The 519,153-nt window shown below is 36.5% G+C and overlaps 4 protein-coding genes and 3 non-coding genes across 9 annotated transcripts; 3 read left to right on the top strand and 4 right to left on the bottom strand.

The window, feature by feature from the left end:
- The first annotated feature begins 10,793 nt into the window (after positions 1–10,793).
- On the top strand, positions 10,794–30,721 carry LOC149087989 (fatty acid hydroxylase domain-containing protein 2). The gene is made up of 7 exons (XM_089243436.1): positions 10,794–10,946; positions 14,453–14,635; positions 18,793–18,896; positions 19,064–19,185; positions 22,021–22,226; positions 26,311–26,583; positions 29,093–30,721. Exons 2-7 carry the CDS (start codon positions 14,469–14,471, stop codon positions 29,244–29,246), a joined length of 1,026 nt encoding a protein of 341 aa, XP_089099562.1. The 5' UTR covers positions 10,794–10,946; positions 14,453–14,468; the 3' UTR covers positions 29,247–30,721.
- On the top strand, positions 28,272–28,345 carry TRNAS-AGA (transfer RNA serine (anticodon AGA)). The gene has a single exon. It is a non-coding gene; the product is annotated as a tRNA-Ser (tRNA).
- Positions 30,722–38,097: 7,376 nt separating the features above from the next.
- Positions 38,098–65,494, bottom strand: LOC149087988 (toll-like receptor Tollo). Its single transcript, XM_089243424.1, has 7 exons — positions 64,452–65,494; positions 61,026–61,896; positions 48,673–49,256; positions 45,988–46,132; positions 44,588–44,794; positions 40,164–40,275; positions 38,098–38,414 (listed from the first exon to the last, which is right to left on the bottom strand). The coding sequence occupies exons 1-7, from the start codon at positions 65,130–65,132 to the stop codon at positions 38,132–38,134; spliced, it is 2,883 nt and encodes a 960-aa protein (XP_089099550.1). The 5' UTR covers positions 65,133–65,494; the 3' UTR covers positions 38,098–38,131.
- A 2,594-nt stretch (positions 65,495–68,088) lies between these two features.
- LOC149087987 (uncharacterized) lies at positions 68,089–75,621 on the top strand. The gene is made up of 5 exons (XM_089243411.1): positions 68,089–68,288; positions 70,516–70,666; positions 71,057–71,187; positions 73,763–73,910; positions 74,055–75,621. Exons 1-5 carry the CDS (start codon positions 68,237–68,239, stop codon positions 74,251–74,253), a joined length of 681 nt encoding a protein of 226 aa, XP_089099537.1. The 5' UTR covers positions 68,089–68,236; the 3' UTR covers positions 74,254–75,621.
- A 49,207-nt stretch (positions 75,622–124,828) lies between these two features.
- LOC149087984 (lachesin-like) lies at positions 124,829–419,086 on the bottom strand. Of its 3 annotated transcripts, none has more exons than XM_089243370.1 (11): positions 418,753–419,086; positions 284,160–284,216; positions 198,886–198,998; positions 189,932–190,139; positions 172,576–172,746; positions 170,711–170,839; positions 169,981–170,268; positions 168,503–168,568; positions 149,848–149,943; positions 130,394–130,492; positions 124,829–127,658 (listed from the first exon to the last, which is right to left on the bottom strand). In XM_089243370.1, exons 1-11 carry the CDS (start codon positions 418,835–418,837, stop codon positions 127,543–127,545), a joined length of 1,428 nt encoding a protein of 475 aa, XP_089099496.1. In that variant the 5' UTR covers positions 418,838–419,086; the 3' UTR covers positions 124,829–127,542. The 3 variants fall into 3 exon arrangements, with proteins under 3 accessions (XP_089099496.1, XP_089099504.1, XP_089099513.1); XM_089243378.1 differs by having other exon boundaries at positions 130,394–130,489; XM_089243387.1 differs by lacking the exons at positions 284,160–284,216; positions 418,753–419,086 and adding an exon at positions 262,862–263,129.
- Positions 236,760–237,090, bottom strand: LOC149087986 (Nuclear RNase P). The gene has a single exon (XR_016195451.1).
- On the bottom strand, positions 342,947–343,018 carry TRNAA-UGC (transfer RNA alanine (anticodon UGC)). The gene has a single exon. It is a non-coding gene; the product is annotated as a tRNA-Ala (tRNA).
- Positions 419,087–519,153: the final 100,067 nt, after the last annotated feature.

Below are 519,153 nucleotides of genomic sequence, written 5' to 3'. Positions count from 1 at the left end.
AGGGCGCCCTTGGGGGACGGAGCGGGGACCATGTTCTGGTTTGGTATTACTTTAATTAAAAATGTGATTTAGGACGTAGAGTTAGATGTGATCCGTATGATGAATTAATGATATTCATGCAGAAAACTCAACTCTTGCGCCAATAAAAACCGGGTATGATCATAATGATTTCATCAGTTTTTATTCCATTCGAAGAGGTAATTCAGCTCTTGTACGTTCCGCAAGTGTAATTAATTAATCCCTGGGCGTAAATGACTCACAACCAAGAAAGTTTGTACTTTGCAAAAATAACATTGGACAACAATGAAATTGCGTCCGACGTGAAAATATACAATTCCGAATGGCTTCAACTTGCTGAACACGAATAGAAAGTTTTATTAGTTCTTGTTTTTGAGATATTAATGTTATAAATGTTTCAAAAAAGTGCTTTACGACCGTTTTTGTATGGTGAAAAAGTGGTAAGGACCATAGAATAACATTGCCAGGGGAAAATGATCAACCTCGATGTTGGACAATTGTGAGAGATTCTCCTTGTGTCTAGTACAGTATAAGCACAAAGTACGTGTCAGACGCCGATAAATAAACTATTGTGCTGCATTTTCGTTGTGTTTTTATCATACTAGTGTTATTCCTCTATGTATTTTTATATACTATTATTTATACAGCCGTTCTTAACGTTTTTTGAGTCGCGGAGCCCTTTTAAGTAGAAAAATTCTATGGCGGATCCCCGTAGGACAATTTTTTAATTATTCATCAACGTTACTGATTTATTTTTACTATTTAAAAATATTTATAATTATATTTTTAAATTTTCCTCGAGCGGCAGCGGAGCCCCTGTAGAGTGCACAAGGATCCCCAAGGGCTCCGCGAATGAATGAATGAACGTCAGGGTCTCTTCCAGCCCAGCTTCGTGGCAGAGTCTGGAACAAAGTGAGTGTGTGTACACCTAACAGTCTGAGTGTGTAGCTAGTGTTGCGTATGATATTTCAGTGCTGCCATCTATACTTCAAATTGTGAGTGAAGTGTAATGATTGAATATTTGTAACGTTGTAGGCCTGTTGCTCTCTGTGGCGAGACTTTTTAACGGGGAGATCGGCTCGCATTCGCGCCTTGAAGTTGGGAACCGCAGAAAAGCAACTTCAGCCGACCACCACTGTGGGGTTCGAATCCGGATCCTCGCAACGCGAGCCAAGGGCTCCGCGGAGCAACGGTTGAGAACTGCTGATTTATATTGTTTTTTTTTTTATGTACTTTCATTTTGTTTTCTGTACACTTTTGTAGAGGATCTATTGTAATGCGCTATTATATGTGTTTTAAATGTGCAATTTCAGAGTAAACCTTAGCCAATAAAGCTTTTTTTAATACTGAAATTTGTATTTAGCAAACCAAATTACATAAGAAATGACTATTTTTGTTACGGACGCAGAAACTTTGTTCAAAATTTGTTGTTCACTCTAATCAAGCTTTGTGTGATGCGAAGTATAGAAAATCTAATTGAATTCTTAAGGAAAAAAAAAAACCACACAATTTTGTCAAAAAATTTTTGACAGCCTCCACGTTCAATAGAAAGAGTTTCCAGAAGTTTCTGTTGGTTTTTTTTTTTGCAATTTTCGTGTCTGGTTTCCACCTGGATTTTGACCTTCCAAATCTTAAAGATTTATATCTTGCGTAACTAAATAATGTTTTTTTTTCCATTAAAAAAAAAGAAAAGAGGTCAATCTAATGGAAGGGGGGTGAGGTGAGAGAGGAAAAAAAACATTAACAACATAAAAGTGTCTGGGGTATACAGCAGCAGCAGCATCATCTCGATATACGCCCAGTTTTCGATCTGAATTTCCAATCCACCATCTTAATTTTTTTTTTTCTCTCCTTTCCTTTCTTCTTTGCCTTGTTGTCTGAGAATTCAGAATTTCTGGCGCCAAACATTTAGGACCCCGAAGAGATCCCCCCCCCACTCCCCCCCAGTCGACATTTTGATTTCTGATCTATCGTCATCAATCATTTTACAATCAAGTAGAATATGAATTTATTGAGATCCTCATCAAGCATTCGATTCTCATGTGAGTGAGATCTATTACTTGGCGTAATTGTCATTCGAATTGAATGATCGAATTATGCCTCGAGGTCATTATCATATTATACAGTGGCGTAATTCCCATTTTTCTTTTTCCCCCCCCCCCTCCTTTTTTTTTAATGCAAAATAATAATTTTTTTTCTTAACTTAAACAAAGGAAAAAAGCAAAAAAATTAAGCATGTATTAGATGGAGATGCGAGGTTCTTGAAACGGCACGTGGAACTGACTCCATTGTAATTAGTTTAACTTCTCATAATTTGTTGATATTTTTACCTTCAGGAAGGATTGTTTTTCACGACGAAGACATTTTCAAGGAGAATCTAGAAAAACTCATCAATTTTCAGCATGTTTGTATGAAATGGAAGTGACGTATATTATAGAAAAAATAGCAATATTCAGAGGTGGGAAATAATTTTAATAATGAATTTCACCCGTCCCCGTTCCAGCCTTGACGTAATCAGTGACGTCTGTTATGGCCTTGGATGAATTTTGAAATTCAACTGCGAGAATTTTCATACAGCGATTCCCGTTTTAACGAATACCGTTATAGCGGAGAAAAATCTCATTTTAACGAGAACTTTTCAAATCCCCCAGATAAGTTTACATAAAAACAATGTACAAACCTGGAATTCCTTAATAACGAAATTTCGTTATAACGAAGTGATTTCTCCAGTCTCCTGGAGTTCGTTATAAAGGGATACGACTGCATTACTCTCATAGCTGGAATTACATAGCTCCAGGGTAATGTGAGAATTCTCACAGCATTCTCTCTCTATGGAACTCAGCACAGACTGTTATTAATAATCTTATTATCAATTGAATTATTCCCATGCATGAGATTACGCATAGTTGAATAGTTGAAATCATTAAAATCACAGGAAATTGGTTTTCTGTCAGTACGCACGTTCTCAATAAAAATACCCAATTTCGGACCGATCACTGCCAAATTTTGTTTATACTGTATACCACACTCACCGTGAACGACAGGCAACTGTAAAAGCTTGTCCGAAATGGCTAAAACTATCCGACAACAATGGTGTCTTAGCTTCAACAATTACTTTCTGAGTGTTTAAATTTTGATAACCGTGGATCCGATTGCAATTTTCATTCCTCTTTTCTTTTATGGTAAGGAAATCGATATTTGACAATTGGTCATTTACCTTTGGCTGATTGAGCGTCCGGATAGTGTGATTGACGAGGAAGAAAAAACATGTTGAAAGCGGGAAATAACTTTCGAAATATAAGTCATATAACGTTTCACAGAAAAATGAAGTTAGAGTTAGAATTAAATTTTTAAAAAAATGATGGGATTTTTCTCCACTTTTATATTCTCATATACACTTAATTCTCCCGTTTTAGCCCCAAAAATAATTTCCCATGACATTTTCGATGTGTTCTCCTTGAGATACAGATGCTCTAAGAAGATAATTCCTTGGTAAAGATGCTCTTCTGAGTGAAAATCCATGATTTCTTTGAATTTATCGAGATGAGCGTGGAGAATGCGATATGCCACTTAGAGCGACATTAATCATTCCATTTTTGTACAATTTTGTTCACCTTTTTCGCAAGATTAAGATGGTTTCTCCGCTTACCTAGGAAGCCATTAAGCATGCGAACAAAGATATCCCAAGCTTCTTTTCCAGTCTTGAAGGTTTTTTTGGGAATTCCTTGTATATTCCACATTCTTTACTTTAATCCGGTAAACCCCCCCCCCCCCTTTTAGTATTTGTCACAGATAATGCAGGGAATATGTTGCAGATTTTTTAATGCTTTTGATTTCTCATGTAGAGCTGTGCTGTGACAAACTAATGAGACCAATTTTTATCTTGTAAAATATGTAATTTAATTGTAAACTCTAATTTGTATAGTATTATTGAAATTGACTGGAGACAAATAAATTATGTTATGCAATGGTGGAATTCAGTTTTTACGGAAATCAGTTGTGTTAAATAAGCAAAATGTTAGTACTTTAAAATATTTAGATATCGCTCGGCGCAATGCCGAACAAGGAGAGGCCGTGACTACGATTATACCATTGGATATGTATCTGCAATTTCTGATCTCAAATCAGGTTTATTTTTGTTCGGCGTAACTTAGGTTTCGGTCATGGAAGGCAATTCGACCTTTTTGATGATTGATTGACGATTGGCTGTACGTCCCATTTTAGTTTCAATGAAATATGGTCACCCTCGGGTATCCAAGACTTGTGAGATCAATAACTAGCAACTCTAGGGGAAAACTTGTATACAGGGTGATTCTAAATTCATGGGACAAACTTTAAGAGGTGATATAAGACGCCTAAACAAGCATTTTTGGTCACAGAATGTGTGGTCAAATCGCAATAGCAAAGGCGGCAGAGGGTGTTTTTAGAGAATGCACAACAGCACTTCACCAAAAGCGAGTATCATATTTTTCTGACGGATTTGCTGCAATAAATGCAATCAACCATTCGAGGGTTCAGGGTATTGCAATGTGGTAGTCCTTTTTTCTCATGGTGCAACCTGGGTAACGCAAATTACATCATAAGTACCGCCTGATCATTGTTTGGCTCAGCATAACCCTGATGGTCCTTGCGCCAATAAAAAACAAACTCCAATCCAATCCGAAGGTGCATACGCACCCTCGAATGGTTGGTAGGTCATATCGCAGTAAATTCGTGGGAAAAATATGACATTTGCTGCTGAACACCCTCTACCGTCTTTGCTATTGCGTTTCGTGTCCTCGAATGGCTGATAGGTCATATCGCAGCAAATTCATCGGAAAAATATGACATTTGTTGCTGCTGCTGGACACCCTCTACCGTTTTTGCTATCGACCACACATTCTGTGATCAAAAAGTGCTTGTGAAGGTGTCTTATATCACCTCTTAAAGTTTTTCCCATGAATTTATAATCACCCTGTAGGCCTGTATCACTTAATATTTTCCTGTAATACTTCTTTACAACTCGCATGATCCTACTTTTCAGATATTTGACCTCCACAATAACTAAAACTTGCTCTTTCGAAAAGCAAAGTTTAAAACATAAAATTGCTATTTTTTTTGCCCTTTTCAGTCATGAGTCAGTGAGAAATGAGACTGGTTATTCAGAAACAAAAATCACGTTACATATTGTTATTGATGATGAGAAAAGTTCTCTTCGAAAACCCCATACTTGAAGGAACGTACAATAATAGGCAGTAAAATTTATTTCTAAGGCTATTTACTTCCTCAAATACGTACAATGATTGCTAAATTCTCATCAACCCCCAATCCCCTCCTCCTTTATTAATTAATGGCTTTTATGTTTCTCTTGTATTAATTTCTCTTCCAGCTGCTTGAGTCAAGGTGAGGATACCACCTGCATCTTTCCTTTTCTTGTTGTTACTACTGTCCGTAGTTTTTACAGTTGGGGTTGAGGCAACAGCATCCGTGAGGTCATTCACCTCACCGAAAAATTAAAAAAAAAAAAAACGAATTAAGTTAAAATTATAGTAAAAATCCGTAATAACGGCAGTTCACAATGAAAGGGGGAAAATTTCCGTTATAAAAACGGACTTCTAATTAGAAACGAATTTTAGTCTTTTGCACTGTAGATTCATATAAATGGGGGAAGGGGGAAACAAACTAGATGAATTTAGGGAAGAGTGGATAAACTTTAGCCAACAATACTCAGGAATCACCAACGAATAAGGCAAATACACAGTAAATACAATTGTATTTTCCGTCCTCCTTATTCGTTGGTGATGTCTGAACAGATAAATTAACTTTCCCCCCCCCCCTTTATTTTGAACTACTTTTGCTGAAATATACATCTAGAGCTAACTACTTATGTATACACAATGTTGATTGTATAAGGAAATTTTGCACTTTGTGGAATGCAGCAGTTTTTTGCGACTGGAGTATTCGTTGCATTATAAGAGTGTCCATTAACATTTCAGGCAGAGAAAATGAGTGAGAGCCCTGTGTCAGTTTTAGAAGCTTCAAACAAAGGATGGGGGGGGGGGGAGGAAAGAAAGGATTTTGCAAGGGAAATAACAACGATGTCAAAAACAGAGGTCGTGCTCCACCAGACCAACCAACACATTTACAAGAAAATTATGTTTTTTCCACCTCCTATATAGATAACAAGATAAGATACAGCATGTGATTGATGTTCTTATCTATGGGGGAGGTACTGACACATGTCTCATCCGTTAATAAACAGAATATTGTGAAGAGAGAGAGAAAAAAAAAACAATCTCTCCAGTTCATTTTATGCGTAATTTATTAAAGAAAGGGAAGGGAAAGCATGGTTTTTCTTCCGGAAATTTCCGTTGTTGTTATAGCGAACGTGTTCGGATTTGCATTCTTTAAATAAATCACTATAAAGCGAATATTGCTTGTAGCTTTAACAACAGCTCTCTGACAATCTTTTGAGAATTTCACGTAACATCGAGGTTCTCGTTGTAAGCCGTACTCATTGTAACAGATTTTTACTGTATTTGATTAATATAAAATACATCTTTCAAGTGAATAGGAAGTTATGTAAAATAACAAAAAAACGTGAATTTCTAATAGAAACCATCATCAATATCGTTTAATGGATAATTTAGATCGAAGAGAGGTATTCAATAAAAATGAAATTAACGATATCAGAACAAAGAAACAAAGAAATTTTAAACAGTTTTCTTCGTAATGGGTAATGTTTAAGCATCGTAATAATGCTTCTTTTTTGAACCATCTTGGACACCATTCCGTTGACTGTAAATAAAATCGAGAACCTCTCTTCCTCACACAACGGCAGAGCATCGTCAAAGCGACTAAGGGAACTTGCATCAATACAACTCGAGGGGACCAAATTCCATCCTCCAGTTTCTGGAAGAGGATATAACTTACAGAAACACACGCGATCATAATTTTGCGCGTGCATAGTATTTTCTTGTATTCCTTTCACGCCACCACAAACGCCTTTTTTTAAATCATGTATAAGTAGTGTATGGGTTTCATGTTATATAGAAATGTTTCTAAAACTCGAGCTGCTCGCAGATTGGTTATTAAGGTCCGTAATTTACTTCCCCCCCCCCCCACCCTGTCAACCTCAAGAAATGTGATAAGTAGAGCCCGGATTATATGCACTAAAAAGTGGCAAAATATGCTCTAAAACTATGTAAACATACACTAAAAAATGCCAAAATATGCACTTAAAAATGCAAAAATAAGCACTTAAAAATGCAAAAATAAGTACTTAAAAATGTAAAAATGTTCACTTCAAATACAAAATGTGCACTGAAAATGCCAAAATATGCACGAAAATACCAAAATATGCACTTAAAATAACAAAATATGCATTATACATCGCAGAATATGCACTAGAAATCTTGAAAAAGTCGAAAATTCCGAAATGCTGTATGTGCAAAAAATGAGAGAATATGCATTAAAGATATCACCGTGAAAAGAGAAGCAGATATGTTTATAAAATGCATCTTTTCTATTTCTTAGTTACATATTTACAAAAAATATCCCCTCATATGTATTTATTATATACCGCATATGCAAATAACTTCTACATATTTTTTACTCAGGCATTTTTTAATTTTCAGTTTGGTGTAGCTGCTCAATAACGAAAATAGCAGTAATGAAGGAATTTCGACACTATTTCTAAAAAAAACATTTAACACTTTGACATATCTCTAGACATAGCCTTTTATTAAAACGGTTAATATTCGCAAAATTCTTTATAAATATATGTATTAATTCATTAAATTTCACCTGCGGGAAAAAAACCGATGTTATGAAAATATTATGAACAATATTTATTTGAAAAATTATAAAAAAAAATTGAGTGAGCTTAAATAAACCTTCAAAAATATGCACTTATACTGAAAATTCTTTGATTTTAAGCATTTATATGCATTAATGCTAAAAAATGCCAAAATATGCATTAATGCTAAGAAATGCCAAAATATGCATTAATGCTAAGAAATGCCAAAATATGCATTAATGCTAAGAAATGCCAAAATATGCATTAATGCTAAGAAATGCCAAAATATGCATTAATGCTAAGAAATGCCAAAATATGCATTAATGCTAAAAAATGCCAAAATATGCATTAATGCTAAAAAAAATGCCAAAATATGCATTAATGCTAAAAAATGCCAAAATATGCAAATGCATATGCACATATGCAATTGCATATAATCCAGGCTCTAGTGATAACCAAAGAGGAAAATCACCAAATTAGTGAGAAGTAAGGTCCGAATGCCATGAGTGACGGCATGAGCGAAGACTGTGTGACTGGGTGAGACTGTTCAGAAATCTTAGGAACCGAGGAGCGCAAGAGTATATCAAGGGCGAACGCAAGATCAACTTTTCAAGGTTCGGTGGGGGGTGGGGGGGGGGGGGGAGGCGAAGGCACAAGAAATTCCTTCCAATGAAAATTTTCAAATCAACAGAAATCGGTTAAGATAGCATATAAAGGTTGTTTTCTTTCGGTATTTTGATTTTTCACAAAAATATTTTTAATTTTTGATCGTCTTGTTAAGTGAGGGCGGGGGAAGGTTGTGGCAATGGGTCCTCCAAGGCCATCGTAGGCTCCCGGGCCAAGTGACGTTTTTGAGGCCCTATCTGGAAAATTCTCGAAAATTTCAACCACTTCTCATTTTTGTGAGGCCCCAGTTCGTGCCATTGTGGGCCCATGCGTTAAGACGGTGCTGGGGTCCCCCCTAAGCCCCTTATTGCGTACGCCTTTACAGGGTGTATGAATTTCTTGGAGCAACAATAGACTGAATAATTCTTTGATCCATGACCAATTTTGTTTGCTCTTAAAACTATGCTCTATAATCCAAGAATTTCCAACAGAAAGTTTTTCGGGGAATCCTTGATAGTAATAACAAGGCTGTTCTGCCGAACCCTTTTGAATATTTATCCAAAACAAGAGTGTGTGTCCCTACTGCCGTCTCAACAGCATCATAGCCCCAGGGCAAAATGAAAGAGGGTTTCGTACCACCTCTTAATATACATATTTATTGTCATAAATCATTGTGTCAGATCTTACCGTGGAAGCCCCTATTCAAATGAGGTCCCCCCCAATGGTTAAAGTGAGCACAATGATCCCTTACAAGGTTTTGACTGACAGGGATCTAGCACGAGGGGCCCAGAACAAATCTTGCAATTTTTTTTACACTATAAATACAATATAGAGGAGGCCAAATCAAATATCTCAGGGTGGGGGGGGGGGGAAGCTGGCTGCAGGATGGGAGGGAAAACCCCCTGGACCGCAAAGGGCTTGCTGTAGTAGTAGTAGTGACAGCTGCCCGTAGCATCCAACTTATTTTGTAAGAATCAACTAAGCGGCACATTTGCAGATCACTCAAGTGGCCCGCAGCACATTTCTAGATCACTTAAATAAGTGACCCACAGTACAGTTCCAAACAACTCAAGCAGCCTTCAGCGCATTTACAGATCACTTTGGTGACCCACGTTGCAGCTCCACATCACTCAAGCGGCCCGTTGCCAGTTCCCCTGAAGTGACCCACGGTGCAGTTTTACATCACTTAAGTCACCCGCGGCACATTTCTAGATCCATAAAGTGATCCGCGATGCAGTATAATCCATATAACTCAAGTGACCCGCGGTATATTCGCAGATGACTTCAGTGACCATGGCACAGTTTCAGAGCACGAGCGGCAAGTGGCATATTTACAGATCACTCAAGTGACTCGCGGGAAATTTCCAGAGCACTTGACCAGTGGAACATTTCTAGATCAATCAAGTGACCAGCGGCACAGTTCTAGATCACCTAAGTATCCCGCGACACCAATGAAGTTAACGGCACTTCTTAATAGGTTGACCACACTTCATCTCGTGCAATCGGCAGAGTTATCTGACGAAGAGGGTTTGCTGATCGATTATTACGCAGTGGAACCCCAGGTCAGAGCCCCTTGAAAAAAATATATAAAGGCGTTATAGTGCCGGACTCGTGATGCGAGGATCCGGGTTCGAACCCCACAGTGGTGGTCGGCTGAAGTTGGTTTTCTGTGGTTCCCAACTTCAAGGCGCAAATGCGAGCCGATCTCCCCGTTACAAAGTCTCGCCACAGAGAGCAACAGTCCTACAACGGTAAATCATTCAACCATAACACTTCACTCATAGTTAGAAAAACTGGGGGCAGATGACAGCACTACACATAACAAGCATTACACAGAAACAAACTTTACGTCAGGTTGCACTACACGTACACGCACATTCCCGCAGGTACTGGTTCGTTGGGGGGTTCCGCGGGGGGGGGGGGCGCATGCGTGGTGTAGCAGTAGTAGGTAGGGCCTCCAAAAAATGGCTCGGGGATCCATGATGTTCTTAAGTCAGCCACCTCGTTGGGCAATTTGCCTGTTGTGGCGTTGTATTTGTATTCCTCATACAAGGGCGTAGCGAGGGGAGGGACTTGGGGGTCTGGTCCCCCCGCCCCCGAAATGTGAGAAAATGACCAAAAAAAGAGAAAAAGACGGCCAAATCTATCGTTCTATCACTTTGGTTCCCCCCCCCCCCCCCGAACGAAATTTCTGGCTACGCCCCTATCCTCATATATTCACCTCGGCTCGCACCAATGAAAATCCAAGATCTTGGATAACTCCCATTCGCACCATAAAATATGGTCACGCAGCTGCTGTGAAACATTTCACGCCCGCAGACGGCAGCACAAATATTATCCATTTTCGCGAAAACAACAACTACTAATGATGTTTATTGGATTGTTTGTTTTGGTTCTATCGTCGCAGTAGTTCCTTTGACCTTTTGGACAGTGTTTGTATTGTTGCACAACAAAGAAGGATCGACTCTCTATCTCTCTCTAAATTATACCTTTGTCTTGTGACTGTTAGGATCCGTGGTAGAATTTTGATTCTATGTGAAATAAGGTATGATGAGACTATATTTTGATGCTATAATAATTTCACTGATAATTATAATTTTTAAAATTTATTTCCTGTTGCGCATGTAATAATTATCTACTACGTATTAGCGTTGATAATCTACATTGATGCAATAGATTCTCTTCTAGGTAACCTTAAATTTTACGAGTTTCTGTTTTATTATAGTGAATTAATGAATTATTTTGGATAATTTTTGTTAATTTTTTTAAATATAATTACTTGATTTGGTGTTTGGTTTCTATTGTTGAGTTTTTAGCATTTAGAAATTAGTTTTAAATGTAGATTATTCAAATCAATTTGAATTTTGAGTTTATTGTGGTTTTTGGCTAGGATGTATTGTCAATATTTGTAGAATAGAATATTTTCATTTGTGTCGCAGCTTTGAATAATTTATGTAACACTTACAGAATGGCGATATCACTGGGTGTTTGGGGATGATTTGGTGACAACTATTTAAATAATGAGACGAGACTGTACAAAACAATAGAATTAAATTTAAAAGTTTTCGGGTTTTTTTGGCCGACGTGAAGTACAGTCTTGTCTCATTAATGTGGAGTAAAGTTTTTTTATGAAAAAACTACTTCACATTGGCCAAAAAACCCCGAAAAATTTTAAATTTAATTCTAATTTACACGATGGCCACGAAAGCTTTTTTTTGTTTCAATGGAAACAATGTTTTTAGTCATAAAATCAATTTAGAGGTATTTTTGAACAAGAGTCACGAGAAGAAATGTTGATTACTAACGTCAAACTACAGCCATTATTAAAATAAAATATTGTGAAACCATGAATGGTGTTGCTATTCTGTATTGTTCCTGATTTACACTAAGTTCCAGGACCACTTATATAAAAAGTTGAATTTTGCATGTACGTGGCTATGTTTATTTTAATGTTTAACATATCAATCACGCAGTGTTTAACTCTTTCTTTATTTAACATTAATTTTGCAACATTCTTCATAGTCAAGGAAACATTTTATTTTCTGGATATTATGCTGAGGTGAACTCGGAAAGAAAAGCCATCTTGTCTCCGCCGGGACTCGAACTCAGGCCCTCTTGCATACCGGGCAAGCATGCTACCATCTACACCGCTGGAGACACGAAAGAATTGGCCTCCTAAGAGAGGCTACTAATGTCTCTACTTCAGTGCCTCGTGCCACAGTGCATGAAATAATAAGGAAGGCAGGGTCGTGTCTCCAGCGGTGTAGATGGTAGCATGCTTGCCCGGTATGCAAGGGGGGGCCTGAGTTCGAGTCCCGGCAAAGACAAGATGAATTTTCTTTCCGAGTTCACCTCAGCATAATATCCAGAAAATTAAATGTTTCCTTGATATCCTGGGCTTAAAAAAAAGCCATCTGTTCTTCATAGTTACCAGAACCGGTATAGTGTTAAAACAACTTTCAAGAGACTTAGTGAAAACATTGTATCAGTGCGAAAGTTGTGAAACTGAAGCATCTTTTAAAAAACTACCAGAACCCCTCCACCCAACAGTTATAAAAGAGATAGGTCTAGTGTGTTTAATTGCATCTGCAATTCTGATTGGAAAAACAAAACATCACACATTTGAGGGAAAAAAAGGAATTATGAAATTACTTAGAGAAATAAAATTAGTCGAACTTCACCTGTTTTTTGCTTATATCTCAATTATTCATATACAGTAAAACTCCTCTTAACGGCCACCCCCTCAGATGCAGGCACCCCTGTTTTACAGCCAAATTAAAATTTTCTTCAAAAAGCCTATTTAAATTATGTGTTATGAACCTAACGGTTACCCTCAAATATGATTATGGACACAATGTTTATCATTCGTTCCATTGGTCTTACACCACCTGTATGGGCACCAATAACTACAATTTTTGGTGTGAATTTCGGTCTCACTAGATGACATAAGTTTAAATATTTGATCAACTTTTTTAACACTGCATTTGTGGCTACTTCTGAATAGAATTTTGACTTGAAGTATGTTAATTTTTGTTCCTTTTTGGAAACTCTGGTGTCTGTTTAGAATCTGAAATCACGTGTTCTTGGTATGTTTTATATTATTCCATGCTGTCAATACGGCCAGCTCCAGTAAAAAATCGTCTGTGCTCTCTATCACTAAGAGAAGAAATTGATGTCTCAAATACAATGGAAAACGTAAAATTGGAGTTCATGCTCTTGCAAATGAATTCAATGCATTGATTAAATATGATTTCCTGCAAATAGACCTACAATGATGGAAAATCCTTGGATTCGGTCTCAGAGCTTGAAATATATTTGAAGTATGATGCTCTGCAAAAAGCCTCCGAACACCAATTGATCAGTTTTTCCAAAAGTTGTAAATTCAGTAATAAACTTTGAATGATATTTATTTTGTAATTTAATTGCATATCTATGCAATATTTATGTATTTTCATGACTTCAAATACATCTTATATTGTCAGAATTTCATTCATGTTCAATAAAAAAAAAAACCATTTCAGTTATTATTTATGCCAATGTTTTTCAACGTGGCCCAGTACTGGGCACTGACGTCAGTCACGCCGGGCCGCGGATGATGGATGACTTTCTTTCTCTCCATTCATTTTCCATTAGTCGTGTGTTAGACTTGACCTTCCATTTACAAAAACAAATGAAACCGAGCCTTGGGTTTCCAGAGGGTGAGAACCTCTGATTTATACTATACAATTTTAAACAGGAACCTCACACCCCCTTCTGATATGATCACCCCCCTCTTTTAATGACACTTCTTTTATGCCACTAGCATAGGCGGAGATGCGGGGTGCATATATGAACTGACATCATCATCGTGCCCCCAGACTTTCAAGTCTATCTCTGCCTATGGCAACGAGTGTCCTCAAAAGAGGGGTTTTACTGTATTATTCTTATATCTCAATTATTCTTTTAAAGATAAACGGGGGGAAAAAACCAACAATATTAGTTCAAACTTTTTTGACAAAGGCAGCAAGCAAAACACTATTACGAAAGAAAAGAAAAAATTCCACTGGAAATGATTGAAACAACTTACTGTGTATGTGTACTATGTATAGGCCTATCTCTTATTGGCATACCCGTGGGTATGGTAGGAAGAATGAACTTTCCTTCCCTCTGGAAGTATCTTATACAGGCCTACAGGGTGTCTTTCAACTGCTTTGACCTCTCCCAATGCTTTCCTCCTATCAGTTCCTCCAGCAACATCTTGAGCATTCCAGAATGGCAGTTTTTTTAGAGAATGCTGACGCGAAAACATTATTTCTAATCCATGACATGTTTTTCATGTATGATTATGAGGTGAAGAGAGGTTTTGGATAGTTTTGAACAATACAATAAAATCCGTTCATTACTGTACCATAATTTTTATCGTACTGTCCCAAAACCTTGCTATCATCTTGAACAAAAGACATACATTACTTATGTGTTTAAACATGGAGCTTGGTTTGTACAGGATCTTTTGAATGAACTTACCTTTCTGAACCTGAGAGAATTAAAATTACATTTTATTTTGCATTATAGTTGTCGCATTGAGAAGATGACGGAAGTAGAAGGATCACCTCCTCCCCCCTGTAGGAAATCTCCTCAGGCTCTGGAAGAAGCACAGAACTCAAAACTAAACTTCATATCATCGTTGAAGAGCACTCTGTTCATCTTGAGCACCGGCTTGATTGTATTTGTTGCCTTCAGTAACACTTTGACATGGTATGCAAGATTTATGCTTCTATTGAATTAAAGCCTGGAACATGTATCATATGAATGAAAATGTAGATTGAGGTTATTTTGGAACGTTCAAGTGTCAATATTACAGTTTTTAGGTTCTGAAGCAAATTAACACTTCAAATTATCTGTGTTTTGCTTTGAAAAAGAAAGACAAATGTTCTTGATTTACTATAATTTCCTGTCTATAATTCATGGATTACATGTTAAAACGGTTGCTCTTACCAAATGGGGGTGCGGTGGCTGGTGAAAATGTAATGATGACTGGGATAATTATAATTTCTTATATTATTTAGATTTTCATAGTTGAAGAATGCAGCACGTTTTTATATTATCACAAGATATACAAGGTTCATGTTCTAATCATAACTTTTGTGTTTTCTATAATCAATTTCTGTTAATTTAAATACTTTTTGTAGGTTGATAACTTAAAATTTCTTCGTAAGAAGTTCCTCGTGCCCTTCCCCCCTCCACCCCAAAAGTCGATCCTGCCCATATGGGTAGCTCTGCATTAAAAGAAAACACGTTCTTCATTTACAGATCACTGCATACACTTCACAGGTTTTTTTCCCCAATACAGATAGGAATGGAAATGAACATTAAAAAAAATAATCCATGGAAATTAATTTAAAAAAGAATCATGAAATGTAGATAGGCGTCAAAGAATCGGAAGATCCCAGACTACATTCTGGCAGTCTCTCAACATAATACATAATGTGCAGTTTTTCACATAATGTAAAAATTCAAACATTTACCATCTACTTCAAAATATGAGACAGAGGGCAGCATCAGCAAGTACTCATAACTAGCACAATTCTGACAACATAAATATGTTAGGGTCACATGCATGCATTCAAAACACATATTCCAGCATGTACCAATTCATTATAAATTCTGTAGAGGAATGTGAACGAGGTGCAGAGGGAGAATAAATCTCACATTCCGGAAGTCATCAATTTGATTGAAAAATTGGTATTGGCACCTGAAATTTTCTATGAAAGATTATTTAATCTTTCTTTCAAACCGAGCACATCTCAGGCCTATCACCATCTATGGGCGATTTACAAATACAAATACAAATACAAATACAACGCCACAACAGGCAAAATGCCCAACGAGGTGGCTGATAAAAAGATGCCCATAAAAATATGGTTGTCATATGTTTCAAAAATACAGCAACCCAATTAAAAATGCAATTAACACAAATTACAAACAATATATACACATGATAAAATATTATACGATGCCCATAAAGATTACTTATGGTTGTCTTATTCTAAGAATGGATAGCTTCTCGATTTACCCCAACATGTTTATCGTATTTCTTTTTAAACGTGTCAATTGTGTTACAATTTACTACCTCCGGGGGTAAGCTATTCCATTTATTAACAACCCTATTGGAGAAAAATTCCCTGCGACACCATAACCTTGCATTGTCCCTCACCAATCGATACTGGTGTCCCCTTGTAAAAGCAGTCGATTGGCGGTGTACTAAAAGTTCATGGTCCATCCTATCCATCCCATTGAAAATTTTGAACACTTCGATCATATCTCCTCGACACCTGCGTTCATCCAATGTAAACATATTCAAAAAATGAAGTCTTTCTTCATAACTCAAGCCCTGTGTGCCAATAAGGACACGCGTAGCTCTTCTCTGCACCCCTTCAACCAAGTCTATGTCCCTCTGTAGGTATGGTCTCCAAAACCTTACAGCATACTCCAGTCCAGGACGAACTAAGCCTCGAAAAAGAGGAAGAATGACTTTAGGAGAACGCGAAGAGACTTTTTTGAAAATGAGACCAAGCATTCTATTCGATTTTTTGACAACCGCTGAACAATGTTCAGAAAACTTAAGTCGCTCGTCAATGAGAATTCCCAAATCGGTGACTCTAGTTGCATCCGGGATAGTGACACCATTCAACTCGTAAGAGAACCGTTGGTTGTTCAAACCAAAATGAGCGACCATGCACTTATCTACGCTAAACGTCATGCTCCATTCATTTGCCCATGCTGCAATCTTGTTTAAGTTGGTCTGGAGCAACTCCCTATCGCTTTCATTCCCGATTACCCCCATTAGCTTCACATCATCTGCGAATTTGCTAGTAATTCCATCGATACCCTGATCGAGTTTATCGATAAAAAGTGAAAAAAGTATGGGGCCAAGGACACTTCCCTGAGTTGTACCTTTACTACCTAGTGAGTTGTGCCAGAAGTGTAACTGTGTGCATACCTAACAGTCTGAGTGTGTATGAGTGTTGTGTTCGATTTTTCAGTGCCTCCATCTATATTTCAGAAGTGAAGTGTTATGATTTAATTACGTTTGTACTGTTTGTAGGTCTGTTACTCTCTGTGGCGAGACTTTTTAAAGGGCAGATCGGCTCGCATTTGCTCCTTGAAGTTGGGAACCAGAGAAAACCAACTTCAGCTGACCACCACTGTGGTGATGATGGAGTCGGCTGAAGTTGGTTATGCAATCAAAGTCAGGGAAATACAAAATTTTCATAATTGATAATCAGCATGCGTATTTGCAGTCAAATCTCGACAACTTGAATGTGCAGCGGCCGGCGAGAAACTTAGTTACCATTAGTTTGACTTATCGGAAATTCCTATTTAAGAGAATTAAAAATAAAAAGATTTTCTAAAATAACTGTTATTTATGAATATACTATTAGTAAACAATGTCAAACTACAGGACATGAAGAAATCAGTAATGATAAACGCCTAATGAATGAGAATATTGAAAAAAAAATCTATTTAAACAATGGATGTATGTATTATGAGTATAGGTGTATACACACAATATTTGTATAAATTAAAATTATGAATAAAGAGGAAAAGCTAATTATTTTCCAGAAAAAAAAAAAGAATGCAGTAATTATCATTTTTATTCTTGTTACACACACATTTGAAGAGAGTCTTGCATGAATAATGTCAGTTTTTTTAAAATCATTGATATTGTATTTGGAGGGATGCCTTACTCGCTCAACAACGAACTTTTCTTGAGGTATGAATTTCTGCAAATTTCATTGATAATTTGTTCTTTTTTGTTTCATATCTGACGGTTTAAGCTTTTACTTTGACATTTTCGAAAAAAGTCTATGTACAATCGAGATTTATTCTGACTTCGAACATTGCATCCAATCGCAACTCAGCTGAAAGGTGATATTGGTGTGACCAGACTTATATGTAGCAAAATATTTACTAGCTCAGGTGACCAAGTCAGTTGTCATTGGTCAGTTTATCTATTCTACAAAACTGGAAAAAAGAATGGGAGGGGGGGGGGGGGAAAGGTTGGATGTTGTAATTATGTACAGTGCACTTTTAATTCCTCACACCAAGGCTAGATGTAATTCTTTAAAAATTCATATCACCCCTGAAAACATTGAGTTAAGGAAAAATTTCAACACTAAAAGAAAAGTTTTTGTAGCAGAGAAAAAACGTAAACTTAAGCAATATTGGAAGTATTAGAGTTAGACTTATAGTGAATTGACTATAAGGAAAAGGATTCTGCCCCAGAAAAGGTAAAAAAAAAGAAGAGAGATAATTTCTCAGACTAAGAAATAGATTTCTTTTCTTTTAAACTGAGCACAACTCGGGTCTATCAGCTTGGGCAATTTACTACCTAGCGAGTTGTGCGAGAAGTGTAAGTACGTAACAGTCTGAGTGCATAATTAGTGTGGTATCTGATTTTTCAGTTGTGCCATCTATATTTCAGAAGTGAAGTGTAATGATTAAATATTTGTATCGTTTGTAGACCTGTTGCTCTCTGTGGCGAGACTTTTCAATGGGGCGATCAGCTCACATTCACGCCTCGAAGTTGGAAACCACAGAAAATCAACTTCAGCCGACCACCACTGTGGCGACAGTGGGGTTCGAACCTAGGACTTTGTGATGCGAGTCCGTCACTCTGACCACCACAACGGCTGAGAAATAGATTGTCATCTTGAAAAGAAAAATGCTTAGCTTACTAAAAATTTGCCTGGGCCCCTAATTCCAGCCCCCCCCCCTCCTGGTATTTCAAGAGCGACTATTGGAATTGTAAAGTATTTCAATGGTTATGTATTGGATTTATATACGCCAATGAAGTTGTTGATGTGTGAAGAGGTTGTACGTGGCTAATTTCAATAATTTTTATCTTTTAGGCATCTTCAGCATTTCTGGGGAGCAAGTGGCGACTTCTGGCAGAGGCAGTGGGATAAGATCTGCGACTTGTTTGAATCTGATAAATATGTCATGGGAGTATGGGGTAACTAGATTTTCCTACTAAATACAGTATCACGAGCATTCATACATAGGCCTATATTGCGTCTCGTTGTAAATAAAAAATTATACAAAGGAAAAAATGCATTAATGTGTCAGTTCATAAATCATTTTTGCCAATACTATTGGTGTAATTGCTATTTTTTTGCACAGGTACTTTCCTGGTTACATTCCTGATATACTGGTGTTTCGGACTACTCTACACAGCCTTGGATCTTACCGGCAAACCCCAATTTCTCTTGAAGTACAGAATTCAAGACACGACATCTTACCCTGTAAGTTTGATCTTCTCTGATGGGCTGAGTTTGATGTAAGATAATAATGAGGAAATAAGACTTTTCACAAAGTTTGTCCAAAGATGTCCTCTCTACTTGTTAACACAAGGTATGCAGGAAACTCTTTGTTATGCAAAGATGGTGACGAGGAAAGAAAAATTCACATTTCCTCCAGTGGGACTCAAACCAAAGCCCTCTTACAGTCCGGACAAGTGCACTATCACTACACAATAGAAGCAATGAGAAATTTCTTTCTTGGAGCATCTGCGAGAGGGCGGTGGTTTGAGTTCCAGTTGAGGCAAATGCCTTTCCTGGTCATCTCTGAACAAAAACCAGTTTACTGTATAGCTTGTATTAACAAATGGGGAGGACCCATACACATCTTTTTCTCTACATACATGTTGCCCTCTGGTGGCTTTGATGTCATTTATGAGCCATTAGCTGATTTTTTGTCACTATCCATCACACAACTGGTTCATTGCCTCAACTGGTTCAGCACATATACTCCAAGGAAGAAATTTCTCATTGCTTCTATGGCGTGATGGTAGCACACTCACCCAGACTGGGAGAGGGCTATGGTTCAATTCCCATGGAGGCAAATGTGCATTTCTTCATTTATAGTCATCATCTCTGCATGCTAACCAGTTTCATGCATATCTTCCATTGGTGTTTGATCATGAATTTGTCTTGTTTAAGCCATCTGCAGACTGACTGGCTGTGTTGCTTTACATAGAAATGGTGGGCTAAAAACAAAGCCAAAGAGCACAAAGAAAAGTTAAGTGGAATTAGGTGTTTGTGGTTCAGCAGTTTGCTCCAAATGCACCCATTAAATCAGGCATCTTCAACCTGTTGCTTGCAAGCACTACAGTGCTCCCTGAAGTAACCACAGTATTTGATGCTCATGCCCGATTTCGTGCTCACTAGTACTTGATCAATGTTCCAATTAACACCTTATACAAATCACATTCAAGAATGAAATCAGAATGATTTCATACATTCGTGTGTTGAACTTGCCATAAGGATGCTCTTCTTTTGATGATGGGTACAGGCAGTGCTCGCGATTTTCTCCAACCCCATCTCATTTGTAATCACCACAAAATTTATTACAATTAAACGGCCGACATTATTTGAACCCAAAATTGCAAAAGAATTGCAATTTGGGTTCAAATAATGTTGGGTGTTCAATTGTATTATTTAACCCAAAAGGTAATTCATTTCTACCTCAAAATTTGTTAATCGCGACAGTACCCAATTGTCCGGGAAAAATATGTTGTAAACATTTTGTATGTTTTTTTCCTTCTTTTTTGATACAAAATAAAGTGTTCCAGACTCTGCCAGGAAGCTGGGCTGGAAGAGATCTCAGCAACGGGATAAGTTCAGTGGCAAAGTTCTGCCCTTCGTTCATTCGGCAGTACTCGCGACTGGAAAAAGGTTAAAGAACTCTGTGCATCAAATCAATCATCAACAGCTTTCCCATTTTGGCTCAATATCCTCAAAAGTTTTTTTGAGAAAAAGAAAACACTGTTACTTGTTGGTGATACACTGATGGTTACTGCTATCTGGGTAGTGAACTTTTGCTGCAGGATTTTGGAAAATATTAAAAAAGAACATTCACTTGTATGAATTTGGTTAAAGAGATTAAGGAAATATTATTCTTGAGTTGCAAATAATATTTACATGTGTGCAAAGAACAAAAAAATTGAATGAATAAAAATGTTTCCTTGCAATGCTGATTGTTTTCAATAGGAATTTTGGTGCTGAGCAAAAATTTCGCGTCAGCAGGACCTGACTTTTTCTGACTTCAAGGGAACCCTGGGCAAAATGGGTATTGGGAGGGGGGATAGACTGTGGTTGAAGAAGTTGGATACATCAGCAAGTATAGTACATGTTGTTTGTAAACACATGAAAGAAAAGGATATGCACTATTTGAAGTGAGAAATGTGAAAAGATATTTTCTGGTTTTTATGCCGAGGTGAACTCGAAAGAAAAGTTATCTGATCTCTGCTGGTCATTGAACCCAGGCTCTCTTGCATACCCCCTCAGATGGGGCAGTAGAGCCATTTGCTGAAGCTAAAGAGGAGCTATACTAATGCTTCTATTTCAGTGCCTCACGCTGCAGTGTTTGAAATAAGGAAGGCGAGGTTGTGTCTCCAGTGGTGTAGATGGTAGTATGCTTGCCCAGTATGCAAAGATAAGGAGTCCTGGGTGCCAGTGGAGGCCAGATGACTTTTTCTTCCGAGTTCACTTCAGTATAATATCCAGAAAATATCTGTTTCCTTGATACACTGGGCTGGTAAAAAACCTGTCTATCTCTATTTCTTGCCATTGTTTCATAAATAATTTTTACAGTCAAAAATATGTGAAATTGAGGAATCAAACAAAAGATTGTGACACATTGAAATATATTTTTATTGTGGAGTTAATATTGCAATAGGTGCATTTTATACATACTGTAGACTTTGGTCTATTACTGATTGGTATAATGAATATTAAAATAGATTTTTAATAGTCTATGCAAACAAATTTTCATAGCCTATTTTTAATGGACACTTTCGAAATAGCATGATATGATTTAGGGAAAATTCTTTGATTTTTCATTAACTTTACCTAATAAAACTGATAAAAATGTGCATAAAATATATACCATTATAGAAGTCTCTTAAACCATTGGGCCCTGTAAATCAGGGTTGCGGATTCAAGTGTATTAATTCATATTTCACGAGGAAAAGATTTTTTTTATATGTGGTTATATGCTGTTGAAATTTATTCGATCATTAATTTCCAAAATTAATTTCTTGTTTTTAATAGATATAATTTTTTTTTTACTTTCAAAAGGTGTCGGCAACACAAGTGTTTCACGTTCTTCAACAAGTTCTCATCAACCAAATAGTTATAGGAATACCTTTCGGGATACTCGCTTATTACTTGATGGTCTGGAGAGGATACGATTCTGGCAAGACCCTGCCCACTTTCCAGTGGGTCCTTTTCGAGCTGATCATATCAGTATTGGTGGAAGAGGCTGCTTTCTATTATTCCCATAGGTAGCTTAGATTTCTTTGATTTTTTTTTGGATTATAAAATTTTTATGTTGTGTATTGTATTAATTAGGATAGCACAAACTGTCAAATCTTGATTAGTGGAATGTGCAAAGACAGCCAGAAAACAGGCAGAATCATCCCATTTGTAAAAAAATTTGATTTCAGAATGGGGAAAAGATTTGTGAAAATGCAGTGTTATTTATGTATATGATATTATAAGGCTTGAAAAATCCCAGCTGCCAGGTCACAATGGCCAGGGTGGTATCTAGGATTTTCATGGGGGGGGGGGGGGGGGATATGATTTTGCCATTCCCCCTACACTTTATTTCAAATCGACAGCAACTCCAGTCTATTGCCATGGGCAATTTAGAATGAGTTTTCAGGCAAAGTGTGCATGTATAACTAACAGTCTGAATGGACATCCAGTGTCCTGCATAAATTTTTTAGTGCTGCCATCTATTTTCAAACTGTGAATGCAGGGTAATGATTGAATATTTGTATGTTGTAGGCCTGATGCTCTGTGAGAATTTTAATCATCACAATTAGCTTGCATTCATGCCTCAAAGTTGAGAATAACAGAAAAACCAACTTCAGCTGACTACCACTGTGTGGTAGGATTCAAACCGAGGTCCTTGCAAGGCCCCCCTTCCCCACTGTACAAATTCAATGATTTTATAACGGTTTTTGTTTCCTCCCCTAAAGTTTGCCGCCCGCTGCAGTTGCTTTCTTCCCCTATAATTCTGGCCCTAGCCTTTGGCAATTTGAAAATTGGGATATTGACACTTAAAACTTTCTACCAAATTGGAGTTGTGAAAATTTTGGAATTCATATTCACATATCAATGAATATTGGAGAGGGGTTTGCAAAGTTGAACTTTCAATCTTTCCATTTTAAAAAAATAAGTTCCATTAATAATGTCCCAAACAGTATTTAAAACCATTAGTAAGGCATTCATAGTGATGCTATACTTTTCAGCTGAAATTTATTTTTGTTCAAGATATGAATTTTTTTTTTCATTTATAGTTGATAATTTTTTCTTTTCAATTGAAAACTTTAATTGAACTTTTCACTTTGACTTTTTTGAAAAATCCATATGCAATAATGATTTGTACTGATGTGTAAATGCTTCATATGCTTGCTACTTAGCCAAAGTAAAATGATTTTCTTTGATGAGTCCTGACATATTGTAATGAATTCTGTGCACCCCTCCCCACCCCAGGTACCTAACTCTAACCAGATATGCAGATGACAAAAGGAACGACAGAAATCATTTCTCCCACAATGCAACATTTATTTACAAACTTAACAAATTTGCACTTAACAATTAATTTTCAATTTAGACACAATTCTCAATTAAAATATCCTTGTTATTCCGCAATAACACATTGTCATCATAAAAATCTAACATAACTCAAATAAGCAAAAAGCAGCCATTAAGTTTTCTGATAAAATTACAGGAAGTCTATGCTGCTTTAGGACGTTTATTTCATTCACTTAATAGTTGAGTGTGACTTGTTCATTCCCCAAAATACCAAGAACTTTTCTTAGGTGAAGATACTTCATTTGACAACACCATGAGTGATGACTAGACAATAATGAGAGATCATCAGAGGATAGCACATCTGGAACACAGCAAGGTTGAACTGGTGAACAAGTTACAATCCAGATTCGGCAAAAACTCACTGCTACTGATAAGGATAGATACTGATGCTAGATCCCATCAAATGTTATGCCGTTGAAACTGCAATAAGACAGACACCAAAATGATTCTCCAGTCAGCATTTGTATGGAGATAATCGAGAAACTTCAACCATGAAGTCATTAGTCAGTCAGTCGAGGCATTCAATCACTGCAACAAACTTATCAGAGACTTTCAGACCTTAAATAAAAACACCCAGTCCACCTGGAAACATTGCGTGCCTAATCACAGGTTAGAAATTTAGTTACATTCTATTTGGTGAATTTCCTGTGCAAACGCTAAATGAACCAATCTGTAATATGATACAATGCAATAGAACCAAGATCCGAAGCTGTATTTACACTCTGACAACATATTTTAATCTCGGATTCAGTGGTTTATGTGTTAATTTCATTTCAAAGCAAGAATACGTCACTAAAGGAATTTCTATCATATTTACTTATTCACATGACATTAAGAATATTTCAATTATAACATTAAAAAAAAGTGGGAACACACTGAACGGATCAGCTGCAATTGCAGAACCTGCAATCACTGAAACTGACTACAGATGATTGGATGAACGAAAGGCAACATTTAACATACTTTTAACAATATATCAACTGTTATTCAGGAAAATAATATTTTTAGAGACTATTTTTAGACACTTACTGCTAGGGTATATGGTTATGTTATAGTACAACAAAATATTTGAAAACATAGATGGCATAACATTGCTCCAGCGATTCTTTACTGAGAGGGTAACTGCTATTTTTTTTATTCATCTTGTACCCGAAAATTTGGATGATGAAAATTTGTTCTTGATTCAGAATTTTTCTGATGGAAATGTTGCAGCTTCCACAGTCATTCACATTCTGGCTTAACCGTTTGCAATAATCCTTTATAAGGACACAAATTCGGTTACTGCTTCTGTTAGGGGTCAATCAAAATGAAATCATGTATAGTAGAACTTGGCAATTAACTTTTTCAAACTTTCCTTGAGTTTTCTATTTAATTTAATGTTAAAGTTTTTTGTTTAATTCAAACTTTTTCAAGTTTTTTTTGGATAATTCGAAGTTGAAGGGGAAAAAAATCCTTATTTTTGTATGAGCGAATTAAGTTGGAAAAATTTTATGTCAGATCTTTCTTTTCTTGATCAAGTTGTTAAATAATGAAAATACAGTTTTCTTCTACTTTTTTTTTGATGAATTAATGCCATTTTAACATTGTTCAGCTGGAGTGCATCGAGACTGTGTAACACTTAATACTGATTACACTTTTTTTTTTAACTTATAGATAAAAGGTGTACCATTCAAAATCTGAATCTTTTCATCATAATTAAGACTGGAAAATATTGGAAAGTTCAGATTGTAATACGTTAATGAAATTATAAATTTTCTTGATAGCATGAGAATGATAAGCAAAATTCGGGAAACAGTGTCACAACGGATGATCATGAACTGCTTCCGTAAATCAGGCTTTGAATATTTTTAAGAAATTGTGCCATGATATTTATTCCAGAACAATGGAATAATGTAGTAGCTAAGATCAGTTATAATTGTAAATTATTATAATTATCAATTACTAAAATTTAGGAAACAGTTTCATAACTGATAAAATTTTAATAATCAATATATCAATCATAATATCAATTTGCCGCTGTGGTGGTCGAGTGGTTATAGTGCCGGACTCGTGATGCGAGGATCCGGGTTCGAACCCCACAGTGGTGGTCGGCTGAAGTTGGTTTTCTGTGGTTCCCAACTTCAAGGCGCAAATGCGAGCCGATCTCCCCGTTAAAAAGTCTCGCCACAGAGAGCAACAGTCCTACAACGGTAAATCATTCAACCATAACACTTCACTCATAGTTTAAAAAAAAACAAAACTGGTGGCAGATGGCAGCACTACACATAACAAACATTACACAGAAACAAACTTTACGTCAGGTTGCACTACACGTACACGCACATTCCCGCATGTACCGATTCGTTGGGGGGTTCCGTGGGGGGGGGGGGTGCATTTGAGGTGTAGCAGTAGTAGGTAGGGTCTCCAAAAAATGGCTCGGGGTTCCATGATGTTCTTAAGTCAGCCACCTCGTTGGGCAATTTGCCTGTTGTGGCGTTGTATTTGTATTTGTATTTGTATATTATCCTGCATGAATGTTGATGATTAAGTTGCAATTTTCAGTCATTTCACTAATCCAAGATAGATTAATTGGATAATTCAAACCTTTCTCCAGGGACTTCAAATTAACCACATTCGACTGTATTTAGCGGCCCTACTGTACAAAGAAAATAGTGTATTTTTTAGCATAGGTTGGTTATGGTTACATTGCAGTATTTTGCTAAAAAAACATGTAAGGCTATTTTTATGTACAGTCATATACCAATTTTTTTTGCATTCATATTTTAGGTTATTGCACCATCCCAGAATATACAAGTATATTCACAAGCGCCATCATGAATGGACCTCACCCATAGCTATCACAGCTATCTATTGTCATCCTATTGAACATGTTTTTTCAAATCTGTTTCCACCATTGCTGGGGCCACTTCTTCTTGGGAGCCACACCGCAACATCATGGCTGTGGTTTACCATCGCCCTGCTTTCGACTTTGAATGCTCATTCCGGATTCCATTTTCCTTTTTTCCCTTCTCCCGAAGCTCATGATTTCCATCATCTCAAGTAAGTTTTGGTTTTGTTTGTATAGCATGTATGCTACAATATGGCAACCTCTATCATTATATTGCACACATCGTAATGAACATATTTGGCCCTCACATTTCCAGTTCAAGAAAGCATGACATTTCATCATTTTGATCATTTTTTGTCACACCACGGTCATTTTTTACACACAAGGACTAATTAGACTGAGACCTACAATTTATTGCTGATTCTGAACGGCAGGCTTGTTTTTTTATGCTCATCGAGAGGTTGGTGCGCTAACCCCTTCAATGGGGGACTCTGTGCAGTAGCAATTTTTGCTGCGGTCGTCTCCATTTTTGTTGTACCCCTGTGTCAGGAAATTTTTCTGACCAGGACAAACCTGATTTTGAACTCGCGACACCTCTAAACATCCTTTGGTACTTTAGGCGAGTATCTTATCGACCTGAACTACTGTGTCTGCAAGCATCACAAGACAACCCAAAACTGCAGGAGTTGAAATATGAACTCAAAAACATTTCTGTATTAAATTAACAGACTATTATATTTAACAAAATAGTGGGAGAGCTACCCCATAGCTTGGAGACCCAGGGGAAATCAGAGAAGCACCTTTGAAGCTAATAGTGACGAAGGTGTAAAAGAATGCAATCGAGTGAGGCAATCTAGTCAGTGTCATTTATACAGCCAGCTGCTGTAGAAATCATTACAGGAATGTGTAGGACACACCCAGATAACTAGGAATGCAGGATTGGTAATGCTTTCTTAATATGGTAGCGTAAACAGAAAACACACTACATATAAGTGAATATGCATTTCAACAAATAGCAAAGGTCAAAGAAGGTGTTCAAAGTGTCGTCCACGAGCTGTGATGGGGATCTCTATCTCCGGTGCATGGAATGCCGAACAACATTCTGGAAGGTTCCGGGCAAGTCTCTGACTTTCCTGTAATGCATGTAGCCAGTTCATCAGCTGTGATAAACCAGTTGAGAACACATAGCACTCTTTATATAATATACGGTTTTGTGTTTTATGATTTTTTTCCCATTCACTTGTACATATTTTTACTCCAGTTATTACATACTTTGCTCAAAACATACACAGTCAGCATAAGATACTGAAAAAAGAATTTGGCTGACCAAAATTGGTTGTTTCTGTTGATGCCCTGCCTTCGCAGGCTGTCTGGCGACTCAAAAATCACCAGGGATGGTATGTGAAAGGAAAAGAAGATAAGTTTGAGCACGTGTGTGTGAGTTGTGTAGTGTATGTACGTGTAGAGAATGAAAAGAGCTAAGAGAGAATTGCTCACTAATCTTTGCAAAATGATTGCTGATCAAGAGAAAACACAAAAACAATGTAGTCAAAGGAATTATGTCATAAAATGGAAAAAACTGGAGGAAAAGCAAAGACCATGATAAAGAATATCTGTTCTCCCAATATTAATGTTTGTGTTTATAAAGACTCCATTTCAGTATATTTTGTAATCATATTAGTTAAATATCTCTAGCTGTCAAAATGACCACTACCATTGTTCTAGGTAGAACTTCATTTATACAAGGATGATGTCACTCTGAGAGTGACGTCATCCTTGTATAAGTCGCCATCTGGTGGCAGCGTCAGCAGTTGTGAGCTTGGCCTGAGTCTGGTCCAGCCATCCATGTACGGTCCCTTTCAGTGTACACAAGCTCCAAGGAAAGATTGAGAGATTCTGTGCCTCTGTAGTCTAGTGGTCTAGGGCATTCACCCAGAAAGTGAAAGGGTGTGGGTTCGATTCCCCTCAGGGGCAGTTGAATTTTCTCTCTTTCCAAAATATATCTTCGCAACAGCCAGTTGTTAAAAACCTTCGTAGAACTTCATTTTACTGCTGAACTAAGAAACTTAGAATATTCATACTTTAGGAATTTAAGAGCCTCAACAAGGTGAGAAAAATCATGGAAAAGTACCCGTGTGATAAACTGTTTGGATGTAATCGCGTGTCTAAATAGGTTTGGGGTCAAAATAACTGCTTCCATCGATCTAGTGTTAACAGGGGTTCTAATAGAGAATTTGAAATATCCGAATGCACATCATAACAAAAAAGCTGTTGTACAAGACTTATGCAGTATTAACAGTTTATTACTAAAAACTTGATGTGGAATTTAATTTTACACTTTTGAGAGATGTTTGTAGCCACTTCTATTTTTCTCCATGTCCATTTTTTTACTTAAAAGTGCAAAATATTTTTTATTGCAACATTAACATTGTGCAGTCAAATTTATGGTACAGGTTTCATACATATTTTGTGTATTCCTATGGCCGGGATTACACTATAAAAGTTTCCATAAAACTTGAAAATACAACCGATAAGCGTATTGTTACATTTGAGCGATTGTACCCAATAAGCTTATTGGGTGTTTTTTCAAGTTTTGTAAAAGATCTTTTATTAAACTTTTATAGTGTAATCCCAGCCTATGTCAAAAATTTTAATTTTTTTTTTTCATATTATAATTGCGGTGATGTTGCTAATGATGTGCTCTGGCTTTCTTTTCCCCAGATTCAATCAGAATTACGGTGTGCTAGGAGTACTTGATCGTCTTCACGGTACTGATTCGATGTTCCGCAACAGCAAAATATACCAACGCCACATTATGTTGCTTAGTCTAGTGCCTATCAAACAAATTTATCCAGATGATCCGAAGAAAAAATAGTCGAATTCTTGGCTATTTTTCTCCACACCGAACTCAGATGCTTTGCTGTGGCCTTCGTGCATTCAAAATACCCTTAATGTTAAATGGATGCATAAAAAAACATATTGCACAGTTGCAATATCAAGTAATATCACGGGTGTTTTTTAAAAAAATTATTTCTTCGTTTTTAAGTGTTTATTTCAATTGTTATTTTATACGTTTATTTGATTGCAATTTTTTTAGTGGCAATAGAAACATCACATAAACTTTTTTTTTAAATTTGAACAAAGTTATTGCATAAAGTAAGACCTGAACAAGATGGCCATCTTTCTCTCGGGAAAAAGCTGTACAGTTTCAAGGTACAGTGTTTCCACTTGACTTCTATAGCCACACCATTATAAGGAAATAGACCATATGCACACACATGCTACATACTCCAGAACCGTAATGTTCTGCTTGTCATGAATTTTATTAATACTCATTTGAATATTTCTACACCATAGTTATTTCCCCCCTCCCCCGCTGATTTTGTATTATAAATATGTATTTCATTTACACAATATTATTTATAGTGTATTATATTTGTTGTATTATGTAGAAGATTGTGTAGAAAATAAATTTTCTTGTGCAAATTCCATGGGGACACACCTGGTCCCTAGATGGAAATTTTAGCAATATTGGCAATGCTCATCAAGATACAGTAGAACCTCTCTAATCTGGACACTTCTGCTAAGAATTTGGTTTTTTTTTGCAAGCAAAGGTATTGATGTTTCTTCTGTACGCAAATTCCATTTTGGCCTTTTCCATTCAATCGACCATTTTCTTTCTCTTGTGTTCCCCCCCCCCCCTGATATATTGTTGGTGCCCACTGCAGTTTTCAATCTTCTGTGAAACAATGAATGTGAAACCTGTATGTCTCAATGAAGGTGATTATTCAAAAGATCGGCTTTGATAAAAGAAACAAAAACTTTAATTTTTTCATTAAATAACTCCTCTCTGTACAATTAGCTTTGGTGTCCTAAACCTTGTCCAGCGCGTCATTATTTTCTGTTAAGTGAATTTCCAAACATGCCCAAAATGTTGAATGATGTGATAAGCTGAAAACGGAACTATAATGCTTTAAGTATCTTTTGAAAAAGCTAGAATGCAGAACTCTAGTACAAATGTTGCATGAAAATATGGAATCTGAAAATTTACTGTTTATGATTTGATGTGAACAGAAATGTTTTTCAGTTTTTTTATCTACGTAATGCCTACAAAAAAATGTTTTGTGGATAAATGAATTGGTTTTTTTTTGCGGATAACTATGTTAGTTAGAAATTATGAATTATCTTTTATTCTATGCATACACAGTCCAACTTGTTTATAACGAACTATTAGGAAATTTCATGTATAATGAAGTTTTTCCATTTCTTTAATTACATATTGCTTATCCGTACTTATCAAGACAGTAGGGGTACAACAACGTTTGCAAACAATAAATAATTTTGCCATTTTTTCTGATTTTGTTATAAATGGGTCAGACTGTATATTGCTTTATTAGTTTTATTTCAAAGGAAAATATGAATCAAAGTGATTGAAAGGTCATATTATGGTTTCATTTATGAAAAATTAAGGCATAAACAAAACTTGATCCAAAAAATTCTCATTCGGAATCACTTAGGTCCTTAGGAGTCTGGATTAGAGAGGTTCTAGTGTACTACAGTAGAGTCTCGTTTATCTGACATTCCATCGCAAAAAACCCCCATAAAAAAGCATCAATCGGCAACAAGAGCTGCAAGTGTAGCCTATTTTTTGTTGTCCCAGACTCTACCGCAGTTAATTAGTTACCCTGACTGTACAGTGGTGCGCCTATCTAGACTGATGATCAGTATGAAATAACTGATGAAGAAATTGTCGCTATGTCAATTGAGATGACAATGAAATCGAAGAGCAAGATCAAGCAGCAACTGTTGAGCCTCTCCGAATTTTACACAACAACTAAGGCTCTAGAAACTGCGATCAAATACATTGAGCAACAAGAAGCAGCTACAAGAATCGACATAATAATGCTTCAAAGATGGCAAGACTTGCCAGCGAATAAATGGCACTTGTCAGGAAAGCAGACTACAATAAAAAATTTCTTTAAACCATCACAGGACTGAACTTTTTAAGTACTGTATTTAACTTCAGAATATTTTGTAACTGTTAATTTTCTGTAATCAGTAAATTTTTTCTGCTGTTTTGTTCTAAAACATGATTATTAATATTTTAACATATTTTGACATTTCATAGACTTTCTCTTAACACCCCCCCCCCCCCCGTGTTATCTGCCATTTTCCCTTATTCCACGTTCTGCCTTCCCGTTTAAGTCGGATAAGCGAGACTCTACCGTAGTTTTTTTAAATTAGCTCCACGCCAATGTGCCAGAGTGTAATTAATTGGCAAAGTAAATACATTACATTTATAGCTTGCTTGAGTAAGAACACTAATCCAATTTAGGCTTATTTCATTCAATTGAACTTTCTGTTTTTGGTTGATTTTGAAGTAAATTTCAAATTTGTTTTGTTTCAAGTGTAGTAATGAGATTTATTTCAAAATATCAGCACACACTTTGATAAAATATTGTTTTTTTTGTTTCGCTAAAGGTTCACAAATTATATAGAAAAATGTAATTACAAATCAAGTTCACAACTTACCTATATTTTCTTTTCTAAGTATAATACTATGACTATAACAAGGATTAATATTATATGATAGACACTTAATTTTGTAAAACTGAAATTTAAATCTCATGCCGTCCATTTCTCAGTCGTTTATATCCATTAAGTTCATCAAACATGTTATTTTCCAAGTGTTTTTGAACCACAATTTATTTAAAATATGTTAGATACTTTGAACAATGTATTTATTAAGGTATTTATAGTTTTCTTGAAGTAAATAGTGTTGACTTTAATCCGCTTTGCCATTTTACAGATAGCCGAAAAGGTTTCTTTTAAGGTTTTTTTTCTCTTCAAATTTGTGATGTGTACGGCTACCCCAAAAAGTCCCAGCACAGAGCAATTAGCCAAATACCTGGTCAAACCCCCATTTAAGGAACACAATTTTATTGGATGGATGTTGTGATTAGTGTTCTTTTGAATAAGAACTCATTTACCTGTGAATAAGGGACACCTCCATATAAAGGACAAAAAGTATGGTCCCATTGGTGTCCCCAATGAGAGGTTTGACTGTACTGGGGGATAAAAAAACATTCGTCTTTGTGTTTATAAACCCTTTGCCAAGGTTTAATCAATGTGTGTGTATAAAATGACCATGGTGCGAGAAATATGATGAAAATTTTGGCCAGAGAGAGTGTTGTGTGTTTTAATTAAAATTAATCTTATGTATGTATGTATATAGCTGATAAGGTTTTTGCAGCCATTGTGAAATGAAAGTGGGTTTTCCGGGCTCAAAGGCAGTCAGTGGTTTTATTTTTTTCCTTAACGTTTCTCCAACGCTAGAGATTATCATCATCAGGAGGAAACAGTTTTTACTGTAAAATTGGATGATTTTAACTGACAATTTTCATTGTCTCAGACTGTACTTATACCCCAGAGCGATTTGGCTTTCCCTATTGTTTTCTGATTGGTGGGTCGGGGCTGTGGCTGGTGAATGAGAGCAACAACAAATCAAATAGCTCTGCATCTCTGAAACCAATCATCCTAAACTGATCGGATCCTTTCAACCTAAGATACATCTCTAATTTTTTACCAGCCACATCACCGATCCACCAATCAGAAAACAGTAGCACAAGCCAAGCCCAGTCTGAGACCACAAAAATCTGGCGCCATTCCCACAATCAGCCCTAAGGGCTGAGCATGGGTAAAAAGTCTGTCTGGAAAATTTGTCAATTAGGTAAAAGTTATCCTATTTAACAATACAACTGTTTGGTCCTGAGGATGCTAACTGCTAGCGTTGGAGAAATGATGAGGAAAAAATCAAATCAATGACGACCTTCAAGCCCGAAAAGCCAATTTTTATAAATGTTATGGTTAATTATACTTGTCATCAGTATTTTGACTCACACAATGGTATAAAACAGTGTGCTAAGAGAAAAAAAACTTATTTCTATATGTCAGGCTTATTTAGTGCACTAGAAAGCTTCGTAACAAATTTTTGTAATACAAACGATCAAATGCTGTTTGGAATTGATAAGTCACAACAAGAATGCACAATAGCTAGTGCCATTATAACTTTATAGTGAAAGTTGTTATATATATATTTTCATTTAGCATTTGTATTTATTATTATGTATTTGAAGGAAGGATTTTTTTACACGCAACAAGAACCAATAAAACAAAGGAAATACTAATTTTTTTTCAATAAATTGGAAAATATGTATCAACAAATGTATTTATTCAGATTTCTTTTTTGATAGATCAGTACTTTTTGTGATCATTAGTGATTCTAGAAAAATTAATATTGTATTTTTGTCCTTTCTAGTTATATATATATATACGTCGGCTGGACAAATCCCAGGTATCAGGTCGCCATGGCGATTAAAAAATTGGTATTCGCTCCTGAAATTTTCTTTGTGTAGTTACTAAATTGCAGGCTGAGAGCCGCTCAAAATGTTTGGAATTTATAGCAGCATATCTGCCAACGTGAAAGAGGTCAAATATGCCCAGAAAAAGACAAAAGAAGTATTGATTTGAAGCTTTTCCTTTGGGTAAAATCTTTTTAGCGCCTTGATTTTTTTGCGATTTGTCCAGCCTTAATAAACATACATATTTTAAGTATTAGTATTTTTAATGGTTTATTCTATATTTTGTTTGTTCATTTTATTTTGCGTGATATGGGAATTTACTTTGTGCTAGTCTTTCATTTTCTTGTGATACATTTTTTTGAAAAAAATTCTTAGATTCTTTATATATGGCTTTGCGTATTTATGCTATATCTGTATATACAAACCTTGATTTTCTGTCTGTCTGTGTGTTTAATACGTATCTCCGCCGCATATTGACCAAACAGTACCCAGCAGTCATGACAGGGTACGTTAAAACGTTGTCAGATCAAGGCGAATTCCTGAAATGGTCGAAAAACTGTCCTATTACAAAGGTTTCTCGGCTTCAACAATGACACTTTCGCAATGTTTATTTTCTGTTCCCATGTTTCCAGAGCAATGCAATGTTTATGTTTTTATAATGGTTTGTTAATTTAGCGCTTCAAGTATATAACGAAAACCGGGACAGCGCTGGGAGTTTCTGCTAGTTATATATATATGCTTTGTTTGTTATTATTTTTTAATAATCCTTTGATCTGTGTGTGCGCGTTTCTTTGTATTCCTGCTGAGCAGATAAGTGTATGTGTCTCCACTGTTATATTGTGTGAGTATAGTGTGTACATACATAGTATGTTACAGTTGTGAAATAAGGCCAGTGAACACAAGTGGCATACCCCCCCCCCCGACTATCATATTTAGTATTTGGGACTTGTACTCTTGGAAATGCTTGTACCGCATTGTGCTGCCTACAAACCGCAGATTGTACATGAAAAGAATCTGAATATTTGAGTGCAGATTTTGTTTTTTGCACACAGCGTCTTATCTGCATCTTTTTGAACGAAAATAAATATTTTCATAATTTGTAAAAAATAGTTTTTTAAAGACTTATAACAATGACATACAGATTTCAATAGAAAAATCAACATGTTTTCTATAAAAATGTTGCAAACAACCCTCTCATTATTGATGAGTGGAATTTTCACATGTGGATTATACTCTGATGCGGACCATGTGTGTGTGTATAACGAAATTCTTTCTTAAAGTAACAAAGTTTGCATCTTCAGATTATACGCTGCCACAGAATATGTACAGGAAGTTGCAGTACTCTAAGCTAACATTACACTATAGGAAGTTTTTTTTAAAATAAAACTTGAAAATACAACCAATAAGCGTATCGGTTTAAGCAAATCTAACCAATTTATTGGTTGTTGTTCTCAAAATCTTTTATCAAACTTTTTTAGTGTAATCTCAGCCTAAACCTCAGTATATGTCATACGAAAATATGTGAGAGATTTTTTTTTTTTGATATTGTAATTTTGTTACTGTGTGAATCCCAATGGTCAAAGTCTTGCCAAAAAAATAGATACAGTGGTATATCACAATTCAACACTTATCCATTGTTAAACTGATGCAGGGCAATATTTCTATAAAAGTCTATCTTGCAATTCCACATTTTGTTTTAAGAAATTGGGACTGTTTGAGGCACCACTGTACTGTTTTTTTAAAGGGTGAGACACAGCAGTGAATTGACTGCGAAATACCATTTAATTACAGCCAAGTCATGTTATATATATATTTTTAGAAATTAATATTGAACTGCGCGAAATAATATTAACTTCCAAAAGCAATTTGAAGCATCAAAGTATGGCTACTTTTTCTTTTGAAATTTTCCTTGCTAATTGAGCCGTCTAATTTCAAAACCAGATAGCTCACTTTTGACAAATTTTTCAGGCGAAACAAAAACTTATTAATTGCATCAGTTATATGGAAGAATTTTATTCATTTTTTATAAATTAGTATTAGATAGACGCAGGTCTTGGCCAAATTTTAGCTCTATAAATATTTTGAGAAAAAAAAATTATTTTTCATCTATCTGGGTTTGAAACGAAGCTATCAAATTTATCTATGTCTACGTGCATCTTGATCTATCTGTGTTTCGATCTGTCTGAATTTTGCTTCTTGAAATATATGAAATCATAGGTTTTGAAAAGTGTTTTGACTCTGGATCCCCCAAATTTGTTACGACAACCATTTCAATGTACCAAATATCTGGAAGTAAATGTAATCCTCAATGTAAATCTGGAAGGTATGTTTCTGTTCTTAAATTCAGCAGTACAGATTTCAGTGGTCAGCAATCTTTTAACGTCTTTTTTTTTGTAATTTAATCGATTTTTTAATTTTAAACAGCTATTTTCTCAAAATGGGACAGCAGAAAGCTCCGAGGGCCATGGGTTGAAGACCCCCTGATCTAGGACTATTTATTGGTAAATGGAATTGATAATTTTTTGTAAAATCAGTACTGTCACTTTTCTGACAAACATTGTACTTTAATAACTGTACACATCAGTTTATTGCCATTAAGGCAAAGATGCATATTAGAAATTGCTAATATTGTTGAAAGTGACTTCCCCCCCCCCCCAAGTGTACTCAGTGAAAACACTTTTGAGATCTTCCTGTTACTTATGTATTTCTTGTATGGGTATGCCACTGTGATGGATATTTGTAATTCGTATTACACAAGAAGGAGATGGATAGATTCAGTATATTTCTCCTTTGTTATGTTTACCTTGTAGATCTATTATGATAATCTCTGAATAAAATACTCATTTTTAAAGTTTCGAATTTTTTTAGATTGGTGTATGGCAGCCAGGGTTGCCAATGTTTAAGATTGCCAATTGTCTAAACATAAATTCGTTTCGTTAAGATTTTCCAATTAACCCAAACCAGAATATTCTCTTAACCCTTTAAAATTTTCCTGATCCACATTATAATTGCCGCATTTGAAATTGCAAAACCAAATTGCCTCCTATTTTCAAGATTTTTTTTTCCAGATTGGGAGCTGGTAACTCCCCATATCGCTTTTATTTCCCTCACTATGGTACAAAATCGCCTGCCATAACCATGTGTGTGGCTTCTTTGGAAGAAAAATACGTTTTTTTTGTATTATTTATACTGAGATAGCATATATTTCTTTACAGCGCTGAAAGCCGGGGGGGGGGGAGGAGGAAGTAAACAATCTATTTTTCTTGCTCTTCTCTTATCTAACCTGGAACCCCTGAGCTCAGTGCCTGGAACAAGAGCTGTCTCTACCCACTGGCAGTTGATTGATTGATTGATTGGAAGGAAGGATAGAAAACACGTTTTACTATAAAAGCAACTTCAATGCGTTTTTAGACGGCGATATATTTCGGGATTGCTACTGAAAGAGTTAAAAACGGTAGAGAAAGGGACTCTGTGCTATTACCATTTATCACACTACAAATAAGTCTTTGGGGCCATTCAAGTATTACTTAAGCAGATTTTCAGCCATTTTTGACCGCCCCCTTGTCAGCAAAAGCGTTAGGATTCAGAGGGGCATAGCTGATGACGAAATTTTGCTGACAAGGGGGGGAGGGGGTCAAAAATGGCTAAAAATTTGCTTACATAATACTTGAACGGCCCTTCTGAATTATCTTACTCTGAAATTATTTTTTTCCAAAAATTGCGAATCTTTATTGATTCTGGAATTATTTCTTTTATTAATTCTGAAAATGTATTTTTCATTAATTTCTATAATTGATTCTATTAATTCGATTGTCTGTCATTAATTCTGAATTTTCATTGGTTATGAAATCATTTCTTTTGTTAAAATTCTGATTTTCACTTATTCTGAAACCATTTTTTTTTCCATTAATTTTGAATTTTCACATTGATTCTGAAATTATTTCCTCCATCATTTCTGTCATTGATTTTGAATATTTACTTATTCTGAAAAGTATTCCTTAAATTCAAAGAATTTTTAATGTATTCACTTATTTAGAGTGCACATATTTTGTAGACATTTCTTGCCATTTCTGTAATCCCGTTCACTTTTTTTGGATGCCGATTTACTGCTAAGGTATTCGATAAGCAAATCGGTGGTGCTTTACTACTATTTTAGTAGAGAAGTATCGATTTTTTATAGTAGTATGACTTTACTAAGTAATATTACTCGATAAGTAAAATCGAGGTTCAAGAGAAGTGGGGGGAAACACAAAATTGTGTTTTGTTCCCAGACCCTAAAATTCGTTTAAAGGGCCCTGAAAGTTCTTCAAATTATAAAAAAAAAAATAATACAAAAATACAAAATAAAATAGACACCGATTATTAATTTGAAGTAAAAATAGACGGTGATAATTTTTAATTAGCTGTTCACTATGAGTTGCTTTTGATCCTCAGGTTGATTAGAAACTGTTTGATGCATCGGACTCGGTAGAAGATAATAAAGTTTCTCCCAGAACAGTTTTTCGCCCCAAATGAGATGAGGTTGAGATTTGAAGACACTCCTCACTGTGTCGTCAAGGCTTTTTATGGATGGCAGAGTACCATAACTGACGATGATGATACCGTTGGTGATTTCTGCTTCTCGGAGCAAGTTATAGGATGTACGAAACATTGTCATGCATGCAACGTCTTCAAGGTATTCTCTGGAAGGAGAAGAAAATACCAGCATATTTTATAGTGTGTGAACCTTTTCTTTTCATATACTATTTTAAGAGGGCACTGCACATCCATACATTGAAAAGAACGTTTATTTGCAGACTATTCGTTACGGCCACAGAATTACGAGTATGAGATTGTAAATTCCTCTCATTCTGCCGAATTAGGGAAGAGACAGACCTGGAATTAATTACGAGACTGATTAATCCTGACATACATTATAGAGACACTGCAATGAGGGAATGTGTGAGCCCTGATGAGTGACTGCTAAATACCCTTGAGGTAAGTCAAATTAACGTATTATTTGGAGGAATTGAGCAGATCAGAGTTGTTATTATCACAGTCATGGCCCCCACAAGGGGGGGGGGTTACAGAGCTCTAGCCCTGGGGCCCGGGACAGTTCTTATCATTTTTTGCTTTTTCACTCAATAATTTAACTGCAGAAGGGGCCTCGCAAAAGATTCCAGCATGTGGGGGCCAAGATCATAGTCCCAGGCTTGAAAATAAATTGTTTATTTTTTTACGGGTATGCGGTTCTTCCCCATGTATACATGGAAGTCTTCAACCTTTCAGACAACCTTCCCCGGGGAGGAGGTTTCGGATTTGCTGACTTAATGACAAGGGGAAGGGGGTTTTAAGGTTGTTTACGTCATCAACCACCCCTTTTTGATGATATGAAATATTCTAAGCTACTGACGAAATTTTGCTGACGGGGAGGGGGCGGGGGGTCAAAAATGGCTGAAAATCTGCTTACGTAATACTTTAATGGCCCCTTATCCGCATTTCTATCAAGAGAGATTTTATTAGGGGGTTGCATCAGGGATCATTTCTTAAAAAAATACAAGCTCAGGCGTTGAATTAGTCGCCGTCGTTCAAACTCCAGACAAAAATATGAATAGTTCAGAATCTCTCTACTAATGTGGCGCTTGACTAGCACGCCAAATCGCCACTTACTCAGCCGCGTAGGATATTTAATTGATTGCTAATTTAATCGATTACTACTTCCCACCACAACCCGTAAACGGCAATTAGGGGGGGTCATTCAAGTATTACGTCAGCATCGAGGGGTGGGGGGGGGGGTTCGGATTTGCTGACTTTTGATGACGGGGGGGGGGGGGTTTGAAGGTTGCTTACGTCATTAACCATCCCTTTTTGATGATATGAAATATTCTAAGCTGCTGACGGGGGGGGGGGTCAAAAATTGCCGAAAATCTGCTTACGTAATACTTGAATGGTCCCTTATCAAATTTTGAGCTTTCATGCTCACGCGGGCAAGGAGTGAAAGAGACTCGTCTGTATGGAGAGGGAGACCTACGGAAAGAGAGAGAGAAAGAAAACCACCGTAACTGTACACGCGTATATAATACAAGACGCGTATATTCCCAATCCAAGCGGAGTCATCGCGATTCCCCGATCGTTTGCTGATGTCGTTCGCTCAAGAGAGTTTGCAGTGGATGACGTTTTCTTATTTCCCGTGCAATGGGATCTTGTGAATACGGACAACCGCGCGCGACTGGTTTAGAGCTTCAAGTCGCTCTTAGTGGACGACCCGCCTAAGGAGTGAAAGAGACTCGCACTGATCGGGACCATACATGGTCAGTCGGATCTAACGCTCCCAACAGGGAAATTTCCGGAATTCATCTTCGTATCAGTCAGTTGTTAAAATCTTCGCAGGAATAGCGGAGAATGAAATCATCTTCACATGCTGGAATTATATAAGTGGTGGAAATACTTACGGTGAGAGTATGGCGACGATCCTCCTTGTCAACCGGACGGACTCTACTGGGTCGAAGTTTTCTTCTGCATGCGGATCACACACAGAGAATGACGGGCTCTCTGATCTCAGGGCTGCAAATGTATAGCATATGTTAAGGTAAAAAAGCGATAAATTTGTTATTATACATAATAACCGGTTAATATGCATACTCACCTATCGTCTTGGTAAGCTTGATAAATTTATCACTTTTACCGATCAATAGGCATAATATGCCCAAGCGTCGTTGGTAAATAGTAAAAAAAAATTATCACGTTTACCGGAAATTATGCATAATGACCAATTGTTAAATTTGATAAATACTTGAAATTTATCGGCTTTATCTGTTTACCACACGACGCGAAGCTTGGGTATCATGCGTAATGGGCGGTAAAAGTGATAAATTTAGGGAAATTTATGAAAATTTACCAACGACGCTTCGATATTGCGCATTTATCACCAATAAAAGTGATAAATTTAGGGAAATTCATCAAACTTATTCAAAATGCTCGGTGATTATGCATAATAACCGGTTTGTTATGTAAAATAACCGAATTTATCACATTTACCACGTAACATAGAGATGAGAAAAAAACAAAAGTTATTCATCCTATTATATACAAGGACTTTCTTTTGTCTTTCAAACCGAACTCAACTCAGGTTTCAAAGTGGGGGGAATTTTTTCCCCCAGAAGAAAGGAAAATAATTCCGGAAACCTGAAAAGAGGACAAAAGGGCGAATTTTCCGAAACGTAGGAGGTCATCAAAAATGAGGGCGGTTAGTAACCCTAGTCTGAGTGCGTATTTAGTGTTGTGCCTGATTTTTCACTGCTGCCATCTATGTTTCAGAAGTGAAGTGTAGTGATTGAATATTTGTACCGTTCGTAGGGGGCTTGCTGCTCTCTGTGGTGAGACTTTTTAACGGGGATATCGGCTCGCATCTATTGCAAGGACTGCAGGATGGACGAAATTCATAAAAATCCGAATAAATAGTATGGTATGCCACTTGTGTACAAAAATTCATCACGATTTTTAGCTACAAAATAATGTAAAATTTTTCCTATAGGTGGCGCTTATCAACAAGAAGTGTAGATATCCAAACCGAATTACTTATCTTCCAGTTGAGTTTTTGTAAGTTGAGTTGTGTCGAAGTTTCTTTACTTGAAAGAGGGGCCAATTGCTTCAGTTTTGCGTACACAAATTAAAATGATCTTTGGTATAAAATTCCGAGTTCACCGCACGAATTTTGGTGCGAACCGCATATACGTACGATTTGTCAAATTCTTGGGTCTTGTTATGATGTCTGTAGTGGCTATTAGTACAGTGTTTTTCAACGTTTTTACAGTTTCGGACCGAGAGAAATGGGAGAAATAATTAGAGGATTGACAACAAACAAATACTGTACATGGGGGTGGGGGGTGGGGAGAGGGAATAACTTGCAGACCGGGGGAAATATAAATAAACAGAAATAATTTGCGGACCGATAAAAAATAAATGAATGGGACAAACAAAATTGTAAATGGAACAAAAAATAGTCAATTAGTATGGATTGGATGCCAGTAAAAACGAAAATGACAGACAAAACTGATAATTAGCACTAGTTTTCATTTTAAAAGTATGAATTATAGCATTGTAGAAGCAGTGTAATGCAGTAAATGGAATAGAAAGGAAAATGCAGTGTCTCTCTCTCTCTCTCACACACACTAGACTAGACTAGTAATAGATGAGAGAAGAAAGGAGAAATGCATACATGCATATACACTGCTCAAAACAATTAGGGGAGCACATGGTTTTAACAAAATTACGCAAAGATGTATACCGATAAGTAACATAAAATGAATCATCCATAATTTAAAGCCTAGCAGGAAACGGAAGAAGAAAACTTCATATGCAAATCAAAGTTCATGACGTCAAAAACCAGAAAAAGGAGATAAGGGCAGAAATCGGTCGGGATGTTGCAGAAACGTCTGTTTTACTGCCGTAACTGTGAAATTCGATTGCGCAGTATTTTTTTTTTGAGACAAGGTGACTTGAGGATGTCTCAACAACGTGATTTACCGGAATCCATGGCATGGCGTGTTATAGGCAGACTGGAATCCGGGAAAACACAACGTAGTGTCGCGGACGCTGTTGGAGTGGCCAGAAGTGTTGTTGCAAGGCTGTGGAATCGATTCCAAGAAACAGGAAATGTTAGACGTCCACCAGAGCAAGGTCGGCCACGCGCCACTACAGCAACTGATGACCGGTATGTACGGTTAACAGCCCGTCGAAACAGAACAGAGAATGCTATGCAGCTGCAAAGACGGTTGATTTTGGCAACAGGACGAAGGGTGTCCAGCCAAACAGTACGTAATCGGCTTCATGAGGGAGGGCTCTATGCACGTAGGCCAATGGTCTGCATTCCGTTGACCCCACGCCACCGTGCGGCCCGAAGAAGATGGGCTGCTGAACATCGAGATTGGGAGCAACATTATTGGAGCCAAGTGCTGTTTACAGACGAGTCCCGATTCAGTCTGGAGTGTGACATCCGACGTGTTCTGGTATTTAGCGACAGAGGCACTCGAAATAACCCCGCATTCGTTCGTGAAAGGTCACAATACAGACGAGCTGGTTGGATGGCATGGGGTGGAATCAGCATAGGCGGACGTACGGACCTGCATATCATTCGGAATGGCACTTTGACGGCCCGAAGGTATGCAGACGAGATACTGCGACCTCATGTCATCCCTTACGCTGGAGCCATTGGAGATTCCTTTGTTTTCCAGGATGATAATGCCCGACCGCATAGAGCTCGTCTGGTGGAGAACATGCTTGAAGCTGAAACAATACAGCGTATGGAATGGCCAGCATGCTCTCCTGACCTGAGTCCAATCGGACGACGCATTGCTGCGCGACCAGGGCCGCCTGTTACTGTCCGAGACTTCCAGATTGCACTTCTTGAGGAGTGGTACAGTATTCCCCAAAGTCTGATCGATAACCTCATCGCATCCATGGCAAACAGGTGTGCAGCAGTCTTAGCTGCTCGAGGAGACCACACGCCCTATTAAAACTCATGCATCATGTCTAAACAGTACTTTTTTTTTATCGTTTACATGTAACCAAATTGTTGCCCTAAATCATCTTTCCATATTTTCAAAGAATTAAAGCTTAATTCCAATTTTTTTACGTCTTTTTTCTGTATTGCGCATTGATACACTTGTACTATCCATTGTATGCCAATACGTGGCTGTCTCGCACAGTTTTCTTCACTTTTTTGCTTGCTCCCCTAATTGTTTTGAGCAGTGTATATATATATAGAGAGAGAGCGCTGTGTGTGTGTCTTGACAGGTGTGCATTGTCGTATGCACGGGAGGGAGGGGGTTGGTTACCAAGCGAGTTGGTTACGCCACTGATTGAAACTGCATATCACCGTTAGTTTGGATGTCGAATCGAACAAGATAAATCATGGAAATCGAGTATTGTTTGCAACACTTGTGTTAGTAACATATGAAATTGGATCAATGGTAAAGGTCATTCACACAATGCTTTTTTTTTTCAGTGCCCATGATTTGGGGAGAATTCACGAATCATTCAACAGACTGCTAATTCAGTGTGATACCACCTATTCGGCAAAGAATATATAAAAAGGAGTAGAGGAATATATAAACCTATCCGAACATCTCCCCAACAATTTGGCCTGCTGGACATGTAGAAAGCCTACCTACTTCGGAAGCGCACCAAGAGAGTATGACTCGGACTGCGATGTAGGAATTGGTGATGCCGGCGATTGTCCTTCAAATGATTCTGATTTTTCGTGGTGGTGAACACGGTTATAGAGATTCTACCAGTGCATTGCTGTTATTGAAAAAAAGGTATGAAAGGAATGGAACCGGCAAACATGTTAAGAGACTACCAATGAACAATCAAAAATGTACAGTAAATGTGTGACAGGTTTCTGCAAAAATCACACCTTATAACCATGAATTGTGTGTATTTCCTTAATGTTATTGTCCCATATATATATCTCCTACTTTAAATACTACTTCACCGTACACTAAATCTGGTCATATGACCGTACAGCAATTCACTACCGTCCAACCGAAAGATACCCAGGCTACATCGCCATATGGCAATATCGGCTCATTGTCCTCACGGATTAGATACCTCTGGCAATTTATTAATAAAAAAAAAACATACATTACAAAATATACATCGCAATCATAACAACTATAAAATCATAATCTAAGTATAAAATCAGTTGCGTATTGGCCGTGGTATTGGTATTATTGGCAGTAATGCTGTGGAAATCGAACGATTTAAATTAAGCATTAAATCGATTATGAATTTTATATCTGATTTATTATTGATTTCAATACGGTTCATACATTCTAGTAGTATAACTAACATAAACCAGAAATGTAGCACTTACTTGGAGCAATGACATTGCACGCCAAATGGCTGTCGGCGCTCGCGTAGGACAACAGGACGTCGTATTCTTTCCCATCAGAATCTTCGTGATAACGCTTCTGGATAGCGACCCCGCGAGTGTAAAGCCATGCCCTGATCGTGAAGCACACCCTGTGGCAGCAACAGCACGCTATCAGACAACAACTGACTGATATTAGCAGCATAACACCTTTAGATAAGAACAGTGATAATATGTTGTTGTTATGAACTTATAACAATAAATTTTGGAATAGGAGAAAGTAGAAAATGGAACGCAAAATATATGAGAAAGACAAGTGTCAATGATCGATATACTACGGTAGATATGATAAATCGATTATTGTTCATAATAACTGATTATTATGCGTATTTTCGGAAAGTTTGATAAATTTATCACTTTTTTTTACCAGTGATTATGCACGATTCCCAAGCATCGTCTGTAAATAAAGGGCTCGGAAACCAATCAGTATAAGTCAATTTACTGAAAATGACTTTCGTTTTGCAAGTATCTCTTTATTGTTAAAACTTTAAGTTGCCAAAAACATTCAAGTTGCTATTTTTATATAGCAACAGTGAATAGCACCACTTACATTGACATCGGACTAAAAAGATCCTTTTATCTCATTTTTAATGTTAATTGACATACACTGAATTGGGTTTTCTGAGCCCTCCAGACAATAAAAAAATTATCACTTTTACAGGATATTATGCATAATACCGAAGTGTAATTGGTCCCTGCGGAGACAAGATGGCTTTTCTTCCCGAGAATATTCATTTCAGAAAATATATGTTCCCTTGTAATTAGTAAATTTGATGGATGTCGGAAAAATTGTTAAATTGTTAAAAATAGTTATTTTGATAAAATGACACGTAATATTTGGTTACGATGGTGAAGTTCGTCAAATGAAATCGGATCTCGATATAACGAACTTTTATTCAACGAATTTTACGATCGCACTCCGAAAATTCGTTGAATAAGAGTTCGTTATATCGAGATCCGATTTCAGAATTCATCAAATAGGAGTTAGGTATGTTGGGAAAAATTCCTTAAATCAGAGATTATTATATTCAGTTCAGACTCTGGGTCACAAGTACGGTCATTTAAATGATAATTAATCTCATCAAGGCAATGGGATCATCAATTCAACAGATTTACCAATACCAAGTGGTGATTATGCATAACAACCGGAAAATGCGATGAATTGATCACGATTTATCATGTTTACCCACGACTCTTGGGTGTTATGCATAATCGTCGGTCATAAATAAAAGTGATAAATTTAAGGAATTTATAAACTTACCAAAATGGTAGGCGATTACGCATAATAACCGGATTTATCACATTTACCGTAACGGGTATATTGATTGGTGTAATGCAATTACCAAAAATGCTGGCTCCGATTATAAAGTATAGATCATAATCACTTTCCGGACACAGATCCTGATTCGTCAACGATGTTATCATCTTTCCCGAGACTCCGTGATTCTCTCCATAGTCACCGCAACGAACATTGCCTATGTCTGGTACCTATTTGAATACAGAAAAAATTTAGTGCGGGGTATGAGTGATTCTCAAAGTATGCGTCGTAGCTCCTACAGCGTAGAGGAATGCCACTGTGGTGGTAGAGTGGTCATATTGACGGACACGCTTTGCGAGGACCCGAAATTGACCATGATAGGGGCCGGGTTCGAACTGGATATCGATTATTATCCCTACGGACAGTTCGAATATAGGTCTGGGCACACCTTACCGCACTATGTGTGAGCCGAGTGTAAGTGAATGAATTGCAAAATACTAAGCACAATGCAGCTGTTCACTCACATCTGCGCATCATGGCCAAGCGGCGTTACTGCAACGAGTCGGAGCAGCACCTACTAGAGATAAAAGGCCTCCGCACGGGTTGCCATAAACGTCATTCAGACTACCTAGCAAGTTTGCCACATTTTGAAACACAGTATCCTATTTCGTTTCCTTTTATATTGGCGCAGAATCTTCCTGATTGGCTCACAAATACCGCGTAGTGATTGGATGTAGGTCATAGAAATCGCCAATTCCGAGCCCGATCATTTCTTTTCCTCACAACGATGATACTGGCACAAGCATGGAATTTTTTCCCCCTCGAATATTCTGAGGGAAAATGGACTACTTACTGACGTCACAAGCAGATTGCGGAGGCCTTGTATCCCTAGGAGGTGCTGGTCCAAGACGCCAGCGAATATAGTTTAGTTTATATTTTGACAGTGACGGTGCTGTGTGTGTCGGCGAACAGCTTTTCTTATATGAAAAGCACTTGCATATATGTTTTTTGTTTGCTTCTCAGCTTTCATCAAATGCGGAATTGTTCCTATTTCATTTGTCGCTTTCATCGATGTTCTAGAATTTCATTAATTCTGAATTTTTATTTTGGTACTGGAATAATTTATTTAAATTATGTATTTTTAATCCACCCATTCTTAATTTTTCATTAGTTTTTCGGAAACGAAGTTTCTGTCACATTAGTTTAAAATTCACTTCGCCCCGGATATTTCGCCTGCCCTAACTGCATGAGTGGCAAACTAAGTGGCCGACTGTGTGGGTGACCAAGTGATTGGGTGATAGGCCGTATGAGTGACCATATAAATGGGCGAGAGACTGTATGAGTGATAAAGTGAGTGTGCAATGGACTATATGAGTGAGTGTGCAATTGACTATATGAGTGAGTGTGCGATCGACTGTATGAGTGACCAAGTGAGTGTGCGATTGACCGTATGAGTGACAAAGTGAGTGTGCGATTGGCCGTATGAGTAACAAAGTGAGTGTGCGATTGACCGTATGAGTAACAAAGTGAGTGTGCGATTGACCGTATGAGTAACAAAGTGAGTGTGCGATTGACCGTATGAGTAACAAAGTGAGTGCGCGATTGACTGTATGAGTGAGTGTGCGATTGACTGTATGAGTGAGTGTGCGATTGACCGTGTGAGTGTGCGATAGACTGTATGAGTGTGCGATAGACTGTATGAGTGAGTGTGCGATAGACTGTATGAGTGAGTGTGCGATAGACTGTATGAGTGAGTGTGCGATTGACTGTATGAGTGAGTGTGCGATTGACTGTATGAGTGTCCAAGTGAGAGTGCGATTGACCGCATGAGTAACAAAGTGAGTGTGCGATTGACTGTATGAGTGTCCAAGTGAGAGTGCGATTGACAGTATGAGTAACAAAGTGAGTGTGCGATTGACCGTATGAGTAACAAAGTGAATGTGCGATTGACTGTATGAGTGACAAAGTGAGTGGGCGATTGACCGTATGAGTGAGTGTGCCATTGACTGTATGACTGACCAAGTGAGTGTGCGATTGACTGTAAAAGTGAGAAAGTGAGTGTGCGACTAACTGTATGAATGACCACATGAGCAACCAAGTGAGTATGCAGTTGATTGTATGAGTGAGTGACCGTATTAGTGATCAAAAGAATGGCCACATCAGGGTGACCAAGTGAGTGGTTGTATGAGTGACCTCACTCGGTCTCTCATACGGTTACATACAGTCACCCACCCACTCGTTCACCCTTGCGGTCACTTACCCCTTGAATTGGACACTCAGGCATTCACTTGGTCACTCAGCCACTCACTTGGTCATTCACACGGTCAGGGCAGGCGGAATGGCGGGGCGTAATTTCATGGAAAGCGTTAGATGCATACGAAGAAAATTAGTAATCAGTCCGAATATAAATTTGTATTGAGAACACGCGCACACACACATAGACAGACAATACATTTTACATATAGATAGATTTAGAATATAATTACTATTATGAATTCACTTATAGCCAAATCGCTATCGCTGAATTTGCCGAATATTTTGATTACACTGAATTGGCTGCATTAAAATCTTGAAGCCGATGACACAGCTCGGTTAAGCAAGCAGCCAGCATACGGTAACGACACGGGCAAGACACAGGAAAGAGTGGTCTCAAGGGGAACGGGCCAAATCACGGCCAACTGAAGACCGAGCTACGGTCCTGGCCAGGGGCGGAAATGTGAGTCCAGACCTTATAGAGGGCGATAAAGCAGTGAATCGGAAACCTACTCACGAGAGTTTTGTTCTCCAGCAGCCATTTTCTAAAAGCTTCAGCCTCGCAATCGCACTTCCAAGGGTTATCGCCGAGCGTGAGTTCCGTCAGGTTCATCGAATCGAACGCTTCGAAATTTATCCGCTGGAGTCTGTTCTTTGACAGCAGCAGCACTTCCAGAGCCGGCGGCCACGACGAAGAGTTGGCATCCACGATGGCGTTTTCGCTGAGATCGAGAAGTTTCAGTTCCGTCGATCCCGCCAATCGATCCAGGGACTGCGTGCTGTTCATGCGGTTTCTGTTCATCAGCAGCTCGCCGAGTTTCCCGGTGATGTTGGCTGGTATTTCAGACAGATTTTCGTCGGAACAGTTCACGCGGACGTAGAACCGGTATCCGACTTGGTCTAGGGCGCATTCACACCTACACGAGTCCGGGCAATCTTCCAGCCACACGGTGATGTTCGAAAGCCGCAGATCCGGTAGCATTATACCTTGGAGTCTTTGAGGTGAAGCGCAGTACGGTTTATCTCGAAGTACCGTCGATCCACTCTTCGACATCCATTCGACCAGCCACAGCAATCGACAATCACATGACCAGGGATTATCTGGAAAGATATGCTTTGTATTTTATGTTAATGCTATACATTCATTCATAATAAACACATAAATCGGGGTCGAATACATATGCAGATGGTTCGAGTACATTTATTCAGACGGTACTAATCAGTTATTGGGGCCACCGCCAATTGGCGATGGAAAAATCAGCCAAGCTATGTCTTGTAGTGTGTAGTGTTTTGACAATTGCGTTAAAAGGCAACACAACCTATAGAACAAGACCTCCGCACGAAGCTCGTGACGTCACGGAAAAAGGCCATTTCACCTATTGCCATTGGATATAGCAGGCCGACGCATGTGATATCTTTACCTTTTTTTTGCAGTATATCCAATGGTAATAGGAGAAATGGCCTTCTTCATTGACGTCACAAGCTTCGTATGGAGGAGTTCTATAGGTAGTGTTGGTTAAGGCTACTTGCCTAAGCTTTAATATGTTTTTTTTTATAATTCTACTATTGGGTCGTGGACCCCTCAGTAAAAAGGCCGTGGACCCCTGTGGATCCGGATACCCCAACTGGGGACCACTGCTGCAGTGAAAGCAAATGTATGAAGGTATGTATGAAAAAAAGTCCTTTCCTTCAGTTCTTGATCAGTTTCTTTCAGTTGACCAGATTCAAAAAAATTTTTTCAGAGATATTTCTCAACGTATTTATGAACCGTATTGTACAGAGTGATTATATAATTAAAGTTCCTGTACGCTGAGTAGTTTTTTCCTCAAAAATTTCTCATCTGAATACAGCCAAATTTTCCGGACATCTTAATGAGATCATGGGAAAGAGATTTATGAAATAAAAAAAATAGTTCCATTTTTGACCGGCAGGTGAATAGCTGGCGCTTTCTTTACTGCGTTTTGCATTTTTTATGGTTCATATAGCGTATATATATACCAAATTTCAATGAAATACGTCCTCCAGAACGGACGCTACATAGGTTAAAGTAGTGTCAGTTTACTGACGGGCGCTACATAGTTAGTTCTAAGTAGTGTCAGTATACTGAAACTGCTCAGACTTACGTAGCACCTGTTCTGGAGGACGTATTCCATTGAAATTTGGTATATAATCTATATGGACCATGGGAAAATGTATAATGCAATAAAAAAAAGCGCCACTTATTCACCTGCTGGTCAAAAATGGAACTATTATTTTTATTTCATAAATCTCTCTCTCTCCCATGATGTCATTAAGATATCCTGAAAATTTGGCTGTATTCAGATGAGTAGTTTCTTAGTAAAACTACCAAGGGCGTAGCCGGGGAGGGGGGGACTTGGGGGTCTGGCCCCCCCCTGAAATGTGAGAAAATGACCGAAAAAAGGGAAAAAGATGGCCAAATCTATTGTTCTGTCACTTTGGTCGCCCCCCCCCCGAACGAAATTTCTGGCTACGCCCCTGAAAACTACTCAGTGTACCCGAAAACTTTAATTACAATCACCCAGTATATTTAAAAACATATCGTAATGTCGTAAATAAAATGTAATTAATGAATATCGTGATATACATTAGAAAGTTCCATTGTTATGCCTCACAATGGCTGGACAATAAAAATGTAGAAATTGAGCTCAAGGTGGGAGATGGGGAGAATCCCGTTTTAAAATGGATTTGAACACTTTTACCAATACCTCTTTACCATAAGTCCCGTTCAACAGAAAGGGGTGTATGGTCACTAGAATTTCAAACGGTACTTTTTTCGGATATAGTTGTCATTTGGTTATTGTTATCAGAAACCCCGAGTTCCGATGTGATCACATTAAGTGTGGTGGAGTTGATTATTGGTGGAGTATTATGTGGTGGAGTTGAGACGAGACGTCACGTGATGCCCTGTTGTTCGGCGAACCTATTCGGCTTTTATTTGTGCCGAATGCACATTTTCCGTTGCCTGAAACTGCCAACTCGTACGCATTTAAATTGCGGAATTAATTTTTTTAACTGTAATTTGTTTGATATTTTCGAAAGAAATCAAGATGGAATCAAGACTATATAATGAATTGAATCGGCAGGCTGCGCTCATGGAGCTGTTATGGAGAATGGGAAAAATGGAAGGGGTAGTGGTATTATTTTTTGTGAATATTATTCTTCATACACACACACACACACGTAAATACTCCCTGTTCATATGTGGCCCACACGTAAAAACAAACACTACACAGTCACTAATTTTACTCTTATTAATAATTATGTGTTTCAGCGAGGCTGAAAATCGTATTATTTTTTATATAATCTAAAATTGTTAAATCCCTCATTTGTGGACATTTTCTCTGTTCCCCCATGCTCATGAGCGGCAAATAAAATCAAGAAATCCAATTCCAGATTTCTATCATGATCGTGTTTCGACATGAAACTTTGCTTGCTCTCCCTTCCCTAGTCCCTCCTCCTCTTCTCCCCCCCCCAGGGGTGAGTCACCATTTTCGCGCGCTTTCATCGAGAGGACATGACGTGGCTATCTGGTGACCCCTCCGCCTCCAATCGGAAGGCCGGAAAGTTGAAGGTCGAGAGAAGAGTTGACGAAGACGAGGCTTCCCTTTTTTTGGGGACTGAGAGATGTTGAGGTAGGACGTGCTCTCCTGAAGCTGCGTGGCCCCCCTCGCCACCTACTCCCCCGTAAGTCCGAACAATCCTCCTGCCCACGACTAAAGAAAAACTCCCCTCCCTCAACCATCCGGGAGGAAGTGGCGAAAGCCGGTATCGCCAAGGGTCAGCGACAGGGCCGTGGCCTTACTACCTGCCAAGATGCCGAGCTCCAGTTCCAGACACCAATAAACGACTGAAAAGAGCGACACATCCCGACGAACGGTATCAGCCAGCCACCGGGACATCAGCATGGACCAACAACCAGTGCCGAGCTCTAGTTTCTAGGTGTCACCAGTGAAGATGGAAAATTCGACTCTTCATCTATGAGTGACCTGTCAGCCACCATCACGTCCGTATCGCTCCAATGAGTGACTTCTGCCTTCCGCCTTCCTGAGACAATTCACATTCCACCGGAGAATGAGCTGAGGTCTTCATCCTCCGTGGGACAGCTCGGTAAAGTACTAAAAATTTACCTATCTTTCGGATACCCCCCCCCCCCACTTTTTGCTGTCTCCGTCATCTGACGATAATGTCCATGTACAGCTATTAATACCTCTGTAATATTCATATTATTAATATCTCTGTAATATTCATATTATTCGTTCCAAAAGGGGCCCCTAGAACCAACGGTTCATTTTTTTAGAATTAAATTCTTAATTATTGAAATGTTGTCTTGCTTGATTCACTGTATCCTGTGATTTGTTGAGATAGCTTTTCCTTTCTATTTTTGGTAATAATATATTCTCAGAAACTATAAAAGAACCTGGGTGGTTATTCACCCCCTTTCCCCCTCTTATCACGGCATTCCTCTATTTAAATTAGATAACGGTAAAATTAATGCACTAAGAGTTAAATATCTAAATAAACCATATAACAACTGGTGTCCGTGACCAGTGCCAGCTTCACTGGCAGTAAAAGTAAAATTTCATAAATTTTGAGAATTCAAATTTTTTTTTGGTTTGCCCTTTTGAGCTCAACATATGGCATATTGATACAGTGAGTCATTCAAGTAGGGTGTATATGTATATATATATAGTTTTTAAATACACACATTTTGGGGGACCAATACATTTACTTTCACTTTGATGCACATATGTATGATTTTGACTTTTTGGGGGACCGCTCTTGTTTCTCCTCACAACAATGGACTTTTGCCGCAACTCCACCCTCATGAGTGTTTCCCTATGAAAAACATTTTCTCCTTGATTGCCTGTTTGTTTATCTTTTTCGTTTTTCTTTTGGATGCTTTTTGTGTGTAACATTTTTGTTGAGCAAAAGAATGGCCCGTAGGCGAGGACAACAGGACCCTGAGGTGTCCTTTGTGATACCAGATGGCTCCCGAGGAGCGAGTGTCACTAGTTGTTTGGGGTGTATCCCAACTTTTAATGGGGAGGGAGACATCACACAATTTTTTTTCCATATTGAGAATTTGGGTGATCATAATAATTGGTCAGATATGGACCAGGCCTTGGTCGTAAAATTGAAGCTGACAGATTCTGCAGCCTCTTATTTAAGGGAAAACCTATTGGAAAGGGGACTTCGGTCTTACACCGACATCAAGTCAGCCCTCCTGGACAGGTACAGGGTACCTGAAAACCCTACCGAATACATGCGGCGGTTGCTGACCGCCTATCAACGACCAACTGAGTCAGCAAGAGACTTCTCAGCTAGAGTAGAGGCTATATCATACAAATCATACCCTAAGAACATTTTGGTGACTACAACAGGGGAAGCCACTAGGAAACAAATCGCCCTACAGGCTTTCCTGGAGGGGCTTGCAGCGACTCTGAAACCCATGGTTCTTCCACAAGATCCCAAGACCATGGAGGAAGCCCTCCGACAGGCCAAACTGGCCGAGGAAGTCGTGGCTTCACAAAACCCCATGGCTGAAGTAGCAGTGGCCCAACCCTCTCACTTAGAGGACCAACTGAGGGCCCAACAATGCCAAATTCAGGAGTTGACCTCCTTGCTTAGGGACCTGTCAGCCCAACTCACACATCAGTCGACGACACGACCCAAAAGGGAGTTTGACAGGCCTAACCAAGGCAGGTCAAACCAAAGATGTTGGTTCTGCTCGAGACAAGGGCACCTCATGAAGAATTGTCGTCAACGCCAGCAGATGATGGAACGGAGAGGCCCTCCACTAGAAAATGCCCAGGCGGGAGGCATAAACAACCCATTCAGGTCAGGAATGCCCAACCAGGGAAACCAGAACTGGCCGGTGAGCAGGGATTAAGGGATCCTACGTCACCCATGGCTACCACTGTTATCGTCCCCTTAATTGAACCCAGAAACATGTCTTACCAGCTCCCAGTAGTCAAGGTACTGATACACACACATACATTTAGAGCCTTAATAGACACAGGTGCATCAATAAACATAATACACAAAAACATTCTCAAACACATTCCACACACTATTGAACATACCAACATACAAATCAAGGGCGTCACACCTGGCTCTATGCCCATTTCAGAAACGGTGACACTTGACATACAAATACATGACACTGCCCTCCCCGTCACCTTTTTTGTAGTGCCCAAGAACATTTCCACACACTACCAAGTTCTTTTGGGCTTCGATCTCTTGAGCCAAAACAACATCAATGTTTTCCCGAAGGATAAATGCATCGTGGGACCCTTTGGCACACTCCCCTTTGAGTTAACATCCCAAGAGTCCCTCGTTAACACTTGTACACGAAGTAAACAACACAAATTATTTGCATTTCTTCCTCAAAAAGTGACAGTTCCACCTATGTCAGAGAAATTTGTAAAATTGAAAATTTCACATAACACCTTACAGGTTGGGACCTCTGTGTTGGTGTCAAGGAATGACTAATTAAGACTATCCATTTTGTTGTCACAATCTCTTAACCAGGTCCTTCCCAATAATGAAATTCTTGTCAAGGTGGCTAATTTTTTGGACAACCCCTTGACTATAAACAAAAACACTAAGTTGGCATACATTGAACCCATACAAAGCCTAGAGGGGGAACACATAGTTAACACAACCGAAGTTCTTCCCAAGGATTTGGATGTGGTTGAGAACATGGACGCTTGGGGAGGCACCTTAAAGTTGGATCATTTGGAAGAACATCAACGTCAACAAATGTTAGACCTGTTGCAACAATACCCCAATCTGTTTGCTTATTCAGTTGGTGACCTACCAGGGACCACCACCCTATTTCACAGGATTCCCCTCCAGGATGATAGGCCTATTAGGCAGAAGCCCTATAGGGTCCCCTATCATCTTCGAGAGGAACTGGATAAGCAAATTCAAGAACTCCTAGATGCGGACATCATAGAGCCGAGTGACAGCCCTTATTCTGCACCAGTCCTCCTGGTTAAGAAGAGCGATGGCTCGTACAGGCTGGTGACAGACTTCAGAAAATTGAATGAGAAATGTGTCCCAGACAGTTTCCCCTTGCCTCTCATCACCGAAATGGTCGATAATTTGGCTGGCGCTCAATATTTCTCATGCATGGATATGACCAGTGGCTATTTTCAGTGCTACATACATCCCGAGGACCAGCACAAGTGTGGTTTCACCACCCACCAGGGTCACTTTCAATGGAAAAGAATGCCATTTGGGCTAAGAAATGCCCCAGCCACTTTCCAACGCCTTATGCAAGTGGTCCTCGCCAATTTGTCCCCCTTTCAGATAGCCACTTACCTCGATGACCTTGTGGTTGCTTCAAAGACATTCGAGGAACACCTAGTTCGTCTCAAAATGGTCTTTGATCGTCTCTCAATCCACAACCTCAGGCTTAAGCCTTCAAAGTGTGTCTTTGCTCAAAAAGAAATAACCTATCTGGGGTTCAGAATTTCTTCAGGGAATGTGGCCCCTGATCACAATAATTTGAAGGTGGTCCAAGCCTTCCAAACCCCAACCACCAGAAAACATGTCCGGCAATTTCTCGGGCTAACAGGCTTCTGTAGACGATTTGTTAAAGACTATGCCACCATTGCCCTTCCCCTCACACAGTTGACCAAAGAGTCCGTCCCCTTTGGGTGGAATGACGCAGCCCAAACTTCATTTGATACCCTTAAGGACACTTTGCTCAAAGAGCCAGTCCTTAAACTCCCAGATTTTGAAAAACAATTTTTCCTATTCACTGACGCCTCAAAGTTTGCCCTAGGGGCTGTTTTATCCCAAAAGGATGATGAGGGTCATTTCCACCCGGTGGCATATGCGAGCAAGAAGCTTAAGGGCGCTGAGATAAACTACAGCGTTGTGGAAAAAGAAGCCTTGGGAGTGGTCTGGGCCACCACTTATTTTAAATATTATTTGCTGGGACGCCCCTTCACTATCTACTGTGATCAGGCGTCACTTTCCAAAGTGCTCAAGCTAAGAGACCCCACCTCCAGGATAGCGAGATGGATAATGACTCTGTCCCCGTACCAATATACCATTATCCATTGCCCTGGAGCATCCAACAAACCTGCAGATTTCATGTCAAGGGGGGTCAACACAGTCGAACAGGTGCAAACCTCAGTTGACCCAGCCCTGAAAATCAGAATCCAGAATCTTCAAGAAGATGATGTCCAGTGCACCAAAATTAGGCAGTGTTTAAACGAGGACAGGGTGCCCCTACCTAAGAAAATGCTATTCTTCACACGTGATGACTGCCTGTATGCGACCCTGAGGAAGCCCAAGGGGAGGCTACAAAAAATAGACAAGTTAGTAGTACCAGCTGTTTTGACAGAGGAGGTGATAGCTCTGAATCACTCGACTCTATGTACTGCCCATCCAGGTCTGACCCGCACCTTAGCCAGAATAAAGACATTCTTTTATTGGCCAGGGATGTACACACAAATTAAAAGGTTCATTGAAAATTGTCATTCCTGTCTTGGGAAGAGGGGTTTTCTAAAAAACAAATTGGCACCATTACAGAGGATGCCCATCACTAACAGACCCTTACAACTGGTTGCCATGGACGCTGTGGGGCCCCTTCCCATTTCCTCTGCGGGTAACAAATATTTATTGGTAATCACTGACTACTTCACGAGGTATCCCGAGGCATATGCAGTCCCAGATATAAAATCTGACACTGTTGCATCGGTCTTGGAAAAGTTTGTTTGCACCCATGGGGTACCAGAGTCCCTTTTGACAGACCGGGGAACTAACTTTTTGTCCGAAACCATGCAACAGGTGTATCAGAAGCTTGGTATCAAGAAACTGAACACCTCAGCCTATCATCCAGCCACTGACGGGGTGACAGAAAGACTGAATGGTACTATCATTAGTTCTCTGAGTCATTTGGCAAAAGATTCACCAGACGACTGGTGTCGTTATGTGGATTTTGCCTTATTGGCTCACAGAACTAGTGTGCATACAACTACTGGCGAGACCCCAGCTTTCTTGATGTATGGTCGAGACCTCAACTTGCCCTCACAACTGTTGACCTCTCAGACACAAAGGTCTTACGCAGCCACAGTAGATTATGCCCGGGACCTCACACACCGATTACGACAAGCACACAAAATAGTCGAGTCCAACCTGCTCAAGGCAGCAGAACGACAAGAAAGGACTAGAGAAAAGGTGGCAATTTCCAAGAACCTACAGGTCGGTGATACTGTGTATTGTAATCAACCAAACCTCAATAGAGGGGTTCATCGGAAATTAGCACACCCTAACAAGGGTCCATACACTATTACGAAGAAATTGGGACCAGTTAATTTTGAGATTAGACTAGTGAACCAACCCAATAGGACCTATAAAGTCCATGTGGACAGGTTGGTAAAAGTCAAGTCACCACCAGTAGTGGTTAGTAGAGAAGAGAGGGGTGAACGACACCCGAATACTGGTTCACAAGGCGACTCGAATAGTCATTTTGTACAGGGGCACTATAACCTTAGGCCCAGGGATAATTTCAATTTTGTACAATAATTTTTTTTTTTGTTTTTGTTTGGCCACTTATACTTGTGTTTTTGTTGATGGCGAGATTATGTTCTACCAGCGACTATATTGTTTTTCTGGAGAAGGGGAAAGGACTTTTCCCTTCCTTCCAGTATCAGTGGATGACAAGCATTGTCCTATTTTCTCCTTGCCAACAACTGTTAATGGGATTTGCCATGAGCGAAGTGAAGCTGCTCCCCGGGAGGGCAGTAACCACAGTGATAGAGAGCTGTTCAGGTTGTTTCAGTGCAGGGGGTGGGGGTGAGATAAGGGTCAGGCCTATAATAGCTTTCTTTTTGTCTACAATGTGTTGTCCCCACCACCCCCCCTGTCTTTACCCAGCACCCTCACTCCAACTGCCTGCACGGGTTTCTTCACACCTCATGATCTGTCTCATTTACATTCCCAGGGACCTGTACTTGTTTGTGCTGTGTACGTGTTGTTCTGTCGTTCATGTCTAACCAAGAGTAGAAAGGCCTTTATAAGGAGGGAAACAAGCGCTTTTCACTATGTGGTCCTCTGAGTTGGGTTCTCTGAGACTTGCCGTAGACTTTGTTGTCCTTTCGTCTCCGGAGTCATTCGCACCTCAACAAGTTTTTTTTTCCCCTCACGTTTCATTTTTCTTCTTCTCCCTCTCCGCACGCTGCGCTGAAAAATTCTGATGTCATCAGAATTTTTCTCGTCATACAGGGAGGGTAATGTTATGGAGAATGGGAAAAATGGAAGGGGTAGTGGTATTATTTTTTGTGAATATTATTCTTCATACACACACACACACACGTAAATACTCCCTGTTCATATGTGGCCCACACGTAAAAACAAACACTACACAGTCACTAATTTTACTCTTATTAATAATTATGTGTTTCAGCGAGGCTGAAAATCGTATTATTTTTTATATAATCTAAAATTGTTAAATCCCTCATTTGTGGACATTTTCTCTGTTCCCCCATGCTCATGAGCGGCAAATAAAATCAAGAAATCCAATTCCAGATTTCTATCATGATCGTGTTTCGACATGAAACTTTGCTTGCTCTCCCTTCCCTAGTCCCTCCTCCTCTTCTCCCCCCCCCCAGGGGTGAGTCACCATTTTCGCGCGCTTTCATCGAGAGGACATGACGTGGCTATCTGGTGACCCCTCCGCCTCCAATCGGAAGGCCGGAAAGTTGAAGGTCGAGAGAAGAGTTGACGAAGACGAGGCTTCCCTTTTTTTGGGGACTGAGAGATGTTGAGGTAGGACGTGCTCTCCTGAAGCTGCGTGGCCCCCCTCGCCACCTACTCCCCCGTAAGTCCGAACAATCCTCCTGCCCACGACTAAAGAAAAACTCCCCTCCCTCAACCATCCGGGAGGAAGTGGCGAAAGCCGGTATCGCCAAGGGTCAGCGACAGGGCCGTGGCCTTACTACCTGCCAAGATGCCGAGCTCCAGTTCCAGACACCAATAAACGACTGAAAAGAGCGACACATCCCGACGAACGGTATCAGCCAGCCACCGGGACATCAGCATGGACCAACAACCAGTGCCGAGCTCTAGTTTCTAGGTGTCACCAGTGAAGATGGAAAATTCGACTCTTCATCTATGAGTGACCTGTCAGCCACCATCACGTCCGTATCGCTCCAATGAGTGACTTCTGCCTTCCGCCTTCCTGAGACAATTCACATTCCACCGGAGAATGAGCTGAGGTCTTCATCCTCCGTGGGACAGCTCGGTAAAGTACTAAAAATTTACCTATCTTTCGGATACCCCCCCCCCCCCACTTTTTGCTGTCTCCGTCATCTGACGATAATGTCCATGTACAGCTATTAATACCTCTGTAATATTCATATTATTAATATCTCTGTAATATTCATATTATTCGTTCCAAAAGGGGCCCCTAGAACCAACGGTTCATTTTTTTAGAATTAAATTCTTAATTATTGAAATGTTGTCTTGCTTGATTCACTGTATCCTGTGATTTGTTGAGATAGCTTTTCCTTTCTATTTTTGGTAATAATATATTCTCAGAAACTATAAAAGAACCTGGGTGGTTATTCACCCCCTTTCCCCCTCTTATCACGGCATTCCTCTATTTAAATTAGATAACGGTAAAATTAATGCACTAAGAGTTAAATATCTAAATAAACCATATAACAGAGCAAAGAGGTACGGGTTACAACAATTGTAGCTAGGCCTAAAAATGCCTAGGGGTGGACGAAGAGTGTAGTGTGTTCGCACAAGAGGGTCGAGAAAATGGTGGATGGATTCTGGAATGTAAGGGTGTGACGACGATGATCCCTCCGCAGAAGAGGGAAAAGAAAAAAAAAAGGGAGAAACGGACCAATCAGCAGATCGAGGGGAAAACAAACATATTTGTTTAACTCCCGCACCTCGTTTGAGTGGCCTCTTTCTCTCGCACACTCGTACCTCTTGGTTGCCGCAATATGTGCACGGCCTTAGGAGTATGACGTGGTCAGGGCTTTTCTTTAATAACGAATATATCCATACACACAAAGTTTTTTAACAGCTGGCTGACGCGAAGATAAATTTTGGAAAGAGAAAATTCAACTACCCCCCCCGCGGGGAATAAACCTCGAATAAGTCGCCATCTGGTGGCATTGTCAGTAATTGTGAGCTTTGGCCTGAGTTAAGTCCGACCGTCCGTGTACGGTTCCGTTCAGTGCACACAAGCTCCAAGGAAAGATTGAGATATTCGTTTCCTCTGTAGTCTAGTGTGTTCACCAGGAAAGAGAAAGGACATGGGTTCGATTCTCCGCAGAGGCAGTTGAATTTTCTCTCTTTTTCCAAAATATATCTTCGCATCAGCCAGCTGTTAAAAACCTTTGTGTGTATGGATAGTGGAGAGTGACATCATCCTCGGATATCAAGTATACGTCTCAAAATCGTCAATTATCCCCCGGATTCATTACGAAAAGCCCGTACGTAAGGGGTTTTTCAAGTATTACGTCAGCATGGAGAGAGGAGGGGTTTCGGATTTGTGTTGACTTTTGATAACGGGGGGGGGGGTGTTGAAGGTTGCTTACGTCATCAACCACCCTTTCTTGAAGATATGAAATATTCTAAGCTGCTGACGGGAAGGGGGAGGGTGGCAAAACGGCTAAAAATCTGCAGACGTAATACTTGAATGGCCCCTAAAGAGAATCCACGTAACAGCTTTCTTTATACCTTCTGGGTAGGACCAGATTTACACATTGTGCTTAGTATTTGTAATGTCCCGTATTAAACGGAGTTAATAAGTCAGTCAAACAGATTGGAACGAATCTATATAAGACTACGGTGTGGCTTATCATCAAGACTTACCTCCAAGGAAGAGCTCATTAATCATCAGATCATCTGCGAAAGTATCCCTTGATAGAGTTTCCAGATCATTGGCGTTGATGCTGATGAACCTCAGGCCTGGCATATAGCGGAAGGCGTCATTCGCATCACTAATATTGTTGTTTGCGAGAACTACCCTATTCAAGTGCGTTAGGTTGCTGAAGTCTGACTCGCTGAGGTATTGGATACTGCAAGACTCCGCGTACAGAACCTGCAGGAACGAAAACTGCCGCAGGGACGAATTGAATGTCTTGAAGGGGTTGTAAGAAATATTCAACGTGACAAGATTCGACAGAGACAGGAACACGTCGCTTTCCAAGTCTTGTATAAGATTCGCGGATAGGTCCAACATTCTGACTGTCGGTATCGGATCGAAATCTCGGCGGGAAACGTTCGCCAGCGAGTTCCCGGCTAGGTTGAGGGAATTGAATTGTGTCAGATTGCGGAACATACCACCCAGGCTCGTCAGCTTGTTGTAAGACAGGTCGAGCGTTTCCAATGCCGGTAGGTCGGTAAACACGCCCGTGGTGCTAGGCAGGAGGTTATTCTTGACGTCGATGTACGTCAACTGGTCCAAGTCGCGGAAGATTCCTTGAGGTAGTTCCCCGATCTTGTTGTGGTTCATCTGTAGCGTGTTCAGTTTCCTTATGCTTTGGAATAGGCCGGCGTCCAGTGTGGTTAGTTGATTGTACGACAAATCTAGAAGACTGACGTTTGCTGTGGTTCCTTCGAAAAAAGAAGAGTCGAGCTTGGCGATGGAGTTGTGGCCAAGTTGGAGACTCTCCACCTTCCCCATGCCAGCGTGGAGTAAGCCCGTCACATTTGATATATCATTTCCGCTCAAGTTTATGATCTGGGAAACAAGAAGAAAAATATTCAAATAAAAATGATTATGAATTTGAGCTTGATTATGCAGGGCTGACCAAAAGCGCGAGCGTAGTTACAACCCCGAGAGTAGGCCTACAGTACTTTATAAGATTTTGAGCTGTATGTTGTCATATATTATGCCAGTGTTTCTCAAATTGCGCGTCGTGTCTCCTAGGGGCTTCGCGGCGAGTTTGAGATATCGATTTGTGTGCCTATTTAAGCTTTGGAGGGATTCTCTTATAAGTGAAAATATCTACAAAAATATTGTGGAAAGCTGCAACTGAGCCATGAATTGGGCAACGGAGCCGCTGGTGACACAAGTTTGGGAAACACTACATTGTGCCAAGGGCATCGAGAGAGCTAAATGTAGCAGATTTCGATATTTATGAATTGTTTCTGGGGGGGGGGGGTACTCAACTCTGAGCTACAAAGCAGTATGGGTGCTCGACCACTTACGCGCCGGCTTTAACACCGCTACTACCTCTACTTAACCGAACATGCGCCTCGTAAACATTCCACTGAGGAATTTCTAACGCATTGGTACATGACGCAACGTGTTTTGTGTGTCTATGCGTGGCCTTAATGTACTTACGTTGAAAACGTTGTGCTCGTTCCGTGTTATACTGGAGCTGCCAACTTTCATCCATATTTTGAAATGAGAATTGCAAATGTCTGAATTTTCGTGTTATGTGAGAATCGTGGTGTGAAGGTCTGCCTGTTCTCTGCGGAGAGACTTTTTCAAAGCTCTGACACCGTCTCGAAAAGTAAACTTTTGGACGCTGGCAGTGTCACAATTAGGTACTTGATCATACGGGTAAGCACGTAATTGGGCACCCATATTGAAGGAGTGGTTAAAAGCTGAATTCTTCTCTCCCCTTCGTTCTTTGCCGGGGCAACAGACCTACCTGCTGCACACCCTTTAGGGGCGAGTACCCACACAACACAACAACTGCTATTACTGTACCGCACATGCACCTCGTAAAAATTCTTCTCTGAATAACCTCTAGTGAATTGGTGGGGTGCATGTCGGAATGTGATTTGTGGGTGTTGTGTACTTAACGTGAAGTTTCTTTCTGGGGAATGCCAATAATAAGTTTAAGAAGTGCTGCAACCTGCCGTCTGATTTCGGAAGCAAACAACTCAGCAGGTTATTTTGCTTGTTGCATTGTGCATAAATTTCCCAAAGTTGTAGACGACTTCATTCAACTCTGCGAATAGACTGTTTTAAATGAGAGATCGCGACACTTTTACTACTTAACCACTCATGTGCTCATCGTAAACATTCTTCTGAGGAATTTCCAACGAATTGGTGCATGTCAGAACGTGTTTTGTATATGCCTGGCTCCAACGTAGGGTATTTAACGTATTTCAACGTGTATAAGGAACCTCCTGATTTTTTGGGCGTAAAATTTGGAGAAAAAGGTGAAAAGATATATCTCTGTAATACTAACCATGTATAAGAAACTCCTCCTATATTTAGGGTCTAATTTTTGACAAAAAAAAAACGTTCCTGATGCGTTAAAATACGATATGTTGTCAGAATTGAGCGTGTTTCTAGTTATACTAGTGCTTTCATCTGTCTTCCATATTTTGAAATGGAGTTTTTTTTTGTTTTTTTTTTTTGTGTTACTTAAGTATCGTGTTGAAGGTGCCGAGGGACTTTTTTACAAATAGATGACCTGCTGGCATTACACCTCGAAGTTGGAAAACTACAGGAAACCAACTTCAGCTGTCCGCCCCACTATGCCGCCAACGGGGTGGGACCAAAATACGGTTAAGAAACACTGCTGTAGTTCAGTTAAAGGGTTGAGCTGATTCTGTCTGAGTTGATTTTCTCCGAGAGCTTCAGTGACGGGAAGAGGGGGGGGGGCGGTTGCTAAGATGCAGAGTGGCCTGATGGGAATGAGATCTGATTAAAATTTTCGGGAGTGAGAAGGGGTGAAGTGTACTAGTTACTATATTATTAGGCTGGTATTTTGATCCTGGTATTAATATTTGATTTTGTATTTTGTGATGCATGTATTGGTATTTTATTTTGTATTTTGTAATCCAGGTATCAGTACCTGATTTTGTATTTTGATCCTCCAGATCAACCTAGGGTACGTAAGCCGTGTAATTTGATCAAGGTATTAGTATCTGATTTTGTATTTTAATCTCGGTATTAGTGGTAGAGCGCTGCAGTAAAACCACTATGATGGTGTGGAGACAGCCCTTAGAACAGACTGGATCGACTGACCTTGGTTAGAATACATGGTTTGCAAGCGTGATGCCTTAGGGGTCATTCAAGCATTACGTAAGCAGATTTTCAGCCATTTTTGACCCCCCCCCCCCCGTCAGCAGTTTAGAATATTTCATATCTTCAAAAGGGCTGGTTGATGACGTAAGCAACCTTCACACCCCCCCCCCCGTCATCAAAATTCAGCAAATCCGATACCCCCTCGATGCTGACGTAATACTTGAATGACCCCTTAGCGTAGCTGTTAGGAATCGAATGTGAAGCAAGTCCACCAAAAAAAACGAGAGTTAAAAACCAAAACTTACCTTTGGATTAATATTGCTCAATATGCCGTCCACTGCGTGCAGATGGTTTCCACTTAGGTCAATACTCTTCAGCTCCGACAAGGGATCGAACGTTGATTGGTTGAGCATCGACAGTAAGTTATCCGCGAAATTTAGAACCGTTAGGTTCGACGAGAATCTGAAGGCTTCACTTGACACGGACTTCAGGGGCCCATTATTGATAGTCAACGATTCAAGAGATTTCAGTTCCCACAATTCACTGTCGAGGGCCTGAATGTAGTGATTCTTGAAGTAGAGGCTCCGCAAACTTTTCAGCTTAGATATCGCTTCTGGTATCTTCACAATATCAAAATACGTGAACGATAACTTTGTTAACGTCCTCACTTGGAAGAAAGTTTGATTTTCAATTTCTCTGATCGGACAGAGGAGTTTTATGGAAGATATGTTAGAAGGTGGGAACGCGTCGTCCGTCAAGTTGTGGACACTACAGGACGATAGTTGCAATAGGGACACTCTTCTAGTTGAGAAATGATCGCGCAACAAGTCAGTGACTGGTTCCATGGAGTGGACGGAATTGCAGTATATCAACGTGGAGTATCCAATTTTACGACATTCACAGTTTTTTGAATCCGGGCACATCCTCGTAACGACTCCGTCCACGAGGAGACACAACGACACAAAATATACACAAATAATGTTCATTTCGATGAAATTTTTGTCTGTGTTTGAATCACACTGTACATCTGGCACTCGAAGACTGACACATCGTTTTAGTTGCTCTATTCCCTTTCTCTCTCTTCAACAGAGAAGAGATAAGCAAGTTTCCGTGCAGACAGTGTGTGTGTGTTCTTATCATAAGCGAAACTGGAAGCATTGTATTGATATGGGAGAACTCTTTAACGCACACAATCGAACGAAGCTTGTATTACTGATATTGTGAAATTTTTAGAGCACTCGACTTTATCGAATTCACATGAATATAACATTCATTTTTAATCTACAATTAGAATAACAAACTCTTCAATGACATTTGTTTGTAAAAGAGGTCGCCACTTCCCGAAACTAGGGGAAAAAGAAATAAAATATTTGCCAGGCGATTTATAGTTTATGTTTGCGCGCGCATGTGAATGCTGCTTAAACAATGAGAGTGTTGCATATGGCGTTGTTTACCGATGACGTGCCATGAACGTTCTTAAGTCTCCATGTACTTACATTTACGTCGTTATTCTTATTTAAAAATATATATAAACGGATGCAAATACGCGCTGTCTATTTTCTTTGATTGTGACAAATTATACTGTTTACTTTGGGGGGTGGGGGGGGGGGGTTCGAGATATATAGTCGCCAAGGATAGTTCTGCGTTTGAAGATTTCGTTATGTGGTGAATTACATATACTGATGATATCATCTACTCTATCAAGTCTATGACGATGATTATTGCCGATGGCAGTTGCTGAGTCACAATGGTGTGACGTCTACTAGAAGAGGGTTGAAGATGAATCAGAAAAGTTGGCAAAAAAGAATAAAACAGCAGTTTTTATAAATCAAACAACGAAGAGTAAAGACGCCAGTGAATGATGTGTTTACAATTTTTACAATTTACATTGCCGGGGGTGAGTGAAAAACCAGAAACTTAGACCAAACGAAATCAAGCACGCCGAATCTTTTTATGAGTTGATTAATCTAGCTCTTTTGAAGATGATAAAAAAAATAATCCATAAACTTATCGTTTAGACTGAGGGAGACAGGACACAGACAAGGCATTAAGAGGCCAAGGCCGTCACTCTGCAGAAAGAAACGTGCCAATTCCAGGACCATAGGGGCGGTTGTAGGGCTGCTGTAAGATCCATGCTGCCCACGGTGTGCCGCTTCAGGGGTGTTAGCGCATAATCAGAGGTAAAAGGAAACATAATTGTAGGAAATTAAGAAAAAATTGTCTATGTAAAAAATTTGAAGTATGACTGTATTAGATGGAAATATTCCAGAGAGAGAGAACTTATTTTTTATGTATTCAGTCTCTAAGAAACAGTTAAAGGATGTTCTGTTAGGTTTCATGGATTTTATTTTTTTGAAAACTTTCAAGGACCTGTTGTTTGAGTGGTTTCTGTTTTAAACATGGCTCTCTGAAAATTATAAAAATTAATTTTTAGCAATGAAATATAAAAGTGGAACAAATAGGTTGCCAGTAGCGAAAGTACTGAGCTTAGTCTGTGATGCGACGAAAGAAAATTCAGCAAAACACATTCTGTCAGGTTTGATGGACTCGAAACTCAAAAAACCCGATGACGATAGGCAATATAGCTAAAATTATAGCCACTTGGATATATATCATATCATATCCTTGTTCCAGTCGCCTAAGCTAAAATGAAATTTCTATTGAAATGGCACATTTCCCACATAAATAATTACAAGTTGTACGAAATGTGACTCTGACTTTTTCCAAAATCACGAGCAGAATTCAGCGCTACAGACTGATTCTTCCTGTGAATGAGGACAATGAGTTCAGAGCAGCAATTAAATTATGCATTGTTGATCTTTGGGACGTCGCCAACGTTTCTAGAGAGATGGTGCTTTAAAGTTTTTTTTAAATGAAAAAAAATGTAGGGAGTTTTGGGAATTAGAGGAGCTACGAATGGAAACAATTTAAGAGCTCCTGGTTTCAATTTCAATGGTCAAGAAAATTTAAGAGCCCCTGTTTTTAATTTAAATGGTCAATGATTTCTTCCCTTGGAGATCACATTCAGAGATAATACCTACTCCTTCGCAGGTGTACGCTTTTGTATTTCATAACTGCATAAAATGCTTTACAAGCACTTACCGTCTTTTACAATAAAACGGTCCCAAGATGTCGTACCCAAAAAATTATGAAAAAAATTTAAGAGGGCATTCAACTCACCCAGCAAAACATAAAAACCAGAAAATGAGCGGTGGGAATGCAATTATTAAAACCACAAAAAATGATTAAAAATATAACATTTGGCTACACATCGCCTCTCGCCCTTCATGGTGATATCTATAAAAAGAGAGATTATTTTCACTTTTCCTTTCTTTCCTCTCCTCTAGAAAACGGTTTTATTTTTCTTTCTTTATCTGTGCTGTACTTGATCTATAGCCACTGTAAATAGCATTCTTTATACAGACGCCTTAACTTGATCGTGTGTTGATTGAATGACCGTCACTCTTAACACCCTAGGGTTGCAGGATTCTTAAATTCATTCTGGGCCTCCATTGGCGTTCAAAATATTAATATTTGCAATTTTTTTTGAGTGATCTGTATTAAAATTCGCCCAGATTTAAAAAAAAATATTTTTGTGCATATTTAAATGAATAGAATCAATGGTAATTTTTTCAAAACTTTTTGAAAACATCATCTTGGGAACCCCCTTTTCTTGTTAGTTTTGAATTAGGAAGTTAGTAAAGTTATAATACGCGCCACTCTGTATTCAAATGACATGAATTGATGACTTCCTATTTTTGATTTCTGCCGTGGTTTTCTTGGTGGTGAATCAGACGTCAGGTCTGTGTTTCTGTTTATCCGGTATTTAAATCCATAGCCCTTGTATCCGGAACATGTCACACATAACTTTCTTATTATCTCTAATGAACACGCGTGTAAATAAAATAGGAGAAAAAAAAAAAAATTACCCTCCACTTCCTTGAGCAATAAGCCATGACGGAAGTGATCTGAAAAGCAAATCAGACGGAAACATTAAGAAATAGTGATTATAGGCATAACGGGGGAATCAGACTGTCATTTCAAGTTCATGTCAGGAGCTTAATTTACATGGGAAAAGCGATACGAAACGATGAAGCAGATAAAGATTATCGTGTGCATTCTCTTCTGTGTTATCCATTCAGGTAAATATTAATTAATTCCTGATGGTAGTTGCTTTTTGACATCGAAATGATAATGAATTTTGCGAAGAATGAGAAATTTGAGCGGTTTCTATTCAAAGAATAAGTTTGTTAAGAATCATGTTGAGATTAGATTGAGCTTCTGGAACGAAAGTGTGTGGAGAGATACGGGGGAGAGGCGATATCACTGCTCAGTAAAAAAAAATGGTGAATGTTGTGTCCTCGACACAGCCGTAATTTTCAAAGTGAATACGTCTTCCAAATCTCTTTAAACTGCAAAACAATTGATTGTGGTCTGCTAAGTGAAACTGGAGAAGATTTTTCATATGAATGGAGTATTGCGGGATTTGTCTCAACGAGATTCATCTTCATTCATGCCATCTTTCAGACCGGCATTACACTATGAAAGTCTGATAAAGCAGATAAAGTTCTTTTATAAAACTTGAAAAATTCAACCAATATAAGGGTATCGGTTGCATTTCATCGAATGTAACCAAGAGGCTTGTTGGTTATTTTTTCCAGTTCTGTAAAATAATCTTTTATCAAACTTTTATAGTGTAATCCCGACCTTAGGCCAATATTACACTATAAAACTTTTGTAAAAGTGCTTTTATAAAACTTGAAAATGCAACTAATAAACATCGGTTTCATTTTCTCGAATGTAACCCATAATCTTATTGGTAGCATTTTTCGAGTATGATAAAAGCTCGTTTATAAAGCGTGAAAAAATTGTAACCAATAGGCGGATCAGTTAAGTTCGCTCGAATGTAACAGATGTGCTTATCGGTTATATTTTTCAAATTTTATAAAATAATTTTTATCAAACTTTTATAGTCTAATACCGGCCTTAGGTTAATTTTCATCTTTTATTGCATACTTTTTGAGATATAGTGTAAAACAGTTTCTTTACAGTGGCCTTGCACCTGGTAGCAAACCAGGAGGCGTATCAACATTATTGTGACGTACTATTGAATTTTGATCACCAATATATCTATTACTCGCAATCACTGGCGTCTATGTACTTTTCGAGGTATAGTTTGAAACAATTTCGTTAAGAAAGTGTACGGTGCTCCTAGTACGCAAACCAGGAGGAGTTGCAATACACACCAGAGAGTAGGGCACTGTTATGCGTGTCTTAACAAGATTTATTTCCCGCTGCCATTGACGTCTTTGTGTTTTTCCTATTATTAGAGATGTAGCGAAATCAATTTTGTTACAGAAGTGCACCATACGCACCTGGTACGCAAACCAGGAGACGTTTCAACACTAATAAGGTACCGTTGAATTTGTATCAGCAAGATCTATCCGCATAGACACCGCAAGCAAAAACGCTAATATATATAGGCTGCCTACTTTTCGAGATATGAACATTTAAAAGAATTCGTTACGGTTCGTTACGCCAACGTTCCAGTGCCCAGTACGCATACGGGAAAACGTTTCAGCACTTAAATAGGTGATATTGGATTTTAATTAATGAGATATATTCATCGAAACCAAAAAAGTTCACACGTTGCATATATTTCTTGAGATGTGGATGTTTAAAGTAGTTTCATCACGCCAACTTTCTGGAGATGTACCCAGTTTGGTCTGAAAGATATTTTTAACCGGCGATCACAAGCGATTGGCGAGAAATTCGGATGATCTCTGCTTGTCGAATCGGCGATAAATACGATACAAGTTTTGATAACTTTGTTCTAACGTAATAGCTTATTAGAAAAAGAAAGGGGGGGGGGGGAAGAAAGTAGAAAAGTAAGAAAAAACAGATGAAAAAAAGGAAAACAGTTATATATATTACTATACTCTGTCTCTTATCTGTAATACTTAGAGATAGGAGATTGGTATAAAGTATATTTCTCTTTTCACCCTCACTTACTTGTTTTCTTTCCCCTTTTATATACATGTAGGCCTATACAGTACAACCTATTTAACCATAGAATAGAAGCTTTTTCCTCCTCATCACGGAGATGAAAAGAACTACTTGTTTTTTATAGGGTTGCAGCAAAGTTTTGTGGTGATGAGGAGAGAGGGGAAAGAAAACAGAGAGATAGACTTATTTGAAATTATTCCACTGGCGTTTGGACGCAATATTACGTCGTTGATCGTAAACTGGTTAAAAGACCTATTCAAGTAAAAATTTCATTGGCATAGGTGGAAGGGGGTGGGGACGTTCACTGTACACCCTATGACTGTAATGCATTCGTGGCATTCATTTTACTTTGTCATGACCTAGGTTCTTGTGAATCCGAACGGCACATTGGCAACGAGACTTTGGAATCGACTGCTGGATGCTATGCGGAACTCAGAAATTGCGAAGGTCAAGAACTCATTCGTGAAATAGAAATGAGAAGAAAATTGCCAACTCTTTCAGAAGACATTTGCTCGTGAGTAGACACATATTGTGCTGTAAAAAAGTACTATTAAGAGGGAGGAGGAAAGATGCTCATATTGTTTGCTAATAAGGAAAGGGTCCCAATGTGATGTCTTCAAAAAATTTTCAAAAAAAATTGACTCTGATTTCACCCATTTTAATATGCATAAAATATAAAAAAATCCGGCGGAATTATGATGAGTCGGCCAAAAATTTTATTCTTAAATATCAATATTTTGAACGCCAATAGAGAGAGAGAGAGACCACACACACACGAAACTAGAATTTAGTATTTTTTGAATTTAGAGTATAGTATTCCGAAACTAGGGAGCTAGTTTTGAAGTGATTGTCTCAATTTCGTTCCAAAATTCAGTAATTTTCTTTTGGTTATTTTAATTTATAGGGCGTTAGAACGGAGCTTGCAATGCATTGCCAATAAACTATCTGAATGTTCTTTAGAGCATGCCCAAGAAATCACAACGTTGCTCAACCTCACTATACGATTGTGCGACACTGATGATCAACTTGGCCAAGGTATGGAGTAATTTACACTTTAATTAATGATTTTATTTTTATCCCATGGAGAACTAAAATATTCAACAAATGTCCAAACCGTATTTGGAGGAAGCCGGTCGTCCACTGGAAGCGACAACATGCGGCGAACTACGCTAGCGACAACAGCCGACACTGAATCCGACGACAAAAGGCGTCTGACGTCGTCCACTGAAAACGACTTCCACACGCTACTCGCTACTCACAAGAAAAGGGTCCAAAGGTGTCACTCCAAAAAAGTTTCGAAAAAATTACCACTAATCCTAATAATTTAAATGTGCACAAAAGTATAAAATTATCCGGCGGAATTGTTATAGGGCACTCAAGAAAATTTTGTAAATACTAATACTTTGACCGCCAATAGAGGCCAAGAATGAATTTTAAAATCCCGCAACCCCAGAGTCTTATTAGAGTGACGTCATTCAAACAACATAATGATTAGGTTCAGCACAGATGGAGAAAGAAAGAAGAAAAAAAAAGAGAAGTATATAAGTGGAACCTCTTTTATACGTCACTCGATTATACGACTTTCACGTTTATACGACGTTCGGCTTCCTTGAATAAATGGTTCAATTATTCGACGTTTTTACTTCGACTCGAACTCCGAGTCTTTTGAAAAAAACGTCCACGAAACACGCAAAATTTTCTTATGTGGTGAAAGGCGTTGCTGCAACAGTTCTTGCATATTGTCACCGCCAAAGCCATACATTTTAGGATGATTTCTGACGTGCACAAAAATAGCCAGTGAGCTGATTGAAGGTCATTTAGAGCGGACTCTCAAGTGATTTGTATTAAGAGATGGCATTTTTTCGGCCCGAAATATACTAAGAAATTGAATTTTATGGGTGTTATGCCTAAACTAATATTTGGAAAGAAAAGTGATTTGTGTCTCCTCCGAGAATCGAACTTGCGTTCCCTTGCATACAGGGCAATTGCGCTAACCAATACACCAGAGACACACTTTTCAAATCCTTATAACACGCATTAGTGGCTGTGTCTCCACTCGGCGCTTCACGCTACTAATGCGTGTTATAAGGAATTGAAAAGTGTGTCTCTGGTGTATTGGTTACGCCTTTGCCCGGTCTACAAGCGGACCCAGGATCCCTTTCCTTTCCAAATATTAGTATCGGCATAACACACAGAAAATTCCATTCCTTAAATGATTTGTTTATTGCTTGTTTCTGAGCCGCTGTGGTGGTCGGACTCGCATCACGAGGATCCGGGTTCGAACCCCACCGGCGCCACAGTGGTGATCGGCTGAAGTTGGTTTTCTGTGGTTTCCAACTTCAAGGCGTGAATGCGAGTCGATCTCCCCGTTTTAAAAAGTCTCGCCACAGAGAGCAACAGGCCTACAACGTTACAAATATTCAATCATTACACTTCACTCACAATTTGAAGTATAGATGGCACCACTGAAATATCAAACACAACACTGGCTACACAATCAGACTGTTATCAGACACTAGCTGAAGATCGCTTCTTATGGATGAAGTTCTCGTACTTTCTGTGCTTGCGAATATAGACAACTACTCGCGATTTGTTTACCGCTTCAAGTCGCTGCCATTGAAACCTGGCCAAAAATTTTGAAAATGGCCAATAGGAATATTGGCGAATTTCAGCTAATATGACATTTTCTTTGTTTACATTCTCTTGAATATACAAGTGCAGCATTTTGCTTTTAGCTATAATAGACAGTGATCTGTTCTCTTTGGAGTTGACGCAGCACTTAATAATAATGATCAAATGCGTCAAAACACGGTTGGTTCGAGACTCTAACCCATGAGAGCCATCATTTCGGAAAGGACGTTGTACGAAGGATAATTATGTTCTAAAAATAAACCGCGGTCTTATAAAATGAACCCGGGAAAAAAAAACCTCTCAACTGTCTTCTTAGCCAGATGCGGCACCAAAAAGTGCTCGATGCTTGTGCCCGATATCGTGCCTTTTCATGCTCGATGCTTGTGCCCGATATCGTGCCTTTTCATGCTCGATGCTTGTGCCCGATATCGTGCCTTTTCATGCTCGATGCTTGTGCCCGATATCGTGCCTTTTCATGCTCGATGCTTGTGCCCGATATCGTGCCTTTTCATGCTCGATGCTTGTGCTCGATCCTTGTGCCTGATTTCGCGTTTGATGCTTATGCCCAAATTCGTGCTTGATGCTTATGCTTGATTTCATAAACTTTCGTGCTAGATCCTTGTGGCGGATTTTGTGCCCGTTTTTCTTGTGCCTGATTTCGTAAACTTTCGTGCTCAACGGTGTGCCCGATATCGTGCTTGATGCTTGTGCCTGATTTCATAAATTTCCGTGCTACATCCTTGTGACTGATTTTGTGCTCGATATTTGTGCCTGAATTCGTAAATTTTCACGCTAGATACTTGAGGCTGATATTGTGTTAAATGCATGAGCTATGCTTCACGAATTTTCATGCTAGATGCTAGTACCCGATTGCGTGCTCGATTGGTCGTTCTGAAAATTAACCTAGACGTGGCTCGCGACTTGGTTAAGGTTGAAACAACTCTGCACTAGTGTCTATATGTGTCTAATTTTTTCTTAGATTACGCTGCCAGCCTCGACTGTTTGAACGACAATCTGGAAATTATGTACGTATGCATCAATCAAATATTCCAAACCTATCAATCATTCGTGACGCATATTCTCCAGTTGAGTTTTTCGGATATCAATAAAGAAATATCTAATTGCCTGTAAGTAGTTTATTATTACTATTATTATACATCCTTTGTCTAAATGGATCTTTAAAACTCTCCTTGCAATGAAGAGAATTGAAGAAATTATAGAAATGCTTGAATCTAATGTGGAGTTTTGTTTGTGATTTCCCATTCACAAAGGGGCACGGTGGTGCTGAGGTCGTGCATTCTTGGCGCAGTGGCAAACAGATGCGAAATGAGAGCCGTCAATGTCGCAGACCAACTCTGGCAAGCCACGAAAAACTTCATACTTGCAGACACGTGCTCTAACGAGAATGCGCAGAAAATGAAGGAGGACATCATAGCGTATATTACCAATCAAGGCGCAAATGTTGTTTAATTAACCCATTCATGGCTTAACACCATGAAGATGCCAATAACTTCACCTGATAATATTCTCGCAACAAAGATTACAAACTGTATTAAATGTAACAACGATTTTCATTTTCTAAATTCCATTCATTTTCTTTTAAATGCCGACTTACAAACGTTTGAGTTATAGTTCGAGTTACGAACCAAAAGATTATTGGTGCTCTTGGTGATATTTGGAAAGAATGTTTGCACCACTAGCCTGTGCCTTCTCTGTTTCTGATAGAAAATTATCTAATTTTCGCCAAATCGGGAGTGGTCTTTTTGTCTTTCGAACGATGCTTAAAATGAACCCTGTTCGTAGGTCGGAGAATGACTAGTATAATTATTACAATGTTATAAAAACAATTATTATAGACGAGATCCATATGACACCTGATATATTATGACCTAAAAAAATTAATATTATCCCGCGTGGCGATAGTGATGATTAGCGAGCTGACCCTCGGTTGTGCAGGTCTGAGTTAAGAATATCTAGAGACGATATTATAAAAGAAAAGCGTGACCACAAAGAACGGGACATTCCCGTATTTTTGGTCGTCCTGATATTTTACTGAAATGTCCCGTTTTTCTGAACGGAGTTAACTTTCATCACTTTTAGGTCACTTTGATCCTTCGTGGTGGGGGTAGAGAGGTTCTTTGCTCTACGATTAAGTTAATGGAAATGCTTTAGCACTATCTGGAGGAAACTTTACAACCATTAACCGATTTACGATCAAGGACGTAATATTACGTCCAAACGCCAGTGCAATAAATTCGAACAAGTCCCTGTTTTGTTTCTTCTCTCCTCATCAAACGTAACTTTGATGAACCCCATGAAAAAACAAGTACAATAGTTCTTTTTACCTCTGTAATGTATCCTTCTACTATATACATGTACATAAGAGTGAAAGAACAGGTAGGTGAAGGGGAAAAGATAAATCTGCTTCGTACCTTACTCTATTATCTGTAATACTCACAGATGAGAGAGAGAGTATAGTATCTATTATACTGTTTTCTGTTTATTTGTGGAGTTTTTCCTTACACTTTTCTACTTTTTTTCCTTCCTTTTTCTAACATGCGGTTAGGTTAGGACAAGGTTACCATATTTATCGCCGATTTGTTAAACGGAGACCATCCGAATTTCTGGCCAATCGCTTGTAAGCGAAGCGGTTGACCAAATAAGTTTCGGCGTTCAGCGCATTGATTATGTACTTTTTTTTTTTGGAGAATTTTTATGTATTACACAGGTTTTTTTTCGTGATACAATGCCATCTGCGAGTAATATTTTGAATTATTTTTTATTCAAAAAAAAAAAAAAAAAAACTTCGTCGTGATAAAGTATTTTTGTAGAAATTGCACATTTTTTTGCGCCATTGGTTTTGATTTGCTTAAATCAGTTTTTTGAAATGTTTGATGTACAAATGATATTTTTGCTTGAGTCGCATTTTGATAGGAGATACGATGACAAACCAGTACATCTTTAACCACCAGTCCGTGGGAATTTTCGTCATTGTCCGAGGAGTTCAGGCAAAATGCCATAAATGCCTTTTTTTTGCCTATTTTCAAACTTTTATGGTAAAAATGGCTTTTTTTTGAAGTTTTCCTGCCATAAATGCCTATTTTAACATATTTTTAAGTTTATTAGGGAATTTCAGAGGCCGTGATCTATAAAACTCGAATATTTTGCGGGCATTGAGAACAAAATAATTAAAATTTTTCAACTCTCTCGGTACTAATTATCTCATCAGAAAGCCCCACCTCCTTCCAGCCTCATATAAACGCGAATAAGAGAACTTGGTGTTGCCGTGCATTAACTTCGCTTTGACCGGATGGTGTTAGACGTGAATGATTTTGTTTCAGATGAACGCCGCCCATGTTAGAAAAAGCAGAGGAAAATTAGAAATTTTTGTTTCTCCTCATGATTCACATGAACATTTCTTGCTCAGGTATTGGACTGCATTGCATAGCTGACCGATAACTGTCCCGAGAGAATCATCAATTGACGTCATGGCTCCCACAAGGCGGAGTAGGAGCAGACAGGGCCCTGGGGGGGGGGGGGCCCATGTTGTTCTGCTGGTTTTGTTTTTCACACCGAAAATGCATTGCAGTCAACCATGGCTATTTATTTTACATACATATTTAGTACTCGATTAAATTTATCAGTTGCCCTCAGGGTGTGCGACAGATGCGGCCACACAGGGCCCGAGCTTGAAGGAGTCCCGCATATGTGGTAATATAATTTTTTTTTTTAATATATTAAAACAAGGTAGCTATGTTTCAACCTATAGATAATGATTAGATCAACCAAATGATAATGATCATTCCAAATAATAAAACGAGAATTATTCGCAACTCGAAGGAGCCCCCATTTTCTCTACGGGCTCCGAGTCTGGTAATTGTGGTCCTGGAATTGACCTAATAATGAGGGTCTACCAAGGGCGTAGCGAGGGGGGGGGGGGACTTGGGGGTCTGGTCCCCCCCCCCCCCCGAAATGTGAGAAAATGACCGAAAAAAGGGAAAAAGATGGCCAAATCCATTGTTCTGTCACTTTGGTCCCCCCCCCACGAACGAAATTTCTGGCTACGCCCCTGATGAGGGACTACTAATATTTTACTTTGGGCTTGAAATTAGTCGAACTTGTATTACAATGCAGTTATTTTAAACCATAATTGAAGCAGCAGAGGAATCAAATGCAATCAGTTTTTTTAGTAAGTTTTCCCTTACTACCTTAGTTTTAGTTATTTTTCCTTTTTTTCCATAAATTATAAATGCCTTCTTTTAGCGCCTATTTTAGGCATTTTTAGTACCTTTTTTGCCTGCCTATTTCGACCATTTTTAGTGCCTAAACTTCCGGTCTCTAATCATGACATACTTTTTTTTAATCCGTAGGCCCCCACAAGATCTAAGGTGTAGACAAAAAAAATATGCTTTGTCTTTCTGTAGTTTCTTCTGAATAAAAGTGTAGATATCACTTTTATATTTTACTTTTTCAAACCAGTACATAGATGGCAGCACTGTAGTGACCGTGGCAAGTTTGGTTTCGATTCTCTGGTCAACAGCGTGACCATACGACCTGTATTCCCCGGGACGGTGACAGTTTTTTTTTTTCCTGTTTTACTGGCTGTCCCGTCTTTTTGCAAAAATGTCCCGATTTTTCACGTATTCTCTACGAACACAAGTTGACTTTTTATTCTTCAGATCAACGATTAAAATTATCTTCCCAACTCAGAAATTATATTACGATAATTACGACTACAGATACGGATATTCATCTCGCATATTTGCCATGTTGTTGTTTTTTTTTTCTAATTCATTACGATTTGAAGTGGAGCTTCATTTCCAGCGATTAGCGAATTCTCAGCGATTTCCCCTCAAGTTGGTAACTTTGCTCACTTTTGGCATCATTTTTGGCAATGATTGGCATTGCCCCCCCGTGTTTTCCCTTATTTTGATGCTCAATTTCCCTTATTTTTCTTAAGAAAAAAATATGGTCTGCCTACTGTTAAACGTTTATGAATAGTGATTAGTCAACCCTAATGCAGAATATTTTAGTGATTATTTTTCGTTTTCTGAATATTATTGGAAGTACGTATCTTGCTTATATATATATGAAATTACTTACGATCAGTGAGATTATCAGTCATCATGCAAATTAGATAACGCTGTAGCAGAGCAACCAGCCCGACCAGATGCAATTAAAAGAACAATTAGCAATAGAGAAAGGCATGTAAAAACTGAAGTATGTAATATGGACTCCAACCTAAAAAGAAAGCCAAATTTCACAATTCGCACTTTTTTTTAAAACTAATCAACCCCGTAGCATTTGCGTAAAAATTCACCGAGATATTAATGATAGAAATTATTGATTTTGCAAGGTTTTACGACTATCTTAGCGTTTTTTTTAACTCTTTTACGAGTTTTTGGCAACACATTTGGATGATTATACTATTGGAGTGCCAGTGATATATTTCCAAAACTGGTATCTTGGCTGATATTTAAGAAATTTAGGGGGAAAAAGACTAGTAGAGTAGATTTCCTCTCCCATCGCTATCAGCACATCCATCCGCCTTCACGTGTTATATAAAATACAGTATTTGTTTTTACTTGTCAAAACGTATATATATGCTTTCCTTATCTTTCCTCAAGTTATATTCATTCCAGAAAACAGATTTGCATATCGATATCGGAAAAAAACCGAATCCCGATCTAAGGTTGGAAATAAAAACAATGGACCATCGTGATGATGATAAAAAAAGGGGAAAAAAGAATTCTTCCAGCTATTTTTGGACGAGATATCTCGTCATCGTAAACGGAGGAGGTTAAATATTTGATCATTTTGACACTTAAAAATGTCAAATATCACTAATTCCAATCACCGGTTTGCTTCGTTTTCAAATGCTACCGAATTCCTCTCGCAAAAAAGTGCAAGTTTTACGAAATGGACTTTTTTTTTTTTTGATTCGCGGGGTACAATTTTCAATTTTTACATTTCCCCTGATTAATGTTACACGTGCCGCTTTTCTGTTGTAATTGATCGGGGCTTAAGGCCACTACATGCCACTGTGACGTGACGTTTCCCGGATCAGAATTCACAAAAACGTCTCTCAGACGTGACGTGCGATCATATCAGGTCAGAGAAGTGTGTTTTTGCCTTTATGGTCACTTTACTATACCAAGCTGCAAAGCTGTTCCGAGTTACTGTATTTCAGGCCAAACAGACTTTCTTTGTACCTCGTTTATATATATATATATATATATATATCAAAGGTACACAAACGCGTGGTATTTCTGCGCTCGCGGGCCAGAAACTGGAATATATAATATGAGAGCATACGGGGAATTCCCGTCTGACTTTTCTATATGTCCCGTTTTTCTAGATTTTCAACGAATCTCACTTGAATTTCTATTTTTTACTGAAATCGAGAATTGAATTAATAATTGTGTGATGATAATTATCGCTACAATTACCATAATTCAATTAAAGTCAGATAAATGTATTCCTTTTACGTATTTGTCAAACATACCGTATTTTAACGTGTATAAAAGAACCCCCCCCCCCTGATTTTTTGGGCTTAAAATTAAAAAAAAATATGAAAAAGATCTATCTATACCCACCTGTACACTATATACTAATACTGCACATTATCCATGTTTAAGAATCTCCCTCCATTATTTACTGAGACACAACTTTTTGGCAATAAGGCAATTCTTATGCACGTTAAAAATACGGTATATTTTTTAAGTGAATTAACTTTTAATCAGTTACGAGTTGCAAGACCTTCCTTTCGAGACATTGGCAATTTTTCAGCATTTTTAACCATAGGTGGTATTTTACTCACCTTTGATAATTTCTTTAGCCATAATTAGCAATTTTACTTTCCCTTGAAAAAAAAAAACAATTTTTTTTTTGGTTATACACAATAACTTTACTTCTCTTTGACAATCTTGGCCATAATTAGAAACTTTATCTTGAATCGACAATTTTTTTTTGGTTGTAATTGGCCCGTATGGGTCCTGATGTCCCATTTCTATGAAGGAAATGTGGTCAGCCATTTACTCTACTGATCTTTTTTTAACCCGAACACCTTTCGAGGGCAGGATGAAACCCCCTTGGCTGGCCGCATTCGGCCGGCGAGCCGGACACTGCGCATCTCCATCCCCCCGTATATCTTTTCTTGTGGTATTTTCACTTAAGTCACATGACTGACATACCTCCAACTGTCCTCACACACAAATATTTTAAAACTTCAGATCCACCTAAATTCAAACGACATCTATTTAGAATCCAGGTAATCATTTTATTTCTAAAAAACTAAAAAAAAAAAACCAACACAAATGGACCATAAAAGTACGAGTTATTTTAAAGAAACAACGGCAATGGAATTTCTCCCAATTTTCCTGTCCCCAATAATTATTACAAAAGCAGTATCGCTGAATTATTTCTCAACACACACACACACACATATCCATTCTTTTGGGAAATCTTCCGATTGTTCGAAATTAGAGACTTGAAGGGAGTACGAAACGATATGAAGGAGTAGTTCTTCCTTTTTTGGGTTGAAGGAATTGGATATCCCCGTGGAAAAAAAGGAAAAGGAGAACGTTACAAAATAAATGGACTTTGACATGCGATATTTCCTTCTCCTTGAAAACAAGATGCTCTTCTTCTCCTACATTTTTTGCAGAACCGCCATTTAAGAGAGAAAGATCCATAAATGCCATTTCTTCGATTCTCCTTTGCTCCGTATGTAATGAGAGGAAAATATGACATCCGTACCAAAAGGGGGGAAGAAATCGCCTGCTTGGCCTTTTAAGGTCGAGCCACACCCGTGAAATTACTGTTCATGATATTTTCGATAATTGGGCTTTGAGAAGAACAAATGATCATAATGTGCTCGTTTCTTACGATGATTCCCGGATACCGATCGTAGAATCTAAGATGGGAATCAATAAAACCGTCGTTTTAGAATTACAGAAGTATTTTTGAATCCATTGGTTATTCGGTTGGAGAGAAGTTTACGTTACTTAATATAGCTGTTGGGTTTCGGAATTCTATTTCGGAAGCGGGAGTTCGCAGAGAAATTTTGAACTGCGGTGTTTAGTCAGAACATGATATCTCCAGAAAATGACTTTTTGATCTAAAAGTAAGTCTTGCTAATTTTAACTAATTGGAAGTGAGATAAATGCACAAATACGTGCGTACGGCTGAACAACATGCTGATGTATTGATATTTTCATTTGTATTTGTGTATATGCTTTATTTCTGATTTTTCAATGACAATGAAAATGCTTATATCTCAAAAATGTGATTTTGGAGTCATCATGTTCTGATCAAACACCACAGATTTTGTGTATAACAAAAAGACAATTAACGTGAGGTGGAAAAAGAAAATATTCCTCAAAGTTTGGGAGAGGAGTGAAATTACTCTTCATTATTAATTTTTCCGATAACATTGCTTGAGAAGAAGAAAATATTTTGCCCTGTCACTTCAGGGTTACCTTAAGACTTTTTGAGGTGAATCTTCTTTAGGGACATAAGAGTGAAATTTTGTGAAGGGCAAATAAAATTCAATCCGTCACAGAAAGTGGAACGCTTCCTTTTGAGAGAGGGAAGAAAATCCATCACAGAAAGTTGAACCCTTTCCTTTGCCTCAATACCGGTTCCGTAGAACGGCTGATTGTGTGATGTAGTTACGAGAAGCAGAGATGTTGTGGTGGTGGTGGGGAGGATGCCAATAGAGATTCAGAGGGTTGGTTTCGACGCTGTGTCCGACAAAGACAGTGTTCATTACCTTTTACTACTCCCCCAACCCGTAACACCACGAAATCGTAGAACGTCCCCTCTAGTATGATAGGCGATGCACACAGGTTGGAAGAAAATAAAATTGGGTTAGGGGGTGGAGTAGGAAGGAGTGGATGTGTTTCCAAAGCATTCCCGCGGTCTAGGACTTGAACAACTTAGAAGTTTCACTTCTGTCGCACGAGATTCTCACGCAGATTTCTACCTCTCTCGTTTTTGGCGACGGTGTCTTAAATTAAATGCAAACAACGCTGACCACAAAAGTCATTTGCGACCCTGGGACGAATCGCAAAAAAATCATTTATCCTGACGTATGATATTACTCTTCTTACTTAGGCTGTACAATTCTGGGAACCCTGTTATAAATATTATTATGTTATAGGCTTGAATTTTTACTGTAACGAATCTGTTGTGACAGCAGATTAACTTCTCAACAACAACAATTACTCTTACTGCTCAACACTGCACATGAACCTCGTAAACGTTCCTCTGGGGAATTTTTAATGAATTTGTTACATGCAGTAACGTGTTGTGTATATGCGTCGCCCTAACGTATCAGAATTACTCTTGTTTCATGTTATGCTGATATAATCTGTTTTCCAAATTATGGATCAAAAATGGCGGATGCTGGAATTTGATGTTATGTAAGTATCGTGTTGGAGAGGTCTGCCTGCCCTCTTTTTCAAATGGGAGACCGGTTTGCATTCGCACCTCGAATTTGGAAAATCGCAGATACAACCAATTTCAACCAACCATCACTTCGAACTTGAGATCTCACGTTGAGAGTCCAGCACGATGTCCACACGACCACTCATACCGGAACCACCAACACCTGCTAGATTTGTTTCTTTAAATTTCCCATCGCGGGTATCACTTGGATGAAAGAGTAATTTTTTTCGAATTTCAGAAAATTTGGTCAAGGAATTTGTCAAATGTTCTCGGGAACGTGTGGGAAGGAATTACCACTCAAAACCTTAAACTTAGCCTTTATTGTTTTTTAATGATAACATTGAACATATGCAAGGTGAAATGAATCTGGATAAAATATATATGTATTAAGTGATACTTTTCTTCTCGTATGCAAGTTTGGGAGAGGGTAAGAAATCTTTTTCTAATAATTTTTAGGGCTACGCATACTTCCCACTCATATCAAGGGAGTACGCCCAGCTCGAATGAGTTTCTACTAATACGAAACACGCCTCTTACGCATATCTGGGAATGTGCAAACCATTTGAAGCACGTCTACATAGGCTTACTCACTTTGACGTTTGTTCACTGCGTGCTTTTCCTTTCCCTCTCTCTTTTTCCCCCTCTTTCCCTTACCCACGCACAAACCGGTTACGACCGCAGCGCCACACAGCTTTCGCTGCACAAACTCAAACAGAAGCAGTGCAAGCTCCCTTGATGAATCTATCTTCGGTAGCTCCCCCCCCCCTCCAATGTTTAACGTTCGTCTTGTGCACGTTGCTCGGCTGGCGATGAAATACTTCGTGTTCGTGACAGCCGTGCACATGGATGGGATATCTCAGCAAAACCCTTAAGGCAGCGGTTCTCAACCGGTGCTCCGTGGAGCCCTTGGGGCTCCTCGTGCACTCTCCAGGAGTGGCCGCTCTAGGAAAATTAAAGAAAAATAATTATAAATATTTTCAAATAGTAAAAATAAATCTGTTACTTTGATGAATAATTAAAAAAATGGCCTACAGGGCTCCGCCATAGAATTTTTTTACTTAAAAGGGCTCCGCGAGTCGAAAAAGGTTGTGAACCGCTGACTTAAGGGCAACGCATAGTGCGCGAATGTAGATGCGCTTTTACGCCTTTGCAGGCGTTACTCGAGGCGCGAAAACTTGAGAGTCTCTGGTCAAGACTGGAGTAAAATGTCTTCACAACCGAACCTGAGGAGGTACCACACATCACTTTTATAATTTCGAAATTTAAATTGAGTGATCCTTAGCTAGGTTACACTCCCAAAGCACCTGAGATAAAACCAAAGGCACACAGCAGCCCTATATATTAATCAATACTCACAAAAAATTCTTAAAAAAAAACAAACAAAAAAAACAATTAAAAACATCAAGGAAAAAACAATGCAAAAAACACATAAAAACCACAAGATTAAGATAACGATCCCCATTGTGAAATTTTAATCAGATTCCGTCCATAAAATACCAAATATATTTTTAAAAGAGGTTTCAAATCCTTTTTAAGAAACGAACAAAAATAATTCCATTTTCTTATAAAAATTTCAACCTAAAATAATTGAAATTAAAGAAAAGAAAAAGGAAAATCGATTAAAATTTCTAATTCAGATCATGCTCAAACTTCAAACAAACACAGAACTTTTCTAAGAAAAAGAAGAAGACGAAAGATAATAATAAGAGAAAATAATTGCATGAATGTACAAAACAAGGAGAACCGGGGAATTAAATGGGGAGAAATTCCGGCTCTAGTTTTAAATTAAATCTGCAATTTTCAGATGCTTTTAGTAATCGTTATTAGTATTGATCTTCTTTTTTAGACCGCGGTTAGTGCAGTGGTATTATTATACCTAATTTTATTGTATTTATTTTTTGAACGGGGTTTTTTTTTTTGGTCTTTGATACGGCTTTGATCAAACGAACCGAAACGATTACGTCCAAGTTCCAAGAAGAATTCATAATAAACCTTTGAATTTGTCCAAGGCAATGGTAATGTCCCTCCTAACCACCATTTTTTTCTTTTTTTCATCTGATGTTATATCCCTTCAGCACAGTTAAAAAGTACAAATACTGCTTAATATTCTCCCAATGTTTTCTCTCCAAACCGAATTTCAGCTCGTTTGGATTTGGAATTTTTTCCTTCTGGTCTGAGAGGAAAAGACATAGAAAGAATACATGTTACGATTAAAGTATTTTTACTCCGTTTGTGTTACGATGGTATAGATATCTGCGCTGTTACGCTATGTTACGAGATACCGCTGGGATTCGAAGTACATCGCGCGCTAGAGAGAGAGAGAGAGAGAGTCAATGATCATTATTATAAGATGCTAATTTCATGATCTGTTTTTCAAGTTTGGATGTTGATGGGGTCTCTTGTGGGTTTGATATTTGTTTGAGAAGGATGTTTTGAATTTGGATGTTTGGAAAAAAATATTTAATGCGGTGTGTATTGCACTGTACAGTGTATAGGATCGTTTGTAATTGGGGGGTGGTGTCTATTCGAGTACAGCATTCGAGAAAGAGAGATTTTACCTTAAAACTTGGAACATAGGTTGTTGGAAGAGTTCATTCTGGTTTTTATCTTTTTTTAATATTAATTTTATATAGAAAAGATTCTATAGTCAGATGAGAGAAAAAGGCGAATTAACGTGCTGTTTGGAGACTTATACGAATGAAAACTCGTTATTTTGAGGAATTGGTGAACGGACACTTATTTATTATTCACAGTAGTCGGTGGATGGTCACTGGTTAGAGTACGGGCTTATAAGGAGGCCCTTCGATGCAGAGAAGTCAAGGAATGATTGTTGAACCAACTAAATGCCCCGAGACGATGTATTCCACGTTCATCTGGATGGATGGGGGTGGTTGCAGGTAATCTGCAGCTTTCTGTATTGGTAAACCTCCAGACTTTGTTCAACCACCATGAACATTGTACAGTCTAACCTGCCATGCAGAATCCATGCCCCCCCCCCCCCCACAGATTTTCCGCCTCATTCTATGTTACCCATTGACATGGCGGAGTTAAAAACTGGGGTCATCATTCCATGCTACATGATTTCAATCATCGATGAATTAAGTCAGCGATTCTCAAACTTTTTTATCCCATGGTCCTCTTTGAACAATATTTTCTTCTCGTGGGACCCTCGTCTTACCCGGGGGCGAGACCCTTTCTACTTATTGAATTGCATTTATTAAATTTATATGAACAAAAATATATATATATATATATATAAATGTGATCGATCTCTTTAACCCTGAACCAGGCATGAATACAGAAGGAGGAGAGACTATGGTCATATCTCCCAAGAGCCTAAATATATGGGAAAAACAGGTCTAAAAACGCCTCTTCCGACGCATCAATATTTGTCCGCCTCTATCATGCGTTCAGTGTGATTTCTTCTTGTGGGAGCTCTATGCATGGCCGTCTCACCATTCTACTCGGGCAGAGTGATATCCTGGGGCCCTATATAGCTGGAAGTCACCGTAACAGCTTGAACATTAACAATCGAAAATCATATTACCAGATCTCATCATGTAAGCTCCCTATGGGCACGAGGACCCCCAAGCCATACCCACAGACAGACATGACCGCCCAGAGAGACCATCTTGGGATGGTTTGAGCCATACCCACAAGTGAAGTGAACATGGGTTAGGATGGCCTTGGTTCCGCAGCGTTGCTGGATTCTGAAAGCATAGTCACATTTTTTCTCCCAACATATTTCATTTGAAAGCTTTATTTCTTCACATCTCCCTGTGGCCTCCTTCACCACTAGTAGTGGCTCGTCGTTCAATCTGATTTTCACCCGTGCTCCCCCCCCCCCCGAGAATATCCCAGGACCACAAGAAAGCCATATTAGGCCCCAGGTTGAGAACCACTGCATTAAGCAATCGTACTTCCTTGGGTTACGGTTTCACTGTGTCTGTTTTTCCAATTTGATTACAAAGTTACGCCAATTATAGAGAAAATGTGATTAAATTTTTCCCTCTCCATCCAAGAACGTTCCTGATTATACTATCGGCTGTTCGCGATATCTGTGTACTAATATTTTTCTGGATTAAGATTAATATTGGGAAAAAATTCCAAATATTTAATTTTGAGACAAATATCGATATGAACTGACTCACACACCACGTATATCAATATATTTATTCCCCCGTATGCGTATTATATTATCTATAGGAAGTAGGGGGTGGTATCAGAAATTTCACACTAATATATTACGGTCTCCCCCCCCCCCCCATCATATCGTGATCATGAAGTAACAATAGGGGGGGGGGAGGACGAGCCCCTCACTCACGTTCAGTATGTGTAACCCCTGGAAGCACGAGGTTTTGACGGGATCTATAGGTCCGTGAGGTGACTCCCGCCTTAATTATCTCCTATCTCCCTATATATATATATATTTTCCTCCCCACATCAATTCTTTTTTTAAGGCCCTTTTCCTTTTTACTATGTGTCTCGTGTCAATTCAGGCGTATTTGAAACGCACGTATAGGGCCGGCCGCACGCAATAGAATAGGATATTAAGCCTCGTGTGACTTGGGAGAGGGAAAAAGAAGGCCCACGTGTCACGTGACTTGGGGTATGGGAGGAAGTGGGGCGGGAAATTAGACACGCCCCCGTGGTTTTTGTAACGCGAAACGCAACTTTTGGCGATATTTCTAACAATATTGTGGCTTTTTATCATTTCTTTTAAAGCCACAAACGCTTGAAATTTGAAAAAAAAAAGAAAATAAATCATTACGATATTGCATGTATGATGTAAATTACATGCAGACGACTATCGATATAACGATTTCTTTCGTCTTGTCGAAAATGGACGTTATATAGCGAGGGCCGTTATATCGAAAGTTAAAACATATATGATAGTCGTTCTGGGAAAACATTTGGGACTTGGCATGACGGACGTTGTAATGGAGCTGCCGCTATAACGTAGGGACGTTCTAACGAGCGTCGACTGCACTCTAAGATTATTTTACTTTTAAAATCAGATTTTAATTTTCACGCAGCACTTTTTGGTGACCACTATTATTACTACTAAACTTACTATGCCTAAACTACTACGACTATGCCCTCGTCCATATTCCTCTATGGAATTTCTAAGGAATGAGTACATGTTGGAATGTGTGTGTTCGTCTTGTGAACCTAACGTGTAGTTCATTTCTGTGTAATGCCTGTTATAGTGTGCTGCCATCTACTAAACGTATCGGAAAAAATCGAGCAGTCAGAGTACTAGAATGTGTAGCTAGCTGCTCTGGGTGGTTCATTATGGAAAAGTAAAAAAAATATAGTCGAATCCCTCGTTATAGCGAACTCCAAGAGACCGGAGAAATCACTTCGTAATAACGAAATTTTGTTATAAAGGAATTCCAGGTATTTGCATTGTCAGTATGTAAACATATCTGGGGGAGATTAGAAAAGTGTTCGTTGAATGAGATTTTTCGATATAGCTGTATTCGTTAAAACGGGATCCGACTATTAGATATGTTTACCTAGCGACAATGCAAATACCTGGAATTCCTTTATAACGAAATTTCGTTGCAACGAAATGATTTTCCCGGTCTCTTGGAGTACGTTATAACGGGATTCGACTATATATAGCAAATATTGCAAAAAATATTATAAAAATGTATTTATAAATGTAAAAAAAAATAAATTTTTAAAATTTATATAAGCATTTAACTAGCAATTTTTTTTCTTCTCAACATAAATACAACTAAACATCTCACTCACTAAAACAACATTATTTCATACAGCAATTCATGATCTTTTTGCATCGGAAAATTCACACTAAATTTTCTCTGATTAATTGTTTCGGAAAAATTTTCATCTCCGAGAAATATTCTATTAAGAAAATATAATTTTAATTTATAAATATTAAAAAAATTACGAAAATATTGCTCAAACATTCTGGAAAACAAATATAAATACCACCAAAAAACTGGAAATATTCCAAAAAATTGCAAAAAAAAACTACAAATATTATAAACTAATGCAAATATTCTTAATAAAAAAGAAAATATTTAGAAAAAAAAATTAATTAATACGTATTTATTGAATATATGAAGCAAATACTTGAAGGAATTTGATCAACTTGAAAAGAAAAATTAATTGATACGAAAATTGATATTATTAATTTTTTTAAACATAAATACAATTTAACAATTTTCTTCCACGAAAATATTATTTCATACAGAAACTCTCACAAGTTCTCATTTACAACGAAAATTCACGTAAACTCCAGCGACGGAAAACGTATTTCATAGAAATTTATTTCTCTCTGATTACCTGCTTCGTAAATTTTCCACCCCGAGAAATATTTTACTAAGAAAATATAATTTAAAAATGTTGAAAAATAGCGCAAATAATAAAAGCAAATACAGTCGAACCTCGTTAGTGCGTCACCCGGTTAACACGTCACTCCGCTTACCGGGTCACTTTTTGGAAGTCCCAATTGTCCTCAGACAGCTATGGCTTACTCCGTTTAACGAGTCACTCCGCTTACGAAGTCATATTTTTGCTATCCCAAGAGTGACTCATTAACGGGGGTTTGACTGTATTCAGAAAAAAAATATTAATGCATATTGAATATCCAGCAAAAATTTAAGGGTGGGGGATACGGGACTTTTAAATTATATATGGAAATGACGAAATGTTTTTATTGCACAAAAAATAGCGAAATTTGCATGAAATATTTTTCGTAATAAAATCTGTTCGTTAGTTATGTTTCTAGTGAGATTTTTATAATGATAAAATCATGGTTGTGTGTCTACGGGAAATGTGATATGTATCTCCATTTCTAGTTTTCTCCGTGTTGGTTTTTCGTCACAAATTGATATTCAAAATGTCCCTTGTGAACCAAATTTCATTCGATTTGCTCCAAGTTTCGCACATTTGTTTGTTAGGGGCGCATTACATAAGCAAATTTTTAGCCATTTTTGACCTTCCTCCCCCTTGTCAGCAAAATTTCATCAGCCCTGCCCCTCTGAATCCTAACACATATTGGTGGGATCAGAGACGTACACTGGGGGGGGGGGCATAGGGGAGGGCCTCTGTCGTGCCCCCTCCCACGATCAAAAAATTATTTTTTAATGCAAAAAAATATTTTTTTAAATTGAAATTTCGGAAGGAAATGCCTTTATATGTTATTATAATCAATTTCTGTTAATTTCAATGTTATTTGAAGGCTATGAACTAAAAATTTATCTTTAATAAATTCATCGCGACCCACCCTCTAATCCACATAATGATAAATCGCATAAAGGCCCTTGGCCCGCGGACCAAATATGGCCCTGGGGGTTATCTGATGCGGCCTGCCCTCCTCAAACCTAATTTTGTAAAAATGAACTAAGCGGCACGTTTCTACAGATCGCTTAAGTGCCCAATGGTACAATTCCAGAACATTTAAATGACCCGGGACACAGTTCTAGAACACTTAAATGAACCGGGTTACAGTTCTATAACACTTAAATGACCCGGGACACAGTTCTAGAACACTTAAATGAACCGGGTCACGTTCTAAAACACTTAAATGACCCGGGACAGTTCTAGAACATTTAAGCGATCCGTGAAACATTTAGTGACCCTTGAGGGACATGTGACGTAGTTTTAGAGCATTTGAATGACCCTCAGTGCGGTTCTACATCACTCAAGTTACCCGCGGCACATTCTCAGATTATTTAAGTGATCCACGGCTTATAATCACTTGAGTGATGCGTGGCACAGTTCCAGAGCACTTAAGCAGTCCGAACACATTTCAGATCATTTGGATCCGCGAAAAATTTAGAGATCACTAAAGTGGCTCTGTAGGGCACTTATCAATAGGGGGGGGGATGTTACTTCAAGTGCCCACAAACTATCGAAAGGTTTTTCTCGTTTTTGGCGCACCGAGTAAGATGCCAATAAAAAAAAAAAATTCATATTTTCTTAAAGGGTGGTTGATGACGTAAGCATTATCCAAACCACCCCCCCCACCCTTGTCATAAAAAGTCAGCAAATTGGAACCCCCCCCCCCACCTTACCCTTAGATGATGACGTAATACTTGAACGACCCCTTATGACTTATTTGAGATAACTGAGCATCTTTAAATCCATAAATATTTATTGCTAAAATGTTCTCCGGGTTCGAACCCCACAGTGGTGGTCGGCTGAAGTTGGTTTTCTGTGGTTCCCAACTTCAAGGCGCAAATGCGAGCCGATCTCCCCGTTAAAAAGTCTCGCCACAGAGAGCAACAGTCCTACAACGAAAAATCATTCAATCATAACACTTCACTCATAGTTTGAAAAACTGGTGGCAGATGGCAGCACTACACATAACAAGCATTACAGAGAAACAAAAAAAACTTCACGTCAGGTTTCACTACACGTACACGCACATTCCCGCATGTACCGATTCGTTGGGGGTTCCGCGGGGGGGTTGTGGGCGGGGTGCATGTGTGGTGTAGCAGTAGTAGGTAGGGCTCGTAGGTAGGGTAAAAAAGGGTTCGGATCCATGATGTTCTTAAGCCAGCCACCTCGTTGGGCAATTTGCCTGTTGTGGCGTTGTATTTGTATTTGTATTTGTATTTGTATGAATTAATTATTGAAAAGGCCACAGATCGTACGGAAAGAAAACAATTTTCATTTTGTGCGATTTTTTTATTTTAGTCAAATGTTTTTTCCCCTTACATACCGTTCGACACATCCTAAAATGCATGCCAATGAATCTGTTCTCAGATGGCAAAATGTTATGTCACTTTTCCCAAAATTTCACGAGAGCAAATTTGTGAACAATACTATTTAAAGCTATTAACACTTCGACTTATTGCAATTTGTCTCTGAAAAGAGGTGTACGAAATTTTGCCAAATTCCAAAATTTTGACGAACGAGACTCCAGAATGCGAACAACTCAATTTATTTTGGGAAAAGTGACTTGTGTGTGACATTTTGCCATCTCTGACCACAGGAATGTTTGTGTGTGTCTTTGGAAGCTAGATAAAAAAATATGAATGGATTTCATCAAAATAGGAAACGCTGGGGACAGTATAGCACATTCAAGTTTCTAAATAAATTATTCATTAAACATAAAAATTTCCAAAATAATTTGATTAGATTCACCAAAATGCTTATACCATTATTGCACCACAATTATTGTGCGTGTTTACGCTATTTAAAACACATCTTGAAAAGAAATCTTCATTTTATATAAACTGAAGAGCCAAAAAAACTGGTATAGGCATGCGTATGCAAATAAAGAGATATGGAACCATTCAGAGTACGGCGCTGCGGTCGGCAACGCCTATATAACACAACAAGTGTCTGGCATAATTGTTAGATCGGTTACTGCTGCTACAATGGCAGGTTATCGAGATTTAAGTGAGTTTGAACGTGGTGTTATAGTCGGCGCGCGAGAGATGGGACATAGCATCTCCGAGGTAGCGATGAAATTTGGATTTTCACGTACGACCATTTCACGAGTGTACCGTGAATATCGGGAATCCGGTAAAAAATTAAATCTACGACATTGCTGCGGCCGGAAAAAGATCATGCAAGAACGGGACTGACGAGAATCATTAAACGTGACATACGGGCAACCCTTCCGCATATTGCTGCAGATTTCAATGCTGGGCCATCAACAAGTCTCGGCGTGCGAAACATTCAACGAAACATCATCGATATGGGCTTTCGGAGCCGAAGGCCCACTCGTGTACCCTTGATGACTGCACGACACAAAGCTTTACGCCTCGCCTGGGCCCGACAACACCGACATTGGACTGTTGAGAACTGGAAACACGTTGCCTGGTCTGACGAGTCTCGGTTTCAATTGCTTCGAGCTGATGGACGTGTACGGGTATGGAGACAACCTCATGAATCCAACGACCCTACATGTCAACAGGGGACTGTTCAAGCTGGTGGAGGCTCTGTGATGGTATGGGGCGTGTGCAGTTGGCGTGATATGAGACCCCTGATACGTCTAGATACGACTCTGACAGGTGACAGGTACGTAAGCATCCTGTCTGATCACCTGCACCCATTCATGTCCATTGCGCATTCCGACGGACTTGGACAATTTCAGCAGGACAATGCGACACCCCACACGTCCAGAATTGCTACAAAGTGGCTCCAGGAACACTCTTCTGACTTTAGACACTTCCGCTGGCCACCTAAATCCCCAGACATGAACATTATTGAACATATCTGGGATGCCTTGCAACGTGCTGTTCAGAAGAGATCTCCACCCCCTCTTACTCCTACGGATTTATGGACAGCCCTGCAGGATTCATGGTGTCAATTACCTCCAGCACTACTTCAGACATTAGTCGAGTCCATGCCACGTCGTGTTGCGGCACTTCTGCGGGCTCGCGGGTGCCCTACACGATATTAGGCAGGTGAACCAGTTTCTTTGGCTCTTCAGTGTATAAGCGTCCCCTTAAAAAAACTTATTTTGAAAAAATAAAAAAAATTTTATACACAAGTTTATATTTATATATATAACAAATATTAATTTCTTTTAAAAACATAAATACAATTTAAAACAATTTCACTCACGAAAATACTATTACTATTTACGTGAGAGAAATTGTTACTATTAACTCTCTCAAGTTCTTATTACATCAAAAAATGCACATAAACTCGATCGATAAAGAAAGTATATTTCACAGAAAAATTATTTCTCTCTCTGATTAATTGCTTCGTAAATTTTCCTCTCCGAGAGAAATATTCTACTAAGAAAATATATAATTTTCTTTTTACCCCACCCCCCTCTTTTCAAAAGATTAAAGTGCTTTGGTGATATTCTGGCGATATTTTATAAGCAACCAAAAAATGCCAAAAAAGGGGCACCAACCTTTCCCCTCTCTCTCAAGGGGGATTTGAAGTTAGTAAATTAAAAGCGATATCAATCGTGTGGAATCGATAAAGGATCAGCCCCTTTTTTTACTCCAAACTCCCCTCTTTTATGACTAATTTAGGCTCTGACGGATGCTACAGAGCGTCATTTGATCCTACTCCTCCCACTAAGCCACTAGACGCCAAATATATTGCCTCCATTCCAATTTTTTTTTTTTTTGGCAACCGATTCTTGGAAAGCAATAACGCTATCTCTCTCTCCCTCTCTTGCCATTTTTATTATATTTTTTGATTTCGGAATGCTTTTTTTTTTCTTCCCAGGCTGATTCAGATGATTTTAGAGATAAGTGACTCTGAATCGAAATTTCTCTGAAGAATTGTTGCGAATTCTTAAAAAAAATGTATAATTCTTTTTGAATATTAATTGATGGCCTTTTTATGATCGTGGAGGAAATTAAATAAAAGATAAATTGATACGTGATAGTAAGATTCCAAATGAATTTTTTGAGTTTTATTTCGAGATTTTCGTATTAGGGAGGGGGGGGGGGTCATTCAAGTATTACGTCAGGATCGGGTGGGGTGGGGGGGGGGTTGGACGATGCTGACGTCGTAAAGCACCCCTTTATAAAAATATACATTGTTAACGGCATCTCACTCGGTGCGCTGAAAAGACGAGAAAAACCTTTCGCTAGTTTGTGGTGGGCACCTGGACTAACATTCTACCTATTGGAAAAAGTCCCCTACAGAGCCACTTTAGCGATCTCTAAATGTTTCGCGGATCCGAGCGCTCTGGAACTGTGCCGCACGTCACTCAAGCGGTCCGTAATTATGCCGCGGATCACATAAGTAATCTGAGAATATGCCGGGGGTAACGTGAGTGATGTAGAGCCACACTGGGGGCAGCTTAAGTGCTCTGAAACTGTGCCACATGTGACTCAAAGGATCTCTGAATGTGCCACGGATCGCTTAAGTGTTCTTGAATTGTGTTGCGGGTCACTTAAGTGATCTGTGAACGTCCCACGAGCCTACTTGGATGATCTGTGCCACGGGCAGTGCCGTCTTAACGCATGGGCCCACCCGTGCACGTCCCGCGGGCCTCAGAAAAATGAGTGATACTTGAATTTTTTTTAGGTAGGGCCTCAGAAAAATCACTTGGCCCCATGATGCTCTTAAGACGGCCCAGGCCACGGGCCGCTTAAATGCTCTGGACCTGTGCCACGGGTCACCTATGCGATCTGTAAATGTGCCGCTTAGTTAATTTTTACATAATTAGGTTTAAGGTGGTGTGCCACATCAGATAACCGCTAGGGATTTTCTTCTTAAGAAGAAATTTTGAGTTCTTAGCCTTCAAATAGCATTGAAATTGACAGAAATCGATTATATTAACACACATATAAAGGTATTTTCTTTCGAAACTTTCATTTTTTATAAAAATATTTTTTGCATTAAAAAATAATAATTTTTTACCCGACAGCTTTTTGCCCATTTGGGGCATTTGCCCTGCTCTGACGAAATTTTAAAGTGGCCTATCGTTCAAGTCGGGTCCCATTTGATGGTCCAAATTTGACGACGATCTAAAATTGTAGATTTGTATAGAACACACACACAGAAAATCAATTTTATTTATATAGATAATGACAATATATGAAATGCGTTTAAAGTCATGAAATACATAGTTACACGTAGTTACTGCTTATAGATAGGGAGTTGAAATTTAAATTTGGTGTGGTTTTGCCGAGTATTGCAAAGCCTTCAAAGTATATTTTAAACTGCGAGACTAAATCCAATGACGTTTAAAAATTGCGTTTACAGGAAAATATGTTTATCCATCGAATTCATTTCATTGGATCGAAATCCAATTTTACGTTTAACACTGTATTCGAGACATCAATGTCTTTCTCTTACAAATACACCTGCAAAAAATAAAAAATACAAAAAAAACAACGCCACAACATGCAAAATGCCCGATGAGGTGGCTGGCTCTTGGTGATAGAGAGCGTCGATTACTAGAGCTGGCCATATTAAACTGCGTGGAATAATATAAAATGTAGGATCACAACCAGCAACACATGATTTCAGATTCCGAACGGACAACAGAAGTGCCAAACATGAACAAATTCAAGCCAAAATTTCATTAAAAGTAGCCAAATATAAAAAGTCGATCAAATATTTAAACTTTTTCTGCCATCTAGTGAGAATAATTCGAACTTAAATGACAACTACTGGTGTCCGTACAGAGGTTGCATCCAATGGTACGAATAATAAAAATTGTACCCATGACCGTATCTCAGGGTGACCGTTAAACAGGGGTCCGAAATACATTATTTAAATAGGTTTTTGCCGGGATATTTTTATTTGGGCCGTAAAACAGGAGTGACCGCATCTGGAGGTGGGGGATGACCGTTAAGAGGGGGTTCACTGTATTATGGAAACGGACGCATACATGATATTAGTATGAATGAAACGAATTATAAATTATGCCAAGTGTTAGTTCATCTGGCTAATAAGAAGAACCAAATTCACTAGAGCATCAAACTACCTGGGCAGAGAAGGCATTAGACCTGTGAAGGAAGTGAAATATTTGGGATGTATATTCCAATAATTAGCGAATATATAGCCAATATAGCCAATCATTATCTTCAAATAAATCACGTAAGAACTAAGGCTACCCAAACCGTGGGAATGATGTCACGCATTACATTCCCAAGTGCAAGACCAACTCTTAAAAACAAAGTAATATTGCTTAAATCAATCATTAGACCTATCATGACCTACGCCGCCCCAGTATGGGCCCATGTTTCAAAAACCAACATGCAGCGTCTGCAAAGTCAACAGAATAAAATATTGAAAACCCTTGTGCGTGCCCTAAAGTACATCACAGGGGGCTGACATTAGAAAAGACCTGAAGATTCCAACCATCCTCAGCTACATCCAACAAATCTCAGAGGATCACTTTGAAAGGATGAGAAACTCAGAATACGAGCATCTGAGAGAGCTGGTCGATTACAACCCACGCCAAAGACTAAAATTTCTCAGGCCTCAAAACGTGCAGCACGTGCCATGGTCGGTGCGTTAGGGTCTGAATTACTGAGTTGTATAATCTTTGTCTATCTATTGTAATATTTTTGTACTCTTATCTTGCTATCGAATTTATTGACCAACTCTATTGCATAGAGAGACATTGTGGGTAAATGTACATGTGGCTGATCTCGCATTGTACCAATTAGTATAATCTCCGGCTAACGCATTCGTTTTTCTATTACTTCTTTTGCATGTTAGATTTATTATTATTATTATTATTTTCTCATTAATGCATTATGTAACATTTTGGTGAATTGTATATAAGTGATTTCATATTTTTGTATCCATTATAATAATACTTGCATTTATCGCATAATATTTCTTTTCTTACTGTTGATTTTGCTGATCAACTGTATTGCATAGAGTAGCGTTTTGATGAAGTATACGTAGCTGACCTTTGTGTGTGTATTGTACTATTCTGATGGTACATTTATCAGACTGTATGTTTGGGGATTTTTTTTCTATTAACTTACAAGCACTTCACGTCTCTACACAAACGCGCACAAACTTGGCTATAACCACCTTCATAGCTAGCAAGGGCAGTCTGTGAGTCGCCGGGAAGCCCCTTCTGGCCTGGGCAGCGACGAGAAAAATTAAATTCTGTCTGTCTGCCGTGAGAAAGTCGTTCGATTTTTGCAAGCGGAAAAATTAATCTGCTAAATTCTATTGCTGAATGCAATTTTTTAAGTTTCTCTCATGCCCGAAAAAATTTGACTTAAAGGAAGGAAACTTCGAGTTAAGGGAAAATTTTAACACTAAAACACAGAAATATTTCTGGTGAAAACTTCGACTCAAAACAGATATTCGAGTTATCGGGGTACGAATTTACTGTATAATGCTAGAATTTGTGATACGAGAATTGACTTGGATAATTGGGGGCAATCAGCAGGAAGTATACTCAGTTATAAAATTGAATTTAGCAATATTACTGATAAGAGTACTATGTTTATTTCAGAAATGATCGTTGATGTTAGCTATTGAGAAAAGATGATTTTTTGAACGTTTTTCCAGTATCGGTAATGGAAGGCGTGGGGGGGGGGTTGGTGGGAAATGTATCATATGGTGTGTAATTTGTTATAAAAATTCGGAATAAATTACGTAAAATGGTTTCTCTTGACTGTTTTATGTATTAAAGGAATATTGAAGATGTTGTTGTATCTATTTGATAACTTTGATAAATTTAGGGGGTTAGTGCGCGCGCGCGCGTGTGAAAATTTTCCGCGCGAAAAACACATTTTTTAGTTTTTCAATTTTTAAATACAATGAAATTCTCTGCGTCTAGATGATTTCCAGTTTTTTTTCTACCCGTACTAAAAATATTTTTTTAAATATTTTAATATTGCAGCCATTGCACATGAAAATGTTTTTCACTAAAATGCGTTTTTCTCAAAACTAAGTTTTTTGTTAAATAAGGAACATTTTTGTGAACACCGCTCATTCAAATGTCTTGAAACGTTGTGTGTGTCTCAACACTACGGTGTTATATACAGGGTGGGCACAAAAGTTCGTAGAAACTTTAAAAATTCATAAAAACCGGAAAATCACGAAGTAAAAAACGGTTTGCATCGCAAATAGCGAACAGAATGCGTCCAAATCGTTTATTACAGCAGTATGTGTTCCACATGGCCGGCACATTGCAGGCGAGACACAAATCCAGCAACGGCATAGTGCGGCAGGTCCACACACACGGTTTACAACGGTGAACTGGTTACGGATTAGGAGCGCAAGTTTTTAAAACTGTCTCATTTGCATATTTCAACCGAAGTCACTCGTAACGGCACCACCTATCGGCCGTTTTTTAAGTTATTTTTTTTCCTGTCTTAAAAAAATTCCAGTGACCTAGTGATCCTTTTTGCCCTCCCTGTGCTTTAAAACGAGCTCTTAGGATTTTAATTGTATTATATATTTATCGAATTTCCTCGATCGAAAAATACATAAAGTATGTAATATCATAGTGTTGAGAAACACAAAAAACTTCAAGACGGTTGAACAGAAATGGTAACTCGTGGGAAATTTGGCCAAAATTCGCCCAAGTGGGAAATTTTGAGAGTTCATCTAACAAAAGAATTTTTGCAAAAAATAAAGAAACTAATGCAGTGCAGTACTTTTCAATTGTAAAACACTTGATTATGTATTTCCCCCGCTACATGGCAGCACATTTTTCTGAATGCGTGGGGAAAAAATTTTGTCAAAAGGGAATTTTTCGAGGGAAATTTCGCTGGAAGAGGTTACCATCACTGCATTTGAAGAAGTGGTGTTTGAAAAAATATTCCTAACACAAAAAACTTAGTTTTGGGAAAAACGCATTTTAGTGAAATACATTATCATGTACAATGCCTGTCAGCAGTTTATATTGAAATATTTTAAAATTATTTAATATTTTTATAAAAAAATTATTTTAATATTTTTAGTACAAGTAGAATAAAAACATGAACACAATTAGACACAAAAAAATTTTATATTATTAAAAAATTAAAAATTGTGTTTTTTGGGAAATTTGTTTTCACCAACCCCCTTAAGGGGAAAGTCTTCTGAGTTGGTTTCTAGTAAGTATAGAATCGATTATAAAAGTACAAATACCGCAATAAAATTTTTTTCAATCAAACTCATTATTAATTTTTTTTAAAGCACTCATTCCCAACGCAAAGCTTTCCTTTTGTGTCATTCTTCAAAAATTATCTTCAGCTTTAGACGGTGTATCTAGTGTTAACATGTTCCCATGAAAATGAAAATCTTATATCGTCAATTCCATACCATTTGGAACATGCTTCGTAACCAAAAAACATTTCTTTTCCATCATCTCAGTTTGTTCATCTTAATATTAAAAACTTTTCGGAGGGTTGTTAATTATATTCCAACGGGGAAGCCGTACAGATACTCTTTCCATGTTGAAACTAACATGGAAAAAAAATGGTTATATTCCACCAGAAAAAGAAAAAGTCACATGTTTTTTTAGATAATATGTCAATCAACCGAAATGAACCTCAGCAAAGTTAGTTATATTGCGGTTGATATATGTTGATGCAGAGACAGAAAAGAGGGTTTCTCTCTCTCTCTCTCTCTTCATCAAACGGCGTTAGTCGCCGCTTCCTTCAACTTTATCAGGACACGGAATCAACATTGGTATGTTTCAGTGCAAATTGCACTTCTTCTTCCCCCCCCACACCGCGTGTGACAAGACAAATGGACACGATGGATCCCGTTTTCTCCAGGATATGCCAGAGCGATTTCTCGATTGGCAAACATTTCCCAATAAATCGATGGCCACCAACCTTTCCCCCCCCCACCCCCCCGCGTATCCATATTATTGCTACAAAACGGCAAATTCCGTCGACGTGATCGTATCGCTGATATCCGTCCGTAAGGTTCGATGTACATATTACATACATATACCATTGATCGGTGTAGGATGAAAAGGCCAGGGGGTGAGGGGGTAGAGGAAAGTAAATACATGATATTTAGCAGGTTTAGTGACATTGTTATTAGAAGCGCAGTCTGTCCTACCCTGTATCGCATATTAAAACCGGATGACGTGAATTCACGTTCTGCTCTCTTCTCTCTATCTTTCTCTCGTCCTAATTAGTGAAATATATTGAAATTGTTTGAGCTTGTGGGGATATGTGTGTGTGTATGTAAGGGTGAAATTCACTACAGAAACGTCAGATGCTGTGGAGTGTAATAATTCTGACGTTTGGAATACCATGGACGACTTTTTCCTTTTCCGATTGTTATCATTGTCACTTTATTTACTGGATAACATATTATTTACCGTTGTATTGATTACGCTTACCTCCAATACCGTGTGTGTTTGGAATATTTTTAGGCAGCTTTTCGTGATGTTATGCAGAGTTATGCGTGAATGATTTCTGAATTTGTTGATGTTATCGGTTATTGTCACACGTCATCCCTGAGGTACTGAAATTGTTATTCTTGTTGGTTGTGGTTAATGTTTTTAGGTAAATTCGGTTTTATATTAGAGATGGAGCGAATATTCGTCTGCTATTCGGCCTGTTTGACCAATTTGCGGAATATTCGGTTTGGGTGAATCATGCGTAGGTGCGAAGCACAGGTGACTTTATACCAAGAGAAGATAATTGGAAAGAAAAGTCACATTCTCCACTGAGAGGAACCGAACCACCAACCTCGCACATTCCGGATGCGTGCTCTACCATTAAGCTAAAGTGGACAGGCATTTTCTTTCCTAAAGTCGGGTTTTCCTAGGAGTAGAATTTCTGCGCCGTGTGCAGCGTGAAACCGCTTATTGGTTAAAAACCTGAAATTCAGGTTCTTTGACCAATCAGCGTTTACACACTGGACGCGTTGTAGAAGAAACGTGCTTCTAGGAAAACCAAACCTGGCTTAAGAGCACTGTGTTCTTTTCGGGCTGAATGGGACTGCGCAATAGAGAGCCTCCTAACTCAGCAATAGCTCGCAACGAAATTACGCCCCAGATGGTGACATGCAACGAAACGATGAACCTCTCCGGTAATTATACGAAGTACAGATGACTGGATACCAAGCGAAGCTAATTGGAAAGAAAAGTCACATTCCCCTTCTGGGAATTGAACCACCAATCTCGCACTTTCAGCCCCCCCCCCCAAAAAAAAACCAGTTTTCTTGAGAAAGAAAATGCCTGTGCTCTGTAGCTTAATGATAGAGCACGCAGCCGGAAAATGCGAGGTTGGTGGTTTGAATCCCCCCCCCCCACCCGCAGAGGAATAATAATATAATATAATTAGCGGAGAGTTTCGTTCAATGCTTAGGTATTCGGCCGGATATCTGTGTAAATCTAAGCACATCAATCTGATTTAAAAAAATCATATTAATGGTAATTTTTCATATAAATTGAAAATTTACTGAATATATTTTATTTTGCGGGTGCATTCTTCTTTTCTGTGAAAGAAGTATGTCAGGGTGAATTTCTTGGATAGGGGGAAAAGCATGTATGTAAAAGCATGTAACTGAAAATCGAATTCTACTGCAATAGGGTGAAAATGAACATGAATTACACAGCTTCAGTATTGAAGTACTTGTATCTATAGAAGATACAGTCAAACCTCGTTAGTACGTCACCCGTTTAACACGTCACTCCGCTTACTGGATCACTTTTTGGAAGTCCCAATTGTCCTCAGGCAGGAATTTGCATGCTATGGCTTACTCCGTTTAACGAGTCACTCCGCTTACTAAGTCATATTTTTGCTCTCCCAAGAGTGACTCATTAACGAGGTTTGACTGCACAACGATACCTCGGCTAGTGAATGCTTCGACTTGAGAATTTTTCAGCTAACAAAGATTTCTTCAATGTTTTTTCTGACTCAGCTAACATAAATTTTAGTTGATATGGATCATGTATCAGCTCTCATGGTACAGCCTGGTTGTAAACTAAATTTTCGTGCACATCAAAAGGAATCCAATGAGTAGCATTCACTTGATCTGCCAAATTAATATTTTTCCCCACCTCGGAATCGCCTTTATTCCAGAAAGACGTTGAAAACGAGTGAGAACGAACCGCATCAATTTGCGGACGAAAAAGCTCATTTTTCACTTTTCATATGCTTTCCCCTCATTACCCCAGAGGGTTTTGAATTCAAATATCTCAGCTGATATTGCTCTTGGAAACGAGGATTTTTGTTCGTTGGGCTCCAAAGAGACAGAGAAATCTCCCTAATTGGAAGTTAGAGGGCAGGGAACTGTACAAAAAATTAGATTTTGTATCACCTAAAAACAATGACATATCTGAAACGGACACGTCATTGGAATGTTCTTTTAAATTTAAAAAGTATTGTTTTCATGATCAACGGTTCACGAGATATTTGAGCTGAAACGTTTCCACTTTTTGTATATGTAGCGGTAAATGTGATATTGTTGTGGTAATTATGCATAATTACCAATCGTCTTGTTAAGCTTGATAAATGTGTCACACTTTTACCACGTATATGCATAATAAATCCTGAAGAAATTATCACGTTTACAGGCAATAATGCATAATAACCAAGTGTCGTTGGTAAATTTTGATAAATACTTCAAATTTATCAAATTTATCGCCTTTTTATCTGTGATTACGCATAATACCCTAGTGTGATTGGTGATTTTGATAAATATAAAAAAGAATTCCATATGAGTCTAGTTATGTGTGATTAATATGGTCGGACCCCGATATAATGATAACCAATTTTACGATCGTGTCCCCAATATAGTGATACAATACATGTATGAATTAGCGAAGCCATGTATGTAAACCAAACATGGTTTACAATGGTTACATGGTTTACAGCGGTGAATTGGTTGTGGATTAGGAGCTCAAGTTCTTAACCGTCTCATTTGCATATTTCCTCCGAAGTCGCTCGTACCAGCGCCACCTATCGGCTGTTTTTTTGTTATTTCTTTTTCCTGTCTTAAAAAAAATTTCAGTGACCTAGCGATGGCAACCCTGCGAACCATTTTTCGTTTCGGTTATTTTTCTGGTTTTTATGAATTTTTAATGTTGCTACAGAATTTTTGCCCACTCTGTAATGTAAAAGTACGTATCTTTGAAAAAAGTTGGACAACCATTTGATTATAAACGCATACCTCGTGGGTTTACCACCTTTTAGGAACAGTGCCCACCACAGTTGCGGTTTTTTCTTTTGGCTTTGAAAATTCTCACACACCTTCAGGTGCACAGACACGATCTAGGGGGTAAAACGTAACATTTCATATACAACACGAAGTCGCATCTGATAGTCCATTCAATAACATCACCCGATGCTCCCGCGGCTGCGCACAAGGTCATGCCTAACTAGAACCCAAGTCAAAAACTAACTTCTCAACCACCAATCGTCTACTTTTTCAGATCAACCGAAGTCCTATAGAACCACCAGTCCAGATACGATTTAATTTAAGGCATTATTGGATGAAAACATCCATTTTGTTGTTGGGGAAAAACAGTGAAAAGTTCTTTAGGATTACTAGCAATCTGTTGGTGGAAAGTGTTTTTTGTCGCCAATTCTTCTCATCGGTGTTATCGGTGGCGTTTTGCTTCGGTGAGACAAATCAGTTTTATAGGATGCCAAAATAGCATCAAGACACCAAACGAGAAACATTTGATGCATAGACTCTACACTGATTCTTAAGACAGTTTTAACTTAACGTGGATCAAGTGACACACACACAAATACAAATACAAATACAACGCCACAACAGGCAAATTGCCCAACGAGGTGGCTGACTTAAGAACATCATGGATCCCCGAGCCATTTTTTGGAGGCCCTACCTACTACTAATACACCACACATGCACCCCGCCCACACCCCCAGCCCCACGAAACCCCCCCCCCCGCGTGAAACCCTGTAGTGAAACCTGACGTGAAGTTTTGTTGTTCTCTGTAATGCTTGTTATGTGTAGTGCTGCCATCTGCCACCAGTTTTTCTAACTATGAGTGAAGTGTTATGATTGAATGATTTATCGTTGTAGGACTGTTGCTCTCTGTGGCGAGACTTTTTAACGGGGAGATCGGCTGGCATTTGCGCCTTGAAGTTGGGAACCACAGAAAACCAACTTCAGCCGACCACCACTGTGGGGTTCGAACCCGGATCCTCGACACACACACACACACACACACGCGTATGTAGTTCATTCTCACCTCCACCAAAATATTGAATAAATGAACCAAAAAGGAAATTAGTACGCACAGTATATCAGAAAACCTTGAAATTCTGAAGTGCTTGCGGCACCTTTCTAAATGAGGATGAAAAAAAGAAATTGAATTTCAAATTTCTCGCCGCAAAATCCCGCTTGTTCTGGAAGCACTTAAGTGGCACCCTAAAACTGCCTTAACACACTATTTGGAAACATCATCCCTATAACTACATTCCAATACAATTTCACCCCTAAAATATCAATCGGCACCTCTGACCTACCTAACGCTACCCTAGGGTTTCACACAGCAAACCGTCCGAAAGAAAAAAAAAAAAAAAAAAAAATTACCGCTGTTTATCATAACAATTTGAAAATAATATATTCCTATTTCATTTAAATTTATTGGACTTCACACAGGCCGCATATTTGCATAATTCCTCCATCGCATATCTTGTATATATATATATATATATATATATATATATTAAAAAAAAATTTAAATTTTTGAAATTTATTTTTTGTGGAGTCCTTTTTGATTTATATTCATATTTTTTTCTATTCACCGGAAAGAAATTTATGCTTCAGATTTCTTTCCACACACACACACAGTAGGATACGGTTAATGCTCAGCAGTAGCGATTTATTTCTATAAACAGACCGTATTTACTCGTTTCAAACCCCAGAATCCATTTCGGGAGGGAGAGTTGGCTGATATATATATGATATTTCATTTTATTTACTTTTTTTTTTTTATGGTGTTGAAATATATGTGCCTAGAAAGAGGTAATTTTAGAACATACGGGGGAAACAAAATAATGCTTATATACGGCGATTGAAATTTACCGGAAAAAATTGCGATATTAAAATCAGGGGTAACTCTTTATTATTTTTCTTACTTTCGGCTACATATTTTGCTACTGTATTGTCTTTCAGTGCTTTGTAAGGAAAAGAATGATGCTTGTTCGAATCATTTGATCCATGTTGTCGAAGATTTTCTTTGTGCTTATTCGCGATGGGGGCAGTTTTAAGGTTTAAGCGTGATATATTTGATTTATATGTACATCAAAAGTACACTGTTTAGCCATAAATCAGTGTTCATTTTGGAGTTTGAGTATTTTTTCGAATTTCTAGAAAAGTACGCGATGAACTGGTCTGTACTTTTTCGGGCATGTAAACATAATACTTGAGTCCTAATTTCCCGGAAAATGTTAATTTCCTTGTGCAATGTACGTGTGCATTTTCGCAAAAAAGGCACGTATATTTACGAAGATATACTGCTAAGCTATTCAAAAAATTCCGGAAATTATTTTTTTTACGGATGAATGAGTAGATAGATAGAACCTGCATTATTTGATGTTTCCTTCGAAGTAACTACCCTGATACCCTGAGCAATTATGCATTTTTGCTATCGTTCATAGAAAGATGTCAATGCCGATATTGCTAGTCACCTTTTCCCATATCCTTTAGACTAGTTTTTCTCAACCGCCGGGCCGCGGTTTGGTTCTGGGCCCCTGACATCATTCATACCGGACCGCGAGTGATAAGCCGTTTCGTTTTTCGTTGGTCGTGTGCTTGACCGGGCCTTCGACTCACAAAAGTGAATGAAACCGGGCCGCGAGCTTGAAAAGGTTGAGAGCCATTGCTTTAGAGCCTTCGTCGCTGTTCGCTGAACTTCTTTGGAATCTGAGAATCTCGCTGCCCCTTAAGTAAATTCTTTATCCAAGAGAAGAAAAAAGAAAAAGTCACATGAGGTGAGAACAGGGGAATAAGCTGGTTGTGGAAGTATCAGAATGTGAAGCTTTGACCAGCTTTGACTGGTAATCTAACACCAGGAGGAACCTGTGTAAGGGGACTTGCGAGGACTTAAAAGTCTGCCTTATTCTGTGACCCGCAAGCAACCAGATATTTTGAACGCTAAGTCATGGGTGCTCCATCACGATAATGCGTTAGCTAACAGGTCCCTTCTGGTGTCAGATCACCTTTGAAAACATCACATTTCGATACTGCCACAACCAGCTTATTCCTCTGATCTCGCCCCCATGTGATTTTTTTCCTTTTTACTCGGATAAAGAATTAGCTTAAGGGACAATGATTCTTAGGTTCCGAAGTGCAGTGAGCAGTGATGGAGACGATAGTGGATGTAACAAAAGGATGTTTGTCATCCTCATTCACATCTCTGTATGAACTATGACAAAAATGTATAATTGCAGGAAGTTACTTCGGAAGAAACACAAAATAAACAGGTTCAATCTGTACTCATTCTTCTGAAATTAAATGAGCCCCGGAACTTTTTTGAACGGATAGTGGTAAATATTTCTTACAATAATTATAATTTTCATCGCATGTTTTTTGCTGAGGAGGTTTTAACGAAACTTGGAGAATATGACAACATACACAAGACGTATTACAATGCAGTTTGGAGTGATCTAACACAATATTCGACGAGGCACGAATATCTTTAGAAAATGTGTTTCATGTTCGTGGGCAGAAAAAAGGTAATTCATGTGAAAAATTAGATTTGCTTGCCTTAAAAAATTCAAGAAGATGTCGGCAATAATGTGAGCAGGCAGTATATATAATTTCAGTTACTTGTTGAAATATATGTTGAAGGTCATACAGGGTGTCTACCATCACGGAAAAGTCACGGAATGAGGAAAAGGTCATGGAAGTCCCGAAAAAGTCACAAAATCTGAGTAAAGGTCGCGGATTTTTTTATGATACTTTTTACATTATGATACTACATCCTTTTTTTGATTTTTCCCTAAAATCTAGGCTTTGGAAAAGCTGTGCCATTCAAAGTTTTTTCTTTTCTCAGGTTTTTTCAACTTTTTTTTGCCCTGGAGGGATGGATGGATGAGTAGCAACAGAAAAGAACAGTGTCAATGTATTGTCGCCCTACATCGGGGCAGACAATGTATATAGGTGGGGGCAAAAAAGCTATTTAGCCTAGATAAACAAAAAATAACTTTTCTTTCTTTCTTGTCCGGATCTTTCAACATCTCTAATATTCCCCTAAAGCAGTGTTGTTAGGATCCGGTGATGATTCCTATTGGTGGGGGGGGGGGTTGACTGGCCGGGCAGTCAAGAGTTGGGTCCTTCCCTTCTAAATAGGCCATGGGTCATGACCTACTTAGAAGGGAAGTTCCAGCGGTTCCACTCCTAGGAGCCCAATATTTGTTTCTTTTAGTGTATATATTTGCTCTATCAGGTGCACCGAAACTTGCCGAAATGGCCGACAAACTCGACAAGGACACCACAAAACTTCCGACTCAAGACGACCAAGTTTGGCTAGAAGTTTGGTCCATCGGTTGCTTAAAGAGGACGTGTTGAAGGCGTGGCAGACCAACTGGAATACATGTCCAGCAAAGGACGCCTACAACATTCAACGATGAGCTCATTGGTATTTGAACGTATGACATAAAGAGAAAACAATCGCTATCACCGAGCATGACATTTTTCCGGTGTATCTTCTGCGTTTTAAACGCTCTAGTAACAACGCAGCTCAAATGATTCCCTGTGACATTACATAACCACGTGCCTCCAGACGAAAGAATTCCGCTTTGGCCAACTGCCCGAGTCCATATGGTATCTTTCTTTCTTTTTTTGAAGCGTAGAATATGGCAAATACTGGAATTTTCATGTTGGGTAAGCATTGTGTTGAAAGATTGCCTACTTCCTACGGAGATACTTTTTACAGATGGAAAACAAACTCACATTCACGACTCAAACTTTGAAAACCACAGAAAACCAACTTGAGCTGATCGCCACTGTGAAGTCGACGGAGTTCAAACCTGGATCCTGGATGAGAGAGTTCAGCACGATACCTACACGACCGCACAGTGTCACCCCTTCTAACTTGAATCATTCGTCGAAAAATAAAACAAATAGCGAAATACAGTTTGGAGGAGGATTTTCGTAAAGCTTCAGCACAGCACCTCGAGTTCGAGACTTGAATTACTGAGACTCTTTTGTATACATATTGAAATTGAGCACTGGCCGAAGGTTAAGGGTTCATATGAGGTCATTGATAAAATAAGCTAATTTTCTTAGGAGCCTAATTTAGGAGATTAAGTAATTAGGTCTCTAATTTCGGGACGCGCGAGCTAATTTTCTTAGGTTCATATAAAATTGTGTAAATGGGAATAAACAATTTTCATATATAATTTAAATAATAAGCGTTAGAAATTCACTCTTCTCGAAAAATGATGTTTTGAACATTACTTTTCTTAGACAAAGAACATTTAAAAAAATCAAAACATTTGCGTGAATTTCAGATTTCTCAAAGGGTAAAAGTTTATTTATACTGAAATTTGTAGGAGAAACGCCTCATATTATCGCAATCGTCACATTTGAGGGAAAAATCGCGGTTTAAAATTTCAGACCACCGTCGCATTGAATATAAAAGTCACACCTGTGAAAAATTTTGTGATATAAATCTGAAATTGATCAATTGGATGGCATATTTTTCTTTTTGGATAGTGTGAAAGTCTTTGACATACTGATTTTACCTTAGACTTGCATTTAAACAGTAGAGGAGCAGTCCTAAACACTGCTATCAAGACACCCGCGTAGCTTTGATTGCTAAAAAATTTAGCAAAAAATTCTGTAAAAAAATGTCAAAAAAAATAAACGCAGCATAACTTCCAAAACCCGAAATGGTGTCTTAATTGAAGTTTTCTTTGGTTCCTTATAAGAACAATTTTCCCGAATCTTCCATTTCTATGCATTCGATTAATTCTCAACGGGATTTCTAATCGACATACATCAAGAACAAACTGAATACAACAAAAACTATTGATTTATTTTGTTGTTTCGTACCATTCCACGCCATCACAAACGATTTCTCAAAGGTCTAACATAACGTAATTTAATCTAGTAGCGACTGATCCATACTTACTCAGCATCTCGGGTCAATCATATTGATATAATTCGATACACAAACAGTACCCGTGTCCGTTTATTAAACTTAATATCATACGCACATGTTGAACCATAACCAATTTAGTTTATCCACCTGAATTAATGGCATAATCACGGAATTTAAATACCCTCAACAATATCCGGGAATATCATTAATTTGCATCCAAAAAAGGATTTTTTTTTGTAATATCAATGATCCGAAGAAGTGATAATTTGTCTCAATGGGGAGATTATAAAGACAAAAACGGATCATTAAGATACTTAATAAGAAATAGAACAAAATGGAGTCTTTTATATTAAAAGTGCATAAAATAAAAAACGGGTAATGTTTTTTTTCTCCCTTAATGGTCTTAATGCGATTTCTAAGGAGCTCATAATTTTAGTTATAAGAAAGGAATATCAATGTATTAAGAAACATGTTACCAAATGTTCGTAATGAAAGCTCCTGAAATAAAAATATCTTCCATTACTGATATATTTTTGTAAGTATGTACACAGTCGATATTTATTTTATGAATACTTAAGACTAATGGAGTGATTTGAAGCGAAAATAAATGGATTGGTATCGTATTCTGAAAAATTTTTGGTGAGCAATTTGGTGCAGCGAATTATATTGCCTCCGATTTCTGGGAAAATGAGATTAGTTTATGCAATTGAAAAGGTTTGTGTGTTTTTTGTTTTAATAGTTTTTCAAGTAACGCAAGGTCTTGGAATTTTATTTTCAACTACGCGACTATATGCTGTAAATTTTTCAATAGTATTGCTAGTAACTAATAACTAACTTGCTTTAAACCTTTGTATTAATCATTAAAAAAAAAACTACTCATATATAGCATTAAAGAAATTTTCTGGGTTGTGCCGATAAAGTTTTTTTGACAATGCACATATTTAGAAAGTTTTCAATAATGCTATTAATAGTAAACATTTCCGACAACATTTGTAGAGCATGTCATTTAAAAGGGTAGGTTTTCTTCAATATTTGATGTGAGTAACAAAACCTTATAGACAAAATGCTGTTAGTAACAAAACATTCTCAACAGTACTGATAGTAGCGAAATATTTTCAACAATGCTGTTAGTAACAAAACATTCTCAACAGTACTGATAGTAACGAAATATTTTCAACAATGCTGTTAGTTGCAAAACAATCTCGACAATGTTAGTCACAAAAAATTATGAACAATGCTGCTATTGTTAAACATGCTGTTAGTAACAGCATAATTAACAAAAAATTAAAAAAAAAAACAACCAAAATTTTAAAAGTTTTCACAAATGATGTAATTGATATCGTTTTTCAGGCACGAGCTGTTAGTAGCAAAACATTCTCGACATTGCTGTTAGTAAATAAACATGATCAACAATGCTGTTTGTAAATAAACGTTATCACACACACGACAATGATGTTTGTAAATACAAATGATCAACATGCTGTTTGTAAATACAAATGATCAACAATGCTGTTTGTAAATACAAATGATCAACAGTGCTGTTTGTAAATACAAATGATCAACAATGCTGTTTGTAAATACAAATGATCAACAATGCTGTTTGTAAATAAACGTAATCACCCACACAACAATGATGTTTGTAAATAAACGTTATCACACACACAACAATGATGTTTGTAAATACAAATGATAAACAATGCTGTTTGTAAATACAAATGATAAACAATGCTGTTTGTAAATACAAATGATCAACAATGCTGTTTGTAAATACAAATGATCAACAATGCTGTTTGTAAGTAAACGTTATCAACAATGCTGTTTGTAAGTAAACGTTATCAACAATGCTGTTTGTAAGTAAACGTTATCAACAATGCTGTTTGTAAGTAAACGTTATCAACAATGCTGTTTGTAAATAAACGTTATCAACAATGCTGCTGTTCGTAACTGAACGTTTTCGTGACAATGCTGTTTTTAATAAGTAATAAGTAATAGAACAAAATGGAGTCTTATATCAATTGTCCATAAAATAAAAAAAGGGAAATGGTTTTTTCCCTTAATGGTCTTAATGCGATTTCTAAGGAACTCGTAATTTTAGTCATAGGAAAGAAAAAAAATCAATATATTAAGAAACATGTTACAAAATGCTTGTAATGAAAGCCCGGAAATCAAAATATCTTCTATAACTGATGTATTTTTGTTGCCCGATTGCCCTAAATCTATCTCTATGTTGCTTGTTATTTAATGAAATTTCCGAACACATCCACTCTTCGGGAACACTTAGATATCTCTCTGAGAGATGTGAAGTGGAGTGCGTACGGCCCTTCAATGTATTTTTGTAAGTTTGCGCACAGTATATATTTATTTTTGAAATATGCTAATTGAGAATATTTCGATATGAATTGAGGAAATTGTTAGTTAATATATGGGATTTTGTAAAAAAAATGGAGAGATTTGAAGCGGTAATAAAGAAATTGGTACATTATGAAACTTTTTTGGGTGAACAAGTTTTGGTGTTGCCTCAGTTTTCTGGGAAAATAAGGGTTGGGGCAGATTTAGTTTACGATTGAAAAGTTTAAGCTTTTTGTTTCAATGATTTTTCAAGTAACGCAAGGTTTTGGAATTTTATTTTCAACTATGAAACTGCGTTGTAAATTTTTCATTAGTATTTCTAGTAACAAACTCGCTCTAAATCTTTGTATTATCAATAAAAGAAAATAAAACTGCTCATATAGCATGAACGAATTTTTATTGGGCTGTGCTGATTTTTTCAACAATGTACATGTTCAAAAAGTCTCATCAATAGTAAACATTTGCAAAAATGTTAGTAGAACGGCAGTCGTTAAAGCAAGTTTTTTTTTTCTCAATGGGATGCAAGTAACAAAACCTTCCAGACAATGCTGTTACTAGCAAAACATTTTCAACCACACTGGTTAGCAACAAAACATTCTCAACCACACTGCTTAGTAACAAAACATTCTCAACAATGCTGCTGGCAACAAAACATTCTCAACAATGCTGTTAGCAACAAAACATTCTCAACCACACTGCTCAGTAACAAAACCTTCTCAACCACGTCGTTTAGTAATAAAACATTCTCTTTCTCTCAACAATGTTGTTATAGTAACAAAACATTTTCAACCATTCGATTTGCGAAAGCGTTTTTTCTCCCACCAGTGCTGTTGAGAGTAAATAATTTTCATAAATGCTGTTAGTAACAAACCATTTTAAACAATGCTGTAATTGATATAATTTTTCCAACCATGCTGCTAGTAACCGGTTATTCTCGGCAATCCTGTTAATAATAAAACATTGTCAACAATGGTAAAATTGATATGGTTTACAGACCATGCTGCTAGTAACAAAACATTCTCAACAATGCTGTTGGCAACAAAACATTCTCAACAATGCTGTTGGCAACAAAACATTCTCAACAATGCTGCTGGCAACAAAACATTCTCAAAAATGCTGTTAGCAACAAAACATTCACAACCACACTGCTTAGTAACAAAACATTTTCAACTACACTGGTTAGTAATAAAACATTCTCTTTCTCTCAACAATGCTGTTATAGTAACAAAACATTTTCAACCATTCGATTTGCGAACGCGTTTTTTTCCCCACCAGTGCTGTTGACAGTAAACAATTTTCATAAATGCTGTAAGTAACAAACCATTTTAAACAATGATGTAATTGATATAACTTTTCCAACCATGCTGCTAGTAACAGATTATTCTCGGCAATCCTGTTAATAATAAAACATTGTCAACAATGGTAAAATTGATATGGTTTACAGACCATGCTGCTAGTAACAAAACATTCTCAACAATGCTGTTGGCAACAAAACATTCTCACCAATGCTGTTGGTAAGAAAATATTTTCATCAATTTGAAAGGACATCTTCAGCAATGCTGGTGTTAGCAAAGTTTTTTTCAACAATGTACATAGATAACGTAAAAAAAATAAACAAACAAAAAACCCCACATAATTAATATTTGCATTCTCAAAATTCACCAAAATTCTAAAATCCTTCAATATCACGCAAATATGAGACATAGCACATGAAACATGAAATTCTTATAGGTAAGAATAAAACATGAATCGAGAATGATTTTTTTCACTAATGCATCGTATATGAGCTAGTTCTAGCAAACCATATATACACAGCTATCAATGAATTCACGGACAAACATGATTATTATTAATGAAAAACATTCATGCAGAGATGGCAATTTTTCTTTTCTTCAACATATTAGTTATTACTGTTGTTTTGCCAATGAAAAGGGATGTCCAGTTGATCATCTCGTGGGACCATTGTCCATTTCTTCTTGTATACGTATGTATAATGGGTGGCAGCGAAGCGAAATATACTTATAAGGATATGTGTTGCTTCTCTCTTCGCTCATTTTCTTTCATGTTTGTTATCTTCATTTCCACATCCTCATACTCTTTCTTTTGCTCATGTAATTCCTTTGCCACGCATTTCCTGGTGATATTCCATTTCGGCTTCGATGAACGTATGTAACATGACTCCTAATATTTGTTTTTATATGTGTTTTTTATTTTATTTTGTCGGTGCTGTGTATTGCATTCATATGTATACGTTGAAGACGTATTTCCATTTGGTTGTAATGTATGGATTTTTCTCTATTTCTCGTAATTATTTAAGTCCTCTTTTGGGATAATTTAGTTTCATGAATGTTATTAATATTAGTATATGAATGTTTTTCTTTTTTCTCCTTAGAAATAATTTTTTGGTCACTCACTAGCATTATAATAACGATATACAGCAGCGGTTCTCTAATTCTTTTAGTCGTGGACCCCCTAGGAAATCTTGCACTCAGCCATGGACAGGCGCAAATATTGATGTCTGTCATGGACCCTCATTCATAGCAGCAGAAACTACAGTCACCTGTCAACGAGAATAATCTCGAACGATGGACGACAGGCTCTTAGTCAGAAATTTCGTTCGGGCTGGGAGGAACTACTTTCATTTCGGGGGGGGGGGGACCAAAGTGATAGAACAATAGATGCGGCCATCTTTTTCTATTTTTTCGGTAATTTTCTCACATTTAGAGGAGGACTAGACCTCCAAGTCCCCCCCCCCACCCTCCGGCTACGGCCTTGATGTTGGGTCGTGGATTTCCCCCCCCCCCCCCACCCCTCCACCGCATTCACTGTTGTTGTACATTATGTGCTATTCTCAACCATAATTTCTTGAAAAAATTATAAGTATTATATATATTGAGTAATTGTGATTTGATTTATGATTATTATTATTATTGTATTTATTAGAAGTGGCAACCCTGATTGAACCTTGATGGAGGACGATGGGTCCGCTAAGGATTTCAAGGTTGCCTAACCTACGTGGGAAAAAAGTTTGCCTAGCAAGTTTTCATCTCATTACCTCGATTGAAATCCCAATCTTGGGTTAAGAACATAGTGCACACACACACACACACACACCAGACCAACCATGGCCCCTGCTCTGTTCTCTTAGGAGATATAAGCTGGATATCTCGAGGAGTGTGGGGGCTATGGTGGAAGAAGAACCTGACGATGACGATGCTCAGACTGGACAAACAAGCCGAGAGAAGAAAATGTGATGTCCACGATCCAACAAGCGCGATCCAAACGTGATGTCCGCGGACACAGTTCACGCTGATTTCCGATTCTGCAAGTCGGCGCCGTTACTGATTGGTTAAAAACTTGAATTTCAGGTTTCCTAACCAATCCGTAACGGTGCATTCAGAATCGGAAACCAGCATGTACTATTTTCGTACCCTCACACATGTGAACGGGGGCTAGTAATCGCTTCTCGGCATTTTGGCCGATAAGATCAAAGTATAGTAAGAGAGAAAAAAGAGAAGTGATGTTTGTGCCCTCCCCCCCCTCCCGCTTCAAGTACGCTCGCAAGTGCTATGCAAAATTACGATTTTTTTGCTTCAAAAAGTGTAAATTATCAAAATTTCGTGGAAATGTAGTAAAAGAAATCAAATTTTCACATTTATTCGTCGAAATTGGCTAAGTTCGCATTTATTTCGCAAATACGAAATTAACGAATCCCTACTCATCTTGATGATTCTTTCTCATTACGTGTAGCTATACAGAATTTTGAAAATATTGAAATACATATGAATACTTTCTATATATATAGGAATTGACCACGGAAATTATTGAACATGCATGAGATGCCATTGGAGATGTGATTGCATTTTTCCTGGTGGTGGCTTTTACAGTTAGAAATCCCGTAGGATATACACCGAGCCAGCCACCACACGGTTAGTTAGCTAGTATCAGCCATTACTTTTGCATAACTTCAACCCGGACACCCTGTACATAAAGGCTATAGCAGCCACGAATAGCCTTTCAATTATGAAAATTATTTATGGTCTCTTCGCACAAACACACACACAAAAGAAGCTATCATTATGCTTTACAATAGAGGTCCTCAACCTTGTGCTAGTTACGAGCACTGCCCGTATCCATCATCAAAAGAAGAGCACCCCCCTTACGTGGCAAGTTTGGCATACGAATGCATGAAATCAGAATAAGTTTCAGAATAGAAGATTTCAGAAAAAATGATTTCTAGAATAATTACGACTGATCGCTTCAGTCTCACTGTGAAACAAGCATTTTCAACTTTCTTCTTGCTCGCGAGCACCACGCTGCTCCCTGAAGCACCCAGAGTGCTCGATGCCCACGTCCGATTTCGTACTCGCGGGCACTTGATTAACGTTCCTATGCAACACCTTGTACAAACTGCATTCAAGGACATGCATTCGCATTCCCAAACTTGCCACGTAAGGGGTGCTCTTCTTTCGACGATGGATAAGGGCAGTGCTCTCGCGACTAGAGGAAAAAGGTTGAAGACCTCTATTGTAAAACATAATGATAACTTCCCCCCACGATGAATACTGGGAAAAAAAAAAATCGGAAATAAATTCATTTGCATATAAAGTAAAAAAAAAAACATTCCAAGAGGATTTTATGTATCAATTATGAGTCACACACATACCGGGCATGTATATAAATACATATAAACTATCTTGCCAGAAATTGGCAAATGCCACCATCCGGGGGACTGCAGCTGTCAATGATCACGAAGGCGGAAGCAACGAGACTTGGTTGTTCTCTCAAATGAGTTGATGTAACCAGGCTGAAGAAGCAGATAGGAAACATTACGGAGAAAGAGAAGTAACAGAAAAGAGACATATAGTGTAAGAGAGATATCCTTTACCACTCCGTTAGTGATCGTTAGAGCAGAACAATCCAATGAAGACAACTATCCAAAACAAAGCTCTCAAGGGAAACATACCCCAAGAGAATAACAAGACACACAAACGAAAAAAAAAAGCCAAAAAATTTCTAGCGCCTCTTTGAAGGGATACACTACTGCAGTGTGCCATGTTGCTTCTTCTATTTTTCGTTTCCTCCAATGATGGTGGGATGAGCAAGAGGCTTGCCGAGCCGTGAGCTATAGATGGGAAAATACCAGATACAAAGAAAGTAAAGAATACAGTGGGGTAGGAAATGAGGTTTATAGCAGCCAGCGCCTCCAACAACAATGCCAAGAAAGTAACGCCGAACAAAGGAGAGAAAAGTGGAGGAAAAAAAAACACGAAGTAAATTGCACAACAGAGAGGAGAAAATTATTACATACTACTCTCACGCCTAAATAAGATTTGTGCTTGGCCTAAAAGGAAAAGAAAAAAAAATCGACTATCACATAGCTGAAGTAATAAAAAGACAGTGAAAGTGTATTACAGACTGTATTATTGTCTGTGTGGTTGGTGAAATACGTAAGGGGGGGGGAGGATGATTGAGGTGTTGCTCGTTGTTTTCGTGAGACAATGATGTATTTTTCTTTTCTGTCGAGTTTTTGATGTTTGAGGTAAATTTTTGAAAACTATTTCTCATATGTAAGTTATTAATATAGGGTAGGGGTTTCAAACCTGAAGTTCCTCGCGGAACCATTGATAGTTATTATAAGGCTGTTCGACGGAATCCTTGATGATGATGAGATTGTTCTACGTAACCAAAACACGTGTTTGAATATTCAACCAAAAAAAAGTCCGTATTTTCGTCTCAAAAATATCAGCCCCAGGGCATATGAAAGAGGTCTTGGACAAGGGGGAACTCCAGCCCTTAGGCTCGAGATGATCCCCTCTCTCATTATTTTTGTTTTTTCGCGTTACAAATTCATAATGGATGGATCCCGTTAACAGTCTGACCTGAGGGTTCGCTAAAGACCCCCCATCTACTGCAAGATGTGGAGGTCATGGGTCCCCTTACTGTTCCAAGATGAGATTCATGTGTTTAGATGACCCTGATTATCCCGTAAAGTACACGTAAATTCTGGAATCCAACAATCCTCACTTCCAGTGGATGAAAAATTCCCAAAAACCAAATCAAGAGGTTTGATCATAACCATCACCACACAGGAGGAAATCTCCCGTACAAAAGTCAGACATATTCTTCAACAGATGCTAACCATTGAATCATGGTGGTGTTAATTCAAGTTAAAGGTGAATATCTTCTGAGTACAAAATCAAGCATACATACTCAATGATTTTAGTGAGCACTATGCCCCCCCCCCCCCTGCAAAGGTAGGCATGGCAGGGCTCTGGCACTGGGACCCGGGACAAATCTTATTATTTTTGTTTTCTTACCTTATAAATTCATTATAGAGGATGCCCTCCATACATCTCAGTCCAGGGAGGCTGGCTCTAGATTGTGGGGGCATGGGTAAGCAACATAGAATTTTTCTCTGCTTAGCCAAAAAGAACACCTCTGTTTTTGGACAACAACAACACGGAAGCATTCTCAGTCACTTTCAGATTCTAAACTTCCATACTTTGCAAACCTCACCACGAAAAACTCAGTAAAAAACTCACCACGAAAAAGCTCACCATGAAAAAAATGGTGCCTTTCTTTGTTACCTTTTGTTTATGACTAATAAACGAATCAATTTTTTTTACTAAAAAAATTTGATTAATAAAAATATGCTTTCTAGAAAATATTGAAAATAAGTGTACACAGTAAACGCCATACATACATATATATATATATATATAATTGATTTTCTGTGTGTGTGTGTGTTCTCTATACAAATCTACAATTTTATATCAATTGTCACCAAATTTTGCATATATACCAAATGGGAACCGACTTGAACGATAGGCTACTTTCAAAGTTCGTCAGAGCAGGGCAAATACCCGAAACGGGCAAAAAAACTGTCTGTCAACAATGGTTTTTGGGCCTCAACAATCACTTTCGGAACGTTTATTTTTGTTACTGTGATTCCCTAGTAATGTATTTAAAACGTGTATATTCCTTTACAACCTGCTCGCGGGTTGTTAATGGTGTTGCCCGAGTTTTGTAAGGTGAATTGTTAACCTCGGACCAATGGTGCTCCGGTGATATAGAATGTATATATTTTTAACATGTAATTTTTTTTTTTTTTTTGATTGAGAAAATAAATGCTCCCTTCGGGGAACCCCCGTATGGCGAATCACATTCGCCGGGTCAAGGAAAGTAACTCATATTCCTTTACAATGATTTGCCACTTCTTTGACACTGCGATTATATACGTATAATAGTTTATGCCTTTGTAATGGTTTGCCGCATTTTCAATACTCCCAGTAATGAGGCTTTTTGAATAGAGCATGACTTTGAGGGTCAGGCGAAGGATGATCCCCATAGAAGTCCGTGTTAAAATTGCCGATTTTACTGTAGAATTGCGGAAATTTAGCGAAGGTTTCCGCCACATCAATAATTTTAAAAATTGTATTGAATTTTAGATTTTTGAAATATATATTGAGTTTGCTTAGGGCGGTATTCACCAACATGGTTTAAACTAGTCACGATTTTTTGATAAGAGATCGACACGGATTGGTTGATTGGTTATATTCAGGTTTTTAACTAATTTATTATTTTGTTTTCTATTTTGGTGCACCCTTTCACATCTGCAGGTAGTCTGTGCCAGAAGCAGATTCATATCATCTTGTTACTATCACGCATTTACCTATTCTGGATGTGTCAGTATTATCCACACACGTATGGGCTTTTGCCCCACTTTTCATCCAATAACGAAACTCCTCTCGAAGTCTACCAGTGCGTAGATCCATTTTTTGAATGTCTGTACTTTGTAAATTTTTTGAATGAACATTCGCATTTGAATTCAGGAATACAAAGCAAGGGGAAGATGTTTAAAGACCAACTAATTTGCCCGTGTTTCACTGTATTACTGATGGTGAAGACAAGTCTCTCTCTGAGATTTTACTAGTGCGACACTGGTAAAATTTCACTGAATTAAACTGCACTGTCGTCGCTGTTTGGAAGGGAGTTATTGGATCTGTACCTTTCTTACATCACCCCTGCGTCCGAAACGTTTTTACAGCTTCAGCCGGTGATTCGTGTATGGCGTAAAACAACTTAATCAATAGTGCTTTGTCCACCAATGCCAACATCACGAAAATTCGCTAATGAGCTGTTGATCGTAGACCCTGCATTTTATAGGAATCATATATTACTATTATTCCTGTGTATTATAAAGCGCCCGAGTGGCGCAGCGGTAAGATGCTCGTCTTTGTCTGTGAAGGTTACCACCAAGGTCCATGGGTTCGATCCCGGCTATAGAACGTCAGAAGCAAGTTCTTTACCTACCGAACCTGAGACGACCACCGATGGATGCAGCCTTCATTTCCCACCCAACTCCACTGGTTAGAAATTGCCGTATGACGATATATGACCGGAGTTGGTAAAGTATACATTACATATGTACTACATATATAAGTATATATTCACATTCAGATATCACTCTCCGCAGCAGAGAGTAGCATCGTTTCTCTCTTATATGTCAAAATCTGAGGGCTATTAGCTGTGTCAGGAGGCTGTCCACATGCGCAGGCCCATTCAGCGCACATATATATGCGCTAAGGGACCAAAATCTCAGTCCTCTGTAGCTAAATGGAGGAGCACTCGCCGGACAGCGAGGGTTTGATGGTTCGATTCCCCGCAGGTACATGTGAATTATCTTCCGAACTTCGTCCATCTCCGCCTGGTATATATCAAGTCTTTCGTACTTCGTGTAAAAAGCGGGGAAGTGACATCGTTTCTCCTTATCCCTCCGGAGATTTTCATTTTATGCAGCGCCCTCTATCGACCAAAACCTGAACTAATTTTTATTCCGCACCGAAAAGAATTCCCTTCCGTGAGAATATTTTTCTTAACATTATTAATTTCTATGAATGTTGCTTACCACTTACGAATTTATTCGACACCCCTTATATCGTGGGTTCCCAACAGCGATGCGCGCCCGCTGACCATTACGTTGGCACTCGAATAGAGAGAAGCTGGCCACCTCTGCGTTAATATGCCTTTTATTGAGAAGCAATTCTCCCCGGGAGAATTTCAATACTGAAAACCACAAAAAATAAGGTTGGCATCCATCTCTCCGTTCAAATTTTACTGAACAGAAAGTCCCCAGCGAAAAAAAAAAAGACGATTTTTTTGGATATTTTATTTCATCACAGATTTGAACGACAGATTGTGTATGTGTGTGTGTGTGTGTGTCTGTATATATACTCCGCAAACTTTATACTCATGAATATACCACCGAAAGAATTTCCGCTTCTTCAAATATTGCGCGCACATTTTTAAAATATTTTGAGAGGGGGGCGCCTGTCATCACATACACAAACACACACACACACAGAGGCTCCTTCTCCGCGCAAAATCTTTCATTTCTTTTTATTATAATCTTGCCTATTCTCTATGTTCTCGAAATTTGAATTGCAAAGTTGAAGAGGCTCCATTATTCTTTGGTATAGTTGGATTCTTGCTTGACTTGCCCTCCTCTTTATTTAGGCACATAATGGACCGATAACTTCTCATACCAATGTGGGCCGTTGTTCTCTTAAGTCTTTTCCGTCTTCAAAATATGAACGGAAATTTGTGTTCTTGTATATATTTAAAATTATATACGTATCAATTTCCATGGTATCAATTACTGTTATTTGTTTCGTTTTTCTTTGCTCGAAACAATTTAAGGGGGAGGACTCCTACCGTTTAAAATGGTGAAAAAACTCAAATATTATTCATCCGTTGATTTATTTCAAATTTCTACCATGTACAGGGTGATTCAGAAAAGAAGGGGGAAAAATTTTAAGAGGTGATAGTGCAAACCAATCAAACAATTGTCATCAAAGAATGCATGGTCTAACATGAAACCCAAACGCGTTTGCGTATGCACAATGAAATACAGGGTGATTTAGAAAAGATGGGAAGAACTTTAAGAGGTGAAGAACTTTAGCCAATTCGCGAATTGACCGGCCGACTCCCCAATCATTTCTGAAATTCGGACTTTGGCCAAAAACGCTCGGACACTTCGCGAATCGGTCTCATCTCGTTCTAGCTTTCGGAGTAACACATATACATATACAGGGTGATTCAGAAAAGATGAGGAAAAACTTTTAAGAGGTGATAGTACACACCTATACAAACAATTGTCATCACAGAATGCATGGTCTACCACGAAACGCAAACGCTCTACCGCGTTTCGAAACGGCCGCGCCGCAAACGTTAAAACGGCTTTCCCGTTGAAAATTATCGGGAGAAAAAAGAACACCATGCATGCAAATATAACCTGGGGGGAAGAGGAAGAAACTGCATAAAAGGCGCGGGAGCCAGCCCTGTGAAATTATTCCAGCGTGCCACCGTTCCAACCACCGTTGATGGCCACCGTTGATGGGCGCACTTTAGTAATACTGAAAAAAGGCAAATATGCATTTCATTTACCTACATTCGTGCTGCCTCTGTGGTGCTTCCGTTTGCAACTCCGTCTGCTTTTTCAGTATTGCTAAAGTACGCCATTACGTTACAACTGTTAGAACAGTTCCACTCTGGAATAACTTCACAGGGCTGGCGTCCGCGCCTTTTATTCACTGTAACGAAGATTTGCATGCGGTTTCGCCTTTTTCTCCCGGGACACATTTGCATACATGGTGTTCTTTTTCCTCCCGATAAATTTCATCAGGAATGCCGTTTTACCGTTTGCGGAACGGTCGTTTCGAAACGCGCTAGAGCGTTTGTGTTTCATGTTAGACCATGCATTCTTTGATGACAATTGTTTGTATCGGTGTGTACTATCACCTCTTAAAAGTTTTTCCCATCTTTTCTGAATCACCCTGTTTATGTGTTACTGCAAAAGCTAGAACGAGGTGTGACCAATTCACGAAGTGGCCGAGAGTTTTGGCCAAAGTCCGAATTTCAGAAATGATTAGGGAGTCGGCCGGTCAATTCGCGAATTGGCTAAAGTTCCAGCCATCTTTTCTGAATCACCCTGTATTTGATTGTGTAGCTACCCTATGCGAGTACAAAAATTTTATACATCTTTAATACTTAGTTGTTTACAAGTTTTCAAAAAATTCTTCAAAAAATAGCTTGTGAGAATAAACAATATACACGCAATACATAACACACGTTTTTTTGCATAAAAATATTTATTTCCCACCTAAAGATTTTACACAGTTGATGCAATTTTTTTTTTCACAAGACATTCCAATATACTGTATATACACATATATAGCATTTGCATTAACCGCAACATAATTATATTCACTATGCATAATATATATATATATATATACATGTACAATAATATTTTATTTGAATTTATTTTTTGTTTTTTTAATTCAGTTTTGCAATTTTACAACATGGAAGAAAATTTCACGATCTTTTTCATTGGTTTAAAAAAAAGCATCATAATCTATTTCATTCCGCAAAATATTATTAAATTTTTTTCATAGTATATATTTTTCAGCGTATGTGTCAAATTTAAGAAAAAAAATCTATGGAAATTTAATAAATGGGGAAAATTTTTTCGGAAATCATTAACCTATTTGATTAATTTAAATGGCGATATGATACGATGACAATTATGTGAATATACATGAATTTATTCATATAAATTGGAAATTAAAATTGTATTTACTGTCTTCCATCTCCATATTTCTATAATTGAATTTATAATCGCGGGATTTATAGTTATACTATTAGTAATTACTGTATTTTAGTAATTATAATATTTGAGATGTGTGCTGAATTGGTACATTAATATTTCTTTGATCAAAAATTTGATTCTAAAATATGCATGTTATATATATTACATTTACTACTCGGCAGTCATATTTCATAAATGAAATTTTAATTATTATTATTAATATTATTTTTTATATATTTTGGTGGATTCAATTATGAAACGAAAGCAATATGGAGATGGATGGCGGCCGTGAGAAATATAAATGATTGCGAATTAGTATACATTGATTCATTAAAAAAGAAATTGTAAAAATAATTGGACTGAAAACTTTTTATAAAAACATTTTAATTATTATACCGGTTGTAATTATTTTCCTCAATAATAATTATTTTCCTCAATAATAATTATTTTCCTCAATAATAATTATTTTCCTCAATAATAATTATTTTCCTCAATAATAATTTAATAATCCGTTTAGAACGCGGGGATATAAAATTTAGTACTCATGGAAAATGACATGAAGTTAGTTTGATATATTTGTTTACGATAACTAAAAAACCTTATAATTATATTTATAATTGATAATTTTGAACTAACCAATACTGAAAAAAAAAACTGAATTAAATGCCATTTTAATGCACTGATTATATTAAAATTTTAAAATTCAAAATGAAGTCGATGATTAAGAAAATTTGCAAAGTCTAGACGTATTAATGAAAATTATATTTATATGGATATTATATTGAACATATTGTTTGCCGATTCCTCAATTCATTAAAAAAAAGGCGACTGAAATAAATTAATTTATTCCAATTTCCATATCATCGCTATCAAAATAACGCGGGAAAGGAAATTAAGTATTAATATAATGAGCACAATCAAATACAATATCACGTAAGTAATATTGATATGAGAAATGGGGAAAAAAGAAGTGACGGAATTAATTTACTATAAGTTATTTCATTAACGTGAAATGAGGGAAAGTAATTATTCATAATAAGGGGGCCGTTCAAGTATTACGTCTGCAAATTTTTAGCTATTTTTGACCCCCCTGCCCCCGTCAGCACTGCTCCCTACCTCCTAACGTATATTGGTGGGATCAGAAACGTACGCGGGATGGGGGGGGGGGCATAGGGGGCTTGTGCGCTCCCCCCCACACGAATATTTTTTTTTCTTAATGTAAAAAACATTTAACAAAAAATTAAAATTTCGAAAGAAAATACCTTTATATGCTATTATAATCGATTTCTGTTAATTTCAGTGCTATTTGAAGGGTAAGAACTCAAAATTTCTCTGTTCGAAATTCCTTGCGGTCCACCCTTCAAGCCAGTGACTCCCAACGTGGGCGTTAACGCCCCCTGGGGGCGATGGAAAGTTCCGGGGGGGGGGTGATGGGAACTACGGGTATAACATAGGATCCTATGGGTTAGATTGCGTTGGGGGGGCGATGGGAGGAAATAATTTCTGAAGAAGGGGGCGATGGGACAAAAAAGGTGGGGAACTATGCTTTAAGCCACTTATGGTAAACCTTGCACCCGCCGACCAAATGTGGCCCTGAAGGTTATCTGATGTGGCTTGCCCCCTCACACCTAATTTTGTAAAAATGAACCAAGTGCCACATTTACAGATCGCTTAAATTACCCGTAGCACAATTCCAGAGCATTTGAGTAACCCGCGACACAGCACTTAAACGAACCGTGGCAAATTTAGAGATTCCTTGAGTGACATGTGGCACAGTTTTAGAGCACTTAAGCGGCACCCAGTGCGGCTCTACATCACTTAAGTTACCCGCGGAACATTCCAAGATTACTTAAGTGATCAGTGGCATAATTACGGATCACTTGAATGAGGCGTGACACAGTTCCAGATCACTTAAGCGGCCCGGACACATTTCCAGAGCACTTGAAGGAACCGTGAAACATGTAGAGATCAATAAAGAGCCTCTTTAGGGCACTTATCAATAAGGAGAATGTCAGTTCAGGTGCCCAATAACTATGGAAAGGTTTTTTTTTTTCGTTTTTGGCGCACTGAATAAGATACCATTAAGTATATTTCATATCTTCATAAAGGGTGGTCGATGACGTAAGCATCATCCAACCCCCCCCCCCCCCCACTTGTCATCAAAAGCCAGCAAATCGGAAACCCCCCTCCCCACCTATGGATGCTGACGTAATACTTGAATGACCCCTAACGTCTTATGAACGGGAAAATACCAAAAAGTCTTTAGATGATATATGAAGTCAATTTATATGAAATAAACGCGGGCCACATTTTGATATCTTAGAATTAATCGAATTAATTGACATTTTAATGCACTGATCATATTAAACATTTTAAAATTGAAAATGCAGATGGTTATTAAGAATTCACAACAAAAATTTTAAAAAAAAACTTATCAAAATGTCAATTTCTAGACCGATATGCTCAACCTGTGGCCCTCGGAAGCATCGAATGTGCTACGACAAATTAACGAACCACTCAAGTTGGCCCACGAATGATTACCAAACCATTTACGTAGCTCGCGGAACATTTCCAAATTACTTGAGTAACCCGCGGCACTCCTCCAGCTCATTCAAGTGGCTTGTGGAATATTTGCAGATTACTTAAGTCACTGCGGCACATTTACAGATGACTCGAGCAGCCTGTGGCAAGCTTCCAGATTACTCGAGTGGCTCGCAACACACTTACAGCTTTCTTTCGCGGCCCGCGGCATTTTTATAGGTCATGTTGGTGGCTCTTGGAACATTTCCAAATCACTTGAGTAACCCGCGGCACTCCTCTAGCTCATTCAAGTGGCTTGTGAAACATTTGCAGATTACTTAAGTCACTGCGGCATATTTACAGATGACTCGAGCAGCCTGTGGCTAGCTTCCAGATTACTCGAGTGGCTCGCAACACACTTACAGATTTCTTTAGTGGCCCGCGGCATTTGTATAGATCAATTTAGCGGCTCTTGGAACATTTCGCAGCTCATTTAAGTAACTCGAAGGGAATTGCCAGATCAATTGCATTGCCCTCGGCACATTTCCAGATAACTCAAGTGGCCCGCGACACGTTTCCAAACCAATGAAGTGACCCGCACGCTCCAAAAGTTTGAGCACTTTTGTTGTAGACATATTAATGAAAATTACAACTACAAGATATCATATTGAACATATTTTTCGAGCAGATTCCTCAATTCATTAAAATGGCGACTGAAATAGATAAATTCATTCCAATTTCCATACCCTCGCAATTAAAATAACACGGGAAAAGAGAAACTGTGAACACAATCAAATACAATACCACGTAAGTAATATTGATATGAGTGATGAGAAAAAAGAAAGTGACGGAATTAATTCATTATAAATTATTTCATTAACATAAAACGAGGGAAAATGAAAAAAATAAAATAAATTTCTTTTCAATAACGTCTCATGAAACGGAGGGAAAACCTCCAAAAATTCTTTAGATGACATATGCTGAGATATGAAGTCAATTTATATTCGTAAATAAGGGGTGAACGGGCTCCATTTTGTTTTCTGTTCAATTCACGTGGTCGAGTGATTCCTTTCACGAAGCTCGTTATATGTAATTAAGCTTTGTCGGTTTCCTCCAAATATGTATATTTATATGAATCAAGGGAAAAATTTTTCTTTTCCAGCTAAAAAGAGATATATAATATTGAATGTGTGTATGGAATATATCTCTCTCAGACCCAAACAAAGGAACATTCATCCAATTCTCGAGGAAAACCGATAAGAAAAGCTAAAAACCTGGGTGTTTTGCTCGAATAAACCTCAAAAGTTAATTTGGCGAGGGCTTAATTTACTTGGTAGAAAGAGAGATATATACGCACACATACACAGAAAAGCATATTTATAATTAACAAAGTAATTAATCACTCTCTGTAAGGATATTTGTGTGTATGTGTGTGCATATACATATGCGATTTCGCGTAGTTTTGAGCCGTATCTCGCGACTTTTGCCGTCTTTTAGTGCAGATTTGGGAGAACTAAATGATGAAAAGACGGCGAGAGAGAGTTTGCCTTTTCATTTAACAGATAAAAAGGAAAACTGACTTTTCACATTCTGATGAGCAAATACAAATGGAATTAATTAGAATTTCCCCATCTTGCATCTCAGTAGTTATATATAGTTTCCCCCCCCCCTCCATTCCCGAAAAATCTCACTTTTCTCTTAGAAATGTTTTTCCCTTATAAATGTTACTTTCAACCAAATTTGAGCATTCCTCGATACTAAGATTTTTTCCTTTTTGAAATATTGTGCACATGCAAATCACCACAAAACCACGGGTAAAAATTTCCATCAACATACGAATATTTGGTGTGTGTGTATGAATATATGGGGGAGGGGGGAGGGTTTATTATATATTTCCTTTCTCTTTTTTTTTTCCGTCCAGTAAATTTGCTTTTTCTCGTGAATTTCCACGAGATTTTCTGGTGAAGAAAAATGTCTTTTCGAGGGGGAAAAAGATTTAATTTTCGCCGTCAAGGAGAAGAGAGAGCGTCAAAGAGAATTGTAACATCCAATTTTCCGTATTATATTTAATGTACTCTTTTTGATATATATATATATATATTTTGATGAATTTCTCCTCTCTCCTTTCATATAATCCTTAATGAGTGTCCCGTTTTTAATGAGCAAGATTTACTGGAGTCTTTTCAATGTTGATGTTGCAGTTTTATATGTATGTATGTATAGAGTCTCTCTCTCTCTCTCTTTTATTCCGGGGAGCCTTCAGAGGTTTTTCGTTTTTTTTTTTCTCCGTGAGAAATAACGTTTTCCACTCGAAAAATTCATGTCCCGTTTTTTTTTTTTCGTATGTTTCCTCCTGCATTGAAAAGTGTTACGTAACCATAGGCTGCACAGAAGAAATCGTTACGGTGAGGACGATGAAAGACGCTATAGTTCTGTAACTGATGCCATTCCCCAAGGCTTGAGTTCCACTCCTTTTCCCTGGTACTGGAATAAAGTAAAAATACGAGAGTATCCATAAATTAAACGCTCATTAAAAAGAAAAATTACCGTAAATTTTAATCAAAATCACACAAGTGATATTTTCATAATTATTCTCATCCGAATGTAGGATTGAGTATTCTCATTTGGATTAATGGGGAAATTCATTCGTCCAATAAGACCTCAATTTTTAAATTGGGGTTTTGAAAATTGAAATTTACAAGTACGTCATGGAGTTTATGAGTATATATATATGTATTCGTTCATTATATTTCTGGTAATATTCGGAATATTTTAGAGATAGATATGAGGGATTGATTAATTTTTATCCTCAAAGAAAAGATCAAAAGATTTATCTGTAATGGTTTTAAAAGTATAGAAAATGATTATGGCGTATGTGAAATAGGACATTGCCTTTGAAGGATTATAATAACAAACAAGAATGAAAGAAAAATACAATTTTTTTTTCGTTATTAATCAATTTTTTTAAGCTAGCGCACTGTATAAAAAAATGCGTATAAGTTTGTTAATTGATGTTAATTCGATTAGAATATACAGGGTGTCCAGTAAGTGTTAATGCGGCCTTTTTCTCATCAATCGTCCATCTTAGAGGTGGAGTTTGAACTTAAAAAAAACGCTTAAAAGATGTTCCAAATTACCCTGTACCAGTTTTGAGAGTGATAATACCGTGTATGTAACATAAGAATTATAAAGAATTATGATATTATATTATGAACTATTATATTAAAAATAATTATAAAATAAGAAATCTAAATTTTCATACGGTCCCCACCCCCTTGTCCTCTAACTTCCAATTATGAAGTTGTTGCCCTCTATCTCCTGAGGCCAACACAAAAAATTCCATGTTTCTAAGCGCACTATTCGCTAAGATATTTAAATTCGGAAAATTGGAGAAAAGTTATGAAATAACAGCAAAAAGTAACGGACAGCGCTTCTTTCCTTCATTTATGCTCCCCTTTCCCAACTTTTTGTGGATATTTTTGAATTCGAATATTGCACTTAGAAGCTTGCAATTTTTGTTCTCAGCCTCAGTAGAGACAGCGCAGCAACTTTCTAATTGGAAGTTAGAGAACGGGGGGGAGGGAAGGGCATATTTATTTTCACTCTCAAAACTGGTATAAGGAGACTTTTGAACGCCATTTGAGTGTTTCTTAAATTGAAACTATACCTCTACGACGGACGGTTGATGAGATAAAGGCCGTATTAACACTCTTACGGGACACCCTTTACATTGTAATGTATTCAAATCCAATTTTTTATTCGTACAATGAAAAAAAAAAATCCATTAGGTTTTAAATTCAATTTTATTTTTTAAAAAAGTGAAAATGTGCAACGGTCACGAAAATATTGGGAGTTGGGATATATATATATATACAGTCAAACCTCGTTAGTGCGTCACCCGGTTAACACGTCACGGTTGATCCGCTTACCGGATCACTTATTGGAAGTCCCTATTATCTTCAGGCAGGAAATGGCACAGCTATGGCTTACTCCGTTTAATGAGTCACTCCGCATATCAAGTCATATTTCTGTTCTCCCAAGAGTGACTCATTAATGAGGTTTGACTGTATATATATTTTGGTAAAACATTGTCGAAAGAGGTTACTTAATTCAAATGACAGTGCGCAGAGGTAAAACTAGGTTCATCGAATTCCAGAAATTATCCATTATTGAATTTCAGAAATGAAGAACGTGAAAAATTTTGTGAATATTACAAAATTATTTTGAATATTTATATATATATTAAATATTTAAATTATTTTGTTTTATATTCCGAAATTAAAAAAAAAATTAACAGAATTAATGAATACTTCGAGTAAGGCTTTATATCGTTATAATATCATTGTTCCACAGCAAATACAAATAAAAAATCAGAAGCCACAGCTGGTGAATTGCCAATAAAAGTGGCAGGAAAAAGAAAAAATTAAAAAAAAGAAGAAAAAAGTAAAAATTGAGAAACAGGAAAATATGAATGAGTAAATAAAATAAAGAAACATTACTTTAATTTATTTAAAAATGAATTAAAAGCGCTGCACTTAAAACTGCAGTTGTCATTCATTTAACCCTCTCAGTGGCAATCCCGAGATATTTCGCCAAACTCGATCTGCTTTATTTCTGTCACCACGAGATATTTCGTCTTCTAAAAACGCAATGAAGCTGTTTTAACAATAAACATGTTCCATCTCCCCCTCCAACCAATCAACTGCCAGTGGGCGGAGTTAGCTCTTGTTCAAGGTTATACAAGAAGCAGGGAGAAAAAGAGGGAATGAAATATACGCTCAGTATATGTAGTACAAAAAAGATTTTTTCCCCCTAAAAAGTAAAAGTATTTATCTTCCTATAGGAAGCACATCATGGCAGGTGTTTTTGCATGATATTGAGGCAACAGCGATGGGCGGAGTAAATTTTATTGTTTCCTGTGGGGGGGGGGGGAAGTAGTTATCTGCTCGCGATCGGAAAAAAAAAATCTTCAAATACGTGACAGTTTGGGAAGGTTTCGCATTATGAAATGTGGCAGTTACAATGCGGATCAGGAAAATTTTAAAAATCGCTTAAAGGGTTAAGAAGAATAGCTCTTCCCGATTACTTCCACCAAGCTTCTCATGCTGCTTTAGACACATTAAAAGTGTCTATCGAGGGGGGTGGGTTAGAAAAAGTGAGCTTTCCCACGCATTTACAACCCTGTCGAGTTGGAAACGCAATATATAAGAGCAACTTGCCTCTCTCTGTGATGGTCCTGTCCCGTTTCCGGTTGGCTGCCGAAGCCGACTGATCTTCATAGGCTGCGACTGGTTCCTCTGATATATGAAGCTTTTCTTCTGAAATCAATCGAGTGATCAATCGATTAGTTTCGATATGATATAACAGTTCGATAATTTCTAAAATAATTATTAATAAGTTACTCTAAAGTCATCGAAAATACTCAAATGTAAATCCTGTTATAGCACAGGTTTACAGTCGAACTCAGCCATAACGAACAACGAAGATTCTGTGAAATTTTGTCGTTATAACCGAGTTTTACGTTTATAGGACCTTGAAAATATAAAAAGTGGAATGAGATGCGTAATCGAATACTATACACGAAGTTGAATTTTCATTATGATTGAATGTCGAAAATAGGGATCATAAAAACGGGACATCGCAAACTCTAGGCAAAAAAATGTTGCCGATTTGGCTGTGAAATTGCCAATTATTGCTTATAAACAACAGTTGGTGGAATATGAAATGCTACTGTAAGTTTTCATGTGTAATATAATACAATCTATTTAAAGTCACGTGTACTATAACATAATTTCTGAATAATGCTAATTATCTTCGTCTTCAATTTCAATAAAAACTACAAATAAAAATGAGTCGGAAAAGGCGAAGGGAAAAATTACGGGAAATACGAAATGTCCCGTTTAGACGGGACGTTCATCATATATACTATTCTTAAATATACATCGTTAGGTAACAATAGAATAAAACAGACGAACATTCATTGTTTGTGCACTCTGATTTCGAACATTAGCTCTCATTCCAATATTTTCATCGGAAAAACGCGGTATAAACAGAAGCAAAAACGACGAAAAATGTGTAATTATATCCAAGTCTGTTGCATTTTTATCATCGTCATCAGTAAGGCTCCTCAATATTGTTCTGTATGGGAATCTTGTGTGACCACAGATTATTGTCGCTATGACCGAGTTTGACTATATTTTCATCTCTTCCACAAAAACTTCAAAGCTATACTGTATGTAGGATGTCTCGTAAGTCCTAATGCGGTCTCTATCTCATTGTTATGATGTTCATTTCGATTAATTCCTTTAGGTTATTGATTAATTTCACATCATAACAACTGGTGCCGTGACCAAGATTCGAACTTGGCTTATTGTGGCCACAATGCAATGTACTAACCACTATTCGATCGCGGCCACCCCCTATTTAAGTTCCTAAATTTGCAAATGTAAAATTAATCAATACCCTATAAAGGAATTAATCCAAATAAACATCATCAACCGTTCGTCGTAGAGGTAAGGTTCCGATTTAGAAGATGATCAAAACGTGTTCAGAAGTCAGTCTGTGCACGGCCGACTAGACATTCATAATTGTTTAGTGGCCTATGGTCTGTGCCAGTTAAGAGAGTGAAAACACAGTGTATCATATAATGAAAAAAATTATTTTTAGGATCAATGATTCGCCAGTAATTTTCGGTGCGAGGTATTAGCTATGCACCCTGTATATTTGTACATTGATCATTGATCATTTTTGTCGCACCACGGTCATTTTCTGCACACGAGGGCTAATTAGACCGGGACCTACAATTTATTGCCGATTCCGAACGGCAGGCTTGTTTTTTATACTCGTCGAGGGGTTGGTGCGCTAACCTCCTCGATGTGGGACTCCCTGCGGTAGTAATTTTTGCTGCGGTCAAGTCGCCGTTTTTTGTTGTACCCCTGTGTCAGGAAAGTTTTCTGACAAGGACGAACTGGGTATCGAACTCGCGACACCTCTAAACATCCTTTGGTACTTTAGGCGAGCATCTTATCGACCGGGCTACCGCGCCCCTATATTTGTACATAAACTGAAGAGCCAAAAAAAAAAACTGGTACAGGCATGCGTATGCAAATAAAGAGATATGGAACCAATCAAGAGTACGGCGCTGAGCGCGGCAACGCCTATATAACACACCAAGTATCTGGCATAGTTGTTAGATCGGTTACTGCTGCTACAATGGCAGGTTATCGAGATTTAAGTGAGTTTGAACGTGGTGTTATAGTCGGCGCACGAGAGATGGGACATAGCATCTCCGAGGTAGCGATGAAATTTGGATTTTCACGTACGACCATTTCACGAGTGTACCGTGAGTATCGGAAATCCGGTAAAAAATTAAATCTACGACATCGCTGCGGCCGGAAAAAGATCATGCAAGAACGGGACTGACGAGAATCTTTAAACGTGCAACCCTTCCGCAAATTGCTGCAGATTTCAATGCTGGGCCATAAACAAGTGTCAGCGTGCAAACCATTCAACGAAACATAATCGATATGGGCTTTCGGTACCGAAGGCCTACTCGTGTACCCTTGATGACTGAACGACACAAAGCTTTACGCCTCGCCTGGGCCTGCCAACACCGACATTGGACTGTTGAGGACTGCAAACACGTTGCCTGGTCTGACGAGTCGCGGTTCCAATTGCTTCGAGCTGATGGACGTGTACGGGTATGGAGACAACCTCATGCACCCTACATGTCAACAGGGGACTGTTCAAGCTGGTGGAGGCTCTGTGATGGTATGGGGCGTGTGAAGTTGGCGTGATATGGGACCCCTGATACGTCTAGATACGACTCTGACAGGTACGTAAGCATCCTGTCTGATCACCTGCACCCATTCATGTCCATTGTGCATTCCGACGGACTTGGACAATTTCAGCAGGACAATGCGACACCCCACACGTCCAGAATTGCTACAAAGTGGCACCAGGAACACTCTTCTGACTTTAGACACTTCCGCTGGCCACCTAAATCCCCAGACATGAACATTATTGAACATATCTGGGATGTCTTGCAACGTGTTGTTCAGAACAGATCTCCACCCCCCTCTTACTCCTACGGATTTATAGACAGCCCTGCAAGATTCATGGTGTCAATTACCTCCAGCACTACTTCAGACATTACTCGAGTCCATGCCACGTCGTGTTGCTGCACTTCTGCGGGCACGCGGGGGCCCTACACGATATTAGGCAGGTGGGCCAGTTTTTTTGGCTTTTCAGTGTATATTCTAAGCCTATGTCCTAACACAAACACCACGATAGGTGTTTTCCGCAATCCTTGAGTAATCCCTACAAAAATCTCCGTTTTCCCTAAAATCCAAACTCTGATCATTTTGGATTCCACTATATTCAAACTGAAAATATCCTGACATAATATGTATGTATTTGGATATTTCTCGTCGATCTTTCTGTAGGAACGAACTCAATTGAAGATAAGACGTTTTTGAAAATCGGGCTCGATTAGCCCAAAGATGGTGGCACACCGAGGGAACGATATCGTTAATATGTCCCAGTTAGTAGGACGAACAAATATATCCTCATTTAGCTTTGAAGGCCCAAGTTCGGCTCTATATAAAGCCCCGTTCACATGTGCAAGATTGGGGGGTCGCTTTGGTGATAATTACCGGTATTGCAACTTTTTTCCCCTCGTAGGTAAAAACAAGGTGGGAGAAAAGCTCATAAAAAAAAAAAACCCCATCTTTCTTTGGGTGGATTGGTGGTCGACACCGACCTTCTCTCACCATAATTCCTTGCGCTGCGAAAACTACTGTAAGCTCCTTTGTCAACCATCTTGAATCAGGTACTTCCGTTCAATCCACGTAACTAGTGACGACTTCCGGGAAGAAGGGGGGGGGGGGAGATTACCGGCATAAACTAAACGTCATGTGAATGGTTTGTAGGGAAAATCCCCATTACCGGGAACTTCCCGGGATGTTTTATTGCACATGTGAACTGGGCTTAAAGCGTACATGTTCCACCCGTGGCTCTCAGTAGTCATTTGATATGGTCTGCAACTTCAAACCTAATATTGTAAAAAATAAACTAAGCGACACGTTGCCAGATCGCTCAAGTGCCCACGGTGTAGTTCCACAACACTTGAGTGGTTCATGACATATTCACAGATCCCGGTTTAAAGTTTTGAACACCGAGACCTAAACGATTATGGAGGATACATTTCCAGCCCTTTTAACCACAGAAATTTCAAAGTTACATTTCTACATACATTTTAAGCCTCTCTAACACCAAACTCCACGGTATTTCCTCAAACCGCCACACAGATAATAACAACACCCTACAAAAAAAAAAAAATCCTGAGAATCCAAACACCTCTGATCATCTCGGATTCCACCGTATTCAAAAATGAAAATATCCCGACATAATAATGTAAGTATTTGGATATATTTCCCGTCGATTTTCCTACACAAAAGAACGGACTCAATTACAGATAAGATGTTTTTTTGTGAACACACTCATATATATATATAAATATTATTCTCACATTCTTCATATAACATGCGCGAATCATATTTTTTTGAAGTAAAAAAAAAAATCAAAATCGGGAATAATATATCCACCGCAAGAGTAAGCAATACTGTGGTTCGTATATACTTCTACCAGCAAAGTCGAGTCTCGAACCAATACCTTTAACCGACGTAGGACGAATAAGATGGAAGATATGTCTCCGAAAAAGACGTTTTTGGTTTTTTCTCGAGAAGTCCGAATCAAATATTGCTTTCGTTCTTCTTCCATTCCTTCCCCCAAAAGCGTGTATTATTTCCTCTGGGATATGACAGACGTGGGGGGTGGGCTTATAGATATTTCCAAAGTTGATCTATACATTCCAAAGAACCTTCCCCCCCTGAAGTTATGAAAAACATATATCTGCATAAGTCTCCGAATAAATAAATAAAAAAAAGAAAAAATACTAAATTCCTCTCGAGGTTTTTAGGTCCGATGCCAGCAATCAAAAGTCACAGGGTCCTCCTCCTTCTTCCTCCTATTGGTTTACTTTAGTAGGGACATTTTTTGGGAACGAATTTTTGGGGGGAATGAATAATAGTCCCGATGTGATGGATTGTTGTTATTTTAGCAGGGAAAAGAAAAACGTTAGGACTGCTCTGTATTTTCCATTTGTGTTTTGGAAGTTTATGGAAGAAAAAAAAATTTTTTTGATGCTTAAGATTTATTTCTTTGATGCGCGAGATGTTGGGCATAACTTGAAATTTATGGCTGGCCCAAATTGGTTGCACAGTGGGTAACTATGCCTAACGTTGACTATAGAAACATACTCTCAATTACTTTCAAATGACGTGCGGTTGTTCAAATTGTCTTAAATTTCCCAAAGGGGTCATATATATACATAAAAAAAAAACTTATTGTGTGGTCTATGTGTGTTAAAACTTCAATTTATGAAATGTGAATGCTGCTGTGAGAAGTCATTCACAAAAAAAAATTGACCACTTTTCCGATCAAGGACGTAATATTGCGTCCGAAAGTCATTGGAATAAATTAAAATAAGAGTACTCCCTGTTTTCTTTCCACTCTCCTTGTCATCGTGAAGCTTTGCTGCAATCCTATAACTTTTTTTTTCTTCTGGTTTTTTGTATGCCCTTCTGATAGTGATTTTTCCCCCACATATGATGTATCTTTCTTATAAGTGTGTGTGTGTGTGTGTGTGTGTGAGAGAGAGAGAGAGAGAGAGAGAAAGAACCGGTTGGGTGAGGGCGAAAAAAAAATTTATACTTTAATCTACTTTATATATATATATTCCTATCAACTTATCTATTATACTGATTCACTCGTTTTCATTTTTTTTTCCCTTTCATTTCTCTTCTACTTTTTCCCTTCTACTTGACTAAATTAAGTTGGGACAAGGTTACCATATTTATCGCCGATTCTTCAAATAGAAAGCATCCGAATTTCTTTCCAATCGCTTGTAAGCGAAGGTGTTGATGGAAGTACTTTATTTAGAGGTTTTCAGCAATTATCGCCAATCATTGTTGTAATACGAAGGGTTAAAAAAAATTGCAAAATAACACTATAATCTCAGCTCGGGGGACGACAACCCTCGCGTATGCCAATGTCGCCAATGACTGAGGGTATGGCTCACACTGTGAAACTTAAATTCAGAGTCGTAAAAATTCTGTAATTGAGGAGTTTATAGATATTGCCGCTGTGGTGGTCGAGTGGCCATAGTGACGGATTCGCATCGCGAAGTGCATGTGGTTTTCTGTGGTTCTCAACTTTGAGGTGCAAATGCAAGCCGATCTCCCTATTAAAAAGTCTCCCCTCAGAGAGCAACAGAGCTACAACGGTATAATCCAAACATTACACTTCACTCATAGTTCGAAAAATATGTAATCTACCACATATTTCTCGAATTATGAGTGAAGTGGCAGCACTGTAACAAGCATTGCACAGAAATTAACTTCCCGTTATTTTCACAACACAGACACGCACATTCCAACATGTACCAATTCGTTAGAAGTTCCGCAGAGGAATATGGACGAGGTACATGTGTGGTTAAGTAGTAGTAGTTTGTAGATATTTCCAAAGTTGATCTATACATTCCAAAGACCCCCCCCCCACCCCCCTGAAGTTATGAAAAACATATATCTGCATAGGCTGACCATATTTCTTCGAGAGAAATACGGGACATTGGGATTCCAAATACGGGACATCGCCAATTATCGCCAAAAACGACGCTGGAACCGAACAAAGTTGCCAAATATTGTTGAAATTATGGAAAAATCACCATGGCGGGAAATGATGCATCGCTGCAAATTGCAATGGATTAAAATCTATTCCACGAAACACAAGCGTTCAAGTCAAATGTGGGAGATCAATATTCTCATATATAGTTGTAATTATCGTAAAATAATTTATGAGTTGAAAAATAATGTCAATCTTTGACTTCAATAAAGAATAAAAATTCAAGTAGGCTTCGTGTAAAATACGTGAAAAACCGGGACACTTTTGCCAAAAAGTCGGGACGGCCAAAAAAACAGAAAATACCGGGACTGTCCCGGTAAATACGGGACGTATGGTCACCCTATATCTGCATAAGTCTCCGAATAAATAAAAAAGAATACTAAATTCCCCTCTCGAGGTTTTCAGGTCCGATGCCAGCAATCAAAAGTCACAGGATCCTCCGCCCTCCCCCCTATTGGTTTACTTTAGTAGGGACACTTTTGGAAACGAATTTTTCTGGGAATGAATAATAGTCCCGTTGTGATGGATTGTTGTTATTTTAACAGAGAAGAAAAATGTTAGGACAGCTCTGTATTTTCCATTTGAAATGTGTTTTGAAAGTTTATAAAAGAAAAACAACTGAGATGCTTAAGATTTATTTCTTTGATGCGGGAGATGTTGGGTATAACTTGAAATTTATGATACAGTTTGGCCATAAATTGACTGCACAGCCGGTGACCTTGCCCAACGTAGACTTTAGACACATACTTTCAATTAAAATGATATTTCAAATGACATGCGATTACTAAACATTTTCCATAAGGTGTCGTATGCATCAGAAAATAGGCAAATTAATTTTTCATGTTGAACTAATATTCTAAAACTTCCAATTAGTAAAATGTAAATGCTGTTCTGAGAAGTCGTGTGCAAAAACTTGCTTATATATTTAAATGCAGTATTGACGGAGATATTTGAAGTTTCCGGCATTTATAGCCAATGATTGAGGGTGTGGATCACAAATTGCGGAAAGTAAATTAGATTCAAAGTTTTATAAATTCGGTTATTGTCAAAAATTCAATTTTATTATGTATTATCGATAAATAATAAAATAAAGTTGATTCTATTTGTGTGTAGTCTAAAAAAATGGTTTTTAGGGACTTTATACACAAATAGTATTCTATAAGGTACAAACTTTTTCCATAAAACTTGTTTAAATTTTTAGACAGCCTAGAAGTTACTGAGACTTCCCATATGTTTTTGTGAATTTCATAAGTAATTTACCCATTCAAAAATAATTTATTTCCCTAAGATGGTCCCTAAACACTTTTCGAGCTAATGAAAACTAGCGAAAGTAGGGATAAGTTGCCAGAAAATATAGTAATTTTTAGTATATTTAATAATATACAGTCGAATCCCGTTATAACGAACTCCAAAAGACCGGAGAAATCACTTCGTAATAGCGAAATTTCGTTGTAAAGGAACTCCAGATCATATTATATTGTTTCTATGTAAAGTTATTTGGGGGAATGAAGAAAGTTTTCGTTAGAACGAGATTTTCGCTATAACGGTATTCGTTAAAACGGGAATCGACTGTTAGTATAATTTCGATAAATATTGCATTTAAATATACGAAGTTATTTCAAAATGACTTTTCAGAGCAGGATCTACATTTCAATAATTGGTCTGCAATTATTTTCTCCCATTTATTTATTGTTTGCCAGTCAGCGAAAAAATTACCTCACTCATTTAATTATTTTTCACCGGTTAGCGCAAATTATTTCACTCATTTATTTGTTTTTCTCCAGTCCACAATTTTTCTCCCCATTCGAATATTTTTACTGGTCCGCAAATTGTTCCACCCATTTATTCATTTCTCGGAGGTCCGCAAATTTATTTCTCACCCATTTATTTATATTCTGCCCGTCCTCAATTTTTTCCCCTATTTGGATATTTTTCACCGCTCTGCAAAATATTTCTCACATTTATCTATTTTTTGCCAGCCCGCAAATTACTTCTACAATTTATTCATTTTTCATCGGTCTGTAAATTATCGCTGCGATTTATTTATTTATTGCCGGTCCATGAAATTGCTCAACTAATTTCGCCGGTGCAGTAAAACGATTGAAGAATACGTCTATACATCATAAATGGCAATTTCTGAATAATAATGTGAACCGTTTTTGAGATATTGATTGGCAAATGCTAATCAATATCTCAAAAACGGTTCACATGAAAGTTACCCGTAAATTACTTCCTCTTCAATACTCGTACTCCATCAATAATTTAACGTTATCCCCAAGTTTCTCAAATCAAATACCTCGGTGCCATAATCTCTGCAAACCTACGTTCGAACAAACATGTTGACTACGTTTACCAGAAGTTACTTAACAAACTTATCTTCCTCCGCCCAACCTTAAACACTCCACTCGGGATATATATCAGACTACTCTGTTACCAAACTTATATCTCCCCCGTTCTTTCCTACGCCACTGAAATCTGGAACCCCTTACACCTCCAGTAATATAGACAAACTCGAATCAATCCAAAATAAATCCACTCATTTTGCTCACGACTGCTGGTCATCTTTCGTTTCCCGCGTCCGAACTCAAAAACGAACTTCATCTCCTCCCTCTCTCTACTCTTCGTCTCATTTCTAGATTAACATTGTTATGTAAATTTTTCCATGGTCAATTCAACATAGGTACCTCTGGTAATCTTAGCCAAACCATCCTACATCTCTAGAAGAATCGACCATTCCCTTAAAATAAGACCTATTTTTGCTTCCATTGACTGCTTTAATTACAGCTTCTTTCCTCATACCATTGGTGAATGGAACAAACTCCCAAGCTCTATTGTCGAATCCCCCACTATCACTAGTTTTTTGTCCAATATTAACCAATAGATTTGTCATTTTCAATCGCATCCTCTTGTATAGGCCCCAGGGCCAACAATATATTATATAAATAAATAAGTAAAATGAATATAGAAAAAATTTTGAATTAACCATTATTTACACATTGGATGAATTGACTAAAATAAAATTAAAATAAATAAATTCTAAATTAACATTTCGTTCTCTTAACCCTTTCAGACCGAGTGGCGTGGTGGTAAGATGCTCGTCTACCACCGTGAAGGTTGCCGTCACGGTCCCGGATAATTCCGGTCCAGAATATAGCTATTTTCCTAACGGGATAGAGGCGAAGGATGCTTCCGGAAAAGTGTGATTTATTACATAAAATTTAGCGAGAAAATTCTGGAAAAAATTGTGCGTGAAGATGACGTGATGAATGTGGACCTTGCATCATCTTGGCTGAAAAAAATCGAATGAAGTGAATTATTTCTCCTCAAAAAAAAGAAAGAAAAAGGAATGAAAATTTTTCAAGAAAAAATTGAAAAAATAAAGTAAAGATTTGCTGACATTTATGTTTTTAATGCATTTTTCGAGTACCAATAATGCAGCAACATATTGAGACTTCCAAAAAATGAATGCTCGGGTCTGTAAGGGTCAAATGTTTTTGAATCACGTGCATTGGATCTACGACGGAATGATTTCCACATGGCAGCTTATTTGAGAATACTTTTTGTAATTTGCATAAATATACTTTATTTCTGCTTGGAAAGAGTAAACATAATTACCATCGATTTATGATTTGAATTATATGTGTTCTGGAAATGACAAAAATGGAAAACGAACAGGATTTGTTTGGTGACGTCAATGCTATTGTTTGTGTGACGCGATTGTTTCGTTTAGTGTGAACCTTATGGTTATTTGATTTTACACATGAAAAGACCTAATTTTCAAAACCAATATCCTCACATATTTTGCGTAATTTACATTTATTAACCAGGAATATTTTTAGAAAAAGCCGAAATTAATGTAGAGCTGTAATGAAACACGTTGGAGTGCCAGATATATTGCTAAAGAGAGTCAATATTGAGAAACCACATATTTCTTTTGCGATTAATAAGGCCTAATTATAAAGCTATAAATTAAGGCTATATGATTTAATGTATTGTTATCAAAGCAATTTTTTACAGTTATGCACAGAATTCGTGCACCATAGGTTGAGAGTTTTCCCTTTTCTCTTATTATTATTATATTATATTGAGCTGGAAATTGGAACTCTCCGGCTTCATCTGATAGCGATGGCTATCGACGCCATAGCACCCAGGATTACAGCATTGCTATCACCTTATATAAGACAAATTATACGTTTGGTGCACGTTCGGCGAATTTGGCAGCATTTGAAAGTGATGTCAATTTTTAATGCGTTTCAATTCCTTAATATTGGACACGTAAAAAAAAAACACTGGAAACACTTTTGCGTGTTAGTTTTTCACAAGGAGTGACTAGTGTAATTATTTGGGTGGTCGATAATATTCACCCTTTATATGCTTTGAAGTGGTTCTTTTATATGGGGAAAATATATACCAAACTGTTCTGGGGAGCCACTAATGGACTATGAGTTGGGCAAGGGAACCGCTGTTGGAAAAAGAAAGTTCAAGAACCACTACTCTCGGCAATGGGATGTTTTAGGAGCTCCCGTACATAGCTGGAAGTAACAACTTACATAATCACTAATTATTTTCGAAAATCATAGTACCAGATATTCTCATATATAGGCCCTTTATGGGCATGAGGTCCCCTCAGGATGTGCCCGAATGAGTCCACGCGTAAAGATTTTTTCAATGAGCTGATTGGTTTTGCTGGGTTTCCAAAGTAATCACGCTTTTTCCCACCATGATTCACTGAATTCATTCGATTTTTATTTCTTCATCTATAACTTTTTCTTTCACAGCTATCTGTGGCCTCCCTTAACAAACTATCACGACTCCCTTTCCAACTGATTTTCACCCGTGGCCTCACACAGCTCGGAAGTTGCGTTTGAGTTTAAGCGTGACATTTGTAACACAGCATCATTATGGGCTGAAGTGGAGGGCCTCCCTAGATTGAGGTCTGAGGGCCTCCGGCGCACGAAAGATACTGTATATTGGAAAAAAATGTGTAAAAAAAATCTCTTAACGGTTTTCAAAGCTTTACGAACTTGAAGATATCGGTTAAAAACTCCCCTGATATATATATCGGTGAATTCTCGCCAAATTAGCACGATTTCCACTGAAAGACGATCCTGGGAACGTAACTTGTACGTAAGTCGGGAAGAACCTGCATTGAAATGATGTCTTGTATCGATTTGTATGGCATTTATAGCATTGCATTTCAGATATACGTGCGTTCGTGTGTGCGCGGGGGGAAATAAAATGATTTTTTTATGCCCAAACCGGGCACAAATGTCAACTTTTTCGACCCGACTTATTTCACGTTTAAACGAGTATTTCTCGGTATAACGGAAACGGATCTCTTCCAACTCGAAGAAAACCGTATAAAACGAGTGAGGAGGTCGATATGGTGCTCGCTGGCAAGGATGGCTGTGTCGATAGGTAGATGTCTGACGTCGGAAAAAAAATTCAAAATTTTAAATCGAGTCCTCCTATCGCCAAAGTCGCACTGATATTGAAGTTTTCGATTTCGAAATCAGTGAAACTCTTCTCGCCCTCCGGATGCCCTAGTCATATTTCACTCTTTATATGGACGTAACCGTGACTTCCCCCCCTCATATTTCAAGACGTGGTTGATTTTTGTGAAAACGTGGGGTTCCCTTACGATGTGTATATACTTCCGGAAATCTGAGTCACTGTGGGGTTAGTTCCAAGTTGTAGGGAGCAATTTTTTTTTGGAATTTTATACCGTTTTAAATTTTCCTCGTGCCTATATTCGCTATCTCAACAGCTTTCAGGTTTACGAGTGACTATTCATACTTCTTTTAACACCCACCCCCCAATCTTTTAAGCATTCAATGGCCGTGACCGTGACCGTTGAACGTTATACAGAACCCATTCTCCTTCAATCTTGGAGTTACACAATATTACACTGACATAAAATGATAATATTCCAAGAAAAAGAGAAGAGAACAGAAAACAACATTTTTTGTTGCGGAAAAGTGCCTTACCCACCAGTTCGTTACACACAGTCAATCCCGCTTATAACGTTCCCCCGTTTAGTACGACTCATTTTCGTAGTGTCAACTCTAATTATATATATATATATAAAATTCTCATTAACATTTCCCGTTTAAAGCGTTTTTCCCACTTACAACCTTTTTTTTTTGTGACGGTTTTTTCGTGAAAAACGTTATAAGCGGTATCCAGCTGTATTTGATGTCTTCGTTCGTGAGACTGTTTTAAACTTTGTCTTGAAAGATGAACTAATGAATGCTTGAATATTTACATATATGCATTATGTATATGTATACAAGCGCACACAAATTTTTCAAATTCGGACACATATTTTGTTTTATGGCTTTAGATGTTTCAGAAACTCGCGAGCATCATAATTGGAGATCTCTCTCGGGTGTTGTCAAATACGACCTTTCTTGTTTTTCGAAGTAGTTTCGAGATAGCTCCTTGATGTGGGAATACATGGACGACACCTTCAAATCTTTGTGCAGACCGGTGAGGCGGAAAAATTCTGGTGCTCCAGAGTGAAGCACCTGAGCACGCTATTCTCTCTTGTATACCGCGATTTTTGTAATTTGTACATGTTGCTCTTAGATGCGAAAGCCCAAGCTGGGCACCTTGTGTTAACATTGGGTGAATGATTTGTTCGTACATCAAAATTTTATTTTGAAAAAACTATGCCTATTTTATTATTTTTATATATTTTTTCTAGTCAATGAATTTCTTCATTTTTTCTCTTCACGTGGGTGGGCGGAGCTAATGCAATACCCCTACTATATGTGCACTTGTGTCAAACGTTGGAAAAGGAAAAAAAAAAATGGATATGACGCCTACCGTGCCGCCTAGCATCAGTACATTAAACTTCGTTTCGGGTTTTGGCAGAAACGTATAAGCGTAAGAGCGAGAGAAAACACTTAGAGTGTGAATGAAAAGAGAAATTCTACTGTGTTTACACCGGTATCTACTTATTTCTAAATAAAGTGTCCCAGACTCTGCCACGAAGCTGGGCTGGAAGAGATCTCGGCAACGGGATAAGTCCAGTGGCAAAGTTCTGGCGTTCATTCATTCGGTATCTATTTATCAATTATATAATGCTTTTCTTTTTTCTATTTATTTTTTCCTTTCCTTTTTTCTTCTATAATTTTTATATTTATTTCCCTCTTCTTCTTCTTTTTTTCTAACGCGTGGTTAGGTTAGGACAGGGTTACCAGATTTATCGCCAATTCGTCAGAGATCATCCAAATTTGTCACCAAAAGCTTGTACGTGAAGGTGGTTGAATAATGATTCCAGTGTGATAATTACGAATATATATATATATATATATATAAAATTCCGTGCAGTAATTTTTCATGTGAGATTCCTAGCATTTTATAAATGAAAGCGGCGTGCATTCATGTATTTCGTTATTGAAATGCAATTAACTATAATTAATTTTCCCATGAGGGTAAAGGAATAAAAAAAAAACGCAACCTTCCTTGTAGATGTAGTAATTAAGTCTTAAAATCTCAGATGAGAGGATTAAGAGAATGAAAAAAGATAGAGAAAGATGCGCACATGGTGCTGTGTGTTAGAAAATTGCTGTACGAAGGAAGTCTGTAAAATATCAAAAGGGGAGAGATAGCGGCAACGCGTTACGAAACCGGTTTTCAAATTCTCATCTGGAGGATTTACATGGAATAAGTTTTAAGCAAAAGAGTTCTCGAAATCCTAATTAGACTCGTTTATTAAAACGCTAATCTGCATGAATTCGAACAACTTGAGCGAAAAGCTTTTCCGCTCTAAGGAACGGATCCTTGCGCAAACGAACACTGGTCCGAGAAATGTACGTGCGTGCGTGCGTGTGTGCGCGCAATGTAACACCATCAAGTTGGTGGATGAGAGAGAAAGAATGGCGTGGAGTCGGGGCTGGGGAAAAGCCTCAACACCTCAAAAGTTTTCCGAAGCTTTGTGAGAAGCTTTTGGCTTCTCCTCCAGCTCGAGAGAAGTTCCTCTGGCCTTCCAGAGTAGCAAATACTAGCAGCAGCAGTAGAAATCATTCGCCCTCTCTTCCAACTACTACCTCATCCTCTCCAAGGGACCGAGGTTTATTCTATTAGCTTCCGCCAACACACGCGCACACACACACACAGGGCTTTTGTATTATTCCCTGGGCTTGAATTGTAAGTCTCGAGACTTCACCGCATGGCAGATTGCGCCTCTCTAACACCTAATCACAGATGCGTAAACCTAAATGTGGTCTAATTGTGCTCTAATTAGCCACTTAAGATCGCTTGTTAGCGCCGGAACTTCCCGTTTTCAGCCCAAGGGTAAGGTGAAGAAAAGATTCCGTGAGCCGACTACGGAATTATTGGAAACGAAGGGGAGTAAGCCAATGCCGTATCACAAGGGGTAGCGACGTGTATTAAATTATAAAGCAGTTATAAATTCCATTCCTCCCGCTTCCATTTTTGTTTTCTGAAGGCTATGAGTGTGTATCGTGATATCTTTATCGTATTCCTTTCCGGTTTCACGGAAGATGAAGGATGATATGTGATCAGCAAAAATCGTACTAGTCTCGAGAAATCTCGTCCCGGATGCAATTTGCCGATTGATCGTTTCGACTTGCATGGATTTGATTTTAATAATTTGTGTTTAGGTGCTTTCACGTGTGCCGAGTATAATTACGAAAGTTTTTGTGAAAATTCGGAGTTGTCATCGTATTTGATCATCGTAAATAATTACAGACATTTGACTAGAGCAGCGTTTCTCAACATTTCTGTACCCAAGGACCAGTAAAATGCCTGAAACAATTCTAAGTACCACTAATTTACAGCATGAGTATTGTGACAAAATATTTCCTGTATATTCCTGTAGCCATTCTCGTATTTTCGCGTATTCAAATTTTTTTATATATTTTTTCACAACCAAGCTTATTCGAATTCATTACACAGCATTACAAAAAATGATTTTTTGGCCCTAGATTTTATGCCCTAATCCTAATTTAATGTCTTAACGTGAACACAACGCCATTTCCTCATCTCACAAACAAGAGCTGATGGGCGAAAACTAATGTCATATTCCTTTTCAGCACATGAAATATACATAAAGTCAGTTAAATGAACCCCGGCAGCAAAATCAGTGTTGCGCAGTGTTGTCTATACTAAACGTGTGAATCGAGATGATTTTCGTAACTTGTCAATTATGATAATTATGGCTATTTAATTATCATCTCATATAATTTTCATGGTCAACGTATTTTTCCGTGAACTACATTTCAATTCATTACGATTCACAGAAGTCCTTCATTTCTCACCCATGAGCCGACTTACGGCGTCATTTTTGGTGACCATTGGCATTCCCCCATTGTCATTGGATTGTTTTTGCCGTATTGAAGATCCCAAATTTCAGAATTTTTTTTTCTTGCAATGAAATACTCACCTAGTCAGTTAAAAAGTCCCGTCACAGAGAGCAGCAGCCATGGTACAAATATTCAATCGTTACACTTCACTCACAGTTCGAAATATAGATGGCAGCACTATATCAATCACTGCACAGAAACGAACTTCGCGTTAGATTCACAACACGTACACACACATTCCAACATGTGCCAATTCGTTATAAGTTTCGGAGAGGAATGTGGACGAGGGTGCATGTGTGGTTTAGTAGTAGTCGCCTAGTCATGTGATGAAGAATTTTTGTTTGCTTTCGCGATGTGTGTGTTTTTGTGTGTGTTAACTGCGATTTGTAACAGCCCGTCATTTCCCGAGCTTCAGCGATTTGAACAATAATTGAGAAAATTTTCTAAAACTACATTTTCTTGCTACCATTACTGATATATCGTGTTTAGGATCGTAATTTCCCGTATTTTTTCTCGTTGGGATATGGTTACGACAAGTATAAAGGTCTAGTTTCTTTATTAGGAGACCATAAGGTTACAGTGTACGCTGCTTAATGTGATCACATCGGGATACGAGGTTTCTGATAACAATAACTGATTGATGACTATATCCGAAAAAAAAAATCAGTTGTAAGTGATATGACCATATGTCCTGTTTCGTCTACCGGGACGTATGGAAATAGGACAACTCCGTTTTTGTTTCCAAAATAACTGTGCGGTACGTTCTATAGATTCCCACGTGAAAGTCTTCCGGCCAAACTCTGAATTAGGTCAGTTAAAAGAAACTGACCAGGAACTGATGAAAGGGACTTTTTTGTTTTTTTTACCTCAATCACCTTTTTTTTGACAAAAATGATCAAATGAAGTGGCCCGCGAAACGCCTTTCAAACCAATAAAGTGGCCCACGACACGTTTCCAAACCAATGAAGTGGCCCGACACTCCCCAACAGGTTGGCCACCTTATCATTAGTTGGCCACATTAACAACTAAATAGCCATTACTAAAAGAAAAGAGCAATATATAATGCAATAATATATTTTTACTTAAAAGGATCTGCCTTTGTGTCATTTCCCGTTAAGTCTACTGACGCTTGTAAATAAGATAACGGAAATCCGGGACGGTAAATGGACGAAAAAAAACGTTAAAGAAAAGGGAATAAACTGGGCAATGACTTTCAGTCATAAAAAGAAGGATCGAGAGTAACTTATTGCTCGAATTGGCCTGTATTGATCCCCGAGCGCCCATCTCTATTCCCTCGGCTTATTCATTTCTCTTAAATAGAATCAACTGGAGCAGTATATAAAAGTACCGACGGCTATATAGGAAGGATTATATCCTTCCTCCACTGCTAATACTACGGTATCTGAACGAAACGCTTGGAAATGGAAGTGAATGTAGAGATTTTTTTTTTTGTATGAGATATGATTTTACTGTGCCCAGGTAATATTGAGTTTGACGATTCGACTGTTAAGGGAGACTGGAATAAATTTTGTATTTCCAGAAAAAGTATAAATGTTCAAAATAAATGCAATTCACGCTTGGATTTGCGTGTAGATTGGTCAGAAACTTGAAAAATTTCGGTTTTTTTCTCGACGCATTTTCTTTTCCATAATGGACTATCCCTCATAACTCGAAAACGGTTTAGAAATAGGACAGGGGTTGATAACGCGCTTCGTGTTCCACTTGTTTTGGCCAGGCCTCCGCAGTCTGCTTGTGACGTCAGTTAGTAGTCCATTTTCCCCTCAGAATATTCAAGGGGAAAAAACTCCCTACTCGCGCCAGTATCATTGTTGTGAGGAAAAGAAAATAATCGGGCTCAGAATTGGCGATTTCTATATCCACATCCAATCACTATGCGGTATTTGTGAGCCAATCAGGAAGATTCTACGCCAAAATAAGAAGATGCTGTGTTTTTCAAAATGCGGCAAACTTGCTAGGTAGTCTGAATGACGTTTACGGCAAACAGTGCAGAGGCCTCCTCCTAGGCTTGGGCTCGTCTATCATCCCATTTTGTTTGGTAGAGCGTGTCAGGTTCACCCTGTATATAATATGCGTTCTAAATCCGACTTTTGAAGTTCCATTTTGAATATGTGAGAAAAAACAACAACACACAACACACGTCTGAAAGTTGCATATGAATGTTTGCGTACCGTAGATAAATTGTAGCAATAAAATTTCGCGAAGCACATTTCTGTGAGCGAAAACTTGAAAGATGTGTGAAAATGTCGCTATCACTCATATTGTTCAAAGAATTAAAAAAGAATTGATTTTTCCGACATTTTTTGATCTTCCTGAATGTTATCAACATGTTATAATTTTCTTTTCTGGCTCGCATATGCGTACTGAAGTCAAGTCTGGGGTCATTGACTTTAGGAGTAGCACAAAAGCTTTGAGTGGGGGAGGGGGGGGGGGCTACAAAAATTTTCTTCACCAGAAATTTTGAGTTACCACCTTGCTTGAAAAAGCATTTATATCAACAGAAATCGGTTAATCTATAAAATAACATGTCCTGACTGACTAATTCATCATCGCTGATAGGAAATCAATGAAGCTATAAATATGAAATTTCGCCAATAGTTTTATTTTATGAATTTAGGACTCACTAATTAGTGGTTTTTCAAAATTCAACCCCCCTCCCCTTATAAAGGGGGTTCAAAGGTTATATAGTGAAATCATGACGAGCCAAAACCACTGAAACTATAACTATGGTATTTCGTTAGTAGTTTTAATTTGTAATGTAAAGACTCACAAAAAAGGGATTTTTCAAAGTTCAACGTCTAAGGGAGAGGACGGCTCAAAAAGGTTCCATGGGGTCACCGAATCTAAACCACTGAAGCTATAAATATTAAGTTTGGTCTGTATTATGTTTTATAATATAAAGACTCAATAACACGGGCTTTCTGAAAACTATAGAAGGCCTCCGCACGGGTTGCGATAAACGTCATTCAGACTACCTAGCAAGTTTGCCCCATTTTGAAACACAGCATCCTATTTCATTGCTTCCTATTTTGGCGTAGGATCTTCCTTATTGGCTCACAAATACTGCATAGTGATTGGATGTGGGACATAGAAATCGCCAATTCTGAGCCCGATCATTTCTTTTCCTTACAACGATGATACTGGCACGAGCAGAGAATTTTCCCCCCTGTATATTCTGAGGGAAAATGAACTATACTTATTACGTCACAAGCAGACTGCGGACGCCTTCTAGGAGGTGCTGGGTCATGAGGGGTTTAAATGATACATATATGAGGGGAAATCATCGCCGTGCAATTTTCAGATTACCAAATCCCTGCGAAGCGGGTTAGAGCTAGAAATAGCGCATTTTCTTGCGATATTTCAATTTTTTCCCTAATTTTTGATCGGCTTGGGAGAGATCCTTTTGCCCCCCCCCCCCGCTCCTTCGCGTACGTCTCTGACTTAAGCCACAAATCTGCTTCGTAGTCGGAAATCTATACTTGCAATCAGTGCACTAAAAACTTACCACTTACAATCCTGGAAAAAATATAATAATGACACATTATTTGCTATCAATACATAATACATAAATAAATACATACCTATGGAAGATGCTTTACTTCTCGGTTCGGCCTCTTCTCCTTTCTCAGAGTCTTTAACAGAGCCTAAGCTTTGATGCCTTGGAAAAACCGCATATTCTAAAAATGATGATAAAAACAACAAATGAAGCTAATTGAAGGCAGATAATGTAAAAAGTTTTTTTTTTGGCAAATGGAAACATTACGTTCTTTTAAAAGGGTAAAAAAAAACTGATAGTGAAAATGAATACCTAATTACAAAAAATTAGCAATTGTATTATTAACATCTTAATTACTATCATGAATTGCATTTTTAGCTTCTTTTTTGTTTTTCAAAGATATTATAACGATTCCAAATCCTTACAGGAATTTTAATTGAAATCGTTTCTTTTCTTTGACCGTGTTTCAGAATCCTTTTTTTCCCCCGAATTCTAAAAAAAATATATTTGAAGAGAAAAAACGGGAGAATTCGGATATCCGTATGGAATGCGCAGAGAGAAAAAAAAATACAAACGAAGAAATTAAGTTTATCGTGAAAAAAAAAATGACCAAGAATGTAAAGTGAATAAAAATGAAAATTAATCGATGAATTAGGTTAATGGTTACGTCTCTCTTTCTGGTGATTTCCGTTGAATGGAAGTGAATATTACATTCATCAAGTTCAGAGATTAATTAGATTCAAACGTACATGTGCTATATATTATAATTTATTTAACACCATTCTCTAATAATCTATAAAAAATTTAAAACGAAATAATATAATACTTTTGTTAGAATAAAAATTTTGCAATTCAAAAATACCATTATTTGCATCTTTTTTAAAGATATTTTTGGTCAATTTGACACATTGAACTAAATTTATCTTTTAAACCAGAGGTCCACGGAGAAATTTCAGGGGGTTCGCGAGCTTTGATGAGAAAACAATTAACTTATTGTTGTGACACAATTATGAATGATATGAATATTATTCTTTTGGCGGGGGGGAGGGGGTCCACGATGCTCATTCTATCGGAACAAAGGGTCTGTGGCTTATTGGCACACACGGTATACAAAAAGTGAAGACCCCTGATTCAAACTATCACAGTACGTCGGGAATGAGAAAACCATCAAGGTTAGTATTTAATGTATGTCCTTCTTTAAAAATGAATTTCGTTTGAAGCATTCGTCGTAATAGGATCACCAGATTTTCAAGATTGCCCGCACTCTAAGCCAGGGGTGGCCAACCTTTTCTCCAACCCTCGCCACTCCCCGAATTGGGAAACAAACATTATATATATATCCTTTTTACAGCATATATAATTATTTTCGTGAACGCCTTTGAACACAATAATGCCGTATATATATATATATATATATATACAGGACATCCAGCGACTCTAGATAACGCCCGAGTGGCGCAATGCGCGTCTGTGAAGGTTACCGTTGAGGTCCAGGGGTTCGAATCTATGGGTAGAACGTCAGAAGCAAGTTATTTATATACCGAGCCTGGGGCGACCGTCGATGGATGGAGCCTTCGTTTCCCACCCAGCACCACTGGTTGGAAATTGCCGTATGACCTGGAGTTGGTGTGTGCGGTAAAGTAATGACTCAGGTACGTTGCAAGAAGTTTCGTTTGGGGGGAACCAAAGTGATAGAACAATAGATTTGGCCCCCTTTTATTCGGTCATTTTCTCACATTTCTGGGAGGAGGACCAGGCCCTCTCTGCTAGGCCTTGCAATGACCTTAGATGCCCCCACCCCCGTTTTCTATTGGTAGGGAGTTTTCCAGATCAAAAACGAAAAGAAATACATTGAATAGGAAGTTATCACTTAATACTGTTAAAATGTCCTACCATGGCCCCTCTTGGGCCACCCGGGCAAAGAGATGATCTTGGTCTTTACTAATGTCGACCACCTTAATTAACGTTGTACGCTGTTTTTAAAAAAAAAGATAAGCAAATAAGTCCGTAGAAAATTTAAAAATTCATAAAAACCGGAAAAATAACCGAAATAACAATGGTTTGCAGGGTCAGCATCGCTAGGTGACGGGAATTGTTTTTTAAGACAGGAAAAAAAATAACAAAAACAGCCGATAGGTGGCGCTGATCTATGCACACAAGTCAAAGAAAAGATGCGCAAATAACGAACAGAATGCTTCCAAATCGTTTATTACAGCAGTATGTGTTCTACATGACCACCACCACCATAGGCGATAACACATTGTATTCACGAACAAAGCTTTATCCTTCGCACTCAGCATCCTTGTTCACATACACGGTTGACAACGGCGAACTGGTTGTGGATTAGGAAAACAAGTTCTTACAACCGTCTCATTTGCATATTTCCACCGTAGTTGCTTGTACTAGCGCCATCTATCGGCTGTTTAAGTTATTTTTCCTTGTTTTAAGAAAATTTTCGTGACCTAGCGATACTAACCCTGCAAACCGTTTTTTTATTTCTGTTATTTTTCCGGTTTTTCTGGAATACTAAAGTTTTTACGCGGACATTTTACTCACCCAGTATATAATATAAATGTAATAATACATGAATAAAATAGGATAATCAATGAATAATAAAAAACGGTAGAATTCAAAGCTAAAATTAATTGCTGCAGACTCTTGTGAGAGTTGGGAGTACGCATTACCTCCAAACTAGCGCCAATTTCGGCAAAACCAACAACAGTTTCGACATCAGCTACACCCTAAAACCATTCAAATGCCCTTGGGAACATGAATTCATTCTTTGTTGATCAATGAAATTGCTAAAGGATCGCGACAGCCACAGACAGTTAGTTAATAATAACAATTAAAATTTCTCCCTCTTAAAATTAAAAAACAAATCGGAAATCCTATCATTAAAATCAGACAAAAACAAATCTTTCATATCACAGACATTTCAAATGCCTTCCAGTGCACAATATCATAAAACGTCAATCACAAATGATGCACAAAGGAGAAGAAAGATAAGTGATAATTCACAACGAATGTATCCGAATTGACAAAAATGTAAGGTAACCAAAAAAAAAAGGTATAATCTTAGATACAAAAACTAACAAAAATTATGAGTGAAAAATCTGAGATGTCTGATGAGTCTTTCTGGGTCGAAGTGTGCAATCATTTCACTCCAGAGAATTACATTCTACGAGATAATAACAAGGAGGGACGCCATATCCAATTTTTTTTTAAACTTTTCTTGGAAAACGAAACCTTTTAAAAAGATAATGCACCCGGAATACATTAAGAGAAATATACGCGCGTGATTATTATTTGTCTCTTAGTTTAAGAAATAAAATGAGAGAGAGAGAGAAAAAAAGAGTAAATGATGGAAAGCGTATAATTATTTTCGATTTCAGAAATTATTCCTCATTCGAAATTTTTTTTTTTTTAAATTTTTTTTCTCCCCCGCCCCGGAATCCGGGATATACAATCAGAGAAGCGGAAACTGTCAGGGCCTGTCTAGTTCCCACAACTGATGTGTCATTAGGAATTTCTCCGGCTATCATGAAAATGGAAGTTTTGTGCTTGACAGACCGTGATTGAAAAGAAATAGAAATAATAATAATGTACGTTTTAAAAGGAGAAGTGTCAAGTGAAATATCCGTATTTAGCGGGGGAAAAGATTTTAATTTCACCCTCGTGCCTTGTACGTACTTTTCAGCAGTTTTTAATGCTGGAGGAGAGAATTTTCTACTTATAAACTCTCGGTTTTTCATTCTCGTTCTTTTCCCCGGTATTATTCTCGTTGATATATCTAAGGAATTTTTAAATGTTTCTTGAGATGGTTCTTAAATGGAAAAAAAAAATATATATATAATTATAAATGATATTGTATGTATTATATGCACTATATGTGACAGTTTTCTTTAATAAGGAATGTGCTAAAGAGTATATGCATTAGCATAGGAAAAAGAAAGCATGTGAAAATTAGAAAGATTATATGCGGGAAATAGTTGTTTGTTGAGGTGATTGCTAATTATACAAGGGGCCACTCACATTCACATAAAGTATGTTTCGACCCTCTCATTAATGATTCGAATGATAGATGGCAGCATTTCCAACACATAACACTTACGCAACTCAGAATGTTTATGCATAAAACATAACCCATGAATTCAAAATAATTCTAACCAGGACTGTTTCCGATTACAAGGTTTCATGTTATCCAAATACATACGCAGTATTCACTTGTGTTTAAGCCAACCACCCCGCATGACAAAACACCAAAAACCATAACGCAGGTAAAATTTTTCTTTCCCAAAAACTGACCGCATAGAAGCCAATCCCCTAATTTTGGAATGAATTTTTGAATAAAAATATTCCGCTTATACACGAGAACACGCTATACAGGGTTTCCTGTAAGCGCTAATGCGGCCTTTATCTCATCAACCATCCGTCGCCGTCGTAGAGGTACATTTACAATTTAAAAATTGCTCAACGGGCCTTCAAATACCTGTTTCAAGAGTGAAAATACAGTGTGAAACAAAATAAAAGTAAATTTTTAAACGGTCCCTTCGTCCTCTAAGTTCCAGTTAGAAAGTTGTTGCCTTGTATCTGCTGAGGCGAATAGAACAAAATTCCATGTTTCTAAGTGCATTATTCGCTTAGATATTTGAATTCAAAAATCGGAGAAAAGTTATGAAAGAACAGCAAAAACTAACGGACAACGCCACTTTCCTTCATTTATGCTGTTCTTTCCCAATGGTATATGATAATTTTTGAACGCCTTTTAAGCATTTTTTGAATTGACACTATACCTCTACGGTGGACAATGGATGAGATAAAGGCCGCATTAGCACTGGCACGACGAATATTAATATGCTGACACATATGTTAAAAATTATTAACTAATCAACCGAGTAACGTAAAAAGGTGCGTTTGCACTAAAACATTTATATATGGTCTGGAGTTTTTTTTTGTTTTTTTAAATTAAAAAAAAGGGTTCAAATTTCACTCACAGTCAGCACTGTTAAATCAAAAACTCGACGTAACTCATAAAATGCGACGCAGACAGTGCATGATTAATGTTTATGTTGCATTTTATGTGTTATATCGAATTTTTAGTTTCACAGAGCCACCTGTGAGTGAAAAATTTTAACTTGTTCTTTTGATTTATTCAAAAAAAAAAAAAAAAAACAAAAAACTCTAGGCCCACACGACGAGTATTTCAGTGCCAACTACACCTTTTTTATGTGATAGATAGATAGGACAGCTCACAACCTCGGACTGATGCAAAGAAACTTACTTCCGTTACCTCAAAAGAGGCAGGGTTGCGTTGGAAAAATTAGTAAAGATTAATATTTGTGGCCCCCCCCTCTCTTGCCCCGTGCTCGCAAGTATCAAATCACTCGCGTCGTTCTTCCTATGAAGACAAGTCGATGTAACGTACAAGCCATTTGACTAAAAATGGATAGCTGAACCCAGTGACCAGGGAGACGAATCGCACGTGTGCCCAGTGGCACACAAGGGCTGGAGATCGCAGCTTGGGATTTCAAAAGAAAGTGAGGAGAAGATTTGTGGGGCAAGTAAGAAGATGAAGTTGGCATGTTCAGGTGGAAGATTCGAATGATCTAAATACATACAAAATATATACAACGCCTCCACTGTGACGGGAAACGAAGAAACAACAACGAGCAGCATTGCTTCCCTTTCTTTTTACAGAATATGCAATATACACACACACACAGATGAAAACACACAAAGCCTCCACTGCGACGGGAATAATCAAACAGGGCCTCCATTCACAGTGTGCCGGGTATTCACATTTGCATTACTCTCATACATTGTTTACATAACATAAGTTTCCCTGCATTTTACATTTAATCACAATTATTGTTGCCCTTACTGTTATGTAATAGCTACAGAGACCGGTTAATTCCCTACATATAGAGCTGCCCTGATAAACTTCGGCCCTCGAAGACACAAAAATGTTGAAGAGTCTTCTCAATTTTCATGAAGGAATGTCTTTCAATGATTAAATTCTGAATGAAATTCAGAATAATGAAGCAAAATGAAATATTGAAGCGAGTACAAATAAGTAATAAATAATTGTAACAATAAGTTAAAAATTTTCGAAGATTTATGGAAACGGGCTGCATTGTTTGTCTCGAGAAATAGTTTAGTTCCCGAGCCTCATTGGCACACCCGTTAAGACGATACTGCGTTTAACAGCGATCGAGAGCCTATGGAAACCGGTGCTATCTCATTCCCCCGGATTCACTGAATGGGGGAGCGAAAACCACGTATGAGCAGATTTATCTGAACGCAAGTGTTATCAAATCTTAACTGATTGCAAGTGCAACTCCCGGGGACCCTTCCTTGATACATAATAGACTCCATAATAACATTTAATTGCAATTAACAATAATTGGGGTAAGCCTGTAAGGGCTCAGTTGCCCAGAGTTGACATTTAGTATGAAAAACTGTCATACCTCCGTATATCTGCGTGGAAAGATGCGTCATCTAAGGTAATGTATGTAGCATGCTCAGTAAAAAAGAGTTGTCCGAATGAAGTTACTTTTTGTAGACAGAATTTAGTACTATTGTGGCTTATGCAGCCAAGGATACGCATTTTGAAGCTCTTCAAGAGTTTAACGTAGAGTTTTTTACACTATGTGTGCCACCTCTTGGTGTATTTTGAAACTAATTTTTCGCGTAAACCTTCTTTCCATGACTTCTGTAGTCCCTATGCAAAATTTCATAACAACATGGTTGTTAAATCGATCTACAGAGGACTTTGAGTAGTCTTAAGTCCCGTTTACATGTGCAAGATGGGGGAGAGGTTGCTTTGCTTTATCACACTGGTCAACAGTGCCAAGGTTTTTTGAGGTGATTTCATATGAATTTGATGCCCTGAATTCAAATATAGTATTAGTTTTTGCCTAGCAGCTCGAGTTTTTAAGATTAGTGAACTATAGATTACATTTTAGTGAACTATACATTACACTATTTTAAATGAAATCCATGGATTAAACAAACAAACTAAATACGGAATTTTTATTCTATTATACAAATATTATTGCATTTAAAGAAAGAGAAAAGTCATCAATTAAGCCAATTACTCACTGAACAATTCGGAAACTTCTTTTCCGTGACATTCTTGAATGTATTTTGGCACAATCCCTTTTTAAAGACCAGCAGTAATCTGCCATCATATCGCTATCCCATCTCCCTTGGTAGCGTCCCTCCATAATTTTAATATCCTGATGAAATCTTTCACCTTGTTCCTCACTAGTGTCTCCTAAATTATCAGGAAAATGGTCTAAGTGGTTGTATAAATAGTGCACCTTAATGTTCATGTTACACCCAAGGGACTTGAAACTATTAAGCATCTCCTTTACTAGTACAACATAGTTTTCAGCTTTGCGTTTGCCCAGAAAATTTCGGATAACTGCAACAAATGAAGTCCAGGCTTTTCTCTCAACCTCATTCATCGAATGTACGAAGGCAGGGTCTTTAATCAGTTGTCTTATTTGTGGGCCATCAAATATTCCTGCTTTAATTTTTTCCGTACTCCACTGAGGCATTTTCTCCTCTATATATGTAAAGCATGATCCATTCTTATCAAGAGCCTTTACAAACTGCTTCATAAGACCTAGTTTAATATGCAGTGGAGGAAAGATGATTTTCTCTCGTGCAACTAAGGGGTTATTAATGATATTCTTTTCTCCAATGTCCATGTTTTCTCTCCTAGGCCACTCTTTTCTAACACAGTGATGTGTTTTGTCTCTGCTATCCCAGAGGCACAAGAAGCAAGGATATTTGGTGTAGCCACTTTGCTGTTCAAGGAGAAAGTTTACCATTTTTAAGTCTACACAAATCACCCATTGATGTTCATGATACTTTATGTTCTTCAAAACCAAAGCTATGGTATCGTATTCTTCTTTCATTTTTGTTGAGTGAGCAATTGGTATTGAACCATATTTGTTCCCATTATGTAGAAGAACACATTTCAAACTTCGCTTAGAACTGTCAATAAATAGGCGCCAATCATCCGGAAAATATTCTGGAAGACCCATTTTTCCCAGGAGACCTCTAATATCGTGACAAAATACAATATTTTCTTCTTGAGAGAAGAAGGGCAGCAGATCTTTCTCTCTTGTACGATAAAATGTAATTTTGGTTTCTGGTTCAAGTAAATTTTTATCCTTCAACCTAGAAGCCAGTACTTCAGAAGCTTCTTTCGACAAGTTGAGATCTCTGATGAGGTCATTTAGCTCATCTCGGTTGAAACGTTGGGGAATTGATGATATCTCCTCATAATCACTGTCACCTTCAGTGGTATCAGAAGGCTGATCAGAGGCACAATACTCGTCCTCACAGAGCTCTGGTAGCTGGTGAAACGTTGGAACTGGCACTTCTTCTGAGTGAGAAATCGGGCACCTTGCAGAGACTAAATCAGGATAAGTCCACTTGTTACGGTTCTTTCGATTGATTCCAGTAATATTTACTAGGCAGAAATAACAGTCATCGAAGTGATTTTTGGGTTCTCTCCAAACCATTGGTACGCCGAATTTCAGACTTTTCCTTTTTCCGGTAGTCCACTGTCGTAAATGCTCTGTACAAGTTTTACAGACCCGATGCGGTGCCTAGGTTTTATCCTGATCACCAAGCCTAACACCAAAATATCCAAGATAAGCTCTCTTTACAAAGTCACTAACAGATTTTCTGTTTTCCGGAAACGTGTATTCTCCACATATGTAGCAAAAGACATCAGGATGATGTACACAGCTTCTTCTACTTGAACTCATTTTATTTCTATTCAACAACACAAAAACAACAATCTACGTTATAGGTTAACTTTATAACAACTCTTTACTGAACAGACATTTCAAGCGACACCAACATCGATCTATCTGCACGGCGCGAACTCACAAACTAATCTCAACTGCAGCTGAAGTTTTGAAGGTAACTTCAGATACAGGATAGGTAATTCCACCTATCGGATTTTTATGGAACTAACTGGACGGTTCATAAGAAAGTTAAATCCTACATATTGCTGCCGGCCGCTTGAAGTAGCGCTAGTCTTCTTTTTATAAAAATTGGATTAAAGTAATAGTATTTATTTATAAAATAATATATTATTATTATTTCATAAATATTATTTTAATTAAATTGTTATAAAAATAAGACTGACAATGGGTCAAATATACAAGAACCAATCCTTGTATAAGTTTTACGACACTCATACTTGAAAGAATTGAATAGAAAATAAAATTGATAGATAAAAGTGAAATTATCTAAAAATGTAGAGCTGATAGAGAAAAACTGATTTCATATTTAGATTCAGCAACCCAAATATAGCTAAAATCCGTTCTAAAATCCCAGGCACCAAAAAAAAAAAAATTTTTTTTGTTGACCAGTGTTATCTATTAAACCACACATGCACCTCGTCCACATTACTCTGCGAAATTTGTAACGAATTTGTACATGTTGTAATGTGCGTGTACGTGTTGTGAAACTAACGTGAAGTTTGTTACTGTGCTTACCATTTATAATGCTGTCATCTGCCATCAATTTTCTAACTGTGAGTGAAGTGGAATGATATTGACTAATTTATCGTTGTAGTCCTTTGACCTATAAATCTGTGAGACTTTTTGATGGGGGGGGGGCGGAGATTAGTTCGCATTCACGCTTTGAGGTTTGGAACCACAAGAAACCAATTTCAGCCGACCACCACTGTTTCGACGGTTGAGTATTACCTGCTGCCAACTTGTTTTTTCTCGAACTGGAAAAAAGGAGGGACGGAGATCCGCCGACAGAAATTGATGTTTTTTTTTGCGGAGGAAATGGTGAGTGACTCCAGCCTTCCTCCCACAATCCTTCGTGCTGCGAAAACTACTGTTAGCTCTTTTGTTAGCCATCTTGAGAGAACTAGTTCCGTTCAACCCACGTGACCAGAGATGACTTCCGGAAAAAAGGGGAGGTGGGGGGGGGGAGATACGGTGTATTATATAAATTAAATACTACGTAAACGGGTTGTAGCGAAAATTCCTGTTGTCGGTACATCCCGGGATATTTTATTGCCCATGTAAACGGGACTTTAGTTTCATTAAAACGCCGTCTATTCTGAGTTTAACGCCACGTAGCGGATAACACGGGCTTCGGTTCATCCAAAGGTGTACCAGCTGATGCCAATGATGTACACGCCCCCCCCCCCCATTCCGACTGAAACATCGGAAGCAATAGGTTGGTCTGTTAATTAATTATCGAATTTGATAAATTGGGAAATACGTGTATACTTTAACTGCTTTGATAGTTGATGCATTAATCATGATAATGATTATAACTAGATCCCAAATTGATGTGTTGTATTAATATTCGCAGACGTTCTCACTGGGCCATCATTACACTGCTGGTCGCTGTGTTGACGGTGATGGCGGCGTAATTGACTGGACTGAACGGTCGATAATATTCATTAACTATAAAAGCGTGTCCTGGCTACTCTTCAATTCCCGTGAGTCATCAACGCGTTTGTCGTTGGTCGCTTCTGGATCTTTTCTTTATCTTAGGATTATAATCGTTATTATTATTATTATTATGGGAAGGGAAATTCGAATATTCCAGAAGCTTTTTTTGCCAGTTATTCGAAAATGTTTACAAAATACCTCTTTTCCTCAAAATTATGATTGAAAAAAGTAGCTTCTGATGAACAGGAAGATTGTAATTTACACTTCAAATTTGTCTTCAAGTTATTGAAAGTACAGTCGAATCCCGTTATAGCGAAAATCTCGTTTTAACGGACACTTTTCTAATCCTCCAGATCACTTTACATAGGAACAATGCAAAAACCTTGAATTGCTTTATAACGAAATTTCGGTACAACGAAGTGATTTCTTCGGTTTCTTGGAGTTCGTTATAACGGGATTCGACTGTATTTTCTTAATATTTTAAAATTTTTCGCGAATAATCATGAATCAACTTTCTTTTTTTTGTGGAGAAAAATCAGTTGCTGTGATTGCGGCGTTACTGTTATTTATACAGTTGAATCCCGTTATAACGAACTCCAAGAGATCGGAGAAATCGTTTCGTAGTAACGGAATTCCAGATTTTTACATTGTTCCTATGAAAACTTAGCTGGGGAATAAAAAAAGTTTCCGTTAAAACGAGGTTTTCGCTATAACGGTATTCTTTTAAAAGGGAATCGACGTTATTAATACGCCGCCAACCGACAAGGGCGGGCACCAGTACCGTCTAGTAAGGGACTACGTATTTCAGGTTGCGGTGTAGCACAAGGGAGTTTTTTTCCAATTGGGTTGCCAATAAATTGAATAGCTTACGTCTGGGTGATAGAAAGTCTCAGTCTCAGACCACTCTCTTGCCATTTGTTCTCTCTGTCACTCATTCGAGATCAAGGTGGTGATGATGATTATTATTTTGATGATTATTTTTATTCGATGAATTTTCCTGTACGTGAATTGCGTATCGATATGTTTTTAAGTGTAGGTGAATTAAGTGGGCTAGAATTGTACACTGTTGACAACGAATTAACTCTCTTGTCGGGGTGAATTGCGTAGCTGTGAACGGTTGGCAGTGAATTCTCTTGTTGATGGTTCACTTGTTCACTGTTCTTGTTCACTGTTGGCAGCAAATTTTTCTTATCGCTGGCTCCGCATGGCTTTGAATTATGGGAGTGAATTCTCCTGTCGGTGAAGTAGCTATGAACTATGAACTGTTGGCAGTGAATTGTGTGGCTGGAAACTATTGGCTATGGATTTTCTTACCGTTCACGGCTATACTCTGCCGTTTGCGAAACTTGAGCACATTGCCGCGGACGGCGTGACTGGCTGTGGACAGTTGGCGGTGAATTTTTGGCAGTGAATTCTCCTGCTGCGTGGCTGTGAACTTTAACTTTGATGAATTTTCCTGTAGATGAATTTTTTCCATCGACAATTTTTTATTCTCGATGAATTTTCCCTTCTAAGAATTTTCCATGAATCCATTTGTAGCATTTATTCATAACAATGTTTTTTTTTGAAATTCGGTTTAGGAAACAGTTACCTGGACAACAATACGAGCTGACGACCTGTATATCGATTATAAATGATTTCTAGAGCGATTCACGCAGAATTAATTCAAGTAACTCATAATAAAACGGGTGGTTTTGGGATCCCTCGATCAATGTTTGAACATTATAAGTAAACAATGTTCCGGGACAAATTGTACAACCAGGACATAAACCTCGTTTGTGTGATTCAGCTATTTAGCGGGAAAGAAGATTCAGTCTCAATAACCTTGAACACACCAGTAACTAGTGTATATATACACACACACACACACACTTTTTACAGGAAACCGTCCCGGAAAACCCAAAAAGCAAAGCGAAAACTTTTACAGAAAATTCAATAATTGCTGTCGGTACACACGGAGAGAGTCCGGGAAAATTTCATTATTATTTTTCTTTTCCTATTTCTATTCCCGTCCCTTCTTTCCGGAGTCAGCTATTTGCCATCCATCCTATCTTTTTTCGTCTCTCTCTCCCCCATCAGAACTAGAATTTCACGTTTTATTGTGTCCTGGATTTTCGGTTGGAACTGCTGACACCAAACACACCCGGAGAAAGACAGTGGGAGAGAGAGAGGGAGCAGACTCTTTTTCCTAGCCTATGAAGTGTCATTAGTTGAAGAGTCGGGAGAAAAAGGCACCGGATTGGAAAATCAAACCAAAAAGAGAAGAGTGTGTGACGGTTACTCGGGATCTTTTCCCTCTTTTCTCCCGTTCTTATTGTAGTATGTGTCCCGGAAAAGGAGAAAAAAAAAACCATGCGCGTTTCACCCAATAATGACCGTGAAGATAAAAGCGGCATTACTTTCAATCACTTGCATATAAAATCAGCATGAAGCTGTAGAGAAATCTAATTTATTTCTTTTAGTAGATTGCGGTAGTCGACTCCTAACTTCTAAAGAAAAATAGGGAGAAAAAATAATAATATATATACATAAATAAGGGGAAAAAAACGGGAAATACAGGAAATAGAGAGGGGGAAAAAATTGGGAAAAGGGATCTGATTGCACGAGTTTTAATGGATTCCTTTTTGGATTTCGGCACTTTGTTCCCGGCGTTTTGTATAATGTTCTTTGGACGGACGTGCAATGGCTCTTGTTTTTTATTGCTTCGGTAGAAGAATCGTGGCCTTTTTTTTCCTGGTACGAATTTACTATCTGGAAACCATATTCTCAAGGAGATTTCAGATTCATTTATTTTGTTTTTAGGATGTTTTATGAAAAAAAAGAAGAAGGATTAACTGCTTGGACTTGTGCAGTTTCAATTAATGGTCTGAATGACGAATGGTTATTATAGTAAAAGTCCGATATAACGAGCACGGCTTGTATCAGCGTTTCTCAATCTATTGTCCGCGACGATGGCATAGGTGGTCCGCAGGCAGACTTGATAATTTAATAAATTCTAACTGAATGAAAAATTATTGAAAAATTGTGTTTGTGGTATTAGTAATAACGGTATGGATTCGAAATTTACAAAAAAGATATGAAAAGTCGCATGAGTAGCAAAATATTATTTTGAAAAATATATTTTTCGGACAAATATCAAGAATTAAAAAAATTTGTAATAATGCTAAAGATTTTTTAGAAGCTTATTCTGAATTTTTAAACATCTCGAGTGGCAACAGTTATCCGTCCTATTTTATGGGTTTCAAACTTCACCTACGCTCTCCAACTTGTTAGCTCAGGCCACGTGTTTTGAAACATCATTTTTGGTAGGTTTTATTTCATTTTATTTTATTTGATAAATTTTTTTATATCTTCAACTTTTAAACACTATTTTGCGTTAATATCTATATAATATTTTGCTACTCATGCGACTTTTCATATCTTTTTTGTAAATTTTGTATTTTCTCCTATTTGCTTATTGACTTCCAAAGCTTGTTTATCGCAAAAATGTCGGGGGAACTGATGGTAAATTTTTGCATAGTAGGCCGGCCTACCATCATTAGAAACATTTTTGCAGTTTGGGACAATGTGGAGGGGTTTCCCCTTGAGAACGACCTAATCATTGATCCATATTTTCCCAATTTTTCAATCTCTTCTAATTTATTTTTATTTTACGTCTCCTCATTTTAGCTCTAATCTTATATATATACGATATATTCTAGAATTTCCCGAACATAAACAGTTGGTGAAAGAAGTAATTTCAAAATTACTTTTGGTAAATATTTCAGATCTAATGAGAAAGATATTCAGAAATTCTGAAAGAAGAAAGAAATATTTTCAGAATTTTGCTGGAAGAAAAATTATTTTGCAATTTATTGGAATTAAGTGGGAATTCATATTGAATAGAGAAATATTTCAGGGTCATTGAAAATTTATATTAATGAAAATCCATATTAATTTAAAAAAAAAAGATTTCTGAATCATTGATTATTCATGTTTAATGAGAAAGTAATTTCTGAATTAACGATAACATAATTTTTGAATTATTTTGAAATATTCAATGAGAAAATAATTTCATAATTAATAAGTTTTATATTTAACGAGAAAATTATATTACAATTCTTAAACTTCCTAAAAATCTAGAGCCCTTTGTTGGACTCGGAGCCCTGGGCTCTATTGCCCCCCTATATAATAAAAGCCCCTCAAAAATTCATAAGGTCCACACTCAATCCATACCAAAATATTCACGGCTAAAACCACAACCATTAAAAATGTTTGCGGTACCGACCGGTGCCTGCATACAATGCTCTCCATAATTAGAGCCTATGCCTATCAATTATTAAGAAATTTTTAACGATCGCATTTATCAGAAATCTCAACCGATAAACGATCAAACGGCGAATGATCTTCATCAATTTCACAGATTCAGACGGAGGCGCGTACGGAGACGGATCGGAGATTTCTGGTGTATATATATATATATACGGCCAAGACGACAAACACAACCAATGCAATAATAGGAGAACTGATGGCAAGTAGGAAAGGTATGTGTGTCACCTTCAGAATCCGGAAGGCAACGGGAGAGAGAAGAGGTGAAAACTTTTCCCGCCCGGCACCTTTTACGACCGCACTTTACCTCTCTCTCATGTGTTAATCTCAGCCTTAACACCCGGTGATGGTGGCGATGGCAACCTAGGAAAATTTTCAAGGCGAAGATTTCGTAGGCGGTGAAATCGGAGGGGGAAGGGGGGAGGGCTGCTTCTCCTTATCCGTTGCTCTCTTAAATCCAAGATAGCGCAATGTATCAATTTTTGATCCTCTCCCCGCTACCCTTTCCTCCACCCTAGGCCTTTTCAATGAGAGCAGTAGAAGTATAGGCAGGTCAAAGTTTAATAACATCTCATTTATCATGCCACGCTTCATGTATTCTGTCGAAGAGTATCGCGAAAGTCGTCTTTGATCCTTTAATTATGGCTCCGGTGTATACCCGTCCTTTTCCGGATCGCGGCCCTCACCCTCCGTCCACCAAAAAGCCGAACTTTAATCAATAAGACGAATGAGTTCGGGGGGGTATGAGACATTGCTGCCTTATGGCCGCTCTTTTACCCGTCCGTTAACCACCTTCCATCTTTTCCAACATCGTCCATTTCAGATTTTGAATCTATAGTTGTGTGGGATGTATGGTGTAGGGGGTGGGGAAGGGTATAAATATATGTTATAAAGGTGGCACGTCTCTTTCGTCGACGTCGTCAATGCCAGCCATCTAGCTCCAGAGTAGGTAAGAGAGAGAGGAGACCTTATACAAGAGACAGGATATAACCAAGCGGAAGTAACGTTCTAAGAAGTTAATCAATGAAAACACAATGGGAGGTTATAAGGTTATTTGTTTTCGTCGCCCGTCTTTCATATGTGATGATGATGATGGCGCCATTAATTATGCATTACATAATAATGTAGGAAAAATAAGGAACATGCGCACACAAAAAAATTTACATCATATCAAGAGCTGATTGAAGCGCGTGAAGGAAAAAGAAGGGAGGAAATTGACGTCGAAATTTTTGAAATCGGTTTACAGAGATTTTCGCTTGCCCCGACCGTGTGAGTGACCAAGTGAGTGGTAAGTAATCATATCAGTGATCAATTGAAAGGGTGAGTGAAAAAGTGAGTGGGTGGGTGGGTGGACCGCATGAGTTAGTGACAGTATGAGAGACCAAGCGAGTGTGCTCACTCATACGGTCACTCCGTTGGTCATTTATACGGTCCCTAACTTCATCACTCATACGATCTCTAACTTCATCACTCACACGATCCCTAACTTCATCACTCACACGATTACTAACTTCATCACTCATACGGTCCCATCTTTGGTCACTTATACGGTCACTAACTTGATCAGGAAAACGGTCACTTGGTCACACGCCTATTCACTTGGCTACTCATATAGCCATTCACCCACTTACTTGATCATTCATATGGTCATCAATTCACCTATAAAGTCATTCATACTCACTTGGTCACTCATACGGTCATTCATATGGTCACTCACTCACTCATACTGTCATTCATATGGTCACTCACTCACTCATACTGTCATTCATATGGTCATCAATTCACCTATAAAGTCATTCATACTCACTTGGTCACTCATACGGTCATTCATATGGTCACTCACTCACTCATACTGTCATTCATATGGTCACCAATTCACCTATAAAGTCATTCATACTCACTTTGTCACTCATACGGTCATTCATATGGTCACTCACTCACTCATACCGTCATTCATATGGTCACTCACTCATACAGTCAATCTCACACACACACACACTTGATCTCTCCTAGTCACTCACTCATACGGTCACTCACCCACTTATATGGTCGCTCATACGGTCATTCACCCAATCACTTAGTTAATCACACAGTCAGTCACTTACTTGGTCACTCAGTCGGTTATTCATACGGTGTCAAGGCAAGCGAATTATCGGGAGACGAAATTTGTGGATTCCTTTTGAAATCTCATTATTAGGTGTAGAGCTCCTTGAAATATCAGTGTCTGACTTATCGAGCGAAAGTGTGACGTCAGTGTTATGTATGCTTTAACCCTTTCAGACCCTGCATGTGTGGGTTGCCTTTTGCTCACTGCAGAATTTTGTTTTTACCTCAGAGAGCCTGCCCTGAAGGATTGTGTGAGTGTTGAGTTAGAAACATAGTAAATATGAACTTTGGGGGAGCTTTCATCAGAGTCAGAGGGCAGCCCTGAAAGTCGAACTTTCAGAGGTTTTTTAAGATGGCTTCCAGGAGAAAGTGCCTCTGAGAAAGTGTGGTGTATTACATTAAATTTAGAAATAAATTTCTGGGAAAATTACACGTGAATATAGCCTGTATCATCTCGGCAGAAAGAACTAAATTATTTCTTCACAAAAAAAAGAAGAAGAAGAAATATTGGAAAACTATAGATTTGCTAATATTTACGTTTTTAATGCATTTTTTGAGTATCAAAAATGCAAAAACATCTTGAAATTTCCGAAAAATGAATGCTTGGATCTGAAAGGGATAGGCAATCACTGTTCCTGCAATTAGTTCAAACATGAAGGAAGGCGAGCCCGGTCTATTTTATAGGTGTCTTCATTAGGTGTGAGCAAATGAATAAGTGTCGATGGCTGCAGAAAAAATAACCAATGCATTCGAAATTTGAGTTATGATACGTGTGCACTGCGTAAAACTGACATAAGGAGCCCTTGAAGGTAAGCAGTGCGAGTAGACTGTTCATTCATTTTACTCTCATAGATTCATGAGAATTCCATACGAATTTTAGGGACCCGTATTTCCAGCAAAGACGAAAGCCGTGAACCCCCTTTACTAAATATTATTCTGAATATATAAAAAAAACAATAATTCAATAATTATCTCATCCAATCTCACGAACCCCTGAAATCCTTAAAAGGACCCCCCCCCCCACCCGGTTAAGAACCACTATTGTAAATGATCAATTATTGCGGTTGATTGAGTTCCTTGAACATGAAGCCACCGTTAACAGTCTGTAAGACATCTCAAAATCGTCATCGTGGCATAAAGAACAGACGTTTAGTACTGTTGAGAGTGGGCATCGTGTTTTGATAGGTTCAAATCATCACATCAAGCAACCTTGCCTTACCGATTATGATAATCCACGTACTGTTAATATCAGTTCAGTGCAGGGAGCTGGACTGACTCGGAGGATGTTAATTATTTCCATAGATCATTCGCAATCAGTAAAACAACTTTCTTGGTGAATTCCACAGAATAGTACCAGAGCTTCCACTTTACAGTCTGGACGAGTCATCCACTCCCCATCTATAAAAAAAAACCGCACACATACATCTATTTGATAGAACAGGGTTTAGTCTGGGTGGTTGAGGTGAAGGGCAATGTAAAAGAATGGTTCTGCTCAAACAGTTTAAGGCCTTATCTGAGAACAAGGCCGTAGCGAGGGGGGGGGGCGGAATGGAAACCAGTCCCCCTCCCGAAATGTGAGAAAATGACCGAAAAAAAGGGGGAAAATGGCCAAATATATTGTTCTATCACTTTGGTCCCACCCCCTCGAAATGAAAGTGGTTCCTCCCGAACGAAATTTCTGGCTTCGGGCCTGTCTGAGAAGGACATACACACAGCGGCATGCATCTCTGCTTTAAGGTCGTTACCATGAGCGATTCTAGTTATCTTCCATATTATTAAATCTCATGCAATTTACACTAAAATGAAGTATTTCAAATAAATTATATGGTGAGTACTCTTCGAGGAAGCAACATTTTAATACATTGTATTCAAAATGCCTACCTTCCATGCTCTGTCTCCTGATAGCAGCCGTGTCTTTTGTCGGTTCCATAGTCGGTGGAGGGATTTCTAAACACAAGTACAACAATGACCGTATGGAAATAAATTTATATAATATGGAATATTTTCACTAATGTGTAATTTAATGGAAACGCTATTGCGTGAGAAGAAAATTATGATAACTAACCAGAAAGCTATAACTGTAAGGGTGTTATCAGGACTCAACACCGCCAAAAGGAGAGATGTGATAATTAAAGTCAAGAGAACACAAACAATTTCCTGCAGTGGAACCAACGGTCGCAAATGACTTTCTCTTTATTTAGTGCATGTTAACATGCAATGCGGAATGTGGAATGCAAGGAGTTTTGCGCCGAGTCCTGCGCTCAAGGCGATAACAGCGGCTTACAAAAGGCCTTGGCACTCTGAAAGATTACCATGCAATATAAGCCACTGACGCTTAAAAAGTAAGGGGAAAAAAGGGGTGTAAAGAATATAACCCTGGTGGCGAAAGCAAAAAATATCCCCTCCACATACATACACACATAATACCGTTAAAGAAAAAATTTAAGGGGGGATAATATTTTCACCTCCCCCCTCTTAATTGCCCATGAATAGAAGGATGACATTTTCCCTTCTCACACCATATACACCGTACAAGAAATGTCTCTCTCGCACTTCATGAGGTGAACAAGGTTGCTATATTTTGGCGACTTTTGAAATGAAGTTATGCAATTATCATCCGCGTTCCAACTTCAAGTTCCATTGCAATTTTTTTTCCATTGACTTGATCACTCCTCTCAATTTGGCAGTAGATTCTCCTGGGACGCTCTGTACATGATAGTACGCGAGTACGGGTTAACCGAGATTTCTGCCACCAAAATGAGGGGAATGATTGTACATGTTCAGACAAATCTTTTTCTTTCGATGAAATTTAGTGCCACAAATGACTTTTTTTGGTCAGTGCATGTTAGTGCCGCAAATTACATTTTTGGTCAGCTCACGTCACAAATGGCAAATGACTGTTTTAGTCATCGCATGTGAGGGCATCAAATAACATTTTTTGGTCAGCGCGTGTTGGGATAACAAATCACTTTTTCGTCAGTACATATTGAGCTGGAGAGACCACTTTTTGGTTAGTGCATGTCAGGATGGCAAAATACATTTTTCATCAACGCATGTTACGCTGGCAAATCACTTTTTTGGTCAGTGCATGTTAGAAAGCCACTGGCACCTGGTATATTATTGGAAAAATTGTTTGTCTTCACTTGTATTATTACCCCTTTCATTTTGGCGATGGAGGCCTGAGACATCCTGTACACGTAGGTGCGAAATAGTTGGTGCAGCAAAAGTACATAATTTGAAATTTTAATCCCAGCTTAACGAGAAAACGAGTCTCGTGGTGTATTCGAAATGATAACTGGAGAGAAAAATTAAGAAACAAAAAATGTAAGAAAGTGAGCGCCGAATAATTAATTAATTACCATATAGCCTAATAGATCCTTCGGTTGGTCCCAGCGAATTCTCGGCGAAGCACTTGTAAGTACCATAATCATCTTCCTGCAGGTTGCGGATGGTGAGTTTCATGTGTATCTTGTAGTTCTTCTCCTTGATGGAGGTCTCGTACTTATTGTCGTTTATTATCATTTCGCCACCGTCCTTCGCCCAATAATTAATAGAGGCCGGATACGCTTCCGTGTGACAGTCTAAAGAAACATCTTTGCTGATCGGCGCTCCTACTAATTGGTTCGGAATCCACATCACGGGAGGAACTACGGAAGATAATTAGAAATTAGCGTGTTGAAGAAGTTCAGTCACCGCTGCTAATTGCCTGCATATTTCAAAGAAACTGAATAATGATCTACGCCGAAGAGTTGCAAGATAACAAGCTCCGAAATATCGAAACAAAAGTCCTATGCAAATTTTTGGAGGATTTTTGTTTTTGGAAAATATACTCTAAGTGGAAATTTCTTTTGAAGGTACGTGAACTTATTTAATTTTATTTCAATTCGTTTTTATATGATAGAGAAACAAAATCAATGGGCTTTCACTTTCTGATTTTAACTACTTGAATATAGTATCTCAAACAGAGGGCTCCAAATACCCTGTGTAGGGTAGAAAATAGTCATTGGTTTTGTGATTTCTTGAACAAATTTTATGGAAATATTAATGTAATTATTTTTAACGTGTACAAAAAATCAATGAAACACTCACAATTAACATGAAGTAATATTCTCCTGCTCACAGATGGTGGTACTCCATTGGAGGCGATGCACAGGTAAGCTCCCATGTGTAAACGGCTTACTCGACTGATGTTCAGTTGTGTACCGTCGAATGTTGTAGCTGCGAAAAGAAATAACGCTAAGAATGATACGTCATGTTATAGATAGAAGAAAACTGCTGCCTAAAATGTGCCGTAAACTAAGGTGACTTGAGTACATACTCTAATTTCTTATATTTTAGATAATGTCACAGACGCTGCAAGTATAATTGCGGTCCAAGTCCAGCCACTAGAGTGAGCTTTCCATGTGATAAAAATTGTTGCTCACATCTCTCCCAATTATCCCGCTCACTTTTATCATAACCTGTGTTTTAAAGTGAGAAACTTGAATTAACATATTTGTTACAGTCGTTTACGTGGCAAACAACCAATGAAAGCAAAATTCTTCCTCAGCAGAGGGTTGTAGGCTTTTTGAAATTGAACTGAAATATTCAATCCCGTTGGAAGCCAAGATCAGTTATTGTCTTTCACGATTTTCGTCTTTGTGTAAAGTAAAGTTAACCATGTATTACGTGTTGCATTAACATTCGCCCCACCATACTGCCAAATTTATCACCAGATTTGTTAAAAAGTAGACAAACGACATCTATTGGAAACTTTTTTCCCCAAAATCAACACTTATTTGCAAAAATGTGGTAATTTGCTCTCTTTCACTATCAATTCAATTTTTTTGAGGGAAGGTGCATGCAAGTGAATAGTGTAAAATTTGGAAAAAAAGCCACACACAAGAGGGAAGGGGCAGGTCTGCCTTTTCTCGATTTATCATTAGGGTTATACAGGGTGGGCAAAAGGTCCGTACAAACTTTAAAAATTCATAAAAACCGGAAAAATAACCGAAAAAAACGGTGTGCAAGGTTAGCATCGCTAGGTCACGGGAATTTTTTTGAAAGGAAAAAGTAACTAAAATAACAACCGATAGGTGCCACTGACGTACACAAATCAAAGAAAAGATACGCAAATAATGAACAGAATAGCATCCAAATAGTTTATTACAGCAGTATGGGTTCCATATGACCATCACCACAGCGGATAACACATTACATTCACCAACAATGTTGTATTCTTCGCACTCATCACGTGAAGTGGTTGTGGATTAGGAGCGCAAGTTATTATAACCGTATCATTTGCATATTTCCACCAAAGTCGTTCGTACCAGTGGCACCTATCGGCTGTTTTTGAGTTAATTTTTTTTTCCGTATTAAATAATATCCCGTGACCTAGCGATGCTGATCCTGCAAACCGTTTCTGATTTCGGTTATCTTTCCGGTTTTTATGAATTTTTAAAACTTCTACGGACTTTTTGCCGACCCTGTACTAACGTTATATAATTTCAAAAACACCACGTTGTACGTTTGGTGTACGTTACGTGAGTTTGACAGGATTTGGAAGTGACGTCTCCAATTTTTGAAGCGTTATAACACATTAATTATGGGTCAAATCAAAAAACTGTAAACATTTCTTCGTATTAGTTGTTCGCAAGGAATCACGTGTGTAATTATTGGGCCGTCGATAGTTACCACAATGCACAGGCAATGCCGTATAGTAGGTCTGACTACTGCAGGTTGCGTAGTTATGACGAGACTAATGTAGGTGCCTACATTAATGTATTTCAAACGTTCGTGATTCCAAAGAGGGGTAGCCCTCTTCCATACGACACACCGCTTTGGATCTGTACTCGATAAAAAAAAGTCGCTAATGAGCTAATTTAGTCCAATAGTATCGGGGAAAAAGGTCACAGAAATGTGTGAAAATCGCATCATGAAGCAAAATAATTATTACATGAATGAAGTATAATTACCCAGAACTTTCTTTCCGTGGGACGTTCCCAAAGGAATCGGTTGATTGTCCTCTCTCCGCCAAGAGATGTTAGGATGAGGATAGCCCTTGGCCTTGCAAAGCAACGTTACATTTGTTCCTTCCCTAGCAGTTATATCTGTACTGCTCTCGTTCATTATTATATCCGGAGGAACTGAAAAGAAATTCAAATCAAGCATTTATCACTAAATTAATCGCTTTTAAAAAATTGATATACAACACAAACCCTCCGGAAATGGATGAGCGATAAAATGGGTTCGGGAAGGGAAAGTCTTATGTAATAACCACCCTTTGCTTCTATGATCTTGTGACTTAGGCTCTTGGCAAAGTTAAAAATGACATTTTCTATCTGGACTTTCGAAATCGTTTCCAACATGGTAAAACCCTTGAAGCGTTTACATAATATTTCAGGATTAGGGGGAGGGGCAGCTTGTTGAACTGGTCGTGGTTACCAGATGAGTCGCAACAGGTTATGGTGAATGGAGAATTTTCCGATTGGACAGGTATCATAAATGGAGTCCCTCAAGGAAGTGCCTTTGTGCTCCATACTCTTTTCATTTTTAGCAATTTTTATACTTGTTTACTGGCTGCACCTTCACCACAAGATATATACATTTATATCTTGTTCAAGCTTAATAAATCGTTAGGTTCCCCGGAGGTAACAGAGGCCCCTGGGACAGTGTGCTTACATCACCTAGTGTGACAGAACCTGGATGCCTCTCAGTTCCTGTCACTGTCACTTTTTATCGATAAATTTAACAGGCCTATGTAATGACTGGATTCTAAACAAATTTGCAGGTGACGTGAAACTAATGGGTGTAGTCAGAAATGCAAGTTATAGAAAGCTGCTCATCACCAACTTAAATAGGATTGCAGCATGGGCGAATGAACGGAGCATGATTTCCAGCTTTCACAAGTGCATGGTTTCTCATGTTCAGAAAACCCAAACCACTCATGAATGAGAATTCCCAAATCGGTGGCCCTAGTTGCAGCCGGGATGGTAATACCAATAAACTCGTAAGTGGAACGTGAGTTGAGTTTCCAACCAAAATGAGCGACCATCCACTTAATCAACACTAAAGGTCATGTCCTATTCATTAGCTCATACTGCAATCATATTCAAGTTTGAATGGAGCATCTTCCTATCGCTTGAATTCACGACTACCTCCATAAGCTTCACGCCATTTGTGAATTTCCTAACAATCCCATCGATACCCTGATCGAGTTTATCGATAAAAAGGAGAACAAATATAGGCTCAAGTATGCCTTTCTGACGGACTCCACTTTTGATGCCTGTCCAGTTAGAAAACACCCCGTTCAATATAACGCGTTGTGATCTATGTCTCATCCACGATTCTATCCAATTCAACAAGTTTCCCCCAATCCTTATCTCATGTGAATGCTGCAAGCGTTTACCATGTTGGAACCGATCGAATGCCTTCTGAAAATCAAGGTAAACAACATCGACATTTTTGTCGTTTCCCAATGTCTTAACCACGTGGTTTCAAACTCGGTTCATAACAAAAAAAAAAATTCAATCCTTATATCCGAGTCTGACAGTACACAACACATGAGTTGCACATTACACTAAGTTAAACAGGAAAAACAGCGCAAATAAAAGAAATCTTTAAAAAAGAAACATCGGTTTTATATACTTAGACACATTTTATAAGACTGGCGGAATTTATTTTATTTTGTTTTCTTCGTCTCTGTATCATTAAAATATGTAGGAAAACATTCTTATACGTACTTGAACCAAAAAAAAAAAAAAAAAAACCAGAAAAAACCAAAGAAAGACACGGTATGAAAAAGAGTAAAGAAAAATTCGACCATTAGGACACGCGACGGACGTAATTCTAAGAATTTTTACGATCACTTCGCCTTGTAAGAGAATATGATCGTAATTTGTTATTTATTGAAGTAGCTTCCAGAGCCTTTTCTTTTTCCAATTTTATTCCCGAAATCCACCTTCTCTTCTCCTTTATTTTCCCGGTTCCTACAAGCTATGGAATTCTATGTTTTACTTTTATCCTTTTTATTCCGTTTTATTTTTTCGTTGGGCGACTTGACCGCAGTTTTACAGAGTAACATGACTTTAGAGGAAAACGTTACTTTCTGCGCCATAAATGGACCCCTACATGGCCATTACCCCATCAGTAACCTTTTTTTTTGCTTTTTCCCTAGTATAAGCCCCCCCCCTCTCCTGCTCCCACAATCCTTCACTACCATATGGAAGTAATAAAAAGTTCTGGTGGAGGTTGAATTTCGAATTTTCTCTCTTCTTTCCCTCTGTCTTTTGGAAATTTTATCTTTCTAGTATTTCTTTTCCCTCTTATACGAGATTTTATTCTCTTCCTTATTTTATCTTTAAATAGTTCCTGAGAAGTAGATTCGATAAAGCTGTGATTTTACGTGCACATACATTTTAAGTAAAATCTATATACATTAAATATAGGCCTGAGATTTTATTTACAGGCCTCTATTAGGGTTCGGTATGGTTGGTGTGCGTAGTACCCTGTTTTGAAAGTCCTAGGTTTTGATAATACTTTTACCGCACATCAACTCCGGTCTTATATTGCCGTACGGCAATTTCCAACCGTTGGAGTTGGGTGGGAAATGAAGGTGCCATCTCTCGGTGGTCATCCTAGGCTCTGTAGGTAAAGAACTTGTTTCTGGCGTTCTATGCCCGGATTCTAACCCTAGACCTTGACGGTAATCTTCACAATGGAAGACGAGCATCTTACCACTGGGGCATCATCGCCACTCGGGCAGGTGTATTGATTCTGCTTCACGAAACACCAACTCTGGCCATATCGCTATATCGCAATTTACTGCCATAAATGAGTTGGGTTGGAAAAGAAGTCACCATCTGTAAGTGGTCGCCTCAAGCTCGTTAAGAAAATATCATATCTATATTCCCCCCGGGTTTGAACCTGAGACCGTGACGTCAACCTACACGGTGGTAGACGAGCATCTTACCACAACGCCACTCAGGCGCTATAGGTTTTCATCCTGGGATTCGCTTTGAAAAACATCCAAGAATTCAAGGCCGATGCTGTATTAGACCACTTTAATGGCCCGGTGCGTAAACTTGTTTCGCGATCCTCTACAATAGGGATCTTCAAACCCACGGCCCGCGGAATCAAATATGGCCCTTCGGGCTATATTCTGTGGAGCGCCGATCATTAGAAAATAGCTTATTTTTAATAGAAAAACGATTAAATTAAAAAAAAATCGTTGAAGAGCCCTGGCAAAAAACTGAAGTCTGTACTGCTGTACTGTATGTAGAACCGTGAGAAAATTTCCAGTTTCAATAGGAATGCTGTGCATTTGATACATTAAAAGAGCCGTCGTAATGAATTCGGGGGACCCGGTGTCAAAACAGTTTTTGAGACCTATATGTGATATCATATAGGCTACATTTTCCGAAAGGCCTAGTTTGTCACCCAAAAAAACACTTTAATGAAAGAAATACCTTTACAATTCTTGTGAAAAAACAAATTCATAATTTGATGAAAATTTGTAATTAACGGGAAAACAGTTACAGAATTACTGAAAGAAATAATTGCCGAACTATTGCTATAGAAATAACGTCAGAATTATTGAGAAAAATAATTTCAGTAATAACAAAAGTAATAATTAATGAAAAAAATTATTTTTTTTAAAAATAAATGATTTCATAATTAATGAAAATCTTTAAATTAATGAAAAAATAATTTGAGAGAGAGAGAGAGAGAATTATGGAGAAAAATTTCAAATTTTTAATAAAGGAAATAATTGATTGAAAAGAATAAAAATTCAAATTTAAATGAAATATACGATCTCAGAGCAAATAAAAGTGTTCATTAATTCTGGAAACCCTGTTTAATAACCGAGAATACCACGGTATGACTTGGTGGCCCGCGGACTTCTGGAAAATTTAATTTGGCCCAAATTCTCATGAAAGTTGAAGGCCTCGGCTCAACAACATAGTTCCACAAAATTTTCGTCCTATAGCCCTCTTTCAAAGGGGGCAAATTCAAAATTCAACGAGTGACCTAGAGATAGAGTAAGTGATCTAGTGGGTGAGTGAGAAAGACCTAGTGAGTGAGCGTCATGTTGAGCTATCCAGTGGTAGGCCGAGCGACCCAGTGAGTAAGTGCGCGATCTGATGGATTGAGTGTATGACAGAGTGAGCGATCTAGTCAGTATGCAAACGACCTAGTGATTGAGTGCGTGTGAGACAGTAAGCGATTGAGAGTGAGCGACTGATAGAATGAGCGACCAGGTGATTGAGTGTATGACAGGGTGAGCGACCTAGTCAGTATGCAAACGACCTAGTGATTGAGTGCATGTGAGAGAGTAAGCGATTGAGAGTGAGCGACTGATAGAATGAGCGACCAGGTGATTGAGTGTGAAACCTAGTGAGTTGATGATAGAATGAGTGGCCTAGTGAGTTGATGATAGAATGAGTGGCCTAATGAGTTGATGGTAGAATGAGTGGCCTAGTTAGTGAATGACAAAGTGAGCGGCCTAGTTAGTGAATGACAAAGTGAGCGACCTACGCATTCAGTGAGTGACTTAGGTTGGAAGTGGATGACTTGGTGAATGAGTAATAGAGAGATCGATCCAGTGACCGAGTAACAGAGATAGCGACCCAATGAGTGAGTGATAGAATGCGCTACCTAATGATTGACTGAGGTGAGCGAGAACGAGCCGGCTCTAGTGACAGGGTGGTTTCGCTCATTCGTTCTCTCACCCAACCGTTCACTTGCTCACTTGACCAATCATTCACTCATGTCGAACTCATGTGAAATTTCCCAGCGATGAATTTTCTATTCGTTGAATTGTTGGTCGGTGAATTTTTTGGGCACGGTTGTACCCGAAATTGAATTCGGGAGGAGTTATGATCCCCTGGGCAGCCATTCGTTGGGTCTTCATGATTCTCTCTCGTGTCAGTAAGTTTTAGATTTTTGGCATGTAAATGATAATATAAAACAACATAATTTGATTGATTTGAAAACGCGCCTCGAGCTACTTGAGTTATTTGGAAACGTGTCTCAAGTCACTCAGAGGTTCTGAAAACATCTCAAATCACTAAGAGACCTCTAAATGTTTCGAACCACTCAAGGGAGCGAAAAATATACCAAAATCCACTGAAATGATCTAAGAAACTGCGCGGGACACTTAAATGAACTGTAAATGTGTCGCGGGCAGATTAAGGGATCCGTAATTAAGCTGTGGGCAGCTTAAGGGATCCGTAATTAAGCTGTGGGCAACTTATGCGATCTGTAATTAAGCTGTGGGCAACTTATGCGATCTGTGAATGTGCTGTGAGTCACTTATGCGATCTGTGAATGTGCTGTCAGCCACTTATGTGATCTGTGAATATGGTCTGAGCCACTAACGTCATCTGTGAATATGGTCTGAACCACTAATGTGATCTGTGAATGCGCTGTGGGACATTTATGTGATCTGTGAATGAGCTGTGGGACATTTATGTGATCTGTGAATGTGCCATGAGTTACTTATGTGATGTGTGAATGTGCCATGAGTTACTTATGTGATGTGTGAACATGCTGTGAGCCACTTATGAGATCTGTGAATATGGTATGATACACTAATTTGATCTGTGAATGTGCTGTGGGACATTTATGTGATCTGTGAATGTGGTGTGAGTCACTTATGTGATCTGTGAATGTGGTGTGAGTCACTTATGTGATCTGTGAATGTGGTGTGAGTCACTTATGTGATCTGTGAATGTGGTGTGAGTCACTTATGTGATGTGTGAATACGCTGTACGTATCACGTATGTGATCTAATATGGTCTGAGCCTCCAATGTGATCTGGAAGCGTGCCACATCCCCCTCGAATGATCTGGAAATGTGCCGCCAGCCACTCAAATAACCTGCAAATATGTCGCCAGCCACTTAAATAATCTGTAATGTACCACCAGCCACTCAAGTGTGCTGGAGGTATGAACCACGGGTCGCTAAAGTGGTTTGGAAATGAGCTTGGGGTCAGCGACGCGATCTGTATGTGAGCCGTCGGCAGCTTAAATAAACTTTTGCCTCGATCAACTGAATAGCGACCTAGCAATTTGCCTCGATCAACTGAATAGACCTGGTGAATGTCCAGGTCCTTTTCGCACATAGGGCCACTTAAGTGATTTGATAATCTTCCGTGGGCCCCTCGATTGGTTTGGCCATTTTGTCACGGGCCACATCAGACGACTCCGCGGGCCACGGGTTCTGCATGCGCGCGTACTAGACATTCAAACCACATTTCAATACTTAAAACTACAAATACAGTTATAGAAATCTCACATAAGGAAAGGCATTTCTTCACGATTGTTTTCGTGAGCACAAATTCCTTTCAGGCAAATAAAAAAGTAGGAACAGAATCATTTTTTTCCTCGTGTATATATGGACCATGTTCACGAAAGTGTAAAATCTCAACAGACGGTGCTGCAACAATTTGTCTTATATATAAATATAATGCAAAAAAATAAATAATATATATATATATATAAATTTCTATTTCTCTATCTTATTTATTTATTTTTTATCAATTTTTATGAAATTCTCCCTCCGTATCTTTCGGCTCCGTTCCCCCGGAATCGATTCCGGCACCAGATGATGACTGTGAATTCCCAGAAGGTTCCATTGTATGAAGAATTTGTGCAATAGCTGAGGCCAATTTTAGGATAACATTCCATGTTATTTTCTACTTTTTCTGTATTGTTTTGGGTAAAAAGGAAAATAGAATATAGCATCTCCTTTTTCCTTGACTGGTATGAGGTACTCATTCCTTCATTTCAACCTCCTCTCACTCCACCCTCCCGTTTTCGTTCTTGGAGAATACTCAAGAAAGTATCGAATAAGGAATTTTTAAGGATTTCACGGCTGGATAATTTATTTTTGAAGAACGATCCTCCAGTTTTCAAGGAATCTCTGTGTTTTTTTTTGGTTTTTTTTTTTATATCTGATGAATAGGGAGGGAAATATATTGATTTCTTATATGCACTAAATCATGCCTGCGCTCGCCGTCACTGGCATTTACTGCTGCTGCTGCAATAAAACATGTAAGGAAAGGATTTATGCACTTTATGGTTTCCAAATTTGACGGGAAAACTCCGCCGTTTACTTCTGGTTGAATTAATGGAATTTTAAACTTTGGATGTTTTTTCCCACTGGAACTGATGTGGGTTTTTTTTTTTGTCTGATAACGTCATTATGGGATTCAGCGTCATTAGTCTATGGCAGCGGTTCTCAACCGGTGCTCCGTGTGCACCTCTCGGGGGCTCCGCGGACACTCGAGGAAAATAAAATGAATCGGTAAATTTTATAGATAAGTATATAAGAGAGGCCTACAAGGTTCTGCCATAAAAATTAGTACAAAAAAAGGGCTCCTCGAGTCAAACAAGGCTTCGCCATAGAAATTATGTACTGAAAAGAACTCCGCGAGTCAAAAAAGGTTGAGAACAGACCTGCAGGCGCAGTTTGAGTTTGACCTAATTGGTCCTTGCGCTAATAAAATCAAAATGCAATTGACCTGGACTTATTTGTATCAGGATATGACTCAATGTATACGGTGTAAATACAGTCAGACATGTTTAATTCGAAGCTCAAGGGGACGGTAAAAAAGTTCGAATTATATCCGATTCATCATTTCTGGTCGACTATACTTTCACTAAAAAATCAAAAACTCTTGATACGTAATTATAAAAATGTATTGAATGCTATATCATCACTGGTATTGTGCCAATATCCTCGTTGTTGAAAATATTGTTTGTATAAGGCCGGTATTACACTGTAAAAGTTTGATAAAATTCCTTTTATACAACTTGCAAAATCTAACCGATAAGGTTATTGGTTACATTCTAGAAAATGCAACCGGTGACCTTATTGGCTGCATTTTTCAAGTTTTATAGAAGGTCTTTTAATAAACTTTTATAGTGTAATACCGGCCTAAGATATAGACGATCACGAATACGATTTCATTTGTAAACTTGTAATTTTCATTTGTTTCTCTTATACATTTGTCAAATTTTTCTAGTTGATTTAGAAAATAAAAGATGCGATTTATGAGCTTCAACAGCCTTATTAACATGTCTGTTACTTTAGAAAATGTTTGAATAGAGACTTCGACTCTCACTTCGGTAGCTTTTTCAGATTCATTTTCTTGCTCTTCATGAGAATATATTCAATGTTATTTTGTTTGATACTTCACCAATGCCGCTTCCATAAATCCGCCACAATTTTTTTTAGAGTTAAACTAATGTATTTGACATGGCTAAAAATGTTGCTCGGCTGCATTGGTATTCTAAAATGAACAAGCAATAATGCTAGGCAGCCACGAATCTCCAACACAATTTTTCGAGACAAGTGACTGGTTTCAGTTCTCCACCTTAAATTATTCCATCTCTTGAGAAGTGATTAAAGTGATTACCACATGCGCACAAAGTATCGTATTTCAGGAGTAGTGGCTTTTGCATCTGTAGGTCGCATGCAGGTGTTGATGAAGTCATCCGAGATCCGGTAAAACATCAGCTGCGCGCGGAAAGACAAAATCCAGTGTGTGTGTGGGACTGATAAAGAAAGCATCGTGCTTCTTACAGCCACAAAAAAAAATATCAGATTGGATTGAATGGAATTTTTTTTAATTTTTTCATGCTATATTTTGGAAAAAATCAGTGAATTAATGAGTAAAGAAACGGATGACCAAAAGTTTGCTAGGAATTCAGAAAAAAGAAACATTTTGCAAATGGGATAGCTGAATAACAACTCCGAATTATTCAAAAAATTGGGGTAACTTCTCTCAGTATTAAATTGAATAGGAAACTCAAGAGAAATTCCTAAAATTCGAATTAAACAAGTTCGCCTACACATCGCTTGAAGACGTAAATATTCCCTTATTATTAACATTAACTTCCTAGTTATAATTCTTTAATTTATTCGAAAACATAAGTCGTCCTAAATTATAGATGCCAATCAGAATGAACACAATTCATTATGATCGACTTAGCATGAATGAAGCATGAATGAACCGTACTATCTTGCTCGGCATATATTTATTCATTCACTTAAAATGTTCTGTTTCTTCAAGGATTTTTTTTTTTCATTTTGATTAGTAAGACTGATTTTGCGGAAGGCATACATCATCATCCCAACAGAGTTTCGCTCAGCACTATTGGGTGGAATGGCAATAGATTGTTGGAAAAAAATGTATATAGTTCTATATACTGTGTTACCAAATTGCTCAATATAGCTATATGTGTGTAAAAGCACTATAACAGAATATTATAGAACTAAAGACGAATGCCCATGAACACTTTGAAGGAGTAAATTGAAATTTTTGGCTAAATTCCTACTTTTCAAAGTGAAATTTTATTATTAATCGGCGTGTTTTGATTCGTATTCTATAGTTAAATCATGCGTTACAAAATAAGTTATCGCAAGAAAGATAAGTAGGCGTTTCATTTCCCACTTGCTGACGCGAATTTCTCACGAACAAATATTATAACCGGAGAAAAGTCATCATTACGTGATTCTCAGAGATAATAACTACATATATAAACTCTCTCTCTCTGAAATAACCATATCATAAAATAACAAGTTAAAGCGGGAAATTTCTCAATTCAAGATCATGGCAATATTTTCAAACAAACTCCGAAGCGTCAAATATAATTCAATCTAGAACCACAAAATAAACCACAAATTACAGAGAACAGCGAGCAAAATTTCTAGCAAATTTATTCGGATCTATCACAGTAAAATTATATATTCTTCGAAAATATATGTAACTTAAAATTCTTTCAGGTTATAAATGCAAAGTTAGAAAAAAAAAAGAAGAAAACCATAGCTACTCGATATACTTTCCAACCTTGAAAATTGAATTAAGGAATAGAAAATCCGGTAAAAATGATCCATTTTTGCTGATCATCCAAAAACTACGAATATCGCATGATCGGCTTGATTAGAAAACCTTTTGTTCATCGCACAAAGTAGAATAAAAGCTTTAAATAATAATAAAAATGATAATAACTGCCAACGTAAAGTAAGTAATTGGCCTAATTCGTGGATGAACTTGCCTCCATTTTTGTTAGGCTCCCTCCTAATTAGATCTAACTTGGCTTTACTCCCTCTCCGCTTGTAATTAATACGATGCGATGTTGCAGAGTTTCCAGGATAAAGGGGGGGGGACTTCCTTATTTCCACATTATTACTACTATTATTATTATAATACAGTCTTTTTCCCTTTGCTGAGAATTCCCTTCCACCATTATTTTCCGGAGCAATATTTTATAATTCACGTTGTTTCCTCTCTCTCTACTAAACGCGAGACTTACCGATTGCATCTAATAATGATAATATTAAAAAAAGAGTGAAAACTTGTTCTTGAATATATGAAATATCTTCTTCTCAATATGCTAATGATCGGCATATTTAAATGAAAATTTCTCTCGGAGTATGCTAATATTAGTAATAATAATAATTCTGAAAGAATGGAAAACTTGTGTTCTCACTTTTACGAACGCCCAACTCATTTGCTGAGAATTTATAGCTCGTATCAATTTTGAGAGTATTAACAGTTTATATTTTAAGATGTCCGTTTAATGGAGTGTTTGGTCAATGAGCCCCTAAAGGGTTGAATATATATCAGTAATTAAAATACTCTCCCGTTATTGGGGGTTTTTTCTTGTCTTAAAAAATGAAAATTTAATTAAAAGAGATGAGGATGTTATTATGGTTTTTTTTTAAGGGGAAAGAATATGAATTACATCGAAGAATTTGATCCATAATGTTGGAAAATAATTGAATAACTAATTTTTAGCGTTTTTTCCTTTCTCCTAATAAAAAGTTGCTTGTTTTAATTGAGGTATTAAAGGAATTATATCCCAAGGGGCAATTGGATATTTTTTTTTTTTGGTGTTTTGGATTTATGTTTGAATATTAAGTTATTAAATTTTGATTTGCCTCTGGCGGTATTTGTTGTTTAATTACCGATGAGCAATTCCGTAGTATAAAAATTGATAAGTCACTGTTTGTTGAACTTTTTTCAATTGGGAAGGTATTGTTGTATAATCACAACAGAGTGATTGTGAGTCATAGTCGTGGACTGTTGTTTTTTTTTTAATTTGATGTTGAGAATATAATTGTTCCTCTTCAATTTTTGCTAAGAATGTCTCTCAATATGCTAATGATCGGCATATTTAAATGAAAAAAATTTCTAGAGTAAATATTGTAACAACAATAATTGTAAATATTAGTAATAATAATAAAATTGTTTATATTAATAATAACAATTGTTAATATTAATAATAATAATAATTGTTAATATTAGTAATGATAATAATAAATTGTAAGAATGGAAATTGTTCTCACTTTTACGAACGCCCAACTCATTTACTAAGAATTTATGTTATTTATGAGTTTATTGATAAACTCGTATCAAATCTGAGAGTTTAACAGTATTTTTTAAAGTGCCCGTTTAATGGAGTATTTAGTCAATGAGCCCCTAAAGGGTTGACTATGAGTAATTAAAATACTCCCACGTTATTGGTGTTTTTTTGTCTTAAAAATGAAATTAAAAAGGATGAGAGAATGTTACGTTTTATTTTGAATAAGGTAAGAACAAAAATATGTATTTTACATCGATAAGTTTGATCCATAAAGTTGTGACAATTAAAAAAAATAAATTTTAACGTATTTTTGTTCCCTAATATAAAAAGTTGTTTGTTTCAATAGAGGTATTAACGGAATTATGTCCCAAGGGCCATTGAATATTTTTTTTGGTGTTTTGGATTTATGCTTGAATATTAAGTTATTAAAGTTTGATTTCCCTCTGGTGGCATTTGTTATTTAATGATCGGTGAGCAATTTTGAAACACAAATTTAAGTCATTGTTTGTTGGTGTTTTTATTGAGAAGATATTGTTGTAGTTAATTGAGAGTCATGTTGAGGACTGTTGTTTTCTTAATTTGTTGATGAGAATATTATTGTACCGTCTTTCGTTATTTATCTGAGAATAGCATTGTTTTTCTTCAATTATTGCTGATAATATTTCTGAATATGCTAATGATCGACTTATTTAAATGATAATTTTACTCAGAGTATGCTAATAATAGTAATAATAAAAATTTGAAAGAATGGAAACTGCGCTTTCACTTTTATTGAACCCCGCCGATCTCTTTTACCGATAGTTTATAACTCGTATCAATTTTGAGAGTTTTAACTGTTTTTTCGGAGTTTCATGGAGTGTTTGGTCAACGAGCCCCTAAAGGGTGAATATCGGTAATTAAATACTCGCGTTATTGTTTTGTTTTATCTCGAAGAATGAAATTTAATTAAAATAGATGCGGGGGGATATTATGATTTTTCAGGAAAAAAAATGAATTACATCGATGAGTTTGATCGAAAAAATTGGAAATAGTTGAATAAACTTTAACATGATTTCGTTGACTAATAAAAAGTTGCTTGTTTTAATCAATATTTTAAAAGTATTAAGGCTCAAGAGCCATTGGATTTTTTTGTGTTTTGAATTTATGCTTGAATATTGAGTTATAAAATTTTGATTTTTCCCGGTGGTATCTGTTACTTAATTGCTGACAATCTGTTACTTAATGTTCCGGAAAATAAATTTATTAAGTTACCATTTGTTAGAATTTTTTTTTTAAAAACAGAGGATATTGTTGCAACTACAACAGTTATCGAGAATCAATGCTGAGTACTATTGCATTTTTTTAAAATTTATTCTTAAGAATATAACTGTTTTTCTTCCGTTATTTACCTGAGAATAGCATTTTTCTCCTTCGATCATTACTCTAATAATGTCTCTCACTATGCTGTTGATGGGCATATTTAAATGTAAAATTTTCCGCAGAGTATGTTAATATAAATACAAATAAAATACAACGCCACAACAGGAGAAATTCCCAACGAGGTGGCTGAGAAAAAAAACACCCATAACAAATATGGTTGTCATATATTTCTAAAATACAGCAATCCAATTATAAATACAATTACAAAAACTAAAAACTGTACACCCATTAGTAATAATAATAATTTTAAAGAATATAAACTGTGATCTCGCTGTTACGAACACCCAACTCATTTACTGAGAATTTATAACTCGCATTAATTTTGGAAATTTCAACAGTTTTTTGAAGCATCCTTTTAATGGAGTATATGGGGGTTTAAACATCTGTATCCCCCAAAAAGGTTGAATATCAGTAATTAAGATACTCCCGTTATTGTTTTTTTTTTGTCTTAAAAGATGAAATTTAATTAAAAGAGATGTGAGGATGTTCTTTCGATTTGATCTTTTGAGTAAAAAAATAGGAAAATATGAATTACATTGATGAGTTTGATTTCCACAAAGTTAGAAATAATTGAATTTTAGCGTCTTCTTCTCTCCTAATAAAAAATTGAATGTTTTAATTGAGGTATTAAAGGAATTTGTCCCAAGGGTTATTGAATTTTTTAATGTGTTTTAGATTTATGCTTGAATGTTATTAAATTTTGATTTCCCCCTTTTGGTAATTGTTATTCAATTGCCGGTGAGTTCCGCAAAATAAATTCATTAAATCGATGTTGATTGAAAATTTTTTTAAGAGGATATCGTTGCAGTTATTGAAAATCATTGTTGAGGGCTGTCTTTTTTTTTTTTTTTAATTTGTTGTTGAGAATGTTTATTGTTGCTCTTCCATTGTCTATCTGAGAATAGCGCTGGTTTTGTTTTTTCCATTATTTCGGAGGATAACATTGTTTTGAAACTACTATTAATAATTTCATTCTTAAACTTTTATTGGGAAGAGAATATGCTGTTGAGAATTGTTTTTTTCAATACTGTGATAATTAGTGTTTTGTCGTTGAAATCTGTAGAATGTCGTTGAAATCCGTTGAGAATTATAGTATAAGATAGTTGTTTATTTGAGTATTATTGTGTGAAAAACAGTTATTCTCAACTTATTGTAAAAAATAGTTATGTATTTAAAAATAGTTATTTAATTCAATGTAAAAATAGTTCAAGAATTATTGTAAGAACATTTCTCAAGAATTATTGTAAGAACATTTCTCAAGAATTATTGTAAAAACGTTTCTCAAGAATTATTGGAAAAAGTAGTTCTTTCATGATTATCATAAATAATTACTTTGTAAAAATTCTTAAAAACAGCTCTTTTAGAAGTATTGTTGAAAAAGTTATTTTAAAAATGTTTGAGAAATACTAGTTGTTTTTTAAAATATCGAATAGATAGTTGTTTCAGAGCATTTCGAAAAATATGTAGTGCTTTCGAAATTTACTATTTCAATGGGTTTTAAAATTTTTACAAACAGTTCCGGTAAGTTTTAAAATATTATTTTGAAAATTATTAGAATTAGTTGGCTTTAAAAAAATTATTTGGAAAGAATTTCTTCTGTAATCATTTTGGGAAAAATAAATTTAAAACTACGCATTAAAAAAAAAGTTTTTTGATTTAAAAAATGCTCAAAAAGAGGCGTCCAAAAATTATCCTGCACCAGTTTTAAAAGTAAGAAGACTGCATCACACAATAATAAGTCTAAATGTTTATACAGTCCCGTTGTACTCTTTAACTCCCAATTAAACAGTCGAAGAAGATGATGATGAAAACAGAAGACGTTGTCCTGTATCTCCCGAGGTAAATAGAAAAAATTCTACTTTCAAGTGCAATATTTGCCAAGATATTTGAATTATAAAAATCTGAGAAAAGTTATGAAAGAACAGCAAAAGCTAATAGACAACGCTCCTTTCCCTCGTTTATGCTATTTCAACTTTCCTCCGACTTTTGAATTCGAATATCTCGGCGATTATTGCACTTTGATACTTGAAATTCTTTTTGTTGACCTCAGGAGAGAGAGAGGGAAGCAATTTTCCAATTGAAGTTAAATCCAAAAAGTTAGAAGGAAGAGAGACTGTACAAATATTTAGAGTTTTTATACTGTATTTTCACTCTGAAAACTAGTGTAAAGTAATTTTTGAACGTCTTTTTGAGCATTTTTGAAACTGAAACTATACCTCTGCAATGGACGGTTGATGAGATAAAGGCCGCATTAGCACTTACAGGACACCCCGTATAATGATGGAAACACATTTAGGGGAACCCGGGGCGGAATGAAGTTCGACGTTTTTCTGTGGCAAGGAGGTGCTACCAGCGAGCGGCAATAAGAACTTTACCAACCTGTTGCACTGCGCAACTACGGCAGCCACGTTAGTCTGGTTTTTCTTGATCGTTGGTGTGTGAGGTTTCCGTTGTGGGATTTATTGCTCCTGTATTGTAACTTTTGATGATTTTGTAACCAAGGTTAGGTATACATACTTTCTTACATTATAACTACAGTTAGTACGTGCTTGGAATATGTTTTATTGTCTTTAGTTTCTTGTAGTTAAACTTTTGTTTACGTATCTTTCTCGAGTGACCTCACCTCTCTAACCTGAATTGTGTCCCTGGGGCGGAATGGGGAAGTACCCTATTCTGCCCCGGAATGTTTTTAATTAAGAGATCGTTTTTAGTAAGCCCCTAATTTTTTTTTTCTTTCGATTTCAGATGGTTCGAGACAACGAGAGGAAAAACAAATAGGCAATCATGGTCGACTGAGGCAATGAACAGTGCTGTCGAGGTGGTTATTTCTGGCCAATCTGGGTATTTGAAGGCTTCGAACCAATTTGATGTTCCCCAGTCTACATTGGAAAGATATGTTAAAAAAAAGAAGGAAAAACCCTGACTGCAAGATTGATAACACGACTGGAAAACTTAAAACCGTATTAACGGAAAAGCAGGAACTTGAGCTCGTTAAGGGACCATTACGTAAGCAGATTTTTAGCCATTTTTGACCCCCTCGCCCTTGTCAGCAAAACACTGACCCCCCTCCCCCTTGTCAGCAAAATTTCGTCAGCAGCTTAGAATACAGTCGAATCCCGTTTTAACGAATACAGTTATAGCGAAAATATCGTTTTAATGAACAGTTTTCTGATCCCTCTAATAAGTATACATAGAAACAATACAAAAAATCTAAAATTCCTTTATAACGAAATTTCGTTATAACGAAGTGTTTTCTCCGGTTTCTTGGAGTTCGTTATAACGGGATTCGACTGTATTTCATATCTTCAAAAAGGGTGGTTGATGACGTAAGCAGCCTTCAAACCCCCCTCTCCCCTTGTCATCAAAAGTCAGCAAATCCGGAAACCCCCCCCCCCCGATGCTGACGTAATACTTGAATGATCCTTAACTACTTAAAAACTATGGAAGCTAGGTTATATTCGGTCTAACAATAAAAGACTTGCGTAGCTTAGCTTAGCTTATCAGTTGGCTGTAAGACATGCCATCGGTCATACAAGGAAGAGCAAGGATAAAACTATAACTTGTATTTAAGAAATAGAATAAAATTGAAAATGGAAAAAACAAAGGAAAGTGCCACCTCGTTGGGCATTTTGCCTGTTGTGGCGTTGTATTTGTATTGTATTGTATTGTACTGAAGATGGGAAAACATAATGGGAAAAAGGAGCTGAAGAAAGAACCCAAAACTAACGACAGTGATTCTCAGGATTGTTCTGGCTGAATGTTTATATTGCGGTGAATTTTACTCGAAGTCAGTTGAGAGAAGGTTGGGTCACTTGATCCATGTGCAAAAAATGGGCACACAATTCCTATGCGGGAATAGACAGTGAAGATAATGAGACTATCCTAGTGCGTGCATTTTGTGAATAGGCTTGAGAAACGGTCACAATCAATGAAACCTGTAGTTAAACCTTTATAAACACTTAAAACTAAATAAATATAGAGCAAACTTAATTTCCACTAGTTTTATGTATTTTTATAATTACTTATCCTTACCATCCCGTTCTGCCTCATGCCCGGGCAGAACAGGGCAGATGACACAATTTCCTATTTTTGAAAATAACATATGTTGTTCTGTTGTTTTCTTACAATATCGTTATAGTTTTGCGATTATTAAGTCATGATGTGTTCATAGAAACATTTGCAGCTCTCTTAACTTTACCCATTTGTATTTTTAAAGCATATTTTCAACTTGGTACCCCGTTCTGTTTGCCCCGGGTTCCCCCTACATATTTTCAGAGCAATTTCCTTCCGGTAAAAACACTCCATATACATGGGAATTAATAAATAGTAATATCGCGGATTGTTACAAAAGAATATGGTAAGAATTAGACCATAAAATTCCCGAACGTATCTAGAACATATTAAGAGAATATTTCTTTCCTGAACATGAGAGAAAACCAGAAAGAGACTATTGTAGATCGAGAGGAACATTTTATTGCAGCAATCACCCTAAGCATCTCGAAATGAAACATCTCTTAGACATCAACTAACTACTTACCAAGGACATCGACGTATCCAATTTGTGACTTCATCGGCACAGTGTTGATCTGGCACATGTAACCTCCACTGTCTGATATTTGAACATTCCTGATGTGCAGAACGAAATTCCTGTTGTCGCTGTGGCTGAGGCTGATCCTGTAATTTCTGGTTATTATGTGATGATGTATTGTGAGGATGGCTTTATTTTCGACTTTTATCCAAGCAGCCTGTGATGATAACCACCAAAATAATAATAATAATACAGATTTTAAAATTCAAATACAGTCAGGGTGTCCCATAAATTTCGTGAATATTTTAAAAATTCATAAAAATTAAAGGAATTGATCTGCACTTGAATCCCGTTATAACGAGCTCCAAGAGACCGGAGAAATCGTTATAAAGGAATTCCAAATTTTTGCATTGTTCTTATGTAAAGTTATCTGTGGGATTAGAAAAGTCTTCGTTAAAACGATATTTTTTCGCTATAACGTCGTTATTCGTTAAAACGGAATTCGACTGTATTTGAATTCGCTATGCGAAAAGTTATTCCCACGAAGGGGCATTTTTGCCTTAGTACAAAAAAAAAAAAAATGTAATTAAAATTTTTGTCGATAGAGAGTGCTGCACGAAAACGAATCACTAGAAATATGCAATATGGAAATATATGAGCCCTATAAATGCAGGTACGTACGATTAACAGCTCATTTCTGGATTTTACTGTTACTTGCATTTACAATAAGGTTTTCATTGTGATTTTAACATTCAGCAAATACTATCGGTGAAGTTGTTTTTATCTCAGCCACGTATCACAGACTGGAGCTTTACGAACGTTTCGGACACAGAAGAGATTGAAGGAGAATTCACAGGTTCAGAAACACATGATGTCCTGCAGCACCCTCTATTGACAAAAATTTGAACTAATTTTGTTTTTCACAAAAAAAGAAGAAGTCGTCGTTCGCGAGAATGACTTTTCCGTAAACCGCATTTAAATACACAGATTCCTTTAATTTTTACGATTTTTTGAACTGTTTACGAATTTATGGGATCCCATTTATATCTATTTAAAAGTTTTTTAGTAATGGATGCACGGCACGTGTGTATTCTTCAAGAATGTGATGTAGATAAATCTTCAGTATTTTTCATAGAGAATATGTTTTCACATCGTGGAAATCTGACATGTTTATTTCTAAAATACTTCAATGATTTCTGAGAAGATGGATACTGTGAGTTCGATGATACTTGAGACATATATTGATCCAAATCAAATATAAGTTTTATATATGATTGGTCCAAATAGAAGTTTTATATATCATGTTTTATACAAACATGGTCCGATATATGATTATACTGCATTATATTCTACTACTTGAGCTGAAGAAACATGGCGAAAAATTGTTTCGTTAGACTATTCCTGTTTTTCGGATTTCACCATCTCTTTACAGAATCTATTCATATCAATAATTAGATTGGGGCTGGTCCGATCAATCGATTATTCGGGTAGGTTAATCGATCATTTGTTAATCGCAGTTAAAATATTTGGTTAAGTTAATCGACTCGATCAAATCGATTATTTTCCGATAAAGTTTTTTTTATCAAAAGTTTGCAGCTTGACTTGATTTATTTTACGAAACCGATTTGATGTCTTAAATTATGTTCCAGTAATTGTCTGTAATTTATTTCCAATTTATTGTCTGCACTGTGAAAGTTTTCGTACACGAGAAGCATTAACTCCTCTACCCTCAAGTAGCATTTGAGAGAAGTTTCTGGTAAAACAAGCTAAACATCGAAAGTAGTTTTGAAATTAGTGATTAATCTAAAATAAACGAATTTCTAAAAAAAAGGTGTGAAGTGCAATGAAAAAGTGAAGAAAAATTGCAGGATTTTACAAATTTTTCAACAGCAAATCAAATTCCTTCAAGGAGCGGTCTCAATTTCTCAATGCATTCCTACACCTGTTTACATCTAGAGGGATTAGGTGCGTAGTTGAAATTAACAAAATATATTTTTATAAAATCAATTAACGTTATACGTTTGTTATAAATGGTGAGCATATGATATTCGATTAAAATTCAATTAATCAGTCGATTAATCGATTACAATTTTTTGATTAGAAAGTTAAAAATTTTGATCCATTCCCAGCCTTAATATAGGATTACTATATTATACTACCAGATTTTCTATGGCAAAAGGACTTTAATATTACAATGCGCATTAGAATCAACTTTCGAAAATTAATAAATCAACAAAAACATAATAAAACACACCCAAAATCTCCTGATACTCAAATAATTAAAATTCCGACGGATTTTAGTTATTTAGATTATATTAATTTTTAATTAATTTTTTAATGCACTATGTACGCATATATTTCCATTAATTTATATTAAGTACGGACAACACACATTTCTCACACAATGAATTTATAGTATTTACAGGGTGTCCAATAAATTTGTGAATAGTTTAAAAATTTATAGAAATTGAAGAAATCGGTTACATTTGAATTCGAAAAAGTTATTCTCACGGAGTTGTATTTTTTTGTGTACAGAAAAAAAAAAAAATTCAAATTTTTGTTAATAGAGAGTGCTGCAGGAAAACGAATCGCGTGTTTCTGAACCTCAGCCTTTCTTTAATCTCTGCCGTATCAAAACGTTTAGCCGGCGATTCATGGCAGAGATAAGACAACTTCACTACTGGTGCTTTATACACCAATGTCAACATCACAATGAAAACATTTATGTAAGTGCCAGTAACAGGAAAATTCAGATAGAGCTGTTGATCGTACACCTTGTTATTTGATAGGACCCTGATTAGTATATTTCCAGTTATTTCCTTTTGTGCAGTGCTGTCTATCGACCAAAATGTGAAAATAATAATAATAATAATAATAATAATATCCCCCTCCTCTCTCGCGAGAATAATTTCATTGCAAGAAATATTCAAATATTCCGATTTGTCCCATTTTTTATGAATTTCTAAACTATTTACGGATTTATTTGACACCCTATATATATATTGAAGCACCAGAAATTGTTTACTGTTTCATCTGTTGCATTAAAATTCTTAGTTCGGTATTTAAAATTCGTTGTGAAGTCAAAAAATTTTGGCTTAAGAGAGGACTGAAATTTTAGTCTAAAAATTCAGAAAAGAACAAAAATCTAGCACTTGGTTTTAAGTTCGATGTTTCATTTCACCGAGCATAATAATTTATATTTCATCCGAAATATATATGCCGTGTTCAAATCATCTCCTGAAATTTGTTTTCTCCCGAATGAAAGCAGACTCTCAATTAATTTATCCTGGTATTTCAATCAACATATATTCTTCATTTTTTGAGAAACTTCCAGAATATGATTGTGAAACTCTCATGAATAGACAGAATTTGAGCTTTCAGAAAATATGATTTTTACCCAGAGTTGATGTTTCGAAAATTTTCCGAATAATTTTTTTTTGAATATTTCTTCGATTTTTTTCTCTGGTTACGAGAGAGTGTGTGTGTCGCTAATTAATACGTTTTCAAGGCAGGATTTGATCAGTTTTCCTCTCTTAGGGTGTGAACATAGTGCGTCCGTATTTGCGATTCTAGAAACCCGCGTCGTCCCCGATTGGCTAAAAACCCGAATTTCAAGGTAAACAAAGTTGAAATTCGGGGTTTTAACCAATCGGAGACAACGCGGGTTTCCAGAATTGAAAATGCGGACGCATTATGTTCACACCCTAAGAGTATATGGATATTATATATTCCGAAATAATAAATGCGGTTATAGATTAGTTATAGTTTAACAATGTCCAAACCTGGTAAACAGTATAAAAACAATTAAAAATTATTCGGAAAAATTTTATCTTAATCAAAAAGAGATGTTTTCCTTCGTAATCTTTGTATTTCGGGATGTCATTGATAGAGATAAGCAATTAATATCTAGTTGTGTAATCGTACTCCAAGCTTATTTGATCATGTTTGTTTCCGTACTGCGCACGATTTCTATACGCATCCTGAGTCAAAATGAGACGCAAGAGTGCTTGCTCAACAGGATGGAGAAAGAGGATTTTGGACGACCATTCAAGGGGTTCCACTGATTTGGCACACCTTTTAGACTTTGAAAAATTAACAGGTGCCATGTCTTGCTCGAACAAAAAACTGTCTAAAAGTTCTGATGCTTCAGAAAATAAAAATTTGATATGTCTATATTTCCAAAATATAGCTCTTCCACTGCATAGGTCAGTGATATTTATTATCGAGTGAATCTAAATTACTTTGCATCAAGGAAAGCATCCTCACCCCACTCAGCATCACAAGATATACGATTTTTTGGACAATTCACGTCGCTTTGTCTGTGCTGTTTTATAAGGGAGAAGGTTTGCATTTCGGTTTTGCATACCAGACATTTGAATTACTTTTATTATATTAGGAACAGCACAGTTCATGTGCGAGACAAATTTTATTAATTCTTAATTACATCAGAGATTTTTTTTTCACTTTTTTCACGTAAATTCTGTGAATAATCTTCGTTTCCTGAGGAATAGTAAGGAAGAAAAAACCTTGTGTGAACTTTCTGTCAATATTTATGGGACCCATTTATGAAACTGTAACCAACAGTCATCAATCAATCTTTTAATTCTTCTCACAATTTCATCATCAGTCATCATGTTTTCTCGGAGAGCAAGCTTTTCGACCTTTCAATGTCCAATAAATAGGTTGTCTATGGCATCCTCACACTTCCAGCCAAAAAAAAAAAAAAAAAAAAAATATGGATTTCTCAGCGCAGGGCTGATCAGAAAAGTCTCGATTGCTATGCCAAGACGAGAAAAATGCTAATTTCATTCTTCGACGTAAGAAAGCACGCTTGTGTTAAGGCAGGGCAAGACAAGGCAGCTTTTTTAACAAGCTTAGTCATTTTTGTTCACATTGTACGACGCAGTTGCAATTTTTCTGGCTAACCGGTGATCATTGCACCATACAAATCAACGTGAACAACAATGACTAAGGCTTGTTTAAAGCTGTCTTGTGTTGTGTCGAACCAGTATGCGCCCAGCCTTATACTTTTCTAAAGGTTTTGACTTGTAATACATACTTTCGACATTTTTTTTTCTAAAAAGCGCAGACCATGAAAATTATTTTAAGTGGAAATTTTTAGTTCTTATTTGCAGTTATCACTATAAAATTTCCATGCATCTACAAGCACAAGTTTTCGAAACATGACGTTTTTTTTTTTGGTAGTCCTTAAAAGCTGTCCTTCCACAACCTTAGACAAAAACTTCTTTGTCTTAAGGTCTAAAATTTCGATCCGAAAATTGAAAAAAGAAAATTAAAATTTTCTCCAAGTTCAGCATTTCATTTTATCGTGTATGGAATTTTTCATTTCATTCAAAATCCGGAAATTATATTCTCTCCAGCGAATATAAAAGCAGATTCTCAATTAATTTATCCTAGTATTTCAATCAAGTTTAAGGTATTATTCATTTCTTTTGAGGAATTTTCAGAACACAACCTTGAAACTCTGATTAATAGAGAGAATTTGATCTTATGGAAGATATAATTTTTCCCAAAAGTTCATATTTTGAAAATATCCGATTTTTTTTATAAAATATTTCTCTCTTTTTTTCTTCTTTGGTTGCGAGTGTTTGTCACTAATTAATAATTTTCCAAGACAGGATGATCAGTTTTCGTCCCTCAGGGTACATAGAGAATATTTCCGTAATAATGAATGCGGAAATCCAAATATTCATGCCGTACTGAGCAATAACTCATCTCACTCATGTGGATATGTTCCCTTCCCTTGGAGGTTGATCCTCAAAACTATCGTCGAAAGGCACTTCCAGCACAATAACAATACCGCACACACCACACATATCCTCGTTGATGTTCATTCAACTATTAAATTCTATTAAATTTTCGTACCGTTTCTTAGTCACGGATTCTGTTCATTGGAGAGTATATACCACAAGCATCAAGAATTTCTCTTAATAAGGGACACATCGAAAAAATATATATATATTAATAAAAAAAATTGAAGATTTCTCTGCTGCCAAACCAACCTGAGAAGTTCACTTGAGAGTGACAAAAGTTTCAAGAATCTTACAAAATTACAAAAAAATTATTATTATTAGAATTGTACAAAATTTTCGATATGAAATCCCTCCAAGCAAATAAAAGTTTCATTTTCCTCTGTTCCGTACATAACGCATTTTTTCGAATAAATAATTAATTCTATTGGCAATATTCGGGTGACATAATAATTTACGTAATTTAAAAATTTATTATTTATAAAAAGGGTAAATAAAATCCTCGTGTGTGTGTATTCAATGCGCCACGTCTCTCAAATTACTTATCGGCTTTGGATAAATTTGCTACCGTTTCATCCTCAGAGATGAGTTGATGCATTTGTCTGGAACAGGGGTCTTTTCAACTTTTCGTGAGCACTACCTGTGTCAGTCATCAAACGAAGAGCACCTTTACGGCAACTTTGGCACATAAGCAAGCCTCAAATAGTTGTAATCCTTGGCACGAAATCTTACACGAGCATTGAGCACTACTCTTGATGCTTCCGAGATTACCATGGTGCTCCCAAGCAACGGGTTGAAGATGACTGGTCTGGAAATGTGTGTGAGAGTAAGTGGTGCTATCTAAGGACGCAATTAGATAAGTAATGAAGAATATTCCTAAAGTACTTCATATTTAATTTATTAAAGGGCCCTTAATATAAATAGACCTATTTGAATGTTGAAATTTAATTTTCCTATAGCAAATGACGAAAAAATTCAGGGATGCTTTTATTAAAAATACTTTCAATAAATTTAATAAATTTTAAATGAATTTCAAAGTGAGAAATTTTAAAATATAGTGCCTTATAAATTAGTAGATGGCTTAAAAGTTTGGAAAAATTTAAATAATATGTATATTTGAATACGGTTTGCGAAAAAGTCGCTCCCACGGAGGGGGATTTCGAATACTGTATCGAAATACAGTCGATAGAGAACGCTGTGGAATGTAAACCATAGAACTTTTGACCTGGATCTTCTTCAATTTTCTCCTGTGTCCGAAACGTTCGTGAAGCTTCACCCGGCGATTCGTGGCCGAGGCAAAACAATTTTACCAGTAGTGCTTTATCCACCAATGAAAATTATCCATACAATGAAGCCTTGCGACAGCGGTTCGGGAAAATTCAGGAATTAGCTACAAATCGTACACCCTGTGTGTTTTTTTAAAAATAAAACTCTGATTTACAGAATTCTGGTGATTTGCTTTCGTGTAACGCCCTTTATCGACAAAAAATTGAACTAAAAACTTTTTTCCCACACCAAAAAAATCTCTTCGCGTTAATAACTTTTTCGCAAATTGCATTCAAATATACCAAATTCCTGCAAATTTATAAATTTTTTAAATTATTTACGAATTTATGAGACATTTTGCGTTGAATGTTTAATTTGTAATGAATTTAAAAAAAATAAATAAATTTTAAAACTATGATGTTTTTAAATAATTTTTTGTTTAAAAATCAGATAAGAAACCAGATTATGCATTATAAATTACTGTATTTCAACATGTATAAGGAACGCCTCTTTGTCAAAACTTGGGGGGGGGGGGGGTTCCTTATAAACTGAAGAACCAAAAAAACTGGTACAGGTATGCGAATGATGAGATACGGAACCAATCAGAGTACGGCGCTGCGGTCGGCAACGCCTATATAACACAACAAGTGTCTGGCATAGTTGTTAGATCGGTTACTGCTGCTACAATGGCAGGTTATCGAGATTTAAGTGAGTTTGAACGTGGTGTTATAGTCGGCGCACGAGAGATGGGACATAGCATCTCCGAGGTAGCGATGAAATTTGGATTTTCACGTGCGACCATTTCACGAGTGTACCGTGAATATCGGGAATCCGGTAAAAAATTAAATCTACGACATCGCTGCGGCCGGAAAAAGATCATGCAAGAACGGGACTGACGAGAATCTTTAAACGTGACAGACGTGCAACCCTTCCGCAAATTGCTGCAGATTTCAATGCTGGACCATCAACAAGTGTCAGCGTGCGATCCCTTCAACGAAACATCATCGATATGGGCTTTCGGAGCCGAAGGCCCACTCGTGTACCCTTGATGACTGCACGACACAAAGCTTTACGCCTCGTCTGGGCCCGACAACACCGACATTGGACTGTTGAGGACTGGAAACACGTTGCCTGGTCTGACGAGTCTCGGCTCCAATTGCTTCGAGCTGATGGACGTGTACGGGTATGGAGACAACCTCATGCACCCTACATGTCAACAGGAGACTGTTCAAGCTGGTGGAGGCTCTGTGATGAGGCCGAGGCAAAACGAGGTATGGGGCGTGTGCAGTTGGCATGATATGGGACCATGATACGTCTAGATACGACTCTGACAGGTGACAGGTACGTAAGCATCCTGTCTGATCACCTGCACCCATTCATGTCCATTCCGACGGACTTGGACAATTTCAGCAGGACAATGCGACACACCACACGTCCAGCATTGCTACAAAGTGGCTCCAGGAACACTCTTCTGACTTTAAACACTTCCGCTGGCCACCTAAATCCCCAGACATGAACATTATTGAACATATCTGGGATGCTTTGCAACGTGCTGTTCAGAAGAGATCTCCACCCCCTCTTACTCCTACGGATACATGGACAGCCCTGCAGGATTCATGGTGTCATTTACCTCCAGCACTACTTCAGACATTAGTCCAGTCCATGCCACGTCGTGTTGCGGAACTTCTGCGTGCTCGCGGGGGCTCTACACGATATTAGGCAGGTGAACCAGTTTTTTTGGCTCTTCAGTGTGTGTGGATAGTAATTATCGATATATGTTTTCATTTTTCCATATTTTTTTGCCCAAAAATTCAGGGAATTCCCTGTACATGTCAAAATATGGTATTTTCGTGTTCTTAGGTGTTTAGAAAATGGAATTTTTCAGAAAAGTATTCAAAAAAAAGAAAGAAATTTCTTCATATTTACCCTATATGAACCCAAATTTTCTACGACACATGGAAGTTGGATATCCCTTCCTAATGGGATGGTTACATTAGGAATCGCTTCGGAAAATTCCGGTTCTGCTTCGTATGGAGATCCTGTGAAAGAATTTCGAAGGGAAAAAAAATTAATCCTCCGTAATAAAATTTAAATTCGTATATATGGATGATGCTGATTAGTATGCATTACCTGATTGAAATTGTCAATTGTTATGAAAAGATATACAGAACAAAAATAGTAAAAACAAGAAAATTAAAATTTCATAGAAAATTAAATATGTTGCTATCTTAGTTTTTTTTCATTCACAAAATGATTTATTAAAGAGTTGTAAATCATTATTCACTCGTAAATCATGATTTATCAATCATTATTTAATTCTAAATTCGTACCTCTTCAAAAATAATAATACAATAAAAATATTTGTATTAAAAATGATCACATTAAACCATAACATATTGGATCGATAGCTCATGGATATTACGATAACATATTGGAAATTACGATAAAATATTAGATATTACTATAAAATATATATGAAGTTCCTTCATCAGTAACAGAAATAGTGAGAAATTCTTCTTATATAGCGGCAGTTACACGCTGTTGTAGACAAAAGAATCGAATCCACTGAAAGAGAGATAATTCGACTCTTTTGTCTACAACAGCGAGTAACTCCGGTTATAAGGAGTATTTCTCACTATTTCTGTTACTGACGAAGGAACTTCATACATTTCGGAATTAATTTATTCTCGGTCTATACTTCTGCTAGGAGTTACGTTTTACAGTTCCAGTGACAGGTTCAATCACCGGGAAGCGATATGCATTGCTGTTACGAACGAAATTGTTCCGGCTCTGCAAGCACGTCACTGCCTTGCAGCAGACACAGTCCTCATGCAAGACGGAGTTCCTCCACACATTGCGGTGTGTGTTAAAAAATGTTCTTGAAACGCATTTTACAGAAGAATGTGTCATCAGCCGGCAGTTCCCTAATCTATGGCGTCTTCGATCCACTTAATCCATGCGATTTTTTCTCTGGGGGCATTTGAAACGTCTGGTAAGTCGTGACAATACAAGAACTTTACCTAACCTTAAAGGCAGCATTTTACGCCACGCGCTGAACATTTCCCCGCACACTTCGGTCAGTTGTGGAACGTGCCATCTTGCGATTTCACATGGTATCCGAAAATGATGGTCATCATTTGGAACATGTTTTGTTACAGTAACAATTGTGAAAGTGTTTAACAATTGTTAAAATTGTAAACGTTTGCCTAAATATGCCATTTCTTAATAAACCCCCCCCCCCTGGTGGAAACATGTGCAACTAATTCTTTTTTCCCACTGAAACAAATCCCATCACTTCATGATGTCCTCCAAAACTTTTTCTAATTTTCTGATGACTGGTTTTGCCTGTAGGCTACTTTAAGAATAGGGTCTTTTAATACGCCCTGTATTTAACAATGATATGCATATTTATCAATTATGTAAGTATGAAGAGATCATAAACCAAACGTGTGTGGAATACAAGGTGACATCATCTACACAAGATGATTATATGCTGCGATTTCACACATTATTCTGTAAAGTAAGAACCGCTGGTGAGAACGTCTTGAAAATTTGCATGATAATTAACGTCCATTATTCCTGAAGTAATGGGATGTTTGGCGTTGGGGGAAAAAATAGGTGGCGCTGTACTCGTGAACACGGAAAATTCGCTCGCTGAATGGAAACAATGGCGTATAACAGTGGTTCAAAAACTTTTTGGAGCATGACCTTCTCTTGATATGAATTTTATATATTGGCGAGAGAGATCTCCTCCCACACACATTTCTCTTCTCCTTCAATTAATAACTAAGCGGTAGATGGTGCTGCACCGATACTATTCATTATATGCATAATCAACTCTGCATTTTTCGCATTGCTTTCAAGAACCGACATTTTGATCGAGATACGTTAGTGCTCGTACTTGTATGTGTGTATATGCAGCGATACATTAACCTGTGTTTGACCAATAAAAGTTGAACGATTGTAGGATTTGTTATCATCAAAATCTGCAAGTACATGATTTCATCAGACCTGATAACTGAAATTTTACAGGACTGTCTGCAAACATGGAAAAAAACCCGATTTTTTTTTTCATTTAACTGTTTTGTGAAATCTTTCGGAAACCCACAGTGTTTCTGGGGAACCACTGGGGGTTTAATAACAGTCAGCCAGGGAAAAATGACAATTTAATTAACATCGCGAAATTAATAATTCATGAAACCATAACAAAAATTAAGTCAGGAAACAAGAACCTACGACTTACACAAGAAGTATTCAATATGTTGTCCTCGTATCTTGCTACGAGTTTGAAGCTCAAAACACTATGTTAAATAACAGATCGGAGTGTATGTGTTCCACAAAGATCGTGTAGAATTGCTGTGGAGGTAATTTATGAATGCTATTGTTTCAATTCTGCGAGCGAATTTCCCGCGTAAAACGAGTACAGCGCCATCACTCGGTGAATTTTTATTTATTTTTTCAAACATTCCATTACTTTGGGAGAATTCATGCACATTTTCGTATCATTCTGACCAGTGGTTCTTACTTTATGGGTCATTCAAGTATTACGTCATCAGCATCAAGGGGGGGAGGGGTTTCGGATTTGCTCACTTTTGATGATATGGGGGGGTGTGAAGGGGGTTTGAAGGTTGCGTACGTCATCTACCACCCTTTATGAAATATAAGCGGCTGACGAAATTTTGCTGACGGGGGGGGGGGGTTCAGTGTTTTCCTTCCAAAGGAAGGGGGGGGCCCGGATTAGAATCAATTCCAGTTAAATTGAATATTTAGTAAAAATTCAAGAGTTGGCCACACTTAACCAAACAATGAATGAAAGTGAATTCAAGAAATTCTGATGCTATGTGGATTGTTGAGAGAGAGAGGAATTTTCATTACATAAAGAAGTGTGAACATATGGTATATAGTACTTGCATGTACTACGGGGGGAATTTCGAAATCTGCAAATTTTTATGTCGAACGATTTTGATCAGTAAGAAGCTTTGTTTTGCCTTCGGAATATGAAAGAAATGATGACGTACATAAGATTAGTCTTCAGCATTCTGGTTTCCATCGTTCAGTCGTTACAGGAAAGTATGGAGCTCTTATTGATGTTATCGATGAAGTCAATGTGATAAAAGTGAGGTAGGCCGATTTGCAATCGTGTAATTTGATTTAAAAAAAAAAAATGGGGGAAAAAGGGACTTGTTCATTGTAGGAAAGTTTGTGTGTCTTTACGAGAACGTCTGAAAGTTTTGAAATTGAAGAGAAATTAACACTGCTAGTATAGATCAGATTCCCCGTCCCAAATATCCCCAATAACATGTGTTGACGTTGAGAGAAGTTTATCCGGTATTTTCAGATATTTCTATTTCTGTGGTGTTTGGTCAGAACATAACTCCAAAATTACATTTTTGACATATAAGCATTTTCATTGTCATTTAAAAATCCGAAATAAAGCATACACACAAATACAAAAGAAAATATTATACACCAGCATGTTGTTTAGCCGTACGCACGTATATATTTGTGCAATTATCTCAGTAGTTATAATTAGCAAGACTTACTTTTAGATCAAAATGTCATTTTTTTTGAGATATCATGTTGTGACCAAACATCACAGATTTTGGCTTGTAGATTGCCTAATGCAGGGCCGTAACTAGGATATTTTTCCACTTTTGAATTTTTTTTCAAAATTGAAAGTAGGGCTTTGTTACTAGGGCAAATTTTAAAGTTACCCTTTCAACTTTAAAATTCTATAATTTTATAACGGTGTTCTTTCTTTGTTCTCACTTAAAACAGCCACCCCCTCTAGTTTCGGCCCTGCCTAATACTCCCATAAATTGTTTGTACGAAAAATTTCATTGTTAATTTTCGATAAAATCTGACATTGAGAATGAATGTGATTTTCAATACGTACTATGAGAATTTTATTTCTCTGACCTGTAATTAATATAACACGACTGGTTGAGTTTCTAAAGAAATTTATTTCATTATATTAATAGCATTTTTTGCCATTTTTGGAGGAATTTTTCTTCTAGTTTTAAGGACATTTTCACGGCCATTTTTCAGGGTTTTTTTTAGGTCAACAACATCCAAGCCTTGATTACAATCAACCATGTATAATCAACAAAGGTATAGGATGCAGGTGAGATAGAAAAGAGAAAACGATGCGTAAACCAAATATTTTTCCCAGGATAAAATCTATTGGAAAATTTCTAGCTTCTCTAGCGATGGCAAGAACTGATTCAACCGTAAAATTTTTTTATTATACTAAATCTCCATGGGTATATCTGAGATATACATGTTCAATGATATGACTGCCTGAAACGAAACCAAATAAGTCGTAAAAAAAGGAGAGAAAAACAGAGAAGAAATCGGAGAAAAAAATGATTTTCGATTATTTCTAGGTGTGTAAGAGGAAAAGGTTCTAGTTTCGGTAAGGATTGGAAACAGAAAGCACTTAAGTCTTTCATATTGATATCACTCTCACGTATTTTCTTCTTTCTTGTAATAAGAACTGTGTACTTACTATCTCACGTATATTGGACATTGTACTTTTTTTTCCTCCCCAACTTGATTTCACTTCCTTTTTATACACTTTCCTTACATTTCTTATCTACCTACTTGACTCGTGTTGGTAAATAAAAGCTCTTTTTTTGAAAAGATAGCTTTTTTGTTTTGTACAGCTTATAATCATCGGGAAGGTATATAAGTTTACGTAACTTGCTTGAAAATCTGTTACATCAAGGGTGTTGAATCTTTAGGCCACTGATTCCCAACGCGGGCATTAACGTCCCCCCCCTTGGGGGCAATGAAATTTTCCAGGGGGGGGGGGCGGTGGAAGCTACGGGTATAACATAGGATCTTATGGGTTAGATTGCGTTGGGGGGGGGGGCGATGCGACAAAAAATGTTGGGAAACTATGCTTTAGGCCAAAGTTTCCCGACCTTTTTTGTCCGATCGCCCACTTCTTCAGAATTTTTTTTCTCCTATTGCCCCCTCCCCCAACGCAATCTAACCAATAGGATCCTATGTTATACCCATAGCTTCTATCGCCCCCCTCCCCCCACAGAACCATTCCATCGCCCTCAAGGGGGCGTTAACGCCCACGTTGGGAATCACTGCTTTAGGCCATCTTCGTTGATGTGGAAACGTGTCGCGGGCTTCTTAATTAAGTGATCCCGAACAGCGCCGAGTGTTACTTAAGTGTATTAGGTTACTTATCTGTATATTAGGGGCGGGGTGATTCTGGGGGCGGGGGAATTTGGTCGCGGGGCGGGATATGGGGGGTTTCTGGGTGGTCGGGTGGCGGCTGTTGTGAGACTTGGCCGAGGATGTTTAGTCGGGGTTTGGGGGGTGCGTGCGTCCTGGTGGTGCCGGGCGGCGATGCTGGGCTATTTTTGGTTGGGAATGGGATGGGGGCATGGTGGCGAGACAGTTGGTGAGGGTCGCCCTGGGGGTGGTAGATTGGCTTGGGGTGGCTTCGCCTGACCGGTACACCGGTAGGGTTTTCCCGGCTCGTCCGCGGTCTTATCACCACTGTGCTTAAATTGAATAGCGATAGAGCCTGAACGAGCTCGGTTCATTCTGTATTCTATCTGCACATGAGAGCTGCGGATCACTTAAGCAATCTGTGAATATGCCGTGGGTCTCGGTCAGTGGGAGATCTGAAAATCGCCAGCGGTGCACGTAAAAGTGATTTGGAATAGTGCTGCCGGCAGCTTGAGGGATCTCGAACAGCGCTGCGGGTTTCATGAGGGCAAAAATTTGGTTACCTGTAAATGTGTCACGGGTCACTTGAATAATCTGTAAATCAACCGGCCGCTTGAGTGATCTGGAACTGAGCCGCAGGTCACTCAAGTGATATGGTAATGTGCCACGATAAATCTGTAAATTTCTGTAAATATGTCGCCGGTGACTTAACTGATCTGTTAATGTGCAGCGGGGTACGTGAGTGATTTGGAACTGTGCCGAAGTTACTTGAGTGATCTATAAATGTGCCATCTGAGAGTTTGCCACTGGGATCTGCTGGTGACTTTACTGATCTATAAATGTGGCTCAGGCCACTTAATAGATCTGGGGTACGACGTGGGTCACTCAAGTGACGTGAAACTACACGGTGGTCACTGAAGTGATCTGGAAATGGGCCGCTTTCATTTATTTTTACAAAATTAGGACTGGGGGGGGGTATTGGGCCACATTTGGCCCTAAGGGCAATGAGTTGAGCATTTTTACATTATATTATCTTAACAAATATGACGTGATGAGGATGATTATGTGTGAAAATTTGAGTCAGGATTTTCCTGAAATCGGTATTATTCATATAAGTTCCAAGATCCTTAACAGATAGCGATATATACAACAGCAGGGATTTGCAAATCCTCCTTATCCGTGGCAAATTTAGAAATATTAAATATCTCGTTTCAGCCCTGCTCGGGCACTGAATCTTGAATTAACGACACCTTATGTTGCCGTCAAACGTTTTTCAATGGGATTTTTATCTCTAAAATATCATCTCAAGGCACAACGTTCATGAACTATTCTATAATAAGATATAATAGATATTTTTATACATTTCCTCTAAAATTACAATTGTTATGAAACGTATAATTTTCACTTGAATTCATTCATAATATTTGTGTGAAATCTTATTAGCATGGGAAAGAAAAGTTTAGGGGACACAAATCAAACCACACCCAATGGAAAGAGAGAAGAAACTAAATCACGTGACTCCATTATTCGTAACGCAAATTAGTGACCTATCAAAAGAAGACAATTGGCTGAAATTTTTTTTTATTAACATGTCAAACTTGATAATATACTATATTTCTATATAATGTGTTATTTTGCAATCGTACTAAGAAAAAACTGCAATTTCATAATTTCAAGCAACTCTAAGCAATTCTTTTTGTTTTACGTTTCGTGTTCGGTAGGCATTAATTTAATGAGTAATTAATAGTTTTTTTTAGCATTTAATGAAAAAAGAATGAAATAAAATCTCAGTTACTTTGATAACGCCCATTAAGTAAAACAGTCAAACCTGGATATACAAAGTCGTATAGGAACGAGGGAAAACATTCGTAATATCCGATATTCATCGTAACCGATACACGATAAATATTTAATTTCAATGAGAAGAATTCACTTAAACCAGTTACCTCATCCACGAAGACAAGATAAATGGTTGTCTCGAACAGAAGAAAATTAAAATTATAATGAAATTTAATTATAATTTAAATGAAAATTGCACACGTATGTCCCCAATATAAATATCCACGAATTTTAATCCTGTAGTTCTCAAAGTGTGCATCGCGGCTTTTGTCAGAGTCGAGTTGTCAATATTGATCCATGTGCGTTCAGTGCTTTGAAGTGGTTTCTTTATTAGGCCGGTATTACACTATAAATGTTTGATAAAATCCGTTTTATAAAACTTAAAGAATCCTACCGATAAAACTCATAGGTTACATTCGCGCAAATGCAACCTATAAACGTATTGGTTGAACTTTTCAAGTTTTATAAAAGGACTTTTAGAGAAAACCTTTATAGTGTAAGCCCGGCCTTATATTGTTTTGGAAAGCCGTGGTTAAACGTTGACTGAGTGAGGGGAGGGGGCACTGTTGGCAAAAATTCAAGAACCACTGCTGAAAGTGGTTCATTGAGTTGTTTAATTTTAATACAGTGTTTTCATTAAACATTTCATTCAACTTCTGGGGTTTACATAAACTGACAAATGCCGATTCCTCTTCATTCGAGTGGGTCTGGAATTGAACAGAACCAGCGCTATCTATATAAGAGATACTAATCCCCGGCCCGGCAAACATAGTTCGCCGTACGGGGTTCCCCGAAGGGAGAATTTATTTTCTCCACCAAAAAAAATCAACTTTACATCTTACCCCAGGGAACAACCATTGCTAGAGTTATCACCGTCGGACAAAAAGGATGGCACTGGCAGAACACACCCATAGATTTTTCTCAGAGTAGTACAGTAGTACGTACTACACGTTCGGAGAGACTTGGTGTCTTAAAAAATACTGTGTGTGTGTGATGTATTACTTAAAACCTACGAATAAAATTACTTTCTCTCTCTCAGAGAACTTAGAAACTCGTAAATATGTCAGTTCGTTATAAACGATATTTTCAACATTTCAGTATTGCAGGTTCACTGGGATGGAAAAAAGTTAGTTATAATTCACGATATTTCGTGATATTTGATTTCGTTATGGATGGGCTTGACTGTAATTAAAATCCATGCACACACCTACTGGACGTTAATCTGATCAGAATAAACGTTCCCCGGAATAATTCATTTTACTGATCCACAATAGATATGGGATTGTAGAAATCACACTGAAAATCCCGTTAATTCTAATGTTTTTTTCTGCATGAAATTAGCTTTTCAGATCTTTAGCAGTTGTTGAATATATCTCAGGGAGAGAAAGGGACAAAATAGACTTAATTATAAGTACTCTATTGTACAATTGTACAGTGGTTTTTCCACCTTTTCACAGCTGGGGACGATGAAAGTAGTTGAACAATATTGTGGACCAGCAGAAAATTAAAAACGGGAGAAACGATTTGTGTATCGGCAAACAATAAACTGAAGAAATGATTTGCGGAACTGGCAACAAATTGAAAACGGCAAAATTTGTACCGGCAAAAAATAAACAAATGAAAGAAATAATTTACGGACCGGCAGAATTACATAAATCTTAAAAAATAATTCGCAAATTTCGGCTAAGACAGAAACGAAAATCAATATATGTATAAAAACAAAATATAATATTTAAATAAATCTAAAATAATTATAAAGTTTCTGTATGAATTGGACGATCTGTTTAGTGGGCTGAAATCGGTCCACGGACCATAGGTTGAAAAAACACAGCACACTGTCCTATATCCTACTCAATAACGTATACTAAATGTTCCACAACATGACCGGTTTCAAAACCTCACAAGTCTGGTTTCAAAAACGTATAACTTAATTGCATTCAGAATAGTCAACATGGCACTTTCCAGAATTCCAACAATATACAACGAATTATACATAAAAAATTTCGCAAACATTTTTTTTTTGTAATTCATAAACAAATATGTCTTTCGCAAAACACATATTATCTGTTTTTCCGACAAGAATTTTTATGCAGTCCCTATTCTTATAAGTGTTCTCTATCTAACAAGAAACACTATAGCGTCGACAAAGAAGAATGATATTTACATTCCTCGCATCAACTTCAAGTTATTTGTGCGGATAAATAAATATGTATATATGGAAAGAATGGGATAGAGATTCAAGTTTCATGAAAAATGGGAGAATACAAGGTGAAAATAAATGGATGACGGAAGTGATGATCCTCGAGCGAAATCGAGCAAATTCTTTGAATTTTTTTTTGGTGCCTCAAGATCATTGATGCAAAGGACACCATGTACTCCGCGTACTACTGCAAGTGTACGAATAAATTTACGATTCTTGTCGTTACTCTAAAGGATTCGAAACACGTCCCAAACTGTTGTGTGTGTGTGTGTGCATTACCGTCTTCATTTTTATTCATGCGTTTACCAGGGATGTCTTCCTTTTTTAGCTTTTTTTTCTTCTACTAAATGTTTTACAGCGTTTATACTCCTGTGTTTATATACGAGAGGAAAGAAATTGATTTCAGGAGGAAAAATAAATTTTCGATTGTACGAGGAGGAGGAAAAGAAAGGAATCGTTCTAAAAATGCTAGCGATGTTTGTTAAAGGTTGCTTTATTATTTTATTTTTTGGATATGTTTTCTATCGAATTGTTTTTAGTCTTTTTTTGTGTTTTAGTTTTCTTCTGATTTAATTATTTTTATTATTCTTAAAAAAATGTATTCAGCGTATGATTGTGTGTGAGTGTGTGTATTGTAAAAGTTAAATTTTTAAATTGTGAAAAAATTTATTATGTGAACTGGAAGGAGAAAGCAAAAAGTTTGAACATTTAAAATTTCAAAAAGAAATAAATTAAAGAATTCAAAAATGAAAAATTCAAAAAGGAATTAAAAATTGAAAAATTCAAAAAGGAATTCAAAATTGAAAAATTCAAAAAGTAATTCAAAAATGAAAAATTCAAAAAGGGATTCAAAATTGAAAAATTCAAAAAGGAATTCAAAATTGAAAACTTCAAAAAGGAATTCAAAATTGAAAAATTCAAAAAGGAATTCAAAATTGAAAAATTCAAAAAGGAATTCAAAATTGAAAAATTCATATAGGAATTCAAAATTGAAAAATTCATATAGGAATTCAAAATTGAAAAATGCAAAAAGGAATTCAAAATTGAAAAATTCAAAAAGGAATTCAAAATTGAAAAATTCAAAAAGGAATTCAAAATTGAAAAATTCAAAAAGGAATTCAAAATTGAAAAATTCAAAAAGGAATTCAAAATTGAAAAATTCAAAAAGGAATTCAAAATTGAAAAATTCAAAAAGGAATTCAAAATTGAAAAATTCAAAAAGGAATTCAAAATTGAAAAATTCAAAAAGGAATTCAAAATTGAAAAATTCAAAAAGGAATTCAAAATCTAAAAATTCAAAAAGGAATTCAAAATTGAAAAATAAGTCATGGTTAATGTCTAGGGCTTTCATAAGGCGAGAGAACAACCTATGACTTTTCAATTTTGAATTCCTTTTTGAATTTTTAATTTTTGAATTCTTTGATTTATTTCTTTTTGAAATTTTCAGTGTCTTTTTTTTTGCTTTCTCCTTCCAGTTCACATAATTAATTTATTCACAATTAAAAAATGGAACTTTAACAATGTTTTTCCACTACACTGCATATTACAGCTGGCTATGGCGCTGGTATTGGTGAGTTCTCCCCAGCGCGACCCAACCCGCACGGGTCCCGGGAGGGGCAGAGCCTGGGTCGTGTCTGGTCTGTCGGTATTGGTGAGTTTCGACAAAAATTAAATTTTCATAATGTACATTTTGTATATGTATATAGAAAAATGCAAAATATATTGTATTTATTTCTAGATTAATATTTTCTGCATTTATTTTTAGATTAATATTTTTCTATTAATTTATTATTTATTTGTTTGTTTATTTTGTTATTTGTTTAACGTATCAATTTATTTATAGATTAAGTACTTTTAAAATTATTTATATTTTTCTCGACTAATTAATTTTCTAATTTCTATCTTTCGCTGAGAAACATTTTATTTTTATTTATTATTATTTTTACAATACTGTACATTTCTTTTTTTTGGTTTCTAAAAATATTTGTAATTTATTCATTTGTTTTCTTTGTTTTTGAAATCATTTATTAAATTTCATAACTTTTCTCCTGATTTCGGACTTTTTCTACAATTCTGGATGTTTTAAAATTATAATATGCAAATTTTTTGCATTACATCTTTTTTTTTTTTTTTAGCTTTTGAAATTTCAATCACTGTTTATATAAATTCCCATGGTCCTGTACAAAATGTACCGAACTTAAAAGTTAAATTGATATTTTGTGTGAATTTTAAAATTTTTCAAAAAATCATGAATACACTGGCCCGAAAAAAAAAAATCACAAATTCATTGTGAAAAAGTGAATTCGTTTCCTTTTAATTGACAATTTCAACAGTGTAAAGGAAATATAACATATCATTAAAAATTTATGTTACTTTAAAAGAACATACAATTTATTCGATGGAATTATACGAAAAATTCAGAGTTATCGTAAACAATTTCTTGAATTCTGAAGTTTTGAGAACTTGTAGTTAATAGATGTTTTTAATTTAAGAAATTTGAGAATAGGCTGGGGATTATAATTCTCGTTAAAAAATATCACTTCCACAAATTTTTGACGTGAAATATAAATTTTTTATATGAGTAGAAAAAATTTAAGGTATCCGACTACCTTTCTCGTCACTTTTCTTTAAAATGGTTTTGGAGTGAGCTTTAAATATATTTTTTGATAGAAAGTGTCTTGAAATAGTGAAAACAGTGACAAATTTTGGTCTATCTATTATATTTTCTATGAAAAAGTCGTTTTTATATAAAATTTTAGGCAAAATTCATGTGATATTCGAAACACGATTGTAAAAAAGTTTATTAAAGAAATGCTTTGTGATTTTCACAGTGCATTTAGCTAATAATGTTGCAGGTGATGAATCAAAATTTAAAGGATTACATGATATGTGCATAAGTTACACCAAAATATGTTTAAGTACGTGTAAATTTTTTGAAATTTCATCCTACATTTTGTCTATAAAACACTGTAATTCAGAAAATATATGTGATAGGCCTTAGATTTTGGTTCATAACCTCAACAATATATAGCAAAATATCACATTAAAATTTCGTAAGGATGCAATGCATCAATGTTTACAAATCATGTCACAAAGTCAAGTAAAATGTCAAAAAAAAAAAAATAGCATTCTTTGTAAAACAAGTTTAAAGTCTTTATTCGCGTATTACTTGTAGGTAAAAACGCAACACTAAAGTGATCGTAACTTTGGTTCTAAGCATCGTATAAACAAAACAAGGCCCGTTTTGGAATCACAACAAATAGGGCTTTTATAAAAAATAAAAAAATGAAAATTCATATTTTCTTTCAAAATCACGTTTTCAACGTAGTCGGATACCTTAATTATTTTGAAGTAAGTATTTCAGTAAGTTAGGATATAAGTTGAATCAATGTGAAAAATGCCAATAAAAAATTAATATCAATAGCAATTAAATTCTAAACAGAATTCCAATTATATTTATAACGAAAAATCAAAGAGAATTTATTTTGGATAACAACTCACTATGATTTCCCAATTTCTACCATTAATAAATAATTCTCGAGTTTTTTCTCCGATTCCGTTCACGAAAAAATATTCTTAATCTTTACAAAAAAAGGAAAAATTTCGCCCATAAATGAGAAAGGTAAAGAAACTCCCATTAAAAAAAAAGGCAGACAAAAATACATTGATAACCTAATAACTCGCATTCCAGTTCCAGGACAAGGGGAAAAAACACCCCAAAGAATCATATACACTAGACTTTATTAGAAAGATCTTAATGAAACAAGGAAAATCCCGGACAAAATAAAAGGAAACGATTCCGATAATAATAAGGGGGAACTTAAATTAACTTGAGCGTTCGGCTAATATCGAAGCAATATTGAGATAATGGCTTACATACTAGACACAATATCCTCGAATAGGTAATCAATCGATTATTATATGAAATATAAATACCCATAAGAAATACCCGCTAACAGGCTCAATGGCCGTACCAAAAAAAAAAAAAAAAATCTTTGCTATACCCATTTCTTAAAACGAAATAACATCATAAGAGACTATACAGGATACATAGCAAACAGAAGGGTACGCCATTTTGCTGGCGAACCGTTGATCCTCGAGCAGAGGGCTTCAACCTTTTTCCAGTCGCGAGCACTTCCTGTGCCCATCATCAAAATGAGAGCACCCTTAAGGGCAAGTTTAACGTACGAATGCTTGAAATGACGATGATTTAAATCCTTGAATACAATTCCCCCCAAGGTGTTTTATTGTAAAGTTGATTGAGTGCTCGCGAGCACGAAATCGGGCATGAGCATCGAGCAGTCTGGGTACCTGAGGGAGCACCACGTGGCTCGCGAGCAATGGGTTGAAGATGTCTGTCCTAGAGAGGTATATTTCCAATTAGGAAAAAGTATCCAAATAACGTGTAGTACTGAGAATAGTCATTTATGTTTTCAAGGGGTTATTTAGTTATTAAAATAAAAGAAAAAATGTCACTGACACTCAAAAACCAAATTAGAAAGTTGTTGGCCTGTCTCTCGTGATGGGAAAGAAAAAATTCCAAGTTTATGAGTGAAATATGCACTGAGATATTTGAATTTGAAAAACCGGAGAAAAGTTGGGGAAAAAAAGATCTAAATGCGGAAAAACCGTTTTCCCTGCATTTTGCATAGACCGCGCACACGCATGCACGCAACAAACATACACACACACGCGCGCTCGTAATCCGTTAATCAATGACGATTCCCAAATACATTTCACTTTTTTTCGTCATTCAACTTGTAAGAGAAAAATGTTGGGTAATTCGAATTATGAATAAAATGAACAATGAATGAATATGTTGAGGTTGAAATAATCTCCATTCATCTGTCCACGCAGTGATTGCAATTAAAATCGTACTCGGGCCAAATCCTTGTGCTAGGATCCAAAATAGATTCACGTCATCTACGAATTAGTTAACACCATCGATACCTTGATGAAGTTAAAAAAAACACACACACACACACGAAAATTATGGAACCTATGACTTCCTTGAAGCACTCGACGTTTAACAAACCCCTCAGTCAAATCAAAACAATCAAGTTCAACGTCAATCGTTGTGAACTACTCTGGAAATCACGAACCTATACAAGCGAAAAAGATGCTTGCAATCCCGTTTAAAAGCTTAAAAATATTCACCATGATGGACACGATCGAACGCTTTTTGGAAATCCAGGTCCATAACGAAAAAAATATTCTTAATCTTCACAAAAAAAAGAGAAAAAAAATCCTATAAATGACTAATGACGAAGGTAAAGAAACTTTCAATAAAAACGAACAAAAATACGTTGATAACCTAATAACTCCAATTCCAGTTCTAGGATAAGGAAAATGAATACAATCCTAAGAATCATATACTGGACTTTATTAGGAAGATCTTAACGAAACAAGGAAAATCCCAAAGAAATGAAAAAAAAAACACGATTCCGTTAATAAGAGGAAACTGAAACTAACTAGCGTTCGGATAATATAGAAGCAATATAGAGATAATGGCTTACATACTAGAGACAATTTCCTCAAATTGGAAATATCAAGTAAATCTATTATTATATATATATAAATACCCATAAAAAATACCTACTAACAGGTTAAATGGCTGTACCAAAAAAAAGAACTTTTTTTCCGTTGTTATACCCATTTCATAAAACGAAATAACGCCATAAAAGACTATATATTATATCCGTTTTTTTTTGTCCTGGGTCCACGCGCAATTTCTCCAATTTATCATCTCTTGTAAAACAAAAGGGAGAGTAGACACACAGAATAGACGACCAAAAAAAAAAAAAAAATGGTAGAAATACACACACACACACACACAAAAGAGAAATATTACAGACCGCTACAGAATAACATTGGCAAACAAGTCCGGGAGTCCTCCATCCACGCGTGCACAGGAAACCGGAAGCAATAAAATTCCGGAGGTCCACAAGTCGTTCCGTCCCGTTTTTTTTTCTTTCATTGCATTCGTTCTTCTTTCAAGATCTGATCGGGATTGTGTGTGTATGTGTATATATATATATATATATACGTGTGTGTCCACATCTTTCTTTTTTTTTGTGTGTCCCGGACTTATGTTATCCCCGGATGTTTCCTTCAAGGTTAGCTGTTCCGGACACAGAGAAATTTCATTTATCGAAACTCCGGTCCATTGAAGTGAAGGACCATTTAACGTTGAGATTCGGACACGTCACGCGAGTGTTTGTTCCGCCCGGAATCGGACGACCATCATTGAAGACGTGGCATAAAAACCAGAGACGATTGGTGATGTCGGCGTAGTTAGTTACTTTCTTTTCTATATATTTTTTTTCTTTGTTCCCCCTCTCTCTTTCGTGTCTATAGCCATAGAATCCCGGATGCTGATATTAGGTTTTAGCTCCGATATAACCGAAAAATATGTCGTTAATGTTGCCGGGCAGATATTTGATATTGATGGGTGAATCGTCTACATAAAGATATGAATGGTTGCGGTAAAAACGGTAAATCTGGCGACTATGGTTATTTTGGTGAATTAGATCAATATTGCGAATTTATCACATTCACCGGTGATTAAGTGCGATTTTTATAAATTTCGATTTTTTGCATTTAAAATCTTTTTAATGGTACGGTAGCTGTTCTTTCTAATTGCAAATCAGTCAGACAGCAATGAGTTCCTTTTTTGCATACATCCAGACACCTACCATGCAAATAAAAAGATTTTTCAATCCAAACTAACGTCAACCAAACAATCCTATGTGCCTCTTTTTTTGCAATCCAGACATCTGCTATACATTGAACATTGAAGGACCGGACACACCCCGCTTCACAGCTTTGAAAGCTCTTACTGAGATGTGAAGTTGGGTGTGTCCGGTGCTTCAATGCTCAATGTATGGCAGATGTGTGGATTGCAAAGAAGAGATGCATTGAAGCCTTTGGTTGACGAGATTTTAGATTGGAAATCTTTTTATTGGTATGGTAGATATCTGAATGTCTGAGAAAGATGACACACATTAGTGTTTTTTGGCTGACATTATCTCAGATTTAAAATTTAATTTTCATCGATATGTGGTAGATGTTCGGAAGGCAGTAAAGAAGGAACGCATTGCTGCCTTTGGATGACATAGTTTTAGATTTAAAATCTTATTTTACTGATACGGTAACTATCTGAAGGTCTGAAAACACGAGACGCATTGGTGCCTCAAGTTGACATTATTTTAGATTTAAAAGTTTTTTATTGGTATCGCAGGTGTCTAGATGCTGAAAATAAAGAATGCACCAGTGTCTTTCGTTGCTATTACTTCAGATTTGAAATATTATTTTTATTGGTACGGTATGTGTCTGGGTATCTGCAGAGAAGAGACGCATCGGTGTGGTTATTTTGGATTTGAAAGTCTTTTTTTTTTTTTATAGGTACAGTGAATGTCCATAGAGCTGCAAACAAGAGACGCATTTGGCGTCTTTGGTGGACTTTATTTTACATGTAAAATCATTCTATTAGTATGGTAGGTATTAATATGTCTGCAAAGAAGAGATGCATCGTTATTAGCGGTTTACAATTTTTTCGGTGTGACATATATTTTCTTCATTCGTACGGTAGGTATTTGGGATCTGCAAAGAAAAGATGTATCGTTATCATCGGCTGACATTTTTCTAGCTTCAATATATTTTTTCATTGGTGTCGTGGATGTCTAGAGCTTTTGGGAGGAAGAGATGCATCATTATGATATCGCCATTTGCGGATGAAAAAATGTTTCACAACTTTGCCATAGTATATATATATACATACATGGTAGATATTTGGGGGTCTGTTAAGCAAAGATTCTTTGTTAAGCCGGATTTTCCTAGGAGTAGAACTTTTGCGCCGTGTGCGGCGTGAAAACGCTGAATAGTTAAAAACCTGAAATTCAGGTTTTTTTGACCAATCGGCGTTTTTACGCTGCGCGCGCTGTAGAAACCTACTCCTAGGAAAACCCGGTTTTATTTATCGGTTCGAATTTCTTCCAGGTTCAGTTTGATATTGATTATTGGCATTTTAAATGTTTGTAGGTCTGCAAAGAATGTACTCATCTTGAAAAATAGAGATATTGTAATGAAGATAACGCAACATTATCGTTTTTATAGATTTATAAATTTTTTGTATTCGCACGGTACATGTTTTGACGAAAAAGATCATTATCATATCTTCGCTATCGGCCCATTTATGAAACTTTTACTAACAACCTTCGATCTTTAAATTCTTCCCGCCATTTCATGACCAAGCATCGAAGTTTCTTTGAGAGAAAGTATTTTCCATAAGAAATCCCTGTCAGAGAAATCACCAAATATGGTTAATGAACAACCCTCTGTGAGAAATGCAGTACTAAAAGATGTACAGTAATTTAGAATGTACTTCATAGGAGAAAAGAGAAATTTGTCGGATGAATATTTATAATCAAAAGTACATTTCATGCAAAAAAACGGAAAACTGAACATTTTTTAAATGAACAAAGTCGGAAAAGATAACAATCGCGAGTAAAGTTCCGTATACAGCTCATGTTAATTAGGAGAACGTCGTGGAGCAAAAAATGTCTTAAAAATTTTTCAATCTTTTAATTTTTCCCACTGTTTCATCATCAAGCAACACGCTTTCCCGAAGAACAAGCTTTTCGCCCGTTTAATGTCTGATAAATATGTTGTCTTCGGCATCTTCACACTTTCAGAAGAAAAAATAAGCTTTCACAGTGCATGACTGATCGAAACAGTCTCGGACGTTACGCCAACATGGGAAAAATGCAAATTTCTTTCTTCGACGTCAGAAAAAAAAAACATAAACAAAACACACTTGAACTTACATATTTTTTCCAGGTTTTTACCTTTTTACTATAATTTCAACAATTCTTTTCTGAGAAAGTGCCGCAGTCATCAAAGTTAGTTTCAATGGAAAATGTCCAGTTCCGTATGTAGTTGTCAGTCTAAAATTTTCATACACCTACAAGCACAAGTTTTCAAGATATAGCGGTTTTTCGGTTGTCCTTAAGCTTTTTTTCCATCACCTTATTGATGAAAAATCTTCCCAATGGAAAAATTATCCTCAATAGTAAATTTTTCATTGAAATACCACAAGTGGATAATATCAATTTTACGGAACGCACGTCTTATCCAATGAGACGTTAAAATTCCTTACGGCCACGGTAATTTAATCACGATTTGATTATTTTATGAATGGAATTACTTAATTATAAAGACATTCGATTGTATCTCAAGATGAAAGTTTAATTACATTAATTATTTTCAGATGGATTTTTAAGTTTAATTACATTTTTTTAAATTAAAAATTAATATATATATATATTATCTTATCTGAGAGGTAATGTATTTATGTGAGATCAGAAATAATTACCTATTCATTAAGATATTTTCAATAGCAATCAAAAATAATTCTCAAGAAAGCAAATTACCGGATAATGAGATAATTCCTAGGTAAATGATTATTACAGATGGGGAGATAATTCCAGACAGTCGTGGTGTCTGGAACTTTATTTTTTTTTGAGAAATTATGCATGTGCAACGGACATGATTGAAATCGATCGAAGGGAAACCACACAATGATTTATCTGCTAATAGAAAAATCTTCGAATACAAAAATTGCTTGGCAAAGTTTATATTCACTAAACTATTTCCTTAAGACCTTTTTGAAGGACTTCTCAGTCCTTTGAGGCTACAGTTTGTGTTTGTTTGTTTGTAATATGTGTGTGTATGTATTTTTTTATTGCATATTGGTATCTGTGTATCATATATTGGTATCTGTGTATCATATATTGGTATCTGTGTATCATATATTGGTATCTGTGTATCATATATTGGTATCTGTGTATCATATATTGGTATCTGTGTATCATATATTGGTATCTGTGTATCATATATTGGTATCTGTGTATCATATATTGGTATCTGTGCATTATATGCTTGTATTTGCGTAACATGTTTGAATTTGTGTATATGTTTATATTTGTGTGTTTGTACAGCGAAGGCATTGAAAAAATAAAAAAGGAACGAAAAATGAGATACATTGCTAACAAAATTATGGTTGTAATCAGTCAAGAATGGATAGCTCCTTGACTTTTTCCTACATGCATCTATCGTATTCCTTTTTAAATGTGTTAATTATGGTGAATTCCCAACAATAGATGGTAAGATGTTCTAAATATTCACAAATTTGTTGAAGGAAAGCATTTCAACAACCTGAAATCATCCACAACCAACCAATACTTCAAGTCCATGGTCGAATCCCACGGTAGCCGGCCGTAAATTGCCTCAAGGAGATGTGCAGGAGTTTTTATCGGAGGGGGGGGGGAAAGATTCTCTGATACAAGCACTGAATTCCCGGTGTGTTCATAACTCTTTATTGACCCTATTCATCTTGTTGAAAATTTTGAATAACTCACTAATATTCTCCCTACATTTACACTCGTCCAACGAATAAGTTTAAGGGAAAAATACACCGCAGCTCAAGCCGACCAACTGTGCGTACGAGAAAAAGCCCGTGTACCGCTCCTCTGCACCGCAAGGACCAATTTTTAATCATTTCTGCGGTTATAGTCTCGACTGACCCAAAGAAAAGCTAAAGGATGACTTTAGAAGAATGCGAAAAGACGTTTCCAAGTACGAAATCCAGCATTCTATTTGATTTTCCTACTACCACAGTACAATGTTAAGGAGAAATCGGAAGCAGCTCATCAATGATATTTTCCAAATCAGTAAGTCCGTTCAGAATTATTTTAACACTCAACTTGTAAGAGAAACGTGGGTTATTAGCACCAAAGTGAATAACGATGCATATGTGAATGCTGAACTATAAGCTCTATTCCTCTGCCCATGCTGCGATTGCATTTAAATCGGTCTCGGACGAACTCCTTGCTTCAGGATTCCTTGTAATTCCACGTCATCTACGAATTCGTTGACACCATTGATACCTTGATCAAGTTTATAAGAGAACGGAAGCAGGGAAACTATGGAGCGGAGGACTATTCCCTAAGTCACTCCCCTGCCCATCGCCAGCCCCTTAAAAAATGCAATATGCATTTTGTTGTGACCTATCCTGCAAATAATTAATCTATCCAATATTAATAAAAAATGGCTGCAAACCTGCATAAAATGGCAATTTTATGAGATGAATATTCTTCGCCATATTCACGATTTATAAATTATGCAAAACACCTTCATCTCTGATTTTAGTGAAGATTAATAATTAAAGTACATTTCATATTTCATCAAAAAAAGCGAGTTCAACGGGACAGTTTTTCAATGGGACAAGTCGAAAGGGTTGAAATTATGGGTAAATGCAACAATGTCGCTTATACCGGGCATGCTAATTAGAAGCACGTCATACCGCCAAACTTTCTTAAAAAAATCGGCTTCTCATCAGCCCAATACATTACATCCAGAAATTGTCTATTTCTATTTTTAAAAATACGATTTTTTCACCTTTACGTATCAAAGACGCTATAAAACGACAAAAAAGTGTCGTTACATCCGAGTCTGTGGCATTTTCATCGATGTTGTATTTGCAAGATCCATCAACATTATTCTACATGAAGGTCAGTCCAGACCGCCACTAATCGGCGTTACAACCGAGGTTGTTATAGGCTATCCGAAGTGTTACAACCAAGATTGTTAAAACCAAGGTGTCGTTACAACCTAGGTTATTATAACCGAGTTTGACTGTATGAACTTGAGCATGCTAGTACAAACCAAAGGTTTTGTATGTTCTAATATCAGCCATAGTTATACAAAAGTAATCAGTCAAGAAATCTTCATTGAGAGTTCAGATATCAAAGAATACGAATAGATAACAGAAAACAATATAAAAATAAACAAACAAATAAATGCTAATATATCTCCCCAAAATCTCCCGTTTCCCAATGGCATAAATGCATTGCTCGTGATGGGAAATGAAAAAGTGGGGGGAAAAACAATATTAATATAAATTCCGGAATGAAAAAGGGGGAAAAAATATATATAATGGAAAACTTGGAAAAATATCACGTTGGTCCACAAATAGACTTTGCATCCGAATAAATTTCACTTTGGTGCTGCTGCTATCTCTCGGTCCAATGAGTTAGTTCATTCGTGGGTGTAACGGCGGCCGATCCCATAAAAACCCGTAATGGTGTCTGGGAAAAAGGAAAAGGAAAAAAACCTGGACGTGGAACCCCCCGGACCGTTGACTGTAATTAAACAAATTTAATTTCTTTTTTCTCTCTTTTTTCCTATAAAACCCATTCTTGTATTTTGCATCCGGGGGAAACTAGTTTTTCTTTCTCCCATTTTGTTGTTCTTGAACTGTTTTATTTACGTTCTGGAGGCAATGCGTTGCCTGGAATTTTTATGGTTGCAGAGAAAAGAAGCGATTTTTCGTTGTGTGTGTGTATATATAAAGCTATTAATGGGGGGTAAGGAGTATGGGGGGCGCATGGAGAGAGGGAAAAACAAATGACTTTAATATGACTTTTACTATTTATTGGTTTTGATGGGATTTTTTTATTTTTTCTTCTGGTTCGGGGGGTATTAAAAAAAAAATTAGGCTTAATACTATTTTATTTATTTACGTTTATTTGTATCGAGAGGTTTGATAATGGCTGTCGTATTCTTAGAACAAGGAACGATCGACATTTAGGGGAGTGCGGTAATTTCTAAATGCGCCGCAAGTCGCTCAAGTACTTCAGAACTGTGCCGTGGGTCGCTTGAGTGAATCAGGGAATGGGACACCGGTCACTTAACTCTGCCGCTGTGGTTGTCGAGGGGTCATAGTGACGGACTCGCATCGTGAGGATCCGGGTTCGAACCCCGACCGTCGCCACTGGTCGGTCTGATGAAGTTGATTTCCTGTGGTTGCCAACTTCAAGGCGCAAATGTGAGCCGATCTCCTCATCAAAAAAGTCCCGCCACATAGAGCAACAGGCCTACAACGATAATCCATACGGTCATTGCACTTCGCTCATAGTTAGAGAAACTGATGGCAGATGGCCGCACTACACATAACAAACTTCACGCCAGGTTCCACTACATCATAGTTTCCCTACCTTTTTGTCCCATCGCCCCCTTCTTCAGAATTCTTTTTCTTCCATAGCCCCCCAACGCAATCTAACCCACAGGATCCTATGTTATATCCGTAGCTTTTACCACCCCCATGGAACTTTCCATCTCCCCCAAGGGGGCGTTAACGCCCACGTTGGGAATCACTGCACTACACTATAGTTTCCCAAATTTTTATTGTACCATCGCCCCCTTCTTCAGAAATTCTTTTCTCTCATCGCTCCCCAACTCAAGCGAACCCATAGGATCCTACATTACACCCGTAGCTTCTATCGCCGCCCTGGACCATTCCATCGCCCACCAGGGGGGTGATATTGCCCACGTTGGGAAACACACACACACGCTGCACTACACGCACATTCCAACATGTACCAATTCGTTAGAGGTTCCGCAGAGTAATATGGACGAGGTGCATGTGTGGTTTAGCAGTGGTCACTTTACTCTTTACCAGCCATAACAGCCGCAGGCGGCTTTACAAGTAAACAGCCGAGACGGCCGGTATGGGTATATAAAAGGTTATTGTGGAAGAACAGGGAGGGAGAAATGATTGACAACTCTCGTCAGGGCCGGGAAAGATAAGCGTAGACTTCCCATGTGTGAATTGGATTTAAAAAAGCTACTCTCAAGCTTCACGATGAAGTTCACTATTGTTTGTTACAATACAATATAAGGAACTGAATGTGGTAAGAGAGAATGGGGGTTAGGGGTGAGCAGTGAAAGTTTGGGGAATCCATTTCAGAAAGCAAAAACAGGTTATTTCCGCTGACCTCACAGTATCCTTCAAGAATCGGTAAAGAATTAAATGCTCTGGAACTGTGTCGCGGGTTACTCAAGGGATCTCTAATATTACAGGTCTCTCGAGTGCTTTCAAAATGTGATCAAAAAATGTGCCGTTGCATTCTTATGTACTCCAGGACTATGCCTCGAGATATGATATGCCGCTTGAGGGATATGAAAAGGCACCAGCCGTTTAATTGAGTGGCGCAGTGGTAAGATGCTCGTCTTCCGCTATGAAAGGTTGCCATCAAGGTCCGCGGTTTCGAATCCGGGCATAGCAAGTCAGAAGCACGTTCTTTACCTAACGATCTTGGGGGCGACCACCAATGGGTGGAGTTTTCATTTCTTACCCAACTCCACTAGCTGGAAATTGTCGTATGGCGATATCTGACCGGAGTTGGTGTGCGCTAAAGTGGCCGTTTAATTGCTATGGAATTGTGGCAGGTAATTTAAGTCAGTGTTTCTCAGAGTGTGAGTTGCGGCTGCTAGGGGCATCACGGCAAGCTGCATGTATTAATTTGCGTGCCTATTTATGCCTTGAAGTGGTTCTACTCTAAACTGTTCTGGAAAATATCTATTAAATCATTCTGGGCAGATGAACCAACCATGAATTGAGCAAGGGAGCCGTGGGTGACAAAAGTTTGAGAACCACTTATTTTAGTGATATATCAACATACCTCATGTAACTTGAGTGCTCTGCAAATGTGTCGCAGGTCACTTAATGATCTATAAATGCCACACCCATGCCGCCCCCTTAATGCATCCTTGCAAAATTAGGTTTGAGATCATGAACCACATAAAATTACCCCAAGGGTCAAATTTGGCCCGCGAGCCATGAGTTTAGCATGTAATGCCTGCGTATTAAAAGCGGTTCTGTGTTTTGGTTGGAAAACAATTATCGTTAATTCTCGGTATAGTGGTTCGTTCTGTTGTAAACATATGTAAAGATGATAGCCAAAAATGAGGGCACATGCGTCTTCATGACTAAGTTCAAGAATTTCTGGTAACCTTACGCGCTTTAAGTTACAGCGCTTTTTCTTGCATATTGAGTACGTAAATAATAATATCGTTATAGTGAAACTCCTGCCATCTGTGTAAAATATAAAAAATGCCAAACATTAGCCTGCGTAAAATGTGCAGTATGAAAACACAAGTACGGCATGATATTAATAAATATTTTTTGAACAATAATGTTAGTTTAATTATTAATCATTAAATTTGCCCTTAAACCTTATCAGTTGTTATTTGTGTGAAGTAAAATAATATGAGTAAAATCAGCTCAAAATTTAATTGCATTAGATTATATTGATTACATTGATCGATTGATCGGAAGCCGGTCAGCAGTTTCAACCGAGTAGTCGTGTGTTTTATTTGATAGGTGACAGCGTTAATGCAACTTTGAAGTCCCGCTTCCCATCTGATAGAGATTTTTTTTAAAATTGGACTGAACACATGAAACATACAATGAAACTGAGGGAAACACAAAACAATAACATTAGGCTGATACAGAAACTTCGTGATCCCAAGGGACTAATAGTCCAATAGACTGATATGTAAGCGTTAACATGTAATGTACTGTACAGTTCTTTTCAATGTTTTAGAAATACTGATAAAACTTCATTTTTTTTATCCGTTCATTGGTTTGGACAAAAGTGACTAAGAAAGACACCATTTTTTTGAAGGAAGATAAATTCGAAAATATGGACGTTTAGAGTCCGAAGAATGCTTTCGTCTATACAAAGTTTTCTTTGCTACGGCAGAAAAAAATTCCTTGGCATGTTATTCCGTCATTTCACCTACCCTACCAAAGAATTACCCCTACCCATTTGGGGGAAAAAAATGTTAGAGAGCACATTTCATGTAGAAATAAAACTTTTCCTTTCCTCACAAGAATTTTGGTGCTCATCATGCACCCCACTCTGGAGAGAGAGGCCAACCAACACCACCTATAGAACAAGGCCTCCGCACGAAGGTTTAAACTAAAGAAGTTATTTCACCTGTAACCCGCCTGGATATAGCAGTCAAGGTAGAAATATCGCCGCATGCGATATTTTTGTCGTGTTGGAAAAATTAGCAAAGATTAATAGTTGTGGACCTCTTGCTCCGTGATCGCAAGTATCAAATCACTCGCGTCGTTCTCCCTATATAGACAGCTATCAAGTCGATGTAACGTACAAGCCATTTGACTAAAAATGTATAGCTGAACCCAATAACGAGGGAGAAAAATTGCACGTGCGCCCAGTATCACATAAGGGCTGGAGACCTCAGCTTGGGATTTCAAAAGAAGTGTGGCAAAGACTTGTGGAGCAAGTAAGAAAATGAAGTTGGCATGCTGAGGTGGAAGATTCGAGTGGTCTAAATACACAATACAGGTACTTCCGAAAGATTGTTAATAAGTAGGAATTCGGCTGAATGGTAATAATCTATCAACAGTACATTTCCAAAGAAGCCGAACATTTAGACACATCATTCGAAAATACATTACGAGCAAACACCTTACAGAATGTCGTTTTTTGAATTAAAAATATTGATTAATCCACTGTCGTAACAATGTAGTTTTCCAACATCCACAAACTCCATCTCATTTTCAATTATTTATAGAATAAATATTATTCGATCATTTTTCCACAATCGGAACTCAAAACGTAATCAATATTTAACACACACACACATACACAGGTGAACTGGCATTAATACCTAGCACACTAAGCCTTCAACATTCATCAGATTTGATCAGTAAATTCGAGTGTTTGTATATCCGTTTATTCAATTTATAATCTGATTATATTCAGTTTTCAGAATATAATACAAATAGGAAACATCTGTATCACATCATACATCAGAGAAATCATCCGGGAGAAGAAGAAGAAAAAAAAAAGCACACGCGGAAGAGAAATATTTGTAATTTTTCGATGTAAAAGCGATTTTTGCCCCCTCATTTGCATACATAAACCCCGTTTTCATAAAATGCCGGAATATATACACGGGTTCGCGTCATATGACGCAGACCTTAATGCTCTTATCTAATAGAATTTCTGATCCTCCCTTTTGTTGTTGGAGAGATTCATAATCTCAATTTTTAGTGAATTCCTATTCTACATAAGCGGATATATGTTTAGTATATTTATAGAGCAGATTTTGTTTCCAGAGGAAATTCCAGAGAAATCTCCTGAATATATATATATATATTTTATACTGCAAAACCGGGACGAAGACAGAACCTTGTAGCACACCAAAAAAGAAAATTCCGTAAGGGGAGTTTTCTTACCATAGCAAATGGTTTTCATGAACTAACATCATCTCTTATAGAAATATTTCCTCCTGCCTATATTTTTTGTTTTAAGTTTTAAGGAAAAAGAATATGGAATAGCATTTGTTGTTTCTAGATAAGAGGATCGCATGCTAAGAGGAAATAATAAGCAAGATGACTAGGATGAAATATTCTTTCAGGGGAATTTTTTTATACAGAATAATGACTGCAGTATGCGAGTGTAGATAGCAAATTCTCTGGCTCAGTGGTTGAGTCGAGCTCAAGTCGGCGGCTGTGGTTTAGAATTCTGGTTTTTAGCGAACTGTAACCGTACCGAGATTATACCACGCTGGTTATAGATCTACTAGCTGAAGTACCCAGCGGTGCACGGGTTTTACGCAGAGTGAAGAGGCTCCATTTAGGGACATGGGGCGAGTGTGAAGACTACTATAAGACTGAAAATAGATAAAATCATAATTACGTCTTTCAGTTGATTTTCTTTTTTGATGATTTATATCAAAAATAGATGTTTAGAACAGCGTTCTTCAACCGCTTTACCACGGACAGGTGCTGGTCCGTGGGAATTTTCTGCCGTACCGTAAAACACTTCGCCTAATGTATGTAGCCGCTATATAGTCTTTCAGATTCAAAAAAATGAAATAATGTATTTTTTTGTATTTATTTTTGTTTTTAACATAAGCCGACGGTTCTCTCTAAGTTAATTATCCCTTCGCTATCAGCATTACCCAGGTCTGCGGATTGAGGGTGTGAACCTAGTGCACCCTTGTTTCCGATTCTGTAAGCCTGCGCCGTTACGGGGATCGGTTGAAAAAAAAAATCCTGAAATTCAAGTTTTTATTCAATCCGTAATGGCGCGGACATGCAGAATCGGAAACCAGCGTGCATTATGCGTTCACTCCTTGCTTTTCCCGGTCCGGAAATTTTTTCTTACATTTTTATTTGTTTTTAAAATTGTCCTGGAGTTATTTCTCCCATTTATTCATTTTTGCCAGTCCGCAAATTATTTTTCACATTTTTTTGAGCATTCTGCAAGTTATTTCTCTCAATTACTTACTACCATACAAAGGTTTTTAACATCTGGGTGATGCAAAGATGTATTTTGGAAAGAGAGAAAATTCAACTGCCCCTGCGGGGAATCGAATCCAAGTCCTTTCACTTTCCGGGTGAACGCCCTAGTTCACTAGACTACAGAGGCAACGAATATCGCAATCATTTCTTGGAACTAGTGTGCACTGTACATGGACGGTCGGACCTAACTCAAAGCTCACAATGCCACCAGATGGCGACTTATCCTAGGACGATCACTGGATGCAGCCAGCTGTTAAAACCTTTGTATGGATAGCGGAGAGAATGACACAAAATTCTCCGATACTTTTACTACTAGTCCACAAATTTTTTCCCTCACTCGATTATTTTATGCTAGTCCGGAAAATTTTCATCATTTTACTTATTTTTTTAATGAGTTTTCGCAAATTATTTCTTCTGTTTACTAATTTTTTGCCGGCCCTTAAATTATTTTGCACATCTACGCCGATCGGCGAAATAGTTCAACTACTTCTACCTGCTCTTTTCTGTACAGAAGGTTGCAGAACACTGACTTACATCACAGCTAATTTCCAAACACCCGTAAAACTTCAAGAATTTCAGAGATTTCGTTCTCAATAACAATCATTTTAACGCTTTCAAAAATGAATCTTACATTTGTTTGAATGATAATAACTAAAGTAAATGTAATTGCTATATTATTGAACAGAAAATCCCTCCAGCTGCTCGGCATACACAATGCATTGCGCAATCTAAAAGCTTTATAAATGAACATACCTTCATTTTTACCAGAACCGATTCAGCTAATTGATTATTATTCGACGACTGATAACGATAACATCCAAGAAAATGTTACGCTGACAAAACTCTCTGATATCAACAGAACCAGTTAATAAATGCGAGTTCGAAATCATAGAGATCAATTGCCATAGTTTATTATCACTAACAAAGACAATAATAACTCTTTTAAGAAAGTCGGCGAAATCCCTTGGAGTATTTTAATTAAAGCAATACGTTCCCTTTCAAAAATCAGCACATGTTTCCCCGAATGCAACAACGGCGTCTGGAAATTGTTATCTCCCATTCAAAAACGTAAAGAACACAACACACACACGCGAAGTCCAATCAATAGCAATCCGTACCTCATTATAGAGAGCAAAGACTTTCGTTTAATTGGACATCGATTTCAAACTAATTAATAGCTCGAGACGGGGCGGGTGGGTAAAAAGGACGTTAATATCATGATTAAGAGAGAGAGATTTCAGGAATCTGTTCCGTCCCAATGTTGTCCAATGAAAACACTGCATCAGAAACATACTCGGATGCATGTGTCTGTATATACACACACACAAACACACGAAGAGCTCAAATACTAGTAATTTCTAGCACTTCCATGAAATCGTATTTCAAACAATCTGCTACTGGTACGTGGTACGAATTCCCACTCCCCCCCCATCCCACACCAACACCCCCCCCCCCCCCATCCGTTATCGATTTCGCAATCTTCGAGCGTAATTAATCGAGCTTATTAGTTTGCTTCTGGATATCCGGGGGAACGTTTTCGGCTGTCACAACAACAGCGGGATACGTTGCTGTTTGTCCTCTGCCGTCACCAATAACCTCTCCAACATGGACGACAAATATATATGTGGAGAAATGAATCCCCCTCATTCAACATATCCTTTCACACGTGCGCACACTCAACAGTTATATTGAGAAAACTGAGTTCTCAGATTTCAACAATAGGCTACCGCAAACAAAAGATTCTCAGTAGTTATTATGGGGAGATATTATGAAGAGAGGAAGTATTCCAATGAAGTTTTCATTTTGTCCGACAATTAGAGCAGGAAATTCTAATTTTGCATTCAAAAGTACTTAGAAGTACATGTTTGGATATTGTCTTCTTTTTAATCTTTTAAGCGATTTTTAAAATTTTCCGGATCCTCAATGTAATTGCCATAGCGGAAATCACTGAACATTCTAGAAAAATTGCCACCTTTTTTATGAAGAATGTAATTTTTTTCTATCTCTTGCAGTGATATATACTCCCCCTGAAATCGGGACTAATAACAATGATAATGATAACAAAAACAACAAAGATAAATACTCTATCTCTTTTCTACCATTTATTTGTACGCATGTTTCTATAAAATTCCGAAAAGATGGGATAACACACACTGTCATCTAACTCTGATTCCGCCCGTTGGCAGTTGATTGACAGGACGGGAGTGGTTACCAGGCAAAGTTCTCTGTTCAGAGCTTGCTGGGCTCGAGATTGCCGAAATGAAAGGGTTTTAAGAAAGTGAGATATTTCGGGATTGCCGCTGTAAGGGTTAAGCACCCCCATTGACGAGATATCTTGCCTTCATTAAAGCCTATCCCATCTCCTTTTCCGCCATCTGGAAGCCAATCGCCGATGTTGTGATAGCTTGTAATGTCTATACTCAGCAAGCTACGCTAAGTTGCGTTCCTTAAGGCACGACAGATTGTGTCTCTGTGATATAATGGGCAGTGCGCTTGCAACAAACTTCTCTTTCCCAAGTTCAACTCGGCATAAAATCCAGAAGTTTGATGTATCGTGGTTATATGTATTATGCTACACACCTCTTACCGGTGTAAGTGCAATCTTGCCTACTGGGTGCTGTGATAAATAAATAAATCCGAAATTCGATTATTTCTCTGTCATTGGAACTTATATACACTGAAGTGCTAAAAGTCATGAGATCCTTCTTAATATTGCTGCACTTCGCCGGGTAAAAGGAGGTCCCACACGATATTAAGAGGTATCTCATGACTTCAGTGTATTTTTTCTATCTAAAATTTTTATCAGTTTTTAAACTTCTTATGATTACAACTCCCAGTATTGGCAGCCATTTGCCTCTCGGGTAATGATATATATGAGTATCTAATTGTTATTTTATAAAGAAAAAGATTAAGATTAAACTTATGACATCTTTTGGGTATAAATATAGTTGTAAATGATCAAATGAATCCGTAACCATACCTCGAGCTTCCGCACCATAAAGAAATGCTGGGAGTATTGTCGCATTGGAAAAAGTTCATTTTTTCTTTAGGGGCCATTCAAGTATTACGTCATCATCGATGGGGGGGATTTCCGATTTGCTGACTTTTGATGACAAGGGAGGGTGGGGGGGGTTTGGATAATGCTTACGTCATCAACCACCCTTTATGAAAATATGAGTTGGATTCAGAGGGGCAGAGCTGATGACGAAATTTTACTGACGAGGGGGGGGGGTAAACAATGGCTAAAAATTTGCTTACGTAATACTTGAACGGCCCCTTAAAGTGAATAAGATGGATGAATAAATAAAAAGTTCACCAATCTTCGTCTTAGCATTTGATACTGTTCTTAGTAAGTAAACCATTATTATGAAAGAGTATGCCGAGATAATTATATTTGTGTGTTTACAATGTTAATTTCTGCCTAATTAAAGACTGAATCGAAGATGAATTTTAGGAAAATAGAGAAACAAATGTCGCGACTCTTGCGGGAAATCGAAACCACGTCCTCTCACGAGCATCCTACACAACTACCCTACAAAGGCAACAAATCTATCTTTCCTTAGAGCCCATGTGCACTGAACGGGACGTACATGGACGGTCGGACCTAATTCAGGCCAGAGCTCACAATTGCTGATATTACCACCAGGTGGCGACTTATACGAGGACAATGCCAGTATCTGCAATCCATACGAAGGTTTTCGAAAGCTGATGAGAAGATGCATTTTAGGAAAGAAAGAAAATTCAACTTTCTTTCTGCTGGGAATAGTACCCCCGTCCTCTCACTTGCCAGCTGTTGAAAATTTTGTATGGATAGCGAAAAGTGACATCATCCTTGGGTAAGTCACCATCTGGTGGCAGTGTCAGCCATAAGTGTGAGCTCTGACCTGAGTTAGGTCGGACCGTCCATGTACGGTCCCGTTTAGCGAACATCAGCTCTAAGGAAAGATTGAGAGTTGTTGCCTTTGTAGTCCAGTCCGCTCACCCGACAAGCGAGGGGATTTGGGTTCGATTCCTCACAGGGACAGTTGAATTTTCTTCCTTTTCTAAAACTCATCTTCGCATCAGCCAGAGCTGTTGAACACCTTCATACGGATAGCGAAGAGTGACATCATCCTTAGATAAAGACTGATTCATCGGTACAAGCCAAAACATCTACTTATTTGCCAGAAATATAAACTCCAGGAACATCAGGATTAAATTGATTGAAAATGAAATCCTTATTAGATATATCCTTTCGCATGTGACGCACTCAACATTGAGAAAACTGGTTTTTCAACAATAGGCTACCGCGAACAAAAGATTCCAGGTAGTTATTAGGAGAAGTAGTAGCAGAGAAAGCATTCCAATAGAGTTTCCATTTTGTCCCAGAATTGGAATAGGAAATTTTCATTTTAGATTGAAAATTTCTTAGAAATATATATTTGACTATTGTATTTTTATTTAGTTTTTTTTTGGAAGCGGGGAAAAAAAAAATATTCAGTGTTTTGAAATACTGATCTAGTAGATAATTACACTTTAATGATGTCTAACAAAAGTTTTCGTTTGAAATTCCGTGAATGATATCCGAAACGTTATGAGTAATAATATAGGAAATAATTATTGATTACGCATAACAATGCAGGTACGTCGTAAGTATCAGATAATAAAAGTATGGGGGTATTTCAATATTTTCTACTTTTTTGGCTTTTCTTGGAAAGATTGGAATTTTTCGAGAAATATGGAAAATTAAGTATCAAAAATAATCGTTACGGTGTAGCGGAAATTGGATATTTAATTAATATTCATGTAACATGCATCCGTTTCTCAACCTTTCTGAACCTAGTGAAACATCTGATGCAATTCAAGGGACTATTTACTGGCAGCAAGAGCAATGTAAACCATAATATACGTATCAAAAATGCTGAAATGTGCATTGAAGAATGCCGGGATATACCATGAAATCAAAAATATGTGCGAAAAATGAAAATAAGTCCATGTAATATCATATACTTAACTATGGTACCAAAAATGAAAAGAGTTGTCAAAAAACATATACTGTAGGCCAATGTCGAAAAATTAAAAAAAAAAGTACTGGAACATGCATAAAATGAAGAATGTGCCTTAAAAATTCTTCAATATGTCCTATAAGGCGTATATAAGTATGCTGGGAAAATGTACGTGGAATGAAAAATATAAATTTGCATTTAAAAATGGTGGTTTCACTAGAAACAAAAAATATGCACAAAAAAAACCCATATTAAAAGCATGGAAGTACGGCATAACCTAAGCGAAAAGAAGAATATATGCAATAAAATATAAAAATATGCTCAGAAAATAAACACGCACTCAGAAGTACGAAAATATTGCATTTCAAAATGGCTGAAAATGATGCCTAAAATGAACAATAGTCAGTAGTGAAATACTTTCTTGAAAAAAGTGAAGAAATCTGATGAAATTCAAAGACTTCCTCCTGGTCAGAAGCATCAGTTAACGTTACAATTTGATATAGTGGGAGAAAATCGCTTGTTAACGAAAGAGGTGCCAGGTGACGGACATGCATCGTGTGCAGCAATAGAAGAGCTACAACGCAACCAATTGCAGCGCGATACGACTCAAGATCCTCGTAGAGCATATCCTTACGCTCTACAAGACGGATCTTGAAACGAATTGGTTTTTATAACCGGCGACCAACAAGAGTACCTTTGATTTCACTTTGTTTCTTTCTTTCAAATCGAGCGCAACTCAGGTCTATCGCCATGTGTAATTTACTAACTACTTGTGCCGGAAAGTGTAAGTGTGTATACCTAACAGTCTGAGTGCAGATCTAGTGTTGTGTGTGATTTTTCAGTAATGCCATCTATGTTTCAGAAGTTAAGTGCAATGATTGAATATTTGTACTGTTTGTAGGCCTGCTGCTTTCTGTGGCGAGACTTTTTAACGGAGAGATCTGCTCGCATTCGCGCCTTGGAATAGGGAGCCCTAGAAAATCAATTCCAGCCTTTCATTTTTCTGCAAAACCGAAGGAAACGATTATGATGGACCGGAAGAACATGAAGGACCGGAAGGCTTTTGCGGGCTAGAGAACGCCGAAATTCGACACTTGATGAATGAAAGAAGGTTGACTGTTCTGATGAGTCAAGATTTCTTCTCCATGACATTCATGCCAGGATTCACGAATGCCACATGCAGCACGAAGCCATGGATCCGGTATGACCCATGGCAACTGTTCAAGTGGGTATCGGCGGAATCACGGTCTGGGGAGCATTTTATTGGTAGACTCTTGGTCCTTTATTTTTGCATTGGAAATATCCGTCAATGCCAGCACCTACCTCCACATAGTTGCTGACCACGTGCAGTTTATGGCCGTTTTGTTTCCTGATGATAGTGGCTATAAGCAGGACAGTGCAACTTCCCACGGGGCTGGAATTATCTTAGAAATGAAAGTCTTAGGTTTCTTTCATGTTCTTCCTCTGGCATACTTGTAATGCTCAAACTTTTTTTGCGAAGTACATTTCAATTCTCCGTGAGAGTTCCAGTAGCCCATCATTTTTTGCTCAGTGGTAATTTTCATCCACTTCATCAACAATTGGTGGATTCTGCCGAGTATAATTTTGAGGCGTACAAGTGAATTATGGTAGCTATTATAGACGACATAGACAATATTTGTATACAGGGTGTCCAGTATAAGTGTACAGTACACGTCGTTTATCTCATCAACCGCCCGTCGTAGAGGTATGTACGCAATTTAAAAAATGCTCAACAGGCGTTCAAAAATTACCCTGTACCAGTTCTGAGAGTGAAAATACAGTGTGCAACAAAATAAAGAATCCAAATTTTTATGCGGTGTCCCTATGCTCCAACTTTCAATTGGAGAGTTGTTGCCCTATCTCTCCTGATGCCAAGAAAAAACAGCAAGTTTTTAAGTGCAATGTCCACAGAAATTTGTGAGAGAACAGCGTTGAAGGTTTAACCTGCATTTAACCCTGTTCTCTTCCAAATTTCCTCCGTTTATCGAATTCCAATATCTCTTGTTAATATTGCACTTAGAAACACGGAAATGTTTTTTGTCGGCATTAGGAGAGACAGCGCAACAACTTTCTAATTGGAACTTGCAGCACAGCGGTGACCGTATAAAAATATTTAGACATTTTATTTTGCGGCACACTGCATTTTCACTCTCAAAACTGGTACAGGGTGATTTTCGAAAGCCTTTTTTGAGTGTTTTTCAAATTGAAACTGCACCTCTACAACGGACGGTTGATGAGATAAAGGCGGTTCTAGCGCTTACCGGACATCCTGCGTATTGTACGTATAGATTTAAATACACGAATATAACGCATCATAATAAACAGGAAAAGATAAGAATATATTTTTTTTTTTGAAAGGATATCAACTCAAAGGCTTTGGTTTCGGGAGTGACTGCGCGTAATATAATGAACGTAAATTTGCTTATGAGCAGGTGCGTTTGTCATCAAGGCGTTATGCAAATGTTGTTGAAAGCGATAATAAGCAGCTTCACACACACACGCACATACAAAAAAGCCTTTTTACTCACTTCCATTTCATAAAAGGTGCGAGAGACGAGATATTACTCCCTACCCCCCACGTCGGAGATTTTTCCTGAAGATTAATTTGTTTGCTTTGTTTATTTTCAATCTCATAAGCCCAAAGAATATACGCAATTATAATAGAGGAATGAAATATATAAATTCTCACCGTATCGTAATGGAAAAACAAAACTAGAGGCTTATAGGGAAATTATCCACTCAACAGTGGATTTAATTTATTTTTTGATATACAGGGTGTCCCATAAATTCGTAGATGGTGTAAAAATTGAAGAATTGGTATATTTCAATGCGTTTTGCGAAAAATGTTTTTACCACCCAGTTCTTTCTCCTTGTCACGGAAAAAATAGTACACGTCTTTGTTGATAGAGGGCACTGCATAAAAACAAATATTAGAATTCCGGATCTGAAATTTTTTTTCCATCGCTTCTGTGTCCGAAACGTTCGTGAAGCTTCAGCCAACGATATGTGGTTGACGTAAAACAACTGATAGTGCTTTATCCACCAATGTTAACATCATAAATGGAAACCTCATTGGCGCCAGCTGTAAGAAAATTCAGAAATGTGCTATTAATCGCATCCCATTAGGACTCTTATTTGCATATTTTCGGTGATTTTCTTTCGTGCAGTGTCCTGTATTCAAGAATTTGAACCAATTCTTTTTCTGTACCGTAAAAAAATATCCCCTTTCGTGAGAATTACTTTTTCTCAAACCGCATTCAAATATACTAATTCCCTCAATTTTTATGAATTTTAACTACAGTCGAATCTCGTTATAACGAACACTAAGAGACCGGAGGAATCACTTCATTAAAACGAAATTGCGTTATAAAGGAACTCCCGGTTAACTAGCATTGTTCTTATGTAACTTATCTGGGGGATTAGAAAAGTGTTCGTTAGAACGAGATTTTCGCTACAACGGTATTCGTTAAAACGGGGTTCGACTGTACTTACAAATTCATGGGGTACTCTGTAGATTGACTCTTTATTCAACTGTTCTAAAACCTTTACCTAGGGGCCGTTCAAGTATTACGTAAGCAAATTTTTAGCCATTTTTGACCCCCTCCCTCCTCCTTCTCAGCAAAAGTCAGCAAAACGCTGACCCCTCTCTCTCCCCCTTGTCAGCAAAATTTCGTCATCAGCTCTGCCCCTCTGAATCCTAACTCATATTTTCATGAAGGGTGGTTGATGACGTAAGCATTATCCAAAGTCAGCAAATCGGAAACCCCCCCCCCCATCGATGATGACGTAATACTTGAACGGCCCCCTACCGGTGAGATCAACTGGATAATTTCGCGGACCAGTATAAATGGAAGAAATAACTTACAAACCAGTAGAAAAAAATATAAAAATGTTAATAGGAAAAAAGTTTTCTAATTTTCAAATTTATTACATTTTGTCATGCGAGAAACAGGATGAACAGGCACTCCTGCTGCCACCTATCAAACGAAAACAAAACTATCCGTTGTAAATCCTTTAGTGAAATTGGTCGTTAGTTTTAAACCGGTGGCCAGCATGAAAAGGGAATAGTATTACTACCCAAGACACACACACACATAGTTCCAGATCGTTATGGTGACTTTTCGGCACAGTTCCAGATCACTCAAGCGACACTTGTCGCAGTTTCAGATCCTTTAAGTGACCCGTAGCACGGTTCCAGTTCATTTAAGTAACCCGTGACACAGTTCCAGATCAGTAAAGTATCCAGCGGCAGATTTACAGATGAAAATGTCACAGTTTCGGATAACTTAAGCGCCCAGTGGCAGATTCCCAGATCACTTAAGTGACCCGCGACACAGTTCCAGATCAGTAAAGTATCCCGCGGCAGATTTCTAGTTCACTCAAGCGACCCGCAGCATATTTACAGATGACAGCGTCACAGTTTCAAATCCCTTAAGCGCCAAGCGGCAGATTTTCAGATCACTTGAGTGACCCGCGACGTATTTATATATCCCGCGAGTGAGACTCGCGCCACTGTTCCAGATCACTTGTTGCCCGCGACGCGTTTCCAAACTAATGAAGTGGACCCGCACTCTCCCGAAAATTGAACACCTTTGCTCTAAAAAAATGTTTCATTCGGTGCTAATTCAGTCGGAGCGCATGTGCCGTTTCTTTATAGAATTTAGTTAAGACTAATCTCTACTAATAAACATATAAAGAGATTTAGTGACGGATTTACAGCCAATAAGTTATCGGGAGAAAAAAAGTGGGATTTGGGATCCATTTTTTTTCTTCTTCTTCCCTCCTTTTAGTCCTCGACGCGTATGAAGAGCCTTGGGATTTTATCTGTAACAAACACACGTAAGCTTATTGACAGGCAGTAATGGGACTTATTGAACGGGTCGCTCCTTGGTTCGTCCATTACTTGTGCCATGTGTAAGATGGCTCTGGTCCTTTCTCTCTCTCTCTCTTCTCCCCTCTGTCTCTTCACAAGTATAGTCGAAACTGGAGGGATAGGGATGTAACAGAAGAAATTTTTTTTCGCCTCCTTTTCAGCAACACTGTTACAAGATTTAACACTCCACCAAAGGATATCGCCGATGTATACGAATTAAATATCAGTTTGAGATAACTAGGGCTAGGATATATCTATGACTTCCCAGATATACATTTTTTTTTCTCACTTTTCTGCATATTTCACTATTTTTAAGTGATTGATCATATTTTAGTGATTTTATATAAATACAAGTCCAATGCAGGCAAAATGCCCAACGAGGTCGCTGAAGAAAGAGATTTCTATAACAAATATGAATGTCACATATTTTTGAAATACAGAAACCCAATAAAATTGGAATTACAAAAACTAAAAAACTATATATACATGGTAAAATAGTATGAGCAATGGCCATAAAAATATTTATGGTTGTCTTATTCTAAGCATAGATAGCTTCTCGATTTACCCCAACATGTTTATTATATCTCTTTTAATTGCGCTAGAATTCACGACCCCTCCAGGTAAGCTATTCCATTTATTATCAACAATATTCCCAGGATGCAAATTCCTAGCGACACCGCAATCTAGAATTGTCTCTTACCAATCGCGATACGTTTTGCTCACCCCAATTCACATGGGGGTCCTGCTTGGACCTTTCAATGGCTCTTGTCTCAGACCTTACCAAGGATATTTTGAGCTACTAGGAGCTCCGTACGTCGTCAAATTTTAAGTATTGCCACTCACAATTACCAATCGATACTGGTGTCCCCTTTGTCAAAGCAGTCGGTTGACGGCGTATCAATAATTTATAGTCCATCCTATCCACCCCGTTGAAAATTTTGAACACTTCGATCATATTCCTCTCCCCCCCCCCCCCCCGACATTTGCGTTCTTCCAATTTAAACATATTGAAAAAATGAAGTCTCTCTTCATAACTCAAGCCTTGTGTGCCAACAAGGGCACGCGTAGCTCTTCTCTGCACCCCTTCAATCAAGTGTGTGTGTGTCCCTCTGTAGGTATGGTCTCCAAAACCTTACGGCGTACTACAGTCCAGGATGAATTAAGCCTCGGAACAGCGGAAAAATGAGTTTAGAAGAACACGAAGAGGGCCCAAATAAAATAATTTTAAAGCATTATTTTGCGTATTTCTGCATTTTTAATGAGAAATATATTTTTTTCGTTGCCATCCCATTTTCCACTGTAAGACCAACTTCAGCCGATCACCTCTGTGGCACCGGTGGATGCTTTTAGGATGTTTATACTGATTTCTCAAAGGCTTCCGATTCAACCAATCATATTATTATTGTTCAGAAGATCATGGGTTGGGGCTTTTCTGGACATCTGCTCAAGTGGATTGAGTCATATCTTACTGGAAAATCTCAGAGAGTAATTTTCGATGGTTGTAAATCCTCTTGTTATGCATGTTATTCTGGTGTTCCCCAGGGGTCGATTTTGGGACTCTTACTTTTAATTTATTTATAAATGAATTGTATTGATACTAAATGCTTAATGTTTGCTGAAGATGTAAAACTTTTCCCTGTTATTAATAATGCTGATGACGCTGCTAAAAGTTACAGGAATCTATTAACAAACTTAATTTAGGGTGTAAATAATAAGTTGTATTTAAACATTGGTAAGTGTAAATTTATTACCTGTAGTAATAAAAAAAAATGTAAAATTGATTTTCTGTCTGTCTGTCTGTGTGTGTGTGTGTATGTTCTCTATACAAATCTACAATTTTAGTTCAATCGTCGCCAAATTTTGCATATATACCAAAAGGGACGCGACTTGACCGATAGGCTACTTTAAAATTTCGTCAGAGCAGGGCAAGTGCCTCAAATGGGCAAAAAACTGTCGGACAACAATGGTTTTTGGGCCTCAACAATCACTTTCCGAACGTTTACTTTGGTTACCGTGGTTTCCTAGCAATGCGTTTCAGACGTGTGTATGCCTTTACAACAGTTTGTCACTTCTTTAATTCTGTTAGTATGCATATGTATAATAGTTTATGCTTTTATAATGGTTTGATACATTTTCAATCCTGCCAGTAACGAGGCTTTTTGAATAGACGTCATAATCATCATCAGCATCGCTTTGAGGGTCAAGAAAAGTGTGATCCTCATAGAAATCAGTGTTAAAATTGCCGATTTTACTGTACAAATGCTGAAATTTTATGGAGCTTTCTGTCACATCAATAATTTTAAAGGGAGATTAAATATTAAGTAATTAGCTGGACCTACTTTCGAGTTGGACATTCATGCAATAACATTGATTTCAACTTTTTATTTATATCTTCTCAAGCATGAAAATTAATGTCTCCGTATTGTCTTTTGATATTCAACTGCATAAATTCATAGTTTAGGGTGTTTTAAAATTAATTATGGGCCCGTAAAGTACATCGAAGAAATTTCCACAGCTTTAATTAAGCATTTTTGAAAGCTGAAACAGGCAGACACGGTATGCATGTCCCTCAAAGAAAGAGGGAGATATCACGTGATCCAAACAGCCTCATTGAAGAAAACCCGGGCAGCGCCGGGTATTATAGCTAGTAAAAAACAAATCTCTAACGTCCTGCAAATTGGTTCCTCTGTTTATTTCAAGGACTTGCGAGAAATTATCCGGAACAATATCATCATGTATTTATTGCTTATCAATTCCATAAAAAACGAGAAAATTATAAACTCGCTTATAAATTCTAAAAAAAAAAAAAAAATTCAATTTCATAACAAAAATACAAAAAAAAACACGCATACGATATATATACACACAAGACTCAAAATTCCAATCTCGTTAAGACACGGAAAATGTATTTCTCCTTTAGTTCAACACGATCATCATCATCATCATCATCGCGGGAAAAAAACTGCGTGACTAAATAAGCTCTAGAGAATTTTACTGAAAACGTATTTTTTTCCCCCGAATGAAGAAAAAATCATGCATAATAAGGAGAAAAAAAACAACAACTAAAACTTAAGAAAAAAGTCGAAAAAAATATATATCTTAGGCATCCGTCCAGCTTTTTAGTCCTTTATTTCCTTTAGCTCCGCCTTCTAATTTAGAAAAGGAGCCTCGAATTAGATCTTGTGTCTTCGGTAAAGGACACGAGAAAAAAAATATAAATAAGTGAAAGAAAATTAAACTACATCTTATTAGAGGAAAGGCAGGCCCACACACACACACACAGAGTATTGACGGCAGAAACAAATGGTACAAGGGCACCGAACCTTCTATCGTGCAATTTTATTTTCACCTGGGTACCTATGCCTATACCTATTCCTCTCTTTTATTCTTATTAACGAGACGTCGGCTTTCTTATGTATTGTATATAAGAAAGAGGAAACCCAAAAAAGAACACTTAATAAATAGGGTAAGACAGAATAAAATACCGGGGAAAATAGTTCAATAATCCAATCAAGGTACGACCAGAGAAGGAAAAATTAGTTTTCCCCTTTGTATATGTCTCCATTATTTAGTTTTTTTTTGTATGTATTTTTTTTTTGTTCTAGTCGATTTTCTATCTATAGCAAGGGTCTGACTAAACGAATTGAAGCGTTTTGCGATTGGTAACAAAGTATCCTTCTGTTCTCTTTTTTTATGTGATCTTACGGTTTTACCTGATCCAGGGAAAAATAGTTAATAGAAATGAAATTCATCCCTTTTCGATTTTATTTTGAAAGTGATGAAGTGCTTCATTCATTGAAAGTGTAATAGAGTCGTATATCGTTGTGCCATTTCTGAAGACATATGTTACGGTAAATGCGATGAATCCGGTTATTACATATAATTGTAGAGTATTCTGATGAATTTCTCAAATCCAGATTAATGCCTACTACCCAAGCATCGCGTCGTTGGTAAGCATGATTTAATCGTGCTGCTAGCGATGGTAACCTCTTACAGGAAACTTTCCCTCAAAATTTTCCCTTTTGACTAAATTCCCCCCCCCCCTTACGCATTTCGAAAAATGTGCTGCCATCTACCGAGAAAAATACGTAATAAAGTATTTTACAATAGAAAGGCACTGCATTAATTTTTTTCTTTATTTTTTTTTCAAAAAATACTTTTGTTTGATGAACTCTCAAAATCACCCGCAACTGCTAAGGAATTTCCTACTTGGGCAAATTTTAGCCAATTTTTCCCAGGAATTTGGGAAATTTCCCACGAGTTACCATCACTGCATACTACGGTGGAACCTCCTCTAACGCGGTCCCGTAGAATAGGGCTTTAATGCGGACAGTAAAATCAGGCAAAACTAAATTTTTTTTGATTTGCAGTAGAAATAATTTTGTCAAAATATGTGAGTGCAACCTTATAGAGAGATAAGAATATGTTTCTTTCTTTTTTTTGAGTGACTAACAAAGATTTGCAGTGGGAAGTCCCACGGTTCAAAAAGAAGTTTTTTCGATGGCTTTTAGAGAGCCATAGTTGGGAAGCCCATTCCAGAGTCATAAAAAGGGTACCCTCTTTTGCCATTGTCTGATGGTTATCTACGATTACTCACGAAAATAATAATTTAAATAAAAACTTACTTAACGAAAAATCCAAATAGAACTACAAATAGATATAATCGAGTTTATCAAGTACCAAAAACCAAAAAGAACATTATATAGAAAAAGCTTCTTCATTGCCCTAAGATATTAAACATTTTTCACACTGAAAATCAATTTAATAACAATAAAAACATAAATCATGTGATTTCTGACTTCGTCAGACGCATAGATTACGAAACCATTTAGATGAAAGTATTGAAAGAGTATATAAAAACAGTATTGAACTGAGCAAAAGAGTATAATAATAAAAAAGAGAAATGATGTACGATAATTATATTATAATGGCTTCACGATAAGCAACTTAATTGTGAATATTATTCAGATATAATTTACATAAGCGAAAATACATTTGAAATAAATATAATAATGCTGTTGCAAGAGAAAACAATTGTTTCTATAGTTTATTCCTTTAGGCCTGCTGGAAGGACTTTTCAGTCCCTTGAGGCTAGATAGTGTTTGTTTGTAATAAGTGTGCATCTATTTTTTTGTGTATTACATGTTTGTATTTGTGTATGACATGTCTGAATTTGTGTATGACATGTCTGAATTTGTGTATGACATGTCTGAATTTGTGTATGACATGTCTGAATTTGTGTATGACATGTTTGTAATTGTGAAATAAAAAGATGTTCTACATTTCCCCTCCTCGCCTCATGGCGTTCATTTTCGCCCTATTCTTGCGATCTACTACAATGCGATCGCATACAGTCTTCCAGTTTGATTGTCACCGAAAGGAAGACAAATCCATACGGCCATATTGTATTCAAACTATGCTATGTTTTTGACTGAGCTTAGAACAGCAGAGACCTCCAAACAAGGTCATAAAAATTCAGTCAGATGGGAAAAGAGATTAAAATTTCTGTTACAACTGTTACAGGATTTTTTTGTACAGTTTCTGTCGTATTATTGGCAATTCGGCTGCAAATTCCTTTTTCCTCCCGAATTCGTTTATTAAAAAGCAAAGAGATAAAGGTTCTTTCCCCCTTTAAGCATCTTTTTTTTTATCTGCTGCCTCTTTTTCTGAGAAGCATCTCCATTTTTTTTTCTTACGACCAAGTCATTTAGCAGTAACTTAGTGTCACTTAAAATGTCAGGTTGATCCTGAAAACGGCTTACTTTAAAAGACAAGATTGAAATCATCCGTTTTGTAGTAAGGGGAAAAAGTGTCTTCTTATTGCAAAATGAAAATTCACAATCAGAGAAACATCACATGTGGCAAACAAATGAAACAAACTCATTTGAATGACTTTTTAAATTAATTTTTGGCCGTGTGTATACGGACACAAAGTGTTTCAAATTGTGATTCAACTCTATATATCTGATATTCCGGGTAAGTCCAACTTCTGTGTACTATATTTTTCACTCAGTACACATCTTTTTGGAAATGCACTTATTTTCTTGATTTTATCCCTCAGCGTTCAATTGTATTATCTAGTACATACTCTTTTATGATGATCCTTTTTTAACCTAAAAATTCATAAAAACCGGAAAAATAACCGAAATAAAAAACGGTTTGCACGGTTAGCATCGCTAGGTTAGGGGAATTTTTTTTTAAAACAGGAAAAAGAAATAACTCAAAAAAGCAGCCAGTAGGTGGCGCTGGTATGAGTGACTTCGGTGGAAATATGCAAATCAGACGGTTATAAGAACTTGCGCTCTTAATCCACAACCACTTCACCGTTGTAAATCGTATATGTGCTGAAGGATAATGCTTTGTTGGCGAAGTCCTTAGTATCACCTGTGGTGGTGGTCATGGGGAACACATACTGCTGTAATAAGCGATTTGGAGGCATTCTGTACGTTATTTGTGTATCTTTTCTTTTGAGTTGTGTACGTCGGTGCCATCTATCGGCTGGTTTTGGAATTTTTTTCCTATCTTGAAAATATTCCCATGACCTAGCGATGCCAACCCTGCAAAACCGTTTTTAATTCGGTTATTTTTCCGGTTTTTATGAATTTTTAAAGTTTCGGACTTTTTGCCCACCCTGTATTATATTAAATATATATTCTACGGTAAAAATGGCATATTCCGTGGTTATGCCTGATCATTGACCATTTTGTTAATTTATTAAATTTTGTTCACATAAACCGATAATTTATCATACTCAACGGTGATTATACATAATCCACACACACACATACACACACGATCATATTGGTAATTATGATAAATCGTCAATTAACCGCTAAATTCTATGGTCCACGATGGTGAAGTTGAATAGTACTGTTGGTTGGTACATGGTTGATACCTGTGAAAGAAAGCCCACATTACCAGACTGATAATTATGGATTTTATGTTCTAATCTTCTTCATGCTTAAATTGAATTAAGTTTTATTGAAAAAGACTTGAAGTGCTCATATATGATGTGCGGGTAAACTTAATTAATTGGTTTAATGAAAAGCTGAAAGATTATATACATATATTTTTCCATATTTACCAAGCTTTCCAACTTCGTTTGGGAATTATGCATAATCACAGGTAAAAGTAATAAATGTAATTAAATTTGATCAAACTTCTTTTATCGAGACGATTAGTGATTATGCATAATGACCGGTGCATCACTTTTACAGTAACATATGCATTTGAATATTAAAATGTATAGAAACCAATTGCGACCGAAGTCAAAAGTCGTATAACTGTGAAAGTCTTATAAATGGGGTTGCACTTATGCACTTATCACACCTCCCCCCATTAGCTGACAAACTTTTTGGTCCCAAGGGTGTCCTTTATCGGGAGGTTCTACTGTATATGATATACGATATATGTATGACAATTCATACATGTATTGTATCAGTATTTTGGGGTACGATCGTGAAATTTGTTAAATTATATCGGGTCCGACTATATTCATCACACATAAAGGCGATCAATTTTGATTATTTATCAAATTTATTACCGACGCTAGGTTTATCATGCCTAATAACCGGTAGAAGTGATAATTTTTTGATATTCGTGAAATTAACCAACGGCGATTGCGTGCTATGCATATAATCTATGCATTACAACAGGTTGTAAACCGAACAAGGCATACTCATCTATTGCAAAGTTAGTTTACGGCAACCAGTTGAGATTATTGAAAACTGACCACTTGAACATCGGAGGCGGGTGCTTTCATATGCATTATATCTATGTACATAGAGTAACATGCCCTGATTCCTCATCGCGGAGCCGAAACCGTTGAAGCTTTAAGTACGAAATTTTGTCAGTAGTTTCATTTCCTGATGTTAGGATTCACACTAAGAAGGGAGTTTTCGAAATTTGACCTCTGAGGCAGATCATAAAGGTGTTCATAGTTTACATAGAGAAATCTGTCTGAGCCGAAACTACTGAAGCTACATATATGAAATTTGGTCAGTATTATATCTTACAATGTAGGTACCTACTAAGGCGGGATTACTGAAAATTCAATCCCCGAGGGAATCATGAGGCGTTTAAATCTTATACGGGGAAATCATCAGCGAGTAATTTTCAGATTACCAAACCCATGCAAGTGAAGCCGCGGGTAACAACTGGTACAGTATAAGAAAGAGGAAACCGGAAAAAAGTAACATTTAATAAATAGGGTAGGGCAGAATAAAATAACCAGGGAAAATAGTTCAATAATCCAACCAAGGTATGACCAGCCACGAAAAAATTAGTTTTCCCCTCTCTGTCTGTTTCCTTCATTTCGTTATTTTGTACATATATTTAGTTCTAGTCGATTTTCTATCTCGCAAGGCTTTCACTAAACGAATTGAAGCGTTTGCGATTGGCAACAAAGTATCCTTTTGTTCTATTTTTCAGTGATCCTACATTTTTTTCCTGATCCAGGGAAGCAAATAAAATAATAGTTAGTAATAGGAATAAAAATCATGCCCGACAGTTCCTTTTGCCCTGCTCTGACCGACTTTCAAAGTAGCGTATCGTTCAAGTCGGGTGCTGTTTAGTCTACTTGGTGAATATTGGTCTAAAATTGTAGATTTTTATAGCGAAAATACACAGATGAACGCGCAGGAAATCAGGAACCCCCCTTCCCACAAAACACATTTAAATCCGATTACGTTGAAAACGTCATTTTGGAAGAAAATAACGATTTTTATTTTATTATTCCGTATGAAAAAGCCGTTTTTTGTGATTCCTAATCAGACCTTTTGTATACCACGCTTAGAACTGAAGTGTTCTTAGAAAAGTGAAGTGTCTACACTTTAGCATACAATACGCGAATAAAAACTTTAAACACGTTTTAAGAATGACATTCCACCTGAGTTTGAAACATGATTTATAAAAATCTGTTTATTGCATTATTACGAAATTTTAATATGATATTCTGCATCGTTAAGGTTATGAACCAAAATCTAAGGTCCGTCATACGTATAGGTCTGGTTACGGTGCTTTACACATGATATGTGGAATGAAATTTCAAAAAAATATTACACGTACATTACCGGATTTGAGGGTAACTTATATGAGTATACCATACAATCGCTTCAATTTTGGTACGTAACCTGCACCATTACTAGTTGAATGTACTGGGAAAATAAGAAAACATTCCTTTCAAAGAATTTTTTTGCAATCGTGTTTGGAATGTTACATGGATATTGCTAACAATTTCACATAAAAATGACATTTTCATAGAAAATCGCATAGGTAGTCCAAAATTTATGATTGTTTTCACCATTTTGGGACACTTTCTACCAAAAAAAAAAAATATTGATAAAGTTCACTCCAGTACCATTTTACAGAAAAAGGTAGTCGGATACCTTAATAGGGTAAGACAGAATAAAATACCGGGGGAAAATAGTTCAATAATCCAATCAAGGAACGACCAGAGACGGAAAAATTAGTTCCCCCCCCCCTCTCTCTGTCTCTATATCTCCTTTACTTAGTTTTTTTCCGTACATACTTTTTGATCTTGTCGATTTTCTATCTCGTAAGGCTCTCACTAAACGAATTGAAACGTTTTGCGATTGGTAACAAAGTACCCTTCTGTTCCCTTTCTATTTCTCCTACATTTTTTTCCTACAGCCAAAAAAGGAAAAAAAATAAATAAAATAATAACAGAAATAAAATTCATCAGAGCTTTTTCGATCTTTTTTGAAAGTAATGAAGTGCTTCATTGAGAGTGAAAGTGCAGTAGTCGTATATATCGTTGGGGCCTTTCTGAAGCCTTACATGAGAGTCTTTTTGTCTCGTATTATTATTATGATGGATCTCAATTGGATGTACAGAAACAAAAGTCCCGGATTTGTTTGGTTTAATTTTCTTTTCTCCTTGAAGAGTCTATGAACTAATTGTCATTTGGATTAGGTAAAGAGTCAAGTGTTTTTTGATGGATTTAGCGGTGGTGCGTCTATAACCTCTTTGTAAAATTATGATCAGACAGTGGTTGTAATAGATTAAGTAGTAAATAGGAAAATACATATTCGCTTAGTTTCAAATAGATTTAGAGCAGTTAATATGTCTGTTATTAAAAAAAACGCGACTTTTCTAGCCACAGATTTTTGTGCGATAACAGTTAACGGGGTTTGGTTCACGCAAGTTTGCCAAAAAAACACATTTTTCGGTTTTTAAATATGAAATTTTCTGCGTCTAACAGTGTGTTAAAAAGGTTTTGTTCTACATGCACTAAAAATATATTCAAAATATTTTAGTATAAACTGCTGGCATGCATTATATACACATGCTAATGTTTTTCACTAAAATTCGTTTTCAAGAACAGAAAAAAATCGGGGTAGGGAGGGAAAGCTTTTGCTGTTGTTACAAAAATGTTCTCCGATTTTGAAATTCGAATATATCAACAAATATTGCACTTAGAAACGTGGAAGTTTTTTAGCTGGCCTCAGGCGGGATGAGACTGGGTAACAACTTTTTAGTTGTGTGGGATAGTTGGTATTTCTTATATGTAATGTGCCGTAAATATACCACCCAATGCATGGTTATTTTCAATATTTTGTAGAAGGCATATTTTTGCTAAAAAATTTCTATTTTTATCCGTTTATTAGTTTGGACAAAAGTAACTGAGGAATTCACCATTTTTTTATGGTGAATAAGTTTACAAAACATGGACGTTTATAGTATGAGAATGTTTGTCAGATACTTGATTTATATTGCAAGGGGTAGTCTATATAATAATTAAAGAGAAATAACTCTTGATATGGACACCCTGTGCTCAGAAATCCAATAAGAAAGTTGTTGCCCTGCTTCTCTTGAGGCCACTAAAACAAATTCCACGTTTCTAAGCACAATATTCGCTGAGATATTTGCATTGAAAAATCGGAGGGAAGTTGGGAAAGGACAGCATAAATAAGGGAGAAAAGCGTTGTTTTTCAGTTCATAAGATTCTTTTCCTATTTTTGAACTCAAATATCTCAGTCACTTGGAAAAATTCACGTGGAATTGTCTTTCTTTGTCTCAGGGCAGACAGACCAACATTTTGCTATCTGGGTTTTTGAGGACAGGATGTCCGTATAAAAAGTTATTGTTTTTATTTATTTCAATAGCTGTACAAGAAACCCCTTGCAACATGAATGACGTATCTGAGTCCTACAAGTTATTCGGATACATTTTCTGCTTGGGAGTATGCCTCTAGGATCAACAGTTCGCCAGTAAAATACGGCGAGACCAATTAAGTAATCGCCCAGTATATTAATAAAACAGACCACAACGCTGAATGTGATCACATCGGGAATCAGTGTTTTTGATAGCAATAACCGAATGATTACTATATAAGAGAAAGTCCCGTTTTTTTGCAAGTACGGTGACGAAAAATGCCGTTTAGTCGAACGGAGTGAATGGTAGATGGGCATTCGCTAAACGGGACAAATGTGTATGAGAGTGTTTTTCTTTTCCACATAGTTGGTTGCAAAATGTTCAGTCGTTTCTATTTTTCTGCTCAATTCTAGAACGGCACTTCTTTTAAGCTGAAATCCGCCATTTTTTTTTATTCAGCCACTGTGAGGCTTGGAATGGAACTGTCTACTATTTATCACAAATTACGATATTTTTTTTAAATTTACACAATACGTTTCGTAGATAATTCAGTAATGATAATTATCATTAATAAATAATAAATAAGTTTATATTCAGTAAAAATTTTTTTTTTCGTTGATGATTTTTCTATATTTCTAGCTGAGAGGAGGATCAACACACACACACACACACACACACACTAAATATTTATTAATAATCAAAGTGGCAATTTAGAATAATAATTAATCGATAGTTAATAGTATAATTCAAAGTTCCTCCATATTCAAAAAATCCCGACATTTATTTCCTTAGTAAAAGAAAATTTGTATATGTCAACTTATTTCAACTTCATTAATTTTCTCACATGTAAATAATACAATGAAATGAGTAATGCATTATCATTAATGTCAAATGAGTAATGAATTATCAATAAAGTGAAATGAGTAATGAATTATCATTAATGTGATAATTATCATTAATGTGGTAATTATCATTAATGTGATAATTATCATTATTGCGATAATTACAATTAATGAATTATTATTAATTATCATTAATGATAATTCATTACTCATTTCCAATAATTATAATTGATTACCCATTTCATTAATGATAATTCATTACTCATTTACTGAATTCATTCCTGAAATGAGTAATTAATTATCATTAATGAAAATTCGTTACTCATTTCATTAATGATAATTCATTACTCATTTCTTTAATGATAATTCACTAATGATAATTCATTACTCATTTCTTTAATGATAATTCACTAATGATAATTCATTACTCATTTCTTTAATGATAATTCACTAATGATAATTCATTACTCATTTCATTGTATTTATTTACATGCGAGCAAATTAATGAAGTTGAAATAAGTTCACACATACAAATTTTTTTTCTACTAAGGAAATAAATGTCGGGATTTTTTGGTGGAGGAACTGAATTACTATTAACTATCGATTAATTATTAATCTAAATTGCCAATTTGGTTATTAATAAATGTTTAGTCTAGTATGTGTGGTGTGTGGGTGTGTGTGTGTTGATCCGCGTCTCAGCTAGAAATATAGAAAAATCATCAACGAAAAAAAATATATTTAGTGAATATAAATTTATTTATTATTAGAATTCCATGATCCTAAGAGATTATTATATTGACGAATTTGAACGCGAAAATATACTTTTTTTTGTTAATATTTACCATTTTCATTCAAATTTTGATTCTTGTTAATTCTGAGGAGCGGAAATTTTTTACTTTCTTAAATATATCACGAGAATATTTTATTCCTCTTAATGATTTCGAAGTTTAAATAATAATAAAATAATTTTTAAGATCATTTGCATAATTTAATGAAATACACGATTTTAAATCAAAGCTGGGACATGGGGGAAAAAATGATCCATACACATGTAAACTAACGCTAATTAGTCGCAAATTGGAATTTGAAAGTTGCGTCTTTTTTTTTTTTTTTCATTTTTCCCTCTTCCGTTGATTGCTTTTAAAAATGTTTCTCCGAAAAATGACATATTTTTAATAAAAATTTGAGGAATTTTTCAAAAAAACAGGAATTTTCTGAAATATACGTATGTGTGGGATTTTTCAGGCGAGATTAGGGGGGGGGGGAGCAGTTTAAAATTCCATATTTTATCGAAGCATTCAATTTCTGAAAAGTAGGTGATTGCTATTAAAATGATCGCTTACCATGATTATGTATAAGGCTTGTTGCCGTGTGATTGGTTGTTATAATTAGATTATGTCAAGGACTGTGATTGTTTATTGTTATTACATTGCGTGACGCTTAATGTGATGACATCGGGGCTCGGGGTTTTTCTGATAACAATAACCAATTGATACAGTGGAACCTCCCCTAACGGATACTCCTTGTTAACGGACGCCTGCCGTTAGAGGACAATTTTTTTATCCCCAGTCCCGTGAAATAGGGCCTTAATATATTTCACGCCCCTTTAGCGGACGCTCTCGATAGCGGACAGTAAAATCAGACAAACTCTAATTTTTTTTCTATATATAAATTCTAATTTGTTAATTTCTTCAAATTAATCGAGAATTTGTCATATTCAAAGGTGATTACGTATAAACTTGAGCTCGTATTAGTAAATATGATGATTCCGCAATGCATTTACTTGATTAACGGAACATAACTATGGTCCAGGATGGTGATTCTGAATGGTAGTGATAGTTTTGTTTGCACATGTCGATACGTGTGAAGGAAGCCAACATTACAAGATTGATAATGTGGTTATGAATGTTACCTTGGTCACACTTATTTTAGTTTTTATTGTAAAATATGTACAGTGCGGGTATGTACGGGTGAAATTAAATAATTGGTTTAATGAAGAGAAGAAGAAAGGTTACACACTTTTCCCATATTTATCGCACTTTCCAGTTTTAGTTGGGAATTATGCATAATCGCAGGTGAAAGAAAAAAATGTGGTGAAATTTCAAATCAAACTTACTTTATTGAGGCAATTGATGATTATGCATAACCACCGCACCGACGTTTATGAATCTTTGGGATAAGCTCTGTCAGATTATGCGACAGGGATTATTTAAACGGGAATGTTTTTGTAGAAACTGATCATTTGATCATTCTTGTCGCACCACGATCATGTTCTGCACATGATGGATAATTAGACCTGGACCTGCAACTTATTGGCGATCCGGAGAATGGCAGCCTTTCCTTCCTTACTCACCTAGAAGTTGGTGCGGTTACCCCTTCGATGTGGGACTGACTCCCTACGGTAGTAATCTTTTTCTGTGGTCATGTCACCGTTTCTGTTGTACCCTTGTGTCGAGAAAGTTTCTGACATGCATGAAAACTGTATCGAACTCACAATACCTCTATAAACATCTTTTGGTACTTTAGCTGAGTAAATAATAAGTTTGTCGTTTCTATCAAAAGTTAGGGGGGGGGGCATTCAAGTATTACGTCAACAACGATTTGATGACGAGGAGCTTCGACTCATGCTTACGTCATCAACCACTGTTTATGAAAATATGAAGCATCTTTACATGGAACGCGGAAAACAAGAAAGATTTCACCTAGTTTTGTGGGCATCTTGAACTAACTCCTCCCCCCCCCACACACACACAATTGACGTCTTCAAGAGACCTACATCTCTATTAGATCTCTCAGACTTGGAAAGATGCTATCCCCCATCATGTCCTGCCTCACTTAAAGCGGGGTGAATAAACGGTTTTGCGTCCACTCAGTGCCACATGCGCTGTCCTTGAGTGATTTGGACTCCAGTACATAAGCGGATAAAAGCTCTTCGAATTGGGGGGAGGTTCACCGGTTGTGCATGGTGATCGGTGGGGGCAACTTTCGCCCTACCGTCCTATGTGTACTCTTCGGAGTGCAATCTCAATCAGACGCGTACGCAGGATAGAAGGGTAACGAAATTTCCGGGATACTGGTTGTGGACCGCAATTGATTTCTTAAAGGTAAATTTCGAGTTCTAACAGCCTTCAAACAGTATTGAAATTACCAGAAATTGATTATAAAAAAAATAATAAAGTTATTTTTGCTTCTGATGTTTTATATTAAAAAAAATGTTTTGATGGTCTGGAGAGTTTAAGGGATGTTTGCCTATTCCCCCCGTGTATGTCTCTGATCCCAATATGCGTTGGGAGGAGCTGTGCTGATGGAATTTTCGTGACGGGGGGGGGGGGCAGAGTTATGCTTACTTTTGCTGACGGGAAGGAGGAGGAGAGGATCACTAAAAAGGCTAAAAATCTGTTGACGTAATACTTCAATGGCTCCAAAGGGTCTTAATATATCCACCGTTTTCATATATTTCGGTATTTTTTCATCTCTTGATATCATACACCCAATGGGGACCCGAAATTTTGTCCGTTAACGAAAGGTGGCCATAAATGGATAAATCACTTAAGTGACATGCGGTGCCTTTCCACATCGCTTAAGTGACCAGCACATTTCGAGATCACGTAATTGAACCACGGCACAGTTCTGGATCACCCAAGCAGCCCCCGGCATATTTACGAAACACCTAAGTGACCCACGTCCCATTTGGAGATCGTTTTAGCGGAATGTGATACAGTTCCAGATCGCCCAAGCCACCCGCGTGACCCGCGGCACACTTATAGATTACTCAAGTGACCTGCGGCGCTGTTCCCGGTCACTTAAGTGGCCCGCCACACAAGTTTTAAAACCAATGAAGTGGCCCGTTCCCTCCTAATGTTTGAGCACCCTCGATTTAAAACAAAACTGTTTCATAAGAGAGAGACGAGCAGCCTTTTTCTCCAGCTATTCATTCCTACGGACTTCGAGAATATTCAAATCTTTATCGTTTATTAAGCTGAAACGAACGAAATTGTATGATACGGTAATTTTCGAGTATCCGAGAATACATTTTCCTACAAAAATTATCATAATACAAACTTTCTTTGAATCGCAACCGAAAGAATTAGTATGGGGTTTGAAAATTATCACGAACCGCATGAAATCCCGGCGCAAAAGCGCTGGGGAAACTCAATTTCCCAGGCAAAAATTCCGTGACGAGTAATCTATATCAACCGAGAGGACGGGGGGGAGGATCAAAAGCCTTACATTGAAAATTTCCGCTCGTTTTTGAATAATTAATTGGCTAATTAAGATTCAAGGAAAATAATTCACAATTAATGCAAATAAGTTCCAGAACTGGGGGGACACGACTTTCCTAAATCTGTGGGTTTTGTGAGTTTGAGGAGCTTTTGACACTCTTTCTCCACAAGAAGAATTTTTCCTCTCTCTCATCGCATAATTTCTTACTCCGTTAACTGATGATACATATTGCGTTTAAAACTGATTCCAGGCGTTAAAGATTACATGTTTTTCGATGTATTTCACATGTAATACATAGTTGATAGGGTATACAATTGGTGATACATTCGACGCTACGTATTATAATCATGAATAATGTTATCACTCGGGTATTGTTGCCACTTTTGCAACGGACCAATGTCATAACATGGGAAGAAATTCGTTTACTGTTATTGGAATTTCGATTAATGTTATCTATTTTGGAAGTTTTTTTGGCATTCTGAAGCTAGGGGTTCACCCCCGTAAACTATTAGGCTGCAAAAAGACTGTTTTCTCGCCCTCCTAACTTCATTGACGGACATTTCCGTACTGAATGTCGAAATCAGTCCGTAGTATTCGATTGTTCGGAATTTAAATCGTTCGTACTCGTTCAGAAGTGGAGTCCTTCAAGGAAGTGTCCTTGGCCCCATACATTTTGTTTTTTTTTTCACTTTTCATCGATAAACTCGACCAGGGTATCGATGGGAATGCCAGCAAATTCGCAGATGACGTGGAGCTTATGGGGGGTAGTCAGGAATCAAAGCGATAGGGAGCTGTTCCAGACCAACTTAAACAGGATTGCTGCTTGGGCAAATGAATGGAGCATGACGTTTAGCGTTGACAAGTGCATGGTAGCTCATTTTGGTTCGAACAACTCACGTTTCTCTTACGAGATGAATAGTGTTACTATCTTGGAGGCAACTAGGGTCACGATTTGGCAATTCTCATTGACGAGAGACTTAGGTTTTCTGAATATTGTTCAGCGGTGGTCAAAAAATCGGATGGAATGCTTGGTCTCATTTTCAAAAAGGTCTCTTCGCGTTCTCCTAAAGTTATTCTTCCGCTTTTCTGAGGCTTAGTTCGTCCTGGACTGGAGTATGCTGTAAGGTTTTGGAGACCATACCTGCAGAGGGACATAGACCTGGTTGGCGGGGTGCAGAGAAGAGTGTCCTTGTTGGCATACGAGGCTTGAGCTAGGAAGAGAGACTTCATTTTTTGAATATGTTTACATTGGAAGAACGCAGGTGTCGGGGAGGGAAATATGATCGAAGTGTTAAATATTTTCAACGGGATAGATAGGATGAACCATGAATTATCAATCGACTGCTTCGACAAGGGGACACCAGTAAGCGACACTTCAAGGTCGTGGTGTGTCACCGGAAATTATTTTCTAATAGAGGGTTGTTAATAAACGGTCATAGATGGCAGCACTACTACTAAACCACACATGCACCTCGTCCATATTTTTCTGCGGAATCTCTAACGAATTGGCACTCGCGGGAATGTGCGTGTTCGTGTACTGAAACCTGACGTGGTGTTTGTTTCTGTGCAATGCTTGTTATGTGTAGTCTGCCATCAGTTTTTCTAACTATGAGGGAAGTGTAGTGATTGAATAATTAATCGTTGTAGGCCTGTTGCTCTCTGTGGCGAGACTTTTTAATGGGGAGATCGGCTCGCATTTGCGCCTCGAAGTTGGGAACCACAGGAAACCAACTTCAGCCGACCACCACTATGGCGATGGCGGGGTTCGAACCCGGATCCTCGCGATGCGAGTCTGTCATTATGACCACTCGACCACCACAGCGGCTAGATGGCAGCACTGAAGAGTAAAAAAAAAAGACACTAGATCGCACTCAGACTGTGAGATACCTATACACACATACATACTTCCGGTGCATCTCAATCGGTAGTAAATTGGCCATGGCCATAAGCTGGAGCTGTGTTCGGTTTGAATGAATGAATATTTCAGAGTAAGATAATTTCAGTTGGTCCTCAAGAGGATCTTTCATGAACAATGACCCTAAACACCACGAGCAATAGCTTATTGTAACCTCAGTTCCTCACGTGAGGAAGCGAAATGGTTCCAGTACGTGTGAAATGATGCTTTCAAAGCTGTCAGTCAGCTAATCACAGACTCGAAAAAACCCATTACAAAACTGCTAGCCAATCACAGGCCCGAAAAAACCTAGCCAAAGCTGGTAGCAAGTCACAGGTGCGAGAATCACCAGCAATAACAAGCAGGGCTCTGTCGCCGCATTCTGATACCCGTCTTTCAATGGAACTGATAACGAACGATGATGCATATCATCGATCGAATCGAACGATCGCTTTATATCGAATTCATTGGAAATTCGTGTGTCGCAATTAGAAAAATTAAAAATTATTCATTTGATAGGATGCTGTATAATGCAGAATATCAGGAAAATTCGATTAGAAATTTCACCGACAGCAGTTCGTCACCAGTGAGTGAGCGAGTGAATGAAAGATTTTATGTGAATGAGCTACTGAATAAGCTAGTGAGTGAACGAGTGAAGAGTCGAGTGAGCGATAAAAAAACCGTATCATTGACTGGATGAGTGATCAAAGGAAAGGGTCAGGCAGTAACTGCATGAATGAGTGATGAGTGAAGGTATGAGTGACTCACTCATTTACACACTTACTCGCTCATTTGCAACCCTGCTCGATCACTCGATCATTTGGTCACTCAGTGTTCCCCAACGTGGGAAATATCACCGAGAAATTACCTGGATCATTACATCGCTCCGATGGAATGATCCAGGGGGGCAGTAGAAACTACAAGTATAACATAGAATCCTGTAGGCTAGCTTGCACTGGGGGGCGATGGAAGAAAAAATTTCTGAAGAAGGGAGAGGGGCGATGAAACAAAAGTTTGGGAAACTGATCTCACTCTCCCATCCCATTCATCCACTCCAGTTGCTCAGTCACCCACAAAACTCTCATTTACTCACTTATTTGCTCACTCACTAACTCCTCTTAGGGCGGTATACACCGACATGGTTTAAACCATAGTTTCCCAACCTTTCTTGTCCCATCGCCCCCTTCTTCAGAAATTTTTCTCCCACCGCATAGAATCCTATGACCCAACCATAGAATCCTATGCTATACGCGTAGCTTCCACCGCCCTTTGGAACATCCCATCGCCCCCCAGGGGGCGTTAACGCCCACTTTGGGAATCACTGGTTTAAACAGTCACAATTTTTTGATAAGAGATCGACACGGATCGGTTAAATTCAGGTTTTTAACCAATCTATGATGATCCAATCTTTTATCTAAAAATTGTGACTATACAGTTTAAACTATACACAGACGGTGAATACGGCGCTTACTCACTTGATCAATCATACTCACTTGTTCACTTACTCACTTACCTGCTCCATCCATTCACTCACTATATCACTTGGTCGATGGATTTTGTCAATGAAAAGGAAAAATATTTCCCTAGCGATGAATTGTCATGTCATTTTGAATCGCGTGGCGATGAATTTCCATCACACGACTTGAAAGAGACATTGACAAGAATGAAATAAAGCGTTCATTTTCGTTTATTAACGGTCATGTTCAAAAACTGATGATCTCTCTCTTTGTCTTTGGAGATCATGTCACGCTAATTTGGGATTTTGAATGACTACGTTCAGACTAATTTCAATGACAGCTGTTGATTCTTGTTCAAGGGAACGCAAGGAACGTAAAATTTTTGTTTTGCCCTTACAAAAATGCAAAATAATTTTTCTCGGAAGCCAACTTCGAAAGTTGAGCAAATAGAAAATATTCCAGAAAAATCATCATTCATTCTGTTCTAAGATTCATACGCCGGAAAAATTCCAATACCAAATATTTCTCGGAATAACACTGAGCAAGGAACGGCTTTTCTCTCGCGACAACACTCACGATAACATTAAGTTATTTCTTATTTAATTATATAATTAAATAATTTTCAATAATAGGTTTATAGTTTATCCAAAAAATTATCGAGAACAGGTATGATAACCATCAGGGACGACGGGATTGTGATCTAAACAACCAAAAACTATCGTATCCCTTTCAGATTCTGGTGCCACAAATGTGTGGGTTGCTTTTTCTTACTGTGGAAACTTTTCTTTTGACCTCAGAAAGTTGAACCAACACCATCTACAGCAGAAGGTTTCCGTGCGGAGCTCGTGACGTTATTGAAGAAGGCCATCTCACCTATAACCATTGGACATACTATAAAAATGCGTAAAGATGGCGCATGCGTCGGACTCTGCTACATCCAATGACTATAAGTGAATGTGACTTTTTTTAGTGACGTCACGAGCGTGGAGCCCCTTTGGCGATAGATGGTGTTGGTTGTGAACCCTGGCATAAAGGATTATCGAAGGATGATGTCACTCTCCATACGAAGGTTTTCGACAGCTGGATGATGCATCGATGAATTTAGGAAAGTGAGAAAATTCAACTATGTTTGTGAGGGAATTCAACCCGCGTCCTCTCACTTGCCGGGGTGAGCACCCTAGAACACTAGAACACTATAAAAGTATGTTTGTGTAAGAGTTTTGAAATACGGTGAATACGAAGTTTTTTTTGTCAGCTTTTATCAGGGGTCAGCTCTTTTTCGGGGATTTTTTAAGATTGTTTCCAGAAGAAAGTGCCTCCAGAAAAAGTGAGATTTATTACATAAAATTTCGCAATAAAATTTTAAAAAAATTAGTTCGTGAAAATAAATGTACTCTGTATAATATGGAAGAAAACAAATTGAAGGAAATGACTCATTTCTTCACAAAAAAATGTAAAACAAATTGGAAATTGTACCAAAAATTAAAAAACATTTTTAAAAGTCATAAAAATTATTGCTCAGGTCAGAAAGAGCTGTAATACATTAAATCAAAGATACTCAACGTTTTAGAGAGCGCGGGCCACTTCATTAGTTTGGAAACAAGTCGCAGGCCGCTTAAGTGTTCTGGGACTGTATCGAAGATCACTCAATTTACCAGTAAATATGGTCGCGGGTCACAAGTTATCTCACAACATGCCGTGGGACGCTCGAATGACCTGGAACTGTGCCGCAGTTAACTAAAGCGATCTCGAAATGTGCCGCGGGTCACATGAGTGATGTATGAATGTGCCGCGGGCCGCTTGAGGGATCCGTAGCTGTGCCGCTCAGTTCATTTCTGCTAAATTAGGTTAGGGGAACACGGGCCACATCAGATGACTCCAAGGGCCAATTTGGCGTGCGAATCATGCATTGAATCATCTGAGACCACCTATAAAAACGGAAACATTGAATCTCTAGTCCCTAAAGAAACCATCAATGATATGCAAAGATATTTAATTTTTTTCTACATATGAACATCGAAACAAACCCGAAATATTTTAAATCGATATAAATAATTACGTAAACGTCGATAAGAATAACAGTACATTTTTTTTATCGAATTTCCAAATTTTTTTATACAGTGAAATATGTATGTTCCGCTGTGTATGCCTCTGGGGGGGGGGGGGCAGCAATGTATATGATTGATTATACATTGAAATATATTGTTGCTTTTTCTAAAAAAATGGAGATCCTATACAGGGTGTCCCTGAACTGTCATAGGCCAAACTTTAAGAGAAGGTAAAATACACATAAGGAAGCATTTCTTGTATCATCGATGCGGGGTCGGAAATAAAAAGTGTTGGCGGAAAAAGCACGAAATGTTAAGGAAATAAAGCTTTTTATTTACATCATTGGGTAAGTATGGCACATTTCCTAATGGGTACGCCAATCACTTGCTAGACGCTGCCAGGCCTGCATCGATGTTGGTGAAGGCACGTGTGAGCAATTACTGTAATTATTAATGTAAATAAAAAGTTTTCCGTTTTCTCAACATTTCGTGTTTTTCCGCCATCACTTTTCGATCCCGGCCCCACATTGCTATACAAAAAAATACTTCTTTATGTGTATCTTACATTCCGTTAAAGTTTGGCCCATGAGTTCATGGACACCCTGTATACAGTAGAACTTTGATAATTAGGACTTTTACCAACCTCCCCCACCTGGAGTTTTGTATATAATTTAATGTTAAAATTTCTTATTTAGTTCGAATGTTTTGGATAATTTAGACTGGGACTTACAATTTATTGCCGATTCCGAACACGGCAGTCCTTTTTATACTCACCGAGAGGTTGGTGCTCTAACCTCTCGATATGGGACTTCCTGCGGTAGGAATGTTTTGTCTGTGGGTCATGTCGCCGTTTCTATTTCCTGTGTCAGGAAAGTTTCCGACCAGCAAGAACCGGGTATCGAACTCGTGACACTTCTAAACATCTTTTGGTACTTTATGCGAGTATCTAACCCACCTGGGCTATCGCACCTCATGATTTTTGTAAAAGCATGTTTAGCTTGGAAAATTTGTATAAGAAATCAGACTGATTTTCTCGATCAAGTTGTTAATCAGCAAGTCTTCAAAAACAATTAAAAGTTTTGAAAATTTTCTATTACTCTGTGCTCTTCCTTTGATAATTTAATGCCCATTTTAACATAATGTTCAACTTTCATGCAAACAATGCATGAAAAGAATGTGTACCTCTTTATCTGGATCTTTCCGTCATCGTTAAGATTATGGAAAGTATATTTCCTTTATATACCATAAGGTAATAAGCAAAATTTGGGTGACAGTTTCTTAACGGATGATCATGAACTGTTTCCGTAAATCAGGCATAAGAAATTCTGCTGTGGTGGTGGTGATTCCATAACAATCTAATAATGTAGCAGATAAGATCAACTATACACATTATAATTATAAATTATTAAAATTTGCGGAACAGTTTCGTAACTGATGAAGGGATTTTGATAATTGGTAATTATTACCTCCTGTGTGAATGTTGAAGATGAAGTTGTTATTTGTTGCCATTTTACAGATCAAGGAATTGGATAATTTGAATTTTGGATAAATCGAACTGTTTTCCAGTGACTTTGGACTTTCAATTGACAATCGAAAAAAAAAGTTGCAATATATATATACTTTTTTTGTTAAGGTGTACTCACTCAAATGAGTACAGTTCTTTGTTAAGCTCCATTCGGATGAGTACAGTTCTTCGGTAAGCTGTACTAAAATGAGTACATTGGGTACAAATGAGTTAACTAAATTCGACTGTATGTACAGTATTTAGTCAAAAGATTAAAACACGCGAAATATAAAATAGTTTCTCCGCTGTAATATCATACTACATATTTCTAGCGATTCTACGCAATAATGAACGGCGTTTCTCTCGTTAACACCGACGATAACAATAAATATTTCCGTAGTAATATAATTTATTAATATAGTCGCATCAATTACACTTTTATAATTATTCCAAAGTAATCCAGAACTGACACAAATACCGATACTCACCAGGGACTCCAACTCGGGTTCACAAACAACATAAAAACGATCACATAATACATTAAATCATTCAGACCTCATAGAAAAAACGAAAAACAGTCAACTTCTAATCCTTAAGGAACCCATCAACGATATTTATAAAAATATCCAATATTTTTCTTTTATAAATAACAAAATAAAGCTGAAATATTTTAAATCGATATAAATTATCAAAAACTTAGATTAAAATAACGGGGATATTTTTTCCGAATTTATAAATATTTTTATGCAGTGAGAGAAAAATTGTTACTTTTTTCTTCAAAATGGAGATCATATATTTAGTCACATAAGGGGAATTCAATTATAAATATTCATGAGATAGAAATTGTGTTACATTTGAGACTATCTTCACACGGAACATAAAAGCGGCATATTTAAACGAAAGATACAGGTAAAAATGGAAATCATACTTAAAATTTCACTTTGAGAAGAGGTAGACTTCTCTTTTTCTCTTCACTCGTCTCGTTTTGTTTCTTTGAATTTCGCACTTGCTTGGAATATTATGAAAATTTATTAACCTTTCGTGACGTTTTCGCTGCTTTCTAATCTCTCCAATCGTTAAATGTTTCGGAAAAGCTTTCGCTCTCACCCCCTGGAAAACTCGAAAAGTTTCAAGGATAATTGGTTCTCTGAAATATTCGTGTGCGAGGCGCGTGCTTATTTGCAGGACTTGCAGGAATATTTATATATATATGATAACAATTTTTCAATGCATAGCTTAACGAATTTCACTGGTTAAAAATTCGCTACGAGTTATTAAAACTCATATGCTAATTTTAGAAATGAATTTCATTGGGGGGATGATCGCGAGCATTTATTTCCGATTTCAGAGATCGGTGCAAGAGACAGGTTAATTGGCTGTGTATTTTTTTTTTTCATGGGATTTGTTGAAGAATGTGAAACCCATTAATGTTCAACGTGACACATTATGTGAAAAATATATATGGTAAGTATGATATATATACTGTATTTTTTACTTTAATGCTTGGAAGTTTTCTGAGAAAAATGCAAGATGGTGAGCTCAATTATAGTATAAGTACTTTTTAAAGAAGTAATTTAAATCAAAATCTTTCTAATCGAGACTGATATTATTAATGAAAGTTAATTGTTTTCAGAGAATATTTTATTATACTGAAAATGGTTTGTTCTTTCTTTTTATGTTTCGTATTTTTTTTATCCTTTTTTTTCTATTTTTTTGTATTTTCTTGTATCTAAAATTTGTAATTAATCGTAACCCTGAACTTGTGCAATTTTATTTTAATTTAATAATCAGGAGAAAATAAGTTATTTTATGTTATGTTCAAAGAGAAATGTTATCAGAAGAACTTTTCGTTGAAAAATGTAAGTGGAGTTTCTACGTTGATCTATATGCCGAGAGAAACAAATGAAAATAACAAAAATTATCTTAAAAAAACAACCAATCATCATAATTTTAATTTTAGCATAAAGTAAAAAATTTAACTTTGACAAAAAATAAAAATTCAATTTGGCAATAAAAAATTTCCTACAGGATTTAAATATCCCCCTAGAAATTTAGAACCTGACGGTGACATGAAGCATTGAATACGTTCATATATATAGAATATTTCTATTAAACATTGAATATTTATTTGAAATTAATAATTTTGTGTTGTTTGTGTTACATGCGTTTTTTTTCTCTTTTTGATGTTTTGTCTATTTTGTATTATCTATAAATTAATTAATCACGATGTTATTTTTTCAATCGTCTGTACAAACATTTGCCCCTTTACATGGTAAACACGTTTCTCACATCAATTTATGTTAATTTATATATATACATGAAAGGAATAAAGTGAATGTTAGAGTTAGTTATTATCATAATGATCATCTGGGTTTAAATTTTAATGACTTTTCAGCCGAGTTATTCCAAAAATTATAATTGTATAACTTCAAAGAAAAAGGCTAAATCGAATGCATTATTGATATGAAAACGTGAAAGATAACACGTTTTCTGAAAGTTAGAATTTCTGAACTATATAGTAAATTGGGTATTTATATCTGTATATGGCGTCTTATCTTAATCATAAATGTTTTCGAAAAATATAAATGAAGAAATGAAAAGAACCTATATGGGCTATATTTGATATGAAGAATTAAATTCATTGATAAAATTTCCTTAAATTTCCATGTGTACCATGAACTATAGAATGACATTTGGATCATAGATATTATTATTCTCATAACGTTAGATTTTTGAATCATTTACATAGATTTTTTTTTAATCATGTAGATATATTTTTGAATTATTTAGATAGGTTTGCAATCTATATGCATAAACTATTCATAACCATAGATTTATAATAATTTCTAATTTTAATGGGTGACATCCTGTTAATTTTGAAAATTATAATACTATAACTTTAAAGAGAAAATTAAAAAAAAATATGTTTTTGATAGTATAAAAATACAAAAATTATAAGTTTTCGTCAACTACAAAAACTTAAGTGATTTTCAAGATTATATTTTTAAATTAAAGTTCATAAATATATCATTCCTTATATTAATCATAAATTTTTAACAAAGAAATAAAGAAATCACAAAGGCTTATTATTAGAGGAAGCATTAAATTCATTGATAACTTTGTTCTAATATTTTAACTTTCATTATTGAATAAAGAAGAGTTTAAATCCTAAGGCTATTATTCTCTTAATGATAGATTTTTTAACCATTTAGATAGGTTTTTGATGTATATATAAGCACACGTTTACATATTATACACACAATCATAGATATTTTATCATTTTCAGTATTAAGGCATGTCAGTCTAGTTATTCTGAAATTTATGATTATATAACTTCAAAGAGAAAAAAAATTAAAAATAGCTTTAATATGAAAATACAAAGAATCGCAAGTTTTTATCAACTACAGAAACTCAGGAATTTCCAGAATTATATTTTAAATTAAAAATTTATAACTCTATGATTTCTTATCTTAATCATAAATGTTCCAGAAAAAAAAAGCTATAATAAGTAGAGGAAAAGCTCACCTTTCACGTTGATGATATGTCCGAAAAACACTACGGTGGCAATTATCAGACCACGCGCGTTTGAAAACGTGATTTTGCGAGTGGACATCACGAGGGAGAACGACGACTCGAAACTTTCATGGGAGTTTCTCACGATCTCACGAGTCGTTTTAATTTTACTTTTTTTTATATATCTTTCTCTCTCTCTCCCACTCAACAACAGAAGACACAAGCACGCGTTGCAAGTTTCGAGGGGAAAATAACTTGGCTGGATATATATAAAATAACTTGTCCGCACCCGGCACAACTCGAATGAGAAATGAGGCTTTTTGCCGCGTTGTTTCTGTGAGTTGGCTTCACCGCATATTGATCCAACGTGCGGTGAAGACAGCCTGACACACGCACACACACTCCCTTTCTCTCTTCCCTCATTTTTCCCCTCCGGTGAAAAGTCTGACTTTTGCTGTAACATCAGAACTGTTAAAGGAGGAAAGGACAGAAAAAAAATTATGAAAAGGAATCGAAAGTTATTATTCGTGGTTTGTAAATGAACTTGACGTGTTTTCTGGAAAATGTCATTATTTTGGATTGTGATTTTTGTTATTTTATTTTTTTCTCTAAATTTTGATTAAGACAAAACGACTTTCCAAACTAACTAAACGAAAATGAAGTTGGTTCAGGAAAAAAGTTCAGGGGAAGAAGGACAATTCCTTCAGATGTAATGCACGATTATTTTTGGGAATAAATTTTTATGTATTAATTTTGAGATTGCTTTTACATTCGATTTTTAGCGTTTTTTCTACAATTGGTTGGATTAGTTTTATGAGCTCGACTGGGACACGTTTCATTTGTTGGAATTTGCTAAAGTTTTTGATTTTTAAGCATTTGCTAAAGTTTATAATTTTTAAGAATTTGCTGAAGTTTCTAATTTTTAAGAATTTGCTAAAGTTTTTGATTTTAAAGAATTTGCTGAAGTTTCTAATTTTTAAGAATTTGCTAAAGTTTTTAATTTTTAAGAATTTGCTTATAAATTTTTAATTTTTAATGATTTTGCAAATTTTAATATTTTTTAAGAATTTGCCTGAATTTTTAATAGATAAGAAATTACTATAATTTTTAATAGATAATAATTCATAATAAAACTTTTGAGTTATAGAGAAATTTGGAATAGTTTCCAAATAAAAAATTTAATTTTTAGATTGAAGAATTTTCTATTTTCATTAAACGAAAAAATTTGAAAAAATTTTCAATTCCTAAATTTTTCTAGGATTTACTATTCATAAGAATTTTTTAGGACTTCTTATTTATTAGAATTTATTAGAACTTCTTATTTATTAGAATTTATTAGAACTTCTTATATATTAGAATTTATCAGAATTTTTTATTCATAAGAAGTCAATAGAAATTTTTATTCATACGAATTCAATAGAAATTTTTATTCATATGAATTCAATAGAAATTTTTATTCACACGAATTCAATAGAAATTTTTATTCACACGAATTCAATAGAAATTTTTATTCATGAGAATTTATTCATAAGAATTTATTCATAAGAATTTATTCAATAGAATTTTCTATTCATAATACTTTAATAGAATTTATTCAATAGAATTTTCTATTCATAATACTTTAATAGAATTTATTCAATAGAATTTTCTATTCATAATACTTTAATAGAATTTTATTCCCTCGAATTACTTAACCATCTGTTAGTAGAATTTGCAATGATTTTTTATTAATTCAAGAATTAATATGTTATTACTATATTTCACGATTCACTAGGGTTACTACTACTAAACCAGACATGCACCTCCATATTTTTTTGCGGAACTTCCAGCGAATTGGTGCATGTGCGAATGTGTGGTGTGTGCGTGTAGTAAACATTCCGTGAAGTTAGTAAATTTGTTGAAGTGTGTAATATTTGTTATGTGTAGTGCTGCCATCTGACATCAGTTTTTTTAACTATGCATGAAGTGTAATGATTGATTAGTATACTGTTGTAGGCCTGCTGCTCTCTGTGTCTGTGGCAAGACGTTTTAACTGGGAGGTCGACTCACATCACTAGGATTACTATAGATTACTAAATTTTATTACTATTTCCTATTCCTAAGAATTTACGAGAACTTACCAGAATTCACTATTAATAATAATTTACGAGAACTTACCAGAATTCACTATTAATAATAATTTACGAGAACTTACCAGAATTCACTATCAATAATAATTTACTAGCACATTTATTTCATAAGAATTTACTAGAATCTTCAATTCATAAGAATTTACTAGAATCTTCAATTCATAAGAATTTACTAGAATCTTCAATTCATAAGAATTTACTAGAATCTTCAATTCATAAGAATTTACTAGAATCTTCAATTCATAAGAATTTACTAGAATCTTCAATTCATAAGAATTTACTAGAATCTTCAATTCATAAGAATTTACTAGAATCTTCAATTCATAAGAATTTACTAGAATCTTCAATTCCTAAGAATTTACTAGAAATTTCACAATTTACTAAATTTTTTTCTTAATTCACTGGAACTTTCATTTCTTCAGAGAATTACTAAAATTTTTAATTTTTCACATTGTTTTATTTTTTTTTAGAATTAACTAGAATGGAAAATGTATATAGTAAATTATAAAAAATTCTTTAGAATTCCGATGGAAAATTTCGCACCCTCTCTTTTTTTCTAAGAGTTTCCTCCCTTATTTTTCCCCTCCGGTCAAAATTCTTACTTTTGCTGTAACATCAAAACGGTTAAAGGAGGAAAGGACAGAAAAAAAAAATTATGAAAAAAATCGAAAGTTATTATTCATAGCTTGTAAATGAATTTGACGTATTTTCTGGAAAATGCCATCATTTTGGATTGTGATTTTCGTTATTTTATTTTGTGTTTTTTCTTGTAAATTTTGAATAAGGCAAAACGATTTTCCAAACGAACTAACCGAAAATGATGTTGGTTTCGCAAAAAAGTTCAGTGGAAGAACGACAATTCAGATATCAATTCTTGGGAATAAATTTTTGTGTCAATTTGGATTTCTTTTATATTGAATTTTTAAAGCTATTTAAGAATTTGTTGCGTTAGTTTTATGACTGACTGGAGCCTCCTCAATTTTTAAGAATTTGATATAATTTTTGATACATGAGAATTCAATTAATTTTTTCATTTACGAAAATTCACAATAGTTTTTAATCAGAAAGCTATTACATTAATAAAACAAACAAGAATTTTCTATTTTTAATAAAGAAAAAAATATATTTGCGAGAATTTAAAATTCATAATAATTTACTAGAATTTTATATTCCTAAGAATTTAACAGAAGTTCGTACTAAATTCGTAAATTGTTGTATTAATAAGAATTTAATAAATTGTTGTATTCCTAAGTTTTGATTAAAATTTTGTAATCATAAGAATTTACTAGAATTTTCCATTCAAAAGAATTTACTGAAATATTCTATTCATAGAAATTTACTACAATTTTCTATTCATAGAAATTTACTACAATTTTCTATTCATAGACATTTACTACAATTTTGTATTCACAAAAAATTACTAGTGTTTTGTACTCAATAGAATTTAATAGATTTTCCTATTCATAACAATTCTCTAAAATTACTCTACCATTACTAGATTTCACTAAAGCTTTCTATCCAAAAAAATTTACCATAATTATTATTTTCATAAGAATTTACTGGAATTTTCCTTTTCTTAGAATTTGCTAGAATTTTCATTTTTTTGACTATTCAATTCTTCACTTACAAATTTTGAATTTTCAAAGCTAAAATTTTCAATTTTCAGATATTACTAGAATATTTAACTTTTTAGAGTTTACTAGAATGGAAATTCTCGTAAATTTTAAATAAATTTTGAAACCCAGATAGAATTTTGCACACTTTATTTTTCTCTGGCCTTCTCTCAGTTTCTATCTTTATTTTTCCTCTGCGGTGGAAAGTTTAACTTTTGTCGTAACATCAAAAATGTTAATGAAGGGAAGATAAAAAAATTATGAAAATGAATCGAAAGTTACTCGTGTTTTCTCTGGAAAATGTTATTATTTTAAATTGTGATTTTTGTCATTTTATTTTATTGTTATTTTTATTTCTTTTTGTAAATTTTGATTAAGGCACAAAACGACTTTCGTAACTAAGTGAACTAAGAGGAAGTTAATTGGAAAAAAAAGTTCAGTGGGATAATGGTAATTCCTTTGGATGCAATGCACGGTTATTTTGAGAATAAATCTTTTTTGAGCATATTAACTTTGTCTGGGATTCCTTTTGTATTTACTTCACACGTTTTCAACAATTTGTTTGATTAGTTTATTGATAGACTGGAGCATTTTTAATTTTTAAGAATTTTAGCTATAATTTTTATGATATACGAATTCGGTACAATTTTTTATTTATAAAAATTCGTGATACTTATTAATTAAAAGGATTTATTTTCACATTTGCAAGATAAGGACTTTCTACTTTTATTAAACAAAAAAAGTTTATTAGAATTTTAAATTTATAAGAATTTACTATGATCCGTTTCAGGTTAACTTTGCAGTGAAGGGAAAGCTACGAGGAAACCGCATCACTCGTTGCGATGGAAACGAAAGCCTATTAACTAATGTATCGATGCGCGGCATTGGTAAGATATGGCCGATTTTCTCGCCTACTCACTGCGAAAAATCGTTTTTTCAAGCATAAACGTAATGCATGTAAAAAAATTGCAGTGTAAGTTAGTAATAATTATATAATGAAAAGAAAAACGCTGGCAATACTTTTCGAAAGAAATTAAAGTCAGGTATTATATTTTTGATTGGAAAGTGTATTAAAATTTAGAAAAAAATAATTATCTTATATCAGCGTGTCACTTACTCTTCATTGATGTGCCGTAAGTAACAATAAAAAAATTTCGAAAAACATGATAATATTTTACTGCAATATTTCCCTTCCCTCAGCTGAAATTTAATTATAAAATAAATTCCAAACAATAATATGAAAGCACCGTGTAATTTTCAAATACTGTATTTCGCTCTCATATGGTATACTCTCCATGGTATATTTTACCATGGCTCTCAAAATCTCGGGGGTAATATACACCAATGGCTCATAATCACCAATGGCTCCACCATGGTGTATAATATACACCATGGCTCTCAAAATCTCGGGGATTTCGATTTTTTTTCAATTTATATGGAAAAAATAGACGTTAAATAAAATTTTGGAAGCCGATCAAAAAATAAATTATGAACAAGCAGATTAATTCCTATTAACCCGGTTTTCACGTTTGAATACGGAAATACACAAAATAATAATATATAATGATATACGGAAAAGGTTAGAATTTTTTTTACTCACTCTTCTTGCCGGAGAATTTCTGTCTCTCACTCACACGAACAGTATACGTCGATTCCACTTGTTTTCATGACAGTTTTAGTCTTTTGCTACGGTTGATGAGCTGCTCATGATTATTACGGATGATTCTTACCAAGTTATATTTACAGCAGCATTCACAAACGAAAAATGTAGCATTGAGGAAGGAAAAGAGCAGAAAACTTTTTAACGTATCCATCTACGGTGAAAATAAAGATACAGCTGTCAAGACGAAAAATGCACTGCAAGCCTAAACCACTGTGAGCCCCCTCTCTCGCTTATTTTATCTGAAGAGAAATTTCATAAAAATTTTCTATTTTTGAGAATTTATTAGACTTTTCTATATTTTCTAGAATTCACTAAAATTTTCTATATTTTCTAGAATTCGCTAAAATTTTCTATATTTTCTAGAATTCACTAAAATGTTCTATATTTTCTAGAATTCACTAAAATTTTCTATATTTTCTAGAATTCACTAAAATTTTCTATATTTTCTAGAATTCACTAAAATTTTTTATATTTTTTAGAATTTACTATACTCTCAGCTAATATTTACTATACTTAGCTAGAATTACTGTACTAGAGTAGAATTACTGTACTAGAGTAGAATTACTGTACTAGAGTAGAATTACTGTACTAGAGTAGAATTACTGTACTAGAGTAGAATTACTGTACTAGAGTAGAATTACTGTACTAGAGTAGAATTACTGTACTAGAGTAGAATTACTGTACTAGAGTAGAATTACTGTACTAGAGTAGAATTACTGTACCATTACTAGAATTTCAGAATTAATTTACTAGAGTTTACAAACTTGTAAGTGTCCGACACAATTTTAAAATAATATGATTTTTTGAAAAATTTTGACACAAAAATTCCAAAGAAATTCTAATTTATAAGAATTTGAAAATTCTTCATTTTTAAATTTTTTGCTACAAATTTCTCGTTTTGTAAGGGTAAAAAGGTTCTCTTTTGACATTTCTGAAACCAGAATTTTCTAAATTATCATTTAAAACAATATTTTAATATACGTTTAAATTTTTTCATTGGAAATTTTAATCTACGAACAGGAAAAATTGAAAACGTTTATAAGAATTCATTATAATTTTTAATATTTTTGATTTAGAAATATTTAGGCTGTTTAATTATAAGCATTTAGTGCATTTTTTTAATTTATAAGACCTCATAATAGCTAATAATACCTTATAATAGCTAAAATTTTCTCAAGCATATTTTAAACGTTTTAATTTTTAATCTATGAAAATTTACTAAAAATTTGTTTACATGAATTTACTGCGATTTTTAACTTAGAAGTATTATAATTTTTTTTTATTTAAAAGAGATTACATTAAAATGGTTAGTTAATGGGAATTTATTAGAATTTTTCAATTACTACTGTTTTTATTTTAAAGTCAATTGAATATTTTCACACGTGCCATACATTATTTTACTATATTTTGAAAGATTTAAGATAATTTCTAATAATAAAATCCAACTATATTTTTTATTTATTTCAAGAATCAAACGCATAATTTTATTATGATCATGCTAACAAACCAAAATATTTTGGAATTCAATTAGGAAAATTGATGAGAACTTATTTTTTTCGATCTGCATTTTTGCCGTTTATCAACAAGATTCGATTTGGTGTCTAAATATCAATGAGAATTCTTAATTTATAAGAAGAAATTATGGAATAAAATTAATTTTCAGTTCCTTTGAATCATTAATGTACTTTTTCTTGGTGAGAAATCTAATGCAATTTCAGCAAATTTCTTCTCTGTTATAGGTGATATTAATTACGAATCATTATTTGATTAAAAAAGAAATCACCATTTTTGCAATGATGTGGATTTTGAATGTTCGAAATATTCATATATAAAAATAAAGATCCATAATGGTCTATGAAGATCGTTATTCGCCGTAACTAAAATCATAAATCATACACAGTCTGCTCCGCTCAATTAGACAACGGATAAACGGATACACCGCTTAAACCTTTCCGACTAAGTTCCCAGTCTGAGCACACCTAAAAATTCCCTTTTCAAACGCTGAAAATAAACGATAAATAAAACGAAAATTACTTAGTTTTTAGGGATTATTTTGAACCTTCTTTATCAACACTGATAACAGCACCACACAAGCCAATCCATACTTTTGGCCTGTGTTTATGTTTTGAAAACCGTTACTTTTCAAAGACATGGATTCAAATTTCAGAGATTGTTATTATTTTGGATAATAAAAGGATTTCTGGAGAGAAAATATATATGTTATTTTGTTGGCTGTACACTAATCCTTTATTCTGTATAAGTTTTAACTTTTTACATTGATAGCTTGCCTAAGATCGAGTCCCGAATTTAAGGTGTTTCCCTCTCTAGACACACCTACAAAATTAAAACCGTAAATGCAATCTTTACAATATTATACCTGCGCACTCCTCTAGGCTTAAATAGACTGCATACAATATATATATATATATATACTAGCTATAATACCCGGCGCTGCCCGGGTTTTCTTCAATGAGGCTTTTTTGGATCACGTGATATCTCCCTCTCTTTTTGTTGAAGGACATACAAACCGTGTGCAAGTTAACCAATATGGCGACCTGCGCGATTCATGAAATAAGCAAATCTAGATTTACACAGAAACGTAGAAATGAATATATATTTTTCTTTTTTTAAGGGGCGCTAGGTATTTCGATCCCCCCCCCCCCCCGAACTTCAAGTTATCCATCTGTCTGTTCCAGCTTCCAAAACTCCTTAGTTAAAGCTGTGGAATTTTTTCGATGCACTTTTCACGGGCTCATAACTAATTTTAAAATATCCTAACCCACATGAATTTATGCAAATAAATATCAAAAGAGACAATATGGAGACATTAATTTTCATACTTGAGAAGATATAAATGAAATCAATGATATTGCTCGAATATCCAACTCAAAAGTATAGGTTTGGCTAATTACTTCATATTTAATCTCCTGGGCTTCGTATATCTCTAAGCGAACTGAATATTTCAAAAATCGAGAATTCAATTTAATTTTTAAAATTATTGATGTGGCAGGAAACCCCCCCCCCACTAAATTTCCGTATTTATGCAGTTAAATCGGCAATTTTAATACTGATTTCTATGAGGATCACCCTTTTCCTGACCCTCAAACAGATGCTGATGATGATTATGACGTCTATTCAAAAAGCCTCATTACTGAGAGTATTGAAAATGTGGCAAACCATTATAAAGGCATAAACTATTATATATGTGCATATACTTACAGGATTAAAGAAGTGACAAATCGTTGTAAAGGCATATGCGTATCTGAAACGCATTGCTAGGGAACCACGGTAACGAAAGTAAACGTTCGGAAAGTGATTGTTGAGGCCCAAAAACCATTGTTGCCGGACAGTTTTTTTGCCCATTTGGGGCATTTACCCTGGTCTGACGAAATTTTAAAGTAGCCTATCGTTCAAGTCGGGTCCCATTTTGTATATAAGCAAAATTTGGCGACGATCGATCTAAAATTGTAGATTTGCATAGAGAACACACACACACAGACACACAGAAAATCAATTTTTTATATATAGATAGATAGATATATATTTTATTATTCCAACTTTAAAGGGTAGATTGCCGGAACGTGTTTAAACGGATAAAATCCTCCGCACCAAAATATCTCCTATAGAGACAATGTTAAAGGTCCCCCAATTAATATGATAATATCGAAGACTTTTCCTCGCTTAATCGAATATTAAGCTTCACACATCAACTGTTAATACACATCAACTGCTATATGCTTAATGTTTTTTATTGAATGAAACATTTGGAAAATTAATGGAGAATATGCTACTAGGTCAAGATAAATACATTTCGGCAGGACCGTAGCTACCCATTTCTGTGCACTGTGCAAGAACTTGAATTTAGGCCCATTTAGGTCAATTATAGGCCCCCTTCCAAGTGAGCCCTGTGCGGGTGTACCTGTTTCACCTGCCCAGTTATGAACCTGCATTTGGGAGTAGGTACTGGCCTTCAAAAGTATTCAAGTTGTCTTCAATAAGTATATTTAAATATTTTATTTTTATTCTCTCTTGAGCCAATACGCTAACGTTCCTAATGATAAGTAAAAATTCTAGGTATTGTGTGATTATGTTGATATGTTCTGACCCATAATTCTGGTCATAATATAGACGATTCGCTATAAAATATGATTTTCATGAAAATTTCTGACAATAATAAAAAGTTTGTAAGTTCCCTTACCGTGCATTATTGGATGTAAAATAGTTATTTGCTGTTTACACTAATTTATAATCATTTTTTGTTCTTAAATACAGGTATTTGAGGTTATTATCCCCATGCACTTATGAATTATGAAGTATATAAGTGAAACTCGTTTATTACGCCATAAAGGATTCGATGAAGTTATTTCGTTACTACCGAGGTTACGAGGTTACGTTTTCAAGAAGTTATTTGTGATGTGGGAATGTCAACGCCACGGAATTCCTACGAATCAGAAATCACCATGTCATTGACGTGACTCACGTCACGTCAGAGTAGTCTAACGGCCTTAAGTCTGATTTTTCTAGCAGGTTTTCCGTGCCGCGTGCAACGTGAATCGCTTAGCACGACACGCCGTTCACTCACCAATAAGAAAAGATGTACGACTGTTTTCCTACAGAGCGCAACACGCCTCGGGCCAGCGCTTCACGTCGGGCGCGATTGGCCGACTGCTTTTGGTGGAGCCGAACGCGTCGTGCGCCGCACGTTTCGCCGAACTTCTCTTCATTTTTGTTGCGTTTTCTTTCCCCTCCGTTGAAACCGGAGCACGCAGACGAAAGAATAGTTGATGCCGTATACTTTATACTACATAGTGGGCGAAAAGTCCGTAGAAACTTTAAAAATGAATAAATGCCAGAAAATAAGCAAAATAAAAAACGGTTTTCAGGGTTAGCATCGCTAAGTCACAGGAATTTTTTTGAGATAAGGAAAAAAACCCCAAAAAACATCTGATAGGTGGCACTGGTTCGGTGGAAATGTGCAAATGAGACGGTTATTTATAAGACGGAATGATTTATAAGAACTTGCGCTCCTAATCCACAAGCAGTTCATTGTTGCAAAACGTGTATGTGGACCTGCTGCACTCTGCCGTTGCAGGACTCGCCTGCAATGTTGTATACCCTGTGGTGGTGGTGAACACATACTGCTGTAATAAACGATTTGGAGGCATTCTGTTCGTTAGTTGCGTATCTTTTCTTTGACTTGTGTACGTCAGCACTACCTATCCTGTCTTAAACAAATTTCAGTGACCTAGCGATGCTAACCCTGCAAACCGTTTTTTATTTCGGAAATTTTTCCGGTGATTTTATGAATTTTTAAAGTTTCTCTACGAACTTTTTCAACAAAATTTCCATTTCCTCTTTTGCTACCTGATTTATTCGAGAAGCTTTATTAATATTGATTCAAATACACGAACTAAACTAACGTTATAAAATTACAATTCAATTCTTCTCCGCTTAATTGTATATTGTGTGCTGGATGTGATGATATCCGATAAAGCGGGGGCCGACTGTCTGACATAGTTCAAATCCGACACGATCAATTAGAACTATGATTATAGTAAAGGGAATTTAACGAACTAATTGAATGATTAATTTCGTTATAAATACTAATATTACATTTCCCAGCACTATATTCTTAGTACAAATACACCTTTTCAATATTTATGATTACGTTTATGTGATCACGTTTTTTTTAGGATATTTTTATACTACATTAATAATGCAATTACCGTTTCCGAAAACCAAATTAAAGAAAAAAGATGCATAAAAATTTCACGAGAACTTAATTATGTTGGAATAATATCATTTTCCCCCTTTTACTGTGTGTATGTATTCATGTTCTTTCCCCATATACGCAGCGTTTCCCTCTTTTGGGGACTTTCTTTTTCCCTTCACTTCACCGCTGCTGTAGTATAGTTATTTCTTTTTTGCTTGTATAAAATGTCGTTCGTCTGACTAGACATGTGTTTCGTTTCTCTCTCGTCGTCGTCTCTTTCTTTTCCACACTCTGCCCGCCCACAGGTTATGGGCCCAGAGCATCACCCAGAGACGTATCTTTGGAGACGGTAGCGTTTTCAATTTTTTTTTTTTCCCGCGCGCCGATACGCAGTAGTCGTATCTCGTTAGAAGTTTAGTTTCCATTCGTTTTTATCGTGTGCATCAGGAACCTTCGCAACGATAATGGCCAGCATCAAGGACAATATTGTCAAGCTGAACAATCACAACTATTCGAACTGGAAATATAAGGTTAAACTTCTGCTAATGAAAGAGAAACTTTTCAAGAAAGTCATCGAGAACGACAGGCCGGATCCAGGTGAAGCGAATCGAAGGACCCTCGATCTATGGGAGGAAGCCGACAGCCAAGCACAAGCGTACATTGGACTAACTGTCGAAGATGATCAGCTCATTCACATCCGTGATAGTAAATCCGCGAAGGACATGTGGATCGCCCTGAAGGAGTATCACGAGAAGAGCACCCTCACCAACAAGGTTCACCTGATGAGGACAATCTGTTCCCTGAAACTAGAAGAAGGCGGAAATGTTCCCGAGCACGTCGTCCGCATGCAAGAACTTTTTCTGAAGCTGAGGGACCTCGGCGAGGAATCCTTATCGGATAAATGGAGTACCGCCATGCTACTCAGCAGCCTGCCAAGGAGCTTCGACCCGATGATCACCGCATTGGAAACACGTGCCGAAACCGAGTTGACGTTCGCTGTTGTCCAGCAAAAGGTCATCGCCGAATACGAAAGAAGGCAGCAACACGCGGATCCAGGCAGTATCCTCACCGAAAGAATGATGAAACTCGGATCAAGCCACATCGAGAGGAAAAACTCCATAAAGTGCTATTTTTGCAAGAAGCCCGGCCACGTCAAGAACAGATGCAGAAAATACGCAGAGTGGAAAAGGAATCATCCGGAGAAAACGTCCAGGAGCTCAAGTGAAAATAAAGTGAGCGCCGCTCAGCAAAAGGATACCTTGCTGTCACTAGGCATACGGTCGGAAAACTGGATTGTGGATTCTGGTGCCACGCGCCACGTGAGTAACGATATCAATTTTTTCACGTCGTTAGATAACTCATATAAAGATAATATTGAAGTCGCAAACGGCGAAACAGTTCATGTGCTAGGCATAGGTTCCGGGAATATGCTATTGAAAAATTTAGACGGTTCGGTGACAAAAGTGTTACTTTCGAATGTGTTGTATGCTCCCGATGTTGTCAGTAATCTAATATCCGTTCGTCAGCTAACTTTGCATCATGCTTCCGTGAACTTTCATAGTGATTATTGTGAAATTCATAAAGATGGAAAGCAGATCGGTATTGCTGACTCTGTCGGAAATCTGTACAGATTACGGGTTTGTCAGTTACATAAAGTAAATACAGTGACTGGACATAAAGAAAATTGCGTACACACATGGCATCGAAAAATGGGTCATAGAGATGTAGAAACCATCAAGAAGATGCATGCTGAAGGACTTGTTCATGATTTGAAACTCATTGACTGTGGTATCAACATGTCCTGCGATACGTGCATGAAAGGGAAACTTTCGAGACTACCACTTCCCAAGAAATCCACGAGTGAGTCGAGCGCACCGATAGATCTAATTCATACCGATGTGTGCGGCCCGATGCAAACGATCACACCAAGTGGAAAGCGGTATGTTGTCACGTTCATCGACGATTATTCGAGGTACACTCAAGTACATTTGTTGGCACAAAAATCGGACGTATCCGATGCTCTTAAACGGTACCTGAATCTTGTTGAAAATGAATTCGGTCGAAAAGTAAAGGTGATTCGATCCGATCGAGGAGGTGAATACCTAAACCGAAACTTGAGGAAATTCTTAGCTGATAAAGGTGTGCAAACACAGCTAACTGCGGCTTATTCTCCACAGCAGAATGGGGTAGCGGAAAGGAGGAACACGACTTTGGTCGAGATGGCACGTTGCATGCTGATCGATGCAGGCTTACCGAAGAACTTTTGGGGTGAAGCTGTGATGACTGCCAACTACATTTTGAATCGAGTTCTAACTCGAGTAAAGGAGAAAACTCCTTACGAACTGTGGACGAACAGGAAGCCTACCATCAAGAACCTACAAGTCTTTGGATCGAAGTGTTTCGTTCATGTACCAACAGAGAGGCGTCAAAAACTCGATAACACAGGGGTACAAATGATTTTCCTTGGGTACGACGAGGAGTCGAAAGCCTATCGCTGCTACAACCAATCATCGAAAAAGGTCGTAATCAGTCGAGATGTCAGGTTCTGTGTAGAACATCAAGTAAGCGACAACTTCGACGCGAGTAAAGATGATGTTCAAGAAACCGAACTTACTGGCTCCGTGGAAATAAAAACTCAGGAGGAGCGATCCAGAAACACATCAGAGGACAATCCCAGAGGTGACGGATCCCGAATTCGTGTTTCACAAAGGTCAACTAAAGGCATCCCGCCCAAGAGATTCGAAGTGATGAGAGCAGGTGACGACCATCGCATGGGGAATTTCTCCGAGAAATTGACGGATGAAGACAGCGATGATGAGGAACTTCCAACCTGCAGTCGTATTCCTGACAGAAGGCACTTCAACGACGGCTTCATTGTGCATCAAGCCAGTTTGTGTCGTGGTGAAGATCCAGAAACATTAGAGGAAGCTATGGCCAGCCCCGAAGCAGAGAGATGGCGAGAGGCTTTAGATATTGAAGTAAAAGCTCATCTTCATAACAATTCGTGGGAACTTTGTGATCTTCCAGCAGGAAGAAAACCTATCAAAAGTCGTTGGACTTTCAAAACAAAGAGAAAGGCCAATGGTGACATAGAAAAATACAAAGTTCGTCTCGTTGCCAAGGGATGTTCACAGAAATATGGTCTGGACTATGAAGAAACGTTTTCGCCAACAGTGAAGCACAGCTCCATTAGATTCCTGATCTCTCTAGCAGCTCAGCATGATCTGGACATAGATCAGATGGATGTGGTCACAGCATTTCTCCATCCGGAACTTGGAGAAGAGATATATATGGAACTTCCAGACACGGAACATTTTCCAAAACGACACTGTCGACTGAAGAAAGCCATTTATGGGTTAAAACAAGCCAGTAGACTATGGTATGACAACTTAAGTCAGGCATTGTTGCAGTCAGGTTTAAAAAGGTCAAAAGCAGATCCGTGCATATTTTTTGAGAACTACAACGGGAAAATCATCATCGTAGCCGTTTATGTCGACGATCTTCTTATTCTTTCCAATGACAAAAACGAAAAGAACAGAATCACAAGGGAGCTGAAACAGGCGTTCCAGATGAAAGATCTAGGTGAAGCCCACTATATACTCGGAATAAGGATAATCAGAGATCGCAAAAACGGAGTGATAACTCTGGACCAACAGAGATACATCGAAGACGTCTTGAAACGATTTTCTATGGAAGAAAGCAAGCCGGTCAATACACCTATAGCCTCCGATCAAGATCTCACTAGAGACATGTCGCCGAAGAATGAAAAAGATCGCAGCCAGATGAAAAAGGTTCCATACAGAGAAGCAGTAGGATCCTTACTATATGCTTCACAAGGAACTCGTCCAGACATCAGCTACGCCGTAGGAGTGGTGAGCAGATTCGCCAACGACCCTGGTCAAGCTCATTGGTCTGCCGTGAAGCGTATCATGCGCTATCTGAAGGGAACTCTCACCAAGAAGCTCGTGTTCCAGAAAAACGAAGGGGAGTTGATTGGTTACACCGACTCCAACTGGGCTGGAGATAAAGATGACAGGAAGTCAACTACGGGCTATGTCTTCTGCAATGCCGCCGGAGCCGTCAGCTGGAATTCGAAGAAACAACAAACGGTCGCTCTTTCCACAGCAGAAGCTGAGTACATGGCAATAAGCTCAGCCGTTCAAGAACTTCTCTGGCTACAGCAACTCAAGACCGAATTGCAGGGTTGTGTCAGCAAACGCATGACTTTGTACTGTGACAGCGCAAGTGCCATATCACTCGCCGGTAATCATGTTGTGTCCAGTCGCGTGAAACACATCGACATCAGGCATCATTTTGTTCGCGAGAAGATCAGTGAAGGTCATCTGGACATTCAACATATAGACTCTAAAGTCAACCCAGCCGACGGATTTACAAAAGCACTTGATATTGTAAAATTAAGAAATGTTATGTTTATTTACGGGCTAAAATGAAGTGGGGGTGTTGGAATAATATCATTTTCCCCCTTTTACTGTGTGTATGTATTCATGTTCTTTCCCCATATACGCAGCGTTTCCCTCTTTTGGGGACTTTCTTTTTCCCTTCACTTCACCGCTGCTGTAGTATAGTTATTTCTTTTTTGCTTGTATAAAATGTCGTTCGTCTGACTAGACATGTGTTTCGTTTCTCTCTCGTCGTCGTCTCTTTCTTTTCCACACTCTGCCCGCCCACAAATTAATCGTTGATTTGATGTAAGATAAATGAGAAAAACAAATTTTGCTGATAATAATAAAAAAATAATACATATATATTAACCACACAGAATTAAATAATAAACATTATTTTCTCTTGCTTCATCTGATTTCATTAGGTTATTCATCCATATTTTATATTTTAATCAACAATACATAAGTTTATTTACTTTCTAAAGGACATTTAATTTTGAGATATATTCGGAAGTCCATGGAGACATCGAATAAGTAAATTATTACTGAATGAGCACAAATTAAACGCACACACACATAAATTTTGGTGTTTTTTATGACGAAAGCTCGTGAGACTGCATTGAAAATATTATTTATGATGAGGATATATTTTGATATGAGAATTAAAAAGATAATTTAATATTGCGTCTTTTTGTGCAGTGTCTTAATGGACAAAATTACTAAATGTACTGAATTGAATTTATTTGGAAATATGGAGAAATAAACTCTCAGAAAAATACTCAACATAAGTTATTAATTTTTTGAGTATGTTTATGTACTATAATTTTACGTTATTAATTGAATTTATTTAAACATTTGTACTAATTATCATATATTAGAACATGAGTATGAGGGAAAATTGCTTTTCTTCACGGAAAGACTCATGAAATATACGTAAATGATTATAAAATGTAATATTATGTTATTTTAGTGCTTAATATATATTTTTTTACTTTATTTTTTTCAAATAATAATTAGTAATCAGTCATCGATGAAATAATTTTTTAGAAATATCATGAATGATTTGAGGCCTCGTGAATTTTGCATAAAGTCCTTTGAGGACTTTTATTTGATTTAATTTACCTATTTACTCTATAATATAAAAATCACAGACACGAAAAGTGCAGCGTTCTATGCAACGGAAATCGGTTACGATTTAGGATCAAGTTTTTATTTGAACTCTTGAATATTATCAGAAACCGTTTGACCCATCGGGGCTAAGTTATGGGTATGTACCGAAACCATATATACAGTATGTAGGATATAAATAATCATTATTTATCATGCATCAAGTCATTTTTCGCTTGTAAATAACCATTAATGTATCAATATGTAAATCTCGCCAAAATGACGACAAACTTGGAAAATCTGGCGACAGTGCTGAGTTGACGATGTCATATCGCCAAAGAAAGGGATTGGATGTCAGGAGGATAGGGAAGAACTCTCTTGAAGCTTTTCTCGCCCGTATATAAGTGCCACCAAACCAGACCTTATTTGTAGGTCGTCTTTTTAAAACCACTGCTTGTGTGTACATAGCTTCTGTTCTATGAAATTAATTCGCGTTGTCCGTGAGATTACTTCGTGCTTTGCCATCTCTAATGCTTGTGAGGGACATTATCCGGAACAATATGTATATGTTATTGCAAAACCCCGAACCGGCCGAATTTTGGCCTCAGTTTTGGCTGGAAGATTCACGAGGTGGCCGGAGATCCCGGGCCAAATTTCGATGTACTGACGTAAGACGGTTATGTAGGCGCAAAATCCATTTTTTTTTGTCGCTATTGTGTGATACATGGCTATATATAGTAGCTGTATTGAATTAGTTCCGTGTTCGGGGCCCCGTGTATTATTCATTCGAAAAATTTTAATTTTGTTCATGGCTCTTATGGAAGTCCGACAAGGTTTCAGCTGAAAGACTCGGGATAAATCTCATTGAGATCCATGCTAGTGTGTCCACCTTGTGGAGGGGAGCAGCTTGAATGTATCGGAAGTGGCAACAGATAGGAGTCCACAATAAATCTGTCTGGGATCCCACCAGCCCATCGGGGAACCGGCTTTCCTGCTGCCCAGGATGTGTTGGTCCTGGATGTTATTCGTTGATAAAAGAAATATAAATAAAGTTTTTTTTCGTGTGCCTCAAAGAGTGAAGTCCGACAGGGCTCCACATTGTCCTCCCCCCCCCCCGGCATGGTGAAGTTGACAAATTTTATTTCGGAGGTTGATGAATTTCATTGTTATTTTTTTCGTTGCTGTAAAAATAATTAGCAAAAGCGGAAGTCCACTATAAATCCACGCACGGAGGCCTACCTGAGAAAATGAACTACTCTACGCCAAAGAACTGCCTATTGGCTCCCCGCTCATTGGCTGGGGTCCCTCGGATTTTATTCGCAGATAAATTAATAGAAATGAAAATTTTTCGTGGCTCTAATGGGGGAGTGCAATAGGGCTCCAGGCTGGAGACGGACATGGGGAAGTTGACATGTTTCGTTTCTGGGGACCCCCGGTGAATCTCATTGTTTTTCTATTGCTTTAATATTGAAAAATTTGCAATAGTGGAGTACCGAGACAAATCCAGTGTAGGGCCTGTCTAAAACCCTGCGTGTTGGATCCCGGCTACTGGATAGAAAGGCCTTGGATTTCATTCGTTTTTTAAAATGAATACAAATGAACCTCTTTTTCGGGACCTTCAAAGGGAGTATGTGACCGTTTTAGAGTTTCAAACCCCCCTTGAAGAAATTGACAGGTTTCATTCGGGAGAGGGGAGGGATCCTTGATGAATCTGATTGGTTTTTGTTGCTGTGACATCAAAAAATTTGCTACAGCGGAGGTTCACTATAACTCTACGTACGGGGGCCCACCAAAAAACTGCGTATTGGCTCCCGTCCCATTGGTTGGAGAATCTTGGATTTTATTCGTTGGTAAAATGAATTGAGATGAAAAATTTTTTCGTAGCCCTCTCACGGGCTGGGAAGTGCAATAGGGCTCCATGCTAGGTATCTTCATGGAGAAGTTGACTCATTTCGGGGTCCTCGATGATGTGCGATCCTGCAGGAAGTTTCGGGATTTTAGCTTGAGGTAGAAAAAAAAACAGAACGATTGAAAATTTTGCGATCAATTATGTAGGAAGAAAAACAGAGATGTCATGTTTTAACAATACCCATTTATCATGTCCCATTTGCCCAAATGGGATATATGGTCACCTTACTTGCAAACAGGATTTTCCGATATAGTTATAATTCGGTTATTGTTATCGGAAACCCCCTACTCCCGCTGTGATCGCATTAAGCGGCGTGGAATATATAACGATATTTCGATTGCGGATCAAGAAAAATATGGTTGTAGCTTGGTTATCGTGTTATATCCAGGGGTAACATTATCATTCAGGAAGTCAATAAATCTATGCTGTTGTGCATCTAGTTTATCACGTGCCCCCAGAAGGAAGACTTTCACTTTGGACAACTGTTCGAGTCCAGAATGCTGGCTTGGAAGATAAGAATACCAGACATCCTTCTGGACTTTTGACGTCTACAGAAGTTGGTCCGTATAATCAACGTCTACTCCACAAGAAGATGCGAGTTGTAGCAACAAGTAGATGACATTCACGCTCGACGGACTCGCCTGTCTTATGAGCCAATAAGACAGGTTGTACGGATATATAATAAAAAAAAGCACAAGTTACGTTCAAGAAGACAAGCGTCAGCTGTTTCATCGGTCCCACATGGTTAGGATACCTGGCTCTCACCCAGGAGGTCCGGGTTGGATTCCCGGTGTGGGGAGTAATTTTTACTGGCTTATATCCCCTAAGAGACAGAGCCTGGTCTTAAAGCTGTTTCATCGCCTATCGGCAGGCTTGAACGAAATGGAGGTGACGGCCGTGAATTATATCTTATTTCGGTGTGATTACTGAAAATCAATAAGATTGATGTAGATTACACAAACGCAATTCCAGATTTCTTATTGTATAGGGCGTTTCAGAAAAGATGGAAAAAGAGGTGATAGTACTCATCAATGCAAACTATTGTCATCAAAGAATGCATGGTCTAACGTGAAACGCAAACGCTCTAGATCGTTTCGAAACGGCCGCTCCGCTAACGTTAAAACGTCATTCCTGTTGAAATTTATCGGGAGAAAAAGAACGCCATGCGTGGAATGTAACCTGGGGAAGAAAAAGAAACCGTATGCACAAGTGCAAGTGCACACCGCACAAGTGCGTTTGCATTTTACGTTAGACCGTGCATTCTTGAGATGACAATCGTTTATGTTGGTGTGCACTTGAGAGTTTTTCCCATCTTTTCTGAATCACCCTGTATATGTATGTATGTTACTGCCAAAGCTAGAACGAGGTGTGACTTGTTCGCGAAGTGGCCGAGAGTTTTGGCCAAAGTCCGAATTTCGGAAATGATTGGGGATTTGGCCGGTCAATTCACGAAGTGACTCGAGATCCCTGGCCAAAGTTCGGATGCGAAAAGGTCCTGCAGGCGCCAAATCCATTTTTTTTTCACCACCAAAACATGGCTAGATATAGCAGCTATACTGGATTATCTCCATGAGAGAAAACTATAAAAATAATTATATATACACATAGTTTTTATTGGAAAATTTGATTTTTATTAATTCATTTTTTCATTGAATATGAACTTTTATTAATTTTGAGGAAATGTTTTTCATTAAATATGAATTTCGCTCCAATTTTCTGAAATAATATTTCATTAAATATGAACTTTCATTCATTCTGAAAATATTTCTATCAATAATTCTGGAAATTTTTTCCCTGAATGAATTTTCATGAAATGCGGAATAATTTTTTTTTCACCAATTCTAAAATTATTTCTCATGTTCTGAAATTAGTTAACAGAAGTTCTGGAACTATTTTCTCAATAATTCTTAGATTATTTCTCATAATCTCTGAAATTATTTCACATAATCTCTGAAATTATTTCTCATTAATTCTGAAATTATTTCTCATAATCTCTGAAATTATTTCACATAATCTCTGAAATTATTTCACATAATCTCTGAAATTATTTCTCATTAATTCTGAAATTATTTCTCATCAATTCTGAAATTATTTCCTCTGAAACTATGAAATTATTTCCTCTGAAACTATGAAATTATTTCCTCTGAAACTATGAAATTATTTCCCCTGAAACTATGAAATTATTCTTCATTGCTTTTAATGAATTGCAACAATTCTGGAAAATATTTCGTCATCTTGTCTAAAAATTCTGTAACCATGTAAGCCTTTTGGTTCGCTGGTCAGTGTGGAAAGCTTGCAGGGCCATATGGGGTCCACGGGTCATGGATTGAAGTGAAGTACCTAGCACTATATATAAATAATATATATATATATCCAAGTACCGATGGTGGCGACATCTCTTTTCTAAAATTAATAATGCAAGCAAGAGAGACTGAATACGCGTGAATTAGGTAAGTAGGTAAACCCTATGCTTATTTAATTATCTATAATAAGCATAGTAGAAACTTTTAATTCAAAGGCCTAAAGGCCCCCAAGATGGAGAAGATACGGCGAAAATCGGTGCTTCATTTCATATTTCACGGCAACGGTAAACCTTTTTCGTGTTTAGGCTGGAAAAAGAAATCCAAAATAGATGTATGCAACTGAAACTGAGTAAGATGTTCCAAACATTTTTTTGTTGAAAAAAAAAAAATCATAAAATTTGAAATAGTTAAATTTGAAGAAACTTCTACAAATTTTAAAAATTTTGATTAAAAAATAGTATTAATCTTACTTCTCCTATCTTCTTCTGGTATCTCGTCTATCAAATAAGAGCCATCAGCAATTTCATCTGAAAATCGAAAAAAAAAAAGAAACTCAAAATTTAATGAAAATTTCACTAAATGAAAAACACATTAGTCTAATGAAATATCAAAAAATGAACAAGATTCATAATCAGCGAACCTGGCGGAATATAACTTAAAACCTAAAACATAATTTCATTTTTTTTTCATCATAAAAGCCATTTAATTAACTTTTTATGAGCCCTACATTAATTAATGAGACATTTCACCGTAAATGACTTGATCGATGCTCCGTTTTTCTTTTTTGACCTTTTTGGGTCGTTTTAGGTGAAGAAATTTCATTTGGATTAGAAAGTTAGGTTATAATGATAATAATTTTTTTTTCACGATGTAAATGATATTAGTTAACTCTATCTGAACACGTAATCAATTACGTCCATGACTGAAAATAATTGATTATGACATTATTTATCCAAAGAATCCCTCTTTATTAGGATGGGTGACTTCTATTGTATGTTAGGTGACGCTGATGTATTAATGTTGATAAAAGTCAGTTATAAGTAACCTTTTTACACATCTATGATGTTACTTCTTAAAATAATTCAAGCCATTCTGTCGAGTCGATGAATGTTTAAAAGCAATACAATGACATGGAAATCGATAACACTAATTGACGCCTCTTTTATAAAAGAAATAAATCTGATCAGGGAGATAAAATGCAAACATAACTAGAAATTTAAGATAATTGAAAATGTATAAAATTGGGAAACTTCAAATTTTCAAAGTGAAACAAAAGGGAATAAATTTATAAATATTTTATATAATATTGTTCAAAAGTAGCGTAAAATAATTAAGAGTGAATTCTTACATAAATGTTGAAGAAAAAATAAAAAACATTATAATATACAGAAATGACATTTAACGTGATGTCATATTAAATGTAAATTGTATTTAGAAATATAATTATATTAAAATGAATGATCAAAATTTCATGAATTTAAAAATAAATGGAATTATCATTAAATTACGAGTTTATAATTTGAAATTTCAAACACTTATGTAACATTCTCTGTTGATATATACTTCCTACGTTATTTAGATAAAATTTATTAAGGTTGCAAAATTGTTTGTAGTCGTTTATGCCGAATATCAATTTTGGAATCACATTAAATACAGTGAGAGAGTGAAAAATAAATTCCCAAAATCCTGGAATAACACGCCAAACGTTGATCCTAGACGAATTCTTCCAATTAGAAAAAACATTCAAATATCGTGTAGTCCTTAGATACGTCATTCATGCTGCAAGGGATTGTATAGTTATGAAAATATTAGAAAAACAAGTTTTTATACGGATACCCGCCTTCAAAAAACGAAATCATGCAGTTGTCTGTCAGTCCTGTCTCTCCAGAGACCAACAAAAAGCATTCCATGCTTTAAAGTGCAATATTGGTGGAGATATTTCAATTCGAAATTCACTGAAAATGATGGAAAGAACCGTATGAAGCGTAACATGAGCTTGTCCGTTACTTAATGCGGATATCTTCTTCATTTTTAGCGATTTCTGAATTCAAATATCTCCGCGAATATTGAACTTTAAAACATGGATATATATATATACAGTCAAACCTCGTTAGTGCGTCACCCGGTTAACACGTCACTTCGCTTACCGGGTCATTTTTTGGAAGTCCCAATTATCGTCAGGCAGGAATTGGCACAGCTATGGCTTACTCCGCTTAATGAGTCACTCCGCTTGCCAAGTCATATTTTTGCGCTCCCAAGAGTGACTCATTAACGAGGTTTGACTGTATATATATATATTGTTTCGTTAACCTCAGATGTCGCTCATACGGGCACGCTTGCCTTCCAACAACCGGCATCGAAAGACATTTCTATATATATCAAAACTTCCATACGTCTATGATAATGGCCGAGATATTGCTCATTGAAGAACGGGCAGATCTGAGAATTTAGAGAGATTTTAAGGAATTGAAACTACGAAGAATCTTCCTAATTTTTGAATTTGTTTTCTGCACTTTGTGCCCTAGTATCCAGGGCGTTGACAAAACATGCAAATTCAAGCATTTCCATCTTTACTTCAGAAAACGGAAGCAAGATGGCAGCATGAATAAAAAACAAGCGCAGCTCGACAACATAAATACGTTAGGGCCACACGTACGCTCAGAACACACATTCCGGCATGTGCCGATTCGTTAGAAATTCCGTAGAGCAATGTGTACGAGGTGCATGTACGGTTAAGTACTAGTAGTAGAAAGAGCAACTACTTAATCAACGTTGCCGCATCATACTGGCCAACCACTGATCCTAGAGACATACTTCCGATTAGAAAAATTATCCAAATAACTCGGACATGCCATTTACACTGCAAGAGGCCGTCCAGTTATTAAAATAAATAAAATAGCTTTTTACACGGGCATCCTGTCCTCAAAAACCCGGATATAGAGTTGTTTTATGTCTCCTGAACTCAAAAATTCCACTTTTGTAAATGCAATATTCGCTGAGGTATTCGAATTCAAAAACCGGATGGAATGTGGAGGGGGGGGGGATAGCATAAACTAATCGACAACGCACTTTCCCTTATTTATGCTGTTTAATCACAACTTTTCTATTTTTTTTATTTAAATATCTCAGTGAATACTGCACTTAGAAACGTGGAAGTTTTTTATTTGTGTTGGTGGCGTATCTTAGCTCTACACACACGTTATATTCAGTTAATTTTTCCAATCGGAAGTGTGCCTCTAGGATCAACGGTTCACCAATAAAATGCGGAAAGGGTGGAATTGAATAATCACCCCCCCACTCTTTAAATCAAATCATAAATATAGGGCCTATACATTAGTCTACTGTTACATTAAGTCTTACAACCTTTACTGTTCTTTAATTTTTAACCATGTTTGAGTTCAAATATCACTGCAAATTTGTTTATTTAGTATACAAAAAAGGTGCATAAATGGACTTCTTCTACACCCTATATTGATAAAAATTTTAAAGTTTCCCCAGGAAATCGAAACATCACTGCTGCTGATAGTGATGATGATGGAAGTGTCGCAAGCACGTTGGCAATCACCGATTGATATCATACGTAACACCATACCCTACACGTATGAATGATATATGTATTGTAACACTTTCATTCTGACCAAGTGTGCGTTTCATATCTAGCGGCTATCCCATTCCGACATTATTGACTTATGAGGGATTCCTGCAACGTACTAGAAGATAGAGATTACGTAGATTAGAGAGAGCTCGTGGAGAAGTCTCTAGGCTTATTCCTACACACACACTCTCGCTTCTTGTACGTTAGATTAATGATACAATTATATCGGCCTCACAGCTAGTAGAAAGCGTCAGATTGCAAACAGGTCGGGTGACAAATAGCCTCTGATGAATTCCAGAACTACGAAATCTCTCTCTCTCTCTCTGTTCTGTCTACGCCGTTGCAATGACGTAGTTTGTAAGGGGTTGTACGCTCGTGTGTATATGTGTATGTGTGTGTGTCTGTATATATGGGACCGGAGTCATTCGAACTTAATTCGACCGACTGGAGTGCTGCATAGGTGGTACTAGTACTATCGCCGAATTCCAGCAGTTCAATTCCGGGCTGATTGGACGTGATTAACAGTTCTGTTCGATGGAATGAACTTCCATGCTTTAGTGAATGGAAGGGTTGCTGAGAGAGAGAGAGAGAGAGAGAGAGAGAGAGAGAGAGTTTCCCAGCCCTTTCCCTTGGACACGAGGGCGAACGTGGTGGTGCCTTTCAATTCCCAGTCACCGGGCCCAGCCTATACAGCCGTAATATATAAGTAGCGTTGACTGATTTCTCTTGAACGACGACGTCGAAGTTAACGACAATCCGCAAACGGACATTTCTCAGCAGCTTATACGTAAGCCTCTTTGGAAATGAAAAGCTCAAGCTGTGCATAGATCATCTATAATTTGTCCGAATAATTAACTAATTAATATGCCAAAAATTTTTAATACTCGTTATTATGCATTAAATGCATTAGATTTGGTTTTACCGCGACATTGAGCTGAATATTATGCTAATTCTCAGTTTTCAGTCACTTCAGAACCACACACACTTCTAACATTCCTACGGGAAACTCTAACGCATAGGGGGCATATAGGAAAGAAATCAAACCTCCCACGGAGGCCCAGAGGACCCCATCAGGAGTAGAGACTCAACCCATTCCCCCATCGCATCAACGACAAAACCCAACAAAAAAGCACGAGAGAAGTAAGAGCCCCCCCCCCCCACACACACACACACACGTATAACAATTAAGGCGATAGCTGCAGGTGCGAGACTCGCATCTCACAGACCCTTTCCGGCCTTGCCACAGAGACCAACAGTCCTAAAACAGTAATATCTTCAATCTTTACACTTCACTCATAGTTCTACTTGGGCTCGTCTATCACCCCGTTTCGTTTGGCAGAGTAGGAAGGATTCACCCTGTGTACATAGTTTTCAAATTTTATAATTGCACTTTTAGTTGGATTGCTGTGTATATTAGAAATGCATGATATCTTTTTCTTAAGGTATGTTTTTCAACGGGCATCTTTTATTTCATTTTTCAGCCAACTCGAGCATTTTGCCTGTTGTGTCCTTGTATTAGTATAAACCATGGGCGGAGATGCGAAGGGGGGGGGGCAGCGTCAAAGGTGGAGTCGACTGATCTAATGTATATATGTATATACACTTAAGAGCCAGAAAAACTGGTACATCTGCCTAATATCGTGTAGGGCCTCCGCGAGCCCGCAGAAATGCCGCAACACGACTTGGCATGGACTCGACTAATGTCTGAAGTAGTGCTGGAGGTAATTGACACCATGAATCCTGCAGGGCTGTCCATAAATCCGTAGGAGTAAGAGGGGGTGGAGATCTCTTCTGAACAGCACGTTGCAAGGCATCCCAGATATGTTCAATAATGTTCATGTCTGGGGATTTAGGTGGCCAGCGGAAGTGTCTAAAGTCAGAAGAGTGTTCCTGGAGCCACTTTGTAGCAATTCTGGACGTGTGGGGAGCCGCATTGTCCTGCTGAAATTGACCAAGTCCGTCGGAATGCACAATGGACATGAATGGGTGCAGGTGATCAGACAGGATGCTCACGTACCTGTCACCTGTCAGAGTCGTATCTAGACGTATCAGGGGTCCCATATCACGCCAACTGCGCACGCCCCATACCATCACAGAGTCTCCACCAGCTTGAATAGTCCCCTGTTGACATGTAGGGTCCATGGATTCATGAGGTGATCTCCATACCCGTACACGCCCATCAGCTCGAAGCAATTGGAACCGAGACTCGTCAGACCAGGCAACGTGTTTCCAGTCCTCAACAGTACAATGTCGGTGTTGTCGGGCCCAGGCGAGGCGTAAAGCTTTGTGTCGGGCAGTCATCAAGGGTACACGAGTGGGCCTTCGGCTCCGAAAGCCCATATCGATGATGTTTCGTTGAATGGTTCGCACGCTGGCACTTGTTGATGGCCCAACATTGAAATCTGCAGCAATTTGCGGAAGGGTTGCACGTCTGTCACGTTTAAAGATTCTCGTCAGCCCTGTTCTTGCATGATCTTTTTCCGGCCGCAGCGATGTCGTAGATTTAATTTTTTACCGGATTACCGATATTCACGGTACACTCGTGAAATGGTCGTACGTGAAAATCCAAATTTCATCGCTACCTCGGAGATGCTATGTCCCATCTCTCGTGCGCCGACTATAACACCGACTATAACGTTCAAACTCACTTAAATCTCGATAACCTGCCATTGTAGCAGCAGTAACCGATCTAACAACTATGCCAGACACTTGTTGTGTTACATAGGCGTTGCCGACGGCAGCGCCGTACTCTGATTGGTTCCATATTTCTTTATTTGCATACGCATGCCTGTACCAGTTTTTTTGGCTCTTCAGTTTATGAATTGAGATCATCTTCGTGGCCCCCCCAGCAATAATGGCAATGCCCCTCAGACTTCCAAGTCTATCTCCGCCTATGGTATAAACTGGCTGTTTGAAGAGATATCAATGTTTTTCATTAAAGAAAAATTAATCTCTGCCCTCACGGGGAGTCGAACCTCGGTTTCTTGTGCACCGGACGAGAATTATCCGGCTATCCCCACACTAGGAAATGAAATAGAATATTTCCTCCTTGGAGCGTATATATATGTGCATAATGGTGAGATGGACGGTGGTAGCATGCGGCCAATAGCTCGCAGATGACATCAAGGCCACTAGATGGCAACGCATATGTAGAGAAAGATGTCCTCTTCCACTTGTTAATTCAATATATACGGAAAACTAGTTGCATGAAGAGATATTGATGTTTTTAGGGAAGGAAAATTCGTTTCTGCCTCTAGAGTTCCCATGAGGAAAGACATGAATTTTCCTTTCCTAAAAAACATCGATATCTCTTCATACGGCCAGTTTTCCGTGTATATTCTATTGACAAAATGGGGGAGAGGATATCTTTCTCTGCATATGTGTTAATTCGTTAATAATTCTACAGATTAATCTGTACGAGGTATATGTATGGTTATGCAGCAGTTAGCCGCAGCGGTGGTCGGCTGAAGTTGGTTTTCTACGGTTCCCAAATTCGAGGTGCGAATGCGAGCTGATCTCCCCCGTTAAAAAGTCTCGCCGCAATGAGCAACATGCTTACAACGCTATAACTATTCATTCATTTCACTTCACTCACTAATAAGTTGAGAAAAAAAACTCACAGTTTAAAAATTTGAATGTGCAGATGGCAGCATCACATTTAACAAGCATTAAACAGAAACAAACTTCACGGAAGGTTCACTATACATACACACATACGTTCCAACATGTACCGATTCGTTAGAAGTTCCGCAGAGGAATATGGACGAGGTGCACGTCTGGTTTAGTTAGTACAGATAAAGTTGAAATGATATTTTTTCGGCCCGAAATATACTGAGAAATTATATATTAGAAAGGGCTCCGCGAGTCAAAAAATGTTGAGAACCGCTGCACTAGTGTATGCTTTGCTACCTACAGCATCTGAAGCCTTAGCCAGTTTGGACCTCTAAAACGATATTTATCAGATCAAGAGAACCTTTTAGATAATTTGTTTGAGCGTGCGTATACTTTAGAGTAGCGGTTCTCAATTTTTTTTGACTCGCGGAGCCCTATCCAGTATATAATTTATATGCCCGGGTCCTGTTTGACTCGAGGAGTCTTTTTTTGTACATAATTTTTATGGCAGAAATCTTGTAGGCCTCTTTTATTTATTTATCTATCAAATTTACTGATTTATATTATTTTCCTCGAGTCTGCGTGGAGCCCCTGGAAGGTGCACACGGAGCACCGGTTGAGAACCCCTGCTTTTTAGTGGAATTTGTTGTTTCCTTAGCTTCAACGCAATACTCGTGCAAAAAAATAATAATTACGGATTATTTGCCTGGAAAATGTTAATTAAGTAAAACTTATGCAAAAAAACTCCAATGCTTAGTTGATTTGAGTAGCTTTGAGTTATTTTTAAAATTCAACTTCATTCTTTTTATTATCTATAATACACTATCTACAAATAAGTATTTGGACACCTGTGATAGAAAAGAAAAACTAACTTTATTCAAAATCAATAGTTTGTTGAGCCTCCTCGAGAGGCAATTACAGCGTGAACCCTCAGGGGCATACTTTCCACAAGTCCTTGTGTGACGGCTAGTGGTATTTTCTTCCACTCGGCTTGGAGAAGACATGTCAGTTCCTTCACCGATTTTGGACGGGTAGGGCACCCCTTAATTCGGCGATCCAACTCGTCCCAGAGGTTCTCGATAGGGTTCAGGTCTGGGCTCTGAGCAGGCCGGTCCATTCGATGAACCCCATTGGCACCATACCAAGCCTTGGTTAACCTCGCAGTATGACAGCTGGCATTGTCGTCCTGGAAGTAACAGGGGTCCACCCCGTAAAACTGCCACAACGTAGGAAGCACATTGTCATCCAAAATAGTGCAGTAGGCATCGGCGTTGAGCTTACCATGAATGGGGACCAAGGGTCCCACTCCATACCAGGAGAAACACCCCCAGACCATAATTCCATCTCCGCCGAACTTGACTGTTGGCACAATGCATTCTGGCAGGAGACGTTCTCCAGGCAGACCCAGACCCTGCCATCCGAACGGTAGAGGGTGAACCTTGATTCGTCGCTCCAAAGAACCCGTTTCCACTGACCTACGGTCCCATTTCGATGTGCTTTGCACCACATTAACCGAGCAACGCGGTTGGACTTTGTGATCAAAGGCTTATGGGCAGCAGCACGACCATGAAAACCAATCAGATGTGCTTCCTTACGGATGGTATTCATTGAAACAATACTCTCGGATGCCTGTTGAAACTCCTCGCGGATGAGGGCCATCGGTTGGGTGCGGTTCTTCCGAATTTCTCTGGACAGCACCCGTCGGTCTCTATCTCCCACGACTCGGGGCAAATTCCGACAATCACAGCTCACCTTCCACTTCTTAATCACATAGGCCACTGTCGATTTTGGGTACTTCAGCTCGCTAGATGTGTCCCTTAAGGATCGGCCATTTTTGTGATACCCGATAATTATACCTTTCTCGAAATCAGAGAGCTCCGAACTGCGCGGCATCTTGCATGCGACTAATGCTGATGTTGTTTCCTACACGACGGAGGGCGTGACGTATCTCAGGATCGCAGATATCGTCATTTGCATAGGTGTCCAAATACTTATTGGTAGATAGTGTAGCACGTAAATATAAGCATTTTTTCCCCCCAGAATCAAATTCTGCTACAACGATGTTTTTTTTGCGCTTGTTAAAAATTGTAAATTCCTCTATAACGAGATCCCGTTAAAATGATTTCTTCGGTCTCTTAGAGTTTGTTATAACGGGATTCGACTGTATATATATACATTTATATGACCATCACTGAAGATTAAAATCGCGTAATTTCAGAAAGAGACTAAATCAATAATGAAGACTGATCAAATATATACACAGCAAAAATATCGATATATACAGAGAGAAAAAAAATCTATATTTATTCATCGCAGAAGTATTTGCGGAAGCAAAAATAAAGAATTGGGCAGAGTGTCTAGAGAATAAAAGTCCCAAGAATGGAAATGGCGTCAGCACTGAAACCACGGAAACAAACCCTTGTAATAATGGTGTTTCTACAAATGTAACACAGAACTGGGGTTTTACACGAATTTCCAATGAATTACAGGTTTCCAGGGTATATAGAGTAGCATTCCCTTATAATTTACCCCCATTTTTTCTTTTGGTTTTTTTAGGAAATGTACTTTTTTCTTTCGTTTCCTGCGGTTTTTTATGTTATTTTTAGTCTTTTATTTTTGCTCGTATATACATATACGTATTTTTTGCAAGCTAGTATATCATCATGATGTATACACATACATGAGTGTGCTTCTAAAACTACAATGATGGCATGATGACGTAGCACGTCATCAAGTCTAGGTTACTCCACTGGTCGGTTGGCGTAGTTAAAAGCGTATATATATATCCGCGAAAATGGTATAGTGGAGGTTAGAAGAGATTTTGAGCAGGGGATGTGGCTGGACGTTCGTTGTTTGTCGTCACGCGATATATCGTGATGACCAGAAATGGACCATGAATTGAGAAATAAATGGACAGTGCCACGTCTCGAGTAAGAACTTCGTATATATATATGCACTCAATCTCACTCTCTCTAGTAGAGTTTTTATTTCGTGGTTTTTTGGGGGTTTTTTTTTTTCTGTATGAGCTTTATATGCTTGTCTCGGATGCACTCTATGCATTGTTTCCTTGTTTGTATCACGAACAAAAGGAGATGTATATCTTTGGGAGGATCGAATCATTTGGCTCCGTGCGCAAACTCATACGTAATAAGGGAAATGCGTATGCGAGGATAATTTGCTTTTTCCGTATATATGTTCGATTTCCGATTTTTTTTATTATTTTTTTTTATGGTTGAAAAAGTAATTGAATTAATGCTTTTTGGAGTACCTAGTGTATAAGGATGATGTGTGTGTGTATATTGTTATTGGAAATTTTATTGTTATGGTTTAGTATAGTTATTATTTTTAATGCATCGATTTAGGGCGTTGTGTAGTGCAAAATCGTTTTTATATAAAGATGTTAAAAGTTTTGATCTTCTCTTTTGAATGCTCGGGATTGATTTCGACTTTTGCGAACTTTATAAAACTTTCCAGAAACAAATTTACGCATTTTTTAGTAATTAAATTTTGCACAGTTTCCTCGAATAGCTAACACTTTTTTCTTCAGTAGATTATGCATTTGTCTTGAGTATTTAAATTTATGATTTATATATATATACATATATATATATATACTGTATATATATATGTATGTATGTATGTATATATATATATATATATACTAGGGGGGGCTCTGCCCCCCTGCCGCCTTTGGCGGCCAACCCCCCCCCCACTTCTCTCCCGGACATATCTTGTTTATTTCGTCCCACTTCATCAGCGTGCTATGGAAAAGGGGAAAGGGACGTGTGAAAGCACCAGCCTACTGAAGAAGCGAATTTTAATGAAAATAATAATAAAGCAACAAAAAACAAATGAGATTCATCAAGTATCCCCAGAAAACTTCCCCATGGGGGTCCCCAGATTCAATTCGCTGAATTTCAGTGGGGCCCCACACTGGATATATCTTGGGCTACCGATGTGTTGCAAATTTTACAATGTTAAACCACAAAAATCAATGAGATACATTCAGGGGCACCGAATTACAACCTGCCAACATTTCCATGAAGCCCTGACCTGCAAGCTTGTCGGACACCCCCCTGTGAGAATTTTTCATTTTTATCAATTTTACAACGAATAAAATCCAGGGCCTCACATCCAGTAGCGGGGACACAATACGCAGATTTTTAGTGGGGCCCCAGACTGGCTATATCTCGGGTTTCGGCTGTGGCAAATTCTACAACAGAAAAGAATGAGATTCATCCAGGGCCCCCAAAATAAAACCTGTAAACATGGGCCCCGACTTGGAAGCTTGTCGGTCATCCCCCGGAGCGAGTGCCATGAAAAATTTTCATTTGTATTCATTTTACCAACGAATAAAATCCAGGGCCCCCAAAATGAAACCTGTAAACATAGGGCCCCCGACTTGGAAGCTTGTCGGTCATCCCCCGGAGCGAGTGCCATGAAAAATTTCCATTTGTATTCGTTTTACCAACGAATAAAATCCAGGGCCCCCAACCAATTACCCGGGACACCAATTCGCATACTTTTGGTGGGGCCCCAGACTGGCTTTATCTCGGGCTTCGGCTGTTGCAAATTCTACAACAGAAAAGAATGAGATTCATCCAGGGCCCCCAAAATGAAACCTGTAAACATAGGGCCCCCGACTTGGAAGCTTGTCGGTCATCCCCCGGAGCGAGTGCCATGAAAAATTTTCATTTGTATTCGTTTTACCAACGAATAAAATCCAGGGCCCCCAAAATGAAACCTGTAAACATGGGGCCCTCGACTTGGAAGCTTGTCGGTCATCCCCCGGAGCGAGTGCCATGAAAAATTTCCATTTGTATTCGTTTTACCAACGAATAAAATCCAGGGCCCCCAACCAATTACTCGGGACACCAATTCGCATACTTTTGGTGGGGCCCCAGACTGGCTTTATCTCGGGCTTCGGCTGTTGCAAATTCTACAACAGAAAAGAATGAGATTCATCCAGGGCCCCCAAAATGAAACCTGTAAACATAGGGCCCCCGACTTGGAAGCTTGTCGGTCATCCCCCGGAGCGAGTGCCATGAAAAATTTTCATTTGTATTCGTTTTACCAACGAATAAAATCCAAGGCCCCCCAAAATGAAACCTGTAAACATAGGGCCCCCGACTTAGAAGCTTGTCGGTCTTCCCCCAGAGCGAGTGCCATGAAAAATTTCCATTTGTATTCGTTTTACCAACGAATAAAATCCAGGGCCCCCAACCAATTACCCGGGACACCAATTCGCATACTTTTGGTGGGGCCCCAGACTGGCTTTATCTCGGGCTTCGGCTGTTGCAAATTCTACAACAGAAAAGAATGAGATTCATTAAGGGCCCCCAAAATGAAACCTGTAAACATAGGGCCCCCGACTTGGAAGCTTGTCGGTCATCCCCCGGAGCGAGTGCCATGAAAAATTTTCATTTGTATTCGTTTTACCAACGAATAAAATCCAGGGCCCCCAAAATGAAACCTGCAAACATAGGGCCCCCGACTTGGATGCTTGTCGGTCATCCCCCGGAGCGAGTGCCATGAAAAATTTTCATTTGTATTCGTTTTACCAACGAATAAAATCCAGGGCCCCCAAAATGAAACCTGTAAACATGGGGCCCCCGACTTGGAAGCTTGTCGGTCATCCCCCGGAGCGAGTGCCATGAAAAATTTCCATTTGTATTCGTTTTACCAACGAATAAAATCCAGGGCCCCCAACCAATTACCCGGGACACCAATTCGCATACTTTTGGTGGGGCCCCAGACTGGCTTTATCTCGGGCTTCGGCTGTTGCAAATTCTACAACAGAAAAGAATGAGATTCATCCAGGGCCCCCAAAATGAAACCTGTAAACATAGGGCCCCCGACTTGGAAGCTTGTCGGTCATCCCCCGGAGCGAGTGCCATGAAAAATTTTCATTTGTATTCGTTTTACCAACGAATAAAATCCAGGGCCCCCAAAATGAAACCTGCAAACATAGGGCCCCCGACTTGGAAGCTTGTCGGTCATCCCCCGGAGCGAGTGCCATGAAAAATTTTCATTTGTATTCGTTTTACCAACGAATAAAATCCAGGGCCCCAAAATGAAACCTGTAAACATGGGGCCCCCGACTTGGAAGCTTGTCGGTCATCCCCCGGAGCGAGTGCCATGAAAAATTTCCATTTGTATTCGTTTTACCAACGAATAAAATCCAGGGCCCCCAAAATGAAACCTGTAAACATAGGGCCCCCGACTTGGAAGCTTGTCGGTCATCCCCCGGAGCGAGTGCCATGAAAAATTTTCATTTGTATTCGTTTTACCAACGAATAAAATCCAGGGCCCCCAAAATGAAACCTGTAAACATGGGGCCCTCGACTTGGAAGCTTGTCGGTCATCCCCCGGAGCGAGTGCCATGAAAAATTTCCATTTGTATTCGTTTTACCAACGAATAAAATCCAGGGCCCCCAACCAATTACTCGGGACACCAATTCGCATACTTTTGGTGGGGCCCCAGACTGGCTTTATCTCGGGCTTCGGCTGTTGCAAATTCTACAACAGAAAAGAATGAGATTCATCCAGGGCCCCCAAAATGAAACCTGTAAACATAGGGCCCCCGACTTGGAAGCTTGTCGGTCATCCCCCGGAGCGAGTGCCATGAAAAATTTTCATTTGTATTCGTTTTACCAACGAATAAAATCCAGGGCCCCCAAAATGAAACCTGCAAACATAGGGCCCCCGACTTGGAAGCTTGTCGGTCATCCCCCGGAGCGAGTGCCATGAAAAATTTTCATTTGTATTCGTTTTACCAACGAATAAAATCCAGGACCCCCCAACCAATTACCCGGGACACCAATTCGCATACTTTTGGTGGGGCCCCAGACTGGCTTTATCTCGGGCTTCGGCTGTTGCAAATTCTACAACAGAAAAGAATGAGATTCATCCAGGGCCCCCAAAATGAAACCTGTAAACATAGGGCCCCCGACTTGGAAGCTTGTCGGTCATCCCCCGGAGCGAGTGCCATGAAAAATTTTCATTTGTATTCGTTTTACCAACGAATAAAATCCAGGGCCCCCAAAATGAAACCTGCAAACATAGGGCCCCCGACTTGGAAGCTTGTCGGTCATCCCCCGGAGCGAGTGCCATGAAAAATTTTCATTTGTATTCGTTTTACCAACGAATAAAATCCAGGGCCCCCAAAATGAAACCTGTAAACATGGGGCCCCCGACTTGGAAGCTTGTCGGTCATCCCCCGGAGCGAGTGCCATGAAAAATTTCCATTTGTATTCGTTTTACCAACGAATAAAATCCAGGGCCCCCAACCAATTACCCGGGACACCAATTCGCATACTTTTGGTGGGGCCCCAGACTGGCTTTATCTCGGGCTTCGGCTGTTGCAAATTCTACAACAGAAAAGAATGAGATTCATCCAGGGCCCCCAAAATGAAACCTGTAAACATAGGGCCCCCGACTTGGAAGCTTGTCGGTCATCCCCCGGAGCGAGTGCCATGAAAAATTTTCATTTGTATTCGTTTTACCAACGAATAAAATCCAGGGCCCCCAAAATGAAACCTGCAAACATAGGGCCCCCGACTTGGAAGCTTGTCGGTCATCCCCCGGAGCGAGTGCCATGAAAAATTTTCATTTGTATTCGTTTTACCAACGAATAAAATCCAGGGCCCCAAAATGAAACCTGTAAACATGGGGCCCCCGACTTGGAAGCTTGTCGGTCATCCCCCGGAGCGAGTGCCATGAAAAATTTCCATTTGTATTCGTTTTACCAACGAATAAAATCCAGGGCCCCCAAAATGAAACCTGTAAACATAGGGCCCCCGACTTGGAAGCTTGTCGGTCATCCCCCGGAGCGAGTGCCATGAAAAATTTTCATTTGTATTCGTTTTACCAACGAATAAAATCCAGGGCCCCCAAAATGAAACCTGTAAACATGGGGCCCTCGACTTGGAAGCTTGTCGGTCATCCCCCGGAGCGAGTGCCATGAAAAATTTCCATTTGTATTCGTTTTACCAACGAATAAAATCCAGGGCCCCCAACCAATTACTCGGGACACCAATTCGCATACTTTTGGTGGGGCCCCAGACTGGCTTTATCTCGGGCTTCGGCTGTTGCAAATTCTACAACAGAAAAGAATGAGATTCATCCAGGGCCCCCAAAATGAAACCTGTAAACATAGGGCCCCCGACTTGGAAGCTTGTCGGTCATCCCCCGGAGCGAGTGCCATGAAAAATTTTCATTTGTATTCGTTTTACCAACGAATAAAATCCAGGGCCCCCAAAATGAAACCTGCAAACATAGGGCCCCCGACTTGGAAGCTTGTCGGTCATCCCCCGGAGCGAGTGCCATGAAAAATTTTCATTTGTATTCGTTTTACCAACGAATAAAATCCAGGACCCCCCAACCAATTACCCGGGACACCAATTCGCATACTTTTGGTGGGGCCCCAGACTGGCTTTATCTCGGGCTTCGGCTGTTGCAAATTCTACAACAGAAAAGAATGAGATTCATCCAGGGCCCCCAAAATGAAACCTGTAAACATAGGGCCCCCGACTTGGAAGCTTGTCGGTCATCCCCCGGAGCGAGTGCCATGAAAAATTTTCATTTGTATTCGTTTTACCAACGAATAAAATCCAGGGCCCCCAAAATGAAACCTGCAAACATAGGGCCCCCGACTTGGAAGCTTGTCGGTCATCCCCCGGAGCGAGTGCCATGAAAAATTTTCATTTGTATTCGTTTTACCAACGAATAAAATCCAGGACCCCCCAACCAATTACCCGGAACACCAATTCGCATACTTTTGGTGGGGCCCCAGACTGGATATATCTTTTGCTTCCGCTATCGAAATTTTTCAACGTTAAAGCAGCAAGAAAACAATGAGATCCATCAAGGGCCCCTGGAAATGAAAACTTTTTACTTATACGTGAAATCTTCCCCGGGTACCCCGACCCTGTGTTGGGAGCACTGCTGTTGTGTGTGTATATTATACATATATATACCTCTCGGCATGGACCCCCCCCCCCACAAAGGAAGGGCTGACAGGGGCCACAACGATTCTTATCACTTTTTGATTTTTCACACTATAAATTAATCACAGAGGGGCCCCTGAAAACCTGGTTTGGGGGCTCGAAATCTAAATTCCAGCCTAAGGGCTCTGCTGTAGGATGTAGGAGCCTCTTGGTACATGCACATAACATGGTCCCGATGGGTCAAATGGGTCCCGATATGTGAATATCGACCCAATATCGATATATGATATCATATCGATATATGAATATGAATGTACGATATATGAATGTGAATATCGATATATCAATCGAACCCACTTCCGTAACAGAGTTTCCGTCACTCAAAAATTTCACCCACTTCCGTCACTCGGTTGCTTAGCAACAGGCCCTTTTCGAGTTTGTTTGTGATTTTATATTATAGAATAGATATATATATAAAATAAGTCCAAATTGTTTATTTTTCTAAATCATTTGAATTCATACATTTTATCGAATATTTATTTATAGATGTGCTGGAACATTCGTTGACACATTTTTTTGAACATTTATTCACATATTTTCTCGAACTTTTATTTCCATATTTATTTTCACATTTTCTTGAATAATTAAATTTCGATACTTCTTGAGTAATTAAATTTACGCATTTTTCTTGAGTAATTTAGACATTTTTCTTGTGTAAGTACATTTGCACATTTCTCAGAGGTAATTAAATATACGCGTTTTTATTGAGTAATTTACGTTTTCTTACTCCGGCTCACTCTATTCTAGTTTTTTTTTCTGTATAGAGTTTATATGCTTGTCTCGAATGCACTCTATGAATTACTTTCTTGTTGTTTGTAATCACGAATAAAAAAAAGATGTAGGGTGGGGGAGGCTCAAATATATATATCGCCCCCTTAAGCCATTACAGGACCAATTCATGTGCAATTTGCGTAAAAATTGTTATATTCTATTGCCTAGACCAGCGGTTCTCGAACTTTTTTGACTCGCGGAGCCTTTTCAGTATATAATTTCTCTGCCTGTTTGACTCGAGGAGCCCTTGTTTGTACATAATTTTTATGGCAAAACCTTGTAGGCTTCTCTTATTTACTTATCTATAAAATTTACTGATTCATTTTATTCTCCTGGCTCCACGGAGCACCTGTTGAGAGAACCGCTGGTCTAAACTATTATCTAAAAGTAAACTGAATTACAACTGTAACAAATAATTTTGACACACCCACAAAGAAACTTTTTTTTGCGACCTTTGAATTTTTCCTGTTAAAAAAGTGTTCCTAATTCCGCTCACTATATGTTCCCAATATCGTCTACGTCTAAAGTGGGTTGAAATGAAGTTTAATTTATGTTATGATCATACTTTCTTTATTAAACGTGAAAATTAAGACACAACAAAATCGAAAGTAATACAAGACAGTTTTTTTTTGTACTTTTAGAACTATAATCAACGCACCCTAAAAAAATTTGTATTAGGGTAGTTTGGCAATTTGATATAAATATGTTCGATTTCAGATTTTTTTTCATGGTTGAAAAAAAGTAATTGAGAGAATTAATGTTTGTTTGCGAATTTAGTGTAAGAATGATCTAATTATTTATTGAAAAAATTACTAGTATATAGCTTCGTATAAATATTATTTAAGATATATACAGTTATTAAATCGTTTTTGAATATATGTTAAAAGCTGTGATTTTTGTTCATTGATTGCATTTCTTAGTTATTTAAATTTGCATGTTCGTTTCCGAATATTTAAATTCGCACACTTTTCTGTTGAAGATTATCATATTGATTAATTCAAATAAAGATTGACAGATGGCGACACTATAACAAGCATTACACCGACGCAAACTGCACGATGGGTTCACAACAAGTACACGCATATTCCAACATGCTCAAATTCGGTAGAAGTTCCGCAGATAAATGTAGACGGGATGCATGTGCGGTTTAGTAGTAGTAGTAATGACCATTAGCCAGCCGCATGATTAATGCACTAAGCTCGGGTTTAGATTTGAATTAAGACATTAATAAGTTTGAACATACTCTGTTCCAGACGGAAATCCCCACGTGATTCAGAAAAAGTAGGTCAAATTACATCTTTCCTAATATATTTAGAGTTATTAACGGTAGTACTAATTATCGACTGTGTCGTGTAAGACACAAATGAAGTAAAAACGTAGTGAAAAAATAACGCTTGATTTATAGGCGAAACCTGTCGAAGTATGACCATGAATATTTGAGTGGACATGAAATTATTATAAAATCAGCTCTCCCCTCCCCCCAAATCGAAAATTTGCGTGATAACCAAATTAGTCCCCATCAAGATAATTAACGGTTCATTCAAATTTATCACACATTCTCGACCATTCAAATTCAATTTTTTTTCTTCAATCGTTCAAACACACTATGCATTCTTCCTCAACCATCTAAATTTACAATTTTTTTGAAATGTTTGAATTTTTCTTTCAGATACTTGAATTTTTTCTCAAATATTAAAATTTTTCATCAAATATTCTCAATCAATTTTTTCCCGAACTTTGAAATTGTTTTCCCAAATATAGAAATTTCTATGCTTTTCCGCATTTCAAAATTACTTTGTTTTCACTAATTTTCAATTTTTTTTTACTTTCCCGAACTTTAAGATTTATAAATTATTTTGAACATTTAAATTTACATTTTTCTTGAATATTATAATATATAACACATATCCACAGACGGCTACAGGATTTAAATTTTCATTTATTTCTCAAATATTTTAAATTTTAAATTTTTCCTCAAATATTTAAATTTACGCACACACTTCACACTTTAAAGCTATAACGACTGATTTCTCAAATACAGATTAAGCCAGCCCCGCCATTAATGTACCAAGCTCTGCTTCAAATTTAGATTCAGACATGATCATGAACGAGTTTGAAGAGAAATCATAGACTCGGTTCCAAATTGAAAATCCCACGTGATTTTTACAGAGGAAAAAAAAAAAGATCAAATTACCTCTTTCCTAATATACTTAGAATGATTAATGATAATAATAATTATCAATTGTATCGTGTAAGGTACAAATGAGATACAAACTCAGAACAAAAGTAACGCTGGATTAATAAGAAACCCCCCCTAAAAATATGGCCATGAATATTTGAGTGGACACGAAATTATTATTACAAATCAGTTCTCCCGACTCGAATAGTTGCGTGATTGACTATTAATCACCATCAAAATAATTAACAGTTCCAACTGCAAACACGGGGGGGAGAACGGAACTCAAAGGAATTTCTCAAGTACTCCGATCCGTAGTCGTCAATGTGAGACGATGTTAAACAATCTGCAAATTATCTCCGCTCTCACTTTTCCTAATGAGATTTGAGGGGTGGAAGTGAAATATTTTCCGTTAAAACGGAGACTTCTTTTAAAAACGACGCAGAGGAGAATAAGGACGGACTTCTTGGCGCGGGGCCCGACGGAAAGAGCGGGGCGCTGGGGAGGAGGGGGGCCCCGGGTGGAAAAAGGAATTCTTGAGGACCCGGCCGTCAAGAGGTAAATGGCTGCAAAGATAAATGGCGAGACGGTCTCCACGCTATTACTCTTTGAACAGCAAGGGCTGTCAACGGTATCAGTAACGACACTGTTGCTTGGGGTCAGAACCAACCTAAAGAGAAAATACATCTTCTCTGACATCCGGCCAGATTAATGTTCAGAAATTCAGGCTTAAGCGAGGCGGCCTATTTATTTTCGCTTATTTCATAACCGAGGAACGATGGGTAAATGGTGGGCACGGGTATACCCCCCCCCCCCCACACACACACACTCTCATCATCGGCCCTTGGAGTGGCTGTGGTGGTGGTGGTGGTGGACACCATCGAGAGAAACGCGTTCCACGCATAGTTCCCTAAGAATACCGGGATCGTGTGGTGGAATCTTAGGCATTTTCTGAAGCCGTAGATAATGAACCGTTTAATGGAATTTTTGTCAAGTTTTGTATTTATAAGTATGAAAATATTTAATGGTTTCATCTATGATATACGATAACGTTCGTGAAAAAAATAAAAAAATCCGGCTGTATATTCCTTTGAAATTCTTTCCTATCTTCAGATCATTAGCGAAAACAGTGATAAATCGAAATTTTTTTTTTTCCTCATGAACAATGAGATCAAATTTCTCAGAAAGTTGCTGGAAAATTAATTAAAGATGACGTAGATTTTCATAGTCAGAGGTGATGGATTGATAGTCTCATTATCTTATAATTTTAAAATGAATTTTCATAGTCTTTCGTACTAAATTTTCTATTAAGGTGTATATATATGCCCTTAAAAATACCCAGAAAAAAAAATTTATTAATTGACACCCCCCCCCCCCCCAAGTTTATATTTTATAACTACTTGTTCAAAATAAATATTTAATAATTTTCAGACAATATTAATGAAAATAATTTAAGTACTTAAAAATAAATGTTTGCAGTAGAATGTAGGGAATCGTACACTTTTCAATAATATACGATATAAAAATCTGTGAAGACGATTATTATAAAAGAAAACGATTACTACAAAATTATTACAAAAATATACAAACGATTAGTATAAAAAAGACGATTATAAAAAAAATATATAAAGACGATTATATTATACAAAGAAGTCGACTATTACAAAAATATATAAAGATTATTTGTAGAAATATATATACAGTCGATTCTTTTGTCAAGTTTCGTATTTGTAAACAAATTATTTCATATTTGTAGATAACCATAAATATGTTTCATAGGCATTGTATAATATTTTACCATTGCATATATGGTTATTAATTTTTATAATTGCATTCTTAATTGGGTTGCTGTATTTTTGAGATATATGACATCCATATTTTTTTTATGGGCATCTTTTTCTCCGCCACTTCGTTGGGCAATTTGCCTCTTGTGGCCTTGTATTTGTATAAGTATGAAAATATTTAATGTTTTCGTCCATGATATACGATAACGTTGAATAAAAAAAGGCTTTTTTTAGTTCGTATTCTTTGGAATTCTCTTTCCTATCTACCATTACCAAAAACAATGATAAATCGACATATTTTTTGAAAAATTCTTATAAACAATGAGATCAAATTTCTAAGAAAGTTGCGACAAAATTAATCAAAGCTGTTTAATACTCAGGGATGGCTCTGGATCATTATCTAGTATTTTTACAGCACAAATTATTATATTTTTTCCTGCCAACTTTTCTATTAAGTATATAAATTTGCTGAAAGAAATGCGTGTGTACAAAAAATATTTCTGAAACTGATATTTATATTAATTGGTGTCCGACGACTATTAACAAACAGTTGCTCATTGGTATTGAATAATTTTCAGGTAATATTAATGAGAATAAATTGAATATTTCAAGAAATGCTGATGGCGGAATAATGAGAATCTTTAAAATATTTTTTTTAATGAGAGAATACCCGTAAATATTCCTTCTTAAAAATATGCTGATATATAAAATATGTGAAGATCATTACTATTAAAATGTACAAAGACTATTAGTATATTGGAATATATACGGGGTGTCCTGCTAATGCTACCATTACCTCATCAACCGTTCGTCGTAAAGATGTGATTCTAATTTTTAAACAAATGCTCAAAAGGTGTTCAAAAATTACCCTATAGCAGTTTTGAAAGTGAAAATACAGTACAAATATAAATTACGAAATATAAATTTTTATACGGATTCTCCCCCCTGCCACCGAACTTCCAGATAGAAAAAATTTTCTCCTTGTATCTTGAGGCCAACAGAAAAAATTCCATGTTTTCAAGTGTAATATTCGTTAACATATTTCAATTCAAAAATCTGCAAAAACTGCAAAACCTAACGGAAAACGCTCTTTTCCTCCCTCATTTATGCTGTCCTTTCTCAAATTTTCTATAATTTTGAATTCGAATATCTCAGTGAATATTGCACTTAGAAACCTGGAATTTTTTTTGTTGGCCTTTGGAGTTACGGGGCAACAACTTTATGATCGGAATTTAGAGGACAGGGGGAACGTATTAAAGTGAGGATTCTTTATTTTGTTACCCACTTTTTTTTCACTCTCAAAACTGGTATACAGGGTAATTTTTGAACGCCTTTTGAACATTTTTTAAATTGAAACTACACCTCTACGACAAATTTCATTCAAGGATTGAAATCATCCGGTTTTCGTGCATTCGTGTGTTAAACTTGCCGTGAGGGGATGCTCTTCTTTTGAAGATGGGTAAAATCAGTGCTCGTGGCTGGAAAAGAGATGAAGACCTCTGCTCTAGTCGTTAAAGTGCTGACAACAGGTCTTATCCGTTGTCCCCTATATTATCTCATCAAGATTCTTTCCTCTCCATTGCCTTCAATATACCGATCTAGCATTTGTACCCAAGATAAGAAAGCATACGAAAGCCCCCCCCATAAAGTTCGGGGGAGTAGGAAAATTCCTTAATAATCAGCCTGAAAATTATTTTTCTCATAGCGATATGCGTATTTTATTCCCGACTCAATGTCCAAAGTGGCCGTTGTCCGGAGGTTTCTTGTAATGTTAAGTCTATGGGTCATTATGTCTATGGGACGCGTTCAGTTCCAACAAAATGTTCGGAGGTGGCCGTTAGAGGAGGTTTTACTGTATATAAAGATCATCATTCTACAGAAATACGGAGTGAAATCTCAATATAACGATATTCTGCTGGACCGAGAATAAATATTGTTGTAGAGAAATCACCGTTATATCTAGAGGCGGCATTATCGTCACGTCCCATAAAATTTATGCTGCTGTTGGTGTCTTCTCTGAATCGGCGTTTCTAGTAAGACCAGAAAATGTGCTTTTATGTATTTATTTGCCGCGAAATATTGTAATTCATTGCTTTGTTAATAACATTTAGTTAGATGAATGTTAGTTGTTTATTGCATTGCACTTTTTTGCCTTGCACAGAAAGTGTTTGAAAGCAATAACAGCGTTTTCGGTGATAATGTGGTACAAAACTACCGATGTTATTAGACGCCTTCAGAAGAACGAAAACATACTTATGACAAAGTTGGAATGAAATCCAAAACAATTTCAGCAAAATGTAGAAAAATATCGTTTTTAGCGGTTTTTCAGACCGCTCCTAAAAATATCGTTATAGTTGTTGTAGTACAGGATATCATTGTATTGAGAGGAGTTTAGCATTGGACTATAGACTATTGCAAACAAGATTTGAACAAATATAGTTGTAGAGGGATTTATCGTTACATCGAGTATCGTTGTAGCGAGGTTGTTGATGTTATAAAGACGATTTTTTTTTTAAATACAGGATAGTAAGGAAAGTTCCTAGGTCACATTTTACTCAGGAACCGATCATACTAGCGGCATACGTCCAATTAGAAATTTTTTTAAATAACCTGCAGAACTCAGATATATACGTCAATCATGTTACAAGGTGTTGTATTACATATATTCCAGTTTCAATATTTGTTATGGACAAGTTCTTCTCAACTGCCTCGCTGGGCATTTCGCCTTTTCGAAACATTTTCTAACTGAAAATATATCTCTAGGATCAACGGTTCGCCAGTAAAATGTCATACCTCCTGTTTTCTATGCACCCTATAAGAGGATTATTATATAATATATATATATATATATATATTTTATAATTACAGTTTCTGTAGATGAATAAGTACTCACACGTTTCTTAATTATGGAAGCTAGATTGGATAAACTCTAAAATAGTGAAATAAATGTGATGTATAGAATAAGAAACTCGAATGTTATCAATATTCAACAGATTAACTATCAAAGAAATCAATCATCAAATCTTATTATCGTTAAAGAAATCAATCATCAAATCTTATTATCGTTAAAGAAATCAATCATCAAATCTTATTATCGTTAAAGAAATCAATCATCAAATCTTATTATCGTTAAAGAAATCAATTATCAAATCTTATTATCGTTAAAGAAATCAATCATCAAATCTTATTATCGTTAAAGAAATCAATCATCAAATCTTATTATCGTTAAAGAAATCAATCATCAAATCTTATTATCGTTAAAGAAATCAATCATCAAATCTTATTATCGTTAAAGAAATCAATCATCAAATCTTATTATCGTTAAAGAAATCAATCATCAAATCTTATTATCGTTAAAGAAATCAATCATCAAATCTTATTATCGTTAAAGAAATCAATCATCAAATCTTATTATCGTTAAAGAAATCAATCATCAAATCTTATTATCGTTAAAGAAATCAATCATCAAACTTTATTACCGTTTATTTATTACAGATTAAAATATTTTGACTTAACTGTCCTATCACTAATTTCTTAAACAAGACGAAACTAATTATGAAAAATGTTTTTTTCTTCCTGTCAGATGTAGTAAGATTTAAAAATTTATTTGAACTCTGAGGGATTTAAGTCGCTGGTCCATGGTAGAATCGGAGCATATGTGTGTGTATATATATGTATAAATTGGTGTGTGTGTGTGCATATGATTTGTATATTCTTTGTATATTAATGTAAAACATTGTACCTACTGCATATGTAAATGGATCTAATGTATGAATGTGCGTTGTAAATGGCTCTGAATTTTTTGTCACATGGCTGCTTTGCGAATGGTTTCTAACCATAAAATAAATATTCTATTCTATTCTATTCTATTCTATTCTATTCTATTCTATTCTATTCTATTCTATTCTATTCTATTATCGTTAAAGAAATCAATCACCAAACCTTATTACCGTTAAAGAAATCAATCACCAAACCTTATTACCGTTAAAGAAATCAATCATCAAACCTTATCATCGTAAAAGACATCAATCATCAAACCTTATCGTCGTTAAAGAAATCAATCATCAAACCTTATCACCGTTAAAGAAATCAATCATCAAACCTTATCGTCATCGAATAACTTTCAAGTCATGAAATTTTATTTTTTGTTATCAGAAAAACTATACTATGAATTATATAATTGTATTTAAGAAAGTTTCCTTCTTATATTCACATAACAATTTTTATTGCATTTATTATGACCTCAAGAATTACATCTCAATTATCATAACACACGTTATAAAAAAAAGAATTTATTTTATTAATTTAATGAATATTAGATATTTAAAAACATAATAATTTTTCTAATTTATTACTAAATGATACAAAAAAAAATTAATTAATGTAAAATTTAGAAGAAAAGGGGAAAAGATCTTCCGAAATATACAAATGAATAAAACAAATTAAGCAATGAGTTTTAAAAAGAAATCATATAACTTCTAAATTGATTAAAACAACAAATTTTTGATGCTTTTTAAATAATTGATTTGTTTATCCCCTTTTACATTGATTATAGACTTCAAAATGAATTATATTGGGGAAATAAAAAAAAAAAGCTCATACTGGATGATTTAATTTAAATGATGGAATATTTATTAAATTTTAAAATTCAATATATATATATATTTTAAAAAAACACGGACCATGGGAAAAAAAAAAGTGAATTAAGTATTTATATAATTTCCTATCAAATGGTTTTCAAATTAATCTACAAAATGCACATAACACACACACACATTCGATAGAAATATAACGATTTTTTGAAACATTCAACACTTTGTAAAACAAAAAATACAATTTGCTTCAATGACGGTTTTAAAACGAAAGTTTCATTTAATTTTTTTTTTTTTATAATTCATTAAAACGTGAAATTTAGTTGCAAAATTTCATCTCGATTCGTACCGAGGAAAAAAAAAATATGTATAAAAGGAATTTTAAAAAACAATAAATAGGACTTTGAAAAACGTTTGTTTTTTTTGATATTCTAATCTATTTGTAAAATGTAGGGAAAAATATATATAAAAATCAATCAACTAAGGGAATGACATTTTGATTATTTTTTTACCGGAAAAAAAATTCTCTTCCGGCTCATCTATTTCGAATGAATCGAAAATTCACCAATTTTTTTTATTTAATTTCTCCGATACTCATGAGAATCAAGGAATAAAATGAAATCTTTTCAGGAAAAAAAACAAGGAGAAGGAATTACAAAACGTATAGAAGGAAATTGATCCAAGAATATTAATGGCAGAAACCGAAACTTAAAGAAAAAAATTACCAGGAAAGAAGAGAAAAACAATGATAAAAATCAGGATTCGGGATTGTTTTTCCCGTACGTATATATATATATATATTGTTTCCGTAATTTTATAAATCATTTCAAGCGAAAACTAATATTGAGCTTATAGAAAATTTTTCTTAAAGAGTATCGGTTTTATGAAAAAAATTGTTTTCTTTTTAAAAGGATATTTTTCACGAAAAGATTTTGATTTAAAATATTCCGTTTCGGAAAATAAAAAATATTTTTTGAAATTCTAATATTCTAATACTTTTGAAATGCAGATATTTTTTGACTTCATAATTGAGAAATTTTAGTTTCAGAAAAATCATGAAATTTTATGCCATCGTTATTTTATGCACTGAAGGGGGGGGGGGATTTTATTTTATTATACGCATCAAAAAATGATTCCTAGTGAATGCATTAAATGTTTAATAGAAGTAATATGATGCATTGTTTGGCTGAATAATTCGGGAAATAGCCTATGGCATTATTAAAGGTTATTAATTATTTAAGTATTTCTCTGAATGTATGCAATCTATATCCGACACTCGTTATAACGACCACACGTTATAGCGATCATTCCATTACAATGACCGGTAGGACTAGTCTCAAATGTTTTCATAGAATGGCCATCATTATTTTACCTTCGATGCAACGACCTTCCCAGTATAACGCCCGTTTTCGACGGGTCGTTATGTCGAGAGTCGAATGTACTAAGTTCTAAATGATTATTATTCTTTGATGGTATTTTCGTATTACTGTGATTTAATGAAGATGTGTCGAGTGCGGGTAACTAAATAAATAAAACTAAATAAATAAAACTAAATAAATAAAACTAAATAAATAAAACTAAATAAATAAAACTAAATAAATAAAACTAAATAAATAAAACTAAATAAATAAAACTAAATAAATAAAACTAAATAAATAAAACTAAATAAATACTAAAACTTAATAAATTAATACTAAAACTTAATAAATTAATACTAAAACTTAAATTAATAGTAAAACGGGTAACTAAATACTAAAAAACGGGTAGCTAAATACTAAAACTTTTTATATGATTAATGCAATAGAATTTTTTGATAACAATGTCTGTCCATCTTGTTCCGAGTGATAACTCAGAAGAATGGTTTTATAACTGCAATTATATTAAGGGTGCTCTATTCGATTATTTCGTGGTAAAATTTCTATTGAAGAAATGTGAATACAACTATATTTGTGTTGAAAATTATTTTTTATTAGATACTAAGGGACTTCTTTTCCTCTTCATACCAAACCTTGTTTATTTCGTCAAACTTCGTCAGACTGCTATGGAAAGTGGCATGCGAAAACACCAACTTACTCTGATTTAAAAGCGGTTTCCTGGCTATTAGTCCATGGTCTAAGACATTTTCTTCCATAATGTTTCGCCCATATCTGTGGCAAGCATTTTCTGAGGTTACGTAGGTCTTCTAGGTTTCTGCGATAAGCCTCACTCGACGCTGGACCAATTGCAAAAATAATTGCGGGGTAGGTGCGTCTTGACAATTTCTTTTAACCGAAAGTGTTAGGACCGCCGTTGCCTCGATTTATGTATTTTGCGGGTGAGGGGAATCAGCACAACCCCTATTTCAGTATATGCAGACACTCTAAGAAACAGCTATAGAAAAAATTTTTACAAAACACACAAATATGTAAATTAACTCAAAAGTTAATGAAAATTCAGCTCCGAAGAAGGCATTTTAAATTAATTTTTTAAATCAATTAGAAGGTATTTTAAATTGATTCGGTATTTTATTAATTCTGCAATTGATGAAGATTCAGAATCAACAGTATAAAAAATTCCATAATTATGAGAATAGCAGAGTTGGTGAAAGCTTCCAGTAATTTACCACGGGTGCGCGCGGTCTCACAAAGTTCGTGGGTTCAGTGCGACCGCACCTGTCACACACCCGTAAGGAAGGCTCTGATTTGATGCATCCCCCCTTTTAAATATAAATCCCTTTCAAGAAAAAATCTTCAGACGTTAGATACATAAAGGAAAAAAAAGGAAAATAGGTGAAAAAAAGAGGAATTCCAGGAAAAATATCGGATATCCGCCAGTGACATTGACGAATGTCGAGGATAACTGAAGACTTCATCTGATTTGCAGCAAACTTTTCCATCAACGTTCTGCCGAAGGAACGAACAAACTACAGCACTCCCCCTTCTCCTCGCTTTCTTTTCTCATAGGGCTCGTAGATAGATGAAGAAGAAGCATTTCTTCCAAGAAAACTTGGCTCCTTATGATGAAGACGATGACGACAAAGCATCATGTTTTATTCAGAAGTTTCCTCCGTCTCTATAACATCATTCGGTTAACTTTTATCGGTGAAATAGATGAATCTGTGTCCACTAGGACATAAATTTCTCTCCGGTTGTCCTCGTATTTACCTCTCTTAAAAGTGTATATTTCAAACATATAGGTGTCTTTCTTTCTTTTTCCAACTGATAGGAAACAAGCTGAATTTATATGGAGTTATTGATGATTTGTCAGAATCGTTGTCTGAGTGGATCGAAAATTGATACCATCCTTCAGGCCTTTGATTTCGAAATATTCGCAAAATATATTCTCGATGTGTACAGAATAGCATACAGTTGGGTTGGTTCAACCTCTCTCTCTCTCTCTTTAGGTGAGTCAGAGAAGCATTTTTATGGTTTTGCCGCCTGTGGGCTGCACGAAGTTTGCTGCCACCCTTCTATTCTAGCCTAATATTCTTGACTACTCTTTGGTCAGATTCGCTACCCTTTGCTATATTCCGCTTGAACTACCCCCCCCCCACTCTTGCAAGTACAACTGTCTCTAAATCACTCCTTTAGTCACTCTCACGCTCTATATATCTCATATCTTCTATATCGCACCCTCTAAGTCACTCTTTTAGTCATTCACATGCTTACACACTGTTTTGGCCACTCACACGCCTCTATACTGTTTTGGTCACTCCGATGCTTGCACATTGTTTTGGTCACATACATACTTGCACACGCTCTAGGCCACTTTTGTTTGTCATTCACTGACAGGGTTATTGGTTCCTTGCTTCTTAGGTCGTTCTTTTGATCATTTACACGTGTACACATGCTCTATGTCTTTTTTTTTGTTACGTTTATGATAAAGCGCCATCTATAAGTGAAGTTTTCAGCAATTTTTTTTTATGCTTATCAAAAGAAAAGAACAAGTGGCTTAAGCTGACCGAAAGTGAGCGAAGAAGTATGTGACAGAAGAAGGCAAGTAATTGGAAAAGGTTGACAAAGGTTCCCCAACGAGGTGGCTGATAAAAAGATGCCCATAAAAATATGGATGTCATATATTTCAAAAATGATGCAAAACAAATTTCGCAGGGTTAGCATCGCTAGGTCACGGGAATTTCTTTTTGAGATAGGAAAAAAAAAATTCAAAAACAGCCGATAGGTGGCGATGGTACGAGCGACTTCGGTGGAAATATGCAAATGAGACGATTATAAGAATTTTCGCTCCTAATCCACAATCAGTTCACCGTTGCAAACTGGTGTATGTGGACCTTCTGCACTCTGCCGTTGCTGGATTTGTGACTCGCCTGCAATGTGTTACCCCCCTGTGGTGGTGCTCATGTGGAACATAAACTCCTGTAATAAATGATTTTGAGGTATTCTGTTCATTATTTGCTTATCTTTTCCCTGATTTGTACATCAGCGCTACCTATAGGTCGTTTTTTTTTCTGTCTTAAAAAAATTCCTGTGATCTGGCGATGCTAACCCTGCAAACCGTTTTTATTTCGGTTATTTTTCCGGTTTTTTATGAATTTTCAAAGTTTCTACGGACTTTTTTCCCACACTGTATTACCAAACGTTGTTCACAAGTGATATTTGGTGAGTTGAGTTCTATCTACGAATTTCATATTTGTCTCAGCTACATTATCAAATCGAATGTATTTCATCGTCAACGAATTTAACTATGTTATATCTTCAAGGTTGAAAAATAAGTGCTGGAAAAACTTTTCCGTCAGCGGAAGTCCACACAGACATAGGTGTGAGCAGTGACATAATAATTAAGACTTTATTTGTTGAGTCGGTCGACCAAATCACTTCGATAGTACGAAATTCTATACAAAAATGTCTTTTAGAGAACCAACTTCTGTGAGACCAAGAATCAATTTCATTATTTCCATTAATTCGTTAATAATAGGACGAAACGATCTGAAAGACGTTTCAATGCAGATAAAGTAGTAATTTTTTCTAAAATTTTTAAAAAAAATAAAAATTCGCTCACAGGGGAAAATCCGTTATAATGAAAATTTTCCTCGCGGTTGTAACCCGCCATTATAACAGCCTTTTTCTCATTGGAGGCTATATAACTTCTCTGATATTCTATGAACTGTGTCTTTCAAACTTTTCACTTCAGCAGTTTTTTCTATACAATGTAAGGCCGTTTTTCGGATGGTCCTATCATAGAGACTTGCTTCGATTCACCATATACGGAGGTTTCGATTTTCAGAAATACCCGACAAAAATTTATTATTTCATTCTCATGCTTTAACCGATTATTACTCTCGATCAAAAAAAGGGGAGGTTGTGTCAGAAACAAGACCTCAAATTTTGACGTGAATACGTTCTTTGTGCCCTAAATCACGTGCTGGGTAATGACATAATTGAATTGGTATCATCAGATTTGACTTTTTCGGGTATAATTTTTAATAATAATAATACTTTTTGTCGGGTATTTTCAGAAATCGAAACCTCCATATGGTGAATTGAAGGCTCTATGATAAGATAATCCGAAAAATGGCTTTGCATTGTATAGCAAAAATTGCTGAAGTGAAAGGTTTGAAAGACACAGTTCATAGAAAATCAGAGACGTTATATAGCCCACAGTAAAAGGCTGTTATAACGGCAGTCCACAATCACGAGGAAAATTGTCGTTATAACGGATTTCCCCTTCCAAACAAATTTTTACTTTCAACTCTTACAGACGATATCAATGTCGTCTATATGCTTCGAGTACCTCTCGATATACAGCGTAAAACGATTTCGTTACCAAAGTGGGTGATCTTGGTGCTCAGACCGGGAGAGGTATTAAAATCAGAGTGGTATCACTGGTTTTGTCTTGAGAGTTGAGCATGCATATCACATGACACCATTGGCTTCTATTTGCGTTACGAACTTCTCAAATATAAAAATATTTCATTACGGAAGCGGGCCTCCGCAAACCTGGTGCCCAGACCAGAAGAGGTATTGAATCTGGAGTGGTACCATTGGATTTGACTTAACAAGATCTACCCGCAGATATCAAAAAGCACTGATACATATTGAATACTTCTTGCGATATCAGAATTTAAATTATTTCGCTACACAGTTTTTTTGCGAATGCACCCAGTATCGTCAGATGATTTAAAAGACGTATTCACGAAAAAAAAATCCTCTGTAATCAGATATCTTAATGTTCGTTATTCAAACCCTAAAAAACAAACCTAAAATTTAAATTCCATAACTAATGCTTGAGAAACGTTTCCAAGATGAACATCGGGAGATTTTCCCTATTATGGAAAATTCTTTAATACATCAGAAGGATTCATGCAAATTGATTCGAGTTTCGATACATTTCTTTTTACCCTCTCTCTCTCTCTCTCTCTTTATATTCCTTTTACGTTCCGACGTATAACGCATCCAACCATTGATGGATAAAAGCTGTCAGAAGAAGAATAAAAAAATGAAAATGAAAAAAAAAAAGAAATTTAAGATAAGAAAATGAAGAAATAAAAAAAAAATAGACAAAGATATACCCTTCCATTTCCCGCTTTTACCTCGCTGTGCCTACATCAATATCCACGTGCGACCAAAAAAATTTGCATACGTGAAGAGATTTTGAGAGGTCCCGATGCCACAAATCTTCGTCAAAAAAAATGTGAAAAAAAATATTTTCCTATATATATATATATATATATATATATATTATTCGTCACACAAAGCAAATAAATACGAAGCCATCTTGGAAAAAAGAAAGAAATATATCCATACACTTTTTTGAAGTGAAAATCGATGATGGTTCGATGATTCAAATCTGATCCGATAAATGTAGCAATGTAATATCAGTTTGATAATTTAAGGTAAAAAAGGATAAAAATAAAATGTCACGCTAAAACTATAGCTAGCCGTTAATGTATGCGAGTATTAGTTTCAGTTTTGTCGTGTGTTCTTGGAAGATTTTTATGCGATAAATCGTTCTGGTCATTATATAACGGATATTTTTTGTTTTTGTAACGAAACGAAAATGATTCCTGAATGGAAACAAAAACGTATATGAAACCTGTAAATTCAAGAAGAGTACATCAGAGAGAGATATAAAATGTTTTCAGCTTGATAAAGTAATACCTGTATTTGTCGATTTACACGATTTCGATATGACGTGACTTTTGAAATTTGATTGTAGGAATTCCAACCTGCAAAACCCGGCTTTAAGTTTCATTTTAATCCAGGAAACAGGCTTGTAAATTGAAGATATAACATAGTTAAATTCTTTGACGATGAAATACATTCGATTTGATAATGTAGCTGAGACAAATATGAAATTCGTAGATAGAACTCAACTCACCAAATATCACTTGTGAACAACGTTTGGTAATACAGTGTGGGAAAAAAGTCCGTAGAAACATTGAAAATTCATAAAAAACCGGAAAAATAACCGAAATAAAAACGGTTTGCAGGGTTAGCATCGTTAGATCACGGGAATTTTTTTTAAGACAGAAAAAAAAAATGACTCAAAAAACGACCTATAGGTAGCGCTGATGTACAAATCAGAGAAAAGATAAGCAAATAATGAACAGAATACCTCAAAATCGTTTATTACAGGAGTTTATGTTCCACATGAGGACCACCACAGGGGGGTAACACATTGCAGGCGAGTCACAAATCCAGCAACGGCAAAGTGCAGAAGGTCCACATACACCAGTTTGCAACGGTGAAGTGATTGTGGATTAGGAGCGAAAATTCTTATAATCGTCTCATTTGCATATTTCCACCGAAGTCGCTCGTACCATCGCCACCTATCGGCTGTTTTTGAGTTTTTTTTTCCTATCTCAAAAAGAAATTCCCGTGACCTAGCGATGCTAACCCTGCGAAATTTTTTTTGCATCATTTTTGAAATATATGACATCCATATTTTTATGGGCATCTTTTTATCAGCCACCTCGTTGGGCATTTTGCCTGTTGTGGCGTTGCATTTGTATTTGAAATGTTTTTTTTTCAGACTTAATTCATTTTTAAAGTTTCTACTGACTATTTGCCTGCCCTGTTCTTTGACAATGCCATGAGAAATTTAACTAAAAAAGAAAAAAAACAAGTTCCAGTAAAACTAGGATTTTCCTATTCGCGAGAAATATTCAGAATTATCTGGCTTTGGCTATTAAAATCAGATAATTTCAGTTTATAATTAATTAATTTATAAGGAGACGAAAAATGCTGCCTTTCAGCCGTATCCGGACTGTTTCATTAAAAAGAGTTGTCATGCTATCATACCAGGCTCTTCAGTAAAGAAAATATCCGAACTCAGTAGAATCAATCAGAAGTAGTGTGAAGCCAGAAAAAAGTATTAATTTACTTCATTGATATTGCCTGAATTCACGGGATTTATTCATATAAGTTTGAATAATTAATTTTTTGAATAATAAGTTCTTATGCTGTTGGGTTTGATCTTTTTGATCCTTCTGAAGAAAACCATCCCTCCCCCCATCTCTATATTTCCCATGTTAAATTCAACTCACTTTACACGATTTCGTTTTATGCAACTATTCTGTGGAACCAATTATCGTAAAGCAAGGGACGCTTATATTAGGACCGTTCAAGGAAGGCCTAGAAAGCTTGTGGGGGGGGGGGGATCGTCCGTCATATCGCCGTTCAGCAATTCACTACATCGTCTGTCGCTTCAGATCCGATGTCGGATTTACTTTTGCACATGCGCAAAAGAAGAACTTTATTTTGTTTTTGCGTGGTTATATGCTTCACTTCAGAGAGGATGGTTTCTGGGAATGAAATAACGGGTTGATGAGGCTAAAGCACACAAAAACACAAAAAGACAGAGGCAGAAAAAAAAAACCCACATACGCCATCTGTACGTCATTTTGAAACTTTACACCATCTAAGTTATTTCGGATCATCAATAAACGATCGCAGTAGTTCAGGCACACAGTTTTCCTCTTTTTGAAGAAATAGCTCGTGATTACTTTATTATTAATACACTATTATTGTACATCTTTGCATTTATATACCTTTAGAAATACGTACGGGGGCTTAGGTACCCCTCAGAAACGCGTGGAATATGTGCGATTTCTCGGGAATTCGCGGAAGGCTTGCAGATTCAGATATGCTGACGTAACTCCTATACTGCGTGGAAGACATGCTTACTCCTAGAAACTCGTAGTAAACGTGCATACCCCCTATAAATATGTAGAAAACGTGAGTACCCTTAGAAATGAGTAGTAAACGCGCGTATCCTCCTTATAATGCATAAAGCATGCGTACCTTTAGAAATGCATCATTATCAAAGCGATTTTTTTTTCTTATTGCGATGAGAGAGAAAATTAAAGACGTGTAGCTAACGCAGATTTTTCAGCAACCAGAAGTAAATTTGATAAAACTCGTCAAATCCAAGTAAAAAATTTGCAGGACCTCATAAGGTCGATTGGAAATATAGATCTGCAGGGCTTAGAGACACATTGTGTGAGTATATATCTAGACTACAGAGGCACCGGATCTCTCAGTCTTTCCTTGGAGCTCGTGTACAATGAAAGGGACCGTACATGGACGGCCAGACCAGACTCAGGCCAAGCTCACAACTGCTGACGCTGCCACCAGATGGCGACTTATACAAGGATGACGTCACTCTCCGCTACCATACGAAGGTTTTTTGACAACTGGCTGTTACGTGAGATTCGGTGCCTCTGTAGTCTAGTGGTCTAAGGCGTTCACCCGAAAAATGAAATGACGTGGGTTCGATTCCCCGCGGGAGCAGTTGAATTTTCGCTCTTTCCAAAATATATCTTCGCAACAGCCAGTTGTTAAAAAACCTTGTATTAAACACATACATGCACCAATTCGTCAGAAGTTTCGCAGATGAATATGGATGAGGTGCATGTCATGTTTAGTAGTAGTAGTAACGATGCGCTAACCATCTTTTTTTCTTCAAAATTTGATAGAGAAAACTATATGTATATATTAATATAAAAATCGTTTTTTTCCTTTCAAATTCGTCTTGTTTTCTGTCGTCTCATGGAACTAATCCAATACAACAAGTGTACATAGCCATGTATAAAACGGTGGGGATGAAAAAAAAATGGATTTGGCTCCTACCGGACCGTCTTGCATCGGCACATCGAACTTTGGCCAAGGATCACCTCCAATTCGCGAATTGTCCATACTTCGGTCTTCGGAAGTACATATATAACTACGTTCAGCTGGACTCTGCACATTCACCAGTGTTGATGAGGCTATCCCACTAAAGAACAGAGTCTAAAAATTACTGATACGCCATCTATACGCCATTTTAAAAACTTTGAAAGCATCTACGTCATTTCAGATCGCCAGTGAACGATCACAGTGTAGGCGGCGTTTACACAAAACGTTACTATATTTCTCTCGAGCATATTTTGAAATCCTCCAATGGATTCAGCTCAGTAAATGCCCTCATGCAAATTCTTCCGAAGCTGAGTTTCCCCCAGAATAAAGACTCTCAGCCTGAATCGAACCAAATTCTGTTCCGAATTAATTAGGAAATTCACCTATAAATTCTGCGGATTATCGGCTATTCAGGACGTTTAGTGATCTACAAAGCCGATGTCCCCGGAGCAGGAAAGGACACATTTAAGGCTGGGAGCATAATTTTTACCTGGGATTCATGGTGAGGAAATCCGGAATTTGATGTTGGAGGGGGTTTTAAGGATGAGAGTTAGTAGGAGAGACAATTCACACACAAGCCTCGATTATCGGGACGAGCCAGCCATATACATAGCTTGGTATTTTCCCCTACTTTTACCGACCAACACCCTCCGGAACAAGAATCTTTTAGGTCCAAGAACATTTATGCTCGGGAATTATTTAACGCTTCCGGGAAAATAGCCGAGAGAAGGGAAAAGAGCTATAAACCGCTGATAAATTTAAACACAGGGCCGTCATTTTATGGACGTTGCTGCGAGTATGTACGCGTATGTATGTATGGTGACTAAATCCTGTTTTCTCACGTACACACCACATACACACCCATCGCTTCCCACCCTGTATATATATACAGCTTCCTCCAGGAGGAGTAATTTTAACAAAGACCGTTGAATAGTGGGAGTGAGATGCTAGACTTGGCACTGGGCGAATATTTCATGGCGGCTGAAGGTGGTAAAGAACACAGTCTTTTACCCACCTCTGTAGATAAGCCCTACCCCACTTATTTTCTGTAGCTCTCTCTCTCTCTCTCTCTCTCTCTCAACTAGTGGCATGTGACTCGACACTAAATCTTTTGTTAAGACTGCAGCATTCTGGCGGGGGCCCATCCTCTCATTGTTCTAAGGCATTCAGCAGAGTTAATGTGACGTGGAAGTTTCCAGCTACCGGGATCCCCGCTTCGTTAATGATCGTCCCTTTCCCACAGTTTCTGTTTGCTGGTCCGTGAGCCGTTTTACCTTCTTCAGGCTCATTTAAAGGGCTCTAAGAAAGATGGTACCACACTTTATCGATTCGTCGTCCACCATATGCATGAAAAGAATTCCACACACACACACACACACACATACACACACACCGGTTTCTTGTCCATATATATACTCAACCTTCCCCGTATGTGAAAGCATACACATTCACACATTTTCCAAAGTCATTTGCAAGGTCTTTAGTAGACAATTTAGATCTGGAATAGCTACTGTAGATTTTCTGCATCTTTAATTTACGCTTCAGCAAACCAAAATAAGAGCCTTCGAATTTTTTTTCCCCCTCTGTCTCTCTTTTTGCCTCTAATTTGCGTAATAGATGGCCTCTTGTAACTGGAACACTTTAAGATATATAAACCTCGGAAAAAGAAGTCTCAAAATCATTACAGTGTATTCTAAATTTGATGAAAGAATTAACTGGGGGAAAAATCCTGGAAATATATATATGTACAGTGGTACTTCGGTTAATGAGCAAAAAATCTCGACCAAATTTTCATTCGGTTAACGAGTGATGATTCACATTACGAACAAAAATTTTGCGCATCCTTTATTTAGTTTCACGTTATCCCAACTGAGTCGATGGTGTTTAGCTTCCGCCCACACGCGTGTGGAATTGTAGGTAATATGCTCTCTCGTACAATGTCCGGGCAGCTTGACTCGCTCGAAAAATGAGCACATACGCGCGAGTGCAACTGTTTACGATACGAAACTAGGTGCAGCATTGTAACTACGAGCGTGCGCGCTTGGATTATTATTATTATTTTTAAATTATTCACACACACATGGAGAAAACTGTGCTGATTATTTAACGTCACTTTCAGGAACTAGCTCGTGAACAGGAACCACCAGCTGTCGAAGAGATTGTGTAATTAAGAACGATTAAGAGACTGGAGGTGAATGAGAACGAGATTCAAGCATGGTCAAGGAATGACCACAGACGAATTGATGGATCTCCAACGCGCACAACAGCAAGGACTTATTTCTCTGTGCAAGTTTCACATGGAGGAGATCTTGTCTGTGTGGAGGAGGAAGAGAGAGAAGAATAGGATAGGAAGTCCCTCACTTCATATGAAATTAGAGATGTGAAGAAGGTGGGAATATATGTATAATTTTTTTTTTAACGAAAGAACCAATCAAATAAAGTTGTAGCAAAGCGAGCAACGAATGAGTCCAAAGTTTCTATTAATCATTTTTATATGAACGAATAATTGCGGAAACACTTGTCCGAGTTTTCATTATTTCCTATAGGGAAATTTGATTCGATATAACGAGTGATTTTCAGATAACGAACACGTTATAACCGAAGTGTTCCACTGTACTTTATTCATTTAAGCCAGTGCTCCTCAAAGTGTAAGGGGTATTGAAGTATTACGTCAGCATCGATGGGGGGGGGGGGTTCCGATTTGCTGACTTTTGATGGCAAGGGGGTGGGGGGGTTGGATGATGCTTACATCATCAATCACCCTTTATGAAGATATGAAAGGCGTCTTATTCGGTGTGCCAAAAACGGAAAAATACCTTTCGATAGTTATTGCGCACCTGAACTAACATTCCCCCTATTGATAAGTCCCCTACACAGAGCCACTTTAGTGATCTCTAAATGTTTCACGGATCCTTCAAGTGCTCTGGAACTGTGCCACGCATCACTAAGTGATCCGTAATTATGCCACGGATCACATAAGTAAGCTGGGAATGTTCCGCGGGTAACTTGAGTGATGTAGAACCGCACTGGGGGGGGGCACTTAAGTGCACCAAAACTATGCCACATGTCACTCAAGGGATCTCTAAATGTGCTACGGATCGTTTAAGTGTCCTGGAACTGTGTCGCGGGTTACTTCAGTGATCTTTGAATGTGAAAGTAATCATTGAGGCCTACTTCAGTGATCTTTGAATGTGAAAGTGATCTTTGAATGTGAAAGTGATCTTTGAATGTGAAAGTGATCTTTGAGGCCTACTTAAGTGATCTTTGAATGTGAAAGTGATCTTTGAGGCCTACTTAAGTGATCTTTGAATGTGAAAGTGATCTTTGAGGCCTACTTAAGTGATCTTTGAATGTGAAAGGAACTATACTGTACAATATTTTTTGGAATTCACAAGAGTGAGGAAGGGCGTGTCAGAATTGACTGGCCTTCACCACAGCGGGTCCGCGAAATATTGACCGTCACTTCAGTGGTGGGGGAATGGATCTGCGGTACATTGAACTTCACCGCAAGGGGTCCGCGACCTCAAAAACTCTGAGGAACTGATTTAGAGCAGGGTTTCTTAACCTTTTTCAGCTCATGGCCCCCTATGGATCTAATTTTTTTCTCGTGTCCCCCCGTCCTATCCAGGGCCCCCTCGACCCTCATCAAAGATTGAGATACTTTCTATTTTTTTTATTATGAATGAAATTTTAATAAATCACATCAATCTCTCGAATCCTGACTAGGCACGGACTCAAAAATGGCGGATTATCATCTCTCCCAGGAGTCAAATTATATGTTAAAAAAACTGTCTGTGTAAAATACGGTACGATCCAACGAACATGCACGATAAATCGACCCTTCCAACACATCAACCGTTGCTCTGGCGGCCCTCCATACTAAGCTGGAAGTAACAGATGAAAATCATAGTACCAGATCCCATATAGTGCAGTCCCCCCCCCCCCCTCCATTATAGACATGAAGACCCGGGTCATGCCCACATAGACCCAAGGGTTAAGATGACCCTGGTTCTATGAACGGATCTGATGAATTCTGAAAGTAGTAATATTTTTTTCAACCATGTTTCACTTTCAAAGCTTTTTTCTCTTCACAGCTCTCTATGACTCCCTTCACCACCTGTCGTGGATCACCTTTCTTCTGATTTTCTCCCGTGGCCCCCCCTAGAATATCCCAGGACCGCAAGAGGGCCATATGGCCTTAGATTGAGAACCACTGATTTAAAGAATTATTTGTTTTGTTTCATTTAATTCAGAATTCTACACACTGGGTATTCTTCAAGGTACGGTCAACATTAGCTCAAAAATTGGAGCCATTCTGTACGCTAGAAGGGGTCTGATATTTTTGTAAATTTCAGCAGAATAATAGATATTCACAATAGATCCAATATATCTATTGAATTTTTCTTCGAAGAATTTCGACTTATATTCGACAAATTCTTTCACGTACATTAATGATATATCAAAATTTACAAAATTGAGCGATATAAATAAAAAGAGTCACATTTTGAGCATCAAATAAGCACTTCATTTATTATACGGAAACATATATACGTAAATTTTTGATATAGTTTACGCGTGGCTCTATCCCCTCTAGTAAATATCTTCTTCGCTTGTAAAAAAATAAATAAGGTATATAAGTAGCTATAAAATACAAAGGATCTAAGTGCTGAAGAAAATAGCTTTCTCAAGCTTGTTTCTTATTTTATGCTAGAATCTTTCAGCTTGATCCAACGAAGCATGATGAAAGACCTGTTTGCTTGAAACTTCCGGAATGCATAGAACAGATCAAAGAGTAAAACTCCGGATTATGTACCGTATATATAGCTAACATCAAATTTTTCGGATATCTTTTTACAACATTCATGTTTGGCATCACTTTTTTTTCGTCTGATATATCTACTTTTTTTTTTTTCAGGCGATTCAGTGCACATACAGCAAGGAATTTGGCATCGTGTCCCCTCCCAGAGCTGAGGAGCTTGTTAGTGATAATCCGAGGGATTTAAAGCGCAGATTCTTCAGTCAACTCAAGTGAACGTTGTCTTAAAAGTTTTTGGCTTTCCCGGAAACAATGGCTAGGTTGTCTTTCAAGAAATGCATTTTTTTTTTTTTTTAAATTTTCTGTGTAAAATCTTCTCTTTTGTTATTTTTAGCTCCGTCAAATTCTGAATCTTTTGCTCCACCCTATTATGATACCGATGTCAAAAAATGTTAGTTTTTTTTGTGAAAAGAAGTATTATTATTATTTTTTCTAAGTTTATAGTCTCTTTCTCTTAAACTTCACTCCATTGTTTTTGCTTTAATTTTTTTTTTCCCTGGCATGTTTGTGTCTCAAGGAAAAAAAAAAGATTAATGGCGAAGAAAATTTCACTTGTTTTTCATCTTGTCACTTCCATTGTATTTTTTTTTGTTTTTGTTTTTACTTATATGTACTTATTTTTTGTGTCTTGAAACTCCTTCAAGGGATGTGTACAATAACGTCCGAGAAAATCGAAGTTATAACAAACTCAAAGTTAAAACACAAGAAAATTCGGAAAATTGGATTTTTTTTTTTTTTATCTATGTTAAAGAAAAACGAAGAGAATTCTTATACATACTGTCTGAGATTCGATACGTTTATAGCAAGTAAAGATGTATTTGACTTTTGATTTTACTGTCAAACACAGAAGGGGTGGGGGAAAAAAAGACTAAATAGACTCTTCAAAGGTTTGGGAATGATTCTTAACACATGAGAATAAATATTACTCGATATTTATATCTTTTTAATTTTTACCCTCTATGGTTCACCCCCTCATAAAAGTGTATTAATTTTTTTTTTTACAAATACGGATGTAATTTGGGGCTGTTTTAGCATGTATTCCTTGTTTAAAAAATACATCAAAAGAGGAGGAATTATTAGAGGAATTATAGATTATTAGAAGAACAAAATTAGAGAGGAATTTAATTAATTACAATGGCCTATTATATTTATTTCAGTACTTATTTTCCTTTATTTCGTTATCTATAAGCTGATAGTTAGTAAAGTTGAATAATCGTAACCTTGAATTTCATTTCCGATCCCTAAATTATGTGCGATTTTATGAATTTCCGAAAACGTGACATTTTTCAGCAGCTCTCAAAAAGTGACAGCGGCAACGGATTAATTAGTTTTAGTTGAAAAAGAATTGCCCTTATACAGGGTAGTATTGAAAAATCCTTAGGCCACATTTTATTCTCAAGCCATTGATCGGTAACATCGAGATGTTTGACCTTCGTATAAATGTACATTAACGGTACTGAGTCGTGATGAAATCATATCCAACCGGCAATCGTTTCGTAGAGCACTTCTGAGCATTTATAGCACAGCATTGACCCTGACTAGAGAACTGCTGATCATTGATATCACGACATTCATCATTACTGGAGCACTGCTGAGCATTTATAGCACGACATTAACCATTACTAGAGCACCGCTAATTCTGTAACTAAGCAAAATAATTATGTGAAGTAAATTGCTTTTGTTTTTAAAATAAAAATTATATTCCACATGCTGGGCACAATTACATTGAAAAATCGTTAACTCGTCACCCTAATAAGTTGTCACTCCAGTTAAATCGTCATTTTTCGTCGGTCTCGTCTAGCTGTCATAGATAACACTGTTATTAAACTCTCGCGTCGCTAATATTTCGGTTAACTCGTCACTATGAGAGAGAGATAGAAATAGATTATTTTTCTATGGCTTCCTTTGAAGAAAGAACATGATAACAGCACTGCCATATATTCAAATGTGACCATAAAAGCCTTATGTACCATAACGAAACAGCTCTAGTAACGAAAGTTACGCTGAGAAAGTTCATTTACCGACTAAAAAACAAAAGTTTTAGAAAATTCAGGGACTATTGCCGCTGTGGTGGTCGAGTGGTTATAGTGACGGACTCGCGATGAGAGGATCCGGGTTCGAACCCCACAGTGGTGGTCGGCTGAAGTTGGTTTTCCGTGGTTCCCAACTTCAAGGCGCAAATGCGAGCCGATCTCCCCGTTAAAAAGTCTCGCCACAGAGAGCAACAGTCCTACAACGATAAATCATTCAATCATAACACTTCACTCATAGTTAGAAAAGCTGGTGGCAGATGGCAGCATTACACATAACAAGCATTACAGAGGAACAAAAAAATTCACGTCAGGTTTCACTACACGTATACGCACATTTCCGCATGTACCGATTCGTTGGAGGTTCCGGGGGGGGTATGCATGTGTGGTGTAGCAGTAGTAGGGCCTCCAAAAAATGGCTCGGGGATCCATGATGTTCTTAAGTCAGCCACCTCGTTGGGCAATTTGCCTGTTGTGGCGTTGTATTTGTTTGTATTGTTTGTATTCGAGCTGGACCTAATTTCTGCATGGGTCCCACTTATGTAATGGTTTCAAATTCTAACAAAATATATTTATTGAAAAACCAGACATTTTATCTCAAGTTGAGGCCTTTTAGTGTCTGCTTGGTCTTGCTTAGGAACCCCTCAAGTAAAACTTGGGCCCCGTGGTTGAGTTTACCTAGAATTTGTATCATAAATTACTAATAAGTGTGCGTCAGTATATTTTACCATATAAGTAAAATACTAAAATCTTAAAAAAAGGTAAAACATTCTTTTTTTTCTTTTGTAATATATAAACTCTGTTAGTATCGTAATTTTAATTCATATTTTATTAAATTTTATATTACTTTAAAATTATACAATTTTCACAAAATTGCACATCGAAACTGACTTCAGCCGTCATAAATTCTCGAAAATGTGAGTGACGACATAAAACCATTTTATGTCGTCATATATGTCGTATGTATTATACTGTAATACTGTAAATTAATTTTACGAATTGCACTTCATATTTCCATCTTTTGATATTTATAAAGTTTTTATAACTTATGATGCGCGAATTTTCACTGGAAAATAAATATTTGAATTATAAGATTGTAGTTTACAAATTCCATTTTTATTCTTCTTTCTTAATGATTATTGAATTTTAATTTATTCGTATTAATTTTAATAATGGTTCGAATAATTGTTAGAAGACGTAAACCTGCAAGAAATTTTCTCTTTTGTTAAATCAAACTAATTACCAAATTTCTACCGATTCTTCTTGAAATGTCTTAATTCATCAGAGAAAAATAACAACATACAAAATGTCTTGGTGCCATTTACTTACGAACCAAAGCAAATAACCGCAGTAATGCACTGGGTACACAACTATTTTTCGTAATAAATCAGCGGTACATAGAACTAAGAATAAATATTGGCATTATGAGATTCGAACAGAAAGGGAAATTTTGAAATGCTTCGATCAATTATTCACGCAACTTACATTACAATGTGCTTATTAAGCCTGAAATGTTGTTACAGTAAAAAGCATGACATTATTTCTCCAAATAATTTCACGAGACCATAAAATATGTTTAAAATCCATTGCAAATTTGGCTGTTAGAAAACACACGAGAAAAATGCATGCACTGAATCCATAAGTTTCAAACATCGGCAATAGATCTCTGATACGTTTTGAACTGCTTTTAGAGTTAAGGTACGAAAAGGTTATAAAAAAATTGTTAAGGTACAGTATATTTTCAGATGTTTTTACATTATTTAGAGGAGAATCGCTATTAATAATTCTAACGGTAAATCTTTTCGACGAATTTGTCTTGAGAATTCGGAGGATCTTGAGAGAAGAAGTTGGTTACATAATCAACCATCAGAAAAACAACAAAAAAACATCTGAATCAAGTACTATATGCTAGCAATAAATACATGATGACGTTCCTCTCAATGCCTATTTTATATTCTAAAACTGTTTAGGTATCAGGACTTATGTAGTATTCGGATACTTTAGGACTTTTCTTCGCAATGACAGATGCTGTTACGAATCGTAAATTTTAGAAATAGGTTGCTGTATGATGCGAAAATGATATTTGGGAGTCGGCTCCCGTAATGCTTTAAAATGAGCGGAAGCAGTGCGTCAAGAATCGCAATAACGAAGAAAGAAAAGAGACATTGGGGTTTATTGAGTTGGCAACTGGAACTCCAGGACTATATTTGCTAAACTTGGTGAGAGCAAAGTCCATGGCACATTTTAAAAATCAATATGAAATAAACCGATTAGGTTTATGAGAGTGCGTTCTCGTTCTGCGGGGGTTGCCTCGGCGTGCCCACGTGAACTCACTGCTGATTTTCGTTCTTCTGCTCAATGAGGCGTTGATTCCTGTTGTGTGAGCATCATCCCGCGCGTCTAGCCAAACAATTCTATAGGACCAAAGGACGTTTCCAGAGCCAGCAGCCCTTCTAAGAAAGCCATGCCCCACTTTGGGCAAATCTTAAAGAGGCGGCAGAAACAGACGGTTTTGAACAGCCTTCTTGTGCGACATGGGTCCACTGACTCTGAAGCTGATCCTAGTACCATAAGACCAAGAAGAGAAGTGAACGCAGATAGTGCATTGATATACTAAGGTCCTTATGTAAGGGGATGCCTTTTCCAAACAATAATATCTGCACATCTCTCTCCGCCCCCCCCCCTCTCCCCACCGTCTTCCATACTCCATGAAGAGTCTTCAGAAAGGTATAAAATGTAAATGTCATGTTAAATGTTCATTTGTTCTTTACATTATTCTTTTATGTTCATTTTATATTAATTCTTAATTTTGAGCATAGATTGAGCCGTACATTTTGGTATTTGATAAGCATTTAGCATCTAAAGACACTAGTTACGCAAGTAGGCGAGACTAACGCAATCCATGATAGCAAACGCATAGACTGAAATTATGACTCTCGCTGCAAAGGGATAATACATTAAAATTTTTGAAGTTAGAATGTTGAAGAAAGTTTTAACTCTAAAGAAGTTCTTAATTATTCAAAGTTCTGAAAAGTTCCTAATTCTTCAAGTTGTTTTTTTTAACTTTCAGCTTTGAAAACGTTGTTCTAAAAAAAAACTCTTACTTTAACGATATAAAGTGTTCATAATTCTGAGATTCCATGAAGTCTTATTTCTAACGTTATGAAAAAACTGCTTAAATACAAATACCTAAAAGAGTTCTGAAATCCAAAGTTCTAAAAAAAATCGTAATTCTTAAGTTTTGATTTTAGCGTTCTAAAAAATTTCTTGGATCGAAAGTTATAAAAAAGTTCTTAATGCTAAATTTTTTAATAGTTAATTCTGAATTTCTCGATTCCAAAAATTTCTTATTTTAGGGTACTAAACAATTTCTTGGATTGAAAGTTCTAACAAATTTCTTGGATTGAAAGTTCTAACAAATTTCTTGGATTGAAAGTTCTAAAAAAATTCTTGGATTGAAAGTTCTAAAAAAATTCTTGGATTGGAAGTTCTAACAAATTTCTTGGATTGAAAGTTCTAAAAAATTTCTTGGATTGGAAGTTCTAACAAATTTCTTGGATTGAAAGTTCTAAAAAATTTCTTGGATTGAAAGTTATAAAAAAGTTCTTAATTTTAAAATTTTTACTAGTTAATTATAAATTTTTAAAGTTAGTTCTACAAATTTCTTAATTGTTTACTGCAAATTTCTTAATTCTGAATTTCTCTATTCCAAAAATTTCTTATTCTAAAAATTTCTTATTCTTAAAATTTCTTTCGGGTTCTAAACAATTTCTTGGATTGAAAGTCCGAAAAAATTTCTTGAATCGGCAGTTCGAAAAAAATTCGAATCAAAAGTTCGAAAAATGTATTAATTCTAATGTTGTTGTCTTTAATTTTTTACATCCTGAAAAAAAAAATCTTGATTATGCAGTTTCAGTATATTCCAAAAAGTTATCAATTCTAAAGTGAGAAATATCTACAAACAGTTGTTCTACACACACACAAAGGAGTTCCAAAGAAGTTCCAAAGAAGTCCATAACTATGTTTGTGACGAATTTTCGTAATGTATATGGTACAACAACGCCGTCCATCAGTGAAATTTCGAGCTATTTTCTATCTCTTAGAACCGAAAAAAATTCTAGATCAAGCATTTAACTTTTTTTCCTTCAAAACCGATCTCAACTCCGATCTATCGCCATAAATAATTTATCACCGAATGAGCTGTACAGAAAGTGTGTATGTGTACCTTCTAACAGTCTGAGTGCGTACCTAGTGTTGAGCTTGAATATTTGTGTTGTCATGCATTTTTCAAACTGTGGCTGAATTTGTATCGTTGTCGGTCTGTTGCTCTCAGCGGCGAGGGTCTGACGTGAATACGTCTTTTAAATCATCTGACGATACTGGGGCATTCGCAAAAATTTCCGTAACGAAATGATTTTAAGCGCTCATATCTCAGGAGGATTTTCGAACATATCAGTGTTTTTGATGCATGGGCTGGTGGATTTCGTTGGGAAAAAATCCAATGTGATACGACTGCACTTTTAGCCTCTTCCAATCTGGGCACCAGGCTCGCGGCTCACTTTCGTAACGAAATTGTTTTATCCTTTATCTCGAGAGGTTCGCATCGCAAATAGAAGCCCATGTTATCGTCAGATATTCATTTCTAAGAAACGCCCAATGATACGACACAGGTTTTAATACCTTTTCCGGACTAGGCCTCAGGATCGCGGCCCGTTTTCGTACCGAATTGTTTTATGCAGTATCTCGAGAGGTTCGTAACAAAAATATACGAAATCGGTAATGCCTGTTCTCAGCCACCTCATTGGGCATTTTGCCTGTTGTGGCGTTGTATTTGTATTTTTTACTTATTCTAAGGACAATCCGATGATATCGATTTCATTAAGGGGTCACATACCTCTTATAACATGGGAAAAAGTTAAAATATCATTAAAAAAAATCATTTAACCATTGATTTATTAGAAATGTTTTTCATATATTTTTGATTAAATATGCTAGCCTATGCTCGTATGAAATTTTACATATCTTTAATACATAATTTTTTAAAACTTAAAAAATAAAAACATTAAAAACAGTTGCACGCATGATAAAATAACATGACATCAATGTAACCTGACAATATTGAAATTAAAATGAAAAAAACGGTTCACTTCATAGAATGAACTAAAAGACTTCAGATCAATTCATAAATATTTTATTTATATCTAAAAGAAATATATTTTTTTGAAAATAATTTTTGAAAATTTAAATTTAAAATTAAATTTTGAATGAGTCAATGCAATTTCAATCTTTTAGTTCGTTTTATGAAAAATGGACTGTTTCCTTCTTTTTTAATTTAATATTGTATGATTACATTGATGCCATTTTATTATGAGCGCAAGCTATTTGCAATGTATTTTTTGAAAATTAAAAAAAATTAAGTATTAAAGATATGTGAACTTGTATACCACAAGCATAGGATAGCATATTTAATCAAAAATATGTGAAAAAGTTTCTAATAAATCAATGGTTAAATAGTATTTTTAACAATATTCTAACTTTTCCCCCATGTTAAGAGGTATGTGACTCCTTAAGTCCACACCTACTTGGCGATTCAAGGCACAAAGAACGTATTCACGTCAGAATATGCGGCAGTGTCTATGACGCAGCCTATCCTAATTTTTTGTAAGAGGGAGATAGGCTCACTTTCACACACCTCGAAGTTTGTAACCACGGATATCAATATCAGCCGACCACCACTGTGGCGTCGTCGGTGGGATTCAAATCCAGGTGTACGCGATACGATAGTTTTATAAAACCTTTAAATCTGTGATTCCCAACGTGGGCGTTAATGCCCTCTGGGGGTGATAGATTGTTCCAAGGGGGTGGTAGAACTTACGGGTATAACATAGGATCCTATGAGTTAGATTGCGTTGGTGGGCGATGGGAGAAAAAAATTTCTGAAGAAGGGGACGATGGGACAAAAAAAAGGTTATTAAACTATGCTTTTTTTTAAGTTTAAATGAAAAACATACTAGCACATGGCAGTTTGTTGTTTTACAATAATCTTGTAAATGCGTCGTGCTATTTTTGTCTTAAATTTTTGTATCAAAAATTTTAAACCAGAAGAAATGTTGAACCAAAATTGTTTTTTCTTAAATGATCCCCCCCCCCAACCACAACACCTATTCCTAAGAAATCACGTGATTAGAGCTAAAATCGAATCCATTTAAATATCACAAACACAAGATGCATTTCATAAGAAAATATTCATTATTAAAAAATATCTCGTGAGATCAAGGCCATTAACAAAAATGACAGCTCAGTTCTCCGAATAATTACTTCAAAATACGTCTTTCATTAGATTTTCCTAATGAGAAAATCATGTAATGAATTAAATAAAATTAATGAAATTAAAGAATAATTATATATCGGACACCTCATGCAGAATTTTATGATATTCCAGGAAGTGAAGTGATTGAAAATGATATATTTCTTATATTTCGAGTGGAATATTCTATTCTGGCCTGAGTAAATCCCATTACAAAGAAAACGCTAACAAATTAGGAAATAAGAAATTGATAGAAAATTGCAATATTCAATTCTAGAGTTGTTGGTAATCCTTATCTCAAGGAAACACCGGGATGTTCCATTAATTTCTAACGCTTAGGTCGGTAACTTTTCCTATCTTGCGTACATATTTCTTGTTTAGGGGATCTTACGCATAATAAATATAATATGAATGCATATATTATATCTTACACATATCGTTACGGTTTGTTTGCACAAATTTTCCCTTCCGAGAAAAGCAATATCATATTTGCATTTCTCGAGAACAGCTTTGTTATTGAATAGTAGGGGGGGGGGGGTCTGTTTGCTTTTCTTGGGTGCCCTTTTCCCTGTTAAATCGCGCTTTAGGTACTGTAAATTGTACAAAGGCGCTTTTGTACGAAATATGCGCATTACCCGTAAATATTATATTAAAAAAAGGAATTTCTGTATGTATATTGCGTGGGAGTGAAATGAATCTCCTGAATAACGATATCGTTGCCTTATTGCTTTTTTCTACGATTTACATTCCGAGATATTTGTGTATGGTAGTAGTATATATGAGCCGAAAAATGAAACGTTATTAAAACTATATTGCCTGTTATAATATCTGATATTTATTTGCAGAAATTTTCCGAATATATTCTTGTATTAAATTTGTTCATTGTATTAGTTTTGACTCACGAGTCAAAGCAAATTTGAATGAAATTTTAATGAAAATTTAATTGTTTTCAGGTATACAGTCAAACCTCCTCACTACGTCACTCTTGGGAGATCAAAAGCGGACTGACTAGTTAAACGGAGTAAGCTGCGCTGATGACTGTCTCGTTATTGATACATTCTTACAGAAAAAACAAATTTTAGTTATTCAAATGATTTCAGTCATGAAAAATTAACTAAACATCAAACTAAACTTTTCTCTCTTATAAAAAGACAAAAAAAAACAAAATGTCGATTTTCTGCCACGAAGACGTTCTCAGCTAAAGCTGACCAAGAACAGAAACTCACCAAGAAAAAACAATCCCAGCTGAACCATTCCCAAATAAGAAATAGTTCAATGTTGAAATTTGTCAACAGGTCTGTAAGACTCATCGTGTTTATTGTACGAAGAGTTTCCGATTTGAATGGTAATTTTCCAAAAAGTGCTTTCACGAAAAGTGATTTCTTCAGTGGAGTAGGGTGACGTATTATAAGTTTACTAACATTACAATGTAAGACTTGTAATATTGGCTTTCTTCCAAATTATCAACAAACAAAATCAACATTACCATTCGAATTCAACCCCCTGGACCATAGTCATGTTCATTTAATTAATAAGTAATTGATAAATTCTCTTGTTATGAGAATGAATTGGGGAAATGAATAAATATTCATTCTGTAACTGTATTATTCAACATATTTAAATTTGTAAATTTTTATTTTTATTGTAAACGTAGAGTGCTGAGACGGTACTTTAAAGTTCCACGCCAATTAATTCGCTGTAAACTAACTAATTTTCAGAAGAAAAAAAAATATTTCTATAGCTTAGAACTAAAACGACTTACAAAAATATATACATAGTAATTATTCTATATAGTATCTCCTGTTTTACGCGATTTTCAAAAGTTGATTTTAGAAATTCCAACATGCAAAATGCAAAATTTGGCATGAGTTTAATCCATCGAATGACATTGCAAACCGAAGATATAACATAGTAAAATCCTTTGACGACAAATTACATTCGATTTGATTAATAGCTGAGTCAAAGAACGAAAAAAATTCTCTGATAAAACTCACCAGAACTCACTGATGAACAACGTTTGGTAACAATTTGACAATGCCATGAGAAATGTAACCGAAGAAAAACAGTCCCAGGGAAATTAGAATTTTCATATTCGCATACATGCGGAATTATCTTTCTTTGATAAAGTCATATAATTCCAGTTTATAATTAATTTATAAGGAAACGAATTATGCTGCTTATAAGCCGGATCTTGACTTTTTCATTAAAAAGAGTTATCATTCTATCATACCAGGCTCTTCAGTAGTGAAGACAGAAAAACTATTGAAGTGAGGGGCGACTCTATTTCATTTGTTTTTTGATAATATGTTTCTGAAAGGGTTAATAATCACAAATGCAAAACATCGCACAGCGGCAGAAATTAGACTCACCAGCACCAAAATCTAGACAACGATCAAATGTGCATAAGATGACGTATCACCCGACCGATAATAGAAATCACATAGAAGAATGATAAAGAGATATTACTGTCATGAACAAAGAACGTAAGATAAATTTTTATATAATATCTCTTTTTTTAACTCTTTTATTATTATTATTATTATTTAAAAAGGAGAAGAGCTATCAGAATCGGGACTGATCTCGAGGAAATTTCCTGAGGCAAAAATGAACGCAGGAAAAATGGAAGTTCTCTCAAGCATCAAACTCATTTTTGTGTGTGTGTGTGTGTGTGTGTGAGTTTTTCAAAAAAAAGAGAGAACTTTTAAAAACGATGAAAAGCAAATATATCCTCGAGGGATTAAATGTGATAGGATAAGTTTTCTTTCTTTCATATTTTTATATTATCTCTTTTCTCGATATCTTTAAAATATATATATTTTTTTCAATTTTTCTTACTTGAGATTACTTAATACTCTAAGGCAGGTGAACCGCATATACATTCCCCCAAATGGTTTCCAATACCGTGAGAAATAATAATAGTAAAAGAAAATAATGAAATTTAATATTAAAAAGAAAAAAAGTTAACATTTTTCTTTTGTTTCTTTCGATACTTCAAAAATGAAAGAACTTTCAAAAACGAAAGTCATTCTAAGATGACATTTTTTTTAAAAAAATGTTTTTAAGATAATAACATCTTATTGTTTTATTATTATCATCATTTTTTTTTTGTGTGAAATTTTTGCGTTATAGCATCGTAATTATTTGAGATATCGAGTGAATTGGAAATTTTTAAAATTAAAAATAGTGAAAAAAATGCTATAGAATTTTTTTTATGGATTTCATCTAATTTGAAACGTGATGGATATTTATAAATAAATTAGGAACTAGGGAGATTAATATTCGTGGTGGAGTTTATTGAATATTTCCATTATATCAGCGATAGTAGAATTTAGAATTTTTTCTGGGTATCTTGTGATTTACAAAAAATAAATTTATATTATTTTTTTTTTCCTAGTCCTAAAATTTTTATTGATTATCAGATATTACATCTAATCGGAATTCGCGTGATTATAAAATGTGCGTTCATACGAATTAGATATTCCAATTAAGTTAATGTTATTTCTAATAAGATGAAAAATCATGATATTTCATTTTATTTTAAAAAAAATTATTGAATTTTATTTATTATTTCTTCAGATGGATTTTTGAGCTCCGAATTAGGACACTTAAAAAAGAAAATCAAATTTTTTCAAACATGTAAGGTTTTTTTTCAGAAATCGATTTCATATTTTGGGAGAATATGAAATCGTAACTCAAATCTAAAATAAAATGTAAATATGTATGATTCGAGTTACATATATATATATATATACATATATAATATACATGTAAGATATGTATTTATGGAGTGATAAAATAAAAATATAAATGTTTATATGTAAATATATATATATATATATATATATATATATACATGTATATCTTAACTCTGTCATTATAGTGATAAGCCCTAATACCACCCAAAAATCACTGAAATATTTTTGACAATGATTTACCATATTTATTTATAACGCGCAGTTTCAATGTGTTGTGGACGCAAGTGGGCATGGCCCGAGGTCTCATATCTATATAGGAAATCTACACAATGAGATCTGGTACAATGGTTTTCAAATGTAAGTAGGTAAATGGTAAGTAGGTTTCAAATGTAAGTAGGTAAATGGTAAGTAGGTTTCAAATGTAAGTAGGTAAATGGTAAGTAGGTTTCAAATGTAAGTAGGTAAATGGTAAGTAGGTTTCAAATGTAAGTAGGTAAATGTAAGTAGGTTTCAAATGTAAGTAGGTTTCAAATGTAAGTAGGTAAATGGTAAGTAGGTTTCAAATGTAAGTAGGTTTCAAATGTAAGTAGGTTTCAAATGTAAGTAGGTAAATGGTAAGTAGGTAAATGGTAAGTAGGTAAATGGTAAGTAGGTAAATGGTAAGTAGGTTTCAAATGTAAGTAGGTAAATGGTAAGTAGGTTTCAAATGTAAGTAGGTAAATGGTAAGTAGGTTTCGAATGTAAGTAGGTAAATGGTAAGTAGGTTTCAAATGTAAGTAGGTAAATGGTAAGTAGGTTTCAAATGTAAGTAGGTAAATGGTAAGTAGGTAAATGGTAAGTAGGTTTCAAATGTAAATGTAAATAGGTTAGCTCTTACTTCCAGCTAAGTATTGGAGCCCTAGAAAATCCCTCTGCCCGGGAACGCCAATGCCGCAACTAGATGCTTGGTCAACCAGGCAACCACACATTTTGGCAATGTAGATGCAACAAAGGTGGAATTGAAAGATAAAATTTCTGCTTCTTCGGGTACTAGCACCCGGGATATTAGACCACCTGCTTCCCCTCCCCTAGTTGCGGCCCTTCGAGGACCCATGATGTTGAGACGACCATTCATAGAGCTTCCCCCTCCCGACATTTGTATGCTGCTTATGTATTACTATTGGCATTAAATTTTCACTATATCTCTGAAACTAGAGCCAGTCTCACAAAATCAATGCCAGACTCGGAATCAGTGCCAAAATAGGGCTCTAAAATCATTGAATTATCTTCAGCAACAAAATCAATGTTGAGCAATTCAAGATTTTCAAAGCACTCTTTGATATGAGCTGAATGTCTAACAAGTATAAAATAATACTTATTTCCGTTATGGCATAGTGCTGCTTTTACTTAATTTTCCCCGAATCAATAACTAGTAATAATTATCAATTTTATAATAATTAATAATTTAGTAGCAATTATTTATTTAATAGTGATTGTTAATTAGTAATAATAATTATTAATTTGTATTAATTATTTTTTTTTAAATCTATAAATATGTTTCATAAGTCCATACATATAATATTACGTTGCTCTTAAATATGCAAAATTCGTACACATTAGACCTGTGATTTGTAATAAAACTGTGCGTGATGGATTTTTTTGAATTATTTTTACTCTAATTCATATAAAAAAAAACTATGAAAAACACTGAGTATTTTTAAGAAAATTTTTTCATCACAGACCTGTATAGTTTTAAGAGGAAAAAATATTTTTAAATACAAATAAAGTTAGGATAATGATACTGACTTTTTAAAAATTCTGATGACTCATAAAACATACTTATAATTTTCGTTGATAGAATTTGATTTTTACAATTTTAACATAATATATTCTTATCCACTCGATTTTTTAAAATAATAGTAACTTATAATCTTCAAAAAAAGGTTAGCTTTCAATTTTGTAACCGTTCAAAATCATGTAGAAAAATTGTAAATTATCATCAAGTTGTCAAATTTTAACATAATTTTGTGGATAAGAGAGAATCTACAATCAAAAACTATCGAGTCAAGTTCTATCATTCATTCGGAACTTTAAATAACTAATTACAAATGTTAGTGATGTCGATGATACAATGTCCATATAAAATGTATTCCATGAAGAGTGTCCGAAAAGAGTAAAAATTCTAAGATTGATTCTGAAATTGAAATAAAATAAGAGAAAAATTCAGATATAACATAATATTAAAACAATAAGTCGTAAAAATAATTATTATTTAAATTTGTGAAAAATAAATTTTCTACAGTCTCTAATCTTTGAATGCGAAACAGTAAAATTTGTGGTTTTTTTTTCTATTTAATGAAAAAGAGAACTTGGGAAAATTGTGATTGAGATTCTTCATTTTCCCCCACTTTATTCGTGTTATTTAAAATAAGTGATATTTCAAGTTATTTGAAATCGTGTTATCTAAAGACGCAAAAAAAGTGGAAAACATCAATCAATAATTTTATTGGGCAGTATAGAAATTTTATTTTTTATAACTTTCACGGAAATATTTTAATTTTATAATTAAACATACTTATTATATTAATTATTACTAATAATTTATAAATGTTATTAATAATTAGTTTTCGTTTGAAACCATTAAGCTACAGTTTCTTCTAGATGCTGATATTTTATATTTTATAATAAACTTTAGCATTTTTATTCCTTTCGGGCAATACTAAATAGTTACATGAAATATACAGCTTGTCATTTCTAAGTGAAATATCATTCCCACAAAAAAAATTTTAAATGCGATAAAATCTTTGAAGACGAATAAGAAAATCATGGACAGAAGCAGTTGACAAATTGAACTCAAGATTCCTCCCAAGTGAATTCTATACCAAACCCAATATGAATGTTTAAAAACTATCATAACATGGTATATAAGAAAAATTTCTTTTAAAGTGAAACTGAGGATAATTTACGGCAGAAAATAACTACCAAAATAGATTATTCCATAGAAATGGAGAGAGGGAAAATAAGTTTTTTTAACACTTTCGAAATTTCGGAAATATTTCAGACAGCAGTCGAAGTCGAAAGATAATTTTTTCTATCCAAAGAACGTAAAAGAAGTCGAAACATATCGTCTAGGGATATGAAATAAATTCCTTCCGAAACTCCAGAATTTTATGTATTCTGGCTTTTAAAATTGTCTCTGAATACACGTAAACCGGAATGCTTTTCTATGATATAATTATCCTTGGGAAAAAAATCCAACTCCGTGTTGTCCCTACTGCAAAAGAATCGTTTTGAAGAGCACAAAAGAAGACTTTTGTGCTCCTTTCCTAATGTTAGTATGTAACAATGCCTCAATGTTATTATTATACATTATATATTCACTGGAAATCATTTTCTCTATTTTTGTTAACACAAGTTTTGCATTACTATTATTTTGTGAAGCACAAAGATCATTCGATCTCATCCGATGTAATATCCAAACTTACAGTGTAATTCAACTCCCGCTCTTAGAGATGTTGGTTCCGTAATATATTTTATATTTATGCGGAGAACATATTATTCGTAAGTAACTGGATAAATATATTTCAAATATGATAGAATCTTTGAATACGAATAAGAAAATCATAGACAAAGTAGTTGAAAAATTGAACCCAAGACCTTTCCCAAATGAATTTCTACACTAAACCCAACATGAATGTTTAAGAACTATCATAACACGATGTACCGGAAAAGTTCATCTATTCCAAGTAAAACTAAGGATAATTTACGGTCGAAAATACCTAAAAACTAGAATACTACAGTGAAATGGGGAAGGAAAAAAAAAAGTTTTCTCTAACATATTCTCGAAATTTTTGAAAATATTTCAGACTGCAGTCAAAAGATAATTTTTTTTCCTCTCAAATAAACGTAAAAGAAGTCGAAAAATATCGTCTTGGGATACGAAATGAACTCCGTCCAAAACTCCACGATTTTATGTATTCCGGCTTTTAAAATTGTCTCTAATACATATAAACGGAAATGCTTTCCCCCCAAGAAAATAATAATTCCGAGGGAAAAAAAAAACAAAATCTAAAACCGTGTTTTCCTTAAAACTGTAAAAGCATCGTAAAGACTTTTGCTCTTTTCCTAATGTTAGTATGTCACGATGCTCGATAATATTATTATTATATATTCACTGGGAATCATTTTCTCTGAATATCATTCACGGTACTTCTCTGCATTTTTTTCTTTCTCCTCAACACACGTTTCGTATTATTATTATTATTATTTTGTGATGTACAAAGATCATTGGATCTCACCCGATGTAATATCCAAACTTACACAATATAATTCAACTCCCACTCACAAGGGGAGAGGGCGAAAAAAAAGATAATAACAAGAAACAAAAAGCATCAAATTTCCAAGAATAAATGCCTATTTAACATGCGTGTGAAAAGGCCATAAGCTTGGGGGAAGCAAAAAAAATTACAGTGATACTTATATTCTGGAATTCCAAATATATATCGTTTTCTCACACGTATTCTCGAGAGTCCGTGAGAGGTAAAAAACAAATCAATGATATTTCTGTTTTATTTAGAGAAAGAGTAAAATCCAAAGCAAAACATTGGAAAGACTTATTTCCATTAAACTTCACGGTGAAGTTTTTTTCTTTTGAACTTCCAAAGAAAATTTGGTTTTTTGATTTTTCTTACAGATCTCTTGGTCTCGTAATATTTTATATTTATGTAGAAAACATATTGTTCGTGAATAACTCGATAGATGTATATATATATTTTTTTTTCCAGTATTTTTAGAGGTCTTATAAGATACATCTTTTCAAAGAATTTTTTGTTTTTGTATTTATTTTAAAGTAAAGGAAAAGGATTTTTAAGAGGGGGAATAGAAAACAAAAGACCTTCGAGATATATTTTTTATTTTGTATTTATTCTCGTTGTCTTTAGTCAATATATTTAGCTATGATGCATTTTTTTTTTTGTGTGTCTTATATATATTCTTCTTCTTCACTTTGTCTTCTTCTTGAATGTGCCACTTGAGACAAGTGCATTTGACAGTTTATGATAAGCTTTTCTGACGGCGATAAACATTAATCAAGGCAGAAAAAATATATATTTTTGAAGACTTAAGAAAAGGGGTTTTTTTTTTTCTCTCTCCTCCTACTTGTCTTGTTTCTATCATTTTTCTTATATTTTTATATTATATTGATATTTTTCTATTACTCATTTTTCTGTTCATCGTCTGTCGGAAAGCTACTTACTTTTTTAGTTTTTTTTTTTTTTGATTAAAAAAAATTTTGTTTTGCGTCCTTGTTTTGATTTGCCGACATTGGAAGCAGCTTTTATCTACCAGCAGTGATTTTGTTTTTTTTGTTTCACGTGTTATTTTCAAAGAAAATTTTCTCTTTAAAACTTTACTTTTAAAGAAGACAAGAGTTTTCTAAAAATATATATGTGTTATCTGTTCCGAACTTTTTATAGAAGGTGAAGATTAGAAGAAAAAAAATTGCTGTTGTGTATTTTCTATTTTTGCGCGAGAAATGGATTCGAGACGTTAATTAAAAGTTGTAGAAAGGGAAATGGTGTTTTACGTTGGACGTTTTAATAATAGATGGCGTTGTATCTTTATACGCCACTCCCGCTGTTCACTTGTTCACCTGTGATCGGTTAATTCTTCATCTGACTCGACGTTTTGACGTAGTTTATGGACGTGTGGATGTTGTTACTTTCGGCGTAACGTGATCGGTTGTGACACTGTGTCACTCTGAGCGTTATGGTGTGGCGTCATGTTAGGGGTGAAGAGTTATCGGATTAGTTTTCAACACTGGAGATTTTTTTTTAAAGGTCTATTCGACTTTGTAGATTTATTTTTTTAAGATTTCATTCATTCGTTTCTACATGGAACGTCATTTTATGGATTAAAATGAACATTTAGACCAGGTCCCTGAATAGTATTTCTACCCCGGACCCCGCATCCTGTAGCGGCGCCCTCTATGCTGGGATCTTTTGTGGGTTCTAAGCCAGATTTTTCCTTCTTCCTAGTGCTGATATTTTTCTATTACTCAGTTTTCTGTTCTTCGTCTGTCGGAAAGCTACTTTGCTTTTGTTCTGTTTCATTTAACAAAATAAATAAAATAAAATTCGTTTTGTGTTCTTGTTTATATTTGCGGACATTTGAAGCATTTTTTATCAACCAGCAGTGATTTTTTTTTTCACATGTTATTCCTCAAATGAATTATTTTCTCAATTTTACTGTCTTTATTTTAAAAAAAAGAAAAAAAGAGTTTTCTAAATACATATATAGGCCTATATATACACAGGGTGCAAGCAAACAGGGGTTATGGCATTTTTTACTGGCGAAATGTTGATCCTAGAGGTATACTTCCAATTGGCAAAGCATTTTCAAATAACGCGTCATACTCAGCTATGCCATTCATGTTTCAAGGAGTTGTATAGTTATTAAAATAAAATAAAAAATTAACTTTTTATACAGCCTCAGTCTGCTCAAAACCCAATCACAAAATAGCTGCAATGTCTCTCCTGATGCCAACAAAAACAAATTCGATGTTTCTAAGCTAAATATTCACTGAGATATTCAAAAAACCGGAGGAAAGATGCGGAAAAAACAACTCTAAATTTGAAAGTAAAACCATTTTACGCGCGTTCAACACGGTTTTTTTTCCAACTTTCCTCCGTTTTTCGAATTCAAATATCTCTGTGAATACAAGATTCATCGAAAGACTGGTTATTTGTGGAGATGAAGATTACAAGGAAGAAAATTCATCACTGCCCCCACGGGGACTCGAACCCCGGTCTCTCGCTTGCAGGACGAGTGCTCTACCATCTAAGCTATGGATGCAGATAGAATATTTCAACCTTGGAGCGTATATTCTATCATTCTAGCATTCTATCTGCTTCCATAGCTTAGATGGTAGAGCAATCGAGAGACCGGGGTTCGAGTCCCTGTGGGGGCAGTGATGAATTTTCTTCCTTGTAATCTTCATCTCCACAAATAACCAGTCTTTCAATGAATCTTGTATTGACAAGTGGAGAGGACTTTTCTAAATGCATCTCTGTGAATGTTTCACTTAGAAACAGGGAATTTTTTTGTTGGCATAAGGAGATACAGGGCAACAACTTTCTAATTGCGTTTTGGGGCACACGGGGCGTGTATAAAAAGTTGGTTTTTTTTATTTTAATAACTATACAACTCCTAGAAACATGAATGACATATCTGGGTTTCGAACATTATTTTGAAACTTTTTCTAATTGGAAGTATGCCTGTAGAATCAACATTCCGCCAGTAAAATACCATAACCCCTGTTGGCTATGGAGAAAAACAGCTACAAATGCTCGACGTGTTTCATCACCATAAGCGAGAAAATCCCGCAAAATATCTCGGCGTTGACGGCCAGCCACTCCATCAGTTTCGTCGAATCGCTGTCTGTTCTTTATACCTGACAAGTAAAGTGTTCCATGGTGACGTCCTCAAAAAGGTTTGAGGAAAATACAATTGATTCTGTTCATTTAAATATGCACAAAAATGTAAAAGAAAAGAAGTTTTTGGAAATTGTTATGGGCAACTCAAAAAAAAGCAGTAAATATTAATATTTTTAATGCCAATAGAGGTGAAGAATAGATTTAAAAATCCAGAAAGACGGCATTCAAACAACGCATATGATCAGGTATAGCACAGAAAAAGGAGGAAAACAATCGGGGTAGGCTGTGCCATAGTGTTTATAGCCGTAGTTTATATGTGCCATAGGTCGCGAGTTTTCACATGAATACGTTATTTACGTTTAGAATAGCGTGGTAAGCCTGGCATAACGAAATTGATGTCATTGGATTTCTCTTTGGAATACCTTACATACGATACCAATGTCGTAAATTTGTGTTACGAACTTCTCAAGATATAGCGTAAAACAATCTCGTCACTAATGCGGGCCCCGAGTCTGATGTGCAGACCTGAAGACTTATTAACATTCGGGGGTCATCACGGATTGGTCTTTGCAATATCTAATATAAAACACTTACTTTTCATTTGCGATGGGAACTCCTTGAGATATACGTAAAACGGTTTTTTACACATGCAGGCCGTGGGTCTGGTGCCCAGACGAAAAGACGTATTGAAACCACAGTAGCATCATAGGATGAATGCCTATCAGACGACGCCATTAGCTTCCATTTGTGTTGCGAACCTCTCGAGATGCAGCGTAAAACAATTTAGTTTGCATGCGGGCTGCGATCCTAGTGCCCAGACCGGAGGAGGTATTAAAATAAGCGGGATGTCATTGGATTCGTGTTAACAAGATTTACTCACAGACATGAAAAAAACACTGATATACACTAAAAACCTCACTTTTGGACAATGGCGGGACAAATATTTCTCCCACTAAAGAAGGGTTAATCAAGGGATTGAAATGCGTACTTTACACGGGGGAAATTATTGTTTGACTGCATTTTTGAGGGGGTCTGTCCGTTAAAAGGGGTTTTACTATACTCTAGATACCTCCTGAGATATGAGCGTTTAAACTATGTCGTCACGCAACTTTTAGCGAATGTATCCAGTATCGTCGGATGATATAAAAGACGTATTCACATCAAAAGGGAAGGAAGAAAAGAAAAAGAAGAGCTAGAGAGAGGGGAAATAATTTTTCTTTTTCATATATGTAGGTCAAGTAGCGAGAGAGGCGATGAGTAGCCAATTGTTGTTATTTTTTAGTTTTTTTTTGCAAGATTAATAATTGCAGTTCATCGCTAATTTTTATTTTTTTATGTGTTTCTGGATGAGATGAAAGTACTTAATAATTTTTTTTTGAGAATAAAACTTTAAGAATATTTCCGTGTGAGCTTAAGTTTTTGGAACCTCACCGTCGCTTGATTCTATTCCCCCCCACCGCCTAAATTTCTATAATGCTTCTGTTGCCGATCCATTATAAGTATTCATTTAAACAATTTGTACTCATTTTTACATAATGAGATAAGAACAAGTGTCTTTTGCATAATCTAGATGCTTTCAATGTATACGGTGTCCCATAAATTCTTAAATACCGTATATATACTCGTGTATAAGCCGACCCCCACACTTCAGGACCACCAAAACAGCAATAAATTGAAAACCCGTGTATAAGCCGACCCCAAAAAATCCGTGCATTTTTGAGAAAAAAATTACTATATTTTCATGTAAAAAATTACTATATTTTCATGTAAAAAATTACTATATTTTCATGTAAAAAATTACTATATTTTCATGTAAAAAATTACTATATTTTCATGTAAAAAATTACTATATTTTCATGTAAAAAATTACTATATTTTCATGTAAAAAATTACTATATTTTCATGTAAAAAATTACTATATTTTCATGTAAAAAATTACTATATTTTCATGTAAAAAATTACTATATTTTCATGTAAAAAATTAATAGCTTGCGGAAATTTACAATAGAAAATGATTCAAGCTTTTTAATCCGTTTCTTTTAAGTCTCCAAGGTCATGGTAACAGGGCCATCTTAAGAGCATCATGGGCCCCCGGGCCAAGTTATTTTTCTGAGGCCCCTCTTGTCTTGAGGCCCCCGGGCCATGCCCGAGTGAGCTCATGCGTTAAGACGGCACTGTATGGTAATCCATCAGATCATCATAGGCGTTGCGGCATCTTCGTTTTTATCTTCATCTGGGCTGTCATTGCCATTGTCACTTTCAAAGAGTATATCTTCATTTCCGTCCATCGCATTGCTGATGCAACACTTTTTGAAGGATCCGATGATAATTTCGGCGGAAACACAATTCTACGCCTCTGGATGGCTCACTAAATCAATGTAAGGTTTCTTCAAGGCACCACTCTTTGTAGTTTCTTTATCATTGGAACTCATCCATTCGATCCACAAATTCCTCAAATAGTCTTTGAGAGGTTTGTTGATGGCCTAAAGGCATCTAAAGGCTGTACAATCAACGTTAGACACCACCAGCCGATGATGTTTTCGATTTCTTTGCCTCGGCTTAGACATTATCAGTTCTGTGGGGTTTGAACATATCCTATATCAATAATGCTACAAAAATGACTACTGATTGCGGGGGTCGATATTTTCTCATCAAAAACTGACCCGAGTATAAGCCGACCACCCCACTTGGGGAACGAATTTTTCCACAAAAAAACTCGGCTTATACACGAGTATATACGGTAGTTTGGAAATTCATAAAAATTGAAGGAAGTAGTATATTTGAATGTGATTTGGAAAACTGTTTTTCCTCACGAAGGTGGGTTTGGATTTTTTTCGGTTCAAAAAAAGAAAAAAAAAAGTTAAATTTTTTGTTAACAGTGAGCACTGCATAAGGGAAAATCACTGGAAATGTAAGTCAGAGTCATACAAAATACACCTCATACACGATTAACACCTCATTTCTAAATTTTTACTGTTACCGGCGCTTACATAAGGTTCCCATTGTGATGTTGGCATTAATACTCTTGTGGTGAAATTGCTTTACCTCGGCCCATCTGAAGCTTCCCGAAGGTTTCGAACAAATAAGAGTTTGAAGAAAGACCCATGACTAATATTATTTGATTTCTTCTCGTGCAGCGCCCTCTATCACCAGAAATTTGAACTAAATCTTCAATTAACTTTTAAACTACAGGGTTGGCAAAAAGTGCTCTTGGAAACTTTAAAAATTCATAAAAAGCGGAAAAATAACCGAAATAAAAAAAAATGTGGATATTTCTCACATCTTTTCACTTATATAAAGAAATTAAACAATGATCAATTCGATTTACTCTCAATTTAAAGATTTGAAGGAAATAGTGACTATGATGCGGATTGCTTAAGGAAGTACAGGAGGCCCAAACAAATAGGGCTGTTTTGATACATGAATCCTCTTTAGCAATTGTATATACTCACATTCTAGCATATCTGTATTCTTGCACTTTTGGACATTTTTTCACATCTTTTCGCATCTATTCGATTTGCATTTTTTAATAACTGTCTCTTGTATATTCACATATTTTTCAATTGTATATTGGACTTTGGTTGTATATAATGTACATGTGGGGGGGAAAAAAAGAGTGAGAAGGCTCTTTGAATTTTAGGGATTGTTTTGCCTACATAAATTTTGTCAATATAAATCCCCATTAATTTTTAATGCACTGAGTTAAAACAGAACTTTGTTACCTGTATTGCATTTTTTATGTTATTGCCAGGGTTTTTTTGCGTCACGACTCCCGGGTGATGTTTTTCCCCTATTCCACCTTGAACAGATGTTGCTAGCTGCAGATTGTGTGACCTGCTTCTGTGGACTATGGTGGCTTTTGCCTGTTTATACCCAGATCATGACTTTCGACCAGTTCTGACCAGTTCTTTTAACACACACTACACATACACGCAAACACATATCTATCTACAAACATTAACACATTTTCCTCTTCACAGGCCTTCTTGGCCAATTTTTATGACGGCAGTTGGCCCTCCTGGGCTAGGAATCAGCTCAAAATTCAATTCTGGTCTGGTCTGGTCTGATAATAAAAAAACGGTTTGCAGGGTTAGCATCGCTAGGTCACGGGAATTTTTTTGACTGTAAAAAACAAAAAAACAGTCGATGGGTGGCGCTGACGTACACAAGTCAAAGAAAAGATACGCAAATAACGAACAGAATGCTTCCAAATCGTTTATACAGCAGTATGTGTTCCATATTACCACCAACACAGGGGATAACACATTGCAGGTGAGTCAGAAATCCAGAGTGCAGCAAGTCCGCATACACGGTTTACAACGGTGAACTGGTTGTGGATTATGAGCGCACAAGTCCTTATATATCATCTCATTCGCATAATTCCACTGAAGTCACTTGTACCAGCGAAACCCATCGGCTGTTTTAGAGTTATTTTTTCTCCTGTCTTAAACAGAAAAATTCTCGTGACCCAGCGACGCTAACCCTGCAAACCGTTTTTTATTTCGGTTATTTTTCCGGTTTTTATTCATTTTTAAAGTTTCTACGGACTTTTTACCCACCCTGTACTCGCGAATGTATCGGACACCCTTCATTCCGTGGTTCAAGTAATATCCAGCGACGAACAAATAATCAATTCCCACTGCTCTGCTGAGTTTATTAACATTATCAATAATTCAAAAACAAGTATTACCCCCACCATTAAAAAAAAAAAATAATTACTATCACCATTCTGATCAATACGAGAACTCATTAAAACCAACCCACTCATCACTTCAGAATGTAACATTATTATGTAAAAATAATAATAATCCCCACACCAAAGTAAGGGAACTATAACTAATTGGGAAGGAAATGTTACGGATTACCGAACAATTCTTTTAATCTTAGAGAACTCTTGTTCCCATGTATTCTAACAAAAAAAAAAAATTGTTTTGTGTTTTTTATCATTTTGTAAAAAAAACCTATCGATAAAAATTTTGGTTTTTTGATAAGAAAAAAAGTCGTTTCGGGGGGGAAATTTTCCTTGCTAAAACCACAGCTCATAGGGATTAAACAAGATCTAAAAGGATTAGAAAATAAGTAGCACGTCCAAGGAGAAGATGGTCGGGAAAAAAGGATTCTTTTTTCCCTTCTTCTCCTTTCCATATAGTAAACACAATGTTTCCACTCTTTTCCGTGAAAAGTTACTCCATTTTGATCCCTACGAACAACTCGGTGCCTTTTATTTTCATATTTTTTCCTTTGTTTTTCCTCTTCTACCGATTTCCAAGAAGGCTTTTAACTGTATAATATGCATTTGTAGTCATAAATTTATTTTAAGTACCTTTGGTATCCCCGCAGATGGTTTGTTGAATCCAGTCACATAACTTATCTTATGATGGAGTGTTAATCCATGAGTTGGGAAATGGGGGAGGAAAAAAAAATTAAATTGGGTTTATCTTTTATGGAGATTGGAGTTAAAGGAAATTTACATAAGATTACGTGAACGAGGTTTTTCTTTTAATTTTTTTATTGGCTTAGAGTGATTTCTTACAATTTTTTTTAATTGGGTATTTAATGTCCGAAATCAATGGGAAACTAAAATTTTCGTTTTATTTAGGAAATAAACATTTCGAAATCAAATAATATTTTGAATTCAAATTTTTATCGTATGGTTTTAAGTCAATAGACTACGTTCATATTGACCATTCATATATACCACGAAAATGGTTTTATATATTTATTTGGGAGAATGTTTTACACAGAATCCAAAACTGCTTCATTCTTGTACATGCAATAAGTAAAAACAAAGTTATGGCTGATTTAAATCATCTGCAACAATGGTTTCAAAGGCAACAAACAATTTTCAAACGTGGTTTTTAAAGATTAGTTTTTTTTTATCGTTACTTTATTCCACGCGAAATCACATTTCTCAACAACAACGCAAGATATTCTCGTGGAAATTTTAAACAGCGTTCCAGTTAACGTTAGCTGTGCAATGAACATCTTGGTTATATGTTTAGAATTTAATATATTACAGCGATTTAGGTATAAATAATTTAATTATTATGTGAAAATTCACGTATTGTGTCACGAAAACTACAGTATTTCAGATAATATTTTGTGCATCTTAAATATGTGTACATTCATCTTAACTAAACCCCGAAACTTCTCCAACTCCTAATCCCATCTCGTCTGTAATCACCACAAAATTTGTTAATCGCGACAGTACCCTATTGCCCGGGGAAAATATATTATAAAAAAGTTTTTTTTTTTTTTGTTTTTTTTTACACTAAATAAAGTGTTCCAGACTCTGCCACGAAGCTGGGCTGGAAGAGATCTCGGCAACGGGATAAGTCCAGTGGCAAAGTTCTGGCGTTCATTCATTCATGTGCATCTTAAAACTTTTAGTTCATTGCACAGATAACAACATACTGCATGAAAACTATTCAAATAAATGGTTTGGTTTTCAGTGTACAATGTCTGGCGTAAGTACTGAAAATGGGCCAATTTTGAGAAAAAAAATGTAGAATATTTCAAAAAGTAATCGAGATATTTCAGAAATTTCACTTTATGTCCTTAGGGGCCATTCAAGTATTACGTAAGCAGATTTTCAGCCCTTTTTGACCCCCTCCTCCTCCCCCCTGTAATCAAAAGTCAGCAAAGCCGAAACCCCCCCCCCCTCGATGCTGACGTAATACTTGAATGACCCCTTATGTACAACAGTATTATGATTTAAACCTCACATGTTTTGTGAAAATCACAGTGTTTGTAAAAAAAAGTGTTCCGCACGTAGTCAGTTGCCTTAATTAAATTAGAAGTTCAAAAAATTGTCACATAATTACCAATATGTGAAAGAATATTATTTCTTGGCATTTTCCTGACATTCACGCTACGCTTTGTTAAAAAAAATAATTTCAATTAATTTTCAGTTAATGTATGAAATGAACATTTTTGAAAATTAAAAGATCCCATAAAGTAGTTTTTGAAGTTCGTTTACAAATAAATTTGGTTTTATTATGAAAAATACATTTTTTGGAAATTTTATCCCAATTTTTGTTCCGGAATTTTTTTTCCCCTGACCATGAGGGAAATAATTTTTTAAAAAGTGCAAAACATATTTTTCTTTCAAATTGTTTTGTCACGACATCTGAAAATCATAATTACTTAATTTAATGAAATTAAGTTAATTAGTTTACATTAATTAAATAATTTATTAATTGGAGATTTACACGAATTACAAAGAAAAAATTATGCTAAATTAATGTCCAATTTTTTTTTCAAATTCTCAAATATGTTGTTTAAGTAACCAGTTATTATATATCCAAAAACAAGTGTGCAATTTGGTCACGAATTGGAAGAACGGCCAGAAATTGTGAAAAACGTGATTTTATGATTTTGAAACTTATCAATTTTCGTTTTTCTGAAAACGCTATTTCCAAGAAACTGACCAATGGGAGAGAGAGAGAACTCTTATTTTCATTTATTTTTCATTTCTTTAATTTCCCACATTACGAACGCAAAAGTGCATTGATGTATTATGTGATGCTTTAGCAGTTAATTGTTTCTGAAATTATAGCTATTACCAACGATGAAGCCACTGTCCACACGAAGATTTTCAACAGCTGGCTGATGCCAAGATGAATTTAGGAAAGGAAGAAAATTCAACTGCCCTCGCGAGGAATAGAACCTACGTCCTTTCACTAGTCGGGTGGCATATTCCGCAAATGCACCTCTATTCCGCGATTACACGATTTTTTTTTTTGAGTGAAGAGCCCTATTCAGCCAATCACGTCGCTTCTCGATTTACTGTAATTTCCACTATCGTAATATCGTGCAATCTGTTGGGCTTTCAGTCGCAAGGCTTCGTTATTAACATTATTACTTTATCACGCTGCACGCCTTACAAACATTGTTTGCCTTAATTCGCGTAAAGGAAAAAAAATGAAAATTTGGTACCGAGTGATGAAGGTAGCAATATATTTGCCCTTAGCCGGCAACGAAGTTGGTATAGGCCTATCAGACCCTGAACCTGAAAACCAAGGTTCCAGCTCGTTCATTTAATATTTCTCCTCGTCCGAAAGCGATTTAAATCTCTTCATTTTTCTTTCCTGATGTATTATACATTACAGTATATTTTGCCGATTCCTAAAAATTTTAGTATGTAATTAATCAATTAAATATAGCAATTGGCCTATAGTAAGGTCAATCAGTCGATCTTTAATGCTCCCATATAAAAATACCCGGGCAGCGCCGAGTAATAGATTTGTTTGATAATACAGTGGTATCTCCCCTAACGGACACTCCTCGTGTCCCGTTAGTGGACACTGGATTCCTGGTCCAGTGGAATAAGGCTTTAATGTATTTCACTCCCCGTTAGCGGACACTCGCGATAGTGGACAGTAAAATCAGACAGAATCTAATTTTTTCCCAAACTCTAATTTATGATTTTTTGTTCATAAATCGTGAATTTATCATATTCAACGGTGATTATGTATACTCCCTAGCTCTTATTGGTAAATATGGTAATCCATGAATTAGTTACTTTATTAGTGCACGTATCATGTTCGGGTAAAAATAATTAATCGGTTTAACGGAGAGATGTTATAAATTTTATCCACATTTATCAGGCTTTCCAACATTATTTTGGAATTATACATAATCGCCATTAAAAGTGATAAATGTTGTGAAATTTAATTGAACTTTTTTTTGATCGAGACGATTGGGTGATTATGCTTAACCACCGGTATAATACTTTCAGAGTAGCATAGGCATTTTAACTGCGGGTGTAACAAGCGCCGTATAAATGCCAAAGTCGCATAAACGAGGTCCCACTGTATATCGTACCTCCCCCATGAGCGGGCAGTCCCCGTTAGCGGACGAAACTTTTGGTCCCATGGGTGTCCGTTATCGAGAGGTTCTACTGTAATTTCTTACTAGGAGCGTTTGATTAATCGGTGTATTGAAGAAGTTTGATAATAATTTTAATGTTATCATAGGATAACTTAACTGATTTATTACAGTTTTATATCGGATAAACTGAATTATACCAATTCTGACTGAAGCACAATTATGAAAGTTATCGTTATTTTTTCCCAAAATTCCAAGCCCAACACGTAAAAGATGGAGTTGTTTTCTTGGGAAATTCCCAGCGCGTAACTTGTATCGAAATTTCCGTGACATACTTCCATAATGTTACATGAAACCACGTTTTAGTACTAACAATCTCTCCTTCCATAAGAATTAGTGATGAGGCTCAGAGAATATATTATGAACAGCACCTCTCTAAGTGAAAGGCTGTTGTTGCAGAGCTAAGCCTACGTGAATTCCGTGCATAATAATTCTGTGGATGGTGCGCGCGCCCACCTTTTATCGCCTGGCTGTTTTATTCCCGGTTCAGAGGCGTGAAGTTAATTAAGAGCGTAGCAGACACACTCTCTCTCTCTTCTCGGTAGTTAATTATACGATATCCAACAAATGCAAGAATGTGCGAAGTATTTCCGTATTCAGGGACTGTCACTACAAGAATTTTCTTTCCTGCGCCTAATCCGGACTTGTCCAGCAAAATGTTACAACCTTAGTTAGGTGTAACTGAGTACAGGGCATTGTAGTTCAGGAAACAAATCACAAAATATAATACATAAATTTGAGTGTGAACTTCGATAGAATGTGGTCAAACTCGGTTATAACGACATTGAGAATCGCACGAAATTTTGTCGCTATAACCAGAGGTGTCGTTTTGAATGAGGATGACGTTTTTGATGAAAAAATTCAGGGTGTTTGTGATCAACGTTCACGTACTCATCCGAATACAGCTAAATTTTCAGGATGTCGTGGGAGAGAGATTTATAGGGAAAAGTAATAGTTCCATATTTCGATATTCTCCACCAGGTGAAAATTTAGCCACTGTGCGGCGTGTGGGCATCGGGATGGACTCTTATCGTCAGGATCCCGTTTCCGATACGGTGGTGAACGCCTGTAATTTGTTTTCTGCTGGTTTTCATTTTCAGGGCCGTGAATGCGAGTCGAGATCTTCCATTTAAAAAAGTCTCTAAAAGTTTAGAAAAATAGAGCATGCAGATCATCAACGTGATACTTTCATAAGATGAAAATTCTAGCATTTCCATCTATACTTTTGCATGGAAGACAGATGGCAGCACCATCAAGAATACGAAACAAGCATTATTCTGAAATTATAAATACCTAAAGGACAACACATATACTCAAAACACATATGTACTGATTTGTTAGAAGTTTCGTAGAGGAATGTGCACGAGGTGCGTGTACGGTTAAGTAGTAGTAATAGTAGTAGATGAAAAAATTGCGCTTTTTATTGCATTTTCCTCCCTCCCCCCCCCCTTTTCTCATGGTACATAAAGTGTATAAACTAAGTTTGAATGTAGTACGTCCACCAAAACAGGCGCTAGATAGGTCTGAGCAGTGTCGCTCAGACCTATCCGATGGTTATTATGCCTAATTGCCAATCGTCACGATAAAGAAAGGTTGAGAGACCTATAAAAGTTTAAATTTCACTACATTTATCACTTTTACTGGGGATTATGCTCATAATTACCAAATAAAGTTGGAAAGTCTGATAAGTATGAAAAAATTTATAACCTGTCTTCTTCTCTTCATTAAGCCAATTAATTATTTTTACCCATCCATGATACGTGCACTACACATATATTTTACGACTAAAATTAAATTAAATTAAAAAATAAGTGTGAAGAAAGAGAGAAAAGATAAAAACATTCACAACAACATTATCAGTCTTATAACGTCGGCTTCCTTCACACGTTATCAACAAACAAAACCAACATTACCATTCGAATTCACCATCCTGGACCATAGTCATGTTCAATTTTTTTCCCTGGCAGTCCAGTGATTAGGGTACTAGCCTCTGACTGTTGAGGTCTGGGTTCAAATCCCGGTTCGGGCGTGGATGTCTACGAACACTAACAAATTCCTTGGGCAGATCTTAAAGATATCTGGGGAATTCGTGAGGATCACACATAATTTAAGTAATTTATTGACGATTTTTTTTTTTTACCTTTACCAACTCCACCTCGGGATTAAACATAATCTTAGTTGAATATGACGAATTCTTGGTTTGTGACAAAAAAATTTAATAAATTAGAGTTTGCTTGATTTTACTGTCCGCTAGCGGGGCGTGAATAACAACATTAAAGCCTTATTCCACTGGACCGCCGAGTCAGAAAAGTGTCCGTTAACGGGGAGTGTCCGTTAGTGGGGAGGTTCTAACTGTATGCGTTTTCTGTTTCTCAATATTCCATCCACTATTCATCTTCAATCGAGTACTTTCTACGATAGAAAAAAAAGAAGAAAATGTTGTATTTATATAAGAGAGAAAAAGAAGTCGATCATCTTGTTTTATCCTCTATTTCTAATTAGTTTTTCGTTTCTTAGCGACGACGAGCAATGAGAGAAAAACATCGCGGGAAGCAATATTATCATTACAGATATGTGACGCCAAATCCAAGAAGAAATCCCTAATTTAAAACATAATGGAATAGTGTTTGTAGTGGGCGGTTCTCTTCTCCCCCCCCCCCCTCCCACTCTATATTCATTATTGTACTTCGGTATTGTATTTTCCTACATGTGTAATAAATCGATTCTGGATGTGAAGAGTTTTCCCTCGTCGGGGATTTTCCACCGTATGCATATGTATGTATCTCGAGTTTTCTAATTACAGCTATTCAGTATTTTGATCACTGTATTCACATGCAAAAGATTATTATAGTTCAGATGTGAAGCGTCTTTTTTTTTGCTTTTAATATATTTTGTAACATCGGGAAATTAATTAATGTAAAATCAATAATGTTTATATAGAATTATTCATATACCTATATATAAAATTCAGTTTTTATATATTATGCTTAATTAACTTCAGAATAGCAATTGTTGAATCCTGTAAGAAATTTTGATCACGGAGGGATGCAACCACCTTGCAGCCATGTGGTTTGGCGCACCACGTTTTGGATAGATGGGGGGTGTCGTGTTCGGAGCAAACGTGTTCTCACCAGACAGCCAGAAGTCGCATGTTTCCAGAAGTCTTATCTTGATAGATTGTCAAAAGTCTTGTCGCGAGGGTTAGTCGAAACTCGAATTCGGAGTGGACAGTCAAAAGGATTTTCTTTCCGAAACGGACAGTCAAAAGTCGTATCTCGAGAAAGAATCAAAAGTCGAATTCGGATTGGACTGTCAGAATAAGGTTTTTTCCCGAAACGGACAGTCAAAAGGAGTGTGCCCCAGTGGTAAAATGCTCGTCTTCTACTGTGAAGGTTGCCGCCAAGGTCCGTGGATTCGAATCCAGCCAAAAGTACATCAGAAGCAAGTTTTTTACCATCCGAGCCTTGGGTGACCACCGACAGATGGCATCTTAATTTCCCACCCAACTACACCGGTTGAAAATTTCCGTATGGTGATATATGACCGGAGTTAGTGTATGGCAAAATAGTCAAAAAAGTTTTTGTTTTCCGAAACGGACAGTCAAAAGTCGTATCTCGAGGAATAGTCAAAAGTTGAATCCGGATTGGACAGTCAAAAGAAGGTTTTTTTCCCGAAACGGACAATCAAAAGAAGGTTTTTTCCCGAAACGGACAGTCAAAAGTCGTATCTCAAGGGTCAGGGCTAGTCGGAAGTCAAATTCCGAGTGGGCAGTCAAAATATTTTTCCCTCTCAATGCGGACGGTCAAAAGTAGTGTTTGAAGCATTTGCCAGAAGCCGTATCCGGGAGTGGGCAGTTAAATGACGTTTATTTTCCGAAGCGAACGGTCAGAAGTTGTGTTTGATGCATTAGAAAACTTTTTTTCCGTTTGACCTGGACAGCCAAAACTTGTACCCTTAGCGTCAACGAAAGGTTCTTTTCGGAGCGGACAACCAAAATTCATGTTTGGAGTGTTAGTCTGAAGTCGTTTCCGAAGTGGAAAGACAAAATTCATGTGCTGAACGTTATCTCAATGTCGTTTTCTGGTCAGCCAAAGAAAAGGCCTGTCACAACGCATAACCGAACTTCGTGTTCGAAGCGTCGGCCAAAAGTCGTTTTCTCAGTGTTAAGTCGGCTTTCCTTAGGAAAAGGTTTTCTACGGTGAGCTCAGCGTGAAATCGCTGATTGGTTAAAAACCTGAAATTCACGTTTTGTAACCAATCAGCGTTTTCCTACTGCAAACGGTGCAAGTAACCTACTCCTAGGAAAACCCGGCTTCATTGCAAAGTCGTGCTTTGAACATTATCCCTAAGTCATTTTTAGGGGAAGGGGACGACGAATTTTTTTAGAGCAGACAGTGAAAAGCCGTACCTTAAGAGCCAGTCAAAAATTATTTTTGGAGCGGAAAGTCAAAATTCATGCTCGCAGCGCCAGCTAAAAATCGTGTTCGGAGTGTTATCCCAAAGTTATTTTCAAAAGCAGTGAAGACGTTTTTGGAGAATTATCTCAAAATCTTTTTCAGAGCATAAACTGAAAAGCCGTTTTCGGCGCGTTATCCCAAAATCGCTTTCAGAACGCGCATTCAAATTCGTACGTGGAGCATTAGCTAATAGTGGTGTTCCGAGCGTTGGCCATAAATCTTTTTAGAGCGCACAGTCAAAAATCGTATCTCAAGCTTTAGCGTAATTCGTGGCGTTAAAAAGTCGTTTTCAGAGAGAGAGACAGAACAGCTGAAAACTTTTATTTGAGTGTGTTTGGTGTCTTCAATAATCAACTCCAAAAAAGTTTACTCTCAATACGTAACTGGTTCCGACCCCGACAAACATAACCAGAATCAACACCACTCATTAGCATTCTGTGCACACCTGCTTGGGATGGCGTTTGAACGAAGCTTACATTCCTAGATGTACACAAGGTATAACAGAAGAATTTAGCGTCTCATGATTGGACGCAATGAGCCAATACGTCACTTATAGAAAAGTGCTTGGCGCAATGTCATTTGGCGAAGTATATCGAAATTTCGATATCTTGTGTGGTGTAGTAGGTAGAGTATAGAACTATCAAGCCGGAGGTTCGCAATTTGTTTAAGTTAATAGTTAGTTATCTCTTTTTACTCCCTTCCATCTTTGTTTTTTGACGATCTCCAATTTATCTTTTTTCATCGTGGTGTTTTCTTTTTTGTTTTGTTTTTTTCAGTAAAGTACTTTCATACTTTCAAAACTGACACAAGGTGAACGATACTTTTTTGTGAGTTTATCAGACAACTTTGAGAGCAATTATTCCCATTGAGAAACAAATTTCCTTAATTTTTTCCCCTCTCACACTATTTCTCTTTTTTTTCCCCAGCTACTATGGGTGTGGTCAGCCCTCAAAGTTGTTGTATACCTCTAAATTTTAACAAAAACTAATTTACTGCGGCTGCATAAAGTTCAGATATACGAATTTCGCCAGTTTGAAAGAAAAAATTTGGCCATCATATAATCCGCATATGTAAATATCATTCACCGGCAACGGAATTTTCGAAAATGGAAGAAGTTTTTCGTTTATCCTTTTATACAGAAAAATGTTGATTTTCCCACTGGAATTTGATTTTTGTTTAGAAATAATTGAGATAATTCTTCTTTATGAATTTTTCTTTTAATACAGTATTTCAATTTCGAGGTTTCGGCAAAAAAAAAAAAAACCGCAGAAAAAACAAGCAACGGTATTTAATCTGCATCAAGAAATTCAATGATTTTTCTTAAGTATGATTAATATAATAAAGTAAAGAATTTATTACCGTAATATTTTAAAAAAATGGTTAATTTATACGCAAGATTTTTAAGTTTCACGGTGTCAAAGTTAGCGAGTTATACGGAGAAACTGCATTCCGCTCCGCCCCTCGTGACGTTTTGCTATGCTCTTTACCAATCACCGCGTGCTAATTCCTCCAGTAGAACTAAGAATGTAAGCTTTGTAATCACGCCTTCGCATTGAGTACCATTTTTAATTACATCCTCTAACATTATGCTTAATTAAATCATATCTTTAAATCACCTTCTATAATCCTATATAAATACATGTGTTGCCTCCATATTTATTATGTATATCGTTAATATGTAATTCATACTTTTTTTTTTCTTTTGTGTATTTCGGGTCAATATTAAGTCTATATTAAGAACTCATGTTGATATTATTCATATGTAATATTTATAGCACCTCCGCCGTTGCATTAGAATATTCTTTATTATTTATATTGCAACTTTTAACATATTTATTTTTTGTTAATTATACTATTTTTATCTGTAACTACTATATTTTTTGTATTTTTTTCCCCATCATATATCTGAAACTAATATCACTATACTGTATTTTTTAAACCTATTCATTGCAACAACCAGTATGGGACATTTGTCTCCTTGGTTGCCAATAATATCATATAACGTGTTCACACAAACTGTATAATAAATATGAAGTTGAAATTGACTTCAATCAAATTTTTGTTCGGAGAAATCGGAGCAAACATTTTTGATAACATAGTTTATTCAATACTTTGAATTCAGTATCAAAACAAGGCGTTTGATCAAGTGATCTTAAGGTCTAAGAAGGACTTTTGTATCATTTGAATTTCGAAATTATTAATGATGAATAGCCCTTTTTTTTAAAAAAAATAAGATTTGAATGATATAAAATATCGGAATATCGATTGATTTACACAAAAAAAATCAACATTTATATGGGATCATAGAAAAATGAATAGATTATTTTTTCGGTTTTCACCGTAACTACTACGAACAATAAAAAAATAAAACGGAATCGAAGATATTACAATGAGGATATCTGAAGCGTCGTCTTTTGTGTAAAAGACAGAGAGATGATATGCAAAATGATAAATTACCATCCGCCCCGTTATGTCATGGTTGAGGTCGAGATGCCCGTAAATGCTCACGCAACGCCATTATTTCACGTCAGGCATATACACAACTTCCATGTCTTCGTGGGGGTAGGCACATCAACATCACGTAACTTGATGGAAGCACGAACCACGCATATTGGCAAAAATGATAAATAAAATGAAACACTTTTGTTTTATATGGACCATTTCCTGAAGCTAATGCATCCGGAGAACAATAGGGATTAAAAAGTTCCCCATCGATTACCGATTATACAAATGTTACGATATAATTTTATTGTTTTTTTATTCTCTTTTTATTGTGTGAGAGAGAATAGAACGGATTAGGGACACCAGAGTGATGAGAACAGAACGTTCCGACAAATGGCGTAATGACATGTAATACGCACGTAAATTATCAGATGTTACATGTATTGGGAATTGATATAGAGAACATTGAGGTTTATGAATTTCTCTCATATTGAGTAGGAATATTATTGATAACTTTTTTTAGGAGGTAAATGCCCTAAAATAATTGATTTGCAAAAAAAAAATTACCGACGACAATTCACTACCACGCAATTTACAGATAAGAAAATTTACCGCCAGGAAAAGACGATTAACCACCGACGGGAAAATCACCGGTAAAAAATTGCATTGCCATTGAAATTCACCACCAGGAAAATGCACGGATAGACAATTCACCGACGGAAAAAATGAATTCGGGAAAATTTTTCACAGACAACTTCTCGACAACAGTTTATCACAAATGAGTTAGCGATTGAGTGATTGAGCAAGTTAATGTATGAGCGAGCGATTTAGTCAGTGATATATATGTTACCGGTATATATATATATATATAGTATGATTATTCACTCACTCGCTCACGCATTTGCCCATTAGCTCACTTGCTCGCTGGCCTCTCAACCACTCACTCACTATATCAATTTGTCGATGAATTTTCCTAACGATGAATTTCATCTCGGGTGAATTTTCCTTCCGATGAATTGCGTGGTGGGGGATTTTCCTCCGGTAAATATCCCTACAGAGGAATCCTGTGGCGGTGAACTTTCCTTTAGATGAATTTCATTAATGTTAATTATCCTTTCGACGAATTGCATTACGGATAATTATCCTTTCGACAAATTAAGTGGCAGTGAATTTTCGTTCTGGTGAATTGCGTATCTGTAAATTGTGGTCGGAGGAATTTATTTCTGTGAATTTCCCTTCCGATTAATCCTGTGGTGGTGAATTTTCCTTTTGATGAATTGCATGCCGGTGAATTTTCCGGCAAATTCTTGGCACAGATTCTTTCACACTCACAAAAATTTTGTTTTCTGACTAGAAATAGAAATTAATTTGAAGCTCCGAAATGTAGACAACTTTTTGAGTGTAATATTTTTATGTTCTTTTTTGGATGAAGACACGCTTCTAATTTCATTTCAAATATCTTAAAACATGCTTTTTGAAATTTATACTCATACATGAAGGAAATTGATATTAAATTCTTCAGTCATATAAACAAAATTTTAAATTTAACGTTTTCTACGTTTACTTGTAATTTTGGCACTGACTAAAATTATCTTCTGCCAACAGATGAATATGAAAAAATTACTATACATCAAATCTCTACAAGATCTGGAACTAACTTTGAAGACCCTGAGAGAATTTCGTTTCGTTAGGGTGGGATTTTTTCGAAGTACTATCTAGTTTTCTCCTATAAGGCAACGCTAGGACTGCGGAGGTTAACTCAATAAAGAGAAACACGTTCTTCTAGTCTCATCAGTTTAAGTGGATTGTAGCTGAAATTTATGATTTTCTTGTCTAATGAGAAAAGAGAAAACAAAAGCATTTATGACAGTATGTAAAATTACCACTCTTATCTCCATTCTCCATAAATAAGGGACTAAATCTGATCATATTACTGTGTGCGTGTATGTATCTAGTCAATCGTTAATGATTTGCATCCACAAAATATGCCAAATTACCTATCATTACCAAGATCAAAACAAAATCACGCCAAGTATATATATGAGTCCCATCAATTCTTCCTACTCAGGTGTAAAAAAACTCATAGGTCTCGTTTTGCTTTCTGCTGAACTGGGAAATAACAGCATAAAAGAGGGAAAGAAGCGTTTTCGGTTGGTTTATTATGCTGTTCTCCCCTCAGTTTTTTCAGATTTTGGAACTCGAATATCTCAGCGAATATTGCACGTGAAAACATGGAATTTTTTTGTTGGCATAAAGAGAGTCAGGACAACAACTTTCTATTTGGAAGTCAAAAAACACGAAACCGTATAAAAATTTGACTTTTTTAGTTTATTTTATGGCACACCGTATTTTTACTCCCAAAACTGGTACGGAGTGATTCCCGAACACGTTTTCAACATGTTTTAAATTACAACCGTACCTCTATGATCAACGGCTGGTGAGATAAAGGCCGAACTGAGACTTTCGGGACACCCTGTATAACCGCATTTTGGAATGAATTGAAACTAATAGATTTACTATATGAAATTTAGAAAAAAAAATTGGTATAATCGGGGGCTCGACGAGAGCCGAGAGGGGTTTTGGGGTGCCCTCAAGAAAGGACATCCAAGACCACTCTCGTGGGTGGAGCTCGAAGAGAGGGGAGGCTTTGGGTGCAGGGCAACCCCCATCCCGCTCCATGGGCCGTCTTAAAAGCATCATGGGCCCTCTGGCCAAGTGGTTTTTCTGAGACCAGATAAATTCTAGAAAAGTTTACCTACATTTCATTTTCGTGAGGTCCCTTCATTGTTGAGGCCTCCGGTTCGTGCCCGGGTGGGCCCATGCGTTAAGACGACACTGAATGGCTCCTGCCGCCAGAGGCGAACTATAAAATTGATGAATTGCATGACGGATTGCATGATGAATCTTCTTCAATGGGTCTTTTGACCATGTATTTGCGATGCATATTCAAATGTACACGGAACCATCTTGGGTAAGTTTACATAAGTTTAATTGGCACTCAAGTTGATATCGGTCTCGTGAGCTAAACTCCAAGTTTACAGCTTTTATTGAAAATTATATTGCCAATATAAACGGGTTGAATAATATTTTAGAAATGAGTAACAGAAAAAATAAGGGATATAACAGAACTGAATTTATAATTGGTTCCATAGAAAATTGAAGCAAAACTACAAAACTTTCCGAACCATCAAAATCATATTCACACGATTATTCAGACGAGAAACCAACCATTACAATTTTTTTCTTCTTCTAAAAATTACCTAAGTTTATGAAAGAAAACCGAATCAACCTCATCAAATTTACAAACTACTTGAAATGCATCCAGAAAATTAATGCCACTATCTCAAAAAAACCGATTCATAACCCTAGATAATTTTTCCTTCCTCTATAAGGAGTGATAAATTTATAGTTCCTTTTCCCCTTTCCCTGCCAAAAACTAGAGCTCAATAAAGATCATAGTTATAATTGGAATATAAATTTCGGAAGTATAAATTTCACAGGAAAGAGTACCGAAATGATCATCCAATGAAGTTTTTATCGATCCGACGAATTTCGTTCTTTTTTAAAAACGCGGCAGAGAAAGTTTTCTTATAAGATTAAGAGCATTTCTCTTGCATGAAACTATACCAGAGAGTAAGAAGGAGGAAAAAGTCATGTTCCTTTTTCCCACTCTTTCTTCTCAGGAACTTACAAGACCGGCCGCAAAAGAATCCCAGATAATTTATCGTTTTGTGCCTTTTCTTTGCCATTTGGCTTTTGCCAAAAGGCTTTACTTCTTCGTCAAACATCTTTCTTCTCGATGTTTCAGAAAACGACGTGCATCGAGATTAGTGGCCAATCTCTTATTCCTCTTGGTACGTTCTCCTTGTTCCTAAAAAGGAAGAACTCTCTCTCTCAGAATCCTTATTCTTTTTACTTTCCCCCCCTCCCCCTTCAATCTTGAAGCCTTTAACATGGAAGGAGGAGCTCCCAATGTTCGGAGTAGGCGAAGGTAAAAAGGCGCTGGAGAAAGAATAGTCTTCTTTGTCGGTCTGACAGCTGCGATTAATAACGGGATGCTGCCGGCAGCCAGCCACTGGCTATTGCCATTGCGTTTCTTTCCTTCTACACCACTGTTTCTGTCTTTTTTCCCCTTTTATTATTATTTTTTTTTCCCCTATACATATTGACATTGATTTCTGTCCCGTTCTCATACGATCCATTCTCTATCTTTTCTGCTGTGTTAAGAGGTCTCCGTAACACGTTGAGTACGATACCGAGTTTGATTCACAAATTGATGGCCACTTGGTGATAGCACCAACTTCTCTCTCTCTCTCTCTCTTCCCTTCTCTTCTCAGCAACAGGCTGAAGAATTGCGTCTCCCACCCAGGGAAGAGTTGTCTCTTCAGCCTTCTTTTATTTGGTCGTGTGACAGTCAGATATAACCAAACATAATAGAAATGTCTTTTGTCAATAGCGTCAGGCAATAGAACTTTTTCTTTTGAATGGTAGTCATAAATTAGAGTGGGCTGTGTCTCCTTTTGATAATGGTAATCATATTTCTTTGACTCTATTTGAAGAATAGGCAACATATGCCGTGATCGAATACATTGGTCTACCGGACTATGCAAAAATGTCACGTACTTCTTTTCGTTGAGCTATTCTATCGACGCTGATGGGAATTAGAATTGGATCTACGCTTCGATGCTGATTTTATGGAGTATATTTTGTGCTTTCAGTGTGTCTCAAAACTTATCTATCTCTTATCCCGACAGCACGTGCGTGTAATTCCACTTACCCCTTATCCTCATAATGTGGAGTCGTCTTCTCAAACTACGCGAGTGAGCTTCTTCATTCCATCAGCAGCTGAGTTTGCCGTCATTTTCTTCATAGTGCTGTTGAAAAACGCGCAGATGCCCTTTTGGTTCTAAATTCGTTTAAAGGAAACGATTCGATTAATAGCAACTTAATGTACTTTTCGCGTCATAACGGGATTTCTGACTGGCTATTGTCATTGCGTTTCTTCCCTTTTTCACAACTATTTCAGTCTGTCTTTTTCTTTTCCTATGGATATAAACATGGATTTCTGTCCCAGGCATTCATTTTGTTGAGCTACTCTTTGTCATTGGATTTGTGCTCTGATGCTGATATTGTAGAAATTGTTTTTTTTTATATTCAGCGTGTCATAAAAGTTATTTGTATCTTCATCAAACAGCATGTGTGTGGCGTCTCATTGATACTATTCGTTATAACTTGGACTCGTTCTCTCAACCCACGCCCGTGAGCTTCTTTACTACTTTAGCTGAGTTTAAGGTTGTTATCTTCATAGTGTTGTTGAGAATCATGTGTATACTGGCACCCCATGAAGACGGGATGTTGTAGAAGGACATTTTTGTAGCTAGAAATGACTCCGTCGGAAAAATCATTGAATGCTACTATAGTAAGTATCATGTAAGAATCATGTTGACAGTCTGGCTGCTTTCTGCGAAGAGACTTTTCAAATGGAAGACCGGCTCTCATTCGCGCTTCGAAGTTTTAAAACCGCAGAAAACGAACTTCAGCCGACCACCACTGTGCCACCCAACGGGGTTCGAACCAGGACTTTCACTATGGGAGTCCAGAACGATGCCCACATGACCGCACAGGGGTGCAAAAAGCGGACCAAATACCTTCAAATGAAGGGTACTAATCATTCTTATATTTATGTTCCGAAACAACGAAAAATGCATGCTACATTTTGACATGCGATATTCCTTTAGTTCTTGTCTTAGCATGTAATGACTCTGTACAAGAAAGAGCTCTCTGATCTTTGTAGGTAGCCACGTGGACAGAACTGACATTTTCCAGGATTGGATGAAAGTAATACAAATGTTCAAAGTATAGATCTCCAACTCAACAAACTTCGTTTGAAACTAATTTGCCTTCATTGTTGTTGGAATCTCCTCTAACCTATGCGTAACGTTATGATTAACCTTCAGAGACATTCAATGACAATCATGCACCTTCACTTTTGAGGTGATCTATTTTTCACATCGGTGTCATTTATACCCTGCTCACAATCAATGCATACCAGACTAAGATAATTCCAACGGAAGCATTACGAAATATAAATTTTAATTCCAGTTCCGGAACGTGAACCAAAACTTGAAACTTCCAGAGAATGTCTTAGAATCAGTGGCAACATCTCCCGGAATGAGCGAAACGACATGGAACTCTGGAAATCTAATCAAGATTTAAAAACGCAGTGGCACAGAGATCTCACACATAAAATTCCGAGAGGAAAACTTTCGCCGAGAAAACTTCAGTTGAAAACGACCGTAAGTTTAAAAAATTAATGCCCTTAAAGGATGTATGAGATTACACGCATGCAATATACGTGGGAAGAAGGAGTATATTAAAGAAAAAAAATACAGAATCTCTTTTTCTTTCTCAAAAGAAAAATATAAAGCATACTTTGTGTAAGTCTTAATGGTTACGAGTCGTTTTCTACGCTTTCTTTACACTAAATTCTTTTTCTACCTACGCATGCTTTTAACGTGGAAAGTTTTTTTAATGATATCAAAGTTGATTTTGCTATGTACACTATGTGACAAAAACAGAAGATGAATAAAGTAAATAATTAAATAAACATCTCTTTCCCAGTGTCTGGAAAGAAGAAGAAAACGTATTCAGCGTTATAGTTAGTGAAGAGAGAAAGCGTTTCTATATTCCTTATATGAAAGACACGGAGTTCATTAGAGCAGTGGTTCACAACATTTTTTTAGCCCATGGGCCCCTTGAGAGGATAATATTTTCTTCTCGTGGTCTCCTGACCCTTATGCAGGAGCGAGATCCTTTCTACTTATTGAATTGAATCAAAACTAAATTTATAATATAGACAATAAAAGTTATTTTAAATAAGATCGATATCTTGAACCCTGGGCTGCTAGACACAGATATAAAAGGGGGGGGGGTGATTGTCCCACACGAGTACTGAATTATATGGGGAAAAAAATTAGGCGTGTGTAAAATACAAAACGATCTAAGGTACCCACATGATAGATCGTCCCTTTCGACACATCACAATAGATCCACACTAGGGTTCAGTGAGCTTTCTTCTTATGAGAGTTCTATGCATGACATCATCATCATCATGGGTAAAGTGATATTCTGGAGCCTCATATCCAGCTGGAAGTACGTAAACTCAGCTTACACATTCATATAGTACATACGTTCGAAAAACAGTATCAAAAATCTCATCATGTTGCCCCTCCCTCCCGTATGCACATGAAGTCTCGGCCATGCATGTGGGCTAAGACCATGAATGAGGGAAAGGAGCGTTTTCCGTAAGATGATGTTGTTATTTCGCAGCATCTCTCCATTTTTGAATTCAAATTTGTAAGTGAATATTGCAGTTAGAAACATGGAATTTCTTTTTTGTTGGACTCAGAAGAGACAGCGCAACAAATTTTCAATTGGAAGCTAAAGAACTGGAGGGTGATTTTAAAATTTAGATTTCTTTATTTTGCGACACACTCTCAAAGTACAGGATGGTTTGTGGACACAGAACATCTTTCGAATTGGAACCCTACCTATAGCGATAAAAGCAGAATTAGGACTCACAGGACACCCTGTATATTGTTTATGTTTTAATGAAGGGGAAAAAAAATATTTTTCAATTATTCTGTTCGATTAAAATAAAAAATAGATTTTTAAGACGAAAATGTGTCTGTTGAATAACAAGTTTATTTATTGATCCTACATGTCAGATGTTTAGCTAGTGAGATTGCCTGTCCACCTGCATGTAGTAAAGCAGTGATAAATAGCAGTGTAAGTCATCTATTTATTTATTTTTTCCTCTTCCAGAAGCCGGGATAAGACATTACGGGATAACCGATGCATGATAAAATGATTGCACGTCCTGTTATAAGCTTGTCATGTATTTTCCCCCTTCTCTCCTATTTTTTTCCCTTTTTTCCGTTTTTTTTTCTTCTCTTCTGACCGAATACGAAGAACGATTTTGTGTTGGTATTTGCAAAAAAGGGAAGGTATACATAATTCTGTAGGGAAATGAACGGTACAGATCTGGTAGTCTGTGAATCCCACAATACCATTAATAAAACATCGAGTTTCTTTATGGTGCGTACTGCTACTGTTTTTTTTTTTTTGGGGGGGGGGGGACTGGGAAATTGGAGAAATAAGGATGATAAATCAATCATTCCAGAAAATTTTCTTCAGATTGAAACGAGATCAATTTGCAAATGATAATAGCGAAAGTCAACGAACTGAAATATTAAAAGAGCGGTTTTCGCACTGAAATATTTGTCACAACGTACGTTTCTTTTTTGGATTAAATTAAAAACAAAACAGTTTAAGGGGTGTTTGTGGACGATCTTGGCTTCCCATGCTTTCCTATGGGGGAAAATGTTTCTTTCTTTAAGGAATATTAACAAAAAAATTATTCACTTTGGGCATTTTATACAATTTAGCACGAGTATTTAGGAGTTTAATTGATGGTTATTTTTTTTTCTTGAATTTTGACTTCAACAACATGCAGCTTTTCCAAAAATCGCCAAAGTTTATCCATATTTTGTGCCGTAAATTTTTTTTAAATAGTTTAAAAAAATACTCATTTTATAAAGTATGTAACACAATAGTGTTGAGAGACACACACAAAGTTTAAATATATTTGATTGAGTGATATTCGAAAAAATGTTACTTAACTAACAAAAAACTCAGTTTTGAGAAAAAAGGCATTTTATTGGAAAATATTAGCATATAAATGCCTGCCAGCAGTTCATATTAAATATTTAAAAAATATATTTATGTTACAGGTTGACCAAAAACTTGAACACAGTTACACGCAGACAATTCCATGGTATCTGAAAATTCGAAAATTCAAAAATTGTTTTTTTTGGAAAATTTGCGTGCACTAACCATAATAAAATACCACGTACAGATGACGCTGTATCACGGAAACCATATCTACACATACCATGTGGAATAAATAGCATAGATGTCACAACAGTTGTCGCAGAAATTCTCTGGTCAAGGGATTGGACGAATTGACATTGTTATGTTCACTTCGTTTTTCAGAATAAACGCACTCCCCCCTTTCTGAGATTTCTTACTGTGGAGATATGTCAAAGACAAAGTTTACGCCTCACGTTTACCTAAGATCGAGGAGCTGAAGACGAGCATCACGGAAGTGATCTAGATTCTTCAGCGATCGATGTTAGCAAATAAATGGTAAAGGAAAAATTTACATAATTTTATTATTTTTTTGATAATTATTTTTTTAAATAATAACCATCGGCGTTGATGAGTACACCATCTATGTTTGCAAGGGCGAACTACAATCACAAAGATATATTTTGGAATCACGATACTGTAGCGTGAAGGTACTCGTAAGAAAAGTCGCCAAAAAAGAGATCGCGTATGCTTTTTTCCAGTAACAAATACACCAATATTTCCATGAGGCTTTTCGAATAGACGTCATAATCACCATCAGCAGCATCATTTTAAGGGACAATAACAGGATGATCTCCATAGAAATCAATGTTAAAATTGCCGATTTTACTGTAGAAATGCGGAAATTTGGTGGGGTTTTCCACCGCATTAATGATTTTTAAAATTGAATTGAATTCTGCATTTTCGAAACATTGAGTTCGCTTAGAGATACGGAGCCCAGAAAATTAAGTATAAAATAATTGACCGGACCTACGTTTGAGTTGGATGTTCATGTAATAATATTGATTTAAACTTCTCATTTATATCTTTTCAATTGCGAAAATAAAAATTAATGTCTTCGTATTGTCTTATATTTACAATGAAAACGTACAATCAATACTGATAAAGTAAACTGCATCAACGCATATAGTTTAGGATGTTTTGAAATTAATTATGGCCCCCATAAATTACACTGAAGATATTCCGCAGCTTTATACAAGCATTTTTAGAGCAAAAACGGGCAGATCAATAACTTGAATTTCAAGAGAATTTTCGAAATATCTAGAGCCCATCAAAAAGAAAAGAAAAATATTCATTTTTCTTTTCTTTTTGGAAAGTCGCCATATTGGTTACCTTGTATGTGCCTCAAGAAAGAGGGAAATATCACGTGATCCAAAAAGCATCATATGACAGGCGCTGTAGGCCCCTTCTTATACAGGGATACTCAAATTGATCTCCAGTAGCCTAGAGACTAGAAGATTTGGGAACTAGGTGACATGAATTTTGCCCGTTCTTCCTTACACGGCCCTACTAAAACAATGTCAAAACACAGGAAATTGAGTAAAAATTTCACCGTTGGAGTACACGACCTTCACATAAACCACACCATCTTAGCTCGACGTTTTTCTGGCCGCCATAGATCCAATTTAATAAAAAGGAGCCAACCAAAATGATGTACATAATTTTTCTAATTTAAAATTAACAAAAGAGATAACAGAACTAATAAAAATCAGAAATTTATGTACTTAGCAATTCCGGAAGCGTTGTTCAGAATAATTCCGAATTATTTAGATACAGAATTATTTTTAAAAATTTCAGAATTAACGGGAAAAAATTCCGAATTTATAAATTTTCAATATTTTTTAGTCTTTTTTTTTTTTACTCGCGGCCCTGTTGAACCTCTCGTTAAGACACCACTGCCTAAGAATATGAAAAAAAAAAAATGTAATCATGATACTGGATGGGCGAGGAGGTCACCAGTCAACAGGTGACGTAGTTTTTATATCTGCCCATAATATCCCCTTCTGAAAAGCACTTGGAGATACATGTTAGGTCGTCTGTATACCGAGTCTTTTGGTGCACAGGCAACATCAATATCCCCGTGACAGAAGGACCAGAGAAGTACACATGTTCGGCCGCCTTGATGCTGATTTTTTGGTATCTAGGCATCATCATCAGTACCCCCTATATGAGGGTGACAATAAAAATACACGTGTTGGATAACCTAGACACCGAGTCATCATCAGTATCCTCCACGTGAGTACGATCATAGAAATCTAAATTTTAGCGTGTTATCTGGCTACCGAATCTACTAGTATTTAGTCATTATTTGTATCCTCATGGTCATTGAAACATATTTATTGGGTCCCCTACATACCGATTTTCCCGGTATCTTTATTTGTATACGAGGGAGGATCAGAAAAATACGCGTTTTCGGTTGCCTGAATTCCGAAACGTGGGTATCTGTCTGATTTCTCAAGTTCAAGTCAATATCAGTTGCCATTTGAGCGGCCAAAAAATACCAATATTTTGGCACCTAGGCAACATCAGTATCGCCATGCGAATATGGAAATATCAGTGTCCATATTCGTGGATACCTAGTTTTCTTTAATAGATACCAGTATCTATTCAACATCAGTACCCTCGTTTGAACAGGACTAATGCTCCTGACACACATCAAAGACTTGGAAATTATTGTGAAAGCCGCAATGTGGACAGAAGTATCCAAAAAAAAATCGATTTAAAATTTGAAAAATATTTTTCATTTTGTTCTTAGCGACTCACCGTAATTCAAATGAAAAGTTTGGCAACAGTTATTACAAATATTTGTCAATTGTATTCCACCAAAATAATCGGGAAATCTAGGAATTGAAATTTACAATCAATTAGCTGCAAAATAGAGAGCGTGGTTTGATTCCGTATTTGTTGAATATTTTGAATCTCTTATTGGAAACTGATGGTTTTCCCCCCACGATCTGGATAAATGCAATGTTTGCACACACACACACACACACACACACTCTTATGATACAGTTTATGCTTCGACGCATAAAATGCAATACCTCGAAACCAGGGGGGGAGGAAAAATAGAATAAAATATGGCGAGTCTCTCTCCGTGTCGTCGGCGTGGCCATGCAATTTCAGCACTTTCTTCTCTGTCCTCACCAGAAAATCCGTTAGTCGATAGATAAGAGTTGAAATCGACTGTGAATTTGTCGATAAGAAGGGAAAATGGGGTTTTCTCGCCTTTAAGAAAGAGTTTTGAATCGTTTTAAAAGAGTCCTTCTTTTCTGCAGTATCGGCCGAAAGGAAAAGCTGCCGCCATCATTTCTAAACGAAATGCTCTGGCGAACACTACTTACTAATGCTCCGGTTGGCAAAATTGTTTCTACCGATTTTAACGCCTTCTCTTTCCCCCCCCCCCCCTTTTCGATACATTTGAAAACTATTAGATGATTTCACTCGCAATGTATTCATTTTTACTGGAATTACCGTGATTGCGAGTAATCAGCTCGAACGCTGATATGTCAGACTCCGAACGCAGATTTGATACGAATAGTTGAATAATATATGATTATATTATTATATGAATAATGTTATAAATATGTGATATTTAATAATATGAGTAAGAATATCGGGAGAAATAATTTGAAATTATTTTGGGAATCTGTGTATGTGCTTCTGTTTATTAAGTTAAATAAATTCTATAAATACAAATGCAAATACAAAGCACAACAGGCAAAATGCCCAACGAGGTGGCTGAGAAAAAGATGCCCATAACAAGTATGGACATATTGTATAAGTAACAAGTATGGATATATTGTATAAGTATCAAGTATGGACATATAATATCCGTGGCATGTTTTAAATCGACTGAATTTTCCTACTAGAAATCCGTGGATTTATATGGTGAATGAACATCGGAATTTCTTGGTGTGGATTATATGCTGCTGCGTCACCCCCCTGCAGCTATTTCTTCTAATTCTTCTAAGAGATTGGAATATAAAAGATTATTTCAAAAATTAATTTGTTGAAATTTTATTTTATATCCTAGATGGCGTGTAGATGTGAATAGAAAACAAGGAATTTATCCTACACAAATGTGAGTAGCAACCACTTCCATTACTTGAAATTTCATTACTGATGAATGGAATTTCTACATTAGGATTATACGCTTCAGTATACAGTACTACCATACTGTATTCGTACTACAGTACTAATAGTACGATGAAGCTTCTTCTCAAAGAGGCGACATTTTCATCTGCGGATTCTACGCAGGAAATTACTTTAGATATCGTTAGTAAGAGATACCTTTAACCCTTTATTCGGCAGTATTGCTCCCAAACAACACATGAATTTGTTATATTTCTCAAGTAAAGGCACTGTATACTTTAAGCTTGTTTCGAATTCATTTATGATTCTATGAAACTCCTAAATATTCTATTTTTACTTGTGAGGTCTCCATGTAGTTGTTATAATAACCAGCTCAATGGTACACGTGTCTCCCATTTGCTTACAAGACAAGCAAAAACTACCGTTAATTCTTGTATTTTGGCGTGAAATACCATGTGTGAAGGATGCATATTGCTGTGCATTCTTCATCAATGATAGAAAAGTCAGTTGGAAAGCAATAAACGACATTTTTATACTATTCTAGTCTATGTAAATCATATAAATACAGTGTATTCCCTGTACGAGCACCAATGTATTGATACACAAAAATTATATACAGGGTGCCTAGGTAACAGGACGTATGGTATTTTACTGACGAACCGTTGAGCCTAGAGAGGCATACTTCCAATTAGAAAAAGTATCCAAATAACGTGTAATACTCAGATGCGTCATTCATGTTGCAAGGGGTTGTATAGTTAATAAAATGAAACTGTTAATCTTTTATACGAACACCCTATCCTTAAAAATCAATTACATTCATTCGAATTCAACGCTGTTTTTAACAATTTATCTCCGTTTTTCATTGAATATCTCAGCGAATATTGCACTTGGAAACGCGAAATACTTTGTTATTTGGCATCAGGAGAGGACAGGGCAACAACTTTGTAACTGGGTCCTTGAGCACAGGGTGTTTGTAGAAAAAGTTAGAATTTTTATTTTAATAACTATACGAGACCCCTTGCAACATCAATGACGTATCTGAGGTCTACACGTTATTTGGATAATTTTTCTAATTGGGAAGTATGCTTCTAGGATCAACGGTTCGCCAGTAGAATGTGGTGCGAGATGTTAGTTATTCATCCTGTATATTTGTTTTTGTCATGAAATGACATTCACACACACAGGGCACCTCATTTGCTTGACGGGCAAACTTTTTTCAGGACACCTCAACTCCTGAAAAAATTTTGGATACTTCAACGCTTGCCAATTTAAGGATTAAGGAACTTTCAGCACAAAAATAAGGCTGAAATGTTATGAATCATATTACTGATATGTTGTTATTTTACGTACTCTCTCTCTCTCTCTCTCTCTCTCTCTCTCCAACCTTTTAACCGGCATAGCATAAACGACTAAAACAACTGTAAAATGTCATATCATTTTTAATGAAGTACGCTTTCTTCCGATGTAGGTGCGAAGTAGGGGGGTATAGTCGAAAGTGTTCCATTGAGAAATCAACTTTACGAAATTTCTCAGCTTGTGAATGCTAAAATAATAGGGATTTTAAGGAGGCAAAATGTCTCGTCAATGCCGCCAAAGGGATTGAAAGAAGATATCCAAGCATAAATCTCAGTATTTCTCACAGGCTCTAGACCAGAGATTCTTGACCTTTTCCGTTCCACGGACCGTTTGTGCCAAAAAATTCTGGCCACTTACCTCTAGTACCAAAAGAAAGAAAAGAAAAAACAATAAGACCACGGACCTTTCTTTTCAGAATAATATTCAGCATATACTATAAAAATAATGTGTCAGTTGTTTTTTAATCCAGGCTTACAGACGTCGTGAAGGTTTTTCAAGGGGGGTCTGTGGACTCTGATTAAAGAAATCCTGCTCTAGAGGGAACTAAGAATATAGTGGTGTTTCGGTTCGCGAGCGTTATTCTCTTCCGAAAAGATCCAACAGCGTTTGCCCAATTGAAATCACAGAAACAGTTCCTTCATTCCACAACAACTTCTAATAATCATTTGATATTTTTCTTTAGAGGGACGGGGAATATATACACTATCACCACACATTCTTCTTCTCTTATTTATTTATATTTTTCCTTTTATACATTTAATCTAATACAATTGAAAGCCGACGTAGATGAACCCAAAATTGCAAAGAGCCACGGCTATACTCGTTTCGGAACTATATCAAGTTTGTTTTTCAGTAGTAGAAACATTTAATCTAATTGACCGTAGAATTTTTATTCCTTTTTTACGCTGAAAGTAAACAAAAAGTTTCATAGAATAGCTTTTCAGATATTTCTCACGAAATTGAAGCAAATAATTCCCAGTATAGAATAATTTCCATTTTATAGAAACGCGTTCAATACCTTTCAATATCAAAGAAAAATAAAATCGGCAACTTTTGACAATAATGGGAACTACATCCATGGTTATTATTCTGAGAGAAATTGAAAGACGAATAATCATAAATATACATATCGGTCAGAGAACAATAAGATCAAAGAATCAAAAAATTTTACTACCTGCTAACTGATACGGACTAATTACGAATGCACAATAATCTTTTTTTCCTTCAAAATACTAATTATTAACATCGAAACTGTTTATTTTTCAAACGAGTTCTTTTCAAAAGATTCCAGAAACTTCCATTTTTCTTTATACATTTTTTAGAACAATTTAGAAAGGAACCAAAGACCTCTAATTACTCACTTCTATGCAATATTATGTATAAGGCTGTTTCCAACCCATGCTATTCATCACTTGCTAAAAAATTAATTTTTATCATATCTTTTAACACCGAAATTTTCGATGTTTAATTTATGTATTTCCGTTTTCTTTTCTTAAATCTGAGATGAATTATGAATTAACAGTTTAATACTTGAAAGATAGAACCAATAATTAATGAATTAGCGGTTAATTGGTGTTTGCTGAATAGAAGAAATGGTGGATAGCAACTGGGGTTTGAAGCATTTGATCTTAATAACGTTTAATTAATATGATTTAAAGGGAGATATAGTAATTTCTGTGTGCATTAGAGAGTGGTATTATTTTCGTAGAATCTTATAAAAAATACCTGTAAAATACCGTGTAATTTTCTTGCGATTAGGGGGGGGGGAGAAAATAACGACCGGATTATCAATCAAGGAGGTTCAATTCGTGTTTTAATTACACGATTTACAATCTGAGAATTATCTCTTAAAAAATGAGTCACCGATCCTTATTTTTCTACGTGTATTCGAAAGATTCATAATTTTTATGCAATTATAATGAAGGCCGTGATTTTTTTGCATGTATTGATGTTTTTTCTTTTGTTGAGGTTTCGGGGAATTTGATGCACGGAAATATTATTAAAAAAGACATTTTTATAATTTTTAAATTATTTAGTAATTAGAAATTTTCTGCGTCTGAGTAATTGTATTATATTTTTATACTAGCGAGAATTTTTTATGTATGGTGATAGAATATATATATATACTCAATCCATGGCCCACGGGCAAATATGACCCTCTTATTCATCTGGTGTAGCCCGAGACCTCAGATTTAATTTCGCAAAAATTATATCTGATTCCACTATCTCCAAAGAATAACTATCAAGTTGATAATAAATCAACCAATTGACTTGAAAAAGGTGTGGTTTGCACTAAGATAATCATGGCCTAGAATTATTTTTGATAAATAAAAGAAAGTTCAAACTTCACTCACAGGTGGCGTTGTAGAACGAAAAGTTTGACATCCATATATAGGTATATAAAATTGATTTCCTGTGTGTCTGCTGTATGTGTGTGTGTGTATGTTTCTCTATACAAATCTACAATTTCATACCAAAGTTTGCGAAATTTTGTATGCGTACCAAACGCGCCTCCAACTTAGGGCAAATGAGCAATAGGGTCCTAAACTGTCCAGCAACAATAACTTTTGGAATGTGTACTTTAGTTACCTTGGTTCCCAAAGAATGGGTTGTGTCTAGTTTTTTAATGCTCCCAGTGTATGAAGAAAATCTGGCAATGTCAATTATTATTAGTAGTTCACATCTTTTTAAAAAAAAAGTTCAAGAAAATGAATTTGAATTTTAAAAAAAATTTAGAGAAAAATTTGGTAGGAGGACTGCCCCCCCACTTCCAAAAAAAAAACCAAATATTCCGGGAAAAAAAATAATTAAAAAAATTTTTTTTCATGATTTTTGAAATAATTTCTTCCCCCGGCCCATTCTCCGGTAATGCACATTACCACTATAGACAGGCTTGGTTCCAAGGTTGGCATGTATCATATAAACATGCAATCCCACTATTCCAATCGTCTTTGTACAACTCGGCGTTATACACACATATACATTTTTTTTATACACAATAAATACATTCCGTTTTTGTTTTCTCCGTGCAAATGAAACAATGATATACGCATTCAAAGAAAATTCCAGAACAAAATTATTATTTGTCATTCTAAATCACCCGCAGGCAAATACAAAAATCCCCTTAAAAGAGGGAAAAATAGAAGAAGATGTAGAATACACCAATATATGCATCATTTTTTTTTTTTTTTTTGGGTTCGAACCTGGAGCTAAAGCTCTATCAATCTGAATCCTTACAAAAAAAGAAATAAAACCCTGATCGATATCATAGGGGGAAAAAAGGACAGAAAAGATCATTAAAGTGCCCCCAAGTCTAGGTATCGAGAGATTGATGGTATACCTTAGACTTTCCTTTACGATGGGAAAATGAAATAAAATAAGAAAGTAAAAAAAAAATCTACATCTGTAGGGGTAGAAGAAAATCGTATTCTGACAGGGTAGAAGAACAAAAAGGAGAAGAAAAAAAAGAAAAATATAAGGGAGTTCCGGAAAGTAAATCCTGACATCAGAATCCCCTACCGCTACTACGGGTAATATACCGCATTCCTAATTGAAGCCGAAGCACGGAGACATCGGATGATGTCCATGTTCTGTCAGTAATTGGGCATCAGAAACATTCTTATAAAGAGGGGTAAAAAATCCCTCCGAAAAAAAAAAAAAGGGAATAAATGTGGAAAGATGCGATTTAGCAAGTCGACGGCACATGACGTAATGATAAAGGAATGTTGGAAATGTGACATTGCGACATGAGAATAATATATATTAATCGATTCCGTTTTGTTTTCTTTTCTTTTTCCAGTATTTAGCTATAGTAGGCATTTTAGATGGGATTTACGTTTTAACCTTCATTCTATCCTTGGTAGTATGATGGTCAGTATCCCCGCCTGTCAAGAGGGAGACCGGCGTTCGATTTCCCGCCGGGGAGCAATGGTTCTTTCTCTCGACAGATCCTGGTCGTGCTCGTTTAGTTTTGTAAAAAGCGGAAAATGAACCCCCCCCCACCCCCGAGAAAATCCTGTGTATGCCTATGGTGAGGAAAAAGGAAAAATATTCTTTGATTTTATTTTTTCCAAGAAATTCAAGCATATTTTTTCGTAAGTGTTCAATGCAATCAGTATCCGTGTAATTTTCGAATCTTTCCCATTGTCATAAAAATTCAAAAAGTGTAAAAATGTCGTTAAAATGCCAAAATCTGCCCCAAGACTAAAAAAAAATGCCACAACAGCGAAGAAAAAGAGATATGCAAAAAAAAAAAAAAAAAAATGCAAGCGTCATCACCATCCGAGCGCTGGCAACAGCATCTACAGCAGAAGCCCTCAGCGCGAAACTCGTGACGTAACTGAAGGCCATCTCGTCTATTGCCATTTGAAAATAGCAAGCCGAAGCATGCGCCATCTTTACCCCTTTTTTTTTTTTTTTTTTTGTAGAATATCCAATGGCTATAGGTCAGATGACCGCCGCTGTGGTGGTCGAGTGGTCATAGTGACGGACTCGCATCGCGGGGACCCGGGTTCGAGCCCCACCGTCGCCACAGTGGTGGTCGGCTGAAGTTGGTTTTCTGTGGTTCCCAACTTCGAGGCGCAAATGCGAGCCGATCTCCCCGTTAAAAAGTCTCGCCACAGAGAGCAGCAGGCATACAAACAGTACAAATATTCAGTCACGACACATCACTCACTTCACTTCTGAGATATAGATGGCAGCACTGAAAAATCATACACAACACTTGATACGCACTCAGACTGTTAGGTACACACAATTACACTTCCGGCACAACTCACTAGGTAGAAAATTGCCTATGGCGATAGACCTGAGTTGTACTCGGTTAAGAAAAAAAAAAAAAGGTCAGATGACCTTCTTCGGTGACGTCACGAGCTTCGAGCGGACGCCGCCTTCTACTATAGACGGTTCCAGGTATAGATGTTGTTGTCCTGAAAAATGATTTTAAAAAATGACCCAAAAAACTCAGAAAAACCGTATACTGGCGTACCCTTGTCGAAGCAGTTGATTAATAATAACTAATGGTCCATACTATCAATCCCGTTGAAAGTTTTAAACACTTTGATCACATCCCCTTCCCCCCCCCCCACAACTGTGTTCTTTCAATGTAAACATATTCAAGAAATCAAGTCTCTCTTCATAGCCTTGTGTGCCAACAAGAGCATGTGTGTAGCTCTTCTCTCTGCACCGCCTTCAATCAAGTCTATGTTCCTGTGTTCAAACGATTCCATAACTTTCAGACGTTCCTGTGAAGACATCAATATTTTTTCAACAGGTAATAAGTCCGTTTTTTTGTCCCATTATTGTTATTTTTTTTCAAATTTCATAATAGCAAATGTGTATACTACCTCCTTTAGCACACCTGAACGACTTCACTGGCAATATGGGTAGCAAGCATGAATAAGTTTTTCATCCCTCTCTACAAGGACTGAATAGTGGCAAACAGAATGCTGAGAAGATTGAACTTGTGTACGTCATCTGTTCTTCAATATTCCACAGGCAAAACAAAACTTACGAAATCTTACTGCATGCAGCGTTCTTACGGATCAAAATTATTCAACAAAAATTCACAGATTTAAAAATTTCCCCTTTAGTACGTGTAAGTATTGCCATGTCTCCAATCAAATTCTTTTACATAACGAATAAAAGAAGTCCTTTCTCAAATTCTCATATAGGATCGAAATAGGATGAATTATCGCATTTATTATTATTCTGGAGAGCCGCAGATGAAACACAAATTGGACGAAGGAGCCACGGATGATAAAAGTTTGAGAACTGCTTATGTTGGGGGATTGGAGCTAATATTAGGTTGATGTATGCAAATCGCTGAGTTGAGGTGATTGTTCTATCACTGACGCGACCTGAAACCCCACGTCCAGACATTTTGCTGTTGTTTTAGAAATGACAATTAAAATATAATATAAAATAACCCCTTATTTTCTGGGATTTTGCACATTGAAAATAACTCATCCCAATCACTGAAATAACAGAAAAATTTCGCCGTTGCATAAAAGTCTAAATATTCATACGCATTATAACTAACAATACTCCACTTATAGGAAATCACCCGTTAACCTCCATCACGTCATGAATTCAGCGAGTTCAGTCACAGCCATTAAACGCTAGTTATTCCAAAAGACCTCGTCAACTCCACTTAAAACCATTGAGAGTTAAACTAGACGGGAGTGTGCTGCGGCGCAGTTATAAACAGTAAATAAACAAATAAATACCCATACATTGTGTATAACAACACAAACTATTATCGCAACGTTCAGCTGTTCCGAAATAAGTATGTCGGAGGCTGGAGAGGATTAACACTTTCGGGAAGGGGTCATATAACGCTTCCAAGCGGAAGAACCCGTAGGAAACTGCACTCGGACAAGTAAATTGCCATGCTGCGAGCGAGCGAGAGAGAGAGTGTGTGTGTGTGGCGAAGGTTAATGATATGAATGGTCGTACGAACCGAATGCAAGATACTGATAAGATAAATGGACAAGCTGCGATTACTTCATACCATTCCCGAATATATCATCTCTCTCTCTCTCTCTCCCGGTCCCGTTTTATCGCACCTGAACCGGAGGGAGCGTTTGTTACGCCACTGCCGCCAACGCCGTTTGGAAAGTGGCCGCCGAACGAACATGTGTATAGTTGTCGATATTTCCGTGGGAGCGTAAGGTTACGCCGAGCGTGTAATAAATACTCGTTAAAACATAGCACGTTATTAACACGGATTCGAGGGTAATTTTTCTTCTGTTCCATGGAACGAAGTGACAAGCGTGAATTAATCAAAAAAAATTTTTTTTTTCCTTTGTGTTAATAGTGTACTCTCTCTCTCTCTCTCTAAAAATAAATCCAGTTCCATCAAAAATTGCGTAACAGCGTTACTCGAAGTGGTGTTATTGAACCTGTTTTACACCTGGGGATCGGTGAATAACGGTTGGAAAAATTTCGAGGGTCACCGAAAACGTGGGAAATAATTTGCGGACCGGTAGAAAATTAACTGGGAAAGTAATTTGTGATCTGGAAAAGGATAAATATATATATAGGAACAATAATTTGCTTACCGGCTAAAAAAAAAGAAGAAATTGCGAACTGCTAAAAGATAAATAGGAGGAATAAATTGCGGACAAGCCAAATAATAGCAAATGGGTAAAATAATGTTTGACCAGGAAAAGTATGAATAAATAAGAGGAATAATTTGCGGACCGAGAAAAAAAATAGATTAATACTGTGCGAATTGGCAAAAACATTAGTGAATGGGAAAAATAATTTGCTGCTGCAAAAAAGATGAATGGATAGGAATTATTTATGGACCGGCTAAAGATGAATGAATAAGAGGAATAATTTGCTGACCAGCCTAAATATAAACATGAAGGATAAATTTGCGGACCGGCAAAAAAAACAACATGAGGGATAAATTTGCGGACCGGCAAAAATAAGTATGAAGGATAAATTTGCGGACCGGCAGAAATATAAGCATGAAGGATAAATTTGCGGACCGGCAAAAAAATAACATGAGGGATAAATTTGCGGACCGGCAAAAAATAAGCTTGAAGGATACATTTGAGGACAGGCAAAAAATAAACATGAAGGATAAATTTGCGGAGCAGCAAAACAATAAACATGGGGAATACTTTACGAACTGGCAAAAATTAATCAACAAGAAAACTACTTTGCGGACGGCAAAAATAAACAAATAAAAAGCATAATTTGCAGACCGAAGAAGATAAATAAATAAGAAGAATAATTTATGAACGGTAAAGAGAGATAATTAAAAGGCATAATTTCCAAACCCCGGAAAAAATGAACAAATACGAGAAATGATTTGCGGATTGGCAAAAGACGAATAGAAAATGGGAAAATTATTTGCGGGTCAAATTATTAATATAGCCGACGCTCGTTATAATCACCCGCGTTATAGGCACCATTCCAATACAATGATAGGAAAAGTTCCAAATGTTTCCATATCACGACTATCCTATGTGTTTTCCTACGAATTAACGACCACCCTATATAACGACCGTTTTCGACGGGATGATGGGGGTTGTTATAACGAGCGTTGACTGTATTCAGACCGAAAAATTATTAATCAGCCGAGCATGTAATGAATACAAGTTAAATTTTAGCACGTTATTAACACGGATTCGGGAGTAATCGTTCTTGTTTTCCATGTAACGAACTGACAAGCGTGAATTAATCAATTTTTTGTGTGTGTTGCTAGTACTCTCTAAAAATGAATTGAGTTCTATTAAAAATTGAATATCGTTATATATGGAGAATTGTTATTCAACCTTTTTTTTACACCTGGGGACCAGTGAAAACAGTAAAAAAAAGTTTGTGTACTGGCAAAAAGGAGAGAAATATAATTTTGCGGACCAGCAGAAATAAAAGAAATAAGTTGAAGACTGGTAAGAAATTAATTTTGTGATCAGGCAAAGGATAAATAAACAGGAGCAATAGTTCGTGTGGTCCGGGAAAAAATAAATAAACAAATAAAAGAAATTGCGGCTCGATAAAAAGATAAATAGGAGAATTAATTTGCGGATCTCTGGCCAAAGTGCGAGAAGAAAACGCATGATTCTGGGTCAACGGGGAGGTGGCGTATTTTTTCGTAAATACAGTCGAAGCCGCTTATTATAATCACAGATAATGTTACGATTCGGATATTGTTATCATTTTTGCTAAGGACGCAACGGACCATCACAACATGGGAAAAATTCGTTTGTAGTTATCGGGACTTCGGATAATGTTATCAAGTTTTTTTCATCGAAAGATTTTTTTTTCGCGCATTCCATTCTGAATCTAAGGTTTAAACGAACTTATTTTTTCCCCTGTAAGTTATTGTTATCACGCTTCAAGACTGTAGGAAGCTTGAAGGTGTTCTCTCCCCGTTCCTCTGTTGCTGACAAAAATTTCCGAATTTAATTTCGTAATCACTCCGTAGTATTTGCTGTAATTGATGTACTTGTGGAGCTGATTTTACAATGACCTTCTGATAGTGAAAGGAAATGTATGACGGAAAGGAAAGCCTTTTCCTTTAGTTCTTGATCAGTTTCTTTCAGTTGACGAGATTGAAATTTATTTTTTAAAGAGACTTTCTCAAGGGAATCTATGAAACGTAAATAAAAAGAATATCGAAACTCGTAATATACATTATATAAATATAAATACAAAGGTCACAACAGACAAAATGCCCAACGAGGAGGCTGGAAAAAGATGCCCGTTTTATGTCGAGAATACACATCTAAACTTTGTCAAAAATACAGCAACCCTAGTTAGAACAATTGAAAAACCTATAATTATGATAAAACACAAATATACTGCCCATAAAAAATTGTGGTTGTCTCATCTAAGTATTGACAGCTTTTGCATCACGTAATTTTTTTCCCTGGAATTCATTTTAATCCAATGTGATTTGCAGCAGCACTTCATTTCCGGTATTTGCGATTTTCAGTAATAATTGGCAACTTTGCTCAGTTTTGGTATCATATTTGGCGACAATTGGCGATTTCAACTTGAGTCTCGCTACAGAGAGCAACAGGCCTACAACGATACAATTATTCAATTATTACACTTCACTCGCAGTTAGAAAAACTCGTGGTAGATGACAGCACTACACAGAAACAAACTTCACGTCAGATTTCACTACACGTACATTCCAGCGTGTACCAATTCGTTAGAGGTTCCGGAGAAAAGGAATATAGACGAGGTACATGTATACTAGATAGATTCTCTACATTAAATAGACTACTACTGAACCAGACATGCACCTCGTCCATATTCCTTTCCTTTTTTCAGAACTTCTAACGGATCGGTAAATGATGGAATGCGTGCGTGCGTGTAGTTAACATTCCGTGAAGTTTGTTTCCGTGCAATGTTTGTTATGTGTGCTGCTGCCATCTGAAATCAAATTTTCTAACTATGCATGAAGTGTAATGATTGATTAGTATACCGTTGTAGGTCTGTTGCTCTCTGCGGCGAGACTTTTTAACGGGGAGATCGGTTCACATTTATGCCTCGAAATTAGGAACCACGGAAAACCAAATTCAGCCGACCACCACTGTGGCGACGGCGGGGTTCAAACACGGAACAGGCTTTTGCAATAAAAAAAAACCAAAAAAAAAAAAAAAAAACGTTCAGTCACCTTATGAAACAGTACACGGGTGTTCACCGATGCATCTCAGCCAGTTTTTACGTAAAAATGCGTATAAATACTCACTAATCAAAAAAGAAACATGTGTAGTAAATTGAAAATATTCCAGACAAAAAGAAGCAAATTGAAAAAAAAAAAAAAACGTGATCAAACAGTGGAAAAGCCCGCCTTTAGCCCCTTAAGGTAATTATTACAAATATTACTCGATACTCTTCAGATAACAATAATCGCAGAAACACCTTAATAAGTTTAATTAAGAAATTCTTGTCATCACATTTGTGAGTATTGGCTTCTTTTTTTTTTGTTATTAAATACCTAGAAGAAAGGACAAAAATAAAAATTCCTTATCTTCGGAATTCTTTTCTCCTTCAATTTCGTATTATTTTTTTCTTCTTATGATTGATGAGACAGAATTGTCTCCTCCGTTTTCCCATCCTAATTATATTACTTTTCTTATACATACCGGGATCACATAATAAAGGAAAAACAAAAGTACCTAATATATCTTAGTATTAGGTTCAAAGACTGCAATCAGTTCTCCAGTGCGTATTTTTTTTTTCATTCTAACTGGAAGAAAGGTAATAAAAACTCATTCCGTTGAAGTTAATTGCTAGTCCAGCCAATATTGAGTGGCTACAAAACATTGTATTCCGCCATATATTCGATATACTTACTCTGTTTCTTTTCAGATATTTGGAAATTATTGTTTTAAGAGACAAAGGGGAATAAGATTTCTCTCAAAGATGTAGGACGGAATATTTGGTTATTCAACCAGAATAAATATGGATATTGAGATGTCGGGAAGTAAGAAAAGAAACTGACAAACAATATCTCCGGGAGTTCAAATATTAATAAGAGACCATTTTGAATGGTTGTCTTTATTTGTTTTCTTCCGCATTAATGATCGAGTTATTTCTGTTTTTTTTCCGGGGAAAATTTTTCCTGTGTTTTGTTATTGGGTGTTCGGCGTTTGGATCAATAACCCTCCGTGAATATTATTCCTTTATTCGCCCTTTTTTTTATGATCTCTATAAGATGTTTCTTTTATTTATAGAATTACTCTGAGAGATTTTTGAGGTTTAGATCACAGTGCTTGAGCCATTGGTCCGCTGACCGGCAGTGTGAATCTTCTGCCGGTCCGCAAAAATGATGCATTATCTGTATAGCTGTTGTGTAATTTTAGATTTAAAAAAATTAAATACTGTGTCTAAATCATTTTCTGTATCTATTTTTATTTTGGCTGGTCAGCAAATTATTTTTTGCATCTATTTTTCTTTTTGCTGGTCCGCAAATTATTTTTTGCATCTATTTTTCTTTTGTTGGTCAGCAAATTATTATTTGTATCTATTTTTCTTTTTGCTGGTCGGGAACTTATTTTTTGCATCTATTTTTCTTTTTCCTGGTCCGCAAATTATTTTTTGCATGTATTTTTCTTTTTGCTGGCCCGCAAATTATTTTTTGCATCTATTTTTCTTTTTGCTGGTCCGCAAATTATTTTTTGTATCTATTTTTCTTTTTGTTTGTCGGCAAATTATTTTTTGTATCTCTCTTTTTGCTGGTCCGCAAATTATTTTTCATATTCATCAATCTTTTATCAATCCGCAAAATATTCATTTTTTTCTGTTCGGAAAATTATTCCTCTTATTTATTTATCTTTTGCTGGTCCGTAAATTAATTTCCTGTTTATTACGTTTTTGCTAATCTCTATAATATTCCTCTTATGAAAAAAAAAACCCTTTTGAGTACAGTGTGGAAGATGAAAACCAACGATTGCAACTCAAAATATGAAAATGAGACACCAAAAAGCTGTTTCAAGACTAATACAGTCGAATCGCATTTTAACGAATATCGTTGTAGCGAAATTCTCGTTTTAACGAACACTTTTCTAATCCTTCAAATGAGTTTCCATAAGAACATTGCAAAAACATAGAATTCCTTTATAACGAAATTTCAATTTAACGAAATGATTTCTCCGGTCTCTTGGAGTTCCCTATAACGGGATTCGACTGTATAACCCTTTCTTCAGTGGTATAAAGGCCATTTCACCACTGAAAAAGGGTTATATAAGCATCAGAACAGTTGTTTGGCGTCTTAGTTTCAGTTTCAGTTACAATCATTGGTTTTCTCATCTTTCTCAATATTTCTCTTATTTAACAATCTTTTGACGGTCCATTATTTATTTTTCCTATTTATTTAATTTTTGCTAACCCAAGTTATTTTCCTTATTTATTTATTTTATTTATTTTTTTGTCAATCCAGAAATTATTCCTCATGTTCATCTTTTTCCGGTACACAAATTATTTTCCCCTAATTCATATATCTTTTGTCAGTCCGCAAATTATTCTTGATGTTTTTGTTCATTTTTATCGGTCCAAAAATTAATCCCCTTATCTTTTTACTTTTCCTCGTTCTGCAAATTATTTTTCCTAAATATTTACGTTTGATGGTCCGCAAACTATATTCCACTAATTTATTTGTCTTTTGCCAATCTACAAATTATTTCTCTTATTTATTTATCTTTTGAAGGTTCACAAAATGATTTTATTTTCAGTCTTTGCCGGTCTACATTTATCTCATTTATCTCATTTCTGCTGGCGGCCAAATTTTTACCAGAATAGATAGGGATATTGAGATTCCCGAAGAAATATCTTCGGGAGTTCAAATATTAATAATACACCATTCAGAATAGTTCTCTTTATTTGTTTCCTTCTGCATTAAGGATGGAGCTATTTCTGTTAGTTTTCTTAAAAATGTTCGTGTTTTGTTATCGGATATTCACTATTGCATCAATATTTCTGCGTGAATATTACTCTTTTATTCACGCCGTTCTTTATGATTTTTCAGATGTCAAGGTTTTTATTTAGAAAAAATTTTACGAGCTTTAAGATCAGTGAATTTCAACCATTGTCACAATGAACGGCACCAGTCCCTGAATTTTCTCTGTCCGCAATATATTTTGCCTGATCTATACACACTATTTGTACAATTTATATAATTTCAGATTTAAAAAACAAAATATTATTTTTAAATTTGTTCTTGTTTCTGTTTTTGCCATCAGCCAATTATCTTCCCTATTCATTTATCTTCGGCAGGTCCACAAATAATTTTTCCTATTCATTTTTTCTTTGCCAATCGGCAAATTTTATGTTATCAATATTTATTTATCGTGCCAGGCCACAAGTTATTCCTACTATTTGTCCATCTTTCGCCGGTTAGGAAATTATTTTTCCTATTCATTTATCTTTTATCGGTCCGCAAATTTCTCCTCCTATTCATTTATTCTTGTCGGTCCGCATATCGTTCCTCTTAATTATTTATGTTTTGCCTGTTCACAAATTACTTTGCCTATTAATTTTTTCTTTGCAAATCTGCAAATTATGTATTACTCACATCTTATGCCTGTGTCCACAAATTATTCCTTCTATTTCTTCATCTTTTGCCGGTTCGTAAATTATTTTCCCTATTCATTTATTTATTTTTCCCAACCCAAAAATGTTTCGTCTTATTTATTAAAATTATTGCTTATATTTATTTATCTTTTGACTGTCTACAAATTATTCCTCGTGTTTTTCTATGTTTCGCCAGTTCAGAAATTGTTTTCCTTTTTCATTATTTTGCCGGTCCGTAAATTATCTTTCATTTCTGGCAGTTCGATAATTATTATTTCTCTAGTTTTTGCCGGTCCTCGAATTTTTGTACTGTTTGCAGTGGTCTCTGCAGGTGTTTAAAGTTTGAAGAATACTGCTTTCTAGATATTATTGTTTCTATTTTGTATGGAATCAATTGTGAAAGAGAGTTGAGTTTAGCCAAGGATAGTTTCTCCAAGATTAACTATGGTAACCATGAGATTTCTTCTTCTCGACAGCACCAATGTTAATTATGTCTCTGTGAATTTCTGGACACTGTTTGTAAATATACGTATGTGTAACTAGTATGAGTGGCAATGTTGTCCCCTTGAATTTAGAGGGAGAGTTATTGTGTGATGGAATGGTACCGGGTGTACGAATCCCTTGAATAAGTCACGGCTTCTAGAGGAAAGCAATTCGCTTTTAAGTCATAAAGCTCGGGAATTCCAGTCAGCCGTTGCAACGAAGGAATAACTTATAGTTTTGGTTGAAACGACTTTGTGCAGTTACTGGATAGAATTCAACGGGACCAACATGAGATTTGGGATAACAAGGCATCGAGGGCGTACAGAAGACCGACCTTTGAGAGGGGAGGGGTCCCAGAGGAATTTTTTCCAGGGAAATTTCGGGAAAAAAAAACCTTTAAAAAATATTTAAATTAACAGAAATTGATTAAAATACAATAGTTTTTTTATATGCTTACAGTGAATGTTTTTTACGAAAATGTTAAAAAAATATATAAACTTTTGCTTATCTCTTGATTTCTGAAACCTCCTTTAACGGCACTCCACGTTAGCGGAAACCTCCCGTTAACAGACACTTTTCTGACCGCCGGTCCCGTGGAATATGGCTTTAATGGCTTTAAATATGACTTTCACTTCCCGTTAGCGGAAACTCTCGACAGCGGAGAGTTAACAACGTCGGGCAAACTATTTTTTTCCAAACACTAATTTGTGAGCTGCTTTTGTTCATAAATCGAGAATTTATCATATTCAACGGCGATTATGTATAGTAAATATGGTAATCCGTCAATTAATTGCTACATTAACTGAACATAACTATATTTCAGGACGGTGAATTCGAATAACGTTGATTTCGTTTGTTGATACGTGCGAAGAAAGCGAACATAGAATGTTTTCATCTTCTTTACACTTATTTTAGTTTAGTACTATTTTTTTATCAGACTTTCCAACTTCATTTGAGGATTATACATAATCACCGATAAAAGTGATAAATGTAGTAAAAACTTTCTTTTTCGAAACAATTGATGATTATGTAAACCACCGGTGTATAATTTCCACACAGACTAACATAAGGGAACCAATTACGACCGAAGCCAAACGTAGTATAAATATGGAAAGTGTATAAACGAGGCTCTACTGTTTATCGTACCTCCATAGTAGCGGGCACTCCCCGTTAGCGGAGTTTTGGTCCCATGGGCATCCGTTGTAGAGAGGTTCTAGTGTACCATAATACACACCATGTCACTACATCGATTGCAATTCGCATAATTACTGAATCAAGCTCCAATGCCACTGATTCGCGATAAAATTCTATTTGATCAATGGAAGAAAAATCTGAAAAGTAAATTTTTTCCTCTCGATTTTTATATAAAACAAGTTTATGTAGACCTTTATAGCTTCAATTATAAATAGTATTTGTACGACTTGAAATAATTAGGATTAAACACTCAAGCAATAAAAACTGTCACAATCTATCAAAATCTATTCATCTGTTTCCTTCGTATCCACCCGGGACGACTTAAACATTCTTGAGATCTAATATACTGTCGAATCCCGTTATAGCGAACTCCAAGAGACCAGAGAAATCAACTTCGTTAAATTGAAATTTCATTATAAAGGAATCCCATGTTTTTGCATTCTTCTTATGTAAACTTATCTGAAGGATTAGAAAAGTGTTCATTAAAACGAGAATTTCACTATAACGGTATACGTTAAAACGGGATTCGACTGTATTCTCACCATCTATTTAGAAATTTAAATAAAATCAGGAATATATATAGGAGAAAGCTTTTTTTATCAGTTATTCGATCCATCTTGCCGTGAGATCAACACATCAAAACCATTCAAAAATTTACTTTTCTATATATATTCCCATCTGAATAAAAAATTCCTTTCTTAAGAATTTCCTGTAAAATTTTATTCAGCTTTTGAGAAAAGCGCTCACTCAGTCCAAAACTCTTAATATATTCTATGCAAATTATTAACGACCAAGATTCATGAAGTCAAAGGTCATGATGAAAACTTACCATTCCCAGAAGAAGCAACACGATCTTTCATTACATTTCATTTAAGTGAGGAACTCTCTCTCCCCCATTCTCCCCGCCCCCATCTCTCAACTTTTCCATGCGTATCTACTATATACAGTCGTATCCCGTTATAGCAAACTCCAAGAGACCGGAGAAATCATTTCTTTAAATTGAAATTTCGTTATAAGGGAATTCTATGTTTTTGCATTGTTCTTATGCAAACTTATTTGAAGGATTAGAAAAGTGTTCGTTAAAACGAGAATTTCACTATAACGGTATTCGTTAAAACGGGATTCGACTGTATATATATTTTGTTTACTGCTTTCAACACGGAACTTTAACCATTTAATTCTCATACGCTAGGGTTGCACAACCTCTACTACTAAACCACACATGCGCTTCGTTCACATTCCTCTGCGGAATATCTAACGAATTGGTACATGTTGGAATGAGCGTATACGTGTTGTGAACCTAAAGTGAAGTTTGTTTGTTTCTGCGTAATGCTTCTTAAAGTGCCGCCATCTGTTTTTCGCGCAATCAATTATAATAGCAGATTCGCTGATAGTTATCAGTGAAGTATAATTAATGAAGATTTGTAGGGTTATAGGCCTATTGCTGTCTGTGGCGAGACGGTGCACAATCTCTGACCCACTTGCCAAAATTGGCCCACCAAGGGGTCCATCCTGCCTGCGAAAGTTGTTCCAGTGAAAATTGCGAACACACATAACGTGGTAACTACCTAAGCATATTCCTTCCACAAAAATACGCCAAAGTTGCCAATACGCAAAGTTGCCGATTGCAGCCATAAATATTTCTCAAAACCAAGTAAAGTTGCTAATTACAGCCGAAATATTTATCAAAGGCAAGTAAAGTTGTCAATTTTAACCAAAAAAATTAAATTGTGAAGGGCATGGGAAGTTGCCGGTTACAGCTGAAAAAATTCTCAAAGGCAAGTAAAATCGCTAATTACAGCTATAAGTACAGCGGAACCTGTACGAGACGGAACGTCAAGAGACTGAAATAATATTCCGTTTCAGGCAGATTTCCGTTTCATAAAGGTGCGAATTAAACCATTAATCACTGAACAGACTGTATTTTGATTCCATTTAAGACGGGATTTCGTCTCGTACAGTGTTTGTCTCTTAGAAGATTTTCACTGTAACTCTCAAAGGAAACTCTCAAAAAGAACCATCATACCATAACACACACTTTGTTATTTCATCTACTGCATATTTACTTCATTGAATGAGTTCTAATGTCACCGATTCAAACGCACTTTTGCAATGAAACTCTGTTAGATACATCAGAAAAAAAAAAAATTGACAAAAATAATTTTCACGGACAACGGTAGCTTTAATTATAAATAGTGTTATTAACACTTGAAATAATTACGATTAAACACTCAAGTTCTACGAAAATCTATTCATCCATTGGTTTTCTTCGTATCCATCGGGCGACCTAAACATTCTTGAGACCTAATGTATTCTTTTTGTGATTTATTATCAGCATCCATTTAGAAATTTAAATAAAAAAATCAGAAACACATATAATAGAAACTATTTTTTCTATTATAGGTATTCGATTTATCTTGCCGTGATATGAACACACACATCAAACATCCGAAATTCATTTCAGTCTGAATAAAAAAAATACTTCCTATTTGAAGGATTTCCTGTTGAATTTCATTCAATTTTTGAGCAGAGCACTCTCTCTCTCTCTCCAGTCAAAAACTCTTAAAATATTCAATGCAAATTATTGACGACCAAGATTCATGAAGCCAAAAGTCATGGTGAAAACTTTACCATTCCCAGGGGAAGCGACACGATCTTTCATTACATTTCACTTAAGCGGAGGGGAACCTCTTCTCGCTCTCTCTCTCACACTCTCTTGCTCTCTCTCTCTCACTATCTTAACTTTTTCATGTGCATTTATTTATATATATATATTTTTGGTTTACTTCTTTCAACACGGAACTTCAACCATTTAACTTTTCCACTCGCCAAGTGGAATCCTCAAAGTTTCGAAAACATTTCCAGGGAACGATTCTAAGGTTTCCTTACCACTCGAATAGATTTCTTTGATTAAAGAAATCTCGGCTTTTCGAAGGAGGAGAAGAACTTCGATGAGAGAGAGAGAGAGAGGAAAAACAAAAAAAAAAAACGAGAAAAAGATGATGGTGATGAAGATTTCTATTTCAGGTTTATTTTATTATTTATTTACTTTTATTTTTGGCTTTCTTCTTAAGAAACACATCAATTAGAAGGAAAGCTTCTTATTTTTGTTTTTTCTGTGAGGATTTTCTCCAACTCTCAATGATGAGTCTAAGAGCAGGCACCACACACATATATACACATACAAGTTTCTCCTTTTCTCTCTTAAGAGGATTGCCATGCGAGCATGAAGAGTTTAAACAAGACATAAAAACTATTTTACTGCTTTCTCTCTTTCTCTCTCTCTCGTGAGATTTTTCCTCTCAACTTGAATTCACTCGGTTGTGAACCGGCACGTAGGTAGAGTTTGTAGCTCTGATTCGGAATATTTATCATTAATCAGCTTTACCTATTTTCCCATAGTCAACTTTTTTCTGAAATTCATCAGCCTAAAATTTTGCTATTTTGCTTTTGAAGTACCCGAACTGGTTACAGGACGCACGGCCGTAACAAAAAGATTGATATCGAGAACAGTATTGTCAAAAAATTCCAGAATTAGATTTTCTTTAAGGCCCTTAATTATATGTTCTCGTTTTGTGCAACCTAGTTTGCATTTTGTTTAGAATATATATTCTGTAGGATTCAGATTAGACGAGCTGATGTGGACCACACCTAGCTAGGATAAAATAGATATATTTCAGAGAACTTTGAGGTTAAATGCAATAAGTAAAGCCATAGATTATCGTGCTTTTTTTTTTACTTTTTCCAATGCAATAAATAGATCAAATGAATATCGTGTAAAGTTATATTAAATACAATAGGTGTCACTACCTACGTTCGTGTAACTGACGGGAGAATGCATGAGCAGACATACCAGCCAGATACACGTACATCGGGACATACGCAGCTGCCTTTGTGTATTCGCAGCTTACAAAATTTCCTAGATTATTTTACAAACATGATTTATAAAATAACCTTTCGATGCCATCTGTCATTGCGAATTCTCAGATCGTTTAAGAGAACACCATGGCGAACGTGAGCAACAGTTTTAAGATATTTGTCTGGCACACAAAAGTCTTTTAAATTCATTTGCCCCCGTCAACTTCAATTTCAGAAACAATAAATAACTATGATCGAGAATTCGTATGGCTAAAGCTGAACACAGTGAGGAGAATACGATGTACGAGAATGAATGATAGAGACTAGCGACCAAAAAAAACAATTGTTCTACACTTCGCATACTCGAGCAGCGACACAAAAAAGTCGAAGAGACCACTCGATGAGGTGCGCGACGTTAAAAATCCCGTTTGTTTTCAGCTCGATCAGCTGATTGATCCGTTTTTCCCCTTTTTCCCCCTCATCTGCGGAGGGATCATTATCATCATCACACCCTTACATTTCAGAACCCCAACGTCCATTTTCCTTCTATTACTATGTGTGGACATCTCTTTCTCCAACCCCTATGCATTTTTTTCTTCCTAGTCGATATTCCTGGAACTCGTATCTCTTCGCTCCACTATAACCGCATCCAAAGGTAACCCATAAGATCTCATGCGGCATATGTAGCTTCAAATTCTGGTACGTTCCGCCGCTCGTCTTAGAAATACTAGTACACATAACGTAAACATTTTTCTTCAAAAAAAATAATCTAACTAGAATAATCGCCCCCCCCCCTTTCACAAAGGGGGATATGGTGGATTCCTGAATTAGGGAGGAAAAAATACATTTCATTGAAATAATGAGAGAGAACAAAAATCATGTATTAAAGAGGCTAGTAATCGACCATACCTTTTTTTTATGGTGATTTATATTTTAACTTGCATTACATTTTCTGCGACTGGCGATTTTTCGGCACCTTCATTGATAGTTGGCACCCTTACTTGACAATTTTAGTTTTGCTGAAATTGCCGAATTCACTCGGCTTTGGTAACTTTTCGGCTGTGGCAACATTTCTTTTCTTTGAGAACTAATTCTGGCTGTAATTCTAGACCCCACTTGCCTTTGAACTTTTTAGCTGTAATTCCCAATTTTGCTTGCTTTTGAGAATTTTTATTTACTGTAGTTGGCAACCTTACATACGTTTGTGAGAATTGTTCCAGCTTTAACTGATAACTTTACTTGCCTTTGACAATGTTTTTAGCTATAAATAGCAACTTTGCTTGACATTAGTAACTTTTTCAGCTGTAACTGGTGAATTTACTCGGCCTTGACAATTTTTTTGGCTTTAATTGGCCACTTTACTTACCTTTAATATTTTTTCAGCTGTAACTAATAACTTCACTTAATTTTTAGAATTTTTTGGCTGTAACTGGCAGCTTTACGTACAATTGGCGATTTTTTTCGGCTGCAATTGACAACTTTACTTGCCTTCGAGAATTTCCCAGTTGTAACTGAAATATAATATTCGATTTTTAAAAATTTTCGACTATAACTGATAACTTTACTTTGTGCCCTCGATCATTTTTTCTGATGTAATTGACAACTTTTTCTGCCTGATTTTTATGAAAGGAATACAGTCAGCTTAGGGATATTTATCATTTGGTGTATTGGTAATTTTGTACTGGGGCAACTTCACGGGCCAGAAGTTGTGCAAACTTGATTTTGAGAATTATCAAATTAATAAAACAAAGAAACATTATCGATTAGAATGAAGATTGGTGAACTTGTAGATATCAACGTTCACTACTAAGAAATATCAAATCGATATCTATGTGAAATATACCTCATGTATCCGAGTATCTGAGCAGCCACATCGGTTACATCTCCCACGTACTCGAACTCCTTCCGGACTAACTAGTAACCATCCAAATGGAATGACGTATTGAGTATAACTCGGCTATTCATGTTGTGGATACCTCATTAAATTACACGACACAGCTCACGATGTATCGGAAGCTGAATTGAAGGATTGACCTTTCTCTCTCTCTCTCTCTCTCTCCATGTAGTAATGGTATCACTGAGTAGATATTGTAGGTTAGGTAGGGTGGGAAACGTCTGGGATGTCAGGTACAGGAAAATTTGACAGACACTTGCTAAAACTTTACAAAGTACTATCCATTACTTGATATATTCAACCTTTTCCATCAGGAAATCATTTCCGAAACAATTCATCATAAAGTCAGGATAATGCACAAAAATTAGAAGCTCTTTGCATGTGTCTGCAGTGTTATTATTAATAAGATAACGAATGACAACAGGGATTATTAAACTTTCTCAGCCGCGACCCAAAATGAAAAGGAAAGATCAACCTCGCGACCCACGGGACAGTTTGTTTTCCGAAATTATTGTAACCGGTGACGCAATAAGTGAATTTATAACATGGCTGTATGTAAATTTGTAACTACTCGTCTACGAAGCTCCCACGAAACAAGTTTGTGTCATGGCACTTAGGTCTAGTATCCGTGGCTGTTAGTAGATTTTAACGATCCATCTCGGAGTCTCCTTCGAATCAAGTTTGGATCGGGACCCTTGCGCTCAAGAGCCCATGGCTGTAACTGGATTTATGAACCTCCTATGAAATCTCCCCTGCGAATCAAGTTTTGGCCATGAATCATAGCTCAAGAATCCTTGGCTGTAAGTGAATTCATTCGTCCCTTCTCTGAAACCTATACGAATCAAGTTTGGGTCGTGATCCATAGGTTAATAATAATCCCTGCGATAAGTGGATTTCAACAACCCATCTCAGAAGACCAAATGGTCAAGCAAGTTTTAGTCGTGTCCGTTATGTCAAGAATCCCTAGCAGCTGTTAGTGGATTTGTACGACCTGTCACAGAAGCCCCAGCGAATCAAGTTTGAGCCGTGACCCATAGCTCAAATATCCCTGGCTGTTAGTGGATTTGAACAACCCTTCTCGGAAACTCCTACGAATCAAATTTGGGTCATGACCCATGACTCAAGAAGCCCTCTCTGGTAGTGGATGTGAATGATACATAGGAAGTCCCCACACATCAAGTTTTTGCCAAGAATCACTGGATGCTAGTGGATTTAAACGCCCATCTCGGAAACTCCTACGAATTTGGGTCATGGCCCATAGCTCAATAATTCCTCGCTCGTAGTGGATGTGAACGATTCATTTCGGAAGTTCCTGCAGATCAAGTTTTTATCAAGAATCCGTGGATGCTGGTAGATTTGAACGAAAAATTGTTCATCGGAAAATCATCTCGGAAAATCCTACGAATAAAATTTCAGTCGTGACACACAGCTCAAGAATCCCTGGCTATTAGTGGATTTGAACGGCCCATCTCGAAAGCCGCTGCGACCTAATTTTGGGTCGCGATCCATAGGTCAAGAACCCCAGCATGTACGGAATAGTCTTCGATTAAGTTAGAATTCATGCATTCCCTCGAGATATTTAAGTACCAAGACAAATATTCTGAATAATTTATATATATACAACATAATCATTCATCAAACGCGTAGTACGTACGTGTTTCAAAACCTTTCTTATTTACCATAAATTACGGGGGGGTTTCATTCTTTCACTTTTTTCAGCATATTTGGCATAATATTTGGTGGGGGGGGGGAAAATCCCGATTCTGATATAATCTTCATTTTCTTTTTTCTGCTTTTCTTTTTAAATATTTATTTTTCAAAGTGTTAGCACAGAAAAAAAGAAAGAAAATGTCTCAAAAGTTTGGATTGTCGCCAAGGTGTCGAAAAGTTTTTATTCGTATTTATTCCAAGAATATTTATCTTCAGCTGATTCCATAGAAAAAAAATGTTTTTTTTTCATAAATCAACGTCCAAAAATCTGCAGATTTAGGTGTTTATAAGTATTGTATCTGCTTTCATCGAATAAGAATGAAATGAATTCAAGTATAGAGGAATTTTGAGGCTTTGAAATTTTCGAATTTGAAATACTTTATGCGCTTCGTTAATTGAATGGAATGGGAAAATCCATTAGATCAAAAATAGAATGTATACGGAAGAATCTGGACGACCCGGCTTAATGTGGCGAAAAGGCGGGCTGGATGACACGATAGACGGGTAGGCCGTAGTTTTATAAGTGCTGACTCTTCCTACCCACCATCAATCACATCAATGTTATTTTAATACCGAAAACTGTTCCTATTCATATTTTATGATCGCTTGGTACAAGTCAGTACTTTATACATAAATGTGATGTATTTATATACAGGGTGGGCAAAAAATCCATAGAAACTTTAAAAATGAATAAAAACTGGAAAAATAACCGAAATTAGAAATGGTTTGCAGGGTTAGCATCACTAGGTCACACTTTTTTAAGACAGGAAAAAAACCAAGAAACAGCCGATAAGTGGCGTTGGTACACGTGACTTCAGTGGAATTATGCAAATGAGATGATTATAAGAACTTGCGCTCCTAATCCACATCCAATTCACCGTTGTAAACAGTGTATGCGGATCTGTTGCACTCTGCCGTTGCTGGATTTGTGACTCGCCTGCAATGTGTTATCCCCTATGGTGGTGGTCATGTGGAACATCGACTGCTGTAAGAAACGATTTGGAGGCATTCTGTTCGTTATTTGCGTACCTTTTCTTTGACTTGTGTACGTCGACGCCATCTATCGGTTGTTTTTGAGTTATTTTCCCTGTCAAAAAAATTCCCGTGAACTAGCGATGGCTCAACCCTGCAAACCGTTTTCTACGTCGGTTATTTCGCCGGTTTTTAAGAATTTTTAAAGTTTCTACGGACTCTTTGCCCACCCTGTATTAATGTATGTGTTATTGTCAAAGCCCGAAGATGGCCACTTCTCCATCTGGCCAGGCCAGGTCCAAAAGAGCGGCTTTCGCGTGCTTTGGCCGGCCCTTATATGACGATCCCTTTATATCGAATAGATTTTTTGGGATAGGGATGTATCCCAAAAAGTCGATTCTTTTGATTCGGGGTCATCGCCACGTTGACCTATTTTTTGTGATAATTATGCCCATATTAAACATAGCTAACCATAATTATTATAGTTACAACCCTAACGATAAAAGGAATCTGAATATGCCTATCTTTGTGATCAATATGCACTATATGGGGTGTCCTGCAAGTGTTAGCAGGGCCAGGAAAGAATAGCATTAAATGCGGAAAAACATTTTACCCGCATTTAACGCTGTTTTCTCCAAACTTCCTTGGATTTTCGAATTCGAATATCTCAGTGACACTTGAAAACATGGAATTTTTTGTTGACACAGGGCAACAACCTTCTAATTCGGTTTTTGAGCACACGGGGACTGTATACGAAGTTCATACCCGTATTGTTTTCATGTATCCGACCCTACATGCAAATTTTGGGGTTTTAAGTAACTGAATGTCATTTGAAAACTTTCTGTAATTGAAAGTATGTTTCGAAAGTAAACGGTTACAGAGATATCCTATCTGCAAACAATTTGGGACAACCTGTATATCTTCGTGTCCGGAAAATTCACCGCCAGCAATTCACCGACAACAATTCGCCCCCAGAAAATTTACCTCTAGGAAAATTCCCCGCAGGAAAATTCACCGCTAGAAAAATTCACTAACTAACAATTCACCGACAACAGTTCGATGCGAGTCAGTTAGCGATGGAGTGAGCGATTGAGTTAGAGAATCTGAGTGAGTGGGTGAGTGAGTTACTGAGTCAATAAGCGAAGTTAGTCCGTGATCGAGTCCGTGCTACTGAGATACTGAGTCCGTGTGTATGTGGGTGAGTGAGTGACCCAGTGAGTGAGTGAGTGAGTGAATTGGCTAGTTAGTTTTTTTACCTAGTAGTGTCACAAAGGATTAAAAAATCCGATTTAAGATTAAGTGTAAAGATTATAAGGAAAAAAAAGAATATGTTATTGGAGGGTGTGGGGTCCTAGCGATGGATTTTCCGGCGATGAATTGTTGTCGGTGAATTTTCCTAGTGGTGAACTGCATGGCGATGAATTGTTGTCGGTGAATTTTCATACAATACAACATGACAATATTATCACCCCTGATGAAGAGCTGGTTGACATGCCTGCGAGTGATCTTGGTCTTCTTCTTCTTCCTCCTGCGTAGCGGTGAATTGCATGGCGATGAATTGTTGTCGGTGAATTTTCCTAGTGGTGAACTGCATGGCGATGAATTGTTGTCGGAGAATTTTCATAGCGGTGAATTGCATGGCGATGAATTGTTGTCGGTGAATTTTCCTAGTGGTGAATTGCATGGCGATGAACTGCTGTCGGTGAATTTTCATAACGATGAATTGCTGTCAGTGAATTTTCATAGCGGTGAATTGCATGGCGATGAATTGTTGTCGGTGAATTTTCCTAGTGGTGAATTGCATGGCGATGAATTGTTGACGGTGAATTTTCCTAGTGGTGAATTGCATGGCGATGAATTGTTGACGGTGAATTTTCCTAGTGGTGAATTGCATGGCGATGAACTACTGTCGGTGAATTTTCATAACGATGAATTGCTGTCGGTGAATTTTCATAGCGGTGAATTGCATGGCGATGAATTGTTGTCGGTGAATTTTCCGCAAACCGCATATCTTCACCAACGGTGAAAATGAGAAAGTAATCTGTCTCTGTAAAACGTTCTTTACTGTAACAAAGTTAGTCGTGAGGAAAAGCCGATGAGAAAGATCTTTCCTTTGGGAGCATGTAACTCGACATTGAAGATTATTAATATGAAATAAATAAATGGCTTCTTATCAAATAACAAAAAAGAAGTATCAAGTATTTTCAAGATTCTCTTGACTTTCTCCTTTAAATTCTTCTTTGAATGAATAAATAAGTGACACCATATCATTGATCTCGTTTTTTTTGGAGAAGTTTCTATAAACCAGTGCAAACACGATAGAATTCTTAATCCGTCAAAATATTAATTATTATATTAATATTTTGACGGATGTCAAATACCCTATGTGATCACACAACATAAATACACCGTTTATTGGAATCACGGATAATGTTTTCATTTGGGTATTTCATCACATTCACAAAGAATTGAACGGACCTATTTCATAACATGGGGAATAAGTCATTTTTTGTTATCAGGACTTCGGAAAATGTTATTCCGCCCCCCCCCCCCCCCAACACACTTCTCGAATGTTTTTTTACTTGGCTGAAGTGGAAACAGCGGCAATTGCCTGTGAAGCCAAATGTATAACGAAAAAGAAAAGCCCTTCCATTCAATTCTTCATCAGTTTTTTTTTTTTCAGTTGACCAGATTAAACGCCGTGCGGTCATGTGCGCATCGTGCTGGAATGTCGTCCTGAGGATCGAATCCCGTCGACGGCACAGTGGTGGTCTGCTGAAGTTGGTTTTCTGCGGTTTTCCAGCTTCGAGACACGAATGTCAGCCGGTCTTCCTTTCGAAAAAGTCTCTCCGCAGAGAGGGGGCAGGCCTACGACACTATACTGGCAAAACATGAAAAATGCAAGCATTTTCATCTTTACTTCAGAAAATGAAAGCCAGATGGCACCATGAACACGAAAAAAAGCGCAACTCTACAACATAAATACGTTAGGGCCAAGCATACACTCAGAACACACGTTCCGGCATGTGCCGATTCGTTAGAAATTCCGTAGAGGAATGTGTACGAGGTTCATGCATTGTCAAGTAGCAGTTGACCAGATTCAAATACGTTTTTCCAAGAGATTTTCTCGAAGGATGTATGTAGATGTATGTAACGTGCACAAAAAAAGAAAGAAAACCATCATAATTCGTGACATTCCAACGACAGTTCCATTCTAACGTCTCACAATGGCTAAGTACAATATATTTAGCTCAAAGGGAAAAAAAAACGTTTTAGAATAGAATAAAGTCAATGGAACGATTTCGCACATTTTGACACCAATTATGTGGGAAAGAAAAACAGGGGAAATACGACACCAATAAGCCAAACATATGGAGACGCCGGTGAGAAATATCCGGAGGGAATTGCTTAGTTCATCTCAACTGATTAACATTAGTCTCATAAATAAGATGAAAAGATAAGTTTTGTTTTCTAACTAATTAAATTTAATATATTGAGATCTCGTTGAATCTTTGAAAATAAATCCATCGTTCTTGGATATCGCATTTCCTCTGGTAGTGCTCTGGTTCCTCTGGTTCCACAGGTACTGATAAAACGAGTTTTATCAGTACCTGTTAACCATACTTGTTCAGGCAAATAGGATGTGTGGTCACCGTACGTGGAAACGGGATTTTTCGAACACTCTTATCATTCGTTTATTCTTATAAGAAAACTTGAGTCCTCCCTATGTGATCACATTAAACGGCGTGCACTGTATTTGTAGCGAAAATGCTTAATCTAAGATTCAAAATTCTCAATGTACGAAAAGAATTAATAAAATTCAAATAATATTTTTGTATTGTCAAAGACACAGGAATGAAAGAATTTTTCTAAAAATAAGTAATTTTTCAATAAAAGTGAGATTTTTTTTTTCATTTTCATGACAAAACATCAGTTATATACCTACGTACTATCCGAGTTATACGCATCCTACAGAAAATTTATTTATCCAAGTATCAGTTTTAATAATAAATTACTAAATCAAAAGAAATTCGATTGGGAAGAAAATATTGTAATTTTCCTAAGCACTAAACGGAAAAAAAAAACTGCTCAAGTAATTGAAAACCTCTTATATGTATATGTGCGGAAACTAAATATGTTCGAGTTATAAATAAAAAAAAGGAATAAATGAAGATGAATAAACTAGATGGAAGGAATAAAATACATTGGAACTTCGGTTAGCAGGTGACTCCGTTAAGGGGGGGAATGATTCACATTAGCAAAAATTTTGCGCTTCGTTCATCTATTTTCACGTTATCACAACGGAGCTGATGGCTTATCGCTTTCGTCCACAGTACTGTGAAAATTTTGGTAATATTCTCCCTTACAGTCTTCGGTCAGCGTGCCTTAACTGCCTAACTCGAAAAATGAACACCCGTACAAACGCGACTGTTTACGGTAAGATATAGCATTGTAGCCATAAGTATGTGCGCTTGAAGTTTGTTTTCAACTTCTGCTTTGAGGAAACTGTGCGCTGGTTTCCATTATTGAACGTGACTTTGAAGGGGTAGCTCATGAACCAGAGCCACTACTTGTCGAAGAGACAAGGGGAAGACCATGGACTGCAGGTGTATGAGGATGTCATTCAAGAACTAGCGGTGAAACATGTCAAGGAGATGAATGTAGATGAAGTGATGGATCTGTTTCGTACGCTCCATTAAGATTTTATAGATGGTATCTCATTTGAGGAAGAGAGAGGTAAGGAGATGTCCCTTTTCTCACATAAAATGAGATTATAGAGATGTGTAAAATGTGTTTATCTGTGCAAAACTCTGTAGATAAAGCCACCTAAATGAATCTATAGCAGTGAGCGAGCAATGAATCTGTCCAACGAACCCTGCAATTTCCCATTTCCCAGACATCCAAAAAAGGAGGCAAGAGATTGTGCCATTGAATGAGGTTCTTCTTGAAAGTCACGCAAAAAAAGAATGAGTTTGCAAACAACAGTGAGTCCCTAAATCGTCCTAAATGATACTCGACGACTGCGAGGAGGACTAAGTTAATTTGCAAACATTTTCGTATTCTAAGGCTATTTATGACGTTATTTATATTATGTATATTTTTTGCATTATATATTATTATTATTGTGTTTAATTATTGATTGAATGCCGTTTTTAATAGTCATTTTTATGTGAATGAATAATTGTGGAACGAATTACCCGAGTTTCCGTTATTTCCTATGGGGAAGTTTGACTCGAATAACGAGCACGTTGGTGTAACTGAAGTTACACTGTAAATATAAGTGAAAAGAATAAATGAATATATTCATATATAAATGAAAAGAATAAAAATGAAAAGAATAAAAAAATATAAATGAAAAGACTAAAGAAAATGTAAATGAAAGAATAAAAGAAATGTGATTGGGAAGAATATTAAATAAATATAGAATAAATATTTTTTTAGAATAATGAAATGAAAAGGAAAAAAATAAATGTAACTATATAAAATACAGAAAATCCAATACAGAAAATCCTTTCCAAGAAGTCAGCTACAGGAAGAAGCAGCAGAGGAAAAACAAGAATCGGCAAATGTATTCAGTGCTGTTATACAAGAACAGATTGGCTCAATCACATCGAACTAACAGTAACAACCAAATTATTATCAAAAAATTTGAGAAAAAAATTCACAACATCAGACACATTAGAAATGGTACGGCAGTTGATTGTTACACTAAAGAAGACTGTAAAAACATCCAAAGATTTATACTCAACAACCGAAGCCTCCGGCAGTACATATATGTTGTGTGCCCAGGGGCCGATGCTTTTAAACAGCACCGACTTCAACCGCAAACATATGAAGGGGTTAAAACTTCAAATAACAAGAACTTTGGACGTACTTTCAATAATAAAAAAACAGCAATGTATCAGAAAAATGTAAACCTCTTGGGTGATATTGTCTATGAATCCGAGGAACAGAGCTGTAAGGGAGAGGCCTCTTCGACATTCAGATTTGGATCCGGCTTGGTTTTCTACAATCGTTGCCATCTTAAGAATCATAGTGAAATTCGAAGCAGCCATACTACATATGCAGGAATCTCTTGTGCTAACCAGAAAAATCTAACCACAAGAGCTTGTAATACCGTGTATAAGGATGCCGATAACAATGAATCTAAACTGACATTCAACGCTATTGACCAAAAGGAGATTAAACAAGTAATGAATGACTTAGAAGAACAGTTAAAATATAGCAATCTACAGGAGTTCATTGCTAGTATAGATGAACATAAAGGTCAAATTACTTTGATATGTACAGACTCGTCGGCTGCAAAGGTCATAAGTTCGGCAGTCGCGAACAATTTCAAGTTGAAGTTACACTTGAAAAATTGATAACAAGACAACATATAGTTTTCCTACTCATATAAGTCAGGTATAATAGGTAACTATTTTAATATTTCATTTTTGATATACAATGCCTCAAGATAACCTTAAGGACGCAATAGCCAACTCCCGGATAACATGTCAAAATAACAGACGGGAAAAACACCCAAGATTAAGTCGAAAAGAGCAAATTCAATGTTATTCAACGACACCATCTTCAATGGGCAATCTCAAAATACTACAAATAAATGTAGATCGAACTAGAGCGGCAATAAACTTGCTCATAGAGACAGCAATCAAGGACAAGATTGACATAATTGCTTTACAGGAGCCAGGAATACCAGGGAAGCCACTGCTTGGATTTCCGAAAAGATGGAAAAGATGGATGTCCAGAGATGGAAAGGCGGCAATCCTGGTACTCAATCCAGACATTCACCCTATGACATATCATACGAGCAACAACATCACATCGATTAGAATCTCACAGCCTCAACATGATCTAATATTAGCTAGTGCGTACTCTTCACCGAAAGATTGTGTTGAGAATGTTCTCAAAGAAATGGACCAACTATTGAAATTGGCCGCACAAGCGAACCTATTGTTGTGCGGCGACCTCAATAGTCATCACCCGCTTTGGGGAGACCATAGAACAGATACTAGAGGAAATAAGCTCATTGATTATTCTAATAGGAACAATTTATATTTCCTCAACCATAGTAATTCTCCTCCCACCTTCGAGACGGATTATGGGAAAGGATGGCCGGATGTGACTATTACGAACTCGCATGCAACACTTCTGAATACATCTTGGAAAGTGGACGAGAAAGTGACGCTCAGCGGACATAAATACATTTATATACAAACAAATGCGACTATTTGCCAAAAGCCACAACGACGATATAAAATAACAGTGAGGAAGCTAAAGGTTTTCAACTTGAAAACAAGAAGCGTAATTAAAACAATACAATACAATTTAAGGAAATGTCAAGATAAGACAACCCTCCAACGAATATGCCAGGAACTAATGGCATATATTACTAACATGTGTGAACAGACATTTCCAAAAGTAAAACCTTCACCAATTCAAAACCTCGCATGGTGGAATGATGAACTAACGTTAGAAAGGAAACGTCTGAGAGCACTAAAGAGGAGGTGTGAAAGAGAAAAGGATCCGGACAATCAAATAAGGTTAAAGCAATTATATCGAAAAGAAATTGCATTATACAAAAAGAAAGTCAACAGTGCAAAAAAAGAAGGCTGGATGAAGTTTTGTGAAAAAGCGACGGAGCCTTTTGGGAAAGCGTACAAGACTGTCATAAATACAAGTTCATTTCCTCCACAAACATTCCTCGTAAATCCTGATCATCCAACAACATCTTTGCAAGCTGCCCAAAACATTTTAGAAGAAATTTTCCCCCAAAATAATGGGGGAAACGAAAATACTGTAAGGCAGTCAAGAAATACACAGAATAATGATACTAGAAACGATCCACCTTTCTCAATTCAAGAAATTAATAGATTAATTGATAAACTAAATGTGAAAAAAGCTCCCGGTCCTGATGGAATAACAAACGCATTGATTAAAAGTATACATGCTTTCCACAAATTCTTTTTCCTGACTCTCTTCAATAAATGCCTCAGCTTCAATATTTTCCCTACAGCATTCAAGAAAGGGCAACTGATACTTTTTCTAAAACCAGGAAAAGATCCGAACAATATCAATTCATACCGTCCAATAGTTCTTCTAAACACAGTGGGCAAAATTCTCGAAAAGTTGCTGACACAAAGGATCAACTACTACATCGAGAAAACGAAGTGGATCAGCGATAAACAACATGGATTTAGAAGAGGATTCTCGACTGAGACAGCACTCTCAAAGATTCATGACAGCATACAAACATTTAAGAGCCAAAAACAAGATGTTGCCCTAATATCAGTAGATATTAAGGGAGCCTTCAATAACATTTCACATAAAACAATAGTAAAACAACTTCTCAACATCTCAATGCCGGACAATGTGAGAAGAACAATGATTGATGCAATCAGAGAAAGACATATATCCCTTTTTACAGATGAGGGCGAGGCCACTATAGTTCAAACGAAAGGGTGCCCTCAAGGTTCCTGCAGTGGGCCGATGCTGTGGAACCTTGTCATAAATGACTTACTCACAAAAAACTGGCCTGAAAATATAAAAATTCAAGTGTATGCGGATGATATTGCTATGGTAATTGGTGATTCTACAATCCGCAAGGTCACTGAGCACGCAAAAGCAGCAATGGTATTATTGGATACTTGGCTCACGAAAAATAATTTAGAGATCGAATTCTCCAAATCAAATTACTTGTGGATTTCTCACAAAAAGGGAAGACCAACCATTAGACTGCGAAACAATCCAATAAGACACAATATGAACATCAGATATTTAGGAATAATGTTTGATAGAAACCTGACATGGTTCAAACATGTGAATTATCTGATCACGAAAACACAGAAATGCTTACAAAATTTTAAAAGAATGGCTGGTCCTGCATGGGGCATTAATACAAGAATTAGAAATACGCTTTATAAAGTTGTCGCGATCCGCATTATAGCATATGGTGCCATCGCATGGTTCGGTGATCCCAAACAACAGTTAAGAACAAAAGTAGACTCTCTTCAAAGAAAATTCCTGCTATTCATCACTGGAGCCTTTTCCACAACACCAAACAGTGCTTTACAAGTATTAACTAACAATCCCCCACTACATGTACTTTTGGACAACGAAGTACAGAAAGCAAATTTAAGGCTAAAGCGTGAGATTAAAATAAACAATGTAACATATCTTCCTACAGATGTAGAGCATAAACATCCACCATGGACGTATCACCCGGTGAAAGATATTTTGCCGACGCAGGTCTTGACCACAGATGCAGAAGAATCAACAAATCGAATTATTTTCACAGATGGTTCAAAGACCGTGGACGGTGTAGGGGCCGCCTACGTCAGTATATATATGGGTGAAGTAACGGACAAATGGAACTGCCGATTGCTCAATAACAATACTGTATTCCAAGCAGAGTTATACGCAATCTGGATGGCAGTCAATTATGCAAAACATTTTGCAGAGAAATCAACTATAAACACAGACAGCATGTCATGTATACAGGCAATACGAGACGTAGAATCCCCTCATAGCCTAGTGCATGACATTAGAAAAATACTGATGGACAACAGGAAGATTACAATACGATGGGTGAAAGCTCATGTAGGCATTGAGGGGAATGAAATGGCGGATAAATTCGCGAAAGAGGCTACAAAACATCAACTTGAAAACCACCTAATGAAATTGCCGGCATCCTATATTAAAAATCTGCTCTCGAAAGAAGCGTCAGAGAAATGGCAACACCATTGGCAAATATGCACAACTGGAAGAAAGGTCTTCGACGTTATACCAAAAGTGGGTAAAATGAAAGAAGTCATGCCGAGAGAAATAATAATGTTCCTCACAGAACACGGTCCATTCGGTGAATACATGCAAAGGTTCAAAATCAGCCAGACCAGCACGTGTAGATGCGGCCATCCGGGAAGCGTGATACACTATGTGACACAGTGTGAGTACACAAAGGGATACCATTTGGAGGCGCCGCCGAGCGGAAGAGAGATCTTGTGGAAACGGAAAATTATTTTGCAAAGATCTGCAACGAGAAAACTACAACAAGTCTTGGGCTATTTGATGAATAATAAAGAAACTATTTTGATAATAACTGAAAGCAGTGAACAATCCACTAATGATTCGGAAGTAGAATCTGAAACAGATGCAGATTCAACATAGAGGGGCGCACTTATATACGCTGCTAAACTATAATATTTTAGTAATACACCCTGTATAAATTATGAATGTTTTTGTATATACAATTTCATAGTATGATGGTGGTTTAGTAATTGAATATTTGTATGAGCTCATTATGGCATTTTTTTCCAATATATGTGTCGCGCATAGTAGTGTTTATGTGTATCAACAATTATATAAAAATGGAAATTTATATTATGTAAATAGTGTATATTATATAAATATATTATGTAAATATATGTATGGGAAATTCAAATGTGATCGCTGCCACCCAGCACTGTGAACGGGGGCTGTGTTTGATTGTTCCCGCCGCACTTTTATAGTATGATAGTAATTTTGTAACCTTGAATATATATTTGTATGAGCTCAGGGTGATATTTGTACCCAATACTACCTTCATAGTAATGTTTATGTGCATTCCCAATAGTATAAAAAAGGGAAATTTTTGTAAAGTAAATAATGTATGCATGTAATTCAAATGTGAATGCCCAGCACTGTCAACGGAGGCTCTGTTTGATTGTTCCCGTCGCAGTGCGGGCTATGTGTGTATATATTGCATGTTCTGTGAGGGGAAGAGCGAGCAGAACACACTGTTCAGCGCTGTGGACGGAGGCTTTGTTTCTTCGTTTCCCGTCACAGTCGAGGCGCTGTATATATGTAATTTGTATGCATTGTGTATTTAGACCATTCTCAAATCTCTCCCACTTCAACATGCCAGCTTCTTTTTCTTCTTTCTTGTCCACAAGTCATTTCCACCCTTCTTTTGAAATCCCAGGCTGCGGTCTCCGGCCCTTATGTGCCACTGGGCGCACGTGCAATTTTTCTCCCTAGTCATTGGATTCAGTCACCCATTTTAGTCAAATGGCTTGTACGTTGCATCGAGTTGATGGCTGTCTTCATGGGGAGAACGACGCGAGTGGTTCGAAGCTTGCGAGCACGGGGCAAGGGGAGCCACCACTATAAATCTTTGCTAACTTTTCCGACACAACTCTGCCTCTTTTGAGGTAACGGAAGTAAGGTGCTTTGCATCAGTCCGGGGCTGTGAGCGGTTCTATCTATCTATCTATATAAAATCAAATATTGAATTAATAAATTAAAAAAAATTGTAACAAAACTTTAATGAATAACGAATAAAACTCTTCGAATAAATGTCCAGTAAAATAAATATGTAAATCTCTGCCGAAACATCCCAAAAAAAAATATCATACAATTATATATAATTTGAATTAATTTAGTTTTATCATACAATTATTTTACTCACCAGGGATGATAATAAGTTTAACTTTAAAGGTACGAAACGATGAACCTCTCCGCTAATTATACGAAGTACAGATGACTAGATGCCAAGCAAATATAATTGGAAAGAAAAGTCACATTCCTTTGTGGGGAATTGAACCACCAACCTCGCACTTTCCGTACGCGTGCTCTAACATTAAGCTACAACGATGTTCTTCCCTATCAACACTGCGTTCCTTGTCTGGCCTGAACGGGACTGCACAATAGACAGCTTAAAACAGCGGCAGCTCGTAACGAAATGAGGTCCCCCTGGCTAAGCTTAATGATAGAGCACGCACTTGGATATTGCGAGGTTGGTGGCTCGATTCCCAACAGAGGAATGGGATTTTTCTTTCTAATTACCTTTGCTTAGTATCCAGTCATATGCACTTGTTTTTCCCCGTTAGAAAGTCTCGCCATAGATAGCAACTGTCCTACAACAATACAGTTATTCAATCATCACACTTCATTCATAGTATAAAAAAAATTGATGGCAGATAGAAGCTTTACACCCAACAAGCATTACACGGCAACAAACTTCACGTCAGGTTCCCTACACATACACACACGTACCAATTCGTTAGAAATTCTTCGGGGGAATATGCACGAAAAGTGCATGTGTGGTTCAGCAGTAGTAGTCATTAAAAGTAACTTAAGCCAGGTTTTCCTTGAAGCAGGTTTCTACAGCGTGAAAAAGCTGATTGGTCATAGAACCTGAATTTCAGGTTTTTAACCAATTACCAATCGGCATTTTCACGTTGCACACACGGCGCAGAAATTCTACTCCTTGGGAAACCCCCGGCTTTAACCTCTGAGCCAATTGCGTACTACTTGACAAAAAACAGCCGTGTCTTACCGATTTCCATAACATCATATGATGCGTAATTTTAATGAAATTTATTTTCTTTTGAACAAATCATAAATTGTGTTTTTAAATTTAAATTGTCGTTTTAAAATAGCTGATGTTACATCTTATTAAAAACAAAAAAAAATCGAGAAAAATATCCTGTTTTTTCGAGGAGAGAAATGTTTTGTTCAACTAAAAATAAGCTGAAATAGGTTAAAATCAGTTTTCTGCATAAATAAAAAACTAATCGCTAATGCAGAAAATGCTATTCGCGATTCATTCTGAAACTGAGATACATTCACGACTCAATTCATATGAATGCGATGACGTGAACCAGCTACCAGAGGAAATGCGATATCCAAGAACGATGGATTTATTTTCAAAGATTCAACGAGATCTCAATATATTAAATTTAATTAGTTAGAAAACAAAACTTATCTTTTCATCTTATTTATGAGACTAATGTTAATCAGTTGAGATGAACTAAGCAATTCCCTCCGGATATTTCCCACCGGCGTCTCCATATGTTTGGCTTATTGGTGTCGTATTTGCATTTCGGTTAAATCGTGAGTGTGTGACGTCCGTTTCAGTTCTAATTCGGAAAATTGCATTTGCAGACTCCCTTGTTTAGAAATTTAAAACAAAAAGAAATTAGAAGCGAATTTCAGAAAAGTGAATTTAAGAAAGGATTTAGCAAATTTCTCGAAATTTCTAATAGTTGATTCAATTACCGTATGTTCATAATCCCAGGGAGATATGAATAAGAATTCCAGTTGAAGTTCGTTGTAACTTGGAAATACGAGTTTTGTACTTATAATACTGATCTAAGATGATAAATTTTTTAAGAAAAAGAAAAACTTTGTATTAACATTACACACAATAAAAGTTTAATTATTGGGATTCCGCGTTGAAATAGAGAATTTCACGTTTTAGATGTTCAGAAATCCCTTTCGTCATTTTCATTTGCATTGAAATAATTTCGGCTATATTAATATGTATATTAAATATTTTGATTATTCATGAGTATGTAAAATTCTATGTTTGAGTACTTTTGATTTCGCTTTATACGTATAAAAGGGACAAAGATGTTCTTTCAGCTCGTTTTGTATGATTAATGTCTGAAATTAATTCTAAATGATGAATTTAGAGTTTTTACTTTGGTGTATTTGCTATGGTAAATTTGATAAGTCTGGGTATTATACATAAAAACCGGCTATAAACGGGTATTATGCATAATCGTCGAGTATTTTGGTAAGTTTTTATAAATTTTCCCTAAATTTATAAACTTTACCGGTGATTATGCAGAGTGCCCAAGTGTCGTTGGTAGATTTAATGAGTACTTGCATGTCTGGTTTAGTAGTAGATTTAATGAGCACTAAAAATTATCACTTTTATCCGTGATTATGCATAGTAACCAAGCGTCACGTCGTTAGTAAACATGACGAATCGTACTATATGATATACTGCACCTGTATTGCATCATTATATCGGGGTATGATCGCAAAATTTGTTATCATTATATCGGCGTCTGAATATATTCGTCACACATACTAGACTCATTTGAAATTTCTTTATATCTTATCAAATCATCAAATTGCGCTTATCATATTATTCATAGTCATAGATAAAGGAAAAAAATTTAAACTATTTTTCAAATTGACCAACACCACTTGGTTATTATGCGTAATCTCAGGTAAAAGTGATAATTTGTTTAGTATTTATAAAATTTACTAACGATGCTTGAGATTATGCATATTCACCGGTAAAAGTGATGAAATTAACAAACTTACCAAGACAATAGGTAAGTATGCATAATAACCGATTTATCACATTTACCGTAACATATCCTTTTTAGGCAATTTGTTTGAAAAATTACGTGCGTATAAAACTTACTTTTATGTGCTCGCTTAAAAATGAGATCAATTATGTAATATTTTTTTGAAAAATCGATATATAATTTGTTAAACTTTTCTGAGATCACCTAAAAAATGCCTTTTGAAAAATAAATAAATAAACGATAAATAAAGTGAAAATTATTTTAGGGATTACTTTGAACCTCCTTTATTAACAATGTATAACAACATCACACAAGCTGATCCATACTTTTGTCCTGTGTTTATTTTTAGAAAACACTCTATTTTCAAAGAAATTGATTCAAATTTCAAAAATTGTTTTTTGTTTGGATCTGGACATAAAAAGGATTTCTGGGAGAAAAACATTCTACGCTATTTTGTTGGCTTTAAACTAATCTCTTTATTCTGTATAAGTTTTACATGTTTACATTGAAAGCTTGCCTAAAATCGAGTCGTGAATTCAAGGTTGGGCGCAGCCACAAAATTAAAACGGTAAGTTCAATCTTCACAAGATTATACCTGCGTACTCCTTTAGGCCTGAATAGGCTGCCTACAATTTTTTGTCTTCAAAATTTCCAACTTTAAAGGGTAGCGTGCAGGAAAGGGTTAAGGCGACTGCTCTCAGGCAAATGATGGATTTCACCAAAGTTTTAGAGAAAATTGTTTACATCTTATACCTTTTTAGTCGGAGGGAAAAAATTATTCCAGAATCCAAAATTGTTTCATTTTCATCTCTTCAATAGATAGTTACGAAGTTATTGCCGGTTAAGTAAAACGACTTTGATTATCTTAGTATGAAAATTACGTTACGGAAAAACTTGATACCTCAAGAAGTTTTCAAAATAGCTTAATAAATTTTCCCACTGTATTTTAAATGGCTTTGGCTGTGTGTAATCAACTAAAAACTGAGCGATATATATATTCGAAACTTGTTATATTTACATGATTCTGAATTGAGAATATCAATTTTTTTTAAACGATAAATTTGTATTTCTTTTCACGTAAAACAATCATATCTCAAAAAAGCTTCCTTACAATTCTAAAATTTTTGTTCATTGCACATAAATATGTCATAGCTGAAATGTTTGTGAAGAACACGTTGATACAAGCAATGGTTTTTAGTGCATAATGTCTAGCAGAAACTGAAAAAATATGCTAATTTTACATATATAAATATATTTTTTTGTTAAAATTGCCATTTATGAAATGACATTTATTCTTTAAATTTTATACCATATCCAAATTAATACCACGTGCGTTTTATCCAAAATGATCTTTTTAATAAAAATTTTCCCCGAAGAAGGGCAGTCACCTATTAAAAATTTTCGATAATATCAATATTCGTATCCGAAACCGTATAACATATTTTACATGTACGAAGAGAATGATATGCAAAATATGTGTACTTATAATTATTTTAATTTTAAATGATGCTAATAATAAATACAAATACGACAAATTTTACATATTACCTCAATTAAAAATTTCTTCTTTTTAATTATTAAACAAACTGATCGGAAAAACTAATCCTGAACATAAAAATGCGTGATAAATCGAAGTTAAAAAAAAATTGAAAAATCGAATTATCGTATTTTAATACGTACGAAAATTGTATTCATCAATAACGAAATCTCAGAATGGAAGGGATCGTTTGTGCCGTTTTTCTAGAATTTACGGCTATTCAGCGCGAGACAATTCAGTGCCACGACAATTCAGCGCGGACATCTCCAGTGCTATCAGAAATTGGATGTTCTGAATTTTGACAGATTTCCAACGTGCGTCCCTATCTGCAATGAAGCAAGCGTTTCCATAATGCAACCAAAGAGGAGATGCCACTTTTTCCATATCTCGCAGTGTTTATGGTTTTTACAGTTTTATTACATTAAATTAGATCAGTGCATCTTCGGTGAATAAAATTCTAAGCGTCGTAAAAAAGAGCTGTCGACACTGAAAAAATAATTTTTGAAATGGTTCGAAAAATTACGAGAATTGAATATCAGATGAATTTCCACGAGGATTTAGCAAATAATTTCCAGCTGCAAGTATAACTATTTTTTATGCGTATCCGGAAAATTCAGCGACCAGCAATTCACCGCTGGGAAAATTCATCGCTAGGAAAATTCACCGCTACGAAAATTCACAGACAGCAGTTCGATGCGAGTCAGTGAGCGAGGGTGTGAGTGAGTGAGTTACTGAGTCAATAAGCGAGTAAGTCAGCCCTTGAGCTACTAAGTCCGTGAGCGAGGGAGTGAGTGACCTAGTGAGTATATGAGTGAGTGAGTGACTTAGTGAGTGAGTTGCTGTGTCAATAAGCGAGTAAGTCAGTCAGTGAGTGAGTGAGTTACTGAGTCAATAAGCGAGTAAGTCAGTCAGTCAGTGAGTGAGTTACTGAGTCCGTGAGCAGTGAGTGAGTGACCCAGTGAGTGCGTGATTGAGCGAGTGACCTAGTCACTCACTCATTCACGGACTCAATAGCTCGCTCGCTCACTCCCTCGCTAACTGACTCGCATCGAACTGTTGTCGGTGAATTTCCCTTAAACCATTTTTATGGCACGATGATACATTTTTCATGACGATAACATATTTGTGTAGAAAGAAAAAAAAACAATTCTAACCACACCTTGTTTTCAAAATCATTGCAAAGAAAAGTATGAGAGTCATATCCAAAGTCTGAAAAAAAAGTGGGAAGGGAATTGTTATTTACAAAGCGTAAGCACTGCGCTGCATCGTCGGAGCTAAATTGCCTCGTGCTGAATTGTCTTACGCTGAACTGTCGTGACATAGTTTTTTCTACCGTCGCCAATGAATCTTTAAAAGATTTTCGTTTTTTTGGAAATTAGTTTCTATAATATTCATTTCTACACCAATCTCTCCGAGAAAAAAATGCTACAAAGATGAGACAGTGCGACAAGTAATCTGCACTAAGAAAAATTCAGTTTTTTTCTTCTTCTAAGCAATTAACAGAATATATTACGTATAATCTGCAGATTTACACGCAAATAAATTCGATATAAGTGGAAATTTTTGTAGTTTTTCTTTAAGCTGGATTTTTTACATTAACTCCATGTTAATAATGCTTTTCTATAATATATTTTCAGAATTTTTTTCTCACACGTTTTCGTCAGTAACAAAAGAAAACTCCAAAAACTTTCTTTTATTAGAATAAGTTCAGATGAATTATTAACCTTGGTTTTGTTCATTTATATTTTGAAATTTTAAATGGGTTGGTGCACGATCTTGGATTTCCCATGCTTTCCTACGGGATGCATCTCCTTTTAAGGAGCATTTTAAGTTTTTCTATTCACTCAATTCTTTGGTGTTTGGTCAGAACATATCTCCAAAAAATGACTTTTTTATCTAATAGTAAGTCTTCGTAGTTATAACTAATTAGAAGTGAGATAAAACGTGCGTACGGCTAAACAACATGCTGATGTATGATGTTTTCATTTGTATTTGTGCATATGCTTTATTTCTGATTCTTAAATGACAATGAAAATGCTTATATCTCAAAAATGTGATTTTTGAGTTATCATGGACCGAATACCACAGAATTTTTCCGCTCTCAAATAGTATAGATATTTTTATGCAATTTAATACGAACATTTAGGATTTTTATTATTGGTTGTTTTTTTCTAGAATTCTAACTTCAAAAACATGCAACGTTTTCGAAATTCATCAAAATTTACCCATATTTTGTGCCATAATTTTTTTTTAACCAGTTTTAATGAAAATCCTTGAGTTAAATTATGTAACACCATACTGTTCAGAGACAAAAGTTTTAATGAGTGCTGTTTGAAAATGTTATTTTATCTAAAAAAAAATTGGTTTATAGAGGAGAAACATTTTAGTTGAAAACATTAGCATATGTAATGCCTGCTAGCAGTTTATATTAAGATATTTTTAAAATCAATTACAGGTAGAACTAAAATTTTAACACAGATAGAAGCAGAGAATTTCATAGTATTTGAAAATTAAAAAATTCGAAAATGCGTTTTTTTGGAAAATTTGCAGCATTTTTTCTCCAACTCCCTTAATTCGTACCAATTCATCTGGCAGATACCGTAATGAATGTAGATACAGTAAAACCTCCTCTAACAGCCACCTCCGAACAACGGCCACATTTTGTTGGAACCGAGCGCGTCTCATGGACTTGATTAACATTACATATAACCTCCGAACAACGATTTCTTAACAACGACCAATTTGGACATGGAGTTAGGAAAAAAGGACGAATTTCGCTATGAGATAAAATAATTTTCAAGGGAGTTTTTTTTTCTTTCCCCCGAGCTCTATGGGGGATATGTACGCTTCTTTTTTTCATGGGTATATTGAAGGCAATGGAGAGGAGAAAAGGGCCACTTAAGTGATCTATAGTTGTGACGCGGGCTACTTAAGTGATTTTTAAATGCACCGCTGGCCACTGAAGTGATCTGCTGGTCGCCGAAGCGATCGGAGCATGTGCTGCTATTTAGTTAGGGTCCATACGGGGCAACTGCAGCTGGGTAGCTCTCAAGAGCCAAGGCAGCCAGTTGGTGAACCCACACAATGTGACGAAATGTAATTTTTACAAAATTAAGTTTGACATCGCGGGCCAGATCGGATGACTTCGAGGGCCACATTTGGCCTGCGCGTCATGGGTTGAGCGTGTATGGTCTAGTTCAGCGTTTCCCAAAGTAGGCAATATCGCCCCCTAGTGGGCGATAGAAGCTACATAGGATCCTATTCCGCTTGAGAAACATTTCTGAAGAAGCGGGTAATGGAGCAAAACGTTAGAGAAACTATATGGTCTAGTTTATAGTTTCCCAACCTTTTCCGTCCCACACATCACCCACTTCTTCAGAAATTTTTTTCTCCCATCGCCTCGAATGCAATCTAAACCATAGGATCCTATGTTATACCCGTAGCTTCTACCGCCCCCTTGGAACTTTCCATCGCTTCTAAGGGTTAACGCCCACGTTGAGAATCACTGGTCTAGTTGATCTCGGGTGGGAATAAAGAACTATGGGAATAAAGTGGGAATAAAGAGGTTGCTGGTACATCGTCTGGTTCATGTCAGTTTTTCTCGCCAAGTCGTTTCTGTTGCGTTCTGCACCTCAGCTATGCAAGCCTAAATTTTAAGATGCCAAAATAGCGCTGTACATCGATTAACAGGGCTGCAAGTAGATGCTACGTCATTTGAGGAAAGCACAAATTTTGGCGCCACCCTGTAATGTTGGGGAAGAATTTAAAGAGTCAAATTTGTGCACCCTGTCCCGCGTCCGGGGCACCAGATCACCCGATTCTTTCTAGTTGCAGCACTGTCGGCAAATCAGTTATTTTATTACAGTTTCAACAAAATCATTTTTTATTTTAGTTGGCAAATTTTAGTTGTTTTTTTTTTGAAATAGAACGGCCAATTCAAAATAGCGGCCACATTTTTACGGTCCATTTAGTGGCCGTTATAGGAAGGATTTACTGTATGGTTATTTACAATTTGTACTATATTGTTGTACGTAGGTAGAATTTCTTGCGGCGTTATGAAAAATATTTGAAGCAAAGAAATTTAAAGAAATATTAAAATAAATAGAGTTTGCCACCAATCGCAAATTTTGAAATGAGGATTTAATAGAAAAAACTTTCGCATATCAGTTTGATTTCGATTATTAAACAGTTAAAATTCCGTTACAATATATAGCATTCCCGTATTTAGTAAATTTTGGAAATATAATGAAGACTTCCTCTCTTCACCATCAATATTACTTTTATAAATTATTTTTAGAATACTTCCGTTGAGATATTCTTCGTTAATTATCAGAACAGTGACATAAATTATTGTTAAAACTAATTCACGGGAGCGAATGGAATTTCTTCAAAATTATTTACGAATTATTTCTAAGTGTCGGAAACCAAACACGAATACTATAATATTACTACATCAGAATCCCCATCCAACAAATAGAACTGTCAGTTACGACAAATTCTATAAATCCACGTTTTTCATTATTTCAAATTTATTTACCAATTTTTAAGTGTCTCAAGTAAATTTTAAAGTTGCAGTAAATACCAGTTGAAGTTCGAATATCAAATAAAAAATAATTTCGTAATTTACCAATTGGGTAAATAAAGAAAAAAAAAATTATTAAATTATTAAAATTCAAAAGAATTATGAATTATTTTTTCCTTTTTCTCTGTTTTTTAAAAAAATAGAGAAATGTGATAGATACATTTTTAAATAATCCCCGACTTAAAACGAATAAAACCGTCAGTCTCGTAAATTTCGTTAAATCCGCATTCTACATTATTTCAAACTCATTTTGGCAATTTCTTACGTATAATAGTTTTTAATGTTTTGAGTGATAATATTTTAAGTATATTTTAAAATCGCAGTAGAGAACGAATTTTAAAATTTATAATTTATTAATTATATAAAAAATGATAAAATATTTAAATTCGAAAGAAATTATAAATGAATATTCTCTTTTAAAAAATGGAGAAATAATCCAAACGACAAATATATGTTTTCTTACATAATCGTCGGCTTAACTAATGAAACTTGTCAGTCCCGTAAAATTGATAAATCTGAAGTCTATATTATTTCAAGTTCATTAGATATTTCTCAAGTATTTCAAGTAAATTTCAAAGTCGCAGTAGAAATCAATCAAAGTTCAAATATCGAATTATAAAGAATTTGGAATTTCATAATTGATCAATTAATTATAGGGAAAAAACTAATAAAATATTTACATTTGAAAGAAATTATGAATTATTTTTTTCTTTTTTAAAAAATTGTGAAATGATCCTAACGACACACAAATGGCAACATATATTTTCTAAAATGATCCCCTGCTTAAAACGAATGAAAGTCAGTCCCGTAAAACTCATCAAATTCAATTTATATATTATTTAAAATTTATTTAATGATTTCTTAACAGTTTCAAGTAAATTTAAAGTCGCAGTAAACATTAATAAAAATTTTAATATCGAATGAAAAATAATTTTGTAATAAAAGGAAAAAATTCATAAAATATTTAAATTCCAAAAATAAAATATGAATTATTTTTCCTTCATCCTAAAAATTTGAGAAATGTGATAATATCCAAATATATTTCCCTAAATAATTACCGGCTCAAAGTGAAATGAAACTGCCAGTCCCGTAAAATTTATTAAATCCCCATTGTTTCAAATTCATTAATCAATTTTCTAAATGTTTCAAGTATAATTTAAACTCAACAGTAAATAGCAATTCAAGTTGGAATATCAAGTAAAAATAATTTCATAGTTTTATAATTGATTAATTATTTGAAAAATAATAGAATATTCAAATAAGATAGAAATATGATATTTGTCTTTCTCTTAGAAAAAATGACGAATAATCCTGTCGATTAAAATAATATTATTTCCTCGAATAATCGGACTCACCTTCGTTGCAAATTGTCATCGACATCAAAGTGACAGTCACTGTGAACAGCACCAAAAACTTCGAACCACTGTTTAAAACGCACATATTTGAACTTTTTCTGAAATTCTCGAAGACGAACAGAAAAAGAAAACGTCTCACTCCATAAACATGTTCAGAGAAAGTACTTTTTCCTCCCGATATATATATTATATAAGTGGTATATTATTATATATACGTCTTATATATATTTCTTTTTTCTTTCTATTCGCAAGGTAATCACTTTCTTCTCTTCTCTGCCGGCAAATAATAAATGAGTCGGTGACTTCTCTCCCCGTGAATAGGATGTGTCCGATACAGACGGGATCCACGAGTCAAATGATTTCTCTTCTCACTTTACCAAAGAGCCTAGTGGTGTATATATGTTGTGGACGCTTGGGAAAGTGGGCGTCAATCTGCGCGGCGGGAATGCGATTCTACAATCTCTACCATAATAAAAAAAAATAAAAGAAGACTAGAGAGAAAGAGATCCCTCCTTTTACTTCCACATGCGCGTCGGTCAAAAAAGAAGTAAAGTTGTTTCTTTTTCAAGGTGCGTTTCTGGCTCCTTTTCCTCTAATGTTATGTGTCTTTTAACAAGGTGTCTCACCAAAAGTGTCCGATAGAAATATGTGAATTCTACTGTTCATTTTAAAATTTAATTAAATTATGAAAAACTATCCGGAGGAAAAGGAAAAAAAAATTTTGTGATGATCGAACTTTGCAGAAATGAGATATGAATAATGAAATTATAAAAATTAATCCTAGCATTGAATAGGGATTGTCATTGTACTTTTGATCGGTAAAATTCCCTACTATAATTTATAACGATTTAATTAATAACACAGGTCTACAAAAAAATACTTTTTAAATATTGTTTTAGTTTTGGCCACTGATTTTTATATTGATTTCAGTGCTGATTATAAAAATTAAATTTTTAGATTCTTTTCACAAAACGATTTCATATTTTGGGGGAATAACTCAAATCTAAAGTTTTTGGAATTTTTATTATTGCTTTATCGCCTCATAAATACATACTTCTCATTTATATCCTAGCTCCGTCATTATAATGATAGATCCTAAAATCACCCTAAAATCAATAAAATATATTTTGCACAACGATTCAATATATTTATTTATAACGCACAGTTTCAATGTAATTTGCATACCGCTTATGTATTAAAATTTTAATTTGACTTTCACTGTATCTCAGAAAGTAGAGTTAATATAACAAAAACTAATGAGGTTTGGAATCAGCACCCCAAAATTATTCTAAAATCACTTTTGCACATATAAGGACCCGACTTCAACTTCGAACTAAGTTAAAAATTCGTCAGCTCATGGCGAATGCCCGAAATTCGCGAAGAACTGTCGGGTAAAAAGTGCTTTCAGGTCTGAACAATCACTTTCGGAATGTTTACTTTGATTACCATGATTCCCTAATAATACATCTCAGACATGCTCATTCCTTCACAAAGGTTTGCCACTTCTTCAATGCTCCCTCCCAGTATACTGAAAAACCAGTGGTGAGGTGCGCTGGGTGCTATACCTAGTTATGAGTAAAAAAATACTAAAGAGAGAAAAAAATACTAATTGAAAAATTTTCTCCTACCAGTCTATATTTTGTCTCCCACTATGTCCATCCTATTTAATTTCATGTTTTCTTTCTAATCTGTGAGTGGAATTTTTAACTACTTTTTTCTTGTCTATAATAAAACCCATACGTATAAAAACATACAAACTTTAGGTTTTGACAAGTATTTTATTGCAAACCACACAGTTTTATGACAATTGTTGATAATGTTTTCAAAATGTGTGCTGGACATTTTCACCCGACCCTGTATTTTCGTCTTTTATCTCTGGCATACCAAAAATCACTGAACCACCTGTAAAATGTCATATATATTTTTTTATGAAATCGCCTTTCTTCCAAATTTTTCAGCAAATGGCAGAGTTGGTGGTATAGAGTGAAGTGTTTCACTTATAAATTAGAGTTTTACAAGACATCTGGGGTAGTCGTCGTTATTAAAATATAGGTTTTAATAGGGCGAGTTATCTCATCTCAATTTCATTCCGAAAATTTTCGAAATGGCAAAAACTCGCGTGGTAATCTCGGCAGCAGGTTGACCACCCTTGATTTACAGCCAACCACAACGAAGAAAAAAGTTCCTAGATTTGGATACTTAATAATCGTAAGCTTGTCATTATTAGAGGCATTATAAGGGGCTTTTTAAGAAGGCGAGATATCTCGTCAATGCTACTTAGACGGTTAAATTATTTTGCACCATTTTCAAAAATTTTCAATTCGCAAACATTCATGTTATAATCTCAGGCGCAGGTTTACCACTTCTGATTTACAGCCATCCACATCGAACAAAAAAGTCCCTTAGACGTACGAATGCTAAATATCGGCTCCAAAACAGCATAATATCTTCATTTCAACGCTCTAAACATCAAGATGTATGAAACTAAGAAAAAAAAAATCAAAAACTCACTGCAAACAACATATAAATTCAAGGGTGAGCAACAAAAGACAGGAGTCACTCAGATCGAATCCAAAATAGAAATTAACAGTGATTTTTCTACATTAAATTCAACTGCGTTGAAAGAAGATCTTCACAAACATCTCTTAAGTGAAAAAAGAAAAAAGAGAATTGAAAGTTTTTGTGTACCTTTTTTCTAAAAAGTTCCCTCATACCAGTGTATATCTTTTTTATTTGATTTCATGGTGTTTTCCTCATACTAACTCATGGGAGGGAGGGGAAAAAACTGGGTATACACTAACTTGTGAGTGGAATTTTGATTTATTTTCTCTTATTTATCATAACCTAGAGTTTTTCTTGTTTTTTTTTATAAGTATTTCATTGCAAATGACAAATTTGTATGTGAATTGGTTGTTTTTTTTTTAAATTTTTAAAATTTGCAGAAGACTTTTCACACAAACTGCATTTCCGTCTTTAATCTCCGGCACAGCAGAAATCGCTGAACCCCCTGTAAAATGCCATATATATTTTTCATCAACAACCGTTCTTCCAAATTTTGCAGCAGGCGTAAAGTAGGGGCGTTAATGGAAGAAGAATATACTCATTCACAGAAATAATCTTTATTAAGTATCCAGGCTTGTAGTTATTAGAATAAGGGGGCTTTTTAAGAAGGCGAGATATCTCGTTAATGACAGTTATACGGTTAAATTGTTTTTCACTATTTTCAAAAATTTCTAATTCGTGAACATTAACGTTATAATCGCAGAAGCGGGTTCGCCTCCTCTGATTTACAGCCATCCACATCGAACAAAACAATCCCTTAGACGTACGAATGATAAATATCGACTCCAAAACAGCATATCATCATCATTCCGCGACCTTCAAAACATTATGGTTCCAATAGGGGAGTTCCGTCAAAAAAAAAAAAAAAAAAAAAATCAAAATCAAAAACTCACCGAAAACGACATATAAATGAAGGGTGAGCAACAAAAGAGAGGAGTCACTCAGATCGAATCCAAAATAGAAAGGAACAGTGATTTTTCTACATTAAATTCAACTGCGTTGAAAGAAGATCTTCACAAACATTTCTTAAGAGTAGGAAAAAAATAAATAAAATAAATAGGAATTGAAAGTTTTCCGTGTACCTTTTTCACAAAAAGTTCCCTCCTACTAGTACGTCTGTCTTTTTTATTTAATTTTATATATATTTTTTCTTATACTGACTTATGGGAGAGGATGGAAAAAGAGGGGTTAGACTAAAGGAATTACGAATAGCCTCCGTATCTACCTCTGAAATCCAGGCATCATTAATCTCAGTATATTTCCGACACGAAGCAGGACACTTGTTCGACTCTCTCTTTCCTAAGGATACTATGTGAGGACGGGAATAAAAAATATATCTAAGGGGGGACAAAAAAAAAAGAAACCGTGTCCCGGAACGCTTGTTAAAGAAAACGGCATCAAATCCAAGTTTCTTGCCCCGTTATCTGGAATTGAATTCCGTATCTTCTACGTTGAAAATAAGAAAATAAGTACGAGAAGGAACTGAGGAAGGAATACTAAAAAAAGAAGAATAATAAAGTACAAAAGAAAGTTTCAAACCTCGACTTTTTTGTAAGAATTATTTTTTTGTGCTGTTTTATTCTTACGTTTCCTGTTTTTTTTTAGGTAACAAGAAATTCAACTGAAACGCTGTAAATACAAATAAACAATCTGAGAAGTTCTCTCACATTCTAGTCTATATAGAAATATATATTTTCTCGTATTAGAAACGTGGAGTCTAGTTTTTTTTTTTCCTTTCAGACTTCTATTTACACTTCAATCAAAGTTTTTCTAGTGGTAGTTGGAGGATCCGTAAGGGATTTGTTTTTTTTTTGGTTCGTGGTGCTTTCTTGTTTTACTTTTTGCTTTGTCCAGGTGAGTTGTGATAGAATTGAAATTATTATCATTGTTTTTTTGGACTGTATCTGACCTTATGTCTCATATTTAAAATTAAATGTGTTATTTCAAATTCAAATTCAAATTCAAATTTCCTTTATTTAAGATTTTTAAACACAGTTACAAAACATTTAGGGGCTTAGCAAGCTTGTGAGCCCACAAAACAATATCTGATACATATCTGTCGGCATAAATAATAACGAGAGAGAAAAAGAAAGAAAAAAAAAACCACACATATATATAACACCAAGAAATAAGTGGCAACAGGTATGGAATTGATAAACAAAAACATTTGCCATGTAGTAGCGTATGCAAGATAAAGGAAGATTACATTACAATATCAAACAGATAATTTAAATGTTCTTGAGTTAACAACCAAGATTTTAAATTGATAAAGAAAGATGTACATGAAGATTGTTCTTTTATTAACTGAGGAAGTAAATTAAATATTTTGGGAGCTAAATAAAGGAAAAATTTTTGGAAACGAGTTTTATTTGGCCTTGGTACCTGTATAGTATGACGTCTAAATTGCATTCCAGACTTGTGTAATTTCAGATTGAGATGGCCACTTCTTTTATAAAACATTTTTAAACTTTTATAAACGTACAGATGTTGCAGAGGGAGTAGCTTTAATTGATTAAAAAGTGGAAATGTATGCGTTAGTCTATTTTTACTCAGAATGATACGGATGAAGGACTTCTGTGTGACAAAAAGTGAAGAAAGATTGCTGAAGTATGTCCCACCCCAACATGTAATTCCGTAACTCAATCTAGATTCTACTAACGCAAAATAAAGAAGATTTAAAATGGATTGGGAACATTTATTCCTGATAAAATAAAATTTCCTAATGTTCCGATTTAATTCTACACTCAAATAATTAATATGTGTTTTCCAGGATAGTTTTGAATCTAAAAAAATCCCTAAATACTTAAAGGTGTCTACTCTATTTACAACTGTGCACATACAATCCGAGATACAGCCATCTGTCACACTATGATATTTTAGGACACCGAAATCATCGAAAGTACCAGAACCAAATAACATATATTTAGTTTTATCTGTATTTAATTTTAAATTATTATTTCTAAACCAGATATTTATTGAGTTAAGATCATTTTGCATGTTATTCCTCAAGTTGATTGAAGAGCTTTCAGAGTAACAAAGAGCTAAATCATCAGCAAAAGCAGTGATTTTTCCTTTCAAATTAAAGTTACACAGGTCATTTATATATATTATGATTAAAATAGGTCCAAGTACTGATCCTTGAGGTACACCAGATGTAATTTGTCTTTTAGAACTCAAAACGGAATTTACTTTCATACTTTGAACTCTGTTAGTAAGATATGTTTTGAAAAATTTAAGTGGCAAACCCCGAATTCCTGCATATTCTAGTTTGGTTAGAAGGATACTGTGATTCACGGTATCAAAAGCTTTGCTGATATCTAAAAATAATGACTTATATAATTCTTATATAATTTTATATAAGAATTTGTATCGTTTACAGGGCTGTCACAGTCTAAGGCCGGTATTACACTATAAAAGTGCTTGTATAAAACTTACAACTTTTAAAAAATACAACGAATAAGCTGATGGATTACACTCAAGCCAAACCAACCGATCAGTTTATTGGTTGTGTTTTTAAAGTTTTATCAAAGCACTTTTACAGTGTAATACCACCCTAAGAGAAGTTCTTCGGTACGGTTTGTATGACAGCATTTCCAGAAATTATATTGATTCTCTAGTAAACCTTTAATCTGAAAATTAGAAGAAGCGCATGAACTCCTCGGTCTATGTACAGGCGTCGGCATATATCGGATCACGAACATATTTAAATTCAATACAAATGAGCAGTATACTATAATGCGATAATGGTATACATACATACCGTATATACTCGTGTATAAGCCGAGTTTTTTTGTGGAAAAATTCGTTCCCCAAGTGGGGGAGTCGGCTTATACTCGGTCAGTTTTTGATGAGAAAATATCGACCCCCGCAATCAGTAGTCATTTTTGTAGCAGTGTTCGAGAAACCGGCATTATTGGTATGGGATATGTTCAAACCCCGCAGAACTGATAATGTCAAAGCTGAGGCAAAGATATCGAAAGCATCATTGGCTAGTGGTGGCTAACGCTGATTGTATAGCCTTTAGATGTGAGCATCAACAATCCTCTCAAAGACTAATTGAGGAATTTGTGGATCGAATGGATAGAAGCGCTATTGGTGGCATTTTCCTCTCCTGACCAAAAATTTTGACCTACTTTCTCGGCTTTGACAAAATTTTCTCTTTTTCTCACTTACATGCACACATTTACTGACAAACACTTTTTCCCTCCTTCATTTTCCATCCTCTTGGGCCCGTTCGTAGTCCCACAATCAGCCTCTTTTGAGCTGGGCATGGGAGAAAAACTCTGATTCTGGTCTGGTCTGGTCGAATGGATGAGTTCCGATGTTAAAGAAACTACAAAAAGTGGTGCCTTGAAAAAACCTAACATTGGCCAAGTGTGTCAATGGGTACATGAGGCGTAGAATTCTGTTTCCGCCGAAATTATCATCCGATCGTTCAAAAAGTGTTGCATCAGCAATGCGATGGACGGAACTGAAGATGATATCTTTTTTGAAAGTGACAATGGCAATGACAGCCCAGATGAAGATGAAAACGAAGATGCCGCAACGCCTATGATGATTTGATGGATTGCCATGAGCTTGGAGACTTAAAAGAAACGGATTAAAAAGTTTGAATCATATTTTCTATTGTAAATTTCCGCAAGCTATTCATTTTTCATGTAAAACGTGAAAATATAATAACTTTTTTTCTCTAAAATGCACGGATTTTTTTGGGGTCGGCTTGTACACGGGTTTTCAATTTATTGCTGTTTTGGTGTCCTGAAGTGTGGGGGTCGGCTTATACACGAGTATATACGGTATATACGTATCTATATATAGCCGAGCAGAAATATGTAAAATCAGATTTAAAAATGTTTTAGTACACAAATGAAACACGTAATAGCAAATCAATATTAGCGCCTATAGCTACAATACATTGTGTGCTATATATAAACACACACACACACATACACACAGGGTCCACTTTGAAGGGAGACCCAGAATGGGTCTGAGTAGGCCTTTCTGGGCCCAAGAATATGCCGGAAATTCTTGCACAGGACACAGGAATGGCTAGTTACGTCACTGACACACACACACACACAACTTATTATTTTTCACTTATTCCTTTGCGTATGGTTTTGAACTCATATGCTAGTTAAATAACGAAACTACTAACCATTTTTTTTCTCTTTCTCTATGACTTGAATAATGTTATTCAGGTGACGCTCCCTAAATAACTATTACTTCAAAATGAGAAGCTCCCCTCTGAAAATAGGGATATGCTGGACTAATTTATATTCAAAGATGAAAACCTTTTGAAGGAACGTATTTTCCCATCAAAAGTTAAGTTAAATTAAAATAAGCGTGATGTATATCGAAAACATGCAAATTAGTGTGTGTGATATTGGTTTTCTCCAGGTCTGTCGACATGCTCCAAAAAAATCATCATCGACCTACCCAATTCACCCGGTAAATTTGAGTAATTCCATTGGAGATTTATCATATTTATGCCGATGCTACATGGAGATTATGCATAATTACCGGTAAATTGTGTAAATTCTCAAACAATGAACGACATTTGTCATTTTTTACTATGATTATGGCAGGAGTGTTATGATAATCCAGAGGGTGACGATGGGGTCGACCGCCCTTCCTTAGACCCGTATAATATGGGAATGTTGAATACCGGTGATTTTGCAAACCTACACAATTAATCACCCGTTACAACGCATCGCCCTGGGCACCACGCCCGGATGAGGATATAACCAGCAATTATTTATAATCACCGGATTTATCACATTTGCGGTTACATATACAGGGTGTCCTGCAAGTCTTACCAGTTTTGAGAGTGAAAATACACTATATATATTGAGCATTTTTAAATTAGGATCATACTTATACGACCCACAGTTGATGAGATAAAGGCTGAATTAGCACTTACAGGACATAATGTGTACAGTGTGATTATAATTGGAGGTTGTGATTTCACGAATCATAGGTCAGAATGACTTGAAAATTGGCATGAATACTCCTAAAGCAATGGAATTTCGTTTGGCGAAGGAAAAGAATAAATATACAAGAAATTTTACCGATAAAAGGCGCTGTATTCGTACAGTCAGCCAAAGCAAAATGACAATTCGATTCACGTCACGAAATGTCGCAATTTATGAAACTGTCACAAAAATGAAGTCACTAAAAGAAATACCTACGACTTGCCCAAGCAATGATCAATATGCTCCCCACCGTGTTCTGCAACGACTTGGAAGTGTGAAACTGTATGTGCACCAATGCCAATACTGGCCTTCAACCTCAGCCAAGTTCGCAATCTGATCCACTGTACGCAATATTCTTAAGATACCCCTACAATATTGTCATCCGGTCTTTGCGGAACGCACATTTCCCAGTTTTCAGCTACAAATCCGAGCAGAACACGGTGAAAACCATATTGAAAATTTCTTGAGTATTGTCGTGGGTGTTTCTTTTGTGAATTAATTTTTGTATGATGCTTTTACAAATTGTGAAATTTCGCGAGATGCCAATTTAATTGTCATTTTGTGCCCTGGCTGACTATTGTTTCCATTCAGCGACTTCGATTCCCCGTGTTTCACGAGTGCAGCACCACCTATCGGTAAATTTCTAAGTTCTTTTTTCATCATTCACTCAACAAGATCTCGTTGTTCAGGAGTATTCACGTGAATTTTCAAGTCATTCTGACTAGTGGATCTTATATTACAGCGTTTGGAATTGCAACCCTAATTATAATCACCCTGTATATTACAGGCATATCCTTAATGACAATTTTCCAAGTCCGTTTTTGTCGAGTTATTATTATTAAGACACATTTATATGCATTCTAATTGTTAGGTTTTATTGATCACTTTCTCAGAGCCCACAAACATATTGTGCATTAATGTATTTGCGTCATTTTGGTGAAAGTCTCACTTGCCGGGCTTATCCCAATAAACCTCAGGAAATACCGTACTTTCTAGCTTTTATGTAATTGTCCACTCTTATATCCGCGAAGAGTGTCCTTCTTATTCTTCGCGAAGCTTATTGATTTCTGTGGAAGAATCAAGTTTTGGTGAGTATCCAGATTAGTAGGAGGTGTGGTCATCGAAGACATGAGGGGGAAGGAAATTCCATCATACAGGAGAAATTCGGTCTACTCTTTTTTTTGGTTCACTTTCCTCTGTCTACTGATCTGTTTTTATTCACTAGACCGAAGAAACGGACATCTAAAAGGAGGTACCCAGTCTGCCCATACATTCCACGTGATTTCGTAGAAAATGCACACAACGGAAAAAATTTACGCAGAGAAACTGATCATATATTTTTTTTTACTTCTAGGTGTACATCAAAAAAATTTCCAAGAGTAAAGGAAAAGAATTTTTCAAGCCTTTCTTTCAGTCTTTTTGAGGTATTTTACATTTTTATATATGCAGGGCGATTCTGAATTCATGGGGCAATCTTTAACAGGTGATAGAAGATTTTGGTCATAGAATGTGCGGTAGAATTGAGGTAGAATTATTCGAGGGGGGATATATGCGTCTTCGGATTGGATTGGAGTTATCGGTGCATGGACCAACAAGGATATGCTGCGCGAAGCAATGATCAATCGGTATACTGAAAACACCCCTTTCCTCACAGTATTACCTCTTTGTAAAATGCATTGAGTACCCTTAGTCCATTCTCAAGGAACATTCTAGTACATCAGCTTTTAAAATCCCATTGATAGGGCGTTGCAATTGTCTTTTCCGTTCCCGCCTCTGACACAAGAGCTTTCATCTTCTTCCCCGTTGGTGACAAAAGCCCACCAAAACATACCCATACCCACTAGCTGGGCCGACTTGAGGCAGTTATGGGCATTAACCTACTCGGCCGACTTTCGGCGATCTGGGAATTATAGAGTTAAACCAGACATGCACCTTCTCTGTATCCCTCTGCGGAACTTCTAATGAATTGGCACATGTTAGAATTTGTGTGTGTGTAGTGAAACTTCCGTGAAGTTTGTTTCTGTATGATATTTGTTATGTTTGTGTAGTGCTGTCATCCGCCATCAATTTTTCTAACTATGAATGAAGTGTAATGATAAAATAAGCGGTATAATGACTTAATAACTTGAGGTAGAATTTGCGTTAGCCAGGTTTCACCATGAGAAAAGACCTACTACATTACAACACGTGGTAGTTATTACAATTAGCAATTACAATTAGTAGTAATTACAATGGTAGTAGCAATTACAATTACTACACCCTCGAATGGTTGATTGCACATATCGCGGAAAATCCGTCAGAAAGATATGATTGTGCGGCCTAAAAGAAGTAAATAGATAGGGGAAATAATTTGCGGGCAAAGAGGAAAAAAATAAATTAATGAAAGAAATAGTAATTTCCTGACATCTAAAAATAAATAAATGGAAGAAGTAAAGGGGCAAAAAATAAAAAATGGCTGAAGTAATTTGCTGACAGACAAAAAAAAGTACTAAATCGGAAAGAGATAATTTGAGGAGCGACAAAAATAAATGAGTGGGAGAAATAATTTGCGGACGTGCAAAAATTAATAAAGGAGTGAAATAATGTTCGTACCGTTAAAAAATAAATAAATGAAGGAAATAATTTGCTGACCGGAAAAAAAATAAGTATAATTCACAGACCTACTAACGACAGGAATAGAAACCAATATGGAGAGGCGGTATATTACTGTATTTAATAAATCTAAAACTATGAAACAAGTATAAGAATTTGCCGTAAAATATGTTTAACGGACCGGCAGGAAACTTCTGCACAGGCACAGACATAATTTAATTTTTCTCGTCGCTGCCCAGCCCGAAGGGACTGCCTGGCGACGCTTACAAACTGCCCTTGCTAGCTATAAAGTCCGTAAAAATTTTAAAAATTCATAAAAACCGGAAAAATTACCGAAATAAAAATCGGTTTACAGGGTTAACATCGCCAGATCACGGGAATTTCTTTAAAACAGCCGATAAGTGGCGCTGACGTACATAAGTCAAAGAAAAGATACGCAAATAACGAACAGAATGCCTCCAAATTTTTCTCTTTTTTTTCGCTTATTACCCTGAGAAAATTCTTATATACGTGCTCACCATCAATTCCTTGTGTGCACTTCTCATAAAATCGGAACGTTTATTAAGACGAGTCGAGATTTGCAATTTATTTATTTTGCTTTTCCTGTGCACCTCTCAAATTTTGCTTAATTTAAGCATTTCATACTTCATTCTGTGTTAATTTCGAATTAACCGATTTTCTAAATCAGTGCATTGTAGCTTAAAATTTGAGCTATAGCCCTTTAACCGTTTAAGCAGGAATTAAAAATCACTAAACCTCCCTTCAAAATGCATCTTTTCAAATTTATTAGGCTTTCCTCTCCAATTTTCAGCAGGTGCAAACTAGGGGTATAGAGATAAGTGTTCCATTGAGAAATCATTTCCCCAAAATATCTTCGCTTGTCAATGCTAAAATAAAAGGCTTTTATGAAGGCGAGATATCTCGTCATTGCCACCTAAACGGTTAAGTTTTTCGGTCAAAGCTCTATTTTTCCAGTGAAGCACCTTGAGTTTGAAACTAACAATACAAAACAAAAAAAAACTGAAACATGTTTTGCAGTTTTCAATTTCGAAGCTCTAATCAATAATCTGTCATTTTTAAAGAAATTTTCTTAAATTCCAATCTATTCTGCATTTGTGTAGCTTCAGCTATGGAATGCTGAAGAAAAGTCGCTACGGTCAACGGAGTGTAGCAGGCATTAACAACATAGTTTCACTTTTTTCATAAACTAAACATTTTAAAGTATTTTAAGAAATCAGTTTCAAGATGCATTTGTGACACACCGGGGCATTTTTTCTTCTACCGCCAATCACAAAAATAAACTTTAAAAAAAAAAATGATTTGGTGGAAACAATAATTCATTTTTTAACAAAAATACCAAAAGTTAAATTCAAAATCTATTTTTATTTGTTAACACACTCTTGAAGGAAAATAATAAACTGCCTAAAATTCCCTAGAGTTCTACGAAATTTCTGTACAAGAGCAGTTTTTTTCAAGAGGTTTAGTTTTTTTTGCGGTATATACTGCTACACTACTGAATCACCACGTTGGAGTTCCTTCTGGGTGAAAACTATGAGGTAAGGGGCCGTTCAAGTGTTACGTCATCATCGATGGGTGGGGGGGGGGGGTTCCGATTTCTGACTTATGATGACAAGTGGGGGAGGGGGGGGGGGTTTGGATAATGCTTACGTCATCAACCACCCTTTATGAAAATTTGAGTTAGGATACAGAGGGGCAGAGCTGATGACGAAATTTTGCTGACAAGGGGGGAGGGGGTCAAAAATGGCTAAAAAATTGCTTACGTAATACTTGAACGGCCCCTAATGAACGAAAAAAAAACACGTCGAGAAGTCGGGGTTTACTCACTCTTCATCTGTGAAAAAAAATCACGGTTGAACGGCAAAATTGCCTTTTTGGGGGGTTTTTGGCAACGATTTTTGCAAAACGCACCACTATGCATCTGTCAAGTACAATTAAAAATGGATCGGAGTAATCCGTGATGAGTTTAAGACGTCCCTGCACCATAGCAGGTACATTAAGCCAGATGGAATAAATTTACAACGTGCTAAAATTCTAACACACTTTAATTTAATTTATGTTTGTCAGTGGCACCAAGGTATGTGTTTCCAATAAGTATATATGTTTTCAATCCATGAAAAGCTTCAGATTTGCGTACGTCAGTCCAAGTTAAACATCCATTAAAACGATACCCACACGCTGTAAAATATGAAAATATGTCGAAAAGCAACCTCAAAAGATATTTTTCACTCAAATTGTATGATTTAGAAACTGAATACTCAGCCACAAATACCATACCTTAGAAATCTGAATTTATACTATAATTTCGTGGACGGGGTTATTGAAATAATCATGCAAAGAGAGCGAAATGTCAATATTGATTATTCGGCTCATATCACAGAAATATATTAAAACAAATAGTGGTTTATTTGAATAGGGAGGGGGGATCTTACTCTGAATTTTCGAAAAACAAATTGTTATTTTCTCGAATTTTTCTGTTACGTATTCGTAAAAATGCTTCGATGAGCACAATGTTTTGTAATAACCGAAGTATTCTATAAAAAAAAATTAAAAATTACCCGTATACCGTTTTTTTTCTTCTTTACAGTGCGTTATAACGTATCGAAATGTATGTATATGCAAGTAAACAATGGCGCTAAATGAAAAGTGAAGCATAAATTTCTTTACGGATATTGGTCTTAGTTTCAATGATAAATATACAGTACAGTAAAAATGCTATGGGCATTGGAACGCAATAAATTGAAATTTAAAATTCAACTAAATTTCTGATTTTCCTTTGCAAATCACACTTGAACCCACGCTGTCTACTCAATTCAAGAGCTCAGAACAAATTTGAAAAATAAAGTAATAATGAGAGAAGAGTCGCCCATTTGAACACCATAGACCACTGGGTTCCTTAAGAAACTTGTGAGAAATAAACTAAGGGACTCCGGGACACGCTGACTCTGCCTATGTGTTTTTTGTCTCCGCCGAATCATGTGAGCTTTGCGCAATACAGAAGGGGCCTTCAACCTTTCAGACACGCCAGGCCAAATTGAAACTTCCCACGAAGCCCGCGGGCCCACCATTCAATGCAATTTAGTGATATCTTAATAGAAGGAGCCAATGAGAAACCGAGTTAAACCGTAACAAAAAATATAATTGAATACTTTTATTTATTCTGAAATTATTTCCTTTATTAATTATGAATTTTCGATTGTTTCTTAAACAATTTTTCGCTAATTCTGATTTTTTTGATTAATTACTAATTGAATTAATTAATTAATTCATAGTTTAATTTTAATCTGAAACACACACACAATTTAAATAATTCTTTAATTATTTATTTCAGTAATTCAGAAAAATTATTTTACTTTCCAAAGATCTTGAAATCATTTCTTTCAATAATCATGTAATTATTCTTTTAATTATTTGTGAAATAGTTTCTATCAGAAATTACAAAATTATTTATCTTACTGATATATAAGTTGTTTTTTCACAAAATTGTTCTTTCAAAAATTCTGAAATTATTTATTTTAGTAATTCTGAATTTTCATAAATTTGTTCCGGAATTATTTCTTTCGCTTATTCTAGAAAATTATTTCATTCATTTATTCTGAAAAATTTTTTTTTTATTTATACTAGAAATATTTACTTCATTAATTTCGAATGCAAAAAATATTTTTTCAGAATAAATGAAATGTTTTTTTCAGAATTTTTTTTTTCAAAAATATAATTTTTCTAGAATAAATGAAAGAAATAATTCCAGAATAAATTTTGATGAAAGTTCAGAATTTTTTTCATTTATTTTAGAATTATTTTCATTTATTTTAGAATTATTTTCATTTATTTTAGAATTATTTTCATTTATTTTAGAATTATTTTCATTTATTTTAGAATTATTTTCATTTATTTTAGAATTATTTATTTCATTAATTCATAAATTATTTATTTCATTAATTCATAAATTATTTATTTCATTAATTCATAAACTATTTATTTCATTAATTCATAAACTATTTATTTCATTAATTCATAAACTATTTATTTCATTAATTCATAAACTATTTATTTCATTAATTCATAAACTATTTATTTCATTAATTCATAAACTATTTATTTCATTAATTCATAAATTATTTATTTCATTGAAAAGGAAGGATGGCCTGAGAGGACTAAATGTGGTCCTCAGGCCATCCTGCGTTGAGGATCCCGTACCCTAAACCATAGTGGAACTATTGATATTAGTGTTTTACAAATTTCTATGTAATACTTAGAATATTGCGGAAATTGTGGGGCAAAGCAAACGGCATTCGGAAACTCGACGTACCCCAAAAGCTCACGGATTTCTATAACTTACGAACGTCTTTCGAGTTCCCACACAAACTCGGTTTTAACATTCAAGTGGGTAATATATGCATACCTCGCAAACAAGATTCGAAATGTTACGGAAATATTCATATGGAGTACATAGGATGATCTGATTCATTGTAAAACCTTTTGAAAATACGTATTTCTGACGTTGACTGTGTCGTTGGGTTTCGAAGGGATAACGGAAAATAGATATTTTGGACGTGTGTTTATATGAACCGCTGTGAAATCAAATGAATTTCTTCGTACGTCTATGGATAGTTTTACTTAAACAAGGTGTCTCTGCACCAAGTTTACGAACTTCTAGAAAGGGTAGGGCGCACCCATGATGACTCGGAATCACTTGTAATGAGGGGTCAAAAATGCTTTCCTTGGGCTGAAAGGGAGCGGTTTTCCAGGCGTTTTTCCGGAGTGTTCTAGACTGGAGGCATATCAAAACTGAAATATTGACACCCCTGTTGAAAGCACTGAGAAACTGAAATGCTTTATCTCAAAAACTAGATCTAACAAATGTAATGCCAGATGCGGAATCAGCGCCCCAAAATAACCATTGGGAAATATTTGTCAAGAAAATCAGTGTTGGCTGTGCAATCACATTCTAACTATAGAAATAATCAATTAAAAGTTATATTTTAATAAAAAAAAATCAAATATAAGCAAAATCTATATAAAAATTCGACAAAATAAACGAATGAAAGCAGAGAATACTTCAGAAGAATATCAAGAATGCAAAAAAATGAGTGAAATAACGACTAAAAGTACATTTATAAAATGCAAAAAAAATATTTAAAAAAATCCATTTGTTTTGCATTATCTTTGTTTTGCATTATAAGTAAGAAAACTCAACTGTCCTTGCGATAAATCGGACCCACGTCCTCTCACTTACCGGATGAGCACGTTGGACCACTACGCTACAAGAGCAATGAACATCAATCTTTCTTTAGAACTCGTGTGCGCTGAACGGGACCGTACATGGACTACCACTAAACCACATGCATCTCTTCATATTCCTCTGCGGAACTTCTAACGAACAGGTACATGTTGGAATGTGGGTATTTGTCTTAGAAACCTAACGTGAAGTTTGTTTCTGTGAAATTCTTGTTGTGAGTAGTGTGCTGCCATCTACCATCATTTTTTTCTAAGTGTAAGAAGTGAAGTGTAATGATTGAATAATTCGTGTCGTTGTAGGTGTATTGCTCTTTGTAGCGAGACTTTAACGGGAAGATCGACTCACATTCACGCCTCGAATATAAAAGACCCAAGAAAATCTACTTCAGCCGACCATTACTGTGTTTACGTTGTGGTTCGAACCAACACCTCCTAGAGATAGAAGGCCTCTGCACTGTTTGCCGTAAACGTCATTCAGACAACCTAGCAAGTTCGCCACATTTTGAAACACATAATCCTTTTTCGTTTCTTCTTATTTTGGCGTAGAATCTTCCTGATTGGCTCACAAATACCGCATAGTAATTGGATGTGGGGCATAGAAATCACCAATTCCGAGCCCGATCATTTCTTTTCCTCACAACGGTGATACTGGCACGAGCAGGGAATTTTTTCCCTCTTGAATATTCTGAGGAAAAATGAACTACTTACTGACGTCACAGGCAGACTGCGGAGGCCTTCTATCTCTAGGAGGTGCTGTTCGAACCTGGGTCCTCACGATTCGAGTCCGTCACTATGACCACTTGACCACCGGTGACCGTACATGGACTACTAAACCACACATGAAACCTCGTCTACAATTCTTCTGCGGAACTTCACCGTATATAGACTGTCAGTCGTAACTCAGTCGGAAGCTCACAGTTGCTGACCTGGCCAACAAGATGGCGGATAATCCAAATATGATGTCATTCTTCGCCACGAAGGTTTCAACAGTTGGTGGTTTATCATGCTCCTCCGATAAGTGATAAGAAACTAGGTCTCGATTCCTCGCAAGATACAGTCGAATCCCGTTTTAACGAATACCGTTATAGCGAAAATCTCGTTTTAACGAACACTTTTCTAATCCCCCAAATAAGTTTACATAGGAACAATGCTAGGTAACCTGGAATTCCTTTATAACAAAATTTCGTTTCAACGAAGTGATTCCTCCGGTCTCTTGGCGTTCGTTATTACGGGATTCGACTGCAGTTGAATTTTCTTTGCTTCCTGAATTCATATTCGCATCAGATAACTCTTGAAACCATCGTATTGTTAACTGAGAGTGACATCATCCCGTTATAGATCAAGTTAGATTGTAATTTTTTCGGAATGATTAATTCTCAACTTTTCGAAATAAAAGTATTATTAATGACAAGTATATATATTTGGGCCAATACCCAATCACTTACATTGCTTGATTCCACTGACTCGATAGCCTCAGCCCCAAAAGAATTGATACCCATTAAGTAGTTAGCGTGAGTCATAAAACAAATGCCAATAACAAGAAAATCGGACGATATTATTCTTTCATCCATATCTAAGAACACTTTACTGTATATTACACACTTATAACACTTATTGGAAATGTGATCGTATTGAACATATAAGTCACATTATCTTTGGAAGTTATTGGTATCTTCTCTCTCTCTCATATGATGAATGATACCCAATGATACAATTCATTAGGATACATTGGCGAGACATAGGTTTACAGGCTGCATCGTAATAAACGACAACGGGGTGAAGATTTCACACTCCTCGTAACGTAATTTTTGTCGATCAAAATCGGAATGCAGTTGGAATGCTATCGTATACAATGGAATTCCCACTCGTACCCGATAACGTTCTGCTTCTTTTGTGTCTGGTATTTTTCTTTCCACCAGACAAATAGATGATACTCCCATTAAACGTTTTGTATTGAAATTTATTGTTAGTTTTTCTTTGTGTATGGATCCTTTACGAGACCGATAATTCGTTTTTCTGGATTACGTACGTATCCGAGATACATATTTTCTTCTCTTTTTTTTTAAATAATATTTTCCGATAGTAACCTATTTGTAAGCACTTGTTCAGATTTCTTTATTGGATAAATTCAGACTTTATATCATTTTGATGATGAAATAGTTTCAGCTATTTTTCTTACTTTCATTGACTTAGTGGAGTGGAGTGGATATACAGGGCAGTCATGCGTTGTCGGATGTTCTACATCAGGGAGGTTCATAACCCCTGGAAGGAAAGTACCAATGCACATAAAGCGGTATATACCTAAGCCAGGGTTTCAAAACCGGTGTGCCGTGAGAAGATTGATGATGTGCCGCGAAATGTTTTAAAGGAAATCAACTGAATCATTTTTGAAGTCCAAAACATAAGTTGGAATTTTCTGACAACAGCTGTGTAAATCAAAATTAAGGCATGTGATATCGAGTATAAGAGGGATATAGAGGGTCCCTGTAAGTTGTAGTCCTGTAAGTTTCAATGCGGACTTTATCCCATCAAGCGCCCGTCTTGAGGTATTGTTCAATTTCAAAAATGCTCAAAACACGTTCAAGAATGACCCTGTACCAGTTATGAGAGTGAAATTAGTGTGCCACAAAATAATAAATCTAAATTTTTATACGGTCCCTCGTCCTCTAACTTCAAATTAGAAAGTTGTTGCCCTGTATCTCCTAAGGCCAAAAAAAAATTCAAGTTTCCAAGTGCAATATCCGCTTAGATATCAAAAATCGGAGAGAATTTGAGTGGGGGAGAAATAAATGAGGGAAAGGAGCGTTGCCTGTTAGGTTTAGCTGTTTTTTTCAATAACATGAAATTCTCCAACTTTTGAATTCAAACATCTTTGTGAATATTGCACTTAAAAACTTCAAAAATTTTTTCTGTTGGCCTCAGGCGATACAGGGCAACAACTTTCTAACTAGAAGTTGGCGAGACAAGGGGGACCGTAGAAAAAAATATATTTCTTATTTTGTTTTGTGACGCACTGAATTTTCACTCTCAAAACTGGTACAGGGTCATTTTTTGAACGCCTTTTGAGCATTTTATTTAAAATGGAATCATACCTCTACTCCGGACGGTTGATGAGATGAAGGGCACATTAGCTCTTACAGGACACCCTGTATACGAGGAGCTTTTTTCTAAAATAGAACATTTCAACTTTTGCTGTTACCTTCTGATTAAAAATTGAGCTGGTCAAGTCTGAAAAATTTGAAAATTTTACGTTTCCTGTTTGTTTTACCAGAAATTTTTGACTATCGCGGGAAAGTACCTTTACTCCGCTTTCGTCATTAAGTAACAAACACGATCATTCTACAATGGAACCTCCTATAACGAACACCTCCACTGATGGACACAATTTTGAATTACATCGACGGGACTCAGACTTATCTTACTATCCATTAACGTACACTCCTCGTTAGCGGATAAAATTTTCGGTCCCACGGGTGTCCGTTATCGAGAGATGAAAAACACCAAAGTGTATTGAAAAAGGGGGATATGTTCCCGTTTGATAGAAACGACTAACTTTACATTGTTATTTCTACAAAAAATATTTCCTTTTGAATAATCCCGGTTACATTATCTGACAGAGCTTATCCCAAAAATTCATAAACAGTTAAAAAGTACATTTAGGGAAAAAATGGAAATGTTTCCTTTTTAAAATAAGCTTCTCATATGATAATAATAAAATCGTATTGTACTTCAAAAGATAATATTTCCAGTCAGCAGTTCTGAAAACGCAAAAATTTGAACGAATTACACTACAAAATCGAGACGCGCATCAGGGCAGTCTTAAGGGCATCATGGGGCCCCTGGGCCAAGTGATTTTCCCGAGGCACTACTGGAAAATTCAACTAATTCTCGTTTTCCTGAGGCCCCTCTTCTCTTGAGACCCCCGGGCCGTGTCCGATTGGGCCCATGCGTCAAGACAGTGCTGATGTGCATTTCCGAAAATCGTTGCTATATATAGGGAAATCAAATTCATACTTTACAGAATCCGTTGCCTTATTCCGATCTGCTCTGTTATTGCGGGTGTGTAATGTGGAATGACATTCTTTTTTTTTTCGATTACTCCAGTTTAAAAATGTGATTAGAAACCTGAAACATGTATTTAAAAATGAAATTTGAAACTTGTATGAATCTTGTAACACTTGCATTGACAAGTGTATCGTATTTTAACTCTTTGAGGCACATGATTTTAAAGAAAATAAAAACCCTAGTTGCACAGAATTTTTTTTCAATTATAAAAAATGGAAAAAGACATTCATTTTGATTATTTAGCATAAAACATTACACAAAATAAGAATTTTTGTTTTCTCCCTTATTTACGCATTTACCGTTGGTGCATATCATTGTCGACTGAATGAAAAACTTTTAATAAAATATTAAACTCTATGATTATGAGTAACTTCAACTTTACAAGGTGGGTTAAAATATATCCCACCGTGCATAAAAAGCTAAGCAAAAGGCGGGACAGTTTTTAACCCACCTAGCCCCAGAGAGTTAAAAACAATATCATCTCTGAGAAAAAAAGACATTTAAAAACAATCGTTTTTAGCGGATAATATGGAATAGGGGGGTTCAAAATGAACAAAAATGATTCGAATTGATCAAAAACATTATTTCATGACGATGTAAAAGAGTATTCCATCTTTTGTTTTTGTAGGTGATGATATGATAATGTACAGGAGTACAAATGCAATCTTCCCATTCTGTCCCGAAACAGTCAAGGTGGATTCAAATTGAAAAAGACACACACGTACACAGGGTGGATACTATCCACAGCTTAATAATTGCAAACGTGATTCCTTGTGAAAAACGGATACGGGGAAGGTGTTTTCAGTTCTTTGATTTTACCAATAAATTATGGAGCATTTTTAATATGGAACATATAAATTTTAACGCATTGAAATTGATGACGTCAGTTAAGAATCATGTCAAATTCACCGAACGTATACAAATACAATACAAATACAAATGCCCAGCAAGGTGGCTGAGAATAATGTACAGACTTCAACAATCAGTTTGTAAAGTGAAAATCTCATTAATGGGGAAGACATGTTATATTGTTCATGACCAAAAGGACCAGTTCATAAAAATGTGTCAGTCTAATAAATTTGAGATTCATAAAATTAAGCATCAAATGTATCTGATTCTGCGCTATATCAAGACAAGATATAATGAGGTCACACCAAATTTTAGGTCTTCTAGATTCCACTCATAAACAATTTTCCCTAACATTAGCTACACAAGTGAATTTTCAAGAAAATATTAAGCTTTTTCCTATTTTGTATCGATAAAAACAGCAAGAGCCACCATTTCAATGTCTAAGAACAATTAATAACACTTTTTAAGCTGATACCAATGCTATAACCTTGAGAGTAATCAAGAAAGCTAAAGATGTGCACGAAAACCAGTTTTTTCCCTCAAAAGAAAATTCACTTAATAGTGAAAGATAGAAATTACCACATTTTGACAAATAAGTGTTGATTTTGAGAAAAAAAATTTCCAATAGATCTCGTTCGGCTAACACTTTAGAACTCTGGGAATAAATTTGCCAATCAAGTGGGACGAAGGTAGTACGCAATAACAAGGCTCTAAATGAAAAGGGGAAAAGCGCCAATCGTGAGATAGAAAATAACTGAACTTGGCTTCTAGTGGGATTGAATATTTTCCAGTTCATTTTCAATTACCGGCAACCCGCTTGCATGGGAGAACATTTTTCTTTCGTTCGGTGTTTGGTGCGTCAACTGTCCGTTATAAAACTGACGCGTTACAAAATTCAAAACGTTATAACACTCCCGAAGTATTTTTAACTTTCGATCCAAAAAACGGAAAACACTTTTCTGGATTAGTTTTACACAAGGATTCACGTGTGTAATTATTGGGTTGTCGTCTCCTCTTCTATGTTCCTAAATTTTCCATCTTAACGAAACATTCTAACCCAAACTCTCAGATGATTACTTATTACACAGTATTTCATATTACTGGACGCACCACCTCTGAGAAAAATAGCGTCCCCTGTAACTGGAAGAATTGCCGGCTAAAAAAATGGGCATGGTTAAACAAAATGCATCACTATACCATGCTTAGTTTCAAATTAATAGGAAAATTTCCAATAATTAATGAACACCTTTGAAAAACTTGCCCGAGTTGTGCAGGCCGCGAGAAAAAAAAAGTGTCGAAAGATACTGACCTAAGAGCTGGCGATAATTCTTGATGAAAAATACGGGAAATCGGTGTCGCTACGGAAAAATGCGCATCACCAATTACCGACTTTCTTGAGAGATTACCATAAATACGGAAGGAAATACAATGGAAATGAGTCGTTATATCCGCGGTTGTTGCGTTTTTACATACGTTTTAAGCAAGGCTCATTGCGAGCTCTAACCTTAGTTAGGTTCGACCGCCCATGTACGGTCGCGTTCAGCGCACACGAGCTCTAAGGAAAGATTGAGAATCGTTTGTCTTTGTAAGTAGGGCAGTAGTACGCAAAATATTTGAAGCGTGACCCTCTGTTGATCAAAAAATTTATTCGGCGACCCCTACATAGACTGGTCATTTGTCCCGCGATACCCACATAGACTGACGATATGTCCCGGTTTTCCAGATCGTTCCGATGTTTTTGCCAGTAAACGTGCTGTCCCAAAAGCCCTTTTCGGAACGCTTGTACCGATTTTAATTAGGCGATATTGACTTTCAAAGATATTCCGTTTTTTTTAAATATCATATAAATACTTACTTTGTTTTGTGATGTGTTTTGTGTCTCTTACTCAAGATGGAAGTATAGCGAGGGTTATGGGTCCTTGATTTTCTTATACAGGGTGATCAAGAAAGAATCATCCGATTTCAAATTGATTCTACACTTGAAATCGGCCATTAAAATTTTTTTTCATAAAACATAGACACATTCTCCCTGTATATTCACACATTACTTATCACCCTATTCTGTGTTTTTAATTTTTAATAAATATACAATTTTGAAATCAGGTGATTCTCCCACGGTCTTTTTTTTTTGCACGTATATTTCACATTCGTGATTCTGGTGTGACGTAGCCGATATATCGGCTACTGCACAAGTATAATTTGATAAAATCACATTGTATGATAAATGGTAATTAGCTCAGCTGAATAAAAACATTCTTTAGTTCTGACATATTTTTCAATAAAAATGAATTTCTTATTTTGAAGTTTTTATCTTGGAGACGCGACCCATGGTTTTCGCACCACTGGTCTACGGCATTCAGCCGGCAAGTGAGAGGACGTGAGTTGGATTCCCCACAAGAGGGCAGTTGAATTTTTATTTCTTTCCTGAATTCATCTTCGCATCAGCTGTCTGTTGAAAACTTTCGTGAGTCTCATTAACATCGTTTTCTAAGGAAACCAGTAGGACCAGCAATTACTGAAGTTACGGGTTTTGTTGAAACAGTGCTCGCTGTTACGAAGTTTGACTGTATACAGGATGTTGTTTTGAATTGGTGACAAACTCGGAGGAGTGATATTATGGATCAAGATGACCAAAAATTGCCCTAGAGACCAGGGTATCGCAAACCACGTTTGGTCGGTGAAAACCGCAAAATTACTTATGAAGGGGGTGTGACGTCGAGTGGGAAAAAAAGGCCAATAATGAGTCGAAACAAAAAACATTTATTGCACAGCATGCGTGTGATTACAACACAGCCTGTCGTGTACAATAATAAGTGCAAAAAAGTAAAATAAATAAATACAAAAACCTTTCTCGCTTGCCGCGGATACTTTCGTCCAAATAACCTCAGATGATGCTGCCACAGATGTGGGCGAAACGTCAGGGTGAAAATCTCCTAGACCATGACCTAATAGCCCGGAAACCGTTTGCAAGTCAAATACAAAAACCATCTACTCGACAGCATGATTACAATACAGCCTTTGTAGCACAGTTCAAGATCAGAAAGTAGACGAAGAGGGAATCAAAGGAGTTGACCCCACAGGCTGTGTTGTGATCATCTGTCAAATAAATGCTTTTTCTACTTATTATTGGTTTTTTTGTCCCACTCGACGTCATACCCTTCATAAGTATTTTTTGCGATTTCTATCTACTAAACGTGGCTTACGATACCGTGTTCTATGTCAAGTTTTGTTGTTCTGGATTCCTAATAACACTCCCCTGAGTTTGTCGGTACTTTCAGGCAACACTCTGTATAACCACTGGAACAAAAAAAAAATATTCTGGCACTTTATTCCATAGGCTACAGTATTTTATTTGAATGCAAAAAAATGATGCAGCGCTACCCTTTATTTGACAGAAATATGCTTTCTCTCCGAGCTATTCAAAAAAAAAATGCCTTTTTTGAATGGAGGGGAAAGAACAAAATAAATAAAATGTTCCTCAGAGAAGTCAACTGACATAAATTTAGTGACTGGTAGAATGTCTATGGCGTGTGGGATGTAATAGTGTGTCGAGCGCGGGACCTGAATAACTTCGCGAGTAAATCCATTTGCACTTGTCGCCTAAAAAGATGGCAGGATCGACTCCTACCAGTGGTGCTTGACAGAATCAAATCAAATAATAATACAAAAAAAAATAATAATAATGCCAAGAAAAAAAAAACAACCGGGATGTTCCTTGTATAACGTGACGAAAATACCAAAAAAATTATACCCCGTTTTCTTCTAGTATTGACATGACGGGTCGTGGAGGTGCGAGGAAATTTTTATTTGACAATTTCTTTGGAATGATTGGATGTGAAGGGTTACGTGAGACATTCTGACAAAAAAAAAAACTCTAGGTGCCATAACTATAAATTAATGTAGGAGTACACACAGCCTTTTCCATTCTGCGGACCGCATATGCTGCTCGCGGGGCAGAAATCTACATACATAAGGGGGTGATCATATGATCTGTATTTTACGGGACATTCCCGCAATTTTGACACCATCCCAACTTTCTTATTTCCTTCATTTTAGTAGGTTTATTTCATGATGTAAAAGACAGTAAGAAGGGGGGTATTGCGAAATTGGACCCCTAAGGGGGAAGCCATAAGCGGGGTTCAAAGATCACACGGGGAAGTCATAAGCTGGGTTCAAAGATCACACGGGGCAATCATCGCTTAAGCTATAAATATAAAATTTGTGGTTAGTAGTTTTATTTTGATATGTAAGAGCCTCACTAAGGAGGGATTTTTCAAAACTCATCCTTTAAGGGGGTCATGGGGAGGGTTCAAACCGCTGGAGCGATAATAGAGTTATATTTTGTGATATAGACACTTACTAAGATGGGATTTCTGGAAATTGTCGTGAGGGGTTCAAATGTTTTAATGGGGGAGGGGGAATCATCGACGAGAAATTTTCAGATTTATTATTATTATTTTTTTTTTTTCAATTTGATATATTTTTTTTTTTGAAACATATACTTCTACAATTTGACCGTGGACCCCATTGGATCCAGGGCACCCGTAATTGAGAACTGCTGATAGGTTCAACTTATAGAAAGAAATTGCAATTCGAATAAATCCGATTATATTTCTTTCATTAACATAAATATTTAAATTTTTGAATACGGGGAGGGGGCAAAGAGTTCATAGAAATATTAAAAATTAATAAAAACAAGAAAAATAACCAAAAAAAAAACCGGTTTGCAGTCCCGTGCTAGCATTGCTAGGTCAAGGGACTAGGTAATGGGCCATTTTTTCAAGACAGTGGGAAAAATGACTCAAAAACAGCCGGTAGGTGGCGGTGACGTACAGAATTGAAAGAAATGATGCGTAAATAACGAACAAAATGCCCCCAAATCGTTCATTACAGCACCACCGCAGGGAATAACACATTGCAGGCGAGTCACAACCCCAGCAACGGCAGAGTGCAGCAGGTCCACAAACACGGTTTAAAACGGCGAACTGGTTGTGGATTAAGAACGAAAGTTCTTATAACCTTTCAACATTTGCATATTTCCACCGAAATCACTCATAACAGCGCAACCTATCGGCTGTTTTTGAGTTATTTTTTTTCCTTGCGATGCTAACCCTGCAAACCGTTTTTTATTTCGGTTATTTTTCCTGTTTTTATGAATTTTTAAAGTTTCTACGCCCACCCCGTAAAATGATAATAGAAGGATTTTTAACTCTAGATCTCTAACTTTAACTTTGGTAAATCTAGATTTTTAACACATTGGCGCACTTACTATTGGTGGCGAAATTTTTATTTCTTTTTCAACAAAAAGTCTCCAAGAATAAATGAAAGAGAAAAAAAAGTACGGGGAAATAGAGTTCAAAAAAAAATTTAAATATTTGAATATTTTAAAGCAAATATTGAAAGTACGAAACAAAAGTTTAAATTGAATTTCTAAAAAAAAATCATTGAAATTTAAAGTTTGTATTTTTCAATATACGTATATGGTACATTAAACAATTATTTACTAAAATTGTTTAAAGAAATAACGGGAAGAGATAATTTGCATTTAAATTTTCGCGTTCGATATTTCGCTTAGATTTAAATGGATTAATAAATGCAATGAATATCCAGTAAATCTTATTTCATAGGAAACCATTTGCGCGATGAGTTTCTGTTCGTACACACATTGTGTTCCGAAAATTCGCAAATGTTATGAAAATTCATAAAAATTGAAGGAATTACTGTAGAGTGTAGTTCTAGAATAAGTTATTCTCACGAAGGAGGAGTTTTTTTCGGTACAGAAATTTCAAATTTTCGTCTATGAAGGGCGCTGTACGAAAGCAACTCAATAAAAATATGATATACAAATGAGATTCCTGTAAAATGCAACGCGTATCATTAACACCTCACTTTTGAATTTTTCTGTTATTGGAGCTAATGTTAAGTTTTTCGTTTTGTGGAGTTGACATCGGCGGATAAAGCGATGGTTTTGGACCTTCCGAAGACCGCGACCCGGTTGGGTTTTATTTTTATTTTTTTTGTGAGTGGAAGAACCTGTGACACGCATGATTAATGGAAAATTAAACGGTTAATTTATTCACCAATCGGTGGCTGAAACTTGGACGCAGAAGATATTGAAGAAAGTTTCAGGTCCACTCTCTCCTAATTTTCTTTCGTGCAGTGCAATCTTTGGGAAAAAATTGAGCTATATGTATTATAATCTATGCACCAAAAAAAATCCATCCTCGTGAGAATGATTTTTACGCAAACCAATTCACTCATGCCGATCCGCTCAACTTTTATGAAATTTTAAACTATTCGCGAATTTATGAGACAACCTTACAACTAGCGAAGGAATTCTCAACTTTCTCGGGAGCGCAGGGAATTACGTATTTTTATGACTTATTACGGGCATTTAAATTATATCCTGGGGCTCCAATGGAGTGCAAAAATTCATGTTTCGATTTTTTTCAATTTTTTTATAGCATAATAATGATTTCAAAACAAAAATTACCATCATATCAAATTTAATATATCTCTAGAAAGAAGTCCTCTCCAACCAGGGAATGGCTAGTTGTTCTGTGTGGCTTGAATACTTAAATCGATTCTTACTCTGTAATACATTTTATACGTACTAAAGCCAAGGGCACACTCGTTTGAAAGCTTGCCCATTACGTTACATGGTTGACCATGGGAAAGTACTGCAACTGCTCGCCGCCATTGGCAATAGTCGTCAAATGTTGGGGGCCGGAAGATATTGGAAAACTTGGGCGAATACAACGACCAGTACCTTCCAGCCTCCAACCAAAGTCAAAAACTCCGCCTTCCATTCCGATCTTCCAATCCGTCTGGCCACACATTTTCGAAGGACAGCAGTTACTGGACGACAATAAGAGTGAACAACATGCATATATAGTTGGGCCACACAAAATAACTTTGCTTATGTACGAGCGCATAGCGGCATCAGAAATCAACTAATGCGAACGAAATTCGAGATATAGGTGTTCCAGAGTATGCGCTCGAGAACGATTAGAGAAACGGAACCATAGCTATTGCGGTTACGGTCACAGCCACAAAATTTCGAGAAAAAAGATTCTACTAGCAAAACTCACTTTTACTCAGTGCAAAGGGATATGCGCAGGAATGAATCTGCTCGGGAATCTCGCGTGATAGAGGTGGAACTTCAAAGTTGTTTATCCCCTATGCTGCGGGAATAGTGTGGGTGTACACACTCCACCCTAACCAAATTTTATTTTCTTCCAAACTGTGTGCATCGCCCATCATACTAATAGGGACGTTCTACGATTCCAGCCGCGTCACGGGAAAGTTAATAAACTGCTTTTGTCTGAAACAAATCCCAACAACAATGAAACAAACGTCCAAACCACCCCCGCACTTAACCTTATTTTCTTACACGTCCGAATCTCTATTGACATGCCCCCACCACTCCTGCTTCACGGAACTTCATCACACAATCAGTACTTCTACGGAACCGGTTTCGAGGGAAAAAAAAGCGTTCCACTTTCTGTGACGGATTTTCTTTCTCTCCCAAAATTTCACTCTCATGTCGCGAAAAATGCTTCACGTCAAAAATCATAAATGACGTTGGAAAGTTACTTAGCATAATAACCGCCGGCACTAAACGCAGACAAAGAAACATTTGAAAACAGTCAAAACAGATCACAGAACTGCTGCAGGAAGTCCTCTACCAAGGGGGTTAGCCCCCCAACCCCTTAGTGACATCATATTTCTTTGTCTGGGTCTTGCACAAACGTTTATAGTGCTACAGGTTAAGCTCATGATTTTCATTGCGCCAAAAACGTAGCAATGCATAAAATAATAGTTTATTGTCAGTTGAATATTTTTGTTGCTATAACCGCAGGCAGGAGAGCTATATGTTTCTGTTTCTCTACTGATTCTCCAGCGCATATTCTGAGGCGAAATACCTGTATCTCGAATTTCATCTGCATTCTTTGATTTTTGCTGTACATATAGGTCCTGCATCGGCATTCTTGTATCGTGTACCGACTTATAACAATATTTCCCACCTTACAAAACAGATTCTCGGCGACCTACAGATTTAAATTAAATTTTTCATTCCATAGATTTAATCACCACGAAGCTACTATTTTCACGTACAGTTATCAGAGTGTTAACGTGTATCAAAACTGTTCATCTCTTAAAACTCGTAATTCCGAGAGCTTGTGCTACGATTGCGATTCGAAAAGCTAATCTTGGAAATGTCTCTTGACATCAAAAGAAAAATCTCCAAATGATCTCAAATGAAAAAGAAAAAGAAAGATCAAAGGAAAAGAAAGAAAACGACAGAGCGAATACCTAAGTGCTTGAATTGATGAAACCTGGAATCCTGTTGAACTTTACACGAACGGATGGTGATTTCGCGAGTTTTGTAATTTCACCTTTTCTTCTAGCAGTTGAAGTGAGAGGAAGGGGTGAAAATAAAATGAAAAAAGAAAAAAAATAGTAAGGACCTTTAACAGTTCTAGAGATTTCCGAACGTCTTGTAACAAAAGTACCAGCGAGCAAAGTATTATCATGCAGATTCACGGCCAATTACCCTACTTTCAAAATGGACGTTTTGCGCTGACGAATTTTCCAATTGTTTCTCCTTTCCTTGGAAATTATTCGAAGTAAACAACGTGATTTCTTATGTCTTTTCAAACGTAATGTGGAAAGTCATCCACATTTTTTTTCTTTCGATTTTAAGTGATCTGAACGAATGCTTGAAGTATTCAAGCCGTTATTAGCGGGAAAATGAAATCCCAGGCATTTAAGGTGCTCTAATAAATTCTTAGTCAAGCTTATGTCTTTTTCTTTGTAAAGGAAAGTGTTTAGAAATGAAATCATGAGCTTAATAGAAGACGTGTGTAATTCAAATTTCAGACATTTTTACGAACCCTAAAGCAATCGGATCGCCCCAAGATGGACTGTTTCGAATCAGGGAGCCCTTATTACATACAGAGCCAGATGCCATAGTAATTTTGGGGCTCCTTAGAACCGATTTATTATATTTTGTGGGGGTGAGGAATCCAAAGATTAAAGATTCATGTGTTACGGTAGATGTGATGAATCCGGTTATCACACATAATAACCGGTTGCTATGCATAATCGCCGAACGTTTTGGTAAGTTTTGTAAATTCCTTTAAATTTTTCAATTTTACCGGCGATATGCATAGTACCCAAGTGTCGTTGGCAAATTTGATGTTCTTCACATTAATTACTTTTACCGGTGATTATGCATAGTACCGAAACGACGTTGGTAAATTTGATGAAGTTCTTTAAATTAATCACTTTTTACCGGCGATTACGCATAGTACCCAAGCGTCGTTGGCGAATTTGATGAAGTTCTTTAAATTAATTACTTTTACCAGCGGTTATGCACAGCACCCAAACGTCACGTCGTTGGTAAACATGATGAATAGTATTGTATGATATTGAATTGAATTCAGATTTTTCCAAGGCACCCTATGTAAAATTCCAACAAGTACTTTCTACCAAATGGTGAATAGGCCAAGAAGGCCTATTTCGAATCAAGGGGGTAAATACTAAAAAAAATTATCACTTTTACCGGAGGCCTATGCCTTTATTAGATGCAGGACCCGGTGCAATAGTAATTTCGGGGCTCCTTATCCTCCGATTTATTATGTATTGTGGGGGTGGGATGGATCCGCATCCAAAGATAAAAGAATCACGTATTACGTTAAACGTGATAAATCCGTTTATTATGCATAATCTCGGAAATTTTGGTAAGTTTGACGAATTTCCTTAAATTAATCACTTTTATCGCGATTATACCTAGTACCCAAGCATCGCGTCGTCGATAAACATGATAAATTGTATTATATGATATACAATGGGAGGGTATATATCATATTATATGTATGATATATACCCCCATCAGGGGTTCTCAACCTTTTTCCCACACGTGTTAGCCCCTCCCCAACAAACGTTTCTCCACGACTACCCAGAGCAGTTTGACAAATAATGTGTGTAATGAAGTGTCCCTAACAAAGGTTGGGCGAGCACCAGGGAGCCGCAGCACACAGTTTCAGAAGCCTTGCTATACATCATAATTCATACATGTATTATATCATTATAACGGGGTCCGTCTGTATCCATCGAAAAAAGTGATAATTTCAATAATGATTAAATTTACTAACGGCGCTCGAGTATTATTCATATTCTCTGGTAAAATAAATGTATCAAACTTACCAGCACGTTTGGGTAAGTATACATACTAACCGAATTATCACATTGATCGTAACATACATGCATACAGTTTATATTCGCCAATGTCCTCTATCTCATTCACCTTATTATACTTTCTTGCTTTCAAACCGACACCCCCCCCTCCCCATTGCGTCGACCGACATCGGGTTTAGTACGGTTACCCGAGTGACATAGGTTGAGGATCCTTACTCTCAAGTCATCCGCCAGCACCGTATCCCTAAGTAGCTGAGTTACACGAACATGCCACGGTTAACAGCCACACACAACTCAGGTCTATGACCATGGGCAATTTACCACCTAGTGAGTTGTGTCGGACGTGAGAGTGTGTGTTTCTAACAATCTGAGTGTGCATCTAGTGTTGAGTCAGATTTTCCTCTCAGTGCTGCCATCTATATTTCAGAAGTGAAGTGAGTGAAGCGTAATGATTGAATATTTGTATCATTGTAGGCCTGTTACTCTCTGTGGCGAGACTTTTCAACTGGCAGATCAACCTCACCAAAGTGACGATTATGATAATTTTCTGGTAAATTTGATTAATTTCCTACGATAAACCAATACGAACTGGTGATTTCACTCAATCACCGGTAAATGTGATAAATTCACGGTATAAAATATATATATATTTTTTTTTTTCAAAATTACCGAAATGATCAGCGATAGTGCATAATCGCCCAATTTATCAGATACACACACTCATTTAATTTTCTTCAACGAACTGAATTTTTGTGAATCTCAAATTACCCACTCGTAACTTTCCGACAAATCACCGGCCACGGCCGTAATACCACCATTGTCTTAACGTTAATACGCTAAGCATTTAATTACTCAGTTTCCGGGACACGGTCGGTGTATTGACCGTAGCAGTAAAGCACGGATGTTGTTAGGTGGTCGTTACGGACGTCTATCACGACCACGGTCCGCAGAAACAGTACATTGTATGTATGGGCGTGGGGGGAGAAGATGAAACAAACGACCGCAGTGTTTCGGTTCCGTGATAACGCAAAACAACACGTCCCGTTTGATGTGAAATTTGCGTGCTCATCACTTTCTTTCTCTCTGAGCTTTCCACGGTGAATATTTCACATGTCTATCATAGAAAAAAAAAATATGTAAAAAAAACAAAACAACAATAATGAAAAAAATGGGTCATGCATGTGCAAAAAAAAAAACCCTACACACATAGAAACTGAACCATATATTCCAATGAAAACGAGAGGTAAATGTTTTTACTATCAAGTCAAATTATTGCTAAATACAGGGTAGTTATAAATGAACTGACACCACTCAGACGTATGTAGCGCCCATTCTGAAGGAGCTTGGGTTTTGATGAATTTGCTACACAGGATATATGGACTGTGGGGAAAAGAAAGATTCAATGCAAAAATAGATCAGTTTTTGACCGGGTGGAAAAGTAGAGTTTTTATAGCTTTATCTTTTCCCATGGTCTCTAAATAACATATATACAGTGGAACCTTCACTAACGGACATTCCCCGACGGGGGGGGGGGGGGGGGGGTAGTACACTTTTCTGATTGCAGGTCCCGTGGGATAGGGCTTTAATGTAATTCACTAGCGGGCAGTAAAATCAGGCAAATTGTAATTTATTATTGTTTTAGTCACAAACCAAGAATTCATCATATTCAACTAAGATTATGTTTAATCCCAAGGACGGGTTGATAAATACAATTTAAAAAAAATCAAAAATTATTTAATATATATATGTGTTTTTAAATTACGTGATTCTCATGAATTCCCGAGAGATCTGTCAAGGGAATTTGTGAGTGTTAGTAGACATCCGTACCCGAATCGGGATTCGAACCCAGACCTGCACAGTCAGAAGCTAGCTCCGTCACTATTGGACTGCCAGGGGAAAAATTGATCATGACTTTTGTCCCAGGATGGTGAATTTGAATGATAATGTGTGCAGGTTTTGTTTGTTGATGACGTGAACATTGTAACACTGATAATGTTGTTATGAATGTTTTCAAGTTCTTCACACTTACTTTAATTTAATCTTTATTGTAAAATACAGGTAGTGCACGTATCATGTATGGGTAAAACTAATTTGTGGGTTTAATGAAGAGAAGAAAAGTGATAAATTTTTTCAAACTTTATTTGTTAATTACGCATAATCGTCGGTAAAAGTGATAAATGTAGTGAAATTTTGTCGATTTTTCTTTATCGATGCGATTGGTGTTTATCCATAATCACCGGTGCATCCCTTTTACACGGTAACATATACACTGAAGAGCCAAAATACCTGGTAAACCTGCCTAATATCGTGTAGGGCCCCACGAGCCCGCAGAAGTGCCGCAAAACACGACGTGGCATGGACTCGACTAATGTCTGAAGTAGTGCTTGAGGTAATTGACACCATGAATCCTGCAGGGCTGTCCACAAATCCGTAGGAGTAAGAGGGGGTGGAGATCTCTTCTGAATAGCACGTTGCAAGGCATCCCAGATATGTTCAATAATGTTCATGTCTGGGGATTTAGGTGGCTAGCGGAAGTGTCTAAAGTCAGAAGAGTGTTCCTGGAGCCACTTTGTAGCAATTCTGGACGTGTGGGGTATCGCCGTCGGAATACACAATGGACATGAATGGGTGCAGGTGATCAGACAGGATGCTTACGTACCTATCACTTGTCAGAGTCGTATCTAGACGTATCAGGGGTCCCATATCACGCCAACTGCACACGCCCCATACCATCACAGAGCCTCCACCAGCTTGAACGGTCCCCTGTTGACATGTAGGGTCCATGGATTCATGAGGTTGTCTCCATACCCGTACACGTCCATCAGCTCGAAGCCGAGACTCGTCAGACCAGGCAACGTGTTTCCAGTCCTCAACGATCCAATGTCGGTGTTGTCGGGCCCAGGCGAGGCGTAAAGCTTTGTGTCGTGCAGTCATCAAGGGTACACGAGTGGGCCTTCGGTTCCGAAAGCCCATATCGATGATGTTTCGTTGAATGGTTCGCACGCTGACATTTGTTGATGGCCCAGCATTGAAATCTGCAGCAATTTGCGGAAGGGTTGCACGTCTGTCACGTTCAATGATTCTCGTCAGTCGTCGTTGGTCCCGTTCTTGCATGATCTTTTTCCGGCCGCAGCGATGTCGTAGACTTAATTTTTTACCGGATTCCCGATATTCACGGTACACTCATGAAATGGTCGCACGTGAAAATCCAAATTTCATCGCTACCTCGGAGATGCTATGTCCCATCTCTCGTGCGCCGACTATAACACCACGTTCAAACTCACTTAAATCGCGATAACCTATCATTGTAGCAACAGTAACCGATCTAACAACTATGCCAGACACGTGTTGTGTTATATAGGCGTTGCAGACCGCAGCGCCGTACTCTGATTGGTTCCATATCTCTTTATATGCATACGCATGCGTGTACCATTTTTTTGGCTCTTCAGTTTATATATTTTGACATTATGCAAGTATTAAATGTAATAGGGAACATTGCGACCTAAGCTAAACTTTGTATAAATCGGAAAGTGTATAATAAGAAATTGTTGTTTTCATTTGAATTAGGTGCAGCTTTTAGTAGTAGCCCGGGACTTCGTTATTACCAACACAACTGCAACAGAAAAACATGGAAAGTAAATTAAAAAAAAAATTATAATATGAAATGTTTGAAGTTACTATTTTCAATGCTAATATCAAAAGATATTATTACTCACCGACTATTTCTTGGATTTAATCCACATTTCTCAGCTTATAGATTATAAAAAGATTACAAAAAAATACCACATGCACATACCTGTGACACTAAACAACACCATAAACGAGAGATAACTCATTTAAAACAGCAAAATAAGCAACTAAATGTAGAAAATCTGCACGTTTTATGTGATGATGTCATCTGCAAAGAAAAAAGCATTTAAACAGTGACGTCGTGCATGCGCTCCCAGACCACGCCCTCTAAGCCATGCTGCAACAATGACTTCAAAGGGATTAAACAGCCCTTATTCCTTGCGACACTAGTCTATCTTCTCTCTTAACGGGTGAACTGCATCCATTTTGTTCAGGAACCTAGATACTTGCAACCGCGTGTAATGTTGAGCAGGTGTTGCCATTTCTTTCTTCCACATAACAAGTACGAAATAGCAATGAATGTATAATGGCTGCAATTTCGTGCTGTTTGTCGATACGCTCTGAAAACGACACATCTATTGCCCGGCCAATCGTCTTTATTTCTATTTCAAGTTATCACCAGAATGATTTCACATAGAATTCAAACATAAATTGCCATAACAAATCGGGAAGTATTAAACATTATTATTTTTTTTATAACATACAACAAATAATTCCCATGTCTACAGAAGAAACAAAATATTCAATTCTCTCTGTAAACACTTCGAAAAGATTTAATATGACGAATGCATATATATATATACACACACACACATTGATTTTCTATGCATTAATAATGAAATGAACATGTTGATACGTGAAGAGGCATTCATGTAAATTTCACATATTGCACGAAATCTTACATATTTTGCTCTAACCAATGTTATTCAAACTTACTAAATATTCACATATGCATTTGAAATTTCCTCTCCTATTACTTTTTTTTTATAAATGAGGTGAATAGAGGATTCTTAAAAATGAGACGTCGAATTTGAATAAACGTGGATATAACATTCTTTAGAAATTTCTTTAAATTTATGAGGATAAAATATTTAATACGGAAAAATTCTGAATGTTTCTCTTGGTAGAAAAATTTATAAATTTTCGAAGTATTAATATTTCTCATAGGGAACAATTTCCACTCATGAAGAATGAATATTTAACGATGGGATTTTTCTTGTGTATGAGAGTACTATGCAAAAATATATTTTCCTTTGTTGTGGAAATTTTTGAGCCGAAGCGAAGTTCATGCATTTTGTTGCATGAATAACTCCCGAATGAAATTTTAAGATGCAACCTTTAAAAAAAAACTGCAACGAATATTTATGTATGAAATGAATATATGCACTTGTGTGTGAGTATTTTTTTCAAAAATATTTAGGGTTAACAATTTTGAGTAAATATAGTTTTTTTTAATCAAACTGGCTGTAATATATTTTTGTATTGTATTTATTGTACATATTGTATTTTTCCGAGGCATTTCGATTGAATCCTTTGTTTTCCCCGCACTATAGAATATTGTGCAACAAAGTGCAAATTACAGGTTATGAAAGATAAGTTCTTTTCTATATACTATTCATAGAGATACGTCAGTTTCGCAAAAAAAATGTTTTAAAATCAGAAATTTCGCATTTCTTCCCAAAAAACATTCAGATCAGAAATTTCGCATTTATCCACAGTAATGAATTCCAAATGGCAAATTTCACATTCGTTCACTGAAAAAACACTTCTCGAATACATAAAGCATAGCTGAAAAACAAAAAACCCGGCCGTATTACTGGAAAAGTGTTAAAGTACTTAGTTGAAATCTAACGTTGTAGTAATATATCCCTCCTTTCCCCTAATTTATCCTTATTTTTCAAATGCTTTTCTGTAGAATTTTTTTTTCCCGAAATTCCAAAAAGTTGCATATACAGTCGAGTACACTTACAACATAACCCGGATATAACATAAACCGTGAATATAAGATGCCCATAACAAATATGGATGTCATATATTTCAAAAATACAGGAACCCAATTAAAAATGCGATTGCTCTGTGGATATAACAAACCAAAAGAATGCCAAAGAAGTCAAGACGACTGAGAAAATGATCCGGATATAATGATCCGGAGCGGGTGATATATATATATATATACCTTGACGTTTTCTCCCAAAAAGACCTAAATGTTTTCAATAATTTTTTCACATTGCCGGAATAGTTATATTTCTCATCAACAGATTGGACTAGGACGCATTCGGCGTGTCCGACCTTCGGGAGCGCTCTGGTGTCTGTGTCAGATGGGGAGCGGGACGCGACTGATAATAAAAATTTAAAAAGGGTCTAGCCTCTGGCGTTCACCCGGCAAGTGAGAGGACATTGGTTCGATTTCCCACAAGACCAGTTGAATTTTCTTTCTTTATTGCATTAAATTTCGCACCAACCAAGTGTTGAAAACCTCCATATGGACAGTGGAGACTGACATCATCCTTCCATATGAGTGAAGTGCAACGACTGAATGTTTGCATCGCTGTAGGCATGTGGTGAAAGTTCTTAGTAGTAAATAGACCAAGGAACACGAATTTTACTATTTTTTTCACTGATGACATAACATGATCGTCCTTGCAGAAGAGACATAGAACTATCTCATTACATGCGGAAGACTCAAGGTCCGAAAATTTACTGCAATTTTTTTTTTTTTTACAGTTTCTGAGCGAAAGAATCATTCTCTTAGCAGTGAAAATTGAATCAAATCACAAATAAACGCAGTAAAAAAAATAGAAAAAGAACAAGTAATTGAGAATGAATAGTACTAATGAATGATGGTTGAGACATAACTGATCAGAGGTACAAAAATTTACCATAATTCATCAAATCTGATCGAATCCACAAAAAAAAAAAACATAAAGTCATTTGATAAAACATCGAAAATACATCGAAAGAAAAATGGTCACACCATACCAAAGAAAGAAAAATTCCTGCTTTTGATTTCCACCCATTCCGAAAAATTCCTGTTCTTAAAATAAAATCAAATAGAAAAATGTTAGAAAATTTTATTTTGATCTAAATTTTTCTTCTCTTTTTCCCGCTACGAAAGATATGAAAGTCAATAGTTGATCTTTTTCTTTGTAAAACTTGATTTTTTCGCTTCTTATATATATTTTTGTATCACAATTTTCTTTCTTTTCGCCTGGTAACATTGTTCTCGGATGAGAATCTGGGATTTTAGACAGCAGTTCATTATTTCAGTCTCCCACTCGCTTAACAACTCCTTGGAAATAAGAAAAAAATATATATAAAATCAATATCGAATGTGACGAGGAAAATTCTCCAAGCTTCCACCATGTTTGTTTGTTTTTATCTTTTTATTCCTATTTTATCCGTTATTTTTGCTCTTTTATCTTGTCTGATATAGTTCCGATGGGTTTTATAATGGAAAATTTTCAACGTGGAATTTTCATCGTTCTTCCACCTCCTTGTCTTGATATTTCCTTTGAAGGGATTTGCTTCCTCGTATAACTATGTTCAAGGTTTTATGTTCGGATGACGACTGGAATGTGTGTGTGTGTGTGTGTCGAGAATGTTCTCAGAAGTTATAAGTTACAACATATGGATTAATAATAGATTCTTTTCCCTTTATAGAAGCTGCGTTATAACGGAGCATAATGACGATTTTGATCGGAATCAAGAATTGCGAGTTTTATCCTTGAAAAATCCTCTTGGGTTTCTGGAAATTTACTTTGATTTGTTAAGGGACGCCGTATTGACGGACATGGTTTAAACTGTAGTCACAATTTTTGGATAAGAGATCAACACAGATTGGTTGAAAATTCCGTGTCGATCTATCATCAAAAAAGTGTGTCTATGCTTTAAACCGTGTCGGTGAATACCGCAATTGACTACGCGCGGGGGTACTTCTTTGAAAATACTGTGGTTTCCACAAATCCAGTGGGGTTTGAATCAAAATACTGTATGAAATAAAGAAATCCAGTGAAATTTCTGAAATATATCTAAAACTTTTTGAAATATTCTAAATTATGTCCTCAAAATTGGATCATTTCAAGTACTTACGCCAAACATTGTACGCTGAAAACCCCACAATTCATTGTGTGGTTTCAATGATGAATAATTGAAATAAGTGATCAATTTTGATACTGTATGTTTCTATGTCGTTATCTGTGCAATGAACTAAAAGTTTTAAGGTACATAAAATATTCACTGAGATATGGGAGTTTTCGTGAAACAATACGTGAATTTTCACAAAAAAATAGTTTTCATTCAAACAGCTGTAAAATATTAAATTTTAAACACATGGCCAAGTTCCTAGTTCATTGCACAGCTAACGTTATCTTAAACACTGTTCAATAATTTCAGGAGAATATCTTATAGCATAGTTTTTGAGAAATTATGTTTCGCGTGGAATAAAGTAAAACGAAAAAACTAATCTGCAAAAAAACACGTTTGAAATTGTTTGTCGCCTTCGAAAAACCATTATTCCAGAGGATTTAAATCAGCCATAACTTTGTTGTTACTTATTGTATGTACAAGTATAAAATAGTTTTGGATTTTCTGTGTAAAACATTGTTCCAAATGAATTTATAAAACCATTTTCTCCACAATTTTCGAAAAATCGTCATTTGAACGTAGTAATGTCAGGGGATTTACTTGTTCGATCTAGGATTCATATGAATATTGTATTCAACAGTTCCAGTAGTTGATGAATAAAACATTTTCGAGCTAAAAGTTTTAAGTTTGGATTCAGTTACACTTTCTCATACGGGAGTTTTAGCCTCATTAGGAGATGTTAGTGGATCTCAGATTGCGGATCATTAGCCCCTTTAAGCGGTTTTTAACGTTCCCTTGACCCGCATTATAACTACCACAGTGGATACTGTGTCGGAAGTGAAATGAAGTGATATATGATATAATCGAAATCGGGTGAAAAGGCCATGGAGCCAGGGAGATATAGGTTGTTGACTGTTGGACGAGAGAGCATGTTGAACGCTCTGGTTTGGTATCTATGTAAATAAATGTCATTATAAATCATTCCCGTTGGTTTTTGGGTATACTTAAATCGTGATATGTCAGGCGGCCAAGCGAAGCTGATATTACTAAAATCTCTGTGAAATACCATAAGTGCCACAATTTAACAAATTTTTTTTTTGAATAATATTTTTTTCCGAATTTTGTGACTGATAAGTGCCACTCCCCCGGCCCCCCCCCCGCACATCAATGAGAATATTAATTTAAAAAAAAACAAAGAAGAGTACTAACCTTTCATATTGTCAATAGAGTATGCATATTTCTATACTGCCCCGAAGGGAAAGAAAAAACCCGTCTTTCTTTTTATATTATCAAACTTCCAATAAAGGCTGACTCCGCCCACTGACAATTGATCTTACAAGTTAAGGAGTGGTGAAAAACATCTTACAAGGAGAAGAAAATGCACAACTGGGCTTGGCATTGCCGAAATAATAAGGTTTTTAAGAGAAGCGCAAATATCTCAGCATTTTCGAAATACAAGGCATCACGCAAAGCGAGATATCTCGTCATTCCTACTGTAAGATTTAGACTGATATTTATGGAATACGGTCATTCTTTGGTTTACGAACGTCTCTGTTTCAGAACGATTCGTTTTATGAGCATCAAGAAGAAAGGTTCGGTATAATCTGGGTTTACGAACACGCGAAACGGTCTAAATCACGAAAGAAGCATATTTCAGAGAAATCTGAGACTAAATTTTCTTCTCTCGATAGAATTTGGTTGAAGAATTACAATCAACGGCTCGGTTTGTGAACAATTCGCTTTACAAACAAATCAAAACGATTCTGTTTACGAACTAGTCTTGGTTTACGACCACACAAGCCTGAGAAAAGCAACAAGCATTTTACAAACATGTAAACCGGAATAAATCCCGAAAAAACATATTTTTGATGTCTGTGGGCCACACACTGAATTTTGTTTTCTTCATTTAACAGAGAGTTGATTGAGAACAATTGAATTTCATCAGAGTCAATATCACCTCCGACCTCCAAATATGACTTGTTCACTATCCCATGAATCAACAGGACATTTCAGACTTTAAGAAGCTCTACACCAAAGAATGTTTTTCGCCGTTCTTTTGTAATAATATATTCATAGAATTAACAAACACTCAAAGAATTTTGAAAACATTATTTTAATGCCCTACATTGGCAAAGTTTGGAAGCAAGTGTCGTCTAGAACCATGAAGATGACTCCCAGCGATTTTGAGAGAGTTTCGTCACTAAGATTATAGGTGACAACGAACACGGCACTGTCATAATTTCCATAGAAATGGTTATTTTTGCAGTGGTTTTCATTAATTTTAACGTTATGCACAGGAGCTGTTGTAAAAACCCACACTAACAATTTTCGGGGCACCAAGAACGGATCAATTCTATTGACATAGAATTAAACTATAGAAGAAATTGTTTTGATTTGCGTGAGTTTTAAACAATTTTTTCGGTTTACGAACGGATTTGAGGAACGAATTGAATTCATAAAGCGGGGGTTTGCTGTATTTAGTGAAGTAAATTGTACAAGGTGCCCTATCAGTTCTAATGTGGTTTTTATCTCATCAAACTTTTGTCGCAGAGATATAGTTTCAATTTAAAAAATGATGAAAGGGCGTTCAAAAATTACCCTGTGCCAGTTTTGAGAGTGAAAATACAGTGTGTAACCAAATAAAAAAAAAATCTAAATTTCTATACGGTCCCCACCCGTCCTTTAACTTCTAATTATAAAATTATTTCCCTATCTCTCCTGAGGCTTACAACAGAAATTCCAAGTTTATAAGTGCAATATTCGTTGAGATATTCGAATTCAGAAAATTCGAGGTAAATTTGCGAAAGGACAGCAAAAATGAGGGGAAGGAGTGTTGTCCGTTAGTTTTTGCTGTTGTTTCATAACTTTTATCCGATTTTTGAATACAAATATCTTGGCGAATGCTGCACTCTTAGAAACATGGGATTTTTTCCCCGTTTTCTTCGGGATAGACAGGACAACAACTTCCTAATTAGAAGTTTGCAAAACAAGAGGACCGTATAAAAATTTAGTAGATGTATTATTTTGCTACACACTGTATTTCTGCTCTCAAAACTAATACAGGGTACTTTTTGAACTACTTTTGAACATTTTTTTTGAAATTGGAATCATACCTTTACCACGGGCGGTTGATGAGGTAAAGGCCGCATTAGCACTTACAGGACACCCTGTATATATACTCCAATAATTCCTCATTTCAGCTCACTAAAATTATACGGCGTCATACAAGAATTTACATACAGAATCCGAATTTAAGTTCGTATTTTTTATTTCCGGGGCTTCAGTTATTCCCGCCTGTATTTTGAATGATGGAATTCTTCACCTGAATACTCCGTAGAATAAATGACACCTTGAAATTCCGTGGAAATGGGCCGAGAGTTTCAAACAATTTCCCGGAGAAGCTTTTAACAAACTTTTCATAATCTTTGATTCACTTCCAACTTTTACCCCCTGTTTAAAGAATATTATTTACCGTGTCCCTCAGCGGTTTTACACGATCCAAGTCAAGAGCTCGTTTCTTTTCTCCTTTACTGGGCAACCCCGACAGATATTTTGCGGAGGTGGAGTTTACGGCACAAGTCTATGTGAAAGGCAACAGCAAGTTTTCCCGTTCTCTTCTCTCGAAAGATGTTCTATTAAGAGCGCGTTGTCTCCGCAAAGATTCCTCGAAACACGGCGCACTTGCGGATTTTCCCACGGCGGATTACGTGTCACTCAACGGAGCTGCTTCCTGCGCAAAAGCCCGTGTATATGTGTGTGTGTTTTCATGGCATTAATTTAGCTACATATTCTCCGTGTATATAGTGGAGAATCGCGTCCTACACACGCCAACCAACTCCAGATGCTACAGCACATCCCGCATTAAGTAAGCAAACTGCACACGGGGACTCTATCTCTCTCTCTGAAAAGCGATGGCACTAACTAGACGATCAAGTCGAGCGTTTGGCACTTTAGTCGAAACACATATATTAGTTAAGGAAGGATGGCACACAGGAATGGTAATAAACACCGTCGATACGAGGCACAGAAGCGTGAAACACATAATCCCGGGTTCTATGACTGCTAATAATTCCGGCGTTGGAAAAGGAGATCTTAATGCTCTTAGAATTACGTTTCACATACCGATGCTCCAGCGATTTTTACCTTCGAAAAAGCTGCTGAAATATAACTGAATAACGGAAAGATTCTTTTATGAGTCTCCGGGAAAGCTCAATTTAAATATCCGACCGAGAGCACGAATATTACGCGTATAATTCCATAGCAATCCTATTGTAAATCTGTACTTTTCGTCCAGCTACGTTTTATCGAATGAAGTTATGCGGATTTTGTGATCAACGAAATTTGAATGAAATTATTAAAAATGTACGAATCAATGCCTCAAGTTTTTCTGAAATCATAGCGATGAAAAAGTATTCGCTATTAAATTGCATGTATTCGATCGTGAATAGTTGATTTTTTGGGTTCTTATAACTGGGTCGAGACCCTGTGTTGGGTTGTTGAAAAATGTCTATAAAAATATGAAGATACTAGTATTGAAATCTAAAAAAATTCTATTTGATGTCTTGGTAAGCATTGCCTATGAATCAGTTTCTTCCCGTGTAAAACTCAAGGTTACTCAGGAAAATAATAAATTTTTTCTACATGAATTTAATAAATACCATGCATCACAGCGGCAAGGGAAATTTATAAATAAAACATTAGGGACAGATGGATCAAAACAAACATTGCCATTGGGAAGAGATCCAATTTTAACATCAAATAATATTCATACTGATTTCATTACAATGTCAAACAGAAATGACTCTTCACATCGAAATAATGTTCCTGCCTTATATTCATTTAATTATTACCCTCATTCTATGATTTTTTTCTGAAATAAGTTATATTGAAGTTTCGAATATTATATCTGATAATATGCCGTGGTAAAAATTGTTGTTCTATCATTAATTCGAAGATACAGAGAGTGTTCCCACATAATGTGGTTCCTTGCATGACTCAACTTTTACTGTTTTGTACTTTTTTACTTAATTTTTTTGACTTCTTCAACACAACAAAATTCTTCTCTGATAATCTCTTAACATGGGTTTCTACCAAAAAAATAATTGCTGAAACATCGTTATTAACTTTTACTCAATTTCTCTATGATAATGTTGATAAAACACACAAAGTAATAGCCGTATTCTTAGATCATTACACTTCACTCACAATTTTAAGTATAGATGGCAGCACTGCAATATCAAACACAACACTAGCTATACACACTCAGACTGTTAGGTGCACTCACTGTGTCCCAGACTCTGCCACGAAGCTGGACTGGAAGAGATCTCGGCAACCGGATAAGTCCGGTGGCAGAGCCCTTGGCGTTTATTCAGCCATATTCTTGGATGTAAGAAAATATTTTGGTACAATAAATCACGATATTCTTCTTTCGAAAATGTACTCAGTAGCCATCAGAGGTGGCAAGCACAAACGATTTGATGAAATCATGTTTGAAAAATAGGATCCAATTTGGTTCAATACCTCTAGTGGATCATTACTTGCATACATAAACACCGTATCATAAGCGAAGCAGATACTTTTACCAAAAATATCAATGTTACAAAAGTCATTTATGAATATTTGAAACAATAAGAGACCTAAAACATAACCCTGAGGCACTATCCTTTTAATTAATAAAGGCGTACTGTACGTTTTTTACAGTACGCCTTTATTAATTAAAAGGATAGTGCCTCAGGGTTATGTTTTAGGTCTCTTATTGTTTCAAATATTCATAAATGACTTTTGTAACATTGATATTTTTGGTAAAAGTATCTGCTTCGCTTATGATACGGTGTTTATGTATGCAAGTAATGATCCACTAGAACCAAAAAATAAATGGCAATCTTTTGAAAAGTACAAATACATGAAATTTTCCCTACGAGATGATCCTCCTCACCCTATATTGAATCGATATACCATTCTAACCAATGCAACTTCATTTTCATGTAGTTGTTTCTAAAATGTCAAAAGTATCAAATATCTCGGTTTCTACTCCGATAATTATTTGAAATGGAAATCATATGTAAACTTTCCGCATTGTGAATTGAGATACAGGATTTTCAAGTTTTTTCATCTGAAAGGTCTTGTTAATTCATCAGAAATTTGTATTTTTCATGGTTTCCATCACGCATATATTATTTTCTTTGCATATATGGGGGTGATAACAATAATAATATTCGTCCTGTTATAAGTAACCTACAAAAAAAAAAAGCAATTCGACTTGTATATAATGACTATAACACCCCGCCTCAAATTCTCTTTCGTTATGCTGACTTTTTAACAGTTCTCCAAATATACTTATTTAAAGAAGCAATTACTCTATACAAAAATAATATAATTTGCCCATTGGAACTGCGGTAAATCCGCGTAGACCAAATTTTATTTACTCTATATCACATGCACACAAATATATTCTACAAAAACACTTTATTTCATAGTGCCGAGGTTTTTCCAATTCAATACCATGTGTTATGCAAATCATTGCTAATCTACCTCATTTCAAAAGAGTGGATTTCTCTGCATTCGATAAGAGAGAATCACCATTTTTTTGTGTTTTTCCGTTCTGGGAATGCAAATTTGTTTTGAAATGACTAATTTCTGGAGTAGAAGTATATAAATGTAAATGTGCATTAAGCACATACTTTAATACATTCCTTTTACAAACTATCAATTATCTTCGTCTCAGGGGTATAATTCTTACTTAATAAAATTCAATAATACGCAAATTTTTGAATTTATCCTATTTGTAACAGGTATGTAACAACATACGCGAATCTTAATTACAATAGTAGATGTAAATTCTCAACCCACTCACCATATTGATGCGAAGTCGATGCAATTTTCCGCACTGAAGAGGTCAATCTCGTGTTAATTAATTAATAGATAAAGGTGATTCTTGTTCGACTTACTATTAGGAGTTCGATCGGCAACGTATGAAACACTCTCGGATACCCCTAAAATGGGCAATAAACCAAAGAATCTTAGGAATGCCTTCACCAAAAATCTAATTTCAAGTTAATTACCCGTGACATTAACGCGTCTTTTAGCTAGAAATTCAACTCATGCTAGAGGATATACGCAGATGGGAGAAGGGTGAGATGTTCTCTCACAAACATCGATATCATAAGCGATTATTTTACACAAAATAGAAGGGAAAACTGTACACAATCGGGCCTCGATATAGCGATCCCTGATTTAGTGCCAGGAATTTCCAGTGAACAAATCCTACTAGTTATAACGATTAGAACGGCTCCAACCGTGATAAATTATAATGCCAAGATAAATATAGCGCCAGAATTCAGCGTTACATTGGGGTTCGACGACATTTCTGGGTAAATTTCGATATTAAAAAAATGAAAGTTCTATATTATTTTGTGATTGGAAAAAGAATCTCCATGATTCGCTGATTATCAGAAGTTTTTAGTACTTCATTCAAGAACGTTTATAAAAAAATTCCTTTTCTTAAGAAATGCTTATGTATAGTTCATGATATAATTTCCATCATTATACAGATTTAGAAGTTCATAAAAAGGAAATTGCAAGAAAACTAATCAACTTGCAAACTGTCAAAATAATAATCTCATTTATCTCAATCTTATAATCTTATTTTCATCATAATTATGATTACGTATCTGTAAAACAAGTAAATAACGTACTTCATCCTTTCTCTAAGTATCGACTTCACGATAACTAAACACTATCATGTTTGATGGTGAGAACGATTCATGTTGATCAATGATAGAAACTACTTTTAACAACAAAACAAGCTTACAGTTTATAATAAGAGCGAATCATGATAACAAACCGCCCTGAAGGCACATGATAAAAACGGCTCGTGTTAAATAACACATGGGATTAAAGATGAGAACGGCTCACGATTAACAGAGCATACTCGGGATAAACAGCGAGTGAGTGTATCGAGGGTTGTTTATAAATAATCTTCATGATAATAACATGACAAAAAAATTACACAGATAAAAAGAAAGTCATAATTACAGAATACTTCCATCATAACAACGACTCAAAAACAAAAATAATTTCATGATAACAACGACTCATAAAAAAACAATTTCGTGATAAAAAAAAAGCCTCATAAAGAAACAGCTGCATTATAAAAATGACTCGTAAAGAAACAAGTTCATGATAATAACGATTCGTAAGGTAACAATATCATGATTAAAAAATTATCATAAAGAAACAATTTCATGATACAAAAAAAGCTCATAAAGAAACAATTTCATGATACAAAAAAAGCTCATAAAGAAAGTTTCATGATACAAAAAAAGCTCATAAAGAAAGTTTTATGATACAAAAAAAGCTCATAAAGAAAGTTTCATGATGAAATACGCTCATAAAGAAACAATTTCATGATGAAATACGCTCATAAAGAAACAATTTCATGATGAAATACGCTCATAAAGAAACAATTTCATGATGAAATACGCTCATAAAGAAACAATTTCATGATGAAATACGCTCATAAAGAAACAATTTCATGATGAAATACGCTCATAAAGAAACAATTTCATGATAAAAAAGGCTACGTACCGCTTCGTCCTTTCCCGATTCTCATCCTTATCGAAATATTCCCGTTTCGTCCGATCTCTTCTCACCCCTCCCCTACCTCGATAGAGTATATTTGTCAATCAAGATAAAACACCCTGTGGTTGAACACTGAAAGAAATACGAAAGTGATTGACATATAACAAAAACTTTATCACATAGACAGAGAATTCATAGAAATACACTCTATATTAGATACCCCAATCGTGTTGAAGTGTTTTGTGTGTGAGACGCGGTGTCGATTCCTCGCCTATTTCTTTCGTAATGGAAAACCAGACCAGACCAGAATGGACAAAAATTTCGTAATGGGAAAAAAAAAAACCACCAACTCCACCATGAGCAAAATAACTTTAAAAAAAAATCGATTATTTAAAAATCACGAGCATCTTAAATAAAAACTAATTCAAACAAAATTTGTGGGATGGAAAAATTATGCTATGGTTGAGTTCTTTTGTTTTCGTAATGCAAATACAGTCGTTTCTTTTAAAATAAAACTTGCTTTTATTTACTCATTTATTTTATTTATTCAATTTTTTTTGGTTGAGAATGACTAAAAATCGATTGCAAATGTCTTTCGATGTGCACAATCAAACAACATTAACCCTTTAAGCGTCACTGACGAAATACCTCACCTCCTTAATAGCCTGTTATTTTAGCATTGACAGGACCAGATATCTTTTAGAGTAATTTCTGAATGCAAAACTTTTCCCTACACCTCTTATTTTGCACCTGCTGAAAATCGAAAGGAAGCAAACTTCAGTAAAAAAGATAAAGCATTTTTAAGGTGGCTTAGTGCTACCTGCTGTACTGCTTAAAGGGTTAAGCTCAAAAATTGCATTAAACTATTTTAAATTACTTTCCATTCAAAAAATTTCGAAGTTATTGGGAAAAAAGTTACTGCAGCTTTAAAATTATTCTTTGATTCAAAGCTAATTCTAGCTCAAAAGAAATTAAACCTAATACCGCCTGTTTTCACCCATACAGTATATTCGCTAAACGGTGATACCACTACGAATTTATCATATTTTCTGGTGTTTAATGCAAAATCTCGCTGTTCGTAATCCTAATAAATTTGATGGTTTTGAAAATGAATCATTATGCATAATCGTTTTTGAATTTTGGGGAAAAACTTACTCGAAAAGGAGAAATTTTAGCTCCATGATAATAATTAGTTGCATATTTCATGATTTTCGATAAAAAGTAAAATTTTTCCTCGCTGTTTCAATCCTGCTTCAGACTGGTGTTTGCGGTTCCTGCCTTTCGATGTGAAAATAGTGCGTCCGTATCTCCGATTCTGGGAACCCGCGTCGTCTCTGATTGGATAAAAACCCGAATTTCAAACTAAAAAAAGTTGAAATTTGCGTAGGTTTCCAGAATCAGAAATACGGGTGCACTATGTTCACACCCTCTGACGAGAGTTCTTAGGGCTATGATTTTTATGCATTAAAAATGGAATATAGTTACTGATTGGTAAAAAAATCCTGATATTCCGGTTTTTCAACTAATCAGCAATGATATAGAATTTTCGGAGCATATAAATACTAGCCCTTCAAAGACACTGGTGTGTAGATGTAAAAAGATTAATCATGTGAATCGGTGTCGGTGATGGTAACTCGTGGGAAAAATTGGCTAAGATTGGTAAATGGGGGAATATTTTTAGCGTTTGGGGGAAATTTTGATAATTTATCAAATAACAAAAAAATACTTATTTTAATTTTTTGCGATGCTTTTCTAAAGCTAAATACCGTACTTGTCTTGGTATTTTCCACCTATAGATGACAGCACATTAATTCTAGATTTGTAGGGAAAAACTTACTCGAAGGGGAAATCATTCAGGGAAATTTTGGCTGAATGAGATTAGTTGTAAAACGAAGAATTTTTTTGTTCATACAATAACTAATGGTTAAAAATAATATAGATTGCATCAACACTTCTCATTATCATATTACTTTGTTAAAACTAATGTTATTTGAGAGAGGAATGAACAAAGTTTTAGGACATATTTTTCGTTTTATAGGACATATTTAAAGTTTTTTAAGAGCAAAAATGCAGTTCTTATAGAGCATATTTTAGAAGTTTTTAGAGCATAAAAATCCTAGCCCTTGTGATGAAGCGCATTATAATATGGTAACTAAAACTCATGACAATGAAATATTTCCATTATAAAAACTCATTAATTACAAAACTAGAATTTTCAAAGAACAATTCAGTGAGCATAATGGTTCTTGCTTTTGAAAAATTCGTGTGATTGAAGAGCATTGAAGTGGCATAAGATAGTCACTGCACATCATCATCATCATCATCAACAATATTATTCATGCATGCTATTACAGTAAACCTCGAATAAGTCGTCGTTTTTCTTCAGGCCTGTCCAACTTTCATAGACAACAATGTTATTAAACCCTCGTTTACTCGTTGCTAATTTCGGTTAACTCGTCACCTTATTCCTCGTCATCATGGAAAAGTTTAAGATAGAGGAACAGATAATTTCTATGGCTTCCTTTAAAAAATAGCTTGTTAACAGCATTTCCATATGCTTAAAAGTCACCATAAAAGTCTTATGTACCAAACCAGAGCAGTGCAAGTAACTAAAGGATCACCACCAGCGACTAAAGTTTTTGAAACAGTAGGGGCTGTTACAGCTAGACCTGATTTCTGCATGGGCCCCCACTAATTTAGGGCTCCAAATTTAAACAAATTGTCTTTGCTGAAAAACCCGACATTATTTCCCGAAGTTGAGGTCTTCTAATGTGTGCTTTTCCCTACCCCGGTCCCTCCATAAGTCCCTCAAAAGGTACCCTGTGTTTGAGATCACCGTAAGTTAAGTAATAAGTGCTCTAGAAATGTAAAAATTTAAATTTTTTTTCTTCTGCAATCTATAAATCTTCTTATTATTGTAATTTTCATTCATATTTGATAAATGTTATATTACTTTAAATAAATACGATTTTCTCACTATTACACATTAAAACTGTCGGCACTTAAGTCGTCACTCCGCTTAAGCCGTCATAATTTTTATATAAGATAAGGTGACGACTTATCGAGGTTTTACTGTATTTACTGGTATTAATATTCATAGTCAAGATTTAATCTTCGAAGGCAAATCCTCGTAATTGAATACGTGCAAACGTTGATACCTGCTGCAACATCTCCATCAGCATATATTTCACGATAACTATACTTCATCGGAACGGAGGGAAAAAACAACACAACACTGTTTTCTGAATATAAAATTTTAATAATTCTTCCCGTAACTTTTTTCTTTTTGCATTATCAGTACAAGAAAGTAACGTTTTTCATCCATTAAATCTATGCATTAATTAAAATGCATGTTTCTGAAATGTTCATCCGTGTATGAACAAATCGAGTTCGGTAAACAGTTCACGGGCAAACGTTCCCCGAAGATGCGCTTTGAATAATTCATGAGGAATTTGCTGATCTCTAAACAATCGAAGCATTTTATTGCACAACAACGCGATACGGTGTATAATAATTAAGTTATCATTTCAGTAAGTCATGTTTTTTTTATTATTATTATTATCATATCCACATTCTTTTTGATTAAAAATATTTTCCTGGAAAAATTGCTTTCTAGCTTATGAGTATATAATTGTTTTTGCTTGTTTTTCATCGTTTTCTTAAAGAAAATAAATTTATGTCAATTTTTTTCCCTAATAAAAATAACGTATTGTTTTGAATTCATAATTTTCTACTTGAAAGATTTGATTTTTTTTAAAAAAATTAATTTGTTTTCCACATTTTAGTTGATAGATATTATTTTATGATAGCTGCCATTACGAATCGGATGTAGGAATTTCGCAATCTACATCAGAATTTTAGATCCGAAATTATTCAGTTGTAGTGGATAAAATAAAGTAAATCTCGATTATCCCGCTCAGTACTATCCGGTCTGGTCTCTTGGCGCCGTGACGTCACCAAAACATTGAAGCTGTCGCCAAACTTCGGTAAGTTTGTTGCCGATTCGACGAGATTTACAGACGAATGCGTTAATTTCCATTTTTATGTAAGATAATGTCTTTACAGGCGAAAAATGACGTAAGCTATGTATATAAAATTGATTTTTTTCCCTGTCTGTCTGTGTGTGAGTATGCTGAGTGAGTATATCTATACAAATATACAATTTTAGATCGATCGTTGCCAATTTTACATATATACCAAATGGGACCCGTCATGAACGATAAGCTACTTCAAAAGTTCGTCAGAGCAGGCTAATGCCCGAAATGGACAAAAAAAAACAAAAAAAAAACTGTTAGACAATAATGGTTTCTGGGCCTCAACAATCACTTTCGGAATGTTTATTTTAGTTACCGTGGTTCCCCCTAGCAATGCGTTTCAGACGCCTATACAATGGTTTGTCAGTCCTTCAATGCGAGTATTATGTATAATAATACTCCGTACTATGATAATAATCGTAATAATAATCGTGCTCTGTGTCTTTATAATGGTTTGCCACTTCTTCAATCCTACCAGTAATGAGAGCTTTTTGAATAGACGTCAGAATCATCATCAGCATCACTTTGAAGGTCAGGCAAAAGATGATCCCTCATAGAAATCAGTGTTAAAATTGCCGATTTTACTGTAGAAATGCGAAAACTTAGTGGAGTTTTGCGCCACATCAATAATTTTAAAAATTTGCATTAGATTCTCGATTTTTGAAATATTGAGTTCGCTTAAAGATATATGAAGCCCAGAAAATTAAATATGAAAAAATTAGCTGGACCTACTTTTGAGTTGGATATCCATACACAATAACAATGATTTTAACTTTTTATTTATATCTTCTCAAGCATGAAAACCAATGTCTCTTATTATCTTTTGATATTAAACTGCATAAATTCGTATGGTTTAGGTTATTTTAAAATTAATTATGGGCCAGTAAAATACATCGAAGAAATTCCACAGCTTTAATTGAACATTTTTTGAAGCAGAAACAGGCAGATGGATAAGTTCGAGAAAGGAATCGAAATGCCTAGCGCGCCTTAAAAAAGGGAAAACAAATACAGGGTTTAGGGTGAGATAGATGGCTTTTTCTCAGCCCGAGATATCACGGAAACAGTTATTTTCTGGAAAATAACTGTTTCCACAAATACAGGGTGTTTCAAAAAGAATCAACCGATTTAAAATGCGTATATTACGAAAAATATTGAACATAAACACTTAATATTAACTTTTTATTACATGGCTAATCATAAAGTTTTTTTACAAACTAAATTGAAGGTGCGCAATCTGTCAACCTTGGGATGCACGGCATATGTCTATATACGGTAGTCGAATTCGTCCCAAACTTTTACGAGTACGTTTGCTTCCACGGCTGCTGTTATGCGTATCTTCAGTTCGGCAAATGTAGCTGGAAAGGGGAGGCCCATAGTCTATTATAAACCCCCACAAGAAAAAATCTTACACTGTGTGGTACGGCGATCTTGGAGGCGAATGATGTTTAACTGAATTTTCAGGTCCCGTACGGTGGATAAATCGTTTAGGAATGCGATTGTTCATACCTTCTCGAACCAAGCTCCAGTGTGGTGGTGTCCCGTCTTACTGGAAAATGAAGTCATCCGAATCGGTTTCTAATTGTGGGAAAAGCCAATCTTGACAAGTGGCGGCCGATGGAAGAGCGTTAGCGCTAGCTGTCGGCAACTGCGTGAAAGAAACTCGAGATTTCCCATTTTCTACCTATACATTATTCGATCGAAACGAATTAAAAGCTGAATATTCATGATTTTTTTAATCGGATGTTTCTTTTGAAACACCCTGTATATTCATTTCTATGTTTCTTTAAATCTAGGTCTGTTTCTTTCATGAATAGCGCGGGAAGTCGCCATATTAGTTAGTTTAGACACGGTTTGTATGTCCCTCAAAGAAAGAGGGCGATATCACGTGATGCAAAAAGCGTCATTGAAGATAACCTGGGCACGGTCGGGAATTATAGCTAGTCTATAATTAATATAGGGTATCTTCCTTCCATTAGACCTGGACTCATGCTCACTATCTATTGTTGGACACGTTGCCTGGGGAAGTGAGGACATTATTAGACTCGGCACCAATTCAATCCCAACTCTCAATTTTTAGTAATTGCGGCTATTATTCACTAGTGGTTGATTATGCATGGTCTCTCTCTCGTCCGGAGGGTCATTTATTTGCTACTCTTTTGCCATGTCATCATTTATCAAGCGCGATACCCTTGACGGAGTATGACAACTTTTCTGGAAGCCGCGACGTACAGTATGAGAACCACTGGATTAAATCAGATGACTACCCTCTTAGTCGCAAACCGAGCACAATTCTGTTCAATCGTGTCTTGACGTGGAAAACCACAGAAAATAAACTTCGACCGAAGCTTATTGTACCGCCGGTGGGGTTACATTACCACGTTCCTCGCAATGAGAGTCTGTCTACACCAGTGTGAAAACTTTCTTCCTTTCGAACCGAGCACAACTCCGGTCTATCGTCGTGGACCAAGCCCTGTGGGTAACCAGTTTATATTCCCTAACCAACTTCTGTCCTTATGGGGGAACAGAGTGGGATGGTCATGGTCGGTTTCGGGGGTCTATCGTCATGAGCAACCGTGCCGGAGGTGTGGTGCATGTATACATAAGAGCCTTAGTGCATATTCAGTGCTATGCGTGAGTTTTTTAGTGCTCCCATAAATATTTTTCAAACTGTGTATTGATTGGATATTTGTACTAACGTTGTAGGTCTGTTGCTGTCTTCGGCAAGACTTTTCAACGGGAAGATCGGCTCGAATTCATGCCTTTAAGGTGGGAACCAAAAAACAAATTTAACTTCAGCCGACCAATACTGTGCCGCCGGTTGGGGTCTGCAAACTGGGTTCTACTATTACGAAACTCGTACATATGCCTCTGAGAAATTTCTAATGATTCAGCTCATGTCTGTACGTACGTGCTGTGTGAGTGTATGTATATGCATGGCCCTAGTGCTGTCCCTGCGGAAAGCCTTTTTCTAAATGGAAGACCGGCTCGCATTCAAGCCTTGAAGTCAGAAAACTAACTTCAGCCGACCGCCACTGTGCGTCAATGGGAATCCAAACCTAGATCCCCACGGTAACAAACCCTCACGATGCCCACACAACTTCTGAAAAAAGCAAATTTTAACAGGTATACTAAACACTTTTCTACCAGGCAATACAGATTGGGGGGGAGGCAGAGCCGTCATTTCAACTTTTTCGGGGGGGGGGCAAAGAACATGTACTCAATAGCCTCGTTCACATGTGCAATAAAACATCTCGGGAAGTTCCCGGTAACGGGGATTTTCACTACAAACCATTCACATGGCATTTAGTTTATGCCGGTAATCCCCCCCCCCCCATCTTTCAGGAAGTCGTCATTGGTTACGTGGGGTGAACGGAAGTGGTTGATGCAAGATGCCTGACGAAGGAGCTTACAGTAGTTTTCGCGGTGCAAAGGATTATGGGAGAGAAGGTCGGTGTCGACCACCAATCCACCCCAAGAAAGATGAGCTTTTTTGGTGAGCGCGTCTCTCTCACCTTTTTTTTTCCTACCAGGGGGAAAAAATAGCCCTGCCGGTAATTATCACCAAAGCGACCCCCAATCTTGCACATGTGAACGGGGTTTAGGTATGTATATGTATATATGTGTGTGTGTGTGTATATATATATATACCAATTTTAGTGTATTTTCAAAAGCCGGGGGCAACGGCCCCCCGACCCCCCACCCGCAAATGTCGGGCCTGGGGAGAATCATTTCGGTTAACACTTTGAAAAAACCATTGCTATAAAATACCGAAAGAAAACAACTGCCCAACGACAAAAGGTTTGCCGCTCCCTTTAACCAGCCATGTAATGAAAACATATTTACCGCACATTCCCAACCATTTTATAGGAAGTAAAAATATAGGTCAACAGCGTGCTTTGAACCTACTAGAAAATACTCATTGGGGAAAAAAAAATCCCCCCCTCCTACCCAAATAAAATCATTTCTTTAAAAACCGGATGCGTATATACACACACACACACACACGGTCCTCTGGTATTGAGTGGAGTTTTCTTTTTCCCGCTTCTTCCTTCCATTTGACCTGGACTCACGCGCGATATCTATTGTCGAACATGATGCCTGGAAAAGCCTGGACATTATGAGCAGGATATTCCCCAGGAGAAGGCTTTGAACAAACGGAGCAAAGAAGGAGAATGTTGGGGGGAGGGGTGGATATTGGAACGATCCAGAAATGGACAGCGAGGAAAATGGAATAACATACGGACCTGAAAATACGTGACTGAAAATTCAAAAGGCAGTTTTTTTCCCTCTCCCGTATATATTTCCTAAGGAAAATAAAAAATGGAGAAGAGAAAAGAACCTTTTCGGGAAGAAAATTGAAAACTTTATTTGGAGGTAACCTTACGATATTAACTCTTTATTCTTTTTTCCCCTCCTTGTTTAGGATTGAATAGGGAGGGACCTGGGAGGGACCAGTAGCATACCATGTCTTATATATATAAAATTTATTCGTATACAATATATTATCATAAAACCATAAAACAGTGCACGTTGCTTAATGCGATCACACATCGGGAACTTTTTTGTTAATAATAATAACCGGATGATAAATATGTCCGCAAAAGAGTTCCGTTTGTAATACGGTGACGATACATCACGTCTCGTCGAACGGGATGTAGTAAAACCTCCTCTTAACGGACACCTTCCGGATGCGGTCACCCTCGCTTTTAAGGACAAATAATAATTTCCCCTCGTACAATAAATTTCAAAGCCCCTGATTAACGGTCACCCGTCATTTACGGACAAATGTTTTTGTTCCAGTGGTGACCGCAAAAAAGGGATTTTACTGTATACGATAAACAGGTGTCAGTAAAACCGGACGACTTTTTTTTTTCCCCACATACTACTCGGTTGTAAAGTGCTCAAAATTAGGTTTGAGGGGGCAAGCCACATCAGATAACCTTCAGGGCCACATTTGGTCCGAGGGTCAAGGGTTTACCATATATGGCTTAAAGGGTGGGTTGCAATGAATTCCTTGAAAAGGAAATTTTGAGTTCTTATCCTTCGAATAGCATTGCAATTAACAGAAATTGATTATAACAACATATAAAGGTATTTTCCTTCGAAATGTTTATTTTTTTAATGCTTTTTACATTAAAATATTTTTTTTTCGTCTGGGGGGACGCACGAGACCCTATGCTCTCTTCCGCGTACGTTTCTGATCACACCAATATGCGTTAGGAGGTAAGGGGGCAGTGCTGACGAAATTTTGCTGATGGGGGGGGGGAAAGGGGGTCAGAGTTTTGCTGACAAGGGGGGGGGGAGAGTCAAAAATGGATAAAAATTTGTGGACGTAATACTTGAATCGCTTCTAACGAATTTTTCCCATGTTATGATATAGTTTCTTTGCGGTCTTTAAAAGTGATAACAATACCTGAACGATAACATTATCAGTGGTTATAATAACGTCGAGACTGTATAAACAATGCTTTTTTGCAGTTTTTTTTGTTATTTTTTGGATACCGTTCCAAAAAACTATTTTCTTTAAATCCTATCTTTGTAAATATTTCTCCCTTTATATATACATTCTGGTCCCCCCCCCCCAATACCTGTTCAATTACCGGATTTTCTAATCGGCATGGGATCTTCCGTTCGTGTCCTTATCATTACCCTTACTTTATCCATGCATTTTTATCTTCCCCCACATCAACGAGCCTTGTGAAGTGACTTGCTTGGTCTTTCTTAAAAAATTATTCTTTTCACTGATTTGTTCTTCTGAACTAATTATACAAGCAACTATGAACTTCATAGCACTATGAACTGAAGCAGCACAGAAACTCAGATAAACTCCTTTGTTGGCAAAAGCAACTTCTGTTTCATTAACTGTGGTTAGTAAAGTACTGCATTAGCAATGTCACATTAACAAGTTATTGAATGGGAAGACAATAAATGAAATTTAAACAAATATTATACAATAAAAAATTAGTTTAACCTGATGTAAAATTTTCTATATCAAATAATAAATAATTCGACAGGTAAATTTAAGTGTTAACAATAATTCGATTTGGTTATTTGGATAGTTAACAACAAGTGTATATTCTATTTATTTTAATTTTTATTTTTGTGTCTTTTTCCTCTCCCTTCTATTATATTATTAAAGACCATCTTATATCAGCTTTTGGTTGCAATAACTCACTCTATAATTTAATTAATAAATATATTTACACCTATTGTGGGCCGATATACTTCGTTCTTTTTATCTTTCTTCCAGGTCTAAAGAAATAAGAAGATTTACGTGTATCGCAAGAACAGAGATGCCATGGGGTCGAGAGCATTTTACTAGCTTTTAGCTACTGCTCTCTTCCCTGTCCCAGCTTTCTTCATCACATTATGAATTAACTGTTCGACCGTGTTCATATTCAAACTTTTTTCTTTCTCTACATTTTTTTTCTTCAAATATTGTAAAATATGTAATTTAATTGTAAATTCAAATTTGTATAGTATTATCGTAATTGACTGGGGACAAATAAATTATGTTATGTTATATTGGTTTTTATCGCTGTGTTAGTTCGTCAGAACGTCTGAGAATAATTTCTCTCATTTATTTTTGCCGATCCACAAATTATTTCTATTCAATTATTTTTTGCCGGTCCGCATATTATTCCTTAAACTTTTTTTACTTTTTCCCCCGGTCCGCGAATTATGTCTCCTATTTCCGCCGCTTCATAGCTGGGGGGGGGGGGGGGGTCATTGAAGTATTACGTCAGCATCGGAGTGGGGGAGGTGGTTTCGGATTTGTTGACTTTTGATGACGGGGGGGGGGATTTATGGTTGCTTACGTCATCAATCACCTTTTTATGACGATATGAAATATTCCAAGCTGCTGGCGAAATTTTGCTCACACGGGGCGGGGGGGAAGGGGCTCAGTGTATTGCTGATTTTTGCTGACGGGGTGGGGGTGGAGGGAGTCAAAAATGGCTAAAAATCTGCTGACGTAATACTTGAATGTCCCCATAGCTCAAAAATCCGGAGTTGTATCTTGCAGATCTGACGCAACTTGTGAAATTGTATGCCACAGAGAGTGTGGAAAACTCTAGCAATATGTGTACCGTTCGGCCATTGCATGCAGCACCTTTGTCATGTCGTAGAAGTGCACTAGTATTGACTAGGCCATGACAGGAAAGCAGACATACGCACAAGAGTAGATAAAAATTTTCCCTCTGTATGTGCTGATGTGGCCTATACCTCATCGGCCGTCCGTCGTAGAGGTCGGATTACAATTTAAAAAGTGCTCAGAAATTACCCTGCACCAAAAAATAAAATAAAAATAAGGCCGTATATAAGTAATTTTTATACGGCCCCCGTCTTCTAACTCCTAAGTTGAAAGTTGTTGCCCTGCCTCTTCTGAGCCAAACAAGAGAGATCCTATGTTTGTAACTGCAATATTCGCTAAGCTATATAAATTCAAAAATCGGGGAAAAATTATGAAAGAACAGCAGAATCTAACGCTCCTTTCCCTTATTTATGCTGTACTTGCTCATTTTTTCTCAGATTTTTGAATTCGAATATCTCATCGAATATTACACTTAGAAACGAGGCATTTTTTTGTTGCCTCAGGAGAGACAGGGCAACAACTTTCTAAGCGGAAGTTGGGAAATAAGTTGGGGACCATATAAAAAACTAGATTTTTTTTTGGTGACAAACTGTATTTTCACTCTTAAAACTGATGCAGGGTATATTTGGAACGTCCGTTGAGCATTCTTTTTCAAATTTGAATCATACCTCTATGACGGACGGTTCATGAGATAAAGTCCGCATTAGCACTTACAGTGAACCCTGTGTAACCACTATTCACGCTGACGAGGATCCCACTTGGGATAGATACCAAATTTTAACCGTTTAACACGCTTTTAATGCTATTTTTTCCCACCTGTCCTCCGTTTTCCGAATTCGAATATCCCAGCAAATATTACACTTAGAAACGTGGATTTGTTTTGTTCTTTTTCTTGGCCTCAAGAGAAACGCACAGAACAAAACTTCCTAACCACATAAAAAATTCTTCTTTTCTCTAATTACATAAAACTATACAATCTCTTGCAACATGAATAACGTATCTAAGTTCTAGACGTTATATGGATACGTTATTAAGTAAAGTATGCCTCTCGGATCAACGGTTTGCCAATATAATGCTGAGCATGATGCTGCCCATGAACCCTGTATATTTTCGTTGGTAGTAAAGTATTTTTAGGACCGAATATATATCGTAGAAGGCTAAATCAGCCTCGGACTTTACTTTGTGGAAAATTTCCGCTTCCTGAAATTCAAATCTATGGTCCTCTTGCCAGCAGTGAGCGGCGATGGTGAATATTTCACATACTTTTTTGTTAACACAACTCGAGAGTGCTCATTTAGACTTGTTTATATGGATCCTGTCTGTCCTATATAATCAAGTCCTATGTGACCATTGGGGTAGGTCTATTTCGCAAGCGGCCAATCAAGGCGTTGCATTAGTCTTGCATGATGCAGGGTCTTGGAGACTATACCCACTGTGTGTTAGGAGCTTGTATTTTTCCGTATATTTGCCTTATTTGTTGGTGATTTCTTAGTAAAGTAACCATTATTATATGGCTTTTCTTTTTTAAATATATATGAAGAAATATTGTAATAGATGGTGCCGTTTCACGGATTGTGCATTGCTCGGCACCTAACGAGGCTTTATAGGTGCAATGAGATCAAACCACAAGGTAGACCAAGTTGGGAAAAAAAACTGGTGGGGCAGATGGCAGCGCTACACATAACAAGCAGCACACAGTAAAAAACTTCGCGTTTGGTTCACAACACGTACATGCACATTTTAACATGTACCAATTCGTTGGAATTCCGTCCGAAGAATGTAGATGACTTGCATTTGTGGTTTAAAAGCAGTGGTATTTGATCAATCTACAGCTTATGAGCACAAATATGACTAATTTATGTCTTATAAAAGCATAAAAAAAATCAATGATGAAAGAAACGAAATTTTAAATATATTAATGATGTATCACTTCATTATATCTGAAGAAAAATTTAGAGTTATTCATAATTCATTAACGAAACAAAAAAGTACATTCGAGTCAAAACAATAGTGATCGACGAAAAAGAAACTTGATATACTCACGATTGTACCGCTTTCGAAAACTCATGAACTCGAAAACAATTTTTTTTATTCTCAATACCGATTCAATATTTCATCTCTTCTCAGATTGTAACTCGAACTGTACCGAGAGAGAGAAGAGAACAATGAAAGAAATAGAAAAACCTCTCTACAATATTCTAGAACAGAGATTCAAATATACATCATCATACAATCCGATATGTAAGCCCCGTTGGCATTCGAAATAGAAAAAGCGAGTTTAAAACCCTCTTCAAGAATTTTTATCAATGACTGCTCTACATTTCTTTCCTTACGAAGGATAAAAGTCGTCAAGCGGGTGCTAGAAGTCCCAATGATACCGTAATATTTGCACGTGTGAACGGGGCTATTGGGATATGAATGAAAAGATCTAATCAGAGATTTGGTAGTGACAAAAACAGATTTGTGATTTTTTGTACTCTTTCGTATTCAAATATAAATTTTAATTGGTTGTGTATTGTGCACCCACGATGAGTTGGCCTCTCGCTACGTCGTGAAACGTCACGATGGGGGATTCCCATCTTCTGTAAGTCAGTTGCTGCCACAATCAGTATAATCAATACAATCAATAAGCGTACTGCCAGATCAATAAGAGCTATCAGCACTGTAACACAGTATTAACATGGTAAAAATATAACAAGTTAAATAACAATTTCCTAGCATAGCATCTGACGTAACTAAAAAATTAGAATTGGAAAAAATATGGAAAATAACTCAATTTCTTTGCGCAAGCAAAAACAGGGACAAACAAACGACCCGGAAGCTTTTTTCGGGACAGGGTGATAAATGCCGGAAAACCGGGACATCTGGCAACCCTATTTATACGTACACATTTAATTATATTTTTTGCGCTATTCAATTTTATGAAGACGTAATAAAATTAATAATTACTGTGCCTTTGTTCAATAATACAAATTTTTAATAATAAATATAGATATTATTTTCTCCCCAAAATAAAGAGAATAAATAGTAAAAAGTCAACGCATGACATACGAAATCATACATAATAAACGTACGTAACATACAAAATCATGTCAAGCATGATTTTGTATGTTATTCAATAATTCACATAAATTCAGAATTCAAAAAAAATAATCAAGGAGAGAAAAATAATCCCCATTCTCTCATAATTCCAGTTTCATTCATTAATAAATAAACTGGTCTTCAAATTAATTACTGTCTACATTAATGTCTTCAAATGTACATTTATAATTGTAATTATTTTACTGTCTATCGAAAATGCTTAATTGGTGTAAGTTTTCATATCCATTGTATCCGAATCAACTAAAAAAAAATTATTTAGAGGGTTTTGGTTTCTAGTTAAAGCTTGGGACACTATCATGTAACGGAAGCAACAATGTGAAAAAAAAACAACAACAACAACTAACGAAGTAAAAACAATACAAGCGATACTTAATCGACGATCGTTACTCGGTTCGTTTTTTATGACCATTCAGAGATTTTCGTCTTCATTCCAGATGAATTGGCTCAATCCATTTTTTTTTTCCCGGTCGATTTAACATCATATTCTCCAGCCCATCGTGAAAAATTGATTTTCCTTTTCATTTTCTTATTTTTGCTTTAACATTTTGCTCAAATAACTTAACCAAACTATATCTATATATATATATTTTTTCAGTTCAATGACGAGCTCTCGTCATAAAGAGCTACGTTCTTTCCTTTCGATTTACTTCGTTTCTGCAATTATTTGGATTTTCACGTTAAGGTACGAACCGAAGAAAATTTATTAGAAAAAAAACATTTACAATATCAAGAAATTGCGGTAAAAATTATAATTATTCGTTTTTGTCCGTTTAACAATTGTATCATCAAAAATGATGAATCGAAAAAAAATACATTATTTTATGCATATTTTCGGTGCATTTGAAGTTTATTGTAAATGGAATTCCTTAACGTAATGGAAATACAAAAACAATTAACGTCATTATATGAATAAATGGAATTCCGAAGAAAACTGTGAATATTGAATCGAAATTATCTCTTTGTAAATTTTATCACAACTTATTTACTTTGCTATTGTTCATGTCTATTTTGTACTGTATTTAACAAAAATATGCATCTGTAAAATCGTGAAATTGACATATTTCAGATGCGTTATTAATTCATAAATATGTATTCCCTTATTGTTTATATCTCTTTTTATTATACTATATTAAAAGAATAATTTATTGAAAATAATGAACTACCCATGAATAATATTTCAATATATACTGTATGATGTTATCTTTAAAACAGGGGTCTTCAACCTTTAATACATTGCTGGCCAAAAAATATTTCCATGAAGTCCGAGGACCAACAAGTCTCACTGCGGTATCTAGATTTACACAGTGGCGTCTCAACGAGTGCGTTCGGGTCAAACAGGGAGTGGGAGGTGCTGCATGAAATACAATTTTTCACTGATAATACTGAATGAAATTGTTTTTCCTTTATCATTAAATAAGAATTTTCATCAATTCTGAAATAAACTTGAGATGTCTTTTGAAACATTTTTCTATTAAATATGAATTTCTGAAATTGGTTTTTTTTGATCAAACCCCCTTTTAAAGGTCACCCCTCAGATGCGGTCACTAGTCGTACGGCCAAATAAAAATATCCCGGTGAAAAGCCTATTTAAATTATGTATTCCCTGTTTAACGGTCTGTCAGATACGGGCACGGACACTATTTTCATCACTCATTCCATTGAACTAAAATCTTCTGTATGGATACCAGTAGTTGCAGTTTTTTTTCGAATACGCTCACTAGATGGCGGCAATCATTAAATATTTGATGAAATTTTTTATATTTAGCTATCTTAAATGAAATTTTGGCTTGACGTTTGTTAGTGTTTCCCACTTCCAATGTCCATTTACTAGAATCGGAAATCATGTGTTTCTCTGATTGTGCTCCTATATTTCGCATTATTCCACGCTGTTTAATATGGCCCGCTCTAGTATCATCGCTCTCTATCATCAAGAGAAAAACTACTGTCTCAAATACAGTGAAAAACGTAAAATTGAAGTTCGTGCTATTGCAAATGAATTCAATGAATGATTAAATACATTTTCCTCGAAACGCAACGACGCGACGGAAAGTCATTGAATTTAGTCTCGCAGCTTAAAATACATTTTCAAGGCGTTGAAATACTCTGCAAAACCACACCAAATTGCGACTGATTAGTTTTTCCCAAAAGATGTGAATTCAGTATATAAACTTTGTGTAATATTTCTTTTGTACTTTTAATTTCGTATCTATGCAGTAATTATGTATTTTCATGACTTTAATCGAATTTCATATCGTCAGTATTTCATTCTCACACACACACACACACACTCAACTAAAGCACCATTTCAATTATTGTATAATACAATAATACAATTACGCATTATACAAATACGCATTAGTTTTACATTAAATATGGATATTCATTAATATTGTGAAATCAGTTTTTCATTAAATATGGCTATTCATTAATATTCTGAAATAGGTTTTTCATTAAATATGAATCTTCATTAGTTCTGAAGTCACCTCGTTAGGTATTTTGCTTGTTGTGACGTTGTTTTTTGTATTTGTATTTGAAAATATATCGTACAATAATTCTGAAAATATTTCCTATTAATTATGAGTTGAAGAGAATTACAAAACATTTTTCCCCATTGATTTTAAAATTAATTCTCATTAATTATGAAGTATATTTTCCCATTAAATATGAAGTTATTTCTCTCATTAGTTCTTAAATATTTTCTAATAGTAAGTTTCAAATTACTTCCCTCATCTATTCTGAAATACATTTTTTCATCAAGTTTATCTTTCATCGTTCTGTAACAATGTCAGTCTTTTTTTTTTCGACGAGCCATTGAAAAATACTTTAAGGGACCACACGTGGCCCGCGGACCATGTATTGAAGACCCATCATTTAGGTTAACATATCAAGTCGAGGAATCTTCTGTTATCTGTCTTGTCTGTACATTGTTTTACATCGTATGTAAGAGACCATTTAAACTAGAGATAAGTGTAATGTTAGGACACGTTTACAAAAGATATGTCGAGACACATTAAAGAAAAAAAAAATAATAAACGTTTTTTCGCGTTCGTTATTCATTGAATTCGAAGATTTAGAAATAAACGCATTTTATGTGGGATATTATTCCCTTATGGAAATCGTCAAGTGCTGTTCGCATATCATCAAACTCATTGAATGAATACCGCCACAAAGCATTTCTATTCATTGTAAGTATTTAAGGATATCTTGAATAGAGAGCTCTAGCTTTAAGGCAATTTCTAAGAAAACTGCTGGGATAAAGTATCGAAATTGAATGTTTGAATTTCTTATTTTTGAAGTTAAAAAAAAAAATGCTTTAAATTTTTTTTTCTCGAATTTTTCCAGCATTTCATAAAACGCGTGATTTTGATACCAGAAGTATTTTTCCCCCCTGCCAAATGTGCTCACTTTTAAATATGCCTCAAAGGTGCAGTTAAATGTCATTCTGGAAGTATTTAAGACTTTATCATTCATTTAAGTTGCTATTTTATTGACTGCCATTAGCATTTAGTGCCCCTAGATTATGAAGATGGTATTTCTTATCTAAATTTCTTTCCCCGTGAATATTAACAAGTCTTTCCAAAATTTCAATGCAATAATAGTTATAAAAACTTGTAGTTTTAGAAGAAGAAAAAACACAACTTTGAGTTCTAGTTTTTTTTAAAATTAATGTTAATGATTTTTCCTTGTATCATATTAATTGATTGAATACTGTTAACTGTGATAAATTCAATTGTTATGCATAATAACCAGTTAATATGCGAATGGGAAATTTCATCGCTGGGAAAATTCACCGACAAACAATTCTCTAACGTCGGTTCGACATGAGTGAATGAATGATCGAGTGAGTGAATGAATGAGGGAAACCAGCCTGTCACTAGAACTGATTCGCTTATACACTCACCAGGTCACTCACTGGTGAGAAGCTCAGGTCACACCAGCAGCACTGGTCACTCAGCTACCCAGTCAATAACTGGGTAGCTGATTCTTATTCTATCACTTGCTCAATGGATCGCTCATTATACCACTCACTCACTTGCTGCCCAGGTCACTTACTTACTTCATAGGTCACTGATTCTATCATCACTTCACTTGGTTGATCACTCTGCTCTACACTCAAGCGCCTGGTCGTCCACTTATTGACTGGGTCCTTCACTCGCTCACACAATCAATCACCAGGTCACGTACTTACTCACTAGATTACTGAGTTTATCACTACTTACTTCACCAAACACCAACTCTAGGCACATCGCTATGTAATGCTATTTATCACATGGAAATGAAGGCACTCTCTATCGGTGGTCGCCTCAAGCTCATGAGGGAAAACATCTTATCTATATCCTCCCTCGGTTTCGAACCTGGGACAGTGAAAGCAACCTTTACGGTGGTACACGAGCATCTTCCCACCACGTCACTCGGACTCAGTCTGTCGCTCTGGGTCACTCACACACCAGATCACTGACTGAGGTGTGTCAGTGCAGTTTACTGACTCACCAACACTAACCACTCTGTCACTCACTGAATCGTGTCGAACTATTGTCGGTGAATTTTCCGTAGACCCTTCCCATTAAACACCGTTAATCTGATTTGAAAATTTTATAAATTTTTGGATACAATTCCTTATCAATAGATAGTTTATGTACGGAAAATTTTGAAAAATTTGTAAAAAAAAACACATCCCAACAAACCTCATTGCGTTGAGAATATTTACACTGATGAATGCACGCGGGAATGTAAATATGTTTTTTTTTCTCCACATTTTGAGTGGATTCTGAAAGTTTTAATACCTATTCTTATAATTAACCCACTTATATAGTTATGCGTGGAAGCGTTTTTCAAATATCTCGAGGGCTCTTCCCGTTGCTCAGTAGGTAATAGCTCTTCAGATGCAAAACTCTGGAAAAACTCGGGAAAAAATTCTCTCTCTAAGTTTTTGTTACATCGGGGGAAACACTTTTTTCGTTCAAGGGATGAAGTATCTTCTCACAAGACTGAACGCCAAAAAACAAATCATAAATTATTTAAAGAAACAGTTGTACCTTAAAGAAATGTTCAGAAAAGAATTAGTACATCTTACATTACACACACACACACACACACACACACAAACTGCAAATCCAACCGATTCAGTCGTATTATTTTCATTAAAGTCAACAGGAAATTGACTTAGTTTTAAAATATTTACAAGTTGATAGATTTAAATTATATTTACCAACTTCTCAGAATTGAATTTTTTACTGGATAGTTCATATAAGGGCAAAAAAAGCAATACGCCCGTTTAAATTTAGAAAGAACTTGAGTATCAAAATTTTTTTTAAACATTTTTATTAACATTTATTTTCGTTTATCATTTCTTTGAATAGCCGTTAAAATCGAATAACTTGATTATATTTACGTACGTCAATACAATGTACTCGACACATTATAGCATACATGCTCAACCCATGGCCCGTGGGACAAGTGTGGGTCTTTCGGGATCATCTTATGTGGCCCGCGACGTTAACTTAAAAGTCAGGACCGCCCTGAGTGCAGTTCGATATCACTTGAGTGACTCGTGGCGCGATTCCAGAGCGCTTATAAGCTGCTCACAGCGCATTCATATTCCACCTAAATAACCCGCGGCGGATTCACAGAACACCTATGCAACATTCGCGACAGTTCCAGACTACTCAAGCAAGGTGCTGAAGTTGGTTTTCTGTGGTTCCCAACTTCGAGGCACGAATGCCTCGGAAAGTCTCGCCACGCGCGCACACAGAGAACAGCAGTCCTACAACTGCACGTAATCAATTATTACACCTCATTCACAATTTTATATATAGATGGCAGTACCGAAGATTCTGCCGCTGTGGTGCTCGAGTGATGATAGCGACCGAATCGCGTCGCGAGGTCTCGGGTTTGAACCTTACCACAATGGTGGTCAACTGAAGATGGTTTTCTGAGGGTCTCAACTTCAAGGCGCGAATGCGAGCCGATAAACAGGGTGAAAAATTTGAAAGTTATTATTATAATTGTATTTTTCCAGTTGAGTATTGTATACAAATTGTATACAAATGTGTGAATAAATAATATATTTAATACAAATTAAATTTGCTGAGATGGGAAGAGCGGACTGTGTCCCGTCCTTTCATCTCAGTGTATTTTCCTAGTAATGTCTAAAGCCACTGTGGTGGTCGAGTAGTCATAGTGGCGGACTCACATCGCGTGGACCCAGGTTCGAACCCCACTGTCGCCACAGTGGTTGTCGACTAAAGTTGGTTTTTTTTTTGTGGTTTCCAACTTCGAGGCGCAAATGCGAGAGGTTAGTCTCACTACAGAAAACAACACGCCTACAACGTACAATCATTCAATTGTACAGTATAAAATTGCAAGGGCACGGTAGTTCGATAAGATACTCGGGTAAAGTACCAAAGGATGGTTAGATAGTTAGATGGTTAGGATCCCATTTAAAAAGTCTCGCCACAGAGAGCAGCAGATCTACTAAATGTTATTCAATCAAAACACATCACTCACTTCACTTCTGAAATATAGATGGCGGCTCTGAAAAATCTAACACAACAATACATACGCACTCAGACTGTTAGGTACACACACAGTTACACTTCGGGCACAACTCACTGGGTAGAAAAACAATTCCATAGATGGTGATAGACCTGAGTTGTGATCGGTATGAAAGAAAGTAAATACTTATTTCTTAATACTTAAAAAAGGCGCCGCAAATTCACACACAACACTATATACGCACTCAGACATTTAGGTACACATTTACGGCGCAACTCAATCGGTAGTAAATTGCTCATGGCGATAGACAGGAGTTGTACTCGGTTTGAAAGAAAGACCACGCAAGCAGACCGCGGCACATTTACAGATTGACGCGTTTTCAAACGAATGAAGTAGCCCTTACGCTCCTAAAGTTTAAGTACCTTGGGATCTTATTATGCAGCGATATGTATATTTTTACACATTATCATGCCTCAGTATAAATCAATTTGGCATTATTAGGCACAGATGACACAACTGTTGTCCTATGATGCATCATAGACTCTATGTGCATCAACATTACTTTTTTTTTTACATTTTCTTAAAATATGCAAAAAAACAGAATTATTAATTGTAATTTTTACATTTTTTATCATTTTCAATATCTTCATTTTGTCTACTTTTTTATGTTTCATAACATATTTTTCTTTAATTTAAATTATAATTTGTATTGGTTGTTAATTTAAAAATATTATGATTTGTTTTTGAAATTTTTATTGTTTAATGGCTGATATTAGATGTGATTTTGCATAATTTACTTTGGACTTTATATTGAACAAAGAAAAAAAATCCATGAATTAGAATAAAATTTTCATATGCAATGGAAATAGCAAAAATCAAAATTTCTTGAAATTAAGGAAATATAGACGACTTAGCGCGGAAAATAAATTAATGCAAATATTTATCCTCTTTATATTTTGGGGAGAAAATAATATCTGTATTTATTATTAAAAATATTTATTATTGAACAAAGACACAGTAATTATTAAATTTATTACGTCTTCATAAAATTGAATTGCTCAAAAAATATAATCATATGTTTGCATATAAATAGGTTTGCCAGATGTCCCGGTTTTGCGGTATTTTTCACCCTGTCCCAAACAAAGCTTCCGGGTCGCCTGTTTGTCAGGTTTTCACTTGCGCAAGGAAATTGAGTAATTTTCAATATATTTTCCAATTTTTTAGCTACATTAGATACTATGCTAGGAAATTGTTATTTCACTTGTTATATTTTTGCCATGTTAATACTGTGTTACACTATTGATAGCTCTTATTCATCTGGCAGCATACTTATTGATTGTATTGATAATACTGATTGTGGCATCAAGTGACTTAAGGAATTGCGGCACGATGATTGCTTTGCAGGCAGAAATTTCGAGAATTCTGACACTGAGATTATATAGTAGATATAGCGGAACACCTCTTTAGGGACACCCTTCTTTTACGACCGAATTTTTTTTGTCCCGCCTGTATCCACAAAAGAGAGGTTATACTGTGTTAAAGAACCCAGACAAGACCACTCCAATATGGGATATAAGCCCGTTATCTCGTGAGATTGAGATTGTCTATTTCAAGGGAAAAGCCTTTTCTGTGTTAATCTTATGATTTAATGTTTCGGTTTTACTTTATGCACTTGAGCGCAAAGTACTGCTGTGAAAATTCACGCTACAAATGTTTGAAGTCCTTGGAAGTGATTTATCAATTATTTATTGATTCCTCTATGGGAGCGAAACAATTTAGGTTTCTGAACAGTTTGATTTACGAAGAGGCTTCCGCAAGCAATTGCATGTAGTAATTTCGTAAACCGATGGTCAACTCTTCATGGAAGCATAGATGTTATAATACGAGACTAAAAGTACTCACGTCCACCCCCTCCCCCCCTAGTAATTCATTAGTATACAGGGTGTTTCAAAAAGAATCACCCGATTTTAAATGCGTATATTACGAAAAATATTGAACATAAACATTTAAGATTAATTTTTTATTACGTGGCTAATCATAAAGTTGTTTTACAAACGGAATTACAGGTGCTCAATATGTCTACTTTGGGATGTACGGCATATATCTATACGGTAGTCAAATTCGCCCCAAAGTTTTATGAGCATGTTTGCATCCACTGAGAGTGGATTTCTCTGGACTACGTGCGAAACTCTGTCGGATGCACTTCACAATTTCATCTAACATGCGAAGCTTAGAAAAAAAATATTTCTGTTGTACAGTCGCCATCGTGACAAACCAACACCTCCTAGAGATAGAAGGCATCTGCACTGTTTGCCACAAACGCCATTCAGACTACCTAGCAAGTTTGCCACATTTTGAAACAAAGCATCCTATTTCGTTTCTTGTTATTTTGGCGTAGAATCTTCCTGATTGGCTCACAAATACCACAGAGTGATTGGATGTGGGGCATAGAAATCGCCAATTCTGAGCCCGATCATTTCTTTTCCTCAAATCGATGATACTGGCACGAGCAGGGAATTTTTTTCCCCTGAATATTCTGAGGGAAAATGGACTGCTTACTGACGTCACAAGCTGAGTGCGGAGGCCTTCTACCTCTAGGAGGTGCTGAACAAACACTGAAGTGGCGGCCGAAGGAAGAGCGTTAACGCTACCTGTCGGCAACTGCGTGAATCTCGAGATTTCCCTCTTTCTACCTATACATTATTCGATCAAAACGGATTAAAAGCTGAATAGTTATGATTTTTTTTTTTAAATCGGATGATTCTTTTGAAACATCCTGTATAATGTAACGCATTTCACCCTTCATGGCATACGCCGTTCAATTCCATACATACGGGACGTTTGACAATCGGCAATCATGGCTTCTGATCCCACTGCACTGAGCGGTAGGAACCGTAGGTAGTACCCGTTTTTACGCCTCTATGTATAAGTAGAAGTGTAGTGTGATATAATACTTTCGTAATCAATTTGTTAGTTTGCAATCATTTTTGTCGCACCACTGTCATTTTCTGCACACGAGGGCTAATTACAGTGAGGGCTACAGTTTACTGCCGATTCCGAACTGCAGGCTTGTTTTTATACTCGTCGAGAGGTTGGTGCGCTAACCCCTTGATGAGGACTCCCTGCGGTAGCAACTTTTTGTTGCGGTCATATATCGTCGTGTCTGTTGTACCCCTGTGTCATGATAGTTTTCTGACAAGGACGAACCGGGTATCGAACTCGCGACACCTCTAACCATCCTTTGGTACTTTAGACGAGTATCTTATCGAACTACCGTGCCCTTGCAATTTTATACTGCACAATTGAATGATTGTAGGCCTGTTGTTTTCTGTAGTGAGACTAACCTCTCGCATTTGCGCCTCGAAGTTTTAAACCACAAAAAAAAAACCAACTTTAGTCGACAACCACTGTGGTGACAGTGGGGTTCGAACCTGGGTCCACGCGATGTGAGTCCGCCACTATGACTACTCGACCACCACAGTGGCTTTAGACATTACTAGGAAAATACACTGAAATGAAAGGACGGGACACAACCCGCTCTTCCCATCTCAGCAAATTTAATTTGTATTAAATATATTATTTATTTACACATTTGTATACAATACTCAACTGGAAAAATACAATTATAATAATAACTTTCAAATTTTTCACCCTGTTTATTTTTCAATATCTGTTTTTTTTTCTTTATTATATTTTGTCCACTTTTTGTATTTTATAACATTTTGTTTTTAGTTTGTATTTCAATTTTTGTTTGTATTGGTTATGGATTTAAAAATATTACGAATTTTTGAAAGGAAGGTGATAGATGTAATTTGCACATATTATTATACATTATTCTTTTGTGAATTTTACGATAAAAAATTTCAGAAATTGCAATGAGCTTTTTATAGGCAATAAAAAAGTACAAATCTCTGGAAACTAAAGCAATATATGGATCAGTGTTTCTCAATCGCCGGGCCCTGACCTCATTCATACCGGGCCGCGAGTGATTAACGTTTTATTTTCCCCTTATTCATTTTCCGTTGGTCATGTATTTGACCGGTCCTTCGACTCACAAAAATGAAACCGGGCCGTGGGATCGTAAATGGTGAGAACCACTGATATAGACAACACATCGGAAAATATATTAATTGAAATACTTATGCTCCTTATTTTGGTGAAAAAACAATATCTACCCGGTATAAAAATTCTCCACGATGGAACAAAAACAGTCACTCTTAAATTGATTATAACTACGATATCATAAAAATGTGTGAATTTCTCAAAAATAAAATCATATATTTAATGTATAAACAGTATTTTTTGCCATTATTCTTTTAAAATGAGTATTTGACTAAAGAAGTACTATGTAATATATCAACAAATGTTTGAAAAATTTCCGTACCTAAACCTGTGCGCGCACAATTACAATCTGTTCACTAAAAAATATCCCGCACGTGCAAATCCAACAAAGGAATTAAAATCAAAGAGAGGCATTACCTTATTTTTATTTCTAGATTTTTAAGTGAAAATCATTTTGAAGCTCCCGCACGTGTATTACGCACACACACACACACATCATGCATTATTCATTTAAAACTTTTCGAGAAAACATTCAGAACAATTTATCATGAGCTGAGGTAGAAGGAAAGAGGTGTAATCAAATTATCTTTTCCGCAAATGTAATAAGTTTTTCTTGTTTTTCCTCCTCCTTCTTCGATGTGCTTACATTTTTTTTTCCCTCCCATCCCTTTTGTTAACATTTACATTGATTTTGAAAGTGGGGGAAAAAATAAATTTCAAATTTATTAAAAGAATACGAAATAACAACAACAACGAAAAAGTTCCGCAATAAAAAAACAAACGTTTAGAAAGGGGAAAAAAATAATAAAAAAATTCCTTTCAAGCATTCGTTGTTACTTCAATGGTCTGACACTTTGCATTTTCTTTACATTGTTAAAGCACGTAACTATATTCTTCCTTTTTTTTTTTTTCATTGTTGCATTTTGTTACAATTGCATTTAATAAATTTGAATTGGAGATCAGGTGCGCCTTTATTTAAATATAGTAAATTAAGAAACAAAAATAAAATAAAAATAGATGTTCGGTATAATTTTTCTTTCTCTATGTTATTATTAAGATTCAATTCTTTTAATGTTAAGATGTTGATAATTTAATTTTCTTCCAAGTATGAAAGCAATTCGTGACTTTCCTCTCGAAATTAAGATATTTTTTCCTACTTCAATAAAATCAAGCTTTATTAACATGGGAAAATTATTTTGTATATATATATAAAATTTCATATTCTCTAATTATTCTCTATTGTTTGCTTAATTTATTGTTAGGGATAAGTTCAGTTCAGCGTGAAATTTGCATCTTTTTCTCGGAAAGATTTACTTTGAGATAAATTTTAATAATGTAAGATAAGATTGAATGGAGGAAGAGAAATTTCAAAATTTCTGAATATTTATTTGTAATATACGGGAATGAGTGTACGGTTTGAAAAATACGGGATATGTTAAAACAAAGATTTTGAATTGTTTTTGGTGTTGTTTTTGTAAACATCACTGCCACATATTGAACAAACAGTACTTGAAAGATATTTTTATAGTACTTGAACAAATAACAAGGAATGGATGTATTTATGATTTGATGATATAGAATATTATGGATTTAAACTGCATTTAGTGGAATAAAAAGGTTTTTCTTCTGTCTGCTGATTTCATTCTAATAATTTTGTGCGTGTGATTTATTTGTCTTCAATTCTTCCATTCATTCATGTACTTCCATGTATAATTTATACGATACAGATGGCTTGTAATAGAGTTTGTAAACGACTAATCTCTATGAGATGAAGTTCTTGATAACAAATCATATTCCAACTTGATGGCTAATTGGAATGTTGTTGAAATGATACGACTGTTTTATCTACTTGTAACTACTGATTTCCCAACATGCATCCATCTCTCGGCTTCAGTAATATAATTATATCAACACTAAATATTTTGCTCAACGGGTGGAAAATCTGTAATTTCAATTTACATATTTAGTAATGGATAATAGGATAGGTAAATGGAACTATATACATCGGCACAAACATTGAAACTCGGTTATAACGACCTCGAATATAACGCCAGTGATTGACAGACTGGGCCGATTATAATATAGAATAATGTTAATGAAAAACTAATTTTTTCATCGTTTCTGCTGCTGGTTTTAAGATGCTTTCCCAAGAGATTTCTAGAATTAGAGCAAAGGAATGTTTGTCTGTTCCCTTGCTCTATTTCTAGGAATCTCTAGGGAAAGCATCTTAAATCGTTTTTCTATTGATATTTATGGATCATGTGTTTGATGCACAGACTAGCTCATTGATATTTGACTGATATATTGATTTTCCCTAAATTTTATCCCTTTATAAGCATTTGATATTTTCCTCCGTTTTTTATCAGTAATCAGATCTTTGGAGTTGCCTTGAATAAGATTATCATCGAAATATACGGGATATTCATCAATGATCATATGGTACGAGCATTCCTTTTCCCCCAAAATTATGATGTTCTTAAAACCCAAACTGTTCAAACAATCAAAAAATTCCAAATTCTTCGATGGATTGGATTTTGGATTTATCGACGCAAGGACCAATTTGTTCAAACTGCGCCAAACAAATGACCACATGAAAATTTCTTATAATTTTGTTTTTGTCATTTAAAGGAAGTAAAAGTATGTATATCAATAAAACAATGCTGCGTAATTCTTCGTTGGGATAGGAGAAATAACATGATGCAGTCAGTAAATTTTTAAAATTAAAATAATCAGCTGATAGGAGATTGAAAAACAAAACTGGTTGCATTAAAATATACACATTCAATATTTTATGAGGGTCATATCCACAAAATTTTGCATTGAATCCCAAAAGAATTTTCAAATCAAAAATTTTGCATTCACCTAACAAAATATTTCTTGATAAAAAATAGGTTGCATTTATTGGCAGCAAAAATACGAAATCAAACATTTTACATTCATCCGGAAAAAATATTTTTCAAATGAAAAATTTTGCATTCAATCGCAAAAGGATTTTTCAGATGAAAATTTCTGCATTCATTCGCAAAAATATCTTTAAATGCAAAACCTTGCATTCATTCTAAAAAAGAATTTCATAATCAAAAATTTCGAATTCATCCGCAAAAACATTTTTTCTAATCAATCAAAAATTGCATTTATTCGCAGAAATGAACAAAACTAAAAACACAATTTTTATAGCTCAATTACGAGACAAGCTAAGTTCTGAACTTGGTTGCAAGTTCTCGAATTCTCAGGTGCTCAGGAAAAAAATCACTATTTTCGCTTCACACAAATAGTGTAGGACAGCGCGCCACTACGCGGAAAAGTTGAAAACATCAAATTTTCTGATTTATTTCATCAAAAATGACAAATTTCGCATGTATTGCATATTTCGTAAATACAAAAATTACGCATATACTTAATATGACAACATCATGCAATTTTCCAAATTCAGTATGGTAATCAAAATAAAATAAAGAATAATTTGAGAGCATATTTCGAATCAATTTTATTCAGTGGTTCTCAACCTTTTCAATCCCACGGCCGGGTTTCATTAATTTTTGTGAGTCGAAGGCCCGGTCAAACATACGACCAACGGGAAAATGAAGGAGGAAAAATGAAACGGATCTAATCACTCGCGGCCCGGTATGAATAATATCAAGGCCCGACACCGGGCCGCGTCCTGGCGGTTGAAAAACACTGATTTAAAGGACCTGATAATTATCAAAGAACACCGTTGTGTGATTTTTTTACGGAAAAAACAAAATCATTAAATGATACAAAACAAACATTTTATAAACAGCAGAAGATAATAGAGATAAAAGTAAGAAAAGAAAGGGATCGTTTCTATCTTTTTTTTAAAATCTTCGATCCGAATTCAGACATGAATAATTGATTTCCCATACATGTTTAAGACATCACATTCATCTAAGGAAAGAATACCATGTTAATTTCGTTTCCCGTGAGTCAAGCACGTGTTTGTTTGATGCGAGCATTGCGTGTTCGTTACAACAAACACAAAAGATAAAATTCGAAGAAAAATGATGATAAAGTAATTTATGAACAAAAAAAAGCAAAAAACACAAAAACAAAATAGATTAGAATATTTTTTTTTTTACCCTGATTTCATGCATAAATTATCTGGACAATGATGTCAATTTAAAAAGGAAGCGAAGCTCAATATTTTCTTTGTATAGACTTCATCATTTTTAACATTACAATTGAAATTCTAAAGGGAAAAAAATTAAACTTCAAAATTTCTTCTCACTTCACTTAAAACCTTTTAATTAAAGAAATTTCTTCTATCGAAAAGATTGTTCAATGAATTAATTTGAAATAAATAAATGACAGTTATTTACATATTAACGCTAGAAAGGCAAGTCGGGGGACTGACTATACCTAGAAGACGGGCAGAGGTTTGTGTGACCGCATAGGCTTTTTAACATTTTGATATTTTAGAGCATGGTATAATATCTCTATGATGAAAAGAACTAAAACACAAATTATTAGTAGTGGGCGAGCAATTCATATAAATTTTTGTAAATATTTCGTTTTTAAAGCATTCTGTGCAAACGATCTCTGTCGATGTGCGTCAGTGTTGAGGGAACTCGATATCGGGTAAATGTATTTTTTTAAATTTCCCATTAGGATTTAAGTGTCCCATCGCTTCTAGGTTTTAAATGGGATCAACAAGTGTGATCATGCTTTACTTTTTTTTTTCCGCAGTTGGAAGCACCTGACTATGTTCTTTCCGAAGGGTTTCAGCAACACCTCCTAGAGATAGAAGGCCTCTGCAGTGTTTGCCATAAACGTCATTCAGACTACCTAGCAAGTTTGCCACACAGCATCGTGTTTCGTTTCTTCTTATTTTGGCGTCGAATCTTCCTGATTACCTCACAAAAGCCGCATAGTGATTGGAAGTAAAGCATAGAAATCGCCAATTCTGAGCTCGATCATTTCTTTTCCTCCCAACATTGATACTGGCACAAGCAGGGAATTTTTTTCCCTGAATATTCTGAGGGAAAATAGACTACTTACTGACGTCACAAGCAGAGTGCGGAGGCCTTCTTCTTCTAGGAGATGCTGGTTTCAGCCACGCTTATCGATTTAGGACCAAAAACAAATTCACATAATTCCAGTAATGTGAAACACGTATCTGAAAGCAATGGGTTTCTTGTAAAACAATTCTGTGGTGTTTGGTCAGAACATGACAACTCCAAAATCACATTTTTGAGATATAAGCATTTTCATTGTCATTCAAAAATCAAAAATAAAGCATACACACATAAATAAAAATGGAAATGTCATACATCAGCTAGTTTTTTAGCCGTACGCACGTATTTGTGCATTTATCTCACTTCTAATTAGTTATAATTGACAAGACTTACTTTGAGATAAAAAAAAAACAATTTTTTGGAGATATCATGTTCTGACACCACAGAATTTGGAATCTTCTACGTCCTATTGACGAGGAACCAACGACATTCCATACACTTTCATCTGCAGTAATTGTTTCACTACCAGTTGACGGGATATAATTGAAATCTCGGATATTTATAGGATCAAGTTGACGTTTGGGTGTACGACAAGGTCTCATTAGTGGCTTTAATGTTGTTTGTTTTTTGTATACCTAGTATTTTATTCTGCGTCAGCCGAGGCATTTTTGGAGGTATAATTTCCCTCTGATTCACATATTTATCATCAATACTGTTTCTTACTTCGCAAAGGTTTGCATCGGGAAGTTTTCACTCTCCTCTGAATTACCACCACCACCACTGCTTTTGAATTTTTCTTACCCAATCTTTGCCAATTTCAGAAAAGTTTCTCTTCGGTGAACCTGTGTCTTTTTTGCCATTTTTACAGCACTCATATAATCACATGGATGTTTCTACTCTGCAGAACAAACAATTAATTGGAGAAAAATGACAAAAATTATTGACAACAAAAACTGAGACACCTGCTGACCGACAACCGCAGATAAGAATGAATGTATAAAAGCCTTGCGAATGGAGATTACACCATATTATATGAACAAAGAGACTATCAGAAAGTTTTTGAACATAAAATAAAACAGTTGTGACATTGGTCGTAATATTATAGGCTACTGTGAATGTGTTCTAATATATATAGGAGAGTCAATGTGTGTGTGATCCACTTCCGTCTTTGTAGATATATGCGTTCGATCTTGTTGCTAAGAAAGATAATGAAAAAAAAGCTGTAATGTACAATAATACCATGATAATTCAGGAAAAGTCAATAAATGGTTAAAACCCTTGTTTAGTAAACAATAAATGTTTAGTAACCTTTTGGTTCGTTCTCACTTGAGATATGCTAGCATAGAAACACCACTCGGGGTCTAACTGTAGTGTTAAATAATAATTCTTATATTCATATTATATGTAAAATCATTGAATGAAACCGAAGAATATCAATATTTAAATGTGTTACAAATTTTAGTTTTTATTTGAAATCTTGGCGCAGTCCGCAAAGTATGTAAATAAAATATATTCGTTTTGATAAATCATTACAGATTGATCTGAATGAAATTGTTAATATTAACTTAAGTTGTTAATTATTCATAATTCCGTTAAACTGAGTAAAAAATGTAAAAGTAATCTGTTTACCTTCTGATATAATTTCATTAGTATCAATTTGTTTATTTTCTGCACATTTCTGTTTCATAAATTAATTGCTTTTAAGATCAGTTTATGTTCTCGACTTTTTTTTTTCAGTTGGATTTCACGGTCGAGATTATACTGATAAAGAAGTCACGCATTCGAAATATTCGAATAAAATTCATTGTAAATTTTCTTGATTTATTTATGGTTTATGTTGTTACTCTCCATATTCTATGAATACAAAATCAATGCCCTCTTGTGCAAATATAAAATTCATCATCGTAAAAGAAATGCAAGATTAAAAACTTAATATTTGATATCTTGAAATAGGAACTAAGATTAATACACAATGAATTCTTTCTCAGAAATGATTCAGAAAATTCGATTTGAATAGTAAATCTGAGGTTTACCAATCAGCTGATGTTACGTCATAAAATAAAATAGGGCATGAATCAGTTCTTTCTGCTATTAATAAATGATCAGAAGTCTCCAAGTTTCCCATGAATACATTGTTTAAATTCATATTCTTCAATTTTTATATATAAACATGGGAATCGACAATAAATTCCCCTAATCAAAGTAGAAGTGAAAAATAGATACCTGGAGTTTTAACATTGGGAAGGGAGAGTGGAGTTACCAGATACAAATAAATACAAATACAACGCCACAACAGGTTAAATGCCCAATAAGGTGGCTGCGAAAAAGATAAAATATCTCAATCTTTCTTATGGATATCATATATTTCAAAAATACAGCAACCCAATTAAGAACACAATCACAAAAATTATAAACGATATATACACATGATAAAATATTATACAATGCCCATAAAGATATATTATGATTGTTTTATTCTAAGTATGGGTAGCTTCTCGATTTACCCCAACTGTACGGATGTCCCACGTGCAGTCAAATCTCGATTAGCTGAATGTGCAGCGGATAGTGAAAAAATCCCAGCTATCGTTAGTTTGACATGACGGATATTCGAGACGTAAAAAGCTATTTTTTAAAATATAATATTGCCGTGTTTTTTAATATAACAGACTACGGGCATACGTACAGACAGGAACATATGCAAAAATAGAAACATATAACGTAAAGAAAACATACACTTTGTAAACTGAAGGGACTTGAAAGTCCTTCCAACAGGTCTACAGGGTTGGAATTTCAAATATGATTCGGGTAAAAGTTTTTATACGGTTTCTAACGACGCAAAGATATATTTTTGAAAGAGAGAAAAAATTCAACTGCCTTTTTGCGGGGAATCGAACCCACGTCCTTTCACTTTCCGGGTGAACGCACTAGACTACAGAGGCAACGAATATCTCAGTCTTTCCTTGGAGCTCGTGTCCACTGAACGGGACCGTACGTGTACGTTCAGACCTAACTTGGACCAAAGCTCACAATTGCTGCAATGCCACCAAATTCACATCAGCCAGCTATTAAAACCCTTTGTATGGATAGCGGAGAGTGACATCAGTCGCCATCTGGTGGCATTGTTAGCAGTTGTGAGCTCTGGCCTGAGTTAGGTCCAACCGTCCATGTACGGTCCCGTTCAGTGCACACGAGCTCCAAGGAAAGGTTGAGATATTCGTTGCCTCTGTAGTCTAAGTGTGTTCACCCGGAAACTGAAAAGACGTGGGTTCGATTCCCTGCAAAGGCACTTGAATTTTCTTTCTTTCCAAAATATATCTTCGCATCAGCCAGTTGTTAAAAATCTTTGTATGAATTGCTGAGAGTGACATCATTTTGTATAGACTCGATGGTAGACGAGCACCTCACCTCCGTGCCACTCGAGTGCTTGCACAAACTGAATAGTTATTTACTCACCAGTTGAAACAGCTTATTGAAATATGAAAATACACATAATGTATATACAGTCGAATCCCGTTATAATGAACTCCAGGAGACCAGAGAAATCACTTCGTTACAGCGAAATTTCGTTATAAAGAAATTACAGGTATTTGCATTGTTCTTATGTAAACTTATCAGGGGGGATTAGAAAAGTGTTCGTTAAAACGAGATTTTCGCTATAACGGTATTCGTTAAAACGGGATTCGACTGTATATAAGAAACACCAAGTAAAATCTCACCATCTACTCATGTTAGACACTATCTCTCTGGTGTAAATCTTCCCATGAGATGAATACCGAAAATTGCACAGAGTGATTTAGTTAGTATCGCTCTAGTATATACACTCATTGCCACAAAAATTAGCGCACCAAGAAATAATTGTGGGATAGAAACGAAAGTTTGCCTGAAAGTACATGTCGGGCAGATATGCAAATGATTAGAAATGCAGCGTGATTGCGCATTGCATAATACCACTAGAGGGCGTTGAACTTCGTTCTCCTTGGAGTATAAAACAGGTAAGCAGAGCTTGCTGGAGTGTATTTAATCGTTTGCAAAGGAAATGCTGAAGTAGACATACCCCGCCGTCGTAGATCATATGAGCAGTTGTCAGAGTTTGATAGGGAAAGAATCATCGGGATGATGGAAGCTGGGTGGTCAGCTCGGCGAGTAGCTCGTCAACTAGGCCGTTCTGATTTTACTGTGAGGAGGTGTTGGGACCAGTGAACAGAAGAGACGTCATTTACACGGCGACCAGGTTCAGGACGCCCTCGACAGACCAGTCGTCGAGAAGACCGTCACATCATCCGAAACGCATGCGTAGAGCCAACTGCCTCATTGGCCGCTATCCAGACACAGGCAGCAGCTTCACTACGGGCCCCTGTGTCTTCCTGAGCCATCACAAGGCGCCTGGCTGAAAGACATCTGGTATCGCGGCGCCCATTACGTGTGCTGCCAATGACACCCACCCACCAACGCCTCCGTTTGGAGTGGTATCGAGCACGACGGGATTGGACTGCAACGGAATGGAACCAGGTCGTCTTCAGCGACGAATCGAGATTCAACTTGAGCAGTGATGACAACCGTGTTCGTGTGTGGAGGCCCCGTGGTGAACGCTTGAATCCTGCCTTCGCTTTAAAGCGACACACCGCTCCCACAGCTGGTGTTATGGTATGGGGTGCCATTACTTACGATACACGGTCACCCCTAATATTGATCCATGGCACAATGACAGCCCAGCGGTACGTCCATAACATCCTTCAGCCACATGTGTTGCCACTCATGCAGGGCTCCCAGGAGCCTTTTTTAACAAGACAATGCTAGGCCACACACAGCAAGGCTGTCACAACACTGCCTCCGCCACATTACCACTTTTCCCTGGCCTGCTTGCTCTATATCCAGATTTGTCACCAATCGAGCATATCTGGAATCATTTGGGACGGCAAGTTGGACACCCTACGAGGTTGGTCGAACTAGAGGCGCATTTACAGCAACTGTGGAACGAGATGTCTCAGGACATCATACGGAACTTGTATGCCTCAATGCCCGCTCGTATCGCATCGTGCATTCGCGCTAGAGGGGGGTCCAACAGAGTACTAAAACTTCTGTTCATCTGTACTTTTTTCTGCAAGAAATGATCCTTTTTCTTGGATTTTCTAATCACTTATATCAACGTAGTACTTACATGTGTAAAATTTCGTTTCATTTTGACGACTTCTTCTGGGTGCGCAAATTTTTATGGCAATGAGTGTATATATATATCTCTTCATCTCAAAAATTTCGATTAAATATGGATATCGCAAACAAGATATTAATTCAGATCCAATGTTCGAATAGAGACATTCAAGTCCAATTGCACTGTTCATTTAATGAGAGAAAATATGTATTGGCCCCAGCTTCCTAATTCAATACTCCGTAATAATGCAATAAATCTGACTGATTCACTCTCCTCGAGGGGGGAGGGGAGAGTATTTAAAATTGATTCTCTCCGCACGATGAAGAGCTACGCATTTGGAATTTCCACATTTACGCGTGGTTATCGCCCTGAACTAGAAATGCAGTATCCCATAAAATCTCCCGTTTTAATAATGTATCCTAAAAGATTCCCGAATTAACGTCGAGCAATTATCTTGATCATCGTGATTAATTTTCGTTCAAGTCCATATCGGGATAACGCTTGAGCAGGTATCGGGCCAAAATTGACGCGCATTTAAGAATTAATACACACACACGCACAGCGGTATTTCGTTCCAATTCCAGGAAAATGAACTTTGACTCGCGCCCCTAAAATCAATCAAATTTTACGTGAATTGCACCGTGGAATGTCATAAAAGAAAAACACAATGAACGCATTCTTTTAAGATGCGGCCGAATCCCGTTATAACGAACGGCAAGAGACCGGAGGAATCACTTTGTTAAAAAGAAGTTTCGTGATAAAGGAATTCAAAGTTACCTAGCATTGTTCCCACGTAAACTTATTTGGGGGATTGAAAAAGTGTTCTTTAAAACGAGATTGTCGCTATAACGGTATTCGTTAAAACGGGATTCGACTGTATTGAAAGTTTGAGATTTATTTTTTCAGTAAATCCAAAGAGCCGCTGTGGTGGTCGAATCGCGATAGTGACGGAATCGCGTTGCGAGAACCCGGCTTCGAATCCCAACTTCAAAGCACGAATGTGAACCGGTGTCCCCTTTAAATAGTCACGCAACAGGCCCACAACAGTGCAACCATCGCACGTCACTCATAGTTAGAATAATTGATGTCAGCACTACGCGTAACAAACTTTACGTTATGCTCACAGAACGTGCGTGCACATTCCAACATGTACAAATTCGTTCGCAGACAATGAGGACGAGAGATACGGGGTCTGTACAAATTAATGACATTGTTTAAAAAAAATCCATTTTCAAAACTGTTATACATAAAAATAAAGTAAAACATTCAAAGTTCTTTTTCAACATTACTCAATAGATGGCAGCACTTACATAGAAAGCAGTATCTGCAATTAAAAGTGATGACAATGAGAGAAAAAAATTTTTTGTTTTACACATTATGCAAGAATTGTTTCCTCTACTTCTGTGCATTTAAAAAATTGTAACTGGAAAAAACAACAACAAAAGAATGGTCTGTCAAATTTCAGTCAAAGCATTCGACCGAAGTGCTGCCATCTATTGAGTGACGTTGAAAAAAACTGAACGTTTTTCTTTATTCTCATGTATCGCAGATTAATGTTATGTATAATGGTTTTGTGGAAATATAAATTATAATAATCATTAATAATAATAATAATTTTTAATAATCGTGTCATTCATTAGTGGGAACCCCACATTTCACTACAGGTTTACTGATAGGACTAAACGCGCGAGATTTCTACTTGCGTACTGATTTAGTGAAACGGATCAGTATTGCATCAATACAACATTTATTATTATTATGCACCAACAAAATATAGAATTCATTATGTAGTATCAATATGGTAACAACTTTCACATCCCCTAATGAATCAATCTAACTTATTTTTCACCCATTAGACCTCAGTTTTTTTTTCCATCACTTGACATCAGTTTCGCTTCAATGACTTTTTCTTTTGCGTCATATGCATGAGTACAATTTACATTATTATGTAGCAGCGCGATTTGATTTACAACCATATGCATCAATATTTTTTCTTCATCATTTATCTCATAACTTATTTTACATTCTAATACATCCGCCTAATTTCTGTACATGATTTGACAATTCATTTTACACGATTTGACATCATTTTACACGATTTGACAATTCATTTCACACGATTTAACAAGTCATTTTACACGATTTGACAAGTCATTTTACACGAGTTGACAAGTCATTTTATCCGATTTCACAATTCATTTAACAGTATCCATATTCTCAATAGTGAGTATATATTGAATACTCTCAATAGTGGGTATATATTGAATACTCTCAATAGTGGGTATATATTGAATACTCTCAATAGTGGGTATATATTGAATACTCTCAAGGTGGATATATTGAGTACCTTTAATTTGGTTTATAAAAAGGTTTATGATTAGCCACACGTAATATAAAATTAATCTTAAGTGTCTATGTTCAATATTTTTCGTATTATACTCAAATCTGGTGATTCTTTTTTGAAACACCCCGTACTGTGTGGAAGACCAGGCAAACCTTGCCTAATAATATTCAGAAAAATCACCAACGAAAAAAAGGCAAATATAAGGAGAATACAAAATTCCTTATGCATTTCCACACGCTATGGATGTCATCTTCAGAGGATAAAAAAAAAGTTTCCTTTCCGCTGAGTAACCGAGAGTTAAGATTCGGTAACCAATCCAAGTGGGATCCTCGGCCAGCTGATATTTTTCACCATATAAAGACGACACCCTTAGCATGTCGAAATGCATTAAGAGTTCCGTATTTTCCTTATATTTGCGTTTTTCATTGGTTAAATTCTTTTTGGCTATACGGCGTGGCTAAACTTTTGAGCTGCACTGTACATATATCATATATTTAGATATATTTATAAAATTTATATCATATTCCTACAGTGAAACGCATGGAACTTAATTCCCCCAAAATATATCCTAATAGTATTTCCTACGAAATAGGGATTTCGAAATAATAAATATACTTAAGCGGGATTCTGGGAGCATTACATTTAATACCCCACATGTTTCAAAACCCTTTTATATTATGATGATCATTATTATCTCTCCATAGACATAAAATAAATAAAGCTGGAAAACTATTAAAAAATTTATATATAAAAAAATTATAAAAAAATACATGTCGTTCTCTACCTCCTAAGGATGACATAACATTCCCCCATTTTTTCCCCCAACCATATGATAGTCTTTTAACGCTTAAGACGTTCTTTAAACTTACTCATTGGAGATTAAGAACATGAAACAGAGTAAAGTTTGTTCGAAGTTTCGTTATAGAGTTTCGGAAGCAAATAAATTGGATTTTCGCTATTTATTTATTTATTTATTTTCATTATTTTATTTTTTATTTTATTTCTTGATTAAAGATCTTTGGGAAATAAGAATTTTGTAGAAACAAGAAGAAGAAATGTTGAAGTATCACCTTTGTGATTACTAGTTGTCTTTTCATTAAAGCTCCATTAATAATTTCTAGGTTTACTCGAACTATCGATTCAGTGATCTCGTTTACTTTTTCGGGTTTTTTTTTTCATCACTGGTTCATTAAAAATAGTTTATTTAGGACTTTTTTGTTTCACCATGTTGAGTGATGTTACGAATTCTTTAAAGTAATCATAAAATGATGAGGAATTATACTTTTTCGGATAAAAGATGTATGTTATAGATACGTAACTGGGAAAAACGCCCGAAATATTGGTCAATTCTAGAATTACATCGGTCAGCTGATGCCCGAATTTCTTCTGGTTTGGGCCAGGCAGTTCGCAAAATGGCTGGTTATCCCTGGCGAAAGTCCGAAAAGGGGTATGATTCGAGGTCATTACCAAAAGTTTCTGTATTTTTTTCATGATAATTCTATGGCTACGTTAGCTACGGCAACCTTAACGATCAAAGGAATCGGAATATCGATGTCTCAAATAATATGATATCTTTTAACTTAAATTTTCTTCTATATGTTTTATGTCATTAGTCATATTTTCATCGTATATTATTGTGTTTTAATATCAATTCTTTTGTGTGTGGTTTTTTTAGGATCGTACTATCAAACTGCAAGACAAAGGGGTTTAGGGAGTCGTTACCCTATTACGAACGTGGCTGGCTGTATAAGGGTGCCTAGAGCTGCGACTGTGGAGAGCAGTCACAGCTCTCACTATAGTGAGATTGATTCACACAAGATACAAATCATATCGCAGTCGCGATGCGGTAACCATTTTTTTTCAAAATTTGACGAAAGAAACTATAATATGTGTCTATATTACTAAAATATAAATCGTTTTCTCTCGAATTTCGATTTTGTTCTTTCTCTCGTTGCATGGAGCTAATCCAATAAGCTATTATTATATGTAGCGATGCATCATACGTGGGCGATGAAAAAAATAGATGCGATGCCTACCGGAGCGTCTTGCATCAGCACATCGAACATTGGTCAGGTACCCCCATCATTTCGCGAGTTGACCGATCAGAGGCGAAATCATTTCACGAATCGGACTTTGGCCAAACCCAGCCGAAAGCAGCCATTTCGCGGATTGGCCGCACTTCGGGCTTTGGCAGTGACATATATGTGACAGTAAATCAAATATTCATGTTTTTTCTGTATTTTTATGGATAAAGTTAAATTTAAAGATAGCGATAAACGGCTTTTTCCCTCAACCCAATATATCCAAGAAACAGATATTTTATATATTTTATGCCGAAGTGAACTCGGAAAGAAAAGTCATCTGGTCTCCACCTGGACTCGAACCCAGGCTCTCTTGCATACCGGGCAAGCACGCTATCTACTTCAGCAAGCCACAGTGCGTAAAATAAGGAAATATCAGAAAAATATGATATTTGCTTTTGGTAAAGTGCTGTTGTGCACTCTCTAAACACACCCTCTATCGCCTTTGCCAGTGCGATTCGACCACACAATCTATGTGCTTTTTAGGAGTCTTATATCACCTCTAAACGTTTGTTCTATGTATCACCCTGTATATATTTGCCCCTGTATCTGTACCATAAGATAATAATACCCCTAATCAAATAGTCGTTTTATATTATTTTCCCCCCTGATATAATCAGAATTTTGAGTAATCCGAGGTGAACGGGACTGAGACCGACTCGGATTAAGATCGATACTGTACTTCTTTATGAATCATCCTGCATTTTGAAGCTATCATCTAATAAGTTACCAAATAGGTTTTTATTGTCATTCCATCGATAAATTTAACCTAATTATCACTACAATTTTAGACACAAAATACAAAAGTGTATACACGAGATAAATCAACTCACCGTGATATACTCATCAGGTGAAGTGGTTAAAGAGATGAACCAAGTATACTGCCTTCCGAATATTCAAATATGATGGGAGCAAACAAGGAGGAATCGTGAAACTTCAGCCTACGATAAGCAATGTCGCATAAATATCCACTTCTCAGAGCCCCTCCAATTAAGAGAAGAGCGAGATGTGCCTGCGTGTAAAATATCATCCACTGGGGATTAAATGTCAATAGAGAGCAATATTTTTTCCATGAGATTAGCCTATCATTCGTCTAATTCCCAAGATCTAAAATGAACAGCCATTCGCCAACAAAGTCAATTTACTGGATTGCATTTTAAACTTCCCGGTTTATATATAGTACTCGAATTTACAGGTAGCATGTGGTTGGCTTCTGCACCGAAAAGAGAATCTTCGGGAACACTTTCTCTCTCTTTCTCTCATGGTAATGTGTGTGTATTTCGAGTCGACGTAATTTCCAATTAAAGACGAAGTAGGGAGGGAATTAATTTCCGTTGATTAGGTTTAATTAATTTGTTGGAGGTAAGACCTGGAAAGAATGGGCTTTAGGAAGAGGAAACCTCATTGATGAGATTAGCAATGATTATCTGTTATCTTGTGGAAGTTCCAAATTACAGTTTTCTCAGAAACAAAAGCTGATCCAATTCCCGGAATCGAGCTGTAGTTTTCCTTAGAAAAATCATCAGTTTTTAGTGATCAGTTCATCAATAATCCTCATTCTGAGAAAAAGAACGGTTTGCTAGAATCAGGGGCATACGCAGGATCGACTTTTGTGGGGGGGGGGGTACAAAAGGGTTGCAAAAAGGAACGGGGCACAAATATTTTCTTCCCCATCTTTTCTTTCCTTAGAAATTTTCACATACCGGGTATTTTCATTCGATATTTTAGTTTTTTCACCGAAATACTATTTTTCCCCTAATTTTTTGTGGGCATGGGAGGGCATTCCTCTCCCCTCCTTCCCCCGCGTACGCCTCTGACCAGAATGGTTGTCCTAGAGTCAGTCCCATGTTGAAAATTTCATAATTCCACAAACTAGTGACGAACTATTGAAGCTGAGACTTGCTCTCTGGTTCATTATTTGTTTCAAAAGTTTAGCACTTCTAGTTGTTGATGTCTAAATTGCGTTATTGCTGAAAATTGACTCAGACCACTCTGACTTTAACAACCCTCATATGTTAGTTTCAGTATTCTAGCTGTTTCTCATATAAAACAAGGTTCCCTACCTGTTGAAATGCATGACTAACCATTCAGAAAAAAGCGAAAAATAATCATCATTGTAGAAAAATCGAGTGAAGGTCAGAAAATACGAAACATTAGTTATTGTGTAGTATAACGTAGGTAGTACGTAAGATGTAACCAGGCCGAATGGGAGCAAAACCCGTACTGTCAGGAAAGGTGGCCCAGTAAGTGGGCCTATGCCGGAAACTGAACAATATCTTACGAGCTCTCATTAACAACAAACTCTGAACACTAGTGTACTTGAGGCTTTGCTTCTGCTCCCGTATTGTGTTCCCGCGTAGGGGCTCCCATTCCGCGTAGCTGATGTAATTTTGGACTAAGCCTCGCAGGGCTGACTCTGTGATGTTTTATGTATGTGGTTTAATTGTCATCATTTTCTGTTACTTTATCTTTTCCTCTCACTTTTCTTATCTTTTCTTTTCTCCTTAATCCTTGATTAACCAGCCGACTGGATTTTTTTCCGGCGCAGACACGCCCTCCGGGGCACTGAGCTCACATCGCTAATCCGACGCAGCCTGGTCTTGCTCGGTTTGTTCAGTTCAGGTAGTACACAAGAATTCTTAGTGATTCGAATTTCTAAGAGCACGTAAGTCTCCTACGCCGTTTTTATAGGACTAAGAAAGCTTTCTATTCATTTCTAGCCGTGAGAAAAAAGCATCCTAGACATTTCTAACGTTGAAGAAGCCTCCTACTCATTTCTAGTGTTAAAAGCCTCAAATATAAATTTCTAGATTTGAAACTTCTCCTGGATTACTCCAGCTTATATCTCCCATGGAGACAGAGCGGGAGCATGCTTTGTGATTGTGGTGAAGCTTCTCCTCTGCACATTTGCAGCGTTAAAATCCTCCTACTATTTCTATCGTTAAAATTCTAGCGATAAAATGCGCATTACGAATTTCTAGCGCTGAGGAAGAATCCTGCACATTTTTAGGGGCTAAGCAAGCCTGCCACACAATAAGAAAACCTACGCATATCCAAGGATATATACGTGAATTCCCACCCCTAAATTTTTAAGAGTAAAAACTTACGAGCTGCTCTAGAGTTACGCATGTATCCTACACATTTTGATGGATAGCACCTGTAACCAAAGGATAACCAATATCCTACGCATTTCCAAACGGTACTTGCAGCCTGCCATTTTGAGAGTTATAGCTTCGGAATATAAAATATGTATCAAGCGTTACGAAAAGGGATGGAAGATCGGGAAAAACGCTGATTTAAAAAGAAAAAAAAAATCTAAAACCGAATCCACATACGCAGCGCTACGCAGCTTCAAATAGTGGAGAAACCGGTTTCGAGGTGTGGTAACCACAGCGGGGGCGATTATAATGATCGATTTTGCGTAGCCACTCCTCCGAAACTGGTTATGCGTAGCTCAGAATCGTATAACGCGGAGGCCTAAATATTATTAACAGATGCCTAATAAATGACTGATGACTTTATAAATTAAATAAAAATGAGAAAACTATGATACTTCTTGCCGATTTCCATCAAAATCAATATTTAGAGATAATTAGTTTAAAATAATCACAAAAGTAGCCTTATAGGGAGTCATAATGCCCAGATTTCTTGCAAATGTACGTAAGAGAGGCTCACTTTAACGCAATTAATATCGGGATTGGTTTTAATTCTATTGATTTGCGAACCGTGTGTTTGAATAAGTTTTGCAGCCGACGTTAATTTTCGCCAAACCAAACTTTAGTGGGGACACTTCCAACGAAACTGTAACGTATGCTTTGCGTCAGAGTAAAAGTTCCCACTAATAGGAAGGAAAAAAAAAAAAGACACCAAATAGTATCTGAAATCTTTAGTGAGAGCTTTTCCCTTAAGATCTGTCCAGCACCAGGGACGGAAAGGGAGCGAAAGAGACAGAGATAACGGACGGACACACACACACACACACAGCGATAATTTGCGGGACAGATAATTGCGGGCGCATTCGCAAATCAGGGCCGGGCGTGGCCGCGCTTTCGTTATTCCCGTATAATTCCGAAAGAGAGAGAGAGAGAGAGAGAGAGAGACGAGACGGACACATTCTTCCTCTGCCGGAACGAGCATTAGGAATCGCAATGGTAATCAGCATCATGGAGCTAACGCTGACATTTCAAAATCATTGAGCATGCTAATGGGAGGAAGGACACTTACCATCCTTCAGTCCAATCAATTACCTGGGGAAAAGGGCTAATCATAAAAGCACAAGACGGACGGGCGGCGGGGGGTGGGGGCGTCCTCTCGTTCCGTCCTCCTCCAATCCACAAATTAACCCTAAGGAGGAAATCTTAACGTTCTCGAGGATTCATTCCATTGAACTGATTAAAAATTGAAATATCTACGGGAAGGGGAAAGAGAGAGGCGGTCCCCACACACACACAGAGCGAGAAAATGAACTCGCTCCTCAGATTAGTTAAAGCAATGACGAATGTCATTTTGATGTTTGTTTCCGATAATGGACAGAGAGTTTCCGTTAATTTTTCTTGTTGTACATTATTAGATGATTAATCCATTACCGGAGCCGTGGTCAATTTGTCGATACCACTCGGACCGGCCGCAAATGACCAAGATCCCTGGAACTCAGACTCATTAAAACATGGATATGGAGTAATCTGTCATTGGATCATAACTTATACGTGTTGAAATATGTTTCGACCAAGCTCACACATATTCGATGATTCTGAATTATTTAGGGCTACACTACTATAGATGTAGAATACGGTTCTGTGGGGAGATAAGTACCGGGAATGCACGAAAAACATAATAATAATAATTGAATCGCTTGTGTCCGCTTTCCGACCCGAGAATTAATTTTTTTGGAATTTTCAAATCGTTTTTGTGATGGTTCTCGTTTAAACGGTGTATTGAAGTCCCACCTTTAATAAGTTTTTGTATTAAAAAATGTAAATAATGTATACAAAATCTTATTTTTACCGAATTACATTATTTTTTAGCTAATTTTGGAGCCCATTTGATATTCATAAACAAATACAGTAAATCCTCAATGCAACGCTACTCGGTATAACGATAACTCCTTCTACAACGTTATTTTTTTCAAGTCATGTTTGGAAATGCCTACACTGTAATTTTAAACTGTGCGTGCTGTGCCTCTCCATAGAACGATAATCCCTCTACAACAATATTTTTTCTTGGTCCGCCGAGTATCGTTATATCGAGGCTTCACTGTATTTTTTTTCGTAATTGAATACACAATTAAAAAAACAACGTTAAATTAGAGTAGGGGAAAACCCAAGAACCGAAAATAAATTTCTGTTGCTGCTACGAAACACCGTTTCTTCGAAGTAAGACCCAGTTCACGGTTCTAGGTATATCGAAATTGCCGCGAGATTCTAGTGTTAAGTGGTGTTTGAATGTGCCGCGTGAATAGGAATTTAGAGCATTTTTATAAAATTACGTTTGTGGTCGCGGGCCACATCAGATGAATCAGAGGGCCAAATTTGGCCCACGGGCCATGGGATGAGCATGCATTACTTAGATATTTGGATTCGAAAACCACTTAAAACGAAGGAAACAACCGCATAAACTAACCGACAAGAGTGCACATTCTATGCTTCTTACATAGTAATATTCTTCCGTGTTCCTAGTCATAGCGCGTTGATAGAAATTTCGTATTATCAAGTGCATTGCCTTCATAGTAAAATTTGTATGATCAAAACTGTACGTTTTTGTAAGCATATTGTATTTACATCGAAGCAATTATCTTTATAGCACGTTCAATTGGTATACAAACCTAATTGTAAATAGATGTCCTTTTCTTGCTGTGGTACCTAGAGGTCCCCGATTGTATGTAGCCACCAATATGTTGCTCATTTAGAGATCTTTTCTCACTCCCTCTCTCTCTCTCTTAAATCGTTCCCTTTTCCCTTCAAAAAGAGAAATTTACATAATGTAGATCATATACGTAAGTATTTCAAATGCAGATGTCCAGCACTGTGAACTGTTTGATTATTCCCGTCGCAATGGAGGCTCTGTGTGCTTCTCATATGTGCAAATAACTGTATATTCCGGAAAAAAGGAAGCAAAACTGCCCAGCAGTGGGGACCCCTCGTTTTCCCGTCACAGTGGAGATCTTCTATATATATTTTGAATGTGTATTGCGTATTTATAGCATTCTCGACTCTCTCCCACTTCACCATGCCAGCTTCTTCTTCTTACTTGTTCCACGAGTCTTCTCCACGCTTTTGAAATCCCAGGTTACGGGCTCTGGTCCTTATGTGGCACTAGGCGCACGTGCAATTTTTGTCCCTGGTCATTGGGTTCAGCCATCCATGTTTAGTCGAATGGTTCGTACGTTACATCGACTTGATAGCTCTCTTCATGGGGAGAACGAAGCGAGTGATTCGATACTTGCGCGAGCACGGGGCAAGGGGAGCCACTGCTGTAAATCTTTGCTAGCTCTTTTTACGACGCAACCCTGCCTCATTTGAAATAACGGAAGTAAGTTGCTTTGCATTGGTCCGGGGTTGGGAGGGGTTCTATTTGTCTACCTATGCTTCGTATGTCGTTCTTTCCCTTATTTTCAGCGATTTTTAAATTCAAATATCTCCGAAAGAGAAAGGGAAACAACTTTCTGAATTGGTTTTTTTTCAGGACAGGGTGACCAAATACAAAAAGTTAAATTCTTTTATTTTAATAACTATACAACACCCCTTGAAATATGAATGAGGTACAGTGGGCGATCGATTTATGGGGGAGGTGATCGGGGTGATCATCCCCTGAAGCGAAATGTGCAATATTGCCCTGAATGTGATAATTCATGAAATTTTCGTAACCTGTATATGATAATATTCATTCAATCAATCCGTGGAAAACTACCTTTATTAACTTTTTTTGATTAACACGTTCACGTCGGCGTGCATCACCGGTGGGTCACACTTAAATATTCGACCAGACGCTGCGTACCATCAAAAATGTAGTTCGTTTAGTAACTAGAAAGAATTGCCATAGAGTTGAAAATGTAAATAATGGAAATTTAAAAACGTATTTGAATTGAAAAAAGTAGGATTTATTTTATCTCAACGTTATATAAACATAACTTATAAAACAAAAAATTCAGTAGTAAAAACATAACAATTCAATATTATAAACTTAACACGCACTATGTTACTGGACGAACAGTTGCACATACAACGACTGAATATGCAATAATACTGCGCCTCCAGATGAAGTGAAGCATGAATTCGAGCACCCTCTCTTACAGCGGAAAAACATGAAAATCTGCGCCGGCGCGAACGTGTCAATTCAACAAATTCAAGAAAACTTCGACTAAAAAACAGGAAAAATCGGGACGAAGTGACGGAGAGAAAATCGGGACAGTCCTGGGAAATACAGGACAAAATGTGTCATGTATGGTCATCCCATACGCAGTGATTAGTAAAATCACCCCTCCCAATAGCAAGGTCTAGATTCGCCCCGATGACCCGCCCCTGAGGCCTACATGTTATTTGGATACTTTTCCAAACTAGAAGTTTCCTTCTTGGATCAACGGTTCGCGATCTATTCCGGAATAAAGGGACTTTCCTAAACACCCTGTATTTAATAGATCCGAAAAAAAAACCTGAAAATTTACACTTATATACGAAGTAATAATGACGAGAATAGATGAAATTCCGTTAAAAAGAACATCGTTTTAAGGGAAGGCAAAAAAATGTGCGCCAACATCAGCCCATCAGTTTCTCATTTGTCACATTAATTACAACTCATTAGTGAAAATATAAAAGTAATTTCACAAGTTTTAGTGTAAACATATTAATTACATAAATCAGGTTGGCTTTTAACGTAAATTACTTTCTGAAACTAACGCCGCTTAAGCCGCAGCGTGAAATTACGTTGCTCAAAAGAACTTTCCAGAATTTCCATTCGGGGTTCTTTTTTTTTTTGTTAAATTATTCGCCTGTTGGCTAAAGTTTCACCAAAACTATCGGGGCTTTCGCGGTACATTATTGAATTAGAAGCAAGCGAATGATAATAATAACGGATTATAATACCATTTAGCAATCGCTCTTTTAGGTGCGATATATGGCGATATGGAACATTTCTTATTAGTAGAGCTAGGATTTTTATGCTCAAAATACTTATAAAAAATGCTCTATAAAAAATGCATTTATTCTCTTAAACTGTAAATATGTCCTAAAAATTGCTCATTTCTATCTGAAATAACATTAGTTTCATAAAAGGATGACGTCACTCTCCGCTACCACATACGAAGGTTTTTAACAACTGACTGTTGCGAAGATATATTTTGGAAAGAGAGAAAATTCATCTGCCCCTGCGGGGAATCGAACCCACGTCCTTTCACTTCCCGGGTGAACGCCCTAGACCACTAGACCGCAGGGGTAGATGAATGTTTTCTCTCTTTCCAAAATATATCTTCGCAACAGCCAGTTGTTAAAAACCTTCGTATGGTAGCGGAGAGTGACGTCATCGTTGTATAAGTCGCCGTCTGGTGGCAGCGTCAGCAGTTGTGAGCTTGGCCTGAGTCTGGTCCGGCCGTCCATGTACGGTCCCTTTCAGTGTACACGAGCTCCAAGGAAAGATTGAGAGATTCGGTGCCTCTGTAGTCTAGTGGTCTAGGGTAGTGTTTCTCAACCGCCGGGCAGCGGCCCGGTACCGGGCCCTGATATCATTCATGCCGGGCCGCGAGTGATTAGTCGTTTCATTTTTCCTCATTCATTTTTCGTTGGTTGTGTGTTTGACCGGGCCTCCGACTCACAAAAATGAATGAAACCGGGCCGCGGGCTTGAAAATGTTGAGAACCACTGGTCTAGGGCGTTCACTCGCAAAGTGAAAGGACGTGGGATCGATTCCCCGCAGATGAATTTTTTCTCTTTCCAAAATATATCTTCGCAACAGCCAGTTGTTAAAAACCTTCGTATGGTAGCGGAGAGTGACGTCATCCTTGTATAAGTCGCCATCTGGTGGCAGCGCCAGCAGTTGTGAGCTTGGCCTGAGTCTGGTCCGGCCGTCCATGTACGGTCCCTTTCAGTGTACACGAGCTCCAAAGGACAGATTGAGATATTCGCTGCCTCTGTAGTCTAGTGCGTTCACCCGGAAAGTGAAAGGACGTGGGTTCGATTCCCCGCAGGGACAGATGAATTTTCTCTCTTTCCAAAATACAGTCAAACCTCGTTAATGAGTCACTCTTGGGAAAGCAGAAATATGACTTAGTAAGCGGAGTGATTCGTTAAACGGAGTAAGCCATAGCTGTGCCAATTCCTGCCTCAGGACAATTGGGACGTCCAAAAAGTGACCCTGCAAGCGGAGTGACGTGTTAACCGGGTGACGCACTAACGAGGTTTGACTGTATATCTTCGCAACAGCGAGTTGTTAAATACCTTCGTATGGTAGCGGAGAGTGACGTCATCCTTGTATCGCCATGTGGTGGCAGCGCCAGCAGTTGTGAGCTTGGCCTGAGTCTGGTCCGGCCGTCCATGTACGGTCCCTTTCAGTGTACACGAGCTCCAAGGAAAGATTGAGAGATTCGGTGCCTCTGTGGTCTAGGGCGTTCACCCGGACTGACTGTCAAAGAATTTTGGAAGAGATACAACATAAAGGACGCAATTTCAATATCGCCACTGCCTGGTTTGGCCTTATATTGAATTTTATGTCGAGCGTTTTGTGCGAAATTAAATACAATATGTATGTATTATTCACTTTTAAAGGATTTTTTTTTCATCTTCGTCCCGGGCCCGCAGTAGAATCACGTTACTGTGCATTTATACATTTATATACTAAGATATTTCAGTTATCCGTCACAGCGCTGGTCCGGACGGTGACGGCTAATCGAGGTTTTGCTGTATTTACTTCTTTAACTAGTTTATTTCTTAAATTTTTCTAACCTATCAAACCTAAAATTATTATAATTTATTCAATTTCAACTTATTCATTTATTTTTTATAATCACTGAAATTGTGAAAAATGCCAGTTTTCATAGGAAAAATCACCTATCTATGAACAAAATCATGCATAGAAAAAATCTGAAGTTTTCATGAAAAACGGTAAGTTTATGACAGTTGTTTAGTCAATAAAATACAAATGTTGTCCTAAATTACACTGTGTCTGTAAATTCGTAGATTAAAATTTCATTAAAAAAATTGAAAAAATGGGGTATATTTGGATATTTGTTTCCAAAAAAAGTTATTTTCGTAAAGGGGGATTTTTCTTTTGGGACCGAAAACATTTGATTCAAATTTTCGAAAACAAACCACTAATTATGCAAATAGGAGTCCCTTAAAATGCAGGGTATACGATTAAGAGCTCATTGCGGAATTTCCTGTTACTGGCGCTTGCATAAGAATTATATTGTGATGTTGACATTGTTGTGGATGAAGCACTATCGGTGAAGCTTTACCAAACTTAACGAGACATGTTTAACGAACGTTTCGTTCTTGTGAATAATATTTTTGCAAAACTGCATTCAAATTTACCAATTCCTTTAATTTTTGTGATTTTTTAAACCTTATACTAATTTATGGGACACTGCACTTCAATCAATTACCCTCCGATCCTAAAATGGAAGGTACATTTCAAACTGAAGAAGTGCCAGAATTTCGTAGAAGCATGAGCATCATTTAATCCTCAACTCTCGGGTTTTGTATTCAATATAACAAGCAAAGAATAATTTTATTATACGAGATCGATCACTTATAATGTATCCAGTTCCCAAAACTCACAAATGGTGAAAAACAGGATAGATTTCCTCGGGTAGAGTGACCACGGCCAACGATTCTTGCCCAGGATATTCCTGTCCACTTTCTGAAATGCCTTTTCTCCCGGTCACTACAACAACGAGCTCCACGTCGAAACAAAATATTTTTCGAAACTAAGTTGCATTTAGTAGATGGAAGTCTTGTAATTTCGTTTATGACCGAAATGCGCTTGTAAGTCCGAAACTTCGCTCAGGAAATTGTTACGAAAAGGATGGCTTTATACGTCTAGAGATTTTCTCGAGCAAAGTTATCGTGATAGTTTGGAAATAAATGAGAGTTTTAGAGATTTGGTCCCTTCCAACCATCCCCCGCGATATAAACATTCTCCCACATCTCATCTCATTGCCACTGTTATATTCCCTAATGGAATTCCTAGTTTCCATCTGCAGTCAAAGGGAACTTCATTCACAGTGATGGTTAGTTACTTAGTAACACTCTTCACAGCTGTATATCCGAGGTACACTTGAGAGAATATAAAATGTAGATTCACAATGTTACTTCGTATTCAATTTAATTAGACCTCGGGCTCATATTGCTTTCGTTTGAAGCGTTTTCATGTCAGTTTTTAAATGACTTTTAATTCTTCAATAATGATTAAAAAACTTCCATTTGCCATAGATAGGCGTTTTTTTTTTTCCGTGTGGTTCAATGGAATTATAAAGGTTTAGATGTATACGTTATGTGCCCGATGTTTGGGACATTTGATGTCACAGTATGTGACCCTGGATCCAGGTTAGAACTTCGTTTGTGGCACAGTGTTTGTCAGCTGGAGGTTTTTTTTTGCGGTTTTATCACTTTGAAAAAAGCAACTTGCACTTGATAAAAGTCTCTTGAATAATACGGCAATTTAAGAATGCGGAAAAACGGTTTTCCCGCATTTAGAGCTGCTTCTTTCCCGACTTTCCCCCGTTTTTCGAATTCGAATACCTCAGTGAATATTGCACTTAACTGCTAAGACGTTTGGGATCATATTTTAACTACACATAACTTTCGGGATGAAAGTCAAAATACCTTTGACGCCAATCTGAAAATAATTTTCACACCAGACTGCAAATAACTTAGACCCCAACCTGCAGATACACGAGTTTGCAAATGTTTTGTTTTTCATCATCAGACTGCGAATACCTTTGACACCAGTTTGCAAACACGTGCCTTTTCAAATGATGGTTCCAATCACTTTTTGACACCAGCCTACAAATACACTAGTTCGCAAATGCTTTTTTCCCTAGTCCGAAATACCTTCAACACTAGTCTACATATATCTTTCCTAAAATCTTAAAATAAACGAGTTTTCTAATGCTTTTTCGTACCAGTCTGCAAATACATCACTTTGCCAATGATTTTGACACCAGTCTGCAAATCTATGAGTTTGCAATTTCTTTTGGTACTAGTTTGCAATAACCTTTGACGGCACTCTGCAAATATGTGATTTCGCAAATAGCTGCAAATACTTTTTTAAATACAAATACAGAGGCCACAACAAGCAAACCTCACAACTAGGTGGTGGGTCAAAAAACGATAAATATGCCATCAGCAGTGTATGGATGTCGAAACATTCAACAAACTATAATTTGACAATAACATATTACTTTCTGATGCTAAACTATGAGTCTGCAAATGCTTTTATTACCAGTCTGCAATCTTCCGAATGAGTCTCAACGTTTCTTTGACGCAACTCTGGATATATCTTTGACACAAGTATGCTAATGGCTTTTCAAATTTTGATTCGAGTTAGCAATTTTTTTCTTCTATGAGTCTGTAATCATCTTAGGAACAAGTCTGAATAATTCTTTGGCACTAATTTAAATAAACTCTATCGCAATTCTGCAAATTTCTTCGACGCGAGTCTGCCGTTTTTCCATCCCTTTACCAATATACCTGTTGTGAGATTATATATTGAAATTTTCTAGAAAATACTCTTGTTTTGAATAGAAACACGGTGTGACTTTATAAATCCACACACACACAAACTACAATTTTCTTTTCGTGTTTTTTTGATAAAATAATTCGGTGTCGAAAACAAAATTTCCATGGCAATGAGATTTTTAATGCAAAATTTCATGTAAAGAATACCGGTTACTTTAGAAGAAAAATTTCGATACGCGAGATTAATTTTTAATATTAGTCTCACCTCCATTGAAATTTTCCATGGCTTTTCAATTTCTTGGAAAATATTTCCATGGATTTGCGAATGGATCAAGATAAACACGTAAAATGTCATAAATATTCTCAAGCAATTCATTTGCGACGAAATCAATGTTTGAATTACAAGAAAAAGTTGAATGTAAAGTCAAAATGAAAACATTTCCTCTCAAATAAAGTGAATTCGTTTTATATTTTTTGTAGTAGTAGTGCACAAAGCGATAGACTTTCTATGGAATGAGATTCCACGTATATAAGGCATTCTATTGAAGCTGTCAACATGACTTCTAAGTCGCAGCATGAAAACCATCTTGTCAAATGCATTTTTGCCTCTT

This window comes from Pholcus phalangioides, unplaced genomic scaffold (assembly GCF_987345545.1).
Source record: "Pholcus phalangioides strain wild (caught in Gottingen) unplaced genomic scaffold, Ppha-v1.0 ptg000003l_1, whole genome shotgun sequence".
Lineage (NCBI taxonomy): Eukaryota > Metazoa > Arthropoda > Arachnida > Araneae > Pholcidae > Pholcus > Pholcus phalangioides.
The sequence above is the reverse complement of the archived record's forward strand: the minus strand, read 5'-3'. Positions and strand labels throughout refer to the sequence as shown.

Bases quoted from the DNA above. Each gene is read 5' to 3' on its own strand.
- LOC149087984 (XM_089243370.1), bottom strand. From the start codon at position 418,837: ATGTGCGTTTTAAACAGTGGTTCGAAGTTTTTGGTGCTGTTCACAGTG. The intron at 170,840-172,575 runs GTAATTATACTT...TTCTTTTCGCAG, and splicing joins CCACGGAAAGAAAGTTCTGG to CTACAACATTCGACGGTACA. The intron at 170,269-170,710 runs GTGAGTGTTTCA...TATCTTCCGTAG, and splicing joins AATATTACTTCATGTTAATT to TTCCTCCCGTGATGTGGATT.
- LOC149087987 (XM_089243411.1), top strand. From the start codon at position 68,237: ATGAAGCAGATAAAGATTATCGTGTGCATTCTCTTCTGTGTTATCCAT. The intron at 68,289-70,515 runs GTAAATATTAAT...GTCATGACCTAG, and splicing joins CTTCTGTGTTATCCATTCAG to GTTCTTGTGAATCCGAACGG. The intron at 73,911-74,054 runs GTAAGTAGTTTA...CCATTCACAAAG, and splicing joins AAAGAAATATCTAATTGCCT to GGGCACGGTGGTGCTGAGGT.
- LOC149087989 (XM_089243436.1), top strand. From the start codon at position 14,469: ATGACGGAAGTAGAAGGATCACCTCCTCCCCCCTGTAGGAAATCTCCT. The intron at 19,186-22,020 runs GTAAGTTTGATC...TACTTTCAAAAG, and splicing joins AAGACACGACATCTTACCCT to GTGTCGGCAACACAAGTGTT. The intron at 26,584-29,092 runs GTAAGTTTTGGT...TCTTTTCCCCAG, and splicing joins CATGATTTCCATCATCTCAA to ATTCAATCAGAATTACGGTG.
- LOC149087988 (XM_089243424.1), bottom strand. From the start codon at position 65,132: ATGAACATTATTTGTGTATATTTTGTGTCGTTGTGTCTCCTCGTGGAC. The intron at 46,133-48,672 runs GTGAGTAGGTTT...GTATTCAAATAG, and splicing joins TGCTGGAGAACAAAACTCTC to GTACCAGACATAGGCAATGT. The intron at 40,276-44,587 runs GTAAGTGCTACA...ATACATTTGCAG, and splicing joins GTGCAATGTCATTGCTCCAA to CCCTGAGATCAGAGAGCCCG.